General features: G+C 43.1%; 6 protein-coding genes and 3 pseudogenes across 10 annotated transcripts in view; 2 read left to right on the top strand and 7 right to left on the bottom strand.

Annotated features, from left to right (window-relative positions):
• Positions 1–11,349: 11,349 nt before the first annotated feature.
• Positions 11,350–29,102, bottom strand: Ccdc28a (coiled-coil domain containing 28A). Of its 2 annotated transcripts, XM_052170032.1 has the most exons (6): positions 28,844–29,001; positions 26,463–26,662; positions 21,872–22,035; positions 17,127–17,281; positions 13,908–13,930; positions 11,350–11,892 (listed from the first exon to the last, which is right to left on the bottom strand). In XM_052170032.1, the coding sequence occupies exons 2-6, from the start codon at positions 26,618–26,620 to the stop codon at positions 11,838–11,840; spliced, it is 555 nt and encodes a 184-aa protein (XP_052025992.1). In that variant the 5' UTR covers positions 26,621–26,662; positions 28,844–29,001; the 3' UTR covers positions 11,350–11,837. The 2 variants fall into 2 exon arrangements, with proteins under 2 accessions (XP_052025992.1, XP_052025991.1); XM_052170031.1 differs by lacking the exons at positions 11,350–11,892; positions 13,908–13,930 and adding an exon at positions 14,636–16,197 and having other exon boundaries at positions 28,844–29,102.
• A 20,127-nt stretch (positions 29,103–49,229) lies between these two features.
• Positions 49,230–49,856, bottom strand: LOC127674172 (60S ribosomal protein L17-like; annotated as a pseudogene).
• A 47,131-nt stretch (positions 49,857–96,987) lies between these two features.
• Nhsl1 (NHS like 1) lies at positions 96,988–327,682 on the top strand. 4 transcript variants are annotated; one of them, XM_052170023.1, is made up of 8 exons: positions 96,988–97,395; positions 263,573–263,725; positions 288,050–288,174; positions 301,743–301,935; positions 306,132–306,263; positions 317,736–321,002; positions 321,549–321,681; positions 325,116–327,682. In XM_052170023.1, exons 1-8 carry the CDS (start codon positions 97,104–97,106, stop codon positions 325,819–325,821), a joined length of 5,001 nt encoding a protein of 1,666 aa, XP_052025983.1. In that variant the 5' UTR covers positions 96,988–97,103; the 3' UTR covers positions 325,822–327,682. The 4 variants fall into 4 exon arrangements, with proteins under 4 accessions (XP_052025983.1, XP_052025985.1, XP_052025984.1 ...); XM_052170024.1 differs by lacking the exon at positions 96,988–97,395 and adding an exon at positions 192,331–193,199; XM_052170025.1 differs by lacking the exon at positions 306,132–306,263 and having other exon boundaries at positions 97,015–97,395.
• On the bottom strand, positions 115,204–116,030 carry LOC127674193 (mitochondrial fission regulator 2-like; annotated as a pseudogene).
• On the top strand, positions 266,475–266,558 carry LOC127674252 (uncharacterized; annotated as a pseudogene).
• An 8,107-nt stretch (positions 327,683–335,789) lies between the features above and the next one.
• Hebp2 (heme binding protein 2) lies at positions 335,790–341,132 on the bottom strand. Its single transcript, XM_052170030.1, has 4 exons — positions 340,907–341,132; positions 340,308–340,443; positions 339,437–339,617; positions 335,790–336,569 (listed from the first exon to the last, which is right to left on the bottom strand). Exons 1-4 carry the CDS (start codon positions 341,006–341,008, stop codon positions 336,371–336,373), a joined length of 618 nt encoding a protein of 205 aa, XP_052025990.1. The 5' UTR covers positions 341,009–341,132; the 3' UTR covers positions 335,790–336,370.
• An 18,203-nt stretch (positions 341,133–359,335) lies between these two features.
• LOC127673689 (60S ribosomal protein L29-like) lies at positions 359,336–359,824 on the bottom strand. The gene has a single exon (XM_052169484.1). The coding sequence runs from the start codon at positions 359,822–359,824 to the stop codon at positions 359,336–359,338; it is 489 nt and encodes a 162-aa protein (XP_052025444.1).
• A 5,044-nt stretch (positions 359,825–364,868) lies between these two features.
• LOC127673688 (zinc finger protein 431-like) lies at positions 364,869–378,441 on the bottom strand. Its single transcript, XM_052169483.1, has 3 exons — positions 378,367–378,441; positions 365,120–365,243; positions 364,869–364,936 (listed from the first exon to the last, which is right to left on the bottom strand). The coding sequence occupies exons 1-3, from the start codon at positions 378,439–378,441 to the stop codon at positions 364,869–364,871; spliced, it is 267 nt and encodes an 88-aa protein (XP_052025443.1).
• Positions 378,442–402,818: 24,377 nt separating this feature from the next.
• Positions 402,819–527,555, bottom strand: part of Arfgef3 (ARFGEF family member 3) — a 152,208-nt gene continuing 27,471 nt past the window's right edge. Inside the window, exons 3-34 of the mRNA XM_052170033.1 lie at positions 512,594–512,675; positions 509,755–509,886; positions 488,763–488,831; positions 479,102–479,224; positions 475,690–475,732; positions 474,973–475,051; positions 468,878–468,982; positions 466,905–467,238; positions 463,549–463,661; positions 461,940–462,838; positions 450,058–450,224; positions 449,157–449,322; positions 446,534–446,641; positions 446,002–446,217; positions 445,434–445,544; positions 442,592–442,742; positions 439,846–440,163; positions 435,492–435,625; positions 434,813–434,958; positions 432,004–432,183; positions 428,064–428,208; positions 426,335–426,457; positions 421,965–422,068; positions 421,287–421,431; positions 417,721–417,849; positions 415,417–415,593; positions 413,537–413,651; positions 411,980–412,082; positions 411,621–411,752; positions 409,233–409,354; positions 404,936–406,148; positions 402,819–403,491 (exon numbers count right to left, since the gene is read on the bottom strand). Coding sequence (XP_052025993.1) covers positions 403,300–403,491; positions 404,936–406,148; positions 409,233–409,354; positions 411,621–411,752; positions 411,980–412,082; positions 413,537–413,651; positions 415,417–415,593; positions 417,721–417,849; positions 421,287–421,431; positions 421,965–422,068; positions 426,335–426,457; positions 428,064–428,208; positions 432,004–432,183; positions 434,813–434,958; positions 435,492–435,625; positions 439,846–440,163; positions 442,592–442,742; positions 445,434–445,544; positions 446,002–446,217; positions 446,534–446,641; positions 449,157–449,322; positions 450,058–450,224; positions 461,940–462,838; positions 463,549–463,661; positions 466,905–467,238; positions 468,878–468,982; positions 474,973–475,051; positions 475,690–475,732; positions 479,102–479,224; positions 488,763–488,831; positions 509,755–509,886; positions 512,594–512,675 — 6,376 coding nt within the window. The 3' untranslated portion in view covers positions 402,819–403,299. The remainder of the gene's footprint in view (positions 403,492–404,935; positions 406,149–409,232; positions 409,355–411,620; positions 411,753–411,979; positions 412,083–413,536; positions 413,652–415,416; positions 415,594–417,720; positions 417,850–421,286; positions 421,432–421,964; positions 422,069–426,334; positions 426,458–428,063; positions 428,209–432,003; positions 432,184–434,812; positions 434,959–435,491; positions 435,626–439,845; positions 440,164–442,591; positions 442,743–445,433; positions 445,545–446,001; positions 446,218–446,533; positions 446,642–449,156; positions 449,323–450,057; positions 450,225–461,939; positions 462,839–463,548; positions 463,662–466,904; positions 467,239–468,877; positions 468,983–474,972; positions 475,052–475,689; positions 475,733–479,101; positions 479,225–488,762; positions 488,832–509,754; positions 509,887–512,593; positions 512,676–527,555) is intronic.

Raw genomic sequence — 527,555 nt, 5'->3', positions numbered from 1 at the left:
TGTTCCTCCAGATCTACAGATTCCTGAATTGGGTGACCCGCCCAGCTGCCTGAGCAGTGAAACCAAGAACCACCATTTCCCGGCACTCAGCCTGGCGTCTGGGAGGAGGGGCTTGCCCAAACTGTTAAAAGCTCTGACATCCACTAAAGTTTTGGCCTCAATTGGTAAACTATCGTCCTGGCCCTCGTTCTTTTTGCCGCTTCCCCGTCCACCCCTCAGCTTCTGTTCCAGTTCACAGTAGCTACAGAATGCAACACTAAATACCATGTGTGTGTGTGTGTGTGTGTGTGTGTGTATGTGTGTGTGTGTGTGTGCAAGTATGCACAGGCACCAAGGAGCACCTCTGCGTATCAGAACTACACAGAGGAGGCTAGAACTTAAAACTTTGTGGAAAATAAATGATATGGCTTCATGCCGCTGACATTTGGGGTGGTCTGTTACCCAGCCCAGACTGAGGGAGTCAGCTATAGGTGGGCTCTGGGAACTCAGATGCCACTGGTGGAAATGTACGTTAGACAGCTGTTTGACACTACTTACTGAAGTTCGGCAAATACCTATAATTGCCCTATCAGAAAAAGGACGTGAATGAATTAAAACATCAAAAAGACTTATTTACGGAAGCACTGATAGGGATCATCCAAGCATCTATCAACAGTTGGATGGATACACATGTCCTATATCCATGTAGCAGAATACTGTATATTATGGGACGAAGGACACGCACAACCATGGGTGGATCACACAGATACCCTAATGACAGAAGATGCTAGGCACAGAATAATACAGCTTGGCCACAGTGGTGTTAAAAATCAAGACAGTTTCCTCTGGAGAAGGAAAGAGAGAGTTATATTTGGGAGAGGGCATTACAGGTGATTCTAGGAGCTGAGATTGATCTAGAAATAGGAATCCAGGTGAGTTCACTTCATAATACACCGACTCCCATGGTTATATTTTTTGGTAACTCTCCATTTTGAATAAGAAGTTTGTAAAGTGATACAGTTACAATAACATCAGAACCCATTAAGTCCTATGGAAAAAAATATGAACACAAATATCATGAAAAAGACTGTAACACTTTATTGAAAGATATTCTGAAGTCCTAAGTAATCTAAAACCCTAAGTGAGTGGAGAGGTGTGGGTCCTTTGTGATTACTGGGCTCAGTGGATTGAAGCAATTCATTCTTTCAAACTGATCTATAACCTCAACACACCCTCAGGAAAACAGTAAGAACCATGGGTGAATCCAGAAGTGGTGGCACATCCTTCCCAGTGTAACAGGCCCCAGATCTTAGCACAAGTGACTCCGTGATGGAAGACCCACTCAGTCTGCAAGACTCAACATGTAGACAGGCCACCTGCCAAACATGAAGACAAAGGCCTAATCCATTAAACACCATAGTCCCTAAATGTACTAACCTTGCTTTTTGGCTTCTGTATTTCTGCTTCTGGCTAACTGCTTTCTGGTTTTTATTTGGGGGGTGGGGACTATCTGTTTTTTGGTTGGTTGGTTGGTTGGTTTTTTGATACAGGGTTTTTTTCTGTGTTTCCCAGGAACCCATTCATTAAACCAGGCTAGCCTCAAACTCACAGAGATCTACCTGCCTGTCTCCGGGGCACTGGAATTAAAGGCATATGACACCACTGCCAACCATTGGCTAACTGTTCTTGTCAACTGACTGAAGTATATCAATCCAGGATGTGTGTGTGTGTGTGTGTGTGTGTGTGCTTAAAAGCTACACACAGTGATCACAAACATCCAGTGTAGTTGCTTTCTGGCTAAGACTTTTGATTGGTTTAAACCCAGATGCAAGCAGTCTACTCCAGGGAATATCCCACAATACCAGCACTCAGGAAGCTGAGGTAGGAGGCTCTTTGAGAAGCCAGCCAAACTACCTACACAGCAAGACCCTGTCTTTTGAGATCTTTTACATTTGAAGTCAATCTTAATGCTATGAAGTGCACAAATATGCTAATTGTTATTACCCAGTTTGAATGGCCTAAAACACACATTGCAAACATCTAAATATCTATTCTCTCCACATGTCAGTGAGCATTCATCATGGTTTTGGATATGGGGAAACAGATTCCCCTTAAATTGAGAGTTAGTAGGTGTTTCGTTCCAGTAAACTTCAGCAAAATCCATATAAGAGTAATTAACAATGATTTTCACTTGTTAACTCACAAGAAAACACTTTAAAAGTGCATTTTGTTGAAATAATCTGTACTAAAATGTAAAAAGCACTGAACTACACAAATATTGAAAAGGTAATAATTTATTAATTTTTTCATTCCTAGTATTACACTCACAATTTGCAGGGTAATATATCTGATGCAATAAAAGAAAAAAAGCTACAACAGAGGGAGAAAAACCCTCAGAGACACTCAACTAATTGACACTCAGCAGTAATCAACAGCCGTACTCTTTGTGAACTGTGTCTGTGACAGCCCTGAGAAGGGTTTCCTGTTTAAGTTGCCATGATGTTTCCAACTCTGGATTATCGTTCCTTCTGTGGTAGATTTTACAGTCCCTCAGTTTGGACTGCCTCAGTAAGCTGCAGCCTTCCTGGCAACTCCTCACTCTCTCCTGTTAAGAATCGGGGCCCTTTGGGGCTGTTTTTAAAAGCCTGTTATCATATCCTCCATGGACAAACCTTAGCCACCAGCGTGGATGAGAATCACTTCAGAGCTGTGAGCTGGCTTAGCAGGAAAGGCACTCACAGTCACACCTAACAACCACAGGGACTCATTGCTAGGACACACGTGAATCTCTCTCTCTCTCTCTCTCCCTCCCTCTCTCTCTCTCTTTCCCTCTCCCACTTTCCCTCTCTTCCTCCTTCCCTCCCTCTCCCTCCCCATCTCTCTCCCTCTCCATCTCTCTCCCTCCCTCTCTCCTATTTCCTCTCTCCCTTCTTGTCTCTCTCCCTTTCCTTCTCTCCCTCCCTTCCTCCCCCCCCCCCTCTCTCACACACACACACACACTCTAAGTAAATGAAACAAAAACCACATCAGCAGCTTTGGTTGCCTTATTATGTCCATTACTAAAGTAAAACCCAAGGTAAATCTCCACATGGCGATGACAGTCTGTCTGGCTGACTAACCGCCCCTTGAGTGCTACCAACTCCAAGTGGGCAAGCGGCTGAAGGCCAGAAGACTCCCAAAGTCAAGCATCGGCTACGCACTGCCTCCTTGCTATCCAGTCCAACGAGAAAGGCATATTTAAAGGATAGTATTTCAAAGACACGGACAGTCTTAGCAGCAATGTTTGGAAAGGCTACAGGATAGCATGACACAGTGAAGGCCACATTTGAAGACGTGCAGCCGTGCGAGGCAGTCGTGTGTATCTTGACAAACAGCTTACTAATGTGTTGTTCAGATTAAAAAACCTCACGGCAAGGTGGAAAATTAAATATCTCCTTCTGAATCATTAAATCAAAGCAAAGCCCTAGTGTTAGAAGATATCTCACTGTTGTTATGTAAAATCACCCCAGGAGCCTCTGTAAGAGATTTGTACTTAATAAGTTTCTCAAAATTGTTGTTAGCATCTGTGCTGAGGGATTACTGAGTTACATAATGAGTCAAGCATTATAGAACAGTTGCTGTCCCTACTGCTGGGCTTAAATACATTCTCTCTCTCTCTCTCTCTCTCTTTCTCTCTCTCTCTCTCTCTCTCTCTCTCTCTCTCTCTCTCTCTCTGTGTGTGTGTGTGTGTGTGTGTGTGTGTGCGTGTTGTTCAAGTTTACACAAAATTATTTTTGCTATCTCAAATGTCAGTTTGGGGCTGGGACCATAGCTCCATTGATAGAGTGCTTGCCTGCTATGCACGAAATACGTGTGAAGGTCCTCAGTACAATAGAATCATGTGCTGGAGTCTATGCCTGTATAATTCCAGCACTTGGGGACGTAGAAGAGGATGCTGAGAAGTTCACAGTCATCCTCCACTTTGTAGTGAGTTCCAGGCCAGCCTGGTATACAAGAGACCCAGTCTCCAAAGTACAATACAATGTCAGTTTTCCTAAGTAGCTTTACAACCAAGGGGAGATAACAGATTTGCTGTCGTGACTCTTAATGCATAATTTCTTTCCTTTTTTGGAGACTGCATCTCACTCATTCAAGCTAGCCTCGGACTTATAGTTCTCCTACTTCTGCCTCCCAAATGATTTATTTTCTTGTTTCCAGCATTTTGTAATTGTCCAAAGAGTTGTTCTATAAGATATTAATGGGTGTTTCTTCAGAAGCAGAATTTGTGATTAAATACCATTGGAAAGCTGATCAGAGTTAATGTTTCTTCTGGTGAACGGTGCTGAGGAAGCTTTGGCGAGCTGGTGTTTTCATCTGCTAGAAGAAGAACTAACACATAGCATCTCCCTCATCCCTGTGACTGAGTGCTCACGGACCGCATGTGCGTGTTATCACATGTGATTATCGTAGTGTTTGCTTAATTCTAGCAAACTGTTCCCCAGTCAGTGGCTTACTGTAACAGACACCGATTATCTCACGGTTGGCAAGTGTCAGCTGGAAATTAGTCATTCAAAGCTGGACTGAGGAGAGAGTCCCTTCCAAGCTCACACCAGCGGTGCTGGGCCAGCTCTGAGCCCCCCCCACCCCCCACCCTCACCTCTCACCCCACACACACACCCCCTCCCCACCCTGTCTGATGCCTGTAGGACGAGCTAGCAAGTTAATCAAAAAGGAGGAAGGAAGTCACGGATGCCCGGTTCATTTGCTCGGTCAGAGACTCCGAATCTAATTGGGCCAACTTCAGGGACTGAACCCTTCCAAACCGTGGATCCAAATAAATCTTTCTCTTTATGTGTCGTCTCGGATATGTGTCACAGTGACCGGGAGCTGATTAGCAGAGCCTGTGCACTAACTCCAGGCAGTGTCGGGAGCAGACCAGACCGGAAGGACGCTGTTGGGAGCCCCTGGAGGACTTGGAGAGAGGCAGCTCCCACTCTGGTGAGCAGAATGAAGGACGAAGAGTCGCATTCAGCATGTGTGTGCGAGTAGAAAGGAAAAGCTGTTGTGTTGGTCTTGCTTCCAACCAAACCTGGGTTAAGAGATGAACCGGCTGGGCACCAGCCAGTCTGTAGGGAGAGGAGCTTCCCTGCTGGAGTAAAACCAGAAGCATCGGTTAACTGTTTCCCTAAGGGATTTGTTTTGTAGGTGGAGAAATGCAGAGCGGAAGGCCCTGCTCCACTCCTGCAGAGGGCGCGTTTAGAATATCATAAACAAAACGTGTTTGTCGAGGGCAGAGAAGTATCTCAGCTTTTCTGTTTGCAACTCTTGGGGAGTTCAGCTCCCAGCACCCACACGAGGTCCTTCACAGTCACTTCTAACTTTAACTCTCTTCTGGGCTCTGGGCTCTGGGCTCTGGGCATTCCAGTGCTCATATACACAGACAGACAGACAGACAGACAGCAGACAGACAGATACACACACACACACACACACACACACATTAATTCTGTTGCTTTGAGTCTGACCCTGGCTGTCCTAGAACTCACTATGTGTAGACCAGACTGGCCTCAAACTCACAGAGATCTGCCTGGCTCAGTTTCCTAAATGCTGAGATATTAAAGGGGTATGCCACCACAACCGGCCCATACAATACTTTTTTTTTAAGTGTTATTAGATGGCAGAGAGGTGGATGCATTTTGGCACTTTTATAGCTCACACATGCAAACTGGGAAGTGCTTCAGTTAGTGTCTGAAATGTAATTCCTTCAAAAACATCTTCTAAAGAGGTTGTCTACAGACTACAGGGAAGAACACAACACGCAAGAATGTGAAAGAAAGAAGCACAGTCCCTGTCAAGTTCATTTACCCACATCTGGAGCATAATTTAATGTGAATACCAGCCAGTGTGCATATTTATATTAAACATGCAAGAAAATAATAGTAGGCAATGAAGGGATGGGATGTCTTGAGGAAACCTGTGCACTGAAGCATATATATATGTGTATATATATGTATATTATATACATATATATATGAATATGATAATTCCCAGGGCTGAGATGCAGCTCAGTAGGTAAAGTACTTGGGCAGCATGCATGAAACCCTGATTTCATCCACAGAGCCACCATATAAACTGATAAACTGGTGGCGTGTCACACACATGTAACCTCAGTTCTAGGAGTAATGGCAAGTGGGTCCAGAGTTAAAATCAATACAGTGAATTGGAGACTAGGTTGAGCTATTTAGATACACACACACACACACACACACACACACACACACACACAGGGGGGGGGAGAGAAATCAAGGAAAAAAATGCTACTTGTGCTGGTATTTTAAATGCTAATCATGCTTACTGCTTTAAAGCTACAAAATCAAAGCAAGAGGTAACTGTACTAACTTTTTTTTTATTTCCTTCACTCCTAAAATTAGTGTTTTTAGAACACAATTTCTTTAGGCCCCTCAGCAACACAAGCATCAAGTTTCTGAAGACGGACAGAACGCCACAGGCAGGACACCGAGTGAGCTTGACTCCAGACCCTGCCAGGAAACTGTTCTGATACTTCCGGCGGTGTTTATTAATAAGCACAGTGCCAGTACGTCTCAAAAGATAAACATTTAGCACCGCGTCGTAATTATTCACCGTAGTCGTAAAATCGTAGCATATGAAACCTTAGAAGCACAGACTAGTTACTGGAGAGTCTCAGTCTCTTCTCTATTAGCCATCCAGCCCCTTCCCATATCTTTGGACTCCAGAGTAACAAATAGAGTGAGAAGAGACAGGGGGCGCGTTGGGGAGCTGGGATGAACCAATCTGCAGCCCTGTGAAATATTAGTGTTTTCCAAAGTTCTGGAGCGCTCTGGAGTGCTCTGGAGGAGGGAGCTTGTGCCACCGCCCAACTCAAACCTGACCTTGACAGAGGTCTCCAAGACTATGGAGTACTACTACTCGAAGTTTTTCCAGAAGCCCCAAAGAAAAGACGTCGTCTCCAAGAAGGGAAACGCTTTACCTCCCAGAGGGGTCAAGGGTTGAGCACGGTGGCTGGGCAGCCGTCTCCTCTGGGCACTGTGCAGGAAATGCAGGCAGTTCTGCGGATCACAGCCTGGGGAGGTAGGTGGGGCACCCGCACCCCCATCTCCATAGGGAAGACAACACACGCTGCCGCCACGCCCCACAGGTACGGTGTCCCTTGCTTGCTCAGTGCTGCACTCCAGTGGCCAAGCTCGGTATTTGCTCTCATAAACCCGTTGTCACCTTCCCTCAAGTTCTAGGCGGATTTCTTTTGTTGGTGGTCAGGTCAGTCCGAGGCAGTTGCTGCTGCATCTCGAGGGTCTTGTAAGTCGCTGGGAAGAGGTGACAAACGCAGGGATGCTGTCTGCCAAATTTTGCTTAGCTTTACATAGGCCAGCAATTTTTAAGTCCTGAGATGGGAAAGGTAATGTTTCTTACCCTTTCTCATGTTCATCTTTAGCAAATCCTCAAAAAAAATTGTTTTTTTTAAGTTTTAATTTTTTTGTTTAGTTTTTTTCGAGACAGGGTTTCTCTGTATAGCCCTGACTGTCCTGGAACTCACTCTGTAGACCAGGCTGGCCTCGAACTCCGAAATCTGTCTGCTCTGCCTCCCAAGGGCTGGGATTAAAGGCGGGCGCCACCAACACCAGGCTAAAGTTTTTTTTTTTTTTTTTTTTTTTAATAGTATTAGTTATACAGGAGTTAGACAATTCTGCAAGTATGTTAAGAGTGGCTAGGCATCAAGGAAAATTAAAATTGAGATTCTTCTATCTTAGTCAGAATGGCTATCACCAGTCCTATAAACCAGGCATATGGAGGACGGGGAATGGTTATCCACTGTTGGTGGGAAAATAAATTGGCAGCCAGTATGGAAATCCATAGGGAGGTATCTCCAAAGGCTAAAACTAGAACTATCATATGACCCAGTTGTAGCATCTCTGGGCATCTACCCAAAGGATTCTATAGTTTACCACAGGGATTCCCTCTGCTCGACTGGCATCAACTAGGAAATGAAATTAGCCTAGCCACACACGATGGCAGTTTATGGTGATGTTAGGAAATCCTGATATTTTTCTGGCAAATGGATGGAACTGAAGAATAGGATACTGAGGCAACCCAGGCCTAGAGCACAAATGACTCTCTCATCTGTGGATCCTACCTAGCTACAAAAGTTTAGATGAGTGTATTTTATTTGAGGTCAAGAAACTAGAAAGAGACGCATAGGGGCTGGGAGGTCTTAAGGGACTGAACAGAGAACGAATGTGCTATGGAAGGGGGTGGGATTGTTAGAGTGTGGTTAAGCAGGAATGAGGGTTGTGGTGGTCGGGGTGGGGGTGGGGGTCAAACACAACCAAGAATGTATGAAAGGGCCTTATGCTTTGTAAGATTATTTTTTTTAAAGATTTATTTATTATATGTAAGTACACTGTAGTTGTCTTCAGACACTCCAGAAGAAGGCATCAGATCTCCTTACGGATGGCTGTGAGTCACCATGTGGTTTCTGGGATTGAACTCAGGACCTTCAGAAGAGCAGTCAGTGCTCTTAACCACTGAGCCATCTCTCCAGCCCAAGCTTATTTTTTAAAATAGTTTTAAAAGGAGTTTGAACAGTAGTATCTTTGATGAGTTAGTGTGCTCCAGGAATACAGGGATTTTACATGAAAATCTCAGTGTTGTGTAAGGGATACCTCCCTATAAGTTACTGGGCAGAAAGCACCCAAGGGACTTCAAATAACTCATCACTATCATTGTTTTTAGTTGCTCACAGTAGCTAAAAGGTAGGACCCAATCGATGAACACATAAGAGAAGTCAGATTGGAATTGACCTGGAAACTTCATTCCTAGTGTCTGGCTTTTACAGAGCTAGAGAAGAGTTTACAGACTTACCCAGTGGTGAGACCCACGTATTATACCACCACCCTGGCTGTTACAGGGCAACCAACTGCTTTTGGATTGGATCTGAGGCCTGCTCCGAAGCAGGGAATTCATGTCTGGTACTATAAACATGATTAGGGGAGTACCTACTACTGCCAATTCCTTTCTAAATATTTATGTTTATGTACACGGATCCCACCCTTAACCCGGGTCAGAGAACCGTCAGTGTGCAGCAATCTCATAAACGATTGAAGTGTTGAGAGTAAGAGACCATCGTGTGCTCAGCCGGAGTAAGCCATTTGAGTCAACTCCCCCGAGCCTCGGGAACCATCTTGGAAAAGGAAGCAGAGAGAATGGAAAAGCCAGAAGCTGGGAGGGGTGCGGTGAGATGCTGTGTTCCCGACACACACGGCGCAGCTGGGAGGGATGCGGTGAGATGCTGTGTTCCCGACACACACGGTGCGGTCATCACAAGAAGCTCACAGCCCTGTGGCTACCCACACAAGATCAAACCGGTCAATGCTCCCCGCTCCCCTGTGGGTGAGAGAGGAGCTAGTGAGACACCACCCCTAACTGCAGAACTAGTCCCAACTAACTGTTCTCGGGGGAGCAGGAGTCACCGTTCTTTTTTTTTTTTTAATATTTTTATTTTCTATATTCTTTGTTTACATTCCAAATGATTTCCCCTTTCCCGGATCCCCCCTCCCCATATGTCCCATAAACCTTCTTCTCTCCATCCCTTCTCCAATCACCTCCCTCCTTTTTCTCTGTCCTTATATTCCCTTCCCATGCTAGATCAATCCTTTCCAGGATCAGGACCTTCTCCATACTTCTTCATGGGAGTCATTTGTTATGCAATTTGTGCCTTGGGTATTCAGGGCTTCTGGGCTAATTAATATCCACTTATCAGAGATTGCATTCCATGTCTATTCTTTTGTGATTGGGTTACCTCACTTAGGATGATATTTTCCAGATCAAACCATTTGCCTAAAAATTTTGTAAATTCATTGTTTCTAATTGCTGAGTAGTATTCCATTGTGTAAATATACCACATTTTCTGTATCCATTCCTCCTTTGAGGGACATCTGGGTTCTTTCCAGCTTCTGGCTATTATAAATAAGGCTGCTATGAACATAGTGGAGCATGTGTCTTTATTGCATGCCGGGGAATCCTTTGGGTATATGCCCAGGAGAGGTATAGCAGGGTCCTCTGAAAGTCTCATGTCCAGTTTTCGGAGTCACGGTTCTTTAGGGGTGTGGCTATTTGTAGGCTGCCCACGGATGCTCACGTAGGCAGCACTAAGCGGACCCTGTGAATTAGAAAAATAAAATAGGGGATGAAGGTGGGGGTGGGGGCTATGGAGGTCAGGAGGAACGGAAGGAGGGAGTGGGGGGTACTATGATCAAGACACATTGTATACACATATTATATATTAAATTTATATACATCTAATAGTTAATATTATATTATTGTATATATTATATACATTATATATGTATACGTATACATATATACATGTGTGTGTGTGTGTGTGTGTGTGTATTTAAAAACTGGTGGCTGGTGTAGTTCAGTGATTGTGCTTGCTTAGCACTCACGAGTCCTGGGTGTGATCTTCATCACTGAAACAAAGAAATAAGGAAAAGTGTATCTGCTGGGCTTTCCTAGTAGTGTCTGCCCCGTGCTAAGTATCTATTGTTATTCCATGTGCTTCGATTACTCCTTAGGCCACCACCGCCAGCTGGAAACTCCTCATAGGTTCCACTGAAGATGAAAGGAACGGGAGCTGAGTAAACGCACCGTGGAAAGCCAATAGGAAGAATGGGAAGTCAAGTCGAGGGCTGCCTTTAAAACTAGGGACTCTCATTAAACAGAATTTAACATGCAGAAGGCACGGAATGCAGACATGGCGTGTAGTTTTAAGAACATGCTCCCAGCTTTGCTAAGATCACGGCCTGCGCTCCCGGCTTAGCCCCACGACCGACTCTACTCCTGGGAAAGCCTGATCCTCTGAGCTTTGCCAAGCCGCCATCAACAACCCGGCTTCTGTCTCTCCCTCTGCCTGCCTTTGGCCTGCAGATGAAATCACTTAGACAATGTTATTATTTTAGAACTTGTCAGGTAACCCAGGTGCTGGGTGCACAATCTCCTGCCCTAGCCTTGCCAGCTAGCCTATTTCAGCCATCCACCGAGGGCGGAGGCCACTGTTTCTGCCACCCCATGATCTTACATGGTTGTTGCGCGACAACTGTTCCAAAAACCTGGCCAAACTCCTTTCTCTTTCCTCAAGTCCTTCTTTCTTCTGGGACCTGGAAGTCTCACCTTTACCCTTCTTCACTCAGCAATTGGCGTCTGCCTTCTTTATTGACACAATTAAGAACCAATTAGGGAAGCAGCACCTCCCCCTACAAAATCCTCATATTTTATACACAGTTTACTTTGGAGACTTGAACCCATTTCCAGATTGAGGGATTACTAGGTCTTTTAAACAGACAACAGAGACAACCATTTAAAACAATCACTTTATTAAAAATAGCAAATCTCACAAGTACTTATTAAACATTTGTCACTGGCCATTGGGAAGCACACTTGCGTGTGTACTGATTGTCTGACGTAAACAGAAGCTGGACCGCCACAGGACACTTGTGCACTGCCACCGTGTGACCGGCGCTGGGTCAGTGTGGTGACTGCAAGGACAGATCCTTCTACCCGCCTCACCTGACGGAATGTTTAGCACAATGCATTTCAAGTATTACCCTTAAGGCAACAGAAGCGAGCACAGCAGCACAACTCTGTATCCCACTTCCTGCTGAGACCTCCCAGCAGGGTGGGGGGATTAGAGCGAGCACAGGGACTGAAGCGGCGAGAACGTGACCACTGCACTTGCATTCGCGGGACTCAGAGTTTGTTGCGGAAGATGATTCTGCTCCTGGACTCGGCTGGAAAGGAATGACTGCGGCTTTTTTGCACGTCCTGCAGAGCAGGCTGCGGCCGCTCTAGCTGCTGGACGCATTGGGAACATCCTGTGCATCTGCCAAATGCAGTTTCTGTCTGGATTCAGCAGTTAAGAAGAGTTTCATTTTAAAGCACGTATTTCTTTTCAATTTCAGGAATTTACACTCAGAAGCCAGGAAACATAAGAAATGGGGTAAGTGATGGAGGGAAGGACAGAGGGGGAGCAGGAGAGGCAGACGGGAAAGCTGTGGTGTTACCAACACGTGTGGACAGGAGCCCAGTGCTGAGAATTATGCTATGTGTGTGACTCGAAGCTTAAAGACATGCATTTAGGATCTAGTTATGCAGTCTCAAACTGCAACTCTTCCGGCCTCAGCCTCCAGGGCTGGGGTTATAAGAGTGTAGCATCAGGTCTGTCCAGGCTTATTTTTAATACAGCAAGAATCATTTCCATGATAAGGAAGCAGTAAAAGGGAAACAGTAAAAGACTAACGGATTACAACAACCCCTTAAAGATGCTATTTTCCTTCCTTACGAAGTCCGAACATTTAGTAATTACCACAACTCTATAATCTTTTCTATAATCTTATTCATACCTTAGGAAAACCGTGAGTGAAACAGAATTCCCGCACATGTCCCTGACCTTCTATTTTCCCCTTAGTCCTAAACTGTCCAGCTGTTGCCCAGCTTTCAAGGTCCAATTCACACGGTGATCTGAAAACACTGAGGACAACCACTCGCCAGCAGAACAGACAGACAGACAGACAGACAAAGGCATGGCCATCCAAAGTACAGTCTAGTTGGGAGGCTTGAGATTTAACACGTGGAAAAACTCACTGGACAGTAGAGTAAGGTAGAACAGCTGGAGGGGAGGGTGAGCCCATAGGAACTGAGCAGTCTCAACCACCCGGGACCCCTGGGGGCTCTGAGTGGTTGAGACACTGAGTCACCAACCAGGCAGCATACACCAGCTGATATGAGGCCCACACACATACACAACAGAGGACTGCCGGGTCTGGCCTCAGTGAGAGAAGACACGCGTGACCCTCGAGAGACTTGAGGCCTGTTGGAGGGGGAGCATTCTCTTGGAGGCAGCAGGGAGGAGGAATGGGATGAGGAACTGAGAGAGTGGGACAACAGCTGGATTGTAGATAGATAGATAGATAGACAGACAGACAGACAGACAGGCAAACATAAAATGGCACGTGGAGTTCATACTCATGCCCAAGCCCAAGCAGCAGTACAGGTTTATCGGTTGTCACCGCATGGCTAAGCAATTAGTCATAGCATAAAGCAGTACGGCAGGATTGTGACTTGCTGCTATTCTAACTTCTGTATTCTATCTGGCTTAGACATTTCCTCATACATGCCATCACACAAAGCAGTTCGTATTACAGAAGCCCCTTGAGGATGTGAAGGAATGTGTGAAATGTCACGCTATTAACGTGTGAAGCACATTTTAAAAGTCCTATCTCACGCTATTATTGTGTTCAAAGGGAGAGTTTTCCTCTCATATGAAAGCACGCTGAAGGTGGGATCGTTTCATATGATTCTTAGGAATTAGCAATCGTGTTTATAAACATGTTTAAAAAAAAAAAACCAGTTTGAAAAGTTCCCTAAGTCATTGTTTCAGTCTTAAATATCAAAATCAAAATAAACCTTGGTGTTTCTCTTCAAGTTAACTCTATACTGCATTAGCTTCAGCGTGGAGATGCCACTTCACAGGCTGTGGAAGGACCCCCTTAACAGTTGTGTTTTACTGGTACTTGAATTCCAATTTTATGCACCTTAGGAAATAATAGTAAGTGTATCTTTGGATATCTTCCAGATTGTTTCAGAATCTAAGAGTCAAAATAATTCTTATAGTCTCCTACATAATATTTATTACTTAAGGAGTAACAATTAAATTTGTTTTGAAAAATAAAAAAACAATATAAAACAAAGAACAAAGTGGACAGGGAATTTCAGCATACAAAACCTTAAAACAAAATGATCTGGAAACTAAAGGTGAAGAGACATAGCCCTAGTGAACAAAATAAGACCCAATAGGAATTATTTACCCGCAAAAATAGATTTTGGACTTTACACTGTTGATAGAAGGCAAAGGATACATAGAAGAATTCAATTCTTCTAACTGCAACACAAAGAAACAAATTGAATATTAATTTTTACAAGAGAAATATCAGTAAGTCATTCATTGTAAACCATGTTTTAAAATAGCTTCACGCAGGTTTAAACTGAAAGAGCAAAGTATTAAAGAAAAATATCTCAAACCATTTTCTAGGCTAGGAAATCCTTTTTACAAAATAACTGTAAAGTCACTGCAGCTTGACCACAAAGAGACAATAGAACAAATGACACAGAGCTTTAGAAGTATTCTTAGAGTCGTGTATAATGTCAATGACATCCATTGTGTGTGTGTGTGTGTGTGTGTGTGTGTGTGTGTTGTTTCTTTTTGAAAGAGTCTAGCTATATACCCAGGCTGGCCTTGGACTCTATGCAGCCCAGGACAGTCCTAACTCGTGATGTTCTCGATTCAGCCTACAGTGCTAGGTTCACAGATATGTGCCTCTATGTTCTTTTACAGAAATCTGATCCTTATTGTGTGTAGCGTGTTGTCTGTGTGTGAAGGCGGCACACATGTGGGGGACGGAATATAACCTTGTGGAGTCGGTTCTCTCCTTCTGCTCGTCCATGAGCTACAGGGACTGTATTCAGGCCCAAATTTCACCAGGCTCACCGTGCGAACACTTGTACCTCCTATGCTGTCTTGCTGGACCCATGCCTAGCTTTTAAAGAACAGGTGTTTTTTAAAACAAAAATGCCATTTCTATAACCATAATCGTTAAAACTTTTATTATTTACAAAAATATTTCACAAGACATTCAATTAGCACTATAAAGTAAGATTGTTCACCCCTTGTCTTAGTCGGCTTGGGTTCTTATAACAAAATATCATTAAGTTAGTGGTTTGTAGAAGAAAGAAGCTCATTTCTCCCAGCTCTAGAGCCCAGCTGTGGAAGACTGAGATGCTGAAGGAACCGGCGTCCGGCTCCCAGCACAGCGCCCTGCACTGTGTCCTCAGAGTGCAAACTGAGGGCTGTCTCTTTCCAGCCTCTTCTCCTAGGACAGTAATCCCACTCCTAATTTCCTAATTTCCTTCCCCAGACCCATCTCCTGTTGCCACCACCCTCAGAGTGAGGACTTAAAAGCACGAGTTCTAGAAGGATCCTGACATCCAGACCGCACCACCTTTAATTTTAGAAGGCGAAATATAAGTAAAGAAATGCTTGCAGGGGGTGTGGTTTAGTGGCGGGGTGCTTGTCCAGCATCCATGGCTCAGTCTCCAGCACCTCAAAGTTTAAAAGAGAAAGGACGGCAGGTGGGCACGTTAACCAGACCACTCACCGTCACCAACTGCACTGCTGTCAGCCTTGCACTCTGCCTCCCGGGTTACAGTTTAGTTAGAGTCACAAATGCGTTAAAGGCACACAAATTAAACTTAGAGTTAAGAAAATAAGCATAAGACATAAACTGAATACTTGAGAGACCAAGTAACATACGGCAGAGTTGACACTTCAAAGCACAGGCTTGAAGGGCTGTTGGTTTGAGAGAGGTCTCATATAGCCCAGGCTGGCCTTGAACTCCTGGTCTTCCTGCATCCACTTCCCAAATGCTGGGATTACAGGAATACATTGTTAATCTTCTAGGTGTAAAGTGTTTAAAGTGTGGGCAGACAGTTGCTTCATATTTAAGAAAAAAAAAGTGAAAGACAAAAAGAAAACATTGCAAAAACAAGCTCTCCTGCCTCTGATGAACATGAAGCTACAATGCGCTGGGGTCCGTTTTTATTTATTCTCCTTTGTTCTATAAAAATGTCTGCGTACGCGCACGTTGCTGTGAACCTGCACATAGGGAGCCAGAGGCCACGGTTGGCGGGCTCCTCAATCGCTCGCTACCTCATTTCTTTGAGACGGGATCTCTCGCCAAACCTGAACCTCACAAATTCAGCAAGAAAGGGCGGCCTGCGATCCTCAGAGATCTTCTTGTCTCTGCGTCTCTAGTGCTGAGATCTTGGGCACTTTACACACACGGGCCAAGGAGGACTTGAACGCAGGCCCTCAGGCTGGGGTAGCAGGACTTTACCAACTGAGCCATCTCCCTAGCTCCCTGAAGAAGGTTTTAGATAGTTATCTTTATTTTATGGGTATGTGTGTGTTGCCCAAATGTAAGCATGTACAGCACATGTGTGCCTGGTGCCCCCAGAGGCCAGGAGAGGGCTTCAGATCCCCGGAACGGAAGTTAGAGGGTCGAGGGCCACCATGTGGGCGCTGAGAACAGAATCTGGGTCTTCTGCAAGAGCAGCAAGGACTTTTAGACGCTGAGTCAGCTTTTCAGCCCCCTAAAAAAAGGTTTTAAAGAGGCAAATTGACAAGATGTTATGGGCTGGGTGGTGCCCCACACCATCCCCAACTCAAATACTCTAGCTCCTAGTCATAATATGTCAGAATATCCAGGGCCTTGAAAAGAGGCAACGGAATTAAAATGAGGTCACTGGGGTGGGCCCTAATCCAATATGACCGTACCACGACAAGCTGGACAGGTGTGCACAGGAGAAAAACTAAACGGGCATTAAGATGACTACCCCACGAAGACCTTAGCACTTAATCATCTCCCATTCCAGCTCCCACAATTGTAGAACGTTCTACTGTTTAAACCCCGGTGTGCTGTCTGTGTTTCAGTGGCTCCAGCAGACTGAGAGATGTGGCAATGTTCTAAATTGCTGTAAAGACCAAACACTGGTCTGGGTTTAAAAATAAGTAGCCACGCAGGCAGGCAAAGGTGTTTTGACTAATGGCTTCTAGGTACTTAAGATCTGCATATACATAAGGTGTCTATATAATATAGGTACATATGTAAAAATATTCAGAAGCAAGTATTTCCTTTAGAAGTTTGCCAGGATTATGATAATGCATGCTCCCATAAATCTACATTCGAGCACTTTATTCGACTGTACTTCTTTAAAGAGAATCAGTGCCACAGAGATGGAATGTGAGGTTACCACACTGAGTGAGAGGACCTCCCAACCCGCCCTGTGGGCACACACTTTACAATGCCGTCGGCAGGAAGAGCCCACTGAGCCCCGTTCATCCAGACAGAAAAAACTGAACCGTGGGCTTCTTTAAGGGACAATGGCATGTTCTACGATTACACAGTGGTGATGATGGCAAAAACCCTATGAGCTGTGTGAACAAATCACTGAGAGTTAAAATGTGAATCGTGGTGTGTGTGTGTGTGTGTGTTTCTTAAGTAACAGGGCTCTCCACTCACGTCAGACAGAAGCCGGTCCAGGTTCGCGTCACTGGCTGCTTTCCGCTTCTCCTCAGGAAGTTCCTCTAACTCCCCGTAGAGCTCTAAATTCAAGCGAGCTAATTTCTCCTGCATGCCCCGGACATGTTCCATCTGTTCTATGGAACATTCATTTCCTGGGGAACATTCCAGAACATTAACAAAGATTAGTGTTAAAGCCTATAACCTCAAGGAACAGCTTTTAAACTCCAGGTGCACAAAAGGAATCCATTTTCTTTGTTTGAAATTTGGCTTGTTAGTAACTATGTTCTGTGTATAATTATAATTCTTTTTATTTCCCCTTTGACTTTTTTTTTTTTTTTGAGACAGGGTATGTATGCAAGCCGGCTCAAACTCATACTCTTCCAATCTTGGCCTCTTGACTGTTGAGAGCAGATACAATTTTTGGCCAGGAAAACAATGACCAACCTAAAAAATTGTGCATAAAATACCCTTTTTTTTTCTCTTTTTTTTAGCAAAATCATTCCTCAAGTAGGGAAGAAGTACTTTTCCTTCTACTGTCGCATTGTATAAAGAAGCAACAGCATCCTAATTATGTCCATTTTGACAACTGCCCATCGAACTGAGAAAGCCGACATTTTGTAATATTCTGAGTAAAGTGTAGAATTCTCTAAGAATTTCAACCATAAATTATTTTTCCAGACAATTATAAATTCTTCCTTTAGGAAAAAATAAATGCAAATATTTATGAAGCATGATGTATTATTACATTACACAGTGTAATATTTTCAATAATGTATAAGGTACTGCAAGTCAACTTCACTAAGGCACAAGTCCCACCATTGCTTGACTTAGGTCCTGGTGAGATTTTACCTGCTCAGACAACTAACATGTTTATACACATGACATAATCTATACCTTCATCTGGTTTAAATACAGCCTCTGCAACCTCTTGGTACTCCAATTAAAGCAAAACAAAACAAATCTTTTTTCTAAATATATTGCAAGACTATCCTATAATTCAGCTACAGATGAAATGCAGCTACATGTGGTGTCATAGTGTGTCATCAGCATTCGGAATCCTGAGAGGTACACTCATGGGGAGAGGGAAGGGTGGGCGAGGAAAGTAGGGAAGGAAAGAGGGAGAGAGGATGAATGAGAATGTGAATGAATGAATGAACAAATGATGTAAACCTGACAAAGGAAAATTGAGAGGAAGACATACCTAGTTGGCCAGCCATGAGGAACAGAAGCTTCATAAGACAAAAAGAACATGTTGTGTAGGTTGAAAGATGAGTTAGCAGCTGAGAACGGCTTAGTGATTCCCTGCTGAGATCCCTGAGAAATGTCCTAGGATAAATGCCCACACCCTACAGGTGAAGTGGCAGGGCGGACTCATAGGCATTAAGATGGGGGAAATAATGACCTAGCAGGAAAGAAACTGCCTGGGAATGGAATTCTCATACATCACTTACAGCCAGGGGCTTAGTGACAGCACAGCCAGGGGAGGAAGATCGTCAATCAAACAAACCACCTGACCCACCACCAGAAAGAGTGAGCAGGGAAAGGGGGGAGGCCCCAAGGCCTGACACTCCTACTGAGAGCACTCAAGAAGGGGCCTAGCATGACTGCCCTCTGAAACACCCAAAAAGCACCTGAAAGAGTCAGGTGCAGATATTTACACCCAGCCAAAGAACAGAAGCTGCGACCCCTGTGGTTGAATTAGGGGAAAACTGGAAGAAGCTGAGGAGGAGGGCGACCCTGTAGGAGGACCAGCAGTCTCAATTAACCTGGATCCCAGACACTGGACCATCAACAAGGCAGCACACACCTGCTAAATATGAGGCCCCCAACACACATATAGCAGAGGACTGCCGGGTCTGGGATCAGTCAGAGAAGATGCACCTAACCCTTAAGAGACTGGAGGCCCCAGGGAGTGGCGAGGTCTGGTGGGGTAGGGGTGGGAGGATGAGAGGTGAGGGTCAGGGGTGAGGACATCCTCATGGGGGGGGTTGGAGAGGGGAGGGGATGGGGGAAAGTATGGAATGTGGAACAGTCAGAGGGTGGACAGGAAGGGGGATAAAATCTGGAGTGTGAAAGAAAGATTAAATAAAAAAAAAGTCAGCAGGGAAGAGCAGAAGAAGTGAAGCATTCTGGGATACCATCTTGTTGGGGTTGGGTAGAGCATGCAGGGGCATAATACACCTCTTTTGGAGTCAGGGGCGCCTAGATAACCCAACCTGGTCTTGAATTCTTGATTCTCCTGCTTTACCCTTCCCATTACTGGGATTATGGGCCTGAGTTTGGCTTCCTTGTCAAATTTATAAGTATTACTAAGGACTAAAGTCTCAGAAACCACGAAAGAAGAGAGGTATGTGTACATGAACCCAACAGTTCCACAGGACTGAATGTACTATCACAAAACGACAGACATAAATGTATTTGGAAAATGTATTTTTAAAATAAGCTTTAAAAAAAATGTATGGTTTCCATTTAAAAAATGCAAAGGGCAGGCTGGAGAGATGGCTCAGCAGTTCAGAGCACTGACTGCTCTTCTCAGCAACCACGTGGTGTCTCACAACCATCCGTAATGGAATCCAATGCCCTCTTCTGGTGTGTCTGAAGATAGTGACAGTGTACTCACATACATAAAATATATAAACCTTTTTTTAAAAAAAAATATGCAAAGGGCTCTTGGCAATAACAAAGTAAGAAATTACCAAACTAAAAACTATGTAAAGTTTTTAGAGAAAAACCCATCTACTTAGCAAATAGACGTGGAAATTTAAAAATTTTTAAAGTTTCACTAGACTGAAAAAAAATGAAAGATAATGCCTCCTGCTGGTGGGAACCAAAGAAAAGGGTTCTTTCATAAACTTCCAATCAAAGAAGAAACTGTATTTTTGGAAAGCATCCTAGGCACCTCAATTAAAATAAAGTTAGAGCTGTGTGTGGGGACCCACTCTAGCTCAGCACGGAAGGCAGAGCCAGGAGATCAGGCCTGCAGGAGCAGCTGGGGCTGCAGAATGAGTTGGAGGCCCGGCGACAATATGTGAGGCCCCACCTCGGGGAAAACAATGCAAATGGGCGGAGAATGTAACTCAGCTGGCAGAGCTTAACTAACCACTACAAAGAGCAGAGTTTGGTCCCCAGCCCTGGATAAACAGGGCATCACAGCCTGTGCCTGTGATCCTAGCAGTTGGAGTCCAGTGGCCACAGGAAACCAAGCTCAAGGTTATCCTGAGCTCCTCGGTGGGTTTGAGGCCAGCCTGAGATACACCAGGCCTTGTCTCAAAAAGGGAAGAAATTCCCTGTGCATGGAAAGCTAAGGCCTGGGATCATGGCTTCAGGAGCGCCGGGCTATATGTGTAGAAGACCCAGTTTCAAAAACACAAAAGCAAGGACTGTACTTGCAGGGACTGAACTGTCTATAGTCCTATAAAGACAGAAATGTCTATAGTTCATTCAAAAGAGAAAAGCAAATTCAACAAATTAAGTCTAAATTCATTTAAATGATCAAGACTTCCCTTACTATTTTAAATAGATAAATTATATGGTATGGTTTTGTTTGTCAGAAGTGATTAGGCTCCCTTCTAAAGAGCGAAGGGGGCATAAACAACCTTACAGAGGGGCACAGAGCCTAATTTAAGTAAGTGTGTCAGCAGAGTTATTCCATAATAGCAACCCTACCTCAGCTACGTTTCAGCTGTCCTTCCCTTGTGGATGTGTGCACATGTGTGCGGTGTCCTGTAGGATACAGGAACGCGCTTGCGCATGCTGGCCTGCAGGAGGCAGAGGAGAGCCCCGGGTTTCCTGTCCCATTCCTTTCAGCCTCATTCCTTTAAGGTGGGGTCTTTCAGTGAACCTGCACCGAGGCTGACAGCCAACAAGCCCCAGAAACCTGCTTCTCATATCTCTGGGCTTACATGACCATGTCCCACTTTTACACAGCTGCTGGAATACAAACTCAGATCCTCACGGCTGTGCAGCAAACTGTCTTATGCACTAACCCATATCTCTGGCCCTAAAAACTCCCTTAAAAAACAAAACAAAACAAACAAAAAATTCAACAAAAAACCCCTCTCCCATTAATTATATCCTATCACAATAAAATCTAAAATTCTTACATTTTATGTTTACACATCATATGGCCTCCTCTCTCCCTCTTGCCTAGCACTGAGTGTGTGCTTTTATTGCTTTGTTGTTGTTGTTGTTGCTGTTTTTGAGGCAGGTTTTGTGTAGCCCAGGTTGCCTCCCACGTCACATTATGGAGCGGAGGATGTCTTTGAATTTCCGGGTCCTCCCAAGTGGTAGGATTAGCGGTGTGCACCACTATGCCTGGCTTGCATGCAGTGCCTGGTGCTAATCGAAAGGTTTTGTAAGCACTGGGCAATCTACCAACTACCAGCAAAGGCATGTGCACGCCCAGCCCTCCCTGTCCTACTTGCTCTTCGACAGTCTAGGGTACACCAGAATGGCTCAATCTCGCTCTGTAGTTGAGGATGAGCTAGAACTTCTCATCCTTTCCAGACACTTGGATTACAGGCATGAGTCGCCACATCCAGCTCCCCTATACTTTTGACTACAAAAGAAATGATCCTTGGAGAGACCCTTCCTCAAACAACAAGGAGGGTGGCGCTGAGGAATGACACCCAAGGTTGTGCACACACAAGAACACACCCAACTAAAGGAAGGGTAGTAAGGCATGCAGAAGGGAGCACGGAACAGCGAGGAGCACGAGGAGCACGCGGCGGCGGCCATCTTACCGAATGCCTGCAGCTTTCCAGAGTGGAAGTCGTTCAGCAGGCTGAGGAGCCCGCGCTCCATCTCCTGCACATCAGAGACGTCGGTGAGGAAGGAGTGCTGGATGGGCGTGGCCTGAGCGCCCTTCCCTTCTCCTCCCGGAGGTTTGTTCTTTTCTTTCATCACCCTGCAGAGGTGAAGCAATGAGCCTTAGTTACAACCTCTCCGGTTCTGCTGGAGTAGACTCACTCCTGCTTAACTGCTCAGATAAATAAAGGAACTTTTTTTTTTTTGAAAATAAAAGTGGTATATCTACACAATGGAGTACTATTCAGCCATTAGAAACAATGAATTCATGAAATTCTTAGGCAAATGGATGGAGCTAGAGAATATCATACTCAGTGAGGTAACCCAGACTCAAAAGGTGAATCATGGTATGCACTCACTAATAAGTGGATATTAACCTAGAAAACTGGAATACCCAAAACATAATCCACACATCAAATGAGGTACAAGAAGAAAGGAGGAGTGGCCCCTGGTTCTGGAAAGACTTAGTGAAACAGTATTCAGCAAAACCAGAACGGGGAAGTGGGAAGGAGTGGATGGGAGGACAGGGGAAGAGAAGGGGGCTTACGGGACTTTCGGGGAGTGGGGGGGCTAGAAAAGGGGAAATCATTTGAAATGTAAATAAATTATATCGAATAAAAAAAAATTAAAAAAAAAAAGAAAAAGAAAATAAAAAATCCGAGGAAGTCAATACTAAATAAAACCTGAAACGTCAAACAAAAACAGGTGGTGAAAAAAATCTCACCTATATAAAGTGCAGTCACTGGGAAACAGAAAGATGTTAGTAAGTTTGCACAAATGCTGATTTGTTAGACTGAAAAGATATTGGAAAGAGAACTGGTAAATCTTTCTGGTATCCTAGTTTGTATTTTTCACTTCGAAGTAAAATGCAGCATGCATTTCTAAATGCCACTCATAGTTTATAAACTGTTTATAGTTGGGTGAGATGGTTTTGGGTTCCCTCTCTGAAGACAGCACGCTAGGAGTGCTTGTTCTGAGGAGAAAGACATTTAAAATCAGTAACCAAGAACTTATCATCCCAAATTCCGCCTCAGTCCTCAGGCCCCCTCATGCAGTTTTGAAGCTGACAGATACAATCTAATTTCTCTACTCAGCCACCACCATCATCCTATTTTAAACCTTACAACCCAAACACCATCTAGGTGGTCCACCTGGCCCTGCGTATGTCCCCGGTCCCCTTTCCTCTCTCTATCAGGTCACATCATTTAAGCCTTCAAGAGCTAAGGCCTACCTAAATCCAACACCCTTAAGGAACCCTAAGTTCCTTGGGTGTGATTATTCGAACGTTTGATCTTGATACAGAGGAGGCAGAGACAGAGGAGGCAGAGACAGGTAGAGGAACGGCCTGATCTACCTAATGTGTCCAAGGACAGTGAGGGCTACAGAGTGAGACCCTGTTTCAGATCAAACGAAACCACTGACCCCGAATCTCACTAGTCTCCCACAAGCACAGTTCTGTCCTCTCATCTGCGGCCTGAGCCTACATCCAGATCCTTCACTCCCTGCCATCTTTGTCAGATCACTGCTCACAAAACCTGCAGGTCTCAGTCTAGCTGCCATTTCCCCAGAAAGGTATCTGGGAGTCCTGTGATTAATTCTTATAACATATCTTTGCAGATACCAGGCTCTTAAGCACTAGGAAGATGATGCTGTGCAAATTCACATTATAGAAAAAACAGAGAGAGGAGCTCATGCAGCAGCGACAGCTAGGCTTCTGAAGGTGCCATCCAGTAAGAGTTTAAAAGGCCAAAGGGAATGGCATTATCTCTAATACTATAATCTAGTACTATAGATTCTGGGTTCAGTAGTTTAGTACCAGTACTAACTTTTCAGACAACAATGTATGAAGACCTCAACCCTACAACTATACTCACAAGGATAGGATAAATAGGGCATGTGCACCTTTGTGTGAGGGTCTGGGAGTGTACGACCGTGGATGGGTGGGAGTGAAGAAATTAACAACTCTTAAATTTAGAATGTAGGCTGGAGAGAAGGCTCAGTGGTTAAGAGCACCAACTGCTCTTCCAGAGGACCTGAGTTCAATTTGCACCATCCACATGGCGGCTCAAAACTATCTAACTCGAGCTGGAGAGATGGCTCAGTGGTTAAGAACACTGACTGCTCTTCCGAAGGTCCTGAGTTCAAATCCCAGCAACCACATGGTGGCTCACAACCATCTGTAATGAGACCTGATGCCCTTTTCTGGTGTGTCTGAAGATAGCTACAGTGTACTTACATATAATAATAAATTAATTAAAAAACCTGTCTAACTCCAGGACCAAGGGATTCAATACCTCTTCTGACCTCCACAGACTTGAGGCACGCACAAACAGATTATGAGGACAAACACCCATACAAATAAAATTAGGAAAAAAAAAATTGGAACTTGGGGTGGTGGTGCACATCTTTAATCCGAGCACCCTGGAGGAGCACTCTGGAGGCAGAGGAATGAGACGCCTTTGTGTTCAAGGTAAGTGCTAACCTAGTCTATACGGTGAGTTCCGGGCAAGCCAATGTAACACAGTGAGATGCTGTCTCAAAGCAAAACAAGCAGAAAACAAATAAAAAGAAATTTAGAATTCATGTTCAGTCAGTAACAGTTCTTCACAAGAAAAGGCCTGCACAGCACGTGTGTGTGTGTGTGTGTGTGTGTATGTGTGTGTTACACAGTGCATGCATGTACATGGTTGTATGTACACATGTGTGCATGTGTGGAGGCCAGAAGTTAATGCCAGGTAACTTCCTGTGTCGCCCTCTTCCTTATTTTTGAGATAGCCTCTCTCCTCAAACCCAGAGATTGCCATATTGGGTAGACTGCGTGAGCCGCAAGCCCCTTGAGTCGCTATCTCCATACTGTTGGTGCTGGCCTTCCAGGTGTGCACGGCCACGCCCTGATTTTTACAAGGGTGCTGGGGAATCTGAACTCAAGCCCTCACTCTTGTCTAGCAAGCATTTTTATCTACCGTCGCGCCAGCCCCAAGGCCTGTATTTTTCTTAAAGGCGTTTTATATAGAATGAAAACACATTAGTCAGAACCTCAGTTTGCTTCCTCTCGCTGTGACACAGAGCGTGACCATAAGCAACCTTCCCAGGAAAGGGTTTAATTGACTTACAGTTTATAGTCCATCGTGAAGGGAGTCAGGGTGGGAAATGCAAGGCAGAAACCTGGAGACAAGAACTAAAGCCAAGTTCGTGGAGGGCCTCTCTTCCCAGACTTGCTCAGCCTGCTTTCTTATACCAGAACCACTTTCTCGAGGGCGGCACTGTCTGCAGTGGGCTGGCCCTGGGCCCTCCCACATCAATCACTAATCAAGAACCGCCCCACAGCCTTGCCTACAGACAGGCTAATCTGATGAAAGCATTTTTCCATTTGAAGGTCTGGCTTCTCAGGTGGCCCTGGCCTTCATCAAGGTGACAAGAAACACCACAAGGGCTGTCCATTACCTCCACCCACGAACTTATTACAAATGGTCATGTGAAGACCCCTTCCTGCGGACTCAGAATGTACACCTTAAAGAGATCGCCAGGATACCCACACTCTAAAGTGAAGAGAATCCTTTATGGTTTTTAAAGTTTTGGTATAGCAAATGTATTTTTAGTCTTTCAAATTTGGAAGTTTTTATCTACCAGATAACTTCACCAATTAACACCTCCCCCAAAAAGAAAATGGGCATAGCCGGGCGGTGGTGGCGCACGCCTGTAGTCCCAGCACTTAGGAGGCAGAGGCAGGTGGATTTCTGAGTTCGAGGCCAGCCTGGTCTACAGAGTGAGTTCCAGGGCTACACAGAGAAACCCTGTCTTGAGAAACCAAATCCAAAAAGAAAGAAAGAAAGAAAGAAAGAGAGAGGGAGGGGGGAGGGAGGGAGGAAGGTAAGAAGGAAAGAAAGAAAGAAAGAAAGAAAGAAAGAAAGAAAGAAAGAAAGAAAGAAAGAAAGAAAACGGGCATAAATGATAAAACTCCATTTACTAAGTTTTGTTTCCTTTCTGCACATGTGTGCCTGTGCGTGAGGATGTGTATGGCCATGGCCGCGTGCATGTGCCTAATTGTGTGCGTGCATGTGGAGGTCAGAGGATCTTCTTAGATCTCCTCCCCAGGAGCACTTTTGTCAAGACAGGGAGTCTCACTGGCTTGGATCTCACCAATTAAACTAGACTGTCTGGCCAGCAAGCCCCAGGAAGCCTCTTGTCTTCCCCAGGCCTGGGATTACAGGAACGAGCAGCTTCCCAGGAACTTTTACATGGGTTCTAGGGACAAAACCCAAGCCTCTGGGTATGTGAGACCAGAGTTTTACCAACAGCGCTATCTTTCCAGGCTTGAAAACTCCTTTCTCAACTTTTTATTCAAACAAAACTCTAATAACTGTCGCTTTAAAAGTCAAAACATGTAGAGTATTATGCGTGTGAGGACCCAGGTCCAATCCGCAGCATTGGGGGAAAAAGTCAAATAGAGAGAGGAGAAAAGGTTGAACAAAGAAGATAACTATTTATTAGCACTTTACTATGAAGATGTCAAAGAAAAGTACTCACCTTTTTAACTTTGGCCTCTGGGAAGTTGACTGCGATGCGGGATTTGAAAACCCTGTGCTTTTACTAGCTGGGATGGCATTTTTTTTGGCATTAGCAACCTGAGTAGAGTGGGCACTGAAAGACTTGGGACTCTTCCTCTTTGCTTTACGCTCTTCCATTGTCTTAAATTCTGTGTTGCATCAACACCAGCTTCATAAGACCTAAATATGAAAATACACTGGTTACAGCTATATGCTATAAAGATGTAAAGTGAGAGTCAAAGGCACATTCCACAGACCAAACAAGCTAGAATTTAAGTCATTATGTTGAATCTACTTTGCCTAGACACATAAACTGTGTAATAAGTTTTTAAAAAGATTTATTTATTTACTTTATGTATGTGAGCATAGGGTTGCTCTCTTCAGACACACCAGAAGAGGGCATCCAGATCCCATTACAGATGACTGTGAGCCACCACGTGAGTGCTGGGATTTGAACTCAGCTAGTGCTCTTCACCTGAGCCATCTCTCCAGCCCTGTCTCATAATTTTTTAAAGCATTTTCTCTATTCACACATCTTCTAAGTTATCTGCTGTCCCCCTTCCACAAGCCAGGCACTGTTGTCAGTCCTGGAAAAGCAGCAATGAATCAGACAAAGCCCTTAACCTCAAAAAGCCACCATCATATAAGTGACCAATATAAACAAATCGCCCACACAACACCTCAGCCTCACTGGAACTTTAGCTGGCCTTTAAATCTCCCTTCTAAACCACATTCAAACACATGTATATCAGGGTACCAGGAGTCTAAACTGCACCTTGAAGCTATGCACCACCATTCCCAGATATTCATGTTCATTCTCAGTCTCTCTCCCTCCCCCTCCCTCTCTCTCTCCAAGGTGTCACTATATAGATTTGGCTGACCTAAAATTTGCTCTGCAGCTGGGCAGTGGTGGCACACACCTGTAATCCCAGCACTCTGAGAGGCAGAGGCAGGCAGATTTCTGAGTTCGAGGCCAGCCTGGTCTACAGAGTGAGTTCCAAGACAGCCAGGGCTACACAGAGAAACCCTGTCTTGAAAAAACCAAATCCAAAAAAAAAACAATATTTTTGCTCTGCAGACTTGACTGGCCAGAACTCATAAAGTCCCATCTGCCTCTGTCTCCTGCATCCTTAAAGTCACAGATGCCTCCTGAGATTAAAGGCATCAAAATGTGTACCACATCATCTTTTCTTTGTGAAAAACAGTTTGGCTCTATGTCCTTGGCTGGCTGAGAAATTATTATGTATGCCGCTCTGGCCTCCAATTTGTGATGACCCTTCTCCCTCTGCTCTTGAGTCCTGGGATGATGGGCATGTGCCAAGGACTAGCTCTTTAGATTTGAATTTTTCTTAATTCTTTTTATTAATTTATCACCAAGAAAAAGTGTCAGAAAAATGCATATCTATTCCTCCTTTCAAACTGTTAATTGCATTATGAATATTAGGTCTTTTAAAAAATATTGTGGGGCTGAAGAGATGACTCTGTAGGTAAGAGCAGTGGCTACTCTTTTCATTTTCAGAGGTCTGTTTTGATTTCCAGACCCAACAAGGCTGCTTACAACAGTAACTTCAGTCTCAAGGTATCCAGTGCCCTCTTCTGGCCTGCAAAGGCACAGTAAGAACCAGTGCACAGTTATCTAATAAACTCCAAAATTTAAAAGTGCTGAATTTAGTACTGCCATAGATTATTTTAAAAGACTGAAACTAACTACTGTCAATCCTGAAATAATTGGTTTAGGATTATAAAGATAATAGTTGGGTTTTGTTTTTGTTTTGCTAACTAACAGACTTTTCTTGGAAAAAGGGTAGAACGTTCAGTCTCTAATCTCAGAAACTAATAGTGAATCCACGTGAGTCATTTGGGAATTGTTTAGATGTAATACAAATTAAATAAAACTTTAGAGATGACTGAGTAGGTTTCCAAGACATGAGGATCTGTATAATTGATGATACACATACACACACTAATCATCAAGTCTTTGGGTGCTAATACACATTTGGTAGCAAAAAAACAAAAAATAAGCAAAAACCAGTTAACACATAAAAAGTATCGCCAATAAACCGATGGCCTCCGAGGGACCAAGCTTCCGATTTACTCTTTTCTGGAAGATAACATCTGTCAAGACCCTCAAAATCCTTTCTGTATGACAAACACGAGGGGCCTTTCCAGAGAGGACGAGCTGCCCACGGTTAATGTCAGGCCTTGCTTCCAACCGGAGTCACCGGAGGTGCCCCTGGACTTCACTCATTTCCCTTCCGCATCCCAGCCCAGCGATGACCCATCTATGCCCAGCAGGGACCAGAGCAGATGCTGAGGGGCTCGAAGGGGCGGGTTGCGGGGTCCCCTCATCCCATTACATACCGGCGGATGAGAGGGCTATGGTTACCCTTCCTCGGCTGGAAAAGGTCAGAGAGCTTTCAAAGCCTCTGCCAGGGCTGCAGCAAGAGCCCAGGTCGTCAGCCTGGGTCACAAACTCGGGGCAAGCGCCCTTTATTTACGGAAGTGATGTAATCGGGGGCGGGGCTCTCTGTGAGGCGGAAAGCCCCGCCTCTCCCAGGTCCCTTAGCGGTGCTTGCGTCTCCGTTTTGGGCTCCGTGTTCCCATAACCGCCTTCAGGTATGGATCTGGCGGCCGCTGGAAAGAGGAGTTGTTGTTGGCCACTCCACTTCTGCCTGTGCCATGGCCTCATGGGAACTGGCAGTTTATTATCCTCACCGGAAGCGGCCAGCCATCCTGGTGAAGGACCGCCCCCATGCACTACAATTCCCAGGATGCCTTTCGAACAAATCTGAAGGCGGGGCCTACTGTCACCCTAGCAGCGGAGCTACACCTGGGATTGGCTGCCTGTAGTGTGGTTTGATAAACGGTTTTAGGTTCAGCCACCCTGATGCTGAGCCTCCAAGTGTGATGCTGTAAATATCCAGTGTCCAAGCATTGCAATTGGGGGCTGGGGGAGGGGCTGGCGGTGAGTTCGTCTGTGTACCTGTCTATCAGTTTGTCTTCGTTTTCTTTTTTCTTTCTTTTTTTTTCAGAGTCTCATATAGCCGACACTGCTCTGGAACTAGTTACCTTGTTGAGATCTTCTTACCTTCACTTACAGGGAAGTGCCGCCCGTCCCGCTTTTCCTCACTACAGCCCTTTAGGTAATGTCATACCCCGTTTTAGAAATGAATCAGTCTTGTTGCCTGACTCCACTTCATCCCTGGGAGAAGGAATTGAGGATTGTGAGAGAAGGCTTAATCCTCAACTAAAGAAAACTTTAGATTCCGAGCCTCTTAGATTGAAGCGACTCTGTCCTTCAATCTCCCTATGACCTAGTGAGGAAATTGTGTCTAGAGATGACGTCAGTGCTACCAAGGCAGAGCAAAGATGTAGTTACTAAGTATCTAAAATCCTATGAGAAGTTCTTCCATTAGAAAAAACAAAACCAAACACCTGAATTTTTTATTTAAAAAAAAAAAAACACAGATAAAGCGTTCATGAGTATCCCAGTTTCCAAAGTGAACACCTGTTATGTTTCATAATTTGGTATTTTTAGGGTAAAGAACTTGAACTTAAGAAAAGGCAGAAAGAATCTTTCCTGTTTGGGATCTCTGAATGGTTGATTTTGTGAATTTATCTACAGCTTGGCTTTCACACATCCCCAGCCCCTTCCTTTCTGTCCATATTAGTAGGCATTGCTGCACAGCATTTGTTTAAACACTGTGGAACTACAAACTGAAATTCCTATAGTGGTGACCCTTGATGTCTTCCCCAGTATCACAGTTACAATCTGTACTGGCTAGTTTTGTGTGTCAACTTGACACAGGCTGGAGTTATCACAGAGAAAGGAGCTTCAGTTGGGGAAGTGCCTCCATGAGATCCAGCTGTGGGGCATTTTCTCAATTAGTGATCAAGTGGGGAGGGCCCCTTGTGGGTGGTACCACCTTTGGGCTGGTGTTCTTGGGCTCTATAAGAGAGCAGGCTGAGCAAGCCAGGGGAAGCAAGCCAGTAAGGAACATCCCTCCATGGCCTCTGCATCAGCTCCTGCTTCCTGACCTGCTTGAGTTCCAGTCCTGACTTCCTTTGGTGATGAACAGCAATGCAGAAGTGTAAACTGAATAAGCCCTTTCCTCCCCAACTTGCTTCTTGGTCATGATGTTTGTGCAGGAATAGAAACCCCAACTAAAACACAATCCTTTCATCTTTCTCAGGATCTCTGGTTGTCATATTTGTATGAGCAGGCCTTGCCAAATGATGGTTCATGTCCCTCCCCCCCCCCCACAGACACACCAAACTTTTGCTAACAGTTATGGTCAGGAGAAGAAAGAAGTGGATCGTTGGCAATCTGTGAATAAATGGGAAGGTAAGTCCTTCATTATATCCTAGCAGCAGTCGTTCAAGATGGTCTAGTCTAGTCTATTAGGTTTTTCTTTGCCTTCGGTATAATTTAGGAACATGGAAGAATGCCCTTCTGAGTGTATGTATGTAAGAGAAACCACCGTGGTGGCCCCAGTTGTCACCCATCACTGAGATGGTAGAAACAGGAGGAGCCTGGGGTACACGAAACTCTGTCCCGAGTAAATTAATGCCCTGCATTCATTGCAAGCATTCACATTCTGAACGCCTATTCTGAGTCCCTCTGGTGAAATCAAGACTTCTACAAGATCCATTGGCTCAAATGTTCTGTCACTTCCCAATACATCCCCACATGGGGAACAAGTTTAACACAGGGACCTGTGGGACACTAAAGCTCCAACCTTACATTTTTCCTTCTCCAATATTTTATTGAAATATCCCACATATCACTTAAGAGTGTAAAAATATCCAACCATAGTTCAATTTCCATTAACTTTCTGGATGGCAGGACTTTTTTTCATTTATATGTCTTTTTTTTTTTTTTTTTTTTTTTTTTTTTTGAGATGAGGCCTCAGTGTGTATACTTACTGGCTTAGAACTTGCTATGTAGACCAGGCTGATCCCTAAGTTGTGCTAACTAACCCTCTTGCCTCTGCCTTTCAAAGAGCTGAGATTGACAGGCATAAGCCCCCATGCCTGGCTTTGTTTTCTTTTTAATGAGCAACCTTTCTGTGAAGTGTTCCTGTGATAACTGCGTCAGAAAGCTGCTGTTGGGTTCACAGTTCAGCTAGGAAGACTCATTGCCCTCCCACTTGGGAAGTTTCTGTTCTAAGGCCACGAGGGTGGTGGGTGATCGTTCTTCATTGTTTCCTTAACTGTGGTTAGAGTTGGAACCACTGGCCCTCTGGGCTTGTCTGTGAGGGCATTTCCAGAGACGTTAAACTGGGCAAAAACTTAATACGGAATGAAGACTTTCCTTGGCTTCCAGGCCTGGACTGAATAAAAAGGAGAAAGCGAGAGCGCACCCAGCTCTCTGCTGATTGTAGATACAATGTAACTAGCTACCACACACTGAGGTGGCCATACTTTCTACATCAGGAGAGACTGAGTCATTAAACGGTGAGACACAGTGACCTTTCCTTCTTTATTGCTTCTGTCAGACAGTTTATTACAGTGAAGAGAATGTAGCTAATATAAGCAGGTAGTACCTCAATAAAGAGCATATTGATGTGTGAAAATGTGGTCTAGCTCTATCCTTATAGGAGAGAGGAGTTTTCATTTGGAGTTTTGCTTTTGTTTTTACTTGGAGGCCTTTCCATCATTAGCTAAGTGTCCTTCCTTCCTTCCTTCCTTCCTTCCTTCCTTCCTTCCTTCCTTCCTTCCTTCCTTCCTTCCTTCCTTCTTTCCCCTACCAGAATGCGTAGGCCAAGATGGGTCACTGCTCAATCTTTCTGCGTGCCTTGCTAAGGAAACACCTTAGTTTTCTTTATCTGCCTCTTCCCCAAACCCTAAAGCAGAAGTGTGGCTAGGAGTGGCGGTGCAGGGGTGTGGGGTAGAAAGGCAGGGAAAGGTGGAATAAGATGGAAGTTTCCAAGATTGGCAGGGGATCAGGTCAGAGAGGGTTTGTAAACCAAAGTAAGATATTTCCCACACAATCATTCAAGATTTTTAAGGCCTGGCCTGGCCTGGGTTCTCCGCTTTTGTAAACTAGTGCTGTGACAGAATGAAAGGAGGGGAAGCAGTGTAGCAGTGTGGGAGCAGGCCTCAGTGCCGCGTTGTATTGACTTGCCTCAGAGCTGAGGCCTGTGTGGGTAAGTTATCCCAAAAGCTCTGCCATTGGTGGGCTACCTTTGTAAAACTTGGCGCCTTCTCTGCTCTGAGGTGCGCTCTGAAACGCTGCTGAGAGATTGGAGAACTCTCCAGGACTGAGCCCCCCGCCCCCCCCCCCCCCCCAGACTTCTTGAAGAGACAAGTAGGTTTTGGAGAGCTCCTGGAACTGAAGGTACCAGGAGGATCCACTGGGTGAAGCAGCCATGAGTAACTGTTTCTCAAGAATGTATGTGTTGTGTCACAGAAGGGCAGGGCCTGGGGTAGCACTCTGTGGCAGAGCACTGGCCCAGCATGCTCAAGGCCCTGGGTATGAGTTTTGTCAGCAAAAGGGGCAAAACAGTGAGTCAAGAGGAACTATATCATTTCTACTCTAAGATGTAACCGGTTTTAGTATGAGGCCAAATAACACAAGAAACCCTTATTTAAAATATTTTACCATTCATCTTAAAGACTTAGACATCTAGTATTGTTATGAGTATGGTCTTTGATAAACATACTACATTAGGCTGTAATTTCCTTAAGAGCAAATATGCGTGGATTTCGTACCTTTAGCACGTGAGAATGACATAAAATGGGTACTGATTAAATGTAATGAATGAATAAAGTTCTCCAATTTTATTTCTGAAAATAAAGTGATTAAAGCAATGCATCTCTTCTCTGCCATCCCTGCCCCGCCCCCTCCATCATCATACATGTGATCTTTGACTGACAGGGAACTTACTATGTAACTAACTGAGCCTGACCTCAAACTCACTGGAGTCCTCCTGCCTCAGCTCCCTGGGTCATGCCTGGGCATGACAGGCATGAAACCATGCTTAGCTCTTTTTGGTAGGATTTGCTATATATAGGCCAGGCTGGCTCACATGTGGAAACCCAGCTTTGGCCTCCCCAAATGACAGAATGGCAGTTGCGCAGTATCACAGCTGTGCAGTATCATAGCTGGCTCGGCTGCCCTTGACGCCACAGCGTCTGAAGGAGTTGGCCGAGTGACAAAGCTGACCAGATGACATCACCACTGTCAGGCAGATGCTGGTTCCTCAGCAGAGCATTTGGGGCCTTGATGTTCCTGCCACCCTCTAAGAGCTCTGATGGGGAATCTGATTACCCAAACTTTGCATGTTCTGATAACTTCTCGATAAACTAACTAAAACCTTATTTTCTGGGGGTTCTACAATGCTAATGTTTTAATTTATTTTTTTGTATTTCAAGTCTACACTTCCCTTTTAAAGCTAAAGTAGTCACCTAGTTTAGGAGGTAAGTGACTGTACTCGATGGTTTTGTGTGCCAACTTGACACAAGCTGGGCTTATCACAGAGAAAGGAGCCTCCCTTGAGGAAATGCCTCCTTGAGATCCAGCTGTAAGTCATTTTCTCAATTAGTGATCGAGAGGGAGTGGCCCGTTGTGGGTGGCGCTATCTGGGGCAGGTAGTGCTGGGTTCTATAAGAGAGTAAGCTGTGCAAGCCAGGGGAAGCAAGTGTCTCTGCATCAGCTCCTGCCTCCAAGTTCCTGCGCTGTGTGAGTTCCAGTCCTGACCTCCTTTGGTGATGAACAGCAATGCGGAAGTGTAAGCTGAATAAACCCTTTCTTCCCCAACTTGCTTCTTGGTCATGATGTTGTGTGCAGGAATACAAACCCTAAGACAGTGACAAAAAGATCTGAGGTTCTTTTGATCCTTGGAGACCTTTCCTTTCCCAAGCTCCTGTAGCCAGAGCAGCTTTAAAATAAGCATTAATGGGAAGACAACACACACCACAGGTCAGAACTTGGCTACAGCTACACTTGTATTACAGCTCTGGGACCCTGGTGTGAGACAGTCCATAGCTTGGTTGAGCAAGGCCACTCTGAACATTCAACTCCATAATCCTAAAGCCATCAGTCACGTGTGGCCATGCCCTACGCCCTAGTGTTCTGGCTGGGCTCCACCTCTGCAGTCACCTGGCTACAGCCGGGCTTTCCCCGCCCCTCGTTGACTTTCCCCGCCCCTCGGTTACCTGGTTGCCAGGTAACCCAGCTTACTATAAATGGAGGCTTCCTGCCATTCCTCCCTCTCTCTTATCCCGTTCCCTTGTCTCTCCCCTTTTCTCTCTTCCACGTGGTCAAGGCCATCCCTCGTCTATCTTCTTTCTCTCTTCTCTTTTTCCTTTTCTCATTCTACTCTTTTAATAATAAAGCATAAAACTATGAACTGTCCCGTCTCTTTTATTAAAGAGCATGGAACAGGCCTCAGCGTCTCCAGCTGCCAGGGAAGGGATCCAAGCCACCTCGCAGCGAAGCAGCTCCATCCTAACAGGTACCCGAGGCCGTGCAAACGGCCCCCGCCCGCTGGGCGAGTCCTCTGCTAGCCGGGTAGCCTCGTGCTCCACAGATATTCGGCGGCCAGCACTCCTTTTCGGCGCACTGGTGCTCGGTCCCGCCGGTTTCCCTATCCCCTCGGCCTCTGCCTGGCACAGTCCTCTCATAAGCGCGCTGCTGCACCCTCGTTTCCTATCCCCCCCACCCCATACAACCTTTCCTTTTCTTCCACTTGGCATCACCATGCACTACCAGGATGCTAAAAATACTTGAAGGGCTTACAAAGAAGCAAAAAGTAGAAGAAAGAATGTCTTTTCTATAGCTGTGAAAGATACCATGCCCACAGCCTATAAGGCATGCTAATAAACCGCCTTACATATATGTATGTGTGTGTGTGAGAAATATGCTGATAGATAATGTGGGTGTTTTCATCATACCGGTTGTTCCTTTAGAGAACCCTGACTAATAGGAAAGGCAAGGGAGGAAAGGAGAAAAGTAAAACGGGAAATAAAAGAACCACCTTGTTGTTGGGTGTGGTGGCTTTAATCCCAGCACTCCCAGGGCAGAGGCAGGTGGATCTCTGAATATAAGGGTTCGAGGACAGCCTGGACTACAAAGCGAGCCCAGGACAGCCAATGCTCTCATACAGAGAAACCCTGTCTCAAAACAAACAAAAGAATAACCCCGTTTATACCTGTTAGGAAGTTGTTGTTTTTTTAATCTAAACTGCTGTTACTCTCCAACTTGAGTTGCTTAATTTCTGTCATCGAGTGTCTGGCTGTTTATTTGTCAACCTGATACAAGCTAGTAATCATGAAGAGGGAACCTCAATGGAGAGAACACCTCCATCACTTTTGCGTGTAGGCAAGTCTGTGGGGCATTTTCTTGATGCATGATTGAGGAGGGAGGGTCCAACCCGCCCTCTGTAGGTGCTCGGCAGGTGGTTGGTGGTTTTGTTAAAAAAGAAAGAAAAGCAAGCAAGTTGGGTGAGATAGAGGGTGAGCCCATGACCGTGGTTTCTCCATGGCCTTGGCCTCTCTTGCCTCCAGCTTCCTGCCCTGACTTCTCTCAGTGATGGTCTGTGGTAGGGTTGGGTAAGCTGAGTCAACCCATTTCTCCCCAGGTTGCTTTTGGTCAGTGTTTTATTATAGCAATAGAAAGGGAGCTAGCACATTGGGGAAATAAACCTTTCTGCAGAGGCGAGAGAAGTTGGCTTGCTCTATGTGATAAAGGGGAAAGAAAGTCACCGAGTGGAGGGGGGGAGGGAGCATTTCAGTTCTGTTGCTAAAGGCTGACAGGGAGGCAGGAGGAAGGACTAGTTGGCCGGTAGCATCGATGCACACCTTTAATCCCAGACTTGGGGACAGAGTAGGCTGATCTCTGCATTTGAGGCAATCCTGGTCTTATATGGACTCTATAGAGTCCAAGACAGGCAAGGCTACATAAAGGGACCCTGTCTGAAAAACAAAAAGGAAATGAAAAGCAGTGGTGGTTAATGTGTGAAATCTCAGAACCGTTAGTCCAGCCTGGCTGATTAGCCTGTGCTATAGAGTGAGATGCTATCTCTAAACAAAACCAATCTAAAAATAAGAACGATGAAATCAGTTAATTACTCTGTAACACGTGCACGTTAGTGTACGTATGACTTTCCCACACAGCAAGAATGATTCCGGATAGGCTCAAAGCTCCCTGCAAGAATTACTACAAGAGTCCGGAGAAGAGAGCTGGGTTCAACAACTTTGTGAGGTCCGAGGGAAACAATTAGGTAATCATTATGTGTCAATTAGGTAATCTATACACTGATATCCATCGAATGGGAAAACACAAACCATCACATACTCTGCCACCCTAGAGATAAGAAACACTCTTTCTACCATATAAAGGTAGGTTTTAATTTTCTTTTCTTTTTTTTGAGATAGTCTTGCTATGTAGATTTAGTTTGGTAAACTTGGTTTTCTGGGGTCATACCCGCCTCTCCCTCACTAAAGTGTTAGTTCCTTAAAGTAAGATGTGGGTTTTGCTGTCTACATTCACCAAGTCCAGCTTAGTGTCTGCAGCGTAGTAAAAGCTAAGAGAGAAAGTTTAGTCAGTGTGAACCAATTAGGGGAAATTAAACTCCCAAGGCCCGTGGTCAAAGCAGGTGTTCCTGTAATTCCAGTTTCAGTCCGTGCATTGCTCTCCTGAGCTCCAGGTGGCAGTATTTTCTCACATTAAATTGTTTTCGACAAACCAGATTTCACTAACTTTTTTGAGAAAATAAGCACATTTAAATACAAACGTAGTTGTCATCTGTTTCTGTAATTGTCCAAAGGCAGCTAAGTAATAAAATATAGTTATGCAATTATATGAGATTTTTGATTCTTCCTCACTTTCAATGCCAATGAGAAATCTTAGTATTTCTTGGAGTTTCTAGAAACTTGAGAGAGTATGTGATAAGGTGGTGTACTGTTTTTCCTTCAAAACACAATCCTTCAAAGCACAAAAATATAGGGGTGGGGGCTGTCTCAGTGTCTGTTCCCTGCTCTTGGATCCCCTTCCCCTACCTGAACTGCCTGGTCAGGCCTCAATGGAGAGGATGTGCCTAGTCCTGCTGGGACTAGATATTCCTGGGTGCAGTGGTACCCAAGTGGGGTTTTCCCTTCTCTGAGGTGAAGGGGAGGGTATAATGGGGGGAATAGGGTTAGGACTGGGAGGAGAGGAGGGTCTTGGATCGGGATGTAAAGTGAATAAAAAATTATTGGAAAAAAAGAATTAGGAAGAGAAGATAGCAGTGTGTTAGAAATAATTCATCTGGGGGCTGGAGAGATGGCTCAGCGGTTAAGAGACCTGACTGCTCTTCCGAAGGTCCTGAATTCAAATCCCAGCAACCACATGGTGGCTCACAACCATCTGTAATGAGATCTGATGCCCTCTTCTGGTGTGTCTGAAGACAGCTACAGTGTACTCACATATAACAATAAATAAAACTTTAAAAAAAAAAAAAAAGAAATAATTCATCTGACAAATGGGATGACCAGACTAAATACAGTGTCCAGTAACATTTGAATTTCGGATAAACAGGAATATTATTCTGTCTTCTCAAATATTGCATTCAGTACACAGGAAAAAACAAAATCTTCCAATTAACCTGAAATTCAAATTTACTGGAAAGCTTGCTTTTTGTTTTTTAACTAAATCAGGCGATTTTACCAACAGTTTGTAATTGTTAATCCAGTATAAACAAAACGTGGGCAGACATGCCGTTTCCTTATTTGGAGAGATGATAGCTTCCTTGCTATAAATCTGACTTTGTTGATGTCTGTGCTCTACCCCTGAGGCTACCATCCATTGGAGGGGAAACTTCTTCCTGGGAAACTGAGTCCTCTAGCAAATGAACACAACTTGCCCACAGCAGTTGTTTTATATGAACAGTGTTCTATGAATTTAGTGTTGAAAATGCCAAATCCTGGGTGTGTGGAACTATGCGTGTCTGAATCCCTGTTCTATTGTAAGCAGCTTACAAGCAACACACACAGACAGACACATACACACACACAGAATAAGACTGCAGAAAAGCTACTATACAGCAATGACAATAAATAGGTGTTAATCCCTTATCAAAAGTTTAACTGATTTTCTAGTAAGCTAAATATTAGGTATTGTTTCATATTTATTTGTTTGAGTTATAAACATCTCCTATGGTCCAAATGAATTGTACTTTAGAATTATGTTTGTGGGGCCACAGATATAGCTGGACGGTGGAGCAGTTGCTCTGCACATATGTAATGAGGCTTGGGCTCAATCCCCAAACCATACAGTTGAAAAGAGAACGAAAGAAGCTTTCCTTAGAAACAGTGTCAGTAGTGGTGAGGCCACCAGTTACTTTTAAGAGTCTACTTAATTGTGTGCCTGAAGCACGATTTGTAGTTTTAAGAAGTGCTTTATAAGGGAAAAATTATTATAATAGCATTTTTAAAAGGAAGAAATAAAAGTAAAAATTTTAAATTCTGAATAATACTCATGGTTTTGTTTTGTTTTTTGTTTTTTGGGATTTGGTTTTTTTCAAGACAGGGTTTCTCTGTATAGCTTTGGCTGTCCTGGATCTCACTGTGTAGACCAGGCTGGCCTCGAACTCAGAATTCTGCCTGCCTCTGCCTCCCAAATGCTGGGATTACAGGCGTGTGCCACCACCAACCGGCTAATACTCATGTTTAAGGAAGTATTTTAACTTCTTTTTATTTTGCTTTTGTATTAAAAGCCTCCTGAAGTGCTTCATTTAAATGAATCCTTTTAATATTTATGATAACCTAAGAGATAGAGTCTACTAAGATCCCTCTTGACAAATGAGAAAACAAAGGCCACATCGGTAAGAAATTAACCCGGGGCTCTTATCCAGCCTTCTGCACATCACAGGTGAGAAGGAGGAAGGAAGTGGACTGTGGGAGAGGAAGCTGAAGGGGCCATGGGATCACCTTCCAGGGAGCACCAGCCCGCACTCCTCTCTTGACTCTAGAACAGTTCAAAGTGAATGGCCCCTCCTTTCCTTAACTGCAGGTGTTGTGAAGCCGCTTCGCTTCGTGCATACCCACTGTTTTCGATGTGACTGGAGGAGAACTAACGAGGTGGAAGAGGGTTAGAAAGCGCTTGCCTGGGAGGGGATTCTGGGTGAAAATAACTGGAGCTGAGGTCTGAAAGGAAGGTGGGTGGGAGGAGGATTTGACTCACTGTGTACCCACAAAGGAAAGGAGAAATGGGAGGGACAGGCCACAGACCTCTGTTTTTAACTCACCTGGATGTGAGATAGCCCAAGGTGGCTCAGGTCCCACCATTACGAAAATATGGCGGAGTCACCCAAGGCTGCCCAAGGTGACAGTCCTTTATCTTTACACATTGCTTTCTCTCCCTTTCCTCTTCTGGAACAAATATCTGTGAGATAGTGAGGAAGGAAGGGAACACTGAGGTGTAGTGTCTCACACAAGGCCAGCACTGGGGAGGTAAAGGCCGGAAGGTCAGGAGTTCACGACCAGCCTCAACAACATAGTAAGTTCAAGACCAGGCTGGGCTACTGAAACCCTATATCTAGAACAACAACAACAACAAAAAAAGCAAACAATAAATACACAAGAATGAGAAGAGGGGTTTCTTTAGGGAACTGAGTTCTGACCGTGCTGCTTTCTAACTGGAGGTGGTAGGGCTTTTAGATATGTGACTTTAGGCATAGGCCAGAGAGTGATACTTTCTTGGATACACTTTGGAACTGAAGGTGGATGCCCATGTGGCCTTGTTCTTGCTAATGAAGCCTAAACAGTCTGCTTGTGACTTCCAGAAAAATTTTAAAATACCAGGCTGGTGGAGCTGGGTAATGGTTCAGTCAGTGGAGTGCCCGTTGTTTAGGTATGGAGCCCTGAGTTGTGTAGCAGCACACTGTTAGACCCGCCAGGCATGCCTGTTGAATAGTGGCACATAGACCAGCCAGGCATGCCCGGCGGGGTGACTGGGTCACCAAGCAGAGAGTCATCTGCACTCATCCCTGGCTTCGACAGGCTGGTTTTCACAGACAGCAGCTCTTGCTAGAGGTCAGCACTTCCATCTAATTGACTCTCTACTTTGCATAGTGAATCCTTAGAGTGAGGTGCTCAGGGACAGAGAAGGGTTGCTTGCTGGTGATCTGACTTCTTGGAACCTTTTCTCTTCCTTGGGGTTGCTGTGACACGGGAGACACAGTCCATGGGCGTTCATAACCTAACAAGAGAGACAGGTTTGTAACAAACGATTACAGGGGTGGGTACAGTCACAGAGGAGAATGACGTGCTTTGATTGCATGATGGGCCTGGAGAAACAATAACTCAGAAGCTACGAGTATTTGTTGCCCTTGCAGCAAATCTTGTACCCACATGATGGTTCACAATTTTCACCCACTGACCTATGTTCCCACTCAACAAAATGTATTTTAAAAATATGGATAACAAAAATAAGGAAATTAGAGCTGGCCTGTTACAAGAGTAGCCTGTCCTTCCTGCTTGGCCTGAGGCCTGTTCTACCAGGCCTCATTTTGTAAACAAAGTTACAGAAGCTTTTGGTGTAGGTAAAAGTTCCTAAGTGCGGATATCATAGACACTAGGGAAGATGTTGCGGTAAATCTCCAACCCCAAAAAGCCCTTGCAAAGAACACACAACTCAGTTATAATCTTTATAAGCTACATGCCTAGACTGGGCAGATTCACCACTACACTACTCTGTTTCCCAGCTATGAGGTCTCTGGCCACTTGCAGCTCCTCCACGCCATGTGGTTCTGCCCCATCTTCCTTTCACCTCCATCTTCCTCTTGCTCCTCCGTCTCTTCATCTCCCCCTCCCCCTTCCTCCTCCTCCCTCTCCAAAAAATGTCCAGCCCCACCTTTCTCTGCCACTTCCCAATCACAGGCCTTTATTTTGACCAGTTAAAATGGGGAGAAGGTTCACCTGAAATCACCTGAATATGTGATCCACTCCTTGGAGGGTGGGTCGGGGAGGGGGGAGCTTCTCTTGAGGAAGCAGAATTAGCATCAAAATACAAACAGCACCAGGGCAATAGACAACAGGGAGAATCTACTGTTCTATTGGCTAAATGTTGAGGTTGTCTCACTATCTTCTAAGTATTTATGTTTAAATATTTTATTTAAAATATTTTAAAATATACTATTAAATATATTAATTTAATATCTAATATAATAACAAATATTAAATATAATAATATTAATTTATTAAAATATTATTTTAAATATAAAACTCATAGGTTTGTGTTGCTCTCAAACTTGGTCAGAGAAGCTTCTTCTGGGGGTGGATTCATAGCTAATCAAAGTGGAAGAATAAGTAATTTTGAGTGTTCAGTCATTCATGGGTCATCTGGTCAACCCTCACCTACTCCAAGGCTCAAGGAACATTAAAAACAAAACAAGATTAAAAGAATGCAAGAGGATGGGCAGGAGAGCCATTGCACCCATGAACCTGGAACTGTGGTTCCCTGGATACAGCCAGACCGGCCAGAATTCCAGCATCAACGGGGGACTGGTTCCTGAGACCCATACCCCTAGCTGTGGAGATATTGGCGATTGAAGGCTGGCTACTGAAGGAAGAGTCACTTTTCTTTGGATGTTTGATGCTGGTAAGCTACCCAGACCCAAGCAAATGAACTCACAGCCATGTATGTATGCACAACACAATTGGATCCCATGAGTTATTAAAAACACAAAAAAGGACATGAATTTGGCAGGAAACATGTTAGGGTTCTCAGAGGGGATCTAGAGGAAGGTAGTAAGGGTTGGATATGGTCAAAACACTATATTATTGTAAATATTATATATCATAACGCATGCATATATTTTGTCACAAAGAATAAAACCCTGGCACTCAGCAGAAAGGAAAGAGAAGAGATAGGCCTGATTCCAAAAAGTGATTGTGTGATCTGACAAGAGTCCATGCTGTGAAGAAAAAGGGTGTCCCCTTCACAGGTGCAACGGTACCTTTCTTGGCCAATACCCTATATGCATTATGTAACGTGAAGGCGTGTCTCTACCAGTGTGAGTTTCAGACCTAGCCTGAAAGAGAGTGAACAGGATCTTGCCATTACCCTCAAATACCAAGAACAATTGCTAGGGATTTACTTCAGTGATGAAAAGAAGAGGATTGGCTTGTATTTCCTTCAGGTTGGAATGCCACGCACGTATCTTCACGTAAGAGCTTTAGAAATGATTAAGTATATGATTGCAGGTCTTTGTTCTCACAGCAAGTACCATCTTTTATTTGTGATGTGTGTGTGTGTGTGCGTGTGTGTGTGTACACCAGAGAATGTGTGTGAGAATTTAGAGAACCACCACAGACGTCAGTTCTTGCCTTTCATCTTCTTAGAGGAAGGATCCTGTTTTGTTTGGTTCTTTGCTGTTGTACTGTCTGTGCCAGGCTAGCTGGCCTGGCACCTCTTAAGGGTTCCTCCTTTCTCCACCCTCAGTCTCACTGGGATTACATATCACATTACTTTGTCTGGCTTTATGTGGGTTTTGAGGATTTAGACTCTGGGCATATGTGGACTCTTATGTGACAAGTACTTTACCCATTGAGCAATCCTATGACTTGACTTATCAGTTATAGCTGTCAAGTTTTTAACTTCTTCTTTTTTAATGTATCACCAATATTTTATTTGCATCCCTTCTTATAAAAACTTGACTTTATCCCTACTCCTATATTGACCTAATCCCAAATCTTTGTGTCATTATAGAGTCAAGGGATCAACTTCATTTTTTAGTTTATCTCTGGAGGGAGACACTACAAAAAAAGTCATGCTTTTTAGGAGTCATGCTTTCAGTTTTGTTTTCTAGTTTTAAAAAGCTAACTCATTTGATAAGGACCACAAAAAATATGTTCTTGGAGGTCTGATGACAATTTAGTAGATTCCTGAATTTGTTAAATTTCCTCTTTTCAGTGGGACATGTTCTGGAGGTAATGCTATTTAGAATATCTGCATCTAAGAATTTCCACATGTTCTTCACAAAGGCTCAACATCCTGCCAGTTCTCCCTGAAATTCTCCCCGGAGAGTCAGTATATGCAGTCTGTTCTGACCAAGACTGGGCCCCAAGTTGTCAGAAAAGCTTCACTTCCTGCCAAGTAAAATAACCTTTCCCACAAATTGAGCAACATAATAAAAAGGGAAAGAGAGATCACAGCTTAGATGAGAACACTAGGAAGAGAGACTTGTTTCTGTAGTTAGAAGTGCGATCATGTCCAAATTAATGCTGTATCTTAGATCATTCTTACCATCTATAATACTGCTCTTAACTCTTAATATGAGCAAAAGGAAATAATTGGTACTGTTTTAATATCCAAAAGAGGAGGTTTACAGGGGTGGTGATAAAATATTGAAGCAAATATTTTATAGTGAAGCAAGACATTGTTTTTCTCAGTTGATCTGTCATAAAATTTCATTTCTGTATGTGTGAGCTAAAAGCATCCAAGTTGAAGTGAGGTCTTTAGGCTTTTCCCCCTGTTCTTAATAATTTCTCATTTTGTCTTAGTTTGATTACTTGGACATTAGTAAGTCATTCTTTTTTAAAAAAATTTATTTATTTCATATATATATAAGTTCACTGTCACTGTCTTCAGACACACCAGAAGAGGGCAACAGACCTCATTACAGATGGTTGTGAACCACATGTGGTTGCTGGGATTTGAACTCAGGACCTTTAGAAGAACAGTCAGTGCTCTTAACCGCTGAGCCATCTCTCCATCCTTAGTAAGTCGTTCTTATTAAAATGTTACTGGTATTGGGATATATCTTAGTTGGAAAGTGCTTGCCTGATATATACAAGACCTTGGGGTTTATACCTGCATAAACAAGGAGCAGTGGTGAACACCTAAAATCCCAGCACTCAGGAAATAGCTGCTGGAGCATCAGGAACTCAAGGTTATCCTCTGCCACATTGTGAGTTCAAGACCAGTCTGGGATATATGAAGCTTTCTTTTAAAAAAGGATATCAGCCGAGTGGTGGTGGCACATTCCTATAATCCCAGCACTCTGGGAGGCAGAGGCAGGCAGACTTCTGAGTTTGAGGCCAGCCTGGTCTACAAGTGAGTTCCAGGACAGCCAGGGCTACACAGAGAAAACCTGTCTCGAAAAAAACCCAAAAAAAACCCCCCAAAAAATTAAAAATAAAAAAATAAAAAAAGGATATCAATAGTATATAAAAGGCTCTGAGGCCTAAGGCCCTGTGTTCAGCACAGATGCACACACAAATGTACACAAACACACATACACACACACATTATGACACTGAGAAAGGCAATGACTTCTACTAAAAATAAACTACCTTCCAACAACACATTTTTTTCATTGCTGTGATGAATTTTATTTATTGTCCAGCCAACTGTGCTTTGACAATCTTGCTACTAATTCCAGTAACCTAGAAGGTAGAATTATATTACAAGGAAGCAAGGGCAAATTGGCAGAAGATAGGACTGAATGAAAAAAATGAAAGGTTATTTAAATAATCAAAACTTTTCCTGAGACTGTAACGGGAAGGGGATCCGAGTAGAATTCTGAGAGGGCCTCTTGCTGTCCTGTCTTGGAAGGACCAGATCTGATGAGGCGTCTGGATGGTTTCTTGACAGTCCGAGGCCAGTGGCGAGGCTGCTCGCTGCCACCATCCACTAGTTTGGTATTCAGTAGTTAGGTAACAGTCATCAGGCATTTGGATACAATAAGATGTGCATATTAATTGGCTCTCGGAATAGCAAGAGTGCCTTGTTAATCAATAAAACTCTTGTTATTAATTGAATAGCAAGAGTGCCACAGCTTACTAAGCTTTTCTTACACAAATTCAGGCGTAGAGTTCCAAATAAAATACTCGAGCAAATGGACTTCCCCCGGCTTCTTGGCATGCAGACTGAGTCCAGTCTACTCAAACGTGTGATGGGCTGACTGAGCCTGGTGGTTCAGGCTTGTAGTCCCAGGTCCTTGGTAGGTTAAGTGAGGGTGATCACAAACTGAGGGCCAGCCTGGGCTATAGAGCGAGTTCAGGGTCAACCTGAACATTTTAGTGAGACACTGTTTCAAAATGGAAAAAAAAAAATTAGAACAAGTCATTTACAGAGGAGGAAAAAAAATGATCAGTAAACGCACAAGAATGTTTTCACACTTCTTAGAAATCAGCCAATAAATGTTGGAACTAAGCTCAGTAAGATGGCTGGAGGGGGGGGGGGGGTACTAACCACCAAGCCAGGTGACCTGAGTTCAGTCCTGGGAACCCACACTGCGGAAGGGGACACCACCCTCCACAAGTGTTTGCATATCCTCTTTCTCCCCTTCTCTCCCCTGTCCCCTCCTAAATTATCAGAAAGTAACAACTAAAGCAAAACACCTTGTCTTAGCACAGATGGCAGAGCTCTGTAAGTCTGCCAACCCTGGGTACCATCAAGATTCTGAACAGGAGGAAATACAAATCAAGAACATTCTGGAAAGTTAGTAACAACTAGGAAACTAAAGCTGTTCTTACCTCATGATCCAAGAGTTCTAATAAAAAGGAGCCAGGGGATCCCTGCTCCACTGTAACAGCAAGAGTTTGAAGTGCACAGGTATGCCTAAGTGTAAGAATGGACATGTGGGAAATACTCAGTGATTGTTAACATCTGCTGTATGCCATCGAGGATACATCAGTGACCAAAACAAAAATGTCTGCTCTGAGAGAGGTGTATTTGTAGAAGTGTTGACATTTTTTGTTTCTTTTGAGACAGGGTTTCTCTATGCAGCCCTGGTTGCCCTGGGTAGAAAAAAAATTGTTTTAAGTAAGAAAAATATGGTATCTAGGACAGAAGTCCTTGCCCTGTGGATTACAGCCTCTTTGGGGTGGAGGGTGGGGGTGGAGCCAGGGTAGACTATCAGATATCCTGCATATGAGCTATATACATTATGATTCATAATAGTAATAAAATTATAGTTATGAAGTAGCCACAAAAATAATGTTATGATCAGGAGCAGCAGTAGTAACTATATTGGTATTAAATGATTGTAGCATTAGAAAGGTTGAGAACCACTGGGCTGAGAGAAAATATGTGGTAGCATAGATGAGACCCAGCAGTGAACGAGATCGGGAGGAGCCTGTGAGAAGGGATGAGACAGGTGAGCGAGCAGAGAGAGAAGGGGAGAGAGAGAGAGAGAGAGAGAGAGAGAGAGAGAGAGAGAGAGAGAGAGAGAGAATGCTGTGAAAATAACTGGGGAGCAGCAAAAGTATTGGAGGCACAGGAGGCTGCAGGCAGGAATAGGGGGGGGGATAAGAGATAGAAGAGAGAGAGGAGGGAGGAGAGAAAAAGGGGAGAGAAAAGGGAAGAATGGGGTGGTCCTGGTATGGCTGAGAAACACGGGGAGTAAGGGAGAGATGTCTACAACTGGGTTGCCCTGAGCCCACTTTGAAGTCCACTGCTTTAATCCTTAGAACACTCAATAAAAGAGGTACTAGGCACTATTTTTTTCTCTCTTTTTCAGTTTAGTTTTGTTTTTGTTTTTTTTTCAAGATAGGGTTTCTCTGTGTAGCCCCAGCTGTCCTGAAACTCACTCTGTAGACCAAGTGGACCTGAAACTCAGACATCCACGTGCCTCTGCCTTCCAAAGTGCAGGGATGAAAGGTGTGCATCCCCACTGCCTGGCTGGTACTAGGCACTACTGTAAACTAATGTACCTCTTCCTTTCGTCCCCTCTTTTGTAACCCACGCTGGCCCTGAAACTGTGCTGGGATTATAGGTATTAGCTACCTCATCCTGCTTCATCATACAATTTTCTACATATATTTAGTCATTTAATGTCCTCAGTTGTCTTGCAGAGGCATCCATATCTAGACTATTTTCATAGATAAGGAAACTGAGTAACAGACAGGTAACTCATTCTAGAGTGGTTAATTGTGTGTTGATTCAAACCTAGACCTGGCCAGCCCACTCTTAGTGACTGTATCACTGACTCCTGTGTTTGCTCTCCCAGGGGCGCTCCTCTAATGTCTGCCACCTTCCCACCACTGCAGGCTGGGCTGTGGGTCACCTACAGGCTTAGGCTATTGTTATCTGGGAAGAGTTTGAGATGGGAGGTGTCCCTGTTCCCAGCCTCCTCCGCTTTCCCCTCCCCCATGGTGGTTTAGCAGGTGCAGGTTGTGCAGGTCTATGCAAATTTCTCTGATGAAGAGTTGAAGCCATTTCACAAGGGTATTTGTTTTACTTTATCTTGTTGTTTCAAGTTTTGCTTTATCTTTCTTTTTTTTTTTTTTTTTTTTTTTTTTTTGGTTTGTTTGTTTGTTTGTTTCGAGACAGGGTTTCTCTGTGTAGCCCTGGCTGTCCTGGAACTCACTTTGTAGACCAGGCTGGCCTCGAACTCAGAAATCCACCTGCCTCTGCCTCTCAAGTGCTGGGATCACCTGGCTTTATCTTGTCTTTCAAAAGAGAAGGAAGGCAAATGAGGAGGTAGACTCTGAGGAGACAGTCCCCATGGAGCACTAGCAAGAGGAGACTGGCAAGACTCCTGGGGCCAGCAAGATGACTCAGTGGGTAAAGGCCCCAGAACAGAAATGGTGGAAGAGAGAACTGACTCCCACATACACACTGTGGTGAGTGCACTTCCTCCTCATACAGTAAGTAAATAAATAATAAAAATAAATAAATATGTAAATAATTGAAAGTGCCTTGTCCAAATATCTTCTAGGGAACTTCCTTCTGAGTCTGCTAATAGTCTCGGGTAGAACTTCAAGCCTAGGGCCTTTTAATCCAATAATCTAGTAATTGTGGGGGTTTCCTGTTCTTTACAATGTTAATTACATTTCTGTCATAAATTGCATGTGCGTGTGCTTGTTTCTTTGACTGTTTCTTGCCTGGTAGGTAGGCTTGGGTCTCCATTGCTTTTTGAGAGGATCTCCTGTATCCCAGGCTTGTCTAAAGCTTGCTATGTAGCCAAGGGTGACCTTGACCCTCTGATCCCTCTACCATTATCTTCTCCATGCTGGGATTAGACATGAGCTCCCACGCTTCGTATATGCAGAACTGGGGATTGACCCCTGGGCTCCGTGTGTGCTAAGTAAGTGGTCCCTCATTTGAGCTACATCCCCAGCTTCTAAAGGAAGCTTTCCGGAGCACCCATTCCCTATGTATCTGTAGCTAAAGGAAGCATTTTAAATGGCCCTTTTAGATTTCTCAAAGAGCAAAGGCCTGGCTACTTCAAAGTGTAGTTCAACAGCAGAAGCAGCAGGTTCAGAAGTGCTCGGAGGTGTGTGATGAAAACAAGGAGCAGGTCATGTTTCTGGGGTGTGCTATTGCACATGAAGGAGGCTTTGCTTCATTTCTCCTTCAAACACCAGAGAAACTTGGGCTCAGCAGAGGTAATGTAGGAGCTATAGCTTAAGAATAGAAGGGCCGCCTTTAATCCCAGCCCTTGGGAGGCAGAGGCAGATGGATTTCTGAGTTCGAGGCCAGCCTGGTCTACAGAGTGAGTTCCAGGACAGCCAAGACTACACAGAGAAACCCTGTCTCCTGGGAAAAAACAAAACAAAGAAACAAAAACAAACAAACAAAAGAATAGAAGGACATTGGTTTGCTTTGTTTTGTTCATTTGTTTTTAGGTCAGCTCTCACAGACACTAAGTAATTAAGTAAATGTAAAAAAGAATGCTTGTAATTAGTTAATTTAAAGAGTTTCTGGCAGGCCTTGAACTCAGATCTGTGTACTTCTGCTTCCCAAGGGCTGGAATTAAAGGTATGCACTACTCTGCCTGGCTTTGAGTATTTTGTAACCATTGTACAGAATACATTTTTTTTTTACTTGATCTGCATTTATTTTATGCTGAATTTATTCCCGTGCCATGAGTTTTTGTTTCTTCAGTTTCTTCTGGGATATCTTTTTCTTCTGTGCAACCTCCTCTTCTGGCTTTGGAACGATATATTCCTTCTCAGTGAGGATCATCTCAATGTGGCAGGGGGAGCTCATGTATGGGTTAATCCGGCCATGAGCTCTGTAGGTTCGTCGACGCATCTTGGGTGCTTTGTTCACCTGGATGTGTTCAATGACTAGAGAATTCACGTCTAAACCCTTAAGTTCAGCATTACTCTCTGCATTTTTAGCATGTGCAGCAAAAATTCAGCACTCTTTTTTGGCCACCGTCCCTGTGTCCAGCCCCACTGTTTGGCCTGGGCGCACCGACCTACTCCACCATTATACCTCCGGAATGGCACACACTGTTTCTTTAAGGTGACATCCTTCAAGTACTTGGTGGCTTTGTGGATATGCATACCCTTGATGGCTTGGGCAGTTTCCCGAGTGTTCTTAAAGTGAACACGAAGGTTTGAACCTCTTGATTTGCATGATTTTGTGGGGTTCTCTGGGTCAAGAGAGTAGCAAACCATCTTCACAGGTCACCCCTGGCCGCTTACAGGAAGAGACAGAATACATTTTCAAAGGTGCAACATGTGGGCACCATGCAGTAGAGACCAGCTATACTGTGAAGTGTGCCTTTCTATTTGGCCACACTGGCTACCAGATAAAGTACTCCTGGTCTGAGAGCTTGGCCTGTAGTGTTCTTCACCATTGAGAGGTCACAGTGCAGAGAAGAAGAGCTCCTTCTACAGAGTGAGTTCCAGGACAGCGAGGGCTATACAGAGAGACTCTGTCTCGAAAAAACCAAATCCAAAAAAGAAAGAAAGAAAGAAAGAAAGAAAGAAAGAAAGAAAGAAAGAAAGAAAGAAAGAAAGAAAGAAAGAAAGAAAGGGAGAGAAAGAAAGAAAAGAAAGAAAGAAAGAAAAAGAAAGGGAGAGAAAGAAAGAAAAGAAAGAAAGAAAAGAAAAGAAAAGAAAGAAAGAAAGAAAGAAAGAAAGAAAGAAAGAAAGAAAGAAAGAAAGATTCTTGCATGGAATAATAAGGGTTTTGAGTGGTGGAGACATTTAATATTCTATAGTTTGTTTTCAATAAAATACAAATTTTCTTTTCCCTATGTGTAGAAATGTTCAAAATGGCAAAAATAAAATTGTGGTCCTTTGCTGAAATCTATTGGAGAGGACATTTTTGTTTTGTTTTGCTTTGTTTTGTTTTTTGTTTTTTGACTGAGTACTTTATCCTAGGGTTTTACTATCTCCCCTGATGCCTAACAGTGTTTCACCAAAATGTTATTGGATTAAAAAGCTTGTAATTCCTTATGGCCCTCGAGCAACATATTATCTTATTTCAGGGTTTTCTGACGTCACTTAGCTTTGGATCTGATAGTCCTTCTCTTTTGAGTTCATACTCCTGCCTCTTGCCCCCCCCCCCTTTTTTAAGCCTTTTCTTAGAATATTCTAGCCTTTCTCCATCGCCCATTTCATGCCCCATGTCTTCCAGGCCTCGTCCTTCTGCCTTCTCCTCACCCCTACTCCACATAACTTACATTACTAGGACGAGAATAATTCAGCTTTTTCCTTGAAGCCTTCCCTGACATCTCCAACTGCAATCGTATCAAACTCCACTCCATTGTCATGGACTAGTTCTTTAATAAAGTTCTTAAAGAAAAACAAATTTCTAAATATCTATGTGCACAATTTCTTTATCTCATTAAACTTTATTTTTTTCAAAAATGTATGTGTGTTTTTGTGTCTGAGTATGTATGCATGCATATATGTATGTATATGTGCATATACATGTGTGCATGTGGAGACCTGAAGAAGGAGCTGAGGTTACAGATGTCTGCTATGGTGCTAGGATCGGAACTCTTGTCCTCATGATTGCTTAGCAACTGCTCTTAATCACTGAGGCATCTGTAGCTGTTCTTTATTTTCTAGCAGGGGAATATGCAGTGTAAAGGCCCTGTAACATAGTCATAGTTTGGCTGCCATCACAAAACACCACAGACCTCTAAACATTTCTCGTGGCTCTGGAGGCTAGGAAGTGCAAGACCAGGGCCTGGGAGATTCGTGTGTCACAAGGCGAGAGCCACCTCCTCCCCCACCCCCCAGAATAATGGCAGGCACCACCATGATGTTACTTCCTATCAAAGCTAGGTGTTTTCTGCACTGCCTTTAACCTTACAACCTCCTACAGGTCCTATTATCAAATACCTTTGGAACATGAATGAATCTGGGAAATAAGCAAACATCTAGTTTCCAGGAACCATTAGTGAAGTCCATTTCTATTTTTGTTTTGTTTTGTTTTGTTTTGTTTTGTTTTGTTTCAAGACACAGGTTTCTCTGTGTAGCACTAGCTGACCTGTAACTCATTCTATAAACTAAGCTGACCTCCAACTCAAAGATCTTCCTGCCTCTGCCTCCTGAGCACTGGAATTAAAGACAGGAGCCACCGACTGGGTAACTAGAAGTCTGTTTCTTGTTCTCCAAGTTCTGCAAATAAATTAGGTTACAGGGTGAATGGAAGTTTGCAGATCAAGTTAAAGTTGATAATCAGCTTGTTGTGTTGTTTTATGTTTTCATCGCAGAGTCTTACCAGGCAGATGAAGATAACCTTCAACTACATAGCCAGGACTGATCTTGAATTCAGTATGTGGGACTTAAACATGTTTTGATCCTCTTCCCTCTACCTCCTACAGTGCTTGGGTTGCAGGTGTGAGCCTCAAACCCCAGCAGCTAAACAGATATTTTAATATAGGAGGATAGGTCTGGGCATGCATGTCTGTAATGATAGCATTCGGAGGCGGAGGTATCAGGAAGATCGCCTGAGCTATTGGCTGAGCTATGGTGGGGGTTGGGGAGTCAGAGGACCAGATGTTTGCTACAAGGTAGTGTCTTCTATATATACGGTGAAGCTGCACCCATAAAATCTCAGCAATGTGGTTGCCCAAGCAGACATGAAAATTGATACCACCAGTTAACATACCATTGTGGACTCAGAAGGTTATATTTATAAATAATACATATGTAGCAACAATAATTAAAGAATAAGAGGCCGTGAATTTAAGAGGGAGTGAAGGGGATTAGGGGGAGAAAAGGAAAGTGTGGAAGGAGATATATAGACTCATATATGGAATTCTAAGAGGAGTGTCATTCTAAAAGAACGTGAGAGATTTGCAGAAGACTTGTTAGTGTATAGGTTGAAAGAAGAATAACCAAACCATTATATACATCTATAAAACTGTCAAAGAACAAAATTAATAAGAACAAGAAACAGGATGAGAACAATTAGGGGCGGGAGAATGTAGGGGAAAGCTGCTGGATTCCTGTGGGCCCAGTAGAACCACTGGGTTCCTTAAGAGTAGAGGACACAAGCTTGGGCAGGATGGCAAATGCCTTTAATCCCAGCACCAGACAGTCTGGTCTCTGTAAATTTAAGGCCAGCTTCATATACACAGTGAGTTCCAGGACAGCCAGGGCTACAAAGTGAGGGAAAAAAAAAACAAAAACAAAAACAAAGGGGTGGTGTGATGGTGTGAGAGCCAAAAAAATTGTAATAATACAGTAAGGAAAAAAAAAACTCAGCCTGGCATAACTGGCGAGCCTCTCCCTAGCCTAGCAGATATGGGTGGCCTCTCAGTCTTCAAAAAATGGAAGGAAATGCATACTTTGCCTCAAACCTTGAGAAGGTATACATGTTTGCTGACATCTTGACTTTATTTAGCCTTTTGAGTTTCATTTTAGACCCTGTTTCCCCAAACTATAATACATTGGTATTGTGTAAACCACCAGATCCTCAGCTGCTGTTACGGTCTCAATAGGAAACTAATATACTATGATTGTTTAGTTATCTTGAAGGTATTTTGACTCTGTCAAAACATAAAACAAAACAAACAAAATAACGTGATTACCAACTTCAATTTGATCTGCAACCTTAATTCCATTTACTGTGTATGTAATAGAGTCACAGATTTTGAAGAAGAAATGGGCTGCATTTTATATTCATATACAGAAAGATTTTAATTTGTTTTAAGATTTATTTATGAGTACACTGTAGCTGTTTCCAAACACACCAGAAGAGGGCATCAGATGCATGTGGCTGGGAATTGAACTCAGGATCTTTGGAAGAACAGTCAGTGCTCTTAATCACTGAGTCATCTCTCCACCCGGAGATTTTAAATTTTGAGAAGATGGATACTGCACTTCTAATAAACCTTTATAGCAGTGTGTTGAACATAGAGATGTATCTTATTCTAAGAACTGGAGGAGAGGAAGAGTTAACTCAGTAAAGGAGAGGTTGTATACAGACATGTATGTTGACTGTCATATCTGCCCACCCCAACTCTTTCCAGAAGGACATCTTAGCTTCAGTGGTTCTGATAGTGGACAAATGTCTATAGCCCATCCTGTCATCAATGTGATACAAACTGGTGCTCAGGGTTTCAGAATGCTTTGTTGTTGTTGTTGTTGTTGTTGTTGTTGTTATCATTATCATTATTGTAGTTTCATTGGGGCTCTGATATTTCAAACCAAGCATTAACACCGATAACATGCCTGTACGGAGTCAAGGATTTGTACATATTATTCTAACATACAATCCTACAATAGATCATAAAATTTGTCTCAAGCCAGGGGAGCCTGGGGCATAGAGAAATAAGGCTGCCATTATGACAAGATCGTATAAGAAATGGTGGCCCAACTCTTTCCTCTTTATTCAAGGCAGTCTCCAGAATGCCAGCCTCTGAGTTGAACATGTTTGACCCCAGGGCTTGCTGTAAGCTCATTCACACTGCAGTCCTTTGGAGTTTAGGGAAGAGATGTTCACCCTTCATTCATTCTTCCTTCCTCTTTGCAGCTAGATGTGTTTCCTGATCAGATTTTAGAAAATGTTTTTAACAGGGAGGTAAGGGCAGGAGGAGCATCCCAAGCTAGGGGCCGTCTAGGGCTGTGCAGCAAGACCTGCTCCCACAGTTTCAGTGCATGCACGCATGTGTGAGTGTGTGTTCAATGTTGCAGACTGAGCCAGGAACTTGCAACATGCTAGGGAGACACTCTGTCCTAAGCTACATCCCTAGTCTTAGTCTACATTTAAACACTGGATTTTCATCTATATAAAAGACATTTTTTGGTTTTTTTTTGGATTTGGTTTTTTGAGACAGGGTTTCTCTGTATAGCCCTGGTTATCCTGGAGCTCACTCTGTAGACCAGGCTGGCCATGAACTCAGAAATTCACCTGCCTCTGCCTCCCAGAGTGCTGGGATTACAGGCGTGTGCCACCACTGCCCGGCAAAAGACATTAAAAAATATAGTGGGTATATCTGGTTGATGGGTTTTTGCATGACTTTTTAATACTTTGGCTTTATTTTTCAAGTTCTTTTCAGAATGTAATGCTTATTATTATTATTATTATTATTATTATTACTATTATTATTATTTTTAAAAAGCCTTTTCTTCCACATTAAATCACAAAATGGCTAGGGTCCATTCGTCTTATTTGTATTTTTTTCACTTTGCTAAATTTGAAATATATCCCCAAGCTTGTGCGAATTCCCCACTGACAGCATCCCATAATGGAATATGAATACCTTTTACTTTGCTAACATCTGGTCACCCTTTTCTCTCCCTTTTCAATTGCTGTACATGGGACAATAATCATTCTTGTAGCTCAGTCTCTGTGTGCTTTTATTGCTTCCGTAAGGTGCGTTTCTAGTCTCGGCGGCTTGGCAAGGATTCGCAGATTTCAGAACACACTTCTTACGGCATTTTGTACATGTGTCAAATCCCCTTACAGAAACATCTCCCCCTTCCCACTCTCCAGTAGTAACGCTTGAGAAGTTAGATTTCTCCCTCCTTGAACAATATTGGATTTTTACTTTGTAATAACTGTGGGTTTAAGCATTTCCTTCTTGCTTATTAATGAAAACAATTAATGAGGGCCTTCTTTCATTAATTGGCTGCCTTAGAATTTTCTCCATTTGAAAATATTTGTTGTTTTCCTTATAAGATCTACATATTAAATATATGAAGACTTTGCCTTATTTTTCCAATAATTTTCTCCTTGAAATTTGGTTATTTCAGGTTTTTATTTGTTGTTTGTTTATTGACATGACCTTAAATCACATGGGTGAACTGTATTTCTTGGTGTGTCATAACTACTTTCTCATATACATTTTTTGCCTTATCCTTAGATTACATATATCATATCATTCATTCTTGAATAAATATATATAATGGTGTTTTATATGTGTAACTCTTTTAAATGCACCGTAACTATAATGTGTTAAAGATCTTACTTGCATTTACTTTTTTTACTCATTTGTACAGTTTTAAGGTGAATTGTATTTTAATGCATAGATTCCATAAGATTAGCCTCTCACCACATCAGGCTGTTAAAAACAAAAACAAGAAAACCGGAGCGGGGAGGGGCCTGTCCCTGATTCTGTTGCCTGCCGGTGGATAATGTTCCCCTGACTGGGCGGTTCTGTGTGCCCTCAGTGAGGGTGCACATCGTCCTACAGTGACTGATGCGCCAGGGGTGTGGTGGGGGTGATATCCAGGGGGCTCCCCCTTCCCAGAGGAAAGGGGCAGGGAGAGTGGGGGAGGACCTGTGAGAGGGGGCACTGGGAGGAGACGGGGGGGGGGGCTGATATTGGGATGTGAAGTGAATACATTAATGTTTAAAAAGCAATGAAAAACAAGCAAATAAAACAGGATCTTACTGAGCATCCTCCTGCTGCAGCCTTCAGACTGCTGATGTCACAGGTATGCGCCTGCACATCTGGCTTTAACCCACGGGTTTGTACAGGTCAGAGCAGTCCCAGTGAGTAATATTTGTATTACTCAGAATGATGTCAGCTGATCCAGAACTCTTAGACTCAAACAGTCGTCCTGCCTTAAACCTCTAAAGAAGGTGAGACAGCAGGGATGTGGCACCACCTTGGGAACTCTTCCTTTTCTTTTCTTTTCTTTTTCTTTCTTTCTTCCTTTTTTTTTTTTTTTAAACAAGAGTTTCTCTGTGTAGCCCCAGCTGGCCTGGAACTCACTCTGTAGACCAGGCTGGCCTCGAACTCAGAAATCTGCCTGCCTCTGCCTCCCAAGTGTTGGGACTAAAGGCGTGTGCAACCACCGCCCAGCTTGTTTTTTGTTTTTTAAAGATTGATTTATTTTATATTTTTAAAGATTGATTTATTTTATATATCTATGAGATATCTCTCCAGCCCCGGACCCTTGCTTCTTTATTGTCAGACATAACCCTGTGACCATCAGTCATGTAGGGCAATGCCTGCCCCAAACCCCTGGTACTCCACCCCCCACAGTTACCTGGCTACAGCCGGGTATGCCCCGCCCCACAGTTACCAGGCAGCCTGGCCCACTGTAAAAGGGGCTGCTTGGCGTCTCCTCCCTCTCTTGCCCTCTTCTCCCTCCCTCTCCCTCTCTTCTCTTACCTTTCTCTCTCCTCATTCCTTTCCCCTCCTTCCACGTGGCCGTGGTCGGCTTCCACTTCCCTACCTTTTCTCTTTCCCTCTTTTTTACAACAAAGCTGTAAAATCATAGGCTGTCTCCTTTCATCTAACCCCGCCGTGGTGGAGCAATGGAACAGGCCTCTCAGCGTTTCCAGTCACCAGACCGGACCAAGGACTCGCACCCTTTGGCCGGGTCTCCTCCACAGGTACCCAGGCCCACGCTTTATGTAACCTTTTTTAAGTATTCTGTCACAGCAGTGTGAAAAATAGCTAATGTGCGTATATACATATAAATGTTTGTAGTATGTACAAACATTTACAGGTGAAAAAGTGTTGAAAGTAGAAAAAACTTCAAAAAGCCACAGTTTAGTTCACCTGGAATCTATTTAGGTATAATCTTTATAAAAATTTCTTATAAAAAAGAAAAGGTTTACTGAGCTTTTAATTCAGGGTTATAGTAAATGCTGGCTGATCCATGATGCATGCTTACTGTTAGCAATCATATTTTTTGTTGTTTAATTTTGTTTTTTGAGACAGTTTCTCTGCGTAGCCCTGGCTGTCCTTGAACTTGCTCTGCAGAATAATCTGGCCTCAAAACTCAGATCTGACTGTCTCTGAATGCTGGGATTCAATGAGTGCCTCATTATGCCCAGCCTGGCAATTGCATTTTTACTTCAGGGTAGGTCTAATTCAAATAATTATCTTTTGTAATTGTAGGGAGCACATCCGGAGTTAATGTTGGTTAACTTCTTGCTTGTGATTAATCATAAATGAGTCTTCTGACTCATTTTTTAGACATAAAAGTACATATTGACCTTTTGGTGATGGGTCCTAAGTGAAGCTTATGGTCGTGGAATTTCTAAGATTAACAAAGCTCATAACATACGGAACATAACAGTGTGATCTGTCTTTGTTTCTAGTTAAGATGTGTGCGCGTTGTATCTGCATAAGTTCCCCCACTATGCAGATGTCTTTGAGAGACGGTCCCAGCCTGAAGGAAACAGCCTTAGTCAGACATAGATACTGTGTACCACAAACTTGCCACATTGTTTATCTTCCTGGAATTGGTCATGCTTCCTGTTGCTTTCCTCTGAAAGACACTGAGAAAGTGCGCTCGCCCGCTGCTGGCATGGTGATGACCAATGCCTCCCCTCTCAGTCTCTTGTGTCTTCTTTCTGCCTTTCCTATAATCATCCTTATTCCTCCAGTCACGGGTGTCATGCTGACCAGCTGGCTCCGGAAAAACTGCAGGGGAGTTCAGGGAAGGTCACGGCTAGAAATGGAGCTCTCGGGAAAAGTGGAAGTGTTGGTCGGTGCAAGTAAAAGACATAGGAAACTGTAGACCAGGGAGCCCAGAAAAAGTAAGGGAGTTCAAAAAGGTAACAGAGCTTAGAAAAAGCAAAAGACCTAGAAAAAAGAAAAAAATAGAGGAAAAATAAGAAAAATAGGACAGGGAAATAGTCGTTTGCTTTTTGTACGTATGCATAGATATATGCATAGAATCCGGGAGCTAGCATAAGCCAGTGCACCAGCAAGGTAGAGGGGACAGCTCCCTGGTGTCCAACAATCACCAGCCAGGGAGTGGTCCCCTGCTGGCCCCATTCCTGCCCCACACGTGATTGTAGAGCCCCTGCTGACCCCCTGGAGGGGGGGGGGGACAGTGCCAGCGGGGTGCGGGTGCGAAGCCTGGATGGAGGAGCAGGTGATGAGCAGAACCCTGTGTCCGGAGCCGAACGCTGCCCACGCTCGCTCCGGCCCCTCTCTCCTCCCTTCTCAGACTGCAGCTGGAGGCAGCCCCACACCACGGACTCGGACTCTGGATCTCTGGCACAGGTAAATGGTTAGGAGTCCTGGCTTCCATGTAGTCAGCCTCAAATTTAAATTATATAAACGAGCATGTGAGATGCAAGTTAGAAATTACATACATTGAAACATATAGATAGCAGCTACATGCATATTCATACATGCATATGTAAGTTGAGTATAAAATATACATCGACTATGATTTATATATATTAATATATATTATATACAGTAAATAAAATTATACATTAAAAATTAATTATATACTTTAAATATTATGTGTTAAAATATAAGCTATATAAAATATAAATTAAAGATGAGTTATATCTATAAAATGTAAGTTATAATCTGTATAAGATACATCATTTTGTATGTCCTGAAGGACAGGGAATTATGGAACAAGCCCATGGAACTCTTTTTCTTTCTTCTTTTTTTAATTTAATTTTTTTTTGTTTTGTTTTGTTTTGTTTTGTTTTTTGGAGACAGGGTTTCTCTGTATAGCCCTGGCTGCCCTGGAACTCACTCTGTAGACCAGGCTGGCCTCGAACTCAGAAATCCACCTGCCTCTGCCTCCCAGAATGCTGGGATTAGAGGCGTGCGCCACCACCTCCCAGTGTCTATGGAGCTCTTAAAAAATCAGTTACAAAAAAAAAAGAGGGAGTTGTATATTCCTTCACTGCAAAATTTCATTTTGAATTTTTTGACCTTAGATGCCAAGTGACTCTGCTACTGAACATCTGTGGCATCCTACAAGTTGGCACACGTATGCCCAGGTGAAATGGAAGGGTCTGCTTACTGGTATATGTTATAGTTCCAATCTGGTATTAATAGGGGGAAGAGGGCATTTTTGTGTTTTTTTCCAGCCTAGGGAGTGGCACTATTAGAAGGTTTGGCCCTGTTGAAGTAGGTATGGCCTTATTGGAGTAGGTGTGTCACTGTGGGTGTGGTCATCCTAGCTGCCTGTGTGTGACCCTCATCCTAGCTGCCTGGAAGTCAGTATTCTGCTAGCAACCTTCAGACAAAGATGTAGAATTTCTCCTGCCCTCCTGCACAGGGCCTGCATGGTGCTGGATGCTGCCATGTTCCTGCCTTGATAATGGACTGAACCTCTGAACCTGTAAGCCAGCCCCAATTAAATGTTGTCCTTATAAGACTTGTTTTGGGCTGGGCGTGGTGGTGTACGCCTGTAATTCCTGCAGTTGGGAGGCAAAGGCAGGAGGATTTCTGAGTTTGAGGCCAGCCTGGTCTACACAGAGAAACCCTGACTCAAAACAAACAAACAAACAAACAAACAAACAAAACAAAAGACTTGCCTTGGTCATGGTGTCTGTTTACAGTGGTAAAACCCTAACTAAGACAGCCTGCCTGAGAGACTGGTATGCAGCTACTGAATCTTATTTGGTGTTTGCTACAGGACTGAACAACTGCCAAAGAAGATCAAGTATACCCCCAAAGAACTATTGCTGAACAGGTCCACTTCCCCCATATCCTAATAATGTTCTCTTCCACTACCTCTCTTGTGTGATGGGCTAGAGGAGAGGTTGAACCCTAATTAAAAGTAGGTTGCAAAAAATTTATGCTTATAGGGAAGTTTACAGCAGGAAGGGATTTGTATGTGAAAAATAGATAAGGCTGTTTTAAAGTCTAAAAATAGATTTTAACTTATTTCTTTTGGGGGGGGGTTGATTTTTTTTTTTTCCGAGACAGGGTTTCTCTGTATAGTCCTGGCTGTCCTGGAACTCACTCTGAAGACCAGGCTGGCCTTGAACTCAGAAATCCGCCTGCCTCTGCCTCCCAGAGTGCTGGGATTACAGGCGTGTGCCACCAACACAAGGGCTAGATTTTAACTTATTTCATCCTCGCCCAACCCACATTTAGTGATATATAGTAACTGAGAGTCTTCAGTTAGAGATGCTGATGGTGTGTCTGTGGTTCCGGTTACAAGTAAATGTGACCTCGAAGCTTTATAGGAAAGGGACAGAGACAAAATATTGCAAAACAGTAGAGCAGCTGTGCACTCTTAGAATCTTCAAACAAAATAAAACAAACCCCAAGCCATGAATAAGATCTTTTATGACCTAACACAGCAAATGAGAAAAACTTCAGCGCCTGGGAAGGCCCACAAAACCTCATCATGTCAGCTGCTTAGCATAATACATGGATTGTGGCTTGGAGCCTGGGTTACAGAGCTGTTGCCAGCATTCCGATCCTGCCTGGCCTACCGACATCGTTAATAATCTTTTGCGTAGCAAAACCCTTACAGTGAGGGTGTGTTTGTTCTATGGCGGGCAAGCAGAGGTTAGAGAACATGCACAGGAGTCGTTCCACTGTGTGCACTCTTGGGATTGAGTTCAGATCAGCAGGCTTGGCAGCAAGTGCTTTCTCCATCTGAGCCATCCTGGAGCCCTGTGGTTGTGCCTTTAAGAGGCAGACGAAAGCGATTACATGCTTGCACATTCTAACCACTTTCCAACATTTCAAGAGAGACTCTTCCTTATGTGATAACCCTAGGATACATAGCCACTAAAAGAGGCTGCACTCAGTAATACTGCTGAGAGACATTCTTTATTCACTAATGTGCATGGAAAAGAAATGGTGTACTGTATGCTGATAAATCCCTGAGTTTGCGCTGCAAAATACAATAGGAAACTCTAAAAGGACCATTATTTAGAATCATAAAAGAAAACCCAAAAAGTTTCTATGTAGACTATTATAAAGACTTCACTTCTTTGTACTTTTTTAAAAGTACAGCAAAAGAGGCACTTCTCACATACACCCAATCTACAGGACACAGTAGAGTTTGGGAGTCCAAAGAAACTTCCAGGAAAGAACTTAGCATCTGTCCCAGTCTGCCAGAATCCCGAGAATATTGAGACTACAGAGACCGACAGCTCCTACTTGATACTCCCGTGCTCCGGACCATGGGGAACCTGGTAGAGCCAGAGAAGTCTGAGAGCTTCACCTTTCAACTCAGTACAGTGGTGCCAGCAACTCGACACCACAGTTAGTGCTGCTGTCCCAATGAGCCAGAGGAGCCTCTTATGCAGTGGGCATCAGTTCATGCAGAAAACTCTTCACTGGTTCTGAGAATAAGTGGCATTTGGGTGCTTGTCCCTAAATAGGACATTTCTATTACTTAACCCCCAAGGCTCAGGGGTGTATTATGGAAGATCTGGAAGACTGTGGTGTGGCCCTGAGGATAGGAAAGAGTGCTGTGAAATGCTGTCTTCTGGATGTGACAATGACCACTGCACTCATGAATTTATGGTAGTTAATAGTGACCTGCCCAAGATCAAGCCAACAGGATTTGTCACTAGTCCCCCAGAAGATAGCACTAACGGGTTTAAAAAAAAAAAAAAAAGGTTAAGAGTGAGATGTATACAACTTCCATTGTATAGATGTGTGAATCTGTCAAGGAAGAAATAAAGGATTTAAAAAATAATTACAAAAATACATGTCATTATTGTTACAACATACAAAAACACACAAAAGTAAGCACTTTGATTAACATAGCTATTGGGTTTGTTTTACTTTTTCAAAAGCCTCTAAAGACAGTGATCTTGTCTTTAGGTCATAACAGTCCCGAGGTAGGATTGCAGAAGTGGCAGTCTAGCTAGGGGCAGAAATGGAACAAGTTTAGGGTAGGAAAGGCTACTGTGGGAGGTGGATGGTCTCCAGCAAATCAGAACAACATATATGTGACATATATGGATGGGGATGCAATAAGGAACTCTATATGATATACATTAACCTAATTAAAACTAATTAAAAGGTCAAAATAAAGGCATGTGGTTTTTTCAGAATGTCATTTTCAAATTTGTTTCCTTTAAAACCTGTTGGGAAGGAAATGTTTCTTGTTTGCGTGGGACACAGCGCTTGCAACATCTAACATTGCTTTAGCATTTTTGCTACTGGCGGTGGTCTCACACATGTGACATTTTGGTCCAGATGGTAAATGGTGGGCAAGCGAAATGAGTGTGTGGGAAGTGGTTTTTGATCCTGTGATGTTGGTCACAAGGCCTGATTTCAGGAAGCACTGCTGCTTTCTTGAACAATGTCTTATTTCTTCATGTGCTTCAACATTTTACAGTAAAGAATGTGTGTTCATCCAACAGGGAGCCACAGTATTAAAACTGACCAACCAAATAGCACCACCACTTTGAGGTAACCAACCGTGAACTAAAAGATGTAATTAAAATGGTGCAATGTTGTATACCTTAGCATTGTAGTTTGGTAAATATAGATTTACCAAAAAAAAAAAAAAAATCTTAAACAACCCCTAGGGCTAGGGATGTAGTTCATCTGTTAGAGTGTTTGCCTAGCATTCATAAAAGCTCTAGGTTCAGGTTTCACGCCCCATACTGCATACACTGAGCTCATGCCTATTGTACCATCCCTTGTGAGAGACAAGCAGGAGGATTAGAAGTTCAGGGTCACCTTCAACACTGCGTAGTTGAGTTCAAAGCTGGCATGGGTCAAGAACCTCTCAAAACAAAAACCCAAACAACTTAGATTCTAATGCAATTGTGGAAGCAGGCAAGTTCAAATCAATAAGATATTAGCGAATGCTTTATTTATTGAAATCAAGTTTTCTGCTCCCAATTTGGACACAGCTGACCCGTTACAGGTCCTCTGGAGTTAGGCCTGCTTTTGTGTCCTACACGTGAGGTGTGTACTGTCTAATGAAGCACTTTCTCTTCTCTGGAGACTGTTACAAAACCTCTACCCATCATGTCCTTGTGACAACATTTATTCTGCTCCTGATGTGTGGTTGGCATAAGTATTTTTCTGGACCTTTCTCAGGAGCTAAAATAAAGAATATAGTTGTGCTTGCCATTCAAATTATGCAGATGCAGAACTTGTTAGAATCACTGTGTACAGTTACATAAAATCCTTGAAATTTTTTGGGTGATATATCACAAATTAGACCTGCTAGTGTGAACAACTGTGATATTTAAATTAATAATTAAGCTAATTATTAATCCATTCAAATCATGCTTACAGTTTCCCAAACACTGAGTACCTTGCAACATGAGTCACTATTTTGTACCCAGGGCTGCAGTCGTCTGGGTCAGCTCTTTGTCTTGTGACATATCTACTTGGCTTGGATTTAGTGTCTCAGTTGTGTCCAGGCTGAAGAGATGGCTGCTAATTGGCACATGCTTTCTTTGGAATAATGCCAGAGGTTGAACCAAAGACAAGAGGACCTTTAAATCCTCTTTGTGTGTCACAGTGTCCTGAGCAGAGCAAGTTACATGGATCGACATCAGCAGAGTGGGGGACATGCCACCCTACCCTAGTGTATTGTTAGATTTATGTGGCTGAAGGACGGAGAGAATAATTGTGGACAATAATCCAATCTAGTCCACATGGTCACTTTCTATGAACTCTGTCTCTGCTCCACCAGCCCTCTGATCTCAATTTCTATTGCTAATACACCCCATGGGCGTGAGAGTGCATTCTATAACTATTAAGATTCTCAAAGGAAGACAATAGCGTCCATGTAGCTTAACAACCATAAATCTAGAAGCTGGTGTGGCTGGTTTCCCATTTTGGCACAACTTCTGGCTTCTTTACTTGTTTACTTTTAATATAAAATTAATATTTTAACATATGTATTAGGACCCTCCCATAATGCTAGAGACCCAACCTGGGGCTTTTGGATTCTGACAGCTCGAATATCAGGTTTAAATGAGTTTTGCTTTGTGTTTCTATGGTGCTGGGATCCAACTCAGGACCTATACATGTTAGGTAAGTTCTTTACAACTGATTGTTATTTCCAGTACAATTTTGTTTTCATATAGTGCATAGACATGATTTTACCACTTGATACTTAAACAGATCTATAGCATAAGTGATAATAGATAAGAGCTTCTATGTATTGATAAAATTTATTTGGCTTACTCATAGTTGAGATATAATAACATGGTCAAGAAATAATTATTGATTGAAGTTTATTATGTTCTTATTTTCTAATAATTATAACTGATGGAGATGAATAGACTTTTTGAAAATATAAGGACATAATGTTTTGTTTTCTTTCCTTTTCCCTTTTTGGTTTTTCAAGACAGTGTTTCACTTTGTAGCCTTGGCTGTCTTGAAACTCTCTCTGTAGACCAGGCTGGCCTCAAACTCAGAAAGATCCGCCTACCTCTGACTCCCACGCGCTGGAATCAAAGGCGGCATGTGCCACCACTGCCATACTAGTTTAATTTCTTTTGCTTTGATAAAAACACCCTGTCCAAAAACAGGGAGGAAAGGGTATTTTGGCTTGAAACTCCAGGTTACAAGTCATCATTGAGGAAAGTCAAGACAGGAACTCAAAGGAAGAATTTGAAGTCAGGCCCGATGGATGGCCGTCTCATACGGCATTACCTCTGACCAAGGAATTCACCTCACATCCAAAGAAGTACAGTAGAACCCATGGAGAATGCTGCTTGCCTGCCGGATCCCATCCCAGCTCATACTCAGCAAGTACTCTTGTACAATGCAGGACTGCCTGCCTAGGAATTGTGCCACCCAGAGTGAGCTAGACCCTTCTGTATCAATTAACAATCAGGACAACCCCTCCACCACCACCCCTCACACACACCTACCTGGCCCACACAAGCCAATCTGATCTAGGCAGCTCTTTAACTGAGAATTTCCTCTCAGGTTATTCTAGGCTGTATCAAGTTGACAGTTGAAGCTGATCAGGGGGGGGCTGGAGAGATGGCTCAGCGGTTAAGAGCCCTGACTACTCTTCCCAAAGTCCAGAGTTCAATTCCCAGCAACCACACAGTGCCTCACAACCATCTGTAATGGGATCAGATGCTCTCTTCTGGTGTGTCCAAGCAAGTGTACTCTTAGACATAAAATAAATAAGGGTTTTTTTTTTTAAGCTAATCAGGATGTGCATATATATGCACATATTTTTCATTGATATCCTCTGATTTCATTGGTATCTTATTAGTTACACCATTTGTTAGTATTTTACTGTCATGCATTAGAGAGTGATGTTTCTGCTTGCTCTTTTTAAAACTAAAAAAGCTGTAAAATGCTTTTCAACAATAAAAATTTGTTGGAAAATGTTTTTCCTCAGTTTTGTTTTAAACGTTATTGCTTAATGCTTGTTCTTGAAAAAAGCTAACGTTCCTTAGAACAATACAGAATTTCTACATTCATGTGATCTATCTTCAGTCAGTTACAATTATACATACACTGAGGCCTTCCATCCTTTCCTTCTGATAAAATCCCCTAGGGTAATATCTAAAGGAGCAATTAGGGGCTGGAGAGATGGCGCAGTAGTTAAGAGCACTGACTGTTCTTCCAGAGGTCCTGAGTTCAAATCCCAGCAACCACATGGTGACTTACAACCATCTGTAATGGAATCAGATGCCCTCTTCTGGTGTGTCTGAAGACAGCTACAGTGTACTCACAGACATTAAATAAATAAATAAATAAATAAATCTTTTTTTAAAAAAGGATCATTTAGAAATATGTACAGATACTAACAGTGCCATCTAGTGAAAATAATCATTACAATTATTTTTAAATAGCATTAAAAATTAAAATTGTATTTGATAGTCACTGTAGTGGCTCACATCTGCCTGACGTCTCAGCACTTAGGAATCTGGTACAAGAGGGTCACAAGCTGAAGACTGGCTGGGTATGTAGCAAGTCCTGCTTTGATAACCAAGTCACCAAGTAGCTATAAATATCCATGACATAGGTATAAATATCCATGACACAGGTATAAATATCTATGACGTGGGCATGGATACCTATGACGTAGACATACGGGGGACATAAAATGACTAGCTGTCTCTTGAAAGATTATTTCCTTCTTAAAAGGCAGTGAGTGAGTCAGAGTTGGTCTTATAAATGCATAAAGCAGACAGACCATGACTCAACCCTGATCTGCTCAACAGCCTGTGCTCAGGAGATCAGTTCATATGTAGTTGTAACGGCTAATCATTTTGTTATTATTAATTTAAAATTTTTATGTGTGTGAGTATTTTGCCTGCAAGTATATATCTGTACCACAGGCACACTGTGTTGGTGGAGGTTAGAAGATGTAAGCAGGTCCCTTGGAACTGGAATCGCGGACAGTTGTGAGTCGCCATGTTGTCACTGGGAACCCAGCCCAGGTCCTCTGCAAAATCAGCGCATGCTCTTAAGTGCTGGGGCATTTCTCCAGCCCAATAGGGTTAATCTGAATTATCCTCTTGACAGGTCTAGGATCATCTGAGTGACAGATCTTTGGCAATGTCTCAAGGGCATTTCTAGATGCTTGACTGAAGAGAGAAGAGTCACCCTGAATGTGGACAGCCACATTCCATGGCCTATATCTCAGACTCAGTAAAGGAGAACCAGCATTTCTCTCTCTCTCTCTCTCTCTCTCTCTCTCTCTCTCTCTCTCTCTCTCTCTCTCTCTCTGCTTCCTGATGCACTGTGGCCGGTCCTGCCTCCCTTACCATCATGAACTGTAAGCCCAATAATCCCCTTCCTCTGTAAGTTGCTTTTTTCAAGGATATTTCTACAGCAACTAGAACAGTAACTCATACTTTGGTTAAAAGAGAATATATAAAATGTACATAATTATATTTATATATAGGGGCTGGAGAGATGGCTCAGCCTTTAAGAACACTAACTGCTCTTCCGAAGGTCCTGAGTTCAAATCCCAGCAACCACATGGTGGCTCACAACCATCCATAATGAGATCTGACGCCCTCTTCTGAAGTGTCTGAAGACAGTTACAATGTACTTACATATAATGAATAAATCCTTTAAATAATTATATTATATAATATAATTGGGGGGTTCCCAATAAATGTGTGCATTTTTGAATACTGCCTATCCTTCAGTTTCATTTTTGTCAATTTTTATATGTTAAAATTTATTTTAAATTGTGATTTTTTTTAAAAGGTGCTTTTTTTCTTTTCTTTTTTTTTTCTTTTTGATTTGGTTTTTTCGAGACAGGGTTTCTCTGTATAGCCCTGGATGCCCTGGAACTCACTCTGTAGACCAGGCTGGCCTCGAACTGAGAAATCCACCTGCTTCTGCCTCCCAGAGTGCTGGGATTACAGGCGTGTGCCACCATCGCCCGGCTGTTTGTTTTTTTAAAACAAGGTTCCAGTGTGTAGCCTTGGCTGGACTGGAACTCACTATGTAGACCAGGCTGGGCTTGATTCTCTTGAGTTTGCTTTCCAAGGACTAGGATTGTGAGCATGTTCAAAACTGTAATGTTTTTTTTGTTTTTTGTTTTTTATTTTGTTTTGTTGTTTCGAGACAGGGTTTTTCTCTGTGTGTAGCCCTGGCTGTCCTGGAACTCACTCTGTAGACCAGGTTGGTCTCAAACTCAGAAATCCACCTGCCTCTGCCTCCCAAGTGCTGGGATTACAGGCGTGCACCACCATGCCGGGCTTTTTTTTTTTTTTTTAAATATTATTTATTTTATGTATGTGAGTATATTGTAGCTGTCTTCAGACACAACAGAAGAGGGTGTCAGATCTCATTACGGATGGCTGTGAGCCATCATGTGGCTGCTGGGATTTGAAGTCAGGACCTCTGGAAGAGCAGTTAGTGCTCTTTACTCCTGAGCCATCTCTCCAGCACCCAACTGTAATGTTTTAAGGATGCATTTATATATTTTTTTCTCTTCAGACTGTAAGAGTCTTGGTGGGGGTGGGGGTGGGGCAGGGTCTCAGGCAGGCTAGGCTGGCTTATCACTCTAACATGCAGCTAAAAATGAATGACCTTGGATGCTTGATCGCTCTTGCTACCATCTCTCAAGTTTGAGAGCATAGGCATGCGTCACCACGCCCATCCCTTCATTGCTTTTATAGAGGAAATGTTTATTATAACTTAGACAGCACTAATGTCTCATGTGGTAATCATTTTGCCAGTTATACTGAAGACATTAAAGGAAGAGAAGGAAACAAATGTCATGAGATATCTATCTACTATATGCAGATGAGGTGCTAAAATAAAAGGCTTGTTAAGACGAGAAAAATTACCACCTCAGAAAAAGAGAAAAGCAGAATCAGAAAACTTAGGCAACAGTTTCTCTTTACTGTAGAGTTACATTCTTTGAAATGAGCCCAAACCAACAAAACAAAACACAAACTGTCCATTATGTTTGCAAATCCGTAATTGCAGTGTGGTAAAATTGTTTTATTTAGAGATAAACAAACAACTGTGTACATAGGTTTTGCAATGGACGAATCCAGTAGCCTCAAGTCCTGCAGAGGGTATTTCCCTATGCCACATTAAGACATCTCAGACAAAGGTTCAGGTTCACACCCATTGCTAATTGCTCTCAGGCTCATGTTGAGTTGACAAAGGTCTCTTCTTGTCTGGAATTTGTCCTTGTGGTTATTCCCAGAGTCTGCATCTCTGACCTTACTCTTGGCCTCTGAAGTCACTTCCTTCATTGATGCTGTCTTTTCTTCTTAGATTATTCCTCCGTGAAGCTGCAGACTTCATTCTTTGATATTTCTTGACTTAGAAGAAGCCTCCAAAAGCAAGTCAGATATGATCTCTTCCACCAAATACATTTCTCAAACAAGAGGTTCTCTGGGTGACAAACAGAAACACAGAACAAGTATTTGTTGTTTTTATATCCTACGTCCCCTCCCCCCCCACACACACACACAAATCCGAACCCATCCCCCAAGACAGGGTTTCTCTGTGTATCCCTAGCTGTCGTGGAACTCACTCTGTAGACCTGGCTGACCTCAAACTCAGAGATCCGCCTGCCTCTGCCTCCCAAGTCATTGGCAGGGGTGAAAGGCTTGTGCTACCACACCCAGATTACACCCTACTACTAAGCAGTCCATCATGCCCTTCAGGATGTTTTCTATGGAGAAAACCCAGAGCCACAGATAGTTAAATGTTTGAATGTTTCCTAGGGAGAAGGCTAAACTCCTCAGGCTCTGGGGAAACAGCAATAGCTCAGGCTTAGCAAATGTGTTGACCACTGGTCAGTCTAACCTCACTTTCTGGCCAGGGTTAAAGGGCATATCAAAGATAGAAAGAACACTTGAGGCTGTCTTGGAGGCCCAAGGGTATCAAGGCTTGCTCTTTTGAGCTGAGTCATCTTCCTTCTCACCACAGAACCTGGTGCTTGGATAAGACTTCCTCCCTCAGATCCCTGAGCATATTGAAAAGACACCCTTGTCTTGCTCTAGGCCTAATAGAAAGACATTCTTGGGACTTTTACCATGTCTGTCTGCCATCTAGCATGGTTTCGGGGACAAACCTTACTGGGACAATGAGGGGGATGAAGAAAAAGACAAACATACACAAACACACAGAACAGCTGGGATCAGGAGGAATGGTTCTCTGATGGAGAAAGCATCTAGAAGCTCAGTGCGTTTATTATATAACATTTAACAGAGAGGTGGGTTTATTGCACCAGCTGAATGATTAGATGTTGTTATTGTATACAGATAAACAGGAAGTCAGGGTTTATGGTATACAGCTGGAAAGGAATTGGGCTTAGCTAAACTCAGTAGAAGCAGTCTCTGTAGGAGATCAGTCTTCAGGATGCAAAATGTTCAGGAAAGGAAAGCTATGGTGGACATTTTCTGTCTATACTGTCAGCATTGGCACGTGAGCCAGAAGAAGGCGTTATCATTCCTCTGAATCATGGGTGGAGGGATGGAGAAGGCAGCTGCTTTCCCATGGGTCTGAGGCTCTAGTCCTTGGCATGTGTCAGTAGGCACTGTGGTAGTCTAAAGAAAAATGGCGCTCATAGAGCCATAGGGAGTGGCACTGCTAGGAGGTGCAGCCTTGTTGGAGTAGGTTTGCCTTGTTGAAGGAAGTGTGCCTCATTCTCTTCCTGCTCTCGGCTCCTTCTCTTTATCTGCCTGCACACCACCATGCTTCAAGCCACGGCAATAATAGACTAAACCTCTGAAATGAGAGCCAGTCTCAGTTAAATGTTTTCCTTCACAAGAGTTGCGCCGAGGTCATGGTGTCTCTGCACAGCAATTAAACATTCACTAAGATACCCATGTTCATTCAGTCCCTCAGGGCTTCCTCTACTACCCACATCTCCTCTCAGCTGGAAGATTAGGAAATAAATATCTGGCACAAACTCTGATTGGAGAATAACAAATATACATTTTTTTTTAAGAAAAGGTTCTAGGCGTGCAAAGCAGATAGTTAAGGTTTTGAAGTAAACAGACCTGTGAAGTGTCCCCAAGATGGTTTCTCTAAGTGTATCAGTGAAAGACTTCAGCAAAGCTAAGAGTATTTCAGGAAATATCTGGTTGTTGTTCTATTACCTTAGGTTAGCTGGTCAGTGGCTTCCCATGCAATTCATGTGTGTTCACAGGGACAACTGCCTGGGGAGGTTAAAAACAACTCCATTTTTAGGAACTATACAAGTACTCACAATCATGTAACTACTAAGTGGCTGATTAAACTCTTGCTGAGATGTGGATTTAGGTTTATGAGCTATACTATTAGTTAATACACTTGAAGAATTAGCAACCAGAGAGTCAGGTTGTCCTAAACTCTTATTTACTAATTTACCACCCAGTTATTTACTTCTCTAATTTACTAACCCCAGTCAATTTTCATGTGTATTAGGATGTTAATGAAACATGTTAACTCCAGCCAGAGCTATATATTTATGAGAGTCTTAATAATTTCTTGTCCCAAAGTCTCAACCCAGTTATTATTGTATCTCATTTTTGGCAATATTTGAGATGCAGATTAATCTACTAATCCACATTTGGTTTATATGTTAAAATGTCAAACATATGGTTAAATTATTTAAAATAAATCCAAATAAAATAAAGCTAAAATATAATTTAGATTTACTTTACTAAAATTGCATTTATTTATTTGCTATGTAAGTGTGTATAAGAGTGCTACAGAATGTTTCAGGGTTTCGAAGAACAACCTGCAAGAGTTAGTTCTCTCCTTCCATCTTCTGAGTGTAGAAGACTGAACTTGGGATGTCAAGTTTGGTTAGGCAGGCTTTTATCTGTTGCGCCATCTTGCTGGATATATTTTGAGGTCCTCAGAACGGTGTGAAGTTACCTCAACTGAAGCATTACCAAGAGCCTTTTCAGTGTAATTTCATAGTGCCTCGAATTCAAGGGTTTTTCAAAGTCTTCCTCTATTTAAAATCTTTTCTCCAGAGAGCCTCTGCATGACTCCTAAGGGACCCTGTACCCTAAACTGTACCTATGATGGACAGCCAGGAACCTGGTCCTCAGAGGGTAAGAACTCCAGGCTGGCAGGTTCCAGAGCCCTATTCTCAACAGGTGGATGCTGAAGGGTCTATTGCTATTGTCTATTTAGTTTATGTATCAGTGCTCTGATTTTTCTTTTTGCACCTCAGAATCAGATTCCTTTACAGATAGTTGTGAGTCACCATGTAGTTGCTGGGAATTGAACTCAAAACCTCTGAAAGAGTAGCCATGCTCTTAACCTCTGAGCCATCTCTCTAGGCCTAGATGTTGAGTTTAAGTCCCAGGTAAGTTTTGATGGTACCTACACACTCTGTTTCCTTTTAAGAAAAGTAATTTAGGTAGCAGAACTTTTCATTCAGTGTCTTGGTTAGGGTTTTACTGCCATGAAGAGACACTGTGACCAAGGCAACTCTTGTAAAGACAACTTTTAATTGTCTGGCTTACAGGTTCAGAGGTTCAGTCCATTATCATCAAAGTGGGAGCATGGCAGCGTCTAGGCAGGCATGGTGCGGGCAGAGCTGAGAGTTCTACATCTTCATCTGAAGGCTGCTAGTGGAAGACTGACGTCCAGGATGAAGGTCTTAAAGCCCACACCCACAGTGACACACCTACTCCAACAAGGCCACACCTACTCCAAGAGGGGCACACCTGTAACAGTGCCACTCCCTGGGCTGAGCAAAAAACCATCACTCCAGTTTAAGGTCCAATCATGTTGCTTTGATTGTGAAAATTAGAATAACCAAGATCTCTCTCAAAAATCTACATAATCTCAGGGTTGAAGGAATGAGGAAGGGGGTGACAAAGCCAGGCGATTTGGTTTGTTTCTAAGATTTGTTCACATCGTCTTCATCTTTTCCACTCCACTCCAGAAAACAGCCACCATCTCACCACTAATCCTCTTGAGACAATATATTAAAAATAAAAGGAAAAGAACATCAGTTTTATTTTGTCCCAAGGATTAAAATCTGGTTATAAACACAACAAAATACTCTTCTCACCGTACATTTGTAAATCAGATTTCTCAGGCAGTCTTCATTGAATGTGACATCCCCCCCCCCAAAATAAAAATCACTTCTTAAGTACTTTAGAGTTTCTAGAAAATAAATTCCACTCCACCTTGCTTTATGTGGTGCTGGGATTCCAGTGTAGGTCTCCATGCTCCAGCTCCACCCTACGAGTATTTTTAGAAGATCTTCTGGAATCCTCCAGGAGACATTTCTGTTTAGGCTTCATTGGCCAGACCAGGTCACAGGGGCATCCTTCTTGCATTCCAGAGTGCATCCAAGAAAGCATCATGGCTCTCTGGCCTGTGAGGAAAGGTAGGGAATCTCATGCTCACTGAGCTGTGATGCTGATGGAGCTGGCTTTTCCTACCTGCCACCCCTGACACGGGCTGACTCCCAAGGCCTTGTCATGTCAACTGCTTTAAACACACACAAAGTTCCAGTGTAAGAATGCAATGTCCCCACCACGTACTTCCTCTTTTAAATGATAGATTTGGGCTGACTTGTCTCTAAATAGCTGCTTTCGTAGCTTGTATTTTAAGAGTAACATATCTCCGATCAAATGACAAAATGAAGGGAAACAGCTTGTGACCTTTGGGTTTTGGTCAGTTGGGATTTTTTTTCCCCAAGACAGACAGTTAATTTTCTGATGTTTATTTATTCAAGACTGAAGCAGAACCATTAAGAATAATGAACATATGACAAAAAAAAACCCCAAGAATATTGAAATATACATTTCCGAAATTTACTTGAGTTTATTGAACAAGGGAAGTTCCAACTGAAGAACGCTCTTTTTTGGAGGCAAGCATTTTATTGATTTATGTGGACAGATTTCCATGGGATTTTTCATAATGGCATCTGACCATTGCTGATCACAAAAATACCTAACTTGAGCCGCACAACAAATTACAATGAATTTGTCTATGCTGGCTCAAGTAAGTTTTCTATTATTTGTATCAAATTTAAATCTTTTTTTTCAGATAAGATCTTAAAGATTTATTTTGTTTATGTATGTGAGTGTTTTGTCTGCATGTTTTTTGTTTGTCTGTTTTAGCTCTTTCTCTTCTTTTTTTTTTCTTCCTTCTGGTTTTTGGTTTTATAGGATTTTTCTGTGTAGCACTGGCTGTCATTGAACTCACTGTGTAGTCCAGGATGGCCTTGAACTCAAGAGATCTTCCTGCCTCTGTCTCCCAAGTGCTGGGATTAACAGTGTGTGCCACTATGCTCAGCTCTGAGTTTGGGGCTTTATCTGAATTGAGGGGTGTGTTTGTTTGTTGTTTCAGGGGGATTGGAAGAATGTGTTTATTTGGTTTACACTTCCTCCTCCCCTGCCCCCCCCCCCCAGGGTTTCTCTGTATAGCCCTGGCTGTCCTGGAACTCACTCTATAGAATAGGCTGGCCTCGAACTCAGAAATCCACCTGCCTCTGCCTCCCAAGTGCTGGGATTACAGGCGTGCATCACCACTGCCCAGCCTGGCTCACACTGCCATATCTTTGTTTAGCATCAAAGGAACTCCAGACAGAACTCAAACATGGCAAGAAATGATGCAGGGGCCACAGAAGGGTGATCCCCATGACTGTAACCACATTGTGGCGAAGAGCCTCAGCCCAGCCAGTCACATCTCGAGATACTAGCACCTATGGTTAGAACTCTGACAGGACTCATGGTGACATTGGTCAGAGCCTTTGCAAACAAGCCGGGCCAGAAAGATTCAACACTGACACCAGCTGCTTTATTGAGGGCATTGATCTTATCCTCCATGACCGTCACCTCCTCGTTGTGCAGGATGAGGGCTGAGTGGAAGCAGGTGAGCTTGGAGACAGAAGCCATGTTGTAGTCTGCTGGCACAGATGAACTGAGGGCCTCACCCTAATTCACCCTTAGCTTCCTCAGAAGAACTGAGCACCTTGGCGGCAGCTGAAGAAAGGCACATTGATTTTTTTTTTCTTTTCTTGAGACAGGTTTCTCTGTGTAGCCCTGGCTGTCCTGGAACTCACTCTATAGACCAGGCTGGCCTCGAACTCAGAAATCTGCCTGCCTCTGCCTCTGCCTCCCAAGTGCTGGGATTAAAGGCGTGCGCCACCACCGCCCAGCAGGCCCAATGATTTCTAAAACACAATTCTCCTACTGTCATAGTGCACAAAGCAAAAACAAAACAAAACAAAAAACAGGCTTTAAAAGCTAATATATTAGACTTAATGGAAATCTAATCCTCCTTGAGTGAGCATGGTGTGGTACAAGTGTACCCTCATTGTTTGAAAAGCTAAGATTAAGGTCACCATGGGATGCGTAGAAAGATTTTAGCCTTAAAAAAAAAACAAGGACCAAGGAATGTAGCCCAATGGTTGCATGCTTGAGTAGCATACCCGAGGATATTTGCAGTGAGAATTTTGGAATTTTGTGTTAAAAAAAAAACACAGAAATATTATAAAGTTTATTTTCATTTTGATCCCAGATGTGGGATGTATGTGAGGCATATGTGCCATGGCATATGTTGGGAGGTCAAAGGTCAACTTGTAGGCATTGGCTTTCGCCTCTCATCAGCGATGGCATTCAGGTCCTCAGCCCTGATATAAAGGCAGCTTTGCTTGCTGAGCCATAATGTGATGTTTTGCAAATGTTTTTGTCAGACTTATTTCCAACTATCAAAATAAAGTAATTTTTTTTTGAGACAGAGTTTCATGTAGCCCATGCTAGCTGCCAAATTGCTCTGTAGCTTGGGATGATATACGATTTCACATTCTCCTGCCTCCACCTTTTGGGTGCTGGGATCGCAGGCAGTGCATCATGTCCAGTTTTATGTGGTCTTGGAGACAAGGCCATAGCTCTACATGTGTGTTGAGAGCTTTTGGTACTGCTACTAGGAATTTGGCATTTGTCACTGGGCTTAGACAAGGAAGTAGGCTCAGAGAAGAATATTAGAAACCCTGACCATGGGGTTTTGTTTATTACTTTGCTGAATTACCACCTTATGTGATCCTTTTGCTTATTTACTTAATGACTATGTTGTGTGATCTTGTTTACTACTTTCCTTGATTACTTTGTCTTTGATCTAAGAATTGACCGTGTTTTTTGTATATACCTAAAATGACATAAAAGCAGAGAGAAATAAAGCTGCTTCAACCTCAGCACTGGCTGGAGTCATGTTGTAACTTTGTCTAACTGTTTTTCTTTTTCAGTCCTCATTCCCTCCCTTGAGACCCTGTTGACTGACTGAGCTGGCTCGGTCACATGGCGCCCAACGTGGGGCTCAGGTGATACAGTGAAGGACACCGCTGAGAGAGGAGCACTCAAAAAAGGAAAATGAAAGGTAAAGGAAATGAAAGGTAAAGGAAAATAAAAGATTCGGGTCAGAGGTGAATACATTTTGTAAAAAGAGACAAGGTAATGGTAGAATATAAATGAAAGATATAGGAAAATAAAGTAGATTTAGAATAAACCTTGTAAAAAGGGTCAAGGTAGTGGTAGAATGTATTTTGTGTATGTGCTTATAGTTATGTAAGAATATAGAGGAACAAAGATAATTCTCATAGATGCTTTTAGTTTTTGGGTCTTGATTAGAGATAGTTCACATGAGAGAGAGAATGGGATTCAGACAAGCAGTTGTTCCCTCTGTCTGGGACGCTTTGGTGAAGGAGAAGGAACATGGCCATAGGCTGCTTCAGAGCTCTCCTTGGGACAGGAGGAGGTCAGGAGACATCCTGCTTCCTCTTTGCCTCCTACTGGAGGAATGTTTAATTCTGGTTCTGGGTCCCATAGGTAGGATCTCTGGGTGCCTTTGGCACATATACTTCTCTTCCCTCTGTGTGTATTGTCTGTCCTTGGTGCACCAATCTGTCCATGTCTGTCAGTTTATGTCTGTGTTTTCCCCTTGTTGCATGATTGTTGCTCTGTGTTTTATCTTCAAAAGAAAAAAAATGGTTAAAATTTTATCTGCTGGCTGTCCACCCCTTGATTTAGTTTTAATTCATTTAAGAGAGAGAGAGAGAGAGAGAGAGAGAGAGAGAGAGAGAGAGAGAGAGAGAGAGAGAGAGAGAGACTCAGTCTGGAGAGATGGATCAGCAGTTAAGATCACTGACTGATTTTCCAAAGGACCTAAGTTCAATTCCCAGCAACCACATGGCAGCTCACAACCATCTGTAATGGGGATCCGATGCCCTCTTCTGGTTGTGTCTGAAGACAGCAACAGTGTACTCACATACATGAAATACATAAATAAATCTTTTTAAAAAACAGTCTCAATTTGTACAACAAAAACTGATAAGTTGCCCTGCACCTGTAGCTAGGAGTCAGGCATAGCTGGAAGTCCTGCCCAGAGCTGATTATCTGTTCAAGCTGCTCTTAAAGCCAGCAGCTTCTTGGATTCTATGGTAAGGAAGCTGATGGTTGTTTCTCCTAGAAAATCTCTGTGGTTGTGATTATTGGGTTCAGCATGTGACAAGATGCTCCTCCCTTGAAATTACACCTATAAAAAGAAAATTTGTCCAGTCTAAATAAGTAAATGTGTGGCCATTTCATGTTTGCTTAAATGTATAAATAATGTTCTGCATGTCTTGGTTATAAATTGTTGACTTATAAGTTATTGGGTATGATTAAAAATTTGTAACATTGGCATCAAAAAGTTGGGTTAAAACTGGTAACTCAGTGTTGGAGTAATTCTAGACAATAACACATGGTGTGAGCCAACCCAGGGAAACAGGTCTCCAAAGATACCTCTAAACTGGGATAATTCTTGTCCTAGAAACCAGACTTATAAGAGATAGGATTTCAAACATTGTTTCTTTAATGAGGTATTAAACAGCTGCACCATCATGCATTCATATATAAGAACCAACAGCCAAACGTGGTAACATGAAAGTAATGCACTTGGTATGGTATTGATTTTAGAGAGAATAAAGAATGCATACCTAATCAATTATGCCAAATAGATGTAACTCCTATTTATGATTTTGGAAAAGTAAGATAAGTACATGTAACTACTGATACCATCTCAGGCTTTCTTGTTACAACTGCTTTAGTTGCAGGAGAGGCAACTAAAAGTGTAATTACTCATTACCTACATTGTTTTTCTGTGCTGGGTGTTATTACCCATATTAATGGGATTCCTTATAATTCTCAAGGACAAGGTATTGTGGAACAGGCCCATGGAACTTTAAAACAATATCTTCATAAAATAAAAAAGGGGGAATTATGTCCCCATACATCAAAAATTTATTTAAATCTTTAAAAATTTGGATGCCAAGGAACTCTCTGCTGAGCGTCTGTGGCACCTTATAACTCGACATACTTATGTCTACGTGAGATGGAAGGATCCAAAGACAGATCAATGGTGCAAACCCAACCTTGTACTCATATGGGGAAGAGGGAATGCTTGTGAATTTTCACAGGAAGAAAATGGGGCACAGTGGTTGCCAGAAAGGCTGGTGTGACAAATGGAACAATCCCACCTTCCTGCTGATTCCCTTACTGATGATGCTGTTTTCTGAACACAGTGAAGTCTACAGGGCCTATGTTCCTTACCTACCACTGATAGGGAAGGACACACATTCAGCAGTGTGGTCCAGACTGGAGACTCTTATGCTTGGATCTCCCTGGACAGAGGGGCCAACTTATAATAAGACGATGGTTTTCAATGCATTTAGTGATGGGATTTCTGTTTGCCTTGTAAAGAATAGTATGGATGTATTTTTGTGTTATCTTAATACTGGAATCTTTTATTAATTGGTCATATTAAATTTACGTTAGTTTCTTCTATGATATTTAATGTAAGTTGTATTGATTATACTCTTTCTAATTGTGTTAATGTATTGAAATCTGGCATGTTTGTTATGGTAGTTTATCAACCAGCTTTTGTATTATTGCCTGTGAGCATTACAGGACCTTGGTATTCTGAAAAAGACTTGCAAATTCTTGAAGAAGTCAGACTTTAAGAAGATGCAAGAGGTAGTGGGTTTGATTATTGCTGGTATAGCAGCTTCGATTACATTAATAGCTAACACCACTGCTTCTGCAATTGCTTTGACACAAGAAGTCAAGACAGCTACTTTTATTAATCACTTAGCAAAAAATGCTACTAATGCTCTGAACAGTCAAGAAGATTCAGATAGACATCTAGAACAACAAATTGATGTTCTTATTGATACTATTCAAACTACTGGAGAGGAGGTTCAGAGTTTCAGAATACTAAGTCATCTTGAGTATCATGCTAAATACCAAAGGAAAACACAAAGACACTTGCAGGGTATTTGGCATAATTCTAACACCTCTCTGGATAGTTTAACTTTGCATAAGGAGATCATGAATTTAAGGAATACAAAACTCAAAATAAACTCAGCCTAGGAATTCGTGGCCTTCCTTTTGTCTTGGCCATCCTAATTCATGGCTTAAAGTCAGTATTTGTATCCTCATCAAGCTTCAAGAATGGCGTATATAGCTTCATCATGTTAATCCTCCTTGTCATAGAAATACTTCTTTTTAATTTTAATTTTAATTCTTTTGGTTTTTTGGATTTGGTTTTTTCGAGACAGGGTTTCTCTGTATAGCCCTGACTGTCCTGGAACTCACTCTGTAGACCAGGCTGGCCTCAAACTCAGAAATCTGCCTGCCTCTGCCTCCCAGAGTGCTGGGACAGGCATGTGCCATCACCGTCCGGCATAGAAATACTTTTATTCCTTCCCATTGTGATAAAGCGTGCCTATAACAACATCGACATGTTGGTGGCCAAAATACATGGCTCAAAACTAAAAACGGATCCCCAAACAGAGTCATTAATCTAACAGGCTAGCGGCTAAAACAGGTAATTTTCTGCACAGTGCATTACTGACCTAAGACAGAATTATATTGTTTTTGAAAATGTAAATTCCAAGACAGGTAAGGAAGTCATTCTTGTCAGAATCACCTAAGACAGGTGCGGTCTTGTTTATGAAATAAAAACGGAAGAAATGTGGAGAGTTTTTGGTGCTGCTTCTAAGAATTTGGCATTTGTTACTGGGCTCAGGCAATGAAGTAGGCTCAGATAAGAATATTAGAAACAGGGGCTGGAGAGATGGCTCAGGAGTTAAGAACACTAACTGCTCTTCCAAAGGTCCTGAGTTCAAATCCCAGAAACCACATGGTGGCTCACAACCATCCGTAATGAAATCAGATGCCCTCTTCTGGTGTGTCTGAAGACAGCTACAGTGTACTTACATATAACAATAAATAAATAAATCTTTAAAAAAAAAAAGAATATTAGAAACAGTGACGATGGGGCTTTGTTTACTGCTTTGCTGAATTACTCATATGTGATCTTTTTGCTTACTACTTTACTTAATTATTACCTTATGTGATCCTTTTGCTTATTACTTTACTTAATGACTATGTTGTATGACCTTGTTTAACACTTCCCTTGATGACTTTGTCTTTGATCTAAGAATTGACCATGTTTTTTGGGGTGTACCTAGAATGATATAAAAGCAGGCTGAGAGAAATAAAGCTGCTTCAGCCTCAGCACTGGCTGGAGTCATGTCATAATTTTGTCGAACTGTTTTTCTTTTTCAATCCTCACTCCCTCGCTTGAGACCCTGTTGACTGGCTGAGCTGGCTCTGTCACGTGTATTAGAGCTATGTACCAAGTGAGCTACACCCAGCCCTAAAAATGAGTGATGCCAACATAAGTTGTATGTTTTTTCTTTCTTTCTTTCTTCTCTACATTTCTTAAAACAATATCCACTTCTTTTGTATATTTATTCCACTGGGCTTTGAGTTTTTAAAATTAATTTCTGATCTATCTGTATGGGCATTTTGCCTGCATGTGTATGTCTCTGCACTACTGGAGGGCAGGGCCTACAGAGACCCAAAGAGGGATAAGGTCTTCTGGAACTGGAAGTGCAGGCTGTTGTGAGCCACCATATAGGTTCTAGGATCAAACCTGGGTCCTCTAGAGGAGCAGCTAGTGATCCTAACACTGGAGCCATCACCCCAGCCCCTTGGTATTGTTTTGATTTCCATTTCCTTTCTGATTTTAATTATTTCCTTCCTCTGCTTACTCTGGCTTTAATTTGCTTTCCTTCTTCAAATTCCTTAAAGCAGAAGCTTTTGTTCTTCATTATTTAATTTATATATTTATTCACTTTACATCCCAACCACTGGCCTTTTCCTTTCAGTCTCCCCCTACACAGTCCCTCCCGATCAAAACAGAAGATTTAACCAAATTGTAACCTTTTTTCCTACTGTAGATCTATATGATTATAATTTTCTTCTAAAATGTAATTTAGTTTACTTTCAGGTCAAAATACTTTCCAATTTGCGTTTTTGATTTTCTTCTGTCCTGTGTGAGAAGTGTGGTATTTTGTTACCAAATAGTTGAGGGTTTTTCAGAGAGCTTTCTGTTACTAATTTCTAATTTAATTCTACTGTGGTCTGCAAGCACATTCTGTGTGATTTGAATCCCTTTTCATTTTATTAAGACACTTTGGTTGCCAAGAATAAGTTCTTCTTTACTAAATGTTCCACGTATAACTAGAACAAATATGTATTTTGCAGCTGTTGGCTGAGGCGTTGTATAAGCACCAGGCAAAGTAGTGCTACTCAGATATTGAACATTTTCCTTGATTTTCTGTCATTTCTTTTTTTGTTTTTTGTTTTGTTTTGTTTTTTGGATTTTGTTTTTTTTTGAGACAGGGTTTCTCTGTGTAGCTCTGGCTGTCCTGGAACTCACTCTGTAGACCAGGCTGGCCTCGAACTCAGAAATCCACTTGCCTCTGCCTCCCAGAGTGCTGGGATTAAAGGCGTGCGCCACCACTGCCCGGCTTTATGTCATTTCTTGGGGTGGGGGTGAGGAGGGGTTTTTTTTTTTTTTTTTTTTGAGACAAGGACTCATATACTAGCCCAGAGGTTTTTTTTTTATATAGTTAAAAATAACCTTGAGCCAGGCTGTGGTGGAGCACGCCTGTAATCCCAGCACTCTGGGAGGCAGAGGCAGGCGGATTTCTGAGTTCGAGGCCAGTCTGGTCTACAGAGTGAGTTCCAGGACAGCCAGGGCTATACAGAGAAACCCTGTCTCAAAAAAACCAAATCCCAAAAAACCAAAATAAAATAAAATAAAATAAAATAAAAAAATAACCTTGAACTTCTGATCTTCCTGCCTCTGCTTTCTGAATGCTGGAAGTATAGACATGAATCCCCTCCCTGTCTTATATAATGTTATGGATTGAATCCAAAGTTCTGTGCACCGTAGCTAAGCACTCTTCCTACTGAGCCATACCACTATCTTGTAGAAACATCACTGAGAGAGGGACATGAAAGATGAGGTTGGTGACAAAAGAAACTTAAGGAGGAGGGGTCTGTGTTGGTTTACAGTTCTAAGGTTACATCACATTAGAAGGTGTAACCATATGTTCTGGCTACTTCATTGGGTTTTTACATCTACCATCCTTCTCCACCCCAATCCCTTTCAGCAGCCCAACAGTAGGTAGGAAAGAAAGAAGGTTAGCAGGGAAAGGGGGCACAGACCTCTTTAGATGGCTTCCTGCTGATTAGGTGTTGAATGACTTCGCAAGCCCAGTCTTCCTAGTCAGGCTATCCAATTTCTTCTTGTATCACAGCCACTTGACAACCTGCAGGAACAGGATCCAGCAGCAGCAGCAGCAGCAGCAGCAGCAGCAGCGGCAGCAGCAGCGGCAGCAGCAGCGGCAGCAGCAGCGGCAGCAGCAGCAGCAGCAGCAGGAGTAGCAGGCTCTGCAGCTTCTGGGCTCTGGCATTTTTATACCCAGAATTCCGAATACAAACTGTCAGAATCACGCCCCCGCCAGAGCACGAGACAAATCATAGTCAGCTGCTGTGGACAATCTGAAGCAGCCCCATGTCTGAAAACCGGGATTAAAACAAAATCATATTCACATAAAATAACTGGATTTTGAAATAAAACCAAATTCCTCACTCCAAGTAGGGAAGACATTCCATTGGCGGGGCAGCTGGTCACAGTGCAGCTTCAGTCAAGGGACAGGGAGTGATGGATAGGACGGGAAGAGGGTTGGACTATAAAACCTTAAGACCTGTCTGTAGTGACTTATTCCTCCAGCTGGCCCCATAACCAGCACTTTCCATACAGTGTGTGAAATAAATACCATGAAATATTATATGCCAGCTACACTTTCTTAACTGAAAGAGCGATCCGTGGTGCAGCACGGAGAAAGGTGTTGCTTTAGCAAAGCTAAGCCTTCGTACTTGATAGGAAAAGAGGATGGAAGAACGTTGCGCAGAAATTACTTTCTAGGGTGGGGGAATGTCACTCGGTGGCAAAATCCTTGCCTAGCATGCCTGAAGCCCCAGGGTTAACGGTGCTCCCATGCCTGAAGCAGTGCATACCAACCAAAATTTTAGAAACGGTCCTAATTTACTTTTTGTTGCTATGACAAAAGCAACTTGGGGAGGAAAGAGTTTATTTGGCTTGACCTTCCCAATCAGTCACTGATGGACGCCAAGGCAGAACTCAAGGCAGGAGCTGAAGCAGAGGCCATGGGGGAGATGCTGATTAATGACCTGCTCCCCATGGCTTGCTCAGCCTGTCTTATAGGACCCAGGATTACCTACCTAAAGCTAGCCCCGCCCACAGTGGGAGGAGCCCTCCCACATCAGTCTTTAATCAAGAAAATGCTTCACAGATCTGATCACAGACCAGTCTGAAGGAGGCAGTTCCGCCATTGAGGCTCCTTGTCTCCAGGTGACCTCAGTCTGTGTCAAGTTGTCAAAGACTAAACAGCCCAGGACACACTGGCATTACATTTCCATATCCAGACTCCTGAGTTTGATGGACTAAGCTGAAACCTAGCCTGTCTGTCGTACATGCCTGTTGTGCCTTTGTCCATCACCCTTCCAAATTTGTTTCTTATCTGCACTTGTCTGTGATATTGATAAAGTCTCACCCATAGCACTGTATGTAGATAAGAAGATAAACCATGTACAGCCCATGGCATCTGGCCCAGTAGAATGTGTACCTTGAAAACGTCAGCCATTTTAGAAGGAGGCCCCTGACTTATTCCGGGCGGACACTTGCTGGTTTTTAGTTCCTACCCTCCAGTTTGAGGCACTTGGTTTATATGGAGCCAGGAACACAATTCAAGCACAAACAAGTTTGCAGAGTATAGAATTTGGTCCTGTGGGCTTGTGGGCAAAGTTATCCAGGGCATATGTAGTCTTTGCTGACTTGCTATACCTGACATGGGATTGCCACCCACAGGTATTGGGATGGGGCAGCCAAGGAGGCTGTGGTAGCCATGAGCTGGGTGGTTAAGTGAATCTAGAGCTGATGTCTTCAATACACTCAAAGATATAATTTGGAACCTGCAGATCATGTAAACTAAACCACTGTGCTGTAGAGAAGCAGAAATCCGGGGGTAAAATTATAGCTTCTCAGACTTTTGTTCCACAGGTCTCTTCAGCTGCCTGGTTGGTTCCAGTATAATTGAGGTGTTGAGTGTGGGCCACAAAAATCTAGGCGGTTTTCAGTACCAAGCTGTCTCATGAATTTCTTTTCTCTCTTTGATAGCCAAGATTAGCAAACATGGCTAGGTTTAGAATTCCCGGATTCAAACTACAGAGAAAGTGTTTTTTTGAGGATTATAATACATACTCTTATTTGACAACGGTTCAGTTTCCAAACCTAAAAATTATACCGGACATGTAATTTTTATGGTGTTACCACATTGGTTACTTTTTTAGTGTACTTTTTTATGAAAAGGAAGATAATGGGGTGTTATAAATCCATTTGAGGCAAAAAATAATTTAAAGTTATAGTTTTGACATCTTAACTGTATATTAAATTATTACCAAGTTTCTGTAGTTCATCAGGTAATATGAATTATGGCTAAATTATTAACAAAAGTTAGAGCCTAATTTTTAAAATTGCAGTTGGTTTTATTTGATATTAAAATTACTTTATTCATATTATATTGCCATATTACTTTGATACTAATATTACATTGAAGACCCAAATGGACAAACTTTTCTTTTTTTTTTTTTAGTATTATATGGCTAAAGCAGAGAGTAGGATGCTGGGGAGGTGGGACATTCAGTAAAGTGCTTGTCACACAAACATGAGGACCTGAGTTACATCCTAAAGCCCGTGGAAAACAGCCCCCTGTGGTGTTATATTCCTCCTCAACCTTCCTAATGCCATGACCCTTTAATACAGTTTGTCATGTTGTGGTGACCGTCCCAACCAAAAATCATTTTGTTGCTACTTCGTAACTGTACTTTTTCCGACTGTTATGAGTCACCATGTACATATCTGATCTGCAGATTATCTAATGTGCACACAGGGTGATAACTGCTGCGCTAATCCCAGAGACAAGAAGATCCCAGGAACTGGCTGGCCAGCCAGCCTGGTTGAATTGTGGGGCTCCTAATTCAGTGAAAGATTCTGTCTGAGAAAGTAAGGTGGACAATGACAGACGGAGACACCTGACATTTCCTTCTGGCCTCCACGTACATGCGTACACACACACACACACACACACACACACACACATGCGCGTGCATGCACTCACGCACATGCACACACACACACAGACACTGGCACAAAACAGAGAGGCAGTAATGGAAGGAAAAGGAGACCTGGTTTGTTGATGTTATTGCATGGCGTTGCTGTATTGCTTTTCAGTTACACGAGGCCCAGACCCGGGCTTTATGTAGACAAAAACCTAAGTCACTTTAGAGCATCTCTTGCAGAAAAAAAGAATACTCCCAAAATGTATTTTTTGCAAATTTTGGGAAAAAAAAAAAAAGAAGTGTAACCTTTTGAAAGTATTAGTAAAGGCTTCGTTACTGGGGCTAAGAAAAGGAGGCGAGCGAGGGGCGCCCAGGCTTCACTTGTACTCACAGTGAATCCAGTCCTGGCTAAGATGCCTCCTGTGGGGATTGGTGATTTTTCTCCAATCCCCCAAATGAATGAAAAAACTCTGGATCTGGTCCTTGGCGATGGGCGATAGTGCGGAATATCAACCACCTGCATAAAATTATGAATCTTTTTGTTCCTGACTGGGTTCCCTTATCAGGTTTTATTTATTTGAGTATGATAATTTAAAACATTAACATTTTTGCATTTTCCCAAAAGAAATAGTCGAAATTATAGCTAGCTACTTTCACATGTTATGAGAAATGGGTAAAAAGGATTATGTGAGCTGGGCAGTGGTGGTGCACGCCTGTAATCCCAGCACTTGGGAGGCAGAGGCGGGCATATTTCTGAGTTCCAGGACAGCCAGGGCTACACAGAGAAGCCCTGTCTGGGGGGTGAGGGGAGAAAAAAAGAAGAAAAAAATAAGGATTATGTGTTTCCCTATGTCTTTCTCAGTGGAAATTTTTCTCCTGAAGACTTAATAAATGTGAAGATGAGCCCTCATCATATTTACTTATGCTCTTGAAGAATGTTATATACAAATATTAGGTTTCATTGGCAGATGAGTAGAGACAGGAAAGCAAGGATCCTAACTTTAAAGCGAGCCCTCCATAACTAGAAAAGAAGATTTTGTGCCTGTCTCTTTTCATGGTGTTCTTGGAGCTCTCTAACAAGGAGTAGTCAGTGACATCATTACTACAGGTGGAAAATACAAGCAATCTCTACATATAATTCCAGAATAAACTTTTTTTTTCAGAGCTTACTGGGAATCAGAAATGAATCCCTAAATTTTTCCATTTTGACTGTAGAGAATTATAGTTTGATTTTTTCCATTCCCTGTCTCAGGTACACATCTATTTGGTCATATTTCCCCCTCTCTTTACAGATGGCAGAGAGTGAAATAATTAATCAGCTGAAAGAGGGACATGAAAGACAGATGGGGGAGGAACAGAAATTGGGGAATGAAGATACTATGACATGTATGGAACAATACACCGTTGGGCCTTATCTTTCTCTTTTTTGTTTTTTTGTTTGTTTGTTTGTTTTGGGGGGATTTGGTTTTTTTTGAGACAGGGTTTCTCTGTATGGCCCTGGCTGTCCTAGAACTCACTCTGTAGACCAGGCTGGCCTCAAACTCAGAAATCCGCCTGCCTCTGCCTCCCAGAGTGCTGGGATTACAGGTATGCACCACCACTGCCCAGCCTTATCTTTCTCTAATGGCTTATTAGCATGTGGTATTCATGAACAATTAAGGATTTCATTGTGACATTTTGATATATTTACACAATTATTTTGATCATATTCACCCAGTGTTGTCCTTTTCCCCCCTCCCCTTCCTACTAATCTCTTTCCTCTTCCCAGCTAGTCTCTGTGTGTGTGTGTGTGTGTGTGTGTGTGTGTGTGAGAGAGAGAGAGAGAGAGAGAGAGAGAGAGAGAGAGAGAGACTTATGGTTATGGTTGCTTACAGGACTCCAGATTCATCTCTCTTCAGAGTCTCACAGAGGATGGCCTCGAATTTGCCTCTACCACTTGACTGCTGAAGTTATATCCAGCCTCCTTCTTCTCCTCCTGACCCTTTTTGGACAGGATCTCACTAGGTAGCTGTAGCTAGATTGGATTTCTCTATGTCCCTGTCTTAGGGTTTTCTTGCTGTGAACACATACCATGACCAGGGCAACCCCCCCCCCCTTTTTTTTTTTAAAGATTTATTTATTTATTTATTTATTTATTTATTTTTGGTTTTTTGGATTTGGTTTTTCGAGACAGGGTTTTTCTGTATAGCCCTGGCTGTCCTGGAACTCACTCTGTAGACCAGGCTGGCCTCGAACTCAGAAATCCGCCTGCCTCTGCCTCCCAGAGTGCTGGGATTACAGTCGTGCGCCACCACAGTGTACTCACATATAATATTTATTACATATTATAATATGTGAGTACACTGTAGCTGTCTTCAGACACACCAGCAGAGGGCGTCAGATCTTGTTATGGATGGTTATAAGCCACCATGTGGTTGCTGGGATTTGAACTCAGGACCTTCAGAAGAGCAGTCGGTGCTCTTAAGCACTGAGCCATCTCTCCAGCCCCAGGGCAACTCTTATAAGGACAACATTTAATTGGGGCTGGCTTACAGGTTCAGAGGTTCAGTCCATTATCATCTAGGTGGGAACATGGCAGCGTCCAGGCAGGCATGGTGCAGGAGGAGCTGAGAGTTCTACATCTTCATCTGAAGGCTGCTAGCAGAATACTGACTTCCAGGCAGCCAGGACTAGGGTATTAAAGCCCACATCACAGTGCCACACCTACTCCAACAAGGTCACACTTCCAAATAGTGCCACTCCCTGTACTGAGCATATGCAAACCATCACATTCCACTCCTGGCTTCCCTAGGCTTGTCCAAACATATGAGTCTATGGGGGGGGGGCATACCTAAACATAGCATAATGCAAAAATACATTTAGTCTAACAACAAAAGTCCCCCTAGTCTAAAGCAGTCCCACTAATGTTAAAAGTCCAAAGTTCAAAGTCTCTTCTGAGACTCATCCAATCACTTAACTGTAATCCCCAAAGCAAGACAGGAAACCAGCTGGGCAAACTCCAAACTCCGCATCTCCATGGCTGGTGTCAAGGCAGTCTTCAGATCTCCAACTCTTTTTCATCTTTGCTGACTGCAACAAGGTTCTGTCTCCTGGGCGTGTCCCACTCCCTGTTAGCAGCTTTCCTCAGGGGATAGCCCACGGCTCTGGCATCTTGAACATCTTGGGATCTCCAAGGCAATTTCAGTGTTACAACTTATTGTTTCTTTTTTTTTTTTTAAGGATTTATTTATTATTATATGTAAGTACACTGTAGCTGTCTCAGACACCCCAGAAGAGGGCATCAGATCCCATTATGGGTGGTTGTGAGCCACCATGTGGTTGCTAGGATTTGAACTCAGGACCTTCAGAAATGCAGTCAGTGCTCTTAACCACTGAGCCATCTCTCCAGCCCCAACTTATTGTTTCAATATCTGGGATCCACTCTTGATCTTCTGGGCTCCTCCAAAGAGCTGGCGTCACTTCTCCAGCTCTGCTCTCTGTAGTTCAAAGCCAGCTTGGACTATGTAATGGCTTGTATATGCACAGCCCAGGGAGTAGAACTATTAGAAGGTGTGGCCCTGTTGGAGTAGGTGTGTCACTTTGGGTATGAGCTATGTGTCACTTTGGGTATGAGCCCTCATTCTGACTGCCTGGAAGTCAGTCTTCTGCTAGCAGCCTTCAGATGAAGATGTAGAGCTCAGCTCCTCCTGCACCATGCCTGCCTGGATGCTGCCATGTTCCTGCCTTGATGACAGTGAACTGTACCTTTAAACCTATAAGCCAGCCCCAATGAAATGTTATCCTTATAAGAGTTGCTTTGGTCATGGTGTCTGTTCACAGCAGTAAAACCTAAACTAAGACAGACACTCTGAGATTTTGTTACCTTTATTCTTTTTACTTTTACATCAGCATACAAAGGTTTAGATATTGTCACTATTTTGGTTAAGTTTCAAAACAGGGTCTTGTTAATATAGCCCACACCGGCACCAAACTTACAGTTCCATGTTTTAGCTTCTTGAGTGATATTCCTGCTTTGATCTTGGAATACATGTACTTTAGGGCTGCATGTGTGTGTGTGTGTGTGTATGTGTGTGTGTGACATTGAAATGTCTATATCAATTAAATGTATGGTACGTACTTAGAAAGGGAGGGGAAGGTGGAGTGAGAGTCATATTTTCTATGTGTGTCCCTTTCTGATGTGTTTACAGCACCTAATTTCTAAAGTAAGGAAAGCAGTACAAGGAAGAGGAATATGACAGAATTCTGGAGACAAAGTTTGGAGAACTTGAGGCTTGTCAGAACGTGTGATGCGGCATTTAGCCAAGGGCTAGAGCAGATGACAGGTACCAGAGCCACCAGCTCAGTCATTTCAAAGGAATGATGGCTGAGAAAGCAGATTGTGGATAGTTTGTGTACCCAGAGGCCTAATGTAGATTCTTCTAGAACAGTAGTTCTCAACCCATGGATCATGACACCTTTGGGGAGTCGAATGGCCCTGAGATGGTCAGAAATGTCGGATATTTACATTACAATTCATAACAGTAGAAAAATTACAGTTACAAAGTGGCAGAAAAAAAATTTTATGGTTCACGGTCACCATATCATGAGGAACTGTATTAAAGGGTCACAGTATTAGGAAGGTTGAGAATCACTGCCCTAGAAGCTTGAATGTAAAGGAAGAATGGGGAAATGATTATAACTAACTAATTAGGCAATCAATGACAAGGAAATGTTTTAATCGTCTAATGAGGGAGACTTGAATGTAGTGTGTGTGTGTGTGTGTGTGTGTGTGTGTGTGTGTATAAATTCCATGTTATAGCCCAGGTTTTTCTTGAATACAAACTTCAAACTTTCCTTAGCCTCTTGAGGTCTGGGATAAGAAGTGTGAGGAACTTTACTGGGGTGTATTACTTTTTTTTTTTTTTTTTTGGATTTTGTTTTTTTTGAGACAGCTTCATTTGGGGGTTATTATCTGTATGTGGGTTTTGGGTGTGTTTTGTTTTGTTTTGTTTTTTCGAGACAGGGTTTCTCTGTGTAGTCCTGGCTGTTCTGGAACTCACTCTGTAGACCAGGCTGGCCTTGAACTCAGAAATCCACCTGCCTCTGCCTCCCAGAGTGCTGGGATTACAGGCGTGCACCACCACCACCCGGCTATATTACTATTTTTTAAAGATAGGTTCTCATGTGTCTGAGAGTGGGTTGGACTTTCTAAGTCACCAAGAATGAAATTAAACTTTTTATCCTCATGCTTGTTCCTCCCAAGTGAATTATAGATAGACTCAACCGAGTGCCATGCCTGGTTCTATGTACTTGTAGAGATTTAATCCAGATCTTCATACATACTAGACAGACACTCTACCAACTGAGACACTGCTCTCACTGTACTGGTCCTTGAGTAAATGTTAGGCATTAACACAGAGAAGCTTGCTCAGTGGTTAGGAGTACTTATTGATCTTTCAGAGCACCCTGGTTCAGTCCCCAGCACCACATGCTGGCTCACAACCATCTGTAACTCCAGGGGATTTGATACCTTCTTCTGATTTTCATGTGCACTAGTCCGTCCATCCATCCATCCATCCATCCATCCATCCATCCATGCAAGCTACTCATGAGCATAAACTTATAAAATAGATAAATCTAAAGATAAAACAAAAAAAGCCCCTAAAAACACCCCCCCCCAAAAAATCAGACATGGCATGTGGTTGCACATACTTATAATCCCAGCACTTGAGAGGTAGAGGCAGAAGGATAAAGAAATGTAATGTCTTCCTTAGCTACATCTCCAGTTTGTTGCCATCCATCCTGGGCTACATGAGATTTTTGTCTCAAAGAAACAACACAAAAATGTTGGAGACAATTGTATTTGCTGCACAGCATAGCTGTCAAGTTGACAGTTCCTGCAAGGAAGTCTCCGGGGTGTGGCTCATGGGTGTGGCTCATGGGTCTTTGTTGATTTTGAACGGCTTCCTGGGCTCCATCTGTCCACCCGGCAGCTTTCTCCCACGTGGATTCTCCTTCTGTTCTTCCCTCCCAAGAATATGGTTCTATTTTTATTGGCTGAGCAGGTGGGCATTGCCATCCTGGGGTGGGGCTGAGGGTCAAGGTGGTTTTCCTTTACACCTTTCATATCCAAGAGTTCTAACCCTTCTGGGCTTGCTAGTCCCTTGGTGTCCGGCATCTGTTTGTGAGTTCTTCATTAAAATCATATAATTGAATGAGGAAGTTTGTTTCCTTTCATAATTCAAATACAGATATTGCCAGGCGGTGGTGGTGTATGCCTTTAATCCCAGCACTTGGGAGGCAGAGGCAGGTAGATTTCTGAGTTCGAGGCCAGCCTGGTCTACAGAATGAGTTCTAGGACAGCCAGGGCTACATAGAGAAACCCTGTCTTGAAAAAACAAAACAAAACAAAACACCCCCAAGCCCCAAATACAGATAATAACCCCCAAATGAAGCTTCAAATTCAACCTCCTATAAGTTGGTTAAGTTCAGTGTCCTACTTAACACTGCTGAGGTTGGGGACCTAAGGGCTTTTTTTTCTGATGGCTATTTAGTTGAGATCTATAGCGTCACAGGGCAGAACCCAGCCACTTAACCACATTAAATCGAGGCCTGCCCGGGAGGTGGCGGGCGTGCTCGGCCAAGGAAGTGAAGTATGAGTTTAAATCCGCAGAGCCAACTAAACAAAGAAGATAAAGAGAAGGGAGAATGGTCAGATGGTCAGAGCAGAGAAGAGAGGCTGAGGTTTGTGTCACTCGATGGATGAGGTAGGAGAGGAGAAGGATGGGAAGCAGGAAGCAGGGCTGACAGTGTGGCAGGGACTCACATCCCTGAGCTCAGCGTGGTCCTCCGAGATAACCCTAAAGATAACTTTTGAAAAACCTTAGGTGGGCTGGAGAGATGGCTCAGTGGTTCAGAGCACTGACTGTTCTTCCGAAGGTCCCGAGTTCAAATCCCAACAACCACATGGTGGCTCACAACCACCAGTAATGAGATAATGAGATCTGATGCCCTCATCTGGGGTGTCTAAAGACAGCTACAGTGGACTTACATATAATAAATAAATAAATCTTAAAAGAAAAGAAAAGCCTTAGGGCTTTGAGCAGGTGAGGGAGGCAATTAGATTTGCACTTTAAGCAGATCTCTGGCTAATTGAAGACCCTGGCCTGATTTCAATCTGCTGCGTCTGTGTGTGCTCGGGGCAGAAAAGGCTCAGGTTTGCTGAAGTTTCCAGATGGACAAAGGTTACTGGCTCTTGGCTACAGTATCCCATGAACTCTATCCCAACGATTTATTTATTATATGTAAGTACTCTGTAGCTGTCTTCAGACACAGCAGAAGAGAGCATCAGATCTCATTATGGGTGGCTGTGAGCCACCATGTGGTTGCTGGGATTCAAACGCAGGACCTTTGGAAGAGCAAAAGCTGAAGCTTTCTTAACACCAAGACAATTTGTTGCTTTCCCTTCAGTGGATGATGCTAAAAACACACCAACACTTGGACTTCTGACACAGAACCAGTATTTACTATACATCAAAGAGTTGGAAAATGTACAGCCTATCCATATTGTGTGCTCATTTCCAGATTTAATGTGTGCATTAAAACGCGTTACTTGAGGGTGCGCTACGCTCACACTTAACGAGTGTGCATGCACTCACACACCTGCAACTTCCGTGTAGTAACCAGCATCATGGCATTTCCCTTTCTCTTCAGAAGTGTGAGAAAGAGACAGTGAAGAGTCCTCACCATCTATCTCATCATGCCGTGGCAGAGGACCGCAGGGCTCCTTCCTTCTGATGACTATTCAGTTGAGATCGACGGTGGCATAGGGCAGAACCCAACCCTGTAACCACTAGTGACGTTAAATTATCCAAGAAGTACATTTGTAGGATAGTTTTCTTCTGTTGTATTTACTATTTACCAAGTATTAAGTAGGAAGCTGTGTCTAATGCTCAAGAAAAACCAGATATAAAGGAAATGGTTAAAGGTTATTTAAACACTATAGTTAAAAAGAGTGCAAAGAGGTCAAGGAACTGTAGGTTGAGAGATTTTGTGTATATTTACATGTATATATTTACATGTAGTATGTGTGCAAGTACACATGCACATATGGATACATGGGTGTGGCAGACTAGAAGTTGACATCTGATATCTTCCTCGGTTGATTTACACCTTAGGGTTTTTTTTTTTTGTTTTTGTTTTTGTTTTTTTGATTTTTGGATTTGGTTTTGTTGAGGCAGGGTTTCTCTGTATAGCTCTGGCTGTCCTGGAACTCACTCTGGAGACCAGGCTGGCCTTGAACTCCGCCTGCCTCTGCCTCCCAGAATGCTGGGATTACAGGCATGTGCCACCACCACCCGGCTCCTTCTCTCCTTCTTAAGTTGGACTTCCCCCGTAGGCTGGCCTTGAACTCTTTGACAGCTCACCTTCCCGAGTACTTCCGGATTTCATTACCACACTTCAGAATTAAGTTTTTGGATAAAATGACTTCTGTGGTTGAGAAGCTGAATTTAAATTCTAAGCATTTAAATATTCTCCCTCATTGTCCATTTAAAGTGTGTTTAAAGGCCAGGCATGGGGGCACTTGTCTTCAATACTAGCGTTTGGGAGGCAGAGGCAGGTGGATCTCTGAGTTTGATGCAAGCATGGTCTACAGAGTGAGTTCCAGGATGGCTAGGGCTACACAGAGAAACCTTGTCTCAACAGGCACGCAGGCATGTGCACATGCATGCACACACACACACACACACACACACACTTACACACAAAACAAAACAAACAACAACAACAACAAAAAACCCAACAACAAAGATCTGTTTAAGCTGATCATAGCGGGTTCACCGCTGTAATCCTGGAATTTAGGAAGCTAAGGCAGAAGGATTTCTGTGAGTTCAAGGCCAGCTTGGACTACAGCCTGGCAAGGGATCTGTCTGGAAAAACAAAACAACAAAGTAGAGAGCTGAAGAGAGAAGATTGTCCCCTGGCTTCTACCACTTCCACAGTGGCACACCTAGGTCTAAGTAAGTAATTCACTAAAAGAATCAAAATACAGAAGGGGAGGGTCTAACTCAGTGGCTTGTTTGAGGCCCCGAGTTCAAGTCCCATTACCGATAAAAGATATAGGGGCTGGGCTCTAGTTCAGAGATAGAAAATTTGCTTAGCGTGCTGGATGCCCTGGGTTTGATGCTTAGCATGAAAAAAAAAAAGAGTTGAGATTGCTCCAGGATTACAAAAGAGATCACAAAAGTATCTTTGCCCTCCTGTTAATTTATGCGGGAACACAGTTGAACTGTATTTTCAAATCATGGTACAAGACAGTATGTTTACTTAAACTAAATAACAATGGTTAATTTACTTTCAGTGGAATTTAGAAAGTAAATGTTCTATATAAAGGATTTGAAAAAAATAAAGACCTGTTACTTTATGATGATGATAGGCTTCTAATTAAGGAGCCTGGAGGGTGGAGCCTGGAGATTTGTGTCAGCCATAGAGCACTAAAAGTGCTGGGTTCAGTCCTAAGTACCACGAAAACAAAAAGACAAAAACCAGAGCCGAAACCTAAACGCCTTTTCTCCAACTTTCTCCTTCCCCAGAGGTAAACAAGTGGCCAATGCGCACATGAAAAGGTATCACTGGCTCTCAGGGAAATGCAAATCAAGACACTTCCAAAAGAATGGCTGTAATAATAATGAGAGATAATTACAAGAGTTAGTGAAGAGGTGGAATCTTCCTGTCGTCAGTGCTGGTGTGAAAGCAAAATGGCGTCACCGCCTGGGAACACAGCCCATAATTTCTCCTAAGGCTAAACAGAGTTCCTGTATGACCCTCAATAACGGTCAATAAGCAGAAACCAGAGGCTTGGCATATCTGGAATAAGCCAGTCTGTAAAAACCACAGGACCAAGTTGCCTGTGGCTAGTGTGGGGCTGGGATATAAAGAAAACTGTGAGAAGTGACTCAGCGCTTCAGATAAACCACAGTGCTGTTCGCATGATCTTCAAAATAGGAGAAAGCATGGGATAGTTCCCCATAAGCCGGGATATAATACTGTATAGATTTTTCCTATTGTCTTGGGGGCAGTCTTTCAGTATAGCTCAGTGGCAGCTGGCCGCGGAGAAAGCCTGATGCTTTTGTCTGATTACGGGTGTGTACTGGTAGGCTGGCTCACCCGGCAGCTTAAAGTCTTATTCATGGTCTCATGAAGTCAGGGAGGAACTTGTGGGGACATCATCTTTTCACTTCTGGACATTGCTTGAGGAAACACAACACCTTTATATATAGGGCTTCAGAAACACCAGGGTTTAAAAAACAGCACCTGTTTCCTTTGCTTACAACCCTGCAGGTGGTCCTACTAGGTGATCTGAGATTGTTAATATCATATACTGTAAAACAACACCATCAAGAACAAAACAAGGTGATGCACAACAGGAAAAGATGGGAAAAGGTTGTCTACTAAGTTTTTTGTTTCTTGTTTTTTTAAAGACAGGGTTTTCTTAGTAACTCTGGCTGTCTTGGAACTAACTCATTCTATAGACAGGGCTGGCTCAACCTCAGCCTCTCTCTGCTTCCCGAGTGCTGGGATTATAGCCTGAGTGAATTTACAAGTTCCATGCTTGCTTTGTTTCTGTCCAGCAGAGAGGCAAACTACCACCACTCTAGAGACTGATCCCAAGGTCAGACAGCAGTCCTGTAATGTGGGTCAACTTCACTCTAGAAACCAAAGAAGATCCTTCCTGAGCAAACCCAGCAATGAGGCCAATGAAATTTTTTTAGCTTCAGGATATTGGACCCAGTCTCCTTAAATTCTTCTTAGCAGAAGGTTTGAGTTAGCTGGGTGTCTCGTGACGCCTCTCAAGGGCGTTTAGTTAAAACATTTTCCAGGCCCTGGATTGGGGTTCTAGGTTCTAGTAACCTAACTCAACGCTTAAGGGATGAATGAAATGGGCAACTATCTCTGAACTGTTCTCACTTGAAGAGCAGGAAATCACTAAGGAGACGCTAATTAAAACTCTTGAAGTACTATGATCACTAGGGTCCTCCGAGTTTTGTTTTTGTTTTGGTTCCTCTGGACCCCCAGTTGACTACAGAACTCTTCGCCAGCGGGTGACTTATTGAGGTCTTCCTCGAGGTCCACAAAAGCGTCCCAGAAGTCTCAAGAGCCTTGCTTGATGAGAGACCAGGGGGGTCTCAGAGCAGCCGCCCAGCGTTCCCAGGGAGGCAGGACCGAGACTCAGCCGCCACCGCGGCAGTGCAGGTGAGCTGCCGGATTCCTGGGTTGGCCCCGCAGTCCGGCGCCTCTGCGGCGGCGGCCGCGTTGCGCCCCACTCAGGCCTGGGGTGCGGGCGGGGACCGGGCCCCGGCGCCTGGGGGCTCAGCTGGGGGCGTGGGCGGCGACCCGGAGCTCGGGGACTGCACAGCCGCCCCAGCAGGGTGCGCTGGGGCGCCGGGCGGCCAACGGCCTGGGCGCAGGGCGCGGCGGGCGCGGGAGCCGCAGGTGGTTCCCAGCCGGCCTTTCTCCTCCCCCTTCCCTTTCTCCCGCCGCCCTCCCTCGCGCCCGTGTCCGCGGCACTTCCCCCGCTTCCTCCTCCCTCTCCAATCCGGAGGGAGGGAAGGAGCCGAGGCGCTTTCCTGCCTGCAAACTTCAGCGGGACCCGCCGCGGCCGCCCGGGAGCTGCTCCGGGAACTTCCTCGGCCGCGCTGCCCCGGAGCCCCGGAGGAGGCACGCAGCCGCGCGGCACCCGGCGAGGGTCTCCGAGCCGTCCCTGCGCCTCCTCGCCGCCCGGCCTCGTCCCTGCGGCAGCTGCCCCGGGACTCTCCTTTGTGTTGGATGCGGACCCGCGCCCATCGCCCTCCGGGCCCCGCGTGAACCCCGCGATCGCCGCTCCGCCGGCACCCCGTGTGTCCAGCCATGCCCTTCCACCAACGGACCGTGGAGCCTGCACGGCTGCGGCGGCCAGAGGAGGCGGCGCTGGCTCGGGCTGGGGACCCGCCGCTCTTCCGCTCGCTGGAGCAGGTCAGCTCGCACACTCTGGTCTGCCTGCTCTCCCAGCTGGCCGACCTGTCGCGCTGCGCTGGGGACATTTTCGGGGAGCTCGAGGGCCAGGCGGCCGCGCTGGGTCACCGCACCGCCGAGTTGCACCGTCGCCTGGACGCCCTGCACGCCGCTGCCGCGCGCCTGGACCACCGGCGAGTGAAAATCCGTGAGTGGCTGGTGGCCCCGGGGAGGGCACCGCGGCACTGAGGCGCTCGGCCAGCTGCTGCCTCCCGCCCCCTGGCGGCCCAGGCTCAGCTTTCTGACCTCCTCCGGAGCCCACGGGTGTCGGAGGCTCGGGTGGGGAAGCAGTCCAGGTAGCAGGAACGTGTGGTGAGCCGGATTCTGGTTTCCAAGAGATTGCCTTGGAGTGGGCGCGGAGTGTGGCTTTTTGGGATTGCTTATTCCACTGCTGTCAGTGGGAAACTAATAAGCAGCCACAGCTATGGCAAAACGTGATGGTGTCCGGTCGAAGTCAAGGGATATAGAACGGTCATAGCACTTCACACTTGAGGATCAGTTTGTGGACAATCTGTGGGGACCGCAGCAAGGATTGCAGCCGGCTTGTCACAGCTGAGCACCCCCGCCCTCCCCCAAACCTCCCACCGGCTCGCACTTATTGTACCTGTGGCATTACCTCCTCAAGAAAGCATACTGGAGGTTTTTACTTTTGGCCTTGAATTTTGTTTCCTCTTCCAGTCTGACCATTGGCTCTTTGTTATAAAGAGTACCTTGACCTTGATCTGGGACTCTTGTCTTTGGCCCTCTTTAAGCCCTCAAATTAAGTCAATGTCTGACATTGTAATCTCCAAGAGCCCATCTCATTTCAGCAGCTTTAACTGGCTCTGATGAATGAAGCGACTGGAATTTCCTGCTGGCCCAAACTAAGAAACTTTCAGTGTGATGCCTGGGTGGTTTCTCCCTTTCCAGTAGGTGAACTTGGGTCATACTACTTAGTGCAAAGAGTAAATTGGGGATGGTTGATGGATTGCAGGGTGGGAGGGGAAGATACTGGTGTGACAGCCCACGCCTAAGTTTCAGCAGCTCTGCGTGAAAAATGGCCCGACTTAGAATCACTTCATACGTGCGTAATCCGGAGTAGCTTGTTTTCCAGCTTGAAAACCCACGTCGAGTTTAACCATCTCGAAGCCTGGGAGTTCGAATTTTCACAAATTTAAATCTACTGCTTACATACGCCGATGTAATGTGTCTCCTCTCTAGGTTGTGCATTTATCATATGATAACTTTATATTTTTTGGTTAGATTGTGCTAAAAACACATCCTTATAAGCCGTGGGCAGCTTTTAACCCAGGAGAGTGGGAGGGCATGAGAAGGGGCGTGGAGTCCAAATGAACTAATAATTTCTTAGGGACATAATCGGAATATATTTTAGTTCATGTGAATGATGACCTCATGCCTAGGATACGTTGTCCTAGGAGACCTTCAGTGTAAACCTGGCAATCCTGCTTGTTTCTGTGCCTTTTTGTGTTAGGGTGTGTGTGTACCTGGGCGAATGAGAATTCCATCCCTGACATGCGAGGTGGTGAGGCAGATCTAACCACTGGGTGAAGAACTCCAAGGGAAGTAAACAAAACAAAACAAAAGAGGACACATTCTAGTTACATGGAACGGAGTGTTGCCCCATTCTGTAATTGCAAAAACGAGGCCAATTACAATCTTTAAACTAACATGCAGAAAAAATAAACAATACTCCCTGATGGTAAAACTCTTTCTTTTGGCTGGATGGAGAGATGGCTCAGAGGGTAAGGACACTGGCTGCTGGTTCAGAGGACCCTGGTTCAGTTCCCAGTACCGACATTGCAGATCATGGCTACCTGTAAGCCCAGTTACAGGGAATCCAACAACCCATACACACAGAGGCAAAACACTGATGCACATAAAATAAACTGAAAACAAAACTGAAGAAAAAGACCTCTTTTTTATTTTATTTTTTTTTTTTGCTAGTTTTGTTTTGCATTTCCTCCTCCACCTACTTCTTTTTAGATGCAGACTCAAATAGTCATGACTGGTTTTGAACTTGCTATATAGCTAAGGTGGGCCTTGAACTCCCTATCATATCATCTTGCCTCCAACTTCCATTTGCTATTACATGCAAATGATATCACCTCCCGCTTACTCACTTACCTTTCTTTGAATATGTGTATTCTAATAAGCTATGCTGCCCAGCAGTCCCCCGAATTCTCTCTGAAGTTGTTGTTCTGAAGTGACTGAAATAATTCTCTTCAAAGTTTTCACAGGCATGTCATTTTAAGTGGCTTTAATTTCATACCAGAAATCCTGGTTGATCATTTTCATATAACCATGAAAGCTTTTATCAAAAGTAATTATTCCTAGATCATAGGTGTGCATACAGAGAAAAAGATGAGTTATTAAAGACATTATTAGGTTTGGCCCCATCTTTGCACACAACTTCTTTTGTGTGTGCTAAGAACCTATATATTCATATTCATATAATAAAAACCCTATATATTTATCCTATTTAGCATCTGCAGGATTCTTTTAAAGCAATGCCTTGCTTAGCCTAGTGACTCATACCGGCAATCCCAGCATGTGGAAGATGCTTAGCCTTGAACTCACAGTGCTAGGATTAAAGATACTACTGTGCCTGATGGGTTGGTCCTTTATAAGCAGGTCTTCAAAGTTACATTCTTCATTTGTGAACCTTTGTACAGAGAATTGACTGTAAATTGGCTCATTTCATGAACTCATCACCAGAGACGTAGTCAAGGCCAAAAGACTTGCAGTGATTGGTCCGGGCTGGAGCTCAAGCCTTTGATTGGCTTCCTTGCTGTCCACTGCAGGTGCAGCTTCCCTTTAGGAGTGTTTAGAAATAGGGACCAAAGTGTAGACAACGTTCTGTGAACTGTCTCAGGGCTGCCTATGGGCCTTAATTTCCTCCCTCTGGTAAGATATACCTGTTGATGAGTGTCCCACGGAGCAAGTTACAGATTCCAGCAGCACATACACTGGGGGGCCAGGCTCCAGTTCGCATTTCCCTCTTGGCTGCCCGTATCTGCCACACGTAAGATGCCAGTGGTGCCACCTGAAAAGCACCAGGTCAGCACTTAGTCCTGTGGGCCAGTCCTACTGGTTTCAAGGATCGTGAGGAATATTTCTTCAGGCTTGCCATCTTTCGAAGATCATAGGTAGGAAGCCCTACGAAGCTTGTCTTAAGTTAGGAGACGCATGTCCTTTTTCACCCATGTCCTGCGAGAAGAACTCTGATGCTCTATCTGATGATTCCAGCTGTGGAAAGTGGCCCAAAGATGGATGAACTTTGTAATGGTTGTTCTTGGTTGTCACCTTGACTACATCTGCAATTAACATAAACCCAAGCTTCTGGGGATACCTGGGAAAGATTTTATTTTATTTCTTTTTAATTACATCATTTGAAGTGGGACGACCCACTTTTAATCCAGATTTTTTTTTTTTTTTTTTTTTTTTTGAGGTGGGAAGATCACCTTTAATCCGGGCCACAGTGTCTGATGGCAGCTTATATAAAGGATGTGGAAGAAGGAAGCTTGTTCTCTCTGCCTGCTTGCCCTCACTCTTGCTGGCAGGTTCCTCAACTGGCATTAGAGCCTACTTCTTTGGGGCTCCAGTGTATACTGAAGAGCAGCAGAGACATCCAGCCTCATGGACTGAACAACTACTGGATAACTGTGCTTTCTCTTGGTACACAGCTGTTGTTGGACTAGCTGGAACACAGTCTACAGGCCACTTTAATAAATCATAAATCTCTGTGTGTGTATATATATATACACACACACATATATATATACATATGTATATACATTCATATACACACATATAGCAAACACACACACACACACACACACACACACACACACACACACACACATATACACATCCAGTAGTTGTTCAGTCCACAGGCCGGGATGTCTCAGTGGGTCTTCAGTATATATGTATGTGTATATATGTGTATGCATGTATATATACACACACACATACATACATACACATATATACACATACATATATATATACACATATATGTGTGCGTGTATATATACACACACACACATATATACATATATACATATATATGTATCTGTATGTATGTATGATATACATTCATTCTGTCACTTGTTTCTCTAGAGAGCCCTGACTAATACAGACCTTAAATGTACTGCATTTACAGGGACTCAGTGTAAATCTTTCACACATGCTTTCTTCAGCCAGACTGAGAGCTACTTGAGGTTATAGACAGCAGCACATTTGTTTTTTATAGAGCTCAGTACAGTGACTGGAAATGTGATATTATCTATCACATGTATAAGTAAAACATTTTAAATAATGTTTAGTGTGTGTGTGCGCGCACGCGCGCATTCTCAGATATGCACACACCATGACACATATGTGGAAGTCAGAGAAAACTTACTGAAGTGTTTTCTCCTTCCCCCTTGCTGGACCCAGGGACTCAAGCTGTCAGGGTTGGTGGCAAGAGCCTTTATCCATTGAACCATCTCACTGGTCCTGTTTCTGTGCAGGTTGAACTTGATTAATTTTGCTGCTGAGTAAATATGGCTACAGGCAGAAATTCGAATAGTTCTCTCTGGGCTCTGTCAACAACCAGGAGACTTTGTTATGCAGAAATGAGCAGATACTCACTGGGGTGGCCATGTTTTTGAGGTCCGTGGAAGTATGCTCCCTCACCCTCAGTACTTGGGATTTGACCTAGGGTCTATTAGGAAGTGCTGTATTTTTTAATCCTGAGAGACAGCTAAAGGTTGTCTATGGCCTTGACTCACTCACACTATAGCCCGGGCAGCCTTTGAACTCAGTATTTTGCGTCTACATCCAAGTAGCTAGAAGTATAGACCTATGGCTTGACCTTAAAATTAATTTTACTGAGACACAATTCCTAGATTCACCCATTCACAGTGTATGAGGCAGTGACTTCTAGTGTATTCAGACATGAGAAACATGGCCACGGTCTATTAGAGCATTTGCATGATCCCGAAAAGAACTCCCATATCACTGGGAGTCATTCTCCCTTTTTTCGTGACCTTCCTATCTCCAGGTCACCGTGAGTCTACTTTCTGTAGACTCTGTAGATTTAACTGTTCTGAACATTCCAGACAAGTGGACTCATGCTGTCTGTGGGCTTTGTACCTCCTTTACCAAGAGCAATGTTTCCCAGGTTCACCATTCGCTGCTTTCCATGACTAATAATCACATGCTCCTGGGAAGTATGACTGTGTATTAAAAACCTATCGTTCAGATTTGTTTATAATTTCTTATTACTGGTGTTTTGCCTGCATGGATATCTGTGTGAGGGTGTCAGATCCCCTGGGATTGGAGTTACAGTTGTGAGCTGCCATGTGGGTACTAGGAATTGAACTGGGGTCCTCTGGAGGAAGAGCCAGTGCTTTTAACCTCTGAGCCACCCCCTCCCCCTTTCTTAATTCTCAAACCAGGTGAAATAGAAAGGCTAGGCTGTATTTTTATGCCCAATTTATAGAGCAAGAAATGAAAGTTCTAGGGCTAGTAAGAGGCGTTAATAAATAAGACAGATTGAGTCTCGTGGTTGCTGTTCTAAACTCTTTTTTTTTCCCTAAAAGATTTATTTTTTTATTGTATGTATATTAATATTACTATAGCTGTCCTCAGACACACCAGACGAGGCATTTGATCCCATAACAGATGATGACAGGCTACCATGTGGTTGCTAGGAATTGAACTCAGGACCTCTGGAAGAGCAGTCGGTGCTCTTAACCTCTGAGCTACTGAGACATCTTTCTAAATCCTTCTCCAAACTCTTTTCAGTTTGTTTTAGAAGCACTTATTGGGGCTGAGGATGCAGCTCAGTGGTAGCTTGCTTGTCCAACATGAATGAAGAAAGACCTGGGTTTAGTCCCTTGCCCTGCACGAAACTGAATGTAGTGGCACGGGCCTGAAATCCAGTCCTTGGGGGATAGAGGAGAGAAGATCACGAAGTGAAGGTTGTTCTAGGCTACATAGTTTGAGGCTAGCCTGGGCTACCTGAGACCCTGTCTTGACAACAGAGAGCTTCCTGAATAAATATGAAATCCTATTGCCAACAGAGGATAGGAAAAGGCAATTTATTAGCACTTTAAAATAATAGTTGTAGAGAGATGATTCCCCACCCCTTTAGAGCCTAGAACCATTGAGAGGGCTTTGCTGTGCTATCTAACCACAGGGCTCCTTTTATACTATGGTGTGTGTCCCACCCGTGCACCCATATACAATGGACCTGGTGTGCTCTGTACAATGTTTAAAGTGAAGAAGAATGCTGTGGTAGGTAGATGGCTAGGTGGGGGCAGCTCCCTGGCGGATCATGCTTTTGGCATGCACCAGGTCCTTTCTGCCTCAAGCAGTTGACTTCCCTGTGAAAAGCGTAGCTTATCGGCAGAAAGAGTGTGCGGGCATTGTCTTTGCATAAACAGGTCTTAAGAACTTTGCTAGACAGTGTGGGCTCATACTCGAGAGCAGTGTTTTAGGCGGTAGACATCATCCTACTCTCGAGAGACTGTCCTCCTCTGACGTAACCAGCAGCTGGCTGACGTCAGAATGGATATCTTTGCCTCATCCTCAGAATGAGTCCCTGCAGTGTGTGTGTGGCAGAGTTCTAAAGACACAGTGGAGATGTGGACCTTGCTGAATTTCTAAGAGTGGGTGTTGGCCTACTCTTCTGGCACAAGACTTGCTTTCATTGAAGCGTGCCGCATACTGGCGAGGTGTTGATGAGGGTATGGGCTCCACCCACCTCTATTCTCAGGTGAGTTCTTCCATTAACAGAAACCGACAGTACTGAGTGGTCAGATTGTACCATTGGGTTAGGACAGTATATGTGAGATCAAGCAATCTTTTTCTATGTGCCTAACCTTAGGAGTTGCCTGTGTATGCCTGGTACGGTGTTCCACACCTTTAATCCCAACATTTGGGAGGCAGAGGCTGGAGGATCTCTATGAGTTCAAGGCCAGCCTGGCCTACATAGTGAGTTCCAGGACAGCCAAGACTTTATAGAACGATCCTGCTTCATAAATAAATAAATAAATAAATAACCTGCTTAATAAATAAGTAAACAAACAAATAAGAATGGCCAAATTACTGTAGTAACACCCACCTGGTTGCGGGAGTGGGGCATGTAGAGGCTGGAGGATAGGGAATTCAAGGCTAGCCTGGGCTACATAAGACTGTCAAAGAAGAGGAAGGAAAGGAGGAAGAGGAAGAAGAAAAGGAAGAGAAGAAGAAGAAGATCTTTTTTTTAATTTAGATTTTTATGCTAAAGGATTAAGTATTCACGACTAAAAAGATCCCTTTTCCATCAACATTTTATTGATTAGTTTTTATTTGCAGTCTGAGGAAGAGGCTCCGGGAATACCTTCCCAGTTATTCACTACTTAACATGTGGCTGTGTGGATGTTCCCATGCAGAGGGGTTGGTCACTTCCCAACAGATTGGGCAGGCGTTTCAAGTTTGCATGTGTTCTGCCCACAGTGCATTCCTGCTTTTTTTCCTCCGATGTAAAATGGGCTGGTGTCATCTTGGAAAGACAACTGTGTTTGAATGAACTTGCTGCATGCGTGAGGTACACGTGATTGCATCACGCAGGGAGACTAGAGGGATCGGATACCCAAGCCGACATCACAGGAGATTGTGAGCCACCCAATGCGAAAGCTAAGAACTGACCATCTCTCAGCTCCTTGAAAAAATTTTTAGTAAAATGGAAATATTTGAGTTCCTTAATATTTTGGACGAAAGTTGTAAAGCAGAAAAGTAAGGCACTATCTTCCTTTTGCTTTAAAAAAATCTTTAAATCTTTTTAAAGATTTAAAAATCTTTCAGGAAAAAGGTTTATTTTAATGTTCACTCATGTGTATGGTGTGTGTCTGTGAGTGTATATCATATATGTTGGTACCTGCAGAGTCCATAAGAAGGCTTTAGATGCCCTGGAAATAGAGTTACAATTACTGGCTGGCTTTGTGTGTCAACTTGACACAGGCTGGAGTTACCACAGAGAAAAGAGCCTTAGTTGAAGAAATGCCTCCATGAAACCCAAGCTGTAAGGCAGTTTCTCAATTGGTGATCAAGAGGGGAGGGCCCCTTGTGGGTGGGGCCATCCCTGGGCTGGTGGTCTTGGGTTCTATAAGAAAGTAAGCTGACAAAGCCAGAGGAAGCAAGCCAGTAAGGAACACCCCTCCATGGCCTCTGCATCAGCTCCTGCTTCCTGACCTGCTTGAGTTCCAGACTTGACTTCCTTTGGTGATGAACAGCTATGTGGAAGTGTAAGCTGAATAAACCTTTCCTCCCCAAACTTGCTTCTTGGCCAAGATGTTTGTGCAGGAATAGAAACGGTGACTAAGACAAATTGGTACCATCATAGTGGGGTATTCCTGTGACAACCTGACCATGTTTTGGGGAGGACTATGGAAGGACTTTGGAACTTTGAGCTAGAAGAGTCACTGGGATGTTAAGAGCTCTGTGCGATGTTCTATATGAGCTTGGAAGATGATGTTGAGAACAGTGTAAACAATAGAGGCCTGGCTTGTGAAATTTCAGAGGGAAGGCTGTAGACTCTTATCAGGGCTGTTTTGATTGTGAAGATTCTGTGCTTTTGGTTAGCTGGGGCTGAAAGAGTCGGCTGTGACAAACAAGATATGGGAGCTACTAAAGCAAAACCTTCGCATTACTGGAATGATTGATGCTGGTTAGCTGGAGCTAAGAAATTAGCAGAGATTAAGACGAGGCCGGCATCACTAAGGTGAAATCTTCTGGGAAGTGTTTCCTGAGAGCACAGAGAAGCTGTGTTCCAGAGGCAGGCACCATTGTACCTTGTGTTGGCAGCCAGACTTGGTAATGTGTAAGAGTCACCCAGGTGGTACTTGTTCTGAAACATGAAGGGGTAGCAGCTGATGCTTGGCACTGTGAGAGGCCAGGAGAGGACATTGGTGAAGGTGCAACCTCAGTGGCAGTTGAAGGCCCAGGACTGAAGGGGTCATGAAGAGAAGTTGAGGTTTAGCACCCCGAAAAGAACCTATGAGAGGCTATTGAGTGCTGTCCAGTTACAGCAGAAGACAGCAGTGTTTTGAAGATGCCAGTACTGTGTGATGACCACCAAGAACAGCAGCAGCAGTGGAGTACAGGCAGCTGGAGTCTAGAAGATGAGGTGTTTGCTACAAAGGGCAGAGCTGGAGAAGTGACCCAAGCCCTCGAAGGAATCCAGAAGATTGTGAGTGGATCCCAGACATTGGCCAGTTAGAGTTTGCTTTTGCTTTTGATTGTGACTGTGCCCTGATATTTTTCCCTTTTGAAGTAAGAAAGTATTTTAGTAGAACCCACAGTTAAGAGACTTTGAATTGCAAAAGACTTTGAATTTCAAAAGAGATTGGATATTTTAAAGGAATTGATATTTTAATATGTAAGAATTTGCAATGACTGTGGGACTTTTAAAATTATTTAGATCTTGGGGATGAATAAGAAAGTAAAGGTTGAGGCTTAATAGTGATGTGATTGTGTGTCAAGTTGAACAAGGGGTCATTTGTACTGGCTGGTTTTGTGTGTCAACTTGAAACAAGCTGGAGTTATCACAAAGGAAGGAGCCTCCCTTGAAGAAATGCTTCCATGAGATCTAGCTGTAAGGCATTTTCTCAGTTAGTGATTAAGGGTGGGTGGGCCCATTTTGGGTGGTACCATCTCTGGGCTGGTAATCTTGGGTTCTATAAGAGAGCAAGCTGAGCAAGCCAGTAAGAAACATCCCTCCATGGCCTCTGCATCAGCTCCTGCTTCCTGATCTGCTTGAGTTTCAATCCTCACTTCCTTTGGTGATGAACAACAGCAATGTGGACGTGTAAACTGAACAAACCCTTTCCTCCCCAACTTGGTTCTTGGTCATGATGTTTGTACAGGGAATAGAAACCCTGACTAAGACACACATTGTTGTGAGCTGCCTGACATGGGTGTTAGGAATGGAACTCCAGTCCTCTGGAAGAACAGTCATTTCTCCAGACTTTAAAGTCAAAAGAGAAAGAAAGAAAGAAAGAAAGAAAGAAAGAAAGAAAGAAAGAAAGAAAGAAAGAAAGAAAGAAAGAAAGAAAGAAAGAAAGAAAGAAAGAAAGAAAGAAAGAAAGAAAGAAAGAAAGAAAGAAAGAAAGAAAGAAAGAAAGAAAGAAAGAAAGAAAGAAAGAAAGAAAGAAAGAAAGAAAGAAAGAAAGAAAGAAAGAAAGAAAGAAAGAAGAGAAGAGAAGAGAAGAGAGGAGAAATCAAACTTTGCTGGGTATGGTGGTGTGCATTGCAGCCCCAGCACTTCAGAGGTTGAGTCAGGGGGATTGCTGCATATGTTGAGCCAGCCTTGTTACATAATAAGGCCTCCCAAGTGCTGGGATTTCAGGCTTGTGCTGTTATGCATTGCTTTATTGATCCTGGGATTGAACCCAAGGCTTTGTGCTCGACAGACTAATACTAAACCAACTGAACTACTTCATCACTGGCAAAAAAAATGTCAAATTGTAAGTATAAATTAAGATGGCTTGTCTCTAACTTAGAGGCCTGAGAACTTACTTGTTTAATTTTGTTTCTGCTCAGGTTAGTTTGGCTTTTCTGCCATGGATGAATTCTGCAAACATTGAAATTCCAAATGAGCAGAGGTTTTCTGAGGACCATGCTACTTCTGTGTATTGCTTTCAATGGTTCTCTCTCTTTATCTGTTCATTTCTGTCCCCCTACCCCATTTCTTTCTTGTCAGGGTCTAAAGCAGTTTAGGCTGGCTTAGAATTCTTGATCCGATCCTCCTGCCTCCGTTCCCCTTTCCCCATGGGCTGGGATCTCAGGCGTGCACCGCCATCCCTGGCTCTTGGCCATCCACAGTTGTCAGTGTTCACCTCAGCAGTGCTTTGGGAAAATGTGGAGCTGGAGCTTGTCTTTCAGTGGACCCCAAAGGAAAGGGCACGGAGGTCCCAGCCTTCATTCCCTTTGCTTCTGAAATGGTGACATGTTCCCACAATGGGAGGAAATAGAGGCTAAAGGGCTTGCGAAAGAAAAAGAGGACAGCCACACGAAGGTCCCTGGAGAGGGCCTGCCGCGCAGCCTAAGCCCCGAGGCTGAACCCACGTGACAGAGGAAACCCAGCCCCCTCAGGCTGGGTGCATCTCGGGCCAGCCTGCTCCAACATTGCGTGCTGCATTTTCCAATACTACCTGAGCCTGCTGCTAATGATGACACTCCTCCCTTCAGAGGAGGGAACAGAGAGAGAGAGAGAGAGAGAGAGAGAGAGAGAGAGAGAGAGAGAGAGAGAGAGAGAGAGAGAGAGAAGAGAAGAGGAGAGGAGAGGAGAGGAGAGGAGAGGAGAGGAGAGGAGAGGAGAGGTAAAGAGAGGGGGGATAGAGAAGAGAGAGGGAGGGGAGAGGGGGTAGAAAGGGGAGAGAGAGGAGGAGAGAGAGGGGAGGGAAAGGGGGCGGAGAGAGATCTGCAGGGCAGCATGCCCCACACTGCGTAGTGGTGGAAGGGTGTAAGTGCAGCACTTGAGGTAGACGCAGAAAGATGAGGAATTCATTGGCTACTTAAAGGGCTAAAGGCCAGCATGGACGACAAAAGACCCAGCCTAAAAGAGAAAAGGGCTGGAGTCTGTCATCTATCTTGAAGTTAAAAAAAAAAAAATCACAGAGTCTGACTAGGTATGGCGACCTACTCTGAACAACATGGGAAGTGCCTGTCTTTTGGGCTCTTCAAAAAAAGGAGTGTGGGGGATGTGTGTGTGTGTGTGTGTGTGTGTGTGTGTGTGTACAGCCTGCAGGAGCCAGTTCTTTCCTTCCACCACTAGTTCCAGTTGCAGATACATCAGGTTTGGGTTGCAGTTACTTTTACTACTGAGTTCTCCCGAGGCCCCCCCACCCCCACCCCCAGCTCCAGTAAACGACTTGCAGATGGCAGATGTGAGACCAGTATGCATGGTTCTTAGTGAGACCTCGGGCACACAGTTGACCCTTCTATCCCACATTTGCCGCTTTTGCCTTGATGACAGGAACAGCCGAGGTAGCAGCACATTATGTCCCCGTCCCCGCTGACGGTTGGTCCAGAAGGCTGGAAGAGAAGAGCTAAGTCCAGGGGAGAAGTGGCGGGAGAGAGAAATGTGAAAACATGAGCGATTGGAAAGCAAAACATCCTGCACTGCTTCTGGACGCATCTGTAGTTCCTGTCAGGAATGGGGGAAGGGCTTTCTCTCTGTCTTCCACACGGTTGAGCCTGGGGGGCTGGGACTGCCAACCCTTCTCCTGGGACTCTCCTGTAGATGTCCTTTTTCGTTCTCAGGCCCTTTCTCCTCTCATTTCCTCCTATTGTGGGAACTGGGAAGCCAACTCGGCTCCCACTGAGCTTCCTAGCTGTGGAAGAGCCGGCCCCCCACCCCCACACCCACCCCTGCCCCCCACCCCCGCAAAGCCTCACCGCCTAGGTTTCTCCAGACTGCAGTCCACAGCCTTCCGTTCCAGCACCATGCCCTGGATCCGCTCAGCACTGACTGCTCCGCACTCAGCTCCTCTGGGCCTTTTGGAACCCTAAGACCATTTCATTCATCTCCTTGTTTCCCACACATTCTGAGTCATGAGCCATCACCCGGGCTCGGTTCAAAAACAGAGTCTCAGACCCCGCCCCTGGAGATTCTGAATCAGAGGCTGGGCTGAGGCCAGGAAGAGCCTGGGCCAACCAGGCCCCCAGGTGGTTGTGATAAACCGAGTTTTGGAAATACCAGGCTATTGTGTATTAGGAATCTGCCCAGGTGGTGGAGTGGTTCCCCATTCACGGAGGGCATTGCTTGGCTAGAGCTGTTGCTGCTTTCTGGATTCCAAAGAGAATCACACAGTAACCCTTTTGTTGTCTGCTTCTGAGCTGGGATCTGGCTAAGCAATGCAGTCTTCTCTCCAAGTGCCAGCCAGCCTTAGCCATTTCTTGAAGATCTGAATTAGAAGTGGCCATCTTTAGGGGACCTCTACCTTAAAAGATCTGTCTGTAGGTTTGTGGAAGGGTGGCATTCCCCCGTATATGAAGTTACTGCTTTCAATATTTATAGTATATCTTCTAGAAATTATGTTTTTAAAACAGTCAGAAGCACATACCTGTAATCACTGAATCTGGGAGTTGGAGCCAGAGGGTCAGGAGTTCAGGGACATTCTGGACTATTGGACAACTTTTCTAAAACATAATAAACGCACCCACACAATTTCTCCTAATAGAAACTCTGGCATGAGACACCTCCCCCCCCCCCCCCCCCCAGGAGTGGTGATTTTGTTATCATTGCCTTTTGTCATTTACTCTTGCTTTCTTTCATGGACATAGAAAGCACATCCCCCACCCCCACAAGGGCAGAACTGTTTTACATCATTCCCACGGGGAAATCTGTTATTATACCTCCCCTGATGGTTATTATACCTCCTGTCGGTGTGTTATCAGTGATAAGTTATTTTCTTCCATGGATGCGGGTTTATTGGGAAGCTGCTCTTGGGTGCATTCACTGGTCTTAAAGACCGAGGGCCAGGGGAGTCAACATGGGGAGAGAGAAGGGGTCGTTGGGGGAGAAAGATGCAGAAAAGGCACTAGCCAGGGGGAGGTGGGAGAGGGAGCCCTATCAAGTGTGCAAAATGACTGGATTATATAAGGAAGAGCCTTTGGGGGAAGGGCAGCTCGGCACCTGGGCTGGAAGGTTCATGGTTGGGGACAGGGTATTCAAGGTAGGGACTGAGGGATGCTGGGCCTGCTTCAATATGTACAATATGCACCTCAGACCCCTTGTCCTGGGGTCAAAAGCCAAACAGCAGCCTACGAAGGCTTGCGAAGTGAGGAGTTTAGCACTTTTCTATCTGACCGTGTTAGGTATCTGATAAAAATGCTCCTTGTGCAGAGACGGAGAGAAAGCAAAGGAAATTGAATTAGGTAGGCTCTGGTATGCGTAATCGGATTATGCCTGATTACACTGAGAATTACGCTGTTGAGTGTTCCTTTTGCAGTTCCCCGCTGATGCTCCCAGCTGATGATCTGGCTGCCGGGACTGTGCACAGATGAGGAAAGCAGTCAGTATTCCACAGGCTATCCCAGCTGCACTAGCAATTCAGCTGGTGGACTCCCAGTGAGCACCGGGCCCATTCACTACTCAGCTGGTGCACTCCCAGTGAGCACCGGGCTGCATTCACTACCCCCCGCACGATGGCTAAGGTTTGTTGCGTGCCCAGCCAATGCCCTTCAAAGGGCACTGGGTGAAACGTCCCCTCTTCCTCCGCGTTCCTCCAGCCCTCTGTGGGAGCTTCACCTTCATGACTTCTTCTGTCATGAAAGATTTTCCTCACACTCACAGCAAAGTGCTAGTGCGTCTCCCCTCCACTTTCCAAGCACAGGATTTTAGGAGTTGCCTTCTTGCTCTTCTTTCTCGCTCTGTAGAAGCAAAGAATCACCTTCACTGGTCAGTATGCCTTCTAGTTGGTTTCTAAAAATGAACTGCTTGTAAATCGTATATGTGAATTCCAGATCGGTGTTTTGTATTTTGGTATTCTGTCTGGACTCCACGCCCACAGTTACCTGGCAAACAGACAGGTAGGCCTGGCCCACTATAAAAGGGGCTGTTTGCCCCTCCCCCCCTCTCTCTCACTCCCTATGTTTCCTGCTTGCTTCTCTCTTGCCCTCTTGGGCTCCCCCCTCTCTCCCCTTTCCTTCCCCCCCTCTCTCCACATGGTCATGGCCGCCCTCTACTTCTCTCCTCTCCTCCCCCCCTCTGCCTTTCTCTGCCTCTACTAACCTCTTAACCGCATTCCCCCATGCCCTGAATAAACTCTGTTCTATACTATACCGGTGTGTGTGGTCCCTAAGGGGGAAAGGGATGTCTTGGCATGGCCCTCAGTTATGAACCTGAGATCAAACCTGAGATCAGAAGTCTGTGACGGTTTTGTACAGAAGTGGCCAGTTAAGACATGAGCGCGGAGCGTGGACTCCAGTCACTTGGACTTACAAGGCCTGCTTTGTGTAGTTAAATAGTTCTTCTGAACAACTGAATTGCACTCACGATAGAGGTCCTAGGAGGGGATGTACTGGAAAACCATCAGTAGACATGTTGCTGAGACTCAGAATTTATTCCTGTGTTCTGGAAAGCCAACCGTGTTTTCGATGTAGGATCACTCACTGAGAACAGTACTGTGTCTTACAGCAGATCCCCTGGTGGAGATGGTTCCTTCTGTATGGGTCTAGCGGAGGAATATGCCTGTCAGACCAACAGGTACCGATGTCAATTCTTCTTTCTGTTTTTCCTTACAAAGGAGATTAAGTTAAGCCGGGGTATCCCTGAGTGGGAGAGATCGCTTGCCAAACTTGTGTAAGGCACCGGGGCAAAACCAAAGCCAACAGCGACAGAAGGACAAGAGGGAAAGAAGCAAACAACCACCCCCCTTCTCCTTTTCCCAGCGCGGCCATTACACATCTGTCTCCAGTTGCTTGCCTAGGTGGGGGCCTCCTTTGGCAACATATGCGTGTGTTTATTTACATTTAGAGGATTTTTACATGTTTATTACATCAAGAGGAGTTTTAAAACAGGGGCTGTCAACTCTCTCCTGTCTGCAGCTTTGGTTCTTGTTCTCTTGATAACCTTAGATCTCTTAAATGTGGGAGAGCTTAACTGAGAAATCAGGGTACAGAGGGATCCAGAGACCGGAGCCAATGGTAAAGGCAACAGAATGAAGCCTTGTAAACGGGCCTTGTAAACGGGTTTGGGAGCGATGTCTGTGCGCCCCATTAGTACTTATTATATACTCTGAACATGCTATTTATAAACTGCAAAGCCCAATTATAATAAATTATTGTATTTAATAATTAACGTATATTAATGTTTGTAAGGCAGCATCTATACCTAATATTGATAGCCTATCTATTGCATGTTTGTTTCATTTAGCTTTCCTAACATTTCATAAGAAGGCCTTTTAGGGATGAGGTAATGGTGCCACAGAAATGTAAATTTGTTCACAGGTTACTCCGTTTATCTGGAGAACCCCTCCCCCTCCCTCAACCCCCCTCTCCTCCTCCTCCTCCTCCTCCTCCTCCTCCTCTTCCTCCTCCTCCTTCTTCTTCTTCTTCTTCTTCTTCTTCTTCTCTCTCTCTCTCTCTCTCTCTCTCTCTCTCTCTCTCTCTCTCTCTCCTTTGTTTCTTTCTTGTATGCATGTGTCCACTGGTATCTGTGACACTGACTCCGCTTCTCAACATGTTCCGTTCTTATGCACAGTTCTCAACATGTTCCGTTCTTATGCACAGTTCTCAACATGTTCCGTTCTTATCCATTTCCCTCCAAAACAACTTTCAGAGGTTGAAGTTTTGATCCTCCTGCCTCTGCCGCCCAAGTGCTGGGAGCACAGGCTCCTGCCGCCATGGCCAGCTTCTGTTCGCTTTTTCCACTTTTCAGTTCCCCATGGTACTGAAAAGCATCTGAGCTTAGCCAGGGCTTTGCAAGTATTTTGTATTCTGCTTCGAATCTTTATTGTGCCGCTTGCCCAATAGCACATGGCCCCCAGGGACAAATCAGTCACCCACTGACCACGCTGCTGTGACTCTACAGAGAGGGAACCGAGTTTGTCTGGTTCTTTGCGCTGCCCTGGAAGACAGTTTAGCCTCTAAACACGGAGTCTTTGTTAGCGCTTCCCGTCTTTCTGGCCTCTTTTCCTCTGCCAGGCATTCATGGTCAGGGTCAGAAGACAGGAGTCACATGAACAAATTCAATTTCAGGCTTGTTTTTGGTTAAGTGATATGCTGAGGTTAAAAAACTCTCCTCTCTTTTCTCTCTCCAGACTTACTACATTCAGATGATCTGACCCTGTGACTGCTTAGTTTTACTTGTCAGTGTGAGTGGAGGACCAGAAACATTGATAAAGTTAGCTCTCTAGTGTCCCCACCCCTGTCTGCTCCTCTGTTCTGTTTTTTTGAGATAGTGTCACCTGTAGCCCAGGCTAAGCTCAAAGAACCATGATAGTCTTGAGCTTCTGGTCCTCCTAACTCTCCCTCTGGAGGGCTGGATTGCAGGTGGATTCCACCATGCCCAGGGCAGGGCATCAAACCCAGGGCCTCTCGAATGCTTAGAAGAGCTCTCACTAACTGAGCTATAGTCTTTCTTTCTTTCTTTTTTAAGATCAACTTATTATAAAATCTGCTTCCAAAAACAAACAAAAAATAAGGTGCAAATGTAATTACAAACAAAGGGAACACGCCAGCAGCCTGTGTGTACAAAGCCAGTGTGCATGAGATTTATCAAGGGTCTCCTTCTACTTGCAGTACTTTGCAGTCAAATAATTTATTACCTCAGGAAGTTTTAGAAAGTTCAACCCTATATGACTAAATCTGTGACTATCTTTTTTTTTTTTAACGGTGACTATTCTTAATGAAAAAAAAAAACATCTTATGCTTATTAAAAATCTATGTTGTTGAAGGCCAAATAAACCGTATCACATCAACTCACCAGACTGAAAGGAGCCTCAGTAGGAAGCCATAATTTTAGGAAACTCACTGAACTATGTATTTCATTTTCAGTAGCAGTCATAGAAAGTGGGGAATCTATATAGCCAACTCTCTTCAGTAGCCAGTTAAATGCCACATCTTCCAAAAGCAGGGACAGCATTCTCAAGTGTCTTCCTCAGGCTGGGTGGAGACAGGTCCCAGAGTACAGCTTGATCACCCTGACAGACGTGGTAATTCTCTGACAGGCAGGGAAGGACACCACACGTCTGGATCTGTCCTTCCCAGTGTGAGCACAGCTCTTGCTTCTGATACCCTGGATAATACCCTGCATTTGTATTATCAGTCCTTCTCTTAGACTTTCTGTTGAAGAAACGTGATGTCAAAACCTTGAAGTTTCAGGACTAGAAAACCGAGAAACACTCCTAAGACCTATTTTCTTTGTCAAAGGAATCATATTGAAATGCAAACTTCTGCCTCAGTGCCTTAGCTATTAAAGACATCAGATCCCATTCTGAACACTGTCTTTTCCTCTTCTGAGCTCTTGCTCCAAGCTGGGTCCATCACTGAAGTTGATAAAGCCAGTCTCTCTGCTCTCTCTCAGGTCCTGCACTGCCACAGTCGCAGCAATCTGAGACCAGAGAAGAGTCAGCTCATCTTCAAGGGCGGCTGTCTTTTTAATTACAGCTTCACTCACAGGCAGATCATCTGTCTCTGTTTTGTTCTGTCTTAGAGCAGGTGACAGCCAATGCCAACTTAATTTTGAAGGATGAAAAGGAACAGTTTTCCCTTCTGCCTTCTTTTTCCGTATGCTATGTCGAAATCTGAGACAACTGGCTGCCGCTTCATTTGCCACACACAAACATCAGCAAAAGATTGAACCATAAATTCATCATCATCAGATTCACGGGTGGGATCAACTCAAAAGCAAGGTCTTCGGCAAGGCTCTAAAGGAAGCATTTTCCCAATAATACGAACAATGCTCTGCCTATCTGACCCATAGTCTTTATTTTGACAAATCAGCAAATCCTATATATAAAGCTGGTTTACAGGAACACCAAAATATGCCAGCATATTTCTCTCTCTTTTTTTTTTGTTTGTTTGTTTTGTTTGTTTGTTTGTCGAGACAGGGTTTCTCTGTGTAGCCCTGGCTGTCCTGGAATTCATTCTGTAGACCAGGCTGGCCTCGAACTCAGAAATCCACCTGCCTCTGCCTCCCAAGTGCTGGGATTAAAGGCATGCACCACCACCGCTTGGTGCCAGCATGTTTCTTAATAGATTCAGAATGAAAGACATTGGTGAAGCAAGCCCAAGAAAACATTGTACCATCCCGCTGCATTGCACGCCAGCAGGCTGCCGGGGAAACTCTGAATGCAATGCTGGGCAGCTGGCCTCCTGACAGTAGCAGAGCTATAATCTTAACAACTCTCTGCTTCATTTACTGGTAAAAAAAGACTTTCAACTCCATGTTGCTTGGCGGTGGCACCAATTAAGAGACTTGTGACTGATAGCCATTCCCTTGAACCAGCTGATCCCAACGGTGGCCCTAGAACCAGTGATATCATTATCTGCTGGTGGTCTACTAGACCCCACCTACCCCTGATACACTAACCCTGAATCTCTGGTCTGGACCCTGCAGGCTTACTTTCTGTCCATAGCCACACAGGTGATGTGAGAGCATCACCCTAGTGTTTGGAAACCACCAGCTGTGGATGTAGATGGACGCCAACCGGCCCTACTGCCAGAGCGTTGAATCATCTTCAAGATCTTAATTCCTAGCTGTTTTTTAATGGTGAGCAGGATATGGGCTTGAGAAGGAACATCGGGAGTCTTTCTGGACAGTAGGAGGTGCAGCTAGTATATTTGGGCATTAGTAACCTGGCCCCTGGGCTCTTTAGTCTGGGATCGAGGATAATTTCTCTTTTCCCAGGGACTTCAAACAGTGTCTAGGGAGTTACGGAGGTGATTCAGCATAACCACAAGGCAGGGATGAGCTTTTGGACTGAAATCCTAGGAGGGAGGGTCACTTTTTTTGAATACTGATTATATACGGCTTCATTTTGAGATGTTAGCTCGAGATTGTACATTCTAGTGTAGCTAGGAAAAAGTAAGAGAGGTGAGTGGGGTTTTTACATATGGATGAGCCGGATATGAATAAACAGGAGACAATTCTGTAAGTGTGAATTAGTGTGGTACTTTATTGCTTATAGTTTTACCTTAACCCACTATAAATCAACTTTTAAATTTATTCTTGTTTATGTTATTGATCTGTATGTTTTTGCTTAGTATGGTACAACTCACTGCAATTTGGGGATCTTAACAGAGAAATAAAATGAGTTGGCAAAAGCCAGTGGAGAACAGTGGTTAAGAAATGAGATTCATCCAATATATACAAAGAACTCAAGAAGTTAGACTCTAGAGAATCAAATAACCCTATTAAAAATGTGGTACCGGGCTAAACAAAGAATTTCCAACTGAGGAATACCAAATGGCTGAGGAGCCTTAGTCATCGGGGAAATGCAAATCAAAACAACCCTGAGATTCTACCTCACACCAGTCAGAATGGCTAAGATCAAAGACTCAGGTGATAGCAGGTGCTGGCAAGGATGTGGAGAAAGAGGAACACTCCTCCACTGCTGGTGGGACTGCAACCGTAAAACCACTCCAGAAATCAGTGTGGTAGTTCTTCAGAAAATTGGACATAGTATTACCTGAGGACCCAGCTATAAGCATATATGCAAAAGATGCTCCAATATATAACAAGGACACATGTCCCACTATCTTCATAGCAGCCTTATTTATAATAGCCAGAAGCTAGAAAGAACTCAGATGTTCCTCAACAGAAGAATGGATACTGAAAATGTAGTACATTTACACAATGGAGTACTAATCAGCTATTAAATCAATGACTTCGTGAAATTCTTAGGCAAATGGATGGAACTAGAAAATATCCTGAGTGACATAACCCAACCACTAAAGACCACACATGGTATGCACTTACTGATAAGTGGATATTAGCTGAAAACTCTGAATACCCAAGATACAATTCACAGACCACATGAAGCTCAAGCAGAAGGAAGACCAGAGTGTGGGTGCTTCGGTCCTTCTTAGAAGGGGGAACAAAATACTCACAGGAGAAAATATAGAGACAGTATAGAGCAGACTGAAAGGCCATCCAGAGACTGTCCCACCTAGGGATTCATCCCAGATACAGTCACCATACCCTGACACTATTGTGGATGCTAAGAAAGGCTTGCTGAAAGGATCCTGATAAAGCTGTCTCCTGAGAGGCCCTGCCAGACCCTTACAAATACAGAGGCGGATGCTCACAGCCAACCCTTGGACTGAGCATGGGGACCCCAATGGAGGAGTTAGAGAAAGGACTGAAGGAGCTGAAGGGGTTTGCAACCCTATAGGAAGAACAACATCAACCAAGCAGGTCTCCCAGAACTCCCAGGGACTAAGCCATCAACCAAGGAGTACACAAGGCTCCAGCTGCATATGTAGCAGAGGACGGCCTTGTCAGGCATCAGTGGGAGGAGAGATCCTTGGTTTTATAAAGCTCGATAGATGCCCCAGTGTAGGGGAATCGAGGGCTGGGAGGTGGATGGGGGTGGTGTTGGGGGGGGGGTGGAGGAACACCCTCATAGAAGTAGGGATGGGGGGAATGGGATAGTGGGTTTCTGGGAGGTGGGGAAACTGGGAAAGGAGATAACAATTTGAAATTTAAAGAAAACATCCAATTAAAGAAAGAAATGAGATTCATTAGCTGGTGATCCTGAGTAAGTGACTCAGTGTCTGTGTGCTGAGTTTTCTCCTCTGTAATACAGTCAGTGCACCCACCGATACTGTAGACCACTGCTTTGGGTACACTATGTGCCTATAGGGGTACCTGGCTTAAACAATAAGAATGTCAATGAGTAATAAATATCACCTATTACTTTGTTCTGGTCCTTACTTGTTGTTCTAGTAGTTTTCTTTTTTTCTTTTCCTTTTCCTTTTCCCAGGGGATTTAAATATGTAAATTTAGCTGGACATGGACATGATGCATACCTTTAAACCCAGCACTGGGGAGGCAGAAGCAGCTGAATCTCTGTGAGTTCAAGACTAGTGTCAGAGTGAGTTCTAGGACAGCCAGGAGTGGTACATAGAGGGACTTTGTCTTGGACAAAGCAAACCAACTAAACAAATCTAACTTTAAATAAGCGAAGGTACTAGAATGAAGGGTTGGGCTTATGCTTGGATGTATTTTAATGATACAGGATTTGAGTTCTGCCTAGTTGAATTTTCTAGAGACCTGATGTGATAAGATTGATACTGTTTTGGGGTTTGAGGACTTTTTAAGATAACATGGCAGTTTAGTTGTGAGGATAGAGGATCTTAGCTTAAGATATTCAGCGTGTTCTCCGCATGGTACTTCGATGGTATCTCTGATAGGAGTTTAGTTTTATGTTAGCCTTTTCCCTCTTCTCAGGCTGAGATGAGCTAAAACCAAGTTGAGGAGGAGGAGGTCTAAGTTAAGAGTTCCAGCATGTTGAGTTTATTGTATGCAGAAAATGTGTAATTTAGAAACCTGTTAAGTGACAACACTAAATTGTAAGCTGCTTTGGGTTTATGTTTCCCTGTGTAAACCATGAGTATTAGTTTGCCATCATTTATGACAAAAAATCCCTAAGGAAGCAAAAAAAAACGATGGAGGCAGGTTTACTCCGGCCTTGGATTTCAGAGGTCTCAGCCCAGCATCACACAGCCCCACCTCTTGGGTCCTGTGATGACCCCAAGAGCGATGAGCAGAGGATACATGATGGTATACAGCTGCTTACCTTACAGTGGCCGGGAATAGACGAGAGACGGGAAGCATCTGGGATAAAACATGCTCTTCACAAGCTGTCTCGTGTCTTCACGGCTGGGGGGGATCAGTCAGTCAGGGAAGTGTTTGCTCTGTGGGCATGAAATCGTGAGATTAGATCCTAGCACCCTCCTCAGAGCTGGGTGAGGCGACACATCTGTAATCGCAGCACTGGGGAGGCAAGGTTCCAGGAGGGGTCCCTGGAACTCTCTGGCAAGCTGGCCAAACCAGTGAGGGCCAGGTTCAGTGGGAGACCCTGTCTCTAAAAATAAGGCCGAGAGCAACTTGAGGAAGACACCTGATGTAAACCTCTGGTTTCCACTTGTATGTATATATGTGTGTACACATACACACACATACCACACAAGCATATACTTCAGTAACCCGAACACCTGTTGATTCCACCACCTTTCAGAAAGCACCAGGAGGGTGGACTGAGTCTTCCACACAGATATCTTTCCAGAGACATTCTAGACCCAAACTATGGCTGGGTGGTGGCGCATACCTTTAATCCTAGGCAGAGGCGGGCAAGTCTCTTGAGTTTGAGGCCAGCCTGGTCTACAGAGTGAGTTCCAGGACAGCCAGGGCTACACAGAGAAACTATGCCTTTCTCCCCCAAAGATGCAAACTATGATATCATGTTCTAAAACATGCCCAGACCCAGGACAGCCCTGCCTTACTCTCTTCACCCAAGCCTATTCAACTTTGACTAGGAGCCAAGTCACCATGTTTGAATTTGCATCAGAGAGGCCTCAGGATGGCTCACAGTTAAGAGCACTGGCTGTTCTTCCAGAGGACCCTGGTCAGATTCTCAGCACCCACATGGCAGCTCACAACCATCTGTAATTCTAGTCCCGTCGTATCCCCTGTTCTGCTCTCGGTAGGCACTTCACAAACAGGATGCGCAGACATACATTCAGGCAAAATGCCTAAATATGTAAAATAAAATAAGAATTGTTAAAATAAGCTTTTCTGGTGGGGAGAATGATAGGCAGTGATTCAAGATGGTATCCCCACCCCCGAGTGGTGTGATCTATATTTAATATGGCTCATTTGGATCAGGCTTTCAGGTTCAATTTTAGAGGTTGGTAGGGATGTATTAGGGTGTATGTGTGTGGAGGAGGGCGTGTCTTATGATATAATGATATAGTGTGGGTATCAGTCTCTGGAAGCAGGGTAGGATCATATCCAAGGAGCTTGAGTGTATAACATTGAGAACTTAAGTCTTGTGCTCAGCTGAATCCAGGGCAGGGCTGGAAGGTGAGTTGGCCACCAGCAACTACAGCTTCAGTGTGGATGGGGTAAGCTTACAGCTAAGGCAGTGACTCGGTGGCTTTCTGGGGCTGGGAGATGGCTCAGCAGGTAAAGGTAAAGGTGTCTACCACCAAGCCTGATGACCTGAATTTGATCCCCAGGACCCACATGGATGAGGAAGAGAACAGGGTTTTGTCCTCTGATCCCTTCCCCCTACATGCACACCGTGGCATTCATAGGCCAGTCCACAGTCAGTCACACTGTGCGTGTAGACACACTGTGTGTGCATGTACAAGCATATATAAATAAATGCGATATAGTTTTAGAAATGTATTTCTTGGGGACTTTAAGCAGATGAGGCACTACTGTTGCAACAGCTCTCTTAAGCCAGTCGTAGTACATTCCTATGATCTTAGCATATGGGAGGCTGAGACAGGAGAATGTCAGTTTTGAGATAACTAATGAAGATTCCACCCTAGAAAGGAAAAAGGCCTATTTAGGATTTGTTGTTGTTGTTGAAAATGGTTATTTTTATGTTTTTAAAGTTTATCTTGAAGACCATACCTGATGGCTTATGGTTTAATATCTATACGTTCTTTCAGCTGCACATAAAATACAAGAGGACGCTCATTCATTTTATATGGACATGCATTTACACTGGGCTTTTGCCTCAAGAGCGTGAGGCGCAAAGCGTTGAAGAACCCTGCGGCGCCCACTGCACATTCTTTGTAAAAGGAGCTGAGCTGTTTATAGAATCCAAGGAGCTTTGGTAACGTGCGTGTTTTTAAATCACCTCGAGCTTGTTAGAAAGGATTCCTGTCAAGTCTCATGTAGCTTTGCCTGTCAAACATGACTTGGAAATGTTTCCCCCAGTGACAGTGTCTTAACAATTTATGTCCGTGAGGGGTTCCCTGGGAACGAGTTAAACTCTGGGAGGCCACAGTTTACTTTCAACTTGGCTTTCCAAAGTGAAAATGAACTTCTGGTTTTTAAGGTGAAGTTGTGGAGGTTGGAAAGAAGTTCTCACAAAGAAGTTTCTAACTGCGCAGCCAAGTGTATTAAACAGAGCTGGTCTTCCCCATCTCTTTGAACTGTGTGGCAGTTGTACTGAACCGGACGGGTTTCCCCATCTCTGCAGCCAGAGATGGAACTTGATAGTTCTTTTTCTTTTTCCTTTTCTTTTTGTCTTTGTCTCTTTCTCTTTTTTTCCTTTTCCTTTTCCTTTTCCTTTTCCTTAGTCTTTGTCTTTTTCTTGTAGTTGTAAACATGGAGAAAGAAAGGGAAGGTCAAACACGCCCAGTCTGGAAACCTGCTCCAGTCACGTAAATCTTAGCTATGCAAATGCCTTTATGTTAATAGGAGGAAAAAAATAAGAGAGAGTTTTTGTTTTGTAGTCAAATATACCTCCACTCAGGATATTGCTTTGCTAAATTTTTCAGACTTACTGAAAACCTAAGTTGCTAAGAATTAACTTTTAAGATCATTTTTTGTAGTGCTGTTCAGGTCCTGCAGTTGGATTCTAGGTGTGGAATGTTAAGGGGTGCCTCCCATTTTTTTGATAATTGAGCTGACAGAGGATAGAGATAGGAATAATCTAGACTTATTTGTACTGTATTATCCTTACAAAGGAATATACTTCACTTTGGAGAGTTACTAGTTTATTTTTTTATTTTTTATTTTTATTTATTTTATTTTATTTTATTTTTTTTTTGAGATAGAGTTTCACTGGGAAGTCTAAGACATCATGGAAGTCACTATGTAGCTTAGGCTAGCCTTGAACTTGTTGCAGTCCTTCTGAGTGCTGGGATTACACGTGTGAACCAACACACTTGGTGGTATTCTGGTGGCACTGGGATTGAACCCAGAGCCTTGCTCCTGGGAGGTAAGGACTCTCTTACTGAGCTAGACCTTGACTCTAAAGAACTTACATTTGAGCCATGGGGTATATGTGCTTCAGAAAGACTTGGGCTGTGCTGAATTTCCTATCAGTCAGTTCCCCTTAGCTCAGGTATTTCTATTGTACTTTAGCAAGTACTAGAACTTCGCCCTGGCACCTGACTCCTCCCTCCCCACTAACTCCCTGGAGGTTTTAAGCTACAATGTCTGGGTCCTGCGTTTTGGGCCTGAGGTAAGGGTGACTAGAACTTCGCCCTGGCACCTGACTCCTCCCTCCGCACTAACTCCCTGGATGTTTTAAGCTACAATGTCTGGGTCCTGCGTTTTGGGCCTGAGGTAAGGGTGAAGCTTTGTGGTATAAGACCATCGTGTTCATCTCTTGACATCTGGTAAGGAGAAGGGAGGGAGAAGGGGAGGAGAAAGGAAGGGGAAGGATGAGAGAGAGGCTGAGGCAAAGGTGAAGGAGAGAGGGTGGGGGGAGGGGGGTATGGAAGGGGGGAGGGGCAAGGGAGACTTCAGAGGTCCTCCCCCCAAGTTCCACTTCTTCCTGTCAGGCCCTGCCTCTTACTTCCTGCCACCTCTCAGTGGCCCATTCAAGTCTGAATCCATCAATGGATTAAACTATTGATTGGGGGACCTAAAGCCCAACCTGTGTCATTATTTTGGAGGCCAGGCTTTTGAGGGATATTTCATATCTAAGCCACAGCAGTGGATCCCCACCCCGGGAAGCTTCCTGGGAAAGGTTAGTCAGAACCGTTCACTGTCTCCCCGTCCTTTTAATTGGTGCCTTTGCTGGGCTCACACTGCCCCCACCCCCACCCCCTGTATTTTGGAGATGTTCTTCTGCTAAACTCTTAATCTCCTCCTTCCCAGCATTGCTGTTGAGAGACTCAGTCCTTGGCATCTGATCCTTTGAGTAATTCTCTTTTCTCCTCTAAAAGCTTTTGTGGTCAGCTCTGTGATCCCAGTGTTTCGAAAATATTTTACACTCTTCATTCGTTGGAATGCGTATGTATTTTAATTAATATTTGTTGGTTACTTGATGAGTTGACTCTTTTTTTTTTTTTTTAATTCTGAAAAAGGTTAGTTTTTAAATCCCTACATATTTTCGCTTTATCTTTGTCTGCTTGAGAGTGGGGACATGGGGGGTGGGGGTTGCTGGCCCCCTGGATGGGCAGACAGAGAGGAAGCCTCTTGTTAGCGATGAGGTCATCCTTAGGCTACAGCGATTCCCCAGGAATGACCCTTCTAATCTCTTTGCTGTCAATGGAGTGAGACCTAGCTCTCAGCTCCCCAGGGGCTCTGAGGGTGGCCAGCTGGAGCCTGCATGCAGAACCCTACTGTTCATTTGATCCCTGTATTTTCCCTGTGTCTCAACTGTGTCCTCTCACTCTAGAAAGCCCGTTTTAACATTTTGAGAGGATCAAGGGCCAAGCGTCTGCCAGGATGGGGATGCTTTGTTCTTTGAGATAGTGTCTAGTTAGGCCAGGCTAGCCTCACGCTTGCTGTGGGCTGATGCTGGCTCTCAGTTCCTCCTCTTCTCGCCCAGCTCCCAATCGTGGTGATGACAGCCGTGTGCCACCATGCCCTTGCTGCAGTGAATTTTAGCCAAGTCTTAAACTCTGGCTCTTCCCTCCCTCACCAGTCTGTTCCCTTCTACCTCCAAATGTTCTTACCAGCACCGACCCCCTGACCTCTGCAAATCAGCAGTGTAAATGTACGGGTTCACGTGCCCCCAAGTTGGCTTAGATCGGCTGTATTGAGGGAACGCTCAGTTGTTTACTGCTCAGCCTTCGGGTTTCCAGCTTCCGAAAGCATTCTTTCCTTCCGTTCTCTTCCTGTCCATCTTCTGAGACAGTCTCTGTTCCAGTGCAGGTGGGGATGGAGAGATCTGGACTTGGTGCGTGCACTCAGTTTAGCCCCTTGCTAGAACTCTGTGGTAATCTTTACTCATGCTTTCTCATTTCCTTAAACACAACAGATTCCGGCCATGCTTAGCTGTCTGTTCCCTCAGGGTTGCAGCCATTCCACTCGCCATCTTAAGGGCTACCTCAGAGATAGCTAACGTTTCCTTCTTTTCTTTTCTAGGATGTCTGAGTTTATCTCCTATCTCCCCACCCCCACTGTTTCCTTTTCCTTAAAAAATATTTAGTCTCAGCTAAGTATTGTGTTGTGTGTTGTATATATATGTTGTATGTGTTGTGTATATATGTGTGTATTGTGTGTGTATGTGTGTGTTGTATGTGTATATGTGTTGTGTGTATGAGTATGCTGTGTGTGTGTTATGTGTGTTGTGTGTGTTTGTGTGTGTGTTGTATGTGTGTTTGTGTGTGTTGTATGTGTGTATTGTGTGTGTATATGTGTGTATTATGTGTGTTTGTGTTGTGTATGTGTGTTTGTGTTGTGTATGTTGTATGTGTATATGTGTATGTGTTGTGTGCATGTACTGTGTATGTTGTATGTGTTGTGATAGCCTGCTTGTAGTCACCACCATCCTTCACTTTAAGTTGGTGATGATATATAATCTGGAATACAGTGTGATACTTTGATACATGTAGATATTGTGGACGCATCAAATCAGATTTTCAAAATCATCCATGCATTCATACATTCATTCAGTTCTTCCTTGCTCTTTCACTATTTACCCTTTAGAATTTTACCCCAGAGATAAGAATGAACAGTCAATGCTTGCTGGGTGTATGCTGTTCTCAGTTTGGACTTGGAGTTTTTTTGACATCCCATTTTTAAGCATCATATTTACTCTTTAAAAGCTTCTCATTATGACAGGGTTAGGGTCTGGACCTTTCTTTACCTTTGTTCATGGAACGCCTAGACAAAAACAAATTTTAAATCAATCTGTCTGTCTATCTATCTATATCTATCTATCTATCTATCCATCCATCCATCCATCCATCCATCCATCCATCCATCTATCTATCTATCTATCTATCTATCTATCTATCTATCTATCTATCTATCTATCTATCTGTGTTGTATTTGAGATTCAGCCTAATGCCTCTTGAATTCTAGGCAAATGCTCTCTACCACTAAGTTCTATCTGCCACCCTTTACAAAGGTTTTATGTTGTTGGGGCTGGAGAGATGGCTCAGTGGTTAAGAACACTGTCTGTTCTTTCAGACAGAGAAACTATGATTTGCCTCGTGCTCCGGTAGGGACGTGATTTTACCAGCTGCAGATAGTTTCTGCAAGTGTTAGGAAATCTGGTGACTCTTAGGAAGTATAAAAATGCTAAAGCCAGAGAGGGGCGGTGGCTGCTGCTGCTGCTGGGGTGGCTGGTTTGTTGGTGGCTCTCTTGTCTTCTTCCAATTTCCATTGATCCCCTCCCTTAGTTTCATTAAGGTTGCATACAGGAACAAAGGTAAAGAAAGGATGCTTTATAGGAATGTGAGCATCTTACTGGTGGCTACATCGCCGAGGAGAATGTCTCTTCTTATCCAGAAGAATGCTTTATTTTTTGTGTTTTTGCTTCTACGTTTGTATACCTCAGATTGGTTTCAAATTCTTGATGTACTTGAGTCTTGAATTCCTCATTCTCCTGCTTCCATCTTCCATGTGCTGGATTACAGATATGTCCCATCCTATGCACTGTTAATTTGAATGTTATTTGTCTCCATGTATTTGACTCTAGTGTACATGTAAGATTATTTTTCTCTATAGTTTTATAATTAGAAATAACATACTTAAAGTTACTTTTTTTTTTTTTTGATGATGTTGGGAATGAAATTAAAGATCTTGTACATAGTAAGTACATTCTCTGCCTCTAAGCTACATTCTCAATCCTCAGATTGGCTTTTGGGGTCATGCTTATGATGATTGTCTTTGATTGATTCTCCTCTCCAAGCCTGAGTTCTGGGTTTCAATCTGGCGAATGCTACCTCCTCTGTCAAAAGAGTAGCATCTGAGACAAGTCATGGACTCTTTTCTGATTCCTTGATCTTCTCCTTGCTTTCCCATGGCACTCTGAGAGCGTATCTGCTGCTCTTAGAACATCTGAGGGCTCTGCTCTGGGTCTTCCTTTGTAGGAGGCATTGTCTTATGGACTATTTCCTTTCCACTCAGATACTGTTGTCTGTCAAATACATAGTCAACCACAGTCGCAGGGAGAACTGCAGGGAAGCCTGGGGTTTTGTCTGGGGAGAAACTTGATCACTAAAGGAGAAAAATCTAGGCTAAGTTTTATAGAGCAGGGGTTGAGGAGGTGACACAATAGTAGAACACTTGACAAGTATGGCAAGGCCCTGGATACCATCTTCAGCATTGCCCAAACCAAACAAATCAGTCAAGAAAGAAAATGGTCTCTTAAAGGGGGATATTAGTTTTGTATCATAGTCACAGAATACCTGAGATGAGGTTAGAGAGACTATTTAGTGGTAAAGGAGTTTACCACACAAATTTGGGAACCAGAGTTAGGATGCCCAGAATACATGTTAATACCAGGTGAGCCTGTACTTGTAATCTTCATGCTTAGAACAGGAAGACGGAGGTTCTTTGGAGCATCTGTTATGGTGTGTCCCAGAAGGCAAGAGTTCCTGGAAACCTTGTTCTCACAGTAAGGTCTGGAGATATTTGGTTAAAGAAAGGGAGGGTGGAAAATAGACAAACCAATGAAGATGAAAAATATAGTAACTCCTGATTTTATTACATTTGCTTCATTTTGGGATACTAAATACATGGTCCTCAGTTAGTGTAACTGTTTGGGAAGGATTAGTTGGTGTGGCCTTGGAGGAAGTATGGCCATATTGGAGGAGGTATGTCACTAGGAGTGGTTTTAAGTTTTGCTCATCCTCTGCCTGCAACTTGTAGATCAGATGTGATCTCTCAGTACTGTTCCCATATGTCTGCCTACCTGCCACCATATTCCTCACCATGATGACCATGGACTAACCTGAAACTGTAAGCAAGCTCCCAATATGTAGCCTTGGTCATGGCGTTTCATCATAGCAATAGATCAGTAACCAAGACGTATTACCTATCTGTCTGTCCGTCTGTCTGTCTGTCTATCATCTGTCTATTATCTACCATCTGTCTATTACTTCTGTATAATCCCTTGTCTGTCTGTCATCATGAATCTATGTATTATTCATCTATCATCTATCTACCTATCAGTCATTTGTCTGTTCGTCTGTCTGTCTGTCTATCATCTATGTGACTCCAGCTATATGATGATGTATACAGCCTATTGTTTCTGTTACTCTGAAGGATCCCAATGTAAACCTTGTCTTTTCTATTTGCTGAACTTGTTCTTTAGCTTTCCGTCCCATCCTGATTCTCTGAGTTGACAGACTATTGTTCCCTGTCCAGGAAGTTATCGATTCTTCTCTCGCTCAGCACGTCTCTGTGTGTTTCTGTAATTGTCCCCGTGTGTACTTATTCCTTCAAACCATGTAGCACTTGTTTCTACTTTCTTGTGTAGCAAGATTCCCAGCCTATTTGGTGTGCACAGACAGATTTGTCCCTGAGTTTGTATTGAATGAAAGACTTTAGCTCTGGCCTGCTTGCTAAATGTGATGTGACGAGGGAAAGCAAATAGGGAAGCACTAGAAGAGGCACACTGCTGAGCACCTGTGACCCAAAGCTAGGGAGGACAAGAGGGCAGGCTTAGTGTCTTCTGGTTTAGACCTTGCACTGGATGGCAGGTGCGATGTGTCCTAGGATTCAGAACACCCTAGAAGCCCTACTTTAACACACTGTGGAATTCCTATTTTTTTTAAACCTTTCAAATATTTATGGTTTAATTTCATCCATACAAAGCCAAACTGGAAAATAATTCATAGACACATTGAAAACCAAACAATACAAAAAGGAAATGCTTGTGAGCTCATCACCTACACTTAACTGTGGTTGTTATTTGTTCTGATGTGTATCTTCGTCACAGTATCATTTCTGGTGTTAGCTATGTATTACATTGTTTCTTTGGATGTATATCATTGTTTCATTTCTGGTTTTAGCTATGTATTACATTGTTTCTTTGGATGTATATCATTGTATCATTTCTGGTGTTAGCTATGTATTACATTGTTTCTTTGGATGTATATCATTGTATCACTTCTGTGGTTAGTGGTGTATTACATTGTTACACAGATTGACCTAGTTTTATTTTATGTATGTATTTTGCCTTGTATACCTAGTGCCTCTGAGCCCAGAAGGTTTTTGGATCCTTTGGAACTATAGTAACAGAAGGTTATGAGCCACTCTGTGGTTTGGGAGGCTTGAACCCAGGTCCTCTGTGGGAGCAGTAAGTGCCCTTAACTTCTGAGCGGTCTCTGGCTCCATGTGTGCTATTTTTAATACTTGTGTAGGATTCTACTAGAGAGAAATGACTGGCTTTGCCTCTCCCTTTTCCTCCATCCTTCCGTCTCTCCTTGGCTTAATCGCTCTGTCTCTGCATCAGTCTAGTGTTCACAGGACCTTAAACATGCTGGGCAAGCATTCTTACCATGGAACTACACCCCCTAGCCCAGTTTGCTTTTTTCTCAGCTCTTGACTATTCTGCATAAAATCTTGTTCAACCTGTCTAGCTATTAGTGATTCTACCAGGACAAGCTAATAGTCATTATAGAGCCATGCTTGTTTGAACAAAAAGGTTAAGCATCTAACATCTGAGTAGCCAGTTTTGCAGCATTCGGGAGTGACTCACTTATTTACTTGAAATGAGAAAATATGGGAGGAGGCCAGTCAATCATCTGAGTTTCCTTTACAGGAGCCATACTACAGCACATAGAAGTAAGACTGTCCCCAGTCCCGCCTTTTGGCAGATATGGACAAGAGACTGCAAACCACACCCCATTTTCTGTCCTAAGATTCTGAATTATGACAGCTGGCAAGACTGCCTACTGAAACAGTGGTTTCCCAAGGGCCACCGTCAGTGCCTTCCCTTTTGTATTTAAGTGTGTCTTCAAGAAGACACGATTATATACCAATGGTTGGATTGTTTTTTTCTCATAATGATTGTAAATCAGTTGTAGTAGCTGTAATGCCAGGTGATGATAATTCAGGAATTTTCCAAGAGGAAAGCGAACTGGCAAGAGTTACCCTGTTTATGTCTCCTTTTTCTCAGGAGGTGTTGGTTGTTTTTCCTTTCTCCCCATTTGTGCTGTGTATTTCTGCGTCTGTGTGTATGCCCGTGTGTCCCAGTGCACAGAGACAGCGCTCGCAGGAGTGGCTTCTCTCTGTCTACCCAGTGTGTCTTAGGGACTAAACTCGGATCATCAGGCTTCACAGGGAGCCATCTCTTCAGCACAGGATGCCTCTTTGTTCCCTAAACGATACATTTACTTAAAATTACTTAAATTTACTCTTTAGTTAAGAGTCACCATTTATTTCAAGATTTTCTCTTTTTGTCTTTTTTTGAAAACTAGAGTTATTCTAGGAATAAATTTGTGCCATTTCAATTATTCAAGGTACTCTTTAGCCTCTGATTTCCTCTATTTCTCCTGTAGCTCAAGAGGGACATTTGGGTTTTAGTGTTTATTTCTGTTTCCTGTCACAAATAAATGGAATGACAGCAGATCCACGAGAAAGAAATGAAGTTCTAGCGTTCTCCTGCTCAGCATTGTTTGTTTTGCCTAAATATCATTACATGATTTTTAGAATTTTGAAGCTGTGTGGATCATTTGAAGTAATTCCTCCATACCAATAAAGCAGGGAATCTTGGGGAGCAAATATTTTGTTTTAGGTGTTGTTGAACTTCTGTACATTTCTCTCCATGATTCTAGGGGACGACCACTTTTAGTATAACCCTAACCCCATGTAGTGAACTTTATAAGGGACCTTGAACATTCAAAAGTGGGGAAAAATGTTAACCTGGAATTTTCTGTGCTCCAACTACTGCGATAGATCATTGAAATCTTAGCCATCACAGCCTGGATTAACTACGTGTTAGAGGAAATAGAAAGAAAGGAGTCCCAGAGGAGGTGCATAGCTACTGCAGGAGAAGGGCCATGTAGGCGTTGCTCCTTGGTTGCTCATTGGAGGGAGGGCACAGGCTGTGGGGCTTCAGTTGTGTTTTGAATTCAGAGAAGAGAGCATGAAGTGTTACATGAGAGGGAACATAGGAGTCCTGTGCTTTAAAAAGGGTGTGGTGGAGAAAGTAAGTCTCCCTCTCTTAATTGCTTGACTTAGCATTATGGTCAATTAATGTAATAAGTAAAATGTCATAATGTATCTGCTACTGTTTATGTTTATGCTGCCTGTTTAAATTCCAGTGTTTTCAGTCCTTAGGATCCAGTTGTTACATGCTTACTCTCACCATTAACCCTGGCTTTCCTTTCATGCTAGAGAAATAGTTATTCTTATTTACAGCTAAGACATTCTAAAATGTCTTAAATTTATTTATCCCTTTGCTAGTAGCTAGAGGTCTTAGATACTTTGTTTTTTTATTACTGTGATAAAATACTTTGGCAAGCAACTAAAGGGAGAAAAGGGCTTATTTTGGTTTGCAGTTCCAAAGGGCTGTCATGGCAGAGAAGACATGGTGGCACGCAGAGAGGGCATGGTGGCAGGACCAGGTGGCCAGCTGGTCACATTGTATCGGTAGTCAGGACGCAGGGAAGTATGACTGGGCTACAAAGCCTCAAAGCCCAGGCCCAGTGACCCATTCCTCCAGCAAGGCTCTACAACCTTAAGATTTTACAGTGTTTCCAAAGAGTGTCGTCATATGTGGACCAAGTGAGTCTCTGGGGGACTTTTACATCGAAACCACACACTAAGAGAAGAATGAGGGTGATTTTTTCATAAGCTAAGTGTCACGGTTGGTCACCACCTCAGCGTAGTCTGCATTTCTACTTTGCCAGTCCTTGGGCGCATGTTCTGGTCTTGTCTTGTAGCGTGCAATGCAGGTCAGCTTAGCTGCAGATGAAAGAGCTGTGGGAAGGCAAGGATGGTTAAAACACTGGACGTTTAAAAGAAACCACGAGTTCTCCTCATTCTTGCTATTCTTCAGGAAGTTTCTTTTATATTCGATGTTGTCAAATGATTTAAAACTTGGAGTGCTTGGGGAGTCTTTATGTGTGGATCCAGATGGTGGGGTGGAATCGTGAAGGAAATTAAGCCACTCCATTATCAACATGTCTGTATTCATTGCAGTATTTATTTACAGTAGGCAGGACACGTGTCAGGGAGAAACAGATAAAGAAAACGTGGTATGTGCTCACAGTGTGTGCGCGCGCGTGCACACACACACACACATATGAACTTGAAATAGCTTATACTAAGTGAAGTCAGCTACTATACTAAGTGAAAGGGAGCTATTGCATAGTTGTCATATATACACATAGCATATGGAATTTAAAAAGGTCAACTCTTGGAACAGAGTAGAATGGTTGTGCCTGGGGACCAGGGGGTGTCAGAGGTAACATAGTTTCACTTATGATGAGTAAGTTGGGCAGAGTTAATGTTTGTGGTGACTGTGTGGACTAATAGGTGAAGCAAAGTGCTCTGAAGGGGTGAAGTCATGTGTGTGTGTGTGTGTGTGTATGTGTGTGTGTGTGTGTGTGAATCAGGCTGCTTGTAGTAATTATTTGACACTATATACATGTAGCCAGTCATCCTGTTATACACCTGTTATAGTTTGGATCCAGAATGTGTTATAAAGGTTTGGCCATGGTTGGAACCCCAGGGAGGTAGAGCTTTTTACAGGAGAAGCTCCCTGAAAGGACTTCAGTTCTTTGGAGGTTTGCCTTTCAAGAGTGAACGTGGGACCCTAGCTGCTTCTTCTTCTACCTTTCTTTTTATTTAGTTTACATGTGCTTGTATATATGTGTGTGTAGGGGTTCTCACACACACACACACACACACACACATACACACACCCACACCCACACACACACACACACACACACACACACACACACAGAGGCCTGAGGTCAACATCAGGTGCCCTTTCCAATCCCCCTCCACCTTATTTTGTGACTAGCTCTCTTACCGAACCTGGGGCTCACTGATTAGCCAGACAGGCTGGCTGCTGTATTCTGGCCTGTTCCTGTCTCTGGTTCCCTAGTGCTTGGATTTAGAGGTGCGCACCACCTGGGTGCTGGTGATCTGAACTCAGGCCGAATGCTTGCACAGCACACACGTGCTAACTGAGCCATCTCCTCAGCTCCCTCCCTTGTTTTGGTTTCCTGGTCATGTGATGAGTGGCTTCTCCCTACATGCAAACCTGTCTTTCTGCAGGCCTCAGAACAACAGGACCAACTAATCCCACAAGGCAACTGCTAAAATGCCGAGATGCAACCTTATCTCTTTATATATTGACTTGTCTTTGGGGTTTTCTTTTTGCTGTTGTACTAATGGAAAGCGGAAATACAACTTTTGTTTGTCAATTATACTTCCATAAAGGCAGGGTTGTGGTGGGGAGTTAGAAGGACTCAGACCATCCTATTCTTGGGCTGTAATAAGTAGAGCCTTCACTTTTAGATTGTATGCTTTTCCCATGGTAGTTTTCCTTTCTTAAATCAGGAACATATGTTTAGGAATATTTTAAAAAATGTTTTCAGATATTATATTGTGATTTTTTTTTCCATCCACAATCATTTTCTCATTTTTAGGCTCCTCTTCCTTTTGTTTAGATCATTACTTAGGTAATTTAGGAATTTTCTAGCAGCATCGCATATTACAGAGATTGAAGATGTGCTTTCACGGAACTTAGCTCTAGTGTTTGTCTGTTTCATTAACACTTGAGATGTTCATGTGTGATCATTCAGTATTCAGAAAGAATTATCATTGGCTTCAGGGCTGACAGGCAGCTAGGAGCTGTGTATCCTCTACGACTGCCCATCAGCCCCTGCAAGAAGGGATAAGAACTCCTTCCCCCATTCCTTCTTTCTCTTTCTTTCTTCCTTCCTTCCTTCCTTCCTTCCTTCCTTCCTTCCTTCCTTCCTTCCTTCCTTCCTTCCTTCCTTTCTTTCTTTCTCTCTCTCTCTCTCTCTCTCTCTCTCTTTCTCTCTTTCTCTCTTTCTCTCTTTCTTTCTTTCTTTCTTTCTTTCTTTCTTTCTTTCTTTCTTTTTTTTTCTTCTTTGTATTTATTGATTTATCTTTTAAATGGGCCTCAAACTCATCATCTTCCTGCTACCATCTCCTGAGTGCTAAGATTACAGGCCCGAAGCCCTATGCATGGCTGCAAATGAGTCCTTTGGGTATCTTCCCCCAAAACATTCTTTGGCCCCGAGTTTCTAATGTCACCCAGGACCGACCGCTATGTGTTTGCTTTTAAAACCTTTCAAAACATGTTTTGAGTTTCTCTGGAAGGTTCTAGATCATTATACACATAAATTACAAATAATTAAAATGCAAATAAAATCCCCATTAACTCCAGTTCCGAGAACTCGCCACTATCTGACTGAGCCAACATTGTACTGATTTCTGTTTCTCAAAGCAGCAGCTCTCCTGCGGGGGACCTGGCTCTGACTGTAAATCATACAGCCCTCTCAGAGGGGCACATCTGCATGCCATTGCCCTGTTAGGCATGAGCTGGCTCAGCAGGGAAAGCCTGTGTGTGCGTTTTCTAAGACACATTAAAGCAGTAGTGGGTCAGTCTTTAATCTTCTATAAATAACCAATGATGATTACACTTGATAAAAGTAGAAATAGGGCATTTCAGACATGGCATGGGAGGAAGCTTGTTTCCCTCATGGTGGTGGTCTTGGGAAAAATGGTGGCATTGAGAACCTGCCTGCCTGAGGTTTCTTTATGTTTCCTTAGCTGGCAAATTAGCACGTGCTACTGTTATGAGCCAGAGTGTTCATTTCTGCAAGAGTTGCCGAAGGCAGGGAATTCAAGGTATATTCAAGCTGGGAGCTGGAACATTGTTTTTCTTTTGGAGCGAATGCCAACATCTGTGTGGTGTGGACGTGGATGCATTGTGAGTTAACAGCTTGGGTCTCTTCTCCTTCCTGATGGCTCTGCCTCCTTGGCCTTCTCTTTCTTACATTGTTCTAGATCCTCCTAGCAACAAAATCAATGCTGAGGGCGTTTCACTGTTGGTTAAAATCATGGGTGCTCTCAGCTTCTCAGAGACACCTCCTCCTGCTTGCTCAGCGTTGGGGTAGATAGACAGACAGACAGACAGTGATATCTGTGGTTCCTTTTCTTCCTGACATAGAAGATACAGTGGGTATTTGTGGCCACGAAGCTACTCATTGCCAATGACTACCAGGCTCCTTTTATATTGGTGTGACCCTTTGGCACACGTGACCCTCAAGGCCACAGCCTGACTGCTGCATCTGTAAGGTGTGTGTGTGTGTGTGTGTGTGTTGAACTCATGGGCACACAGCGTTCAGGGGTCACTCCTCAGCAGCCATCCCCCTTTTGTTTCCTTGAGTTAGGATCTTCCACTTTCTGGAAGTCACCCAGTAGGCTAGAGTGACTGGTGGGGATCCCCAGCCATCTTGTCTCAGCCTTCTCAGCATTGGCACCACAAGTACCGGGTACCAGGGTGCCTAGCTTTCGTCACACAGGCTTTGGGGATTGGAATCCAGTCCTCATGCTCCCTTACCATTAAACTCCCTTCCCAGATCATCATCTCCAAGATGTACTGAAGCTGACTAGAGCAAGGGAGGAAGGCTTTCTAAGTTTCAGGTGAACTGAACTCTTTCTGTGACCGCATCATCAGATGGCCACACAGCTGCCCACATCACATTGGCTAGAGCTGTGGATAGTCTTGTGTTCTAATTGTACATGTTGACTGACTGTTAAACACAGTTGGTGTGGTGTGATCCTGGGGTTGAAAACACAGAGCATACGCAGAATGCTATTCTTCTGGTTTTATTTGGTTACAATCCTTCTGAAATAATCGGTCACATAAAACTATTGTACCTCATCTGGCTTCACTTAATTCTCTTCAGTTTTGGTTATTAAAATGATAAAGGGCAGCATTTATTGTATCAGAAAGGAGAGACTGGTTGTAATTTCATTTCCACTGATTGCTGTTGAGTATATTCTGCTATCTTACGATTCATCTCAGTGTTACAAGTGAGGTAAAAGCTGTGTTAAGTTGGTTTCACACGTGCTTAAGAAATAAAATTAAAATGCAAAAAGCCAAGGCAAAGCCCCGCTGTTCCACAGTCTTTCCTAGTCAGTGGAACTCTGTTCCGCTCTGTAGATCAGTCTGGCCTCAAACTCACAGAAACCCCCTTGCTACGAGGGGTTTGTGCGAGTCAAGATTGCTTTTTATCTATGTGGATGTGTTTGTGTCTGGGTGGGTCTGGGTGAGTCTGGGTGGGTCCTTGCAGAGAATGCATAGAATCCCCTGGAACTGTGTCACTGTGTCACTGTGTCACTGGCTTCTGTGAGCCTCTTGACATGAGTGCATGGAGCTGGTAGACACTTAACCTGAGTGATCTCTCTCTCCCCTTGTTTTTGTTTCTTTAAGACAGGGTCTCCTGAACTCACTGTGTACCCGAGGATGGCCTTGAACTCTTGATCTTCCTGCCTCTACCTCCCAAAAGCTGCGGTTGGAAGTATGTGCTCCCCGACCCAGTTTTGAATTACACTTTAGGATGTTTAATTAGTATATTCAGGAAAGATCTTGTCACTTTAATGAGGAAGGAAAAAAAAAACCACTTTATTATTCAAGTTATTTCGAAACGTGTTAATTCCTGCACTTCTTTCCCTCTGGATTTGTTTTATGTTTTTTAGCGTGGAGATGTTTGTGCACGCTGGTCCTGCACCTTAACACTGAGCTGTACCTCCAGACTAGTCCTGCTTTTTAAAAACACCCGTGCCGTAGGTGCCCCCAAATCCCAGTTCTCAAAATAGCCACTTAGGTTTTGTGAATATGTTGTGGGTTTTAGTTTTCCTAATATAAAATACCAATAATTTAACATAATTAATCATTAACACAGAAGGAGGATCTTTAGGGAATCCATGAAACAGGTTGGGAGTGAAGATCAATGGTAGACTATAGCATGTGTGCAGTCCTGGGGTCAGAGCCTCCCGCCATTGACCCACACAGCCAAGCTCTGGATCCCTTCAGAGTGACTGATGAGCTCTTCTCCGTGTTCCCCAGCTCGGCCGGCCCCAGCACACATGCCCAGAGTGTGGTTGCTTTCTTCTCACATAATTAGATTCATCTCATTGGTATTGTTCTGCAGCTGGGATTCCACCCCCCTCCACCCCTCCTTCTCGTCTCCTCAGCGCACAGACATTGTGTTTGGTTTGGTTTTAGTATAGGATATAAAATCCTCCGAGGATTTTAATTTTATTTTTACATTTGTTTACTTGTGTGTGTGTGTGTGTGTGTGTGTATGTGTGCCAGTGTGTCACAGTACACATGTGATGGTCAGAAGACAGCTTGTTGGGAGTTCCTTCTCTCCTACCACATGGGTCGCAGAGATTGGACTTAGATTGTCAGGCTTGGAGGCAAGGGCTACCCATTGAGCTATCCTGCTGGCTTTCTTGCAGATTTAAAATGTGTGTGTGTGTGTTGTGTGTGTGTTGTATATATATGTTGTGTGTGTATTGTGTATATATGTTGTGTGTGTATTGTGTGTGTATGTGTGTGTTGTATGTGTGTATGTATTGTATGTATGAGTATGCTGTGTGTGTTATGTGTGTTGTGTGTGTTTTATATATGTGTATTTGTGTGTGTATGTGTGTATTATGTATGTGTTGTGTATGTGTATTTGTGTTGTGTGTGTTGTATGTGTGTATGTGTTGTGTGCATGTGCTGTGCATGTTGTGTGTGTTTGTGTGTGTTGTGTATGTATGTGTTGTATATGTATGTGTATGTGCTGTGTGTCTTGTGTGTGTGTTGTATGTTTAATGTATATGTGTTGTGTGTGTGTTATGTGTGTGTTTTGTGTGTGTTGTGCGTGTGCGCATAATAAGGTGCACATGAAGACATAGCCTTCTAAGTGTACTTTCACATCTATTTCAGCAGCAGTGGATCTGCTGGATCTTTTAAAAGATTCTTTTTATGGCTATGAAATGTGATCGGGCCACAACTGCTCCCCCACCTCTGGTCACCTGTGTGTCTGAGCTGTTTGAGAACAGAGTGTGCATGAATTGGTGGGGAATTGCGGGGGTTTGTGTGGTTTTTGTTTTGAACCTACGTTGTTTATAAGTTTGCACGTATCTACTACATGTGATGTCACGTGTGTCTCTGGACTCGGGCGTGTGCTCTCACAGAGAATCTTTAATAGCTCCTCCATAGCCGTTTATTTCTGCCCTAACAGAAGCAGCAATTGATCACTGATAATAGCATCTGAAAGCTAAATTGACGGCAGTGTCAATACTTTGGAAAAGGCTAAGGACTAAGGAGCTTTTTTAAAAACTACATCTTAATTTACTTATTTATTATTTTTGTATGAATATGGATGTGCGTGGTGCACGAGCCATGGCATGTGTGTGGAAGTCAGGACAACTCTCAAGAGTCCCTTCTTCCCTTCTTCATGGGAAGGTCTCTTTGATGGAACCCAGCTCTTCAGGCTTGGTTGCAAGTGCCTCTAACCATTGAGCTATCTCTCTGAGCCAAGACCAGTGATTCTTTTTTTTTTTTTTTAAAGATTTATTTATTTATTATATGTAAGTAGACTGTTGCTGTCTTCAGACACCCCAGAAGAGGGGAGCAGATCTCATTACAGATGGTTGTGTGCCACCATGTGGATGCTGGAAATTGAACTCAGGACCTTCGGAAGAGCAGTCAGTGCTCTTAACCGCTGAGCCATTTCTCCAGCCCCAGCACCAGTGATTCTAAAGAGATCCTTAAGTGCTTAGTGACCGATGCCACCTGATTGGACTTGGGGCTGTAACAGGTCAGGCGAGTGCAGTAGCCTCAGCCTGGAAGGTGGAGATGCCCTACCCTCTAGAACAGAATTTCCCTGAGCAGTTTAACGGTTCTGTGTGCTGGGAAAGCAGATGTGGTGGAAACCCTTGGGTCTCAGATGTCCCTCCCCGGGGCCAGGCGCTGATCATTTGGCAGGAGACACTGGGAAGTCTTAGCTCATCATCATTGTAGTGCTGCTCTCCCTTTGCTTAGGAAATTACCTGCTGGTGATTATTATAAATGGTGGTAATTAAACATTTCGGAAAGTGGAACATTCAGTATGTGGGCGTGTAATGATCTGGCGGGAGCTCGTGTTTCTAGACTGTGAAGCCTATGTATAAACAATGAATGGCCTTGTTGTTAGAACCCTGCCCTCACCTGGGTCTGTTCTTCAGAGGTGGGTGTTCCATGGTTTACAGAATAAGACGAATAATGTGCTCTCCTGTGTGTTTCCTAATCCTTTACAAAAGCATCTCATCTAGTACTATTACTGTGTGTACATTCATTCAAGCACCGTGGCATGCATGTGGACATCAGAAGAACGGTTTGGGGAGTTGGTTGATGCCTTCCCCATCACGGTCTGCCTGCCACACGAAGTGCTATGCCGAGCTTACTAAGGTGCTGGCCTCTGCTTTGAGGAGTTCCAGCAGTTCCACAGGAGGTCCAGCAATCCAGGTGGAGAGGCCGCATGTATGTAGAGAGGCCTTAGTACCTCAAAGTATGAGGAAGTTTGTCAGTCCAGGTCTCCCGGCTGATTCTAGTCAGGGGAGGGTAACTTCACATGATGGTCGTGGAGCTATCCAAATAGAGCCTCACCTAGATTTCAGAATTATATGTAAATGACTTTTAAAAAAAAAGTCTTAATTCTCAGGTGGCCTGTTATTATAGCAACAGATGAAGATACTCAAGTCCATTTTAATAGCTCCTTGGCAACAGGTTGTATATATGTATGCTAGGAAAGTATGGTATAAACGGTTGCTAATCTGTGATTAAATAAATTTGTCAGCATATTATATGCTGTTGACTAATGTAGTTACATCATGAGTCCAGGAAAGCAATGTCATCAGAGACTTAGGCATCACCGGATCTTACAACGAACAGTTTTCCACTGTAACTCTAATGATGTCTTAGGAATAGTTGTTTGTGTTTCAACACAAAAATGACAACCATTTAAATCAAAAGTTGAAAGAGGAACACATGCAAGAAATAGACTGCTTTCGAAATCGGTTGAATGTTTATCCCTTCCTCTGGGAGTCTTTTCCCTTGGCTGTTTCAAGCAGAATGCCTGGGGAAGTGGACTTATCCAAATGTTTTCCCTCAAGCACACCGGTTTCCCCAAATCTGCCTGTGAGCCGCTTTCTTTAAAAAGTGAATAAGCTTAGGAAATAATTATTCCTCAAAGTACACAGAACTCCCAAGCGAGCCTTTGTTCTGGAGACCGATCTGATTCATTAAGAGGCATCAAGATAATTGTCACGATTTAAAAATTTAAAAGAGACTCCGGAGCCCTTGGCTCCAGTGTAAAACTTTCTGTCGCCTTCCTGGCGCGGTGCCTCTGCTTGGATAGTTTGTGCTGTACGTTGCTCCAGTTTTGGGGTCTTGTTTTGTATTTTTGTCCCCAGGGCAGGAAACTGCAGAACAAACTATATTCACTTTGGTAACCAGTGCTGTCCCTGTGGTGGCCCGCTCTTTTCTAAGCCATTGTTAGTGAAGGAAGCCTGACACTTGGAGACCTTGCTCTGAAGGGTGCCGGTGACCGGCCAGGGCTTTATTCTTCTGTCCCAGAGACACTGTAAAACCAGGAATCACTATTTTGACGCAAGGAGAGAGCAACATTCGCGCGAACAGTTGCATGCTTTCTTTCTTTTAGGGAATACTGCGCTTTGGTTTTAATTAAAATTCTTGAAGAGTGCAGTCTTCACTGGGACACACCCGCCTTGCTCCCTCTTGGGATTAATTCATGATTGTGTAAAAGTAGTTTTATAGAGAGATGTTTTCTCACTAGAATGTAAGGCAGGCTCCTGCCTCAGAGTGCTGGATTAAAGTTGTACAGCATCAGTGATTTCCATTTCTCTCCACTGTTTCTTTACCTCACGGTCCCAGCTCCTTGACAGCAAAACTAAATTTGAGATAATATATATTTTTAAACATCTTCCTCCTTCTCTAACTTCCTCCCTCCCTAGGGCCTTTCTACTGACATCTTTATTTAGCCAATCAAACAGGGAGCTAGATTTTAGATATCAGCTTCTTCCACTACAGTTGTATTTCCTTTTTGTATATATTTCCTTTTGTAAATGTAAATTAAAATCTGGTACTGAGTGGTTTCTTAGTCTTACACATGAAGAGAAATATATATATGTATATAGTATGTTATATATGTTGTATGTTATATATATGTTGTATATTATATATGTTGTATATTATATATGTGTATATGTATATGTATGTGTGTATATATATATTTGTTGTTGTTGTTGTTGTTTTTGTTGTTGTTTTTTGAGCCAGGGTTTCTCTGTATAGCCCTGGCTGGCCTTGAACTCAGAAATCCGCCTGCCTCTGCCTCCCATGTGCTGGGATTAAAGGCGTGCGCCACCACTGCCCGACTATATTTTCTATATGTTGAATATAAAGTCAGGAGTTCAATATGGTTCCTAAGGAGAGATTTAATGAGACGTCAGCAGACTTCTTTACAAAGTTAATTTGACTGCTGATGTAGTCCAGTGGTAGAACATTTTCTTACGTGTGTGAGGCATGCAGTTCAGTTTCTAGTATGAAAAAAAAAACACTAAATAAAAACAAAATAAAGCCCTCTATTTATAATAAATATAAGACATGGTCTCTTAAAATTTCCCTTCCTACATTTGGAAATATTTTGGAGGACACAGAGTTGTTCCCACCTCTGGTCAGGGATGTTGATGGAGAACAAGGGGGTGTGTCTCAGGTGTTTTGCAAAAGCTTTTGAGTTCTGGCATACAGAAATGAAAAGGAGGGAGAGTGAATGAAAGGAAGGGGTGGGGAAGGAAGGGGTGGGGGAAGGAAAGAGACAAAGGGAGAGGGGAGGAGGGGGAACAATGAGACTAGGTTGATATAAATTCTCTAGCAGCCTGCCCTCTCCCTTCCTCTCAGGGCCAGGATGTAACTGAGTAGCTAGAGTGCTTGCTTAGCATATATATATATATATATATATATATATATATATATATATATATATATATATATGAAACTCTGATATATATGAATATATATATGACCTTGTGCAGGCAGTCACCAATGCCAAGAAATAGAGCCCGCCTAGATGGAAGATTGTGCTACGGTTCCGCTGATATGGTCTCTTTACACTCACATTTATAGCTGTCGTAGGTTGGTGACCACCCAGCATTTTATGGGTCATCTTGCTTGCTCTTGTGTTCAGTTTATAGAAGGTACTTTTACTAAAGAATAGCAAATACAAGTTGTATAGATCTTAGCGTACAGATTGTTTAGTCTTTAGAAATATGTTCTCTTTCTCTCTCTTTTTTTCCCCCCTCAGAGCTAAGGACTGAACCTGGTGCTTAGTGCTTGCTGTTCTCTACCACTGAGCTAAATCCCTAACCCCCAATGTGTATTTTCAAACAGCAAATTGCGTACTGTGCCAAGTGAAGACCCTCATGCCACTCCTTTCCGACGGATACCTGTGCCGTGTGGTATCTTCACTCTGGTCACATTCCTGTCTGGGTCATTGGATTGCCCTCTATGGCACCTCTGTTCTCAAGTTCACATGACCCATAGGTAGGAGCCTCACCCTGTGCCCTGTTGCTGTGATTCATTGACATCCATTTTGCCTTGCAAGTCTTGTATCATCTCACATCATCCCAAGAAGAAGGGCGAGGACAGTGTGGAACAGGTGTTTTGAAAGCTGGGTTGGGTGCTGTGCACCTGTGGTTCCAGTGACCTGGGAGGCTGAAGGAAGAGGGAACACATTTGGGACTGGGTTGAACAACAATGAGAATCCATTCCATTAAAAATATTTTTTTTTTGAGGTATTGGAGGGATGGCTCAGTGGTTAAGAACACTTATTGCTCTTAGGGGACCCAGGTTCAGGTCCCAGCACCTACATGGCAAATGTTAAGTTCCAGGGGAATCTGATGTCCTGAGGACTTCTGAGGACAGAGTCTACATATGGTATCCATACATACATACACATAAAGTTAAAAGTAAATAAATATAAGAAGGTATTTGTGATCTATATAGAGAAGGTACGTTCACATACTTTCTACTGGAATATATTGTTATAATTGTTTTGGCTATACTAGTAGATAATGTCACGCTTTATCACAGGTGTGTGTAGATGGGGAAAATATGGTCTATGTATGATTTGGTGCCTACTGGGACTTTCGGCGTCCACCGGGGCTGTTGGAATCCATCCCTTCTCTTTCCCTTACTCTTGGTTTCCCCCTGGCCACGTCTTCCCCTCTACACTGTGCCACTTCTTAAGTGTTCACCGTGCTGGTCTTCATCTCATAACCTGCCTACCAGTCTCTCCGATAGCTGTTACTACAGGTGAGTGCCACCACATGGGCAGAAGCTAACAGTTTATGTAAGTTTAGATAATTCCGTCTGGTAACCCATGAGCTCATGTGTGCAGATGGGGCAGGTATTGAAGATGGCTTCATTCTTATCAACCATAAGTGGTTGATTTATGCCTCCCACATGGCAGGGATGTGGGCAGTCATTGTGAAGAGATGAAGTACTGAATCATCGTGGAGGGAGTCCGGCTACCCCAGCTTAGCTAAAGACAAGAATGCGGTTTCTTTTCACGTATCAGCTCCGCCATTTTGTAAAGCCAGTGAACTTATCCAGCAATTCCATGTCTACCGTGGGTGGTGTAACAGGTGCTAGAAGACAGAGAAAAACCAGTAGGTAATAATGTTATATGGATGGCAGGACCTGGGGCTATTCAGCACGGGGAAATGGTCATATAAAAATGTGTGGTGCTGCACCAGTTGGGCTGTTGGCAGTTCTTGGTGGGACTGTGGTCTGTGCACCGCTGTGAGGCTGACTGGTGAGAAATCAGGAAGGGCTGATGGAAACCCACCAGGTATTCAGATGAGATGCAACACTTCAGACAAAAAAAAGCTGAGTTGCTTAATTAAAAAGTTTGTATGTGCCTGGAGAGATGGCTCAGTGGTTAACAGCACGGATTGCTCTTCCAGAGGTCATGAGTTCAAATCCCAGTAACCATATGGTGGCTCACAACCATCTGTAATGAGATCTGATGCCCTCTTCTGGTGTGTCTGAAGAGAGGAAGGGTGAACTCACATACAAAAAATAAAAAGTTTGTATGTAAAGTTGTTTATAAGGATGTAGATCTCTGTCCTCAAGGTTGTCTGCACTTGTCTTTTAATCATCCGATGAGAAAAGGTTCTTATGTGGGAGATACATTTTGTGGTGAGTGAAATACAGTGTATTTCCTGCTCTTATTTAGATAGCATATTTTAATCTTTCAATAGTTTCTAAGATATTAACAATTGCTCCCAGGTGGAGAAAGTTAATCTGACACTCTGCAGATGTCCACTAAGGAATAAATAAATACACGGACTTCTTTATGTTCTTGACTTCCCACCCTGAGTTTTGCCGCATCTCCAGGCAGACCAGGCATTCCGAGATGAGCGTGAATGTGCTTTAGCCCCTGTTTAACTTTCTGAAAAACAGATGGCACAAAGAGGAAAGGAAGCGCTGTGCCGTCCCCTCGGGCAGAACGCAGGCGTCCTTGTCCTCACGCAGGGGCAGCTTGTCTCCGTCTTGGCCTGAGTGCTGGGAGCCCAGAACTCTCCAAAAGATGTTTTCTTGAACATAGTGAGCTCTTTTCTTGATTGTCCCCACTCTTGGCTGAGTTTCTTGTATTCTGGCTGTTCTGACTCATTAAAAATTCAGCTGGATCCACAGCGGCTGAGAGGGCAGCAGAGGGTGGAAGATGGCGCTGAGGAAGGTCTGCCCAGGCTTCTGAGGAAAGATGCCAATCTCCAGAGGAATGGTGGAACCCAGTTCTCTTTATCCAGTCAGCTGGCCGCCTGAATCTCTCAGCTGACTTAAGTAGGTTTTCTGGGTCTCTCTCTTTTAAAATGTAGATTGGGTAGAACCTTAACATTTTGCCTCCCTGACAGTCCAGGTGCTTTCATCATTGAAAAGAAAATGGTTGATGGAGTTCAGCACTGCATTTTTTTTTAAAGCTTAAGCATGTTTATGCAGTTGGACAAATATTAAAGTGTTCTTAAGAATTGCTGTCAGCAATGCGGCCAAAGTAAAATTGGTTATAAAAATGGCATCGGTTACAACGACAAATGAGTTATTTCCCTTCTAGAATATTCAAAACACACGTTGAGACACTCATCCAAGGATATAATTATGCCTTTGAAAAGAGTAATCAGCATACGCAGTGTGTAGGGCTTTGCAGTTTAGAATCTTGTAAGAGAAACTTGTTTATTTCGGGAGGAAGAAATTGCATTCCACTAATGAATTGGAAAAATATATAATTGAAGAGTATGTTGGGTTTTATTTTTCCTGTTGTAGTATGTTGTGAAGCCTGGTTTCACACAAATCATTTTTGTATTGTCTGTTTGCCCTACTTAAGGCCTTTTAGATTGTTAGAAGGCAATGTCGTTATCACAATAGCTTTTGTAACTATTGCTATTGCTAACAATCTGTCAGGGGCTGGAGAGATGGCCCAGTGAGCCAGGTGCTTTCTGTGTAGACAGGGCCTGAGCTTGAATCCTCAGCACTCACAGAAAAGTCAGTGAGGGGAGGCAGGCAGGCGGAAGGGGGGGTGGTACATGACCTGCAGGCCAGTCTGGTTGAGAGACTCTGTCTCAAACAAACAAATGAACAACAACAACAATACAACTAACTAGGCAGAGAAGAGATTTGGAAAGACATCCTGTTAGGATTCTGTCTAAACTCCACCCCACAATTACCTGGCAACTGCCAGGTATGCCCCTCCCCACAGTTGTCTGGCAACAGCCAGGTAGACCTGGCCTATAAAAGAGCGCTAGGCCCCTCCTCTCTCTCTTACTCCTCTTGCCTCCTTGGGCTCTCCTCCCCTCCCCCGTCTCTCCCCATAGTCATGGCCGGCCTCCACTTCTCTAGTCTCTCTCTCTCTCTTTGCCTTTCTCTGCCTCCGCTACCCCATTAACTCCCATCCTCTGCCCTGAATAAACTCTACTCTATACCATGTCTGTGTGTGTCTGGTCTCTTGGGGTAAGGGATGCCTGGGCACGGGCCCGCTGGGGCATCCCTTACCCACATGGCTGTATACCACTTTCTTTAAACCTCATTCTTTTTATGATCACAACATTGATGCTGAAACCATAACATTAACACATCCCGCTGTCAACAATTGTTAGCCTCCACACATATCTTCACAGCAAGCAACACACACATACACACACACACACACACACACACACACACACAGAGAGAGAGAGAGAGAGAGAGAGAGAGAGAGAGAGAGAGAGAGAGACCACGCACAGCACACTCTGGAAATTGCTTCTTTTTGAGCAATGTTGGGGAGCAGCAACAAATGATTTTGGTATTCTCAAGTCACAATTGTATTTCCCTTACTCCAAAACATATCTGATATTTTATTTTTTAAAAAGATTTATTATTATATCTAAGTACACTGTAGCCGTCTTCAGATGCACCAGAAGAGGGCATCAGATCTCATTATGGATGGTTGTGAGCCACTGTGTGGTTGCTGGAATTTGAACTTAGGACCTTCGGAAGAACAGTCGGTGCTCCTAACCACTGAGCCATCTTTCCAGCCCCCATGTCTGATATTTTAAAGTTGATCATTAATAGGGAAAATCGATTTTTATAAACCTTATTTGATTATATAAGTAATATCAATAAATGTTGAAAAATTGGAAGATTATAATTTCTTAGTACACATAATTGAACCATCAGTTCCAGTTGGCACAGAAAGGTGTTTTAAAGATTTTAACACTTAGTTAAAGTTTTTTCTTTACATGGAAATGTCAAGTGTGTGTAGTATCTTAGCAAAATTTACAGCCTACATAGTCAGTAGATCTACCAATACCAAGTGTTTGGAAATGACGGAGCTGTTTTATGCCTCTGCCCTGAGAGGGAAGGGATTCTTGTATTGACACTCCACCTAAAGGAGTTTGCTTCCAAGAGCTAACTCTAGCCTAGAATTAATTTAGGCAGACCCATTTGGCAGGCTTAGATGGTGGCTTACAGGTATTTCCTTCCCAGATCATACATTAATTTGTAGACTAAGAAGTCAAATGAAATAATTTGGACACTTCAGTGCCAGCGATCATGTGAGCAGTCAACACCCGAGAAGATAGTCTTCAACCTGTTCTCCCTTTCAACACAGGTTTGGCTGCTATGCAGGGATAAAAAGTCCAGGCAGAGGCTGGAGGCAGGAGGGGGACTGGATCTCAGCAGGGCTATTCCCTTAAGGAACCACAGTCTGGTTTGGTGGTGTCTACAGAATTTTTGGATACCACTGAGCCAAACCACATTCATGGTGCTAACCTGCCCTCAAAGAACTGGAGGTAAAGAAGAGAAATGTTATGACTTCTAGGGAGTTCATTCGCTAGAAAGAAGATTGAGCAGTTACAAGGTGCAGGGCCCGGCCGTGCAGTGGTGGCACATGCCTGTAATCCCAGCACTTTGGGAGGCAGAGGCAGGCGGATTTCTGAGTTTGAGGCCAGCCTGGTCTACAGAGTGAGCTCCAGGACAGCCAGGGCAATACAGAAAAACCTTGCCTCTAAAAAACTAAGTCCAAAAAACCAAAATAAATAGATAGATAAATAAATAAATACGTAATAAATAAATTTTTTAAAAAAGGTGCAGGGCCCGAGTAAGTTCTAGACCAAAAAAGCCCTAACCATATGAACACTGCCCAGAGAGACCCAGGCCACGCATGATAAGCACTCCCGTTCTCTGGTAGCTCACTCCATGTTCACCTGACAGAACTCCAGGAAAGTCTGAAAGCAAAGCAGAAGAGATGGGTACAACTGCGTCAGAAATTCAGTTCCGATAGAGAATCCTTCCAGGGATCTGCCACTGTTTTAATAGCCCCTACCTCTGTTGTAGTGTAGGGCCCTCAGCAATGACACGGGGGAGAAATGCTACACGGGGTTCTGGTTGTATTAAGTCCAGGTGTGAGAAATGGGAAGCAGAGGCTTATTCCTGAGCGGGGCAAAGGCTGAGTGAGCTCTTAGAAGGGCTCCTATGTTATATTGACTGCCCACTTAGGAAAAAGGGGAGACCCATCCTTGCTTCCTGATGTGAGTTCCCTAGGAATCTTTGATTCAGTCTGTCTCCTTGCCCCCACAGTGTATATGCACATCACTCTCAATCTATTGGCACCAGGAAGAGGTCCCTGATCTTCCGGAACATCCAGCTTGTGTGATCCGTGTCATTTGAGCCTTACGCTCTGCCCTTTGCTCCTCCTGCATTCCAGCAGCGCTATACGCGTATACACGAGTCAGTTACAGCAAGGTAGGGCTTGGGGGAGGTAGCTAAGTGGTAGAGGCATGCCCAAGGCCCTGGACTCAGCTCTTAACAGAGCAAATGTGAACGAATGTGCATGAATGAGAGCTGGGACAACAACCACAAGCCAGGCAGACACTTGGGAAGGACAAGCACTTGGTAACCCTGCTTGCTGCAGAGGCAGGCCCCGACACCTCGATGTCCTCCATCTTTGACCGTCCTCTTGCTTCTGATCATGGCTAAGTGGCTTGGCCTATTCACTTGCCCTCCACTATAGCAAGTTAGGCTGTCATTTCGTAGTTTAAGTGATTGTCAGGGCCTTTGAACCGGCTGTTTGCATGCATTATTGAGTCTTTGCTCCTAGCTCCCCTCACCTAATAGAGCAGTGTGTAAATCCAGACCTCGGTGTTGAGCCTGGCTAACTCTGTGCTGAGCTGCTCCCTGAAGCCCCCGCTGCCCTGTTGCAGACTTCAACCCTATACACTGGCTTTCTATCTTCCACCCGCTTTGTTCATTTCCATCTCATTCTGTAGACTTCACCTACTCCTCTCTTGAGTCTCCAGTCTCGCGGTCCACAGTTGTGGCAGCACTATGGAATGCTCACTGGCTTTGCGAGTTCCAGGAGAGCATTCATCGCCTTCTGCTTTTAAAATTAACTCATGGTCTTCTGGACCTTCTGCGAGCAGGTCTGATTCTACTTGGATAGTCAAGATACATTTTTCAACTAAGAGTGTTCACACTGACCGGATATTTGATTTGTTTTCTTGAAATTTTTGAGGCTACCGAGTCCTGTCTTTCCTGATTTTCGTCGGTACGTTCCGGCCCCACTTTGTTTTATTTGAGAATAAAGTAGACAGACACTCGTGAGTCCCCTCGGCAGTCAAGCAGTAGGTCTCTGTCATCCTTATTTTTGTCTTTAGGTCTCCTTTGTGTCACTGCCGGCATTTCCTCATGCCGGATGCCATGTTCGAGATTTGGCGGTGAGTGTACTCATTCCTCATGAAGCCACAACATCTTCCTATAACCCCATAAAGTAAGACATGCCACAAAACTCTTCCTTTTCTCTGTTAGAAGTGATTGCTACTATTGTCTTTGGCGTGTTCATTTAGAGCATCATGAGTTCATTTTTCTTCTTTTTCTTTTTCCCTTTTCCCCTGTCCCTTTTGGTGAATGAATCTATGTGCCGTGTGTGTGTGTGTGTGTGTGTGTGTGTGTGTGTGTGTGTGTGCGCGTGCGCGCGCGCGTGCGTGTGTGCCACGGTTCACATGCAGAGGTCATAGGACAACTTTTGGGGAGTGAGCTCTCTTCTTCCTCCATGAGCCTCCTGGGATGAAACTCAGTCCATCAAGTGAGGCAGCACCTTTTCCCACTAAGCTGTTTCTCCAGGCCAGTGACAGTTTCATTTGGGGAAGGCATAGACCTCGTTTGCAGACATTTCAACTTACAGCGTGTGTTACGGCCTCCTAGCTTTCTCTTCTTCATCTGACCTGCTTCATATCATTTAGAGGTTATGAATTGCTTTTCTTCTCTCCTCTGTAGAACTACAGTTTGCCTGATGACACTTTTCCTCTGTGTGGTTTTACTTTCAGGTTCTTTTATCCCTTATGCCAAAGTAAAGGGTAAGTGAAGGATCCTTTTGTTTGCATCATAACTCTCTCTCTTTCTCTCTCTCTCTCTCTCACATACTGCAATCTTTTTTTTTTTTTTTAGATTTATTTATTTTATGTATATGAGTACACTGTTGCTGTCTTCAGACACACCAGAAGAGGACATCAGACCCCATTACAGGTGGTTGTGAACCACCATGTGCTTGTTTGGAATTGAACTCAGGACCTTTGAAAGAGCAGTCAGTGTTCTTAACCACTGAGCCACCTCTCCAGCCCCACCTACTACAATCTTGATCTCAATCCTCACCAGCATGGATGGGGTAGGTTCACAATGCTGAGGGACTTTGGAAGAAGGTGGCTTTTCACCAGCTTTTGACTGTGTCAGAAGGCCGTTGGAAGAATTTGTCCCAAATCTGTATGTTGGAGCAATACTCTTCTTGCTCCCACTGAGTCAGAACATCTGTCCTGAACCTGGGGCCGAGTGTATCACTCTGAAGCACATTTCCTTGGGTGGCTGGTATACAGTGAGGGGGGACTGATCCAGCAGGTGTCCTTCTACAATACGCAGATGTCTACAGAGGTTTTCTGAGCAGCAGAAAGCCTCCAGGTTCCATCAGTGCACAGTTGTTAGTGGCCTCTAAAGTCAGCATCAAGAGACCTGAGCATCGAGTTTGCTAATTTCCTCCCCCCCTCTCCTTTCTCCAGTTTTTCTCTCACTTCCTGAGCTGACTTCACCTTGTGTTGCCCAAGCTGGCTGGCCTCAGATGTGCAATACTCCTGCCTCTTGTCCCTCAGGTACTGGGACTCACAGACACTCAACACGGTAGCTGAGTCTCTGTTCTTTTTTAACAAGCAGTGCTTAATTATGTTGTCTAGACGAACCCTGGACTCCAGCCATCCATCTGCCTCAGCTCTCCCAGTAACTAGAACAATAGTCTTGCACCGGCATCCTTTCTGTTTCTGCCCAGCTCTTTATCACCACAGTTTTAGTCAGAGGCCTCGGGTGGGCTGAAGGCTTCATGAGAAATTAGATGCTGGTGGTTAGGCTCAGAATTTGAGTAGCAGTGACAGCCATAGATGTGAGAGTGCCACCATCACCTCCTAGACGTTCATTATGGCCCACGGCGACAGGTCAGTTGCTGAGAGCTGATAAGAGGGCACAGGTTTTCCTGGGTCACTCTTCTAGAACAAAGGAAGCAGGACCCCAGAGCTCTGCAACATTCCTGACAAATTCAGCGATGTCAACTTTAGTTCCTAATTTTCTGTCTTATTTCTTTGTGGCGTTTCCCACCGTCTGTTTGCTTCACAAACAAGCCTTCCTCCCTCACCTGTTCTTGACCCAGAGGACTTGTGTTCTAGAAAACAGTATTTGTTCTTTAAACAAATACAGAAGGGAAGGGCTGATAATAGGTAGAGGAGCCAATGAGAAGTGTGTTCGCTGCCTTTGAATGGTAATGGTGCTGTGTGTGTGTGTGTGTGTGTATGGTGTGTGTGTGGTGTGTGTGTGGTGTGTGTGTATGGTGTCTGTGTGTGCATGGTGTGTGGTGTGTGCGTGGTGTGTGTGTGGTGTGTGTGTGGTGTGTGTGGTGTGTGTGTGGTGTGTGTGTGGTGTGTGTGTGTGTGTGCGTGGTGTTTGTATGTGTGGTGTACATGGTGTGTGTGTGGTGTTTGTGTGGTGTGTGTATGGTATGTGCGTGGTGTGTGTATGTGTTTGTGTGGTGTGTGTGGTATGTGTGTGTGGTGTGTGTGTGGTGTGTGTGTGGTGTGTATGTGTGTTCGTGGTGTGTGTGGTATGTGTGTGTGGTGTGTGTGTGGTGTGTGTGTGGTGTGTATGTGTGTTCGTGGTGTGTGTATGTGTGGTATGCATGGTGTGTGTGTGTGTTATGTATGGTGTGTGCGTGGTGTGTGTATGTGTGTGGTGTGGGGTGGTGTATGTGTGGTGTGTGTGTGTGTGTGGTGTATGTGTGTGTGGTGTATGTGTGTGTGGTGTATGTGTGTGTGGTGTATGTGTGTGTGTGTTTGTGTGTGTGGTGTTTGTGTGGTGTGTGTATGGTGTGTGCATGGTGTGTGTATGTGTGTGGTGTGTGTATGTGTGTGTGTGGTGTGTGTGTGTGTGTCTTTTCAGTGAGTGTGGGAAGGGCAATGAGGGTCAGGAGGCAGCTGAAGAATGCAGGTTGCCTAGTTCCCTGTGCGGTTCTCCTGCAGCAAGCGAGAACTCAGGCTGACCTCCCAGACCTGCTTCCCCTAACCTTTCCCCTGCTAGAGTCATCCTTTCTCTGTCGGATTCACCTGCCTTCCCCGGGACACGTAAGCCTTGTTCACCTCCCCGTGGCCCCGAGCGCCCTTCCCAGCCTCCAGACTTCCCCAGCCGCCCCCAGGTACAGCAATGCTTAGCTCGCCCCGCCTGCGTCTCTATTTAATTATAATTTACATATTGATTTACTTGTGCTAAAGGTCAAGTGTCCTTCTAAACTGTGGCTACTTACTGGCCATGCTTTTCTGCCCTGGACCCGTGGTCCCGCTAAAGCCGCATCATGTTCCCCCTCCCCGCCCTGCCCTCCCCCCCCCCCAACCCTGCTTTTCATACCTCCCCTGGACTCCCAGCTGGCTGGCAGATTAACCTCTGCCCTCGACTGACTCACAGTTCTCAGAACCCCGGCTCGTCTCTGTGACCTGCTTCTACCAGACCAGGCTGTTTCCCCAGACTTTTCTCAGAGTCATGGTGGGAGGGGGTGTTTATGCCGAATGCTCTCAGGCATTCCAGAGATCTAGTGAGACCTGTTTGGGGCCTCTCCTCTCCTGTTGTCTGTGGACCTCATTGACTGCTTCATCCAGACAGGCAGGAGCGCCCTGCACTGCTAAATGCTTACCTGAATACTTTGGAAGGGAGGGTGAACTAAATGAACTTTTCCCCTTCCCCTCTCCCTCACCCCCATACTCTCTCATTTGCCTGAACTATCTGAGCTATGGATTTCTCTTCTTAGAATGGATATTGTTCTCGACTCCACTGTGTTACACTGACGTTGCAGTGCTCAGGAAATCCATGTTGTCAGGCTGTGGCTGTAGCTCTGTAGAATACTGCTTGCCTTGCACACGAGAAGTTTTTTGATGCTATAAACGTAAACGTTTTAAACATGCAAGAGGTCCTCATGCAGACCGTGCACCTCACGCAGACCGTGCACCGTGTGTGTGTGTATGTGTGTGTGTGTGTGTGTGTGTGTCTGTCTGTCTGTCTGTCTGTCTGTCTTCTGTGTCTGAAGGGCTTGGGGCTGTGAAGCTCCCGTGGCTAGAAAGAAAGTTCTAAGCCTTTCCTGCCAAGCCCTTTGTGATACAGGCTGAGAGACCTGAGGAGGGCTGGGCCTGCCCTCTCCCAGAGCTGGAAGTCAAACTGAGTGACTTCACATCCTAGTTTGGTGGTCTAGGGTCTGGTCTTTGAATTTTCCATGCCTCAGTTTCTTCCGTGAGCAGAGGATTCAGAGGATGAGTTCTCCAGACTTGGCTACCCAACACACACTTGTTTCATTTAGTCTCTCCCCAGCGACAAACACTGCTGATTCAGATTTTTTTCCAGTTTTACAAAGCTATCAGCGGATTCTAGTGTTTTCTCTGACGTCACTAGTGTATCCCTGTCACCCTCAGTTACAGGGGAACTCTTCGTCTTCAGCAGCACGCTTCGGGTCTAGACAGGAAGAATGAAGTCGGAAGAGGGTAACAGCTGACCCTCAGAAAGGTGTGTAAGAATCCCATGGCTGCTGATGTCTTGTTGGCCAGTCTGTGTCACGTGCGTGGCCTTATCTATAGGGGAGGAAAGGGAATGTGGTTTTAAGAGTGGACATATTATCATTTCCCCCAATACCAAGGAACAGTGAACCAGCAAACCTGCCCTCAGTGCCGCAGCTCTTTTATTGACCTTGGATGTGGCTGTTTGTGCCATAATTGGCACTCGTTGGATGGGAAGCCCTGCTGGGAACTCATTCCCAGAACAAGGCCTCCGTTTGCTGTGCTCTGCTCTGCTTTTCTGTCTTCCTGCCGGCTCAATCTTATCCTCTCTCACTACAGAGCATTTAGGGGGACCTGGGGCTCTGGCAGTGAGGGCCCCTTCAACCCTGAAGCTTAGATCTAGAACAGCCCGGCATCCGTGCTGGGAAGGCAGATGTCTCGGGTTTGTGGTGAATCTGTAGCATTTCCAGGCCTCCCCTTGCTGTGTTCTCCTCCTCCTAAAGCAATTCTTAGCTCCCCAGGCCTCCCAGCTTTTCCTGGCTTTCCACTCTCATTCTGAGTTAATGAGACAGAAGCAGGACCTTTGCCTGGATTTGTCAGCAGGGAAAACTGGCTCCTCATCCGGGACCCAGGCACTGTATGTTTCCTATCAGTGGTGGCCATCACAGGAGTGACGTGCTCACAGTTTACAGGAGTCAGTGATTGTCACTGTGGGGAAAGCCAGGAGGCTAGATGATGTCATCTTAAACTCCACCTCTACCAGGAACAAGGAAAACTTTCTCAGGATGAGAACAGGTACTTGACACATATGCTGGGTCTTGTAGGCTTTGCACCAACAAAAGCTAGTGTTTTGGCCCGTGTTGAGTTCAACAGGAAGCGTCAGCCCCACTGATATATAGCTTTCTACACTTACTGATAGCAGGCTCCATTTAAAGGGGGGCCTGGTATAGTGATGTCTCCAGAGTCACTGTGAATTTATTTCTGACCACATTGGCTATCAGTCTTAATGAGTTCAGTATAACCCAGGCTACTTCTTGTGAGGACATGAAATGCCTTATGTCCTGGTAAATACTGAAAGTAGTATATCTGAACCCTTGTTTAAAGTAGGAATCCCCTTTCAACCAAGTGGCTTCTAAATACAACAAATCAGCAAGGGAGATTTATTTTAAATAATTTATATTTAGTTCGGTTTAGACACCACAAACCAACTCTTTCATAGGTAGCTCTTTATTTTTGAGGCAGGGAGTCCCAGTGTAGTCAAGGTTGATCTCCAACTCACCTTCTTCTTCCTTCACCTTCCTAATTGCTGGGATTACAGTCGTGCCCCACCTTGTCTGGTGGCCAGCCCTGTGTGATACATTTTTGAAGTTCACAAATAAAAGGTAAATGCTACTGTGTGAGGCTAGTTAAAAGGAGAAAACGATTGGAAGGTAAATATCATCCATCTGTCTGTACATCCATCTATCCAAACACTCATCCATCCATCCATCCATCCCATCCATCTATCGATTCATCCATTTATCCACTCATCCACTCATCCATCTACCCATCCATTTATCATCCATCCATTTATCCATTTATCCATCCATTCATCCATCCATCCATCCATCCATCCTCCCATCCACTCACCTATCTATCCATCCATCCATCCATCCACTCCTCTACCCACCATCCATCCATCCATCCATCCATCCATCCATCCATCCATCCATCTATTCACCTACCCACCCACCCACCCACCCACTCACCCATCCATCCATCCACCTATCCATCCATCCATCCATCCACCCACCCCCATCCCGTGTGAAATGTTGAAAATCATCTGCTGCGGATGTAGCTCCCTGGAAGAGCTCATGGGTAGCATGTGCCAGGTCCCAGTCCCTTCATCGTCATGTCTCTTTCTAGATTTTCTTCTGTGCATTTGTATTTATCCATGGGAATTATCCATAGCCCCACATATAGAATGATGCTATGTGTCATATAACGTTCCGCTTTTACTAGAACAATCTATTCTGAAGACCTGTATACTGATATGTCTATACTTATTTTAAAAGCATTTCTCTGGGGCTAGAGAGATGGCTCAGTGTTTAAGAGCACCGAATGCTCTTCCTAGAGGTCCTGAGTTCAATTCCCAGCAACCACATGGTGGCTCACAACCATCTGTAATGGGATCCGATTCCCTCTTCTGGTGTGTCTGAAGAGAGCAATTGTGTACTCATAAACATAAAATAAATAAATCTTTAAAAAAACATTTCTCTTTGTTGTTAAACTTAAAATCTATTTACACCATTCTCCTTTCTCCTTCTAACAATTCTCATATCCCCTCTCCTTGTCCTCTCGTGTTTATTTAGCTGTCATCACACAGATATGCTCTTAACACTTATTATTGTGAACTATTCTAGACCATGAACACACTTAAGTTTTGTCCCCTTTTGCAAAGCATTTAGTTTGTTGCTATTCCTGCTGTTCATGTAATAATTTGTGTATAATTTCCTGGGCTTCTGAAAACCATCTTTTTTTTTTTTTTTTTTTGCATGCCTGGTATCTTCTAGTATCTGTCAGAGTTCATGTAGGAGGCTGTGGTGTTGAGGAAATATTATCATGTGAATGTCCTTCCCAGGTTCCATGTTTCTTCTCTTCTAGAAAGGAAGTTTCAGTTCATGTGTATTGTATCTTGTTTAATCTTTAAGTGTGCTTTTATTACATTTATGTTTTGTGAGGGGAAGGGGGGCGGGTGCATTCAGTGGCCAATGTGTGGAGGTCAGAGGACAACTTGTGAAAGTGGCTTTTTCCTTCTACCATGATCCCTTCCTGGAATCAAACCCATCTCATCAAAAGGTGGCAAGCCCCTTTTTCTGCTGAGCCATTTTGCTTGCCCTATTATATATTTGATGGAATAAGTTCTGGGTCATTCATTCAGTCATTCATTTTATTTTATTTGTAGAATTTGGACTATAGTAACATTTGAAGGAAGATTATACTTGGATTTTGGCCCAGTCATCCTTTCCAAGTAATAACTGTAGTTTCTTGGGCATAGAGGCAGGCAGATTAGGAGTTTTCTAATGAAATGTTAACTAGACAAAGTTCAAATGAGACTTTCAGTATAGAGAATGCCTGTTTCAGAGAGAAGGCCGACTCTTTTCAGTTTGTTTCATTGAAGTATACATGAAAATCCCAACTTTTTAAACAATATATGGAACTTGAAAATGAGCAATTTTTGTAAAGGAAAAATTTTTTAAATTTTTTAAAGGAAATTTTAAAGTAAAAAAATTTTAAAGGAAACTAACTATTTTAAAAGAAAATTTTTAAAAATTTTCTACATCTGTGCATTAACAGTTTTGTTTTTTGTTTGTTTAGTTCTTTGGTGCTAAGATTGAAAGTCTTCAGACTGTTTTGTTGTTGAAAACTGGCTTCTTTTATCCCAGACATTGCTTGGTAGGAAAAACATGTCATTCAAAGCAGTTTTCATGACTTTTTGATGGACAGACATGTTAGTGCCTTTCAAACAATCTAAAGCCCTATTTGAGAAGCTTTTCTTTTCTCCCGAGTTAAAATATGTGCTTACACAAAGCAGTTTCTCCGCCCGGAGTCCCTTTGTTGGGATTCAGTGTTGCAGAACCGTGTGCCCTGCTGGGCGGTCATGCTGAGTTCCATGGCTAGACAGTGAAGGAGGCTTCTCAATGCCTGTGGAAAGCAGAGGCCCTTCTGTTAGGATGCTTGAGAATACCACTGCGGCTCCCACGAGGACCTCCAGGGAGGCCGCACCTCCTAGGTCTAGAGGAGGCATCCTGCATCCTCTTGCCAGATACTGTTGGCATCTACTTTGTGCGATGTTGGAACTAGTTTCGTAGGATTAGGAAAACCAGTGCAAACTTTCCACCGGCCTCCTAAATATGTTCCCCTTGCGTCGCGGTTCTGAAGTGGCTTAGCCTTTAACTCTGCCGCTGGCGGGGTAGAGTGAGGCTGGCCGGAGCCCAGACCTACAGGGGTGCTGGCCACCCCTGTAGGTCTGGGGTGGCCAGCACCGTTGCAGCAGGTGTCGCAGCCGCTTCTCTCCAGCTAGTTCCAATGCTCTCTCTTGCTTTCTTTCCTGCTAACCAACTTGTTTTTCTTAAATTCCCCAAACTCAGATACACCGTAGGAGAAAAAAAAAAAACCTCAGGGCGTCAGGATTTTAACCCTGGCAGTTGCATAATCACTTCCGACTCTCCCTCAGAGGAGGAGGTTGCCCAACTTTAAGTTGGCAAGCCCAGAAGTCGTGCCATAGGACTTGCGCAGACCCTTTTGTTTATGGCCTGGGGAAGTGGCTTGCCATCAGATTTGTTCAGCGCCGATCTGTATGAATAATTCTGTTTCCCCTCTTTCTTATATGTTTATTTACATTTAAAAGTATATTTATATTTATACATAGGAATATTTAGGTCTATTTACAAATAATTTAGGTTTGTTTAGAAGTAATCTTCAGAGCACTGGAGTTGGGCACTTGTGAGGGAAACTCTGGCGGATTACCTTTGTTCTTTATGCTAGGCTATGACTTGCACTTAATGAATGAATGAATGAATGAATGAGTGAATGAATGTATTACTTGAGCACTTATGAGTGTCAGGCACTTGCTCCCGGAGGAGAGTCTCCTCTTAGCTCTTGAGAGGATGGGTGACGAAGCCAGTGCAAGTGGGTCAGGATTCTGCCAGTCACACAAGTTACAGGGGCTAGCCCTCAGGTAGTGTGCTTTCCTGGTGTGAGCAAGGCTCCGGGTTCAGCCCCAGTGCTGGGACTAAAAGGGGAGGAAGGAAGGTGCAAGACATTCTGGCATTCCTGTCCCAGCCTCTCTTGGCACCGATTTGTAGGTGCGAGTTCTGTGGGGAGCAGGGCCCAGTGCAGGGCTGTGGGGACACAGTGACGACTTGGCGTCGTGAAACTCTTCGCTGTCTTGTGAGGTCCTTACATTTGCGTTCTGCAGTTTGAACTCATAGAAATCCCAGTTTCACAAAGAAGCAGAGATAAGTCTCCCAGGTATTTTGTACAGCGGGGGTTTAGAGAAGTCAGGCGGAGGGTCGAACGGTGTGCCTTTAGGGACTGAAAGCTATGGCGTAACTGCCAAGGTTGTGAGTCCAGAACTCTTGAACCTTCTTCCGTCTTCTCATGTTTGACCTGCTTGGTTGGCAGCACAGGGTCCTGCATTCTCCTGCCTAGGTGGCACGGATTTCCCTCAGCAGGCAAACTTACCTTCGAGGATTTGCGTTGGGTCTGTTCTCTGGGAGGAAAGCGAATCTGGACCTGATCCTCACTGTTGACGGCGCTTTACCTTTACATTTGTGTCTAATGTCTTGGAAATATCCTTCAAACCAAGTAATAGAGGTCAGTAATCACTGGTCTAGAGGGACACAGTGTGGTGTACGTCTGGAATTCTGACATCTGGGGGCAAGCCTGGGCTATACTGGGCAAAACACAGACTCCAAAGGAAGAACAAAGAAAACCACTTTAAAAAAATAATTAATTAATTGTGTATATTAATTGGCCATATACTTAGAGCTGATGGAAATGTGTTTTTTCCATTAAAAATATTTATTTTATTAATCGTTTATCTGTGTGTGCAACGTGGGTGGCCTAAGAGGTCAAAAGAGGGTGTTGGAGCTCTTGGAGCTAGAATTCTAGGCAAGCATGAGCAATCTGATGTGGTGCTAGGAGCGAAACTCCAGTCCCCTGCAAGAGCAGCTAGTGCTTTTGCCCTCTGAGCCATCTTGGCAGCACTGTGCTCTTCTGTTTTTACCCCTGTAAAATTTAACTTCTGGCAAATCTCCTTTTTGAGGCTTGTGAGTTTATTTTTTTGTTTGATTACATGGAAAGGAAGAGCAGATGAGGTCTGGGTGAGTCGTGATGATTGGGTGAGGTCTGCAGTCTCCTTAACCGGCATGGTGTTGGCAGTTTCATGCTTGTGTTAAAGCCTTGTAGGTGACGCCAGGGAACCATGTGGAGATGTGCCCTGGAGTCCTACAGTGCTGTGGCAACATCCTGTGAAGTCACAGTTTTCCAAACAAAAGGTAAAGGGAAGTAGTTAGACAGTCAGGGCTGAGGAGATGGTCCTAAGGTAAAAGTGCTTCCTGTACAAACATGGCGGCTGGAGTTCAGGACCCAGACCAGTGTGCTTCAGGAATGTCGGAGCTGGTGTGGTGACATGGTAAATGGAGAACTGACTGTGGGCCAGGCAGCTCGGAGTACACCTCACAGCTACAGAAAGAACAAGAACACTGACTGCCTCAAAACAAAGTTGACAGAACCGCCGAGTCCTTCTGTCAATAAATGAAGCAAACAAAGGATGTCACTAGAACTGAGGTTAAAATTGGTATTTTGCATATTGCATGTGATTTTGTATCTGTTCACATATGTGTATATATATATGTATGTATGTATGTTCATGTGTGTGTATGCGTGTGTATGCCCAACATTGATGTCAAGTATCCTACTAGATTGATGTCCACTTATGTGCTGAAGCTGGCGTCACTGATTCAGTTAATCTAGCTGACCAGCTTAGCTGGGCTTCCCCATCTCTGCCTCCAGAGAGGAAGGCCTCCTGCTTGGCTTTTAAGTGGGTGCTTGTGATGTGAACTCTGGTCCTCACGTGTATGGTGGTACTTTATCTGCCAAGCTATCTCTCTAGTTTTAAATACATTTCTGTTGCTCTCTTCATTCTGATATCCTCCCCGACCCTAGTCTATTTGTCAGAAACTATGTGATTTTTCAAAATGAGTTATGTTACTAGTCTTTCTTCTGGGTGTGCTCTCTCCCCCACAGCCTGCTGCTTTGTGGTGCTGGGTGGATCCAAGCACCTGTACACACTAGTCATGTGCTCTACCACGGCACTATGCTGCCAGACCAACTTATAAAACTTTTAAAAGTTTAACACTAATAATTAACATTTTGGCTACTTGTTGATTTCTCTCATTTCAGGAGTGGGCAATACTGTTTTTTTGTTTTGTTTTGTTTTGTTTTTCCATAAAACTGATTCCAGCAGATGACAGTATGTGCTGAGCTAATGGATTCACCTTGTCATTTCTGCTGGTTGATTTAGAAACTTTCTTTGAGGGTGCTTCTCTCATTTATTCATGCAATGCCCACTTCAGATGTATGGACTGTCTCTAGGAAGGAATTCTGTTTTAATTTCTCAACAGTATCTTGAATGTGTGGATGCAAAATGCTCATCATGATGACAGTTGTGATTCTAAATATTTATGAACTGTGATTTAAGAAAGGAACAAACAAACCAGAAACTCTTGCCCTGTGCACATCCAGGGGGGATTCTCTTTGCTGCATTATCTGTGGGACATGGTAAATGCCTTCAATTCTTGTTTCAAATAAAAAAGTGAAATTAGGTGAAATAAAGATCATGGCTAACACCAGTATTTGGTAGGTGTAGTAAGAAAGACCAGGAGTTCAAGGTCATCCTCCTCAGCCTCACAGTGAGTTGGGGGCTTTGAGATCTGCCTCAAAGAAAAACAATCCTAGGCCTGGAAAAGATGATTAGTAGGTAAGAGTGCTTGTCGTGAGTGGATGTGGACCTGTGCTCAAATCTCCAGCACCCGGAGGAAAGCTGGGCCTGCTGCATGTGCCTGTAAACCAAGGTCGGAGCACTGGCAGAGACAAGGAGCTCTTGAGAGCAGGCTGACCAACTGCTCTCTCTGAAACAGTCAACGTCTGTTTCAATAAGAGACTCTGCCCCAAAATAAGATGAAGGGTCTGGAGAGATAGCTTAGTAGCTCTCTGCAGAAGACTTCCTATCCTTGCAGAAGGCGTGGGCTCAGTGTCTAGCACCTATTCTCAGAACTGCCTGTAAGGCCAATTCCAGGAGATGCAATGCTTTCTTGTAGCCTCCACCCGCTCCTTGTATGCATATGGTGGGCATAAACTCATGTACCCCAGCCACATACAATTAATAAACAAGCAAACAGCCAAACGAACAGCTTAAAGAGTATCTTAGGGTTTTACTGCTGTGAACAGGCAATTCTTATAAGGACACTTAATTGGGACTGGCTTACAGGTTCAGAGGTTCAGTTTGTTATCATCAAGGTAGGAAGCATGGCAGCAGCCAGGCCGGCATGGTGCAGGAGGAGATGAGAGTTCTACATCTTCATCTGAAGGCTGCTAACAGAATACTGGCTTCCAAGCAGCTAGGATGACGGTCTTAGAGCCCATACCCACACCTACTCCAACAGGGCCACACCTACTCCAACAAGGACATACCTTCTAATAGTGCCACTCTCTGGGCTGAGCATATGGAAACCATAACAAAGAGTAAGGGGAAGAGTAGTAGAGGAAGCCATCTGACATACTCTTCAGGCCCACATACGTGTGTACATGGGAGTGTGCACACCCAACACACGCCTGTCCTATAGACATGTGAGAATCATTTGCATTTCTATGGAAAGCAAAGTAAAAAATGCAGCACACTTGTTTAATGAAAACGAAATAATCATAAATCTAATGGAACGTGTGTTGGATCTCTGTGCCTGATATTAGCAAATGCATATAGAAGAACTCCAAGATCTATGTACTTGAAGAGGTGTAACATGTTCATCAGATGGAAGACTTGCACTGTTACTTCTACCCACAGCTTAGCAGTTTTCTTGAGGATATATTACTCAAAGATGAAGGACAGACATATGATTAGGACTATATGTAACTAGAAAATGAGTCATCACCTGAGCCTTGAACCTTATGTAAAACATTCACTCAAAAAGGACTATGGTCTTAAGTACAAACTAGGAGAGCATCGAGCCAGAGTTTTAGGATGTTATAGAATTGTTGTGAGAACATAATTTGATTGCAAGGCATGTAAAGGGCATCCAAAGCTGTTTTGCTGGGGAAGATAGGCAGATGAAGTGTGTGAAGATAGAGTTTATCTTGTCTTTGTTGTCATGAGACTGGAAGTTACAATGTACCTCAGCATCTCCTGTTTATGTATGAGCCTCTAAAGTTCCAATGTATCTCAGCATCTCAGGGATGGTGCGCCTCTAAAGGAAGTTACAATGTACTGCAGCCTCTTATGGATGCTGAGCCTCTAAAGTTACAATGTACCTCACTCAGCATCTTAGAGATGGCGAGCCTCTAAAGGAAGTTACAGTGTACTGCAGCATCTCAGGGATGGTGTGCCTCTAAAGCCTACTTTTGGTAGGCCTTCCCTACTTTTTGATATAATATTCTGGAAAATGATCAGCAGTTTTACTTAAAATTGACAATGGACTTGTGTGACCTAGAAGATGCTGTCTGTCTGTCTGTCTGTCTGTAGCTGAGATGAAAGCATATGTATTCATAGTAACATTATGTGTAATTTCTCCTAATTGAGAGCATCTGGAAAGCACCCAAATGACCTTCTGTGTTTGAAGAAACTATGGCTCATTCACACCCAGAATAATTAACCCTCGCTAATAAAAAAGTACAAACTGTGGTACATAAAACACCTTGGAAGAATCCTAAGGAAAGGATGGCAGATGAAGCCCGTGTCCAACGAAAGTGCACCTTGTAATTCCATTTGTATGCTATTCTTGGAGGAATGCAATTGCAGAGGTCGAGGTGAGGTTAGCGTCTGCGGAAGTAGAGATGGGATCTAAAGGAAGAACATGAAGGAGTCTTGCTGCAAGATTGTGTTGATTTTTGTGGTGGTTCCAAAAGGCATGTGATGCAATTACACACACACACACACACACACACACACACACACCAATTTATTTATGTATTATTGGTAAACTGAGTAAAAAGTATGACTTGCTCCATTGCCAATTACTTGAGTTTTGCTTTATACTTTGGTTCAGTATGAAAATCATGCATAGGGCTTTCTGTACATTTCTTTTAAGTCAATGATTTCTTTAAAACTTTTATATATTTTAATTACATATTGGTGTGCGCACGTGTGTGTGTGTGTGTGTGTGTGTGTGTGTGTGTGTGAGTAAAAGAGAGCACACATCACATCTCACATGTGGAGCTCAGAGGACAACTCTCAGGAGTGGTTCTTCCCTTCCACTCTGGGTTCTGGTGAACTCAGGTCAGGCTTCAAGCCAAGTTCCTTTACGAGCTAAGTCACCTTCCTGGCCCTTATCACTGATTTCAAAGCAACAAAATTAAAAAACCAAACTTGATATTTTTTTCATTGTATCTTTCCAATCCTTAATTCTTGGGTACCATCTTTTCATATATACAGATGCATTTCTGTAGTCCTAAGAAATCATGATATCCTTCTTGTGCTATGTTGGGAGGGGCACCACCCGATAGTGCTTTTTAGTGAAAAAGTTACACATTTATAGTTCCTTCCTTAACCCTCACATCTGTCTTTGTCTTTGAAAACTAATAAGACCCCCAAGTTTTTGTGGTATGGCCTGATTTAAGAAGAAAGCACCTGCACTTGACCCAAGTCAGATCTCTGATTTGCCTAGGGGTAATTTTATGCAAACACTCTTCCTGTCTCAGGCTCCTGCCAGCCTGTCAGGGGCAGCAGAGCACTAGCAGTCCAGTTCGCTCACCGTGCTGAGAAAGGACCACAGAAGGTTAAAGGGCTTCCAGTGGACTGTCAGGAATGTTTTCCATATCCTGAGTGATCTAGTGGTTTAGCTTGGTATTTGGTACATAAAACCAGAGAACGTACTGAATAGATCCTTAAAATAACAACGACAGTTGCTGTGTAGCCATACACATTACAGGAGTGCAGTACAAAGGTGCCCAGTAGGGCTCTGGTGGAGAGCCCTCTGCTCCAGGAAGAGAGGATGTCCTGCAGTCCTGGTGAACATTCTTTAGGAAAACCTTTGGGTTAATGTGATTTAAATTGACCTTTTCTGTATTTGCTCCTTGCAATTAATTTGAAATTGTGTGTGTGTGTGTGTGTGTGTGTGTGTGTGGTTTTTCTTGAGAAGTAATCAAGGATGTACAACCAGAACTAACCAACCAACAATAGCAACAAACAAAACCACACTGGATGAAACAAACCGAAAATACCAACAAAACTCTTTGCCGTTGTCTTCCTCTTCCCTGTCTCGAAGAAGGAGGAGGAGGAGGAAGGTGAGGAGGAGGAGGAAGGGGAGGAAGAGGAGGAGCAGAGAAGAAGAAGAAGAGGAAGAGGAAGAGGAAGAGGAAGAAGAAGAAGAGGAGGAGGAGGAGGAGGAGGAGACGACGACAACAATTAGGGGCAGCTGAGATGGATCAGTGGCATTTGTTTCCAGGCCCTGGGCACTTGTGTTCAATCCCTAGGGCCTACTCATAGTTGTGGGAGAGAATCAGCTTTCTTACATTGTCCTCTGTCCTCTGCATGTGCACCTTAATGTGCACACACACACACACACACACACTAAATAAGGGTAATCTAAAATAAGGGGTAAAAGGAGAAGTGAAAATGTTTAAAAGTAGTTGCAAAGTTCTCTGTTTTTGTTGCTCTGCCACCAAGAACCTGGCATGCCTGCATAGCGCTGCTAGGTCCTGGATTCTCTTGGCACCTGTGGATGAGAACGGCGTGCTGGCGGTGCTGGAAATTTACTTTCTGGTCCCTTCTACAGATACCAACCTGACCCAAGCAGAGGCCTTCCCTTGAGATCAGATGGGACCTAGCTGAACATTTGTCATTTGATAATCTCAAGGCATTCAGTGAGAAACTAGAGGTTTCTCAAGTATCTAGGTTACACAGTTGAGTAGATAAGCCAATTCTAATTTTCCTAGCACCAGGATTTCTGAATATGTTATAGAAGAAAAAAATAGACTCCAGGCATAAACATAAAATACTATGTTGTTTAGAATTTGTCTGGGGAAAAAAAAAAGCCTGAGATTCATACTATTCCACATGTGAGGCCATCCATCCTGTATGCTAGTATGGTATAGTGGCAGATGTATCTCTCCTTTACACCTGACATTGGCCACTGACTCCAGCTGACTCACTAATGGTCCAAGAAGGAACTAGAAGGAACCCCAGGCCATGAGCTCAGGCGGTAGACTCCCTTTACAGGCAAATGGTTGCGAGCAAAGGAGTGACCTGAATTAAAAAGCAATGTGAATCCAGTCATTGACTGTAATTTCATCTTCGCTATGGTGCACGGAGGGCAGGCACCATTCAGCCACCTCACCACAAAGAGGAAGAGAAAGTGGATATCCTTTTTCTCTGGTTGGTAGAGAGAGGACCCCTGTTCATTTCCTTTTTTTCCTTGAAGCACTTAGGAGAAGTTTTAGGAACACTGAATATAATTTCACATGTATCAGGCATTGGGAATTTTCATTAAAATTTGCATTGATGAAGGCAGGCTAATGAAAGACACCACTAGCGAATGAACAACCCTTAGGTTAGTGCCTCTCATCCAGAATATGTATTTTGTAGTATTTTTTTTTTTCTGCCTAGAACTGGGACTTTAATAAGTGGTTAAGAGAAATGGAAATGTTTCAGTGTTGAGGGTCAAACCCAAGGCTCCATGCTTGCTAGGCAATACTCACCCTCGGAGTCACACAGCAGCCTTTGTTTGTTTGTTTGTTTGTTTGTTTGTGAGACAGGGTTTCTCTGTGTAGCCCTGGCTGTCCTGGAACTCACTCTGTAGACCAGGCTGGCCTCGAACTCAGAAATCTGCCTGCCTCTGCCTCCCAAGTGCTGGGATTAAAGGCGTGCGCCACCACCGCCCGGCAGCAACCTTCTGGAGTGGGAGTTGTAACACATCTGGGTGATGTAACACATCTGTACCTCAATTTAGAACCCGTACTCTCACTGCCCTAACTCTGAGGTAAGGAGATGTTAAAGGAAAGTCCTGCTTATAGCTTTTCATAGTCATTGTTCAGACAAAACTGTACAAATTTAGAGAGAAATCAGTTCTTTAGGGATGCACACCGATGCGAGAAAGCGGTAAGCCATGCTAGTCTGGGACACAGTTTTCACAAGCCATGGAAGAACCTGATTAAATTCTAATCTTGGCTACCAAAATTATTTTTCTAGTCAGTGTATTCCAGGAAACTTTTATGTTCACTGAGGCAAACATAAACGCTGTGGGTTTTTTTTTTTTTCTTTTAAATAAAAAGCAGGAATATGAAAACTGTTGGAAGTGTGTGTGTGTGTGTGTGTTGGTGTAGGTCTAGGTGTAGGTCTAAGTGTATGGGGGAAGGACAACAGAGGACGACCTTGGGTGTTGTTCCCAGGTGCTGTCTGATGGGTTATTTCTCCGTTGGTGAAATGATTCAGTTCAAGCCAGATTGGATTATACCACACGCAGGTTTATTGGGAGGCTGCTCTCAGGTGAGATCACTGGCCCCAAGGACGGAGGTCAAGGGGAGTCACCATGGGGAGAGAGAAGTGGGGAGGGAAGAGAAACAGAGAAAGGGCACACCACACATATGTGCTCAGAGAGAAGAGAAAGGGGCGAGGAGAGACAAAAGTGTTTGATTATATAGGGGAAGCCCCTGGAGGAAGGGATGCTGGCAAGCTCAGAGTTGGGGGCAGGGTGCGCTAGGGAGGGACTGAGGGCTGCTGAGAGAACCTGGAGGCCAGGTCTGCTTTAATATGTAAAATGCGCACCTCAGTTCTTGTCTTAGGGTCTGAAACCAAACACCGGCTGTCCACTTTAGTTTTTGAGACAAGGTCTTCCACTTGCCTAGAGTCTGTCTGCCTTGTCAGTCTGAGTTGGCTGGCTCTTGGGCCCCAGAGATCTGCATGTTTCTGCTTCTCCAGGGCTGGGATTACAAGGTTGCAGTAATACCTGACTTTTTTTTTTTTTATATATATAGTTCTGGGCACATTGATGACTGAGTTATCACCCAACCCCTGGTTTTACGAAAACTGTCGCAACAGCAGTCTATATTACAAGATGATCAGTCTCTCTGCTGCCTGACTACCAATAATCGATAATTGTAACAACCCCAAATAACTCATACTTTTCTAAGACGCCCACCAAGGAAGGTCATCACTCCTGGGAACTTCTGTTCATGACTTAATTAATACATTGTGGCGACTTGCTTTTTAGAAGTGGGAGTTCTGCCTTCTGGTTTCTCTGAGCTCACAGGGTGAAGCAAATGAGGAGTAAGTAGGTGGTGAGGGGGGTGTCGGGGACAGATTGTACTCCGGGAATTTGGGCAAAGACTCTAGGGAGTGCTTTGAAGATGAATTTTATGTTAATTCGTGAATACAAAGACTCTTGTCCCTTTTCGGATTATTTGTGGGATCCTGTTTCTTTCCGTAGTCTGGGGATCATGGTAAATGCTTTTGAGGAAGGATCGTTACTGAGATTTCTCTTAGGGACACCTAACCATTCAGTATTATTGACAGTACAGCTTGGTAGCCACCAAGTGTTGACCATCACAGAGGAATCAATCAGAGAGCTGGTGACTCAGTGACTTATCTTCATGTTAATGACTAATGTCTACCAGCAGTGGAGGCGGAACAGAAGTGGCCTTTGACTGATTTAGCAGCATTGATTTGTTTTAATATTATCCCAAATAATATTAATTGTGTTGCATTTCAAAGACTGTAACTCTGAATACACTCTTGAGGATCTAGTTCTCTGCATGCCCTGTCCCTAAGCCTACCACAAAACCTTGTTTGCTCAGGGAGCCTGCCTCTTGGCTTCACTTGTCTGAAGCAGGTTAAACACCACTCCTCAGTGACAGAGTGCCCTCATAGGAGCCTGGAGTTGAGGGGCAAAGGGAAGGGAAAGAGCAAAAGAATGTCTGTCAGGACACCTGACTTTCCTCCATCGCCTTTGAGAATTAGAAAGATTCTATCTCTAAACTAGCATTCAGTTGAATAGCATTCCACCCCACTCTTCTCTTTCTCTTTGGTTGGGGAATATAATTGAATTCATAAGAATACTAGGACCCCCACCCTGCAGCTGAATGAAGAACACTCTGTAGAGAGAGAGAGAGGCACATATTTGACAGATAGAGACATTCTTGGTTTGTTACTTCCAGTATTTCCTGAAGGTCAGTTGAGGTCAGTTGTGTGACAGATCTTGAAGTCTGTGAGCTACGGTGTGACCTTCTAGTGTGTTTCCTTTGTCTAAACTTGTTGAAGCTGATGGTGTTATTTTTAGCCTAAGAATGCTGGAGAATCACATTGGGACAGATAGTACTGTTAATCCTGCCACTCACCAGAAAAAAACAACTCTATCTTTTTTTTTTTGGGGGGGGGGGTCAAATTTAAAGCAATCAATAATTAAATATTGAATACTGATCAAGAGATGGGACTTTGGTCAGGACCATTCCCTGCAATTTCCCAGCTAAAATGGCCTCGAGCCATGTGTTACAGGGGCTTATAAGATAAACCTATAGGTCACCATACTTTCCCTTTGTTCTTTTTGAAGAAGTACAGTTGCCAGCATTTCGGGAAGTTATCTGGTTCCTTACAGGCTAGTTTTTGGACATTGTATCGGGTCTGTTCTCCTGTAGTTTGATGTCCTCCTTGGTCTAATGGCTTGGAGAAGAGAAGCCCGCTGTAATAGCATCACAAGGAGATTCAGGGAAAGGTGTGTGGAACCCTTACAAAATACCTTCTGTTCCACTGAAGTTCCTTCCTTTAATTAGCTGCCACGGATGACGGGAAATGTGAGAGTGAGGTGCTCATGTTGGCTCTCAGCTTTCTTTTGATGATCGCTGATGATCACTTCAGAAGCAGCGCTAGACATGTTTACTCAATCGATGCCAGCACTTTTGTGCTAAACTCAGTATATTCATGGAGAGTCTGAGTTGTAGAGCACTCTCCTAACGTATGTGAAGCCCTTGGTTTGATCCCCAGCACCACATAAACCGGGTGTGGTGTATAGCGCTCTGGAGGTGGAGGTAGGACAATCAGGAGTTCAAGGGAAGGCTGATGAGGTCGTTCAGCCGATAAAAGCATTTAGCACCGAATGTGATAGAGAACAAATAAATGGACTTTCTGAAAAAAGCAAAACCCAAACTATTAAATATTAAAAACATTAAGGTTACCATTGACTTACTAACAGTCCAGATGAGCTGGATATATGTGAGACCCTGTCTCCAAACAACCAAAAAGTGACTGCAGCAGATTTTTTTTTTTTTTAAAGATTTACTTATTTTATGTATGTGAGTACACAGTTGTTGTCTACAGACACTCCAGAAGAGGGCATCGGATCCCATTACAGATGGTTGTGAGTCTCCATGTGGTTGCTGGGAATTGAACTCAGGACCTCTGCAAGAGCAATCAGTGCTGTTAACCACTGAGCCATCTATGATTGCAGGGTGCTAATCCTGTGCGCTTTTAAGTCGGCTTCAAGACAGATTTCCTAGGAAGCTCAGGCAAGGCAGGATGGATAATTCTCTGCTGCTGCTGCTGCTGCTGCTGCTGCCGCCTCTAGGACCGTCCGAAAGGATTGCGGTCTCGTCTGAAGCTCTGCAGCTCTGAGGGGGAGTGCTCTGCCCTCCCAGGCCTTCATTGAATGTGGGTGAAATGGATGTGAATTTCAAACTTAGCACAGCTTTGTTACCTTCCCAGGCACAGCTCTGCTGTTAATTGTGGCAAACAGCCTGGGATGTCTTTGTGGTACTGTGGATTCTTTTAAGGTCTTTGGTGATCTTGCCAAGCCGGGGTGGGTGGGTGGAGGATCACCCCTTCATAATTGTAACCATCTTACTAAATGAAACACTTAGTTCCTTTACATAGTTTTAACTAGGTCACGGCTCCAGCACCCCATCTCGCGCCTCAAAATAATATTTTTGTTTTGTTCACATAAACCTTTTGGCCTATTTTTAGATTTTGGAAGTGCTTTTTATGTACTGGATGGAAAAGCCTTAATTTAAAAAATTACTCCACACGACCCTGGCGGCCTCCCATTGTGCCTTGACAATAGTGGAGACGTTACATTGTTTATTCTGACTGTCTAGTTACATTGTTTATTCTGAGTGTTAGTGCTGGTGGTCAGGGAACCTTAGCCAGACAGCCCGGAGAGCCTTAGGGGTGGCCATTTAAGTCCTGCATTATTACAACTGTGGGCGCTAAGAGCTCCAGGCTTATCCCACTGGCTAGACAGGCAGAAGAACCCAGACCTCCAGCCTCTCCTTAAGCCTCCAGTGACCGTCTGTCCCTTCAGTACCAGATTGTCTGATGTCGTCAGACCAGTGCTGAGGAAATGCCTTTCCAGCCGAGTTTTGTGAGACCTGCAGAGGTAGAGATGCTTCCTCTTGGCTGCTCTTTCTTCCTTGTTTCTGAAGATACGTTTATGCTCACTGCCCCCTTACCTTCTCCTTAGATGTGAAGGGACAGAATAGTGTCCAAAGAGAGGGGATCCAGAAACACCACAGGAAGGAGGAGAAAGTTAGGCTCGACTGGAGCGCCCCTGCCTTTCTGTCATAGTTCTCTTCCCGGATCCAGGGGGATTCATTTCCACAATGGCAGTTTTATGACGTAACCTGGAGCCTTGAAAATACTAACGGGAAACTTCAAGAATAAGTTTTTCATTGCATACTGCTCGGTTGTGTGACATAACTTCGCACTACTTTCTGGATTGAGCACAATGATCTGTCCAGTGTATGTTATATATATATATATATATATATATATATATATATATATATATACTACCTGCCAACCACTTAGTAGCCACTTTGGTTATCAGTTTAATTATATATTGCTTGTGTTGAAACCAGTTTTATTTTACTTAAGAATGACTCCAAGGTGCAAGATTATTGATGCCAACATACACTAATGAAACTATCATCTTAAATAAGATGATAAAACACAATATTTTTAGAGAAGAGAGGAGGATGAAAGAGAGATCACCTTATATATAACCTTCACTGCAATATATTGCTTTTTTTAAAGTATACTTTATAGTTGCTCTTTTGCCACTTTTGACTTATTACTGGGCATTGTTTATAAATTAAATTTTGCCACAGGTATATGTGTCCAGGGGATTACATGGGCTCAGTGCCTGCTGTGTTTCAGAGAGCCACCAACCATTGTGGAAGCTATCTACTGAGGTTGACGGTGATCACTGTCACAGGTCCTGTAACGCACGCATGCACACGGGGCCAGGAGCAGCCAAGCGCTTTACCAGACTCCAGGCCTCTCACTATCTGATCACTTTCTAATCAGGACACCCCCCCCTCCCCCTCAGCAGTCCCTCAGCTCCGCCCTGTCTCTGTGCAGGACCATTTCCTCTCTGTTTGTATGTATGGCCATGTCTTGTGAAAGCTAAAACATCTGCACGGGAGAAAGTTCTTTTTACAATCTAGCCCAGTGCTTTCTATTATGTTGAAGTTAGTTCTTATAACGTTTAGTATTTTTAAAATTTTAACTAGTCCCCTCTTTTTGTGACAATACAGTTTTGGTTTTGTTTTGGTTTGTTTGTTTGACCTAAGTAATTGTTTAGCAAGCAGTTAGTTTCCAACCACAGAAACCAGTCAGCAATCTCTACCGTGCGTCCCACAATGTACAATAACATTGGTGTTGGGCAGCTCTTTACTATGTGAAGTTATAACTTTCTAAGTTGACCTCCCAAGGACCAAGACATGTTGACTTGCTAGGTGGGCCTTCGGTAGGGTGCAGAGGGACTAAGCTCTGCATATTAGCAGCCACCTAGTGGCAGCTGCCCGTACGACCAGGGTCCTGCATTGAGTAAGTCCTCTGATTTCTCCCCTGAAAAGGGCCATCTGTGACTTACAGGGTTTGTCTGGCAGCTTGGGGACTCATCAAAACCTCTCTCTGTAGTCTTTCCTTTGTTAACGGGCGGACTCGATTGCAGTACTTGCCCTAACAATTATGCGTCTATTGTCTTGATCTTCTGGGAGAAGTGGTTTCAGCTCTGGCTGCTCTTCCTTAGGATTCTGAGCACTTGGCGTTGGGCCTACTCTTCTGTAGCATTAAAAGCTCCTGAGGTAACGCCTCTGTGTGGCCATGGTTTACAAATACCAACACAGACTAGTTAGTACACCTGGATCCAAGAATACAAGGAAAATGCACCAGGGCCCTACCTTGCTCCTCAGAAGAGATGAGAAGGAACATTTTCCCCCCCTCAGAGCCAGGGAGGTTGAGAAGTCCAGGGAGCTGGCATCCCAGTTGGCTGTGGAAAGTGAAGCTGTCAGGGACTTGGCTCTGTTGAGTGCCATTCTCCCAACTCTTTCATGGTCTCATAACTAGCTCCGAAAAAGCTGTGAATGGAAATCTGATTGTCCTGTGCTTTGAAAGACCAAACAAACTGGCAATTTAGAGAAGTCTTTCTGTCACCCCTTCCTTGCAGCACCCACTTTCTCTACCCCCAAACCCCCATAATTAATGTGATCAAATAATCCCCCTCATCTTTCGAAGCCCACAATCAGCATATCAAAGGGCGGGAAGGGCCTGGCAGGGAGGAGACCAGCAATCCTTACAAAACTTTGTCTGAGGTAAATAAAACTTATTGGCATAGGCAGAGACTTCTTTTTGCTTACCGCTGAGGAGATTCCCCATGATGCCAGTTTAGGGAGAAGAATTGGCCAATTCCCTTTTTAATTCAGTAAATTTGCTGAAGGTAATTTCCAAGAACTGAAGCTCCGGCCTCAAATCCCCTCTGAGGCCGGGACTGAATTGACAAATGGAAGCCTTGGCAGTTTACTAATTCATAACTGTACCCCCTCCTTCCTTTGTGTTGCTGAACACTATAATCTTTGACCTGAAAGGAAGAACACTACCAACAAATAAATATTTAAAAGGCCCCGTGAAGTATAATGTGTGGGAATTATGCCCGGGGAGCCCGTCCTCTGGCTGGATGAAAAGGCGTGCGTGACTCACTTCCCATCCGCTAACGAAAGTGAGGTGGTCGTTTTACAGTAGGTAAAACTCTTGGAGTTCTCTTTATTTTTAGCTTTAGCTAGGCGCTGATCTGAGTGTTGTGTGGAAGATGGCAATTCCTGAGTGTGTGAGTATTCAGTGTGACTGAGTTTGCACTGTTGTGAATGAACTCTATGCCACAGAGGACTCCTGGGAACCCCGGGAGGAAAAGGACGCATGACTCACAGATGTGTTCGAACTGTGTACCAGGGTGTGTGCGCGTGCTTGTCCGTGTGTGTGTGTGTGTGTGTGTGTGTGTGTGTGTGTGTGTATGTGCTAACTTCAGAGCTAGACCTGAGGTCTGGTTGGACACAGAGCTTGGGGCTATAGATTGGAGGAGAGGACTCCTGGGCTTACAGTGCTACTGATCACATTTAAGGACAGCAGCCCAGCCTCTTCTGTGCATCACGTGTCTGGAGGATTTAATCACCCTCAAGACTCAGCCAGTGTGGACGGCACTCACCAGGACTTGTGTAGAAGTGGGTGTCTTTGTTCTAAAGGCCTCCAGGTGAGATTTATCTGGACATCTGGTACGTGACACTTAAGTTTGACAATTTGAACAAAGCTACTTAAATAGAGGGACTTGGGCTAGAGAGAAGCTCATAAGAGAAGACAAGGAAGCAGTGCGGGTCCATTGGTAGCTGTCTTAGTCAGGGTTTCTATTCCTGCACAAACACGACCAAGAAGCAGGTTGGGGAGGAAAGGGTTTATTCAGCTTACACCTTCCATATTGCTGTTGATCACCAACGGAAGTCAGGACTGGAACTCAAGCAGATCAGGAATCAGGAGCTGATGCAGAGGCCATGGAGGGATGCTTCTTACTGGCTTGCTTCCCCTGGCTTGCTCAGCCTGCTCTCTTATAGAACCCAGGACCACCAGCCCAGGGATAGCACCACCCACAGGAGATTCTCCCGCCTCGATCCCTAATTGAGCAAATGCCCCACAGCTGCATCTCATGAAGGCATAGTCTCAACTGTAACTCCTTTCTCTGACAATGTCAGCTTGTGTCAAATTGACACAAAACCAGCCAGTACTGTAGCAAAGGTGTGGGCAGCTGAGACCTTTGGCGAGGGCTCTTCCTGTGCAGCAGGTGTGCTGGGGCTCTGGGGCTTCTAGAGAAAGGTTCATTATTGTCCACAGTCCATAGGCAAAAGCTTTCCTCTAAAACTCGTGGAAAGTGGAAACAGCTCCTTGCTATCTTGCTTTATAGACCTTAGTGTATTTAGAAAAATGTTCAGACCAGCCTATTAAAATGGATCCGTGTTTGCCTTAAAAGCTGTTATCTGCCTGCTTGCCACCTTCCAATGTTTAGGTAGTTTTTACAGTGTTGATATTAAGGGGTCCCTTGAGTGCTACAATTATCATTCAGTTATTTTGATTCTCTCAGGATAGATTGACGGGTATTTTAAAATATTAGGACTGGGCCTATTTCTAAATTACCCATGTTTTATATATATATATATTTAAAAAATTTGTTTCAAACTTTATTTTTGATGATGGTTCTTAAATACTTTAACGATCCTTATAACCTACTACCCACCAGAGGTAGTGGAAAAGAAAGGATACGGGGTGGGGGTGGGGTGGGGAATGGAGCTGTTTAGAAAAGTTCTTTGGAGCAGTTCCTATCTGTGTTGTTGGAAATCGGCAGGTGAGTTTACAGGTTAGCAGGCAGTGGCAGCTCCGTCCACTCGCAAACACGCAGCAGAGACACAACCTCAGCATGGGTTTTGTCTCAGCACATGAATCCAGTCAGCCCGAGTCCTTGGAAGGGGCAACAAATTGCAGCACACCATTAGTTTTTTTGGTGCATTTCTCTCTATGGAGTCCTGACAAATGCAGCTCAACAATGCAACGTAAGACAAGCTTTCTCTCTGGAACCTAGTTGAGTCGCTGCGTGAAGGAAAACACCACACAAACTAAGTTTGGAATCAGCAGGTAGCTCAGTCACTGGGCGAAACATCTAGCATCCTAATTTTGAAAACTATACTAAATTTAACTCTTCCTGGCAGATCCGCCATCTAATCAGGGCTCTCTTGTTAGCTACATGCTGTTCTCCAAGCTCTCCCAGTCCAAAAGCAAGACACATTTTTCTGCCTCCTCTCTTCTCCTCTCCCCCTATGTTGTTTTTTAAAAAGGCGGTAATCTGGTTTAGTTTTGAGACTGCGTCTTACGTATCATGGGCTGCATCAAGCTTGTCAGATTGTCCTTGGTAGTCCCTGATCTGTGTCTGCTTGCAAAGTGTTGGGATTACAGGTGTGCACCCCCATGCTCAGTTTTTGGTCCTGTGTACAGGGTGCTGGGGACCGAACCCAGGGATTTGTGTGTGCTGCACAGAATTCTACCAACTGTGTTACGTCCCCAACTTACTTTGATTTATGTTTGAACAGAGGGTTTTACTGTTTTCTTAAAGGTTATACGCAAATTTGCTTTTGTTTCTTATCATATTTATTATGCCTCTAAATGCTATCTGGATATAAGGCTAGATAATTAAATATTACTTCTTGGTCTTAGGGTTGTGTTCAGTTAAATGGCATTTGAAGGTTTGCAAGCTTCTATCTCTTTATTCATTCACCTTGAGCCAACAGCATGATATTAACTAGTGTTTTACTCCTCGGAGATCTAGTACTAATAGTCTGTTACCTATCCTTTGGTTGATTATGGTCTACAAATTCTCAAAAATTGCATCTAAAAATGGCAGTGATTTTTCGGGGTAGGGACTGCCTGTTAAGAGTTTGGTGTAGTCATAGCTGTTCCACAAGGTGGCGCTATTGCTGTGCTTCAAAGAGGCTGTTGTCAGTGAATCTTAACAGTTGAAATGAAGGTCCAGCTCTGCCTAATTTAAATATTTGTGACAGCTGCCACTCTGTGTCGTCCCCGTAAGTTTCTAAAAGGTGAAAGGAAAATGGTAAAACCTTTCTTCTCACATTGTCCAGTGAATTCTTATTTTTTTATTTTTATTTTTATTTTTTATTTTTTGTCCAGTGAATTCTTATTGTGAACTCCCAGAGTTAAAATGTGCTCCCCATTGGAATCAGGAATGCTGGAATCTCAGAAGCCAGGCAAACTCAGGAACTTCTCTGTGCTTGATTTCTGAGATCTGGGAGAGCAGTCACTCGGGAGGACCAGAAGTTATGATTTTAGGAGACAATCGGAGAGACTTGGCTCGATCATGGGATGGGATTTGTAATATGGGTGTTGGCGGCGAATGGTCTGGAAGCAAGGTTTGACAGGGTCAGGGCTGCGGGATGAATTGCTGCTAAGACAGAGAGCAGAGGGAGATAGAGTGGGCCCAGCACTCTCCTCCGGGGAGGAGGGAGAGGTGAGAGTCTTGAGCTCTCAGGGAGCTATAGCTGTCCTCCAGTTACCAGCACAGCGAGCTTCATCCTTTTCCTTGCAAGGTAACTGGAGACCGAGAAAGCAGAGTGAACATGCACTGCTGGGAGGAAGAGGAGGAGGAGGAGGAGGATGTGGTGGTGGTGGAGGAGGAGGAAGAGGAGGTGGAGGAGGAAGAGGAGGAGGAGGAGGAGGAGGAGGCGGCAGAGACTGTGGTAATGCCAGGCAGATGCTGACGGATGGCAGCTGGGCAGGAGAACTGAGGTGGTGGGTCTCTGTGAACAGGAGAGATCTGAGAGAAATGAATGTGGAAATGGGATTGCAGCTGCAAAGTGAACAAATTCCTTCATGGAGTAGTAGGTGGTGAGGCTGAAGGAGAGCAAAGAAAAGTTAGTGAGGGTTTTGGGTTTTTTTTTTTTTTTTTTTTTTTTTTTTTGTAGGAGTGTGTCAGTGGAGAAATTGCCATAGGTCATTTGGTTAAACCTGTGGCCTCTTGGATGTGACTATCAGGGAGAGTGTGGCGGTTTCAATGTGCTGGGCTCAGAGAGTGGCACTATTAGACCTCGTTATGTGGCTTTGTTGGAGGAAGTGATATTGTGGGGATGGGCTTTGAGACCCTCCTACTAACTAGCTGCTCACGAGACAATCTTCTCCCATTTGCCTTTGGGACGAGCTGTAGAACTTGCAGTTCCTCCAGCACCATGCCTGCCTGGATGCTGTTGTGATGACAGTGGACTGAACCTTGACCTATAAGCCAGCCCCAATTAAATGCTTTTCTTTATAAGAGTCACCTTGGTCATGATGTCTCTTCACAGCAATGGAAATCCTAACTAAGACAGAGGGGTTGGTTAGTCCCTGCTGAACTCCATACTTGTTCCTTACCCTGCATATGGTCTGGAAGGTTCTTCCTTATCCATCTTCTGACCACAAACAGATTGCTACGTGCTCTCCAAGTAATACACTAGCCAACTGTCCCTATGTGTATCTGAGTCTCTTGGGTGGCTCTCAGGTCCTTCTGCAGCAGTTGTGAGCTTCTGGGGTGGAGACCAGGGGTCTGTGATTAAGTACTGGGAGAGGTCACTTGGGACCAGGCTGATTTGGACTCTAAATGAAGCAATGCCCAGAACACTGTGCTTTGTTCTGCCTCTGTGTGTGTGTGTGTGTGTGTTCGTGTTCCTTGGGGAATCACCTTGTGATCCCCCAACCTCCTGTTTTTTGCCTGTTTGTATGTCTATGCACCATGCAGTAGGCATGGTGTCTACACAGACCAGAAGAGGGCATCAGAACCCCCTGGAGCTGGAGTTACTGACTGTCCTGAACCACCTTATAGGTGTGGGGAGTCAAACCCGGGTCCTCTGGATGAACAGTTTGTGCTCTAGACCACTGAGCCATCTTTTAGCTTCTGTTCTGTCCTTTTATCCTTCAATCCCTACTGTGCCCAAAGTGCAGTAGAGCACTGCTGAATTTCGTCTCTCATGCTGCTGACAGGGATGGGTACCTGGCTTCTGTTTTGTGACGCCCTTGAAGTTGAAGCCATGGTCCTCAGTCCAGGCAGGATTTGAACCTGAATGCTCCTTCCTTGTGAATCCCACCATTCTCTTTCACTGGTGGTGGCTTTACTGCCGGTGGGCTGTGTCTTCTGCCACCTGCTGGTCATCTACCTCGAGACAAATCATGTCTTGAGGCGTTCTACTGACTGTTTTAGTAGAGCCAACTGCTCTGAGGTGAATGGTTTACACGGAATGTCGCAAATCTGACAGAGCTAATTTCCTCTCATTTGGAGCTTGCTTTTTTTTTTTTTTTTAATAGCCCAGGTGTTAAAATTTAATAAGTCCAACATGTTTTAAGGGGTCAGTTTTCTGTGTTAATCTCAGAAAGGACGACTTTTCTTTTTATATGCCACACATCTCTTCTAGGGATGGATGATTCTGTCAGATTCCATGCTGTTGGAGAGGTGTGATCTTGGAAAATGGCTCTATTTCCTTGTTATTGGGGTTACTTTGACCATGCCAGACTGTGGGTCTCAGTTTTGCCGAGAAGTAGCAATTTCCAAAAGTCTTAACAGAGCACCTGCTTGGAGCAGGGCCTGACCGGATAAACTGGGCAGATGGGGACCTCTGTGTAATGTGTGACCTCACAGTGACCGTTTCCTCATTGAGGAGTATCTCTGAGATCCTCTGTTCTCAAGCTTCTGTGATTGAAGCGTGCTGTGTGTGTACGTGGTTTCATTTCCATGGTGACAGTTGGAGGCACCGTCCGAATCCTTCTGGGTGATTCTAAGTGGTCAGGCTCAGGTCGAGTTTGTGGTTTGCATTGGCTGCACCTTTCCCCCTTTCTCCTTTTTGTTTAGGTTTTTGATTTTGTGGTATAGGGATTGAACTTGCACATGCTAGGCAAGTACACTACCACTGAGCTGCTTTGCAGTCCTCAGCGGGGCTGATGCATTCGAGACAGTTTTACATAGTAGTTCAGATTAGAAACAATGTAGCCGTTTTCAATTTTTGCCTTTCACACATAACTATTTGTAACGCGCCTAGTACCTAGGTAATCAGCTCTACCTACAAAGGAAAAGGAACCATTTAAAGAACAGATTGATCTTAAACAGGGATGAAGAGTGTTCTCCACATAGCCCAGGAAGGGATAGGCTTTGAAAACACACATGAGGAACAAAAACTCTAAACACATGGTCTGCTGAACAACAATCCTTCGTAAAACATGGCTCCAATGCTCCACATGGTTGAAAATCGAGGCACCAAATTATTTCAGCCAGGTCTGGCCCCATGTGTCTGTGTTCTCTGAGCAGTACCAGACTATCAAACACGGGGCCTTGTGCTGCCCGGGCACTCCTGGACACCATCTTGTCTGCCTGCCTCCCCCTCCCCCACCTTTATTAGGCTACTAGATAAATACTGGATTAGGCTATTGATTTCTTTCCTGGGAGGCTATAGCCTCATTAAGTCAGATTTTGATCTTTTCTGAGCCTTCGATGTAATTTCATTTTGTTGAGGAAGTCTCATCTGGCTTTGACCAAATGATTATACTTACATATTAATTTTTAAGTGGCACTTAGTTGTCTCTTTGAGTCTTGTCATTTTCTTAAGTGACATCTGTCCTGGTGCACAACGCATGCTTCATGACTGCCCGTGTGCCGAAACTGCCTTTCAGTTATGAACAAAAGGTCTGAACCTATCTTTAGCCAGCTGTTTTTTTCCTATGACTATAACCAGTCGCGCTCTGTGTCTTGCTTGCAGAAGTCGGGAGACTGGTGCCTTTTCTTCTGTGTCCCATTAAAACAATTATCAGTGTAGCGAACTTGAACACATGCTCGGATCACACTGTGAGGGAAAGAGAGAGGGAAATGTAAGACTTTGGAGTAACTTGTTGTCATCATTACTGTCAGGACTGTCAGCTTCTGCTACATCTGTTAGCTTTGGAGACAGGCTCTTATCCTGGCTATGTAGCCCAGGCTGGTCTGTTACTTATAGCTGTCCTATTGCTTCAGCCTTCTGAGTTTGGGGCTCCCTGGGAGGCACCCATTTGTGTCTGTCTGTCTGTCTACCTGTCTATCTATCTATCTATCTATCAGCCACCCATCCACCCAACCACCCATCCACCCATCCATCCACCCACCCATCCATCCATCCATCCATCCATCCATTTATCCATCCATCCATCTATCCATTTATCATCCATCCATCCATCCATCCATCCATCCATCCATCCATTTATCATCCATCCATCCATCCATTTATCATCCATCCATCCATCCATCCATCCATTTATCCATCCATCTATCTATCTATCTATCATCTATCTATCTATCTTACTTTTCAGCTAAACTGCTGATTACTCAGCTTAGGTAAGGTAGTGGCCATACCTTTACAGTAATTATTATTAGTTTTTGTAGCCATTTTTCTTCACTCGTCAGGGCCTCACACTTCTTTGTAAACCACTTCTTGCTTCTCATCACTTTGGGGAAGAACTAGGTCTCCTGACAGACAGGCAGCACAGCAGCTTCGGGGTTCAGAGTTTGCAGAGAGACCTGGGTGCTCCTAGCAAGAAGCCTTTCCCTGACAGGCCTCTGGTGCCCATGCAGATGCACATCCTTCAACAGGCCGATGTGCTTGTGCGGATCTGCTCCTGGCATTTTGTTGTGCACCGTGAGATCCCCTGCTGCTGAGAATACCTTGCCAGCATGTGGGTGCTGGTGTGTTCCCATTAGCTCTCATTATGGTGGAGAACTGAAGCCCAGCATGCCGTGGAGGGACCAGGAGACCCACGCGGGTACAGCTGCAGGTCTCCAGAGCCCTGGGCTCACTTGGGAACTTTTAGTGGCAGCACTGTCCTTGTTTCTGAAATCTCAGTAGGAGAGAGCGTCGCTGCACTCATCAAGAGACTGTCCTCCGTGATGTCGGCCTTAGCTTGCCAGCTCAGTACCCTCCCCCCACACACACCCTCAGTGGAGACGACCTTGTGTTTACTTCGAGGAAGCTCACCTTCGTCCCCTGAAGTTCCGCTTTGGAACTTGCATTCTTTTTTGATAGCATATCTTGGAGCAGTACAATAGCAGAAGTTCTCTCTCTGGGGCGTCTCTCCATTTTTGACCGTGGGGAGACAAAGCCGTGAGTGTGTTCAGTGCTATTTCTGCTTTTTTTCTTTTTGTTCTCTGCTCAGGAGCCCGGTTTACTACTTTAAGGCCCTGACAGGTGTGGCCGCACAGGGACAACTGAGGTAGCTGCCAGTTTTGGGTTCCCGTCTCCTGACAGTCTTTTCCACCTGGAGATTTTTTGAAACCGGCTGGGCAAGTTGCCAGTGTATGAGACTGCAAAAACTGTCCTGGTGAAGAGGAAAAACAAACAAACAAAAAACCCAAAACAAAAACAAAAAAGCCAAAATCAAAACCAAAAAATTCCACCACCAGAAAGTTTATTTTTGTTGTTGTTGTTCATGTCATGGGTGTGTGGAGGAGGGACAGGGGCCTGCCTCCCTTCTCCTCAGGTCTTTGGCCTAACTACTAATTGAGTTGGTTGAGCACAATTCAGCAGCAGAAAAGACATTGAATTACCCCCAGCTAGGGGATTCTGTAAGATCTGAGGCTCATAGACTTGCCAGTTAAGCTCAGGTAAAATCTGAGTTGCAGGAAGGAAGCATTTGGGCGTTTGGAGGGGAGGAGCGGTTCTCCTCATGGGAGGAGCCGTAGTGGCCATTGGCGAGTGCAGGGTTGTCTAGATGGATGTCTTCTCTCAGTGATAATGCTGTTTGGAGCAGCTCTTGTCCTTGTACATTCTGAGATAGAGACTTCTTTTTTAGATACAAATGGCTTTGCCAAAAGGGTCGCTTTCAGAACCTCTCCTGTGTTGCCTCACGGATGCCCACGCGGTGTATTTTGGAAGTGGCAAATTCCAGTCTCGTGATTTTACATTTTAGAATGGTGTGCCCCAATCCTCAGCATTTCGCTGTGCTTTCAGAAAACTTAGTGTGTTAAATTAAAAGGAAATTCTTAAAAACATGTGTGATTTCTATAGGCAGAACACGAAAGAAAAGTGTGAACACCACACCCTTTGGCAAAGGTCTTAGGTAAGTCCAGCTGTGATGGAGTCCTTCAGTCCCACAAATGAAGCTTGTAGGAAGAGGATCAGGTGCATGGGTTCACGACAAGAATCAAGTCCTTGAGCCCTGGAATTCCAGAGTGGAAAGTTTAAAATGCTATTTAGAAAAACAGCCTTAAAGGCGTCTGGACAGTATAACTCTGTTTATGAACCATCGACAAATGAGTCAATATTATGTCTCAGTAAGCACCGAGGTTTGTAGAAAGAGCATGAACAAATTTGTTTGGGAATGATATACACTCATTTGAAAAATCATTTGCACAAGGTGGTAGGGAAAGGGGCAGGATGCTTACGTATAACATTTCTTCATCATCATCATCATCATCATCATCATCATCATCAAAAAGCTGAAGTAGGGGCTGGGAAAGTAGCTCAGCATACAAGCGTGAGGACCTGAGTTTGAGCCCCAGAACCCATGAAAAATTGATATGTGCTTGTTTCTCTCATGCTGGGGAGGCTCTAGGGGGCTCCCTTCTGGGGCTCCCTGGCTAGCGAACCCAGTCGACTCTGCAAACTGACCGTCTCTTAAAAGGATCAAGGTGAACAGCTCCTCAGGAATGACAGCCAAGACTGAACTCCGGCTCCGTGTGCACCCACAAAAACATGCACCCACAAAAAACACGCACCCACACACTGACATCGGAACGTATATAAATAAGGAGAGCTGTTAAGTATTAGGGCTGTATATTTTTTTTAATGGTTAGTATAATTCTAAAAGAAAATTAAAAAGTAGGCCAGCTCGGTGGCTCATGCCTTCAAACCTAGCAGAAGCAAGAGGATCTCTGGAGTTCGTTCGAGGTCAGCCTGGTTTACAAAGTACCGGAGTGCCAGGACAGCCTGGGATACACAGAGAAACCCAATATTGAAAGCAAACAAGCCAGGCGGTGGTGGCGCACGCCTTTAATCCCAGCACTTGGGAGGCAGAGGTAGGTAGATTTCTGAGTTCGAGGCCAGCCTGGTCTACAGAATGAGTTCCAGGACAGCCAGGGCTACACAGAGAAGCCCTGTCTCTGAAAAAACAAACAAACAAACAAACAAAATGAATAGAAAATTAAAAACTAGATGATTAGAATAGTCATAGTTCATGTTTACTACAAAACTTGTAGAAAATACATAAACAAAAACTAAAGCACGATACCCACCTGTTAAGCCACATTCTGCTTGTAATATCTCTAATTTCTCAGATGTGTTTTCCCAGTGCAGGCTCCATTCATTAGCACCATCTCTGCTCAAAAAAGCCTGTGCATTTCCTGTAATAAACTATAAGTAGTGACTTCAACCATGCATGCTTTCTTGTAAATATTTATTTGTAAATTACCATTCAAGTTAGAATGACTGTGACTAAAAAGAACATTTTTATTATGTCCTGATATACCTCCTGAATACTAAAGCAGGCATTAATCACTAAAAATTGAGGTTTTAGTAGAATCTCAAAGTGGAAACTGAAAGTTTCCCGTTTTTAAGATGTCTTTTTTTCTTATTATTTATGGCATTTGTATTTAACAGAAACAGACACAGAAAGGGAGGTGTAAGGTCACTTAAATCACAAACTCAGTGTCAAGTGCTCATAACAATGTATGTATTTTTGATTTTTTTTTAAAAGAAAGATTTAGTTGTTTTTTTCTTTTTTCTTTTTTTTATGTATGTGAATACATTGTAGCTGTCTTCAGACACACCAGAGGAGGGCATCCAATTCCGTTTATAGACCGTTGTGAGCCACTGTGCGGTTGCTGGGAGTTGAACTCTTAACCAGGAAGAGCAGCCAGTGTTCTTAACCACTGAGCCACCTTTCCAGCCCAGACTTTTGATTCTTAATAGGTTTTTTTTTTTTTTTTGCAAAATTTTTCTAAATGACTGTTGCTGAAAACTTCAGTTTCAGCTAACCTACTAGGTCACACTTTCCCAAGGTTTTTGCATCTTACAAATATCTGAAATAGATTGTTGAAAAGAAATTAGAAAAATTTGAATTGTGTCAGAATAAACTCTCTCTCTCTCTCTCTCTCTCTCTCTCTCTCTCTCTCTCTTCTCTCTCTCTCTCTCTCTCTCTCTCTCTCAGATTTCTTTGTATAGAGCTTGGTAAAGACACTGCCAGTTGTAAATCCTCTCAGTACTTCCTGGCATTGCTTTCTGATGCCGCTGTAAGAATCTCCCCCAAACTGTTCCAAAAGCAGGCAGACTTCAGGCGGTGGTGCATGCCTGGGTGGCCGAGGGAGGTGGATCCCTGGAGTTGGAAGCCAGCCTGGTGTGCAGAGTGAGTTCCAGAACTGCCAGGGATAGACAGAGAAAAAAAAAATCCCTGTCTTGAAAGACAAAAAACAGAAAACAACAACAACAAAAAAATCTCCCCCACACTTGATGGCTTAAAACAAGGAGGTGTCCTACCCTCGGGCTGTCCTGGAGACCAGAGGACTCTGCTTTCTGTAGAGCCTCCCACAAGCTCCAGCTCCCTGGTTATTATTTATAAAATAAATAATATTTATTTGTTAATATATATGAAATAAATTAAACAAATAAACATATATATGTGTATATATATGTAAATATATATATATGTATATATACACACACGTACACACATATGTGTACGTGTGTGTGTGTGTGTGTGTGTGTGTGTGTGTGTGTGTGTAGCATTGTGTGCAGGTGCCTGCAGAGGCCAGAGGAAGATGTGTATTCTCTGGAACTGGAGTTAACATGATCCAGTCAGAGGTGTATACACTCTCCCTATATATAAGGTCATGCAGGCATCGTCCGCCTACCTGTACTACAAAAAAACCCAAGCAATTGTACTGTGGTTTATGTTCTACCAAGTCACTGTTTTTGCTAAAGGATCTGCTGGCCAAATTCCACGGGGTGTGTGATAGCCAGTTCTTTTCAGGATTTTAGCAGCTGGCTGTAAATTATTGCCAGCTTGAAATTGACCTTCTTTACGCCATGGAAACTGGCAAATACTGTGAAGCAGGGCTTCCTCCGTTCCCCCAGCCCCCACACCAGAGAGCTGCAGTACCTAAACACCGCCCGTGGATCAACTCTGTCTGACCACGAGAAACTCAGCCTGGAGTATTTCTCCTCCCAATAACTAAACTCCCAGTGAGCGCCTCAAACTCAAGGCCTTGCTCATCTTTCCACTCCCTTTTTGATATGTAACTGTGAATATTTGTATGCCGTAATAAACATTTTTTCCCTCTGAGCTAGAACCTATCTTTTGTATTTTACAGTCTGGCTTATTTCCTAGCAGGGGATCAATACATATTTGAACTGATTCTTTTACTTGGCCTCTTTCCCCCCTTCCCCCCCTGCCCCTGGAGATGACTCATAAGCTGATAAAAACTTAGGCCTGGGTAGTTTTACCCTCATCCCAAGTGTACATATTTGTATTTCTCTATATTGACTTACTTGGCGATGAACTTGAATTTAGGTTCTCTTGGTTTGTGTGTTTTGAGACAGAGTCTCACGGTATAGCTTGGGCTGGCCTTGCGTTCGAGATCCTTCCGCCTCAGTCTATGGAGTACCACGCTAGTGAAGGCGCGTGAAGTGACCTGACAGGAGTCTGCGTTATGAGCGACAGTGACCTAAAGCACTTTGAGCACTTAGTATCCGGTTCTGTTGGGTGGCATTGTCAGAAGGTCTGTCTGGCTCTCTGGATCGCTGCTAGTGTTGCTACGGTGAGACTGTGTTTCTGACTTGGAACAGAAATGTCCTGAAAGCTGGTTGAGTTGCAAGCCTGTGACAAACCCAGTTGACACTGTGTGCTGGGTAAGCAAGGTAAAAGTCAGTTAGAACGCTAGAACAAACCGGAATGAATGTGTCCTGAGGTCGCTTGGGTTGACTGAGAACCCTTTTGTCGGAAACACCTACTGGTGATGAAAAAGCAAAACAAACAAACAAACAAACAAACAACCCCCCCCAAAATAAACTTTCCACTACTTCTGACTAGTTATTTTCTCCTGACAGAGCCCAAGGGCCCCCGCCTGTCTCTTTGGAGAATGTGGAGGATGTGAGGCTACTCTTCTGATTTTTCTTAAGCATTTACTACAACAGTTACTGGGGTCGGGTGCTCAGTTACAGAGTTTTGGTAGATGACAGCAAATATTCACATCTGGACAAACTGCAACAGGTGTGGAGTCTTTTCAGAAATGAAGCAATGAGGTTTTATTATTTGCTCTTTGATTCAGATGATCCTGGTAAGCTTATCTTTGATTTCGGGGATTTGGTAATAAAGGATTGATCACCTTGCCGGTCTGATTACATATCTTTATCTTGAAACATAAACTCAAAAAATACGGCCCGTGAAAATGAATGGATGGCTCCGTTAGTCCGTCCTTCCCAGGGTATTTCTCTGTTTCAGGGTTTGTTGGCTCCAAGGTAACCTGGGGCACTCTTACTATGTAGTTAGCTGCTTTTTGGAGTTCAGAATTTCAGGCCCTTCCTCAGATCTGAATCTGACTGTGTATTTTAATAAGATCCTCTGTGATCTATGTGTTTAATAAGCCTTACCCGAAGCTGCTTGAGGAGGAGGAAACATTCGTTAACTATAGCAGTCACTGCTGAGGCCACTGGAAAGCTATCAGAATGACGAAGTCAAGATTTTCAAAGATGGTTTAGAGTTTCTTGTCAAGAGTTTTACCCTTGCTTGACTTGGTGTCTGAAAAGTCTCAATGCTGATACTAGGTTTTAGGGGGTTTTCTCACCTGAGCCCCTAAGACAGGGTATAAACTGGGTACAGACTTTGCCTTTTTGGCTGTTGACTTCTTCACAACCTTGGATGGTCTCCGTCCTCTGTCACCTGCATCCTGTGTCCCACTGCTGATGTCATTTCTTACAGTGTGCTTTACCTCAGGGGGCCCAGGGCACTGACACTGCCATATTGCTCCTGTATCAAGTGATCCCATGGGACCAGAGGGCTCAGACTCAGAGTGTCAGATCTTCAAGCCTTTTCTGACTCACAGATGTGGAACGGTAGACAAATGTCTTTGTATGTTTAGTCTCTTCATGTGAAAACACCATTACTCGTGCGAAGGAACAAATGGTTTCTAAAGCTGGAGCTTTTAGCCCAAGTTGGCACAGAAATCCTGATTTTCCTGCCTCCCTGACACCTAGAGTGTTGAATTGTAGACTACAGGTCCATGTTGCATTTTTATTTTAAGACAGGGACTGCTGTAGCCAAGGCTGGTCTTGTTAGCATTCGTTCTAGGCTCCGCCCCACAGTTTCCTGGCAACAGGAAACTCACTATAAAAGGGGCTGTTTGCCTCCTCTCTCTCTCTTACTCTCTCTTACTCTATTACCCTCTCTGTCTCTATCCCCCTCAGCCCTGTCTCTCCACGTGTTCCTAGTCAGCCTCCCCTCTGTCTTTTCGCCCTCCCTCCCTCTCTCCTCCCTCTCGCCCTTTCTCCTCCATCCTAAACTGCCCTTCCCATGCCCTAAAGAAACTCTATTCTATACTATATCCGTGATATGGCTGGTCCCTCACGGGGAAGCGGAAGGGATGCTTCAGCGTGGGCCTGCAGAGGTACCCACTTCTACCTCATCATACCATCCCTCTACCAAGCACATCCTGGGTCTTTCTTTTTTATTAAACACTACAGGTCTGAAGCTTCCTGCACAGACAGGGACAGCCTTGAGCATCTGATCCCCCTTGTCTATACATTCTGAGTGTTGGGATTCCAGGCATTAGCACCCATTCCCAACTCCTCGAGCTAATATTTGTTCCTTTTGGGTAAGTCGGTGAGTGTGGTAAAGGAAGGAGAATTTAGTGTCCCGAGGGGAGTTTGGGTGTGGCTGTGGGAGTGACTTGACCTGGCCTTTGTGTTTTTGTTTGATATCTTAGACACAGGCAACTGGGGCCATCCCAGATCTGGGAGGTACAGAGAGGTAGACGAGAAGTTCCTGGTCAGTCTTGGCTATGGAGGGAGTTCGAGCCCAGCCTGGACTACTTAAAACCCTGCTTCACCCACACAAACACCATACTAACCAAGCAAAAACCCAACACCCAGTCATCCAAGCAGACCAACAGAACTGTCTCACAGTTCGTGCGTGGAGGTAGACTTGAACTATTAGTGTGTACAAACTACTGGCCAGAAAGATTTTTCACTTAAACTCTGCTCTTAAATTATTCATAAGATGGGACTGTTGGGAACCTACTGTAACCTGTCCCAGAAGGAAAAGGTCCCTGAGGGTCGCCTGGGAGATTTGGGTGGTAATGTGATAAGGGACACATTGTACTGTTCTCTCCCTCCCCCGGTCCAAGCTGTTCTAATGCTGTGTGTGCCTCCTGCCCCCTTTTGCCTCTGTTCTGAAGACTTCAGCTTGGCTCCCAATGACCGCCCTGGGTGACCAAGCACACCCACCAGGTCAACAACCCAGCACTTTTCTCCATGGGCCTCCCCTCCCCTTCCTTCCTTCCTTGCTTCAACAGAGCAGATGAGGGGCACATGGAAATTAGAAGTCACTTAGAAGCCAAAAGAACTCATGGCACTTGAAATGAACCCCTCCTCTTGGCTGGCATTTTCCACAGATGGCAAGTAGGGTAATTTCATGCCTGATTAGAGGAGGGGTTTGTTTCAGAGTATATCCTGCCATGTTTAACAATTTTTATTATGTGGAGAACTTTAAATTGACTCCCGCTTTAAGGATGCTGGTATTTATCGATGCATGAGAAGCAGAAGATTTCTAAATGTACCCCACTGACTCTTGGTAACAAAATAAATGTCTTTAAATTCATGGGCGTTGACTCCGGAAGATGGTTGTAGACCTTTCCCTAATAATATATTTTGGGGCCTCTCAGTTTTTATAGATAACATTTTAATTTATTTTTTTAAATTATTCCTGAAATGATACATTTTCTCCTAGTACTGCTAGTAGTGATTGGCAAGTGAACCAAAAGGGGCAAATCAGTCATGAGCTGGATACAGGCCCATCCTGGTGTCATTATCCAGCCGTCACACGAGTAAAGGAATAGGGGGCTCCAGGGAGGCAGTCGGGACAAAGCCTTGTATCAGAGCAATGCATTTCATTACTCGAGGTCTCAGAAAACATATAATTTCAGCGAGCTTGTTTATCTGTTTTCCTGGTGCCTGAAGCAGACAGACACACACACACACACACACACACACACACACACACACACACACACACGATCATGGCTGCAGACCTTGCAGTGTAGCAGCCCGCTGGCAGGAGGGTGCATGGGAAGACCCAGCACAGTGAGGAGCAGACTCAAATCTGTTCAGCAGGTCTGTTTAAAAGGTCTGAGAATGAGGGGGATGTTCTCATAGCCTTTTGTGGGGGAGGGGGTTGGGGGTGGGGATGGTTAAATTATAACATTTTGCAATGCTGAAGATTCTGACTGAAGTTATTTGAGAAAACCACTGAGACTCTAAAAGTACCCTACTCCCTCAATAGCAACATTATGAAGATTACCACTCCACACGTGAGGCATGAGGTACACAGTACCCATGACCCCTGGGTCCATGGATTAAGGTGTGTCTTCTTGGTAGTTGCTAAATGAATGTGATTTGAATGAGTGTGGTAGCTTCTGAGGCTGCCTGCTTAGGTTCCTCTAAGATAACTGGGACCTGCCTGGAGCATGAACAAAACTGTGACCTCCAGGGCTGACTCAAACCATTGTATTTGCTGTTGGCCAATAGCAAGTTTGATCCAATTGTTAAATTAATGTTTGTGATTTTCTTTGTATTAGCAAATAGTCAATCATCCAGACCAGTGATTCTCAGCCTTCCTAATGCCGTGACCCTTTAATACATACCGTTTCTCATGTTGTGGTGACATAAAATTATTTCATTGCTGTTTCATAACTGTAATTTTGCTACCGTTATGAATCATAATGTAAATATCTGATATGTAGCATATCTGATATGTGACCCCAAAGAGGTCAAGTCCCACAAATTGAAAACCACTGACCTAGGTAGGCCATAGATTAGTCAATACATGGAGGATTGGTTAATCAATTCTGTTTTGTGGTTTATAGGAACAGTTTCTTAAAAGACAGTTTGTTAGTGTGCCTACATTTAGGGTAAAATTGTTTTTTGCTTTTTTTTTTTTTTAATAACGTCAGCTTTCTGTATAAATATAAACAACTTTAAGGGGCAGTCTTGAGTCTTGGCTCTCATAGGTCAGGTATTTCTCTTGGTTGTTCGTAATGGTTTTCTCCTTGTCCCTCCCTTAGGTTCTTGCTGGATATGTGCAAGGCTGGGGATATGTGAGGAGGGTATACTGGCTACTGGGCTGGGTGCACTGAGACTGTGCACACGCTCTAAGGGGCCTGTTGAAGAGGACTGAGCTGTCTTGGGTGTATCGGGGACAGCAACGGTCTCATTATGAAGCTTATATACTTTAAGTTACAAATGTGAATTACAGTGCAGTTGTAAATAAAGATGTGGACAGCAAGGTGGAGAGAATTGTGCACGCTGTTTGGGGCCCGTGCATTCTTAGAGGGCAGGAGTGTGTATTGGGGATGGTCCCGCTGAAACTCTGTCATGCTAAAACAGCATCGGGGGCTCTTTCACATTTTTCTGAGGTGCTTTTTAAAAATTCCTCATTTTTGTATTTTTCATTCTTTTTACTTCTTGTTTTCTGGAGACTGGATGGCCCATAGCCCAGGCTGACTGCTCTTCATAGAGTGGAAGATGGCCCTCTGCCTACCCAGGTTACCCCGGAACCTGGAGGGTGGGTGTGCACCACTGGGCCTGACAGCTTTATCGTCTCTGTTCTTGTAATAATGGTCAGTGTAGACCCATCACTGGAAATTAAAAGCTGAGGTAGGTAGGACCGGCACACCCAGGAGACGTGAACCTCAGACCCAGTGGTATCTGATATATAACCCGTTTCCAATTCCTGACCACCCCTCTGGCATGGGGTATATGTGGGGCTTGAGTTTGTCTGTAACTCGAGGGATTTAGGCAACATGGTCTCTTGAGAACCCTTTAGCTTTTCTGACCTCATCAGTGCCTGATAAACTGTTTTCTCAGTTGGCTCTTCAGTCCCAATGTCGTCTTGTGTAGCATGAGAATCTACCGTCTTAGGGACGCTTTGCTCTGTATCTTCTTCAGTGAACACCCCAGCCCTAGCATGCTTGAAGAACCCTTTCTTTCGGTCTCAGAGAGTTGGAATAGACTTGTGACACAAAGTTTGCCTTTAGAACTCTTTGTTTTGGGGGGCTGGAGAGATGGCTCAGAGGTTAAGAGCACTGACTGTTCTTGTTTGGGTCCTGAGTTCAAATCCCAGCAACTACTTGGTGGCTCACAACCATCTGTAATGAGATCTGACACCCCACCCTCTTCTGCAGTGTCTGAAGCCAGCGACAGTGTACGTACATATAATAAATAAATAAATAGTAAAAAACAAACAACAACAACAAAACCTTCTTTGTTTTCTGGAACAGGGTTTCCCCTATATAGCCCTGGCTGTCCTGGAACGGACTGTTTAGCCAAGGCTGGTCTTGAACTAGGAGATCCTTCTGCTTCTACCTTCTGCTTTTAGAACCATTAATCAGTTTATTTTGCAGCAAACTTATTAGTGTTTATACGACTGATGCTTTGCTTGTTACTGTTTGCCTCACTGAGTTTCACTCCGGTGCCAGGGGATGCTTGTTTGGGACCAGGGCACCTCAAGAAACTAGTGGGGTGCCACACTCCAGTGCATTGCAAGGTTGGGTTTCTAGGTTCTTTGCTTTAACCTGCAGCTGATTGCTTTAGCGTAGTGTTGTTGTTGTCCCGTCTCCACCCCCACCCCTCGAGCCCCCCTCCCCGCCCCCCCCCACCTCTGCTCCCCGCCCCAGATAGGATTCTCTCTGATTGGGTGGCCGTTGAAAGGCAGAAGAGACTTGCCTCCTTGGGTCAGCCTGAAGGGTGGGCTTGGCCCCCTATTCTGCTTCTTGCTGGCAGCAGAAGGGGAGGCAGGAACAGGTGCGAACGTGGCTGCATTACACCTTTGTTGAAAGCCGGAAGTGAAACTGCTTACCTTATCCTTGATCGTAGCATTCCTTAACCCGTGCTCCCTCCACCCCAACCCCCACTCCCGGAATGCTGGACTAGAAACCGCATTTAAAGCGCTTCTGGTGATCACACTTTTCCAGAAGTGGATCCGATGGTCAGCAATCAAATTCTTTTTTGTGATCTGCAGAGAGAGATGTCTGTCTACCTTCTGCACCGGCTTGCTTTTCCTTTGCTTTGCAGGAGTTCAGAAGTTTGAGCTACCACTGAAGTGTGGTCTGTGGAGGGGCGGGGCTCTCTGTCTCCAATGAGGTGCCTTCAGTGGCGGGCAAGCCTATCATCTTTCGCAAGAGTGCTTACTCTGTAATCCAAGCGATAGCCACGCAAGCCTGTTTTATTGTTTGTGGAGTCCTGCGGGTAGGAGCGCTTCCCAGACGGGAAGGAGGGCAAGTGGGCGGTTTACGATTCTGCACTGTGCCGGGACAACAGAGCCGAACCCTTTGATTTTTCCAGAGTAACCTGTGTGGGTGAACTTTAAACTGGGGGGCCTGCTTGACACTGGATCTTTTTCTGCAGGGAGAGGAGTTAGCTGGTGAGGAGAAAGCCTGGCTTTCTGCCTTCGGAAGGAAAGATGCCCTGGAGAGGCATAGGATTACATTTAGGGATGCTAGCGATACAGCCAGGAGTCGGGGTACCTTGGCTCCTCTTCGCAAAGTCTTGGCAAGTGTGTCTGAAATGACTGTACTGTTTCTTTTTCTAAAGCTTGTACTTCTATTTATTTTTATTATTTTGTTTTTGCCTGTGGACCTCCCGCCAGAAATTGGTGCTACAATGTGGCTAGAGTAAACCAATTTTTTTTTTAAAAATTATCTTTAATCCTTCATTTTCCTTTTAATCGGGCACGCAGAAGCACAAAGCCTGCCCGACTCTCAGCGTTGTCTGGCAAGGGGCAGGCCCCTTTCAAGGATCCGGGCCAATTCTAAAAAGCCAGCGTTTTGTTTGTCGGGCTGCCCTTTGTCTCTAGAGGATTTTGATGTGAAAGAAGATGAAAAAGGAAGGTTCCTCAGGTTCCTTCAGAATCAAGGCAAACCCAGGCTCCCTCTCACGTGCTGTGAGTTGGATAAATTTCTCCTCCCTGTCCAGGCAGACAAAGAGGCTGTTTCGCAGTGATGGAGAGCTGTCCATTTGTGGGCAGCAGCTGGAAGCAGATGATGAGAATTGGATATACAGGACCCAGCCCAGAAAAGGTGACTTTATTTTATTCTTAATTTAAACATCTTTTTAAAAAGTTTGCTCCATAGAATTCTTTGTTCCTGCCCAGTGCTTTCCTGTCATGTCCTCTCCTGCTCTGTCAGGAGTTCCTTATTTGTTTTTGCGCTGGAACTAAGCACCATTCATTGGTTTACCCGTCTAAAGTAAAAAACTGCTCTGCCAAGATCCAGTTTGAGGCTGTGTAGCCTTCCAAGGAGGTTTAGTGGCTGTTGTTTGCTGCAGGTACTCTTCCTCCCTTCCCCAGCCCATGCTCGCCTGTGACTTGGCTAAGTGGGTAAGAAGGTTATCACCCTAGATGGAATCATCTGGTCTGGGGCAGCTCATGAGCTCTTTCCCGTAACTGCTCTGAGAAAGCTTGGGGGTTTGTGGATGGTCTTTTTTTGCAGTGTTCTGAGAAGATGAATGAGTTTGATGAACGTGTGGCGTAGACAGGTGTTGAGTATGACACGGAGGAAAATGGGCACAAGGGATTTACCTTGGCCAAAAGAGTTGTGGATTTCTGTCAAGTTCCTTGTCGGACCAGCGTTGGTGTCTGTTCTCAGGATTAGCATGTTAGACACCCCCACTGGAAGGTTAGAAAAATTATAGTCCTGCTGGAGAACAGGGGTGCATCCTAGTATTTTACAACACTCCCTATTCTCTATATATAGAAATTCTGACGTCTCTCTATTGGGATGTGTGCTATAGGGGCTGAACTGTTTAGCTCTGAAATGGTTTCTTCGTTGGATGTTGTCCAGACTCCAGCAGGGAAGCACTCCTGTGTGTTATGAAGGAGAACCTAGACCAGACACTGCCAGGACTATGTGTGACTTGTTTACTGTGTGTCCCCCTCCCTCCCCTGCCAAAAGAAACCTTGCTAGAACATCTCAGGGACCTATTCTCCCCTCTCTTTTGGGAACCCAAACTGCAGAAATCTGAGAATTAATTAACCTGCATGCTTCTGGGTACACGGTGACTCTGCACACTCTGAGAATGAAAACGCAGCTCTTTTACAAGGACAATGGATGTTAACTCGATTGTGTTTGTCTCTTGAACTGGCAGAGGAAGGGCTGCTTAATACTTTTTGAAGATGTCAGTTATTTATTGTATCGAGGAGCTGGTTACCAGTGCTCTACCCGTACTGAGCTTTAAAACCTGGCTTTGAGTTCACACTGTAAAACCGTCAGCATGGAAACAGGCATTTGCCTTCTGGACGAGGCTGGGTAGTTCACATCTGTGAACTGAACTGCTTTTCTAAATCAGGAATAAGCTGTGGTTTCGGTAATGTTTGAACCAACCAAGTTTGTAGGGTGGACACCATGGTGCTGTGGTTAGGAGGGGGTACACTTTCGACTCCAGCTAGCCTTTGCCGGCAGTGGCTTCTCAGACCTTACTTTGCTTCAAACCAACTGCTCTCAGGTTTCTGTTGAAGAGTGTGTACGTGTTAGCGTGTGGTTTTCTTTAGGACTCTCACTGTCCGTGGTTCATGTAAGTTGACATTACAGGGAGAGAGACTGAATCTGTATGCCTTAGGTTTAGTTGGAAAGTGAAGCCAGTACTGTATACTTGACTTGTAGAAAAGAAAGAAGTCATTGTGAGGGGCAAGTTCTAAAGGAAGGCAGGACTTGTTTATTTATAATCCGTGCCTTTTTATCTCCTCATGTAATAGGGGCACTGTAGCCTCCTGTATGGGGGCTTACTACAGCGTGTACGTTTATAGGTTCTTAGAAATAATTGCCCCAGAATAAATATTATCATTTTGACATATGGGGTTAGGGGAAATCCGTCAAAAGCTGCCTGTACGTTACAAATCACAGAATTATATTGTTTCTATGTTTAGCTTACAAAAGAAAACTTGGCTCTCATCCTTGACAGACTGTCTTAGGGGCATGTTCTAACAGTTGGTCTTTGTTCACCGTGATCCTTTCCTTTGGAGAAATGTAGAAGTGACTTTTTTTTCTATACTAGTAGATCAAAAGAGGAACCATCTTTAAGGAAAAGCACACAAAGTTTTGGTTTTTATTCTGATGAATAACTAAAAAGCTGAATCTGTATTACTTGGATTAGCAGCCACTGCAGTGGGTGACCATTAAGACAGGGTCACACCTAAGACTTACTGGTCTGATGCGAGCATGAGGTGACTTCCATCCTAACTCCCAGAACAGGAATAGACTTTTGATTGATAGATGTTTTGGAAAAACTGTTGTCCTTTTCTCCTTCCTTTCTCCCTTTGGCAGATGGAGGTAGGGTGGTGGTCACTAGGAAAGTCAACCTTGCTTGTGCCCCATGGGGTCTGGGGAGGCTGTCTCTGCAGGTCCTTCTGCTTGTTCCCAGCTGCTTCAAGGTTAGACTGTCTGTTGTTGCCCATTGTTACCTGGTAACACTTCTTAAGCATAACCAACCCACTGGATCCTTAGTGAATACTACGTTGATTAACGTGTCCATTCATTTTGCAAAGTAGAAGGCCCTTTTACATAAATCTCTAGGCTGGCCAGTAACAAGTCACAATACAATGGTTACTTTGGGAGGAAGGTATTCAGTAATAAGTCACAATACAATGGTTACTTTGGGAGGAGGGTATTCAGTAACAGTCACAATACAAGGTTTAGTTGGTTACTTTTGGGAGGGATGGTATTTATTTACTTATTTTTTGAAACAGAGTGTCTCAACATAGCCCTTGCTCTCCTGGAACTCATTATGTAGACCAGCATGGCTTCGAACTCACAGAGATCTGCCTTTGCCTCCTGAGTGTTAGGATTAAAGGCATGCGTCACCATGCCTGGCTTTGCACAGTTACTTTTGAAGATATATGTATCACTGCAAGCAAAACACCACAGCTTTGATTTTCTTACTTCCACTCCAGAAACTAAGATAAAACAATAGCTTCAGATTTCGTCGAATGTTGTATTTGTGAGATTAGAAGTGACCAGTAGGTATCTTTCTACTACATGACTTCTAAAAAGTTGCCTGAAGTGGGGCTGAAGAAAGGGCTTAGAGGTTAAGGATCCCTACTGCTCTTGCAGAGGACCTGAATTCCATTCCCATGACCTAGGTCAGGTGGCTTACAGCTGCCTGTAACTACAGCTCTAGGGGGTCTGACACTGTCTTGGGGCCTTAGGACCATCTGAACCCAAGTGCATCTCTCTCCTTTCACTATAGGCGTATAATTGAAAAAAGAGAGGCCAGGGAAGATTCATATAAATAGGTTCAAAGCAATCACCACTAAGTACTTAGTCTTATTTTGTCACAGTACCTATGAATTGCAAAAGTCTCAAAAGTCCTGCCGTTTGTGCTTGGGGAAGTAAGTTAGTTCTTTTGTTCTTGCTAGGATGTGACCCACTTCAGCAGACCATGTTTCAACTTAATTATAAAACCCAGAACGTGAAAGCAGGAGTCAGTGAATCAGAGGCAGACAGAAAGTGAGCTGATTGGCGCACAGTAGGCTTCCGGATAGCAGCTACCTTTGCTGTGATGGGAAGAAGGCTCGTGGGAGGAACCTTGCTTACTGCATTCTGAGTGGAGGACTTGAAGATGCACGGGCCACACACTGCAGCCTTGGTGTTTCTGCTTCTACGGAAAAGCACCGAAGGCATCCGAGGGGCCGTTAAAACCAGCGACTGTGGAAAAGTACAACTTGAATAGCTCAGAGAAGGCCCAGAAAAGGAACTTTGTCTGAAATAGCCTTTCCGTGTTTTCTGGGGTCTTCTCGCTGTAAGCATGGAATTAACCAGTGTTTAGTGAGTGGCTCTTCACAGACCCATGGAAGGCTCTCAGGGAAGACTAATGACCCGTCTCCATCCTGTGCTTCCCTTTCCTGCTCACTGAAAGAAAATCAAATAAGGTGAGGTAGCGAGGAGGGGGGGATTCTCCTCTCATTGCCCAGGGCTCTCCCATGGATGGGGGAGGTATGATTGATGATTCTGGAACTGACAGGTCTACAAATAGGGAGGCTAACTGACTTGCAAAGCCTTGATTTAAATAGCATTTTTATTCTCTCCATGTGGATTTTTACCATCATCTGAGCTTAGTAACATTATCAAATCTGACTTGTCTGTATTTCAGTGCTTGTCATTTCGAACGTGGGGTTAGAAGATACAGCTTTTGTAGACTATGTCCTAGGAGTGAGGTCCTGGATTCAATCCCTAGCACCTCTTGCCCTCCCCCTACCCCCTTGCCCTCCCCTTGCCCCTCCTCTCTAAACCCCCAGAGGGCAGCCTTTGCCAGGGATAATGAACAATTTGTATCCTAGATAATAATTTATTTGCATGTAGGAGCTGTATGTGAATTGTGCATAGGAGCTACGTTTTAGTTTATCCCAGTATCCCTCCTTATAAGAGAGTAGCAGAAAACAGGCCCACTGTGCACAGCTGGATTACTAATGACCAGATGTTATAATGGGGAAAAATGCTTAACCGAGACCTAATGGCAGCAAGTTCAAGTTCTTGTCTTCATATGTGCAGCTGGGTTCTATTATTTCTAATAATAAAGCACATTTAAAATTATGAGTCTCAGGAACAGCACCGACTTTAAGAAAGGCTAAAAGGCGTTGGTAAATATTGTTGAAGTACCATTCCAAACTGGCGCTTCAAACTAAACTAGCTTTATTTAATCTGCGCATTACTCTGTCAGGAAAGTGTTTAATGGATTTTTATCTTAGCAAATGCATTAAGACGAATGTTCTCAGTGTGTGCCAGCTTGTTTTCCTTCCTAAATTCCTATGGAAGTTGACATTCTGTGAAAGAGACAGACAGTGCTACTTAATATTTTATCAGTTTTGCTGAGACTATCCTTTATTGACCTTTGAATATTTCTTTTTCCTTTTAGGTTGTCAGTCTGAGTTGCCTCTGTACCTTGTTTTATTGTAAAAATGACCCTTCTTTTGGTAATTAAATTGTGGAGTTTTTATTGAAATGATGTTTGATCCAATATCCTCCCCTTTTTAACCTAAAAATGTTTGTGGGCTAGTTTGAAGATTAGACACCTCCTGTGCCTGTTGATTTCCTATATAACCTTCCAAATTCACTGTGAAAGGCTGCGCTGATCACTTCTGTTACTTCTCTGCCTTCCTTCCTCATCCCCCGTGGTTGCCCTTCTCATACTTCCTTGCCTATGCTAGTCTGACTCTTGAACTTGACAGCCCAGTGTTTTAGGACAGAACCGTATCCCTCCTCCCTCCAGGGCTGGGTGCTTAGTAAACTGCAGCGGAAACGGGGAACATAACCTATGTGGAGTCTTAGATGGTGCTGTTGCACAGGCCAGGCAACCCCATGCTTGTGAATTCGGCTAAAAAACAACAGTAGGTTAGAGTAGCTCTGTGCATGGCGTCTGAACTCAGGGTGTCACAGAAGACAAGGTTCCCCTTGTGGGAGCCTCCTGCTGGTGGCTGTTGCTGCTTTCAGGTCGAGCGTTTGTCAGGCACGTTGTAGAGACATCTGATTACATTTGAAACATTGACTGTTGAGTAAAGTTTAGCGAGCAGCGATGAGTTGATGGCCATCTGGTAAGGAGAGGCTGTGGTGTGGGGTCTTGTGGACTTCTTGCAACTATTTCCCTTGCTCTCTCTTGTGAGAAGGCCAGGCTGATTCTTACACAGATGGCATCCGTAATTCCAAGCAATGCAAATTGGGAAATGTTTCAATAACCAGCTCCCATATTGCTTACATGCATGCATATGCCTTGTGTGAGACTCGAGGAGCCTGGAGCTAGCTGTGACTCAATGGCTCTGATCAGACTTTGGCAATCCACACCATGCACCTCTGTGACATCAAATTCAGCATCGTTAAGGGCAGTCCTGGGCATTTCATGGCTATCTGGCTACTGACTAACTGTAATGGATATTAAGCCAACAGTTGTCTGGATCTTGCTAAAACCCATTGTTCTTGCTTCACTTTCAGTGTTCAGACCTGACTGCTAAGTGGTGAAGATGTCCACCCAGTTAAGCAGGGAGATCCAGTTGAAGGCTGTCTTCCCCAGTAGGACTTTGCTAATTTGGTTTCCCAGCTGGCAATTCTTAGGTCAGCTGCTCCACTTTCCAGAATAACCCCTCAAGTTGCCATAAACATTTTTTTTTGTTTGTTTTTTTGTTTTTTTGGAGACAGGGTTTCTCTGTGTAGCCCTGGCTGTCCTGGAACTCACTCTGTAGACCAGGCTGGCCTCAAACTCAGAAATCCACCTGTCTCTGCCTCCCAGAGTGCTGGGATTACAGGCGTGCACCACTACTGCCTGGCTTCCCATAAACATTTTAACGAATACGCATAGTGGGGAACTTTTGTCTTAAGAGCTTCTGTTGCTTACTCGATATAGTGAATCAGCCTTCTGAGAAAGCCATACTCAGTAGAAAGCCTAGAGGTCTCATGGAGTGGCACGGTCTTGCATTTTCCTTAGCAGTCACACAGTAGGTGGCATTCGACCTTGCCATTTTCCTGCGTTCTTACTTTTGGAAAAAGACCACACTGAGTGCCATCATGAGTGGAGGATAACGGGAGAAGGGCTGTGGGAATGTAGAAGGAATAGCTTGTAAGAGAGTAGAGATCACTAGTCCTCTTTGTGAGGACTCCGTCTCCTCTTTGCTGAGAGTTTTCTCTTGTAAAGGAGTGCCTGTCTCTCATGACTTGGTCAGATTTCTAGGATGACAAGTTGTGTGTCTCAGGTGTCTTAAGACACAGCTCCATGTGGTTGAAAAGAATGTGGACCGAGGATTAGAGGTCAGCTGGTCACTCCTTAAAGAACTCCAGTTGCGGAAGGAAGGCAGCAAGGGTGGGTTCCACGTCTTCTTGTCCTTCCTGGGGGACAGCTTAAAGCATCAACCACTAGCAGCTGAGGTTTCAGTAAACTGTGTCCTTTGATTTCTGTCCTCTGTCCCCCAGGCTTGCTGTCACTGTAACCACAAACTCATCAGCTCCGGCAGAAACTGGGCTTCCAGTGTTCCTTGGGTGCATTTTGAGATAAGCTGAAGGTCTTCCCTGCACCCAGGGAGTAGTCCCTTAATCTCCACTGGTCAGAGATCCTTTTACAACCACAATCGGCAAGGTTACCTTCATGGCTGGTTGTGGCTGCGGCTCGCCCTGCTTGCTGTGATCACCTTACCTCTTGGGTTCTTATTTACATAAGTTTTTCCCCCTCAGCAAAAGAAAGTACAGAGAGTGCTCTGATTTCCCCAAGAAAGTTAAAAAATGATCTCCAAGTCCTTTGGCAGAATTTATCACACACACACACACACACACACACACACACACACACACACCCTCCAAGGCTTAGGAAATCTATGTGCAAGACCGGTCAGAAAGGCTCTGAGACCAGAGGTGGTGAATGACTTCAAGGAAACAGCACTGTCCAGAGATGATGGGTCAGGTGCACATGTGAACTCGCAGGGATGGTGGTGGCACGCACGAGACTTGCACAAGTCCAAGCCAAACAAAATCCCATCTTGGAGGAGAGAAGTGGGCATAAAGTCCCACCCACTAGCCAAGGAGCTATTTGCAATCAATGGGTTTTGGGAAGTGCAGTCATTTTATTGTTTAGTTGATCAGCACACTCCATTCCTAGGATAAAAAGATGTTTGAAGAATGACTTTTTTTTTCTTCCCTTTATTAGCTTCCTAGTGGGTTCGACTAAATGTTGCCTATCCTGGGGATTCTATGTCCGGCTGGCTTATAGGAGGATTTTGAGTTGGTGTATGTTGTCTTGTGCACTAGTTCTTTCATTGTGAGACTGGAGTGAGGATATGTCCCCTCCTCCCCCCGTGTGTTCCTTTGACTCATGTGACCTTGGTCCCATGACTTGAGACATGACTCAATCTAACTGAATGTAAGCAGGGACAGCTCACACCGCTTACCTGAGACTTCAACCACCAATACACCGGACAAAAATACGATAGAAATATTGTTTACTAGTTTCCTCCAAATTAAGTTGGGGTCCCCTCCCACTGCCCCTGAAATAAAGGCGCATTTTAGAAGAGGGAAGAATCTTCTCCAGTGGAAATGTGGTGTGAGTACTTGGCTTTCAGTCACCAAAATGTTGATTGTGGTTGTTTGCCCGTCAGAGATGTTCACAACTTTAGCTTGAATTTGGATAATAAATTCTTTTCTTTGTTCCCTAGTCCATCTGTGGTTGAGCTGTGTGCACACATGAAAACTCTGGGAAGCTAATTGCCTGCCCTGCATGTCTGCCTGAGATACCTCTAGTTTTTACTTATCCACCCTTATTGAGACTAAGTGTTAGTCCTGACCTAGTTAGCTGTATTATTCCCTGTTAGATCACAGCCTCGAGTCAGTATAATGATACTTTCAGTTAGTGTCACTTCTTTCCATAGAGTAGAAAGGTCTGGAAAACCTCAGGCACTTTGAGATTCAGCGTGAGATAGGACTGCACCTGAGAAAAACACCGTGTGACACTGAAGCATTTCCTCGATGGCTGAAATTCCTCTTCAGGGTTTTCCTCCATGCCACTAGCTCGGGACCAAGTGTCAGAGCAGCCCTTGAAAAGTGATGGCAGGGTCTAGCAATTTCCAGTGTGAGCCTCATCCCCTGCCTTAGTTCAACATCCTGTGACATTGAAGAGGATGCTAATCATGTGAGCTGCTGCCTTGCACCTGCTGGCTGGCCCTAGGGGAAATCTGTGACTAGCACTCTGTGGCCAGTGTCTGCCTACGTTATTCATCACGCTTATTGTCCATCCCCTAGAAGGGGAAGATTAGTAGACACATTTTATTCACTTACATTTATTTTGTGTTTGTATATGTGTGTATAAATTTACTCTATGTTCATGTGTGTACACCTACATGTGTGTGCATGCAGAAGCCAGAGGCCAATGTTGAGTGTCTTCCTGTGTTGTACTCCACCCTACCGTTTGAGACCATGTCTGTCATCAAATCTGGATCTTATCAATTGAGATCGAATGGCCGATGCAGAGATCTCCTGGTCTCCATACAAGCACCCCGCACCCCACCCGGTGCAGTGCGGTGGTTATAGAACTGCTACACTAGCTTTTCACATGTGTGCTGGGAGGAAACACGCTTCCCCATGATTGTATGGTAGGCATGTTACTTACTGAGCCGTCTCCGTAGCACTTAAACTTACCTCTGAATTGTTAGACTCTAGCCTGTCTGTACTGAAGAGCCCATTAACTAGAGAAACAGCATTTTCTTAGCAACCTCAAATATGGTAAAAATTAGTCAAGGATAATCTTGTTATACTGGGCTAGCTTGCATCAGAGGGAAAACACTTTTTTTTTTTTTTGAAATGTGTTGGGATTTCTATTTCTCATCAGGAAGAAGGGAATGTTACCTTGTGGAAAGCTAAAATGGTTTGAAATGTTTGGTTTCTGCATCGCACTGTGTCTAGAGCCTGTTTGCAGATCAGTTTACACAGTGCTCACACACATGATCTCATTTCGTTGTGATGACCAGCCTGTAAAATGGCTAGGACAGGTGGCATTATCTCCTTCTGAGGTGGCAAGGCAGGTCCTGGAAGACTAAACTGACTGATTTGCAGCCAGCAGGACAGAAAAATGGTACAGAAGGGATCTGAACCCACTTCTTGTGGTTTAGATCCACCTCCTTTTCTACGATACCGCAACAACTCTGCAGAGTTCAGGGCCGCAATCGTTTATTTATTAATTATTTTGGACTCATTGGTGTGTCTGTGAACAGTCATCATGAGTCGTCATCTGGCACAGTCCCTGTGAGCACAAGGGTTTGTGAAGATCTTTATTTTGGCAGAATGGAATCACCACTGCTGTGCCCCTTAATAATAAAATCTGCACTCGGATCGCCATGCTGTGTGCTCTGGTGTTTCTAATTTGTAATCTGTGGGCAGAGTCTGGGCAGTCTGTTTGATCCCGACTGTATTGACCTCGCCACATCCTGAGAGCCCTGGTCAGAGGCCAGTGTGATTCCGGCACCTCGCTCTCATTTTTTTCCAGTGAGCCTGTTCCTATCACTATTCGTTCCTGTCGCTGTATGTGGCCAGTCCAGTCCTTTTTTTTTTTTTTTTTTCAATAAAACACTGAAGTTTAACCACCTCTGTAACCCCTCAGGGTTACTAGGTTGGATCACCATCCTCTGCATAATTCAGCTTTGGCCTCACTGTTAGCCACTTTCCCAAACAACACTGAGTTTTCTTTTCTCTTTTCCCTCACCTTTGCTTCTCTCCATCTGGTATTGGGCCAAGTATATAAGTATATTCATAGGGTGTATTTAAACTTGTGATCATCCTGTCTCTGCTTCCCAAGTGCTGGGCTTGCAGGGGAGTGCCACTATGGTTAGCCAACATTACTGTTTCATATCTTAATTCACATCATTTGATTTTTTTTTTTAAAAGTAAAATGGTGAAGAGAACTTTCTGTTTCAGGTGCACTTCTGTCTTAGTGAGGGTTTTACTGCTGTGAACAGACACCATGACCAAGGCAACTCTTATAAGGACAACATTTAATAGGGGCTGGCTCCAATTAAAATTGTAAAATTGTTAAAAAAAAACAAACAAACACAACAGGTTCAGAGGTTCAGTCCGTTATCATCAAGGTGGGAGCATGGCAGCATCCAGGTAGGCGTGGTGTAGGAGGAGCTGAGAGTACTACATCTTCATCTGAAGGCAGTTAGCAGAATACAGACTTCCAGGTGGCTAGGATAAGGGTCTTAATTAAAGCCCACATCCACAGTGACACACCTACTCGAACATGGCCACACCTTCTAATCATACCAATCCTTGAGCTGAGCCTATAGAAACCATCACAATGTCCAGTGAACCTTTTTTGATTCTAAACTTCAAATAACAGTCAACCTTCATTAATACAAATGGCAGTTGTGTGTACTGAGAAAGTTGATTTTCATTATTTTTCTTATGTGAATTGCTAACAATTCTAATATGCAGAACTCACATAATCTTTCAATAATCTAGTGACGTGATGTAAGCCCCGTCTTGGATCCATAGTTCCATTTGTACATAAGAGACTTACAAAAAAAAAAAAAGTTTAAATACAATTTTAATTTGCAGTCTGATTTTTTTTTTAAATAGCAAAGATACAAAAGTGTTTAAGTGAAATTTAGATTCATTGGCAACAGAACTTAAAATTTTTGTGACACAAGAATTGAGGTTCTGAGAAAAACAAGAGTTTTCTTGTTTTCTAAATATTGGAGAATTAATTCACCAAAGAGTCTCACTCCTGATAGGAAAATCTCTCATCCCCCAACATATTTACTCTGTTTTGGTTATAATCCTTAGACAAAATGACATGTTTAAAGTCTCTTTTCTGATGAAATGAAAATTCAAAGAATTCTTTCTAATATGAGAAATAGCTTGAATAATTTGTGAAGTGAAATTACTGCAGCACTAGCCGTGCCTTTTCATTTCTTCGCTCCATTTGAGTGTTTAGTAGATATTTGTGTGTAGTAACTAAGTCCGGGATGGGAAGGGCGCCTATCAGAGATACCTTCCCAGCATGCTTAGAGCTGAGCTGCCCGTAGCCCTGTGCTCTTCCTTGCCTGACAGAAGAATGAAGGAGCAGCAGGCAGGTGAGGCGGACTCGCAGGGGGCCCTGGCCCTTTGTCTCTCTCCCCTTTTAAACGCTATTTGAGAAATCTTTTCTATTCATTTCTTTAGTTTTGACATTCCTGACTGCTGTGGAGGTCCGATGATGGATTCCTCTGCTGACCTCACTGGGCAGGCTTTGCAAGTTTGTCTTCGCTCTGTGTCTCCCAGAGGAAGGTTTTCTAAGCAGATGTGCCAGGGACAAGCAACTCAGCATTGCAAAGACAGAGAGAGAAGACTCGGCCTTGAGGGTCCTTGAGTGTTAATTTTATTGACTCAGAGACAAAAACCACATTCTTTCTATTGCAAAAAAGAAAAGGGTTGGGGTGCAAACCCATGCATCCCAGGCCCACAGCCTTTGCCTACACCAACATTCCTGGAGGCAGCTCCTTTAGAAGAGCTGTCAGAGTCACACCTGCCTCCAAAGAAGCAAACACATTTTTTTTTCAACTTTCAACATGGCATTCTGTGTTTGACAGATACCCTTTTCTCCACTTGACTGGATGTAGAATTTTTTAATAGTCGAATTTGTTAGATACATGGAGGGGGAAAAATAGAACAAAAGTAAATCGCAGCCTTTTACCCAGAACAGAATTATAAGTCACTTGGATTGGAATTTAACTTTATTGATGTTAAGCCAGAGCAGGGTGGGGGTGGGGAGAGGATGGTAGAAATGAAACCTGAAGAGGCCCTGGTCATGTTCTGCCTAATCAAAGGGGAGGGTGGTGCTGTGGGATGTACTGTGCTCTGCAGACCCAGGGACTCTGTGATCATCGTGGGCTACAGCATGAGCTCCACCCCTAAAATTGCCCTACCAATTTGAAGAATCATTTTCATACCTATTTTTAAACTCCTAAGGACAGAGGAAAAGACTTGAGGAGGCCAACTGCGGTAGTTTCCTCAAACCATTATCGTTTACAAATCCTACGGGTCCCGAAATAACTCCACCATTTCAAACTGCCCAGCTCCTTAGGAGACTTGGCAGCCGAAAGGGAAATGATGAGTTTCTTCCTTAAAGTGTGGTCACCGGGGTTAAAGTAGGTTAAATGTTGGCTAACCTGGGGCTTTTGGAAATAAGCTACCCTCTAATAGAAATTCTGTAGGTTTTGGTTCTTAGTTATTTGTTTTTGAGACAGGGTCTCCCTTTTCTACAGCCCTCCTGTCTCTGTCTTCTCCTGACTGTTGGGTTTACAGGAGCAAGCAACCACACCCAACTGAAATTCTGTAGCTCTGTATAGAGCTTTGAGTTTTTCAAATATATAATTTTTTTCCTTAAAAATCTATCTTGAGGGCCTAGGGAGAGTTCAAATCCCAGCAACACGGTGGCTCACAACCATCTGTAATGGGATCCGATGTCCTCTTCTGGGGTGTCTGAAGACAGCTACAGTGTACTCATATACATAAAATAAATAAAATAAAAAAACAAAGCAAGTCTATCATGAATTTTCAAGTCTTAAAAAACTTAAATTTTAGAACAATATACTGTTCTCTTTGCTTATTTTTGTCTTGTCTGTAGACAGGGTTTCTCTGTGTAACAAGCCCAGGCTATCCTAGACTTGCTTTGTAGACCAGGCTGGCCTTGAACTCACAGAGATCTTCCTGCCTCTGCCTCCCTAGTGCTGAGGCTAAAGGCATGCGCCATCACATCCAACTTAAATCTGGACAATTTATTTAGCTTAGTTTGCCCTGCTAACCAATATCTTAGTATATCTTAATTTTTTTTTTTAAATCTTTCTACTTGATTGTAAGCAGTGTTATCTGGAACTTGAGTAATTCTGACTTAGGTTGGTTTCTAACTTGCTCAAGTGGAAGAGTAGGCTCTCTATTTCTGCTCTTGGAATGTTAGCTTTAACTCTGTGGGTTTCTTGGTGCTTAGGGAAAGCATGATGCGCGTGATCTCAGTGATGTAATTTTTGGGGTCCATTTTCTGGTGACTTATCTATGTATTTTGGAAGCCAGTCTCCTAAGGATCGCATCGATGACGGGTAGAGCCTGAGGGTCCACGATGCTGTGTCTTTTCTGTGCACTTGTTTTTATGTCTTTTAACCTAGACTCTTCACAATATGATTTGTGTGTCATAGACACAGTGACAAGGGCACAACTTTGAGAGAAAAAGAAAATAGACTCTGGCCCTTTTTGTTTGTCTCTCCTATTACATATTTCATTGTGACTTTCCTAAGAAATGGGATTTGAGTGTGTCATTATTGTGACATCTTTTGGTATACGCCCTCCAGCTGGACATACCAGCTTTAATAGTCTTGTAATACATATTTCCAGAATTATCTTCCTCCTAACCCACTACTGTCACCCTTCAAATATGTAATTAATGCAGAATGACCAAAGTAATGGTTCCTAAAAATTCTATAATTAGATCAAATTATTAACAACCATCAATTGAGTCCTCAAAAGGGTGTTTTGGTTTTCTTTTTTTTTTTTCCTTTTTTTTTTTTGATTGTACAGATTTATGGTTTATGGTATGACGATGTGGCTCATGTGTAATGGTGTCAGTGACTTACTTAATAATGAGTTTTGTCTTGTTTTTGAAACAGGATCTTGCTATGTAGATCAGGCTGACCTCAGATCACAGAGACACTCCTTCCTCTTCCTTTCACATGCTGGACTGAAAGGTATGAGGCACCAGGCTCCACCCATATTGAGTTTTAATATAGGTATATATAGGGAAAATTATACCCATTTACTTAAATTTTTTTTAAGATTTATTTATTTATTTAATGTGAATACACTGTCTCTCTTCAGACACCCCAGAAGAGGGCATCAGATCCCATTACAGATGGTTGTGAGCCACCATGTGGTTGCTGGGATTTGAACTCAGGACCTCTGGAAGAGCAGTCAGTGCTCTTAACCACTGAGCCATCTCTCCAGCCCCATTTACTTAATTTTTAAGAAATATATTAAATATGATTTTTAAAATAGAAATCTACATACTCCTGGGCATATATGTCTCATCTGGGATTTGTATCTTTCCATTAACTCTTTGTTTTTGGATGTACTAGAGAAGTTATAATAACTCGGATTCTATACGGCTATGTTACAAGTAATTGTTCCCCTGTCCTATCATGTTCTGGTTAACTGCGATGGAGCATGGCCTGGTGAACCGCTGTGACACAGAGAGTTGGGTGAGCGGGAGCACAGAGGGGATTGGTTGTGTCTAGAGAGGGAACTGTCAGATCAGGCTTTAGAGAGGTGAGAATACAGGGCGGGAGGTGGGGTACATTCCCAGCAAAGCGAATGTCAGAGCTCTCGAAGACAGCAAGGAAAGGAGACGGTATGGTCTGTGACACAAGCCTACAGAACGGGCCACTTAAGGATAGGCGTGTCCAAAAGCATTTGCAAGTCTGATTCTAGTGGAGCTTTTATTGCTAGATGAAGATATGTGAGATTGGGCCTTTGTGTGTGTATACTGTGTGCATGTATGAGTATGTATGTGTGTGCGGTATATGTGTGTGTGTGTGAATGTACATGTGTCTATATTCATGTGTGTGCATGTGTGTATATGCATATATGTGTTATATATATGTATATTACATAAATGGACACATAGGGAGATCAAAGTCCTTTTAGAAAGATGTAGTAGGAATGGAAGCAGACTGAGATCAGATTTAGTAAGAAAAGAGAAACAACTAGAAAGGTGTCAAGGAAGGCCTAGCTTCTGATCTCATCTGGGCTTTGGCCGTAAAATGGGATTTATTTTATCTCTTGATTATAGAGGTTTTGAGCTGGTTCTGGAGTTGGTTGGCAAGGCAGAACAATGGTGGAAAGTCATCACAGGGGAAGTTGTTCACCTCGCGGCAGCCAAGAATTAGGGAGGAATGGTGCAGAGAGGAGAGGTACACCTCATACTTCTGCAGTGACTTGCTTCTCCCAGCTCAGCCCACCTCCCTAGAGAACATTCAGCTATGAACTAATCACTGGGTTTATTCTTCGATGAAGTTAGTGTTCTCATGATCTAATCCCTTTTTAGTAGCCACGCCAGCTGGAAAACAGGCGTTTTGCACACAAGCCTCTTGCTGGGGATACTGTATCTAAGACCTAACAAATCCTGCCCCTGGCCTTGTGCCTGTTTCCTAATGCAAAGTACAAGCCCTGCCAAGTTCTCTAACGCTCCAGACGTTATTCAAAATTTTTAACCTAAAATCTCTTCTGAGATTCAAACCATGAAGCCACTTTTTTGTTTGTTTTGTTTTTGTTTGTTTGTTTTAGTTATATGCTTTGGACATGCAACGGCCCAGACTAGGCATTCTCATTTCAAGCAGAATTAGTGAGGACTGTGGTGGTTTGAATATGCTTGGCCCAGGGAATGGCACTTTTAGGAGGCGTGGCCTTTTGGAGTGGACTTGGCCGTATTGGAGTAGGTTTGGTCTTGTTGGAGCGGGCGTGGCCTTGCTGGAGTGGGTGTGGTCTTGTCGGAGTGGGCGTGGTCTTGTTGGAGTGGGTGTGGTCTTGTTGGAGGAAGTGTAGCACTTGGGCATGTGCTTTAAGACCCTCATCCTAGCTGCAAGTCATCCTCATCCGCTAGCAGCCTTCAGATGAAGGTGTAGAATTCTCAGCTCCTCCTGCACCATGCCTGCCTGGATGCTGCCATGTTCCCACCTTAATGATAATAGACTGAACCTCTAAACCCATAAGCTAGCCCCAATTAAATGTTGTCCTTATAAGAGTTGCCTTGGTCATGGTGTCTGTTCACAGCAGTAAAACCCTAAGACAGGGACATAGAAAGAGGGAATGGAACCAAACAAGAGCAAAACCCAGCAGGGTAAATGTTAAGTCTTACTGTCCCAAGCTTGGCAGCTGGGGAAAGTGTGAGTTATGGCTTCCTGCTGGCCGCTGCCCACATGACTTCGTCTTGACCCGTGTCTGTTCGCATCCTGTAGCTTTCCTCCACAGATGTTCCACCTTTCCAGAGTCTCCCTGGCATCTCTGGCTTCAGTCTCACAGCGGTGAAGGAGGGGCACTTTTTTTTGTTTGTTTGTTTTTTGGGTTTTTTGTTGTTGTTGTTGTTTTTGTTTTTTGGATTTGTTTTTTTTTTTTTTTTTCGAGACAGGGTTTCTCTTTGTAGCCCTGGATGTCCTGGAACTCACTCTGTAGATTAGGCTGGCCTCGAACTCAGAAATCTGCCTGCCTCTGCCTCAGAGTGCTGGGATTACAGGCATGTGCCACCACTGCCCAGCTAAGGAAAGTCTTTTAAAGGCCTTTCCTGGGTGGTCTTGAGCCTGCAGTGGGTGGGCCTCGCTGACTCCCAGAGTTCCTTGGGCATCTTTTCTGTCCTTACCATGTCAGAGTGCCTGGCTTCCCTTTAAAAGCGCAGGTCTCTTCAGCACCAGCGCCCTTCTGATCTGTCATTTTAAGGTGCTCTTTTTCTGGCTTACTTGCAAACTTTCCAAATCTTTCAAATCTGTTTAAGTTCATATTTTCACTGAGATTCTGGCTTAACATAGCCAGCAGTGCTCATACCACAACCTGAAGGTTATCCTATCTTCCTCCATAGGATTAAGTAGTCCACCGGTTTAAATTCAGCCTGACGCCGATACAAATGTGTCAGGAAATAGAAGAAAGTGCGGCCAGGTTTGCTTTGTCAGAATGTGACATGCATGGTCTCTAGTTTAATTCTCAGAAGAGTACTTGTCTGCATCTGAAACTCTGTGAACATGATCTACCGTTGTTTGCAATTAATTTGGTATTTGAGGCTTCCAGGCTCCCACCACAATCACTTGTGTAGAATTCTGGGTATTTTCTATCCTCCATCTCCAAACTTTTCCAAATTGCTTCCACAGATCATTTCTAAAGGTGTGAACCCCAAGGTCAGGCATATTGTCATACTAAGGATCCTACTTGTTGGTACCTATTTTCTCTTTTAAGTGTTCTTTTTTAAAATCACTGTAATGTACATTATATTGGCAGATTGTCACGTGTTGCTTGAGTTCACTGAGAAACTGTACCTAGAAATAGGGTTATCACCCTCCCATGTATATTTCAGACCCACTTTGTCTCAAAGTGTCTTCCAAGGCCCCTGTCTGGAGACCCAGGCTGAAATCTTGTTAGGAGGAAGAGAAGGAAGAGGAGGAGGGGGAAGAGGAGGAAGAGGAGGAAGAAGAGGAGGAGGAGGAAGAGGAGGAGGAGGCAGTGGCTTTTAGGACAAAAAAAGTGTTCTAGGTTGCTCTGTCTATGAGGTGGTCAGATTTAGATAGGCATAATGATGGACTAGTTTAAACTACACAGGAGGAGCTGGGGGTCTACTGAGCATGCGTGAGGACCTAGGTTCAACTCCTAGCACTTTGGTGGTGGAAAGTCTGCTTACTATGCAGAAGGACCTAGTTTTAATTCCCAGGAGGAATGAATGAAATGAATGAATGGATGAAGAAATGAATGAACCAACTAGGGAAAAAGTGGAATTAACCAATTTAAAGTTATAATGCTGTGACGCGGTGTCTTCTTTCTTTGCGTCTGGGGGCTGTGGACAAGACCTGAGTTCCTCTCTGAGAGAGTTTGAAGGCTGATGAAGTCAGGAGTACAGTGGTGGGGGTGCTTGAACTAGGCCCCCTGTGCTGTGCGACAAGAGTTTTGTCCCCTACCTGGTTTCTGAGGCAATCCCCCCAACCCCTTTTGCTGTTGCTCATAATAGCTCCAAGGTGACTCTGACTCCAGTTTTACTCGAAAAGAGCTGGAATTACAGATGCAAGCTGGCATCTGGCTTTTTAGGTGATTTCCAGGATTTAATGAGGGTCATTAGACCTCTTTGGCATTTTTGATAAGAGGAAGAGCTAGAATTCTTAGTGTATGCTTTCCCCTATTTTCTTTCATAGTTTTTATCGTATTTTTCCAGAAATGAAATAGAGATTTGAGTCAATCTTGACTCATTAATTTTGTTATTGTTGTTGTTTTTGAGACAGGGTTTCACTCTGTAACAGTCCCGACTGTCCTGGAACTCACTCTGTAGACCAGGCTGGCCTCGAACTCACAGATCTGCCTGCCTCTGCCTCCCAAGTGCTGGGGTTTAAAGGTGTGTGTGTCACCACTGCCCGGCTTTGAGTCAGAAATTGTGTGTATTATATAAATTCATTCCTCATTGCCACTGTTGAAATAAAAATTCTTGTATACAAGTGAACTATCACTTGGAGTTCTTGGGAAGAAAACCCTGAAGAAGGTTGGCTGTGTGTATGGCTACCACTCACTCTTTCCTGTAGAGATAATGTGAAACTTGAACATGATGCTGGATGCTGTAATACCACAAGGGAGGAAAGCAGTTGCCGCCCTGGCTTGCTGGCAGGAAGATCTTTGTTTTATCCAAAGGGCTCTTCTTTGTGTGCTTGTGCATCCTCCCAGCCTGCTCCTCTGTTTAGGAGTCTGTCTAGCTCAGCTAGGTTTCACCCCCATGGCTGTGGTCGATAGCAACGGACAATATAATTTCAGAGCATGCATGGTCCTTGATGGTTTTGCAAAGTTTGAACGTTGTGTGTTTTCATGTTTTATTCTTAGGCATGTTCACAATTGGATAGTCAGAAATAAGGGATGCTCTTCTCTCTTCTTCCTTCTTCCTTCCTCCTCCTCCTCCTCCTCCTCCTCCTCCTCCTCCTTCTTCTTCTTCTTCTTCTTCTTCTTCCTTCTCCTTCTTCTCCTTCCCTTCCTCCCTCCCTCCCCTCCCCTTCTTCCTTCTCTCTCTCTTTCTCTGTCTCTCTTTCTTTTTCTTTCTTTCTTTCTTTCTTTCTTTCTTTCTTTCTTTCTTTCTTTCTTTCTTTCTTTCTTCCTTCCTTCCTTCCTTCCTTCCTCCCTCCCTCCCTCCCTCCCTCCCTCCCTCCCTCTCTCTCTCTCTCTCTCTCTCTCTCTCTCTCTCTCTTTCTTTCTTTCTTTCTTTCTTTCTTTCCCTTCCTTTCTTTCTTTCCCTTTCTTCCTTCCTTCCTTCTTCCTTCCTTCCTTCCTTCCTTTCTTTCTTTCTTTCTTTCTTTCTTTCTTTCTTTCTTTCTTTCTTTCTTTCTTTCTTTCCCTTTCTTTTCTTTTCTTTTCTTTTCTTTTCTTTCTTTTCTTTTCTTTTCTTTCTGACACAGGGTTTCTTTGTGTAGCCCTGGAATTTACTCCATAGATCAGGCTGGCCTTGAACTCACAGATCTGCCTTCCTCTACCTCCTGAGTGTTGTGATTAAAAGCGTGTAACACTATGCCTGACTTAGAAATAAGGGATTCTCAAATATGCCCATCTACTGGGCATTGTCAGAAGGCCAGTAATGGCTTGAGGCAAATGCTGTGAACTTTGCAGGTGATGATATCTGTAGTTTCACTAATTTTATAAAAGATGACAGTTGTGTTGTTTGGGAATTGTATTCCAGGAACTCCTTTTTTTATCCAAGTGAAAATGTAGCCCCAGAAATAAAGGGGTATGAAAGAAAGAGAATTGAAGTCTCTCAGTAATCATACATGGAGGATAATTTTAAAAATCCTGCCCCTTTCGCCATGATTTTTGCCTCGTTACATGCAAGGCCTCTCTATTAGGTTGCCTCAAATGCAATAGCTCATGAGGACAAGAATTCGCTGTGTCCCAGATCAGGAGGACATGCAGGTGAAGTCGGGGAGCAGGCTACTTTCTTTTTGAAGGTTCTAGGGGGTCTTTACCCGCCTCTTCCAGACTTAGCAGGCTGTGTGTGTTCCTGGCCCATGGATGTACCATCTACTGTCTATCCAGTCTTCACAAGCCCTTCTCTGTGTCCGTATGTCTTTTTCTAGGATCTTCTCACTGGATACGGAGCCAACCGCCTAATCCATATCACCTCATCATGATCCTGGGTTTAGTCATATCTGTAAAGACTTTGTTCAAAATGAGGTCTCTTTGTAGGGGACGACATCACATTGTGAAGAGAGAGGAGAATTTTGGATGGGCACCATTAACCACTTCACAAAATTATACTGCCTCCTCCCCCCTGCCCCCTTTGAGACAGGGTCTTGTGTATCCTGGGCTGGTTTCAGATTGACTGTGTAAGTGAAGATGACTTTGAAAGTCCTGACCTCCTGTTGACTCCACCATGCCCAGTTCATGTGATGTTGTAGATAGAGTCTGGTGCTTTGTGTGTATACGGTAGTACAATCTCATTCTATGAATTGAACCCCAAGTTATACATGCTTTCTTGTGAGTGGCTAACAAGAACAACTTAATTAGATACTAACAGGCAAGAGCCTATTATTGATCATATTAGTTTGTGCTTCTACTTCACTTATAGAACCAAGCCCTAATTCTTTATTCTAGTAATCTCCTTCTTTCCGCCCTTCCCCCAACCTTTGCAAGTGTTGGGATCCAGCCCAGGGCATGTTAGGCTGGTGCTCCACCACTGAAGGATCACCCCCTCCTCTATGCTCCTCAACCACGATTTGGTTGCCAGCACCTACACGGCCCCTCACAGTGGGCCTGCAACTCCAGTCCCTTTGGATCCAGTGCCCTCTTCTGGCCTCTGTGGGCATAGCATGTGCCCGGCATAACACAGGCAAAACACCCAGACATAAAAAGTAGAAATAAGGATGTGGACTTAAAATGTTGAATCTCACTTGCAAGAACATTGCAGGAGTACATTTGCAATTCATGCATCATCGCATGGATGACCACTGCAGGGACAAGGGACAGAAAGTGACCCCATCTCGTCGAGTAAGGGTCCCAGGGTGACATGGAAGGGCACAGTGTGGGTTTTTTTTTGTTTTTTGTTTTGAACTTGATACTGCTGGCTGCATAGGAAAACAGACTGCCTCGTGCTCTTGTAGCTGTGTTCTGAGAGTTACTGTCCCAGCATAACAGTAATGTTTCTCATCCAGGATCCTCGTGTCTTAACTTCTTCTGGCCAGAGACCTCATTTTCTGTTTCCTTTGGGTCATAGGAAGTAGTGAAATGACACAGAATAGTGGGGAGGAATTCAACTTGCTGAGCCGGGTGCTGGAAACAAAGAAGTGTAGATCCTTGACACTGTGCAGCCGGCACCCAGTACACAGACAGACAGGTCGGGTTTGTGAGTCAGTTTCCTGCATCCTGTGGTGTCCAGAGGAAGACCCAGCAGCAGCAGTTGGGCCCGTGAACAATGGTCACTTCCTGCAGTCAGTGTAGTGGGGAAGGACCCCAAGGGCCACTCAGGGTTCAGATGGAGCTCTCAGTGAAAGGGCTTAAGCAAAATCCACAGTGGTTCTCATCCGAAGTCACGGCACCAAATGAAGGCTTAAAAAGAGAGGATGGGGGTTAAGGGAGTGTGGCACCATGGTGTGGGGAAGGGGGTGCCCAGTCAGGCCCCTGTCCAGGCACCTCTTCTCCCTGAGGGACCACACACACAGGCATGGTATTGAATAGAGTTATTCAGAATAGGGGATGGGAGTTAGTGGTAGAGAAAGGCAGAGAGAGAGAGAGAGAGAGAGAGAGAGAGAGAGAGAGAGAGAGAGAGAGAGTAGAGAAGTGGAGTGGAGGCCGGCCATGACCATGTGTAGAGGGGGAGGAGAGCCCAAGGGGCAGAGAGGTGAGAGAGTGTGGGAGAGCAGAGAGAGCAAAGAGGGAGAGGAGGGGCAAGTAGCCCCTCTTCTAGTGGGCCAGATCTCTGGGGCAGGGCATACCTGGCTATTGCCAGGTAGGTGTGGGGTGGAGCTTAGACAGAATACCAACACTCAGAGTACCCTGGAGTTAGCATCGATAGACTGTTTTTTCTTTTCTTTAGAACCTATGATAGAGACCTAGCCCGGGTGAGTTTACCTTTCCATTGTAAGCGAGGAGATTAAATGACCCAGTTGTGCCACCGTGGGTAGGAACTCAATACTGACTTCATTTCATCATCAGAGAAAGCGGCAATGTCACAGAAGTGTGACGTAGTTCCCATTTCTATGCTAATACATTTTTTGAGAGCATTTGTGGGCCAACAATGATAGTGAGAATGTACAAGGAATTTGCTATTTGGAATATGAATGTTTCATACGTATTCACTGATTTGTGTGCATTCAGAATCCTAATGTTTAATGTTAATTACAAGTCAGCATATGATTGTTCCACATCAGAGGGGAGAGGAGAGCGTGTGATCAAAGAGGAACAGGGAAGACAAGGTTGGGGTAATCAGTAGCAAACAGTGAACCTGAATCCAGTGGTTTCTGTGCTGTTGATCACAGAAAGAGTCACATCTGCTGCAATGGAAAACGCCGAGAGAAACGCACAAACACACAGGCTGTCTGCGTCCCGGGGCTGCACCGGACAGGATGAACGGGGACTGCTGACCCTGGGTTTCCCTCTCTTTCTAGAGGATCGGGGCTGGTTGGTTCCTGGTGTGAAATAACGGACAGATAGGGAGGTGTCAGCAGCCGGGCCAGAAAGCTGGGATTGGGTAGTGGCTTCCTGTAGTAACAGGCGCTGGCTGGCTGGCTGCCCCAGCTCTCTGGCGGTGGCTGCTGAGGAGGTGGGTGGGAGACAGCTGTGCCTAGCACTGCAGGCCACATCGGCTCCCAGGACAGGAGCCCCTCCATGGAACTGCTGAAGAATGTTCTGCCTGAAAGGTGAGGGGGCTTTGGGAAAACCGTCATTTGAGCCACAGGGTTGGATCCACCGCGATTAGAATTTGAGGGAGTTTAAAAGTCATTGTTCTTTCTTTTTTTCTTTTTGGTTGCAAGCAGGAAGGAAGAAAGACCTCCTGCTGGAAAGATGGAATTCTTTCAGACACAACGATTTCTCCATTTCATTGTGTTTTGAATGCATTATTCTGTCAGAGACGAAAGTGGTTAAAAGTTGAAGATAAAGTGTTATTTTTTTTTTTAAAAAATAAGTTCCACAATGCAAGAATTGTTTAGTGCTGCACTACTGTGAGTCCTAGAGCAGACATTTTTTTTTTCCATGTTAGGAATTACTCCTGCACAGAATTACAATAGAGCAGAAGGGTGTGTGTGGGGGGGGGGGAGAGAATTCCATTGCTTCCAGTCGTAGTGCATGAACTCAGGAATTAAACCAGTTTTACTGTAGAAGGCATGTCTTGTTTTGGCCACATGCGAGTTATGACTTCCTAAGTATTCTCACATGACGAGTAACTGAGTATTTGTGGTGATTCCCAGATAACAGATGATTTTCTTTGTGAGAAAATTATTTTATTCCTTGAAGATTGTGTTTCCTTCAGCTCTTGTCACAATCTCAAGAACTTTGGTTGTGTGATAATGTGCTTTTTTTTTTTTTTTTTCTGTGAGATTGTCGAAATGAGGGAGCTATGATGAACTTCCTTGGAACTGAAGCAGGCTGTGAGGCTCATATCTTTCTGTGTATGTAACTCTGGTGATGTTAAACTCTTGACAGCCTTTCAGTTTTGTGAAAGAAGGTGTCCCTGGCTTGTTTGCTGTGTAGGCCACCCCTTTGTTCTTAGACTGTTAATGGGGTATAGATGTGGGTTGTGGGGTTTCTGCCTTTCTGGTGTTCAGCTTAATCTTGATACCTCAAAACTCACCAGAGTCTTCTATGTTCTTCTTTAAGTTGGAGATGTTTGTTGTTGTACCAGGTACAGAGTTGACCAAACTGGGGGACATGAATGAAAAGAACATCACATTGTTTCTTCTCTAACATTCTATGTATGTATGTATGTATGTATGTATGTATGTATGTATCTGTCTATCTATCTATCTATCTATCTATCTATCTATCTATCTATCTATCTATCTATCTATCTAATAAATGTGATGTCTCTGTGGCTGTCCTGATACTTTGTAGACTAGGCTGGCCTTGAACTCCAAGATCTACCTGCCTCTGCCTCCTGAGTGCTAGGATTAAAGGCTTGGGCCACCACTGCCCAGCCTTGATTAATTCTCACAATAAAGAATTATAATAGATTTCTCCAGAGACATAGTCTGAATGAATTTGAATATTTCTAAAAAGTAACTTTTGATGAAGAGGATTATAAATTCTGGTGAAATTGCTTCCTTTAAGCTTACTTTTGTTGCGGGGGGGGGGGGGGGTGAAGGTGTAGGAAGTCAGCAATATTGTTGGATAAAAGAACATGCTGTCTTGGTGTGATTTCCACAGGGCAGCTCAGAGTTAAGGATTTGCAACTGAATGCAGGCATGAAATTGCCTTTGAGTATGAATGACTTCTAGAGCCTCGATATATTTTTTTCCGTCCTCCCATAATAGCAAATTTCCTTAGAGAATTGATCAATATACCACAGACTCAGCTTCAGTGTCAATTTAGGACTGGTTTAAGACTTGAGTATGGCATACAGTGACAACTAAGTACTCTAATATTGAAGTGTGTGTGTGTGTGTGTGTGTGTGTGTGTGTAATTTGCCTGAGCAGAGTGAATAAAACCCCCTGTTGGATCTCTAAGCATCAAACTACTGATAATCCACGCTCTTCCAGTGACTTACAGCCTGCTGGTGAGCAGTGATGTATTGTAGATGGCCATTTGTGGTCCTAGTGAGGTAAACCCATGACAAAATAGGATCAAACACGGGATTATAAGGCCACAGTTAGTGGCTGGGGTTCTCAGTTTGGAAAGGGCAGTGCTTTCAAGAATTGGTTTATTTCTATTGCCAGCTCTTGTCCTGGAGGTATTGAGTATGTAATTGTGATTAACACTGACCTTAAAGGAAACATGATTGCATTTTTTGTTTTGTTTAAATCATGTTCCTGTGTATTTCTTGTAATTGCTAAAAGAAAACATTCTAATCAGATAGCCTCCCTCCCACATTGACGCAATTTTCCTTTTCTTGAGGCTGTTTTTTTTTTTTTTTTTTTTCCTGAAGTCAAGTTCTCTTGGCTTTCTGTCAATTTTGTGCTAGTAAATGTCTGTATAGAAGAAGTTGCCTTTGCCACTACTACTACTCGAATGGCATACAGTTGTTCTAAATCAAGGAAAGGGATAGATTCTTTAGTAAAGTGAGTCACTGCTGTCACCACTGAAGTATCTCAGTATATCCACCCCTCCCAAATTAATTTGTCTGAGAAACATCTGAGCTCCTAGTCTCTGGGGAGGTTCTGCCAAGACCCCTGTGGTTAACAAATGCCCTGCATAACTAACGTTCCTCCTGCTCTGTCTGGTCAATGATCCATCAAGGTCCAAGAGGGATGTTTCTTGCTGACCGAACAATATACATAATAACAAGCTACTGTGTGTTTATCATGTAAATGTATAGTTACAGATGGATTAAACATTTACCACCAAATCACAGGGGATACCAGTTATCTCTCAGATGGTTAAAAAACCAGAAATTTATTAAATATGACACACTAACTTTCAGCTTTATAAATATTATCTTTAATATCCTACATGGGGCAGATGTTTTAAAACTATTCTAATCCATCGCAGACTGATGTCTCATGAACATCCAATCATGCGTTCTGTGACGTCACTTACGGTATCATACACTTGCCTTTTGGGCTTCAACAAAGTCTTGTCCTTGTGGGACTGGCAGCAGAAAAGTCTGTATGAATCTATTCGCCAGGCGTCTGAAATGAAGGTCTATTGTCTTGGTATGTAAGCACTTCTGCCCATCTGAAACATTCTCTGTGGGAGAGAAGTGATGGAGGATCATAGCACTCGAGAAGCTAAGGGAACTTTCAGGGCTCAGGAAGCTCAGAACATGGTGAGATTTGACAGGGGAGAGGCGATGGATCCGTTAGTAAAGTGCTTGCCTTGCAAATATGCAAGTGCGAGTGTGTGCGTGTGTGTGTGCGTGTGTGTGTGTGTGTGTGTGTGTGTGTGTGTGTGTGTGTGTCTATTATTGGGAAAGAGGAGACTCCCAGGTGGAGTTGCCTGTAAGGCAAGTTGGGTAGAAAGCTCTAAGGATGTAGCTTTTGTGAACTGTCGTCGTCCATGTTGGGATGGACTTTTCAGTGATACAGTTCGTTCAGAGTCACCAAGCTCCTGTAAGCAGTCCCAGTAACTGGTCCACCCAGTTAGACTTGGGTAGAATTACTTTTCTGGTTTGTCATCAGTGCCCTTTCTGGACTGAATATGAACATCTTCCCAATAAAACATGTAACATGGTTCTAGGAGAGAATCTTCTCCTAACTGGTGGACCTGAATATTCCATTTATTGTAACAGCATCTCACCAGACTCTGTTTGCTTTCGAGAGACCCTCTCTGTACCGTACTCGTGGTTTTGTGTTGGGTGGATGTCAGTTAATTAGTGCCTACTCTAATCTCACGCCTATCCTCATTTTCACTGAATATGCTTGTAAGAACCTGTTTCCAGATAAAGTCCTGCCTTGAAGTTCCGGTGGGTGTGGATTCTGAGAGGGCACCAGCAAAGCCAGTGGAGCAGAACATACAGGAACTCTGTCAACTGAGGGTGCTTTATAGGAGATATGCTAACTGTTTGCTGTGAATATCCAACACGGCTGCTTGGAAGATGCTTTTGAAACCTGACAATGACACATTTAAGGCCAGTTTGTACATAGACGGATTGGAAACCTACTCAAGCCTGGCCATACAAAAAAAAAAAAAGGTGCTTCTATAGATCCGTTGTACAGTTCTGTTTCCTTCATGAACTTTTATCCTGTTGAGAAGGAGAAAAACAAAACAGAGCTTCAGTTTGCTACAGTCAGCTCGGTGCGAGCCAAACTTTAAACAATTGCATTAGAGACCTCAGGCCTTTGGATGATTCACCTTTCACAATTCTCTTGTTTATGTTATTCTGGTGTTACAAAAGTAAGACTATGTAACAAATGATGTTGATTTGGGAAGGATAAATGCAGACTGCTCTAAAAACTTAATTCCGTATTTAAGGTATACTGTGGGCCTTAAGTAGTTGACTTTTATATTAGCTTTTCCCTGGTTCTTAATTTTTTTTTTAAACATGGATTTGAAAGCAGGGATTGGCATAGAGCTGGGTTCTTTTTTTTTTTTTTTTTTTTTTTTTAACTCTCAGCATTAGTGTGTCTTCCAAGATCTAGAAAGCTAGTTTGATGGAGTGGGAAAGTTATGCTCTCTGTGCACTTGGGTGTGTCCCAGCTGCCTGCATGCTCCACATGATAGAGTCTTGCCCGCACTCTTTTTCTGCTTCACAAGTTACGGATTTAGGAAAGCCTCTGGTTGTCTAATAATAGCCAAGAGTTGTGTTAGAGAGCAAGAGAGCCCCCGTGAGCCACTTCAGGCACGCGCTGCTGCTCCTGCGAGGATAGCTCTTGTTGGGACCGATTCCTATTCCTTCCTAGACACCGCGCTCCCCGGGATGAAGCCCAGGCTCCCTTCCCAGTTGTCTTGTGTATGTTGTGTATGCAGAAGAATTCCTTAGATTCTTTTCTTGGCAGCATTTAGAAACCAATGTCAGGAATCAGAAACAGATTTGTTTTTTCTGTGCTGGAACAAGTGCATTTTTCAAGTGTGCTAACAAGCAGCCATTTGCTTTGGGAGGGCCCCTGGCCACCCCCACCCCTCTGTTTGAGACAGTCTCACTGTGATGGCCTGAAACTCCCATTCCTCCTGCCCTGCCGCCTGCTGAGGATTGGGATGTTAGGTGAGTGCCAGACCTAGCCCTTTCTTCAATCCAGGAGTAAGCCATCAAGCAGGCATTAAGCAAAGTTCCTGTTGTTTTCTTCATTGATTCTTAGCATCTTGTGAAGGCAGGAAAAGCAAAACAACACTAGGAATATCACTTCTGTGGAATTCTGGGCATTTTACTATCACACATTCAGAATTTGGGTGTTAGATAAATTAGCAGTGTCTTTGGATGCTTTATACCATCTCTTGTAAAGTGGCTCTCATTCCTTCACCCATTTAAAAACTGCCTGTGATTGGCAACCAGTAATCTGTGTCTGCCAAGGGGGATTCTTCACACCTGCAACTTAAATTAGCACTTTTAATAAATACTCTCATATAATCTCACATACCATTTTTTTTAACATTTTGTTTTTTAATTTACTTATTTTATTTATATGAGTTAATGGCTGTTAATGGAGACACTGTCAATGTCTCCAGACACACCAGAAGAGGGCATCGGATCCCATTGCAGATGGTTGTGAGCCACGATGTGGTTGCTGGGATTTGAACTCAGGACCTCTGGAAGAGCAGGCAGTGCTCTTAACTGCTGAGCCATCATCTCTCCAGCCCCTGGTCTCACATGTCTAAAACTGGAGAGAAGCAGGTAATTCACGAAGAGCCGTATCTGTTCTTGTTAAGGCTACAGGGCAAGCCTGGTCCCCTCGCTAAGCAGAGTGTGCAGTGGGATGATCTAGGACTGACAGAGCAGGGGCTGGCTTTGCTACACAAGGTGCACGGGCCTCGAGATCTGTCCATTTGTAGTTCCTGCTCTGTGCAAAGATAAAGCTGGGGATCTTTTGGGGGAACCAAAACAAGTGACTTTAGTTACTGAAAGCCTTGCCAGGGGGTGCTTTGCCTTCCTCGCTGTGTAGGGTAGCAGGACCCTGAATTAACCCCTAATCCTACTTCCTTTATGATGGAATTATAGATGTGTGCCGGCATAGCCATTCAGTTTTTTGCCACACTGGGTATAGAACCTAGGACTTTGTGAATGCTAGGCAGACATCTGATCAAGGGAGCTATCCCTGTATCTCTATTTTAACCTATGCTTGTTTTACTGCTTATTTTCATGTCTCTATTATTATTATTATTATTATTACTTTTTTTTTTTTTTTTTTGGTTTTCTGAGACAGGGTTTTTTTGTGTGGTCCTGGCTGTCCTGGAACTCACTCTGTAGACCAGGCTGGCCTCGAACTCAGAAATCCACCTGCCTCTGCCTCCCAAGTGCTGGGATTACAGGCGTGCACCACCACGCCTGGCCTTTTTTTTTTTTTTTTTTTTTAAAGATTTATTTACTTATTATATATGAGTACACTGTAGCTGTCTTCAGACACTCCAGAAGAGGGCATCAGAGCTCATTACGGATGGTTGTGAGCCACCATGTGGTTGCTAGGATTTGAACTCAGGACCTTCGAAAGAGCAGTCGATGCTCTTAACTGCTGAGCCATCTCTCCAGCCCCTCTGGTGTCTTTTAAATCGCTTTCTTAGCTGTCTTTCTTTCTTACAGTCTATATTATTTTTCTCATTGCCGTGACAAGAATACCTAAGAAAAGTCACCTTTTGGCTTGTTTAAAAAGGGATATGGAAAAGGCACAGAGGAAGGAGTCTGAAGTGGCTAGTCACATAGTTTCCACTATCAGGAGGGACAGAGTGACCAGGAAGTGGGACCTTGAAATAAAACCTTAAGATCTCCAAGTGACCCGCATGCTTCAGTGAGATTTCACCTCCTAAATGTTCCACAGCCTTCCAAAACAGTTCCATCAGCTGGGGACTTAAGTGTTCAAACAACGAGCCTCCAGACATTTCATAGCTGTATGACCACACAGACAGAGATGCTTGGTTATGCCTGTGTCCTGCTGGATCTTCCCTAGAACAAATGCATGATTAGTAATCTAAGCACTGAAAGGTGATAGGGGAGAGGCGGAGGTGATTGGAGCAGTGTGATTAAGGCCGTCGTGCCATAGCCGGGCACAAAGGCATTCAGGGATATGTAGCGTAGCATTCCAAACAGCATTACTTAAACAGAATTAATGCTGACAACCGTAGCTTTGGCATAGTTAAACAGTTTGGCAAGATGTGGTCTTGAGGGTGTAAGAAACAGATGCACACTGAAAGATGTAAACTTTATAAAATTATATATAGCGATTAAAGTTAAGACCTATTTGTTGGAAGTTGGCTGCACCCAACAAAGAACTGTCTGGTGTGATTGTCACCAGTGTTCACCTTCTGTCTTGTGACTACCTGTAGTGGGTAATAATTAATAAAGAGTTCCACCCTGCCAGGCCTCTCTGCACTATTCCAAGTATCTGGTAAAGCATGACTCTTAAACTTGAATAGTTAACCAAATATCTTTATGTATATAAAACTCCCAATTACATTATGCCAATTTACAATGATAAAGTCTTATTCCAATTTTCTAACCTCTCCAAAACACCAGAAATTCGTCTGAAGCCATCTGAATATCCGCTCCTCCTTCTCCACTCTGCTCATCTGGTCTACCAAGCCCTTCGCTCCCCCTCTCCGCCCCCCACTTCCCTTAACTCCGCCTCCTCTCTCCCCTCCAATCACTGGCCTCTCACTGTCTCTCTCCGCGCCTCACTTCCCTTAGCTCCGCCTCCTCTCTCCCTTCCAATCACTGGCCTCTCACTGTCTCTCTCTCCACCCCTCACTTCCCTTAGCTCCGCCTCCTCTCTCCCCTCCAATCACTGGCCTCTCACTGTCTCTCTCCGCCCCTCACTTCCCTTAGCTCTGCCTCTCCCCTCCAATCACTGGCCTCTCTCTCTCTCTCTCTCTCTCTCTCTCTCTCTCTCTCTCTTCTCTCTCTCTTCTCTCTCTCTCTCTCTCTCTCTCAGCCCCTCACTTCCCTTAGCTCCGCCTCTTCTCTTCCCTCCAATCACTGGCCTGTCTCTCTCTCTCTCTCTCTCTCTCTCTCTCTCTCTCTCTCTCTCTCTCTCTCTCTCTCTCTCTCTCTCTCTCTCTCTCTTTCTTTCTCCCCGCCCCTCACTTCCCTTAACTACTCCTCCTCTTTCCCCTCCAATCACTGGCCTCTCACTGCCTCAGTGTGAATGAATAGGCAATACCTTGTAACAACTACTTATCATTATCTGTTTTTATTAGCCTAGGTTGGGTTTAGACTTTTTCCTTGATATCTCTTCCTACTGAAATATGGTCAATCTCGAGACAAAAGGATGAGCTAGTTAGTTGGGTTTGAGTACGAGGGTAAGTGGATGTGGGATGAGAGAAATAGGAGTGTTCATGGCCATGTTTTCTTTTGAGTGATTTCTATGGAAAAGACCTGAACAGCACACAGTGAGCTGTTAGGAATGGTGAATTGTGATGTCGTGGACCTGAATTTCTATTTACACGGACAGTCATTTTCCCAAAGACCCCATACTTGTTCCAGTTAAAAAGCAGAGCTTTGAGAAACATTAGGAAAGCGATCTTCTTTTGTGATGGAAAGAGGCTGTGTGGCTCCCTTACAGTCTCAGTTCACTGGGCAACAGTCTAGGGCCAGCTTCGTTTGTTGCCGCTTAAACTTTTAAACCTAAGTTCTAACGAACAAATCTTGGTGTGTTGGCCCAAGCCCGTAATCTCGGCACAGGAGAGGTTGATCCAGGAGAGTTCTAGATTCTGAGAAAGCTCTGTAAAGTTACATTGGGAGTTCCAGGCCAGCCTGAAGGATCCAGGCCCAAACAGTAATGTTGTGACAGGCAGTTATTTGGAGGACAAGTGGAAGCAGGAGGAATTGGCACCTGAGGGGGCGTGTCAAGAGTGAGAGGGGTGTAGGGTGCTGGGGACCCTCTGGGGAGCCAGCCTGGCACCGCTGGGGCGGGGGAGATGACTAGGGAGGGGGGGATGGATTACATTACAAGCCAAGAATAGTGACATTTCTGTCATCCTGTCACTTTTGGAAAATTAGAAAAGGGACTCAGCAGGTGCTGGTTACAGGTGAAGACATGGAAGAAGAAAATGCAGTATGTAGAGACACACACCTAGCACTGAGGACAGTGACATTTCATCCCGCATGTCCTACCAGGTTACATTTTTTTCCCTTTGAGCAGATCCTTGTCTAATTTTAACTGGACAAAAGACATTCTGGTCCATCCTTTCTGGATAGGTCATAGTGTAACAGAATATCTGATATTTTATGCATAAGAGCCCCAATATTATCCCAGGAGAGCTCTTTTTTATTTATCTAGATTTATTGTCCAGAACGTGGTGTCATTCTTGAAACCCCTGAAATTCATCAAGTTTAACACAAAGAACTTGATAAAATGTTGGGTATGAATGCTAATTGACCGATATTGATGAACACCATGTGCCAAGATCCATCCATCCCTTCCTCCATCCATCCCTTTCCAGGAAAGCCTGACTCTTGCCCCATGTGCTGGCTCCGCCCCCTGGCCTACCTCTCTTCAGGTCCTAAGACTTCTGACTGCTTTCTTGTCCATCCTAGAGGTGCCTTTGCTCATCCGATTCTTCCTTCACCAAGATTAACTTTGGAGCAAAGTAAAGAAAGAATCTTTTTAAAAACAGTTCCTTGCTAATCATGACCCAGATATCTTAAAATGATTAACCTCCATTAGTGACGAGTCGTCTGGAAATCTCAAGTCCGTCCTTTATCAGATGAGTTTAGCTCTTTGAGGGAAAGGCTCCTAAGCCACTGTCTATCTAATATAACACTGAAGATGCGATAATAGTTTATATAGAAATTGGGCATTTTTGTATAAAATATACAATTGTTTTATTTGAACTTGACCCAGATACTCTAAAAAGTTGATTAGACCCACTTCGGACTTGTGGAAGTGAAGACTGTTTTGCGGCACCTCCCGTGCAGATCCGGTGTTTCCATTGCAGCATATTTAGAGCAGCCTTTACAAAGTTTTCTGGACCCTGAGTCGTATAAATACATCCAGATGAAGAAAAAATCTCATAAGTTGAATATCCTGGCAGAGGAGTGTTAAAGCAGAACAATACTCTGCAATCCGTGTAAGCCCGGAGAGGCTCCTGCTGGTTCTCCCTCGCTCGCACTGCTCCAAAGGAAGTGTTTGCTGCCACAGCAACCGAAACAAAACCTTTCATTTCTGGAAATGTTTCCTAGCAGAGCAAACACTTGATAAAAATTTAAAGCGAGATTTGGAATGCTCAGATGGTGCCTTTTATAAAAAGGGTTTTATTCTTTTATTTTTTTATATATATATATTTTTTTTTACAAAATCTCTCCACAGCCAGATGAGAAGAATGTGCGGGTGGATAGTTTTAATTCTTACCTCTCTAGGCTGAGGGCTGTGCTGAGGGACTGCTAATGAGCTCGTTTTGACCTGGGGGTTATTCTCTGTATTGCTTCTGTGATAACTGCCAGCCTGCCTTGCATTTGAGGAAAATGGCAAGTGAGCCTTAATGTTAGCAAATCACAATGTATGTTTAAAACAGTAGGTCGAACATCCTCAGCAGAAAAACCACAAGTCTGACATGCTTATAGATCCAAAACAGTGCTGTAAGTGGAAACTTCCACACATGTCATTGTTGGCTTGGCTACAGTCAAACACACTGGTAGCACTCAAAATCCTATACGATTACTTTTAGACTATATACATGAACAGCTGAGTTTTTGGGTTTTTTGATTTTGTTTTTTTTTTTAAATTAGACTTGGGGCATACCCAGAATGTCTCATTTCTTACGATAGCACCAGCTTTGGCCTTCAACAGTTAAAAATAAAATAAAAGAAAATTCTGAGCTGCTTTTGATCCTGAGCATCCTGGGACCAAAACCCGTCACATACGTGAAGAGATGACATTATGTGTAGGTTTCTCTCTCTCTCAAAATCACAGCATTTATAAAATCTGTAAGGGTTGGAGACCAGCGACTAACTTTTGATAACTCCCAGCAAGTCAAATATAAAATATCAGTTTGATATTTGTCATTAGTTTTAGGGTCAAGTCGGCAAGGCCAGTCCCTCTCGTGACAGTTTTGTGTTATCTTTCCCATGCCTGTGATGCTAAACATTCTGTCTTTCCTGCCACTCAGAGATAATGGCGTTGCTGTGGCAAATGTTATTGGTCTTTTTCTCCTTTTCTGACTTAGGATACCAATCTTCCTGAGGATAGGGTGTCATAGTTGTTCCCTAGAGTTCATTTATCTCCATGAAACTGTAGAATGGGTCCGGTGTTGGAATGTTACTTAAAAAAAAAGCTAAGGTTTCTATTAGCTTTGAGGAGGCTTGTCCTTGTCAGGGTTTCTATTCCTGCACAAACATCATAACCAAGAAGCAAGTTGGGGAGGAAAGGGTTTATTCAGCTTACACTTCCACACTGCTGTTCATCACTAAAGGAAGTCAGGACTGGACTCAAGCAGGTCAGGAAGCAGGAGCTGATGCAGAGGCCATGGAGGGATGTTACTTACTGGCTTGCTTCCCCTGACTTGCTCAACCTGCTCTCTTATAGAATACCAGACCAGGGATGGCACCACCCACAAGGGGCCTGTCCCCCTTGATCACTAATTGGGAAAATGCCCCACAGCTGGATCTCATGGAGGCATTTCCCCAACTGAAGCTCCTTTCTCTGTGATAACTCCAGCCTGTGTCAAGTTGACACACAAAACCAGCCAGTACAAGGCCGGAGCCCCTAAAACAGATGGGGTTGCTTTGGTATGTAATGAGCCCGAGAATTCTCCAGTCTGCTCATTTGATGAGATCCTTTTCTTTATTTTTGTCCCCTTTCAGTTTTGACTTTGACTTTCAAGTTCTGTGCCTCATAATGAACAGCCAGCTGCCTTGACTTGGACCTCATGTCAAGGACCCTGAGTGGTCAAGAATTGGGTCAGCCAGGTATTTTCTCAGCTCTGCAGAGAAAGAAGAGGCAAACTGTCATTGTGGGAGGGGAGTAGCTCTTGGTGTGTCAACTTAAGGATTTTCTAGTCAGGATGGAGAGTCTTGTGGTTAGATAATCTAGTATTTTGTGTAACTCCAAAGTTTGTATCTGCAGTCTACACTCCTCTGTGAAGCTTCCATGTGGCCAGCCAGGCAGCCAGCTCTTCCTCCATGTGGCTAGCTCTTTTCACTCATCCTAAAGGCTTCTGTTGGCCAGCTGTCTGGTCTGACAGCGCCAGTCACAGACCAAAGCTAAGCCATCGATGGGCCACATTGCTTTCTCTTCAGAACTTGTCTGCATCTGATCCTGTCATATGGAAGAAAAAAAAAGGGTTCTCTGCCAGAACGGCAGCCCCAAGTGAGCCATGTCCTTGTCTGGTGCTCATGGAAGGCATGTTAAAGTGACTTCATATTTTCCTAAAATGTGAGAGGGGGAAAAATCACTCCACTCAATCCCGTTTTATCGTTGAGAGTTAACAGTCTGAATGCTAAGTGCAGCTACAGAGATTTCTCTTTGGGCTTTATTAACTTAGTTTAATGGAATTCCTGTTGGAATCTTGAAATTTTAATTCTAGTGGCTTTATTGATGGTGATCCAGTTAGGACAAACAATAGGTGTGTGTGTGTGTGTATCTAAATTAGAAAGCAAACTTTTAAATGCTTAACAGCTCAGACAGGTTTATGCATGGCCATTGGGTTCTGGTTGATTTGTGTTCAGAGGACAAAAGTCCTATCATGGGCGAGACAGGACATGATGACATTTTCTTCACCGTCAGCATTGAGATGGAGGGCAGGCTCCACCCTGGCTCATAGAGTAGGATTCATGTGTTCTTTGGGACAGAGACTACTTTATGCTGTATAGAGGTGCTGAGGAACTTCCGGTTTCCCCAGCATAAGTTGAGTAGGTCCCTCCATGGCTTAGCTCATTAACTGACCAAGAAAGGTCTCTGTGGACACTTGCCCATTAAAGGAATTGCATATGTAAAAAGATATTAACCGCCAGGCAGTGGTGGTGCATGCATGTAATCTCAGCACTTGGGAGGTAGAGGCAGGCGGATTTCTGAGTTCGAGGCCAGCCTGGTCTACAGAGGACAGCCAGGGCTATACAGAGAAACCTGTCTTGAAAAGAACCACCCTCCCCCCCCCCAAAAAAAAAGATATTAACCATTGCTTTCTATGAACATAACTTTTTTGAATATAGTGTAAGATATAAAAGCAGGCTTACTATTCTCAGCAGGACAAAAGCTACGTAAAGCAGTAAGTAAAGCAAGAAGCACTGTCGTCTTTCTGAATCTTTTGTTGTTATTGTGAGTCTTATTTTCTAGAACAGCCCAGTAGAAAACTCTAGCAAAGCCTGGAATAGTGGCACACAAATGAAATCCCAGGGCTTAGGAGGTAGAGATAGAGGACAAGGAGGAGTTTTGTCATCCTTGGCTCTGTAGGGAGTTTAAGGCCAGCTTTGGCCTCAGGAGAGTCTGGAGGGAGGGAAAAAGGTGGAGGGAGGGGGGCAGGGGCAGGGGAAGAGAGAGGAGAAGAAGAGGGAGAGGGTCAGGGGGAAGGGAGGAGGAGATGGAGAGGAGGAGGGGGAAGGGTGGGGGAAGGGAGGGGAGGGGAGAGGGAAGGAGGGAGAACAGAAAAACAGATTAATCACTGATTACTGGAATCATAGTTACAGGAAGAAGAGCTGGTAAGAGAGTCAAGGAAAGATAGATTAACATGTTTCTAGGAATTCTGGTGTTTGAACAAAGGAGCCTGGGCTTTGTGGGGATGGAAGAGACATGACCCAGGCCTGCACTTGGTCGTCGAAGTGCCTATTTAATGAACAGGTAATTGATCAGAGTTGGGGAAATGGTTAGTAGAAATATGGGGTTTTTTTTTATGAAATAATCACTTAAATATGAAATATTTTCATATCATTTCTGTTTGAAAATTTTCACTATTTTATTATAGCTTTATATTTCACTAGGTCTTCTGTCCCTTGTTCTGTTTTTCGATCTACTGGATACTTTTGTTGGGTTCCATTCTAGGCACATCCACTCTAGGCACATCCTGTTGGTTTTTTTTTTTTTCTTTTTTCATTGTAACATTTGTTCTCTGTTTTCCTCAATAAAAGCATCTACAACCTGGCTGTGGCCATTCTGTCTGCATTGGGTCCCAAGCAAATGAGCGGCTAATTATGCAGGGCCCATCTCAGAGAGCACCTAGAGGTTCTCTTTTTATGTCTAGTAAGTGTCTGGGTGCTTAGTTGAAATTGGCACCTTATTTTTCTTCTTTTCCCCCTTTCCTGTGGACATTAAAAATTATAGGATGCAAGTTCTGTTCATAGCTTTTGTCTTAAAACTAGATATATTATTTTAATGCCCAGTTGAGATCTTAGTCATCTGAGGCTTTTCATTTGTCATGGTGGTATACTTCCATAATCCTAGTACTCGGAGGCAGAGGAAGATTATAAGTTTAAGGCCACCCTGGGGTGCACAGGAAAGTAGGAAAGCCTTGTCTCAACTCTTCTCCCTCTCCCTCTCCCTCTCCGCCCTGTGTGTGTGTGTGTGTGTGTGTGTGTGTGTGTATGCCTATGTGTCTCCTCAAACATTAAAAGCATCTCTGATATTATACACTATAAGACTTTTTCATGTGATGCAGTAGACCTTTAACCTAAGAATCAGAATGTTTCAGATCATGGGTCTAACATAGCATTTACTGATGCTGAAGAAGCTACATAACTACTCATAGCTGTATCTCTTGTACTAAATGGAATGACTTTCGTGGGATATAAAAAGAGAAAAGATGCCTAGAATGTGACTGGAGACTAGGAATCTTTTATTTCCTGCTTATGTAACTTGTTTTTAGACAGAACCCATGTCTCCCCTCATTCTGCAAATCACCACTGCCTTAAGTTGTGATTATCAGCTTATGTCTTTGTTACTGAACAGGGATTCCTCACTCACAGTTTAGATTCATGGGAATACCAGAAAGCAATGTATTTCTTTTCTGGTTAAAAAGTTGGTAGTTCTTAACCACCACCACCACTCCATATCCTTCAGGATAAAGCATGAGTTTATCCATGACGTGGAGACGCTCTCGTGGGAGGGCGCTTGCTCATCTCCCCTCTGGTCCCAAATCTACCAACCTTTTTCCCTGTCCCTGCTCCCTGTTCGTTCTTCACCTTTCTTTTTGTGTCTCATGACCCTGTGCCTAGAAGGCCCTTGGTGTTCTCATGGGGCTTAGAGGACTTGTTTCAGATGGTTCCTCCTCATAGAGGTTTTCCGTAACATTAGTCATCCCTTTCTCTTCTGCTGTCTCCCTGTGGTAGTCTTTAAGAACCTAGAGTCCTTAAGAACCTCTCTGAATTTCTCACTAGGCTCAAGGCCAAGATTCACACAGATATTGGTTGAATCAATTCATTATTAATTGATAAATCATTAAAAATATAAAGGAGAATGTTGGCATATCATCTGTCTTAGTATTAGAAGCAAAATAGAAAGCATTAACCTACCCTCATAAAAGTTACCAACTAGTCACAGCAGCAAAGTCGTCACTCTTTACTTACTCTGTAAATAATTTCTCGTGAAGTAGAGATTAACAAAGACTTCCAAGTCAAATTGTGTATTTGGGAAAGAAGATTCTAGGCCAGAAAGGAAAAAAAAAATTCTAAAATTATTGGAATTTTTCCCCCTTGGAAAATTTTGGTTAGGATGTAGCCATAAAATTCTGTAAGTAAACTAGTAATTAGTATTAGATACTACCATTCAAATCACGGCGTTTGAGATTTGAATGTATAAGTGTATGAGTGTATAAGATTTATTACCCAGAATGGTGATGTAGATAAATCATGAATTGTTGACTAATAGCCTAGTTCAGTCTCTTCTAAGAAGCTTTCATAGACTGGTTGATTTACAAACAACTAAAAATTATAGCTTATGGTTCTGTAGGGTGGAAGTCTGAAATCGGGGTGCCAGTGTGGGGTCCCCAGAGGTTCTTTTTCAAGCCTGTGGGCTATAAGTGAGAGAGCTCTTCAATGAAAGTCTCTATCTGCCCTTTGACCTAACCACCTCCTAATTTGGTCACTTTAAGGATTAAGGTTTCAACATGGGAATTTGGGAGGAGACAGGCTTTGATTCCATTTCCATGTAATTGATTTGTTAAGTCAGATGATCTGTATGTATTCTCTTGAACTGATGAATATAAGTATTTTTTTATTCCTCTGTGTCCATTGCAATGGGTAACATTTTTGGCCACCATAATCTTTGTCTCTTGGTATCATGCTTTGGTAGCATGGTATACTATATGGTAAAAAGAGACTTTACAAATGTAAGAGTGACTTTACAAGTGAGTGATTAGCCTGGATTACCCAGGTCGACCTGATGTAGTCATGGGAACATTTCAAAAGTTACCTCCAGCTGATGACATAAGGGAACGTTTAGAGACTGAGTATGAGAAAGAGTCAGTGTGCTGATGTTTGAAGGAGCAGGGCACTAGGAAATCAAGACCGGGGTTCTGCTACAGTGGGATAGCTCCTTTTTCATGGCTCCCAGGTTGAAGCCTGTCCTTCCCACTCCTTGCTTTAGGCCTGTAAGACTACCCACAGTCCCCACCCAGCCAGTTAATTCCTTACTGGAATGCGAATGTTAAAGGGATATTATTTCGAGGTGCCAAACTCATGGGAATTTGGTATTAGCGTATGTAGTTTTCATAAAGGTAGCACTGATTGGGAATGGCCTTTCATTAGGCAAAAGACAATGAACAAATCAAATGAGTTCAGAGAAGGCATTGTCTTTCCTCAAACCCTTCTGTTCGGAAGATCTGACTTCCACAAGGCCTTAATATTGAATCTCTGGAAGACAATAAATTGAATGCCCTTTCTGACACCTGTGTGAGGCCCTTATTTCTGGTTGACCCAGGATCTTTCCATAACTTTTGAAACATCCAGGCACACTCCTGAGCGTGTCTCCGACCTCTGAGGGTTTCCATGAAAATAGCAACCAACTGTCTGCTATTATTTGTCGACTTTGTTCAGGAAAGTCAACGGTAATAAATCAAAGGAGTGGCGATTGTTTTCGGTGGTGGAATATCAAAGGCTCATTCTCACTATCTCCAAATGTTTTGATGAAGCGAGTTTGAGATGTTTACCTCTTTGCAGTACTGTTTTTCTTATGTTGCACTCCGAGAGCCAGGCTATTTTGTAAAGGGCCCCCTTTCAAACCTCAAATGCTTAAAACATTCTAATCTTTTGCCAATCAGACACACATTTGATTTTCTCACACACACACACACACACACACACACACACACACACCATTTAGAAACATTAACAGAACTTTCTTACTGTAGCATTAAAAGCCATTCATTTAAATTGTTATAAACAGGATAGGCTGAGTCTTTGGCAGTCAGTGAAACAATCAGCTTAGTATCAAAGCAAAAACTACAGTTATGTCTGTGTCAGACGTTGACAGCGGTTAGACATAAATATAGTTCGTAACTCCCACTCACTTCTCACCTTTGTAGAAATCAGGTGACTCCTGCGTGCTTTTATTTATTTATTTATTTTTTGTCGAGATGCATTTTATAGGGCTTAATCAGGGACAATTCCCCTCAAAGCCCCAGATAACACTGTTGTAGAAAACCATTTGAATGACAAGTCTGTAAGTAGACATTTAAGACAGGCTGCTGACTTCACCAAGTTTATGAAAACATATGGTGGTTGGTTTTTTCTTATTTGTATCGAATTAGACAATTAATCCTCACTTTTGAAATGAGCGTATTATAGAGGGATAGTGTGTGTGTGTGTGTGTGTGTGAGTGAGAGAGAGAGAGAGAGAGAGAGAGAGAGAGAGAGAGAGAGAGAGAGAGATTGAACCCAGGACATTGTATGTGACAAGCATGTGTCCCACCACTTCGCTTCAGCCACACTCTAAAATGCTCCTGCACATTGGTTTGTCATTGAGGTAGGGTGTGTATCTTCCCGCCTCCCAAAGCCACCTCTATCTTAGCAGAATTGTTTCTCCCCCTGAGAAGCCCTGATTTAGAGTAAATCACACCTGCTGTGCATTTCGATTTGACGGCAATATAGGCCAGTATTTGCCATTCTAGTTCCTTTCCTGTTTAGCACTCAGCATACCTGATAAAACAGATCTGTCTGCTTTGAGTGCCTCCCACCTCCTAAAAGACCATTTCATCTTTTCCTTCTGAATAAAAACTCGCATAGTCTTTCTTCTAGTCTACCACCCTCCTTTATTTCTCTGTGACTAGAATGACTCTCTGAGTATCAGGGATATATTTAAAAAGTAATGTAAGGCATAAAGCCTTGGTATTTAGGGCTTATCATGTAATCATCTGGAATCATGTTTACTTATACAGCTTTATAATTATGTCAAAATAGCTTGTTTTCTCTGCATAATTATCACATTCGAGTCTCCTGTGTATAATTCACTAGTTTCTACTAGATTTGAAAATACCCACTGGGGCGCAGGCCATGCGCTTCAGAGGCCTGTAGGAGAGGTGCTACAGATGGGGGCGGGAGTGGGGTTTCTGATCACTAATAACTTTGGCTCCGTCAGTAGTGGTCCATGGCAGTGGGGCAAGCCATTTAACTTCCTGGAGTCCTGCTCTTCCCGTCTCTTAAATGGGCAGCCCTTACCCCCTAAGAGCCTTACGAACTTTCAGTGGGGCAAAGCATGCACAGCATGTCTGGAGCTCGGTCCCACCCAGTAATTGTTAACCTCTGGTTTTCCTGCTGTTCTGTATGTGTTAAATGCTATATGAAAATCTGATGGCATTTGTCATTTCCACCTTGGGTTTTCAGTTTCCTAAGTGGATTGGCATGGGCCAGAGCGTGCACCCCTTTCTCGCGAATGTTCATATGTAAATGCACCCACAAATGTCGAGACTAGGTAATCCTGCCTCTTCTGACTTTATCTTCAGCTATGAATTCAGCCCATTTGCAGATGTAATTGAGGCTGCTGCCAGCCTCAGAAGCCTTATTACATTCTTTCATCATTTTAGATTTTAAATGAAAAGAACCTCTCCCCTTTGACCTTTGCCTTCCCTGGGTTTGAAGCCCAGAACCTAGTTCTGAGTGGATTCAAAGTACCAGTGATCTAGCCGGGCGGTGGTGGCGCACGCATGTAACCCCAGCACTCTGGGAGGCAGAGGCAGGCGGATTTCTGAGTGCGAGGCCAGCCTGGTCTACAGAGTGAGTTCCGGTGATCTGCCCTCTGAGCTCTGGTGTCTGCTGCTGGTTTCTTCCTTCTGTGTCTACATGCAGTTTCCGAAAGACAGAACTACAAAAGATGCCCTTATTGGCACAGAATCTAGCGTGCAGCCCTCCAGCTCTGGACTTAACCGTCTGTGTCAACAGGTTAAGGAGGGGAGGCTGAAGAGCCTCCCCAGGGATTTCCATGCTGCTTATACAGCTGGCTCGACTTGCTTTCTTGTTTAAACACTACAAAGCAAAGACAAAGAAGCTAATGTTAGACACGTGACAGGGTGTAGCCCCTTTAAAGCCTATCTTCAAGTATCAAGCAGCAGGAGAGATGCCCTGGAATTTTTAAAGCTAACAAGAATAACAGAGATGGATCCGTGCCCCCCGCTCCAGGTTGGGTTTTGCTTGACATACAACCATGTGTCAGTTTATTTTAAAATCCGCTATTAAAATTTGAGTTAAAAATAGAGGAAAAGGACATACTTGAATACAAAAGCGCTTAGAAATGGTGCTAGAAAGTTTCATTTCAAAACTAATGGCAGGTGGCTCAAAGTGCAGTCTCAAACAATAACAAAGGACAAAAAACATACTATCTTACCTTGGGGAAAAATATAAAGGAACCAGGCTATGGGGGTGGGGGAGCATTATGGTAAAAATAGAGGGAAAATGCCAAACTCACTGATATGTGCTTTTTTATTTGAAGATTTTCTTGGTAGAAGAGAGCAGGGGTGCCTGACATTGGAGAGATATCTCAAATTTCATGATTATAATCACAGCCAAATAATTTTAAATCCTTCTCCCTAAAAGTTTCTTTATCCAGTCCCGTGTTAATATTGAAGCTTCCCTGTGTGTCCTGTTGTATCTGGCCAGGTAATCTTTTTTCTTTTTTTTTTTTTTTCTGTTGGTTTTGTATTTTTGCAGCAAGGTACATTCCCTGTTCTTACACTTTAGCTGTGGGTGAATCATATATGTAGTGAACTTGTTGGAGTGAGTCCTTTCTACCTCTCAGAGGCCAAAAATATTATCTTATCTGTACCACACAATATAGTGCCTAAAATAGAACGTGGAGTTTACTAGTGCAGTGCAACCTTGTCATCATCACCAAGGTGATCATGGCGGTGAAATACCCAAGGCCCAGAGGCCTGGAGCTCTCTCTATCTTGGTCTCACTGAGCAGTGTGAGGACTAGAAATTCCTATGCTCAAAGTTCACCAGAGTTTGTAGGCAGCTACTTTATATAAGCCCCTTTTGAGACCCTTTCCTCTAGTTTATTTTCTTAGCATTTGATTACATGAGGCTTTGAAAACATTCAGGTGATTATTAAGCCCTTTTAAGTCTATTTCTGATATCTGCGGATGGATTTCTGATACTTTTTATAATCCATTTCATTAGAAGATTATGTGTAGCTGGGCGGTGGTGATGCACCCCTATAATCCCAGCACTTGGGAGGCAGAGGCAGGCGGATTCTGAGTTCAAGGCCAGCCTGGTCTACAGAGTGAGTTCCAGGACAGCCAGGGCTATACAGAGAAACCATGTCTCGAAACAAACAAACAAACAAACAAAAAAACAACAAAAACAAAGAAGATGATTATGTGTATGTGTCTTGTGAGTACAGTTAGCCATGGAGGACAGAAGAGGGTGCTGGATTTCCGGAGCTGAAGTTACAGGGGGTCATGAGCTGCCCAGTGTGGGGGCTAAGGACCAAACTTGTGTTGTCTGGAAGAGCTATAAGCACTTTTAACTGGGAGCCTTCTCTCCAGCCCCACGGTATATTTAATTTAATTTTTTTTTTCTCGAGTGGCCATCTGATAAGGACAAAAACTTTTAAATCACTCTAGTGGAATTTCCTCTTTGGAAAATCCTATGGCAATCTCTCCGAAAGCCAGCTGCGTGCTCACCTTCTGACCCAGCAAATTCCTCTGCCAGGTGCTGACCCACTAGAGGGCAAACCTGTGCTTGCCAAATGCTGGGTATGGGAATGCTCATAGTTGCATGTTTTTTTCAACACCTTGGATAAACCCAAGTATCCATTAATAATAAAACCGTAAGTTAATACCGGGCCATGCTCTTCTATCCCAGTCCGTGCTATATTCATATGTGTCGTAGGAATAAATGTGCTATCTCATGCAACTGCCTAGCTAATTTCACAGACAAAGCAAGAGTGTGATTCCAGTTACAAAGCTCCAAAACCAGGAAGGAAAATGTTACTGGTTCAGTGTGGATGGTGGTTCAGTCTCGGAGCAGATTAGTAACTGCGAAAGTGTGAGCCCTGTGGCAGTCTGTGACTATGGCGATGTGGACAGAGCATGTGCACTTCGCTGTACCCAGTAAAAAGTGCGCTTAGCAGTTAGGTTGGATTTAAGCTCCCGTTGCTTTTGCTTCATCCGAGTGGGGCTCTGTTTACTTAGGTAAGTATCTTTTCTGTTTAATGTTTAATGAGCGGTAGAAAACAGCCTCCTTGGTCTGTTTCAGGGTGGTTAGCTGAAAAATGGCTTAGCTTGTGGTAGTCTCCATATCTTGATCTTTCCATATCTTGATTGTTTGAAAGATTTATTATATGCAAGTACGCTGTAGCTGTCTTTAGATGCCCCAGAAGAGGGCATCAGATCTCATTACAGATGGTTGAGAGCCACCATGTGGTTGCTGAGAATTGAACTCAGGACCTTCGGAAGAGCAGTCAGTGCTCTTAACCATTGAGCCATCTCTCCAGCCCCATATCTTGGTCTTAAAACCTGGGATTAAGTCGGGTTGACAGCTCCGGGATGTGATGGGATTCTCAGCGAGGTAATGCTCACACAGTGAGCTTAGAGCAAGGGCTTTTCGCTACCTACTATTTTTGTTTTGTTTCCCTAAAGAGTACCCTGGTTCTTATAACAAGAAGCAAGTCTTGTTACCTGGCCTCAGGCTAGACCTACAGCAGCACTGACCTAGGTTTTGGGTTCTGGCCTAGGGTTTGGGTTTTCCCAACCTTAAATCCTTAGATAATCACCATTGTAGACCTGTGTAGGGAAAACGAGCCGGTGGGGCCGCCATACCCGGGGATGGCGAGCTCCCGTGTATCTGCTGAGGGAGGCTGCCCAGCTAGGGGAGAAAGACCTTGGCAGAAGGCGGGACGTTCTGGGCTGCTGCCCCCTGTGCCTGTAGAGGAAGCTGGGCGGGCGGGAGGGTCTTTGGTCCTTTCTGGCGGCTGGAGATGCTGAGGTCTGTTCCATTGCTCCTACACTGTGGGTTTTGATAAGAAGAGGCAGCTCATAGTCTCAAAGCTTTATTACAGAGAAATAGAAAAAGAAAAGAGATAGAGAAGTAAAGAGAGAGAGAAAAGATGGAGGGGTGAGAGCTGGCCATGACCACGTGGAAAGAGGGGAGAGAGGGGGAACAGGGGGACAAGAGTGGAAGGGCAAGAGAGAGAGCTAGGAGGGGCCTGGCAGCCCCTTTTAGAGTGGGCTGGGTTACCTGGCTGTTGCCAGGTAACTGTGGGGGTGGAGCCCAGACAGAACACCAGGGGCCCGGCCCCACGTAACTGATAGCCGCAGGGTTATGTCCAACAGACCTGACCATTTCCCATCAGCATAGCCAATCAGGGAATCAAGAATCCACATGGAACATCTTCCATTCGTATAGCCTTTTGCTTTATTTATTTGTCTTAAGAATCTGTCTTTAAGCCTCTACCTCCAGACCTTGCTGCCCTCCTCTTCCTCTTCCTCCTCTTCCTCCTCCTCTTCTTCTTCCTCTTCTTCCTCCTCTTCCTCCTCCTCCTCTTCCTCCTCTTCTTCCTCCTCCTCTTCTTCCTCTTCTTCCTCCTCCTCTTCCTCCTTCTCCTCTTCCTCTTCCTCCTCCTCCTCCTCCTCCTCCTCCTCCTCTTTCTCCTCCTTCATTATTAAAAAAAAAACCTACCAGATGAGTTAGAATGTACTTTGGTGGACATTCTCTGTCCAAATAAGTGAGACAAACCCAGTCACTTTGTTGGTGGGAACATGGAGATGCCTGAAGTTGTACAGAAAAATCAGAATAGGATGGACTGGGGGCCATGGATACACACACACACACACACACACACACACTCTTTCTCAGCGTGTGTATGTATGTTTGTGTGCATTAATGAGACTCGTTTTTCAGAAAACAGTTGCCAGCCGTTCTGCTTGAAGATTATTGTCATTCATTAATCTGTACTTTTCATAAAGTGGGCCATGAAACAGAATTTAAAAGCTTGAGAGAAGCACGCCCAAAGTTAACTTGAAATTACTCTGCACTTACTGTTCTGACTAAGGGTTATCTCTCAGTCCCTAATCGTTTTCCTCCTTATCTTCGGGGCAGAATTTCTTACTAAAAATGTCACCCGCATGGTTCTGGTGCTGTGTACTCGGCATCCTAGTTCTCACAAGGTCAAAGCAAGATGGATGTAAAGACCTGGGAAGCCTGGGCTGCCATCGGACGACGGAAAGGCAGGCAGGCTGGCAGACAGGCATGGGCGTGCAGTCTGTAATCTCACATTCTCCGGGCTAAGCTGAACTACACAACAAGTTCTCAGCCAGTGTGGGCTACATAAAGCAAGAGTTGACTCATTCCCCGAACAATAAAAGAAGCCTACAATCTGGTCTCCCTAATTTTTACCTGTTCTTTTTAGTTTGCCCAAGCCCGGGTTTAGGGTTTTTCGGTCACACCCGATGCTCCTCTAGGGACTCACGGCAGGTGTCAGTTTTCTGCACCCTCTGTGGCCTGCCTTATGAGTGCAGACTCCTGTGTTCATGGGAGTGTTCCCCTTGCCCATCCGGCTATTTTGATATCTTCCCTCTCCAGTGACAAGAGTCTCCCACCTGGTCACTTTCATTACAGAATTCTGCTCATGAGTTACCTGTCTTGTTTGTAGTGGTGAACTTCTCCACACAGAGTGGTCAAGGAGCAGTTCATGCAATTGCTTCAGAAGTACTTCAGAAGTGCAAGTGGCCTCCGTCTGTCCACCAGACCTAAGACACGGGCAGGACAGATAAAATTCGAGCTTGGAAAGCGGGTTTCAGAATCCCCACTGTCAGGTTCCCAGCCCCGAAGGGATCAGATGATTTATTCAAGTTCTTCAGATGCAGTGCTGGGTTTAAACCTGTCTGTAGCCCTGGCTTTAGGAAAGCTGTATCTGACCGGAAGTTTATTGATTAGTTCTTAGGGGTTTTGCTTGTTTATTCAGTGTTCTTTGTATGCCAGGATTCTATAGACTATCAGTTTGTTTATTTTCATCACTTAAACTATTGAGCTTTGTCATGGAATTGTCATTATGCTTTATCTTTAGACTTAATGCAGAAGATAACTGAATTTGGGGCAGTAATTTACACTGAATGTCCACAGCTGTGATAAAAACACTTAGAGTGTCCACCTTGTTCCAGAACACATTTAAGGACCTGGAAAAAAGAAGTGTGAAAAAAAGATTAAAAGGTAATAGAAAAATTTTTGATTGGCTGGTTTTCCTGCTGCCTTTTTTTTTTTTTTTTTTTTTTTTTTTTGGTTTTTTGGATTTGTTTTTTTCAAGACAGGGTTTCTCTGTGTAGCCCTGGCTGTCCTGGAACTCACTCTGTAGTCCAGGCTGGCCTCAAACTCAGAAATCTGCCTGCCTCTGCCTCCCAGAGTGCTGGGATTACAGGCGTGAGCCACCACCACCCAGCTTCTGCTGTGTTTTTAAAGGATGGCTCTGGAAGTGTTTGCTGTTATTGTTTTGTTTCCTTTTAAGAGAATGTTTCAGGGCTGGGGTGTGGCTCAGTGGGAGAACATTTGCCTAGCATACAAAGCCCTGGGTATGATTCCCAGCTTTTCAAATAATTAATAATTATAATTAATAGATAATAGGGCAGTGAAGCAAACCTTTGCTAATCCTCTGCACCTTAGTGCAAAAATAAGAGGGAGCTCAAGGGACCATCATTGCAAATGTTCTGGTTCTTTGAACTCCTTGCTAGAGCCCCTCCCTCTCTGCTGTAAAGGGCCTTAAAGTGCAACCGGCTTGGCTCCGCCTGCAGACCCTGTGAGTGTTTGTCTGTGGATGAGGCTGACTCCCCGACCCTCACCCCTGCGCTCCTCCTGCTGAGCTCTGCGTGAGTCTGTGTTGTGCAAAAGTATCTTCCTAGCCTTCAGGAACTGGGGTGGCTGCAAATCACTCTCTTCATCCAAGATGATATTTCTCTGATTTAAAAAAAAAATAGGAGTATGAATATTTAATGTTTCATTATGGTATTTGGGTATTTATGAGGAAATCAGTATTTTCGAGTTATGACATATGTAAGAATCCCATTTGTTTTGCTGTTCTGTTGTTTCCCTTCATGGTGCTGAGTGGCTAATAGGGCTGGGCCTGTCAACCTCCAACACTAACTTGGGCTTTGACTTGGTTTTCATGGATGGAGGTAGTGGTGGGGCTGAAGGAGTGGGTGTTTGTTGTTCAGGCTGGCCTCTGTAGCCTAGGCTGGCCCGAAGTTCTGATCCTCCTGCCTTTTGTGTTGGGATTACAGATATGCCACTATGGTTAACAATAATAAAATTTAAACAAACAAACAAACAAACCCTTACCTTATCCAATGAAAAAATTGTACTGCAGATTTTTTTTCTTTACAAGTGAATTGAAAAGATTCACTTTGTGCTATCAGTAAATTATGCTTTGGAAAAAATACCGTTGCTGTTGATACTGTTACTATATAGATGGCAAAGCAATTTTCAGCCTTCCTTGGAGAGATTCATCTATGCTGTGGTACTCTGAAAAAAATATGTTCACTTGCTAGATATTTAGCCATGGAGTGCTTTTCTTTCTTAGTATTTTTGGATCTGTGACTGTTAGAGTTACTGTGTCAGTGACGGGTCTCCTTATGAGGAGCTATAGCTGGTAGAAGGACGCATGTGGAGGGGGCAGTGATCATCCTCAGTGAGGAGGCTACTCAGTCAAATAGCCATCCACCCCCGCTGATGCAGGCAGCCCTAATGATGACAAGAGCAGCCAAAACCAAAGGCAGGAAAGCAGGAGACAGACTAGGGAGGGATTTGTAGGAAGGGATAAGAAGATGCTGTGGGGGAAGAATAGTCTCTCTCTCTCTCTCTCTCTCTCTGTGTGTGTGTGTGTGTGTGTGTGTGTGTACATAAAAGTACACATTTTAAGAATAGTACTGTGCCAGAGCTTGGTGGCCCCGCCCCTTTCCATAAGAACACACAGAGGAGTAGAGGTCAGGGGCAAACACTGTCATCAGTCGTGGTAGTTTCCTTCAGCTTTAGTTAAGTAGGGTGGCTGCAGGAGTCGAGAGTTGACTTTGTAGGGTTTAGAAGTCCACTGAGAACTCTGCCTTTCTGAATACAGTTCCTACAACATTTGTGTCTTCTACTGTGTTGCCTTTTTTTTTTTTTTTTTTTTTTTTAACATTTTGATGAGTTTGGAGCGTGTCTCTAAAGTTGATCTTGTGGTTGGTTCGGTTTTTCAGTCCTCTAGAAATGCCATCCCATGAGAAGGTACCGGGGCCTTGTTGAGTTGATGTACTTAGGGTCTGGGGTGGTGAACGCAGCTGGGTGAGGACTGGTTGGGCCACTGATGGAATTCGAGCAAAAGTTTGCTCTAATTTGCTTAGCTTCTGATTCAGGAAGTCAGTGTAAATAGCTACTCCTGGGTTTACGTCAAACTTGATGGGTGGGGCATCTACAAGTCCAAGCTGATTTTGAAGCATGCCAATAGTTGCCCCTAATGCTCCTTGGTCTGCAGTGGGGACTGTCACAATCCTACTCATTTCCTATCCTCCCAGGCTGGCCTGCCTGCCCTCCAGACTTCCCCGCAATCACACATAAGGTCTGCAAGCAAGGCTTTTGACGCAGGCTTGCATTCTGCATTTGGATGCTGTACTGAGGAGTGTTGGCAGTAACAGAGCAGGTTGGTTCTGCGGGCAGCTGGAACAGGCCTGGTCTGCCAGCCTGGAAGTGGTCGTCAGACTTGCACGCCATCAGCGCTTACCAGCAGGGGGCAGCAGCTGCATTTTGCCATAAGCAGTCCTGGCTGCGTAGAAGGTAAATTTATTGTCCGTCCAGAGATTTGGCAAGACAATGAATATCCTTTATATTGTGTGTATCTGCGCACACACGCTCGTGTGTATTCTGTATTTTTCCTTCTTAGTGTCACTGGAGTGGATTCTGTTTGCCTGTGTGTGCTCTGGCATTGCCTTCATAGGTTCTTTTAAAAGTCTCTTGTCTGTTTTGGTTCAATGATCTGATATTTTTTTCCCAGAAGAAAGATACTTCTTTGATTTGTCTGTGTGTTCTCTACTGGAAAACTTGTTTAATACTTCATAGTTGTATATGATGAAAGTTGGCGGGAAATGTGCATTTTAAAAATGGTCACAGGGGGCCTGGAGAGATGGCTCATCGGCTAAGAGCACTGACTGCTCTTCCAAAGGTCCTGAGTTCAAATCCCAGCAATCACATGGTGACTCACAACTGTCCGTACTGAGGTCTGATGCCCTCTTCTGATGTGTCTGAAGACTGCTCCAGTGTACTTACATATAATAAATAAATATTTTAAAAAATGGTCACAGGGAAATCCTTTATGACAGTGACTTTGGCTGTGACTATAGTTTCCGGAACCCGCCCCAAAAGGGAATAGTTTTGCTATGTTGTTTTTCCAAGTTAGTTTCACCCATATTTGAAACCTTTTTTTAAAAGGTGTGTGTGTGTGTGTGTGTGTGTGTGTGTGTGTGTCTGTCTGTCTGTCTGTCTGTCTGGGGGGTTCTGGGGGAGGGGTTCATGAGGCCAGAGGACAACTCTGGGGAGTTGGTTCTCTCCTTTCACCTTTTCATGGTTTCTGGGGACTGCGCTTAAGTTGTAAGACTTTTTACTAGTCATCTTGCCAGTTCTCCTGCCTTCTTTTGAGGGCCCAGGCTGGCCTTGAACTCATGGAGGTGTAGTCAAGGATGACCTTGAACTTCCTGTTCCTCCTGCCTTTATCTCCCAAGGTCTGGGCCAACAGGCAGGTAGTGACCCTTGGCTTATGCGGTTCTGAGGGTCTAACCTGGGCTCCATGCATACTAGACAAGCATTCTGCCAATGGAGCTGTATCCCCAGCCCTGTAATTTTTTTCAATACATAGATCTCTCATTCATATATATATATATACATATATATATATATAATCACCCTGATTATTAACTCTTTCCAGCTGAGTGAAGCCTAGCAGACAGAGTACCTCACTTCTGCTCATGATCCAACTCTAGCAGCCAGATCTCTCTCAAGACATCTCTTTAAGCCCCACCTTGTCACCCCTCTGGCACCAGGTGGTGTGACGAGGTTCAGATGCAGACCAAAGTATAGGCAGAAGGGCGTGTTACCTGGGTGTATGGAACTTAGAGGATGAACAGCAGAGGCTGGGGAATCGGGCCCAAGCCTAACTTTCAGGAATGACTCTCTCAGAACAGGCTGACCCAGGGACCTGGCCCTCCCTCCTGGCAAAGCCAGTCACCAGTCTTTGAACCCATGACCACGTTGCTTCAGCCGAATGCCCTGCCAACCAAATAAGCGCCGCGTGCTTCCAACTTCCATGAAGTTAGAGGCTTGACACAGGACGCTTCAGTTACTTCAGAAGTTGGAGTTTTCCGCAGAAACCATCCAGTTCACAATGAGAACGTACTTCACGAATACCAGACTTGGCAAAGATACCTATGTGCAAGAGCATCTGTGAAAAGCAATGTGTTGTAGAAGGCAGCTTGCCGGGAAATGGGAGAGGTGTTGCGACAGGGGCCGTGCACCATGGTGCATTCATATCTCCATATTCCCAAGTCGCCAGTCATATGATGTCTTCTTTATGCCTGTGCTCCTGTCCTTGCTACCTGGAATGGATAGCATGTTCATTCTAGCAAACGCTCCCTTATCAGAGTTTAGATCATGGACCATCAGTTCCATCAAGGTTGCCTTGATCTCACTTCTGTATAACTATTCCAGGTATGAACTCTCTAATTTTATCTTAGAGATACATTTTAATTAAAATGCCCATTTGCCATTTTATTTTATTTGTCCTCTTCTAGCCGATGAGACTCTTCTCATCAGCTAGAAGAGCTTACTCGGCGCTCATATCATTGGATGGACAAACTAAGGAGACTTTCCAAAGCCAGCATAGGTGTAGTTCCTGTCTCCCAGAAGCACAGTCTTAGTAGTGGGGCAGAAGAGCATCCTGATAGCATAAATATGTGACAGACGAATGGGTACTCCACTCCAGGAGTGGCCATGAAGTAGAAGGTGAGGAAAGGCTTCCTGAGAGGTCGTCTTCATCTTAGTATCTGCAGAGCCTAGGGCAGTGTGATGGGATGAAGCTCTAATTAATTGCAAGTCTGCAAATGAATTGAACGATTCCCTTGAAGTGACTTTCTCTCAGATTAAAAGCTTTTTATTGATTTGAGAACCCACAGGTACTTTACTGTTGTTATTTTTTTTTTAAATACCATAAGAATGAATCCTGTGGAGCTGTTATATTTAAGTTTTTTCCTTTTTAAAGATTTATTTTTATTTTATGTGTAAGGGTGTCTTGCCTATGTGTACATAAGTATACTGTGTGTGCAACGGTCCCATGGGTCCTAGAAGATAGTCCTCCTATGGGTGCTAGGAGTGTTGAATCCTCTAGAACTCACAGAGGGTTGTGTGCTGTCATGTGATGCTGAGAATCAAACCCAGGTTCTCTATAAGAGGCCTTAACAAGTGCTCTTAACCCCTTGTTTCTTTTCATGTAGGAATTTATTAATTTAATGGAATGATATTAGTTGCATGCCTACGAGTGTTAGATATGTCATTCCTCTAGAACCTGAGGAGTCAGTGAACTGCACCCTCTATGGAATGGTCAAGGTCATTTGTACCTGGGAGATTCAGTCACTGGACAGACCACGAAACAGAGACAAGTCATAGATGTATGAAAGAGATGTCACTAAAAAGGGTCTGAACAGAGTTCAAAGGTCAGGAGATACCTATTGCCTGAAGAAATGACAAGCTAATCGGAGCCCCAAAGGATAATGGAAAGAGAGCCTGTGAGAAGGTACTCCGTAGTGTGTCCATCAGCATCTTTCCATAGCATCCCTCAAAGTACTTTCTTATGAAGTCTTCTGCCTTAGCTCGCCATCTTCTGTGTTCATGTGATTGCCAGTAAACTGCTTTTATTGGGGGCGAGCAAACGGCTCACATACAGACAGCAAGCGCATAGAAAAGACGCTCTGGGAAACCCAAGGGGGTCTCGGGCAGCAGAAGCCTGCTCTCTCCTTCAAGGCTGGGATTTCCAGGGTCTTTGAGAGCTTCTTCCTACTCCCATTTAGGTTTGGTCAATTTGAACAAAGGCAGACAAGGAGGATGATAGGTACACAAATTTTGGGCTAAACACATTCTGGTCTGGTCTTGAGTTTGTTAGATTGGTTCACAGTCTTAAGGTCTCAGGTTTTTGTTTCAAGTCAGGAAAGTGAGGACGAAGGCCAACCATCTTGGAAGTTAAGCATTTTCATTCTCTAGTCACGGTCCCCGTTGAAAGCTATTTCTTAAGGGACAACTCATACAGGCTAGAAAATAATGGCCTAACACACACATATTCCCTTTAAATTCTCTAGGCTCCATCTGACCCCACACATCTCTGCTACAGTTTCACGTCGTCACATTCTATCAGTTCGGCCTGGCACCAGGGTTGGCACTGTGCAAAGTGAATGGCAAGGCGTTGACTCTGGCCCTCTAGGAAGTGTCAACAGGAGGTCTGCCCTGTGCAGAGTGCTTGGGGAATTAAAAAAAAATATGCTTAAAAATGTTTGAGTTTAGGGATGGATAATTGCAATGTGAAGGGATTCATGAGTTTTATTAGGAATACATATTTGTGCAGAGATTAGAGGTCATGGCCAGGGAGACTTCCATCTAGTCAGAGTGGAAGAAAATTTGCTAGTCCTCCTTTGATCACTGTGGGAATCTTCTGAACCCCCCTCTCTCCATTTGCATAGACCTGAAAAGAATTTGCAGGGGGCTTCTGAAAAGCAATCTTCTGCCCCAAGACTTCCTAATGACCCCCCTTCCCCCACAGTGATGTTTTTAGCACATTCTACACATTTGAGTTCTCTCTGAATGAAGCATTCAGGTCTCCCCATTCAACATGTCTGGTTTGGGGTGCATTCTAAGTCCAATTATACAAGAAGCTATTTGTAGTGTTCAGCAGCTGCAAAATGAAGGGGGCTTTTTCCCTCCCAGTGTGTGTGTGTGTGTGTGTGTGTGTGTGTGTGTAATGCAATCTCAGTGAAGCTAGAAGTTCAGAATGCAGAGGTATCCTGTTGAGGACTTGGTTTGTAGCTGATGCGGGGTTACCCAAGGAAGAAGTGCCTTTTACACGGTATTACGGTATTAGCATGGAACATCTTAATGGAGTGTGCTTTGCATAAAACCCCTGGGAATTTATTCTAATGATGAACGTAATATACCGGCTGGAGTCTGTGGCTGATTCCGCTATCCAGTGGGATGCCGTGGGTGAGTATGTCTCTCTCCAGCTGAAATAATTACATGTCAGTCAGATTATTGGTGATTGTGTATAAACATGTAGCAAGGGTGGGAAAGTAAGTATTTTAACGCACATTGATAGCTGGAAAAATACGATTAAATAGTCTCTGCACATGAAGATTGACTGTGGCAGTTTCAAAAATATTTCATTTCAGTTCAACGCTGAGGATCAGACCCAGGACTTTGGGGTTTTATCATGTAGTCATTTCCATGGCTTGCTGCATTCAAAGAGACAGGTATCTCAGATCTGCTGATAAAATTGAGTTCATCTGACATTTTTAAGAGGGTTTATGTAGTATTGGAATGATTTTATTCATTGTCTTTGCAGATATCTTTGGACTGTTTGTTTGAGACAGGCTCTTACTCTTAACCCAGCTGACCTGGAGCTTACTGTATAGAGCAGGGCTCCTGTGTCTGCCTAGCAAGGGCTGGGATTACTGGTGAATTTCACCAGGCCTAGCTCAGTCGCTACATATCTTATTTTTCTTTTTATTCTAGTTCTAGGGTTGGTCATTTATGTCTTAACGGTTAGCTAAATTCTTTTTAAGTTTTTCTAAGTGTGTGTGTGTGTGTGTGTGTGTGTGTGTGTGTGTAGGGCAGAGTGCTCTACTTGATCATTTTTAAAATAGTTACTGTTTTTTATGTATATATGTGTTTTGTCCACGTGTATGTCTGTGCACCTTGTACAGGCCTGACGCCCACAGAGACCAGCCTAGGACATCGTGTTCTTTGGCCCTGAAGTCACAGATATACAACTAAGAATAAAACCCCAGTCCTCTGGAAGAGCACCCACTGTCCTCGATTCCTGAGCCGTCCATCCATCTATCTAGACCCCACCTATTATTGTTTGCGACAGCAAGATCAGGGATCCCTTTGTTTCTGCCTTTCTAGGGCTAGGATTTTGGGAGTCCATATCAGTGCCTAGCTTTTATCTAAAAGGGTACTGGGACCTAAACTCGGGTCTTTATGGTTGTGTGACAGTCACTTACCAGCTGAGCCATCTCCCCAGCCCGCTGTTGGTTAGATTCTTTGAATGTTTTTCACCCCCACATTCCCCACTTTTTTTTTTCCATAGTGATAGACAGTTGACAGGTGGCTTAGTTCTGTGATCTCGCAGGCACTTGGGGAGCCTGAGTCAGGAGGCTCTTGAGTTAGAGGCCGGATTAAGCTGATGATTGATACAGTCTCTCAAAAGAGGAACAGAGAGAAAGACCGAGTAATGGTTCAAATTATGAACTAGCCACAGTTTTACCCTCTAAGCTTCAGATGTGGCCATAAGTTAAACCCATTATTAGACATACGAAGAAGATGGCTCCTCCTAATCTTGCCTGTGATTTTTGTCTGCTTCCTATGTTGAGCGGCTGTGATTCCCGAGGGGGCGGGGCCAGACACAGCATTTTCACATTCATGAGAGTTGCCTAGCATATGCATCAATTTTTTTTTTGATTGTCATTTTGATTTTGCACACTGATCACCGTGTCCCCCTTCCCTCCCAGCTCTGCCCTGTTTGTCTCGCCCTCTTCTAATCGGAAATGCCAACAGGCAGCTGTGCCAACTCTATTATCCAGGCCATTGCAAAACCGGGATTGTGGGGAGGTTTTATATTATATATGTCGTCTTTGTCTGGATAAGGAGTAAATGTCCTCTTAGGCCCAGGTGACTTCCAAGCATCTTCCATTTCTTCTGGGCCGCGTCTCTCACCTCCAGTTCCTCCACACAGCCTCCCTAGCCTTGACATGTAATAAGACTCCACGGTTTGCGTTTGAAGAATTTGCTGCTGTCTCTACCCTAATTTTGGAAGATGTGAATAAAAAATGAAGCTATGAGATGGTTGGATGAACATTATCTCTGCCTAGATGAATCTTTTTCATTATTAGGAGCTCAAATACAGTGGGACTTTTAACTCTAAAGTACCGTCGGTTCATCAGCAAGCCAAATTTGCTCATTTTTAACTCCTGCAGGATCATTTAGCATGTGAACCAGCAGGCCTCTTCCCAAGAGCAGTTGAGCAGGGCAGTTTATTAATTGCAACATCCATCAGAACCATATGTTATGAGAAGTCATAAGAAAAAACGGAAAAGGAAACTGATAGCTGTGGGACTCAATAGAATACAAATTCATATGGGATCCTCCCACTGCTTGCTAAATTCTTATCCATAAAGGGCTGGGGAAGAAGTTGAGGGGCAGAGAGCCCTTGCTTTGCATGCCTAAGGAACTGAATACCAAGCATCATCAAAAGCAAAATTCTAGGTGTCCTTCAAGTTTTAATCGTTACTGATCATTGATTGTGAAGAAATTGGGCAGTGATAAATTTGATTTTTTAGTGGTCACTTTAGCTGCGTTTCCTGTTCTTGTACAGTGTTTCAGAACCATCTTTATATGAAAACTCTACTTAAGACCCCATTGTTTAAAGCTGGGTGTAGTGCTACATGTCATTGTTCCCAGTACTGTGGAGGCAGAAGCAGAGGCAGGTGGAGCTGGCTAGCCTAGTCTACAAGAGCAAGCTCTGGGATTGCTAGGGCTACAGTGTCTTAAAAACAAAACAAAACAAAACAAAACAAAACAAAACGAGATCCTCTTTGGGACTGGGAGAGTGACTAAGTGTTTAGAGTACTTGCCACACAAGAATAAGGGTTTGTGTTCCTAGCACCAACCTTGCAGTAAAACATGTCTGTGACCTTCTATTGGGAGATGGGAGTTGAGGACTGGAGAATCCTCAGAAGCTCATAGGTCTGTCTGTCTGTCTCTCTCTCTCTCTCTCTCTTTCTCACACACACACACACACACACACACACACACACACACACACACCTGCCCCAATGTGGACCTCCTTTTCATGCAGTAATGTAAGTACTAAGAGCTTCTATAACTGGGCTTGGTCACAGACGATACGCAGTTTATGACTATCCGTGCCTCCATGCCTCTCTGGAAGTACAATATCAAACTTATTCAAATTGAAACTCAAAGAACACAGAAATCATAGAAGACCTTCCCTTGTGGAGGAAGACAAGGAATTCTTCTGTGGGTAAAGGGAAGCTTGAACCCAGGCTGGCCAAGGTCATTTTCACCGTCTGTGCTTCAGGGGGTGTCGTGTTGTCTCCTGTAGGGGGCGCCTTCCTGACTTCATTTCCTCCTCCTCTTTCTAAAGCCGAAGTCTTTTTTTTTCTTTTCTTCTCCTCTCTGCAATAAATGCTTCTCAAGCATAAATTTCTTGTAGGCGTCATAAGTGTTGATCAAGCAGGTCCTTGATACTACCAAGTTTTAGCTAGTCACGGGCCTCTTTTCAATTACATATCTAGGATCATTTCATTATACTCTGCATTTTTATTCCAGGTAGAGATTTTCTTTTTTTGCTCCTCAAAGACTTTACCAAAAAAGCTGACATTTTTTTTCCTTCCAGATTTTAAAATATATTTCCCTTAAATTATTTTTATTCTTAGCATTATCAGTATGTTAAATTTCAGTAGTACAAAAAGTCTATTTCGATTATCAAGTCCTTGGAAGTTACTGTTTTCTCTGAGATACGCTAGAACAGTCAGACCCTTAGGATGTATTCAGACAGCAAAACGAATTAACTTTGCAATGAAACTCGATTTGATGCACTTCTGCCATGCGCTGTGTCTCTCCCTCACCAGGCCTATACGTACCTCCAGAGAGGCTTGTGGAATGAGTTGAGTCTCAGTGCTGCTTGGACACAAGGAAGGATCTGCACCGCATGTGAAGAATATTGACTGGGGTGTAAGACGCTATAGTTAATGAAATGGCCAGTTTTCTTTCCGGAAGGCACACTTTGCTTTTTTTTTTTTAAACATTAAATTTTTTAAGGTTAATTTATTTTCTATATATGAATGTTTTGCTTGTACGTATGCACGGGTGCATGCCTGGTGCTCTCAGGGGTCAGAAGATAGCACTGGATCCCCTGGATCTGAACTTTTAGATCATTACAAGCTCCCGTGCGGATGGTGGGAACCAAACTCAGATCTACAAGAACAGCAAACGCTCTAAAACGATGGGCCAACTCTCCAGCCCACAGTTTGCTTTTAAGGATGCTATCTTGAAGCAAAATAGTGCACTTTAAGAATAACATTATTGTCGGGTGGTGGTGGTGGGGCATGCCTGTAATCCCAGCACTTGGGAGGCAGAGGCAGGCAGATTTCTGAGTTCGAGGTCAGCCTGGTCTACAGAGTGAGTTCTAGGACAGCCAGGGCTACACAGAGAAACCCTGTCTCAAAAAAACAAAAAAACAAAAAAACAAAAAAAAAAAAGCAAAAAAACAAAAAAAAATTCAAAAAGAAAAGAAAAAAGAAAAAAGTTATTAAAGCTGCGTCAAGGAGTGCTTCGGGTTCACGTCAAGGTTCACGATTGGCCGTTACTTCAATGGTGAGTGGAGTGGAGACATTGCCCGTTGCAGGGCTGGAATCAGGTATCTAGGGAGATTAATAGCCTAGGCAAAGATGTTGAGGGAAAAAAATGACAATGGGCTCCCCAGCCATATGACCCCATCCCAACACAGGCAGGATGAAGAATCCTACAAACTAGACACAAGAGACTCACCTCCGCCAGGGGTAGCACATTGCAAGCGGCAAGCTGCTTATTCCAGCAGCAAGGCCGTCTGATGCTCCCGGTGCCTCTGGAAGCTCCCCTTCGGATTCCCACGCGGTGTTTTTACTTCCTGTTACCAAGGCTTGCTCCCTACAGAGCTGCCTCACGTGGGCCTGTCTCACTTCTCCTGTCTCAGGACAGCCCCCGGTGGCCCTACCCTGATCTGGGAAGACTTCGCACCCTCCGCCCTTGCGGGCCAGCCGAACTTTGAATGTTCGGTGAGAATGCGGCTCCCTTTTATGTTTTATGTCTTGCACTTTTGACTGGGGAGGGCAGGAGTGCTTTTTCTCTTCTCATTGCGTGTTTTCTGTCTGCCTGTCCTGCCATTTTGCTCATTGTTTGCGATATGAACTGTGGCTTGTCTGAACCAGCCGCGGTGACAGCAGACGTTTTGAAATGGACTGAGCAGATGGGAACGGTGGGACTGGGTTAAATTATTAACCAGGATCCACATGCGGAGTGCAGGGGGTTTCTCGGCACCAAAATTAACTGGCAGAATGGATACCAGATCAAGTTGCCTCTAAAGAACAGATGTAGCATCATCTCTGAAGGGCCCCCTTTCTGCCTTTCACCACCTCCACCACATACTGGTAAAGGGATTTCTAGCCACCCTTTGCAATATATCACGGCCACATCATTAAAAATTAATTTGGAAACACAAGATCATCTCATTGTGTCTGGGAAGTTCTGGGGTATGGATGAATTTAAATGTGCTTTGTGAAATAACATTAGTGAGGCAGTTAAAATTATTCTGCATGAAGTTTTGTTGCACGGTTTCTTCTTTCTGGGAACAATATCTCTGAGATCTATATGTGTGTTTGTGTATATATATACAAAAATTATGTTAACTTTTAGTATTTTCTGTAATTTCTTGTCAAGTATGCATATTTAATTTAATTGGCCTGATAGGACTATACTGTATGATGTTTTTCAGTTTGCCCAATGAGCCCCAAAAACATAATAGATGAAAATTTCTAAGGATTTTATATTATATGTTATATATTATATATGTAACATAAAATAGTTGTGTATATTCTTCCAGTTTATTTTTTTAAAGATTTATTTATTATATGCAAGTATACTGTAGCTGTCTTCAGACACACCAGAAGAAGGCATCAGATCTCATTACGGATGATTGTGAGCCACCATGTGGTTGTTGGGATTTGAACTCAGGACCTTCGGAAGAGCAGTCTTAACCTCTGAGCCAACTCTACAGCCCCCCAGTTTATTTTTTTTTAAATGTTTATTTCTGTGTGTTTGAGTGTCTTGCCTACATGTATGTATGTGTGCCACGGGCATGCAGTTCTTGTGGAGGCCAGAAGACTCTGGCAGATCCCTGGAACTGGAGTTACAGACAGTTGTGAGCTGCCGTCTCCGTGCTTAGAATCAAATCCAGTTCTCCTAACAGCTAAGCTATTTCTCCAGCCCTCTGTTTTTCTAATTTAGATGTTAAGCCTAATTTTTTAAAAAATAGCCTTAAGGTTAGCAACCAGTAAACACACTCCTTATAGATGAAGTTGGACTGAGGAATTTTCCAATTGAGGGGCTGAAGTTCCCTGAGATGTGTAATATTTTAGTCTTCTGTTCTTTCTATTTCCAACCTAGTCAAGCACAGCACTCTTTGGTAATTATATATTTTATTTTCAATTGATGAAGATTTCATTTTGTGTGTGTATGTGTGTGTGTGTGTGTATGACATATAGTATATTGATATATTATACATATAACATATATATGTGTAAAATATATGTATAAAATATTATATAGCCTAACCTCATGTCTTCGTGTAACTCTTGTGTATAACATTTGGAAATGGCCCCTTTTTAAAATCAATATTGTTTAACGGTACGAACATTCAGAAATTGAAAAGACTTCTAATGTTCCACTGTTCTTAATGTACCAAGGAGCCTGAAATTTTATAAAAATGGGGATGAGAAGGTAAGGGGATGCCAGCCCTGTGGCAGAGTTCTGGAAGTTTCTTTGCCTTTGCTGTTTATCAGCAGATAGGTATTTGCTTGTTTGTTTTTGATGTTTTTGTTTTCTTATTTTTGTTATTGTTGTTGTTTTGTACCTTGAAATGATCTGGTTGTGCTAAAGATGAAAGGGTGGATGGTGACATGGACAGTGAAAAATTGGGGGTCTCTGTCTCTTTCCCTCGCACACTGTGAAGCTTAAGGTCGAAAGAACCCAGATGGCCTAGCTTATTCTAAAAAGCCAACCCTGATGTAATACCTCCAACCCCTGTTAGTCTGTTCATACCTTAGGGGTCTGTGACTCTTGAAACACATTAGTAGTGTTCTTCATGCTGTGGAGCAGAAGTGTTTCAGAGTTCACCCATGTGCATCTACACTGAGAGATGTCTGGGTGTCCAACTCTGAACTAAGAATCCGGCTTTATCCTCCCCGTCCACCATCTGAGGGGATTTCTGGGGAATGCTCACACCGCGCCTCTCTGACTGTGGCCCGTCTCATGCTGGGGTCAGGAATGGAGCTTTCTATGGGCTGAGGATGCCCTGCGGGAGCTCCAAGCAGCTTCAGATTTGGGATGTTCAGATGCTCACAGTGTATACGCTGTTGAACATAGGCTGAAGGAAGAAACACTGTAGAAAGCTGGCTGTGGATGGGTTCCGGATGCCCTCGCTTTTTAGCATGGATGATAACACACACAGGCTTCCTAGTGTCTTTCTTTAACCACTGCCTGCCTCCTGGTGACAAATAGTATGGGTGTGCTTTTTCTTGTCCTGTCCTTTCTATCTTTCCCTCACTGTTGTCCCAAGAGTTTTCATACAGCACAGTATGAAGACCTGAGTCTAACTAGAGTCCTTCATATAGTGTGGTATGTAGATGTGAGTCTAACCAGAGTCCTTCATACAGTGTGGTTCACAAACTGAGTCTAACCAGAGTCCTTCATACAGTATGGTACACAGACCTGAGTCTAACCAGAGACCCTCCCTTTATTCATTCCTTCACTGAGACCCCCCTTCTGTAGCATCTCAACTGTTTGTTCCTTTTCTAAATAAACTAGGGGTCCTTCTTCATTTCCACTAGGAATTTCCTATTCACCTCTCTGGTCTTACTCAGTTTTACTACCATTTTTATCTTTTAGGGTGTGTCTTCCCCACTGGACTGTGACCTTCCTAAGAAGGCCTGTTGGTTTATTTATTTTTTTAAAAGGAGACAGTCAAATACAGGACCTTGTGAGCATTCCACACACATATGTAACTACTGGGCTCTATCTCTAGACTGTTGCTTCTGAGATGGGTTTCTCTGGGTAGCCTAGGATGGCCTCGAACTCGGTGATGTTTGCTTCGACCTGATGCATGCTGGGATCATAGGCCCACGCACCTCTGGCATTCGTGATGCACTTTTATCCTGGGCACACAAGGGAACTGATGAGTGCTTGGCAGAAAGCTGTAAAGATTGAGCATAAACCACTGTGATAGTTAATGTGCTTTCTTAATAAGGATTTTTTTTTCTTTTAGATTTATTTATTTTATGTCTAGGAATCCACTATTGCTCTCTTCAGACACACCAGAAGAGGGCATTGGATCCCATTTCAGATGGTCATGAGCCGCCATGTGGTTGCTGGGAATTGAACTCAGGACCTCAGGAAAAGCAGTCAGTGCTCTTAACCTTGGAACCATCTCTCTTTCTTAACTGATGTGTTGGATATCTCTACCAGGGCAAGTGAGAACATGATGTCCCAAGGACAATTCGCTGTTAATAAAGATACTCTTGCCGGGCAGCGGTGGTGCATGCCTGTAATCCCAGCACTCTGGGAGCAGAGGCAGGCGGATTTCTGAGTGTGAGGCCAGCCTGGTCTACAGAGTGAGTTCCAGGACAGCCAGGGCTATACAGAGAAACCCTGTCTCTAAAAAACCAAATCCAAAAACAAACAAACAAACAAACAAAAAAAGATACTCTCCCTGTTTTGCCCATGTAGTTCTGAAGTTGAACTCAAAGGATCAAGCAAGCATTCTGACTCCTGTGTAGCTGAAAATAGTGACATATAGCATATCTGGCCTAGAAGGAAAAAAGAAAAAGAAAACTTTATTTTTATTTATTTACCTTGGTTTTTTGAGACAGGATTTTTCTGTGTAGCCCTGGCTATCCTGGACTCCATCCTGTTTAAACCAGGCTGGCCTGGTACTCTCAGAGATCTGCCTGACTCTGTTTCCAGACTGCTGGGGTGGAAGATGTGTGATACCACTCCTGGCTGCGAAAAAACTTCAAATATAACACTCATTATTAAGAAGATTTTTATTAATGTAGAAAGTAGAAGCAGAAAAGTTGGAGCTTATTTATAAATAAGGATACAAATTTCCTGGCACAGTAATAGAAACAGAATTCCAAAGCTCTGTATCTGAATAAGTCAATAGGATTATTGGGATTCAGTGCTTCAAGTCCTAGGCCATCAGGGTTCTATGAGGATTATTTAATCAATAATAAGGCATAGTTTTATTATTATTATCATTAATAATAATAATAATAATAATAATTTTGTGTATATCTCTTCCTGTGGAGGCCACAGGCTAATGTTGCGTATGCTCTTCAGTCACTTTTTGCCTCACGTTTTCTGAAGTAGGGTCTCCCCCTGAACCAGGAGCTAGCCTGGCTGCTCTGCAGGCCTCCAGGATGCTCCTGTCTCTCTCCCCCAGGGTTTCGAGTATAGGTGTTCGCGGCTGCACTTGCCTTTCCACAGGGGTGCCAGGGGATCGAACTCAGGTCTTCACGCTTGTGTAACAAGCACTTTACTAAGTCAGCTCTCTACCCTGAGAAGCTTTGTGAAACTTGCCATGTGAAGGTGAAAGGGGCAGTTGTTAGAGTAGTCCTTTGAGGAGCCGACGATTGAACTCTGAGGCTAGAGGACAGATAATTATGGCGTCAGAAAAACTGATTGCTCTTCCCTAGAGCCCTCGTCTTGTGACTCAGCAGCAGGTAAAGGTGTTTGTCACCACGCCTGATGATCTGAGTTCCATCCTTGGCTCCCTAGGGCTGAAGGAGAGAGCCAGCTGCTGCGAGCTGTCCTTTTACCTTCATCCATGTGCACGCATGCACACACGTGCACAAACACACTACACACTCACATACACCACATACACAAATGACATTTAAAAATTAAGCGTAATTCTTTATTAAGCATATGGGTACTTAGCCGTTTCCTGACTTTATTCGCATACTTAACCAGCACAAGTGCTTATCACCACATACCAAGAAATGTTCCATGGAATTTACCAATCATAGTGTCTTAAGTTCTGATAATAACCTGGATGAAAATGCCACCCGTACCTCCACGGTCCGGCTGACCAAAGCGTAGCATGGATGTCTCCTCTCGCAAGCAGCCTCTGTCTGGGGACAGGAAGTTGGTGATTGCAGAACTGAGGGCCTTCGTCATTGTGCTATTCTGTCAAGTTTCCAAGGTCTGGGATATTACAGATGTTTCGCTTCTGCTGCTGTTAGTGTGGTTGTTTACACCTGGAATAGGACGTAGTGTAGAAGCATATATTTCCTGATGAATGTATAAACTAAGCAACTTCAAAATACTAGGTATTTGCTTAAATAAATCACGACAGGAAGGCATCCAAATTATATGGTTAGACATGCACCCCAGCTCCTGGGCTGATCCATAGGATGTAAAGTGCGAGATGACAGTATTACTGGGGAAGACTTTACAACGAATAAAAGTTGATAAAATGTATAGTGCCAAGATATAACAGCGTGTAACAGTTAATAAACATGATAATTTATCTGATTTGTCACCTGAAGACATGGATTTAGGGTGTATGTAAGTACACACATGGAAGATGAAGTGACCCTGGATGTGGGGCTTGAAGCCTGTCTCCTGTCCCTGAGTTTACTATTGGCTGGTATATAAGAAAAAGGGGCTTCCCTCCCTCAACTGTGGCTATTTATCACCAGACAGTCTGGAGACAGAAGGAAGTATTTTGCTCTGTGTTTGACTCTTGTTACAATTCAGTTTCTTTTTCTTTCTTTCTTTCTTTTTTTTTTAAAGATTTATTTATTTGTTATATGTGAGTATACTGTAACTGTGTTCAGACACTCCAGAAGAGGGAGTCACATCTCATTACAGGTGGTTATGAGCCACCATGCGGTTGCTGGGATTTGAACTCAGGGCCTTTGGAAGAGCAGTCAGCGCTCTTAACCACTGAGCCATCTCTCCAGACCTACAATTAATTTTCTAAGAAGGGAAAGAACATTCTCTTTACTACTGGGTGGGTGGGGTGGGGACATTGGATCCTTGAGGAACAGCCGTCTGTTTTGAAAACAAGAGCCAGTTGGATTTATTGCTGAGTCCTGTTTTATTGCATCTTCTCCTTTGAGTCTGTATTCAAACCTCATTATTCAGCGAGGACCACCCTGACTTGTTTAAAATCCATCAAGATCCATCCACCTCTCTTCCCGCCCTCTTCTCTTCTTCTTTCGTCAAACCCTCTGAACTTACCACTCTCTGATCTGCCGCATGATTAGAGTTTCTTGTCAAGTAATGTAAGTCTGAGGGAGCATTTAGTAGGTGCTCGATACTTACCTAGTTAATGACTATATCCATGTTTGCTGCCCATTGCGCGATGTATATAGAAAGAAAGCTGGGCGTCGAGCAGGATTGAGCGTATTCAAGGTTTGCTCTCTTGAACAGTCTCTACTTTCATTTGGAAAGTTGTTGTGGCGACATCAAGCTTCAAAAACTTGCAGGTGGTGACTAGGACTGCTTCTTTCCGGAACACTCCCATCCCAGTCTCAGGTAACACACAGAGCAAGGTCACAGTCGCTGATATGTCTAAGGGGGGGGGGGGACTTTGCTCTCAATTTAAGACAGCCATATAATTTGAATTGCAGTCTCGGTGGTTACTCCCTGGCCCTGTAACACTTGGATAACTTTTAAGGGCAGCCGCGTCAAAGACTGAGGAACCCGCATCAGAATTCCTCTGCCTGTGATAACGATATGTTAGTTTCCCTGGATTTTGTTTGTTTGCTTTTGTTGCTCGACAAGTGTGGTTAACAGGATCGGGGAGTTTGAGGGGTCACCGTCACCAAGCATTCCCTAAGGGGATCCCCATAAATAAACTGCTACTCTTTGACTAAGAGTCTTTGTTATAAAGTAAATGTTTTGAATTAGAGGATTATTACATTTTTCCATTCAGTTACAAGTCTGGCCCCAAGCTATGAACTAAGAGGTCCTTTAAATTGCTTCACAGACTGTCCTGTGTGGAATGGGGTGAGGTGTGGGGTACTTCCCTTTGGTTCCTGATCTGTTTTCTTCCGTTTTTCCACACGCATCTCTTTCCCCTGGGATTGTATTTTCCTAACTGTGCCTGATTTTCCTTCTGTTACATTGAGCTAAAGAGTAATTCAAATAATGTTTATTTAAAACTACTACCCAGTAAAGCTGGGGTGGAATTGTCAGAACTAGCTGTTTAGGTAATTACTGCATTTAAAAGAGATTAAAGTAATTCCAGTAATGTATCTAATTTCTCCTTTTGGATTGGAAGAAGTTAAAGGGTTTTGTTTGTTTTTTTCTGGAGTTGTGTCAGCTAGATGCAAATGAGATCACACTTCCCAAGACTGAGGCTGAGTGCTGTAACCAGCAAAGGGTGAGAAGACAGGGCACCCTCATTTGCATAAAAATGCTACAAAGTCTTCTCTCAAAGCTCCCCGGTGATTCCGTTCTAAAGCTCTGCTGCCTGTGAAAGTTCCCTTGGTGTGCGAGGCAGACCCTGGGGGCGTGGCTGGGAAACAAAGGCAGGTTCATTTCCCCTGTATCAGTTCACGTCCCTAACACCCAGAGTGGGCTTACACTCAGACTTAACTATTCCCGTTTAAAAGAAAAGGGGGAAAAATCTGAATGTACCCAGTGGCCTCGTGAAAACGGGGCACACATCTGTTTCGTGGTGATATGACTTCCAGCAAGCAAAATCTGCTACTTGTCTGTTTGTGGACTCCAGGCAGGAGAAACTTCTAATGTGTGAGGCGGAAAGGAAATGAATGGGCACCGAGGCAGAGGCTTGTTGCAGCGCTCATGCAAATGAGGACCGTGATTGGCTCGCTCTGGAGTCGGTCGTTGGCTGCTCCCAGCCTTTCAGATTAGGTTTCAGTGGGAGTTTTTCTGGTTCAAGGATTACTAATGGGTTGTAACCACCTGACTATAAACTTGACCTCAGAGTTCCAGCAGCCTTGGCAGTCAGATGTCGAAGGACTGCCACCTGAGGAAGAAAGGTGCCCTCTGGAGCAGTGAGGCGCAGTTTGCCACCGACCTAGGGGAAGCTGCTTTTGTTTAAAAGTGACTTCAAATTCTGACCCTATGTGGGTGCTGCAGAGAGGAAATGGTGGTCTTCGTTAATGCAAAGATTAAATCTTTTTTTAAACTTTTTAAGAAGAAAAGTAAGTAGTTCTGGGTCGTGTGCGTGTGTGCGTTTGTGTGTGTGTGTGTGTGTGTGTGTGTGTGTCTGAGTGCTGAAATCACAGTGAAAGAGCTTAATGGCCTGAAATTAATCTCTGTGGTATACCAGGACATTGAAACGCCTTGGGCAGTATTATTTGCCTTTGGTCTGTCTTATTTATTTATGTTTGGGGTTTAACGTGGTTTTATTTCTTTTATCCTTCTCAAAAGAAGTCCTTTAAGGAAGGAGAAAGTCTTTGTGTTGACGCTGCTGTGATATACAGTGTGCGATTTCTGAGTGTTCGGTTGAGGTGCGAGCCAGTGTGTACTGGGTCACATAGTTCTGCTGGGGACGAATGATCCTCTAAAGCCTCCTGGAATTCTGTGTTAAGGATTTCAGAGCTCGAGGACAAACTGTCTAGACGGATGAATGTCATAAAGCAGGGAGCTTTTGTGTTGTGGCTTCGTTGTGTACTTCCTGTCAGTTTAAATTACATTAATCTGGGTGCTTCTTCATGCCCGTGAAAATTTAATTTTACAATGACATGGATTCTTTTTTTTTTTTTTTTCTTTTCTATTAGCTTATTTCTGTGTGGCTTTGTGTTGCCTTTTGGTCAGTGACAGGACCTGGGTGAATGCGTGCAGGGAAGGTCTCTGCACACAGGGATCGGAGACTACAACAAAGAACAACATTCTCTCATTCCCATTCTGCTTCTCTCTAGCTCGAAGCCTGTCTGCGGACCGATTGATACAAATCTGTCCTGGCAGGAGGCAGGTACAGTGGGAAGAGACGACTGCCCTTTTAGAGGAGCCAGTTAGTATCTGTGCCCTGGGGCTGATGGTATAATTACAGGGCCTCAGACGCCACCATCCCTTGGATTTGATTTGTAATGAGCAAAGAGGGAAATTTCCCTTTTTCCATCTAAGGCAATTAAAACTTTAAAATAAGTAGACATTAGCGAAAAACATTATAAGGAATTCTGTGCAATACTTCGAGGAACGTCTGGCTGCTGTGTTAGTCTCTGAACCAGTCAGCAGAGTGAAGACCGTGCTTTAGGAGTTTATGCATTAAGGCTGGTGGTGTTGGGAACCTTGCAGAATGCTTGTTCAGTATGTAAAATAGCAGGGGCTTAGTTTATAAACCAATCTTTGTCACACATTATAAACAGAAAACGGCATTTCTGTTGTTAACTTTATATCTGATTCTCAATGTTGATTACCATTTAACAATTTATGGAGAAGGCAGCTTCTGTCTTTTTAGATCCAGGCCTTTAAGCTCTGGTCACTGCAGGAAAACTTGTTAGTAGGGTGGGTTTTAGGTGTATGGGAATCAGCCTAAAGAAGGTTCTGCTCTTCCATGGAAATAGTTCTGGGGGATCCTTAAGAGTTCATTGTCTGGGTCACGGCCTTGTCTTATTTATACAAGTTATTTCATGAGCAACCTTAGTCTAGTTGGGCTCTACAGTAGAAGTCGTAATTACTGCATTATAGGGTAGGTATATTTAGTTAATTTTAAGTGTGTTCAAACAGAGTCATTAGTTCATCCGTTTTTCTTTTCATGTCGTTTTGAGATTGCGTTTTATCATCCAGTTCCCAGGTGTACACTCTGTTGTTCTGGGCAGCTGTCTGTCGCAGGGCACGGTCAGGGTAGACTTACCTCTGACTCATAGTCGTAACATTTCCTGACTTGTGTTATGAGTTAGATTTGCCACCCAGGTGAATGCTCAGTTCAGAGGCTTGCTCTTACGTTAGTCTAGTGCCTCCTGTGCATAAGCATGCAGCAGATATATAGAAAGTGCAGAAGCTGATAAATGCGTTTGGGTGATGGCAGCTTCTAGATGGCCACTCATACACCAGGATAGTCAGTGTTGACGGGAAATACAGAGCAAAGCGATCCCAAGAAGCCCTAATGGAGTATAAGAAAATCATCTCAGAGATTCGTCTTACGCTCAGTGTCTCTGCGAGTTTCCCTCCCAGCAAGGTTTTGGACTGTTTCGTGTTGAAGAATTTCAAGTGAATTGGTTTGTGTTAGATGATGTCAATTGCATTAGACATTTTAAAAACATTTAGTACGGAAGTATCCCATGAAAACATAAATGAGAGAATCGTATAGCACAGATGATGTTCAAACCGGACATACTAGGTTTTTAACGTTTTTATTTACACTTGTAACAATGGTGTTTTTTAGTTTACTTGATAGAGAAATATTTGATTCCATCCTCATGGTGGGGGAATTTGTTTCGGCCTTGTACAGTTGGTAAATTCGAGTTGGTTGTGTGCGGGTAAAGAGGAATGAGAGGTCTCTGTCAAGTTTTCCATCATTCTTCTAAAACAGGAACAGAAGAGGAGCCATGATTTGGGGAGGCAGGAAGCTGAGGAAACACACTATGAACATATTGTGTGGTAGATGGGCAGTTTTTGCTTTTCTCTACAGATGTAGCTAAGTGGATAAAACCCCTGAAGCCTGAGATGGAGTTGCACCAGAGGTTGCTCCTCTGTTCTTGGCAGACCCTTGCCTGAGGTGGGTGTGTGTGTGTGTGTGTGTGTGTGTGTGTGTGTGTGTTAAATACCACAGCCTTCTCTTTCTCTTGTTTTTGAAACATGGTCTCACTCAGTATTTTCCAGGCTGGCCTGGAACCCAGCATGTAACTCAGGCTGGCCTCAAACTTTGAGCAATCCTCATGCCTCAGCCTTGCCATGGCCATGGTGGGGATTAAAGGCGTGAGCCGCCATGCCTGTTGGCTGAGGCTTTACCTTAATGTCACAAATCCAGAGTCAACAGTTGATACGGGAATCTGTTCTTTTTCTTTATAGCGGTTTCCAACTTAGACGAGGAGAGTCGATGGACTGTCCACTACACGGCACCCTGGCATCAGCAGGAGAATGTGTTCCTTCCCACCACAAGACCCCCCTGTGTTGAGGACCTGCACCGACAAGCCAAGCTCAACCTCAAATCAGTGCTGAGGGGTAAGACAGCCTTCTCTCTGGGCTTGCTGGACTTGAATTGCTAATGGTTAGGAACTGACAGCATCAATTTAATCACTGTAAAAGAAGAGGTGTAGACACCAAATGTCTCCATAAATACAACGTTACATATGCCAAGAAGCTTCTGGTCCTCGTAAGACCCTGACTTTTTACTGGCTTGCACATCTGCCTTCAAAAAACCCAGTGATGCTTACAATCCCCTCTATGTGTTCCAACCACCAGTATTAATCTAATCCAAATAAACTTGTGCTGACATGGGATTTTGCCAATGCTTTTTAAAGCTGTTATAGGTATTGAAAGCAAATTTGCTAAAGCTGGTGCTTTTAAATGGTTTGTTCAATTTGGGTAATATTAGAAGACGGGGCAGGAGTGCTTCTATATGTAAATTTTGATGTGATGCTAAATAATTAAGGTATCAGAATTGAGTAATGCCCAGCAGGGCTCTTCTCCATAGATTGGCCTTAGATTCTGTGGGCTGGAAGTATAAAACAACACACCAAAGTTCTTACCTTTGTCATGGGACATTTGGGATGTAAATAAATCAAAGAGTATTTGTGATTTACTTGAAATGTAATGAATCTGAACATTCTATTGCCCAGTTGTAGTAAATTTGAATCCTGAACAATTCTCTCATGGACTCAAGAAGAAAGTCTTATAAGGAACCTCTGGCTTTATAAGATTACTTATGTTTCAGTCATTTGCTAAGTGACTTGTTTATTAATGTTTTAGCACAATGATACCAGTGCATGCCTATTAAGTAGTTTATAACAATGTTCTCAGCCTGTGGGTCATGACCATCAGGAAATACATAATTTCGATGTTCTCAGGTCAGAACCCCCAACCACAACTTTATTTTCATTACCACTTCATAATGGTAATTTTGCTGCTGAGCCTTGTCTCAGTTCCTAAGACCATCCGAAATGTGTGTTTTTCTATGGTCATGATGCACGGGTTGAGAACTGCTGTCTTTTACAATGCTAAGAACTGGTTTCAGCCCACTGAATGTCTCATCTCATTTACTCTTCATAGTTATTCAAGTGGTCACTCTGCACCTAGTTGAAGCAATAATTCACAAAGGTAAACCTGCCTTGTCAACCCAGAATTAGTTGTAACAACCAGGGCTTAAACTTGGATCCTTTTGGGCTGTTGAACTCTATCAAACTGACTTTAATAGCTGTTTATTGGGAATCTATTGTTCTGAAGCAAGTGTAGAATATGAAGGCAGAATCCTGACCATCCTGGAATTCGTACTCTGTAGTACAAATCACACCACAAAAAAATACTCAGGAGATATGCCCAAAACTGCTCTTTGGGAATGAAAAAAAAAAATCTGTCTGCTCAGAGACTGGCAGACAAGGAGTAGATTTGTCATAAAATTATTGCTGTTTTTTTTCTTCCTTGAATTATTTGTACGTTTATATGATAGATCATCTGACTGGTTATCTATCTATCTATCTATCTATCTATCTATCTATCTATCTATCTATCGTCTGTGTGTTTGTCTATATACATATATGTGCTAAGAACTGGTTTCAGCCCACTGAACCATGTGGTTCAAACATGTCTCATCTCATTTAATCTTCATAGTTATTCTAGTAATTCACAAAGGTAAACCTGCGGCAAATGTGCATAGGTCAGAGGGCAAACTGCTAACTTATAGAAGCAATTCTTCCCTTTCACCATTATGGGTCCTGGGGATCAAACTCAGGTCCTTAGGTTTAGTGGCAAGCCCCTTTCCCTTTCTTGCCCACTTACTTTTCCCCTTAATTTTCATAAGGAATAGCTTTTCTTGTGTGTCTTAGAGTATCTTGTTTTAGACTCTAAAACTTTAGGGCATTATCAGGTTCTTTTTTTTTTTAAACCAAAGTAACTCGTTCAATGACTTCAAGCTTAAATGAGAACAAGTGTTAGTTTTGCTCACTTGCAGGGCCTTGGAGTTATACTTTGAGCTTAAATCACCTTCATGATGCTGATTGCTTAGTGTACTTAATTCTGACCGTAGGGGAGAACTGTCCAGTCCCCAGTGGTTCATCTTTAGTCAGTCTCCGCAGGCAGCATCTCTACTTTATATAGCTTACCTTCCTCCGCCAGATAATTAATGAGACTGTGGCCGGGTGCCCAGGACAAATCCTTGAGGCAGTGCTTTGCCCGGATTGCTCTGCGCAGCTCCTGAGCAGCCAAGCACTGCATGGGCTGGCTTGTAGAGAGTTTTTCTGCCATGGTATGCTTGAGTCTGAATATTGAGACCCACCTGCTTTTTTGATTACTCTCCAGGAAACGATGCCTCACTCTCAAGTTCATGTATTTTCAAGCCCTACATCAGGGCTCTCCTTCCCGTCAAAGACTGAACATCTGTCTATGGGTTCTTCAGTGCCACCCACGGCTGGATAGGATGAAATGACAAAGGGCTACTCAGTTCTTTTGTGTTCTGTATTTACTTTTGGTCACTTTTGATCCACTCAGAACCTTGTGTCCCTCTCCCCCACATCATCTTAGCAAACTGAGAGAAACAGAAGGAGGGTGTCCATTGCTTCCATGCCAGTGAAGGTTCAGAGTAGTAGGGAAACTAGTGAGGACATCAGAGCATGGACACAGAGTATGGACACACTGAGTATCTCCACGTATGCATACTGTGGAAACTTGGCCTTGTATGAGCTATCCGTTTAAGTTAATTCTCCCAGACTATTTTTTTTTTTGCTCAAAAATATGGAAAAGTATAATTTTCCATAGTATCACTTCTCGGCCTTTTGGCTAAGATCAAGTGTAGTATAATTCTCTGTAGTGTACAATCTATTTTGTTTTCCCTCTAACTTCTCTGCGACCTTGTCTTTAATTTTAAAGATGTTCTAACATTTCATGTTTGCTAAATATGTGAGTGCTGTCTTGTTATCACTCAAGTACTCTTATGAGTACTTTGAGTACTCATTATTATTTTGTCCCTGCTGTATGAGAGGAAGCTGCACTTGCTTAGTTTTAAGGACTGCAAAGTACAAATGGCAGTGGTATAGTGAGTCCTAATAGGTTAAGAAATAAACACCAAGTGTATGCTTCTTAAAGTAACCTGGAAGCGCTTGGTGGTCAGTCCAATGGCCGAGGAAGGCACGCGTCTGTGAGAACTGTGCTATGCAGAAGTCAGGTTTAAGTTAATGTCTGAAGATGGGTGACTGATAGATGCTTGCCATCTGAGCGTCAGTTCTGTAACTTACTTGTTTGCTTGCTTGTCGGTTCGTTTTTTAATTTAGACAGCATCTTGTTTTAGAGTTTCAGAGTGATCTGCCCACCGGTTTAAGGGGCTCAGTTTGGTGTCCTAACTGCTCAGGTAGCTTTGTAAGTGAGGTGCAGCAGGTGCGGAGGGGATCTTGAAAACGGAAGTTCCTGGAGGCCTGTTCTCCAGTTCTCCATTCATCTCTCACTTGTTCCTTCGCTTCCACCCTACAGGGAGGGTGGTTTTTCCAAATGTCTAACACGGTGGGAGAAGCATCTGGAAGCAAGGGATCCCTTGTGTGCTTTCACTGCACTCAAAGTGTAGCAAAGATTAGTTGTGTTCATGGTCAGTCCCTGGACAGCTTGAGAAAACAGAGCGGACACATTTTTAGATCAAATATTGGTTTTGTTCACTTGCTGCTAGTGATTTAGGCTATGATTTACTACCCTTGAGGATATATGTTACCTAGATTTGAAAATAGTATTTTGATGTTTATTTGTTTCTTGGATCCTTTTTTTTTTTTTAAGATTTTCTTATTTTTTTATGTGTATCAGTGTTTTGTTTACATGTGTGTCTGTGGATCACATGCAAGCTTGATGCCTATGGAGGCCAAGCTAGGGTGTTAAATTTCCTAGAGCTGGAGTTATGGATGGTTTTAAGTAATTATATGGGTGCTGAGAACAGAACCATGGGGCCATCTTTCTAGCCCCTTGTTTCATTTAATAAGACATCTGGCTTACAGAGAATAGAGAGGTTTGAAGATAGATTCCATTATCCATGGAGAATTCTCTTAGCACTGTACTGAACTCCCAGAAGATTTTACCCCTTTTAACTCCTGTGACAGTTTGAAAATATATGCTTGGTTCACGGAGTGGCACTATTAGGAAGAGTGGCCTTGTTGGAGGAAGTGTGTCACTGTGGGAGTGGGCTTTGAGACCCTTCTCCTAGCTGTCTGGAAGCTAGTCTTCTTCTGCCTACAGATCAGGATGTAGATCTTAGCTCCTCCTCTAGCACCATGCCTGCCTGGACACTGCCATGCTTCCTGTCGTGATGATAATGGACTGAACCTCTGAACCTATAAGCCAGCCCCAATTAAATCATTACCTTTATAAGAGTTGCCTTGGTCATGGTGTCTCTACACAACAATAGAAACCCTAACTAAGACAACTCTGTAAGTACATGAACCGTTGTGACTTTACTGGAGACAGCTTTGATGAAAGATACCCTCTCGACAACCACATTTTATCAACACGGCCTTTAGCTTTCTAGAAAGAATCTCAGTTGAGCCAGAAGAAGGAATTAGAAGCTAGGGACTGACTCAAGAGAGGGCCCTTGTTTGTTTCTCTACAGTTTTCAGACTTCATTTGACAATAATGAGCATATTAAGGACTGAAATGAAGGCATCATGTTCAAGTCTCCAAAAAGCTCAACTTGGGAGCTATAAATACAGTTTCTCACAGTATGTTTAACAGACAGTTTAGTCACTGTATCTGTGTACACTGCTGCCTGAATTAGTTCACAGAGCATCTGCTGTTGGTATCAGGAATGTTCTCTGTAGTCAAAGTTCCTTGCTGAGAATTGCATTTTAGCAGGTCAGCCTGCTCCGTGGCTCTAGATTGGCAAGTGCAAGCACAGGGGAGAGCATGCAGTTTGGCCCATGCTCTTTTAAAGTCAGAGATGCATTATATCTGGAAGGGCAGAGCTGTGGATCTTTGATGCTATAAAGAGACTATTTTTCTCAGACGCTTAGAGAGAAGTGTATGTTTAAAGTCCAGTGTAGGATAGCTTGCTATGGACCAGGTTTCTGAGTAGATTCAGCCAGGTTTCTGGATCTAGTCTTTTCTCTGGATCTGATGCAACAGACCGTCGATTATATCCGTCTTCTTTGGGCACTTGGATCTCTGAGACCTAACAGATATATTTTGTGTCTCGGCCAATAGATAGATTCCTGTCCTGGAGACCCTGTAACAGGAATCTCAAAATACCTGCCCCTAATTATGGAAGAGGTGCTTGTGGAAGGAGGGGGTGCATTTGAACTTAGTATGGTGATACTTAGCGTTTGAACTTAGTATGGTGATACACAGATATAAGTGAGTAGAACATAGGCCCTTTTTGGAAATGGCTACTGTGGTTTATTTGGTACTAACTCTGAATGCTTTACTCCCATCATGCACTGTGGGAGGAGGAGGGAGAGAGGAGGAGGAGGAGAGATATAGCTATAGTCATGATGCTTTGGTTCCCGTCCTCCCTATCTCCCAGAAGCCTTTGAATAGCACCTACTGTAGAGATCTGGTAGGTGCCCATATGTCCGATGGTCAGCTCTCTTGCATTCTGTGGATAGACAAACCAAAGCCCAGAGGAGCTGAGGGATGTCCACTCTGCAGGCCTTTTGTGACCTCAGTCCCCTGGGCATCCTGAGGAGACTTGGAGAACTGCTGTCAACTTCCTGAGAGTTCACAGGGACAGGGCTCTGTGAGTGGCGAGTCCTGAGGCAGTTCATTTAGGAGATGCCGATGAGCTCACTGCTGCCCAAGGTAGCTTCACAGTTGTTCGGGGTTCTTCTTTTCACTCACCCAGAGTTCATTAGCCTTCAGATTAGCCCAAGAGGCACAAAGAAGCACTGTGTGGTGCCAGGTGTGACTGGTGCATCTTAATGCCGTTTGGTGCTTGTTTCTGAGGTTGTATTAGGCTCCAATACCTCAATAGACTTAAAATATATGAAGTACAGATTACAAGGGTAAATTATAAAGGCTTGGAAATAATAGGCAAATGATTTATTACTTGTACTTGGCATTCTGCCTGGCTTCTTACTTCCTGAAGAACATTGAAATATGAAAAAAGAAAAAGAAAGAGTATTACTAGCTACAGAAAAAACATGTTAAATTCTATGAGCAAGTAATTTATTTACAAATTGTTCAAAATTGTGTTCTAGGGTAGGTTTTTTCTGTTTGTTTGTTGGTTGATTTTGTTTTTTTTCTTTTTCTTTTTTGAGATAGGGTCTTTACAGTCTAGCCTGGGTGTGAACTCACTATGTAGTTCAGGCTAGTCTCAAAGTCATAGTGAACACCCTGCCTCAGCTTCCTGAGTACTGGGATTTTAAGTGCACAACACTATGCCTGGATGCCATTTTTTAAATTTAAACAAAAATGGGCGTAAAGTTGGGACAGAGGTGGCCATAAAATATTAGTCACAAAAAACCCCCACAGAGCACAGGTATGAAAAACAACTCTTCTATTTTCTTCAAGCATTGCAGCAATGGATTAGAGTCTTGCTCTGTGGTCAATAAATACTCCAGAAACCGAGAAGGAAGACTAAGGTTCTGATCTCAGAGTTGTCAGTACACAGCAAGGCCATCTTGGGAAATGTATCTCATTGTTGGTCTTGGCTTCTGGAAAGCAGCTTATGGTTTATCTCTCTGATTTCTCCCCAAGCTCCAGAATTCTGATCGGCTCGACTCTGTAAGTGTGATAAATGTGCGGATTATTGTCACAGAGACATACCAACTGCTGCGCCTAAGTCCTGACAAATTGTCTAAAATCCAGTTTCTGTTCTCATAAATTTTTTTCTAGGCCAAGTATTGCAAGTGAGTCACTGGGCTGGATACTGCAATAGAGCCAACGATGAGTAACTGTTGTTTCCTCCCAGCAGTCAAGCCGGGCAGAGAGATAAGTCTGTAGCAATAGCTGCTATGAGGTTTATGCTGGTGGTGTTATTGATCCTTACCCCACCCTTAGGCGTAGGCTTTGAAACATAGATGCAATCATTCCTCGTCTTCGTTTGACATTCTTTTCTAACTCCTGTTCAGACCTTTAATACGATAACCTGTGTGAAGTGACCCCTGTTGTCTAAGTCCCTGTACGAAACCACCTGTTCTCTTTCATGTACCTCAGGCCCTCTTGTATGCCCTTTACCTTATCATTTTTACTGGGAAGTTTGATAAGGTTCTTTAAGAATCCCAGTTTGCCCCAACCCTCACCCCCAACTGTGTGTTCCAATCCAGTCTTTGCCCTTCTGAACCATGACCTCTCTTACCTGGCCACTTCCCACTACACCTCTGTGATAGTCCCATGCGTATCTGAATCTCCACAGGGCTCTTCTGGATGACCCAGTGGCCCTTCTCTGCCCTTCCACGCGTTTCCACAGAACCTCCATGCAAACAGGTTTAAAGCAGTAGAGTAATGGCGTTTCCACATGTATTTACCCCCTAAACCAAGAACTTTAGTAACAGGACTTTGTCCTGGGTATCCTCAGCCCACAGTCCAGCATATAAGACTAGAAATACTACTACTCCACCTGTGGAAGGCCTGGTCATCTGCAACTACAGGGAGCTGAGTCACAGCCAACAACTGTAAGGTTGCGGTAGCAAGAGAGGGAGTGAAGGAGACTGGGGGAGTGGATTTCAGTTAACCCTGCAAGCCTAAATTATATATATATAAAATGTAAGTACACTGTAGCTGTCTTCAGACACACCAGAAGAGGGTGTCAGATCCCATTACAGATGGTTGTGAGCCACCACGTGGTTGTTGGGATTTGAACTCAGGGCCTCCGGAAGAGCAGTCAGTGCTCTTAACCACTGAGCCATCTCTCCAGCACCTAAATTATATTTTTAAAGGGCCGCAGCTGTAAAAGGTGCAAGAGAACAACTGTGGAAGGAGAAAGTCACGGGGATGGGGTGGCCATCCCGGTGCTTCTGGACAGGAAGGGTTTGAGGCTGTTGGGTGGGTTACTGGGAAGCCATTGGTAACCTTTGAAAGAACAGTTGAATGGCGGTGAATTTGGGAACAATGTAGCGCCAGAGGTGTGGCCTGTGCCTTCTTAGGGAATTGGAGAATGGTGGTTTGTGGTGGAACCAGAAACCCTGTGGTTCCCTTAAGAGAGGTGCTGGAGGCCTGGCGGAAACATGGCTCCACTGTATGAATTAGCCGGTTGGTGAGAAAGATGACTTCGGTCGCTAATCTGTGTCCAGTGCTTACACATTGAGTTAGGTTGACTTTTCAAAGGACCTGATCAATGTAACTGAAGCCATTCCTCTGTTGTAGTGTGCTTGGCATTCCTTAAACGTGGAATTTTTATCTGTAGGGGAAAATGCTTGACTTGAAACAAGGCCTTAAATCCCTTATTAAGAAACAGAGAAGAGCAAAGACGGAAGTGCGGGCTAACAGAATGGACATGGTGGACAAAGCACGCTGCTTTCCGCCTCCCATTGGGCTCGCTGCCTTCTTCTAATAACCACTTCATACACGGCGACCATGATGGTGCTTTCCTTGATGTAACCTGTGAAAAAGAGAGAGAGAGATCAGGTGCTGAGAAAAGCTAACCATCCTTGCTTTCAATAGGTAACCATTTTAAATGGTTACTAACATACAAAAGATAGACCCGAGAGTACAGACCTGCAGGTGATCCGGGTCTGAACAAAGCGCCTTGGATTGTTTAAACAAAGGCTTTTTATTTTGTTTTTTGTCCACAGCCTGTCTGCTGTCTCAGCAGTTCTGTGTTCACTCCTGATAAAGTAACTTGAGTGGCTTCTGTGCTTTCAGTCATCGTGGCAGAAAAAGGCTACATTGAAGGTCCCTAGATAAGGTCTGCCCCACTCCCCATACAGCCCCAGGGTCTGGTGTTGGCAGAGAGTCCCTGTGGGCTACTTGATATTTAATCTTCTGCCGATGGTCCTCGGTTGCTGTGATAGCTGCCCCGATTCTGACGTGAAATGAGATCTCCTTCCCCGTGGCTTTTCTGGCTGTGCCTGGCAAGGTCTCCTGACTTCCACACACACAGTCGCTCACACTCATCATCGTGGGTGCCAGCCAGAAGCTTCCCACCCTCACTTCAACCAGATTCCATTCTGAAAGCCTTCTTAAATTAATTTGGGCATGCGAAGAGCAGAGGCTGTTAAAAGACATTTTAGTAGTAATGCTCTTGATGGTGTGTTTAAAAAAAAATGCCGAGAATTAATCCAGTGGCTTAGGTACTGGTGTTTTCTTGCTAAAGTCTTTTGTCTGCCTCATTAACTATATGGGGAGATATTAATAAAAATGGCATTAAAGCCTTACTGCCACATACTTTCTCGTATATCTGAATTTAAAATTGCTTATGGATATATGTGTATGCATATATAAGTATGCATGTGTATAAAATTATTTGTGTGCCTGAAGTTAGTTGCCTGTGGTGATTAATGCCAGGGAGGGTGATATTTGTCTCAGCACACAGGATAATAAGTGTGTGTTAACACATGAGTGAGCAAATTCTCTTTAATTTGACTGTTGAACGGATGACCAGCCAGCAACGTGTTCTACCTCTGGGACGGCTGCCTTCCCCATCCTACTCTGTATTTTGTTGAATACTCTGCGTAAGTTGAAACAAGAAGTCATGTGGAATTGGGTAGAAATATGTTTTGACTTATTTCCCGTAGCAGAAAGAGTCACCTATTTTGTGGCAGTCTGTCATTCTCTTTCCCCCTAGCCTTATTTTTCACTTAAACTTGACTGATGTTTTCTCTGGAAGTGTGGTTTTCCCTTGGACATCTGTCTGATCTGGCCGGCCAGAAGCTTCCGGGATTTACCGGTGATGCAGCCGGCTGTTTAGTTTCAGCGTCTGGGTGCTTGGTGTTTTGGTTTTTCATCACTGTGACAAATTGCCTGAAGTTAAAGGACTTAGGAAGGACAAGATTTATTTTAGCCCAGCATTTCAGAGGGCTCAGGTCTTGGTTGGATAAAGGCATGTTTACTCCCTAGGCCAGTTGTCAGGTGGAGCATTTTGGTGACAAGGTGTTTGGAGCAGGCCTCTCACCTCCTGGCTGAGAGAAACAGGGAGAAAGAAAGAGGCTAGGAAACAAGCGGTGCCCTCCAAAAGTCATCTTGTGCCTGGAGGAATCCAGTCAGACCCCACATTTCACAATTTCTACCTCCGAAATAGTCTCTTCCACAATGAACCAATCATTGGATTATCCCCCTTTGGTTAAGGTGGATCCCCCATGAGCCTGTCATTTTCCTAAAACCCTGTCTGGGGACTAGTCCTTTTAACATATAAGTCTTTGGGGACATTTCATTCCCAAACCATAATCATCTAATTGAAATTCTGAGACTCGATTTCTCTTGGTAGATAGACTGACCGAGCACTGAGTGTCCTTACCCCATCCCACCTATCTTGCTGTGTTCTTCCTCTACTATAAGCTTTGAAAGGCCAACTCACTTGGAGGTTATTAAATTCCACATTGATCCTTCTCCCAACCTGTGCCCTTAACAACCCTGAAATGTAGCGTCCCGAGAGACACCAACTAGACACACAGGCCATATGCCTTGGGTAAACTAGGGTAGAAAGTCTAACCAAGGACAACATGTAATGAGCGATGGGTTGAACACCTCTCTTGTGGTTCTGTTCATTAGCCTTTTAAGGGTACACTACCAAGAGAATACAAGACATCTTTTCTATATTTTATAGCTTGCTCAGTTCTGAGCGAGTTCACTTAGAACTTAGAGATCTTAGAAAGACTTTGGCATTTCCACTTAGAACATGGAAAGCCACTGGAGACATTGAAACGTAAGAGTCATATAATCTGACTCATTGTTGCTAAATGACTCCATTTAGTTCTGTGTTGAAGGTTTGTAGATGGGGGACAGAGGTGAACAGTTTTCAGGGAAGGTATAATAGCCTTCATGAAGCTGCCCCTGTGTTTGGAGTTGAACTGGGATATTCAAATCCAAGTTAAGACTACCACACATTTGAAGGACATCTTGACATATAAAATACCACTGTAAGCAACAGAATTAAAGCTGTTAATCTTTTTTTTTGAAAGAAAACAGGAAATAAAAGTAGGTGTCAGAAAAAAAGTTCGTCTTCCCATCCTGATGGGTAGCTTGTTAAGTGAATTCATCCTCCATCTTTGTCCTGTCTTCTTGCTGGGCTACTGAATGCTGTAAGCTTATCTCTCTCCTTTTGGGACCTTTAAAAGTTCTCTCTCTCTCTCTCTCTCTCTCTCTCTCTCTCTGTGTGTGTGTGTGTGAGAGAGAGAGAGAGAGAGAGAGAGAGAGAGAGAGAGAGAGAATTTTATGCATGCACAGTCTTGCTACCCTTCCCCCCTTGAATTAATTTCTTACATTGAAATGTATACAAAGGATGTCTCCAGCTATAAAAATCCTATTGTTCTCTTGAGAGGTCCCAACTTGATACCTCTTCCAAATAGAGAAGACCTCCCCTTCTCTCTCTCTCTTCTCTTTCCCCCCTCCCTCCCTTCCCCCCTCTCCTTATCTAAGTGTGTCACCACACCAGCCACCTTTAATTTTGTAAATAGTTACCTGCCTCTGAGCCATGTTCTCATACAGTGGTCATGGGCTAGTAGCCTGGACATCACCTGGGGGCTTGTTAGAAATGGATGTTCTTGGGCTCTGACCCTGACCTAAAGAGCATTGGGAGCAGAGCTGACAATGCCTTAATGAGCCCTCCTGGGGATACAGAGGCACCTTAGTCCTGAGAACTATTGTCCCAGTAAGGTGGCCTTACTTACTTAAACAGCTAAATTGTGAGTGACTTGGGAAACTGAACTTTTTTGTCTCTCTGAGTTGTGTCTGAGCCTACTTACTCTGTTTTTCCTTCAGTTAACATAGCCTCGGGTGTAGAAGAACAGTCAGAGGCTTATTAAGAAATGGGTCAAGGGGTGGTAATCGATGACCTGAGTACACAGGTAAAAAGCTGGATGTGCATGTCTGTGATCCCAGGGTTGGGAAGGCAGAGATAGAAGGGCCCTGGGCCTTGCCAGTTAGCCAGTCTGGCCAAACTGGTTTAGTGGGAACTCTTATGACTCAAAATTTTAAGATGGAGAAGTGATTGAGGAACATAGTTTTCAACTTTCAACCTCTGTATACAAATGAATCTACATATAAATGTTCTCTGTGTGTGTGTGTGTGTGTGTGTGAGAGAGAGAGAGAGAGAGAGAGAGAGAGAGAGAGAGAGTGTGTGTGTGTGTGTGAGAGAGAGAGAGAGAGAGAGAGAGAGAGAGAGAGAACCTGTTAGAATCATAGAGCCCCATTGTATGACCCCCCTTCCCCTACTTTTCTCCAGAAGCAGAGATCTGGTGAACTCTCCACCCCCCTCTTTAGATAATGTCAGATTCATTCCTGTCAGGAGTCTCCTCCTCCCTTGACGCTTGGGCCAGAGTATCCTTCTCTCAGATTGGCCTGACTTTCTTCACCCAAAATTAAGCAGATCCTACTCTGCCTTTGTACGCATCCGGATCAGACACTTTTAGAACTCTAGAAAGGCTGGACCAGAAGCCCTTCCCCAAAGTCATACCTTATTTCTTTTGTTTGTTCTCTGTTTCTTCTTGTTGCTTTGGATGTTGAGTATCATTGAAGTGATGATCGCTGACTATAAAGGATTGCAAGGTAGCGCGCTGATTTGAATACTTTGAATGCAAAAGCGTGCTTTGATGCCCTTGTTAAGTATCCCTGTATAATTGCATAACAGCTCTTAACTGAAAGTGAGGGAAAGACTGACCTAGCAGAAAACCAAAAGGGTATGTTTATTTGAATTCTTAGCATTTAAAATTTCTGTCACATTATCTAGAAAAATACCTATGGACAAGATGTATATTAAATTCACTAAGTGAGTGAGTGAGTCACTTGGAAAATGTTGGCACATCTATGGGCTTTTAAATTATCTTCAAGTTTGTTGGTGCTTGAAGACAATTTAAATAAATTGACATTAACTGCTTTAAAGAGTTTTTGGAAAAATCCAAATGTATTTTGGCAAGTTCACTATCCATAAGTGGCGTTTGAAATCAGTTAGATTTCTTTCTCTATTTTGATCTTGTCAAAACCCAGTAAATTAATGAAACGGCAGGTCAAACTAAAAACTGTATTTTGGGTTGATTTTCACTAAGGAAACATTTTTGTATACTTACAAAGCATAATGTTTAAGTGCACTCAGTTTCTCCTGTGTGCTTCCTTACAAGAACAAAACTAAATTCTATTAGCTACATCATGCCTGGCACAGTATTGGGCTGGAATTGATTTTATTCTAAACCTAAATGCTTTATTCTCAGATCCCTGGGCCGAGATGAAGATGTGCTGGCTCTGGCCCTAGACCCTGCTGTTCTTAATCTAATGAAAAATAACTGGGGTAGAACTGTGGAAATGTGGATTATTAGAAACATTGCACCCAAGTTTCCTGATAGAGGGAACAGATCAAATAGACACTTTCCTTTAATTCACACACAATAATTTTAAACACAAATCAAGTAGTGACAGCAAAGGGCTTTCTGATTTTCTTTTTTGTTTTTAATGTCAGGAGTATTGGCTTTAAAAATCAGCCATGTGAAAACAATGAATGTTTTAGCTGCCGGCTCCTGGTAGGGCACTTCGCTGAGCACCTCGTTATGGGCACCATCCTATAATTAACGCTGGAACTGGAGTCCTCCCAAAGTTTTATGAGTCCTCCCAAAGTTTTATGACCTTGAGTTCTAGTGAGAGGATTCTGAAAGATTTAATAGTATTCAAGATACCATAGTCAGATGTTAAAATATGGCATGTCGGGGGAACCCTGTGCTGCTGTGACATCCGGGATTCTTCTCTGACCCCAGCACCTCCAATCTTTCCCTAGGAATGCCGACTCATATGTGCTGTTGCTACTGTACTGGCCTGAAAAATGACAAGGTAGAAAACTGACTGGGTCCTTTTGGCTTTATGCTCGCAAATTATTCTTTCATTACCCAACAGTCTTCTCACTGCGTTTAGTGAGCCAGTAAAATTTTTTTTTTGGTATTGTTTTAGAACCACCTACTTAAATTACTTTATTATCTTCTTGGAGAATAGGAAAACCGTCCCATTTTACTCCCAATATGCATCCAGTTTCTGTTTCCTCTTCTTCCCTATAATACCCAGCATCTATCTATCTTTCTTTCTTTCTTTCTTTCTTTCTTTCTTTCTTTCTTTCTTTCTTTCTTTCTTTCTTTCTTTTTTTGGGGGGGGGGGATTATGGGATTTTGGGATTTTGATTTTTTTGAGACAGGGTTTCTCTGTGTAGCCCTGGCTGTCCTGGAACTCACTCTGTAGACCAGGCTGGCCTTGAAGTCAGAAATCCACCTGCCTCTGCCTCCCAGAGTGCTGGGATTACAGGCGTGCGCCACCACCGCCTGGCTAATACCTAGCATCTTGTATGAGGGGAGGTTCTAGGTTTTTTTATTTCAGGCTAAAGACTGAACCTATGCTCCGTGAAGACACAAGTATTCTACCACTGAGCTGCACCTTCAGTCCGAAGTCCAGGGCATTAGCTATCTACTGAAGTTAAAAACTTATTTTCAGACCAATTCCAAATCATCATGAGAATATTTTTAGACGTTTTAAGCTTATCTTATTGCATGTGTTTGGATGTTTGGCTGCATGCATATTTGTACACCATATGCATGCCTGGTCCCTGAGGAGGCCTGAAGGGGGCACCAGCATCCCCAGAACTGGAGTTTCAGATGGTCGTGAGCTGCCATATGGGCTCTGAGAATCAAATTCAGGTCTTTGGGAGAGTAGCCACTGCTCTTAACTGTGGAGCCCTCCTTCCAGACTCTAAGAAAAAAAATTTAATACATAGCAGACCTTCTTTCAAGGGATTTGTGAATACAGACAAGCAGAGCTCTCACCTTGAAGGAGTAAGAGGGTTTGTTCTTTAGTCGATGCACATGACCACGGCCTGGGCACAAATACCACAAACGCCATGCGTCAGTGTGAAAACAGTCTCGTGGAGGTTTTAAAAATTAAATTAATGATGTTTACTGTAGTGGGGGCAAGGGCGTGTGTCCTACAGAGTAAGTAGAGAAGGCAGAAGGCAATCTTGTGGTGTTGGCTATCATTCGCTACCTTGGTGTGAGGTGGTGTGAAGATTAAGACTCAGGCCGCCAGGCTTGCACTGTTGGGAGGTGAGAACCTCTACCCACTGAGCCATCTGGCCAGCCCTTCATGACATTTTTATAGTAAAAGAACAAAAAAATTATGCACCAAGACTTGTTTGGTTTTTTTTTTAATTTTTTTAATTCGATATAATTTATTTACATTTCCCCTTTTCTAGCCCCCCCACTCCCCGAAAGTCCCGTAAGCCCCCTTCTCTTCCCCTGTCCTCCCACCCACCCCTTCCCACTTCCCCGTTCTGGTTTTGCCGAATACTGCTTCACTGAGTCTTTCCAGAACCAGGGGCCACTCCTCCTTTCTTCTTGTACCTCATTTGATGTGTGGATTATGTTTTGGGTATTCCAGTTTTCTAGGTTAATATCCACTTATTAGTGAGTGCATACCATGATTCATCTTTTGAGTCTGGGTTACCTCACTTAGTATGATGTTCTCTAGCTCCATCCATTTGCCTAAGAATTTCATGAATTCATTGTTTCTAATGGCTGAATAGTACTCCATTGTGTAGATATACCACATTTTTTGCATCCACTCTTCTGTTGAGGGATACCTGGGTTCTTTCCAGCATCTGGCAATTATAAATAGGGCTGCTATGAACATAGTAGAGCATGTATCCTTATTACATGGTGGGGAATCCTCTGGGTATATGCCCAGGGACTTGTTTGTTTGTTTGTTTTTTCTCCCAAATACACCGCTAGATGAGTGATGCACGCTGGGGAAATCTCTTCTCACCTCAGATGCTATCCGATGGCATTCTTAGATTTGGGGTTGGCAGATGTTAGAGGACTCTTTGCACATTCCAAAAAGACATACTGAAGTGTGGCATCAGGCTCTTAGGTTCCAGGTAGAGGTGGGTGATACGGCTTAATTTGAGCGCCAGAAATAGCCCAAGATGATATCTGAGGGAGCTCTCCACGGTCAACTTTATAGAATGTTCATACAGCTGTGCCCCACCACCACCAGCTCGTGGTCTCTGCTCACAGATTATATGACAAAGAAGTCATTTATGAGGTGTAGACATTGGTAGTAAATGCCAGGTGCTGTTCTTGGTCCCACTAGTGACTTCTTTTATTTGGACTTTGTGTGTCGACATAGTCTGGAAGAATCCCCGTGCTTTAAGGCTGGAGCTGGTGAGGAGAAGGTGGTGATGGCAAGTGCAGTCCCGTTACCTCTCTGCTCTGAGCTACCCAAGGCTACTCCTGCAGCTGGGCTTAGAAGGCGGAGTTCTGATGGTAGCTCACAAAGCCCGGCACTGGCTGTCCCTCTGTCCTGCCAAGGCTAACCTCCCTCCTCTGACTGCCAAGGTTAACCTCCCTCCTCTGACTGCCAAGGCTAACCTCCCTCCTCTGTCTCCCCAAGGCTAACCTCCCTCCTCTGTCCCCCCAAGGCTAACCTCCCTCCTCTGACTGCCAAGGCTAACCTCCCTCCTCTGATTGCCAAGCCAAGGCCAACCTCCCTCCTCTGTCCCGCCAAGGCCAACCTCCCTCCTCTGACTGCCAAGGCTAACCTCCCTTCTCTGTCCCTCCAAGGCTAACCTCCCTCCTCTGTCCCCCCAAGGCTAACCTCCCTTCTCTGTCCCCCCAAGGCTAACCTCCCTTCTCTGTCCCCCCAAGGCTAACCTCCCTTCTCTGTCCCCCCAAGGCTAACCTCCCTCCTCTGTCCCCCCAAGGCTAACCTCCCTTCTCTGTCCCCCCAAGGCTAACCTCCCTTCTCTGTCCCCCCAAGGTTAACCTCCCTTCTCTGTCCCCCCAAGGCTAACCTCCCTTCTCTGTCCCCCCAAGGCTAACCTCCCTTCTCTGTTCCCCCAAGGCTAACCTCCCTCCTCTGACCCCCCCAAGGCTGACCTGCCTCCTTCTTGTTCTTCATCCCTTAGTCTTAACCACCATCACCTCCAATTCTTTCTCCAGGACGTAGAAACCAGCTTCCTTCCTCAGATGTCACGTTTCCTGAAGCCTGTACTCCCTGTATAGCATCAACCCACCACACTCTCGTCCTTTTTCTGCCTTATTGCTTTTTTTTTTTTCTACTAGGGACCTTATTATAATAATCTAGTTTTTACTTGTTGCCTGTGCACATGTCATAACATAGGCTCTGTGGACTGGGGTCTTTTCTGTTCACTGTGGAAATCTCCTCTGCATGTGACAGTGCCTGGCAGGTGGCAGATGCTTCAGAACTGTTTGTTGAACCAATAGGTACTTGGAGTAGGGATGCTGTGCCCTGAAGTAATCATACCTAAGAGGAAACTGTCTTGAGGGCTGGTGACTTCCTGTAGCTATGATTAGCCTCTTTGGCAATAGTTCCTCTTGTGTGTCCATAAACTTATCCTTCTTTCAAAAGGGCATAGTTTGAGATTTTGTACCATGTGAGGCACAGTAGGACCTATGAATGTGTGAGGTATGGCTTCTTCCTTTTAAAGACCCTAGAGCCTAGAAGGGAAGGGAAAATGTATATTAATGAAGACAGGTGATTACAGTGACCTGGGAATAGAAGGCAACCATCATGAGAAACGAGGGTACAGAGTCAGACCACTGTAATACTGACAAATTCACGATAGCACAAGGGTGGTGGAGTGTTAGATGCAGGCCTGCATGTGCATGTGCAGTTAAGAGAGAAGGCTTTGTGCGGCTGAGGATTGGAGGTCAGCCTTAAAGGGGCAGATGACATTTTGCTTGTGGTTCTGAAGGCTGGGAAATCCAAGATCTGATAAGAGGCTTCTTGCTAGGGTGAGTGACCCAAAAGCAGAGAGAGAGAGAAAGAGAGAGAGAGAGAGAGAGAGAGAGAGAGAGAGAGAGAGAGAGAGAGAGAGAGATACAGAGAGACACAGACAGACAGACAGACACACACACACACACACATACAGAGAGAGAGAGAGAGAGAGAGAGAGAGAGAGAGAGAGAGAGAGAGAAGGGGAAGTACCTGCTACTGTATTTCCTCTCCAGCGTAATGGTGTTGGTCTATGAGAGTGAGGCCCTCATAAGTGAGACATCCTTGCATCTCTTACAGTCCCCTGCTCCGGGACCATCGTGTGACAGTCAAGTTGCAGCGTGAGTTTGGTAGGAGCCTTGCAACCATAGCAGAGGTCCGGAGAGAAATGAAGATGATATAATCTCTCGTCCTAAGCGGCGCGGTCATGCATGATATTACTGTCAGGAGAGAAGATGAGCTCTGGGGCCAGAGCACCCAGGTTCTAATGGTGGCTCTACCACATGCAGCACATCATGCTACATTTTTGCCTCTTTAACTTTATATGTGACAGCCTACTTCCAGTCCTTAGAGCAGTGACACAGGAAGTCCTGGGTTCCATAAGAGAGCAGGCTGAGCAAGCCAGGGGAAGCAAGCCAGTAAGGAACATCTCTCCATGGCTTCTGCATCAGTTTCTGCTTCCTGACCTGCTTGAGGTCCAGTTCTGACTTCCTTTGGTGATGAACAGCAGTGTGAAAGTGTAAGCTGAATAAACCCCTTTCCTCCCCAACTTGCTTCATGGTCATGGTATTTGTGCAGGAATAGAAACCCTGACTAAGACAGTGCCCAAGCAGAGGACTGGAAAGTATTTGAACTGTATTGGAATCTGAGTTCCTGGGAGATTCACGTGCTGCTTTCTAGAGATCACATATAGTAAGCTATGTGGAAAGTCTGTCTGGATACCCAACAGCTGCTTGGCTGCGCTAATGCATACTCCTAATAACGACTAGTCATCCTTTACAGAAACAAGAGGGTTGGTTTTAACTGAAATTGCAGCTTGCTTGTCAAAAGGCTCTGCTTCCTTTCGAAGGGTTGGAATACTAATGCGCAGAGGCAGGATCTGGAGACCTAGTGCCAGTCTTCCATTTGGTAGGATCTTCTGAGTGATTCTGCCAGAGGTAGGACTGCATTTCCCGTCTTCCTTGAAGCTATATCTAGTTGTCTGGCTTGTTTCATCCAACAACACTGGAGTGGATGGAGCTGCTGTCACTTCTGCGCAGAAGAGCCAATGTGAGAATCTCCAGATTCTCAGTCCAAGCACCCAGTGAGGTGGACCTCCGTCTGTCTTGACTTTAAATGGGTATGCAGAGCAGACCTATAACTAGCTCTGATCGTATGAGGGGGGAATGTAAGTACTCTTGGCCTCTGAGATTTTGAAATTGTTGTGTTAAGCCACTGAGAATCTGGGACTATTTGTAGCTGCTGTATGGATTCTAGTTCATAGTGACCGCCTATGTAAATTTAGAAACAGTAACCTCAGAAGAAATTCCTCAAGAGTGCCCAGAGAGAAATGAACTTTGAAAATATCTATTGTGGGGCTGGAGAGATGGCTCAGCAGTTAAGAGCACTGACTGCTCTTCTGGAGGTCCTGAGTTCAAATTCCAGCAACCACATGGTGGCTCACAACCATCTGTAATGGGATCTGATGACCTCTTCTGGAGTGTCTGAAGACAGCTACAGTGTACTTATAATAATAAATAAATTTTCTAAAAAAAAAAAAAAGGAAAGAAAGAAAATAGCTATTGAAAACATAACAGATTATTTTTCAAATTTTATGAGGGATGTGTGTGCATATGCACGGTCTTAGTCAGGGTTTCTATTCCTGCACAAACACCATGACCAAGAAGCAAGTTGGGGAGGAAAGGGTTTATTGAGCTTACACTTCCATGTTATAGTTCATCACTAAAGGAAGTCAGGACAGGAACTCAAGCAGGTCAGGAAGCAGGAGCTGATGCAGAGGCCATGGAGGGATGTTTCTTACTGGCTTGCTTCCCCTGGCTTGCTCAGCCTGCTCTTTTATAGAACCTAAGAATCCCAGCCCAAAGGTGGAACCACCCACAAGGGGCCGTCACCACTTGATCACTAATTGAGAAAATGCCCCACAGCTGGATCTCATGGAGGCACTTCCCCAACTGAAGCTCCTTTCTCTGTGATAACTCCAGCCTGTGTCAAGTTGACACACGAAACTAGCCAGTACATGCACCATGGTTGTGTGTGTGTGCTCACATGAAGATATATGTAAAGGCAGAAATTGGCATCAGGTATGTTCAGTCCGTGACTTGTTTGTGTATGTGTGTGTTTGTGTGGTGTATGCAGTACATATGTCCCTATGTACATATGTATATGTATATATGTACCTATGGAAGCCAGAGAAGAATGCCGGGTGTATTCCTCTACCAAGGTCCACCTCATCCTTTGAGGCAGGATCTCTGACTGAACTTGACGGTAAGTATGCATGCATGGTCATATATGCATGCACGTGTGTTTGGGGAATACAAACACAGGTCCTCTCTCCTGTTTAAGAGAGTGCTCTTACCTGTTGAGCATGCCTCTCCTCCCTTCCCTGTCCCATATGTTGTTGTTGTTGTTTTTTTAAGATTTTTATTTATTATCATATGTAAGTATACTGTAGCTGTCTTCAGGCACAGCAGAAGAGGGCATCAGATCTCATTACAGATAGTTGTGAGCCATCATATGGTTGCTGGGATTTGAACTCGGGACCTTTGGAAGAGCAGTCAGTGCTCTTAACCGCTGAGCCATTTCTCCAGCCTGTCCCTTATGTTTTGAGACAGTCTTCCATTGAAGCTGGAGCTCACTGGCTGGCTAGACTCGGTGACCAGCAAGCACTAGGGATCCTCCCGTGTGCCTCCTCAGTACTAGGATTTCAGGTGTGCATGCTTTTCTTATTTATGCCAGGGATCTGATCTGAGATTGTACCTCTTCCTTGCAGTAGAGTCTGTTGCCATTTCTAACTTAAATTCACGAGATGGTAAGATGGCTGTCTTGTTTATGACCTTACTCTTTCCTTCTAAAAATCTAGCTCACTGGAAATACTTAGACGCTTGTTCCTTACACTAAAGAACTTATTTTTCCTTTGGGAAAGGAAAGGAGGGAAATTTCGTAGCTGGGAAAGCAGCGATCTTTATCCAGGCAGTCCTTCAAGAACAATAGGTCAGTTTTAACCTTCATTTTCTATTTCAAGAGCCGGTGCTGAACGTGGGCCTGCTGTTACAGTTAGGATCTCGTTTCTGTCTTGCAGTTGCTGGTGTAGTCCGACTGTAAATTACGTACTGTGTTACAGTTAGCTAGCCTCTCATTATTGTGGTGGAAGAGCCTTTGTTTACTCGCCGTGCTTTGTTCCGCTCCTATCCCGGCCTGCACTCAGTATATCCCGTTCTCATGAACAACGCCATGGTTTTAGAAGCCAAGATCCACTGCAAGTTGATAAAGGAGATTCTCTTCAATTTCCCCTAGGGCTGGAATAAGTGACAGTGGAATTTTGTTAGCTTGCTTCATTTTAGGAATTGGATAAGAGGACAAAAAAGGTCACCTGCCAATTCCTAAACTCATGTACCTCTGTTAGTCTCGGGCGCAGTACTCTATTGCGTTTGTTCTGTGAGTGTTTGTCAGACCTTACTGTATACATTTCTCTGCTGTGAATGTCACGACAGGAAAAACATGCACTGCCGTTCACACTGGGGGACTACAGGTACCACGCACTGGAAGTACGAATTCACGGTCGTGAACCTTGCATGGTTTTTCAGGAACGGGTGGCAGCTCTGAAGTATTTGGAGCCTTTAAGATTTAACATGTGTCAATCATTTTGGCTGTGTTTAATATAACTGTTAATATAGCCATTTCTCCTAAGAATAAGAAGTCATATCACTCTTAGAAATAGGCTAGTCCAAGAGTCCATACTTCTTAGAGAAAAAAAATTATGTTTCAAATATTATCAATACATACAATAAAAATTAAAGTTTTCTTCCTCCTGTTTCTCCTCTTCCTCACTCTCTTCTTCCTTTTCTTTCTCCTTATTCCTCTTCCTCTTTCTTCCTCATCTTCCTCCTTCTTCCTCCTCTTCCTCCTCGTCTTCCTTAGCCCAGGCTGGCCTTGAACATGTGTTCTTGTTTCCACCCTCTGATTGCTGGGATGGCTGGCTTGGGCCACCATCTCTACTCTTCACGTGGTTAATTAGTGTGTCCAGTGAAGAAGATTATGAACAAACTAAACAAAAGAGTTTAGTTTAAAGGCTTTGGCTTCGATCTTTATCTTCCCGTATCTGTCAAGTTTTTGATAGCCTGTATTGTACAGAGATTAGTAGCTGTAGGTGGGAATGGTTGATAGTGGTTTATCTTGCAAGGTTTGTTCCAGCCCTTAGAAGACTCAGTGTTACCAAGATGGTTGGGACAGCTTATTTCTAGGGCTAAAGGAGAGTGAATTTAGTAGCAAAAATTAAGTACTGAACACACTAGGTTGTGCTAAGAAATGGTATGTAAAATTATTGGATTGAGTCTTACTGCTTTTAACTTTCCCATAAGATAGGTATTAAAAAAGAAAATCAAATCCCAGTAATCTTCAGAGAATCCCATTTGGAAACCACTCTCCATGTTTCCCATGATGTAATCTCAGTAGAATGAGGGTATACATCATTTGGATTTATCCTAGAAACAGTGATAACTGTTGGGGAACTGTTAAAATATTTCTCTGTCTATGGGGCTAGATTGCATGAGTGAAGTTTCATTAACGCAAACATAATAAATAAATGCGTACGTAAATGTAATTTTAAAAATTCTTGGAAGTTTCAGGCACTTGAAGATTGCTCTCCTGAATGTGGTAGCAATGGCTGCCGGCCCATAGCTGACTGACTGTGTGACTTAGCTCTCTCATGACATTCAGTGTACACTCTCCTTGACATTTTCAGAGACCTCCAGTACTGTTGCCCTGACACAACAGTGGGTTTTTTGTTTTTTGTTTTTGTTTTGTTTTGTTTTGTTTTGTTTTTTTGCTTTGTTTTGTTTTTCAATTCTGAATTACAGTTCTAAACTAGAAACTTCCTCCATCCACTCCTCCTTGATAAAGAATGAGGACTTTTGGGGCTGGAGAGATGGCTTAGTGGTTAAGAGCACTGACTGATCTTCCAAAGATCCTGAGTTCGATTCCCAGCAACCACATGGTGGCTCACGACCATCCATAATGAGATCTGATGCCCTCTTCTGGTGTGTCTGAAGACAGCTATAGTGTACTTACATGTAATAAATAAAATAAATCTTAAAAAAAAAATGAGGACTTTTATTCTCTGAAAACAACAACAACAACAACAGCCTCATGTTTTTCTCTCTCACAGAAGTGCCTGCCCTTCTCGATTGAGAGTTGTAGATCCTGTATTACACAAGTGCTGTGGAAAGGCATTAGTTTGGTGCTGGGCCTTTAGGTGTATGGTTTTAAAGAGCTCTGGAAAGAGAAAACTTTTAGAACAGCACATTGGTTTTTGTTTGTTTGTTTTTGTTTTGTTGTTGTTGCTGCTGCTGCTGCTGCTGCTGCTGCTGCTGCTGCGGCTGCCATTGGAAGTTGCTCCTGTGATGCGTCTGGGCAGCAGCAGAACGGGCCTGGCGCTTTGTGAAGCCTCCACTGCTTTCCCCACCCGCTAGCCCAGATGAGGAGAGTCCTCCCTGCAGTGGTTTCCCTTTGAGAACACAGCCTGTGGCCCCAGCCCCCTGCCGGTCAGGGCCTATGGACCCTACTGTTGTCAGACACTCCTCTGTGGCCCGGCAGATACTTCAGGCTAGCACGCCGCTTCCTATGCAATGCCCCACAACAAAACTGATATCAAAATTAACTTGCAGGCTGAGTGATTATGGCACCTGCTTGGCATCTCCAGAGCCCTGTGTTTCATTTCCAGTGTCCTGGGCCTCCCCTCCCCCAACCAACTCTCCCCCATTTCTTCCCCGCCCATCTCCCTCCCCTCCCCCACCCCATCTCCCTCCCGGTAAAATAAGGGAGATCACATTCATTACAGGATCTCTCCTATCACTTCTCCTAAGTCCTAGAAGCAAAGGAGGCTTGGCCATCGCAAGTGTTTTAGGTTTTGAAAAGCTGTCAACAATATAATCAGTCCGTCTCTGACAATTATAGAAGAGTAGCTAAGGCCCAGGCCTTGGGGTAAAATTCTGAGTTCACCGCTTCCTTGCCTAGCATACGGGACCTGAGTTTTAATTATGCTAGCCTTCAGTTTTCAAGAACGAACACTTGCGTTGCCGACAAGTGTCCGCCGTCTAGTGTCATGGTGCACTCTGAAGATCTACTTAAAGTGCATTAAGGTAATATTTCGTGCCTTAATAATCCATACTCATTTATATCATTACTTTGAAGTTCTATTCTTCTTAGGAGAATATTACTGGAAAAGTTAGCTAAAGTGGACTGGAGAAGTCCTGCCTTCTAATGATTCCTTGCCCTCGCTGCCTGTCTTCCCTGCAGAGTGTGACAAACTGAGGCGTGATGGCTGCCGGAGTTCTCAGTACTACTCTCAGGGACCCACCTTTGCAGCCGGCTGCAGCCCGGGCGACGATTATCAAGATGAAGATGCAGAGACAGACCGAAAGGTGAGGCCTACACGTTCTTCCTTTTCTTTCCTTTTTAAAATTGTAATGCTTATTTACGATTGTGTGTGATTGTGTGTGTGAGTGAGTATATGTGTGTGTGTGTGAGAGAGTGTGAGTGAGTGTGTGTGTGTGTGAGAGAGTGTGAGTGAGTGTGTGTGTGTGAGTGTGTGTGTGTGATTGTGTGTGTGAGTGTGTGTGTGATTGTGTGTGTGAGTGAGTGTGTGTGTGTAAGTGTGTGTGTGTGTGTGAGAGAGTGTGAGTGAGTGTGTGTGTGAGTGTGAGTGTGTGTGTGTGTGAGAGAGAGAGTGTGAGTGAGTGTGTGTGTGTGTGAGAGTGTGAGTGTGAGTGAGTGTGTGTGTGTGTGAGAGTGTGAGTGAGTGTGTGTGTGAGAGTGTGAGTGAGTGTGTGTGTGTTTTTGTGAGAGAGAGTGTGAGTGAGTGTGTGTGTGTGAGAGTGTGAGTGAGTGTGTGTGTGTGTGAGAGAGAATGTGAGTGAGTGTGTGTGTGAGAGAGAGTGTGAGTGTGTGTGTGTGTGTGAGAGTGTGTGTGTGAGAGTGTGAGTGAGTGTGAGTGTGTGTGTGTGTGTGTGTGTGTGTAGATGTGTACACACACCTGCAGAGGATGGATGGAACATTTTTTGGAGCCCTCTCCTTCTACCAGAGGCCCCACCTTCAGGTCATCAGGCCTGCGTGGCAAGTGCTTTGACCCACGGCACCATCTTGCCAGCCTCTTCACCTGTGCTTTTTTCTATTTCGCCAAACGGACCAGAGGCTCCTGGCATTGCAGAAGAGCTGTTTGTTCTCTGAGGACTTTTCTAGGCTGCCTGAGTCCCAGATGGGAGGAACGCCTGCACCACAGCCCCTTATTTGGGCTCTCAGGAACACAAACAGCCATCTTAGTTCTTTGCTCACATAACGTTTTGCTACTTTGTGATTTAAACAGGTTAATACTCCTTTCCGTGGCTCAATATCCTTGGACTTTTAAATATCGATGGTATTTAAAAGGAACTGTTCTTTTCTTGTTTTTCAATCTATACTATTACCACTTTTTTTTAAAAAAGTTGTTGGATCTAAGTTTTATCTCAAAGCAATTTGTTACAAAGTTTGCTTTAAGGCTAAAAAAATAGTTTAGAGGTAGAATACTTGCCAATAACGACCAAGGTCTCCCGCTAAAGAGAGATCATGATAAATATGTTTCAGAATAATAAAAAAAATAGATATCAGGCTATCTTCTGTTATACAGTGTGTCAGTGTTAGTTAGGATAACATATTAATTAGATCACAACTAACAAATCATGCCACCTATGTCGGTTTCCCTTCTCGTCGCTGTGATAAAAGTGCCCTGACTGAAGAAACATACGGAAGGTTTTACTTCAGGTCACGACCATCATTGTGGGGAAGAGCTTCGGTAGCTAGTGATGTTGCATCCACAGTTGACAGCAGAGTAAGGCATGGCTTGCGTATGCGAGTTCAGATCACCTTCCCTGCTTTTACTCAGTCCCCTGTGTGGGAAATGGTGTCACCTGCAGTGGGTGGGACTTCCTCCTAATTGAGGTAATCCTTCATAGACATGTTCACAGGCTAACTTAATGCCGACAGTCCCTCGCTGAGACTCCCTTCCCATGTCACTCTAGCTTTTTGGATTAACAACTAGAATTAACTGTGCTGCCGTCACATCAAACCTCTGTTTTCTTTTTTTTTTTTTTTCCACTTTTTTAAAAACTAACTTTTAAACGTTAGGATATGAAGTAGTGGGTTACATTTTGGCATCTTCATACGTGTGTGTCGTTATTTTTATTCCCATTTGTCCCAGTCTCCATCTCCTTACCCAGCATCCTTTTCCATCTCCCGTTTGCTTTTCGTCCTGTCCTCCATTATCCCACCCTTTAGCTTTTTTTTTTTATTATCTTCAGTCTTCCCTTCTTCTCTTCCTTTCCTCCTTTCTTCTTCCCTTAGCGCCCACTGCTAAATCATTCTGTGTTGTATTAACTTTCGCAATTTCTTGATTCTGTGAAGCACAAAAAACTCACTTGGGGCTGATGAGCTGGTTCATCGAGTGAAGGCGCCCGTCACCAAGGTTGATGCCCTGAGTTCGAACCCCAGAACCCACATGGTGGGAAGAGAGAATAGACTCCCACAAGTTGATCTCTGGCCTGTGCATGTGTGTGTATCCACACAACACACACAAATACACGCATGCACACAAAGATGGCAGTGAAGGACCTCAGACTGATTGCTCCTAGGGAAGCAGAGGAGGGAAGTGATAGGAATTGCTGATTAATGTAGTTTATGGAGATGTGGTCTTAGGGAGTTGATGACTGATGCAAAGAGCCCAGACAGTAGGCTACTGCGGGAATCCAGGGAAGACCACAGGTGGAGACAGGGACAGGAGTGGCAGTGCTAGAGGTTCTAGGTTTATTTCTGAAGTGTGGCCTATGGGATTTGCTGTAGTTAAAGCAGTTGCGGATGGACCTGTATTGTTCGTCTCAATCCTCCTAAGTGCTCATTACAGAAATCATTTGCATCGCTGTTCCTCAGTACTAGGAGGATCTAACAACGATGATGCAGGGCTCATCCCCATCTCCATCTTTGTGTGTTCTTTCGACTCTGCTGCTGTTTCTACTGTCAGTTACCAGCAAAAATCTCACCTGCTTAACTCAGGGCTTACTCATCAGGGCTAACGAAAGGCACCAGGGCGTGCTAGTTGCGCTAATTATGGGTGGCCATAGCCTAAGCCCAGCATGCTAACTCATTCTCGAATTCTGCTGCTCTTTCGTTTGTTTTTTGTTGCTTTGTTTTTTCGAGACAGGGTTTCTCTGTGTAGCCCTGGCTGTCCTGGAACTCACTCTGTAGACCAGGCTGGCCTCGAACTCAGAAATCCGCCTGCCTCTGCCTCCCAAGTGCTGGGATTACAGGCTCTGCTGCTCTCTCAAAGCTCGGTTGTCGCCTCTTCCACATCTCCAAACCCTGCGTCCCCACATCTGGTATAGCGTCTGGAAAACCAAAGCAATCATGAGGCATCCTTTTTACAAACTGTGCGACTGCCCGCACCGGTTCCTGTATACACTCAACCCTTTCCTGCCCCCACAATGGGTAAACCGTCCCTAATCCTTTTCTCTCCCATTATATCCCAGGTGACCAGGGTAGGGCCTGGCATGCAATGGGCACTCAGTGTCTTCCCAGTGGAACAAGCAGAGCCAATCCCTACCCATCAGGCGTGCGATCTCCCCCTCCCTCTTTGGCCTAATGGGCTCTCGATTGCATCATAGCCATCATTATGTGAACACACCGCGTTTTCTTTCATCTTGAAGGAACCTTCCTTTGGCCTTCATCTCCCTCCAACTCCACCAGAGTTTCCTTTCCTTTGATTTCTCCAAAGAACTGTCTAGACTAACTGTCTTCACTGCCTCTGTTCAGTCTCCTTTGAAGCCCTCCAAACCTCTATCCTCAGCTCACTACCGAAGCTACCCTCCTGCCCAGTAGTCACTTCCATGGTACCAAACCAGTGGTTCCCAGAATTCGTTTCCTCTCAGCAGCAGCGTCTGCGGATCATCTTAGAACATTTCCTTAGCTTCTGTAGCACCACACTCCTTCCTGGTCCCTTTGTCTTGTATTTTACAGGACCTCCTAGTCGTAGGTTCAAATCATGTGCCTCTGCTCCTCTGATATAAATTCTTGTCTGGAGTAATCTTAATGAAATCCTCCTGTTCTAAATCCCATGTATGGAAGTTTTCTACATTTCTATTTTTCTTTTTAAAAACAGGGTCTCCCATTATAGCCCACATCCACCTGGAATTCATAGTGTAGCTCAGGCTGAATTCCAATCCCTGACAATCCCTTTGCTCTCTGAGGACTTAGTACAGGTGTGTGCATCCTTAACCAGATTTAAATATACAGATTTTTTTTTTTTTGCCTGAACTTAAACATTTATCTGCTAACTGTCCCGGTTTCCCTTACCACAGACTTGTCCAAATCCAGTTATGTGATTCTCAGAACCCTCTTAAAAGCAGAACAGAAGGAAACTCAGTTGCCACAGATTTCTCCATCTCAGTGAACCCACACCACTCTGCCAGATGTTCCAGAGCACACTAGATCATTGCCTCCCACTGCCAGAAAGTTTTGCCACTCAGAGTGGAAAAAGGAATAGTAGGAGAAGTGATCAGACTAGGGAGGGAGGGAGGGAGGGAGGGAGGGAGGGAGGGAGGGAGGGAGGGAGGGAGGGAGGGAGGGAGTCAATGAGTTTTACTTGTTGCAAGGTATCTTAGTTAGGGTTTCATTGCTGTGAAGAGACACCATGACCAAGGCAACTCTTCTAGAGGACAGCATTTGATTAGGGCTGGCTTACAGGTTTAGAGATTCAGTCCATTATCATCATGGCAGGAAGCATGGCAGCATGCAGGCAGATATGGTATTAGAAAGCTGTGAGTTCTACATCCTGTTCTGAAGGCAACCAGAAGACTGACTGCCAGGCAGCTAGGAGGGTCTCAAAGCCCATCCACACGGTGACATACTTTCTCCAGCAAGGCCACAACTACTCCAAATAATGCCACTCCCTCGGTCAAGGATATTCAAACCACCACACATAACTACTAGGAAATCACTCACTTTTTTCTTTTCTTTTTCTTTCTTTCTTTCTTTTTTTTAAAAGCAGTGCTTGAAGTGGAACCTGGAGACTTGACCTACTAACAAACTGTCTACTTCCCAGCTGAATTCCTGACGCAGCAATTAAACATTTTTTAAGGGATGAAAGGTGATTGCAAGAATAATTTGAATAGGTCACCTTTTGTTAGATGGAAGAGATATAGGCAATTTTAAAAGTGATTATTTAAATTTATGTGATATATCAAATCTGACCCCAGAAGAGAGGGAATGTTTAATAGTCCTGTCTTATGGGAAAGGGGGCAGGGACAGGGTCCAGTGCTTGAAACAGTTCCAGAGCAAGAGGAAAAACTCAGTTCTTTTTCCAAGGATTTCTTTATTTTTATTCCGTGTGTTGGAGTGTTTTGCCTGCGTGTATGTATGCTCATGATGTGTGTGCAGTGCCACAGAGGTCAGGAGAGGGCACTGGATCCTCTCGAACAAGAGTCTAAGCCAACTGTGAGCTGCTGTATGGGTTTTGGGAACTAAACCCAGGCCTTCTGCAAGAATAGTAGGGGTTCGTAATGCCTGCACTCTCTCTCCAGCTCCAAGTTCAGTTCTCTTTAAAGAATTTAACACAAAGCCAACACTTGCCAGAGACTGTAGGAAGCAGGTTAATTGGCCAGTGCGATTGATGAAGAACAGTTTTACCAATCTTAAGACATTAGGAAACATGACAGGCAGCTCATTAAAAGAAAATTTCTTCACTGTCCACCCACAGGTTACTCCAATGGCAATGTATGGACTTAGATAAAAGATGGCAACTGACTATTAATATTAAATATATTGATAAATCTGGGGATAAAACGTGTAATTAAAATAGTAGATATTGAGCCGGAGAAATGGCTCAGCAGTTAAGAACACCTACTGTTCTTCCATAGGTCCGAAGTTCAATTCCCAGCAACCACGTGGTGGCTCACAACCATCTGTAATGGGATCTGATGCCCTCTTCTGGTGTGTCTGAAGACAGCTACAGTGTATTCATATAAATAAAATAAATAATTTTTCAAAAAAAATAGTAGTTTTTAACAAGATATTTAATACAGTTTAATAGCCATTTCTGATTAAACAAGAAAATTTGGGGCTGGAGAGATGGCTCAGCTATTAAGAGCACTGACTACTCTTCCAAAGGTCCTGAGTTCAATTCCCAGCAACCACATGGTGGCTCACGACCATCTGTAATGAGATCTGATGCCTTCTTCTGGTGTGTCTGAAGACAGTGACAGTGTACTCACATAAATAAAATAAATAATTTTTTAAAGAAATTGTAGATATTGACAAGATATTTAATACAGTTTAATAGCCATTTCTGATTAAACAAGAAAATTGAGACGAGGGCTAGGGAGACAGCTCAGAGGGCAGAATGCTTACTGTGCAAATCTGATGAGCTGAGTTCTACCCCTTGAAGCCAAGATAAAAGGAGAGAACCCAGCCCTGACTGTTGTCCTCTACCTTGCTGTGTGTAATATTCCCATGCACATAAGGTTGGGATATAGAAGGTAGTAGCTGCGGTATTACTACTTACCATGGAATGGAAATAACCATGCTGCACAATTAGAAAAACACTATCTCCAGCAGGAGCTGCCCCCCAGTGACTGCATGCTTGCTTAGCTCTCCTGTGAGATCATGGGTACAGTGGTACAAAACAAAAGTTGTATCCCATATAATAAGCACAATATTTGGAAAGTCTGTGCTTATATTACATCTCTTGGCCCACTTACGTATGTATACCTGATAAATTCAGAGCCATACAAAATTTGAATTATCATAAATAATGTAATTCACTGATTTAGGAAGGTGCCGAGTTAATGTGTAGAAATCAGTAGCTTTTGTATTCACAGCTGGATTAAGAGATAGAATTTTAAAATTACTATAGTAGAGAAAAGAACCAAGTTTAGTAAGGAACTAAATTTAGTAAACTTAGTAAGGAACATACATGGTCTGTACAAGGAAACTGTAGCATAGCATGAAAGAGCAGATATATGACATGAAGAGATACATGCTCTCAGGACAGACGACTTGGTGTACAAATACTGCTGTCATTTCTTCCAAAGTGAACTTACTAAGTTAGCTCTATAGAGAAGTGGATTTGCTCTGCTGTGACTCGGGACTATTGGAAGAGGACCACGGAGGCTGGGTGCGAGCATTCGTAGCTAGGGTGACTGGGAAACAGAAGAGCAACAGAAGGGAAGCCATTTGTGCCGATTTGCAGGCAGTCAGGATTCTTGCAGTGTGGACTCTGAACGCATGGGCCAGCAGAACCCGATACCAACACCAGAGTATAGTTTAGAAACGGACCTCGGTCTTCACTGGGTGTTGTGGGATCATTGAGCTGGTGCTTCACGTCAGATGGGATCCTGTAAATGTAGAAGGCTCTCCACACCAGCAGTCTGTTACTTCCATCTTAAGGCTCAGCTGCAAAGTGTTTAAAATATATATTTATTCTCAAAGCCATTCCAAAAAAACCTTTAGATTTTTCAGAAGAAGCCACTCTTGATGGCAAGTTCTACTGGGAAAGCCCTTTTCTGTTTTCTAGGGAGGTTTGGGGCAGCATTGTGTGAGAAGGGTGAGAATATAGAAAGTTCGCAAGTTAACAAATGGCTTGGGCTGTACAAGGTCTAATGAAGAGCGTCTGATTTGCATCCAGCAAATATTACACTTCCAGAAGTGCTTGGGATGGGAGCTCTGTCCTAAAATGAAAGTTGTTGACAGGGCAGAGGGCGAGTGAGCGTCATCCATTAGAAAAGACAACCTGAGGGGCACTATCCTGCTTATTTCCTCTGGCTAATTGTGCTAGAATAATTAGCCTAATTATCCTTATGCAAGAACTTGTACCAAGTGTAAGGGTTTCCAATATGTTTAAGGGATGAAGAAAGGTAATTTGCTAATGGGAGCCACAGATCCTTGATGGTGAAAGCTGTAATGTAGTGTGGCAAGAAAAAAAAAGAGATTATTCCCAGTTATTTGTGCTGCGGATCTAAAAAGCAAACAAACATGCCCTGAGGAAGAGTGCTGTCTGCAGAGTGGATTTTGAAATTCTAGAAAAAGCCTTCACGCCTCATGATGCAAATCATAGAACAAGTCACTGCTCTTGGTCCTTTTTCCTTCAGCGTCCAGAGCATGTTACCTTTGAAGGGGGAGCAGTTACAGGTGCCAAACTGCTTCCTGCAAGTAGACAGGGGGTTCTCCAGGTGCCTTTATGAGAAGCTGCATTTGATGGTGTGTACATAGATTCTGGGAAACACGCACAGAGGCCCCATTGTCTCAGAGAAAGGGCACCGGGTACCAGTTACTCAACCTTTCATATAAAATGTATCCTTGGAGTGATGCGTTGGATTGGAATTTTGGCAATAAATGGTTGGCCTTGGTGGTAGTAACAGAAACTGGAGTTGTCTTTCCTATTTCCTGTTATTTTTTGAACTGGCACCCCGGGGGCTGTTTTAGGCTTTGTTAAAGGAAGTACTTAAATCAAAGGAAGACTTTGAAGAAAGCAGCCGGAGCCTCCCTCCTTGCCTCTACTGTGAACCAGAGGCTCATTTTGCTCGGTTGGTTTGAACACAATGCGGAGATCACAGGCTCAAGGTGGCTTTCCCACCTGTTCAGGCCGGTTCCTTTGCTTCCTTGCCTGAGCTTTGGTTTCTGTAACTGTAAAGAGATGAAACCACATGCGGTTCATGGGGGACAGCCCTGGCTTGCAGCTGCACTCCTGTGTAATTATTAATAGCCCTGCTCTTGCTTTCAAAAGTATTGGAGTTTTGAGGCAGATGATATCACTGTGCTATCCCCCCACCCCCCACCCCTCGCCCCGTCCTACCCCCAGAGCGTTCGTTATAAGGTTAAATTATATGAATGTCTGTGAAGCCCTGTGTATAGTGCCCAGGACAACATACCTTGTGCCTGGATACTGATGCTTTCTTTTAGTAAACATTACAAGTTGAGACATCAAAGAAAGTGCCACAATAGACAAAGTCTGTTTTATGAAAATTTGGCCACCCTCCCAATCATCCCGTCTCTGATTCTGCCCTCGTGGAGTTTTCTGCCCAAAGCAATGGATTTAAGTACTTTTGTCAGCTACTTAAAAAAAAAAAAAAAGGTCTGATTATCCTGCTTTCACAGTCCTCTAGGTATACAGCTCTATCACGAGGCAGGCAGCTCCTAACTTTATAATCCTAGCAACCTTTTTTAGAACATCTCCAGAATTTGTCCCCAAGTCGTCTTCCAACAAAGACAAATTTGTCCATTTTCTGTAGGAATCCCACGAAATAGGTACTTTAATACTTGTTACTGATGTTTCAACGATTTGGAAGCTGCGGCTCAGAATCGGAATACTTTGAAATAATGGCATAATTACTAGACACTGGCAGGGAGGGGATGAGTCAAGAGCGTCTCAGATTCAAATTTGTTTCATTGTAGCATGTTACTTATTAAAAGGGTAACATTACTAACTGTACTCCCCCCCCCCCCATTTCTTCACGGCTATATTGCCTGCTTCTGATGTCTCTCTATCTTTGGCTTACCTGATATTCATAGTAAGGATTCTGGAGGGTTAATTTAATACTAAATTAAGGCACTACACTGTGCCTTACAGTCTGTAAAGAGAATATATCGCTGCAACGGGAGGCGCAGACATGAGTGATAAAAAGCAGAGGGAGGAGAGCCCAGTTATGGACTGGTGCAGTAACCGGGGTGTTACAAGACTTTTATTAGTCATTGTACTAACTAGTTTTGTGGATCAACTTGACACAAAATAAAGTCATCAGAGAGAAAGAGGCCTTAGTTGAGGAAACGCCTCCATGAGATCCAGCTATAATACATTTTTCTCAATTAGTGATCTATGGGGGCCCAGCCCATTGTGGGTGATGCCCTCCCTGGACTGGCGGTCCTGGGTTCTATAAGAAAGCAGGCTGAGCAAGCCGAGGAAGCAAGCCAGTAAGCACCATCCCTCCGTGGCCTCTGCATCCTTGCTTATAGCTTCTTGATCTCTGTGTGAGTTCCAGTCCTGACTTCAATGTGGAAGTGTAAGCTGAATAAATAACTCCCCTCACACACACACACAACTTGCTTTTTAGTTATGGTGTTTTATTGCAGCAATAAAACACAGACTAAGATTGTCATCTTCCATTCACTATAGCAAATACTAAATGGACTGTTTGTAAGGGGTCCTGTGGGGGTGTGGGGGGGCCTGTGGAGAGGCAACATTTCACAGCATCAATGAGGAATGCAACAAAACCATCTGCTTGTGGCCAGAAGGCAAACATTCCAGAAAAGGAAGGGACCAGAGTTCCATTCTCTCCTTTGAGGGCATCCTTACCACAGTCTACCTCCTAGCAATCCCATACTCTTTGACGGCATGAAGCTGGGAAGCAGGCCTCTGACACACGGTGTGGACATTGTAGAGAGCATGTCCTTCTTAGCAGAAGCCATAGGAAAGACTGTCCCTGAGACTCAGCAGGGTTTTCCTGGTCCCTGTCGTGTTTATAAACAGATTGGGCCTGCGACTTGGCTCATTCTGAAAGTCACCCACCCCTGGGCTTTTCTTTGGTAGATGGGGGTACTGTGAAACAACCACATTTGCATAGTGATTTTGTATTCCGCTTGCCTGGGAAATTTGTTCATCGAGAAGAGAGAGCTCTGGGCGTTTGGTCAAAAGGATTTACTTTGTGAGTGAGTTGTCACACTGCAGCCTACTCTGGGATTCCTCCCGTGCCAACCAAAACCGTAGGGAAGTTCTGCCTCCCTGTGAAAGCTGTGGACTCTGACATCATCAGCCAGCTGAGAGGAAACTAGGTTAGTAGGCCTGCAGAGCCTCCTCAGGGTGCTAAGGAGACAGACTAGGGAGGGAAGTGGGGGGCAGGGTTGTCCCCAGTCCTTGGTCGTGTCACATAATAAATGAGTTCCTCTGTTCTCCATCAGTTAAGACCTTCACTTTTCCTCCGTTCACGGCTTTTTGGGGGCAAGAATTGGTTTTTTTTTTCTTTCTTTCAGGAATTTGTTCTTACTACCTTCCAAATTTAATGCTGTATTTCAAAATTTCAAAAGCTGTTGGTTTTGCTTGAGTGAGCTTCTAACTCACTCAGATTCTGCACCAGACACATAGCTTCCATACGAACTGCCACGAAAATTCTCAAATAAAATTAATTTTAGTATGCATTTGCGTGTGTGTCTGTACCTTGCAGAAAGAGAACTATGGATCCTTAGTCAGAGTTAGCAAGATTGTCAAAACTGCAAAAAAAAAAAAAAAAAAAAAAAAAAATGGAACTAGTGGATTTACATCCATGGTTTCAACGTCTGATACATCAGACACCCATTTGGTGATCTTAATACTTAATGTTTTTTATTTTTGTACGTGTGTGAGCAGCCACGGCCACGGCGTGCAGGTAGAGGTCAGAGCACAAGTTGCTGGACTCAGTGCTTCCTCTCATGGGGGTTCCTGGGATTGAACTCAGGGCATCAGAGTTAGTGGCAAGTACTGAACCATCTTGCTGGGAAGTTTCTAAGGGAATTTTGTCGAGATCTGTGTGAGGTCTCATCGGAACAATGCTGCCAAATTAGTTGTCGGGGACACATAGTTTACACATTGAGTGTATTTTTCAAGTTGCAAATATTAACCCACATTTTCCCTGGAGGGAAAGGAAACCAAATGGTCTCTCTGTGTTTTGTAAGGTAGCAACAGTAAAATAGATATTGAGATATTTAATGATATTGTAAGACTCTGGCGAGCCTTAACTTACCAGAAACCCCTGAGTGAACAACATGGAGATGGGAATCGATGCAAAAGCAAGAGGAATTTTATTCAATCCAGCATGCTGGGGTCACCCTGCACATGGGGAGAGAACGACACACGCAGCTTGTCCAGCGGGCCTTTATACAGTCCTCAGGGCAGCCGCCATTAGGGAATGAGGTAGGCGGCCAATGGTCATGGGATAGCTGTGGGCCACCCTGCCCGCAGGTGGCCAGCGTTCAGTCCCTCCTCCCTGTGGTCTGAATGTAACTAGCCCCTCCCTTCCAGAGGGGAGGGGTGCCTGGGCTCTTTATGACCTCTCTCTTCGAAGAGGGGAGAGGTCTGGTGGAATTTTTCCAAAGTTCCTGAGCTGACCCTTTCAATACGATTTATATTTTTTTATTTCCATGATTATTATTGTCCTTGCAATGAAAGAAAAATTGGTGCTTGTCAATCCATGGGTTTTGCTTTTCTAAAGTTGCATTTCTGTGTCTGCCGGGCTCACTGGCATTCCACTTAGCAGCCATGACCATGCATTTTCATTATGACCTAAGAGGAGTCCCTCCAGGTGCAGAAGGTAGGCACTGTAACCCCTTTCTAGCAAAGTGAAAAAGGGGAAAGTTTCAAGGGAGGCTGGGTCTTTGGAGCATTGAGTATGTCCCCATGCTGGTTTTCAGATTTGTGTCATTCAGCTAGTCACAGGGATGGGTATTTTGCAGGAAGCTTGTTTTATAGTACTAAACAGTGGTGGCCATGATTTCATGTCTGAGATGATGGAATGACGTCTTTCTGTATTTCTATTTCATCTGTGTCCCCTTAGAAACCTTACATGCCAGAGGGCATCCAAGCATACCGTTGAAAACTAGACAAATCTCCACAAATGCAACCAAGTCATGAGAAAGAGAGCTGACAGTCTGAGTTCCTTTATCAAATAACATGAAACAAAGTTCTGTATTAGTTTGGGGTGGATTGGCTGAGAGAGGTTGAGTTGATCTGGGAGTTGCTTCCAAAGGTCTACTTTGGGATGGTTCACCACCCTTTAGTCTTCATCAGAATTCCTCGTAAACACCTTATTTCCATGGTGGTACTTCAGTTTAAGCTCTACAAACTTGATTGGTCCTTTGACATTTAGTGTGTATCTTAAATAGCTTTCTCCTCGTAAGAGCCAGTGTTCTTTTGGCCTTGCTCATTGTTCTTTTGGCTTTTCATTGTTCTTTTGGCCTTGCTCTTTTTTTTTTTAAAGGGACATAGAGTGACTTTTTTATTTATTTATTTTTTTAAGATTTATTATTTATTATATGTGAGTGCACTGTAGCTGTCTTCAGACACTCCAGAAGAGAGCAGCAGATCTCATTACGAATGGTTGTGAGCCACCATGTGGATGCTGGGGTTTGAACTCAGGACCTTGAGAAGAGCAGTCAGTGCTCTTAACCGCTGAGCTACCTCTCCTTGCTCTTGTTCTTAAGCATGGTGTTTCTTTTGAGTTCTTGCGTCACCCTCATTACAGAACTGGCTGCCCACAAGCTCTTGTGAAGTCTTGCATAAAATGTTTGCCGACGCAGCTTTCTGGCTTACACATCTTCAGGCGTTGCTGGAGGGGGAGGGCACTGAAGAAGGAAGGGTTCTTTAGTGAGGATGCTAATCTGTTTCAAAGATGGCACAGCTAAAATATTGTCACGGAATTCTGACACTTCAGTCAGCCTCTTAAAACTTAACAATTTCACACTGATTTTTTTTTTTTAAATCCACAGAGATGGCTTTAGAATCGCACAGATAGTTGAACAATGAAATGACTCCGTCATTTCAAAGCGATGCTTGAGGTCAGAGTCTAAAGGAAATAAGATTGAAGCTAGAAATTACTTTGAGGGAAACTGAATTTGAATACAAATAGAAACTAGTGGGCTTAGCTATGACTCTTCTCTGGGCTTCTAATGTTCATCTAAGTCCATATACTTTCTAACCAGTGCACTGCTAAGAAAAACTGGAAGGCCAAAGTCCCTGCAGGTCAGCAGAACCTTGTGTTGTATCGACATTTTGCAGACCTGGGGCAGGGTGGATCATATATGTGGAAGGTCATGTGCAGGAGAAGATTGTTGCTCTGTTCTCAAAAGGAGCTGTTCTTGGACTTGCTATAAATTAGTCTAATTTTTAAAAATAAACTGTATTTGTAACTTTTCCTGCTAATTGCTTACACACTTTCTCTCTCTGCAGTGTTCTCTCTCTTCATCTGAAGAAGAAAGATATATCGGTATCAGGAGACCTAAAACGCCAACCTCAGGTGACTTCTCCGACATTCATACTCAGACGAACTGGACCAAGTCCCTGCCGCTGCCAACACCAGAAGAGAAGACCCGGCAGCAGGCCCAGACGGTCCAGGCCGATGTGGTTCCTATTAACATAACTGGTATGCTTGTGGTGTGGACGGAGTCAGGATGTCCTTGGGAGAGCGCCGGTGGCTTTGTTTGCTCTGTGTCATGAGCATTTTCTTTATGTTTCTGGCCTCCTGTTCTTTGAGGGAGGAAACGCCCGAGCTACCTATGTGTGTGCATGAAAAGCACCTGTTGTTTGTTAGATAAGGAGACTGGACAACACATGTTCTGTCAGAGCACACTGTGGCTCAGCCATTCATGTAGAAGATGGTTTCTGAATGGCTCTGTTCTTACCTAAGATTGTGGTTACATAGGAATATCCTCTAACTGTGGTCCTCCGTAGCAAAAAGTATATACTCCCATATGAAATATTTCTAGATGTGAAAAAGCAATATTTTGTTGTTTCTGATTTTTTTACCCTTTGTCTGTTCAAATAGAAAAAGAAGGAAATTCTTGAAAGAAAGGAATCTAGTAAATTAATAACCATATCTTTTTTTAAAAAAAAAAAGCCTTAGTAGAATGATAAAAGTATGCCTTGGTCCTATAATTTGAGTCTTAAACCTCAAATAAAGATCCATGTCTGTCAAGGGAACTACTTTAGGAATTGGCGCATTGGCTGTACTGTGGCTACTAATTGCCAATTTGAATTATCAACCTTTTTTGATGATTAAGGCAACAAGTTACAAAACACACAGAACCCCAAGCTGATCTTCACAACATTAGAAGCAATGTTAAAAATAATCAAATTTGTCATCTTTATCCCTTCTGCAGTCTGCAAAGAGAATTGGTCAGTGGTATGGGAAGGACACAGAGTACAAAATGTTAAAGAGTTGGTGGTAACTGGACAAAACCCCGAGTGTAATCCTCAGGGGACACACACACACACACACACACACACCATCTACCATCTATACACGTATGGTGTAACATGTGTTACATAACAATAAATAGTGTCATATAGACAAAATCCACACACAGTCTGGTCCCTATGTCCTTAAATCTGCCTGACCAAAGGGAAACAGTTTCATTAACAATTAGGTTGAAACCCCATAGCATCCTTCTGTCTGCCGAGGCTATTGCTGTTAGAAGGCTTGTTGCCATGGTGCCCATAAACTTGCAAGGGCTAATAACATTTAGATATGATGTATTTAAAAAAAAATCTTAAGAGTATATTTGGAAATGATGTTTAGAATCTACATGGAAACTTGATTAATAAGTACATGAATTATTTTCAACCCCATGTATACTTCTTATATATATATATATATTTTTTTTTTACAAACTTAAGCCTTAAACAAACAGTGTGACATTTTAATCCATTTTCTTTGTAAATAGCATTGCTGGCCTCCATGAGCACACCTGCCTTTCTCCTCATATATAGCTCATATCTTTATTAATTTTTGTAAGTGGCTGTGCTACAGAACAGTGTGGTTTTTATTGCCTATTTCATTAGCCATCAATATGCTTCTGTTTTCTTCGAAATGATTAAATGAAAAGACATTAATTATACACGATTAAAGGCATCAACATAACATTATAAACTATGCATATCGTGCTGTGAAATATGACAACCCTTAAAGGGATTGGAGTCAAGGTCCCGCCTTGAAATGGGGCTAGGGAAAGTGGTTTTCAATCATAAAAAGGTGTTTGTAGTGAGAGACATCCTTCCAGATGGATCACGGAGATGATTCTCTGGGCTTTCGATCTTACCTGTTTGGAAGCTGAGTAGATTTGGATTACGTAGATATCAGAGGAGGCTTTTGAACGCCACTCGCACAGGGTGAATGAATGCTAACAAGGATTCAGCGGGCAGCCGAGTCCTAGAAAACACAGTCTGTTTTTTCATTGAGTCGTTAGCATTTCCGCAGACTGTCAACGTTGATTTAACAGTTACATGCATATCAGTCTGTTTTCTGGGTCTGTGTGTGCACAGAGACTCGGGAAATGCTTCTAAAGTATGCATTTCTCTAGTCTGGTCTATCTTTCTAAAATTTCATATTTCTTTAGACAGAAATGCTGTTGCTTATAGGAAAAGGTGGCATACTTATTAATTTGGGTGATTATGACCCTCTAAGTTGACTTTTTGGTAAGGCTTTGGAAAAACAAATGCCAATACATATAAGGCTTCAAATCCCAGAGTCAAGCCTCCCAGGCCTAGGAATGCAGAACCGAAACACAGTGAGCCACTGGCCTGGAAGGGGATCTAATCCCTTTAGTTACAGTCTTGTAGAGACTTGGTATGCTCTAAAGGTTCAGGAGGGGAAGTGTTTTAAATAAAGAGAACATGTGAGTATATCCCATCATCTGGCACGTGGATCAAGTCTTCTACCTAAAAGATAAGTGTACGGGTCAACACACTCAGAGAGCATTCACAAACTGTTTCACACTAACGATTGAGCTGATGCTGTGTAGGAGAGAAAGGGAGCAATTCAATTGAACCGGTAATTATCTCCTAACTACATGGTACTGGACGTTAGGTGAGTGCAGTTGAGGATGTGGGGGTACAGAGGTCAGCTTCTGCTTAATGAATTGCGAAATAGCCTTTTAAGGTCACAATGTGAATGTCGTAGATGGAATTTCATCCTCATGTTTGCTTCATCATTTTCTTAGTATGATAGATTTAGCCCCCTTCTCCATAGTGGGGAAAATGCCTGCAGACCAGATACCACTTTCTAGTAATACTTTTGCCCGTTTTTAATGCCTCTTTAGAAGGAGTATCTTTTTTCTGCTGCAGGAAACTAATAAAACCCTGAACAACTTCTGTTTTTAAGCACTGTTTGAGGTGGTGTTATCTATGTGGCCTGTTGATCACAGAACAGTAACTACTGGCCTGCTCTGAATTCCTTGTGTTTTTCTCTATTCAGAGAAAAGTTGCAAAGATTTTCAAATTTACAAGTATTTATTAGCTCACTCTTCAGTGGATGGTATGTGTTTAAAAATTAGCTTGTTTTGATGAGACCAGGTTCACACATGATTCCTGTGCATATATATCTACCACATATCCACTCTGAAGCTATGATAGCATTACTAAACAAGAATGGCAATTTTATATGTTTCTCATGCTTAAGGTAAGGATAGAAGTATGTGAATATATGTCTTTTTAATCTTATTTTAAGATAGTAACTATGTAAAAAGGCAAAATACTGCAAAACTTCCTTTAATCAAAATGTTCAGACCAGTCTGTGACTGATTCTGTCAGGGACTTTACTGTTTTCTAGTCTCCAATAATGTGTTAATCTGCTTGAACTCTGGGAAGACTGTGGATGTGGTACTGGGGTCCCATTGCCTGCGATGGGATTAACTTTAAAGGATGCTGATGGGAAGTGAGGCTGCAGCTCATCGACAGAGCGCTTGCCTATCGTGTGTAGGACCCCAGTGGGTCCAAGCCCCAGCACCTTATAAACGTTATGAACAAGAAAGGAAGAGGTCGGCTTTGACAACAGCAGTGTTGCTGGCCCTTATGTGGCAAAAGTACTTTATCATTATAAGGCCTTTGGTTTCCATTAAAATTGCTTCTCATGCTATAAATACAATGTTTCTCAACCTTCCTAATGCTGCGATCCTTTAATACAGCACCCCATGTCGTGGTAATCCCTAACCATGAAATTATTTAATTTGCTACTTCATAACTGTAATTTTGCTACCCTTATGAGTCATGGTGTAAATATCTGATATGCAGCCCCCATGGAAGAAAGGTCATTCAACTGACCCCAAAGGGGTCACAGCCCACAGGTTGAGAACCACTGCTATAATGATTTCATACCCCCATCCAAATGGTTATCCTTTTTGACCAACATTTGGTAAGCTCAAACTTTGACTTGCCATGATACCAGTCTCTGTGGCATGACTCGATGAATACAACCTCCCTATCGCCATTAATACACACGGATGCAAAGATTGATCTTTGTGATCCGAGTGCTTTATGGAGCAGTCACTTGCCGGGTGATTTGCTCTTAAGTGACGAAGAGTCATTTTGCAGTGTGTTATTACCACTGGAAGTGAGCGGACGGTGCCTTCGCCTGAAGGGCACACAGCAGACCCTGGAAACAGCCTTCTGATGATAATGTGCTTTTCTTCTTCTTCTTTTGCTCCTCCGCCTCCACCATTCATGTGACCGGCTAACCTCATTATTAATACTTTCTTATCATTTTACAAGCGTCTGGAAGGACGCGCGTGGTGTCAGCTTGCTTAACGATAACATTGCTTTGCTTGTTCTACTATTCTACATTAGGGGAGAATTTCGATCGTCAGGCCGGCCTTCGGCGGTCTCTAATTTACACAGACACTCTGGTAAGACGACCGAAGAAAGTCAAAAGGAGAAAGACTATTTCAGGAATCCCTGACATCCTTCAGAAGGAGCTAGGTATGACTCGCCAGCATTGCATTCTGTCGCCTTCCCTTGCTGCTCCAATTTACCACACTAACCTCATGTGGTCCTGATCGCCAGCTTCCGGAAGCGGTCTTAGAATGTTACATCCTCTGCCGCGTAGCTGCTTTGGAAAGGAAGCATGGGGAGAGAGGTTATGGGAACTTAGAATTTCATCCTCATCTCCAGGGACCTTGGTTTACTAAATCTATGATTCAGTTTATTGTTCATCTAGGTCTTTTATTTGGATCTTGGGTTCTCACAGATGAAAACTGCATTCTAATCCAGGCAATGCTGGTGGCGTGTCCTCTTTAGAGGTAGCAGTCTGAGGTGATTTAATGGTAAATGTCAGTGCTAGAGAAAGTGGCTACTGACCTGGGTCTGATCTCTGGGACTAACGTAGCTAAAGGAGAACTGACTCCCGAAAGTTGTGCTCTGACCAACACTTGTAATAAGTACATTTGACAAAAGTATAAAATATGATCATATACGTTTGATAATACCTCCATCTAAGGTAAACAATTTCAGTTTCTTTTGTTTAGCGTAGAAACCAAGCAGGCTGGTGGAGTTGTTTGCCTCCCTGTTGCTTCCCAGTTATGTTCACACTTGTCTCTCCATATGCGCTCTCAGGCACCTCCTGCAGCAGGAGAGTCTGCAGGGCCAGCCTAGCGCAGCTCCAGCAGGGGTTTGAATCCTGACTCTCATTTGTTCCTCGAAGAGTCACTGTCCACACATAATTCCACCTCTCCGGACCCCCCTTCTTCATTCTACAAATGGGATGGTGACCTTAACAGAGTTCATTGTTGGTGGACCAAATGAATTTATTTCCGGGATGTACCTGGTTCCTGGCACACTGTAATGGCCACTGTTACTTTGGGGCATAATGTTACTGTCTTGAAATTCACTTTTGTCTAGTCTGTGGCCTTCCTTCATAATATTTACTTTAACCTGATGGTCTTTTGTTTTGTTTTTTTTAATTATTTTTATTTTATGTGCATTAGTGTTTTACCTGCATGTATATATCAGTATGAGGGTGTCATATCTTGGAGTTACCGACAACCGTGAGCTGCCATGTGGGTGCTGGGAATCGAACTCAGGTTTTCTGGAAGAGCATTCAGTGTTCTTAACCGCTGAGCCAATTCTCCAACCATCTAACGTGATGCTTTAATTTACTTTTATTGACTGTGGAAGGCTACACTCGAGAGATGCAAGAATCATTATCTCTGAAATTGCTTGCAAATCTTTTAGTCAAAATGAGCTTATCCTAGCAACACTGATATATTAATTACAGCGCCTTGAGATCCTGTTTTAGCTTCCAAGGCTACAGAGATTGCATGCATCCATTTTCCTCCAGGGTCACAGTATAAATATCCTTGGAGGAGGAAAGGCACACCCACTCTTTCTTGACTGGCATTTTCTCCTTATTGGCGTCAATTCCTAGAGTATTTACACTCTCCCTTCTGGGTAAACGCTTGGGTAAGAAGACTAGCACTTTGCTGATGCTACACGCTTAGACATACACGCAACACCAAAGCACATAGAGTTACAACGTGTTGTTTAGGAAAAACAAGATAATTTCGCAAAATGAGGGATTTCTTCTCATCCAGATTAAGTATTTCTAATACATTCGTGGTTGTCTTTACTCTGCAACACTGTATTTCCTTAAAATGTGGTATTTGCACATATAGTTCTGAGAGAAAACTGTACAGTGCATTCTCTGTGGAAGATACACGCTTAGACATACACAGTGACCTGCTTCTACTGCAAGAGTTTAAAACCAAAGTCAGGGTCTGGAGAAATGACTTGGAGGCGAAGAGAGCTTAGCTCTTACATTTGCTTTCGCTCACACTGGGTAGCCCGTAACTGCCTGGGATCCCTACAGTTCTGACCTCTCAGGTACATAGCCCCTGCATGACTACACCCCACGCAATAAAAATAAAGCAAGCAAAGAACAGCAATAACAAATGAAAATAGAACAAAGGCAGAACCAGGGGTAGTGATTTATAAGGATAGTTTGGCCACAATGAGGATGCATATCCACACAAGTATTCTGTATGAACTGTCCTCTGATGTCTGTTATATGAAACCTTAAACCTGAGAGGTAGGAATTTTTTTGGGGGGGGGGATTGACTTATTTTATTATTTTATGTATATTAATGCTTTGCCTGCATGTGTGTACTCGAACAACATATATGCCTGGTGCTTCTGGGGGTCAGGAGAGAGTATTCCGTCCCTTTGGACAAGAGTTCCTTTAGACAGTTGCAAGCTGACATCTAGGTGATGGGATGGGATTCAAGCCTCGGTGCTGTGTAAGAACAGTGGGTGCTCGCAACTGCAGAGCCAACTCTGCGGCCTGAGAACTAAAAGTTAGTTGTTTGCATTATTGAACCAATCAGGAAGAGGCAATAGCTCAGCTGTTTGATCTTCTGAAAGTATACATCCATCAAGGACAGTCCCGTGTTCTGCCATCCGTTGTAACATTGTTTTTAATTGATAAAGAGTTCCTTTCTCTTTTGCACATGACGCGGGGAGGGAAAACTGCCCCCCCCCATATTGTCTGTTTTACAACCTGTGCCATGTGAAGAGGCAACTGTATCACCGGAGGGTCAGTGCTTGGATGGCAGCTAGTGAGGTACTGGGTACTAAAGCCAGTGGCACAGGCCTGAGACCTTGCTCCTCAGAAGATCTAGGCAGGAAAGTAACAAGTTCGAGGACTACAGGGAAGTCGAGGCTGTTTAGATAGCTTAGTGAGACTATCTCAAAGTTAAAGATAACGAAAATTAGGTGAGGGGACCTGGGACTGTAGCTCAATGTTAGGGGTCCTTCCCAGCATGTGCAAGTTCAGGGTCACCTCACCAACCCAGAAAGTGTGAGGCAAGTCTTGAGCGACAATTGGAGGAAACTGGTTATAAAGAAGCAATTAGATAGCTGGGCGGGGATGGCACACGCCTTTAATCCCAGTACTTGGGAGGCAGAGGCAGGTGGATTTCTGAGTTCAAGGCTAGCCTGGTCTACAGAGTGAGTTCCAGGACAGCCAGGGCTACACAGAAAAGCCCTGTCTCCAAAAAAAAAAAAAAAAAAAAAAAAAGAAGAAGAAGAAGAAGAAGAAGAAGAAGCAATTAGATAACAATTCTTTTTTGTTGTTGTTTTATTAATTAATTAATTTATTTTTTACACTTCATATTTTATTCTGTTCCCCCCATCCTCCGACTCTTCCACATCTAGTACTTCCTCCCCTCCCCTGTCTCCATGTGGATGTCTCCACCCCCACCCCACCTGACTCTAAACTCCCTGGGGCCTCCAGTCTCTCAAGGGTTAGGTGCATCATCCCTGAATGAACCCAGACCCAGCAGTCCTCTGCTGTATGTGTGTGGGGGGCCTCATGTCAGCTGGTGTGTGCTGCCTGGTTGGTGGTCCAGTTTTTGAGAGATCTCTCGGATCTAGGTTAACTGAGACGGCTGGTCCTCCTACAGGGTGGCCCTCTTCCTCAGGTTCTTTCAGCCTTCCCTAATTCAACCACAGGGTCACAGCTTCTGTGCATTGGTTGGGTGCAAATATCTGCCTCTGACTCTTTCAGCTGCTTGTTGGGTCTTCTGGAGTGTGGTTTTTGTGAGCGCTCCATAGCCTCAGTAATAGTGTCAGGCCTTGGGACCTCCTCTTGAGCTGGATCCCACTTTGGGGCCTGTCACTGGACCTTCTTTTCCTCAGGCTCCTCTCCATTTCCATCCCTGTCGTTCTTTCAGACAGGAACAATTATGGGTCAGAGTTGTGACTGTGGGATGGCCCCCCTCTCCCTCACTTCCTGCTGTCTTCCTGCTGGAGGTGGACTCTATAAGTTCCCACTCCCTACTGTCAGGCATTTCAGCTAAGGTCCTTCCCTTTGTGTCCTGAGAGTCTCTTACCTGCCAGGTCTCTGGTGAATTCTGAAGGGTCCCCCCAACCTCCCACCTCCCAGGGTTACCTGTTTCCATTCCTTCTGCTGGCCCTCAGGACTTCAGTCCTTTCCCCTCACCCAATACCAGGTCATGTTCCCCTCCCATGCCACTCCCTCCCCAGCGTGTCCACTTTTCCTCCCAGGTCCCTCCCTCCCTCCCCATTTGTGATTGCTTTCTTCTCCCTCCCAAGTGGGACTGAGGAGTCCTCACTTGGACACTTCATCTTGTTGACCTTTTTGAGTTCTGTGGACTGTAACAAGGACATCCTGAGTTTTGCAGGCAAATGGATGGAACTAGAAAATGTCATCCTGAGTGAGGTAACTTAGACCCAAAAGGACAAGCATGATATGTTCTCACTAATAAGTGGATGTTAAAAAGTACAGATAACAATTCTTTTAAAAAAATGTTTAGTTCTTAATTTTTTTTTCATAGAATATGTTCTGATTGTATTCTTCTAGAACCTCCCTGACTCCTGGTTCATGTTCTTTCTCAAAACAAAACAAAGTGCATATGCGTGCTTACACAGACACACAGACACACAGATACACAGATATACACACAGATACACACACAGACACACAGACACACACACACACACACACACACACACAGAGTCCATTTTGTGTTGGCTGACTGCTCCTGAGCCTTAGTGACCCATTGTCTATTAGAGAAATCTGATTTTCCCTCCCCTACCAAGTATCAATTGCACATAGCTTCTTAGTTGGGTGTGGGAGCCTGTGTCCACCGCACCCCCCTCGGTGCTGGGATCCTATCTGTCTTGGACCTGTGCCGGCCCCTTGTCTGCTGCCAGAGTCTCAGTGAGCTCACGTGTGCATCGATCCTGTTGTGTCTGGAAGACATTGTTTCCTTAAAGACAGCCATCACTTCTGGTCCCTACAACCTTTCTACCTCCTTTATTGAATAGCTCCCAGGGTGGGTTTTTTGGGGGCGGGGGTGTTGATGAGAACATTTCGTTTAGGACTGAGTTTCCAAAGTCTCTCCCTCTGCATATTGTCCAGTTGTGGGTCTCAGCGTTAGTTTCCGTGTACATCAAGAAGCTTTTCTGGTGTGGACTGATGTCTGTGAGTGTAGCCGTATGTCAGTAGGAGTCATTTACTCGCTGCATTCCTTTAGCTAGTAGTAGGTATTCGAGGCCACTTCAGCCGTGTCAGGTATGGGTTCCCTCTCATTCTTAGATCTGGTCAGCAAGTGCTGGGTTACTCTCATAACATTTACACCAGCGGATCTTGCCGTTCTCGCGATTGTAGCTCAGAGAGCTCATGGCTGGGTGACGATGCTGAACCTTTTTCTCCAGGTAGCATGTATAGTACTTTACACTATAATCACTATCCAGGAAGGGTGACAATTCTAGTAGGGCACCAGCTTGATTTCTCCCTGTTTAATGACCTAAGTCTGTAGTGTCTTCAGCAGCGGGGGTCTTATCTTCAAGATGGAGAAGGCAATCAGTGATATTGGCAGTAGCCTATGATGTTTATTAGGGGTAGAGGGTCTGAAGGGCGCCTTTGGCCAATGACTCAAAACGATATAAGCAATTTCTGGTACTGGGATTTTTAACTGTTAGTCTATGATGTCTATGGGGCATTCTCCTATATCATATGGTAACTACATTTAAATTATTCTTAAATATCTTTCTGTCTATCTCTCTACTACTTCTACAGTAGTAAGTTTTGGCTTTTTAAAATGCCTATATTACATTCTATTCTTAAATATTGGTTAGAAAGATTGGTGCATGGAATAAGAAGTAACACTTCTTTTTGTTTGTTTGTTTGTTTGTTTGTTTTGTTTTTTTCAAGACAGGATTTCTCTGTGTAGCCCTGGCTGTCCTGGAACTCACTCTGTAGACCAGGCTGGCCTTGAACTCAGAAATCCGCCTGCCTCTGCCTCCCAACTGCTGGGATTACAGGCATGCGCCACCTCTACCCGGCGAGAAGTAGCACTTGTTAAGATTCTCCTTAGCAAAAATTCTATCTTTATATATTTTAAATTAAAATAAATTCCATGGCACCTGGATAGCTGACCTTTATTTCTGCTTCTCCATTTATAGTTAGGTCTTGTCTTTATTTCTTCTCTTTCTTTCTTTCTTTCTTTCTTTCTTTCTTTCTTTCTTTCTTTCTTTCTTTCTTTCTTTCTTTCTTTCTTTCTTTCTTTCCTTCTTTCTTTCTTTTCTTTCTTTCTTTCTTTCTTTCTTTTTCTTTCTTTTCTTTCTTTCTTTCTTTCTTTCTTTCTTTCTGTTTGTTTCTTTGTTTAATCACATAGCATTCATTTTTATAACATGTTTAGGAAAATATTATTTTAATAAGAATGCTATAACTCAGCTATAGATGATGAAGCATTGTCTGTAGCTTTGTTTTCAGGAGCCCAGGATGACTTCACACCTTTTATCCTAAGGCATCAGGTTTTTGTTTGTGTGGCATTTGAACACTGCAGTGGTGGTGGCTGAAAATCTACCACAAACCTATGCAGATTTACAGGGAGAGAGTTGCATATTTTAATACTCTTTTTAACCGCCCTCCCCCACCTCCCCACACCCCTGTACTAACAGGAATCAAGGCCTGGGCTTCATATACTAGGAATGAAAGAATTCTATCAGCAAGCTGAAACTATATCTACAGCTGACTTCTGTGGTATTGAAGGCAAAGGATCTGGTATGAGAGGAAATTGGGATTTCCTTGAATGTTCAGAATCAAGCTGTTACCTATCTGGTCAGCCTCCTGCCTTTCACATCACCAAGTGCTAGACATTTTTTTGTACCTTGTAATTTTCTATCCTTAAAGTAGATATTTTCCTTCTATTCCTGCCTACTTGCCCCCCTCCCTCCGTCCCTCCCTTCTTTCCAGGAATAAGAAATAGTTTATCCAAGATACAAATTTAAGTGACCATGGCCCAGGAACCCAGATCTAGGCTACCCTAGATTTCATGTCCCAACATGGAAGACGTTTCATGAAGTTTTATACTTTTACAGAATAAAGAAGATTTCCATGAATCAAGCCCAAGTTTACGTCTATCCGTGAGTGTACCAGAGAGGTGGCCACACTGCGTAGGGAGCCCTTCTCCCTATGCCTCTCTTGTTGTCTTTCTGGTACTCTTAGCTTTGGGGTTGGTTGAAGTGAGTGGTTTGGTAACTTAATAGATCCCAAAAGTTTTCATCTATTAGTCCCAGGGTGTTTGTTCCAGCACAGAGACAGGCAGGGAATGACTGGCTGGCTGTTCACGGGGCTAAAACTTGCTTAAAATGGGGTAATTAGCTCCTAGATCTGCGACATTCTGACCTCTCTGCATCACTACAGTTGATCCGTTTTTGCAGATATAGCTTCTTTCCATGAACAGTTTGACTCATTGACCGAGTACCACATGTTGAGCGTGCTGGGGCCGTATATTATTTATCTCTTAGCCAGGAGGCTCATTCCAAGGGCCTGAATGTCCATGAGGTTGAATTGTATTACCTGCCCTCTTTCTGAGAGAAGCCTTTATGTATATGTCTGTGTGACTGTTTTAGGTGGCAGAGGGTAGAGAAGGGTGACAGGCTGTCTTTGCTAACAGCACTGGTGTAAAATGAGTCCCCGTTGTCACAGTGAAGATAGGGCTTTTTTTGTTAGGGGAGTCTTCCTTGCACTGTGACATCTCTGAACTTGATATATGATGGTGATGTTTTGTGGGGCAAGGGGAAGGAATTCTTATGAACCCTATCCCAACCCTTGTCCTTTTGTAGGTCAATAGTGCTCAGAAAAGCCTGGGTCTTGATTCCTTTAGTGTTTATTTCCAAAGCATACCTGATGACCTACAACTTGTTACATTCCGTTTAATTTGAGTAGGAAAAGAGTCACTTTTTTTTTACTACTCTATTTTAATTAAACTTACCTTTTAAATTTTTATATGTGTACTGTATATACACTCTTTACCCCTCCCTCTTCTCCTTCCAACCATTCCCATGACACCCATTCCAAATTCATGGTTTCTTTAAGTAAGTGTGTGTGTGTGTGTGTGTCTGTGTTATACTTATATGTAAATGCATTCTGCTGAGTTCGTTTAGTGTTGCTCTTTCATATCTTTTAAGGACTGACCCCTTGGTATTGGATAACCACTTGGGGGTTCATATATGAGGATAACTCCCTTGATAGTCATTGATTGCTCTTCATCTAGGGCTGGAGCCCCTTGAGAGTTTCCCCACCCACATTGGCATGCCAACTGGTATTCTCATTGTTTGAGTTTTATTTAGGCAGTTATGTCATTGAGATTTCATGGGTGAAGCAGGACATATCCTGAAGCAGACTTCCTGGTCCTCTGGCTCCTACAACCTCTGCTCTCCCTCTTCTTAGACGTTCCTGAGCCTTGGTGGTGTTGTATATGTGTATCAGCTGTGTCTGGGCTTCCCACAGTTAGTTGTTCTCTGCATTTTGACCAGTTGTGGGTTTCTTTAATAGTCTTCTACTGATACAAAAAGAATCTTCTTGGATATGAGCTGCTACATGTATCTGTGGGTATAAGGTATTTAGAATGGAATCAGTAATTGTATCAGTTTAGGGATGTGGAAACAGTAGATTCTCCTTTAAAATCCATGACCTTCACTAGTCACAGATAATTGATTACACTGACAGTATTGGTTCTCAGCTCCTTCCTGCTGAGTGGCCCTTATGACCAATGAGACAGCTCTTGGTTTCCACTAAGATGGTAGTGCTACCATTGCACCTTTAGGGATATTTTGCCATGCTGATTTTTGTCGTGGTTTGTTAAATACCACAGTTCAGTAGGACTGTCGATTGCTTTTCTCCCTTGGCAGCTTGCATAGCAACATTTCAGTCCTATGAAGGGTGGTCCTCAAGGAGGCTTTCAGTTTAATTCTTCCAAGTCCTGTGTTCAAAGTGTGTGATATCTCCAACAATAAAAACTTCAACTTCTGAGAGGCAGCCAGAGGCAACAGCAATATCTTTTATTGTTTGGGGAGTTACTTGAACTCCCAACCAAGAGTTTGAAAGGTTTCTTATACCTGGTCCTGAGGATTTTGTTAGTCTATAGCTCAATGGGAGAACATTATTACCCCAAGTAATATATGTGTGTGTGTGTGTATGTATTACATTATATATGTTTTATATATAGTACACATATATAACACATGTTATATATAATTTTATATATAATATATATACACATATGTATATATAATATATGTATATGTACATATATGTGTACATACATGTATATGTATTACATTATATATATATGTTTTATATATAGTACATATATATATAACACATATGTTATATATAATTTTAGATAAATCTAAAATATGATATGGCTATTTCAAACGATGTTGCCTCCCCTCTGACTTCCAGGTGACAGAGCAGAGAACTGCATCTTAGTGTCAAGATGCAAACACCAATCTTAGTGTTTTTAATATTTCCTCTCTCACCACTTAAAGCTCCTTCTGGCTGTCCCTAGTCCCCCTTCATATGACCTGTAGCCTTCAATCCCAAGATGATGCCTTGATTCACGCCAGCATCATGTTCGAGAATGTTCATATTTTACACTCTGATAGAAGAATTAGTATTAGTATTAGTATTAGTATTATTTGGATTTGGTTTTTTCGAGACAGGGTTTCTCTGTATAGCCCTGGCTGTCCTAGAACTCACTCTGTAGACCAGGCTGGCCTCGAACTCAGAAATCCACCTGCCTCTGCCTCCCAGAGTGCTGGGATTACAGGCATGCGCCACTACCGCCCGGCCTCTGATAGAATTATTGTGTTGGTATATGATTATATTTGTCTGTTCTCCCCGTACATATTTCTTGTTGAATGAAAAACAAAATGCTGAGCCTGGGGGTGGGGGGGTGGGGGGCGGTGGTGGCACATGCCTTTAATCCCAGCACTTGGGAGGCAGAGGCAGGAGGATTTCTGAGTTCGAGGCCAGCCTGGTCTACAGAGTGAGTTCCAGGACAGCCAGGGCTACACAGAGAAACCCTGTCTTAAAAAAAAAAAAAAAAAGAAAGAAAAAGAAAAAGAAAGAAAAGAAAGAAAAACAAAACATGGGACTGTGGCTTTGCCCCTATTTTTACAGATTTGATTTGTACTGAGGATTGATTTATTTCTTAGTGGGTTTTGGATAAGTTCCTGGCTTTGCGACTTTTTTTTTAAGCTCTGTTCTTTTCTGTGTAGCTTGTCATCTGTTTATTTACAGCTACAGTTTTTGTCGTCTGTCCACTTCTTGTTTGATCACCGCTGGTCCTTCTTCCTTTCTCCTTTGAACATACCACTCACTGGTTGGTTGTAAACTCCAAAACATAAATATCCCTAATTTGAGGAAATGTTCCCTGGATCTGTTCCGTAGCTCTCCCCCCAGCCAGAACACACAGCAGATTGCTGTTGAGTTTTGAATGTCACCAACAGACAGATGAGAACAGCTTAAGATGGATCATGAGATGCCTGAAACACGGATGGGCTCATAAATCAATTTTCTTTTTCATAGGACTTCCTTCTGACACAAAGAATCAATGTAATTAGCACTGGTTTCAGACCATCATATCATCTGAGTGGTATCTCTGTGGCCCCATTACCTAGCAGGCGCCATTTATTGGATGCCTGCTGGATGTAATACTTTGATCTGTCACTCGGTGGGAAAAAGGCTACATTGAAGTCTTTACTAATAGGTAGTTATTTGGGGGGTTGTTGGTGTTGGTGTTGGTGTTTTATGTGTGTGTGTGTGTGTGTGTGTGTGTGTGTGTGTGTGTGTCTGTGTCTGTGCGCGCGTGTATGGAGAGGGGTTGTATGGAGATGTAGTGTATATATATATATAATATATATATAATATATATATTATATATATATGGAACCTATAGGATCCATCCACCTTGGTTATTGAGACAGGTGTGTCACTGGTCTGGAGTTTGCCAGTAGGCTAGAGTGGTTGCCCAATGAGCCCTCTCAGATCACCTGTCTTCATCTCCCTAGCCAAGATTGCTATGCCAGGCCTACCTTCTTGGGTTGTTCCGTGTGTTTGTAGGGATTGAAGTGAGATCCTCAATCTTGTGTGACAAGCAACTTTACTGACTTTGGGTCCTGTTTGTATGCAGAGACAAGGTGTCACTGTATATAGCTCAGATGGTCTCACCACTCAAGGTTGTCTGCCTCTACCTCCCCAGGATTGGGAATATAGGTGCATATACTTCTACACGCTGCAAAAATTAATTACTTGAAAAGCAAATCTTCTCCAGTACTCAGTAACCACGGTCTTTAAGGGGGCACCCAAGAATTCCATGTGCGTTATTCATGTAATAGGATTTACAGTGCAAATTAGGGAGAAAAGTACATGAAATTGAGGGCAGAGGCTCTAGGAGATACCAGGAATAGTTAAGCTCAATTGGGTACTGAATCCAATAGAAAGGCGTTGTAGGGTTTGTTGCTGATATTGTTTTTTATTATTATTATTATTACAACACAGTCAGAGGGTGCTGAGGGTTCAGGTGATATTAACCTGTGGGTTTTTATTTTCAGATAACAGGCCTCTTTCTGCTTTATCTCCAGCATCAGCCACTGGCCCAGGTGATGAGGGTAGTGCCCAGTCGCTGTACGTCCCAGACCACTACTCTACACTAGGAAGGCTTGATAGCTATCGGTCCAGCGGGCAATGCTTGGAAACCAGGGACTCCAGCTGTCAGACCGAAGACGCGAAAGTCATCCCACCATCAATGAGAAGGATCAGGGCTCACAAGGGGGTCGGCATCGCCGCCCAGATGAGCCACCTCTCAGGTTCCTCCGGTAACATGTCTGTGCTGAGCGACTCAGCTGGCATCGTGTTCCCATCGCGCCTCAATAGCGAGACTGGTTTCCACAGTCTTCCACGTACTGGCACAAGAGCAAGCACCTATTCACTCGAGGCAAGGACGGGTGCCCAGGGCTCGGCTGAAGACACGGATGACACTTTCCCCTACCCGGGGGGTCACTCCCAGGCGCATGAAAACTTTGCACATTTGGGAGGTGCCTCGAGTACTGGGATGCTCTCGAGGCCCAAATCCCAGCAGCTGAGGTTCTTGGAGAGTCCAGCATGTGTGGTTTCGCCTCATGCATCCTACTCTACCAGCGTTATCCCAAATGCCACGCTACTGTCCTCTTCAGAAGTTATCGTCATTCACACTGCTCAGAGTGCAGGCCAGCTGGACAGTAGGACTCCCGGCTCATCTTCATACTCAAAGATAAAACCCAGAGACCGTCCCACACCCAGATGTTCTGTGAAAGATGACCATCATTCCCCCCGTCATCATTGGAACGAGGGTCATGTGATTCATTCGCAGGCTTTAGCCTTCCCTGCTCCAGGTGCCACCACACTGTCATCCCTGCGTGACTCAGAGGTCTCTCTAAATGCCCCAGCAAATAGGGAGAATGGATCCCAAGCCTCAGCCTATCCTTGTAGAAATAGCCTGAGCTTTCCCGCCGCTGCCACCCCTCCAGATGTGGATGGCAAGAGTGAGAGTAGTTATTCAGGGGATAGGGGCAGTTCTGAGCCCTGGGAATATAAAGGCTCCAGCAATGGGCGGGCATCCCCGCTGAAGCCACACCCGGCAACTCCTGGTTGCTCCACTCCCACAAGTAACATGAGTAGCTGCAGTCTGGACCAAACATCCCTCAAGGACGATGCCAGGTCCCTGTATTCAGAGGACCACGATGGTTACTATATGACCACTCCCAGTGATTCGAGACACGAGGCTGGGAACTTGTACAGTCTCAGTGATGGCTTTGGGAACCCCAGGCACAGCATGGTCAACGTTTTTGATGGCAGGGCTCAGAGAAGCCATGGGGATCAGGCCACTCCCCAGGATAAAACCCTTTCGAGAAACATCTCTCTGAAGAAAGCAAAGAAACCACCTCTGCCACCATCCCGGACTGATTCTCTGCGAAGGATTCCCAAGAAGAGCAGCCAGGCAAACGGGCTCAACGAGAGCCTGATCGCCTCCCTCCAGCATTCCCTGCAGCTAAGCCTCCCTGGCAAGGGCGGCAGCTCCCCCTCCCAGAGCCCCTGCAGCGACTTCGAGGAACCCTGGCTCCCCAGGTCCCGAAGCCAGAGCATCATTAGCGAGGGCAGTAGCTTGACGTCCACCACCACTCCCAACGTGTATTCTCTGTGCGGGGTCACTCCATCTCAGAGCGACACGAGCAGCGTCAAGTCGGAATACACGGACCCTTGGGGTTACTACATTGACTACACAAGCTTGCAAGAAGATCCAGGGAACCCCACGGGGGTCTGCTCAGCCACCAGCAGCAGCGAGGCGTCAACTGGAAACGGGCCAGTCCGCCACATCCAGGAGGGCTCGAGAGTCCCCGTGCCCCAAGGGCCGGGCTGCTCAGTTAAACCAAAGATCACCTCCCCGGAGAAGTCACAGAGAGTCACCTCTCCATCCAGTGGGTATTCTAGCCAGTCGAATACACCCACCGCACTCACCCCCGTGCCTGTGTTTTTAAAATCAATGTCACCAGCAAATGGGAAGGCGAAGGCCAAGCCCAAGGTGCCAGAAAGAAAATCCTCTCTTATCTCTTCAGTGTCCATCTCTTCCTCGTCCACCTCTCTCTCCTCTAACACGTCTACCGAAGGAAGTGGGACCATGAAGAAACTGGATCCAGCCCCGGCCTCGGTGCTTGCCCCTCCCCCTCCCCCTCTTCCCCCTCTGCCTTCTCCATGTCTGGCAGACAAGTCCCCTTTTCTTCCACCTCCCCCTCCCCTAGCCGATTGCTCGGAGGGCTCGCCTCTGCCTCCCTCTCCGGTGTTCCCCCCTCCACCACCAGAAGCCCTTGTTCCCTTCTGCTCCCCCTCCGACAGGTGCCTTTCTCCTCCCCCCACAGCAGTTAGCCCCTCTCTTCCAAGATCTTCACCTCCTTTGCCAGCGCCTCCACCTTTCTTGCCCTCATTAGAACCCCCGCCCGCTCCGCCTCTGGACCCCAAATTCGCGAAAGAAAACAGACCCCCTTTCAAAAACTCTAGCCAGGCCGAATCCTCTAGGGAGGCCCACAGGCGGCCTGCCAACAAGGAGGAGGGCTGCCGACCCCCCATGCCCCTGATCACCACGGAAGCTTTGCAGATGGTGCAGTTGAGGCCAGTGAGGAAGAACTCAGGCGCCGAGGAAGTCCTGTTTTCTGAACCGTCAGCTCAGGAACAACGAACTCCGACTGCTCCACAGTATCCCTTAAAGCCATCTGCTTTCCTCAAATCCCGAAATAGCATAAATGAAATGGAGAGTGAAAGCCAGGCTGCCTCTGTGACGAGCTCGCTTCTGATGCCTGCCAAGAGCCAGAGTCAGGGTGACCATGACAGTGCAGTCGAGCGTGGCGGCCGTCAGAGCTGCAGCGATGGAGCTCCAGGCCCGGGTCCCAGCCTCAGGACCACTCTGCTCCCAGACTCTTCACCCAGCAGGAAGCCACCCCCCATCTCTAAGAAGCCCAAACTGTTCCTGGTGGTACCACCTCCGCAGAGAGCTTTTGCAGCGGAGCCCACAGAGAACGGGAGCGAAGCTTTCCCAGGCGTGCCCAGCCCTACCAGGGCAGAGGGAGAAGGTGCGCAGAGCCAAGAGGAGAAAGCCAGCCCAGCATCCCGAGCTGGCTCTCAGGCTACGGCCCCCACCCCCAGCAGTCCGGCTCTAGAAAGAGGAGCTGCAGGGTCCTTGTCCCCTGGCATTGTGGAAGCCAATGCCCCCATGGTCCAGCCTCATACGTCGCTGGACCCCACCCAGGAAGAGTCAGGAGAGACCAGCGTGGATGGTGAGAGAAATGCGAAGAGCTGCCTGTCTCAACCGGGCAGAGAAGGTAAGGCTGGCAGCTTTCTGCCGCACTCTTCTGATCCTCTCTGGAGGTGAGCCAAATAGGGCTACTGAACACTCCCGGAAGCCGGTGAAGTAGCCTGGACTTCGGCAAAAGCCGGCAGTGTGTGGGTTTCTTACACCTCCTTACCCAAGCTGCTTTGTGAAAAATTTTTAAAAACTCTGGATCCAAGAAAAGAGAGGGAAAAAGAGAGGGGTGGGGTGGTGGTGGAGGTGCCGGGAGGTCTGAAGCAGGCTTGGTATTCAGTAGCCTGGAGTAATCTCCCTTCGGAAGGGCTATAAAGAAATGCTCTTAACCAAATTTAAGAGCTATTCGGTCCGAAGTCTGTAGCAGGAGAATAGCCCTGGCTGTCCGGCTAGTGAGTATCATTTCTATCTCTGTAAAAACTCAAAACTACAGAACCCCGGGGCTTTCGCGTGGTTCCCACCCTGTCAGAAATGGCAGCAAAGTGGCGGACTTCCGAACCCGGCAAAGGACTGAAGTGCTAGTCACAGCGTCTAGTGTTTGCCTGTCTGTCTTTCTTCTCTCTAGCTGGGTGGCTTGACCCCAACACGGCTGCTTCATCTTCAGACACCACGGACTCAGCTAAGGAAGAAGGAAGCGACGAGGTGCTGACTCCCACTAAACCCAGGACCACAGAAGACCTGTTTGCAGCCATTCACAGGTACCCCAAACTTTCGCCATATTTTAATATACTTTATAATTCCTTCCTTCTGGACGGGCTCCTCTGCTTTCTTGAGGTTTTGTCTGTCAGCTAGCCACGGTTTATTTAACATTACCCATTTTTTAAGTGTCTTTCTTATACTTTAATTACCTTTTAAGTTCGGTTTCTGTTTCACTCTGTTGCGTTGATGTCTATGATGGTGTGGAGGACAGACTGTGATGCCTTCTGGTAGACGCAGCTGTGGCTGGCAAGACATGTAGTGCATCAGTCATGTGACTGAATGTTTATAAGATTTGGAACCCGTCTGGGGCGAGGAATGCTGTGTTCTGTGGACTTATGCTACACAGACTAGCTCCACACAGCCACCTTCCTAAGAGTGCTGCAGTTGATTTATTTATTGTTACTTTTCCATTTGTCTGTTTAGAAAATCCATAATTTCATAGTGCTTTTTGTTTTGCCTTCTTCAATATTCTATCAAGACTTTGTTTCTTTTTTGTTTCTTGTCCCCCCAACTCCTCTCAAATGTACTCCTATCCGACTTTATTCTCTCTCTCTCTCTCTCTCTCTCTCTCTCTCTCTCTCTCTCTGTGTGTGTGTGTGTGTATGTGTGTGTGTGTGTGTGTAAAATTAAGAGCCTCTAAAAGCCATGGAATCCAATTTGTGTCAGCCAGCTCACCTAACTGCTGTCCTGGAATGTGATGTGAAATACCTAGTAGCACTGCCTGGAAGAAAACTGATTTTTTTCTTCCCAATAGTTACCAATAGTTATCATTTGTGAATAGCTTCTTGATGGGGGGTGGGACGGGACTTTGCCCTCACTTTTGCTCCTTTGTGCTGGGATTTTATCTGAGCTTACTCTGGTCTTTTAGAGTTTGTGAGTTCATTCCTATGTCTATCTTGCCATGTCCAGAAAATGTGATTTCCCCTAAAGTTATCCACCACCTCTGGTTCTAACCGTCTTTCCACCCACTACTTCTATATCCCAGAACTTTGCAGGTGAGGATGCAGGGCTGAACCATTCAATGTCTCCCAAGGAATAATACCTCTTTGGCAGGAAGGAGACCCCCCCCCCCCGCCCCTTTGAATTTGTTACTGTATTCTCCTAGCGCCATCTGCTGGCTTTTCAAAAAAACAACCATTTGCTTTGTCGAAGGGAACTGCTTGTTACTGGTAACAAACTACTGATGGTTACCTTTGAGTGTAACTGATTTAGTAATTCAGCCTTGCTTATTACATCACTTGGCCATATACAGGTGAGTGTGCCCCTCCCCCACAGCACCATCATAGTAGAAAATGATACGATTCAGATATGTACAAGTTGTTCAGATATGTACAAGAACCAATGTTGTGTTAGGGAACCCTCTTGCTGCTTAGATTTCCTTACTACCAGGTTTCCAGATAGTCCATGAATATTTCTCTGCCATTAAGACTTTGTTTAGACCTGAGTGACCGTCCTTTGTTTCCCTTCTGAGACTAAGTACTCTATAAAATCATTCGATTTCCTGCATAAATACTGTGTCAGAAAGCTCTCACATTCTGGTGTTTCTGAGTTTAAGTGAAAAGACTGTTGCATGTGGCAGAAGAAAGCCCCCATCCTTACCTAACTGTGTGCAACACAGGGACATGACATGCAGGGCAAACCACGCTGGAATGCGAGTTAGCGCACTGAGTTGACAACGGTGTGCAGGTCTCTTCTTGGCTTTGGTTGACCTGTCACCTGCAGAATGGGTCTAGAAAACCCTAAAGACCAAACCTGTTGCCTCATTGGTTTCTTTGATCTCATTAGAAATAGAAATAGAGTGGGGTGGGAGAGATGGCTCAGTGGTTAAGAGCACCGACTGCTCTTCCAGAGGTCCTGAGTTCAAATCCCAGCAACCACATGGTGGCTCACAACTGTGGAATCTGATGCCCTCTTCTGGTATGTCTGAAGACAGCTACAGTGCACGCATATTGAATGAATGTATAAATAAATAAATATATTTCTAAATAAGAAAATATTTCTAAAAAAAGAAAAAGAATGTTGCTATCTGGTTCTTTCTTTTAAAAAAAAAGGAAATGAGAAATGCATCTTTTGAAAATAAGCAAATAAAGTCACATTTGTAGAGGTTTACACCAATATTCCTAGCCATAGCGGTGTTGGACACATAATAAATACTCAATAAATATTTTCTGAATTAAATGAGACCAATTGGAACTTAACTGCCCGGACATTCTTCTGAGACTTTAATGTCTTTCATTTAGCATGGAATGCACCGAGTTTCTAAATATACAGGAATCTGTATTTATGATCACAAGCCGCAGAGAAGGGTGTCACCAAGTCGCTGTGTGTACTAAATACTCCGCTGTAAGGAAACCCAACTGTTGCAGAGCCATGGTTACCGCAGATTTTTTTCTAAAAATACACCAAAGGGCTCTTCAATATTTTATTTTGGCAGCCTTCAGAAGGCATTAAAGAATGTGTGGTTTCTGTTACAGAGACAGCGCCATCTATTACAGATATAGAAACCATTCAGATTCTATTATTCGCTGTACATACGGGAGAATTAAAGGCCAAGCAGCCTTAGGAATGGATTGAGAAGGAAAAGTTCAGTTACTGGCCAGGTTCTGTTGTGGCGCTGATCCTGAACTGGCCGGTGTAATCAGAGCCCATCCGCATTCTGGGTCGTTAGAACCTTCATGTCCCGAAGCACCGACACTCACCGACACTCATGGAGATCCAAACTGAAGCATAGCTTTCGAGTTCTATAATAATGCAAATTAATTCTCTTCAGATTTAAAGCCAGATGGAAAGCGTAGAATGCCAGTTGAGGTGTGAAATTTTTATATTTATTGAAGTAATTAGACTTTAAGCCGTTGTTAACTATTTAAATGTTCATCTTTAGAAACACACACTGAGAGAGAGAGAGACAGAAAGAGAGACAGAGAGAATATGCAAAGATATCAGAAGTTAAAATTTTGTTTTTTTTTTAAACTTGCCATCTCTTTTAATTCTATATCTACAATTAAATGCCCTAAATTTTATAGAGCATCACTGTATGTGTGTGTGTGTGTGTGTGTTTTTTAATCTCAGCACAATCAAACATTTTACCGTAGGCAGGCGTGCGGTCCTTGGCTGAAATACCTAAAAGACTGAGAGGACAGAGTAGGTCTCTTGGGTAGTCATTCATTCATTGCTCTTAAACATTGAGTAGAGCGGTTGAAGAAAAATACTTTTGGCCACATTCTGCTGTCATGGCGGATCTGGTGCCCTGACTTTAGAGGTAAATAATGTCAGAGAAGCTCTTGGGCTCATCTTTAATGATGGTGTGTGTGTGTGTGTGTGTGTGTGTGTGTGTGTGTGTGTGTGTGTTCAGTAAGTGGTTACAGGAAGATGACAGGGGATTGCAGCAAGGTTGCCAAGGACTGACCGTTATTTTAATTTTGTTTTATTTCAGATCCAAAAGGAAAGTCCTTGGCCGGAAAGACTCCGAAGACGATCACACTCGAAATCACTCTCCCTCCCCGCCTGTGACCCCTACGAGCGCTGCCCCTAACCTGGCCTCTCCAAAGCAAGTAGGGTCCATCCAGAGAAGCATCAAAAAGAGCTTCACGAGCAGCGACAGCTTCAAAGCTCTGCTGCTGAAGAAGGGGAGTCGCTCGGACACCAGCGCTCGCATGTCCGCGGCGGAGATGCTCAAGTCCACGGACCCTCGATTCCAGAGATCTAGGTCGGAGCCGTCGCCAGACATCCCGGACAGCCCATCCAGCTGCTCCCCCAACAAGAACAGGAGAGCTCAGGAGGAGTGGGCCAAGAATGAAGGCCTCATGCCTCGGAGTCTGTCCTTCTCGGGCCCTCGGTACAGCCGCAGCAGGACGCCCCCGTCCGCGGCCAGCAGCAGGTACAGCATGAGGAACCGCATCCAAAGCAGCCCCATGACCGTCATCTCCGAGGGAGAGGGAGAACCTGCGGAACCAGCGGACAACAAAGCACGCAGGGCCCCCGACGCTGCCAGGCTATGCGCCCTGGACAGACTGGCAGGGCAGGAGATGGACCGGGACAGCCTGCTCTGTAGCGAGGAGCCTGCCTCTGTGGATGGGGTAGGAAGGGCTGAGGGCACCGGCCCCTCGGAGCAGTGTGTGATTGCTGAACACAAAAGTTAGTATCAGAACCTGCCTCTCGTGAGCGGGGCAGGAAGGTGAACTGTGCATCACTCTAGGAAGTCTCTGTGGCCTTTTCCTGGCTTGCGGGGACCCCACTCAGCATTGGTGTTGGGGAGGTCTCAGCCTTGCGGGGTCTCTTAGGGACACATTCGCCATGTGGCTTAAAAGCAAATAGAAGCTTCAACTTCTCAAAGTGCTTCCTGGGGAAGATGGTTTTGTTTTGTTGTTTTGTTTTGTTTTTTGTTTCCCAAACTGCTGGGTGTGTGTATATGTGTGGATTTTGAATACTCCATTCTAACAAATACACACACACACACACACACACTAACGTTATGTTATAGAGATCAGAGAAAAGGGCAGCGTTCAGGTAGACTAACGGAGTCCTCTGGACCAGGGTGGTTAACTGCTTTCGACGCATTATGGGTATGGGAATGTGTATGTTCACTAAGAAGAGGCTGGAAGTCGTTACTTCTAACAGGCAGTGTGGGCTGGTTCTAAGTATAGAACGTGGCTGTGTGTACACTTACTCTAGCTGAAGACACCCGGGAAACCATGAAGGGGCTGGGAAGTGGCTAAGCAACTCATTGGTTCAGGTACTTTAGGGGGCGGGGCGGCCTTGCTGCCTCCGCCTTCTCCTCCTCCTCCTCCTCCTCCTCCTCCTCCTCCTCCTCCTCCTCCTCCTCCTCCTCCACTCATGGAAGTGGCAAGGCTGTGTCCCGTGCCTACTGCAAATATTTCTAGCCCTGATGTCAGAAGAGTGGGTGGGTTTGTTTTGTTAATGAATTCCCTCCTGGAGTTGTTACAGAAGAGGCAGGGGCAAGAGAAGGGTAGGGGAGTGATTGATCCTGCTGGATTTCTTTCCTGCTTATTAAATAAAATATTTTCAGAATTAAATCGGAAAACGTGCACTGTAGAATTATGGGTGAAGCTTTTCTTTTAAAGCGTTGTCTCGTTTTACAATCAGAGTTTTGACTTCCATGTGATAGTTTGTCACTTGAAATGTGACACTTGGCACTTGGTAACTTTTGGCTATACCAAAGAAAAATAATGTGGCTACTTTTTTACCCCTGAACTGCTTACATCATTGTGTTTTAATTTAGAAGGTTTACCAAAATCTATTATATATATATATTATCTCACTTTGAAGATAAAACGCTGACTCTTGTTAGCAACAGAAATTGATGAAAATCGGTAGGGCGTGGCTATGAAATTAGCCCCGGGGAAATGAGTTTTTAGATTAAAAAGATTTTTTTTTTTTTTGCACCACTTGGTTTGTGTGATTTTTATATTTGTTTATGAGTTGAGTTGCTGAGACCCTTCCGAGGTTCCTCCCGTCAAAACTGCAGGCGTGCTTTCGAGTGGGGATTAAAGTGTGCAAACCTATTTATTTTAATATAACGTCCTTGTGAGCCTTAGCCGCTTCCAGGTTCTGCGTATCCAGATAAAGCACACTCCACCTTATTCCCCCAGTGGTTCCACTGAACTTCTAAAGCTGCGAAGAGTTGCCATTGACAACGTGTGCCAAAGCATCGCAAGGCTTCTTCCACAGGACCTTTGATAGCCATTTCAGACACACCTCTGAAGAGAGAATCTAGCCAGCAAAGCACGTCTCGCGGCCACAAATGACGACCTGACATGTGGCCACAGAGTTGAGTTTTGGTTTTTGTTTTAAATCCGCTGTGTCATTTTTCAACAGTGTGGGGCACACAGATCATTTCTTGTAAATCTTAGAAAGGCCATGTTGACATTTGAATACCTAAAAACAATTAGAATGTATGTGGATATCAGAAATCTTAAACTTAATATATCAATATTTGTTTGAAAGTAAAGCAGCATTAGAACTACTTATAAAATGATTTAAAATCCCTCATTTAAAAGGTATTTATTAGGTTTTAAGTTTGTTTTCAATAAAACAGTTGTAAAGCCAATATTTGAAACTTCTGTGTATGTGCATTCAATTATTTTTTTTAATTTCCTGAAAGTTTTTTGAGGGCGTCATATCTCATTATGGTTGTGAGCCACCATGTGGTTGCTGGGATTTGAACTCAGGACCTTCAGAAGAGTAGTCAGTGCTCTTAACCGCTGAGCCATCTCTCTAGCCCGTGCATTCAATTCTCTTAAGCTTTCCTAGAAATACATATTGTATATTGAACATTTTCTTTCTCACCCCCCTGTCCTCTTCTCTCTACCTCCTATCAGTTGCTTTGAATCCCCTAGTTAATGTCTACTTTTCATGTGCACACAGTTTTGAATAACCAGACGTTCCTACGACTACAGAATTGTTGAGTCCATCCATTACTGGATATGAAGTAACCAGCAGTAAAAACCCAGGCCATGTCTTGGGACACAGCTTGATATTGTTGGGAGACGAACATCACAGGCACTGGCTGGTACCTCTAAAAATACCATCCTAACATGTGAGTGATGGATGGCCCAGTCATTTATTTGGGGTGGTATGTGGAGGGAGAGGAGGACTTCTGGCAGGCCCAGGTGATACACAGGAAAGAAGACTCTAGACTCGTGTGCTCTCAGCTTTGCTGATGTTTGTTGTGTGAAGACCACTTCTGCTCATGGGCTGGGTCCTACTCACGGCTTCCTGAGAGCAAACCGCATGGCCCTTCCCCTACCCAAGATCTGGAGAAGCCCTGGGGTTAAACTTCTACTTCATTTTTCTAAGAATCAGAGAGAAATAAATGAGTATTTGCTTTGTCTGTTGGAAAACAGTCTTAACTTTGGTTGGCTTGTCATCCTCTGAGAATTTCTGAAGAATTTTAACTGAAACCTGTCACCTTTCATGTGGGGGACAAGAATGAGTACATATACATCAAATTATATAAGATAGGGCTGGAGAGATGGCTCAGCAGTTAGGAGCACTGACTGCTCTTCCAGAGGTCCTGATTTCAATTCCCAGTAACCACAGGGTGGCTCACAACCATCTGTAATGGGATCCGATGCCCTCTTCTGGTGTGTGTCTGAAGACCACAACAGTGTAGTCATATATGTTAAATAAATAAATATTTTTAAAATATATAAAATATATATTTATATAATAAACTTATTACTTATAATAGACATATTTTCCCTCATATTCATGAATTCTGTATCCATGAAGCCAACTAACTACAGATCAAATAATATTTGAAACAAGGATGGGTGGGCTTGCCTTTCATGTATGAGGCCCAGACCATTTTGTAACTGTTCATTTGAGAAATCACAGTGGAAAGAGAAAGGAGCATTTCAGTGTCTCCGTTGTCTTCATGAACAGGTGATGTGCAAACTCTGTACCTGATCCTGGCAGGTCAGATACATGGCGCACTAGATAAACCCCATCGTCTGTGCATAAATTTTGCTCAGCCTCCAAGTGAAGAAATGTTTATGCTGATGCGATTCCATCATTTGCATCTTATGGATGTTGCTGCCTCTGCCAACTTTATAACATGGTGGTTCTTATAGGATCTAAGGATCAACAGTTTGGGGCACAATGACACAGTCCCGTGGTTCCATCTCTCCTAGCATCTTACAGTATTCCAGAAGATATTCTTATGTATGTCTTATATAAATGTTTTTGTTTGTTTTGAGACAGGGATTCTCTGTGTAGCCCTGGCTGTCCTGGAACTCACTCTGTAGACCAGGCTGGCCTCGAACTCAGAAATCTGCCTGCCTCTGCCTCCCAGAGTGCTGGGATTACAGGCGTGCGTCGCTTGTCTTATATAATTCTTAGAGTTAGAACTTGCTTTTAGGAACCTAGGAACCTGCACTTCAGTTCTCCTATTTCATATGAGAGAGAGAGAGAGAGAGAGAGAGAGAGAGAGAGAGAGAGAGAGAGAGAGAGAGAGAGAGAGAGAGAGAGATCCAGATGTGCATGCACATGGAGGTCAGAGGTTTGATGTGGAATGTCTTCAATTGCTCTCCATCTTATTTTTTGAGAAAGGGTCTCTTCGCTGAAACTGGAGCTTGATGGAGCAAGGCTGTCTGGCCAGAGAACATCAGGAATCTGCTTGTCTCTGTGTCCCCAGTGCTGGGATTTCAGATGCAGAGCATCATACCCAGCTTCTTCCATGGGTGCCAGAGCTCTGAACTCATGCGTGTGTGGCGAGCACTTTACCAGCAGAACCTTCTCCCTCCCATCTGATCTTCCCACCCGCTACATACTACATGTGGTCTGTTGTTTGCTTTCTTTACTGGAAATAGCTCCAGTGCCACAGGATCCAGGTGGATCTGGTCCCTAGTTAGCGGTGCTGTGAGTTGTGTTTGTCATGGTGCTTTAATCACAGCAACAGAAAAGTAATGGAGACAAGGAGTTCAAAACCAACCTGGATTAGAGATCTGGTCTTTTAAACAAACAAACAAACAAAAAAGCAGGAAGATATCAGTCTGTCCTTTCTATGTTTCTAGTTCCCCCGTTTGATTCTGTGTAGGCATCACAGACATGGTCTGGTTGGACACTGGCTGGTAGTTAGCTAGTTTTAGAGCCCACAGTTGACCTTCAGATTTTTCTGCTTGGCTATGTGTTAAGGACTTGTAATAGTTGATTTTGCATCTGTGCCTCTATGTGCACACACATATTTGTGTGTGTGTGTGTGCATGCATGTGGAAGTCAGAAGACCACATCAGGTGTTATTCCTCAAGTATGACCACCTTAACTTTTTGAGACAATGAGTCCAATTGGCCTGAAACTCGTGAAGTTGGCTAAGCTGACTGACCAAGGCTCAACCATGTGCCTGATTCACCCCCTCCTCAGTACAAGTGTGAACCACTCCAGGGACATTTTAAAAATGGTTCTTGGAACTGACCTCAGATCCTTGAGATTTTAAGTCATTTGTTTTCTTGAGGTGCTGGAGATAGGACTTTGGCTCTTCAGTATGGTGGGCGTGCTGGCTAATCCTGGTTGTCAACTTGACACACTTGGGAAGAGGGAGCCTACTTGGAAAAATTGCATTCATCAAATTGATGCCTGTGGGCGGACCTGTCCGGGCATTTTTTTCTTGAATGCTGGTTGAGAGGGAAAGTCCCTGCCCACTGTGGGCAGTGACAGCCCTAGGCAGATGAGCCTGGGTTGAACAAGAACAGTAGCTGAACCATCCAGAACTGGCAGCAAACTCCCAAGCAGTGTCCCTCCATGGTGTCTGCTCTGAGTTCCTCCCTTGGCTTCCCTCTATGTGATGGGGAAATGCAAGCTGAAATAAACACCGTTTTCTCCTAGTTGCTTTTGACCATGGTGTTTATCACAGCTACAGAGAGGACACAGGCAACATTGTACCACCGAGCCCGTGTTTGTTCATGACTTACCTGTAAGACCTCAAACTAACTCAGGAACAACCATTCTAGTCTACTGCTCTTGTGTTTGTTATCCACCCCTTCTCCCCTGCCATGGATAGAACAATCACAGACCTGTCATTTTACTTCCCTGCACCAAAGACGCTACCATATCAGTTTACTAAGCAGACAGCTGTTGCTACCCGAGGCTGTCTACACCACCACCACTCCAAATGTTGTCTTTCCACCTATGGTCTTCAACTGTTCATACCTGTTAAACCGTTTTGGGGATGATCTGGAGTTAGGACAAAAATGTGTGGTGATGTCACACCTCTGAAAGGACAAGATTTAGAAGAGAGTTCTTTGCCATGCAAGCCCAACAGTTTCTCTACCAGTCCAGTAGGGAGCTCCAGAGCAAAGACTGCTTATTGGAGGAGTCCCAAATTGGGCAGAAATGATTTCCCTTTAGGATCTTCCCTTTAGGATTTCCCTTTAGATCAAGGGGGTCTTGTATCACCTCTTTGCTTTGTTATTGGTTGGAAGTTGGCAAGAAAAGTAAGCTGTTAGCCACCCCTGCCTTACCTGGTGATGAGCTACATACTTCCCCCAAAAGACGTATACCTGTCTTGGTATTGGAAGTGATTCTTAGAGAAGGTGACTGCTGGAGACCACCTGTCAATCAACCCTTCACAGCTGGGTAGCTAGTGCTTTCTTGAAGATCAGCCTGAACAGCCTATCTGATGGTGAATCTCTGCCACAACTCCAAATCTCAGCAAAGAAGTGACCTTTTTTTTTTTGTAATAAGTAAAAGGTAAGATCAATGCCAGTTTCATATCAGTAACCCCACTTCTAAACCAGGCCACTCTTCAGCATCTCAGCTCTGGTAACTGTATCTGCTCAGCTATAACTCAATCCCCAAATGCTTTAGACAGTCCTTTAATCACTGCACAATAGGTTTGCTAAAACCCTGTGTAAGGTCAGCAGCTTGCTTTATCCAAAGAGCCAGTGTCCTAGAAGCCCAACAGCCCCACCCAGCAAGCAGAAATGTACAGCATTTCGTAGTGGGCACTGACTGAATGCAGCCTCTTCCTTTGCCCACTGTCACGTCTACCCGAGATGTACCCTCTGGCCCCTGGCTTTCCTCATTCGCATTTCTAGGCTCTCTCCTTCAGGAAGACCTCCCCTGACCATGTTGTGTGACAGCCACGTAACCTTCCGTGCCTCTCTCTCACAGCCTCATTCCAATTCTTTGTGTGTATGTGCGTCTGTTCACATATGTACAAGCACATATGCATGTGGGAGCATTGTGAATATATGTGTACATTCGGAGGCCAGAGAACAGTCTTGGCAGTCTTTTCATCAGGGGATGTTGTCCACTTTGGTTTTTTGTTTTGTTTTTGTTTTGTTTGAGATTAGGTTGGCTTCAAATTCACCCAATAGGCTAGAGGCTGGCCGGAGGGCACTAGAGCTTTAGTTATCATGAGGTTTCTGAGATCTTCCTGTCTCCAGTTCTCCAGTATCGAGCTTCTAAGCATGTCACCATGTCTAGCTTTTTTGATTTTATTTTAATGTGGACTCCAGGCATTGGACACAGGTTGTACTGGCTGGTTTTGTGTGTCAACTTGACACAGGCTGGAGTTATCACAGAGAAAGGAGCTTCAGTTGGGGAAGTGCCTCCATGAGATCCAGCTGTGGGACATTTTCTCAATTAGTGATCAAGTGGGGAGGGCCCCTTGTGGGTGCTATCATCTCTGGGCTGGTATTCTTGGGTTCCATAAGAGAGCAGGCTGAGCAAGCCAGGGGAAGCAAGCCAGTAAGAAACATCCCTCCATGGCCTCTGCATCAGCTCCTGCTTCCTGACCTGCTTGAGTTCCAGTCCTGACTTCCTTTTGTGATGAACAGCAATGCAGAAGTGTAAGCTGAATAAACCCTTTCCTCCCCAACTTGCTTCTTGGTCATGATGTTTGTGCAGGAATAGAAACCCTGACTAAGACACAGGTCCTCATGTTTGTATAGCAAACACCGTAAGTAATGAAGGTATCTCCCCAGATCCTTGTATCAGTTCTTGAGAGCACTTGCTATAATTTCAGGCCATTTTATTTCAGTTGAACTTTCTCTCTCTCAGGATGCAAAGTCCATTCAGACAGGACCCCGGCCTGTCATGAGCACTACTCTATATTGTCAGCAGGCAGCTGGACTCAGTAGATAAATGAATCAAGTTGTCGGAGCTGGTGAATAGCAAGTCACAGATGAGGGACCATGAGTGCTAGGGACACAGTGGGGACTGCATAATGGCTTGAACAATGAAAATCAATGCCGTGTCTGGGAACCGTGTGTGTGTGTGTGTGTGTGTGTGTTTGGGGGAAATTTAAAGATTTTAAGAAGCTAAGTGATGAGTGAATTCTGTTAACTGCAGTTCTTTTAAAACCGTCCTCTGAGAGCTGAAGGGGTTTATAGCGTCATGGGAAGAACAAAGATGTCGGCCACCCAGATGCCCCAGGACTCCCAGGAACTAAACCATCAACCAAGGAGTACACAAGGTTCCAGCCAAAAATGTGACAGAGGAATGCCTTGTCGGGCATCAGTGGGAAGAGTGGTCCTTGGTCAGGTGAAGGCTCAATAGATGTCCCAACAAAGGGAAATCAGGGTGGGGGTGGGGGTGGTGGGTCGGGTGGAGGGGCATATACTTGGAGGCAGGGGGTGGAAGGAGGCGTTGGGGGGGTTTTCAGGAGGGGGAAACTGGGAAAGATTTTAGCATTTGAAATGTTAATGAAGATTATATTCAATTAAAAACAAAAACAAAAAACCCTGACCTCTGAAAACTTGACTGAACCTATAGCCCAAAGCTCCCAAAAAGCCTTTGACCAACTCTTTCCAGGGCAGCTGGATAAAGAGGCAGGGGGGCAGGAATGGGGCATGAGCAAGCAAGAAAGCTGGACTGTCCTATATGAAAGTCAAGAGAAAACCAACCAACCAGTGAGGATTTCTCGTCGGGGAATCAGATTGCCCAAATCAGACTCTGTTCTGTGTGCAGCAACTAGGAGTATTGAGTCTACAGAGAAGACAAGATCTCCTTCATGGACCCACATTAGACCAATAACAAAGTGGAAGGCTAAAACTTAGACAAGGCTGTCTAAACATGTCTGTTATTACAAGGGAAGCTTCACAGTCAGTGTCAGCTAGGAAATTAACAAATTTACTGCTGTGAGAAACGCTGCGTGGGTCTAGCAATTCGTGATTATTAAGGAAGAGGAGAGGAAAATAGAATGCATTGACCTTGAATGGGGCAAAAAATCAATTTTCTTTTTGAGTATCTTTCAGCTGTAACTGAATTTTGGCCATGAGAAATAGATTCCTCTTACTTAATTGCTGACTAAAAGATGCATGTTATAGATTAAAGGCTGCAGATTAAAGACTGAAAATATTTGCCTCCTAACAGCGGAAGTCAGTGTTCTGTGGGCTTCTCATCGGTAGGAGAGACTTAAAGGCAGCTAATGATCTATATCTATGTCTATGCCTATGTCTATACCTATCTATATATCCATGCTATAAAAGTAAAAAATTAATATGAAACTCAAGCAAATAATGCTGAGAAGTAAAGATTCTTATATCTGCAATAATTTCAGAACCAGAAATATGGCTTGTTCTGTAGCAAAAACGACCATTTCAAAGGTTTCTGTACCAGAAGCTTATTACCACAGTCAGAGTGGAATGAATGGAAGAACCAGGTCAGCCTCTGCCCTTACAGTTTTGTCTGGGGAAAGTTAACCCAAGAGCTCCAGTTTCCTCTTCTATAAAATAGTGGTGCTTAGTTGTGGATTAGTCTGAAGTTTGACTGTGAAGATTCAGGTGAAATAGAAGACTCTACAATGATACCTGTAACTATGAGGACAGATGTTGCTAGCACAGTGGTTCTCAACTTTTGGGTTGCAATCCCTTTTAGGGCTGAGCGACTTTTTCACAGGGATGGCCTAAGACCATTGGAAAACAGATATTTACACTGCAGTTCAAAAACAGTAGAAAATTACAGTTAAGAAGTAGCAAAAAAAAAAACCAATTTTATGGTTGTGGTCTACATCATGAGGAACTGTATTAAAGCATTAGGAAGACTGAGAACCGCTGATCTAGAGAGTTTAATTTTACAAAGATACCTCCTAACGTTAAAGTTGGAGGGATTTCACGTCTCCTTTAGCTTTATCCTTTAGCTTTATCTGCTGACCCTCAGTCGACTTTATGGTCTCTGCTTACACAGAAGTGGAAACTATGTTACTCGTGAACAGCTTTAATTATCATGAGGTTCCTAAGGTCTAACCTGCTCTACTCTCTCTTCTCAGAGCCATCGTCCCAGGAGCCTGCATTAACCTGAAAGCCATTTCTATAACAGCCGCCAGGGATCCGAGTGTGACTTGATCTTCCCAATAACAAGATTTAGACAGTGCAAGGAGGCAAGGCTTGATTATGCAGCAACCCACCCATGGAAAGACAATTTCCACACAACCTCTAGAAGGACTATACATAGTACTTTAAAAATTCAAGTGAGTCGAGCAATGGTGACACACACCTTTAATTCCAGCACTTGGGAGGCAGAGGCAGGTGGATTTCTGAGTTCGAGGCCAGCCTGGTCTACAGAGTGAGTTCCAGGACAGTCAGGACTACACAGAGAAACCCTGTCTCAAAAAACCAACCAACCAACCAACCAACCAACCAAAAGTTCAAGTGAATATTACAATTGGGTATCTGTATATTTCCTCAAAAGGCACACCTGTCAAGTAGCGTAGGCAGTCTCATCTTATAGAATTTATTTCCTGCCTCCAAATTTTGTCAACATGTTAAGGTAAGAACTTCCTTTGTTCAGGGAGCAGCAGTTGGATGAGGACACGGATCCAATGGAAAAACTCAACAGTGGAGGCAAGGAAGGTTTTTTTTTTTTTTGTAGCCAACATAATTTACTTCTACACAGAATACATCTTTACCATTTTCACTGCTGTTATAAGGAAGGGAGAGTATTCAAATGGTGTGCAAAGCTGCGTAGAGAGGCGAGATAACAGTGATAGGCCAATAAGGGGGAAATGCCACGGCATTGTCTGGGATCCTCTTAGAAATGGAGGTCACCTGAGTGATGACCCACTTACAGATTTGTCTGAGTACCCTGTATCTAAATAAAGCTACTACAAAGGCACACTGGGAAGAAGCACGATGCAGAGTGCTAGCCACTACACGCGTCACCTATGAGTGCTGTCAGCGTCTGCATTCAGCAGAAGGTCCGTCCCTGCTTCTTCGTGTCTTTGTTTCCTTATGTGTTCTCGACGGAGGGCTCATCTTTCTGAATAAGCCACACTTCGTTATCTCTATCAAGTAACTGGAAAGGACTGCTGTAGCCTGCAGTGTAAAAGACCTTTTCGTTGAAAACCTTTCCTTCTTCCCTCAGAATGTTTGCTAACGTCAAAAGTTGTTCTTGATTCTTTTGGCCACTGGAGAATCCGTCAAATGACCTACGGACTAGAAAGCGATTGCACATGAGTGACTTTACTACAGATAGCAACGATGATCTGAAGTGAGCAGCAGGCTCTGGGGCCCTGACAGCTGGATGAAGTGGCTTTCAGGCAGCCACTGACCTTCATACCTAGACTCATGATAGCTCACCTAGGAAGACAATCAAGTCCCATCCTTTGACAGATTTGGAACTTACATCTTCCCGTGTGGACTAATATCTACAAAATTCACCCTAAAACCTTCTGAAAATGTACATTGTGGGTGTCTAGGATACAGCCTGAGTGCCATTCCTGGGAACTTCCCAGAAATATACCAGTGCTGAAATTTAGGGAACCATTCAAAAGCCCCTCACATGCTTGTTCCTTTTCCACAGCCAAGTCCCCTGTCTCTCTCTCTCACCCCTTTCTTTTAACGTCCTTTGTTCTCTCCTATGCAATTCTCTCTGAAAGTCACCATGCAGCAGAGAGTCTTGCTATATAGCCCAGGCAACCTTTAGAAGCGCTGTGTAGCTGGGGCAAGCCTCAAACTCACAATCCTCTTAACTCACCCACTCCGATGCTCGTGTTACGGAAGTGCACCATCAAGCCTCACTTCATTGGGTTGTGTGTCATTTGTTCTGCTATTGTTGCTGCATACTTTTGAGATGGAGTCTTAGTTGCTTAGGTTATGCCTGAACTCTCGGGCTTAAGTTAACGTCTGTCTCAGCTTCCCAAGTGCTTGGTATCATGAGTGTGTCCACACCAAGTCAGACATTCACTAAAATGCTTCCTCCTTCTTCCTCTTCTGGGTCAAAGAGTACACAGTGGGTTACAGATAAACACCATATGGTTTTGGTGTCTATACATTCATAGCCCAGCGGATGAGATCAACATTTTGACAGCATTCTCTAAACACAGAGGACCAAAGGGCCCAGAGACATCCTAAGGATTCAGTCCAGGCTAATGGATGTCTTCTGAGAAGAATGCTTTTCCCAATCAAAGAAAGAAAAAATGGAAATGACAAAATTGTAAAGCACTGTCAGAGGGAGGCAGAAAATCTGGGCTAAAAGCAGATCCAAAGCCGGAAGCAAGAACATTACGTAGCAGCTGATGACTTTCTGGGATCACAAAACAAGATACTGAGCAGAAAGGAACCTGCTGGGATCTGGATATGAACAGAGGCCAAGAGACAGGACAGATTAGAGGGATAGAGCTGCCACAAGGCTGGAATGGGAAAGAGATTAAAAGTTTAATAAAAAACACACATGAAAGTATCCTTGGGAACAGTTGGAGGTTGGGCAGGGAGGGGAATAAAATCTGGAGTGTAAAAAATAAAAAATAAAATAAAAAAAGTATAATTTTTTAAATAAAGTATCCTGGGATAAAATCACACTAGCACACTGACCCGCAGAAGTACAGGACGTGTAAGAACCGTGAATTTTTACTCAGAAGGTTAAGGGAGAGAAGCAAAAGGTATTTTTAATATGCTTCATTGGTATAAGTGTTATTATAAATGTGCCTATGTAAAAAAAAAAAAAAAAAAAAAAAAAACAGTCTGGCTGCCCTTGACGAGAGCCTCCAAAGAAGAGCGAAGACCAGGTCAATTCTATTCAGCAATGTCTCCTGATACCCAGATGCACTTTGGCAGAGGGCAATATCGAGGGCTGGGCCATCCCAGATGCTCCCCACTGCAGCCTTCCCTAATGGAACTGTGGCAGAGGGGACACCAGATTAGAAGTGTGACTGTGTACACTTGTAGTCTGGTAGAATCTACAATGTAATTCTAAACATGACAGCTTTTCTGGGGGTGGAGGTACCCAAAGTCCCGAGATTAGGATATGTTGGGAATCGAGGGCCCAATTCCTGTCCAGGAGAGCTTTGGAAGTCCAATTCCATTCCATTCCAACAGACCCTGGCAGGCTGAGCTTTGAGTCAAGAAAGATATCTAAAGCCTCGATTGAGGCCCATTACCTTTTCTTCTCATATTTTCCATGTGACAGGCAGATGTTCCTCCCTTCCAAGTCACACACTGTTGTACCACTGAAGACCATAGCTTGGTGGACTTTTACAGGCCCACAGCTAAAGAGGATTTGCTTTGAGATAAGTCATGCTTTGAGTCTCAAGCCAGATTTTATTTGGATGTTATTTAAATGAGTCTTTTGAGTTCAGGCCAAAATTCTGTGGCTAGTAAAATGCGACTGGGTGCATTTGTTTGTAAGTAAGAAAGGCACGGAGTTTCTTCAATTAGGGACAGAATGCTGTGGACTGAATGCTTGTCTCTCTCAAAATCATATCAAACTCCTAATCACGAGTGGGATAGTTTTAAGAGCTCTGGGTGGGGCTTAGATCCTGGGGGATTGAGCTCTTAGGAAAAGGATCATCATCCTTAAGAAAGAGGGTCAAAGGTGCCTATATGAATCAGGAAATGGTCCCTAGCCAGTCACTAAAACTGTTAGTGCCTCGAACTTGAACCTAGCTTCTAGAAAGAACTATAAAAAGCAAACTTGTGTTTGTGGTAAGCCACAGAGTCTGTAGTATTTGTTGTGGCATCCCAAATAGACATGGACAGACACCATATGCTGTTTCTTGAAGGCATTATTGTTCAGGTCTATCTATTTTGTAAGAAAGGACAGTCCTGTGCTCTGAGTGATGTCATTTGTGGTGTGTTTTGTATGTGGAAGGTATACAATAGATTTCTCAATAACTGATTCTATCTTGCAATAGACTTCAGTGACATTTTAAAACCAAGGCAGTAGGAAAACATCGTGAAATATAGTAGACTGTCCTTATGGAAGGGTGAAAAGCTTGCGAAATGGTGAATGCACAACGGTAAAACCAACAGCCAGCAGGCCGGCAGTCAGCACGGCTGTGAATTATCTACCGCTTACCGCACGAACACCGTCATTTCAGCTCTGTCTTCAATGAAGACATCGGACTCTGAAGGCCTGGGTGGATCGGGTTGCTGCTCAGAGGGGAGGTACAGGGAAATCGTAATGGTAGACTCGCTGAAAGGACTTGAGCCGGGCTCCACGTAGCTTGTCACCGGAGCTGTCAGCTTAATTTTCATCTCTACGCCATGAGGAAAATGAAAGCAACTTTAGCGTGTTCATGGCTGATACAAAGTTTCTAATCTATCTTATGTGAATTTCTTGATTTCCTTCACAGTACCATTTTATATATATATATATATATATATATATATATATATATGCATGCCCTTGGGATGCCTCATCTTTTTTTTTTTTTTAAATAAAGGGGTAGTGGTGGAATGACACATTACATTAAACATTTTCTGTAGTGTGGTATTCTTGGGTTAATAAATTCTATATTTTTGAATATAAAGAAGAAATCACAGAAAATATGGGCCAATTAATTATTTTTCTCTATATCTCAGAAATTGTGGTCCTAAGGCTGAGAGACTTGCAAAATCACACACACACATACACACAAAATTGTGACTTGAGGCTCATGCCCTTGCACATTTTCCTGTCCCTTGATATCACTACCAGTCACTAATTATTAGAGGCATTTGGCACAGGAAACGACTTCTCCCTCGTTAGAGTCCCATTTCATCTAGCGAAAACTGAGCAAAGTATAGACCTTGACAAGCGGAACCGAGCAACACTCATAGTTACACCAAGGCTCTTGGAGCCAGTCGTGAATAAAAACATTAGTGTTTCAGTCATCCAGTTATTCGTCTATTACAAAACAGATTTCTTCAGTAGGCTAAAACTCAGTAATCTCAGAGGCTACTTTTACCTTTCTCATTTTTGCCTTGAATGTAGCCATTCAATTTTGTGAAACCAGTCTGGATGGCTGAATCCCAGTCCAGAGACTCCACACAAGTGCTGACCCACTTAGCTGGTCCGTAGTGTCGGATCTCATAACTTCCTGGCTAAAATGGTACAGAGAAAACTTTGAGAAGCAACTCGTGAACATCAGCAACTCATGAACATCAGGAGGTGAGAGCAATCCAGGAGACTGCCTGCGAAGGAGCTGCTGCCCCTCCCCCCATAGGTCTAGCCTGAGGTTCCGGTTCTATAGGACAAGCATGGAGTCTCCTGAAGTTTCCATACGGGGATCAGGGAGCAGATACTGCCCTAAGGTCACAAGCATTTCTTAAATCAGAAAGCGCTGGGTCTGTGTAGTAACCAGTTTTTCCCTACCCTGCCCCGCCCGCCCCATGACAGGAAGATGTATAGCTTTCTCCTGGGGTCAGCTAAACAACGCATCTCCTGGTTTGCACAGGACAGAAAATAGTACTTTTTTTTTTTCACTTAACTCTAGGGAACTCTTCATATCACAGTACACAGTAAAGTAGCCCAGATGGATCTTTGCGGGCCCTAGAAGACGCCTACCTGGGGGTCCATGTCCTCCGGAGCCTTCCAGCTCGGCATCTCCATGGCCTGCTCCTCTGAGTCCTCGGCCACCCCAAGGTCTGGCTCCGGCTCTTCTGCCATGGGTAAGGGCAGCTTGCGAGGGGCGCGCCCGGTCGGTGTTCACCGGCCACCTTGTTCTGAGTCCCCTCCCCACTGGCGCACGCACCGCCCTGCAGCCCTCACTGCGGGCTCGTAGGACATTCTCGGTCTGAGCCACAAGGCGGCGTCGCGATCTTAAGGGAGCCGAGTCCCAGCCTGGGGCTCCGGCCAGCCCCGGCCACACCCCTCTGCAGGGACGGTCCTGATCAGATGGCTGGTTAGACTGATCAGGATCCGCCGGCTGGCCCCGGGTCACCCCGGCCCTCTGCAGAGTCCCTGCCGCCTAGCTCGTTGTTTTGCAGAGTTGTTGTGGGCAGTGGTGGGCGGAGGACTGAGCGGCTGCTAGCTCGGTTTCTGTGGAACCAGTCCGGGCACCCATTCAGGGCGCCTCTCCCTAGTCTGCAAACGCTGCCAGCGCCTCTGCGAAATCAGTTTCCTCCCCACCGTCACAACAGAGAATCGCCTGCCCCAAGACTTTCCAGCTTAGCTCCAAGACTACTAGCAGCTAGCACTCTGACTCCTGCTGCAGATCCAAATTGGGATCAGCAAACCGATGTATACAAGAAGGGCCGCCAGGGCCCACAGTTTTCAGGTTTGCTCATTGTGGAAAATCAATGGAGACCCGGCGTCTCTGGGGAGAGTAGTGTGGGGGTGGGGTGGGGTGGGGTTGAGCTGTCTGCTTCCTACCCAACCATTAGCTTCTGGCATCTTTATTTACCAAATCGGAGCCAACTGGGGTCAGTGTCTTTCATGCAGACATCCGTGTGAGCAGGTTTGGGGACCAAAATTAACATTATAACACAAGCAGCATTAAGCCAAACCTATTTTAGGGAAGACGATATTTTATTGTGTGTGTGTGTTTTTTTTTTTTTTTTTTTTTTTTTTTTAGCGAGAAAAAGGAAGTAATGTACAACATGTTTTTTTTTTTTTAATTTTAATCTGTAGAATATCTTTTGTTTGGGAGGCAGACCTTTTGATTTTCAGAAAAGCAAGCCAAATTTGGAGACATTGCTGTTAACACTTGCAGAATATACAATTCATAGAATTGCCAGTAGGTGACTGGGTTGCCTTTCTATCTTTGAAAGTGGTGATCAGTTAGATGCACAAGCAGAAGAAAAGCAAGGCTTTGTTTCAAACTAGTGGGATTATATTTTAGCACAAGTTGAATAAAATCTAGAACATTCAAGTGATTGTTTTTTTTCTTGTTCTTCTTCCTCATCTTCTTCCTCTTCTTCCTCTTCTTCCTCTTCTTCCTCTTCCCTTCCTCTCCCCCTCTTCTCACTCCCCTCCCCTCCTCCTGAGCCCTCCCTTCCTCCTCCTCCTCTGCCTCCTCCTCCTCTTCTTCCTCCTCCTCTTCCTTCTTTTTTCTTCTTTCTTCTTTGAGACAGGGTTTTTCTATATAGCCCTAGCTGTCTGTCCTGGAGCTCACTCTGTTGACAAAGCTGCCCTCAAACTCAAAGAGATCAGCTTGCCTGGGTCTCTTAAGTTCTGATGTTAAAGACATGCACCATCACTACTTGATTAGAACAGTCAAGTTTCATAGCTCTATTACAAAATAATTATGCCTCTTACTGATAAGTTATGGTTAAATTATCCTATTGGCTTTAACGTAACCAAAGTTTTAAGTGACACTATGAAGTATTTCTTTAACTATGAAAAATGAAAGCACAGTGGGCCTCCTTTCTTCCATGGCATCTCCACAGTAAATCCCAGCTCGGGAAGGGAGTGCGAGGCACCTTTCAACAGCAACTATAGCTAGAAGATCTTCCTGTCCATGCTAGTCACACTTTACACAGTCCCCATGAGTACTGAGATCGGTGAATCCCAAGCCTTGTCTATAGGGCAATGCAGAGTAAGTTCCTATGAGCGTTTGGCCACAATACTTTTGTCAACTAATCAGCACCTGACTTGTTTTCATGTATATGAAAACATTCATGTAGAAAGCTTCTCTATTAAATATGAGTATTGTTGATTCATAGCACTGAATTCATGGCCAATACTATTTTACCTTATGCATGATGTATGAACCGAACCATGCATAAATCATGAATCATGGTTTGAGGAATGCTGGTCTAGGTGACTCTCTCATTTGGACATGATATAAAGTCTCACAACATTCGGCTATATATTAACATTAGGGTTGGCTCTCTGGACTCTTAGCTTGTATTTGTCCTCATGAAAGATTTTTCATATAGTACATGTAGTAGATTATACTTTTTAAAATATATTACTTTGTATTCATAATATGATACATACATCAATACAACTATGCAAATCTTATCTTCGTGTGATTATATTATTCATTTATGGTATGTTCAAGATGATGCCCCCATTCCTGGGTTGTAATTTGTTTTACAAATTGTCTGATATTGAATCTAATTAAGATTTTTCTTTAGTTTCTTCAGGCATGAGGATTTAATAGACAAGTGCAGAGAGCTGGAACTCTTTCCTGTGCCTTCGTAGCCTCAGTTCCATAGACCGCTCCTCAGAGTACAATATACTCGAAGCCACGCTTCTGTGTTGCAGTCCATACCTGTTCTACTTACCATACCCATTATTACAAATATCTCCTAATCCTTCTAATCTTTCCAAACAATTCCACGCCCTGGTGACTAAGCAGTCACTATATTAGCCTACGAGGGCCATTCTTATCCAAACTACAACAACAGTCACTCCCCTACCAATTGACAAGAAGTTGCTTCCTTCTTAACTAAAATTCACACTTAAGAATATATGTTTTTATTGAGACTCTGTTACTTCCTGGCTGTGTGGTTTTGGGTACATGATTCAGCCACATTGAATCTCTTTCATTTATACAAGTAGATGCTGTTGTGGATTGGATGTGAAATGTCGAGTCATGCTCCCTAGATGTCTCTTATATATACTTGGTCCCTAGATGGTTGCACTACTTTGTAAGGTTGTAGAACTTTAGGGGGCAGAGTCTGACTAGAGGAATGGCTCTCGTGGTGCATGTCTGGAAGTTTATAGCCCCACCCCTTTCTGTCTGCTTTCTTTCTAATTGTGAAAATAATCTGACCAGCCTCCCGATGCTCCTGTAGCCTATCCTCCCTACCATGATGTATTAGTCGGGGTTTCTATTCCTGCACAAACATCATGACCAAGAAGCAAGTTGGGGAGGAAAGGGTTTATTCAGCTTACACTTCCATGCTGCTGTTCATCACTAAAGGAAGTCAGGACTGGAACTCAAGCAGGTCAAGAATCAGGGACTGATGTAGAGGCCATGGAGGGGTGCTTCTTGATCATGATGTTTGTGTAGGAATAGAAACCCTGGCTAAGACAAATTGGCACCAGCATAGTGGGGTATTCCTGTGACAACCTGACCATGTTTTGGGGAGGACTTTGGAACTTTGGGCTACATGATCCATTTGGTGTAAAGAGCTCTGTGGGATGTTGTGTAGGAGCTTGGAAGATAATGTTGAGAACAGCATAGAAGATGGAGGCCTGACTTGTGAAATTTCAGAGGGAAAATTAAAGACTCTTACAGTGGCCATGTTTTGATTGTGAAAATTCTGTGGTTTTGCTTAGTTGGGGCTGAAGAAATCAGCTGTGATTAACAAAATACCAGAACCACTGAAGCAAACCTTTGTTTCTGGGATTATTGATGCTGGTTATGTGGAGCTAAGAAATTAGCAGTGATTAAGAAGAGACAAGCATCACTGAGGTGAAATCTTCTGGGAAGTGTTTTCTGAGAGCACAGAGGCTGTGTTCCAGAAATAGCCACGGTTGTATTTTGTGCTGTGGCTGGACTTGGTACTGTGTAAGAGTCACCCAGGTGGTACTGGTTTTGAAGGCATGAAGGGGTCATGAAGAGCAGCTGTGGCTCGGCACTGTGAGAGGCCGAAGAAGGCCATTGGTTAAGGGGCAGCCTCAGTTGCAATTGATGGCCCAGGACTTGAAGGGGTCATGCATAGAGCAGAGGCTTGTCACCACGAAGAGAGCCTATGAGAGGCTACTGGTGAAGCCTAGTTACAGTTAAAGACAGCAGTGTTTTGGAGACGCCAGCACCATACGATGACCACCAAGAACAGCAGCAACAGTGGAGTACAGGCAGCTGGAGCCTAGAAGACAAGCTGTGTGCTACAAAGGGCAGAGCTGGAGAAGTAACCCAAGCCCTTGGAGGAACCCGGAAGATCGTGAGTTGGGTCCCAAACATTGAACCATTAGAGTTTGAGTTTAGCTTTTGATTGTGACTGTGCCCTGATATTTTTCCCTCTTGAAGGAAGAAAGTATTTCAGTGGAGCCCACAGTTAAGACTTTGAATTTTAAAAGATATTGGACATTTTAAAGGGATTAAACTTTTAATATGTAAAGACTGTGAGACTTTTAAAGTTATTTAGATTTGGGGGATGAATAAGAAAGTAAGGGTTGAGGCTTAATAGTAATTTGTTTGTCAAGTTGACAAAGGGTCAATTGTACTGGCTGGTTTTGTGTGTCAACTTGACACAGGCTGGAGTTATCACAGAGAAAGGAGCTTCAGTTGGGGAAGTGCCTTCATGAGATCCAGCTATGGGGCATTTTCTCAATTAGTGATCAAGGGGGGAGGGCCCCTTGTGGGTGGTGCCATCCCTGGGCTGGTATTCTTGGGTTCTATAAGAGAGCAGGCTGAGCAAGCCAGGGGAAGCAAGCCAGTAAGAAACATCCCCCCATGGCCTCTGCATCAGCTTCTGCTTCCTGACCTGCTTGAGTTCCAGTCCTGACTTCCTTTTGTGATGAACAGCAATGTGGAAGTATAAGCTGAATAAACCCTTTCCTCTCCAACTTGCTTCTTGGTCAAGATGTTTGTGCAGGAGTAGAAGCCCTGACTAAGACACATGATAAACTGTTTTCTCAAACTGTGAGCTGAGGCACACCTTCTTTTAAGTTGCTTTTTTATCAGCAACAAGAAAAATAGCTTCTACAGATATTCATCTTCTGTGATTATCAAGGATTTTAAGAAGAAATAACAGTTATATCTTAACCTACTACTTTGCATGTTCTGTCCTGATGCATGGTGGTTATATAAGATAGCCTTTTATGAATAAAATCTATGGGTTTTTCCTAAGGTAATGCCTTAAAGATACTTTCTGCTTTGCTGTATCTAAGATGTACACATTCTCTTCAGTGGTTTGATTATATTCCTTTCCATTCTCAGTCTTATTTGTTTAGAATTATTTCTTGATCAATTACTCCTTAGCTGTTAATAATTTAGTGAATGTGAATTTTTTTCAAGTCTTTTTTTTTTTTTTTTTTTTTTTTTTTTTTGGAGTGAGAGCAATTAGTGTTACCAGGATGTCTTTGTTAGGGGTTCACTTCTGTGAAGAGACACCATGACAAGGCAAGTCTTATAAAGGAAAACATTTCATTGGGGCTGGCTTACAGTGTCAGAGGTTCAATCCATTATCATCAGGGCAGGAAACATGGCATCTTTCAGGCAGGCATGGTACAGGAGGAGCTGAGAGTTCTACATCTTGTGCTGAAGGCAAACAGAAGACTGTTTCCCATGTGGCTAGGAGGAGGGTCTCCAAGTTTACCCCCAAAGTGACGCACTTGCTCCAGTAAGGCTACACTTCCTCCAACAAGGTCACACCTCCTAATCGTGCCACTCCCAGGGCTATGCATATTCAAGCCACCACTGAGAGTTTGCCAGTTAAGTCAACATTTAAATAAGAATACAATGTGTGGTGGGCAGTGGTGGTGAACACCTTTAATCCCAGTTCTTGGGAGGCAGAGGCAGATGGATTTCTGAGTTCAAGGCCAGCCTGGTCTACAGAGTGAGTGCCAGGACAGTCAGAGCTACACAGAGGAACCCTGTCGTAACCCCACCCCCTCTCCAAAAAAAAAAAAAAAAAGAATATAATGTGTGTCCTTGCACCTAATACCTGTCTGAGACATTCTGGAAAGACCCTTTCCCATGGGTACTGGGCAGGTATAAAGCATTATTAGAGCATTATCTGCTGTAGTTTTGGGGGGTGGCTTTTAAGCCCTACCTTTAGCTGAGGGTTTTTGGAAGCTGATGGCTGCTGGGGAGGGAGAGCCACTTTTCTTTAGGAGTACGGCTCCTGTTAGGATGCCATGCCCCAATGGATAGCTAGCTCTATGTCTGCATGCACATGGGTAGCATTAATTGGACTCAGTGGGCTTAACTAATTAATTAATTATGAAAGGAAGAGATAAAGTTAAGAGGGGGATGTAATTCTTGGAGGAGCAGGGTAAAGAGTGGTACACTGAATACATGTATTACATTTTCACATAAAAATGGAAAAATGTTGTAATCACTGTCAGTGTTAATGATGAGTTTATAACTTTATATTATAAGCTTATAATAATAAATTTATAACTATATATTATATATCTGATGTTGATTTTCCTCTAAGAAAAGACATTAGCAGTGGGACAATTTGACCTCCCCAGTAGCAGCCATTAAACTTTCTCTTGCTGAGCCAACTGTCTTAAGAAATAGTCATAATCATTTAAAAGTCAGTCAGACTACTCTTGTGCTAGAACCAACTATCCACATCACCACTCTATAGTCCCCTTGAGATAATTATGTGACAGCCTGAAGTTGATTTCTCTGGCTCTTGAAGATGCAGCTCGGAGAGAAGACCGTGTGAAACAGCTGTACCAGACTTTTTGAAGCTACTAGATCAAAGACTCATCCCACCTTGGCCAGAAAGGGGGCCCTTCTACTGGAGACTGTTAGAATTAGTGGTATGGAACTAGCCCAGGATTGCATGAAAATACATTTTTCCGTTAATTAATTAATTCACTTTACATTCCAATATCAGCCCCCCTCACTCCTCCCACTGCCTTTCTCATACAGATCCTGCCCCCTATTCCCCATTCCTTCTCCTCTAAGAAGGGGGGGACCCCACGGGTCTCACCCCACCCTGGCATATCAAGATATTGCAGGATTAGGTGCATCCTCTCCCACTTACGCAAGACAAAGTGACCCAGTCTGAGGAATGGGATCTGTAGGCTGGCAACAGGTTCAGGAACAGCCCCTGCTCCAGTTGTTGGGGGACCAGCATGAAGACCAAGTTGCACATGTGCTATATATCTGCAGGGAGCCTAGGTCCAGCCCATGTGTGATCTTTGGTTGATGGTTCAGTCTCTGCGGACCCCCCCCCCCCCAAGGACCAAATTCGTTTACTTAGTTGGTCTGCCTGTAGAGTCCTATCTTTTTCAGGTACTTCAACCCTTCCCTCAACTCTTGAACAAGACTGAACAAACACTATCTAGTATTTGGGTGTGAGTCTCTGCATCTCTTTCCATTGGCTGCTGGGTAGAGCCTCTCAGAAGATACTTATGCTAGGTTCCTGTCTGCAAGCATAACAGAGTACCATTAATAGTGTCAGGAATTGATTCTGACTCATGGGATGGGTCTCAATCTGGGCCAGTCATTGGTAGGCTATTCCCGCCTTCTCTAATCCATCTTTGTTAGCATACATCTTGTAGGCCAGATGCATTTGGGGTCAAAGATTTTGTGGTTGGGTTCCTGTCCTTATCCCTTCATCAGGAGTCCTACCTGGCTACAGGAGGTGGCCACTTCAGCCTCTCCACTATTATGAGTCTCTACTAGAGTCACCCCCATTGACTCTCTGGAGCCTCCCTGTCCCAGATCTCTGCCACATCCTAGGATGCCCCCACCTGCCCACTGCCAATTTTCCTTTTTTCTCCCCTGTTTTCCCTACACCTGGCATCCCTGTCACATTCTCCTCCCCATCCTATGTCCCATCCAGTTCTCTCCCTCCATCCACCCCCAACACTGATCTTATTTCCCCTTTGGAGAAAGATTCAAGCATCTTCCCTTGGGACATCCTTGTTATTTGGCTTCTTTTGGTAGTGGATTGTAGTGTGGTTATGTTGGACTTTATGGCTAATATCCACTGAAAAGGGAGTACATACTGCACATGTCCTTTTGGATATAGGTTACTACACTCAGGATGATATTTTCTAGTTCCATCCATTTGCCTGCACAATTCATGATGCTCTTGTTTTGAATAGCAGTATCCCATTGTGTAAATGAACCACATTTTCTTTATCTATTCTTCAATTGAGGGACATCAAAGTCATTTCCAGTTTCTGGCTATTACAAATAAAGCTGCTATGAACAGAGTCGAGCATGTGTCTTTGCAGGGTAGCGGCACATCTTTTGGGTATATACCCAGGAGTGGTATAGCTAGATCTTTAGATAGAACTTTTCCCAGTTTTCTAAGAGGCTGCCAAATTGATTTCCAGAGTGGTTGTGTAAGTTTGCACTCCCGTTAGGAATGTTGGAGTGTTCCTGGTTGCTCCACATTCTCACCAGCATGTGCTGTTCCATGAGTTTTTGATCTTAGCCATTCTGACTGGTGTCAGGTAGAATCTCAAAGCCACTTTGATTTACATTTCCCTGATAAGTAAAGAAGGGCTTTGAACATTTCTTTAAGTGTTTCTCAGTCATTAGAGATTCCTCTGTTGAGAATTCTCTGTTTAGCCCTGTATCCCATTCTTTAATTGGGCTATTTGGGTTGTTGGCGTCTGTCTCCATTGAGTTCTTTATCTACTTTGTATATTAGCCCTCTGTCAGATGTAGGGTTGGTGAAAATATTTTCCCAATCTGTAGGCTACTGTTTTGTTTTATTGAAGGTGTCTTTTGTCTTATAGAAGAAGCGTTGGAATTTCATGAGGTCCCATTTATTAAGTGTTGATCTTAGTGACTGGGCTATGGGTGTTCTGTTTAGGAAACTATCTCCTATAGCTGTGTATTCTAGGTTATTCCCTACTTTCTGTTCTGCTAGGTTTAGTGTATCTGGTTTTATGTTGAGGTCTTTGATACACTTGTACTTGACCTTTGTACCCGGTGATAAGTATGGATCTGTTTGCATTCTTCTCCACACAGACATCCAATTAAACCAGCACCATGTGTTGAATATGCTCTCCCTTTTCTAGTGTATAGTTTTCACTTCTTTGTCAAAAATCAAGTGTCCATAGGTGTGTGGGCTCATTTCTGGGTCTTCAGTTTGATTGCATTGATCATTCTGTCTCTTTCTATACCAGTATTATACAGTTTTTATTACTATTGCACTGTAGTAAAGGTTGAGGTCAAGGTTGGTGATACCTCTAGAGTGTCTTTAATTGTACAGATTGTTTAAGCTATCCTGGGTTTTTTGTTTTTCCATATGAAGCTGAAAATTGTTCTTTCAAGGTCTATAAAGAATTTTGTTGGAATTTAATGGGAATTGCACTGAATCTGTAGATTGCTTTTGGTAAGATGAACTGGGTTCATTAGTTGTACCGACCCATGAGTCATAGATCTTTCCATCTTCTGATATCTTCTTCGATTTCTTTCTTCAGAGACTTGAAGTTCGTGTTAGACAGATTTTTCTCTTGCTTAGTTAAAGTTACATGGAGAGATTTTGTATTCTTTGTGGCTATTGTGAAGTGTTTAGCTTCCCTAAGTTCTTTCATAGCCTGTTTATCATTTTTATAAAGGAGGGCGACTGATTTCTTCGAGTTAATTTTGTATCCAGTCACTTTGCTGAAGGTGTTTATCAGCTGTAGGAATTCTCTGGTGGAATTTTTCACTTCTGTATACTATTGTGGTGGTTTGAATATGCTTGGGCCATAGGAAATGGCACTATTAGGAGATATGGTCTTGGAATAGGTGTGACCTTGATGGAGGAAGTGTGTCACTATAGGGGTGGTCTTTAAGAGACACTCCTGGCTGCCTGCAGGAGGGAGTCTACTTCTGGCTGCCTTTGGATCAAGATGTAGGACACTCAGCTTCTTCTCCAGCACCATGTCTGCCTGGACACTGCCATGCTTCCTGCCATGATGATAATGGACTGAACCTCTGAACCTGTAAGCCAGCCCCAATGAAATGTTATCGTGTATAAGAGTTGCTTTGGCTGGGATGGAGAGGTGGCTCAGTGGTTAAGAACACTGGCTGTTGTTCTTCCAGAGGTACTGAGTTCAAATTTCAGCAACCACATGGTGGCTTACAACCATCTGTGATGGAATCGGATGCCCTCTTCTGGTGTGTTTGAACAACAACTACAGTGTACTCAGATAAAGAAAATAAAGCTTTAAAAAAAAAAAAAAGAGGTGCCTTGGCCATCGTGTCCCTTCACAGTAATGGAAACCCTAACTGAGACAGAAGATGAGACAGGGACTGGGTTATTGCTATGGTAGACCTGACCATACGTTTGTTTGGAAAAATGTGAATTTGGTGAATTTGGATTTGGAAAGCTGTGGAAGACTTTAACTGGAATTTAATGGGATATCTTAGTAGGAATATGGAAGATATTAGTGGCTTGAACTCTGTAGGTAATTCTGATGATGTTTTATTGAAGAATGTTGCTGCTTTTGCCCTTGTCTAAAGAGTCTACCTGAGGCTAAGGTAAAGAGATTTATATTAATTGCATTGACAAAGGAAGTCTCAAAAAAGTCCAGTAGAGAGGCTTTGTTCTCTGGTTAAGTATTATGAAGAACATTTTGAGCAAGCTTAGAAAGGAAAAATTTAAAATATATGGTTTGAGTATTAAAGGGGCACCAGGAAGAGAAATGGAGCAGAATCCTCGGTTTTAGGACATAGCAGATTAAGGGAGTGGGACTTTGGAGCAAGATCCCACCCAGCTAAACTTAGATCCAGGCATGGTGGTACACACTTTTAATCCCAGGATTAAATGCAGATTTGAGTTCAAGGTCAATCTATAAAGCAAGATCCAGGACAGTCAAGCTTAGGTAGTGAAGGAGTTGGAAAACAGAAAGCTGGTGATAATGTAATACAACAATTGTGCCATGTTCTGGCTCTGGCAAACAGCAGAATTCAGCAGCTTTGGCCATGTGGCTCTAGCTTTAGAGTGAAAAATAGAAGGGACTACTGGGACAATTGATGCTAGTTAGCTGGAGCTAAGAAATTAGCGGTGATTAAGAAGAGACCAGCATCACTGAGGTGAAATCTGGTGTTTTCTGAGAGCACAAAGTAATGTGTTCCAGAGATAGCCAAGGTTGTACCTCGTGCTGCAGCTGTACTTGGTAATGTGTAAGAGTCACCCAGGTGGTACTGCTTTTGAAGACATAAAGGGGTCATGAAGAGCAGCTAAGGTTTGGCACTATGAGAGGCCAGGGAAGGCCATTGGTGAAGGTTCAGCCCCAGTTGCAGTGGGTGATCCAGGACTGAAGGGATCATGCAAAGGAGCTGAGGCTTGGCACCATGAAGAGAGCCTATGAGAGGCTATTGGTGAAGCCTAGTTGCAGTAGAAGACCCCAGCATATTGGAAATGCCAGAACCATGGGCTAATCACCAAGTACAGCAGCAGCAGTAGAGTGGATCAATCTGAGCCTAGGGTACTACAGAGGGCAGAGCTGGAGAAGTGACACCAGCTCTTTAGAGGAGCCCAAAAGATTATGTGTGGATCCTAGACATTTAAAGGAGAAGCTGTAACATTGAAGTTGCCTTGGAGGTCCCAAGATGTTGAGATTCCAGAGCCGTGGTCTATCTGCTGAGGAAAGCTGCTAACTAACAGGGAGTGGAATCAGCTTAGGGGAAAGTAGTTTGTTGCAGTCAACAAAGATGAAAAAGAAATTGGAGATCTGAAGACTGCTTTGACATCAGACATGGAGATGAGGAGTTTGGAGTTTGCCCAGCTGGTCTTGCTTTGGGGATTAGTTAAGTGATTGGATGCATCTCAGGAAAGACTTTGAACTTTGGACTTTTAACATTGTTGAGACTTCTATAGATATGGGGACTTTTGAAGTTGGACTAAATGTATTTTACTTTACGTTATATAGCTGTCCAGCAGCCATGGATGAACTAGTTACCTGAAAAATAAAAAGGACGGGGGAGGTGGGCAGGGAGCAGTGTGTGTGTGTGTGTGTGTGTGTGTGGCATAAGGATGAAACTAAGACAAAAATTTCTGATCAAGGCTCAAAGTTTTAATAGTCAGCACTGTTCTAAATTCCCAGTCTTTTTCTTTTCTTTTCTTTTAAGGTTTATTTTATATGTGTGAGTACACTGCAGCTGTCTTCAGGCACACCAGAAGAGGGCATCAAGTGGGGGTCCAGAAAAGGGGAAATCATTTGAAATGTAAATAAATAAATCAATAAATTTAAAATAAATAAATAAATAAATAAATAAGTTATCTTAAGTTATGGTTGGTTCTAGTCAGGAAGAGCCTAGCTATGTGGCCAAAGTATTTGCAAATTTATTTTCAGTCTGAGTCTTATTTCTGGGAGCATGGGGCTGGAAGGAAGAACCAGGACTTAACTTCAACAGGATCCAGCAATGTGTGAAAGGAACTGTACAACAAGATCTAGTGCAATTTATTACAGGCATGTAAGGCTGGGTCAGTATGAAAAGCAGCTTAACCCACTAATTAACAGGCTAAAGAAGAGAAACACAGGGATTAAACCTCACATCCGTTATCTTTTATTTGTTAACAATTTTATACATGTAAACAATGTGTTTTATACATGTAAACAATGTGTTTTATACATGTAAAAAAAAATAGTCAGCACTGGGTTTTGTTATATAGGGTGGGCCCACAGACCCATCCTTTGTTTCAGCTGGATTGAGTTGCAAAGCAAGCTCAACAGGCAGTCTACTCCTATAAGCAATTGACCCCACCTGGGTTGTTGAGGTCTAATTGTGGCAAACACTTAAGGTCTATTTAGCCCGCTCAAGGTACAACACTGTGTTTAGGTGTGGCCCCCATAGACCTTTTAGGCTTTACTGAGCCTATGGGGGCCAGGGAGAGGCCTGATCACAAGCAGAGGTCTGGGTTGCATAGGGTCTAAGGGTAATTTCTGATAGAGGCAAGGGTTAAGAACACCCACGAAATGGCTAGGAAGCATGCATTATATGATTGCTCCTTAAGGAAGAAGCCCAGTCTGAAAAGAAAGAGAACATATGGTAGAGAGTTACTTATGTTGCAGATGTAGGAAAGCACATATAATAAATGCCTTCTCCAAGTTAAGCAAGGAATAACGATTGGTCTTTGGAGGAAGCCTCTTATAGACACAACACTCAAAATGAGTTCAAGCTTACCCACGTTATATACCACAGGTATCACAGAGAAGATGTGTTTACTCTTGTCAGGGTATTTGTCTCTTACTGAATGGCAGCCAGTAAGACAATTGTCTGGCAAACATGTGGACAGCAGCTGATTATTTAATTACATAACCAGCTCCCAGGTGAACATGCAAGAGATTGTCAGCAGCAAAGGTGCCCCTGGAGTTTGAATGGTGTAGAGGGAGTATAAATTATCTCAAGCCACAGAGAGTTTGATTCTTTTCTAAAAATGTAATGTTACTAAAATGAGCATATCATCAACAGTGAGGAGTAGGCTCTGCAGGATCTGTCATTAGAGGGGTGGGGAACTCCTTTTAGGATATGAAAATCAATACCCAAGTGAAAAGGGCAATTTCCTGCTTACAAGTATCAGGCGATCCATGCCAACATGGGCATTATTGAGCACCGGTGTCATTTGATAAATTGTGTGTGTGTGTGTGGTTTGAGCATGTGTTTGTGTTGTGTGTTGGTGTATGTGTGTGTTGCTGGGAGAATTATTCATAAATGTACTTCCTCTATTGATATGAGGATTATTCCTACACCTATTTCTTTACTTCATATCCTTCCTATCTGGTCCAGCTCCCTGAAAACACACAGGATGAAGATACCTTTGTTTATTATTATTATTATTATTAATATTTGCTTTTTTGTTTTCATTTTTGTTTATTTTGAGTAAGAAGGGCTTAGTAATGCAGAGGCACCAGAGTGTTGTTGGACTCCTTTCTCTACATATTACTCAGATCACCCATGAGGAGGAGAGGGTCTGAGAAGACACTATGAGAAAAAACATCTGAAGCCAGATCAATGATAATATTCAAGTATCATGGGCTGGGGCTGGGGCTGGGGAGGTACCCAGATTAGCATAGTGGTTATTAAAAATCATTTAACTGCCCACTATTGAGGTGCAGCTTGAAATAAATCCCAATTTCTCTTTGTAGTTATTGGGGACTAGCAAGGGTTAAAAAATACAGCTGTTGGATTAATACACTGTTTACATTTACATTAAAAACCCTTCATATTATATCTCATGATAATTTTAAAATTAGACTGAGAAACTTAAGGCCTCGGAGGTATTCACAGTTAGATGTGTCTTCTAGAGTAAACCTTCCTACCTTTGCAGGTTGTAAGGCATTTTTAATAGGCCATGTATAAAATGGTGGATGATTTTTGTCTACTGAGCGGCTGACCCAAAATGTCCATCTGATGGTCTCTAAAAGCCTGGATTCACAGTGTCAGTACTAGCTGGGAAGTCTCATTTCATTGTGTGTGACCCTTGAATCTAGGGTGACCATAGCAGCGGAGAGGGGCAAGCACCACTGTCCAAGTCAGGTTATTGCTGTTGCATACTGAAAAGAATTGAATTTGGCCTCTGGGCCAATTGTCAAAAGTTTTTTGTTTCTGAGGCTTCGCACTCTTCTTCCAGCAAAGAATGTTGTTTCATTCCTCATTCTAGCTCTGTAGTCTCTGAGCATTCTCAGTAGAGGTGGTTCTCCTTTTGTTGAAAATTAGAACCTTATACATCCTTCAACACCAAAGCCACTCCATTATCTCAAGATGGGAGAACTTTCTGTGGCCAGGATTGCCTAAGACATTAGCATACTTTTGGGGGGTCTTGTCACAGGCAGCAAAGTTGAGGTTTTCTTCAACATAGGACACAGTGAGTGGACCTAGATGAAAAGTTTCTTGGATTCCTAGTTGAAATAATACAAAGAAGCAGAATTATCTTACGAATGCATACAGTACTTTTCTTGTAGTTTTGTTGTAATGAAAGACTCCCAAATCCTGGGAAATCTCCACTCAAAAGTAGCGGAGTCTAACACAGTTTATAGTCCAGCGATCAAGAAGAAAGGTGTCTACTTTTCTCAGGGTTGATACCTATTCTTTTGTCAGAGCAGATAAGGTCATTGGCTGAAAAACATGCGGACAACACCTGATCAATCAACTGAGTCCTGTAGTCAGCACCTGGTAAGAACTCAGAGCAGGCAGACATGCATGGAGATCACATGTCTGCAACAAAGGGGCTCCCTGGATTCAGGGTGGGATCGAAGGAGCATAGAATGTCTCTGTGACACAGAGAGTGCAGTCTATTGCCAGGGATGTCACCAAGAAATCAGGAGTGTGAATACTTCCTCTGCATGCTGATACATTAGAGGGATAGGATCGCTTTGGACATATTGAAAGCATTTCCAAAGTGATATAGGTAATTTACCAAGAACTCAGAGAGCTATCTCCTCTGGTTACCTGTGGCATGGAATCTATGTGAACATAGGTGTCGTTTTTCTGGTATCTGTGTGTCTGTGTGGTGCACTGGTAGAAGTATTCATTCACAGATGTTTCTCAACATTATTTGCACCCTGCCCATGGGGGCCAAGTTTCTCTAAAGAAAACAGAATGAAGGGAACTGGTAATGATCTGACAGAGAGGGGAGTGAGTACGACGGAGACACAGGTTAGTGTATCCATTCGGGACATATGAAAATTGGAGACTATGGAATATGCCTAGGCGCTCAACAATCTACTCCACTGTCAAAGTATTGCCTTCACTTACATGTGTAGTTTATTGAAACCGTAGCAGGGATCTGTGATGTAGAAGACGACGTAAAAACTATTAGAGCTTACAGACAGACTTGTGTCCTTTGGAAAATGTAAATGAGGCTATATTGTGGGAGCATGAGTGGGAGGGTTGGTCTGGTGTGATCAGGTGTATTAGATTGAACATCTGTGGAGGTGGCAGGTGATTCTCCAATTCAAGCAAGGGCCTGCAGGTGGCACTATTTCCCAAGTCAGGATACATGGATGAACAGATTATAGTGTGTGTAAAGATGTTCAAAGAGTTTTGTTGGTAGATATCCTCTTCCCCCAAAAGTAAAACACTGGATCAGGATATTAACAGATACCCATCTATATATGACCTTTCTATTTTTGCCTTCTTTCTGCAAGGTAAAAGGCCATTTTTTAGACTAGGATGAGGTTCTATTGGTAGGTTTTGTTTTGTTTTGTTTTTGTTTTAATCTAACATAGTAGCTGCCCACCTTATTCTTTCTGATGGTCCTGAAAAGTCTGGATCCATTGTGTCAGTACCACCTTTGATTGCACCCTTGAAAATGTGGTCTAGATGATAACTGTCCTACACCATTCTCGATGTACAGATATATCTATTGCAAACTTACACCGCTCTCCTAGCTTTGCTTCTGGGCCCAGTTTCAACAGTTTTCTTTCTGAGAATATATATATATATATATATGTGTGTGTGTGTGTGTGTGTGTGTATGTATATATGTATATATATGTGTGTATGTATATATATATGTATGTGTATGTATATGTATATATATTCTGAGATTGATAGGTGCCATTCATCCTAGAGCTGTTTCTCAGTTAGTTGGAAAGGAGAATTCTGTACATATTTTAACACCAACACCATTTAAATGACTCAGGTTGGGAGAATTATTTATGGCTGTAATTGCCTAAGATACTGTTTTGTGAACCAGGAGTCTTGTGACATATACACACAACACACACACACACACACACACACACACACACACACGACGAGAATCCCTCTGTTTGTTCCACAGAGGACCCAGTGAGTGATCCTACATAAAAACTTTCTAGTTGAAATACTTCTCTAAAGCAGAGTTGTCTGACTAACGTACCCAGTGCTTTTCTTTAGCCTTCTTGTTGGTGTTTGAGTTAGGTGGAGTCTGCACTTTGCTGGAGAAGGTAAAGGTTCTTTCATCTTGGATGTCCAAGGCAATTTACAATTTATGGAGCCCTGCTGTTCATCATACTTTCAAAGGCATACGGGGTTCTAGAATTCTTGAATTAAAAAAAAAAAAGGAAAAGAAAAGTCTTACAGTTTCATTAGTGTCTAAACCACAAATGAAGCAAAACAGTTGCAGCCTGGGCATCTACGTATGGTTCTTAGGCAAAAGTGGAACTTTCCTGGGATCTCTTCCTGTCCTGTATTTTTAGCATAAAAAAGAGGCATCCAAATTCATAGAGCCCCAGTCAGTGCCTCTAGATGTTTATTTGCTCTCCAAATCCAGTCATTACTCGTTTCCTGGAACCACAACATGTGCTGCCTTTCTGGCCTTTCCCCATGTAGTTGAGAATGCAGTGTTTTTTCTCCTGGTGTTTTTTTTGTTTGTTTGTTTGTTTGTTTACTTTTCAAGAGTTTGTTATGATTATATCACTTCTCCCTTGCTTTGTGGTCTCCAAGTCTTCTCATTCATTTCTGATAGCTCTATCCATTCTGATAAAATTTTAACATGTGTGACAGTCTAAACATGAGCTGAAAAATATGCCAATAGATGGGCCAAAGTGTAGGAGGAATCACCAGGATGCTTCAACTTTACACAGAGATCTGTAAGAAACCCAGGAATCCTGAGAGTGGGAGACATAGTCTTTTCAAGGGAAGAGAACAGTTCACAACACAATATTATCCTGTCTTCTGAGTTTAGTTTAAATAATACAAAATCCTACCTTTCGACCATACAAAGCAACCTTTCTTTCTTTCTTTCTTTCTTTCTTTCTTTCTTTCTTTCTTTCTTTCTTTCTTTCTTTCTTTCTTTCTTTCTTTCTTTCTTTTTTTCTTTCTTTCTTTCTTCCTTCCTTTCTTCCTTTCTTCCTTTCTTCCTTCCTTTCTTCCTTCCTTTCTTCCTTCCTTCCTTCCCTCCCTCCCTCCTTCCTTCCTTCCTTCCTTCCTTCCTTCCTTCCCTCCTTCCCTCCCTCCCTCCCTCCCTCCCTCCTTCCTTCCTTCCTTCCTTCCTTCCTTCCTTCCTTCCTTCCCTCCCTCCCTCCCTCCTTCCCTCCTTCCTTCCTTCCTTCCTTCCTTCCTTCCTTCCTTCCTTCCTTCCCTCCCTCCCTCCCTCTTTCCCTCCTTCCCTCCTTCCTTCCTTCCTTCCTTCCCTCCCTCCCTCCCTCTCTCCCTCCTTCCCTCCTTCCTTCCTTCCTTCCTTCCTTCCCTCCCTCCCTCCCTCCCTCCCTCTCTCCCTCCTTCCCTCCTTCCTTCCTTCCTTCCTTCCCTCCCTCCCTCCCTCCCTCCCTCCCTCCCTCCTTCCTTCCTTCCTTCCTTCCTTCCTTCCTTCCTTCCTTCCTTCCTTCTAAACAGATCTTGCTTCAAGTTTATTTGTAAAAATAGCATAAGACACTGGTCATCTGCAAATAGTGTGTAGGTAGGAGCATTACAGCAGTCCATCTGTCTTCACACTGGCAGGAGCCTTTTCTATAGGACCTTCACAGGGGCCTGGGTACCTTAGGGAGCCCAAGCTAGAGCTGTGGCCTTGGTTTGAACTCTGGGCTTTGGTTGGCAGAGTCTACGCCCCTTGGCCATGTAGCTTCGAATCCACTTCCCAAGCTTGGGGTGAGTGATGAAAGCCAGGCGGCTGAGTTTGCGGCTGGGGCCCTTTGTCATCTTGGGCTTGACAGCCTTAGGCTTCACAAGGGCCTTGACGGCCTCTCCGCGCGCACTCACTGCCTTTGCATTGTTGGCCTGCATCTTCTTCAGGTCTTTCCTACTGTGCTTCTTGGAAAAGCGCATGTTCCTCAGGAACTTGGGGTCATCCCCCTTAAGAGATTTGTATCTTTTGGACCAGGGTTTCTTGATGCCATTTCTGTGCCATTTGCAGGAATTGTTAATTGTTGTTGCATACACTAACGTGAATGTATAAGCATATACAACCCGAACTAAATAAATACAACCTTCTGGGTTATCTGCTCTTCCTTCCTGCTGTCCTTGCCCCATTGCATCTTCTTTCCTTCCTCCCTATTCCCTCCTCCCTATTCCCTCCTCCCTATTCCTTTCACTTCCTTTATATTTCATCCTTCCTATGCATTTTCTCTTCTGATACTATTTTCCTTTATTTGATTTCTTTCTTTCTTTCTTCTTTTCTTTCTTTCCACAATCTTTCATTTATAAATATAATCCTTTAAGAGAGCTGAACGTTGAGTCTGCGGATGAGCTACTTGGCAGATTCTGGTTCTGCAAATGAATTACACGCCCATATTAATTCTTGCTTGTGGAACCAGCCCTGTAGCTTGTTATGCAGATTAGGGTTTTGGTTTTGAATGTGGATGGCATGTAGCAGAGAGGAGCAGAAAACAGTGATTACTCTGAGGGTGAGCTTTATCAGAAGCAGAGACTCACATGTGGTGAGAGAATGCTGTATATAACCAGCAAAATAGGACTCCCCCCTCACCCAGGTTTTATAGCCTTTATGGCTTACCTAGCAAACATATAGATATCCTGAAATACATGAGTCATTTTCAGATTGGAGGTATTTCTCTCCAGCTTGGTCAAGAACACCGGGATCAATGTGACAGTCAGTTTTTAGAAAGCCTTTCGCCAACCAACCACTTTCCACTTCAAGTTGGCTTTCCTGTGCTTCCTGCTGCCTGATCAGAGGTAGACGATTGGTTAGCATAGGACCTAATTGTAATTCGTGTTTGGAGATGAAGTTCAGAAAGCCCATAAAATTGGTTTATAAATTCTGTTGTTTTCCCCTAGAAAGAAAGCAAACCCTTAAAAGAAACAGAAGACATGGCAAAGTGTGTCATATATGTACTAGATATAGTAGAACAAATACACTACTTGCCCCTCCAGTATTTAAAACGAAGAACAAAGATTTGTCTATGGTGTAAGGCACATACAAACATAACCCTAAACAAGAATCCAGTTAGCATAGGTTATATTACAGGAATCACAGATGATACATGTTTATTTCAGTTAGTAAAGTGTTCTAATCTTTTTTTTTTTTAAAGATATGTACACTGTAGCTGTCTTCAGACACACACCAGAAGAGGACATTGGATCCCATTACAGATGGTTGTGAACCACCATGTGGTTGCTGGGAATTGAACTCGGGACTTCTGTAAGAGCAGTCAGTGCTCTTAACCACTGAGCCATCTCTCTCGTTCAAGTGTTCTAATCTTATATGAGTGCAGATAAAGATCATTGGATGGCAACCATGCAGACAGCAACTGATGAGTCAATGGAATTAAATACATTCATTGGTCCTGAAAAGAAGTCACATCTGGTCAACACATAGGAAGATCAGGTGTCTGGGAGGAGCTGAGATGCTGAGTATATTTTCCTATCTCAAGATAAGTATTGTTTTGTTTTTTGACAACCATTCAAATAAAAATATGTTGACTTCGATTCTCCAAATGAAGCCATGTCCCAAGCCTTAGAAGTTGGACTGTAGGTGCTACTAAACCCCAAGAAAATTGTACCTAAGGGTGCTGGCTACAGTCTGTGGGCAAGCTGATCAAAGATTTTTGCCAGCAGATGTGCACTGTCATAAAAATTTCAACTCTAGATTGAAAAAATTAAGGCCTGAGTGGTCTACACCACAGGATGTGTTTTCCCACTGTTACCTGTGTTAAGCAAGATTTTTATGGCATTTTTATATACTAGGACATGGAAAAGGAGGAGGTGGGAGTTTTGTTTGTTTGTTTCTCATTTTTTTCCTGCTGTGGCAGCTTATCTATTATTATGATGGTCTCTAAAAGGCAGAATCCACAGCATCTCTACCACCTGTAAAAAATGAATAATACACATCATGAATCTCACTGTAGTCTGTGGTCCAGATGATATGTGAGGGTCCTGTACCACTGTCTACCTCAAGATAAGGCTGGTGCATACTGAGAGGCCTTGGGCTTTGCTTCCTGACCCAGTTTCAATGGTTTTGTTTCTGAGGCTTCTGGGTCTTCATCTAAAATTAGAGGGCCATTCAACCTTCTGTACCAATGGTCTCTGAGCACTAAGGTGGTGTCATTCCCATTAGATGGTCTGCTGGTTCATTGGTAATGAGAATCATGCAACCTTTAACCCCAAGGCCATTTTACTGACTTGTACTGGAAGACAACTTATGACTATAATTGCCTAAGATAGTGGTCCTTATGACAGGCAGATAAATGAGGCATGACATAGTTTAAAAATAGCTTGGTTTAAGATAAAATATTACCACTATTGAACATTTTCTTACTAATACACACAGTGAATTCTTACCAGGGCCTCAACTGAGGGGGGGGGGTGTCTTGTTTCAACTGGATAGAATAAAAGCTCATTATATCTTGGTAGTCAAGAATTATTTAAAATCAAGTGTCCCTTGTGGCCAATGCAGTTTCCCAAGGCATACAGTGCTCTACAGTTTTTGACTAAGTAGACACAGAAAATAGAGACATTCAGGTCCTGTGTGGCAGTTTTTATCAGGGATAGAAAACAGTGGCCTAGGAGTCTACATATGGGGCTTAGGCAAAGGGAAATATTCCATGGCTCTATTCCATGTCTTCCATGGAAAGACAGAGATCCAAATTTCACACAGGCCCCATCAATGTCCTTAGTTCATTTTACTTTCCAAACCACCCTTGTTGCATTTTTTGAAGATTCAACATGTCCTGAGTTTTTCAGGCCTGTGATTCTGGACCACATAGTCACATGGAGTCACATAGTTTTCCCATTCAATGTTAATGTTTGCCTTTACTTTTTGAGATCAATATATGATTATGTCATTTTCTTCTCTCTTTTATGACATTGCAACACCACCTTTAACCCTCTTTGACTACTAGAATCTGAAAAAAAATTTTTTTGACCAGTATGACAGCTTAAGACGAGCCAAAAAAGCCAACAATACATTTGCCAAAGTGTATGAGTGATACACCAGGGTGCCTCACCCTAAAAGTATTAGAGGAAACTGAGAAATGCTGAGAGTGAGAGAAATCATCTTCCAAGGGAAGAGAACAATCCTTTATCCAGTATTATAGCTTGAGTTTTGTGAGATTATATAATAATTACAGTGAATACCTTCTCTTTTCTGCTGACAAAACTACCTGTGCTTCCTTTCTTACATATGCATGACATATTTTCTTTTTAGTTGATGTTACGTGCATATATATATATATATATATGTATATATATACACATATATATACGTATATACATATACATATATATACATATATATACATATATATATATATGTGTGTGTGTGTATGTATGTGTGTATACACATGCCTCATTAAATAATTACAAGCTTCTGGATATTTGTATATCTATACTTCCCTTTTTACATCCTTTCTCTTTAAGCTTCTTTCCTACTTATCTGCTGCCTTATCTACTTCATAGACTTTATTTTTTATTATTCCTCCCTACTAATTTTCCTATTGGCCTCTCTTGTTTCATTTTTGTTTCTTTTTGTTTCTTTCTTCTTTCTTTTTCTTTTGATCTCCTTCCTTTCTCTCACTTATAGCTTTTTCTTTGTTTCTATAGCTTGTTTTAAAATTACCTCCTTTAAAAACAGCAGAACGTGTAGCTGTATGAACTACATGTCAGACAATGTTTCTGCAAGGATTATTCATGTTACTAACACAATGTGCTATGAGCACTGTAATGTGGTAGGCACCCCCTGAGGCCAGGCGAGGCAGCCCAGCTAGAAAAATATATCCCACACACAGGCATCAGCTTTTGGGATGGCCCCAGCTGCAGTTGATCAGGACCCACATGAAGACCAAGCTGTTTCATATGTGTAGGGAGGCTGAGGTACATCCCATGTATGTTCTTTGGTTGGTGGTCCAGACTCTGAAAGCCTTACATGTCCAGGTTAGTTAACTATGGTGGCTTTCTTGTGGAGTTGCTATCCCCTTCAGGGCCTGCAATCCTTCCTCCTATTCTTCCATAACAGTAATCCCCCAGCTGCATCCACTGTTTGGTTGTAGGTGTCTCTATCTGTCTGAGTCAGCTGCTGTGTGGAGCCTCTCAGAGGACAACATGATCCTGTCTGCAAGCATAATAGTGTTAGGTAATGGTGCTTGCCCATGGGATGGGTCTCAAGTTGGGCCGGTTGGTTTTTGGTTGGTTATTCTCTCAGTTTCTGCTCCCTCCCCTGTGCCTGCATTATTGGAGGCAGGATAAAATTTGGGTTGAAAATGTTGTGGGAGGGTTGGTGTCTTTTTTCCTCAACTGAGGTTCCTGTCTGGATAAAGAATGTAGCCTCTTCAGGTTTCATATCCCCATGTAGTGAGTGACAGCAGAGGCCATTATTGATTCTTGGGTCTCCATTATCCCAGGTTTCTGGCTCATCCTGGAGATGGACCCCACCTTGTCACCCTTGTCAGTAGCAGATTTCTATTAATTTTCATGTCCATCTAGCCATATCTCCCTTCCATCCCCACACCTAATCCTTAATCTCCCATTCCCCTCCCCATCCCCTGCTCCCAAGACCCTCGCCCTACCTGCCTTTTATGACTATTTTATTCAAGATTCCTTGATTGCGCCTTCCTTTTGTTTAGCTTCTTTGTGTATGTGAAGAATGGCATAGTGCCTGTATTCTAAGGCTGATATCCACTTATAAGTGAGAACATACTATGCATGTCCTTTGGGAACTGAGATACCTCACCCAGAATGATATTTTCAAGTTCTATTCATTTGCCAGCTTTACTATGGAATATTTGGGTATTAGCAAGAAATGCTTATTACTTATTCAACACACACACATATGTGAGTGGTGTGAGACTAAATAGTTTGGCAGTTCTACAGAGTAGCTGCAGTGTAGCTATGATTCAAATGGTAATATCTGTTAAGGCATTGTTTCCTTGCCTTCTTAGAGAATGCCTTGCAAACACAAATCAGACACCTGACACTGAGGAACATGGATTTGTGAGAATTTAATAATCATCAATACACTTAAAGAAGTGCTTTTTTTTTTTGTACATTGTTGCTTTTCTTTAAAACTTCCAGGACACATTAACATTTCTTCAGAGGCATATTCATATCAACTTGCACATGAAAATTACCTTCCATGTCTTCTAGAACTTTCACAATGTTCTTCAATATTATGGTCTTCCCAATTGTAGCCTAAAATATAGTACCAGAATGTATATTATTGGAAATTAGGCAAAATTTAAGTTATTATTTTCAGTGAACTTGATTTATTCACCTCATTCTTCCTCATTCTCACTTGAAATTACAGAAAAATATCAGTAACAAAGAAACAATTGTTCTCTTATTTTAAAAAGAGAAAGAAAATTCACCCTCACCTTATAGCAGTGAGGTTCTTGTATGTCTCCAGCATGACATCTTTGTAGAGACTCTTCTGTGAAGGATCCAGCAAAGTCCTTTCTTCTCGAGTGAAGTTCACACACACATCATCATAGGTCACTGCATCCTAAAATATCCCATGCACGTGTATACAGAAACCATCATCATACCAACTTCACAATATATTTGTATAATTCTGGTGCTTTTCCCGCTTATTTCTTGACCCAGAAGTTCTAATGTAATTGCCAAGTCATCTTAGAAGGAAACTGAATAATAAGGTTCACCTCTGTCACTTCTTTGCTCTTTGAATAGGATATAGCCTCGCAAGGGAAATGCTAATTAACACACACACACACACACACACACACACAGAGAGAGAGAGAGAGAGAGAGAGAGAGAGAGAAAGAGAGAGAGAGAGAGAGAGAGAAACAGTACTGAACACACAGAGAAACTGTATAAACAATTACTAACTATAAAAAATGATAAGCAAACTGAGTGAATTGGTTCATGCCTTTAATCCCAGCATTCAGGAGGCAGAGGCAGGTGTTAGATGCTAGCCTGGCCTATCCAGGACAGCCAGAGGTTTATATTAAGACCCTGTCTTCCCTGTAAAAAAAAAAAAATCAATCAAACGAGAAAGATAGAAAGAACTCAGAGGTTTTTACTGAAGTTCCTACAAAGAATTACACATTCACTCCAGTTCTGTATTCATCTTCCAGAATCCTGAAGTGCCCCAGTTTAAACTGTAACCCAGCGAGATTTTACTAAAAGAGGATGCATCTTTAAACAGTTACAAATGGACAGATGAAAATGTTGGCAATATACATGTTGATCCTAAATGAACAAGACAGGACAGGAGAGAGAGCTCGGCAGTGAAGAGCTCTTGCTGGTCTTGCAAATAACTAGGCACAATTGCAAGTACTTACAAGGGGGCTTTACAACTATTCATTACTAGAAGTTCAAGAATTCATTAGCCATCATCTGACTACTATTGGGACCAGGCATATATGTTTCTCTGTGAGCATATTCATGCATACAGGCAAACTACTTATATTCATTTAAAAAATCAAAGCTAACACAACAGGTAGAAAGAATGTTAGGAATCTGCAATTCAATGACTCAGAAAGCTCAGGCAGTATTGATGTCATGAATACATGCCATCCTGAGAAACAGAATATTCTTTCTGCCAAATTCAAAATTTACAATGTGGATGAAGATTAACACAACAGTACATGTTTGACATGTTCCAAAACCTACATTACAGGCCCATTAGCCAATAATATAAACCAAACAAAAAGCCAGGCACGTTGGCCCACATTTAATCCCGGAACTCTGGAGCCAGAGTCAGGTGGACTTAAATTTGAGGCCACATGTTTTACACACCTACTTTCAGGACAGACCCCTAATTGGAATTCAATATTTATTGGCTCAATGCAACCTCCACACACACACACCCCCCAAATTGGACATGCACCAATCTGGTTTGTTTTCATTCATATCCATGAATTAATAGATGCTGCGAAATAACAAAATCACCAACCTGCCTGAATCAGGTCCTTCTTCATAGTGGAGATCCCTGCGGATGACTCCCTTAAAGGACAGTCTCTGAGCTAGCCATTGTCTCCTCTGTTTCACCCTGCAGGGCACACAGCAACCTGTTCCTCCTGTTCTGATCTAAAGGTGGAAGCCATGCTCCACATGCACATCTTTTCCCTGTTGCTGCAATGGACAGTTAATTACATGACTCAAATGAGCCATTTTAAAATGCTGTTATGATATATCCCTTTTTATTTAAGGATTCAGACAGTTTAATCAAGAGGAAAACAAGGTCATTGCCTTGGGGAGCATGGGGATGGAATAAAGCTGACCTGAGTCAACATAGCTTGTCTCAGAGACATTTTTTTCTGAAAGGCTCAAGATGTAGCTGTTCTAGAATCAATATGCCTTCCTAGGGAGAAATCACTCCACATGCAATTAAAAGATTAATTAAAAACATCTCTTTAATAATAGCTTGCATTCAATTCTGGTTTGTAGTGGCATTTTTGAGAATTCCGGACTTTTGTCTTCTTTAAGAAACCCAGAAGTATTGTAAGAATGTGCTTACGTCTTGATCCCAGGTGTAGGGATGTGCGGCTGCTTCTGACTGACTGCAACCGTTGACAGTGATTTGCCTCGTGCTCTAGCAGAAGCATGGTTTTGCCAGCTACAGACTTCTCTGTTGGTGTGACATCAGGAATTCTGGGAACTTTTTGGAGGGCACATAAAGACAAGAACCCCGAGAGGCAGGGTAGAAGGGTCTTCTAGGAAGGTCGGTTGTGGTTTGTTAGTAGCTATAGTCAAAGAGAAAAAAAAAACAAAAGGAAATGTTGGGAGACGTTTGCCTGTTTCTAAAAGCAGAGTAAAAGTTTGCCCCTGTTTTTCTGAAGCACAGAGAGAGAGAGAGAGAGAGAGAGAGAGAGAGAGAGAGAGAGAGAGAGAGAGAAAGGCTCAAGGCAAGGGCTCTATAGACCTTGGTCTTGGAAGGAACAGGGAGGCACCTCTGGATAAGAACAGATTTCCTGTGTATATTTCAGCAAATTGTTTCAGTTAGCTTGTGCCTTTGCTCCCCACAGTGCTGTGGGGTATAAAAAGGCTATGAAAAATATCCTTGAGCCTGATGGTTGCTGCCACAGCAGTATTAACCAGCAGCCTTCCCAAATCTAACTTTTGGCTTTGAATCTTCTTTCTGCCTTTTCTATCTTTAATCCTCGCTTCCTCCACTCAGAGACTGTTCTGTGGATCCAGTACAAGGAAAGAAATTAGATGCAAGGATCTCTTTCTCCTCCATCTTTGTCTGTCTCCTATCTGGTGTTAGGGGAGGGCAGAGAGGGGATTAATGATGGGGAAAAAAGAAGAAATCACAAAGTAGCAAAGACCACCTACAGTGGTTAATGCTAAAAGAGGAGCCACTCAAGGACGGATTTTGCATTCCACATATGCTGTCACCCTGAAGTCTCTTTTAGGTTCAGGCCCCAGGTTATGTTTTGAACATTTGAAATATGGACTGGAGACTGCAAATCTAGCCACTTAGACACATGGGAAATTTACACAGCAAACATATTCTCATGTCATTTCTTTCTTTCTTTCTTTTTTAAGATTTACTTTTGTATTATATCTAAGTACACTGTAGCTGTCTTCAGACACACACTGAAGAGGGCATCACATCTCATTACAGATAGTTGTGAGCCACCATGGGGTTGCTGGGATTTGAACTCAGGACCTTCAAGAAGAGCAGTCAGTGCTCTTAAGTGCTGAGCCATGCCCCCCCAGGCCCGACCCCCCCCCCATGCTTCCCGGTTATTTCTTAAGTACAGCAGTGCCCTAAAATTGCAGGTAGTCACAGTGTCCTAAGTGTGACATGATCATGAAAAGCATGGTTAAAGGAGAAGGTAGAAAGTATAAAAGCTGGTATGGGAAAGTCTTGCACAAGCTATGTCTTATACTACAGTAAGCTTCTTAAGAAGAATCCCATCTTGTATACTACTTACACGGGGGAAATGGAAGGAAACGGGAGACTTGTATGAAGTCAGCAGGAACATATGAAGAAACTATGAAGTTAGCAGAAACATCATACAATGGGACACACTCAGGAGAAGTCTAATCAAACAGTGCTGCATGAGGGGAACTCAGTGTATCTCCAAATCATTACTGACCAAGCCCATAGTGGCCTTGGGACTGCTAAGCACAGCCCCATATGGTGGGAAGAGTTGTGTTCTTAGAATCTGAAGCAAGCCTTCCCAAAGGGCCTGGTCCCAAACCATTATTACAAGCTCTCCCAAGCTCTCCCTGATTTTAGAGAAGGAACTCTGTTTTATCTCTATACCTCAGGGCCTTAGGGAAAGCTCCCAGACCCCAGACTCTTACTGGTTCTGCCAAGCATGTTCTGCGTTTCAGAAGGAGCTATGTCATTCTCCATATATGGGACCTCAGGGAAAGACTTGCTCAGTCAATACTCTTCGGTGTTCTTACCCACAGAGCCATCTCTCCAGCCCGAAAACTGAGTCTTTATGGTACACTACACCTTAATGTTGATTGTGATCCTGTAACATCCTATACTGAGCAGTTTGTTAGACAAACTGCTCTTTGACATGGGCATGGGCTCAAGTGGCTAGTTATAAATCAGGGTTGTTTCCTTTGTTATGGTTTCTAGCCATATTTCTGGACAAACCTGGTGAACAAACACGCATATCCTAGCCATCTAATCTCTAACAGGCCTGGTTAGCATTTTTATCTTTGGGTTGTTTTACCGGCAGTCCTCTCTCAGATAAATTCTACTTGGTCTCACCATCTCCTAAGCACTAGTAAATCCTTTGCATCTAGTCTTTTACATCAGAGCTTGATATTGGATTGCTACCCAACACATGAGATGCCTTTTACAATCTCCACAAAATTAACTCCAAATGGATGTTAAAGCAACAATTTTCTTCAACAAATGAAACACTGAGATTTTACCTATGGAGTCTGGATACATTCACACACAGATTTGCTTACTCCTAAGCATACTAAGTTAAATCTTCTTCTGAACATGGTCACAATGTAAAAGCAGAGATATTTAAGGGTATTCTTAACCCAGAATCATGCAGAAATACATGTAAATTATAAAAATTTATGGACAGAAATGCCTCTGGAAAGTTCACCTTATGCTACAAGGTCTTAGCCAGCCTTGGGGGGTAGTGGTGGGGTGATGCCCAGAGAGGGGCTCCCCCTTCTCAAAGGAGAGGGGAGGAATGGGAGAGGGTCTTTGTGTATGTGTGTATGTGTGTTTGAGTATGTGTGTGTGTGAGTGTGTGTATGAGTGTGTGTATGTGTGTGTGTATGTGTGTGTGTTTGAGTACATGTGTGTGTGAGTGTGTGTGTGTTTGAGTACGTGTGTGTGTGTGAGTGTGTGTGTGTTTGAGTATGTGTGTGTGTGTGTGTTTGTGTGTGTGTGTATGTGAGTGTGTGTGTGTGTGTGTGTGTGTACTGGAAGGAGAGGGCAGGCTGGTATTGGGATGTAAAGTGAATAAATAAATACATTTTAAAAATAAAATAAAAGCAGGAAAGCCTTTTTATATTCAAGCTCAAAGCTGAGGTTCATAGCAAATGATTACAAAGTGGAATATTTCTCAGTAATTTAGTTAACTACCAGCCAGTTCTCAGAACATACCGTGAACGATGGAAAGAATATACTGTGTCCATCTTAAGATTATAGAGGAAGAACTAAACGACAAGTTGACCTTTAACTTGGGACATGATTAAAGAAAATACCATAGGGAACAATATAGAAATTAATAAAATTTTAACATTAGGTTTAATTAAGAAAAGGATCCAGGTAGTGGTGGCACACCCCTTTAATTCCAGCACTTGGGAGGCAAAGGCAGGCAGATTTCTGAGTTCAAGCCTGCCTCTACAGAGTAAGGGATACACAGAGAAAACCTGTCTCAAAAAAGCAAAAAATGGAGTCAGCTGGCTCTTAACAAATATAATTTTGATTTGTTTTTTTGTTTGAGACAGGGCCTCATTTAGAACCCTTGCTGACCTTGATTCACTAACCATACTATAATGAATAATACACATTGAATCTGTAATAAATAATAGTATTTATTTAATCCTGTGCCTTTGGACCATCATTCTTAACATGACAGTCTTCTCTTCTATAGAAGAAGGATCTGGGAACTTATTTGATATTGGTTTGATTGGAAGTAAAGGAGAATGTTCTCAACAGGGTTGCTTCTTCATGGAAGTTTAGACTTGTTAATCTTGAAATCACTTCTAGCCTCAAAGACATGGGACTGATGTTAACTGCTCTAGAGCTAAAGTTAGAGAAACTCCCCTACAGTTGTAAGGGGAGATTTTCTGTGTTCTGATCTTCAACAGAACATTTCTATTGCTGTCATAAAACACACCATGGGGCAGACAAATTATAATTGAAAGTGTCAAATTGAGCTTACAGTTTCAACGGGTTAGAGTCAGTGGTGGCAGCATGAATGCATGGCGGCAGGAAGAGCTGGAGCTCACATTTGAACCTCACACAAGAGGTAGCAAGAACAATGGGGCTGGTCAGAAACTTTTAAAGCCTCAAAGTGCACCCATGTAACACACTTCTTTCAAAATGGCCATATGCATGCTCTTTCACAAACAGTTCCACCAACTGAAAATAAGTATTCAAACATACGACTCTACGGGAGCCTTTCTCATTTAACCATCACATCTTTCTTCCATTCTTAGTTAAAAATACTTTTGATCCTACTACACTACCATATCCTTAAGTGATACTGTTATGTTTGCAACATTCAATGCCACAGAATAAACAATATCTATTCCATAAAGAATCATAGCATAGCAAAGAATGGACAGACCGAAGCAAGACCAAAATCCAACAGGGAAATCAGCAACTCTTGTAGCTTCTTGTTCAGCTACTTGAGATTATGATGGAATTGTCTCAACTCCAAAGGACTTCGGTGTGCCTACTCTTCCAGCTGGGTCAGCTGCAGCACCACACATAGCTTCTTTTAGGTCAATCCCACTACCTGCCTGCAGCTTTCTTCAGAGCTGGTCCCAGAATCCCAGACTTCTTGTGTATGATATTCTATTTTATTTTGTTGAAAGTGGGTTGGCAGGGCCAGAGATCATTCACTTGTTACAAGCTCTGTTTGAACCAGTTTCATTCCTAGCATTTACATGATAGCTCACAACAGTCTGTAACTATACTTCCATAGAAACCACATACCTAAATAGTTGGGTATAAGTCAGTACTTGGCATTGACTTGGGTGATTACATAAATGATATAAAAAATACACTTCTGTTCTACAAAAGAACAGGAGAATGTTGGTTGAGTTGCAGTCCTCTGACAGCAACTGATTGTGGCCTCCCCAGCCTTGAGCACTTGCCACAGTGAACCTTATTGACATTGGTGGCGTCACCTGCCTTGGTTGCACGTGCAACTTCCTGCAGGAACTTAGAATAGATTGCCCGCTGACCTTGCTTTGCAACATAATCCAGTTGAAACAATGGGTGGTGTTTGTGGGCTTGCCCTATATAAACTCAGTGCTAAATATTAAACTTGGAACCTTGATTAGAACCTTGTCTTGGTTTCATTCATCTCTCTCACTCCCTGCCCCTGCACCCCCTTTTTCATTTCCAGCCCCCCTTTAAGGTTAGCTCAGTTTGTCCTTGGCTGCTGGACAGCTACAACTGATAACATGTGAAATAAGGAATGAAAGTTATAATCTAGCTGATAGTTCCAGGGAAATACTCCATTATGGTAGGAGATATTTGGGAACAGTGATGGGATTCTCACTTGAAGATTGGTTTGAGGTCAGGAATCAGAGATCAAATAGAAACTTACAACAGATTTAAACCTTGAGTACTTGACAGCAATCCATTCCTCAGAGGATGCTCCATTTCCTAAAAGCTGCTCAACTCCATGATAACATTGCCAGCTTGGGATCCAGTGTTCAAGCACATGAACGCTGGAGGATATTTCACATTTAAACCATAAAAGTTAATTCTGGCACTAAATATCAGGGACCATGACCTAGTAAAACAGATTAGATTAATACAAAGTTTACTTTCTTATATAATAACAGGATCATAATTGGTTTTTTTTTTTTACCTACAAAGAAACTTAAGAATAAAAGCATTTAAGATATATTAGTGGAAGTATGACGTAGGTATGTTCCATCGAAGTGGGACAATCTCTTATAGACTTCAGATTGGACTTCATGAAAATGTTAGTCAGTCCATGGGTGAACACTAAGGTAGAATAGAAATGGGGATTATGAGCCTCCTACAAGTTATATGGACCTCAGGAAAAGATTACATACACTGTCACCATGAAGTTCAATGTTTCATTTCTTTTTGGTGTGCTTGGCTCACCTGAAAATGGAACCTAACATGATCTCCAACCCTAACACTAACCTTGAGTTACCCTAACCCTAAATCTGAGTTACCCTAACCTTAATCCATAGCCCCTTAGCCCCTATCCCCTAACCCTAACCATTCTGCATACGAGGAAACATCATAACCCTAACGTTAACCCTAACCCTAACCCTAATCCTAGTCTATATCCTAATCCTGTAATCCTTCCCCTGTCCCTAGCTCCAAGCCTAACCCTAACCAATAAAAGATTCAGCTGTGTTTCAGTGCATGAGGAGACATCATAGAAAAATTTTAAAATACAAATTATTAAAGCATAAAGACAAAATTTTGTAATTTTGTTGTTAAATATTAAAATTCTATTACAGTACCAATTTTTATCACTTCTATCTTCTTTATTCACCCAACCCATATTTGCTTGTGATTCACCATTTAAGGAACTGTGGTTTTCTTTGTTAGGGTTTCTGTTGCTTTGATAAAACACTAACCAAAAGCAACTGTGGGAGGAAAGGTTTTCTTCACTTAAATTTTCACATCACAGTCCATCATTGAAAGAAGTTAGGGCAGGAACCTGGAGTCAGGACCTGATGCAGAGGCCATGGACACGTGCTGCTCACCTGCTTCTTCCCTTTGCTTGCTCAGCCTGCTTTCCTGTACCACCCAAGACCAGCATCCTACCATGAACTGGGCGGGCCCTCTCATATTAATCACCTGCTGCATCCTGTAGCTGCCTGCAGCTACTGCGAACTGGGTTCCTGAAACAGAAACTGAGGGATGGATTGGGGAAATGGCGAAAAGAAGGAGGCGAGGACGATAGTTTACTGATCAAGGCCACAACTTTAATCGAGGTCAGACCATTTAACAGTCTGGGCAAGACTCTCCCTCCAGGCTCCGGGCTGAGTGCCAGGGAAGTCATCTGGCAGTTCTTGGCTCCACTGCTCAGGCAGCTGGGTGGGTCACCTGCTTAATTCAGGAATTCATAGACCTGGAGGAACAATGAACTTCACCTTCACTCTGAGCGCTCCACCCTAGGTAGAGCAGGTTCCTGAATAGCACAGGAATCCCTGCTCAACAAAGTCTAGGAGAGGAAGTTCACCTTGATCAAAGTGGAGTTCCTACCAAGTGGCATGACTCCCCAATATGGCTCTGTACTGTAAGACCCCCCCAAAACTGAGGGTGCCCCAGCACCCCATGCCCCGGAAGGCGACACCCAAATCACTCGCGAGAAACAGTCTCGATGCAATAGCATGAGGATTTCTTTATTCCAGAATTCTGGGTTCCACAGCCATACACTACGCAGGGGTAGAGGACTGAGGACCCTGTGCAACTGAAATCAGGGATATTTAAAGGGAAAAAATCACTAGACAAGGGTTGGAGGACACAATTCACAAGGCGGGGTGGAGGACAAAACATGCATGGAATGGGGGAGTACAGAATGAGGAAGTAAGGAAGGTTAGAGATTATCTAGAGCAAACGTCCTTGGGGAATTGTAAAGTTAAACATTGGAACAGGGTGGGCTATCTTTCTCAAGCTGAAAGCAGAAAAACAAGTTACTCTATGATGGCCTAGTTGCTTAGAGGTCTAAAAACATTGAGTTGGGGGGGTGTCTCTCAGTACAATCACCAACCATAAAAATGACCTACAGTATTAGCAAAAAATAAAACACAGATGGCACGTGGGTATAGTTGCTAAATAAGCATAATTTTTAAAAGTTGTTTTATACTGAGGCTCACAGAGAGGACTGTAAGTTGAGTTAGGGCTAGAGCCAGATGGTTGGGTTTGAGTTCTGCTTATGGGTTTCCCACTCTTGTGCTGGTTAGTTTTTGTGTCACAAACTAGAATTATCTGGGAAGAGAGAACCTCAATGGAGGAATTATCTCCTTTACTTTGGTCTGTGGGTATATTCACGGGGTATTTTCCTAATTGCTGATTGGTGGAGCTGCCAGGCCCATCCCACTGTGGGTGTTGCTATCCCTGGTCAGTTGAGTGTGGGCTGTATAAGAAAGGGGATGAACAAGGCAGGGGAAACAAAAAGATTTCCTTCAGTTTCTATGATCAGGATGTGTAACCTGTAAGTTTAACTATGCCCTTTCCTTCTCAAGTCAGATTTTATCACAGCAACAGAAAACAAAATAGAACCTTCTATTACAGAGTCATAGTGCTTATCTCAGAACTGTTTTCAGGATTATACAAAATAATTCATGCGAAAGGCTTTGTACTCACCAAGTGGTTATGGTTAGCTGCTGTATGGAACCTCTTAAAGGGAATTGGCATACTAAAGAGAGAACTCACAACTATTGCCTGCTGTCTTCCTTCCTTCCTTCCTTCCTTCCTTCCTTCCTTCCTTCCTTCCTTCCTTCCTTATTTTTTATTTTATTTCATTTCATTTCATTTCATTTCATTTCATTTCATTTCATTTCATTTTATTTTTGTTCAGTTTTTTTTGAGACAGGGTTTCTCTGTATAGCCCTGGCAGTCCTGGTACTCACTCTGTAGACCAGTCCGTCTTTCTTTCTTTCTTATTATTGGTCCTAACTCTGGACAAGGATTTTTTTTGTCTAAAGAGACTGAAAAGCCAGCCATGTTTTCCCCATGGCTGCCAAAGGACCCATGTGGCTCAGATTCTCTGAATTACAGTATGGATTCTTACTACTGAACATTAGCTAGTATGGGTCTGAGGATGAGTCTCTGTTGAGGCTTGGGTATTAAGAATGTTTGTATGAACACATTCTAGTTAGACCATAGAGTTTGCTGGGTCGCCTTCTTCTTTGGGGGAATTGCTTTAACTACATATGATTTTTATGTTACCCACAAAGGTGGTTATTCATTAGTACAAAACCAAGGAGCTGAAGGCATGGGTGTGCCCAGGGAAATAGGATGAAAGTACCTTATGAGTAGATTTGGTAAATTGTATTCTAAATTGAATTCTACTGTTTCCTGCTACGTATTCCTTAAGAAAAATGGTCTTACCCAGGGAAGAGCACACCAACTAGTTGTGCCCTGTCAAACTGTCAGTCCTGAAAACATACGTATAAGTAACATTGTATGAATTGAACAGGTTACATTTAGGAATATATATGCGTATAAAATACATCTGATAATAATCAGTGAAAAAAGAGAACCATGAATTTGAAGTAGAGCGGGGAAAGCTACATGGGACAGCCTGGAAGGAGGGAAGGCAATGAAGAAATGCAATTAAATTATAATCTCAAAGGTTAAAAAATACATTCAGAAAATAGAATAAAATTAAAAAAAATTAAAGAAAGAAAAAGAAAGCTTTGTAGGCATGCTTTCTTTGCCATGTGAATTGACTTGAAACACCCTGCTGAACTGTTATGAAGAGTCAAGAGAGTAAGGTAAGAAATCTATAGTCTGGTATCTGTTCTTAATATTTGCTTGCTCCTAAACTTTCTGCTTTGTTTGATCATGAATTTAATTCATTTCCCCTGATTGGTGAAATACATACGCAAAACCAAAAAAACAAAGTTTCCCTTAAAAAAGAAAAAAAGAAAAAAAGAAAGAAAGAAAGAAAAAGAAAGAAAGAAAGAAAAAGAAAGAAAGAAAAAAACCCATATAATAGAAGGTAAAACAATTCCTTAAAAAATCTTTGGCATTAAACTAGTAGGAAGTGCTTCCTTCTATAAGAAATGTAATGTAATGGATACCTATGATTAATAGGGATTTATGCAACACATTGGATGGCTTTTCATATAAGCCTTTTTAAAAGCTGAAGTATATTAAATCTTAATTTAGTGAATTTTGCTAAAAGCCAAGATAACTTGGTCTGAAAACATTATCTCTCTATAATACAGTCTAATGCAAAAACAGAATTTGAAATGTTAAGATTTGTGTATAGTTGACTTGATCTTGAATTTTCTCTTGAATATTATATCACCCAGGTTATTTTTTTGCCAAACACTAGGTTGCCAGATGGCTTACATAAATCAGTGGCATCATAGACTGCTTGTTTCTGAAGCAAATGCATTTATTTTGTTCTGCTGTGGCTGAGCCCAAACTCAGCTCCTGACTGTGAATTTCTAGTACAGTGTGACAGTTTTGAGAGTATAGATTTAGAAGGTTTGAATATGAATTTGTGGGTGATTTTCAATTGAGAGGTTGAAGATGCTGTGATGCGAAGGGCTTTAGACTGGCTATAGTTTTATTTTCTATATTTACAGGAAGGCTTCATGTCACGGGGAGAGAGCATGAGTTAGTAGACAGCCTCTGCCAATTACTAGGCATGTGACCTTCAGCAACTTAATTCTTTGATATCTCTGAGCCTGTTGTATAGAACTACCTCCCAGCCACACTGCCCCAGAACTTTTTTGGGGTGCCACTTGGCAGGAGTCTGACATTGTCCAAGGACAAGGAAAAGGGCTCCAGGCAGGAATCTGACTTTAGGTCCGAACAGGCAAGTTAAGTTCAGGTAAGAATCTAACTTTAGGCTGTAATAGGGAAGTAGGTTAAGGCAGGAATTTTAATCTTAGGGTAAAACAAAGGTAGTAGGCTTCTGGAAAGATTTTGGGCTTGGTCAATTAAGTGGGCTCAGGTATTTTGGCCATTTTGACACACCTTTGGAAACAACTGTAATTTCAGGACTTTGCTTATTGCCTTGAATATTTGTGTTTATTGTCTTGCTTGTTTCTCTTTGTACTACTATTGCCCTTATTCCTTGCATGTAATTAAAATGGTATAAAAGCGGATTGAAAAAAATTAAACCTGCCTTCAGTCTCAGAATTGACTGGGGTCATGCTGCAGCATTGTCTAATTATCTTTTTCTTTTTTTTCTTTTCTTTTTTTTCCTGTGGTTTTACCAGACAGAGTTTCTCTGTGTAGCTCTGGCTGACCTGGAATTCACTTTGTAGGCCAGGCTGGCCTTGAACTCAGATATCCGCCTGCCTCTGCCTCCCAAGTGCTGGGATTGCAGTTGTGTGCCACAACCGCCCGGCTTATTTTTTTCTTTTCAATCCTTGCTCCAGCGCTGGAGAACCTGCTGACTGACTGAGCTGGCTTGGTCATTTCCACCATCCTCATGAGTTGAGCTGTGCATGTTTACAAAAGATCACCACAGCTGGATTTATTGACTGCTAACTCTTCCTCATAGATGGAAGGGTGGTGAGGGCCTATCACCTGAGTATCTAGCTGCTCTTCCCAACCACGTGTATGCAGTATTGCCCTAATTATATGAAACTTCAGGAAAGGGCTAGAGTACATAGTCTGGAAAGTCTTAAAGGAGGTGAGGTGTTTCATTAGTTCATCATGGCCATTTATGCTGGTGCAGACTTTCTGTCCATCTACACTGCTGCTCATATCGTCTCACCCACTGCTTTATGGGTAAGCCCAATAAACTTACCAGTTTTTCAGTGTGGGCTTTGATAGACTTGTCCCTCTTAGGGGAGAGGTAGACACTGTTTACATATACCGCCATGGAACAAATATTAACAACAGAGCCTTTACTTTCTCTACCCATCAAAGGTGAGCTGGAAAACTTACCTTGAAGACTGTTGATGAGAATGTAAGGGTATAATAAAAATAAGTTGGTCTGAGTATTGAGATAGGTAGAATATAGACTTAGGGGTTCCTTTCAGTCCAAGGCTCTGTTTATGGCTGGTTAAACTTGAAATAGCAGAGACTCTTATACCTTCTGAAAGAGCTGACTTCTCAGTTTCACTTAAAAAAAAAAACAATCACAGGGCTGGCAAGACAGCTCAGCAGTTAAGAGCTGTTCTAGAGGACCTCAGTTCAATTCTCAGCAAACACATTGTGGCTCAAAAACATCTATAAAGGGATCTAATGCACTCTCGTGACGTGCATGTGTGCATGCACACAGAGCATGTGTACCTTAAAGCAATCAATCAATCAATCAATCAATCAATAAAAAGAATACAGTCACTTCAGTAGCTTGAACATTCTTTTTTTAAAAAAATTATCCTTGAATCTTGTCATGTAACTCAGGCTGGCTTTGAACCTGTGATCTTCATGCTACAATGGATTATCTATTACTAATATGTAAATACAATTTACTCAGATTTATTTCATAACCCCATGGTTAATGTACTAAATCAGCTTGACTATTTACACATCAGTTTTTGGTAAAATCATTGTCAATATTGCTAAACATTTTAGAGTAGACATTAACATAAATGTGATTGATCCCAGATATCCAAGGTGCTGATTTATATTCACTATGAGGACCTGACCTGGGTAGAAAACTAATCTATTTATAATTTATTTCTTCTCTAAATATTGGTTGCTTTATTTTTTTTAAGATTGATTTATTATATGTAAGCATACTGTAGCTGTCTTCAGACACCCCAGAAAAGGATATCAGATCTCATTACAGATGGTTGTGAGCCACCATGTGGCTGCTGGGATTTGAACTCAGAACCTTCAGAAGATAGTCAGGTCTCTTAACCACTGAGTTATCTCTCCAGCCTGTGTTAGATTAATTTTTAAGTTTTGAATTTTTTTCTAATTTGAAGCCAATAATTTAAACTTGGATGAGTTTTAGATTTTTATTTAAGGTGTATATCCAGATATGGAACAAATAAGATTTTCTTTTAAAACAATGGGGACAAGGATCTGGACACCAACAAGTTTAATGATCAATAACTGCTGATTTTATGAATGTTAACATTTGAGATTGTATGGGTAGTTGAGCCGGGGTGGGATAAGGTTACAAGTATGTTGAACGCCGGCTTTGACATCACAGGGTAAACTGAGGTGAGGAATAGAGCCAATGAGTTTTCTCTGAAGAAAATAAAGCTTGATTCACTGGGGTTGGCACTCCCTGTGAACAGCAAGGAACTGTTTGAACTCTTAGGGAGCCAGTAAAAAGGGAAAAAGAAGAAGGGGGAGAGAATTGCTTGCACACACACACACACACACACACACAGAGTGGATAAAGCAAGACAAGCCCCAATAATATCACACATTATATACATAGATACATGCATAGATACATACACATTTGGTGAATGGAGCAAACTCCCAACAAGCGCGCTCCAACCTTTTTACTATTTACAATGTGATGGTTTGAATATGCTTGGCACAGAGGGAGCCACTATCAGGAAGTGCGGCCTTGTTGGAGGAAGTGTGTTACTGTGGTGTGGGCTTTAAGACCCTCATCCTAGCTCCTTGGAAGCCAGTCTTCTCCTAGTGGCCTTCAGATGAAGATGTACAGCTCTCAGTTCCTCCTGTACCGTGGCTGTCTGGATGATGCTGTGGTAGTGCCTTGATAATAGACTGAACCTCTGGACTTGTAAGACAGTCTCAATGTTGTCCTTATAAGAGTTGCCTTGGTCACGGTGCCTTTTCACAGCAGTAAAACTCTAACACACACACACACACATTATATGTCTTATATGTGTATACACACACACACACACACACACACACATTTTTATGGATGGAGCAAAACTCAAATGAGCAAGCTCCGACAACTTTATTTTTTTCTTTTAGCTTTTTTATACCGCCTAAGGCAAAGTTCTCTATGTGAGAAAAAAATTATCTTATAGTCACAGACTTTTTTTTTTTTTAAATAACCACTACCAAAATGTTCTTCAAAAACTGATTAAAAAGGTTACACAAAAGGAAATTACAACATAATTATTGATTATATAATCTTCTTTTGAAACTCACACCTAACTAAACATTTTCCATCTATTTTCTCTCCACAAGTTCATTATAACCCCAAAGCAATAATTCTTTTGCCATTGATTTAACAAAGTTAAAGCATGCCAAATCCATACTAATGGGTTTTTCCCTATACTTAGCTTACAAAATGTTGTATTTGCCAAGAAACAGATCATTTATCTTACACCTCATTTTTGAAGTCCTGTTCAGCTAAACTGGCTAATCATCTTCTATATTCCTATATTTACAATAAAATTATTTACTCTTTGTTAATAACCCTGTCTTTTCATGGGGCACACCATAACCTGTGACCACATCCCTAGATTACAAGATCTAAGAATTCAGACCCAACCTAGTATAAGATTCTTGATCATTAACTTGTTCCAAGCCTTTTTTTTTTTAACCTAGTATGATTATGCACTTACATGAAATCTCACTGTGCTCCTTTCCTATTAAGGCCTCCCTATTCTCCAAGGAAGGGGGCACATTCTACTCTTGATTCTAACTTTATTATATCTTTTGGCAAAACAGCTTGAACCATTTCCTTGAACATTTTATCAACTACCCTAACTTCCTAAAACTACTTGAATCAAATCAGGAATTCTGTAAAAACATTAATTCCTCCAAATAATATTGTTTTTTGAAAGTTCATCTTCATACTGATCTGCAGGAGAATTACCCAATAGAGTGGGCTGTCTCCCAGGAAGCAATCACACCAGACTACAGGCAGAGAGAGTCTCTCCAGGCCCAGTCACGCCATGCTAATTATATGAAGAATGTTGCAATGACTAACAGACAAGGCACAGCAGCAGCAGGAAGCAATCTTGAGACAAAGCCCCTGGGACTGTGCGTTTCTGAGGTACGCCCATCATTGTCAGAAGCCATCTAGGAGAGGCTAAGGCTAGTGGATGACCTTCCTGAGATGGTTTATCTTTTATGCATGATCTGCAATGAATCAGCTATGGAAGGCAAGGCCCTGAGAGACTTCATCCCAGGATTGATTTCTTGCTATTGATATGCTTCTCTCTTATCACTATTACAGACTCTTAACAATTCCAGGGCATTAGCTCACCCTATTTGGCAGATTTTCTGCAGATCAATGAAGATGTTCTGTCTTGTAGTGATTATATATAGACAAGTAGATGACTTTGTAATTCCTAATAATGATTTTTTTTAGAATTCCTAAATTTATACTAGTAATTGCTGAGCCCTTTATAAAAAAAGGGTTGCAATTGGGACTCTTCAAATCTTCAGGTCTCATGGGCTAATTGCACTAAGATAGAAAACAGACATATTTACAATCAAGAAAATCATTCCTTTTAGGTTGGTTGTAAAAGCATTATCTGATAACTAAAGAACTGGGAATGAAGAAGTTATTGTAGGTGCAAGGACAGAAGACAAAATACTGAATGAATCTACACAAAACTTTAATACAAATGTGACACTAGGCAGATGATTGGCCTCTTGACAAAACTATGCTTAGCCATAAAAACTGTTTTAAACTTTTAATGAACCCATGGAGCTAGTGGCAGATAACGGATGTTTAGTTAGATAACTAGTCTTAATGGAAACATATGTAAACATCTTTGTGTTACTTCTTTTTTTATTACATTATTTATTTACATTCCAAATGTTGCCCCCCTTCTTGGTCCACCTTCCCTGAGTTCTTCAGGCCATCAAGTTTTCACGGGATTAAGCACATCTTCTTTCACTGAGGCCTTATAAGACAGTCCTCTATTACACATGTGCTCAGGGCCACAAACCAGCCCATGTATGCTCCTTGGGTTTCTGGCTTAGTCTTTGGGAGCTCTGAGGGGTCTGGGTTAGTTGATACTGTTGTTCTTCCTATGGGGTTGCAATCTCCTTCAGTCCTCCCTCTAACTCTTTCATGTTGGTCCCTGACCTCAATCCAATGTTTCGATGTAAGTATCTGCATTTGTCTCAGTTAGTTGCTGGTAGAGCCTCTCAGAGGACACCCATGGCAGGCTCCTGTCTCCATGCACAATTTGGCCTCAGTAATAGTGTCAGGATTTGGTGTGTACACATGGGACGGATCCCAAGTTGGGCTGATCACTGGGTGGCCTTTCTTTAGACAGGAACAATTCTGGGTTAACATTTTTGAAGGTGGGTAGGTACCCTGCCGCCTCCACTTGACATATCTATTGGAGGTGGTTTCTTCCAATTCCATCTCCCCACTGTTGGACATTTCTGCTAATGTCATCCCCATTGAGTTCTGGTAGCTTTCACATTCTAGGCCTCTGGAACTTTCTAGAGGTTCTCCTACCCGCTAATACTCACTGCTACATATTTTGGTTCATTTTCCTGGTCCTCTGGTCATCCCACCTGTCTCTCCCCATTCCTGATCCTGCCCCCCCTTTCCCCTCTGTATGTAGCTGTGAATTAGCTAGATTGTTTTGGCTCCTGGCAGGTTTATCTTCCAGCCACCCACTAGAGCCCTCTGGATTCTCGAATGAAAGACACAAACACACAAGCTAATTTTGATATGCTTTGACTAGCTCGATGGCTGAGCATTTCTAATTCTCCCTGTGGCTAACAACCCCCACCCCATCCCCTGGTATTCCTGAGTTAATATCTTTTTTTTTTTTTTTTAAGATTTATTTATTTATTATATGTAAGTACGCTGTAGCTGTCTTCAGACACTCCAGAAGAGGGCATCAGATCTCATTAGGGATGGTTGTGAGCCACCATGTGGTTGCTAGGATTTGAACTCAGGACTTTTGGAAGAGCAGTCAGTGCTCTTAGCTGCTGAGTCATCTCTCCAGCCCCTGAGTTAATATTGTTTAAAAATCTATATTTCATCTCTGCTATCCCAGACCCAACTGGGGAAGTGGCCTTTAGGTTTTATCTTTTTCCTTCCTGTCACATCCATTCTCTCCTCTCCTCTCTCCTCTTGCTCCTCACACACACAATCTAAAAGTCCCACCCCCGTCTTTCTGCCCAGCCATTGTCTGTCTGGCAATTTTTTTATTATCAACAGAAGCCAGCTGGGAGCAGGAACCCTCAGGTCTAGAGTCTGGCTTTTTGGGATTCACAATAAGACGAGACATTAGAACCAATCCCCAACATCTCACCTTTTCTGTCCAAAATTTTTTTTAAAAAGGCTCTTTTCTTAGATACAAATTGAGCATAAATATAACAATCGTGTAAATTACAAAGTATGATATATGATTAACATCCAGCCCATCACAATTGTCAATTAGATAAAGGATTCTACCGTCTATCCTAACTTAACGAGCTTACAGTTTAATACCTAAGTTATGTTCTGATTTTAGCTTACATTACCATCTGAAAACCATCCTTTCAAATCTATATCATTTCTCTAAAAGTTAAACAGCTTAAGTTTGCTCATGAGACTATAACTAGTCTTCAATCCCATCAGAAATTTGAGAATGAATTATTATCTGAATATATAGTAAGCACAAAAACATTGCTTAAAACACTTAAATTGTAGTGACAGCTGACTAACTGGACAGTCCTTAATTTCTTATAACATTGGAGAATCTGTCTTTAGTCTTCTGGCCCAGAACCGTCTGACAGACCTTGAAATGAAGCAGGAATTATGAAGGACTAGTTTGCTCTGTCTTGGTAGAACTAAACTGTTAATTATCCCACGTGGTGTGTTCTTTCCTGCACAGTATTTTTTGTCAGTAGATGAACAGGGCAATTTTTGTCTACTGTACACAATTTCCATGACTGGAGCAACTCTATATATGGAAGTTTTGATGCTCAAATTCTTCTTTAAAGCAGAACGGGGAACTGTCAGGAGCAGACATATCTAATCTTGTCAAATGATCTTTAATAATGAAATAACATTAAATGTCACATTCTGTGGGTTTCTGCTGTTTTTGAAGACTATCTATGTAAAGTATATCTGAACTGTTAAAAAGAAACTTGTCAAATGGTATAGATTTTTTCACTTATATGGTCACCAAATTCTAAACAATGAATGCACAGCATGGTAGCAATATGAATAATAAGGTGTAATATATTTCATATTGCTCACCAAGAAGTTCTTGAGTCTTTCGTCTCTGTTCCTGGCTTCCTTGACAGTCCATAATATACTCAACTGCATGTCTATTATATCAACTGCTTGGCATTTATGGTTTTCTGGATGCTAATTATTACATTTTATATGAATGCTATCTGTACCTTTACTGTACTTTTTATACATTTATCAGTTGATGTAAATAGGTGGTTTCTATACTTAAGCTACTGTGAATTAATAAATATGGGTATGCTAGTAGATCTTTATATGTCAATTCTCTTTTAGTTTCTTTGTGATTAAAATTAAAATGATATGATTAAAGTTCAAAATTACAGATGTCAAAATTCAGTTCTATTTTTCTATCACTTTTTTATAGTTGGAATTTTTGAAAATAAATTTTTATGAATTCTTAAAAAAAACAATATTAATTTCAAATTTTGCATCAGCATACAGTTTGCATCAATACAAACCTTAATTCTATATCAACATATAAATTCTGAACCAGTGTAAGAAATTATAGCTTCAATTTTGCATCAGTTATAAAGATTTCTATCAATGTAAGATTATGGCTACACAATGCTTTGTTTAAGAATAAAATTAGTAATCCATTCCATCAATTTCTTTCCTGCTCAAAATTATGGCTATTCCCAAATTATCCCTTAATATCTATGATAAAAACCTATCTATACTTTATAAAATAACCATAACCAGACACCCAACCCCAAGGGATCATGATGATAACTCTGCATGGCATTTTCCTGCTGAATAGGGGTGAGGAAAAACTCTTTAAAGGGGCAGGGAGGGGTAGGAAAATTAGAAAAATTGGTTAGTATTAAGAAAGCTAGATTTAGCATGTTATCTTTCTGTATGCTTAGAAGGCCATGCCATGTGAAGTATGGCATGATGAATCATAAGGATTCCATAGCCAACAAAATTTATTGCCTAAATTTAGCTGAAGAATGGGTAGAGCCATTATCATGTCTAAGCCAGTCTGTTCCCTTGTCCAGGTGACCAAGCCTGCTCAGTGAGTCAACAGGTTCTCCAGTGCAGGAGTGAGGGTTAAAAAGAAAAAAATACTGTTAGACAACATTGTAGTATGACCCCAGTCAATTCTGAGACTGAAGGCAGAATCTGATTTTATACCATTTTAATTACATGCAAGTATTAAGGACAAGCACTACAATAAGGAACAAGTAAGGCAATAAGCTAAGTCCTGGGATTACTCCTGTGACAGTTGTCAGAATGACCAAAATATCTGAGCCCACTTCCTTGTCCAAGCCCAAAATCTGATTTCTTGCCTGAAGCCTTCTTCTTTTGTTCCACCCTAAAATCAGATTCTTGCCTAAACTTGTCAAGTCCTAATGTCAGATTCTCTGCCAGAACTTACTTCTTTGTTATGCCCTAATGTCAGATTCCTGCCTGAAGCCTCTTTCCTTGTCCTTGGCCAATGTCAAATTCCTGCCAAGCTGCCTTTTAAAGGCTCTCCACATCCAGGAATCAGATCAAATTACATGTCCTGTTTGGTCTCCTTGGTTTTTCCTTTTCTGTCTTCAGGGGGTCTTCCCCTGTCATATCTGATCATTATCACTCTGGAAGGGGTCCAAAGCCTTTTCTCCTTTTCTGTGAACACAAATACAGAGCCTTTTTTCCAAAATAGCATGTCCTTGGTCCAATAACCAGTAATCATTAAAGGTATAGCTTGACCTCTCTCCCAGAAGAATGTTAATATAACCACCAGTCTCATAGCCATACCCATTTTGATAATTAAAACAACTCAAAGCAATTAAAGCAGTCTAAACAGATATTAGCTATTTTGATCGTGCTCCTCCACTATCTACTGTTTTTGTTTTTTTTACACGATTAATTTTTTATTGGTTGTTTTATTTATTTACATTTCAAGCGTTATCCCCCAAGCTTCCCAATTTTCTCTCCACAAGCTCCCTATCTCCTCCTCCCTCCCCTTGCCTCTATGAGAGTGATCTCCAACCTGCCCACACATTCCTGCCTCAGTGAGCAAGTGTTCCCCTAGGAAGCCTCCACTGGACCAAGAGGCTACCCTCCCAGTGATGCCAGATAAGACAATCCTCTGCTGCATATCCAGCTGGAGCCATGGGTACCCACTATGTACTGTTTGGTTGATGGTTTAGTCTCTGGGAACTTTGAGGGGGTTGGTTGGTTGATATTGTTGTTCTTTCTATGAGGTTGCAAATCCCTTTAGCTCCTATAGCCCTAACTTTCCCATTGGGGTCCCCACACTCAGCCCAATGTTTGGCTGTGTACATGGACATCTGTATTGGTCAGGATCTGGCAGAGCCTCTCAGGAGACAGCTATATCAGAGTCCTGTCAGGAAGCACTTCTTGGTATCCACAATAGTGTCTGCACTAACCCCATCTGGTTTTGGGCTTTTTGGTTGGGAGACTTTTAATGACTGTTTCTATTTCTTTTAGGGATTATGGGACTGTAATTTAAATGTTTTATCTGATCTTGATTTAGCTTTGGTATTTGGTATCTGTCTAGAAAATTATTCATTTCATCCAGATTTTCTAGTTTTGTTGAGTATAGATTTTTCTGATTTTTTTTTTTTTAATTTCCTCAGTTTCTGTTGTATCTCCCTTTTCATTTCTGATTTTGCTAATTTGGATACCGTCTCTGTGCCCTCTGGTTAGTCTGGCTAAGGATTTATCTATTTTGTTGATTTTTCTCAAAGAACTGAAAGAGCCCCAAAGAGGGGAGACCCTCACTCAAATCTCAGGATGAAATGACACCCAAGGAATTCATCAATGTACTGAAGAAGAGTGAGGTTCGGATGTTCTGACCTGAACGGGACCAAATCCCGATGAAGGGCCTCATCGAAGAGGATAGGCAAATTCTTAAATCCTTGTGGCAACCTGGTCCGGGTGAGTTGTCCACCTGTCCGGTATCTGGATCCCTCCATTCAAAGGCAAAAATCACCTGACTGTTAGGATGTAACTTTAGGCAGAAGAAAGCATCCTTCAGGTCAAGAGCACTGTACCATTGTCAGTCCGGGGGCAAGGAACTAAGCAAGTTATAAGGGTTGGGGACAGTAGGATGTATATCCTGCACTCTCCTATTAACTTCTCGGAGGTCTTGTACTGGCCTGTAGTCATTTGTTCCCGGTTTCTTGATTGGTAACAGTGGGGTGTTCCATGGGGACTGGCAGGGTCTCAGAATTCCCGATTGCAAAAGTCTCTGCATGTGGGGTCTGATGCCTTCCCGAGCTTCTTTACTCATAGGATATTGGCGTATCCCAATAGGAGTGGCATCAGTTTTTAGAGTAATAACAATGGGGGGGGGGCACCCTTTTGGCTTCTCCCATGCCCCAGTTTCTGCCCAGGCCTGGGGGAACTAATCCAGCCAATTGTCCCCTACAGAGGTGGTCTTAGGGCCAAGGTTCTCATACAGCCTATACTCTTCCTCTAATTGCAATGCCAAAACCATAGAAGTTGGGGTGTGCCAGTCCACAGTGGCTCCTTCAGATGCGAAGCTAATCTGGGCCTTCAATTTGGCCAATAAATCTCTACCCAGGAGTGGCACAGGGCATTCAGGAATGATGAGTGAGTTACTTGTCCTTTCCCTAGATTAACTAAATGGGTCATGGTCCAAGAATAAGGTTTCTGGCCTGTAGTTCTTTTACTATTTTCTTGTCTTTTAATTTACCTAGAGGTTCCTTTAAAACCAAGAATTCTGCTCCAGTATCCACAAGAAAGTATACAGGGTTCCCCTCCACAGTTAGGGTTATCCAAGGCTCGGGGAGGGGGTCCAAGCCCCGACTCCCCTAGTCTTCATTTTCTAGAGTAAGAACTGTGGGCGGTTTGCCTCTCAGTTTCTTTTTGGGACAGTCTCTGGCCCAATGGCCCTTTTCTTTGCAATATGCACGTTGATCTTTGGCCAACGGCTGTCGCATTGACCCTCCTGGGTTTGGGTTTGGGTTTGGTCTTCTTGGCCCTGAGTTGCCCAGGTACCCTGTCTGCCTTGGCCCCTGTCTTTCTCTATGTCCTTCTCTCTCACCTACAACTGCGGCCAAAATCCTAGTTAGACTTTTCTCATGCCTTTTATCTTGCCTAGTTTTGCTTTCTTCTAGTTCCTTTCTCTCTCTCCTCTCTTCCTCTGTCTCCCTCTTGTGATAAACTTTCTCAGCCTCTTTTACCAAATCCTATAAAGACAAAGTCTGTAGCCCTTCTAAGCACTGCAGCCTCTTCCGTATGTCTGAGGCGGACTGCCCAATAAATGCCATGGCAATCACCGCCTTGTTGTTATTGAAGACCAGTCTTAGTCTGTGTGGTGATCTGATATGATACATGGGATTATTTCAATCTTGTATCTGTTGAGGCCTGTTTTGTGACCAAATATATGGTCAGTTTTGGAGAAGGTACTGTGAGGTACTGAGAAGAAGATGTAGTCTTCTGATTTAGGATAAATATTCTATAGATATGTTAGATCCATTTGGTTTATGTGAAACAAACTTCTGTTAGTTTCACTGTGAATCTATTTAGTTTCTGTTTCTATGATCTGTCTGTTGATGAGAGTGGGATATTGAAGTCTCCCCACTATTATTGTGTGAGGTGCAATGTATGCTTTGAGCTTTAGTAAAGTTTCTTTTATGAATGTGAGTGCCCTAGCATTTGGAGCATAGATGTTCAGAATTGAGAGTTCTTCTTGGTAGATTTTTTTCCTTTGATGAGTATGAAATGTCCTTTGTTATCTTTTTTGATAAATTTTGGTTGAAAGTTGATTTTATTCAATATTAGAATGGGTATTTCATGGGATCATTTGCTTGGTAAATTGTTTTCCAGACTTTTTACTCTGAGGTAGTGTCAGTTTTTGTCACTGAGATGCATTTTCGGTATGCAGAAAATGCTGGGTCTTGTTTAAGTATCCAGTCTGTTAGTCTAAGTCTTTTTGTTAGGTAATTGAGTCCATTGATGTTAAGAGATATTAAGGAATAGTAATTGTTACTTTCTGGTTTTTTTTTTTTTTTTTTTGTTGTTGTTGTTGTTGTTGTTAGAGGGGGAATTATAGTTGTGTGGCTATCTTCTTTTGGGCTTATTGGTAGATTACTTTCTTGCTTTTTCTAGAGTATAGTTTCCCTCCTTGTGTTGGAGAGTTTTCCATCTGTAGGACTGGATTTGTGGAAGGATAATTGTGTAAATTTGGTTTTATCATAGAATATCTTGGTTTCTCCATCTATGGAGATTGAGAGTTTTGCTGGGTATATTGTCTCAGTATCCTTTAGTTAGTTTGGCTAAGGCTTTATCTATGTAGGACCCCTAAACGGGAGACCCCACTCGAGTCTCGGATCGACGCACACCCAAGGAAGCGCGAGAGACCGACTTGATGCAAACACACGAGGTAGTTTAATGGTGGAGCTCCGGGTCGACACGTGTCTTGTGCAAAAGACAGAGGGGCTGACCCCGAAGCCCAGAAACTGGGGGTCTTTATAGGAAAGGCTAGGGAGTTTCGGGCACTTTTACAAGATTGGGTAATCTATACAATTACATCAGCGGGTAGTACGTGCAGGTCGGTGTGTCAACAATGGGGAAGGGGGGGGGGGAAGGGGGGAGGGGAACTTATCTATTGTCAGCAGAGGGGTGGGAGGAGAAGGAGTCCAGATGGTCCCTGACTCAGCAGAGGTAGCTTCCTAATCTTCACGACCCTTAGTTCCTGGAATGTCTTAATGGCCTTGAGGGTGGGCCTAGCATTCTAGGGCTGTGGGCTTGCCCTGGCCTGCCTTTGTTTCTGGGCCAGGAGTAAAGCTCCTTTATTTAAGTAAAAACTCTTTCAATCTATCTTGTTGATTTTCTCAAACTACCAGCTCTTTGTATTGTTGATTCTTTGTATTGTTCTTTTTGTTTCTACTTTGTTGATTTCAGCCCTGAGTTTGACTATTTGCTGCCTTCTAATCCTCTTGGGTGTATTTGTTTCTTTCTGTTCTAGGGATTTCAGGTATGCTGTTAAGTTGCTCCTATGGGATCTCTCCAGTTTCTTTATGAGAGTACTTAGTGCTATGAATTTTCCTCTTAGCACTGCTTTCATTGTGTCCCATAAGTTTGGGTATTCTGTGTCCTCATTTTCATTTAATTCTAGAAAGTATTTAATTTCTTTCTTTATTTCTTCCCTGACCATGTTATGATTGATTCTCATGTTATGAGACTGTTGTTCAGTTTCCATAAATATATGGCCATTCTGTTATTTCTGTTGTTATTGAAGTCTAGCCTTAGTCCATGGTTATCTGATAGGATGCATGTGATTGTTTCAATCTTCTTGTATCTGTTGAGGCTTGTTTTGTGGCTGATTACATGCTCATTTTTGGAGAAGTTACCATGAGGTGTTGAGAAGAAGGTATATTCTTTTGTTTTAGAGTGAAATATTCTGCAGATATTTGTTAAATCCATTTGCTTCATAACTTTTATTAGTTTCACTGAGTCTCTGTTTAGTTTCTGTTTCAATGACCTACCTATTGGTGAGAATGGTGTGTTGAAATCTCCCACTATTATTGTGTGAGATTCAATGTGTATTTGTAAACAGTAAAGTTTCCTATATGAATGTGGGTTCCCTTGCATTTGGGGCATTGAATTTCAGAATTGAGATTTCATCTTGGTAGAATTTTCCTTTGATGAGTACGAAGTGTCTGTGATTTTTCTGTAGCTGACAGGGAATGTATAAACTGGACTGGGAAGGACTTGCAGGGTGGGGTAGGGAGAAGAAAGAACCTCTTTACTTAATACCTGCCCCCCCCCCCCTGTTAATGAAGGGGTCTTAATCACCCAACCTGCAGGTTTTAACCACAGAATAAGCAAGTAAGTATGCAGGGTTTTAGAAGCCTGCATCAGCATCCAGCATAGTTAGAGAGTTCAGATGTCTGTAGCTGTCCAGTGGCCATGGATAAACTGGATATACCTGAAAGGGGGCCTGGAAATGAAAAAAATGAAATGAAAAATGAAAAAAGGGTTTGAGAGAAGGATGAAGCCAAGACAAAGTTTCTGATCAAGGCTCAAAGTTTAATATTCAGCACTGTATTTATATAGGGAGAGCCCACAGACCCATCCTTTGTTTCAGCTGGATTGTGTTGCAAAGCAAGCTCTGAGGACAGCCTACTCCTGTAGGAAATTGCAAATGAGGCGAGGCTGGAGGTCATAAAACTTTTGTGACTAGCACTCAAGGTCTGTTTAGCCTCGGGTGGGGGAAGGGTGCATAGGCAGGAGATCACCAGTCTTTTGTCCAAAGCTGTGTCCTGCTTCAGCTTCCTTTCTCCCAAGGCCCTGCAGCCTCCTTCCACATCATAACTGTGTAAAATGCTGGACCATCTCTAGAAAGCTCACTTTCCCACTGCAGCTTCTCTTGCATAGTGTCAGTCATAAATAGATATGAGCTTTGACACTGATAGGGACTGATTCTATAAAACTGGCCACACACCTGTCATAATCCATAGGAGAATTACAGACCAGAACACCATGATGTTCCGAGGCAGTATATGACTATAATTCACATGGAATTGGAGGTGTCTCTTTGCTGGTTAGCCAAATCAAAAGAGGAAATAGGCTTTGGCAGAGAGAAGAAGAAAACTGTCTTTGACAGAAGCTAGCACAATGGTTGCTGAAACATGAGATAAACCATCATGTCTGGATTGTCTGTCCCACATGGGATCATGCCTAGTGGGTGGGATCTAAACTCTGCTGCTCAAATGGCTTTTGAGTGTGCTTAGATTAGGCTAGTTCTCGACCTAGCTCAGAGTAGTACATGCCATACTGATAGGAAGAAGGCCATGAAGCCCCGTCAAAGTGAATCAGGTTCAGCACTTAAGTTCTCAGCTCTGAACTGTTGGACACTTGATACTCCCATGTTGCAGGAGAAACTTTTAATTTCTAATACTTAAAAGGGATTTATAATCTCCTGATAAACACTGGAATTTAACTATGCAGTTACAATCTCTGAGTTTGAATAAGATTGTTAAATTGGAGAGTTCACTTCTCTGACAACAAAATACTTCGAGCAATGGGATTAAGTTAGAAGGCCACACTTGGGGCACAAATGACTTGATGCTGAAACTAGGACTCTATACGTAAACAAACAGAAGAAAAACAAGAGGCTTGATGCTTTAGAAGGGGTAAGATAGCAAGAACACTGGTCACTTTGTAAAAACCACAGTATTGCATTAAGCTATTTTATTTTCAATTGCTTATTGAATTTACCTTAAAGCGATATGGGAAAGTAAATTTTCTTATCACTTGTGAAATACTTATGAGTACTAAATTATAACATAAGCTTTGATCATAAGCCAACTATTTGAAGCATATTGAACTCTCTGCTTAAAGAAATAAGTCTAGATTTATTCATGTAATGTATTTATTGATGGCTATCAATAATCGGAGGATAGTTTATTTGAATTTATCTATAAAAATTCTTTGGGGGGGCTGGAGAGGTGGCTCAGTGGGTAAGAGCACCGACTGCTCTTCCAAAGGTCCTGAGTTCAAATCCCAGCAACCACATGGTGGCTCACAACCATCCGTAATGAGATTGGACGCCCTCTTCTGGTGTATCTGAGGACAACTACAGTGTACTTACATATAATAAATAAATAAATCTTAAAAAAAAATTTTTTTTTGAGAGGTCGGCTCTTCAACTGATGACTTCTTAGTGGAAAGTGTTAAGATTTCTGTTTTGAACCTAATCATGGGTAAAAGTGACTTTTGCTAACTTGAATTTAAAATCACCACAGGAACACATTTCTCCCTGAGTACTGTGAGGACGTTTCAAGAAAGGCTTAACTAATGAGGAAAGGACCATCTTGGATGTGGGTGGTGTAATCCAATGGGCTGGGGTTCTAGACTGAAGAAACAGGACAAAAGGAGCTGATCAACAGCATTCCCCTTTCTTTACTTCCAAACTATGGAGGCAATGTGACCACTCATCTCTCCTGCTCCTATTGATCTTCTTCTCCTGCAATGATGGATGATCTCTCCTTAAACTACGATCCAAATCTTTCTTGAAACATCAACCCACACAGACAAACAGACAATACTAAATCTAATCATATTGACAATGAAGATTAACAGGTAGGAATGCCAAGGATATGCTCTGTACATAGATTTCAATGTAAAACAACCCACAAAACTATAAACTAGTCATTTTCTATAGAGAGCAGACGGCATTTACTGGGCAGTAGTGTGTCTGGGGTACTCCCGTATATTTTCATTTTGTCTTAAAACAACTTTTGAGGTAGGGAAGACAGGCCTTGTGTGTGAAGCAGCCAGGTGTTGTCCAGGTCGCCCACTATCAGGGAGGGACCAAGCTTGAGCTGTGGATTTTGTTGCCAAGAGGTCCAAGGTCCTTTCTACCCCTCCTAGTAGAACCTTTTTCAGTTATCATCCTTCTGCTTGTGATATGTTTATGCAAAGAATCTAAGAATTTAGTTTTTACTTCATCTTTGATAAAAGAAATTATTATTTTTATGATATTGATAATGGCCCAAGTCATTGTGATGCATAGAGTGTAATACTCTAAGACTCTGAAGAGCCTTAACTTATGAAGGGATTCTCCCCCTTCCCCCCCCCCCCCCCCCCCCCCAGTGAACACAAGGTGGAGACAGGAATTGATGCAAAAAGCAAGAGGAATCTTTATTTAATTTCCAGCATGCTAGGATCGCCCTGCACAGGGAGAGGGAACGACCACCCTACTCCCTGTGCTGGGCTGCGTGGGCCTTGATACAGTCCTCAGGGCAGCCGCCATTAGGCACAATGTGATTGGCAGAACAGTGTTACCTTTAAACTAATTGGTTGTTAGATGAGGTAGGTGGCCAATGGACTCTGGGCCTTCCCTAGCTGGAGGGACCACCCTGTGGTCTGAGGAATGTAATTTAGCCTCTCCCTTCTGGGAGGGGCCAGTGTTCTATGACCTTCCCAAAGTTTCTGAGTTAACCCTTTCAATACAACAACAGAGGGGTTACATAAACACAGGCTCTTTTTTTTTTTTTTTTTTTTTTTTTTGGTAGCATTTTGTGTGTCTTTTTTCTCTTTCTTGTCTTCTCTGATGAGAACCTGATGATTCCTAACCTTATCCTTTTTATGTTGTACTTAAACAGTCTTGGACACACAGTTTGTTTTAAGATCATGAGTAGTGGCTATATTTTTTTCTTTCAGTGTTAAAATAACAATAATAAAAGTTTGTGTATGGAAAAAAGAAAAATAACAACTTAGTTTTTAAAGTCAGTAAACTCTACTATATGGGAATTTGATATCTTATTCTTTTTATTTTTTTATTTTTATTTTTTTTTATTATTTATTATGTAAGTACACCATAGCTGACTTCAGACACCCCAGAAGAAGGCATTTCATTAGGGATGGTTGTGAGCCACCATGTGGTTGCTGGGATTTGAACTCAGGACCTTTGGAAGAGCAATCAGTGCTCTTAACCGCTGAGCCATCTCTCTAGCCCCCTGATATCTTATTCTTAATGACTGGTGATACCGACTTAATGACTTGTTCATTTGATATCATGATAAAATGAAAGTGTGCTGTTGGTATTCAGGACTTCACTTTGGTCTTCCTCTGGCCCTTATAGAAATAGTGGTATATATTTCTACAAATTTCTTTTCTAGGTAGCATGATTAGTAGATATAGTGGATGATTAGTGAAAGGATCAAATCTATTTGATAAGATTTAACATAAAAGATACCCTTCCAGAGGTATAAAATGTCAGAGAAAAGTGTCCTAGTTCTTTGAGCAGAATCCTGAAAACATAGACTATTTATATAAATAAATATACTATGTGAAGAAAATTGCTTCCCACCTCAGATTTTTGATGCATTTGAATCTTTATTCTACAACACAAGCGACATAAATACATTATCTTTTAAAATATTTTCTCTTTAGAATTTGTTTTTCACTTCAGATAAAATATACACAAAATACACTTGCAAGCTTGCTTACAGAGACCCAGAAAACAGTGAACTGACAGATTATATCAAACCAGTTATATTAACATGTGAAGGAGAATGGTTTTTAGGACTTTGTAAATGTAAATGTGGCTAAATAAGTCAGAACAAAAATGATACATCCTTGACAAGGCTTTTGGAGTAAACAAATTAATTCAAGGCTCCTGGTGAATTAGTTGCAAGGATGATTTTTCCATCTTGTAGGTAAAATGGTAAGTCTACTCATTCATTATGGCTATACTTAGCTTCATTTATTTATACTTTTTTTTTTTAATGAAAATAAATTCATTCTTTGGTATAATACAAGAATGGATAAAAGGAACTCTACCTATTGGCCTTATAGTAAATGGGGATGGGATTAAGGGAAACTGTCAGAAACTTAATTTGTTTATTCCTCTTAGAAAATCATTGCAAAATAGAAGTCTTTCAGCATGGGTAGGGGAATAAACATTGAGTTTTAGCTCCCCTCCTTATCCCCAACACCCCCTTCATAAACCACCACCAAACTTCCAAGAATGAAAAGTAACCTTTCCCTCTAGGTACCTTCTCCTACCCTATCAGGCCGCACTGGATATTCTAATCTACTGGGTCTCAACGGAAGAGAAACCCAAATACCCAAACCATTCATCTTTGACTAACGTAGCTATGTAACAAACTGATTGCTATCATATTAATTTCAAAATGAATCAGAGGAAAGAAGTGCACAGGAGACAGTGGCAGAGGGTGTGCAGAGACCTGAGGAGAGTGGGTTGGCCACTGGGAGCCTGGGACACCAAGGGCGTAAGCCTCCTTAAGTCTAATAGAAAACCCGGATTGGCTTTCAAGTCCTCCCTCCTCATTTTTGGCAACAGTTATTAAAACATATTGGAAAATTTATTCGTAGAGATTGAGTTTTAAAATGTAACTGAAATCAGAATTAAACGAACTACATGCATAATTTTAAATTGTTATGGAAAATGAAAAGGAAACATCCTCAATTATTTTCAACCACAAAGTCAAAGACTAGAATCCTTAACAATTTGTTGATGATGCTTTCACTAATAGAAGTACCTAGAATGATTGCTTTCTATTCAAATAATAGTCATTTAAACTATTTAAAATATTTATTAAACAAAAGTATTTAGATAAACTTTGTCAGGTCAGAAAGAATTATATAGAATTGATACAATTTATAAATGGGTGATCTTTAGAGTACTTAATTATTTTTTTCTTAAATCATTCCTTATATGTGCCACTGTTTTTCAGTCATGTGTATTTACTTATTAATTTTGAAACGGAATCTCACTCTGCCATCCAGGCAAAGCTCCTTAGTAGCTGATCTTACATTAATGAAACTTGTTTTATTTGGGTGTTGAATTTAATAAAAACACAGATTTTTCAGTTCCTCTTCTTCCTATTATGGCCCTTATTTTTCAATCAAAAATGAATTTCTAAGGCTAATTAACTGAGCAAAGGGCTAAAATATAAACTAAGGCCCCATCTGTAGTGGGGTTAATTTCACTAAATTCTCAAAGCACGCAAGTTGACTTTCCTATATGTCCCATCGCGTAGAATAAAATTAATTTTCATTGTGCAGATATCTTTATCAACACAATGTTTACTAAAAAGTCAAGACAGGCATACCTAGTGCTCAAAAAGGAATTGTTTCATTTTGATAATTTCCACAAAGCCATTTAGTAGACACCTGACAGACAAACATGAGACTGAAGTATTAATTTACACCACACAGTTAAGTGGAAGATGAGGGTGCCATAAGAGGGGTCGTAGGTTTCAGAATGCTTATATGTTAATGACCAATCCAAGACATGAAGTAACTGGCAAGGAAGCAGCAACTCAAAATCCTCTGAAAGCCAGGAGCCAGGCTGTAATGGAGCCATACACAGAAATACCTTCATTAAAATTATATAGAAAGGAATGCAAATACCATATAAATTTAAAATCACCTTCGGTACAAGTCAAAGGGTCAACAGGATACAAACAATCATTTACAGAATTAATGTTTATAAATACAAAGATGAGCTTATAGCTATCTCACTGTCCTATAGAAGGTATACATTCATTGTCTTCTAATGTGTAAGAACCAATTATTGGTACAATAAAACTGGGAAGGGTGAACCGGAATGTTGTAAGTAATCTAATCCCACGCTGTCTGCTCATGGGTCAGTTCAGGGTAATGCTTGATAAGTCAGGATGCTCTGAAAGGAAATGTTTTCTAGCCTTTGGTTCTCAGAGTAGCAGCCGTGGCTTCATCTGAGAGCTTGCTAGAAATGCAAATTGCCCAATGTATAGAATCAGAAACCTGGAGGTCTGTGGTTTGGAACCCTTAGGTGAATTCAGATGCATGTTGAAGTCGGAGAACCACTGTTCTTCAGACAAAAGAAACTACAACCCACTGACGGGCTCAACCACCATTGTGAAGACTGCAACTCACAATGCAAACAGTTCTTGAGATTCGAAGGCCCTTGACTGGAGGGGACCTTGACTGTGGAGGTCAGCCAGTCCCTTCCTCTCTGCATGCATGATGATGCAAATATATAGTGGAAGGTGCTGTGGTTGCTACTAATGTCATAGTAGATTTTAGTAATAAGTAGTGTCATGTTTATAAGGAAACAAAACATTTTTCTCAACGTAGTTTCTCCTGAATAATCTTGGGCATGTATGATATTTTCCTTTTTTGTCTATTTTTCCTAAAGTAATTTGTTTATATTTTGAACATCCAAATAGTATTTCTATTCCATAATGGTACAACCACTATATGATAGCCAGAGCAATAGGATTTCTTAAAACAAACTTTTTCTAGAGTTCTTTATGAATAAGGGGGACATTTTTTTCCCAAGGGAGTGTAATTATAGATCAAGCTGTTTACCAGTTTTATACATCATTCCCAATATCAAGCTCATATTTTCAATAAAAATGTTCTTTTACTATTCTAAGGCCACACTAAATCTTTTTTTTTGGGGGGGGGGGTTCCCAAACGCATTTGTGTCCTTATATGATTGCAGGTCTCTGAACTCTCTTTTTTTCTCGCCTGTGGAAGCAGGTGGAAGTGTTGACCATAGCACATGGTCCTGTGCATGATGTCCCACCTGGAACTTCAGTACGCCTTGTCCAAACTGCTGTTTCCTTTTCAGAGGACTTGTACATTTGGGAGGAGGGCCATTTCTGTATATCTGCATGCTTTGATGGTGACCCGTGTAGGCGTGACATTTTCGAGAGAGGCTGGCGAAGGGGCTCTGCTGGCTGCAGGGCACTTTGTTGGTTAAATGCTATGTGAAAAGGTCATGAATTACACATGTCCCTGCACATGCAGGCTGCCACATTTCTATGCTTTTACAGTCAGCCAGGCGTGTTTCTCTCTAATGTTACTACATTCTTAATGTAACACTAAATGTTTTCCTTGGGATTAAGGCATACATACTGATATCCTTGGTGTTTCCATTATAAAGACGTTACTTTTAAGTCATACTAGTATTCCAGACAGACATATTGAGCATATATTTCAATTTTAACCATCTAAGGAAGGCCTTGCAGTTTTCCCATTCACTCATTGAAGAGCTTTCTCAGTGCTGACAGACCAACGTTTGAGGAAGCATGTGGCTTTTCAACTCATGGATATCTCTCTGCAAACGAGTTTGCCCTTTATTTGCTGTCTTGACAAATTTATGAACCTCTCTGGGTCTGCGAACTTAACTAGAAAAAGCCAAGAGGGTTTTATAAAGTTACTATCAGAAGGCCCCTGCTCGGTGGCATCCAGGGTTACCAGCTTTAAACAAAGGTCCCCCTTCTGTTCAGTTGGTGGGACTGATAACAGGTTTTAATTTTTTTCAGCTACTATTTTTATTCTATGAGTTATTTGTCTGCCTTTGTGTCTGCATGCCGTGTGTGTGTGTGTGTGTGTGTGTGTGTGTGTGTGTGTGTGGCTGGTGCCCTCAAAGATCACGAGGCATCCTATCCCCTGACAATGGAACTAGAGATGGCTTTGAGACACCATGTGAGTACTGAGAAGCAAACCTGAGTCTTCTGGAAGAGCAGCCAGTGCTCTTAACCCCAGAGCCATCTTTCCAGCCATAGATTTTCTATTTAAAAAAGGAACCTTTCCCATCCAAGTAGCTCTGTTCTCTATTTGGGGAGATTAGGAATCTCTGTTAAGATACTCTGGCTCCTTCCCACAGTCAAGGCTACTGGCCTCTCTCTATTAACTGTAGACTCCTTTTTAAAACAAAAAGTGTGTTGCTCATCATACCAGGAATTGAAGTTCACAGTCCTCTGGACATTAGCATTTGTGTTTTTGAGACAGGTTTACACTGTAGCCCAGCCTGCCCTGGGGGTCACTCTGTTTCCTTATTCTCTCCTGTGCTGGGATTATAGGCATCTATCTGGCTTGATTTAAAACACTGTGATTGTATCTGTAATGTCTGTTAGCATTTTCCCAGGTCCTTATGGTTAGTGATTAAATAACCAAACATGACAAAATGTATTCTAATTTTACCTTCATGTAGAAATATGGGGCGATCCTAAAGGGAAGAAGAAAACAGAGTATGTAGAGGGAGCCTTAAATCTCTTTAAAGCTAACTGAGAGCTATAGGAGCCAGGGGATGCTCTGTGAACAATTTATGAGCCTTCCACTAATAAAGCTGGTACCTTGTTCTACAGGATTTCATGTAGCCCGGGCTGGCTTCAAATTCCCTGCGCAACTTAAAATGCCCTTGAATTCCATTTTCCTGCTTTTACCTTCTGAGTACTAGGATTATGGGTGTGTACCACACTGGGATGACACATATGTATCATCATGCCTGGTTTATGTGGTGCTGTGTTGCCTGTTTCATGACGTACACTTTTCTAAGAAAAATTTTAATCTCAAGTAATATCCTTTTGGTAAATACAGGCAACTAAAAGCCACACATAAAGCCCTGTTCTGCTTACTTTTTGTAGGTAACTATCCACTCAGCTAATGACTGTTTTAAAGTTCAAAAGCCCACTCTGACCTTGATCTTCAGTCTAAGTGACTAAAGAAAAACCACTGGGTCCATTCAGAGATGGTAGAAGGAGTGAAAGAAGAGAGGGGTCCGTGCGGAGACTAGACACTGAGAGGGGCTGCCTGGGTGAGGGAAGGGGCCTTCGTCCATCCAAGTCTCCAAATTGCCTGTCTTTCTTCTTACCTAGAGAACAATTCAACTGAAGTATTACTCACTATTGCAAAGCTGCTGCTATGACTTTGCAATGAGCAACACTCCATTTGAAACTACAAATACCTCGTCTCTGGCTGGACTCTGAAAGATGCAGTGGTCTTTTTTAGAGAGGGTTTGGAGGAGGTCTAAGAGCAAAGAGGGACTTGGAATGGACTCATGAAGGATTGATGGGAGGCTATGCCAATATTTACAACATTGTGGGTAAGCAGTTGAATATATCTCGTTCTTTTGTTCTTAAGACCCACAATTAGAATGTTGGAGAACACTTTCACAAACTAGTCTTGTATGCTTTTGGTAGCCAGTCTGTGAGAGAGAATGGGGTCTTATTTCAGAAGACCCAAGAAACTAACATACTTCTGAGGCATTTGTACAAGGAATCTGGCTTTTATACTTTATGAAGAGCCACATTTTGTGACACACTATATAATTCTGTAATCTGGCTCACCAAAGCTCTTTTTCTAGTAAATAGGGATACTTCCTGGCTGACCAAGAACAGACTTTTCCAAAGAAAACAACTAGGGTATACTGCTTTTGTTGAGTATCACAAAAGAATAAAATGTTTAAGTCTCAACTGCATTTACAAGTTACATAAAATCTAAAGTTGAAGGTTGAAGGTAAAATAATCAGTTGTATATTCAAACAGTTAAGAGATGAGGATACAATAGTGTAGAACATCTGTGTTGCTTGCACAAAGCCTTTGTTTAATTCCCAACATTAGTAAACAGAGAAACATGTTTAGGTCAGTTTTTAAACTTATTACCCAAGTTGATTCACTGTCTAAAGGCAAAGATTGCTATGTGGGATTAGGAAAGTGTCCTCTATACTCTGATTTGTTTGGTGATATGTTGAATAATGGAGATTTTTTTTTTCTTTTTGACTTTCCACAGAAGCCAAACAACCTTGCTCTCACCTTGTAGATATCTATGTAGTTCCCGAGGGCAATGTTGATAAATATTATTACTGGATAAAGTTCAATCCCTATTAAATCCTTTAATACTTAAGAGTGGAGGTTTCATTTTTAGAGGATGATGAATGAATACATTTTTAGGCACTGTTTAAATGCCACGGATTCTTCAGTAACTAATCCTATACTGTAGAGTGTAAGTGGGCTTGTCTAAAAAGCTTTAGTCATTATTATAATGTAAAAAATATAAAATATATTGTGGTAAGGGCTCTGGGGGGAGTTCAGTGGCTCCTAAGTGTGTATAAGCCCCAGGCTCAATTGTTAACCCCCAATAGATATGGTTCTATATTTAAAATTCATTTTCTAATAATACTTAGAAAAAGAAATTTCCAGGTAAAATATTGGTCTGAATAGCATGAGTTAAAAGAGAATAAATTTACTAGAGAGAAGAGTTTTATATAGAAAAAATTAGTTTTCTAAATTCACCATGTCCCTTCCCGTTCAGTCTAATCTGTGTATAACTGACACCGTCATTTCGCAACTGTATTATAGTTGAAGATTTACAGTGGTTCTATTACAGCCCCAGCCCACCCCTTCCAGCTGTCTTCCTATCCCACACTTCTTGCCCCTCCCCTGAGAAGTATGTTCACCAGAGGGAGGACTCTTGAATTCCTGTCCTCCAAAGGATACTGATAGAAAATGAATTTTGATCTTTCTTAAAACTGAGTGTTATATGTTATTGTTCAGATAATTGTGGGGCATAGAAGTATCTGTGCAATGAAGCCTAAGGCACCAATTTTCTTTCTTTTCTTTGTCTGCCTTGGGAACAGAAGCAGACTCATGGAACACACAGGGTAGTCAGTATCAAGCCTTGTGACAATGTACACCATTGGGTGCTTCATGCTAATGCCACAGACTTGAAATCATGCTTGGAAAGAATTTCCTTCCTTTAAAAACAGAAACATAAAGGCACAATAGTACCTTACCTGGGGAATTTGTGAATATTAACATAAAAATCTAAAAACCTTAAGAATAATGTTGAAATGTTCCTGAATATATTTTAGAAGTAATTTCTTTCTTGATTCAAACACACACACACACACACAAACTTCTGCAGTTTCTTCCCAACCAAACTATAATCAGATTATAAGTTTTTCTGATTAATTATGTCTGGTGCCAGATATATGACTTTATATCAGCTTGACTTACCAGCAAACATTTTCTTAGGACTTAGTTTTGAAAATGATGACTCAAAATGCATCAGCCTAGGGCTTCCAAAGGAAAGTGTTGACAATGACACATTTGGGTAGAATACTGCAAGCAAATGCACTTGGAAATTAAATTTAGAAATGTATCAAGTAATGTAGACTCTTCTGTAATAATGTTCAAGGCCAGAGATCACTGCTTCACTTGTAGACTATGTTGGCATCCAATCTAACCCAACGGTGACTAATTAAGGAGAGCTTAGAAAAAGCCTTGCTACTAGGTTTCAGAGAACTAGTTTCTCAGAGGCCTGCTTTGAATGGAATGGAGGCTGGGAAATGCAATCAGCTGGATGGCCTGGCAGATGCTGTAGGCATATCCTTAGGGTCTGCGTCCTCTAAATGATGATGTCATAGACACGGCCCACTCGTCCCAGCCATTCCCTCACAGCTTGACGGACTCTGATGTCAGTCACGTGACAGGTCAGCTGACTGATGCATGGGAACACAGCTGGCTGGAGAGCAGTGAAGGTCGGGTCTGGAAGGATCTGAATCTGATTGAGAACAGTTAGCACCATGTTGGTCCACGCCTGTGAGAAAGGATGTGAGAGAATTAGTGGCTATCTCAGGGCTTTGCTCGGCAGTGCAAATGCCATATGAATTATGCTTTTGTTGTTGTTGTTGTTTTATAAAACTAGGTTGAGTCAGGATTTAGCTCTATCAATTAAAGACCTTTCCTAATAAAGTAGTTTTTAATTTCACATATTGGAGGATGGGCAGAGAATCATCTAACAAGAGCAAATGTCTACGGAGCATTTGAGAGTTCAATCAGATGTCTGCTAACAGTTGGACCACTGGGATAATTCTTCCTTACTTTAAAAGATGTAAAATAATTAAAACCCCAATACATGATAAATCGGTTAAGATACAGGATTCACCATGAAACTTATCTGCTAAAGAATAAATATCTAGCTCATGGTTACTGAGTAGTTAAAAGTTTTTCAGTCCAAATCAGGACACCACTCAAAGTCGAGGCCTTACATACACAGGGCCTTGGGTTCAGTCCCTAGTACTGAAGAAACCAGTGGAGAACAACTTATGCAGGTTCTGTCTCATCAAGTTTTCTTCTATGTAGATGTTTCAAAGGAAAAGGCATCTTGTAAGCAACATGCTAATTTAATATGTATGTACCTGCACGTATGTTCCTAGGGACGTAGGATCCTCTATCTTTTGATGTATTGCATCTGTGGCAAGATTCTACAGTGAAGGATTTTATCTAGAATCTTCCTAGTTCTTTGTTTGCCTGTTTCCTGATACTGAAAAACACTATCAATGCTGTTTTCCCCTCAAACTCATTTGAACAGGCCTTCTGTGTGCTCAACACGGTTAAATAATTCATTGTTTAATTCAGCAGCATTGCCCTGGATTTTCCCTTTATTCACTGCTTCAGAACGTCCTCAGTGCCCTATTCGAGCAACAAACGGAGGCCTCGGTGCCAGGTAAAGCCTGCTGATTTTATAAGCTTTTGCTAGGATCGGTAAAGCCTGCCGATTTTATAAGCTTTTGCATCTTTTTGTATACATGTGGCTTCCTTCTTCTCAATAATATCTCACGACGTAGAAAAATGGTTTTTAAAATGATCTGAGAGGAAATTTGTTTCCTAGGCGGAAGCCACAGCCTAGGTCCAGACTTGGAGGTATGATTTATATAATCCGCTATGTGTCAGATCTCTGTCTCATATAGCCTGAACTGTCCACAGCACGTAGCTCAAAGGTAGCCAAGAATAATCTTGAACTTATAACCTTCTCTGTCTTCACTTCCTATGCGCTAGGATTGCAGATTTACAATACTTAGTTTGGAGTATTGCTGACGGGCCGTGAGCCAAGGCTTTCTACATTTGAGTGCAGCGGCAAGCACTCAGCTACCTGAATTTGATTCTCAGCTTCCCTTGGTTCCTATCACATCTTTGGGGATGCAGACTCCGCAAGGGTCCTTTGTTATCTGCAACCCAGAAAATGGCTAGCAGGAACTCACCTGGATCTGTGCCTCTGCATCTCGCACAGAGACACTCAGGGAGCTTCCTGTGGAGCCTGAACGGGGTCTCTTCTCCTGCCGCAGCAGCTCTGGGCCTGCACTGAAGGAATGGCGCATCTGCCCTTGGTCTATGAGATGCTGTGGCCGCTGAAGCAGCGGGGAGTCAGGACCCCGGGGCCCCAGGGGCTCCCCTTTCTTATCCACCTTGACTTCCTTGGGGAAGGGGGGCAGGTTGTGTGGCTGCCTCCTCTTCTTGTACTCAGTCATCAGCTTTGAGATGGTCTTGTCCGCGGCCATTGTGCAAATCCTGTTCCCTGCACTCTCCCACCACTCCTTCTTGCGGCCAGGATCCTTCTTCTCCGTCTTGGGGCTGGGAGGCAGCATCAGCATGTCCCCACTGCCCACCCTCAGACTCAGAGGCTCACTGAGGTGCTCCCTGCGGTCATCTTCGGAGGGTGTGTTTTTCCCGGAGAAGCCACCCGTCGACGGGGTGGACGATTCGGACTGGAAGGAAGGGAGAATGAAGAATGGGTCGCTCTTGAAGGCAAGCGGCTCCTCCAGGCTGCTCTCCAGGTCCAGGTGCATCTGGATGTAGTGGTTACAGAGCTCCATGCACAGCTTGTGCAGCCTCTTGACCAGCCACACCCAGTCCGCATTGCTTACTGGCTGCACGCTGAGCGAAGGCAGGCGAGCCCTCCACTGCCTTTTCTCCTTGCCGCGTGGGGGGCTCACCTGCGCGGTCTCCTCAAAGATGTCTTCATCCTCCGAGGAGCACTGCTGGGAGGAATCTGAGCTTCTCTCCTCCTCCTCGAAGAGCACTTTCTTTACTTGCTCGGCTGTGATGGTTTCTTGGTTGGTGAGAACGGCGCACACCAGGGCATGGAAGTAAATGTTGAAGCTCATGGCAGACTGGCGGTAGAGGTTGGCCGCTCCTCCAATGCCTGACACTTTCTTGAGCAGGCATTTCAGCCCGGGGCTGGTGTCGAATTCCCGCGCAGTCCTATAGGAGTCCAGCAGCAGGTCAAATATCACCGCCAGGTTCTGCATGGAAATGTATCTGAGGAAGCCGGCCATCTTGGTGTCCGGCACTTGGACTGTCTTCTCCTCTCCCGGGGAGGGGCCTTTGACAAACTCTTCCAGCAGAATGTCATACAGGTTCTGGAGCAGCACTTGGTGAGAGAGCAAGCTAACCACAATCTCCCTGAAAGAAACGCTTCGGAAGCAAAGACAGGAGCTGGTTAGTGACTTTCTGCCTTTTTTTATTCTTTCACAGCAAGACAGACATGGTCCGTTTCAGAACACGTGAAGCTCCAAACTAAATCTGTGTTCCGAAATTTTGAATTACTTATGTGTGTGGCGGTCAGAGGACAACTTGTAGGATTTGGTTCTTTGCTTCCACAATGATAGGTGTACTGGGCGCGCGGGGTTGGGGGTGGGGGGTGGGGGGCGGGGGGTGGGGGGATCTAACTTAAGTCACCAAACCTGGCCTAATTACCTTTACCTACTGAGCTATCCTGCTTGCACTTTAATATCTAATTTTAAAACTGGGAAACTTCTATTTTAATCATGGCTGATAGAATCCCTGGCTCTTTTTAAAATCCAGGAGCTGTAGACTGTAAGAAGATACTGAGTTATCAAGCCATAGGAAATAAAAACAACATTGAATAAAAAATAGGTATAATTATAAGACAGGATACGCTAACCCTTCCAACCTTTTGCTCTGTTTTCTTACACACACACACACACACACACACACACACACACACACACACTTGGAAGTATCCAATTCAGTGGTTCTAAGTGTAGTTACCATGCTGACACAAACATCACTGTCTCTGTAGAAACTTTTTATCATCTCAGAGAGAAACTCCTTACATTAAACAGCAACCCACCCTCCTCCCTTTCTCCCAGCTCCTATGTAGATTTTTTTTTTAAAATAAGTTACTCAGTATTAGGAAACCTGAATATTTATTCCTCTGCAGAAGGTTCTAGAAGCTACCTGTCCTAATTAGCATTAGGGGTCAACTTGACAAGTCTAGAATCACCTGATAAAACATCTTAATGGAGTCTTTATCATATTGGTCTGTGGACATATCTGTGAGGGACTGAACTGAGTGTCTTTATTGTTATAGGAAACTCCAGATCACTGTGGGAAGTACCATTTCCTAGGCATGAGACTGAGAGAGAGCCACCAAATTTATGGGTTGTGATTACAGTTCCTGCCACGACTTCCTTCAGCGAGGGCCTATGATCTGGAAGTGTAAACCAAATAAACCCTTTCTTCCTTCTGTTACCTTTGGTCTGAGTGCTATCACAGAAACAGGAAGGAGACTAGAACATTACCCATTTGCTCTAAGTACTTCAGGTCTACAACTTGAGGATCCAGATTAAGAAGGGGAGTCCATTACAGATCTACTCGCTTTTCTATCATCTTTATTTCCAAGTAACATTCTCAAATGGCATGGCAGTATCTTAGCTTTTTTATAATCTTTAACATATAAAGTAGACAACTTAAAAATTGATGCTGGGGAGACGGGAGCTAGAATTTTGGAAGAATTCATGGGCTACTGTTGAAGTTCTCTTTTGCGAGACAGGCTCATGAATATTTTCATTCGTATTTCATAACTTATATATTCCATGTATTTTTGGCATGCCAAATACTTAGCTAAAATATTCCCTGGAAATTTAACCTAAATGGTTATGGTATTCCACTAGCTGTGTGTAATTTCTGTAACAAGCTGTTCTATGAATCACCAAGAGCCCAAAGAACTGTCTTTGTTAAGTTGCTCTAGAGAAACCCTGAAGATAGCTCTGTTTATAATCAAAGAGGTTGATTTCATACTGTTTTGGAGGTAGGAAATTTAAGAATCGATTATCAGTGTGGCTGGGTTCTGGTAGCCATAGAGGCTGTTTTTTAGCTGTGTCCTTAATATAGTGGCAGGGGAGTGCTTCTGTTTTTCTTAATGGCATTAATCCTAGTCATGAAAGGTTCACCCATAGGCTGGGCGGTGGTGGCGCACGCCTGTAATCCCAGCACTCTGGGATGCAGAGGCAGGCGGATTTCTGAGTTCGAGGCCAGCCTGGTCTACAGAGTGAGTTCCAGGACAGCCAGGGCTACACAAAGAAACCCTGTCTCGAAAAACCAAAAAAAAAAAAAAAAAAAAAAAAAAGATTCACCCATTATGACTTACCAAAGGCCCCAACTTCTGAGCATAACCTGGGCAGCTAGGATTAAAAAAACAAGTTTGGAGGGATGCAAACCCCAGTCCTTTACGCTACCTCACTCCCCAAGGAGGTGAAGGGCTGAGCTCCTGGTCTCTGATGGACCTTTGTTTTGCTTCTGGCTTTCCCGCTGGATGACTGTATACGCTTGGATACTTAACTCGGCTTTTCTTGCCCTCATGAGAGTGGGATTTGTATCTGTTGTGCCTTTATATAATGTTAAATAAGCAATCGTTACTATTAATGTGTTGAAGCAAAGCCAGGGAGCTTTGATTCCAGCTCAGAGAACAAGGATTTTCAGGCCGGAAAATAGTATTTAAAAAGAGAAACTTTTTATCTTCTTCTGGTAAGACAGGGATCTTTTTGCCTCTTGACAGCAGAGTTGTATGTCTTCATTGAAATGGTCTGAATGGTACCAATCTGAAATATAGTAGTTACTATATTTCAAACAGTCTTGCTATAATGTCTAGCTGGCTTTGGATTCTGGGCACCACTGACATTCTAATTTTTGTTTAAAAATTTAATAACCTCTAAATAAAATGTTACATGTATGATTTTATGAACTGGGTTGTATCCTGTCCAAATGCATATACTGAACTAATTGCTAGTCAGAATGTGACCATATTTACAGGAAGGGTCTTCAAGAAGGTAGTTAAGTAAAAATGAGGTCACTGCGTGGATCTTAATCCAGTACACACATAGCCTTTGCTAGAGGAAATCTGTATAAAAAAATCAGAGGAGCCACCATGTGAGGCCTCAGACAGCCATCCACAAACCAAAAGAAGAAGTCAAGTCCACACTTTGATCTCTGACTTCCAGTCTTCAAAACTGTGAGAAAATACCCCTATTCTGCTGGTCACCTAGCCTGTGGTAGTTCCCTATGGCAGATTAAATACTATGCATGACATGCATGAAATTTGGTTAAAAGGCTTACCATTTTTTTTATGAAAACTTTGTTAAGTGACTCTACAGTGTGGTTAGTGCCTAGCTAGAGCCTGGGTTAAGAAGAGTGAGACGTGGGAACTGATGGGCTTTCCTGTTTGAACTCTGTGTTTATGTGTTAACAGCAGAATACCTTTTCTTGGCATGTCCATTCGGTTTCTCATCATGAGGCAGTTCAATGATGAGCTGACAGGACTGAGCATGGTCGAAGTTGTTCGGAGTCTTTGGTGAGCACTGGGTGTCCAACATAAACACCTGCAGAAATGGACAAAGTGACGACGGTTCAGAAGCCCGCATCTACCAACAACACTGATGGTTTGCTAGTGGCCTTGGGTAAGTAATTTATTTTCTACCCATGTCTTTACCTATAAAATGGGAAGATAATTATCTGATATAGCTGATGAATTAAAGATACAAGTGTATTACATATGCAGAACATTATATCAGAACAAATAATAAACACTGTTAACACTAATAAGACTATTAGTGTTCTATCACATGTCAGTTCATTATACTCCAAGTATCGAACTAGGTAGCAATAGGAAATACAAGAGGGTTGGTACTCAATTTGCTTTCTATTGCTGTGACACACTATGACCCAAAGCAACTTGGTGAGGAAAGGGTTCATTTCTCCTTACATCTTTCAGGTCATAGTCCCTCTAGGAGGAGAGTCAGGACTGGATCTCATACAGGAACCAGAGGCAAGAATTGAAGCAGTGACCATGGAAGAGTTCTGCCTACTGGCTTTGTCCCATCGCCTGCTCAGACTGCTTTCTCATTCGCCCAGGGGTGGCTCCACACTAATCATCAATCAAGAAAGTGAGCCACAGGCTTGATCAAAGGCCAATCTGATGGAGAAATGTTTCCAACTGAGGTTTCCCAGATGACCCTAGCTGTGTCAAGGTGACAGAAAACTAACTAGGACAGGAGCTTAAAGCATATATATGTGTGTGTTTAAAAAATATATATGTATATGTGTAAAATATATATATAATACATATATAATGTAAATATACACATACACAGATATATGTGTATATACACATATATATGATAGTATAATTATATACACACATCAGTTCTGGAGGGACTTACACATGATAGGCAAGTGCATTACACTTTGCCATATCCCTTCATCTCTGATTTTTATATCCAAGGTAGCAATAAGAAACTAAGACTCAGCCAAGCATGGTGGTTTATGCCTCTAATCCCAGTACTCAGGAAACAGAGGCAGGCAGGTCTCTGTGAGTTACAGGATAGCCAGGACTGTGTCTCAAACAAACAAATGAATGAGGCTAAGACTCTCACCTCCTTACTGGACCACTATCACGACTAATAATGCGGCTTAGGCAGAAGTGACTGAAGATCCCAAGCATTTATCATATCTCTGTTCCAGATGACTTCATTTCTTTTGACTTTAAAGACCATTTTTTCAAGGAAACTTTTCTGTCATTGTAATTGAACAAACTAGTTTTTAAAATGTATATATAGAAATTTGGGAATGAAGAAGGAGAGAAATGCTATGAAGTAAAACAACCCCCTGTTCTCCAGTAACCGCTGATTTCAGGAGAGGGTTCTCTACTGATGTTTCCATTGGTTGTTGAGTTTGAAACGGGGTCACTAGGCTGACTTGGAACTCATTCTACAGCCTAAGCTTGGCTGTATTCGAGCTCCCTCTGCCTCTGCCTCCATGGTGCTGAATTGTAGGTATTCATTCCCACGCCCAGCTGTTACTTTTCTATACTTCACGCTTGAACATAGGTGACGATATCATAGTGTATACACATGTGAAAACTGAACCGGGGCTCACAGCTTCCTGTGTAGAGGCATTATCCCTAACGGGAGCTACCCTGGCCACAGCTGCTGTCCTGTTGAAGAGGCCCTTCCCTGCAGCCTTACCTTTCTTTGTCCCTTGTTTTGCATAAACAACATGGGTGCTTCCTATGGACATGTGCCTTCCGTCAGAACCGATCGTCATGTCCTGGGACATTATGAATGTGGAAGGAGTGTTTCTTGTCTCATTTGCTGAGTCCTGCTGTTGGGGAAGCCCTTCAGAAGCAACCAGGAAACTTCTCAACAGATTCCCTGATGTGGGTGCTAAGAACCAAACCCAGGTTGTATGGAGCCATGTTAATGATTGGCTATATTTACCTCAAATGTGCAAAGTCACTCAAAAATATTAAGGACTGTGTTCTGTATATGTGATACAGGAACCATCTTTAGCCACCATATTTAGCAGCAATAGTATTTAGAAAACTCTTCTAAGTAGCCTAAGCAAGGTATAGATGAAATCCAGGCTTTAAGATAGGCTCTGATCTGAGAACTAAAGGATGCAACCACAAATGATGGTGTGTGGAGAATGAGCTAAAGCCACTCATTCCGGTGGAAAAATGATACTGGCAAAACGTCAAGGCCTCAGTGTGTATGTCTGTAAGAGAGTGGAAGGACCTGGTGATGTTTGACAACCAAAGATGATGCATTCTAACTTTTGAGTCCCCAGCACCCACAGTACAGCTCTTACCTGCTGGGCCATGGCCCGGATGCGCCAGTACTCTGCCTCAGCACTCGGGGAGGAAGACGGTGCTGCTACACGCACCTGGCAGCCTTCCCCAATGAAGCCCTCTGTGCCACTGTGGAAGCAGCCGAGCAGGTCCTAGGGAGGAACATCAGGTGTTCATAGGGGTTGCCTCGGTTCAGAGCGCCAGGCCCAATCTTGAATCTGACATGGATAAGATAACCAACCTAGGATTTTTCTACCCTCATGTTCTGTTACTGTGCAGCTTCCTCACAGTAAGCAGAACTCAGGGGTTCAGACTAGCCAAGCATCAGGGGGCCAAGGAAGAAGAAAACAATTTCGCGTCCCTCCTTGTGGCATCTTACCTTCACTGGCTTCAGTGTGGCTGAGAAGGCATCCTGGAGAGCACAGCACGCAAGTCTCCACATCTCCTCCGTGAACACGGGACCTGCGGTCACGAGGACATACCTGCCAAAAGGCATGGCCCCAGTCCAGAAATTCTGTTGTCTTCAAAGTTGAACTGTGCATAGGTTTACCCTGCAGTTACTTTGCTAGCCTCCTCCTGCCTTCCACCCCTCTAGTATTTCATTGTCAAGATACTAATATCTACCGGTTTAACATGGAAACATCAATACTCATTCCATTGCAAGCAGACCACCCTAAGCTTGTATGCAAGGCTATATACCCTTCATTCATTTCCCCATTCTGACCCCATTTGTTATCTCTCCTCTACAAATCATAACTGTGTAAAGCAAGACCCAAACTCTTATCTTATTTTTATCTCCTCATGCCTGTTATCTTGTTCTCCCTGCTCGAGTGTTAGCGCCTAGTAAAGACTTCCTGTGGTGGTGTAAATGAGATGTCCCCAGCAGTCTTTGCTTTGAATAGACAGTCCCCAGGTAGTAGCTGTTTGGGAAGGATTAAGATGTGTGGCCTTGTTGGAGGGGGTGTGTCACTGGGGTGTGTGGCTTTAAGGTTTCCAAAGCTTTTGAGCATCCTAAGTGCTGTGCACTCTCTACTTTCTGACTGCAGTTTGAGATGTGTGCTCTCAGCAGTTCCTACTGACAAGCCCTTGCTACACCATCATGGATACGAGCTTCAGAGCTGTGACCCAATTAATTGATTCCTTTGGTAAGTTGCCTTGGCCATCTTATAGAAGGTGTTTTTATTGTAGCAATAGAAAAATAATGAAGACAATAACTCTGGAGTAGGAACCAAGTGTCACCATTGTTACCATCCTGTTTTCCACGCCTCTTGTTTTTCTGGGTATTTAAAATTAACCCTTCTGTCGGTATACACAAAGCCCTCAGGGATTTTCTCTCTCTTAGTTATTACTATGTTTCTTTGAGAACTGGCCTTGCGGAGTAGCCTAGAGTGACTCTGAACCCTAACTCTCTTTAATCTCCCTCCTGAGTTCTGGGATTACAGGGGTGTACCCGGTAGTTATGTCATCTTTCTCAGTATCTTTACATTAAAGATATCTAGTAATATTTTCACAAGAAGAATGCTATGTCCTTATCATACACAGGAACAGTATTCTGGACTCTAAAATGGGACTTGTTAGGAGCGGGTATTAGAACAAGATCCTAAGACTTAAGAGACTCCCCCAAAGGGGTACATAGAACTCAGGAACAGATTGAAGCAATCTACTTAGTGACTAGGAGCTGGCAGTGGGTGCCAAATCTCAGCTTTTGTCCACCTTCAATTCTCACCCTCCTCCTCCGCCTCCAAGCAAACAATCACGCTTTATCTTCATCTACACTAAGCAAGTGCTGACTGAACACCAAAGGGGGAGGGGCTCTTAGTTATACATTATTTCCGAAAGGCAATCCACAAAGTGAGTCACTACCATAAAAGACAACTCCTTGGCATTCTATAATGAAACCCCACCCTTGTAGAGAGCCAAGGGACCCTCTCCTCACCTAATGCAGGAACAGCCCACTCTGGAGATGGTTTCTGTGGGCTTGGCCACACAGACTACCAGCAGCTCAAAGAGGTCCTTCAACATGGTGTTGATCATGCTCTCATACCTGATGTCTGCAAGAAGGAGGAATAAGATTCTTACAATTCCACTGTAACGGGAGAGAATGAAATGGCCATCTCTGGCAAAAGAGGAAAGTCTGAGACATAAGAAGTTATTCATTTGGGGAAAGGAGAAAAGAATGTGCATACCTACCCTTACGCCCTGTCAAAACACACAAATACACAAAATACACAAAACACACAGAATACAGCAGAGTAATGTTTTTCTTGGAGTCCCTTTATCCAATTTTGACATATTTCTGCTCATTTATAGATGCAGCAAGATGAAATATGTGGTTCACTTGTGCATGGTGTATCATTCAAAGTTTAGCATATAATTAATCTACTCAAACAAGACAGACTACAATAAAGACATGACCTGAAAAAAATGCATCTAAAAAGGAAAATTCAAATATGTTTTCCTTGGTGACGAAAACTGAATTTCATTTAAGTGCAATTGGAAAACAAAACAGTCCTGTTTCAGCTTGGTGATTTCTGAACCTTGTCAATCTGGCTTCCACCTACACATCATTTGTAGACTAAAGGAAACAGATCCCCAAGGCAGTGGAATTGTCTACTCTAGGAATTTATCTGTGTGTTTTTTCTAGTCTTGTGATTCCACAGAAGCAATTTTCAGTGGTATCTCTTCCATACCCCTCATTTAACAGGGGCCTGTTAAAAAATATAGACCTCTGAGGCACGCTCATTACCTACATGTGGATACCCCTCCCTCCTCTATCGGCTATGGAAATCCCTTTCACCTCCCCCCAGCATTTTTATTTTGCAGTACAAGGCTTATCCTCACTGGATTTAGTATAGATACAATTTCCTTTTTTTTTTTATTTTAAGATTTATCTATTTATTATATGTGAGTACACTGTAGATGTCCTCAGACATCAGAAAAGGACGTCAGATCTTATTATGGATGTTTGTGGGTCCTGGGATTTGATCTCAGGACCTTTGGAAGAGCCATCCATGCTCTTAACCACTGGGCCATCTCTCCAGCTCCAAATACAATTTCCTATTCTTGCTTTAAACTCTCGGAGGCCAACTTTCTGCTTGATCTCTTTTGTCTTTTCTAGCAAGGAGGCCTCTTTTGCTTCTATGTATTTTCCCCCTTCTGTTTAGATGCTACGTTTCTTTGTCCTTCCTTCCTTCCTTATTTTATTTTTGGTTTTTTGAGACAGGGTTTCCTCTGTGTAGCCCTGGCTGTCCTGGAACTCACCCTGTAGACCAGGCTGGTCTTGAACTCAGAAATCCACTTGCCTCTGCCTCCCAAGTTCTGGGATTAAAGGCTAGATGCTATGTTTCTTCTTCCTCCCAAACCTCCCAAAGCAGCTCAGGAGCAAAATCTGACTTTCACATAGGTCTCTGCTCAGGTCCCCAGGCTGCTGTCCTGTCACTTTCAACATAACTCTCCACTAGCATATGTGGTTTTCAAAGTGCCACAGGGCTCTAAGGAACTTCCCTTTATCTCTGTCCTGATAAGTAACGTCCTGCTGGTACTTTCAAAATTCTATTTCTTTTCTTTGCTTTCTTTAGATGAAGAAGCACAAACAACAAGATATCCTACCTCTGCATACTCTGGCTATGAGGATTTTTAAAAGCTGTGTACTTGCGAATGCCTTTCGTCTTCTTATAGCCACAGTAGACCTGCTATTAGGCATGCATCTTCAACAAAGGCTTTGGCACTAGGCTTTCACTAGGCACTTTGAGATATGATGCTGCCTGGAGAAGCAATGGCCACAACGGCTGGCTCTGGCTCTGGCTCTGTAGATACCTGAGTGTAGGAAACTTTGAATGTGCTCCACCACCAGCTCGCAGGACAGACCAATGGCATGCTTGAAGTTAGCAGACGCCACGTCCCAGTAGGAATGGTCCTTGTGGCTACGACGGAGCCACAGAGACATCACAGGAAGGAGAAGGTGAACAACTGCGTAGATTCCAAACCCTGGGCCTGAAAGGGAAAGGGGAGGGTCAGGGTTAGGATTCCAAGGGGGTGGGGGCTTCTTGCCATGACTGGTGTCAACAAAGATAACTCCTTATTCTCCGAGAAAGTGTGGGAAGAATTGATGACTCATTGGGGGCAGTAATGGGCATTTTACTTCTTTGTATGATTTTGGCTTTGCAGGTATATGAATACACATTAAAAACTTCAAGTATCGCAAAGCTAAAATGACACTTGGATCTCTTAGTTCCCAGATTCAAATATACAAGCACATATGTGCGTTTAGGAAAGAATGCCAAAATATATTATATATATACTTATATGGAACACCAAGGTATATAGTTTTATGTATAAGAGTCTGAGTCTCACTCTGTTGCCCAGGCAGGCCTTGAACTCTCGGAGTTGTGTTTCCCTGGCAGGGCCACCTGAATAGCTTTGTGATTTCAGGCATTTCCCACCCCACTAGCTTAGAGCTTTAAGGACTAATTTTGATAACTATGAAAAACAGAGTTTATATTATCAAAAAATTTAAGCAGTCCTTATTTTCACTGATACGCTATTCTCATTACACATAGGTATAATTTATTGGTCATTTAACAATTTCGGTGCTGATGAAAATTTAAGATGTGACTTGTCTTTTTATTTTGTAGGCAATGCTATAAAGATTATCTTTGTGCTTCTTTAAAGAAACACTAGTAGATTTTTAAAAATCGATTTTAAAAGCAAGGTACAAATAGGACGGACTGGCACATGCCTATATACATGCGACCCTTGGGGGGGGGTCAAGAAAGTTAGATCACCAGTTTTAGGCCAATGTGGCCACACAGTAAGATCTAATAAGAAAAGAAAAAGATATCGAAGATAACATGAAAATGACATAATATAGAGGAACAAAACTTATATCCAGATATAATTCCATTTTAACATATTTCCTTAAAGTACTTCTTGAATGTACATGTAAGAATGTGTATTTATAAATGCATAAAATTTCACACAGTTGATTTTGCATCTAAAATAATGCCTCATAAATATCATGTTATTCACATTTATTAACTGCTTTTTCCTTAGTGTTAAAAAACCTTATTGTAGTATCTAAGAGACTTCAACAAATATACATTTTTACATTAAACACCATTCATATGGTAACTAATATGAAAATTGAAAATGAAAATTACTAATGAGATAGATTTAGAAGTCATGGTACATAACTTTGTTTAGTGGAATGCTTTTAGTTTTTAAATATCGGAGAATAGCTACAAACTTTGCAATGAATTTTAAGCAGGTGTTAATAATCAAGTCATCATAATGATGAATAGACATCTCACTGAGGAATTAATTAGTAGCTTCATTAAGGTTCTAATTCTGTTAGTAGAAACTAAAATGTCAGGGCTGGAGAGATGGCTTAGCCATTAAAAGTCTGGCTGCTCTTAACTGAATCCTCCTAGTCCAGAGGACCAGAGTTCAGCCACCCCCAAGGTAGCTCACAATTGTCTGACTCCAGTTTCAGAGGATCTGATGACCTCTTCTGGCCTCTCCAAGTGTTGTATGCATGTGGTGCACAGACATTTGTGCAGGCAAAACACCCATAAAATAACCATAAAAACACCTTACATTGCTATAAAAAGTTTCTTTGACTGAGGAAACTTTGAAATGAATAATATATATGCTGAGTTTTTAAAACGCAGAATAAGAGATGCATTTCTAAGGCCTCTTTCCTACACAGGGGACCATCGTAGACAGTAGGTGATCCAATTTCCATCACTGACAAGGGGCTGTTTAGTATGGTGCCTGCTCTGGAGTGGTGGGTCTGTTGAGCTGTCCTAACAGCACTAGGGCTGCAAAGGCTGTAAGATCTGATGGCAAAGCCAGCTGGCCTGTGGAGACACTGATGGCACAGATGGATGCGGGACTGTAACCGCATCAAAGCACACATCGTTGGTAAAATTTCAGGATGTACCTTACTCATAACATCATTGTAGTCACAGAACACATATTTACTGAGCATCTGCTGCAAGTGAAACTTGGCTTTAAACGTAATAAACAGTGGGAAACAGGTAAACATCCAGAGATACCTTCTTGGAAATAGTTATATGTCTGACAACCCCTCCTCCAATAAAAACAGATGTAGACATTTACCGGGTGTTTTGGTAACATCTCTCAGCAGTTCAAAGAGTAAATCTAAGGTGGGTGGTTGGTGTTGCCTTGGGCAGTTGGACACAGCTGCTGTTAGCTGCTCCAACAGGATGATCCAGACTTCTATCAGACCTGGAAAACAGAAGGCCGACCTCTCAGAAATCCAGCTATAACCAGGAAGAATAACATTCGCAAGAGCCAAGCCAGTTCCATGTATGAATGCACAGGGCATTGGGATGCTAACTGCAAAACAGTGTTAGCTCTAGGTACCTATGAGCAGGCAAAGATCAACTAATAATATGGTCTGACAAAGTCAAGACCATATTATTACATACAAGACTCTAATTCTTCCCTAATTCCACCTTTTAAAAATGGTGATGACTCAGATGACTGTCAGACTTCCTGGGAGCTAGTCATGTAAAACTGCCCATTTAGCTTTATTTCTGTCTATCCTCTTGTGTTTCTTTTCAGACAGGGTCTCATGTAGCCTAGGCTAGCCTCAAACTTGCCGTCTAGCCAGTAATGACCCTGAACTTCTGACTAGAAGTTTCCAGCTCACATAGATGTGCCTAATACACCAATACATAAACAGGTTTAAGAACTGATCTATTCTCAGATATTATCATGGATTTTCAATATACATAATTTCCAGCCCAGTGCAAAATGCAAATATAAATACAAATTATAAGCAAACAGAATATACAAAGCTAGGCAAAATAGCTGACAAGGTAGATGCCATTATCAATTTATAACCAGTCATCTCCCAAGTTCTGGGATTCCAGGCACTTGTTACACACCATACTATTTATGTAGTGCAGGAGCTCAAACCCAGGGCATCATGCATGTGAGGTAAGCACTCTTCCAAATAGATTCATATGTATCTTTCCTGAGTATTATTTTAAAATAATAAAATTAGCTACTTCCACTATTTTCTTTGTAACTTAGTGGCATTGTGTGCATCATGCAGTATAGCCACTAGTACCATTTTCAAAATTGTCATCTCACACAGACACTCTGTATTGGTACTAGGACCTCCAAAACCTGTGATATCACATAAGTGACAGTGCAACCTGTACACCTGTTGCCAAGGCAACAGCCACCCTATTCCCAGAATCCATTGGGCTCACCTTTACCTGTGACCATGTCACCATCTGTATATATAAGAGGAGCACCCCCTTCCCCTCTTCTCTTTCCACTGCCACCTTTGTCCTTTCCCTTCTCAATAAACCTCAGGTGGAATTGTTTGGCCTGGTGTGGCCGGAGCCACCACTGCCCACTGATCCCAACACTCTGTAACTAGCTTTTCACTGTCCCCTAACTCCAGCTCCAGTTTAGTCCTTAATCTCTGCCAAACTGCTTTGTTTACTATGGTAGGATTAAGGGGATCCATCTCTATATTTGCTAAATTGGTACGTTTGCCACTTCCAGCTCAGATCACTGGAGGAAGTGTGACTTCAGAAAGGGCTACGTGGCCTGTCTTGCTATGAGCAACAAGCCATAAGGATGATTTCATAAGGGACACTGTTATGTACGAGGATGGGGAACAGCCTTGATCACTGGAGTCTGGTAATTAGGGCTGCAATGAGCATGAAAGATACGTATGTTGAGTAATCCTCAGTTTCCACTAGCTTCTCTACTCTCTACTACATAACTCTTTGAAACAAACCTAGAACTCATGACCTCGGGGCCCCATCTCTGCCTCCTTCCACTCTCTACACAAATTCCTGAGCCTTGCCTACGCATGTCAGAGTGTGTTGTGTTATGCTCATGTCTGTGCCCTGCACGCTCTTGTCCCCATATATGTATACATTTCTCTGGTTTATCAGCTTTTGTATTAAAAGGCTTTCTAGATTTAGTTGAAGAGCCCACCCAGGACAAGGTAGGCCTCTCTACACTTTAACTTTAGGACACACTTACTGAAACATTTGTAGATTTAATGCAACGTTTTAGGCTTTGGCCTGAACTAACATGAAGAGAGAAAGAAGAAAACCACACATGACCAGGTGGCTACACATTGGTAACAGTTGACAGGAGATACCATTGTGTCTAGCTCTACATATTATACATATGCTCCTGTTTTTATATACTTTATCTGTATTTGTAAATGTTGGCGTTTTCCCACTGGGTGGGGGAAAGTAATATGTGCCTTGAAAATCCACAGTGATTTCTGAGAATATATCATTCTGAGAGGTGATTAGGTACATATGCATGTATGTACCTAAGAAGTGGTATGTGTACAGATGCATGCAGCGCTGCATGCATGCGCATGTGGCGCCATCCGTTGTTCTCTGTCAATCCCCATCTTATGAGAAAATGCCTTTCCCTGAACCTGGAACTCACCATATGGGCTAGACTGGTTGGCTAGTGAGGCCCTGGGACTCCCCTGTCACGGTATCCCTAGCTTCCGCTGTGGTTGTATACCATACTATGACTATACTAATAGGCGTGTATATTTTTCCTTCTTTCTCTCTCCCTTTAGTACAAGTCAATATCTAAAACATTATTGTAGACAACAAAATTAGCATCTGCTCATACTACATTGGTTAAAGGTGCCAGTGTTAAAATTATTCTTTTTCATAATATATTTGTGACATTAAATATCTGTTCCTCCCTAGAATGTTTTCTCTTGTTGAAGGAGGCGTTACCATTTAAAATGATCTCTCAGACACTGTAAACTTCTAACCACCCCTGTAACTGAAAGACAAAAATAAAAACAGCCTCCAAGAGTATTTGAAACAGCCTGTTCTTGGAAGGTAGGCCTATTTCTGAGTGTGCTTTATATTTCTAGATGTGAACTGGACAAGGTCTTCGGAGATGATAGACCACAGGTGTGAACAGGAATCAAGTCCCTGGAAAATCACTTGAACTTACTAGATTGTAGTCTGGTTCATCGGAGATTGCATGGAATCTACTTTGAAACAATTTTTTTTTTTAAGATTTATTTACTGTTATATCTAAGTACACTGTAGCTGTCTTCAGATGCACAAGAAGAGGGCATCAGATTTCATTACGGATGGTTGTGAGCCACCATGTGGTTGCTAGGATTTGAACTCAGGACCTTCAGAAGAGCAGTCATTGCTCTTAACCACTGAGCCATCTCTCCAGCCCTGAAACAAATTCTTTAAAAGTATTCTTTCCCTAAGCCTCATACCCTCTCTTATCACAAATATACTATCTCTTCAGCAATGGCTTAATTTCCCCTATCTTTAGTCAAATAAGGGGAAGTAATTGTGTTTCCTTGAAACTAGTGAAGATTATTGCTAGTCCATTTAAGTACCAGTGCAATTTTGGCTGACTTTGCTAAATTTAAGAGAAATCAAAATTCATTTGGTAGAATCTGTATAATTATGATGGCTTTATACAGAGGCACCCATATAAAAAGAATAAGTTAGTGTTGATTTTAGGGAGCCCTTGGGAACTCTAGTTAAACTTATCCTGGTATAAAATTGTTTTAAAAAACCCAGAGAAGTGGATGACTAATCTTACGATCTGTAAACTAACTTAATTTATGCCCTAAGAGTCTGGGGCTTAGAACATAAAAATAATAATAGTCAAATCAACTAACTTACCGGTGTCATCATCGAAATCCGACAGGACAGATTCAATTCCATCTTCACTGCTTGCCGACTGCTCCTGAAGTCTTCGTGGCAAACTGGCAAGTCGCCCACTAAGGAATATTGGCTTTAAAGGCATTTTGTAGATCTTGGCCAATAACTAAGAAAGAAAACCATACCAAACAGTACACTTATATATTGGGAAATACTTGGTGTTAGGAGATAGAAAGATTATAAATCATTATTAAAGGGGACCCAAAACCAGAAGGGCTCCTAAAAATAAAAGTTATTGTGATTTGCATTTAAAAAGTAGCTGACAAGAACATTAATATCAGGAACCAGACGCAATAATGCTCGCCGGCAATAAAGCAGTGGCTATTATCCATCATCTGAGTTTTATATACTTTTATAAACTCACTAAGGTAACTGTGAATATGTCAAATATTTTTTTTTCTGTAGGGGACCCCAGAGAAGAACGGGGAAAATGGGACTCTGGCTTTCTCTTTTCATGACCCACCTCCAAGGAAACAGAAGGGAAAAAGCAACCTAGGAGATGGGAGGATCTGAGGTCAAGGTAAAGAAGATGAAGCCATCTTTCCTCCTAGGGCTCAGCTAAAGACATTTGCTGGTGTTTCATGAATACCCTCTGAGGCACGTTTGGGGTTGGGAGTTGTGTGTGGGACTCCCCAGTACCTGAGAACAACGTCTGAGGTAATCCAAGGCAGGCAGGCACAGGTCTGTAGATGTAGCTCCAGATCCAGGAACACAGTCTCCAATCTCTTTACAGTCTACCTCGCCTAGGGCAGTGTGGGGACAGGGACAAAATTACCCCTGCTTCCAATAGTAAGAGAAGACCCAAAGTACACACAAGGAAGAAAGGGGAAAGTTACAGTAACTCATATAATCCTGATAAGCTTCCTCTCTGTGAATTTTCTCCCTATGGGGACTATCTGGTCTGTTCTGGTCTCAAGCTTCTGGTGGCTGAAGGGGTATTTCTGAAATCAGCACACAAATTCCCTTCTCTGCTGGATGATGTGACTTCTGAGGCCTGGTGACAGAGGCCTCAGAGGCAGGCTTTGTAAGGCTGAATTGAGGTAGGTGGCCCCCCTCTTTGGACTTCATCTTCTGCCAGCACTAGGCACTAAAGGATGGCTGGCAGTCAATGAAGAGCCCAGAAAGAAGAAACATGGGCGGTGCAGACATGGGGCTATTTCAGTAGACTTAAATTGGTTTATTTTCATATAGTTGTAGAGATTTACTGTAGATTTTCTAAAGGTAAATAAATGAGAATCATAACTTTCGTTCTCATGAATAAACCAATCTATTTCTATGCTTCTAATAAAATCATTCCATAACACTGTAATTATAGCTAATTGTCTGCAATTGTAGCAGCAAACACCCTTCAATGTGAGTAAACAGACACAATTACGAGGCATTAGTTAAAATTCAGAAGCACTGAGGCATGCTTCTATACAAAAGAAATAAACAAGTTCACATTTTAGATTAGGGGTGGCAAACATTTGGTAAAGGGTCAGAGAGTAAGGACTTCAGGCTTTGTAGGTCATCCTGTCTGGGTTGTAACTTTACTTCTATTGCTGTAGCATAAAGTGAAAAAAAATTGCTTTATAGGAAGTCTGTTAGTGAGTTAGAGTTGAACTGTAGGCCTCTAGTTTCTGGTTTATATTCATATATCTTACAGCTAAAAACAGAGGCCAGCGTGAATTCATGCTGAAAAAGGCAGGTGGAAATTAACAGTGGTGTCATTTTCTATCTTCTAGATTATCATGAGTGTTACCGTTTTTATGCTGCATACACCAAGTCGATATAAATAGGTTCTCTGGAACCAGATAGCACCCAGGAAGCATGGCTTTCCCACTGAACCCCAAGACTTATTATGCCTCTACTTCATAAATCACAAAATAAAACAGGATCTCTTTTTTAAAAACATCTTCCACATGCACATTAATAATCTGGCATCTCTACATCCAGTCCCTAACTTTTCCCTAAGAAAAAGTCTCAGATTTCCAACATGCTGCACAACAAGGTAACTCTACCTGCATATTTCACAGACACTTGATGTGTCTACCTGTCCAAGGAAAATGTATTACCTCTTCTTCTTTGCTGTGGTCTAAGTACTTGTACCTATCTATATGACATGAAAACACTAGTGGAACATTTCAGAAATAAGAAATTCCTAAGTTTCCAATTATATGTTATTGCCAGCAACGTGAAGGAATGTCACTCTTGCTCCGTCCCATCTGGGATGTGCCAAATCCCTTGTGTTCTGCATCCAGGCTGGATATGATGTCTGCCCATTGTCACTCCATAGGGTTACCAGACTGCCTGATGTGGCATCAGTGTATTGCTATCACTGGTTTCTATTTTTAATTTTTACTATTTATTTACTTTTATGATATGTTTGTAGCAGCAAACACCCTTCAGTGTGAGTAAACAGACAATTATGAGGCGTTAGTTAGAATTCAGAATCACTGAGGCATGCTTCTACACAAAACAAATAGACAAGTTCACATTTTAGATTAGGGGTGGCAAACATTTGGTAAAGGATCAGAGAGTAAGGAGTTCACTGTATGAGTATTTGCCTGTATGCATGTCTGTGTACCTCTTACATGCATGGTGCTTGAGGAAGCCTGAAGAGAGAATTATATCCCCTGGGAGTGGAGTTACAGATGACTGTGAGATGACATGTAGGTGCTGGGAATTGAACCTAAGTCCTCTGTAAGAGCAACCAGTATGCTTAACTGCTGAGGCCTCTCTCCAGGCTTTATCATTAGGCTTTGTGAGTCTAATGTAATACCTACTTTATAAATTAATTGTTGGCATGCATGCATCTACAGGAAAAAACACATAGGTTTGGTACTATTAGTAGTATTAAGACTTTTCTGGTGGTCTAAGAAAGTATCCTTGTAGGTAAAGATGACAAATGTACATTTTAACAGAACAGGGTAAGGATTACTCAGACTAACAGCAAGTACATCCAATACTTTCATTTTGCTCTTACTCTTACACCAAGAATAAGGGTGACACAAGTCTAATAACTTCTTTGTGTCCAATTTTCTTTCACAAAAGAATGATCAATGTATCAGTTATCTATTGAGAAGGTAAAAGAATGGTATCAACCTTCTATTTTTTTATTTCTAAGGTTCTCTGGGTCCACATCCAGGAGCTCCCTGCTTAAGCCTGTCAGATGTGTAAATGTCTTCTAAACTTGCAGTCAACCCCCTGCTCCTTCTCTCAACCTCACCAGGATGAATCTGTGCTTCATCTAAAACCAAGCTTCAGTAGGTCATGCTGTATACAAGACTCCACACTATTAAGTGTTCCTAACTTAAGCATATAACTACCTACATATTTCCTAAAATACACCAGGACTTCAAGAAGAAGGATGCTGATTATTCTAAAACTCATCTTACAATGAAGAAGGCTAGAGGAGGCATTCTTAATTTTAATTTCCAACTGCTAAATGGAAACAGTGGGACACTGCAGGGAATGGCTTCCTACGCAAGGTCAAATGCTGACATATTCTAAGGTTGGAAAGGAAGTTAGCATACAATAAGATATAGGTTGAGAATGTATTATATTACAAGATATTTTGTAGGTAAAGTGAAAAATTCAACAACCCAAGTACAGTAAGTCTCTGACCCCATGTGTTCATATCCCAGGATGTTTGCTTTTTTTTAGGGTCCCATTGTCAGGAACCACCACAGGACAAGCTAATAACTGCCAGGAGATCTTCCTGAAATGACTTCACTTTAGACTAATATCTACAATGAAGCTCTGGTAGGCAAGACCCAGAAGAAAATCATTTTAGGAAAGATTCTTGCTATTAATATTCTTGCTTTTCCTGTTATTATTAAACATGTATGACAATCACTAGGTATAAGTCTACTCTTTTGAGCAGATCGCTGCAGATCTATGAAGATGTGTTACTATGTGTTACTATGCTTCTAGATAGTAACCAGACTTTCTACTGCTCATAGTACATTCCAAGAGGTTGTAAAACCATTAACCAAAAGTCGTAATTATCATAGGTGCTAGGTCAAAAGATAAAATATTGACTGGGCTTATCTACACAAAACTTCACTAATAACTTAGTTATGGTTTTGAACTTTGAATGAGCCTAAGGAGCTGTGATAGGTGATGAATGTTTAGCCAGATAATTACTTCTAGTGGATATGCATGGAAACCTTCTCTGTCGTAAACTTCTATTTCAATTTGTAATTTGATTTTATGTGTGAACTGGTGATGAACATGTCTTTTCTTAATAACAAGGCAGGCTTAGTCTTATTAAAGGAACACAGCTTTCTTCTTAAAAACTTGGGTTTAATTCATTTAGCATTAAAAGGGTAGAAGCTTTTTCTTAATGCAATAAAGATTGGAGCTCATTTTTCATTCAGTGAGTTCTTCCTGCACTGGTGCTTGATCTTTTGCTCCAAATGCATATGTAAATATAGATGTGTGTGTGTGTGTGTTTAAGTATGTAATTGTGAGAATGTATGCAAGCTGAGCTAACTGGTTTGAGTGGCAATGTGTTAATATGCATGCACGAATCTATATATGAATTTATGTGAGTTTATGCATATCTGTCTATGTAAGAGTTTTTCTTCTGCAGGTGTTATTCTCTTCTCCCAGTTCAGTAGAAGTTCACTGCTCCAAACGTCCCCCTACCTAGCCTGACAAACAAGAGGCATCTAGACAAAAGGGAAAAGGCTCTAGCAACTAATCCTTTACTTAATCTCCTGCTGTTTTAGGATGAGGTGCTAGGTGACAGAGACTGCAGTTTCTGGCCTTAGAGGAGCACAGAAGGCAGGTTAGCAACAGTGGCAAAGTAGCTTAGGCTTAGATAAGTGAACTTTTTATTATTATACAGCAACTCTAGATATCTCGTAAAACCAAGTCTTACCCTCACCAACGCTCTTTTTCCTCTGCTGCCTCAAGAAGAAGACCAGAGCTGGCCCCTCAGTATCTCGTCTCCAGGATCCCTACAAAACCATTGTGGGTAGGGTCTACAATGGCTGTGAATTATTAAGGAGGGTTCCACTTACCCAGCCCCTTGACGAACTTCATAAGGCACATGATGTAACTAGTAGCTGCGTTTGCAAAGACCTGGATGTTGTCGGTATTTAGAAAAGCTTCAAATACATCGAACACAGGAGCCTGGCCTTTTCCTGAGGGAAGAAGATGACAGAATCTTAACAAAGGTTTTTAACCCTTCAGGGTGCTAATACTCTCAGTACTTCCCAAAGAATCTTAGAAAAGAGTCATTAGAAAAATTTTTCTAGGGGCTGGAGAGATGGCTCAGTGGTTAAGAGCACTGGCTGCTTTTCCAGAGGTCCTGAGTTCAATTCCCAGCCACCACATGGTGGGTCACAGCTATCTGTAATGGGATCTGATGTCCTCTTCTGGCATGTAGGAGTACTCATATAGACAGAGCACTCATGTGCATAAAATAAATAATTCTTTTTTGGATCTTTTGACAGAATAGATCCCACATCTTGCTGCTTCACCTACATGGAAGCGGTGGGAAGGCTGGGATGAAAGTTGGGTGGATAATGGGGTAGAACTCTAGGAACATAAGCCTAGAGTAATATATAGGTCGGTAGTACAGTAAGTATGGGATTGCAAAAAGTAGTAGAATATCTACAGACAAGGGAAGGACCATTTAGACAAGTCTCTGATGACATACACTTATTTATTAATTCCTGTTAGGAATGAGTCTGCTGGTCTTAAGAAATCCTGCTTGCAAGATTCTATTTTTAAGTAAGAAAACTGGCAAGTGGCTCGAGACTGGCATCCAGGCACTGGATTCTCAGAATATTCCTGGGCAAGCTATCTCACAAGATGGTCCACTGTTCTAGATTGTACAAACAATGAGGTCTACACTGAACATTTGGGGTGTGGGATGTGCCAGGTACAATGTGTCTGTGTGAGCAGTTTTCAGCTGGGTCTTTAACTGGCTTCATGTTCTGACATTTCTACTGCTGAGGGAAGGGTGCTCTGTGTGGTGCTCCATGGGAAGGCAGGAACTAAGGAAGCCCGTAGCATCCTTTCAGATGTTGTCATCTTACCGTAAAACCAGGCTGTGCCCATATTGTACTACCATAGTGAATCTTAGTCACGAGTCATGGAATGAACCTAAGCCATGCAATTTCCATCAGAGCTGTATGCTTCGTCCAGGAGTCCTTCTGCTGGGACATTCTCTGAATGTCAGGGTGGCTTCAGGGAATCACTGAAACGGTACCCGTGGACGCTGGGCATGCCAGTTTATTTCTATGTATTCCAATATTCCTAAATCTGATTCCCCTGAATTATACTTTCCAGTTTATCTTACTTAAAAATAAATAGATTCAGGCTTAGTGTACCTTCTCCTAAATGCTGGGGACCAGATGTGTTTCCGAATTTAGTTTTTCAGAGTTTGAAAAATTTGCTTAGTGTTTTTGAAGCATCTGAAAATCTGAGTACTATGGAATAACAACATTTTTTTTTTTTAAATTTTGGAGCATTTTGTATTTTCAGATGATCAACGTATGACATTTTCCTCTGTGGTTTCAGAAAGGAACTCTACAGACCGATACAGAGAGACCAATTCCATCTCTGCTAGAGTGGGGCCGATGACCTCAGGGCTCTGGGTCAGCTGGCAGCAAGCCAACCCCAAATCCTAGCTATGTGTTATTTCCTGTTGACAAAACGTGGCTGATAGAATCTCTTTCCTTCTGTCCTTTTGATAACCTGCGACTTGGCATAAGGAATGAAGAATCACCCAATTGTTCTTACCCATAGAGTAGTCCCCAACCAGGTACTCCTTCACCTCTGACTTATTCCCACTGTGAACCGTTTCCAGAGCACTGAACAGGGGTCTCCATCCTGACTGGATCTGTGCAGAGCACACCTCAACCAGCTCCCCAATGGAGGTGACCACCTGCACAGGTGAAGGAGGAAGTGGTTAATTAACACTAGTCGAACGTATAGGAAAGGCCGTGTACTTCTCTCCCCCTCCCCTTTTCTGAGTTAATTTTGGTGAAAGAGAAAAACTGCTGAGTAAACTTTCACAGGATTAGCTTCCTGTCTGTTTGCTGTTTTTTGTGTTTCAGTGTGTGCCTCCTTATCACCATGTATTGTCAACTCAGGTCTTTCCTAGTTCATACTCTGCAAATAATTTTATAACCTTGAGCTTATCTTATCTCTTTTCTTTATAAAATTATTTATGTGTGTGTTTTGCCTGTATGTATGTATGTATGTATGTATTCATGCATTATATGTATGTATATATGTATGTATTCATGCATTATATGTATGTATTCATGCATTGTATGTATGTATGTAAGTATTCATGCATTGTATGTATGTATGTATGTATGTATGTGCATCACATGCAGGCCTGGTATCCACATTATCAGAGATGTTGTATACTATGAACTGGAGTTATAGACAGTTATGAGCCATCATATGGGTTCTGGGAATCAAACCTGGGTCCTCTGGAAGAGCAGCCAGTGCTCTTAACCACTGAACAAGCCATTTCTTCAGCCCCAAGTTTATCCTTTCATTATTGTATTTTGATTTTACCTTTCAGGAAATATAAGTGTTTAATTTTGGTAAGGTCTGATTCATCAAGTTTTCTTTTCAAGGGTGATGTTGCTGGTATTGCTTCCAAGAAGCCCTGGTCTTGCTCATATTAGGTCATGACCAATTATCAGTTTGTGTGTGTGTGTGTGTGTGTGAGTGTATGTATGTGTGTGTATGCATGTGTGTGAATGTATGTATGTGTGTATGTGTGTGTATATGTAGGTGTGTATATGAGTATGTATATGTGTATATATGTCTGTGTGTGTATATGTGTATGAGTGTATATGTGTGTGTGTGAGTGTGCATATGTATATGTGTATGTATATGTGTATGTGCTAGTGTGTATATGTTTGTATGTTTGTGTGTGTGCATGTGCGTGTGCAAGTGCATGTGCATGAGTGTATGTGTGTGTGTGTGTGTGTGTGTGTGAGTAGTGGGAGATGAAGGTTTAAGATAGTTTTTCTTACAAGAGAGTGAATACAACTGGCTGAAAACAGTCTTTCTCTTCCATTGAATTGTAATGGCATCGCCTTCACAAGCCAATTGACCAAACACACATGGATTTCTTTAGAGTTCTTCCCTTCTAATATGAACACTTGCAACTGCAAGGTCCCCACAAATACTGACTTGGCTGATAACACAAGATCAGCGTCTCATGTTCTCACTCAAGGCAGTTTTAAACATTCCTTGTCACTTCTTCAGTGACGTAAGTGCTACTTAGAACGCTGATGTTTGATTTATAAATATTTGAACATTTCCCAAGTTGATTTATTTATTATGAACTCAGTTCCATTAGGGATAGAAAATATACTTGTATGTTTTAAACTTGGTTAAACTTACTGAGACTTGTTTTAGAGGTTTGCATATAAACTATTATAAAAAATGTTCTACATGCTCTTGAAAAAAATGTGCATCTTGTCACTCACCCTGGCCCACAGTGTTGCTTATCATCTGTACCTGACTTGATGTCTAGTTCGATCAGCTGCTTTAAGGGAAGAGTTATGATACTTCATTTCAATTTCTTTTAAATCACAGGAAAATGTATATAGTGTAAACATCACATTACGAGTTGTGCATAGCTCACACAGTTTAATACAGTTCCCACCACTGTCCATGCTTGTGATGTTTTCATCTTTCTAAATTGAAATTCTGTGCTCATTAAGCAATAACTTACCATTCTTTTCAACTGGGATCCTCACATTGTCTACATGTCCTTTTCGTTGTTTTGTTCTTCATGAATTTGTAAGCTTGCATGGGTTTATGTGTGAGGGCCAGAGCGGATACTGGGTATTCTCCTTTATCGTTCTCTACCTAAGTTTTTGAAACCACTGAACCTGGAGTTTGCTGATTTGACCAGGCTAGCTGGCCATTGAGCCCTAAGGGCTCCCTTGTCTCCAGTTCACCAGTGCTGTTTATATATGCAGCACCATGCCCGCTTTATGCACAGGTGCCGGGATCTAACTCAGGTCCTCAAGCTTAGACAGTCAGCACTGTAATGATTCACCGTCTCCACAGCCCCAGAGACATTTATATTGGCATGTCTTCCTAATAAACTGACCTACTTATAATTACAAAATTCTAGCTTTAGTTTTTCTAGTAATGGTAATACTATTTCTAGATATACCCATTTCTAATACCCATATCTAGTAATAGTAATACTCTTCACCTGTCTTTTGTTTTTGACCTGACACTGATACAATTGTGTTAAATTGATACAATTTAACTCCCTCAAAGTTAAAATCTGTATAGTTCTCATTAACTGTCTTCTTGTCTCAGTCTGTTTTCCTTCCTTCCTACACCAGGAAAGCAGCTCAAGCTGGCTTAGAACTTCCTAAGCAGGCCATGCTGGCTTCACTCCTGGGATCCTCCTGCTTTGGCCTCCCAAGTCCTGGCATAGGAGGCACAGGCCAGCACGGCTGGCTTTTGATTCCATTCAATGATGTGGCTATTGTCACGGACGTTTGTGAAGACAACATCCATGGGTGGTTATTTCATTTCTCTTGGGGATGGTACTGTTGGAGGAACTGCCAGGCTGTGTTCTGCACTAAGTAAAGAATTTGCTTTCATTTTCAGTGTCTGATGTTAATTTCCTCTACGCCTCACTTGTCGTTATGACCTCTTCGTTGGCTTTAATCACCGCAGTAAGTGAAGCAGTGCTCACTGTGGGCTCCATGTACACTTCTGTAATGATGCTGCGTTTCCTACTCAGTGCTATCACGCACGAGGCTCTATAGACACCCAGCATTTTGTGTTCTGCTTCCCACACGCACCGTGCCCTTGGCTCTTCCATTCTACATTACCACATTCTTTAATATTAAACACATGGTCATGTGGGCATCTCTGGTTTTAAAAAATCCCTCTATGTATGTGTTACTTCCTTCAATTTGCTGTAGGGATTATAACATGCACCTTCCAGTTGGCACATTATAATTCTAATTAATACCAACTTTATTTTGGGGGGGGAGAAGAATTTTTGCTTCTATATATCCTCATTTCCTCTCTCTCTCTCTCTCTCTCTCTCTCTCTCTCTCTCTCTCTCTCTCTCTTCTGATGCTACTCATGTTTATATTGAAGCTTGGCCTAAGTAAAGCTAAGCTATGTAAGATGTCGTTGGTTCTACAGCCTGTGAGCATGGAGTGATGAACTCTGTCTTCACCTGATGGTATAGCATATATACCTCATTGCATCAAAAGCACCCAGGGGAGAGGATGTGTGTGTGCCTACACCTCTCTGACTGACACTTTGGGGGTATTTTAATAGTGTTCATTCTCTTGCCAGTATGCCATTGCATTTAAAGAAAAAGAATAAGCCATCAGCATCTGAGTTGACTTCAGAGAAAGGGCCTGTTGAGCTCTTGCCCATCACTGTGTCACATGTGAGGTCACTGAGTTTGCTTCTTTCCATCTGTCTCCCATGGGACAGAACGTGGTGGGTAGCGTGGTCTAGATAAGACAGATCAATGCGGCCAGATTCTCTAGCTCCGTGTTTCAGATCCCCCCATCACTAGGTGGTCCTGGCCAGATTGTTTAACCCCTCTTTGTCACCAACGAGGAAGACAGTATGCAAAACAGAGAACAGTGTCTGCCTCTGCTCTCACCAAACGCCTGCCCCTGGAGAGAGGATGCAGCAGCCCCGTGCGTGCGGCACTGACCTGGTCTTGAACGTCTTCGTCACAGAGCTCCAGCTGCATGATCCGCTCGAAGGGCCGGAAGAGGGCTTCGCTAAAGTGAAAGTGAGGCGGCTCGCTCCAGTCCGTGAGAACCTCGGTCAGGATGTCATGGATGAAGGACACGGCCTTCTGAGACACACGGCGCTCTTTGTGGCAGGCAGCCTACGCAAGACAAGAGAGGGCCGAACGCCAACAGGAAGTCAGGCATGGAGAACATGGCCGCCTCATTCTTCGAAGGGAGAAAAGGCAATTCTGTTTACCTACAAACGTCTAAGGAATTTTAGTGGGCAGATGATCCGTACACCCAATTGCACTTGAAGATTTAACCACTGGCCAGATACAACTTCCATGTTACCTTGAGGTTTCTGGGAGACTAAGGTTTCTATTATTTTCTTTTTTATGCAGCATGGACATTTTCTTCGGCAGTACAGAGCATGCTCATATCTGGGAACTGCTCGTGGTTCATCCTCAGTCATCCGCCTAACATATTGAGATCATTTGTCCCCTGGTGAGATGGAGCAATTGTGATACGAACTCAAATTGTTTCACACAGTTTGGACCTAATGTTCTTTATTGATTCTGTCCCACACCGGCTCTCAACTTGGGCATGGAACTTGCTTTGTATAATGTCACACCAGAGATCATTCCATATGTCAAAAATTGATATGGAGTTTGTGCTCTCACTGTTGGGGGGGGGGAACCCCTAAGAAGACCTTGCAAATGAGTGGGGACTGTTTGCCAGAGGCAAACCTATATTAGAGTCTGTGTAGAGAGAGAACTATGCTTCCCACTTCCCAGGTAAAGCTACCAAGAACCAGTTTGTACCAGTCTTTGTGTCAGTGGACTACAGCATACAAGGAGAACCATGTGGGCTCGGCCAAGCTAGCTGTCGTATTTAGGGTTTCTAGTTCTATGCTAAGACACCATGACCAAGTTAACTTGGGGGGGGGAACAAAAGGGCTTACTTCATTTTATATTTCCAGATAACAGTCTATCATTAAGGGACGTCAGGGAAGAAACTCAAGCAGGCTGAAAAGAACTGGAGGTGGCGACTGGTGCAGAAGCCATAGAAGAGTGAGTGCTGCAGGAGGCACGGAGGAGTGCTTCTTACTGTCTTGCTCCTTGTGGTTTTTTATTTTTTAAAACTTATTTTATTTATATGAGTACACTGTAGCTATCTTCAGACCCACCAGAAAGGGCATCAGACCCCATTACAGATGGTTGTGAGCCACCATGTGGTTCCTAGGAATTGAACTCAGGACCTCTGGAAGAGTACTCAGTGCTCCTAACCGCTGAGCCATCTCTCCAGCCCTCAGGCTATTTTATTATATATCCAAGGTAGCACCACCCATAGTGATTTGGGTCCGCCCATAGCAACTGTCAGTCAAGGAAATGCTCCACTGGCTTGCCCAAAGGCCAACCTGATGGGGGCGTTTTTCTTAACGAAGGATCTTCCCAAGTGACTCTCGCTTGGTCAAGTTGGAAGAAAACTAGGCAGCACAGAATTACCATTGCGTTTTCTTCAAAATTATGATACAGAGGATCATGAGCTAAGCAAATGGCTACCGTTTGAAAGCCCCAGGCGTTCAGCTAATTATAGCACAATACCTAGCTGAGACAGTCTTTGGCCTTGACTGAACAGATATTTTTCTACCCTTCTTCCTTACTAATCTATCCTCAGGCAATACTGTTTTCTGTTACGTAGCTGGTGGGGTGGTTGGAATGAGGACTGATCCCCATAGGTTCAGGCATTTATCTGAACACCTGATCGGCGGCATGCACGCTGTTTGGGGAGGCAGCACAGCCTTGGGGAGGAAGTGACCGTGGGGTGGGCTCTGAGATTTTATAGCCTCTGCTACCTCCCGGTTGCTTACTTTGCTATCTCCCTGAGGACATTATCCTCTCAGCCTCCATCACAGGCTCTCCTTGGCACTCAGGCCCAAATAAAGCCTTCCCTCTGTTAAGCTGCCTGAGTCACAGCACCAGCAAAGTGATTAACAGAGGCAGTCATCATGAGCAGAGGGTTAGACACAGGCCTACGCCAAACCTATCCTATAAACTGCTTTCCTTCAGAGAGCGGAAGGACGTTAGGTTAGGATTCCTTTAATTTTATGGAGGAAACCAGGACATATGGTTCACCTTCTAAAGTATCGTGTCCTCAGTAACTGAGTTATCACAGAAGAGCCACAAGAACCAAAGGTGTTGCCTCCAAGAAAAGAACAGATTCAGGCCTCTTGCTTTTAGCTCCAGACTCAAGTTGCTAGCAGAACATAAGAAGACAAAAAAGCCAGCTATTTGAGAAAACTATTCAAGCTGTATACTTGGAAAGGAACAGGGCCATAGTGACGCCATGGTAGCCCTGCCTTTCGATGTGAGCCTTCAGATGCTTGAACCACCAACCACAGAGTACACATGGAGGGACCCATGGCTCCAGATTCATATGCAGCAGAGGATGGCCTGGTTGGACATCAAAGGGAGGAGAGGCCCTTGGTCCTGTGAAGGCTGGATGCCCCAGTGTAGGGGAATGCCAGGTCAGGGAAGCGGGAGTGAGTGGGTTAGTTAGTGAGCAGGGGGAGGGGGAGGGGATGACAGGTTTTTGGAGGGGAAACAGGGATAATATTTGAAATGTAAATAAAGAAAAGATCTAATTTAAAAAAAAAAGAAAAAATATAATGCTTGTGACCAAGTCACAGACAACTCTCATCTCACTCTAAATACAGCCTCTATGTTGACTGCAGCAGGACTCCCTCCGAGCTTACATTTCCAGGCTCTTCCCAAGTTCCAAGCTCACCTCCACCAGGTGCGGGGCCACTAGGCTCCAGCAGCGCATCACGTGGAGCAGGGGCCGGGCTTTGCTCCTCACAATCCTCAGCATGGCGTCCCCCAGGCGGAACAGGTGCAGAGCGCTTTTTTGATCCTGGGTAGACTTGACTTCACCTACAAGACGGTGAGGTGAGAGAACCTGGGCTTACGTAGAGTCCAATAGACTCCAGCACGAAGAGATGTCGAAAATCAAGGCAGTGTTCTCGGGTAGCGAGACCGTTTGAGAGGGCTGGTTGAGGAAGGAGAGAGCCCTCTATTCAAAACCAGCAAGGTGGTTCATTCAGCAGGATCCAAACCTCTCCTTGATTCAATACCGTGTTCACAGAGCAATAGTTTAAAGAATAAGACTGGGGAGTCAGACCTGTTTAGCAGCTGCACTGGAATGGGCCAAGGATTTCTCTCTAATTCCCAATGATCTCATGTATAAAACAAGTGGTAAATATATCTACTCCTTAAAATACCCACTACCATCAAATGAATGTGATGACCCACATCCAGTGCTTAGCATGGGCCCAGCACACACAGATGAGGGTTTTCAACTCATCAATAATTATGATTTTTCCTGTCGTCTTTCACACATGGTATTGGCATCAAAGACTGGGGCTATTTCTTCCTTACTTACCAACAGTTTCTTCAGGGAAAATTACCTGGCATTGTTAGAGAGTAATCGACTGTGTCTGTCACCGAGTGGAATAGTTGGGACTGAGATGCCTTTTTGAGTTGGTAGAGGAACCCTCCTAAGGCCATTAAGTTCAACTTGTCGGTAGCATCATCAAAGAGCCTGGGTGCAAATAAACATATGTTATGTGGGAACAATTCACCAAGGGCATATGGCAGAATATGTATGGCAATCTGGTTGATATAATTAACAAAGCTGCTGTGAAATCATTGCAGAGAAATGGGTGGTATTGTCATAACTGTTATTAATGTGAACAAATCTGCACTACCCATGAGATTCTGATGCAAAGAACACCACAGAGCATACTTGAAAAAAAAAAAAAATCTTTGCAGCTTCCAAGGCTGGCCACTAGTGGTAAGCACTAGTGAAGATGTCAGGTTATTGCTTCCTGATATTCCAGGAGGGCAAAGTGTAAAGATTAGACATTAGTGTCCCATAGCCACAGTGAGCAGTGAGGTTTATGTATGCCAGCGGTGATGTCACCGATGCCAAGTGCTGCTCAAGGGACATGGTCTTGAACAAAAATTGAATCTTGAGTCTTTCTGAAGAACTAAACTAAGGTATGCTAAGTTTTAAGACAGATATGGTTTAAAATATGAGGCATGAAAAGATATTACACATTTTATAAATCCAGTGTAGAGAACAACTAAGCACAGCTGAAATTTAACAACAAAAGTTGAAGCCCTGGTTTGAAAAGGACCTTGACGTATGAGGGGACAAAGATGCACAAATGACTGGGGGCTCACAGGAAAACACTGAACAAGGTTTCTTGTTTCTGTCTATAAGTAGGAAGGTGCAAATCAAAACCTACAGGATACCAGAAGGAATGCTGCGAGCCTTTGAAGATGTTAAGTAGTTCTGATCATTTTAGTGCACGAAATAACTTCATACGTGATGAGTATTTTATCAAAATGCCATCTCTTGCCATCTGGTATCAGTGTCACGCATAGTTAAAGTTCTATGATTTTAGGGCAGTTAAGAGCCCTGGCTGATTTTTCAGAGGACCCATGTGCAAGTCCCAGCACATGGCAGCTCCAGTGCCAGGGCACACTGGGCACTCTTCTGCTCCCGTGTGAACATGTGGGACACAGGCATGCATGTGGGTAAAACGTCAATATACGTTTAGAAAGATTAAAAGCTATTTTTGCAGATTCTGTGGCTGGGGATGCTGCTGGCTTTGTAGAGTACTTACATAGCATGCCTGGAGCCTAGGGTCTGGTGCTACAGCTCTATAATCCCGGTAACTGAGAGGTGAAGGCTAAGGAGTAAATTCAAGGCAATCCTCGGCTACATAGCAAATTTGGAATCAGCCTAAGGTATATGAGACTCTGTCTACAAAAGAAAAAACAAACCAAGCCAAACCAAAGCAAACCAAACACCCAAACAACATCAACAGAAAGAGAGAGAGAGAGAGAGAGAGAGAGAGAGAGAGAGAGAGAGAGAGAGAGAGAGAGAATGACGAAAAGACCCTGTACTTTTATTCTGCTCTTGGATTCTGTCTATAAGTAGCAAGAATCTCTGGAGACAGAGACTTTGAAGCATTTGCTGGCTCTATCATTTTAAAGTGTAATGGCTTAAAACAAATTAGTTGATTCCACTGGCCTATATTTTCTCCTCCAAGAAATAAAGTTAATAACACGCATGGTTGGGGTGCCTCGAGTGTTGTGGGGTCTGCATGAAGTGTCTGGGAAAGTACTTGATAGCATAGCCACTAACTAATGTTGATTTAGGTCATCTCGTTATTATGGTCTGTTCATTGGAGTCTTTGAGAGATGAGGACGCAGTCTGAGCACGGGAGCTGAATCTCAGCAGATGCTCCCAGGCAGAGGCAGCAGAGGGGCTCAGGAACTTAGCTTACTTGTAAGACCTGTCCTTGTGAGTGAACTGACAACTCCCAGACAGAACGTAAGACAAAAAGACAGAACAACATACACACAGACACAGACACACACACACACAGACACACACAGACACACAGACACACACAGACACACACACACACACACACACACACACACACATTGATGTAAAGGAGTCGTCCAAAATAAAGATTATCAGCATACTATGCTTTGTATAAAAAAATTTAACAAACTTTAAAATCTATTTTTGTAGCCAGTATTAATAGATATTTAGTTATAATAAATTGTCCCTTTGACTAATTCTTCCAAGAAATTCTGTTAATATAGTAGCAAACTATTTTGTGTATACTTCAAAGATAATTATATTTGCAACTGAGACCTTATGTTGGCAAGAGATATTTGATTAAAAAAAACGCAGTACACATACAACACATGCACATAGCATACATGGCACATTCACAACACTCACCTGCGCACACAGTACACACAGTACACACACACACACACACACACACACACACACACACTGTACACATGCACCACACACCAGGACTCAAGCAAACACGTACTAACACATACACATTCACACACACACACACACACACACACACACACACACACACACATGTACAATGCACACATGCACCACACACCAGGACTCAAGCAAACACGTACTAACACATACACATTCATACACACATACCAGCACATAAGCAGCACACAAGCACACACACACAGCATGGTACTCACATAACACACATATACAGCACACCAAACATATACACGCAAACACTCACCACAAACATACACATAGTTTGGCAAATCTATTAAGTGCCTCAGGACTTTTGAGAATACATTTTTACACTGTGTGCACAAACCGATGATTTCAACAATCACTCTGCTCTCTAGTAAAGAGACTACAGGAGTGTGTTATATTCTTCCTGACACCCATGGCCCACTTCCTGGATTTTAAAACACTTTAATAACCCATTTATTGGATACCTAGAAGCAAGTGATTATTCTACCAGTAAGAGCATGTGCAAACTGTGTGAGTCAGTGGGGGAAAGTGAGTCTAAGGTTAACTGTTTCTATGGAAATTAGCAGACTCGTCAATGTCAAAGTCAGAACCGGAAGTCAGGCTGTCTGAGCCCAGCCAGTAAATGTTCAGCCTGCTTCCCTCGCCACCTCCTGTCTGCCCTTTCTGTAGGAAGCCTGGGCATAAAGACTACACTTTGAAGGGATAAATAAGGTGATGTGGTGTGACTGGATCACAAGCACTCCCAGAATAAAGGCCTGTTGCCAAACATTTCCCTTCCTTGCCTTAATGTGGTTCTTAGACATCACTAAGTGCCATAGTGCTGGGTGGTCTGGGTGGGAATTTTTTTTTTTTATTTTGTGAGTATGTGTGTGTGTGTGTGTGTGTGTGCATAAACCTAAAGTTGACAATGGTGTCTTCCTTGATCTTTTTTTTTTTCTCATCTTGATCTTTTTCATTCCACATTCTACTTATTTATTGCTGCAGGTTCTCTTACTGAACCCAGGCTTTGACAATTTTTGCTAGTCTAGGTAACTTGTTTGGCCTAGGGAGCCTGTCTCTGACTCCTAAGCGATATGATTCCAGGGAGCTAGCAGGCCTGCCTGGCTTTTTTATGTGAGTCCTGGGAATCTGAACTCTGATTCTCATCCTTGTGTAATAAACATGGTGTCCACCGAGCTATCTCCACCAGCCATGGTATGGGATTTTGTAGCAAGAGTCGCCAAAATTTAACGTATTACTTAATTCAACCTCATAACTGCCCTCTGAAAATTACTTTTAAAAAGAATCTTATTTTACTAGCAAGGAAGTCAGACACTACAGTAGAACCATAGACTAAATTTCAGGTAGTCCACGTCAGATCTGGAACTCGGGCATTAGAGGATGTTTCATTCAAAAAACGGTGTGTGGTAGGAGGGGAGACAATGGAAAGAGGGATGGGGACAGCTCTGTGGATACCAATCGATTGTTGCCTTGCAAACTGGATTCAACCCCTAGAGCCCACATAAAAAAGCAGAGTGTAATGGCTCACACTTGTAACTAATCCTGGTGTGCAGGAGGCAGGTACACGTCTATATTTGGAATTTGCTGGTCAGCCAGCCTAGCTGACTTGATAAGCTCTAGAGGCCGTGAGACATACTGTCTCAAAAAGCAAGCAAGCAAACAAACAAAAAAGTAGATAGTGCCTGAAGAACCGGCAAGGGTTTCCTACATACGTAAACACTTATACACACACATTCGCGCGCGCGTGCGCGCGCGCGCACACACACACACACACACACACACACACACACGATAGAAAGCATTTTTAGTAACTGGTTAATGCATTGCTATCCCCAGGCTGATTCTGAGACCAGACCAATTAATACAGGCATAGCCAACAGGCAATCCCTACCCAAGCATCCTCAGGGCGAGCTGGCCTCGCGTACCTGTCGGCCTGGGTAGAGAGGCTGAGCACCACCTTGGCCGCACTGTTCCCACTCAGACTACCTCCCCGGAAGTCTGAGGTCCGGCCACGGCTACATTCCCGAAGAAGCTCCTGGATGGAGTGTGGCTGGGCCGCAGGGACTGCGTTCAGGGAAGGCCCCTGCTCCAGGCTCTGCTCCAGCGATGAGCTCTTACACTCAAGTTCCGCAAGGAGGCCAGAGCTCCCGGCTGTCTTCTGTGGCTGATGGATGGGCAGGGGGGGCTGGGAGACACCGTCGCTGAAGTGGGTGTGCTCCAGGGTGCCCACATACTCACACACCCTAGAAAGAGGCAAACCGGAAGTGAATACTGTACCCAGCACCGCCGCCTCCTTTCATCCCACAGTGAGGTCTAAGGAAATCTAGCTAGCCCTGGAGTGTGCCTCGGCTTTGCTCTGTGCCTCTTACCATATTTTGCACTCGCTATGTTTGTTACTAGAGACAGAAAATTTGGGTTGAGTCAGCCTTGGCTTGGGTAAGGGATCCCTTAGCTTCTCTCATTCATCACTGCTGGGGAAAAGACAGGCAATAGAGCTCTGTTTACCACTTCTGTGCTGCTTAGGTTACTGCTTTAGTAGACAATTTATTTGAAACATTTCCCCGAGGAATTCCTTCCCCCTCTGTACTATGCTCCGATTAGCTGAGACGCACTACCTTACGAAAGGATCCAAAATGAACACGCATAGTGGACAGGCTCTGTTGACACAGTAGCCGTCTACCCAGCTAAGACGTGTCTGATGCTGATAGCTACATATACCTGTGCCCACGTAGGGAATGGGGTGAAGGGGGCCTCCCCTAGCATGGCAGAAACAGAACAGACATGTGCAACTGCCAACTTCCAAAGGGTTTGTTCCTAATTGAATTTAAGATTAAGACGCTTTCTAAGACGTCTCAGATAGTTGTGGTTGACAGGCATCCTGATAAACTGTTCTGGTGTTCTATAATTAGGAATTGGTTGAATTCACATATATTGCTTGGGTAACCACCTGAATCTCTTCCCTTTGTTTCTCTTCCCTTCCCTTTCTTTTTTTTTTTTTTTTTTAAAGATTTATTTATTTATATTATGTAAGTACACTGTAGCTGTCTTCAGACACCTCAGAAGAGGGCACCCGATCTCATTATGAATGGTTGTGAGCCACCATTGTGGTTGCTGGAATTTGAACTCAGGACCTTCGGAAGAGCAGTCAGTGCTCTTAACCGCTGAGCCATCTCTCTAGCCTCATTCCCTTTGTTTTTTGTTTTGGTTTTTTTTTGTTTTTTTTTTTTTGTTTTTTTTTTTTGTTTTTGTAAGACCAAAGCAAAACATCTGGTTATCAGCTTCTCTATCTCACCCCACATTGCTCCAGGATGCTTTATCCTGGTCCTTTCACGTGTTCTTTTCAAGTTGGTTGGCAGAGGGGGGGGTGCTGATGCTAAGTTCTGGTTCCCTAATTGGTTCTTAACTTTGTCAATAAGGATGGCCGGAAGCCAGTTGCTGGAGGGAAAGTACTTCCGGTTTCTAGGAAGGAAAGGCAGACAGATGCAGGGAAAGAAAGGGGCTTTTCTGCTATACTTTGGAATGAGAAGAAAACGGCAGTCCTGTAAGGCCTCGGGCAGCTAGGGCTTGCAGCCTCCACTATGGGCGGGTGCCAAGGAGGTTGGTGGGGGCTAACTGATACAGGGTAGCTAATAAGTTTAGGGCAGGAGGAAAAATTGATGAGAGCATGGCTTTCTAGGCAGGAGATTCTGTGTGTGCCCAGAAATTGTGCTAGCCCGCAAGTTCTAAAGTAATAAAGCTGTCTGAATGTTTTTTTTTTTTTTTTTTTTTTAATCCGTGGAGCAAAGGTGGGGTAGGAAAAGAGAAGCTGGGTTGGGGATGGTTGTGATCTAGCCCGAGCTACGCTGGGAGGGCTGGGAGCTTGGTCGCAGCTCCAGGGCTACGGCGGTAGTGTGTTTTTAAAACTACACGCACCAGGTTGGTTAATTTTACAACCCTTAGGCATTCTGCATGCGTTTCTCTTAGGAACTCAACTAGCGCTTGGAGCTATGCCTGTTTTAGTGAAGTTGACTTGAACTCTGATCTTGCTGGGTTATCAACTAACTGTTCTCTCTCCAGGGGTGGGTGATCTGCTCGGTTCTGCCCTAATGCCAATGCTTGGGGAGACGTGGTTCTCGACTTGGCCTTAAGCGTTACACTATTGCGTTGTCATCACTTTGTTTTTATTTTACAGGTGCTGACTGGGACTCTCTTCCCTTCCATGTCAAATTTTTAGTAGTGTTTTGCACAGATGTCTTAGGGTGTTCTTAGTTTTCTTTGTCCACTTAAACTAGATGTCTTTAAAGAGGGTGCTGTATAGAATGATGTGTGTTACCCTGCGTCCTTTTAGTAAATAGAAGGGACATTGTACTCATTTAAACTGCATGGTTATGTTCTATCTGCCACTCAAGAAAGCAGCCTTTTCTCCATTGCTCTAATAACGTCTGTCTCTCACAGTGATGCCAACAGATAAATCACAATTCCCTGAGTCCAGTTCTGCCATGCTGTTCTCCGAAACATATGTTCAGCAGTTACTTATCTCCTGTCCTCTTTTCTGTGTCTCACTAGAAATGCATCTAAATGGTGAGCGCTCTGCTGAGATGCTGGCAGACTCTGGAGTCTGTACCCTCTCTGCCACCCCAGGCTTTCCAAGGCAGGGTCCGTGCCATTGGGGGTGGGGAGACCATCATGCACCTGAACACGTGTGGCCAGCAGTCCGGGTTGTGGCTTCCCATCTCCAGGCCTACGCTGAGGATGGCATCCATGCACAAGACGTGGGCCGTGTGCAGCCACACCCCCTGCATCTTCCCCATCTGCTCCAGTTTCTGCTCCACTTTTAGCTTCACTGTGCCAGAAAGACATTTATTAAAATAGCAGTCTGAGTCAGGGAGACAGAAAGGGAGAGAGAAATGAAAGAGTGTGTTCTCCTCATGCAAGAGCAAAAAGGGAAATGGTAGACTTCACTGGCTGCAAGCACCTCTTCAGCAGGTCTTCATCGTCCACATGCAAAGTCATGGTCAGACAGGACCCCATTCGCTGGTGACCCCTGCTCTGTGGCTCTAGGGTCAGAAGGATCCTGAGCTCTGAGCTAGGCACAGTCCCTTCCAGCCCACCCGTGGGTCTAGGTGAGACATAACACCGCTGCCTTCATGGCTTCATGTGCTAACTCCAGCCAAACCATCTGCTTCCTCGTCCTTCCCTGTGCACCCAAATTTATAACTATCAATAAATTCTTGGCAGTATGCAAGTAAGTCTCTCTGAGATTAATATTACTTATGCCTTTCTGGTGTGATCGTCTAAAAAACTACGTTCATGTATCTTGAGCACAAGGATGACTTCTTTTCAAGTGAAAGTTAGGATGTCATTTTATCCCTGGAATCCACACTTGTATCTGTAAGCCATAAATAATGCTTTATTGAAATAGAGTGGTGATTGTTAGGATTCTGTCTAAGCTCCACCTCACAGTTACCTGGCAACAGCCAGGTAGGCCTGGCCTACTATAAAAGGGGATGCTCCGTCTCTCCTCCCTCTCTTGCATCTCTTATTCTCACACTCTCCTACCCTCTGTCTTGCCCCCTCTTGGGCTCTCCTCCCCTTTCCCCTCTCTCTACGTGGTCATGGCCGCCTCTACTTCTCTACTCTCTCCCTCTCTTTGCCTTTCTCTGCCTCTACTACCCCCTTAACTCCCATCCCATGCCCTGAATAAACTCTATTCTATACTATACCTGTGTGTGTGGGGGTGTGTATCTGGTCCCTCACTGGGAAGGGATGCCTGGGCATGGGCCCACTGAGGCACCCCTCCCCCCACCGTATATATTCTTGTACCTCTTTCTCTTTTTAGGATCACAACACTGATAACTGAGGAAGAATGCAAAAATTGATTTAGCACATCCCTCACGCCAAGTCCCAATACAAGGCCAAATGGCAGGCAGTGCCACCCTTAAAGAAAGCATTCCAGTTATCAGATTTGGTGGCTGATAATTCCGAGCTAAGAAACAGAGAAAATTATCTTTAAGTGACTCAGCCAGTTTCATGACATAATGAGAAGGTTTTTTTTTTTTTTTAAATTTATTTTATTTTATTTTTTTTAGGAAAACACTATTTTCCTCATGAATATAAGACTTGATTTTATTTTGTATTTGTTTATGCTTAGAACATTTTTAGTTTTGTATGAGAAGTATGTTGTGTTTTAGGAACTGTAATTGTAAAAATTAAATTTTTATGCATATGAGTGTTTTATTTGTATGTATGTATGGTTCTAACATCAGAAATGGATGTTAGAACCATACAGATGGGTGTGAGCCACCACGTAGGAGCTGAAAATATAACTTGGGTCTTCTGGAAGAGCAGCTAGTGTTCTTAACAGGTGATCTAGCTCTCTAGCTACAAGAACTCTTTTAAGATTAATTTTATTTATTCATTTATTATTATTTATGTATGAGTGTATAGTGTGTGTATGAATGTATGCACACACATATGTGTAGGCATGCATACCTGTGCATGTGCAGAGACCTGAGTTAGGGTATTGTATCCCTGAGAACTAGGGTAGAAGGAAGACTTTTGTGTTGTACCTGGCTTGTAATTTTGGAGATCTGAGTATTGTAGTCCTTATTATTGAATAGCAAGCACTCTTAACTGCTGAACCATCTCCCTAGACCCTTTGATTTATATTTTTGAGTAAGTTCTTGCTGTGCAACTCGAGCTGGCTTCAGATTTGTGGCCCTCTCACCTCGAACTCCTAAGTTCTGGCATATAGATATACACCACTACGAGTGGCTAAATATGCATGTTTGTGTGTAGTTGGTAGGTATACAATACTTAAGTAAGCTTTGATTCCTTTTTTCCCCTTCCCCCAGATCTATAAGAACTATTTTGCTTGTTAACAGGTTCCTAACTATTACTCAAGTTGTTGGAACAGTGACCCAAATTGCTTGTCTTTGCTAAGAGTACACATTCTAGCTTTTATACATATCCACAGATAGCATCAGTATAATTTGGACCTGCTTATATTTCTCCTTCAGCCTGCTGGCTGCCTTGCATCTTCCATTGCTGTTCTGAAGACATTTTCTTTCCTTGTGTCTAGAAGATCATCAGCTACACTGAGCCTTTCTTGTGCCCACAAAACTCAGATTTTTCTGAGTGAAGTTTTTGGGGGCCCCTTTTATAGATTCTGTTGGAGTTTTACCCTCAGAACATTGGCCAGCTTGCCAGTCCTACTGTAATCAGAGGGTTATCTAATGTGCACCAGCAGCCTATGATGACCCGGGTGGAGACTCTGTGGGGGGGGGGGGGGCGGGGGGGGGGCTGGCACTCTTGTTAGCAGCCAGCTGTACTTTACTTGTCACTAGTTGTCAGTCTGACTCTCTTGTGAGGAGGAGACACCATCTACACTAGGTAAGTCCCCTCACCTAAAACAGACTCAAGCCTGTGTCCCAGAGGGGTTCCTGACTATAGCAGTTGTCCACTGTGAATCACACACAGAATGGGGTCCAGTTGCTAGTGGTATCACCCGGGAGATCCTGGCCTGCAGTGTTACCTTGTGCGAGGGCATCACTGGGCTCTTGGGCTTCCCTTTCTTCTTTCTCTTCCTGGACGCAGGAAGCAGCTGCCATTTGGGCAAGAGCTGAGGCACAGTTAGCAGCAACCCCTTCAGAGAGACAAACAGCTACCCATTAATTGTGTTCTCCAGATACATACCAGGAGAACCCCTTCTAAAAAAGATGCTTTGCCTGGTGAGTTCTGAAGAGACCCTTCCTCAGGCAGAGTCAGGGATCCCCACATGTCCGCTTCCCCTAGCCTTGAGCGGGCTAAATTAGACCTTGTTTAACACAGTCCCCCTAGCCCACCTAGGGTGGGGTCTATTGTTCTGCCACATCCTCAGCTTCCAGCAAGAAGCCAACTACCTGCTGAAGAGATCCTGGCAAAGGGGGGATGGGCTTCCCCCCTTTAAATTCAGAGTTAAGCTTTAAACTTTGGCCTTGATCAGAGCTTTGTCTTGGCTTCCTTATTTCTCTCGCCCTTCGTCTGTTCTCTTTCCACCCCAGCTCTCCTTCCAGGAGTGCCCAGTTTGACCAACGCTGATGGACAGCTACGCCCACTGGTACCTAGGGCACAGCTCAGCCTAGCAGCTTTGCGCAGCCCATCAAGGCTCATGCAGATGGCATCTCGCTCTTTCTGGTTCTGTTCCTTGATGCCCTCGGCTCCAAGGATGAAGGCCAGCCCCTTGGAGCTTCCCGCCATCCGGCCAGTCAAGGGGGTTGACAGAGTATCAATCAGGTTCTTCCAGCAGCCAACCAAAATATAACGGGCAAACGCCACCCCTACAAGAAAGAGGGGGTGTCAGTCACCTTTCAGAGACAGAAAGAATGACAAAGAAGGGTCTGAGGTTCTCCAGGCACGCAATTCGGAGCTACATGTAATTCTACAATGGGAAATACAACGTATGAGATTGTGTTAGGTCAGGTTCCACGCAGTGATCATAAATAATGAATGTGACATCGCTGTCTCAGCTGGGCAATTTCATTAGCTACCTTCACCCCAAGACAAAGTCATAATTTCTTGAAGCCACCATTAACAGTTCGATTTCTGGTAGCATGTAATGTGTGCACATTTTACACTCACAGGTGAAGGTCTTACCTGCTACCATGGAGTCATCAAGTCTCCGGCTCTGGGTGAAAGGTGACTCCACTGAAGCCGACGCCATCAACTGGCCACCAATGGCACTGCTCTCCAGGCCATCGATGTCTGCCAATTATAAGAGCAAAGCCGTCCCTAAAGTCTTCCCTTTTGGTAGACCAATAAAAAAATAAAAACAGTAGCCACCATAATATTTATGTCTTTTCAACAAAAATCCATTCTATTTATTACACATGAGCCAGAGAGCCACTTTTTCTGAGAGAATTATAAATGCTGCTTTGTTCCCTCAGTCTGTTGTTATTATTTTTTGCATTGTCAAAGCATTCTTTTATATGCTGTCACATGCTTTGTATTTGAAAAAATTAGGGTAAACTCTGCCTTTGCTGTTGTCATAAAATCTACTCACTCAAGATGTTTTCATCTTTGGATCCTGGATTCATTCAGAATTATGGCATTATCACCAATAATACTCATAGAGTAGTATACATGTGCACATGCATGTACACACACACACACACACACTTTAAAGAGGTCTCACTGTATGAAACAGCCTGGTTTCAGACTTGCTTGTCTCTGCATCTGTTTCTTATGTTCTGGACCAAAAAGAATATATACAACCATGCCAAATTAATCTTTTTCTTTCAGAGCTGTTTCACCAGAACTGAGACGAATAAACCTCTTTGGTCAGATAATTTTCATTCTAATTACAAATGCACTTATGATACTTTACAACTTTCAAAACTTGTTTCAAAACTTGTTTTACTTTTTTTTTTTTTGTTTTTTGTTTTTGCTTTTTTTTTCTTTGATTGTCACCAACTACTCACATCAGGAAGGGATGGTATTATTTTATCATTTTTCAGGATGAAATTCAGTATTTGAAGCAGAAAAAGGTATAATTTCTGAGTGTCTGGGTTAAGATCTAAGCGTAAAGTAGATAAACTGCCCATGTCCATAGAGATCTGATTTTGCAGAAACCTGGTATTTAAGATCCTCAAATGAATTCCAAGGCACTTACACACTCTCAGCAGTACTCTCTACCCTAATGAAGGGAGTTTGTAGAAACATATGGAAACCAAGCATTGATTAAACTAAATGAATGTCTTTCACATATATAAATGAATATTTACTGTACGTTTGTACATGTTCATATATGTGCACGTATATGTGCACATATGTGTGGAGGCTGGAAATTGTTGTTATCTGTCTTTTTCTTCATCATCTTTTTAAAGACAGGTTTTCCAACTGAAACTGGAGCTCTTTGATTCACGTAGATTGGCTGTCAGAAAATGCCAGGAATTCTCTGTACCAAGGTTGTAGATACCTATTACTACGCCTGGTTTTTATGTAGGTGTTAGGGATCAAACATAGATCCTCAAGATGATTGAGCCTTCTCTTTGAAACCCATGCATGGCTATTTTTCCAGTGGTATAAAGAGAACCATGATCAATAAAACACAAACTGGTCACTTGTCTCATGTTCCTGATCCTTAAGATGTGGAACCTACACTTGGTTTCACCAGTTCCATCTTGACTCTAGAAGAAAGATTCCAGATTCAAGAGCGTTCCAGGACAGCACTCTCCAGGAAGAGGCCTCATTAATATCTCTCTACTTGGTTTCCAATTAGCACCTTACTTTCAAATTCCTGGTTGCTGGTTTCCACCTGCTAGTTATGTACTCTGTCATCTTTATGAAAGCCTTGCTGTCAGCCATACATAACATTATCTACTTTTAATCAACAGATACAACCTTTCAGCTACACTACCCAGCTTTATTACCACCCTGACCCTGTGTAGTAAGCAGTTGATAAGCTTTGAGATGCAGGAGACACTACTTCTAGTATAGGAACATGCCCCATGTATCCCATGAGCTACAGTCATGAGAGGACAATTCAGATTGTAAATCAATCAATTCAACTATAAATCGATCTGGGAACCCAGAACCAGTAAAATCCAAAATAAAACAACAAAAATCAGCCTTGAAGATTTAACTTATCCCCTGAACATATCAAAGTTTTGAACATTATTGGTAAGGCCTGAAAAACCAGAAAGGTCTGCTTTTGCCAAAAAATCACCCTGCCTTGACAATACATACTATTTTCTATATGTTCATTTTAAATTTCTAGCAGTTAAAAAGGCTATTAATTTTTTTGACACTATAGAGAAGGATACTGGGAAAGCCAGTATTCGGCATTATTTTAATTCTGGTACAGACAGGAAAAGAATACTGACAGGAAATGGGACAGAGGCCAAGTAGAAAGCCCACAGCTTTGCATTATCAATGGGCAAATCCCAGGAGCACTAAACAATGTGGGATCTCTATTAGCATGTGGGAGCTTCCAGGAATCACTCTGGGCCTGTGTCCAAAAACCACACATCCATCAATGAGCCTACAGCATGACTCCAACACTGAGGGTGCTAAGTTAGCCCCACCCAATGGTGAGAGTGAGCACACCAGGCTGCCTGTGACAAAAGGAAAGAGCAAATGCTTGGGAGGTGTTTTCATGATGCCTTCCAGGAACTGTTACTCAAAGCGTGTTCAAGCACTGTGGCATTTCTAGAAGGGCCCAGAACGTCAGCTTCCCCCAGCTACTGAGAACTCCATGGCCTTGGCATTACCCACTGACCGGTGAGCATGGTGATGAGGGGCAGGCTGTTGTCCTCGGGGCTGCCCCAGTAGCCAGCCTCTCCCAGCATGTTTCTGTCCAGCACCTGATGGTACAGTTCCTCGATCCAGGCCTGGGAGAAGACCATTAGCACACCGCTGGTCTGCACCTGTTTCATGAACTCTTTCTGCAGAGAGGCCATGGAAGGGGACCAAATGCACACGCTTGTGAATAAACAGCCTCCCATACTGCTCCCCCTTCCCATCCTAACTGAATCAGAGCTTTTGATTGGGGCTGAGAATAAAGGGGTGGGGGGAAGCTGGGATACAGCCCAAGCCCCACACAGGTGTTTTATTTGTGACATCATCTAACAAACATCCCATGAAAGGACCAGGATGCCACACTTTACATTCTTGCTTTTGGTTGGTGGGAAGGGTTATCATCTGCATGCCTACCTTCCATAGTTTCTTCTTCTTGCTGTCCCAATAGCAGCAGGGATAGAATAAGCTCTGGAAGGAGTATATGCACCCAAGGGAGACTTGACCTACACTCTTACATTGTCATCAAGGAACACTGGAAATTTATATTTCATTCAAGAAAGAAGTGAACATCGATTCCTTTCTGCAATTCATGCTTTAGACTCCCAAACTGACATCAAGGAAGTGGCTTGTTAAGCTAAGGGAACCAACCACCATCTTTACTACACACCTTACAAAAGTCATTAAAGACACAAATGATCACTGTGTGAATTTCACATTCATCCTCTCCTCCCTCCAAACCTGCCCAGGCATGGGTACTGCAGGGTAGTGGGGCACAGAGCACACTGGCCAGTTTCTCCCTAGATACCTGACACTTGGCTGCACAGTGACAGCCGACATCATCGCTTGTCCCGGGGATAACCCATGCCAGAACTCATGCTCACCATCATGCCTGGTGGCACGGTTGGTCGCTTCCGGTAGTAGTCACCGTGGGAGAGCTTCAGGTTGAGCAGCAGGGCGCAGTGTGCTGCTGTGTACAAGCTGTCTGCATTCATCAGCATCTGGAAACTCAGGCTACTGCCTCCATCAAAGCCAGGAGAGTGCATCATGCCTACGGGAAGAAGTGAAGGTATCCGTGGTGCTGCCACGGTGTGCTGGAACTTGCATCTGGAGAGCCAGGATAGAGTCCAGCAATAGAAACTCCACTGTGCAGAACACTTCTGTACAATGCTGACTACCAGCCAGGATGCTCACAGGACCAGATGCATTTTGCAGCATATCAGGAAGGGCATGTTCTGGAGCTGATTTTTCTACAACTGGATCTCGAGCTGTTCATTAGCAGCAATGACTTGGGGAAAGCAAGCCCTTTGAGCCCTCTATCACTTTCTTATGGGTCAGATTTTCCAGACGCTTTCCATGACAACATAAAACCATTCAGTCTCACCCCCGCTCGCCTCTCGTTCTCAACTTGTTTGCTATTTCTTCCCACCTCTATCTATGCCTGCCTTGGGGCCTCTGTGTCATCTTTGCCATTTCCTAGCATTGTCTCCTCGACCTCTGATGATTTACTCTCCAGTCAGCCTCTCTGAGAGAGACCTTCCCTTTCAGTTCCATAGCTTCCATAGCTTCCTCTCCCTGTATGCATTGCTTTGATGCCACTTATTCCACTCAGCCTTACGCTGATAGTTTACATAGGTGTGGGCATGAATATGTGTGCAGACATGCACGTGTGTGTGTGTGTGTGTGTGTGTGTGTGTGTGTGTGTGTGCCAGGGACTGAAGCCAGGCTTTCACGCACACCAGGTTGATGCTCTGCTTGTTAAGGACACCTTTACTTCTTGGTGTCCTTTTTGAGACAGGCCTCGTCACATTGCTCAAGATGGCGTCATGCCTAGTCTTGCTGCGTCAGCCTCTCAGGCACTGAGATTATAGGCGTCAGCCACTGTAGCAACCTGTGCATTTGTTTTTGGTCTGCTATCAGCATTCTAACGCAAGATCTGAGAGAGGGTGTGGCTACTGTTCCGTTTGTTAGAGACCCTCAGTGCCTAAAATGGTGCCTGTCACAGAGAAGGTTCTTAAAAGTTGTTTGAAGCAGGAGTGAAAATCCACATGGCTATTATCAGAATCAACTGCAGTCATTTGTGTAAGGCAGCACTTAAGACAAGACATGAAACTGTGGAGCCAGGAGCGGTGTCACATGCCTGCATCTCAGCAATCTGGCGGCTGGGATAGGAATCTAGGTCAGGTGGGGTTTCACAGTGAATCTGAGGCAACTGTGGGCTATAGAAAGATCTTGTTCAAGTGATAAAAGTAAAAGTAAATACTTACAAGCTGAGCATGGACATGCAAACCTTTAAGGCCAGCACTCAGGAGGCAGAGGCAGGAGGATCTCTGTGAGTTCATTCAAGGCCAGCATACTCTGCAAAGCAAGTTGCAGCCTAGCCAGGATTACACAGTGAGACACTGTCTCAAAATAACAACCCCAAAAACAAAAAGCAAAGATAAAAAAGCTAAACACAAAATGACTGTAAGAGTTAGCCATTTCACTCTGCATCATATGCTGTGAAGAACTGAAGGCAGCGTTTGAATGTGTTCTTGATCATCAGTGCTAATTGCAGGATTATTCACAATAGCCAAAAGGCAAAAACAATCACATGTTTAGCAAGGAATGAGTGGGTAATGAACTGCGGGGACACATAAAATGACATATTATTCAGCGCTGTAATGCAGACGAACCTGAGAACATTCTGCAACATAGAATAAATGAGACGAAAATGATAAATATGTAGAATCTGCTGGTGTGCACTGCCTAGAAGGGCACATTCACAGAGGTAGTGCATTAACTGGGAAATGGAGAAGAAATCATGTCTAGTCAGGATGAAGAGTTCTAGAAATGGTGCTGAGGGCTACATAATGCAATAAATACAATGTGTGCTACTAAATTGCACACGTAAGATGATTAAAAGGTATCAGTTTTAGTGGCATATGTTTATTTCTAGAAAAATTAAAAGAAATAATGACATAATATGTCAAAAACCATGTAAGGGCTGGAGAGAACCTGCCGCACAAGTTTGAGGATGAGAGCTCAGGATAATTATGTCAAAAACCCCACAATTGTTATTGTCTTGTTCCCAAGTATTGTTCCCTAAAACACTACATACGATGATATTTCACACTGAGTAGAATTTTCATTTGAACAGCCCTTTGGATGTTCTCAGGTTGCCGGGAAAGCCAGCCAACACGGGAGTTCAGCATGCATGGTCCAATCGCAGGTCAGTCCCAGAGTGCCCGCGCTGTGCCTGAGCTTTGAGAGAGCCCTCGGGTGACAGCCCATCATCACAAACGTATACAATGTTAATCACATCCGCTTCTGCAAACACTGGGAGACTAAGTTTCTGGATGTGGGGAAAACAGTTCATCCTAAATACACGTGTGAAAATAGCATGGGCTCATGGACTCTTCAAATCATGTCTCAGAGAACTTCTTCCTCAAAGATGCCCCTCATCTGAAATATAAAAAATGTTTCACAATAACTGAGAAATGCAAATCCGCAACCACAATGTTTATTCCTAACTGTGAAGCTTAATATGCTAGTGAAAAAGATAGGGACGCCCAAAAAAGCTCTCAAGTTTGGAAAGAACGGGAGTATCACTAGCTTACATAAGTACGAATGTCATCTAGGTATATCCTCCTTAGGTCACCCACGGCGAGGGATAGCCTGTTTGCAGAGTGCTGTCAGAACTCTGCAGCTCTTCCAGACCATACTGAGAGCACTTTGTGATCATGCACACAAGACCTATTATTTTATTCTTGCCATGTCCTCTCCAACTCCTCAATAACTTCCTCTTTAATAACTATTATTGCACACACACACACACAGTCTAACAAGTCAATTTCTCATTTTTATTTTTAATTAATATAACATATATGCATGTCCATGTGTGTAAAGTGAATGTATGTATGTATGTATAAATACATATGTGTGTGAATCCATGATTGTATGAGTATGCACGTATGTGTGTTTATGTGGTGTTTTTGTTTGTTTGTTTGTTTTGGATTTGGTTTTTTCGAGACAGGGTTTCTCTGTATAGCCCTGGCTGTCCTGGAACTCACTCTATATACCAGGCTGGGCTCAAACTCAGAAATCCGCCTGCCTCTGCCTCCCAGAGTACTGGGATCACAGGCGTGTGCCACCACTGCCCGGCCTGTGTTTATGTGGTGTTATGTGCTCTCTGCTTGCTGTGTGTGGTGTCTGTGTGGTGGTGGGGTATTTGTATGGTGTGTATGTATGTGTGTGTGTGTGTGTGTGTGTGTGTGTGAGTGAGAGGGGGGGAGATGAAGAGAGAGAGATAGATAGAGAGAGAGATGGGGGAAGATATCTGGTGTCCTGTTCTATCTACTCTGCTGTGTGTCTTAAGACATGGTCTCTCACTAGACCCAGAGCTAGATCAGTAAGCCCCAGTGACCCTCCTACTTCCCTTTCTTTTCCTGTCCTTGGGGTTACAGGTGGCTATGCTGAAGATTTGAACTCAGGTCCTCACTTTCCTCACTGCCATCTCCCCAGCTCATAGGGGAGTTAAAAACCAAAAGTCAAGTTTTAAACAGCGGGATCTGATAGCTGTGTTCTTGGTGAGGATGTGTACACAGTTTCTCAGCCCTGACGGCTTATGGGAACCCTAAGCACTAGAGGTGTCTGTGGGTTTGGCCGTAATTCTCCAAAGGGGGTGTGTATCCTAAAATCAATTTCTTTCAGTGATGAAGCAGGGAGTGGCATTCAGAGTTTGATATTTAACCAATAAAATAAAAATGTACATTCAAGTTTATGTAAAAGGAGAAAATCTGTAAGCGGCCCGATCTCAGACACCAGCATCACACGGCTGTTTTACCACAGCTACTTCTTTTGGTTGGGCATGTGTTCTCTGAAAGTGGGCACATACTCAGATGCTGAATCTGCTGGCACGGAAAGCCACGCCCTTGTCAGAGATGCAACAAAGCCCAAAGACACAGTTGTAGATCTGCTTATGTTTGAAATAATTTGTTGGACTTGTTAATCGTGTCTGCCAGCAGTGACCTGCTATCTATGTGCAGGTTAATTTTTACAATCACAAACAACCGGCAAACTTGAGTCTAAGATAACATGAAGACTATTCTGTATACTTAAAGAAAGGAACCATTTTCCTGCTATACCAGATATATTCTCTGGTGATATCAGTCAAAACAACACCAGCAACAATAAAACATACACCGCACTTCATAAAATACTGTCTATCATGTACAACCAATTTCTTCTCATACACTATCTTGTTTGATTCTGCCCGAATGTTTTTAACAAGAAGTTCCTTGAGGCATTGATCAATTTGCCCACAGTTATACAGATAGAAACTGGCTTTCTGTACTATGCCTTGCTGCTACTGTGAGCTGATTTTATGCACACAGCCTCTCTGGTAGGCACTCCATGGTAGGTTCTATGCATTTTTTTTTACTGACTGGCCTTGTTGATGTATTATCCATTCCGCAGCAATAAACCAAGGGAAGTCTGACTGTTTGCATATTCTAGCCACGGTGCTTATATTTTCCAGGTTTCGGTAACTACGGTCCATCTTTCCAGCTGTAATAAAGATGTTCTTTAATTTCTCAGACCAGGAGGATGGATCATCTTCTTGACTGGTTTCAAGTAAACGATACAAAATTATCACAAAAGAACTCTAAAAGTGCTTCCTATGTTGAGATAAGGTCACATTTCTGACTGGCAACCAGATGTGCTCCTCCCCAGTTACCTGGCAACAACCAGGTAGGCCTGGCTCTCTATAAGAGGGGCTGCTTGGCCCCTCCTCTCTCTCTCACTCTCTTACTCTTACTTCTCTCCCTTGCCTCTTGCCCTCTTGGGCTCTTCTCTCCCCCACTTCTCCGCGTGGTCATGGCCAGTCTCTACTTCTCCTTCTCCTTCTCCCTCTCCCCCCCTCTGCCTTTCTCTGCCTCTACCACCCTCTTAACTCCCCTCCCCATACCCTGAATAAACGCTATTCTATACCACTGTGTGGCTGGTCCCTCAGGGAGAAGGGATGCCTTGGCATGGTCCCACCGAGACATCCCTCCCTCCACACCTCACCACACCCCATAGAACATATTCTTATACCTCTTTCTCTTTTTTTATAATCACAACAATTTTTCTTAAAAGGATCAGTGTTAAATACTTGATGTAAAACATTTAATGGTATTATAGAGCTCAGCAGACTTAGAAAAAATCTTCTAAGTTTCAATGACACCCTTCCCAGCAACACCCCCTTTCCGGTGTTCATGGTAATATAATTACTGATAATTCAGGACCATATACTTTGTACCGCAAGATGATGTTTCTGGACATCTCATTCTTTTTAATGACTGCAGTGAGCACTGTATTCTTGCACTGCTGTTTATATAAGTGATGCTTGACTGATACCCATGTATGCTATTATAGTTGTAAAAGAGCTTACATGATGAGACGATCTTTAGCAGTTCTGCTGCCAGGTGTGTCTGTGTAATACCTTCCTAAAAGAAGAACACACATGGTGCAGATATTTTGCACATAGTTGTGGCTGGTGAGTACACACGTGGAGGGCACACTCAATGTTGGCCCTGTTCCTCTGTTGCCCTCTATGTGTGGCTATGAGGCCACTCATCAACACAGAGGGCATTTTGTCCTGAGACCAGTATGTATAGTGTCTTCAGCAATAGGGTCATCTAGACACAGGTGATTTAGAACACCCTTTAAAGCAGCCATATTTATCTCCAAGGAGGGACCCTTGTGACCTTATTCTGTTGTCTCCCCTCCTGGCTGGATGTGAAGGCTGTATATGCAGCTTGGCCAGTGAGGCCTCCGTAGTTGAGGAAAACTTTAGTATGTCAGTCACTGTGAAGCAGAGCAGAGCAGAACAGTGTGCCCAGGCCCTGGGTCCCTGAGGAACTCTGGATGGCCAACCTCCGACTTAATAGGAGAGAGAAAAATGAATCCTTCTCCTTCAGTAATCATTGAGTCTTATAGTACCTGCAGACACATAACCCTAAAAAACCAAGACAGACAAACATAATTTCTTAGCCTAGAGCTAATTTTTTACTCTGAGCTCCACAAAGACATTGAGGTAAACTTGGATGACAATTTTTGGGGTTGTTGAAACCATAGCTAGATGCTGACGACAGTGATATAGTATCCTTGCCTTCGTGCTTTGTATTTGTAAGGCTAGGTCCTCTTCCAAAGACTAAGACTCTCTCCCTGAGGGGCAGTGAGAGGAGACAGCAAGGCAGAGACGGGAGGGTGCTGAGCTAGTCAGGGCTGCAGTGTGTGGCTCCCCGATGCCTGCAAAGACCTGCAGCACTATAATGAATACAGATGGAGGTGTGCAGGGAGCCCCAGCTGCGCCAGAATCTGACTCCAGGCTCACAAGTATGTAGCAAGATTTATGGCGCCCCAGTAGTCAATAAGCCGGGTCAGCAGGGCTCACTGGAGTTAGAAGTCATCAGAGTCCCTCCATTTCAGATCTTGTATAAGCTCTAACTTTGGGTTTGGTCTTGCAATGGGAACCATTAGGAAGGAAGAGACTAATTGTCTTGCTAGCTAGGCAGGCTAGGGGTCTAGAGTCAGAACTGTTATAACCTAAACAAACAGCCATTTTTTTTTGATGCATCTGAGATTTAGACTTTACTGCTTTCTCTCATAAAATCTGATAACATTATCAATACCTTCTCATCAGCAGTGAGTGTTACATTCAGTCACAGTGAGTCTCAAACCCGAAACCACTCATCTGTGGGAGAGCCATTCTCCAGGTGAGACAGGCTGTGACCGCTGACCAGTTTCTGCGCAAGGCTGGAGAGTGTTTTGGTCCTGAGGATCCACTTAGCCCAGATGAAACCTTGTTCTGTGCAAGATTGAAAAGGTACTTTGGTGGCAGTTATGAATCAGGTCAAGCACTGTCTTAGAAAATCCATTTGTTTGAGTACTTCCAAGTTCCCTTACGCAACACCATAAGCAAGTTGGCTTGAAAAGAAAGACTATTTATTCGCTCAGCTAGAGGAGCTCAGGCCAGTGTCGTAGCCAGCAGTCTGATCATAGGTGTCTCCAGGCAAGAAATGTTAAGTGACTGATTCAGTTAAGAGAGCCAGAGGCCAGATGTCAGAGCAAGGGAGAAAAAAAAAAAAAGGTTTAAACATTTTAATGTATAAATGAATAATTAACGATGTGGGGTGGAAGAATAGTGTGAGCTCAGAATAACAATGTACGAAAAGCCATGAGGAAATATGATACCTGGTAAGAAAATTAAAAATTAAAATCAGTAACAAAAAAGGTACTTTTTTGTGTGGTGTGAAAAGCAGCTCCCAGAAGCCATTGGTTACTAAATGAAAATCCCAGTGTAGAGGGTAGACTGTCTTGCTACGAATAATTTGTCAAAAAGTCTCAGAGATCCCCAAACAATACCAACAATTGTATTAACTGAACTAATTGCTCATCAGAACTAGAGGGTAAGATCCTCTTGCTAAAGTCACGACACAAACTGGTCTCAGGGCACAGAAAATCAAGCTGGAGTCTGGCCAGACGCTCCTCCCCTTCTGGGTGGCACCGTGGTGGTGAAGAGCTTTCGTAGGTGGTGCTATTGAGGTTGCTTTGCTAGAACTGACACTAACATCATTCTTAGATGTGGACCTTGCAAGCCATACTACTGACCAGCTGAGTAAGATGCACTGCTAGCACAATAGAGGCAAGTATCTTATGGTAGCCAACTGCTTTCTAAGTGGATTTGAGGCCTGTTCCATAGGGGGAATCAATGTCTGAAACTATAAACGCAACCAATACATGTGGCTGAGGAAGTCAAAAAGGCCCTAGAAGGGAAGCTATTGTGGTTGTTTCACTAAATGGAAAAAAAAATGCACCATCAGTTTATCTTCTAAGTAACTCTGTTTATGCTCATAGATTAGCACTTGTCTTAGTGACTTTTCTAAGTGACTATGTCTTAGTGTGTCTTAGTGACTGTGATAAAACTCCATGGCCAAAAGCAAACTCAGGAGGAAAGGATTTATTTGGATTACATATCCGGAATCCCAGTCCATTGAGGAAAGCCAAGGCAGAAACTCAAACCAGGCCGTGCCGTGGAAGCAGGAGCTGCTGCAGAAGCCACGGAGGGATGCTGCCTACGGGTTTGCTTCTCGTGGCCTGCTCAGTCTGCTTCCTTATAGGACCCAGGACCACCAGGTCCAGGGTTGGCACCATCCAAAATGAGCTGGCTCCACCCCATCAATCATTAATTTAAAAAATGTCATATAGGCTTGCTTGTTTACAGACTGATCTTACACAGATATTTTTTTTTCCCCAATTGAGGTTTCCTCTTCTCAGATTACTCTATTTTGGTGTTTCTCAACCCTTTCCTCATGTAGTGGTGCCCACCAACCATAAAATTATTTTTGTTGTTACTTCATAACTGCATTTTCTACTGTTATGAATCCTAATGTAAATGTTCAGTATGTGGGATATCTGATATGTGACCCCTGTGAAAGGGTCATTCAACCCCCAAACTGCTGGGGATTGGTTCTAATGCTTTGAATTAACCTGGTCCCTCAAATTAGGAATCTGCATGTCCAAACACCGAAGGTCTTTGTCCCTAATTGGGTTTTGGTTGATCAATAAAGAGCCAACCGATAGCCAACAGCTAGGCAGGCAGACTGAGGCGGGACCTTTATATTTGTGCGGGCTAGGAAGTAGGAGAAAGGAAGGAAAGAGAGAATCGTCATGACTTTGGGGAGAAGGACGGAAGTAAGAGCTGCAGGAGAGAAAGCTAACCAGCCAGGTAAGAATTCGGGTAAGTAGCTACTGGCCACTTCCCCTACTGGGCCTGGGAAAGCAGGGGAAGTTTTAGGAGTCTCAGGAGTACCAGAGGGGAGCATTTGCTAACAAGGGAAGGTTTAGGAGTACTCAGCCTTTGAGCCAGTTACAGCATGTGAAAAATTAATTAATGAGTGTGTGTCTTTCATTCGGGAATCCAAAGAGCTCCTATGCGGGTGGCTGGGAGTGCAACCTGCCAAATGGTGTAGCTAAACTTGCTAATATACCAAAGGGGTAGTGACCTACAGGCTGAGAACCACTGTTCTGCTCTAGTTTGTGTTGTTGACCTAAAACTAGCAGGATAGTACTGCTCTCAGCTATGGTTAGAGAAAGTTCATTTTACAGTGGCAAGCAGTACGCGCAAAAACTCCTAACTGCTGAGAATAAGTGAACGTTGGATGCTCAGCTATAAGCAGAAAATCAATACCAATCTCTCCAAGGCCCAGAGGATACCAGGGAACAAGGGATAAAAAGAACATAAGAGACAAAAGAAGGGAAGATGGGTGTGAAACCCTGACTTTCCGACACAACACACCTACTAGCTGGGCTCTGTCAACTTTACACAAACCTAGAATTGATCTGAAAGAGTAATCTCAACTGAAAAAATGCTTCCATCAGATGCCTGTTGGGAAGTCTATAGAGCACTTCCTTCCTCCCTTCCTTCCTCCCTTCCTTCCTTCCTTCCTTCCTTCCTTCCTTCCTTCCTTCCTTCCTTCCTTCCTTCCTTCCATCTCTCTCTTTTTTCTTTCTCTCTTTTGAGATTTATTTATTATTATATGTAAGTACACTATATCTGTCTTCACCAGAAGAGGGCATCAGATCTCATTACAAACAGTTGGGAGCTACTATGTGGTTGCTGGGAATTGAACTCAGGACCTTCTGTAGAGCAGTCAGTGTTCTTAACTATTGAGTCATCTCTCCAGCCACTATAGAGTATTTTCTTGATCAGTTATCAATGTAGTAATCACAGTCCACTGTGGGTGGTGCCGCTCCTTGGCCCATGGTCCTGGGTTCTATAAGAAAGCAGGCCAGGGGAAATGATGGGAGCAAGCCAGGGAAGTGGTATTCTTCCATAGTTTCTGTTCCTGCTTTTGCTTTGGGTTCCTGCCCTGACGTTCCCTTCATGAGGGACTGTAAGCTATAAGGTATAATAAACCTCTCTATAAGTTGGTTTTAGTCACACTTATCAAAACAATAAAAACCCAAGACAACATACTTATTGCAGTCTTGAGCTCAGATGAGGTGACTGGCTATACAAAATTTGAAAAAGATCGAACCCACCAAAGTTCTGTCATAGAAAGTGAGGCTCTCACCCCTCCATGAGGATGTATGACTGGTGGAAGGGAAGAAAGTCATCTTCTTCAGAGGTCGAGTTACTGGTAAAATGCCCATAATCCCACAAACAAAGCGTCTCCCATTCTCTCGTATACAATCCTAAGGAAATTCATTGGGACATCTCCCTGATCCATTGCAGAATTAAAATTTCAAAAAGAAGACTGTGTTTGGTTTCAAGCCACCTCCATACACAAGGGACTGAGGTACATATTTTACCTATCAAAGCAGACCTGGCCTCCAGGTTCTCCCACCACCCCTCAGTTCCTCTCTGGCATACCCTGCTCCCAACCCAGAACTTTCTAGTCCAGGAGCTGGTCTGCCCTTCCCCAAGAGGCTCTTCCCTATATAATCCAGGTCTCTCCCTTTCTCTTCTCTCTCTCCTTCCTCTGCAATGCACTCCCTCTCTTTTTTTCTTCCCCTTCTCTCCACTTCTCTCTCCTCATGGTGACTCCCCTGGCCTCAGTGCTCGGGGCCAGGGAACTCACCTGAGAGCAGCTTCCCAGTGAAGCTGTCTATATATAATCTAATCTGGCTTGAACTGGCTCATTTTGCCAGTGGAGAAATAACCTATCAGACTGTATATATCATTTCACCATTTTCTAGAGACTGAATCGTTACCATAACCAGTGGTGCTGGGCTCTGAAAAGCAGCTGTTCTAGACCACTGATACCTGATGTATTATCTTCCTTGGCACCAAGGACAGCTAGTCAGAGCAGTCCAGGCTGTGGAGCTTTTCTCTGCATCATAAACCCATACCCGTAAGCCTAGACCTTACTCTCTTCAACAGAAGAAAAGCTAGGGTTCACTAACATGCTTTAAGCCAGTGGTTCTAACCCTTAGGGGGTTTATGACCCTTTCAAAGGGGACTACATATCAAATATCCTGCTGAAAGGACAACATAAACCCCATTCATCTCCATTTAAGGTCCAGGACTGATTTCATAAAAAGGCCATAAGGCACTAGCTCTGGGAACAGACCCTAAGTCCCAGAAACCAGGCTATAAGATACCAGCTCCATAAAATCCAGAACAAGATCATTAAACCCTCTCCGAAAGAACAGTCTGGAGATCACAAAATGGGGGGAATATCTTATCTCAGGATTGACCCTCTGAGCCGGGCAGCCCTATCTTATCCTTTGATAAAACACTGCCGACAGACATAAAAATTCAGACTACTGACCACCTGTGATCTCCTAGCACCCACCAATGAAATTTTAGATTACTTAATCTCCCTAGAGAAGTCCCTTGGTTCTCTATAAGAAGGCCTGTGTGCCTTTGTCTGGGGTCACCATTTCAAAATCCTTGACCCCCACGCGCTGGTTGTTTCTGCCGAATAAACTCTCTTTGTTTTTGTAAACTATCTGAGTCTGGGGTCTTCCTTCAGTGGTTTTCGGATGCTTACACTGCATATTAGATATGTGCATTATGATTCATAACACTAACAAAATTATAGTTATGAAGTAGCCATGAAAATAATTTTATGGTTGGAGGAACTGTGTTAGGAACATGAGGAGCTATATTAAAGGTCACAGCAGTAGGACGGTTGAGAACCACTGCTTTAAGCAGTTCAAACCACAGGCAGGAAGATTACTACTTACAAAGGCACAAAGCTCTAAATGTTCTTGTTGCAAAAAACAGCCTACAAACCTGAGCAGAATGTAGAGGCAAAGTTCTGAAGGGCGGAGTCCACCTCTTCCACACTGGACAGGGCCAGGAGCCGGGGGAGGAGGCCCTCAAGGGACTGTACAAACAGCCGTGCGCTGTGCTGGTCAGCCTCCTGGTTCTTCAGCAGCTTGAGAGACAAGGCAGCGGTTCGAAGGGACCGATGGCCCATGTAGTCCCGAGGGGTCTGTTCTTCGTCAGCCAGTGAACAGTTGTCTGACCCAATGTCCGACACGTCAGACCTACCTGAGTCCTTTTCTGCTGCCATGGAATACTGATCACAGGAATCAAATTCGGTCCTCGATAGGTCTTGGTCGTCTACACTGAAGTTGCTCTCACTATACCTAGATCCGTAGGACCTTGTCCTGCAGTCCACTGACAGGAAGTTAGTGATGTCAGGGTAAGGGACTGTGTGACTTCTCTGAACCACATCAGGCTGGTCTGCGGCCTCAGGTTCCAACACTTTGTTCATGGTCTCCTTGCCTTCCTGAACGGCTGGTGACTTGAGCCCGTTCTCGTGGTCCTCTGGTGTCGTTTGACCCAATTCTCCTTCCAAGGTAGTCTGGCCTGTGTCTGTGGTGACGCTGATGCTGATGTCAGGGCCCCTCTCCTTGCCTGACTCCCACGACGTGTGCTCCGAAGACAGCACCCTCCGCTGCCAGCGGAAGTCAGCCTCATTAATTTCCATGGAGTCCCGGCTGGACTCAGCCCCATCCCTCAGCTCTTCAAGGCGCAGAAGCAGCTGCTGTACTTGACTGTCATTCAAGCCTTTCCCCTGGCTGAGTTCATCCAGAGCCCCAAGCAAGGTGCAGACACAGGACACGGCAGCGTAGCAGGCTTCAATGCCACCTTTGATGCATGCTTCTGTCATGCCGTCCATGATGCTAAACAGTGTGTAAGACAGAAAATGGCAGTCAGGCGTGAAAGATCAAGAAACACCCCCAAATAAACAAGAGTCATTAGCTTGGCCAACTGCACAGTATTCAAAAAGAGATAGTCTATTTGTATAACATCAAGACGCTAAGTGACTCAAACATGCTCAGTCTGGGAAAAACTCCAAAGTTCTCCACCTAAAACCAACCATATGACCTCTTGGTTGGCTAGCTTTTCTGGGAACAGGTAAAAATTTGAGAAGGAAATATGTTGTTTCATTCAAGAACAGACACTGAGAAGTTTATTTTTGTTTTATGTTCAGACCTTCAAATAGAAACAGTTGCTGTGGCTAAGAGTCACAAAAAGATGTCTGGGTAAACAGATTCTTACCAGATGTATGCCAATACTTTCTATGGAAGCTACTTGCAATTGAATTTTATATCTCATACTGTTAATCAAAAAGTTCTTTCCTTTAATAATTCAATGGGTTGTTTTTAGATGTTTCAGTGTGTAGATTGAGTTCTAAGTTGGTATGGAAATCTGGCAAGTTGCGAGTAGAATAAATTGGTAAGTTTTGTTTGGCTTGTGGGTAAATAATTAAATATGCACATTTTTAAAAGTAGACTCAACAACATTTTGTGAATTTAGGGTTACAATGAAAACTAGTCAAAGAAGCAGTGTTAGACTACCAACATATATCCAAAAGGAAAATGGAACATACAGTTTGAGAAGATCCAAGTGAGACTTTCTTTTGGAAATAGATCTTTTCCTTGGTTCAGACTCAATAGAGCTTGGCCCTGCCAAGTCATACAGACGCTGTGGGCTCCCAAGTATCTTTACAAGAAAAGGAGAGAAATAATAGAAAAGTGAGTGTCACAAAAAGACAAAACCCAAATTTCACTAACTTTTAAAATCACGAGATCAAATAAACAATGTGCTTTTCTTTAGTGAAGGACATAACAGGAGAGAGGATGACTAGGTTGAGGCTGTTTGACTGGAAAAACTTAGAGCCAGAAGATCTCTGATTTGGGACTTTATTTTTCAGATTTTTGGCCTGTTTGTACCTATGCAACAAGGTATTTTCAGGGTGAAACCTGTGGTGGACTGACTGGAATATCATCCACACCCCTGGGCATTTACATTCTTGGTCCAAAATGGTAGTGCTGTTTGGGTAGGTTTAGGTGTGGCCTTGCTGGAGGATGTATGTCACTAGGGTGGGCACTGTGGTTACACATACGATGCGTTGTCCCTGGTCCCCCTACCCTTCCCTACCTGCAGCTTGAGGTGTGACCTCTGGGCTGTTCTTGACACTGAGATTTCAGTCTGCTGCCACAATTCCCTGACACAATGGACTCCTATCCTCCAAAACTGTAAAGCCAAATAATCTTTCTCTTCTGTAAGCTGCCTCGCTCATAGCTTCTTAACACAGCAATAGGAAGGAACTGATAACGAGCCCAAGTTAAACATCATATTTATTTCACATACAACTTGTATTTTTAGCCTGAATATTTGCACAATGTTTTTAAAACTTTGGTGCCTGAGGATTTTGTACCGTGGTATTTTCTACTTATGGAACCATGGCAGTACTGAAGAAACGTCTGCGCTTCAGATTTCGGACTGATGATATTAAATATACATTTTAATAAAATTAATTGAAGCTACAGGATAGAATGGGATGCACTGGTATAGTCACTGGCCTGTACAATGGCTCTCTATAACTTCTTCACATTAAGTCATTTAATCAGCATCTCTCCAGCTTCCCCCCAACCCCTGTACCCTCCCCACCCCCACTGTGACCACACTTCTGTGTTCAGCACGTGTGGAGTTCACATATAAATGAGACCAAGCAGTACTACTTTCTCTACCTAACTTATTTCTCAGTAAAATTCATCCATGTTGTTGCCAAAGACAGAATTCTCTTTTCTCTTAGGATTAAATCATTATTCCATCAATACAATTTTTTAATTCCCACCTTACACACAGCCCGCCTGCCCCCTTAACCCCCGCCACCTAGTGTTAGGGACTTGTGTTTATTAATCAAGTACTGTACCACTGAAATAGATCCCCACTTTTTAAAATCTCATCCTAAGATAGGCATGAGAGGTACAGCATCTGTGATTTGGTGTTCTAGGTCTGACCATTATGAACTTCTAAAGTGCACCCACAGGGTAGACCAAAGGAAAGAACTTTATTTTTTTTTTCATATTTATTATTGGGCAGGAGGTAGAACCAGAGAGAGAATGTACAGTATGAAACACAATGAATGCCCTACATGTCTTTGGCAAATAGCCATATGTTGCATATGGCACAGATGTACAGGGAAATAATAAACAGAAAGGCAAACAAACATTCTAGGGACAGTGGTTTCCTTTGTGTGCAAAGCCCCTGGGCATTTTTTGGTGTCTAGGTAACCACCTTCTCCAAATTGACGGTTTTGCCCTCTGAAGCAGAGGCACTGTTTTCTAGAACAACCTGGCTGGAATTCATCTGTTTGGCTTCCCAGGGCCTCACTGGCTGCACACACTTCTCAGAAGACGGCATCTAATTCTAGTGTTGCCTCTGCACAATGCCCTTGGGAAACACCTTGGGTTAAATGCCAGAAGGAAAATACATAAAAGTAATCTATATAAAATATATGGGAGGGTACAATGACTTTTTTCACATCCTACTGTGACGGAAAAGCATCACTTGCTGAAGGATGAGATATAGTTAAAAAGAACTGAGCCTGCTTGGTCAACCCTTTTGTTTCTCTTTGTACTCTGAGGATCCAGAGGACAGCGGTCTATCTGAAGGGGGGTGCTGGTGGCAAGGCCCTGTTGCTTAGATGATAGCAGACTAGTCTTCTTTTCAAAGCTATACAGTCCTCACCAACCAAGCAGTGATAGAATCTGAGATTTCCATGACATCTCTTGACATGAGGGAGGGGAAAAGAAACCATATTCCTTATTGGTAACAATAAAGTTGATATACAACCTGTTAAAAGTATAAGGAACACGGTATACCTGGCATTAAATTAGAAAAGATATAATGAATGGTTTTGTATGTTCACCATATTTTCTTGACCAGCAATTAAATCTGGATTAGACAATTTCTAGAAATATCAGTCTTCACTATGGTCAGATCTCATAAAAACATTACCACGAAGCAATTAAAATTTAATTATTTGCTCTTTAGTCTTGCCTGGAGAAATGAGATGACAAGGGGCCATCATCATCTGGAAACAAGTGTGACTTGTCACATACAGCTGTGGTTCTGTGGCTTACCGCCATCAAAGTTGACCTATGCCATGGGACTTGTTACATATAGCTGTGGTTCTGTGGCTTACCACCATCAAAGTTGACCTATGGCCATGGGACTTGTTACATATAGCTGTGGTTCTGTGGCTTACCACCATCAAAGTTGACCCATGGCCATGGGACTTGTCACATACAGCTGTGGTTTTGTGGCTTACCACCATCACAGTTGACCTATGGCCATGGGACTTGTTACATACAGCTGTGGTTCTGTGGCTTACCACCATCAAAGTTGACCTATGGCCATGGAACTTGTTATATATAATTGTGGTTCTATGGTCACCACCTTCAAAAGTTGACCTGCAGCCATGGGACTTGTTACATACAGCTGTGGATCTCTGGCTTACCACCTTCAGAAGTTGACCTGTGACCATGGGACTTGTTACATACAACTGTGGTTCTATGGCTTACCACTATCAGAGGTTGACCTGTGACCATGGGCCTACCCTGACAAGCACCTGGCAAGTCGTTTTGAAATCTGATTTTACGGAGGTGACAAACATAAATAGCTTCAGAAAAAAGAACCCATACCAGCAGTATGACATCTCAGGTGTGTATCTAACAGAGTTTTAATGAAGACATGGCTAATTATGGAAGCGTATGGAGCCAGTGAATGCCTAATATTTTTAAGACCACAACTCCCAAAATAAATGACGACCAACTTCAAACTTGTTTGTTATTGGACTCAATGTGGTAGCAGTGATGCCCCCGCAGGTGATGACATATAAGACATGGCACAGAGAGTCCTGTGGACAAAACCAAGGCGTCCTCCATACCTCCCTACCTCTTTCATGATCTTGATGGCCTCCACTCGGTGCTGGGGTGGGGGATACAGGAGCACTCGGTGATAGAGGGACTGGAGCACCGGCTTCATGGAGTCCACTGACCCCACCAAGCGGACAAGCTCAGCTGCAAGGTAATAGATGGTGCGGGCCACAGGCCCGCTGAGGGTAGGCGCAGTGCAGGAGCAGCCTGAGCCTCGGCCGTGGTCAGACACACCGAGAGAGGCAGTGTCCGACTCCATGTTGGTACTGGTGCTGGCGCTGTGAGCAGAGGTGATGGTTTTGTCGTGAATCGGGTTCCCCAGGATCACGACAAGAGCAGGACAGAGGCTTTTCCTGAGAAGAGGCAGGAGGGGGAAAAAAACCTCACTAGGAGCCAAGTGATGAAATGTGAATGCTGTTAGAAAGGCAAAGAGATGCCACAGAAATACCCAGGAAGAGCGGGTACCCCTACTGCTCCTTGTTTGACCATGTTGCACCCAGTATACCTAGTCTTCCTCATTTCTCAGTTTAATGTTAACTAAATAAAGTATCCAGAGAAGCATTCAAGGACCATCCCTCTGTGTGCATGCAAGTGTGCATGTGTGTGTGTGTGTGTGTGTGTTTGAACAAATAGGGCTCAGAATGCTAAAAGAGGTCCTTATTAAATTTCAGTTTAATCTTAAAAAATGTTCAACTTCATTAGTCATTAGGGAAATGCAAATCAAAACAACCCTGAGGTTTCACCTTACACCAGTCAGAATGGCTAAGATTAAAAACTCAGGAGACAGCAGGTGTTGGCAAGGATGTGGAGAAAGAGAAACACTCCTCCACTGCTGGTCAGGTTGCAAATTGGTACAACCACTCTGGAAATCAGTCTGGTGGTTCCTCAGAAAACTGGGCACCTCACTTCTGAAAGATCCTGCTATACCACTTCTGGGCATATACCCAGAGGATTCCCCAGCATGTAATAAGGATATATGCTCCACTATGTTCATAGCAGCCCTATTTATAATAGCCAGAAGCTGGATAGAACCCAGGTATCCCTCAACAGAAGAATGGATGCAAAAAATGTGGTATATATGCACAATGGAGTACTATTCAGCCATTAAAAACAATGAATTCATGAAATTCTTAGACAAATGGATGGAGCTGGAGAACATCATACTAAGTGAGGTAACCCAGACTCAAAAGATCAGTCATGATATACACTCACTAATAAGTGGATATTAGCCTGGAAAACTGGAATACCCCAAACATAATCCACACATCAAATGAGGTACAAGAAGAACGGAGGAGTGGCCCCTTGTTTTGGAAAGACTCAGTGAAGCAGTATAGAGCAAAATCAGAACAGGGAAGTGGGAAGGGGTGGGTGGGAAAACAGGGGGAGGGAAGGGGGCTTATGGGACTTTCGGGGAGTGGGGGTCCAGAAAAGGGGAATCATTTGAAATGTAAATAAAAAATATATCGAATAAAATAAATTAAAAAATTTCAGTTTACTATGAATAACAGAGTTACTTCTCCTTTAAGGTGTTAATTTCAAGTCCTATATCAACACTTATCATTCAGCTTCCTCCCTTCCAATAAAACAGGATCTGTGGCCACCAACTGGCTGCCTGCTGGGCCTCTCACTTCTCAGAGTCTCTGGACATGAGTAGGTGACTAGCACTCTTGTGGACATAGCAATCAGGTCAGGGTTAGAATTTCTTGCCCCACATACATTCCTGATATGTTTATAGGCTTTTAGAACAAACTGAGAAGCCAGAAGTCATTTGTGATTCCATTGTGAGTCCATTGATGTAAATGGCATATCTGTTATAATAACCAGTAGTGTTGCTATGGAATCTGGGCTGATGTACACAAAGCAGTTCTCCTATCTGGAGGGCACATATGCATGGATGAAATCACTGGGAGTTCACAGGGGCGACAGAAAGGGGCTGAGACACAACTACAGGAGTGCTTGGCTGGTTGTCGGGGCGTCCAAGTCCATGCTCACCAGATGAGGTCGGTGAAGCCCCTGTGCAGGTACATGGAGGACGAGGAGCTGCTGAGCACGGAGAGGATGCATTCCAGGTACAGAAGCTGGAGCTGCTGGCTGTCACTGCGGAAGCACAAAGGCGGGCCAAACACAAGACAAAATGAGAGAGGTAGCGTCACGGCAGAACCTGGAGAAACGCTAGGCATCACCCAAGAAGGTGCCGCAGGTAGAGCTTTGTCCTTTAGAAGGAAATCATAGTCCCCAGGAGGTGAGCAGGTGGTCTTCCCTGGAGCAAAGTGTCGGTATGAGCATGGGGCCTAATCCAATAGAACATAATAACCCTCAGGAAGGAAAACCGTAGACACCAAAACACGCATAGAAGGAAGACTGTATGAAGAGACATAGGGAGAGGGGTCTCCACTAAGCGAGTGGGGAGGGAGGAGTGGAGGAGTGGACCGGGTCCTCTGACTGCTCAGAAGAACCTCCTGATCTTGACCATGTCATGTCAGCCTCCAGGAGAGTTAGGAGATAGTGGCTCCCGTGTTCAAGGCACTCAGCCTTTGGTACCCTGGTATGGCGGCCCTAACAAAGTGATAGACCGATTTGGGGAAACTAATAAACTTTATGTTGGGGAAATATCTCTGAGTATTTGTAAAACAACTGAGTGTGAAACAGAATGGGAATAGCCATTGTTTTATGGCCCCAACACACCACTTATCATATCTACATCTTATATCAGAATAGTGCATTGTCTACAGTTACAAATGTGGACAGATGGTAACAGGTTAGCCAAACCCTATATATGCCAGAAATGCTAATTATCACTGGTGGCTTAACTTTCTACGAAACCATTTATATCATCTTTTCTTTTCCTATCTCTTCCCGCACCTATCTCTTCTTTATACTGGGGCTTAAACCCAGGGCCTCATGAAGGCTAAGTAAGCACTTTAATAACACATCTAGCCTACCAAATTATGACACTAGCTAATAACTTTGCTGATTCATGTTTCTTATTTGTTTGTCTGTTTGTTTGTTTACTTTTGGTCTTTTGAGACAGGGTTTCTCTGTATAGCCCTGGCTGTCCTGGAACTAACTCTGTAAACCAGGCTAGCCTCGAACTCAGAAACCCACTTGCCTCTCTGCCTCCGAAGTGCTGGAATTAAAGTTGTGCGCCACCACTGCCTGGCCCTTCTTTATTTATTAAAGAAACATGTTTAAAATTTTTTAATTTATATGTATGGCTATTTTGTTGGCATGTATGTCTGTGTACCACATGTGTACTCTGTGTCCTTAGAGACTAGAGGACAGGATTGGATCCCTTGGAAGTGGACATTGTTTGCAACAAGTGTTACAGACATTTGTTAGCCACCATGTAGGTGCTGGGAATCAAACCTCAGAGATTTTAACTACTGAGCCATCTCTCCATCCTCATAAATTTCTCATTATGGGCTGTCTAATAAGGAGATAGACAACACTATAGGAAACACATTCCTACGTTTCCTCTCAGTGTCACCAAAGGGTGTTACATTTCCAGTTTGTGGAGAGACTCATGAGCATGGAGAAAAGTTAAATTTCAAAGACACATTTGCTTGAAGTACACATACTCTAAAGAGAAATAATGCAAGAATCTCATATGGAGTAGGCTATCCATAAAAGCAAATATTTAACCAATAAAAATAATAATAGTCAGTTATTTCTGTTTGTCCTAATTTAAAACAAATGTCAGAAAAGAAGCTCCGTGTTCTCGGCTGTTAACACAGGGGGTGGGGAGGGAAAACCAGACCATGAAAGTTAATTACTAGAGGAAGCTCCCCAGTGTGCCCCAGAGGGTAAAGTCCATACTCCTGCCAAACTGACAAGGATGTGCCACTGGAAAACAAGGGAGACTGAGATAGAGATTGGGGATGGCTCTACCATACTATCCCCAAACAATTGCAGACTGTAAAACTAGCTGGCAAACTATAGCTCAGAGGCCAAACTCTTTAAATTTAAAACTGTGTTTAAGTTCTAAAGGGGTTATAATCAGGAGAGTTTATAGAAGTTTACCAATCCACAAACTAAAAGATCTTTTCCCCTCATACTACGTGATTAATGCCAACACACTGAAAAGAGAATACTGCTTTTATTTATGTGCACTCCCTGAGGATGGGGGAGAGGGGTATGAAGAATGAGTTGGCACAGAAATTATTACCATTTGGCAAAGGAAGGTGATCATTACCGTTTGATCAGAAGACCAAGAAGGGCAAGAAACATTAATCCTTTGCTGGCCAGGTGAAAGCTTTATATTTATAGTCTTCCCTTCCCACAAGCTTCGTCTGCCTTTGCTCTGCTCTGAAAATAGCACACCCTTCATCGTGGGAAGAGATGGAGAGGCACATAGATTAAGTGCTGATGTCAAGTGCTGTAGATGAATCACTGAATGTAAACTTCTATGATACCGTGTAAGAGAAGAACCCCTTCCCAAAGGCCCTGGGAGGAATTTGATAGGATGTGCTGCCTCTGTAGAGTCCTGAAGTCCAAGAAGATGTCTGGCATGGAGCTGTGGAGGGGACGGAGACAAATGAGGGCAAAGGAAGAAACAGTGTGGACTGGAAGGTTTCCGGGTGAAGCACAGGATGTAAGGATCGTGCTGCAAATGAGTGGAGCTGGAAGCCAAGTGTGGTGTGTGATGCGTGTCTGTAATCCCAGCTCTTGGGGAGCAGAGGAAGGAAGACAGTGAGGGTGGTCTGTGTCTGTAATCCCAGCCCTTGGTGAGCAGAGGTAGGAAGACAGTGAGTGTGGTTCGTGTCTATAATCCCAGCCCTTGGGGAACAGAGGCAGGAAGACAGTGAGTGTGGTGTGTGTCTGTAATCCCAGCCCTTGGTGAGCAGAGGCAGGAAGAACTGGAGTTCAAGTTCACTTTCAGCAGTAAAAAAAGATTCAGGGCTAGTCTGAGCTACACAAAATCCAGATTCCAGATGAGCCTGGGACCCACAGACCATGCTATTTGTCCAGGCAATGATTTTGTTCGGATAGACCGGAGAGGGCTGGCCAGCAGAGCCACACTGTCAACTACACGGTTCATTCAAAAGTCAATTCTGGAAGGATCGTCTTCATTGTGCCTCAGGTTAATCGCTCTGACTATGAACTGGGCTCATTTAAGAGAAGATTCAATGTCCTAATGCAAAAACAGCTCTTCTTCAAGCTGGTAGTCCAGCATCACACAACTGAAGTAAACATAGAAAATAAAGATTCTCAATTTCTGAAGTCATCAGACATAGTATAGGATGGAAATGTCGAGGAGGGGGGGTTATTGTGAATAATGGCAAAGCCTGTTGGGACACTGCAGAACCCAGGATCAGCATCATTGACAGCAATGTATTGCCAAGTAAACTGCCACACACACACCCCCCCCCCCCCCGCCCCCAACCTCCAGTCTCCTTTGACAGCTTAAATGTGGGTTGCAGCAGTCTGGAAATTATGGTCTTGCTATTAAATGGAGATATTGAAAACTGAGAGATCTTCCACACATCTTCCCCTTAGAGACTGATGAATATGTGCACAGTGTGCAGTCCTCTCAGGCTTGTATACTTAAAAAAGGCAAACACTTGGATGCATGGAGTGGGAAGGAGCCTAGAACATAGCTAAGTTTTCTAAAATATAGGGGGTGGGAGGTGTGCTGCCTACTCAGAAGGGCTGAGAATGACTCTTCTTGGTCTTTTGTTAGAGCAGTTCATAGTTGGCAGACTATCATTTCCTCACTGCCTGCTCATTGCTGAGTTCTTCCCAGGTATCCAATCCAAGCAGAACGATTCTCAGCAATTGTCATCTGGGCCATAAGGCTAAGCAGTCACCCAGAATGGGAGGGTGCCTCCTGGGAAGATAATCAGGAGCATTTTCAGAATCTCTGTAGTTCTCAATATTGGGATTTAATTTTTTTCTCCAGGTGTTTGATACCTTTTGTGTAGAGATCTTTTGGAGCTGCTTCTAGAAGCTTGGCAGGAATTTGACATTGGGACAGGACAAGGAAGGAATCTGACTTTGGGCTAGCACAAAAAAGTAGGCTTCAGGCAAGAATTTGACTTTGGGCTAGGATAAGGAAGTAGGCTCACATATCTTGGCATCCTCCTAAGACCCTAGAAACATTGATCATGGGACTTTGTTTATTGTCTTGTTTGTTCCTTAACCTAGAACGGACCCTATTGTTTGCATGTAATTAAAATGGGATAAAAACAGACTGGAAAAAAAAATAAACCTGCTTCAGCCTCAGCACTGGCTGGAGTCATGTTATAGCTTTGTCTAATTGTCTTTTTCTTTTTAATCCCCACTCCCTCCCTGGAGAACCTGTTGACTGACTGAGATGGCTTGGTCATGTTTGGTTCAGATTTGAATTTAATTAGAAAAACAAGAGAAGGAAGCCAACACTTATGTAAGAGATGTCGTAGAATTGGAAACTTGATATGGTCACTCTGGCTGGCCTTATTGATTCCATGACTTCTTTGGTACAGACTCCTGTCTGACAGTCTTTAGAGAGGGAGATTGAGATAGAGTGACAGATAACAGACTAAGAATGAATCACATACACCCTAAGCCCAATTATTCTCTGAAAAACTCTTGAGCTGGAGAGGGACCATGAAACTTAGCTTGTCTAATATAGAACTCTAATAATAGTACATCTCCAAGGCCTATGAATTATGCTGAGTACCTCAATATATTTCCAGAATCCTCCTGATACTGGGTATATCACAATCACATGTCCATCACATGTGATCACAATCATATGAGCCTAAGCCCTGAGAGGTATCTGGAGTCCTGCTCTGAAAATGATTGTAAAGAGAAATACTGCCTATTGAAATTTCATAGGAAAAAAAGCTACTTAAAAGACAGAGGAAATGTCTGGTTTAGCTAATAAAAAAGAAGAAATTAAGGAAGTTGGATCAGAAGAGACCATGCAAACATGAGCACTTCCTAAGAAGGAAGAAATGAACACTGGAGTGTCCACGGAGGCATGCACACTGCCTCAGCTACTCTAAGCATTTGGCTCTCCAACAACATCAGCAACTCCACCCACGTCATCTTGGGGTACTGAGATTATTGGCAGAGACCACAAGCAAACAAACTACAGAGTTAGGACTGCGACCAGGGAAATTTCATCAAAAACCCAATACTATGCACAAAGCTATCAAAACTATGAAGAACGGTACCAGTCTGGCAAAGGATCACAGCTAAAGAATGCAGACATGCTCTGGCAGGAATACAGACATGCCCTTAGCATACACCTTTAATCCCTAACAAGGAAGGTAAAGTTAGTTTGTAGGAAGAAGCATTTGTGTTTGAAAATGACTTCCAGTTGAGGGGCAGACAAAGTGACAAATCAGAGAAGGACTTGACAGAATGATGAGATATGCTTACCTCATATGTGATTAGCAGAGGAAAAGAAGCTACTTAAGAGCAGTGAGAGAGAGAAAAAAAAACAGTGCTGGGGTGGTGTGTGGTGTGTGGTGTGTGGTATGTGGTGTGTGTGCATGGCAGTTTTACAGAGACGGGTTACAGAGAGAACAAGCTAGACACGGGTAAAGACAGAATGAGAAGGAGCCAGAAGATTAGAACATATTGCCAAAGTCAGTATGAGGCCAAGCAAAAGAATGCAGTCAAAAGCTGAGAAAAAACCAGGCTGAATTATTTGTCTTGGAGGATTAAATTGCATGGAGGCTACGTGTTTCCAGGCCTAGGCCTAGGGTTAGTTAGAACAGAGAACAGACGACTCTTCATTAGACTCTAGTCTCATCCCTTCATCTGAGTGACTTTTACAACAGGTGTGAAGGAACCACTGTCCAGATAGATACAATGTAACTTCAGACAGATAAAATGTAACTTCAGACAGATCTAAAAGGAACTTCAGATAGATACAATGTAACTCCAGATAGATGCAATGTAACTCCAGATAGATACAATGTGACTCCAGATAGATACAATGTGACTCCAGATAGATAACATATAACTCCAGATAGATACAATGTAACTCCAGATAGATGCACTGTTACTTCAGATAGATACAATGTAACTTCAATGACGCTGAAGATGTTTCAAAACCAACCACTGCTGGATACCAGGTGGGACAGAAGGGCACTTACTTTATGGAGGCTTGGAGCTTCTCACACAGAACTGCGAGGACAGAGACAAGGTCATCACAGAGGGCCTCTACTGTTAAGCCTTCAAAACAGAGGAGGTGCTAAGATTAGACAATGGTGGGCCATTGGGGTTTCCCTCAATGTCTTCCCCATCTTATGCTTCAGATGGATTTTGATGAGTTTTAGAGTTTATGAGGCCTCTTTTAGGCCATCAGAACAATGATAGGGAGAAGAGTGTAAAACACACAAAATACAGCCCAGGGAGAAAATATAAAGTTGTTTTTCGTTATATGTAAAAATCTCCCACAGTTAATATAAAGTTATATATGGTTAAAAAATTTAAAACATAACATAATTTTAGAATAACATATAACATGCTACTCAGGTTTCTATAACCCTCTCCACAATTCTTGTCTTAGCAATTAAACTTGAATCCATGAATAATGAACAAGAAGGAAAAAGAAAGAAAGGAGGGAGGGTGAGGGAAGGAGGGAAACCAAAAATCTCCAAATGGGAGAGATGTAAAATGCTAATTCCCCCTACACAGTTGGTGCAGGAAGGTGTTGGAACAGAAGGAAGACAGCAGCTGGTTAGATAATACTAAGCAAGGCAAAGCCAGACAAAACTTGGGCCATCTTTATTCCTTCAGTTCCGTGCACTAAGTAGGTGTTCTTATATCCCGTCCCATTTTAAAGGTCTAGTAAAAAATAAGCCCAATACCTTGACTCCTGAATTCCTGTGGGGCATCTGGGTTTTCAATTATCTAGTGAGGAAGACACACAGAAACAATTAGAAGATTTGGGTAAGAAAATTCCTGACTCTTAGACAATGCAAAGGTCTAGGAAACAAAATGGCATTCTGAGATCTCCGGGTTCAGATGTCTTACCCAAGCATGCTAGAAACATTTCATTGCCCACTATGACCTTAATGGGAAAGACCATGAGTGTGTTCATCTCCAACTCAACTCCAACTCAAGTTTTAAGCCCTATCATGTATTTCATTGCTGGGCTGTAACTCAAGGTAGTGTGTACTTAAAAACATAGGCAATACTTCATTTCAAAGTGATAGGCAGGATACACTATATTTGTCCCTAACAGATCTAGGACTACCTAACTACCTTCCAGTTTAATGGGAGAGCATATTAACTCGAAACTGTCAAGTAGCCTCTCTTGGCAGTTGCTAGGTAGATCCAGAACTGTCTGAGCAGAGCTAGCACCTAGAAAAAACAGGAAGTGAGAGGCTTATATATAAGATGTTTTTTGTGGCAGGCATAATTCAGGAACTAAGACCTGAGGATGGGAAGGAGGTGATTCAGCTTCCCTACCTCTGTGTAGCAAATGTGGTTGAGAAGGGGGGCATTGTCATGCCAACAGCTACCGGGCATGTAAATCACCCCACAGTGCTGCATTTTAAGGACTAACTACAGGGGCTTATGTTTACTGTTCTATATTCAAAATTGCAAATTCAGCTACTTCCACAACAGATTTTGTGGGATTTTATATCAGCATCTCCAAAACAACTGCTAAGAGAAGGTGTCACAATTACATTTAAAGCTAGAGGTATGTCTGTAGCCCAGCCACCAAATACTTACACCTGGCAATTTCACTTTGAAAAAAATCAGTGGCTTACAATTCAGCAATAGATTTGGTCATTTAAATAATTCAGTAATAAAGTGAGAAGATAACTCAGTGCTTCCAAGAGTACAAAATCAGAACTGTGATTTGTCTCGGGATGGGGTAGAGGCTGCAGACATTATGCAGAAATTGTTCTGTGTTCTCATGCCTTTCATTTCCCATTATATATTGTCTTTCTGCTGAATTGAGATTTTCCTCACTCTGAGCTGACCGAGTCATTCTTTCCAGGTAACTTCCTTAGAGTGAAGCTCATTATTTTGATAAATACTCTTCTTTAATAGCTCCTGAAAAAATATCTAATTTTTAGGTGGAAAGGCTGACAGACCCCTCTACAAGATATCACAAAGGCTTCAACTGTCACCATTCTGAGAATTTCATTTTTCTGGGACAGACAATCGGTCTCTAAAGAAATACCTGAGTAAGAGAAAGGAAGTCTCAGAGAACAGCAGTTTCCCCGTGGATTTTGGATCTTGCCTTTGAGTTGGGTGAGTCTTGATAGTCAGTGACCAGCTGAGCAGGACCAGCAGGCCGACTGGTCACAGACAACTCAGACTGGAGACACACAACCTCTGCAGTATACAACCAGACCTCCACAGCTGCACCTGCTACCATTCTAAGGGAACCCTCAGCACTAGAAGGCAGAGGCATGGGTGTTGACACCTAATATAGTTATGTACCATTTAATGGTAGGGATATACTGAGAATATCACTGCTATGTGATTTTTGTCATTGCGGGACATAAATTATATGCACAAAACCCAAAATGATTTAGCCTACTACACTGGTAGGCTATACGGCATGTTCCATCACAGGTACAGAAAATCCTTGCTTAAAACATTATTATGACTGTCCTCTACTTACAATTCCATAATAAGATTAAATGAACATAATTGGGAGCTTGAAATATTGCATTTAAATGTTTTATTTAACAATATTAAGTATTATTAATATCAGACTATTCATCTGCATTACTAGTTAGCAAGGATGAAATATGACATACTTTTAGTATTTTTTAGCATCTTAAATTCCTTCTTTTCTTCTATCATCTTTTCTATTTATAGATTCTTTTGAGTTACCATTCCTATAAATCATCATATCCAAAATCATAGTATAAATGATATCATTTTCAACAAGGGGTTAACTAAAGTCAAAAGTGATATCTCAGATTAACGATTTTAATCAGAAACTTGGGCTTTGGGTATAGCAAATACAAAAGGAAAAAAATGTTTTTCTAAATTCTTGCTGCTTGCTTCTAGAGCACATATGGGTGGAGGGTGTGGTCTGGGAGTCAGAGCTCGGGGCTTAACCTTGTTTGTTTCATGGATAGATAGATCATCAACTTTATAGTTCAATTTTTTTAAATCTCATCTGTAAAACAAGGAAGGCAAAAATTTGACTTGGCTATCTGTAAGGTTCCCGCCAAGTCCATGGTTCTCTCAAAAACTAGAAAACTACTGAAGTAAAAAATGAGAAATATTTGAAATTAAACTGCTGAAAACCCCATCTCTGCAAAATTAATGTCTGCACTATTTCCAACTCCAACTGAGACTGCCTACCCTAAAAAAAATAAACGAGTGTCGTCTCAGAGCTCCCTGTTGGGTTTTATGGGAATTTTAATGAGTTATTATTACTGAGGCGATTTTAAAGTCAAAGCAAAACACTACTTTTTGAAGACTCATCTCTTATTCACACTCCTGGAAGAAAACACACATAGAAAGTTGCATTCCGATTCCCTGGAGGCTCATGTTACACAATCTGTACAAGTTTAGAGCAAAAATCTCTGGTGGGCTTTGAGGCTAGAAGACAGTCATCTTTACCTTGTGGGTCCAGCAGGTGGGGGGACATCTTCCTGTCATTTTAGTTAATACAGGAAATCATATCCAATCTCAAAGCATGCAGTAAGCTGTTACTTGTTTTTCTTCATTTTATAACTTTACTACCATAATATACTTTTAAACTTTAAAATTGTTTTATGAATGTGGGTGTTTTGCCTACATATATATTTGTTCAGAAATATGTGCCAGGTGCTTGAGAGGCCAGAAGAAGTCATTGGATTCCCCGGTTCTGGAGTTAGAGACAGTTGTGAGCTGGCATGTAGGTGCTGGAAATTAAAGCCAGGTTCTCTAGAAAGGCAACCATTGTTCCTAATTGTTGAGCCGTTTCTCTAGTCCCCTACATAATATATTTAACAGAAATATCCAATGGAAAAAGTTTCCAAAACTGATTTTAAGACCGAAAAGTAAAATTTAAAACAACGATCAAAATTTTATTATATTTTTTATTATAAAAACCATAAGGATACCCCATACTTTGGCGGTAAATAAGCAAATTTCTATATCTTTAAATTTCTATAAATGAACATTCTGATAAAAAGCTTTTCCAGTGTCTTCATGGTAAGTAGTCATGGTAGGAGGGGCCGCGAGCCTGGGACATATGGCATGCAGGGACCTAAGTGTCATAACCAAACTACTATCAGACATGCGGTGTGATAAGCTCACCGTGTTCTCCTGTCTCTGCCGTAACTGTAAAGTCAGGTCACCCAACATCTGGCTGAGAGTTGCACGCACGGCAGTGTTGATACTGCGCTGGTGACAGCTGCATGTGTAAGTCTCAATGCACACCTGGTAAGGAAACAAGAGTAATGCACACACTCCAGACATCCACTTACCACAGACGCGGATACCAGCTCTTGCTTTCTTATAACTGAGACTGGCCTAGAACTCAAGGTCATCCTGACCCTGCCTCCAAATCCTTCTCAACTATTTATGAATAAAAAACAACTTGCCATATTTAAAACCTCTGAAAATTTGTTTTTAAACATTAATGGAAATCTTTCCCCATTGTCAATACTCTTACAATCTCGTGTATATTCCCCTATGAAACTCAGAAACGTGAGTACGGTGCTGCGTTTGGATGAAGCCAACTTCTCTGCAGTCTGTTTAGACATGTGAATACCATTTGCATTTCATAATTTAACAAATTTAAATAGGATTCTTCCTAACATTTTTTTTTTGGAAAATCTTTGTAACTTTTGATGTTTAAAATAAGATTTCACATATAGTCAAAGAGGACTCTTACAGTTTTGGTTGAGAGCCTAGTCTTTAAGGGCTGGGCCATCTCTGTAGCCCTCAAAGAGGACCCTGAGTCCACTGAAGCACTGCATTTGAAAGAACACCCCAGCAACACACTTCACACACGTTCTCCTGAACTCCAAGCCATGCACACTAGCCAGCCTCCCTTAAGACACTGTATGAGCCCCTTGAAACTTGTGGATGAAAGCATCTATGGAAATCTAAGGTTACAAGGCACCATGTTATAAACAGAAAAGAACTTTGCAAATATCAAATGCATCATTTTTAGTGTGAATGCTGTCCTATTTATAGTTATTAATATTGCAGGGAGAACACTGGCCGATATGCACTTTGCTTATCACAATATGCATTTTATTAAGGGAAATAATGAATGCATTTACTCGGTGGGGGAAAAAAAAGTATTAACTTACGATGCTTATTCTGCCAAAGTTTAGAATATAATACTAAATATGACAAATAGTCATAACGTTAAGCATAGCCAGTGCTATCTCTTTTTGGCACCTCTAGATTTAGGTGCTCAGAGTGAAATAATTGATCTGCCATTCTGAGAGGGTAATGAGAAGGAAATGGTGATTATAACTACAATGAATTGTATTTATGCATGGCATGGCCAAAAGTGTCTTAAAAATCTCTCTTAAGCTTTCTATAGTGACAAGCTGTTAAACTAGTTAGTGGAAATAAGGCTTGTATTTTTAAACCTGAGCACTGTATGCAACACCAGAGACTTTGCAAAAATTGCACAAGTGCTTAACTTCTTTTGCTACAAGGCAGAAGTAAAAGGAGCACACTGGGGAGGGGAAGAAGGAGGAGAAGGCCAAGTCCGAAGGCAGGCTGAGTTCCTGCAATGGAGCTGCGGTTTCTTCCCTTCCCGGCATCGGTCCAAGGTGGCATTCCCTTTGCATCTGTCATTTAGAACCTAAAAAGCCTCAAGTCTGTACCCTGGACAGAAGCATGAAGGACCAATTGAGATACTTTGTGAAAAGCCACAGGCCCCTGATTACCAGGGAGTGCAGGAAGACACAGGGCAGGGAGGAAAGCCAAAAGGAACATTTTCTTTTAATTGACTATAATCTTCATTTACATTTCAAATGCTAAAACCTTTTCTGTTTCCCCCCTCCCTGAAAACCCCCAACCCCTCCTCCTACCCCCTGCCTCCAAGTATATGTCCCTCCACCCGACCCACTCCCACCTCCTCCCCTCAATTGATTTCCCTTTCATAAGGAACATTTTGATCATTCCATGCATATGTGCACATTCAGCTTTACGACATGCTAATCACTTCTGACAGCAAAATCATAGATGTTAATGATGCAAGCTCTCAAAGGAGAAAAGAGGCAGAAAATGCAAGTGTACAAGCAAGTACAAACCATAGGGTCTTTACGTCATTGGCTAAGGGTGAAAGTAATAATACCTGGTGGAATGCAGCATTGGATCACTGCATGAAGTAGACCTGAGGTCCATAACAGCACATTGCGGCCCAAACAAGCACAAAATTTAAAGCAGATGCTTCTAGACAAATTTGGTCAGTATTGTAAAACACATAGAACTTTCACTTCCATGAGCTATAAATGCAACTTTCTTTTTCCTGTGTAAATGGAGTTAATGACATTTCTGCGCCAAAATAAAAAGTAAGTATGTATGTTACTGAATCATTAGTTCCATGCAGAGAAGAGCGGCTGTATTTCTAATTGCAAAACAAATGAGACTAATGATAAAATAAGTTATAGTGATGACGTGGGATAAGAGATTCAACTGTTAGAAAGCAGAGGCTCTGGTATAGAGAAGACTGTGAATACTTGTTGATCACAGTTTAAATTATCAGCGTGAGCCCCAACTGCATGATGATGATGATCATGGTGGCGGATCAGTTGTCAGGCATTTCTGACTGTTTGTTTCTGACTGTTTCTGACTGTTTCTCACTGTTTCTGACTGTTTCTCACTGTTTCTGAAAGAGGCCTCCTTCCGAACCTGTAGCACATAGGCATATGCAAACTTGTACGACCACTTTGGAAATCTATTTGGCGGTTTCTCAGAAAACTGGAACTAGTTCTATCTCAAGACCCAGCTATACCACTCCTGGAAAAATACCCAGAAGATGCCCCACTGTACCACAGGGATACTTGCTCAGCTTTGTTCATAGCAGCTTTATTTGTACTAGCCAGCAGCTGGAAACAACCCAGATATCCCTCAACTGAAGAATGGATAAAGGAACTGCGGTACAACTTACACAATGAAATACTACTCGGCTACTAAAAACAAAGACATCATGAATTTTGCAAGCAAATGGATGGGACTTGACAATATCATCCTGAGTGATGTAACCCAGAGCCAGAAAGACATGCATGGTATGTGCTCTCTTATAAGTGGACATTAGCCATAAAGTACAGGACAACCATGCCAATCCACAGACCCAAAGGAACTGGGTAATAAGGAAGTCTCCAGTGAGGATGCATGAACTTCACTCAGAGGGGGAAACTAAATAGTCATTGAAAGTGGATGGAGAGAAGGAACTGGGTAGGAGAGGGGGTGAGGCGGGGAACAATGGGAATGGTAACCAGGTATGGGAGGGGTTGGTGGGAGAGGGCTGGGAGTGAGAATGGAAATTGGGCGGTCAGGGAAGAAATCTCTGGCGACTAGCTAGAGGCCTGGGATCAGTAAGATATGGAGTCCATGTGGGTGACCCTAGCTGAGATTCCTATGAGAAGGGTATATAGAGACTGAAGTGGTCACCTCCTGTAGCCAGGCAGGACTTCCAGAGGAGGGAGCGGGAGACATCAATCTACCCACAAAAGCTTCAACCCACAATTTGTCTTACCTACAAAATGTGCAGGGCTAAAGGTGAAGTAGAGATCGGGGGAAGAGCCAAACGATGACTGCCTCAACTTGAGACCTATCCCGTGTGAGAGAGCCAAGCCCTGACACTGATAGTGACACTCTGCTATGCCTGCAGACAGGAACCTAACATAACTGCCTCCTGAGAGGCTTCATCCAGCAGTGGAGGGAGGCAGAGGCAGAGACCCACAGCCAAACATGAGGCAGAGCTTGGCGAGTCTTGGGAAAGAGAGAGGGATAGAACTGAATAGCTAGAAGGGGCAGGGACACCACAAGAAGACCTACAGAGTCAACTAACCTGGGACCATGCGGGCTCCCAGAGCCTGGGCCACCAACCGGGAAGCACTAGGACCTGAACCTACAGACTCCCTACACATTTGTAGCAAATGTGCAGCTTGGTCTTCATGTGCCCTAACAAGTATGCTGTCTCAATCTCTGCTTCCTGCCACTGGATCCCCTTCCCCTACCTGGATTGTCTGTTTGGGCCTTAATGGGAGATGTGCCTAGTCCTGCTAGGACGAGATGTTCCAGGGCGGGGTGGTACCCAAGGAGGGCGGAGAACTCCCCTTCTTTAAGGAGAAGGGGAGGGGCAATGGGGGAGGGATTTGTAAGGGTGGGACTAGAGGCACCTTATGAAATTGGTTCAACACACACACACCACACACACACACACACACACACACACACACACACATATACCACACAAACATGGAGGGAGAAGGAAGGAGGAGAAAGGAGGAGGAAGGAAGGGAAAGTAGGGGAAGGAGAGCATGTGCAGATGAAAATGGCTTAAGACACCCTACCTCATTAACTCAGTCCAGTTAGAGCCTTCTTCCCAGTCCATAGTTTTACTGAGACTTACCCTTTGCCCTGTGAAGGATCCCCAAGTGAATGGTTCTCAATATTCTCTGCATCTTCTAACTATAAATAACTCTACTCAGAATCATCAAATCAGAGATCAACAAGGATGCAAAAAAAAAAAAAAATCCCTTACAAAGTCCATCTAGCAGTAAGTAATACACGAACAGATAGGCCGGATGAGGCAAACCAGAACTAATATAGAGACAGTACACAGGGAAGAGAGAAAAGGGTTTCAGGGACGTAAAAACACAAACACAAGCAATGTCATCATCGTCGTTGTCGTTCGTCGTCGTCGTCATCGTCATCATCAACAACAACAACAACAACACTCCTTACAAAATTTCCTCAACTATGGTCTCAACTTGTTTGAGGTGGCAGATCTGCATATTGCCAACGGCCATGGAATATATGGTCACAAAACATTAAATGCATCCATACTTAACTTCATCTGTAAAAACATGTCTAAATTATCTAACTAAATGCCCCAGGGAAGGTCCATCATTTTCTAACACCGATGGAACCCTGAAGGTAACACAGCAGAGGGGTTAACAGCAGCACAGGGTTACAAGATAAAAGGTCTAGGTTTTCGAGCAAGCTGTAGAATCTAGGGCAAGGAAGTTAACTTTACTTGGCTTGTGGTTCTTTATTTAGCCAGAGTGTAGCAGAGTAAAGGAAAATGAAGATATAGAGACAGATGGTTGGTTAGGAGTTAAAAAGAAGAACGTTAAAAATCAAAACCCAACAACAATGATTCTTTATATATATATATATATATATTATATGTGAGTACACTGAAGTTGTCTTCAGGCACCCCACAAGAGGGCATCAGATCTCATTATGGATGGCTGTGAGCCACCATGTGGTTGCTGGGATTTGAACTCAGGACCTTCGGAAGAGCAGTCAGTGCTCTTAACCTCTGAGCCATCTCTCCAGCCCCAACAACAATGATTCTAAAACATTTTCCTGTGCCCAACAAGCTGACTGTGGGTTGGCAGTGGGGAGATACTAGATGTTTTTAGGAATCTAAGATCAAACCATCAAATATGTTTGTAGCCAAGGTTTCAGCCATTGAGAAATTCCATAGAGGAAAATTCAGCAGGCTTGGAGACAGTTCTCGAACCTCTCCAATGGAACATTGTCATTAACCGTCTTCAAATCAGCCTTATACTGCTTTTAGCTATGATTTAATCTTTTTCTTTACTGAAGACCTTGCAGTTTCTACACCTTTAGCCTTCTTCTATATGAAGAAGGTGCATATCTTTGGAAAACTCAACATGTCTACTAACCTATGTATTATGCTAAGAGAAGCCTATGGTTGAATCTTGATCCATTAGGACTATGCACCAGTGTGAAGGGCTTGAAACTGAATAGTTAATAATGTTTGCTTATTTTGTAATTGCTCATTTCACAAATCTGGTGATTTTTGTTTTTAAATCCTCATATAACACAGAAGGTATTTTTGTGGAAAGCTTTCCTGACTAGAGGTTAATTAAGCAAATTTGGGTTAGACAAAAATCCAAGTTGCTCTTATATTTACATTTTAAAAGCTTAATGATCCTTTTATAATTTTGACAGTACCTCCAGGAAATAGCCTCGTTTTTCATACTTAAGCACACGTCTCACTTCCTGATCAACACGTTTCAGAGTAAGTGCCATCAGTGTCTACCACAACGAGAGGGCAAAGAGCTGCTGGAGTCCTTTCCACCAGAGGAGTTTTATGTAACTTATGATGCTTGTTTTAATGTTCCTAAGTTGCTTCCCTAAAATTTTTAAGAAGACAATGGTGATCACCGTACCATTGTACTATGCGACTGGACGTACAATAACAATGATTTGTGTGGAATGTGGGTATTGAGCCTAACTGGAACCTGTGTGCTAAGAAATGGGGTAATTGTGAAACACAAGGGCCAGAGAGTGAGGAGGTTGAGGAACCCTCTGGGGTGGGAGAGGAAGGATCCACACCTAACAGGGAGGCCCCTAGCACATTCACTGACCACTCAGCTCAAGGACCTCTACCTTTACACCAGTCTTAGTCTAACCCTCTTTCCTCTTGGTTGTTTCTCCCTTTCTGGTTTTGGCAGGGACCTCTGAGTTTAAGGAATCCGTCTATCTGCACATGTCTGCTGGGTCGTTTTCTGCCTCTCAATAAACACCTTTGCTGTCATGGGCATTCCTTAACAGAAATGGTCCTGCCTTCACTAGCTCTCAGTTCAAAACCTTCTGCACACATTGGGAAATTGCCCATCATACGGGAACTCCCCACAACCCTCAGGCCCAAGGAATAATAGAAAGAACACATCAAACCCTAAAAGTCCAACTCCTAAAACAAGACAACCACCATCCCCCAATGTACAATTAATGATAGCTCTGACTACCCTAAACATATTTAACATCTACAAAAAACTCGAAACACACTCCCATCTCCCTTCATTGGCACACACCAAAATTACTCCACACCATCCTAGGACGATGGCGAGATCCTTTGGATGTAATTTGGAAGGGACCAGACCCCCTCCTTACAACCGGGAGGGGTTTTGCCTGTATTTTTCCACAGGACCAGCCTAAGCCTATCTGGGTTCCTGCCAGAAATGTCCGACATCACCCCACTAACCAAGAAGATGGCCTGCCTCTCATAGGCAGATCAGGGACAGAAGAGGAGGCGGCAGAGGAATGAGATCCCTCTACACCCAGATTCCATCTCCACTATCCGCAGCCCTTTCCTCTGTCCTTATCAAAACACAGGTGAGTGTCTCCAGGAGGTCTCCACATGTGGAGGCTGCAGATATCGGAGCTGCAGAATGGAATCCACCAATCGTGGCGGCACCATGCTCACCAACCTCAAAACTCATTTTCAGCTTTCCATCAGCGACCCATGGAATGAACGCTGGTGGACTGGAGTCATGAGTAAACTTTACTCTAATGGTTATGCCAAATACCCAGTAGCTGACCTGTACCTATCCCAGGAGGTTGTTCCTGCCTCCAAATCAGCCTTTACCCATGCTGATATTATCCAACAGGAAAATCAGTCTCAGAAGGATGGAGCTACGAGCTAGTCTCTCCTGGCTACAATCCATCCAATATGCAGTCGACCTCCTTCCCTTAACAACTCAGCTCCTCCCAATGCTTTTTCTGTGCTTCTCTCCCCTGACCATTGTTAGCAGCCGTTCCCACTAACCTATCCCTTCATGACCTCCATGGGCCCCTCCCCATGACGAAAGCACAGGGCACCCTGATTCCTCTCTGTGTCTTGTAGGGCCCTCCTCAAAACCCCATCTCACATGTTCCCATGACATCACCATCACCCAATCAGTATGTGTTAACCCTCCTGCCCTCCTCTGGTGCAAAGGCACTACAGGTTCCTGTATTAACCCCCCCTTTCAAGGTTCCTGCACCCCTGTGATAATTGTCCCCTAGGTTTATCTCTATGAACCTGAAGGACTTGCTTTGAAGATGGGAGGAAGCTGAAAGAAGAGAGGGATCTTCATCCCTCTGCCTCGCTGTCTCGCTGGGTGTGACAGGAACCACTGGAGCAACCCTTGTCCAAATACAACATCTGGCCAGAGACTTCCAAGACAAGCTTGACCAGGCAATGGCTTCCACTACAGACAGCCTGCAGTCTCTTCAACACCCTTAGCAGGAGTCGCTCTCCAAAACCTGAGAGCCCTGGATTGACTGACTGCTGAACAGGGAGGGACTTGTGTTTTGCTGGGAGAGGAATGTTGCTTCTATGTCAATGATTCTGAGCTGGTAGAACAAGAAGTACAGATACTCAAAGAGCTCCAGGAGAACCTGCAGGCACTCTGTGTTCCCAGGTACTCTAACCACTGCGTAGCTTGGATTCTTCCCCACCCCCACCCCTTGGCCCTATGCTAGCCATTGGAGCCTTGCTTCTGTTGGCGCCCTGCCTCGTTCAGTTTGTAAAACAGCAGATGAGTGGCATTGCAAAGGTCACTAGTAATTAGGTCTTGGTTCAATACCAAACTGTTCCCAACATGGGAGACAGTTATTCTGATGGTGCCTCACCCTTATAAAAAGAAAAGGAGGAGTTGTGGGGCGGTGGGCTGTGAGAGGAAGCCTGGAAAGGTTGAGCTAAGATTTGAAGCCCTGGAGACCCTGAAGGGATGGTAGGAAGCCTCGCCCGCTCCCCAAACCAGGCTCCTATCACATAGCTACTGTCCCCCACAGCCCCCTGTAGAGAGGTCTGTGACCATCAGTCACGTGGGAGCAGCACCCCAAGGCCTCCCACATGTAGATAAGGTATCCCCAGGCTCTCAGACCAAGCCAATAGGAAGAGCCTACTCTCAGACCCTGAGCCACCCCCAAACTGTGTATAAGAATCCTATCCAGGAGGAATAAAGGTGTGTGAGAATAACTCCATCATCTGAGAGCTTCTGTCTTGGGAGCGGTAACACTGTCGCTCTGGGAAGAGATCTGCTCTCCTGAAAAAGCTGCCAGAAGCTCCCCTGCACCCCTCACTGGCTAGTCAGCCTCCCAACAGGCTCAGCCAGACTTTAGAAACGTCACTCTTCTATAACAAATGAACTCCCAAATAATAAGACCTCTGACGATGCCTCTTAAAATTCAGTTGAAAACAAGTCTGGTAACAAGGCTATTTCATTGTTCACATACACTGAGACAGATGAATGTCCCAAAGAAAAGTATCTGCCCATCTCCACAGATCCATGATTGGAAGCTCTTTCATGGCGTGCTGGGGGGCCAACTAGCTAATGGAAGCTTCTCTTCTCACAGTCCTGGAGACTTTCCACATGGTCTGAACTGGAACCGTAGCTCAGTGGTAGAATGCTTCTTCATGATTTCAGAATGTGGAAAAGCATTACCACTTTGTGGTCTGAACATGTACGCCTACCGGAAATGACCAGGTATTAAAAATATTCTTTTCCAGGAATGAAAGGTAAACTATTCTAGGTAAAGTAACGTACAGCTCTGAAAGGATAGTGAATCCAGAAGCTAAGGCACATGTCAGACATTCAAGGAGCCAGGCTTTCTGCTGGATGCATTTTAGAATGTGCTGGAAGGAACATGTGACCCCGTACAGCACTGATGGGAAAGAGGGGCCTTTTTAGTTACGAGATAGTTACAAGATGCATTTCTCCGGGCTTGTGAGACAGATAGAATTAAATCAATAAACACTTTTATAAATCTCAGACGTGGCTTCTTAAAAATGATTTTTAAACAGAAAATGATTTGCAATTTACTTAGGCGACATGAACCTAAGCTTGCAGAGCCCTGAGATCCCTGACATCAGGAACAAGGCCAGTCTGCCACACAACATGCTTCCCACAAAGTAAACCAGTATCCCCTTAGTTGGAGGGAAAGCGGCAGTGAGCGTCAGGCACAAACAGGTGGTACTCACCTCTGCAATCTTCAGAACGGCACTCCCATTCATGTCAAATGTCGGGGTGTAGGTGATGCACAGTAAAACCTAGAGCCAGCCAGAAGGTGGGGAAGAAGGGAGAGGCGGGGTTAAAATACAGGAATATGTTTCTGTGGTGGTTGGTATGAGAATGACCCCCTAGGTTCATATATTTGCATGCTTAGTTTCCAGTTGAGGAACTGTTTCAAATGATTAGAAAGTGTTTCCTTGTTGGAGTAGGTATGTCTCTGTTGGGGTAGGAGCTGTCACAGGGGTGAGAGTGGGTTGTGAGGTTTCAAAAGCCCGCCCCCTAGGACCTAGAATACTAGCTCTCTTTCTTTTCTCTCTCCCTGTTCCCTTTCCTTCCCCTCCCGGTTCCTCTCGGCTACTGCTCCAGCGCCATGGGGTCTGCTTCCCGCCAGGATGATTATGGGATAACCCTCTGAAACTGTAAACAAACTCCCAATTAAATGCTCTATAAGAGTTGCCTGGTCATGGTGTCTCTTCACAGCAACAGAACAGCAACTAAGACAATTGTTACAGGCTGTCTGCAGTCCTATATTCAGGATTCCTTTGCTTTAAACTCTCCTCCTTCCTTCATGAATGATGACTGTGTGTATGTGCAATGTTCATATGTGAGTCTTCAGGTATATCAGCACAAGGACATGTGCATCACAGTATGGGTCAGTTTTTGCCCCACCACTGATCTGTAATTAGTGGACACAGATCTCCTCGTTAGACTTTAAACAGAAGGCTGTGAACCCACCACTGTGGTCCACAGGAGTAAAGGGTTCTCGAAAGTCAGACGACGACCTGGCAGACAGAGTGACACATCGAAACACAGTGGTCTGGGAGAAACATAACCAAAAGACAGAAGGACAGCACAAGATTGTTGATAGGAAGCATCTCTCCACAGTCCCAGGATGTCTGTCCAACCATAATGCAAGTCGAAACTGACACTAGGACCAGAAAAAAGGACCAGGCCAGGAAATGATAGGTCATATCTCATGGGTTATTTCAGCTAATTTTAAACATGTGTTATCATGATTGGTCCTCTTACTGGTAAGAAAGCTGAACCTCAGGATGATAAAACAGGATGCTTAAGATGCCATGGATAACTGAGCTGAGATTTGAGATTAAATAACTTGACTCTATACGCTAAACCATTGTGCAATGTTGCCTATACCTTCTTCATCTTTTGTGCCTAGACTGAGATGCCACTGTCTAGTTTTACCCCTTTCCCAAACCACATGGGATTAGACATTTTTAATGCTTCTTTTCTTTCTCCTAAAACTTCCCTCAGGATGGTGCATGGTATTTTCTTATTTTCTGGTCCTGGATTCCCTTTCTTCCCTAAGGATAAATGGTTGATGGCATTCAGAAGATCTTTAAGACACATTAAATATTCTTCTTTCTACTAACAGAGCTATTAGGGAACTAATCAATAAGAGCCCCTGGCATTTAAGAATCAGGTCTATCTTTGCAGATAGAGATCCAGACTCTCAGCTCTCCTTGTCTTCTGACTTTTCTTGCTGGAGAAGAAGAGATAGGAAAGTGTTGGAGCCTGCTGCGTGCCCTACACCCAACAGCTATGCAGCATGGCCTGTGAGAGACAACCTCTGGGACGTTCCTTATCTAGTTTGTTCATGAAAGAACACAGAAGCCCAAACATACACACAATACAGGATATGTACTTAACTACCACACCAAAAACCAATGGCATAATTGCCTGGTATAGAAAGAACTCTTTCTCAGTCAATTCAAGCTGATGGTGGTTGGGGGAAGGGGTCAGCCTCTCCTTCTGTGTATAACTAAAGAAAGAAAGATTTTTTTCTTTTCTCTTTCCTTCCTTCCTTCCTGTTGCTACTTTGTTTCCAACCCAGTTCCCCGGTAAAAGAAAGCTCAACTCAATCAGTTAACAAAACAAGCTACAAGCCTAGATTGGGCGACCTCCCACTACACTACTCTATTCCATCTCTATTATCCCATATAACTTGCGGTTTCTCCTGGCCACGAGAGAAAGCTTCTCTCCCTCGATGCCTCTCAGTTCCTCCCTGTAGCTCCTTTCCCTCCAGTTTATTCCCGTTGCTTCTCCCCGCCCCCCCCACCCCCACTCTCAACCCCTACTTCCTCCTGCCCAATCATTGGCTCAAGCCTTTATTTGAAAAGTTAAGGTGGGTTGAAGATTCACAAGGCAACTCCTCATCTTCAGTCCCTCTGAGAAGTGGAATTAGCATCAAAATACAAGCTCAGGGCTATCCACAGCACGTTCCTTCTTTCCTTCCTTCCTTTCTTCTTTTTCTTTCTTTGTTTTTTCTTTCTTTCTTTCTTTCTTTCTTTTTTTCTTTCTTTCTTTCTTTCTTTCTTTCTTTCTTTCTTTCTTTCTTTCTTTCTTCCTTCCTTCCTTCCTTCCTTTCTTTCTTTCTTCTTTTCTTTCTTCTTTCTTCCTTCTTTCTTTCTTCCTTCCTTCTTTCCTTTTCTCTTCTCCTTTCTTTCTTTCTTTCTTTCTTTCTTTCTTTCTTTCTTTCTTTCTTTCTTTCTTTCTTTCTTTCTTTCTTTCTTTCTTTCTTTCTTTCTTTCTTTCTTTCTTTCTGCCAAGTGGTGTCACCAGATTATATAAGTTACTTATGGATTTTTCTCTCCAGTTTTTTTTTTTTAATCCATATAGTTGACTCCAGATAAAAAGTGGTTCAGTGTCATTGTGGCCAGAAGAAAAATATGTTCCTTGACCCTGTGGGATGTGGATGATATAGATGTCCTATAATGGCCATCTTTGAAGCTGGGCTTGGTAGGCAAGGAAGGGTGAGGACAATGGAGTCCTCTCAGTACTTGTTTGAAAGGAGTTTCCACTTTCTGTGTCTCCATAATGCACACGCCTAGTGTGTAGCCTGAAGCCTCTGTCCTTGGGTGTCCCACATGGTGTCTGTAAGGCTCCTTTCATGGACTTCCATGGGTCTCATCTTTCAGCCGTCAACTCAAGTGTCACCACCTTGGATGTCCCCTCCCCTCTGAGACCTTCCTTCATCTGGCCTCTGCTACATCTTGCACACGCACCCATCTCATCATGCACTGGCTTACTTTTGTATTGATACCCTTCGCTTAGGTTCTGCTGCTCACTGTGTACCTATCTGATGCTTTCTTGCTTAAATGCTTGGTCACACTGCACAGACTCCTTCACTTCTCTTTTCATACCATGTGTCGGGCAGAGGGACGGAAGCTTAGGAAGGTAATGGGTGGAGGTGGCAGTGGCAGCCTTCGGTTTCTTCTTCCAGCTGGACTTGTGGGTTTGAGAATATTGTCAACAAAGCCTGGCTAACACCTTGTAAGATGCCAGAGGCAAATATTTGGCTCAACTGGTTAACTATTAACTTTGCTCCAAGGGCCACCAATTTGTTTTCTGCTTTCTAGCTCCCCAGGCATTCATGCGAGGTGTCAAAGAGTAGATTTTGAAAGAATTCAAAACCTGACACAATTTTTAGGAGCAATAGCTTCATGTAGGCATCAGGCCTGAGAACTAGGCAGCTATGGGGCGGCAGGCGGGGTGCGGGGGGAGAGTGAAGATTATAAATTGGCAGTATTCAAAGAAATAGTCTCAGGGGAAATAAATATAGGAACCTCACTTCTGCACGTGTCAGGAACTCTCAGCAGCAGAGCAGCCCTGTACGCTTAGAGTGAAGCCTTCAGACAGGGTAGAAAACTGGGGATCTTCTACCCTGTCCCAGCCCAGGAAATGCTGGAGACAACAGGCTTCGCACACCAGTTTCTACCTCCTAGTATTCACTGAATCTCTGAGCTGTCTGGAAAAAGCAAAACCAACAAGCCAAACAGTGAAATAAAACTGCGAGGAAGTAAGGCACCTTAATAAGGCAGTTTACTGTGTGGGAAACACACTGGGTCTAAATCATGGGGGCTCCCATGTCTCACAAGATATGGCTGATATAGCAAGGAACAAAAATGACAAGTGGAATGACTATTCTGCCCCCAAAGCTCATCAAGCATTAATCCATCAGATCATTACACTAATGGGGTAGAGGAAACATAGGGTAATAGCAGATTAATTTAGTGTCTGGCTTTCTTTGGGTAATGGGCAGGCAAAAGTTTGCATTATCAGTCTGAGCAAGTTGGCGCTGAGGAAAACAAGAGTACCCAAATATTGAGGGCAATTATGTCAGAAATACATCCTTCTCAGGGGTATGTTGACTAAATTAGACTAATGGCAAGAGCCTGAGTCACAGGCAGCATCTAGCAATCAAAGTGGCTGGCACTGCTTCAATAACGAGCAAAGACGGAGGTGGGGGGAAGGAAACAGAAAAAAGACATCCATAGAGAAAGTGTGTTACCATAGCTACCAAAAATTCAAAGTCCCTTTAAAATATAATAATTGAAAAGCTGATACACAGAAGAAGTAATTTCTCAACCACGGAGCTGTCTAGGAATCTGGGTTTAAAGTGATTATAACTGGAATGGAGAAGAGAAGTCTGGGCTGGGGAGATAGCTTTGTTATAAAGTGTCTGCCGTATAAGCAAAGGGATGAGTTCAGGTCACAGTCACATGTACCAAAGTGCTGAGCATGGAAACATGTGTGTAACATATGTGTATCATCTCAGGGGTAAGGAGGGGGACATGCCCATGAGTGCCACTGACCAGCCAGACTAGCCTATCTGGAAAGTTCAGGCCAGTGAGAGGTTGTCCTCTGCACTCACTCACTCCTGCACATGTATATGAACACTAATCCACCCCTACACACACACACACACACACACACACATGGTGATTTGTTCTGATGTATTAAGAAGCTATCTCTGCTGGGATTCCAAATGAGTCCTTCTCCCTATCATTTCCAGGATACACAGAAGTGAGGAACAGACTACTGGTTATTGAAGTCCCAGGGCAGTAGCCAGTTTCCACTTAGGCAGCAGATACTGAGGTGGACGAGAGGTCAGGTTCATGACTAGGTGGTGGGCATACACCCATGAACAAAAAGACAGGATCCTCCATGCCCTAGACCTAACATCTGGCATGAAGATGATCATAAAATAAAAGATCACAATAAACTATGGAGAACATTTCCCTGGGGAGACACATGGTTTATTCAGGCTTCCTACATAATACCTAAGTTGTAAAACTCTGACTCTAAATCTAACCTTGGCAATGCACATATTTGTCTAATTAAATTCAGGGAAGACAGAAGGGTTCTCCCTACAAAGGTACGAAGAAGTGAGCTAATTTGAGGAAGACAGTATGATCCTAAAACTCCTGAGGGACATGGGGGAATATAGAAGATACAGAAATGCCTTTCTCTTTCTGTAATTATTAAAAATAAAGTTTACACAACTGTTTCTTGAAGACTCTATGGTCTCATTTAAAAAAAAAAAACCAAGCTAATAAACTAAGTAAGTTACTGAGAAAGCAAATACAGCCTGGGCAGGGCACCCACTCATCGCTGCTCCTCTGCGGAGGAAGTCAGAATCCCATTCTGGCTGTTCACTTTGGTACCTCATGTTCACTGGCCTGAATTTTCACAATTAAAAGAGAATCATTGCAAAGTTGTCTCCTTTAAGAAACACTTCCTATCTCTGAATTTAGGTTGGCAGCAATAAGAATGGGAAGTCCAGTGGTGTTCCTGAGGAGCCAGTGTCTTCCCATGCACAAACAACGAAGTAGCCTCCATCTTCTAGAGACAGGGAAATGGTAAAACTGCCTTCAGGAAGAAGGAATCTCAAAAAAGGCATACAGAATTTCAGAGGACGTTTCATTTTTTAAGGCTTAAAATGTAGATGTCAAAGATAATTATCTTTAGCTCTGTCCTCCGTGTGTGTTCAGTCTCAGAGCAGTGAACAATGTGGGCTGGAGTAATTCTTTGGGGGGCGGGGAAGGAAGGATCCTGTGCATTGTGGGTATTTCACAGCATCCTGGGTATCTATGCAATACATGACAGTGACACCTTCTTCCTTACCAACTGTAATCATCATCATACAAATGTTTCCTTAGAGACAAAACTGACCCAGATGAGAACCACTCTTTCTGCATTGTTCACGTCCACATCTTGGAACTATAGCTTGAAATATCTACTACAGGGATAGTTGGGACCAGTCCACCACTTCAGATCCTGAACTGCGACAGAAATGGGTTGAGCTATAATCCCAATCATGTCATTTCATCTCGTAATATAAAAAGTCACTAGTCTTAACCCAATTAAACATTCCCTCCTAGGTCAATGTGCCCTGGTTCTAAGAAATGGCTGTTCTGAGATATTTAGAATTGTTTATAGTCAGTGCAGATTTGGGTAGAGTGCTTAGATATCCAACTTGCAAATTATTTCAGACTATTTCTTAGTTTGTGGTTATGCTCCAGGTTTATATGTGGCCTTTATTTGTTGTACTTGTAACATGTTGTTGATATTCATTACATAGGCCCTGATTACCAAATTTTACGAAATACTATCTATGCTGGCGATGCTCCTGGAAAGTACATAAACATTAATTATGACAAGGTTACTAATTCGCTTCTCCAACCGAACAAATCACTTCCGTTCCTACTCCCCCTTCAAATTCCTCATAACTACAACTTCTAACTAGTAGTCTTACAAATCCATCTTTAGACGTCACATTTCTCTGTTTTAACTCTTAATTTCACCTTCTAAGCATCCCAGATGAATATAGTTGTCTCTTAGTATTCAAGAGATCAATTCCAGAGCCTTGCACAGATGTCCAAGCCCATGAGTGCTCAAGGTGTTTATTCAACGTGGCGTAGGATTTGCATAAAGTCCATCCACAACCTCACAAATTTCAGATCGTCTCTAGATTCCATGTATAATATGTAAGTAATTGTTACACTATATCGTTTAGGAAATATGGACAAGAATGCAGTCATATTTGGTTCTGCACTCCTATTTGGACTTCCAACCCTACTGGCCGAACCACAAAGGTTGAATTATGGTAACCGTGTGGCTATTTATCTCTTTCCTACTACATAGCAAGCCTCTGAATGCTTTGCTTTTAACTCTACATAGTTGATACATGTAGGTAAAAAATTACTTTTTGAGTGTTATGTTATGTCACATGTGACATAACATGTGTCACTATGACAGTCATGAATCCAGTCTAATGCAAAACTGTAAGCTTACTTAAAACATAAGGGTTTGGGGATTCCTCTTCCTCTTCCTCTTCCTCTTCCCCTTATTCTTCCTCCTCTTCCTCTTCCTCTTCCTCTTCCTCTTTCTCCTCCTCCTCCTCCTCTTCTTCTTCTTCTTCTTCTTCTTCTTCTTCTTCTTCTTCTTCTTCTTCTTCTTCTTCTTCTTCTTCTACTTCTTCTTCTTCTTCTTCTTCTTCTTCACGATTTTATAATCCAGTTATGTGGCTCTTAAACATGAAGTTTATAGAGGCTAACTTTGTGTTACAAAGGCTAAACATGTGTGAAAGGCTAAACATGACTGGGAGATCAAATGTCTCCCAAAGGTTCGTATATTCAAGACTTGGTCACCCAGTCTCTAGTGTGCATTGGGCTTTAGTGAAACGTTTAGGAGGTGGAGAGGAATGGAGGACCTTAGTTCCCTAGAAGAATTCCTGTAAAGAAGACCTTACCCTATTCTTCTCCAGCCCCACCCTCACCGCTGGCCTCTCTCTCTCTCCCACCATGAGGTACTCAGCTTGCTCCCCCATGTGTGACCCACTATGATGATGTAAGGCTAAAAAGCACCAGAACCAGACAACCATGGTCCCAGATAGTTGGTCACTGAAAGAAAGCTGACTGATGTTGTGGCGCACACCTTTAGTCCCAGCACTTGGGAGGCAGAGGCAGAGGCAGGCAGATTTCTGAGTTAGAAGCAAACCTGGTCTACAGAGTGAGTTCCAGGACAGCCAGGGCTACAAAGAGAGACCCTATCTCAAAAAACCAAACCAAAAAAAAAAAAAAATTAAAAGAAAAGAGAAAAGAAAGCCAACTGATACAGTGAGCAAACCAGTGCAATTGAATTGTAAAGGTTCCTTACGGTCCACACACTCATGCACACACAGTTTTGTAAGCTCCGTGCGACTTAATCTCTCAGCTGGATTTTAAGAAATCAAAGTGCGCTGACATATTTACTTCTATCCTTTTGCCTTCCTGCTGGGACCATCCCTCAGGATGGAGCTACTGCCTCAGATAATCTCTGACTCTATAAGCTTTGGGGCTTTAGATAATTTTAGTAATTTGAATATGTCCCAGGCAAGCTTATCAGGGTAGCTATCAAAGGGACAGAGCCAAACTGATTGTCTGTAAACCATTTAATAACTACAAAACTCTTCTAAAACATCCAAATTATAAATTCCATCTAGGAGAAAATAAATGCCCAGTGATTTAGGTAAGGAATGATTCTGCAGTCTATCAACTGGATCTGACAGTTAGTGCAAATTATACATAATAATCTACAAGACTATCTTTTTAGGTGAGGCAGCTGTAATTCAGTAAGTACAAATTTGTACTTAAGGCATTAGAAATATGTATGAGGATATACGTTTATTATTATTATTATTACTACTACTACTATTATTATTACTTAATCTTTCTTTACAGCCCAGTCATTATCCCCTCTCCAGCTGTCCCTCGTCCCATTCTTCCTCCCCTACATTCTTTTACTATAGAAAAAAAATTACCCTGGTTTAAGCTGTCTGGAGAGTATAAAATGAAGAAGAGAAATGCAGAAGAAACGCATGAAGCACAATATTTCCAATGTTCTGGTTCATGCTTGGAGTTTATAGGTATATATTTTTATTATTCCCCATAAAGTCTTATCTAATAACTAGAACAAAAATGAAGCCTACCAGTGGTAGAAATAAGCACTTCTTTTATTTTATGACTTTTTTTTGTGCACATGGATATGTGTGTGTACAATTTTTCCCTACAGGAAGAGATTTCTATTCCTTTCTTATATTTCATCATGGAAACTATTGTTGGCTCTGCAGTTAGTTCAAATATGTGGAAGGTTGATTTACCATTCAAACATGATACATTTAAGAGCAGGTTAACTCCCAGCCTGTATATGTAGCCTTTCCAGAAAAATCTAAAAGGCCGAAAGAGTTCTGTTCCAGTGACTGTTTAAGCCTAGCAGTAAACTGAATCATGCCAGTTTAATTACAGAGATGAACTGACGATATAGGCTACTTCGATTCTAAACTACAAGTCTAAAATATTTTCACTTTTGAACCCATATTCTCACCTGTAATTACAATTTAGGCTGTCCCATTTGTCATTTATTTTGGTGCACCAATGAAGAAACACATGTGTTTCCTTCTCATCTTTATTAGTTAATAACCAAGCTAACAGGCAATTAGTGAGCACAGCCAGCTGCTCTGCTAGGCACCAAAGGGATAAAAAACACTAAGTCTCTCATTAGTTTTTACTTACTAACTAGTGATATTTCCTTTAATGCCTGAATCAGAATCTAGGAATCACTAGTTGGAGAGATTTTCAATGTGCATTCTTCCATGAACAGGCTATTGAACAAGCTATTGTAAGGCTCTAGCTAACCTCACGCACAACTGAATACATCTTCACCCCTTCCCTCTGAGAAAAGTGCAACAAAAACAGACCAAGAGGTAGCAGAGGGAGAAAACAAGCCAGAGGAGATTTTCATGTGATAAGTGTCTTGGCCGACTTCCAGTTGCCTCCAGTTGACTGTCTTTGTCAAGAATAGAATTCTAGATTTACACTGGGGAGCCGGGTGGCTCCATGCATTTTGTGCACAGCCCACCAGGAGAGAGTGATCTCCCAGCAGCGCTTTCACTTCTGAGCACAGAGGTGAGATCTCCAACTTCTCTCCCGAGGGGAACAGCTAGGAATACACAGGGCATAAGATCAGTGGAGCAGCTGGGACAGAGATCTTCAGGCTGCCGTTTGCACCAGGGAGCTGGGTGCCTTCATAGCAGGCTGACAGGAAAGAGTGATCTTCCAGCAGTGGTTTCACTTCTGAGCACAGAGGTGAGATCTCCACCTTCTCTCTGGAGGGGAACAGCTAGGAGCACACAGGGCGGACAATCAGTGGAGCAGCTCAGAAACAGGACTTTAGGCTGTCATTTGCACCAGGGAGCCAGGCGGCTCCACAGCCTTCTGAGAACAGACCCTGCTAGAAGAGAGTTGGTCTCCCAGGAGTATGGACACAGGCTTACAGGCCCACAGGAGGGATAGGCTCCAGCCAGAGACAGCAAGACCAACTAGCACCAGAGATAACCAGATGACGAAAGGCAAGTACAAAAACCCTACCAACAGAAACCAAGGCTACATGGCAACATCAGAACCCAGTTCTCCCACCACAGCAAGTCCCGGATACCCCCAACACACTGAAAAAGCACGAGATGGATTTAAAATCGTATCTCATGATGCTGATAGAGGGCTTCAAGAAGGATTTAAATAACTCCCTTAAAGAAATACTGGAGAGGGGTTGGGGATTTAGCTCAGTGGTAGAGCGCTTGCCTAGCAAGGGCAAGGCCCTGGGTTTGGTCCTCAGCTCTGTTAAAAAAAAAAAAAAGAAAGAAAGAAAAAGAAATACAGGAGAACATGTGTCAACAGGCAGAAGCCCTAAAAGAGAAAACAAAAAATCCCTTAAAGAATTACAGGAAAACACAATCAAGTGAAGGAACTGAACTAAAAAACCTAAAACTTCCAGGATCTAAAAGTGGAAGTAGAAACAATAAAGAAATCACAAAGTGAGACATCTCTGGAGATAGAAAACCTTGGAAAGAATTTAGGAATCATAGATGCAAGCATCAACAACAGAATACAAGAGATAGAAGAAAGAATCTCAGGTGGCGAAGATTCCATAGAAAACATGTACTCAACAGTCAAAGAAAATGCAAAATGCATAAAGCTTGTAACCCAAAACATCCAGGAAACCCAAGACACAATAAGAAGGCCAAACCTAAAGATTATAGGTATAGAAGAGAGCAAAGATTTCCAATTTAAAAGGCCAGTAAATATCTTCAACAAAATTAGAGAAGAAAATTTCCCTAACCTAAAGAAAGAGATGCCCATGAACCTACAAGAAGCCTATAGAACCGCAAACCAACTGAACCAGACCAGAAAGTTCTCCCGGCACATAATAATAAAAACACCAAATTCACTAAACAAAGAAAGAATATTAAAAGCAGTAAGGAAAAAAGGGCAAGTGATTTACAAAGGCAGACCTATCAGAATTACACCAGACTTCTCACCAAAGACTATGAAAGCTAGATCCTGAGCAGATCTCATACAGACCCTAAGAGAACACAAATGCCAGCCCAGACTATTATACCCAGCAAAACTCTCAATCACCATAGATGATTGAAACCAAGATATTCCATGATAAAACCAAATTTACACAAAATCTTCACACAAATCCAGCCCTACAAAGGATAACAGATGGAAAACGCCAACACAAGGAGGGAAACTACATCCTAGAAAAAGCAAGAAAGTAATCTTCTTCCAACAAACCCAAAAGAAGATAACCACACAAACAAAAAAATAACATCAAAAATAACAGGGATCAGCAATCACTTTTCCTTAATATCGCTTAATATCAATTGACTCAATTCCCCAATAAAAAGACATAGACTAACAGAAATATTTTTCATGTAAATCTTCAATTTTATCAGAAAATGTTTGTAATTCCTCTTTCAATTAATTTAGTATTTTTCTATGTCTACCATTTTATCTGCATTATTTTTCATGATAATCTTCAACTTTAACATGTTTTTCTATATATGTCTTCTATTTTATCAGAAATGTTTTCCATGTAAATCTCTTATTTTATCACAAAATGTTTTTAATTCTACCTTCAATTAATTTAGAAAGGTTTTTTATGTCTACCATTTTATCTGTATAATTTTCCATGAAATAGTCAATTTTAATGTGTTTTTCTGTGTATTTCTTGAATTTTATCAGAAATATTTTTCCATGTAAATCTTCAATTTTACCTGAAAATGTTTATAATTCTACTTTCAATCAATTTAGAATTATTTTTATGCCTACCATTTTATATGTATAATTTTTCAGGATAATCTTCAATTTTAACATGTTTTTCTATGTTCAATTTTATCAGAAATATTTTCCATGTAAATCTTCAACTTTATCAGAAAATGTTTATAATTCCATTTTCAATCAACTTAGGAATACTTTTATGCCTACCATGATTATATCTATATAAAAATTTCCATGATAATCTTCAAAAAAAAAAAAAGAATAGAATTCTGGCACATGGCTGTTCAGAGTGAACACCACATTTTCAAGCCTACTGTCTATTGGCCTATTACCAAGTTCTAATCCATCTTACGCAAGCAGAAGTGTTTTCTTTCTTCTTCCTTCTCCTTCTTCATTACTTCTCACTACTGTGCTGGATGGCGAGGGCTGGGGAGCCATTGTGGAGTATAAAACAATGCCAAGAATGAGAGTTTCTACGGTTGTTGTCCACCCCATACTGGCCCAAATTTATGGGAAAGAAAAAATTCCTTCCCATAATTTATGGGAAAGTAAAATTCTTCCTTGTTTTTCTGAAGTGAACCTTGGTCCTTTGATCTTCTTTTGCTTCCCTTGGTATATCAAGGGTATCATGGTTGCCCTGCTTTTTGGGTGCTGACTTCTGCCTTCTAGATAATTCCCTTTCTAAAACCTTCTTCTTCAGAAGAACCTCCATTCACATCCTTTATGCCTGCCCTCCCTCGGGTCCTTTTATAAATATATTTCTAGTCCTTGGACTATGTTGTCATTGCGCTTATTATGGTTTGGGTGTTCTTTTATAGTTTGTTGACTTTTGCCTTAATCTTTAATCTCCAAAGAGTTTTTACATGGCTCTGTTTTGATTTTATTCATGCCATCTGAGTCCAGCATTGTGCTTGGTACATACTCACGTGCATACACACACACATACACACACACACACATACACACATAAAATACATATATTGAATAAGAGATTAGAATCATTGAAGTATTTTTTCACTCTCCTATGAACTCAGAATTCTAGAACACTCACAGTAAACATTGAGAGTTTACATCTGTGCTTACCTTTTGATCATAGTGAGAGAGTTTTAAAACACTAGGGTAGAGGAGTTTTCAAGTATGTCCAAATGGTATGGCATCTAGACATGGTGATACTTATAAAAAGAAATTAATAGATAATATGGAAACCTCATTTCAGAAAGAATGAACTATTTAAAGAAAAAATGTACAGTTATAGACTTTTGCATGTTTGCTTCTCCTTTATAATCATCTGCCTAAGGCAGTTATTTCAAAGGGTAAAAGAGAAAGAAGGAAAATATAACTAGTATTAAATAAACGTGTGTGCCAGGTAGAAAAACCTTATCTTAGTCAACATTAGCAGCAGGAAGGGAAGCTGTGTAAAAACAAATTACTTAGGAGAAGCACATACTATCAACACATTGCTGGTACAGTATGCTGTGAGGTTGTTAGACTCACCCCTAACATCAGCAGTTAAGGAGTTATACATAATCTCCAACAACAGTACCTTGTGGAGTCATACATTTTTCATCAAGCATTTGATTTTTTTTCTTAATGCCAAAGGCTATTATAAATCTTCCAAAGTATTTTACAGGGTTTATGGTAAGAAGGGCTTTCTTTGCCTGTTGATATAAGAAGGTAAACAACTCAGTCATTTTAGCCTCAAGCATTACTAATGATCATTCTTTCCACAGAAGACCAGTTGCCTAATGTTAAAAATGTCAAGCCATAGCCTAGTGGTACATGCTTTTCAGTAGGTAGATCTCTGTGAGTTCAAGGCCAGCCTGGTCTATAGAGCGAATTCTTGGAAAGTCAAAGCTACACAGAGAAGCCCTATCTCAAAACTAAATCAAACCAACCAAACAACAAACAACAACAACAAAGAGTCAAGCCATTGGATAAATGCATAATTGTTTGGATAAATATCTCAGTGAAGGACTTTCCATTAAAACATTATTGAGAGCTGGAAAGACAGCTCTGGAGGCAAAGGGCCTGCTGTGTGAGCCTAAGGACATGGGTTTGATACGTTCATGTAAGCCCAGTGCTGGGGTGGAAGAGACAATTATGAACCTAGATCTTGTTGGCTAGCCAGACGGCTGAATCAATAAACCCCAGATCTCAGTGAGAGACCCTGTATCAAACAACCAAAAAAGATGGTTTGTTGAGGAATGAACACAGTCACTTTTGTGTGCACATGCATGTGTGCATGCACACACATGCACACACATACACACACACATGAAAAATATTATTGAGAGGAAACAAACATAATCCTTCTGGGCTGGGGGTAAAGCTCAGTGATAGAGTATCTGTTTAGTGTGGACAAAGCTCTAGAAGTTTCATCTTTGGCTCTGCAAAAAGGAAAATAAAAAACAAAAATGGTCCTTTTGTGTAGTCTTTTTTTCTTCTTTTCACCACAATGGCTGACTGTAGTGTTAGTGCACCTTCAGAACATACTTTACCTGCTTTCGAACGACAGAGTTCCCAGTGCACAATCCAAGGCTCAGACCTGCCAGCCAAACTGTACAAGGTACTTGTACAGGTACCTAATAGGTTTCATGTCCAGGACTTTTCTAACCGAGCTGGATGAGTCAGGTACGCTTTTGTAATATAAAAACGTGTGATGGAGATGCTCTTCCCTTTCCTTTTCGACATCTTCATCAAACACACACACACACACACACACACACACACACACACACACCCAATGGCATTAGTTGCTTTTTCTTCAACAACTCCATGCCATTGGAAACACCTAATGTTTATAAAAGCCGTGTGACATTTTATTGTGCTATTGTCAGAGGTTGTGCACGATACCTTTCCATGGTATTGTTAGCGCTTGATTAACAAGATTACAAAATCCAATTTGAATCTCATACTGTGAGCAACAACAGACTATTACTCGAGGGGGATACTGAAAACACAAGAGTCTCAGTGACTCCTAACTTCCCTCATTGTAACTGGTGTCTTAAAGTTTCTCTTCAACCATCCACATAATGGGAACTGTAATGTCTACCACCTGCAGATCTGTCAGGGGAGACTTAGCAGGCAAGGGAATCTACTGTTTAAAAGGACAGATTTCCCCTCAGGCTGAATTACAGTTCAATTCTGACTCTGTTATTTTACTAGCTATTTGACCCTGGTATGAATGTAAAGTACTTGCCAAGTGTCTGACACATAATACATTTTAAATGAGCAGTTCCTGTCATTTCTTCTTTGAAAATTATAATTATCCACCAGCATTCATCTTTATTATCTACAGATATACATAAAGTCATACATCCCATAATAGAACTCTCAAATGGCTCTTGAGGGTCATGTGTCCTATCCTTTCTTATCTCCAAAGCCTGCACTCCCTAGATAGGATGATCGTGTCTTTCTCTTTGGCTTCAGAGGCAGAAGGCCAGCCATAATTCTTTCCAGTCTTTGAAGGTTAAGCCAGCTATATCAGTTAATAACCTCTCTAAAGGTTGTCCATTACAAAGAAGGGCAGTCCTAACTACTCCAGTCAGAGACAGCATTAGTTATGTTCATGGCTCCTTTAAAATCTGTATGGCATTTACAGAAATGGCACACAGCAAGGGAAACTGTTCCCAAAGCAGACATGCATTTAGCCTAACTGTTAGTCTCCTGCCATCTATGAATCCATTCCATAGGTAACCTATCTTTGAAACCTTCTTTTCTGATTCTCTATTGTCCTGGTACTTTATTTGTTCAAGTTATCAAATGTTTAATTGGATTCCATGGCCATTTCAATAAATTAAAATTGCTTTCTTTCTACTTCCTGTTAAACAGTGAAACTGTGTGGAACAGCTCCCATACTAAGTGATTTAATATCGCCATTCAATTCCGTACAACCACGCATCATTAATTTGTTTTAATTTATGTCAAATTTCAGTCAAATTAACCTTTGACTGAAAGTCTATAATCTTTCTAAATGAGATGAGCTGCTATCCCTGCAATCCTAACTTTCATTATCAGCTAATTTCTGCTTGTTCTTTTGAAAATCTCTAAAAGATAACCTGTAATATTCTTCTTTCTGGGAATTAAATATTCTTGTTACACATTCTTAGGAGTGTGATCTGGTTCAGTTTTTCATGGTTATAAGTGCTAACAGCAAGTATGTAAATAAAATCCATGATAAAACTTAAAAAGTATCACAAGAAGCTAGCAGGTGGGCAGGCCATCGAATCCCTGCTACCCTCCACCCATGCTGTCCCATTTAAATGAGAAAAGTAAATACCATAACTTCCCCCTTCCTTAGGAATTAAAATGTCATACAAATTAGTGGAGCTATCAAGGATTTCTCAAGACCCATGAAAGGAAAGCTCCTTGTTCCTGATCAAAAGTAGAATATGAATTCTCCCTCTGGCTCTGGGTCCAGACAATGTCATTCTGTTTTTCCCCAATTACTATTTCTCCCTTAAGGATCAATGTGAGTGTGCCTGTCACTCACCTGCCCAAGAGACTGCCCAGAGGAAATCTGATCACTGGAAGAAGTGCTAAAGAGACTGCAGGGATAATTAGCCCTTGATGAGATACTGTCCTTACCCTCCCCAGAAGCCCCACCCACAGCGCAGCTGCATACCATCTTGCAGCTCTGCTGAGCCAGGCCACTGTTCAGAGCTCCAACTCAAAAAAAAAAAAAAATGTAGCTTTTCCTTTTCCTTCTTTTTATCTCATTTTCTTTTGGATACTGGCAAAAAGCTAAGTCTGCTTTCCCTGAGACTTTTTCTAATTCTTTCTCTGAATTATGGCTTCTTCCCCATTGGCCACACAGTTGGTGATCAACCTCTGTCACTGATCACACTGGCTTTCTTGTACCCTAACTCTAAAAGGTGTAGCCTCCTATCTGCCTTTTCCCCTACACCTCCCTCCTCCTAGCAGATGCTGATATCACAGCAAACCTGCCTTGTTCTCATTTTAAAGTCTAATGAAATTATACTAGGGTTTCTTTCTGAGTCCACGTCTACATTTTCTTAATGAGACTCAGAAGCGAACCCATGTTCTGTGGGTATCAGTAGGGTATTTGTTTTGTAGAGATGTACTATGAACAGACATTGTCGAAAAGTATCTCTCCTGAGTGGTAAGTCTAGACAAACATTTGAATATGCGTATCATGTTTCATTTTGAAAGACTTTTCTGGACCAGGCATGGTGGTGAATACCTATAATCCTAGCACTTGGAAGGATGAATCAGGAAGAAAGTCATCTGAGTTTGAGGCAAGCCTGGGTTACATACTGAGTCCCAAGCCTGGAGTGGGTGGGATCCTGCCTCAAAATAAACCAAATCTGTACCTATAAAACATTCATGCGAATACTTTGCTTAAATAATATCTTATGAAAAAACGAGTTCCATAGAAAAACAGAAACTAAATTAACACATTCTTCCAATGTAATGGGGATCTAGTCTTTCCTCCTAGAGCCCAGCTAATTCTCTCTGATTTCTTTTCTTTTGGGGGAGAATAAGTGAATGAATGTATTTTGAAGCAGTAGCAATATTAGCAAAACCAGGACTTATTTACAAGTTGTTTGGTTGGGCCATTATAAGTTAAAGAGGATGGATTTCTGATAATTAATACAAATTATTTTGAAATACCCTGTGCATACATAGAGAAGATAAAAATATTATTCTAATCTCATGTGCTATCTCAGAGGCAGGAGACCCTCGGACTCTACTTGGAAGTCCCAGACACAAGCTGGGACTTGTAGCCTTGTCTCTACATCAAGAGTGGCTCAGAGGTGGGCTGGAAAGACTGCTCAGTAGGTAAAGCACTTGCCATGAAAGTATGATGACCTGAATTTGTATCCCCAGCACCCATATTTAAAACCCTGGGATGGGCAGCATGCATCTGTAATCTCAGTTCAAGTTCTAAGAGGTTCCCTGGAACTCACTGGCCTAAAAATCTAGCCAAATTGGCAAGCTCCAAGTTCAGTGAGAGACCTTGTCTCAAAAACCAAGGTGGAAAACAGAGAAGACATCTGATGTCAGTCTGTGGCTTACACATGCATACATTACTTCTGAATTCAAAAGCCCTTAATGCATACACAGAAATGCATATATATATAGAAAACATTCATTTTGTGACCAGACCAGTGGAGAAGCAAAACAGATGCAGGGGTGGTTACGACCTGGTTTATCTGAGTAGATAGTACACAGATGCCAATGTCTATCAAAGGATAGGGCAAAATTGGCATGCTATAGAAGGAAAAAAGTTAAACATAAACTAGACCATAAAAATCAGCCATCAGGTTCTCACTGTCTGCTGTTTCTAAGGGAGCTCTAGAGCTTAGACCTGTCACAGCAGTGAGACAGGAAGCAGCGGCGTCAGGAATACAGAACTGTTCAGAGAGCTGGCTTCTTGGCAAGTAGTGTGTCAAGTTTTTATAAACAGTGTCTTGCTGCATCCTTAGAATAATTTTATTGGGTTGGTATTAGAATTTAAGAAGAGAAAGTCCCTGAGTTCAAGGCTAGCTGCTCTACAGAATAAGTCCTGGGATAGCCAATGCAACACAGAGAAACTCTGTAGCCCAGAAACAAGCAAACAAACAAAATCAAAGACCAGAGAGTCAAGACAAAGAATAGTAAAGAGCTCTGTCAAGCCAGGCGAGTGAACCTCAGAGTCTGAGTTTTTGATCGTTACCTAAACTATCCACCAACATAGTTAGGTCTAGCCAGGGTAGTACTAAAGTCAGTCTCTTCTAGTGCAGCAACTGAAACCTAATAACTGAAATTCTTTGTCCAAGACAAATCCTTATAGTGCATGCTTAGGAAAAAAATAACCACTATTCGACACCACCTGCTCTCAAATATTACTCTACAAATGTTCCTTTAGGCAGGAGAAGAGCAGACTGTATTAAAAGCCATCTTGTTAGTTTATGCTGTGCTTCTGTGGGCACAGAGTTGTTCTCGGGCAAAATCCACCTTTTCCTACCCAACATTTAGTTACAGATCACACACATGCCAACCATTTTAAGGGATTCTTGATTTTGGTAATTTTTCAGAGTTAAGAATGAAAAGGAGAGATACCCTCTGTCTTAGTTAGGGTTTCATTGCTATGAAGAGAGACCATGACCAAGGCAACTCATATTGGGACCACGTTTAACTGGGGTTGTGCCATGGTGGCCCAGTGAAGTCTATAAAGCTGATATTTTACAGAGAGAGGAGGAAAGAAATGTCTCCTGGGAATAATGGAACTCTCTGTAAATTTAGAAGCAGAAATCTCACCTGGCAATTTGCTATATTCTCTTACTTCCTAGCTATTTAAGATGGGCCCTTAGTTCTCAAGTAGCAGTTTGCCCTGACTTCCTCCTTTTCTCTCTTCTTGGGGATTCCTATGGCATGGCTGGGATTCCTATGGCCTGGCTGATAATCCGGTCTTTGAAGTTGATTCACTAACTGCCAAGCTCCATTTTAAGAATTTCAATGCTTTGCCTCATAGCTGTTTACATAATTACAACCTTCCGACCACATGCAGGTTTTTATGGCTGTGCATATGTATATGAGGATGGCCCTGGCACTCTGGTACTGAAAGCATGGATTAAGTCAGGAAGTTTTGTTTTACAAGGTAGAAGGCTAAATATTAGATAAGGATTTCTCACAAGAACTTGTTAAGACCTAGGTGGTATAAGAAGCTTCAAACTCTTTGAAGGTTTACTGTAAACTATGAGTGACTCTGTATTCTAACCAGGAAGTTTGATGGCATCTGTAAATTGATCTTCTGTATCTGTTACTTGAGAAACTTTGTACCTGATTGATTTTGCATTCCTTGTACCAAATGCCTATGATAATTGTGCCTGCCTCACTGGCTACATCTTTTGAAATGGTAATACCAACTCTTCATATATAAAAATCCTTGCCTTAGAGCTCCAAAATACATTCAGATTCAAACCTCCACTGTGTGTGTGTGTGTGTGTGTGTGTGTGTGGTTGTTTCTGTCTGTCATCTCAGCCAGACCTGTGCCTTCCTGGACCAGAGAATCATGGTTATCCAACAGCAGACCCACGGTCTGTAACAGGGTCGGGTTCATAGGTTCAGTCCATTATCATCATTGCAGGAAGCATGGTGGCACACAGGAGAGTTCTATATCTTGTTCCAAAAGCCAACAGGAGACTGGCTTCCAGGCAGTTACAAGGAGGGTCTCACTGTATCACCCCACAAAGATACACTTCCTCCAACAAGGCCACACCTCCGAATAGTGCCACTCCATGGGCCAAGCATATTCAAACACTATGCCATCTCTAAAGGGAGGAGGTAATAGAGAGCAGGAGACATGCATGATATAATGTGTATGTGTGTAGATGCAAGCAATGATGTGTATGTGGTATGTGTGTATGTGTTGTGCACATCTGTATATGCATAGGAGGCAGGGTCATGGGTCTACACTGCACATACACATGAAGAGGTCAGAAGTTAACCTCTATTTCCTTCTACCTTACTTTTGGAACAGGTTCTCTCACTGAACCAGAAATTCATCGTTTAGGCTAGGGACTGACTGTCCAGGAAGCCCATGACATTCACCTGTCTCTTTCCCACCACTGGTGCTTGAGTTACAGGTCTTACTTGGCTTTCATGTGAGTAATAGGGATCTGAACTTTCCCTATTGAGCTTCCCCCTCATGTCTGGTTGATAGAATTAAAAAATAAACCACAATTCTAATATGCTTCTGAAGGGCCTTCCTCTTGTCAAGTTAAACATGATAAATCTCAGTCTATGTAAAACATGCTTAGGTGTTTGCTCTGGTATAGTGTAGGTAGGCACAATGCCCAGAATGGTCAGGTTGATCCAGGAGAAACTACAAACACTTGATAACACCAGATGTAGGCAGAGGCCTTACTTGTTGAAACTTTAACTCGTTACTCTTAAACGATCAAGGTGATTTTGGAAGACTACGGCCAGGATAATAATAAACTCTACCAAACTGTGCAGTCACAATAAAAAGGCAGTTTTGAGATGGTAAGTACCGGCGTGGGTCACAACGTGCTCCTTTCCCAATGATGCACAATTGTTCCCATGTCAAACTAACCTTCATTACTTCCACCTGCAGGTCCTCATTGAGTGATGGTGTCACTTTGACTGCATTCAGGATTTGATTGAGCAGCTGCTTCTCATCAGAGTCTGTCTCCATGGATACAAATCTCTCTTCTGACAGGAGCTTCTGTAAAGGGACACAAGGCAGTGATTGCAGTCTTTTCCAATTGTATCTTATTATGTCTGATGCTCTTTTTTCTTACTGTGGAGTATCTAAGCTGGGGGTCATCAGGCAAGAACTCATCCTATGTACCATTAAAAGGAAACAGGCATAAAACTTCACAAAATGGGTTTTGGAAAAAGTATCTTTCAAATACTAGGTAATTCACTCTATATTTCAGCCAGTAAAACGCTATGTGCTGGCCATCTAGGCTATTCAGATAGTGGGAATAAAGACTGGATGTGCTACGAAGAGGAACCCAGCCCCACAAAGTAGTCACTCATAGGCATACCCTTTCTGAATGTAAGTTTTGTTACATAAAAGGAAAAGGTCTTGAGATCCTAAGATCATTTTTTCAGATATGTATGTTTCCAGAAATTATTCTTGAATTAAAAAACCCTTAAAATATATTCCACAAGAAAATGAAGGCATTTACTGCATGAGGACATCAGAGGAACTCATGGATAAGCTTTTTGCTACTCAGGACAATGCTTATTTTTCTAAAATGTCTATGCTTATGAGCAGACATCTGCACTCTCTCATGTTTCCCAAGAGCTACATAGATGAAGCATCCAGAAGGCATAAAGAAAGTGTCCTGGGAATGAGGGAAACCGTTGGAATGGTCTGACACTGGAGAGTGACTCACAGCTTGAGCACATTCTCAAGTCAGAACTTAGCAGGCAAGCAGGGTACAGTCTCTGCTGTCTCACCCTGAAACCCACAAGTCTCACTCATGAGGGTTACAGTTAAGGTGTTCTCCCCAATTCTGAATTGGTGCAATAGGTAATTTTCCCCACTGAGACTCAGCATTGGATTTCATACGTATTTATTCTTGGCCTAATTTGTTCTTTTTCCATGGTAACTTAGGTGCGGCAGGAATCTCCTAAAAATCCTACAGTATTTCCCAGAGCAGTCGAGAGGTGGAAGTTTATATAGAAACTGTCTTACCGAGAGTAAGGCTTGGAAGCTCTGTATTTGTGCCTAAAGTTACCAGGCCATAGGGACCAAGGGACAGACTCATAAAAGGAAGGCCAGGCCATTAATCAGTAACATGAGTAAACAGGTGCTTGAAACCATGGAACTGCAACTTCGTTGCAAAGTTGGAAAAGAAAAAAGTGGGAAACATAAATGATACTAGAGAAAATGGAAAATGGCAAAAATAAGGGTTTGCAGGTCTAAGCAAACCCTTATTTATTTCTACAGATGGCCTAATTCTATAAACCAAAACCTAATTCTAGAAACCACTGAAGAACATTAATGAAGATGCTTTAAAATTAAATTAAATTTTAAATTTTAGAATTTCCTATGCTTTTGTATGTTAAAGTACGGTATATCTACTTCCAATCTACTAAGGCTAAAGGGAGCTAATTTCCAATTCTCGAATATGGTTCCATTCTTAGAAGACAGTCGGGTCTCTCTGACTCTAAAAACCGGGAGGACTGCCCACAAGGACAAATGCCACTGTAGGCTTGAACGCCACTGTGTTTTAGAGACCTTAGAAAATCAATGTGTTTATACAGCCTTTTTGGGTTTGGGTTTACAGCCATTCTGTTTGGTTTAAAATACAAACTCTCAAGTAGTTTGACTTTAAAGATTAGGGTTTTATCCTGCTTTGTTCTAGAAACAAAATACATTAATCTGTTCACCAACATAATTTTAGAATAAAAAAAGCAAAAAAAGACAGATTCAGAAAGACAAATATGATGTTTCTCTCTTTTTTTTCTGGAGCCTGTATTTTACAGATACATAAAATCATATATGTATATTTTATATTTATGTATATATATTTATTTATAGATCATATATATGTCTATATATACACATGTATATGTCAGTAGAAGGAAGACATCTAGAGGAAGAACAGAAACAGACTCAGGACAGGGAAACAGAGGGGCCAGAGTTGGGGAGAAGGGAGGAGGGAGTAGGGTGAATACTATGAAAGTATGTGATATCCTTGCATGAAATATCTTTCTGAAACCTCGTTACCAAGCATGGGGAATATACTCCAATTATAATGCCATGCCATGTGCAGGAAAATGGGTACAATGAAGATCATCATATTCAGCCAGTCTCAAAAAAATAAGCATATTTTTTCTCATTTGTGGTTAGCAAGTGTCATATAGATAAAAAATATCTTACATGGACCCATGGCATGAAAATAGAAGGGAACTGTCTAGGGAGACAAGGGGCTCATGGAAGGTGGGAGGCTAGGGGAAATGGGGGAGTCTTGCTCAATGTATAATATATAATTTTATGAAAATTCAATAAGTGAAATTGATAGGAAAAAATCATAAAATCTTCTCAATTTACTATTAATCCTGATTATACAAAATCACAGATGCGGAATACAATGAGATCCAAACTGATAGGAGCTTCTAGAGGTCCCTTTTTCCTGGGACTCCTAACTTTCAAAAAAGCTGGATTCTACAAAAAAAGTTCCTCCCTATGTGGGTTTAGCAGAATCCCCAGGTATCAATGCTTGATTACTTTGACCAAGAAAGGTGTCCAGAGAAATTCTGGAGGCTGTAAGATCTTGCCCCTCCTGTGGCTATTGCCTTAATACTATCCAAGTTTTCGACAGAAGGTATTTACATGCTAATGATTTGCTCTTTCAATGGCAAAGTGGTCTGTCAACTTCTGTCTGTCACATGACTGCATCCAGTCCAAGTCATACCTGCATTCCTGCCAGAGCATGTTGGGCCAGCTTCATATTCTTTGATTCCAAAGCCAGCTGGAGAGGCAGCAAGCATTTCTCCCTGGCAGACACAGAACCAAGTACCACATGTGAGCTCAGCAAACCTGGCAGTCATGCACTGTAAACCTTATGTATAACTCCCCACACATGAGGCCCCTAGCCCCAATCCCCACCACCACCATCACAACCCCTATCACCCCAAACCCCATGACCATCACCCCAAACCCACCACCACTACCATGCCAACCCCTACCACCATCACACAAAAAACTAGAACCCATCATGAAATTACATATGGCTTAAAGATCAACAAAGCTATGTAGAAATAACAATACATCCTGAGCTTGCTACAGCCTCTTAATGTGGCTGTAGGAAGAACAGAAACAATTACTTCGTCTATAGCATGCTAAGTGCCATGCAGAGAGGTCTATAAACACACTTACCTCTTCCCTAGATTAATGCATTTCTCGTACCCAGTACACCACGTATGAGCAGCTCTAGGGAGCAGCATTTACATACATGTCTATGCTCTACTCCAAACCATTTTCTTACCTAGGAAGTCACTACATCATGACTTACATTCTTTTTTTTTTTTTTTTCTTTTTTGGCTTTTTCGAGACAGGGTTTCTCTGTGTAGCCCTGGCTGTCCTGGAACTCACTCTGTAGACCAGGCTGGCCTCGAGCTCAGAAATCTGCCTGCCTCTGCCTCCCAAGTGCTAGGATTAAAGGCATGTGCCACCACCGCCCGGTGTGACTTATATTCTTTATCCATATAAATTAAAATTCTCTGAATTTGCCAATTTCTTCCCAACTCAAAGAATATAATAGTCACTCATAATAGTCTATAGTCTTTATCAAGCCCAGAAAATACATATTCTTGTGGCAGAAATATAACCACATATCAACAGCTTTGGTCCATGAAAGACACAAATGCACATGAAAGATGCAGCACTGCCCAGATTGCCTAAAGCTTAAAACAACAAAAACAATCTGCATTTCCAGCAGAAGCTAGATAGACAGGAGAGCAAGCCATGGGGCTAGTCTAGAGTTACATTTGTGGAGGAGTAAGGGTCATTGTTCTAGGATACAATGAAATGGAAAGTTAATGATAGCCTTGAATCCTTTCTGTCCACCCCGCAGCTCTGCAGTCTTCCTGTGGAGTCACCCACCAGCTCCCTACTGACTGAGAGTCTGACACTTTCTGACTGCAGCTGTGAAGGCAGCTGACAACAGGTCAGCAGGAAGAACACCTGGTGCCTAATCCTTCTCTCCTCTCTCCTTGCCAACCCAATGGCCCAATGGCCATTTTTACAAGATGATCAAGGGAACAGTGCTACCTGTTTACAGTACGCACATCCTTTGGCAGGTAGATGAACTGCCCAAGTGTGGTACCTCCAGATGGGTGGTTGTAACTTGGTTGTTATCAGTATTGTCTGCCCATCTCAGTGACAAGGCAAAAGCACCACTCAGCTTACAGAGGGAGAGACACGGCTTCTTTTGTTCCATTACAATCAGTTCCTAAGCTTGGGGAAGTAATGAGAAGAGTGAAAACAGAGGGAGAAGTCAGATTCAGGGGTTGATGGTGTAACAGCAGAAGCAACCCTGGATTTTGCCCTGAAACAACCAAATCTCCATCAGGACGAAATTACTAAGAAAGAACCTTCATCTCCATTCTGGAGTCAGACCTGACAGTGAGGCACAGCACCAAGAAGTCACCGGGTAAATCCAAAGCCCTGGAAGCTGAACAGCCTGGAGCAGGTAGCTGCAGGCTGATGTTACACATGCATTGCCTATTATAGATTAAGGCAAGGGTGAGTGCCAAATCCAGCAATAGCAGGCATTCTTTTGTAAATATCCCTTGGGAAGCAACACTCTCTCTGTTCATACGCAACGAAAAATCACTACCACCTCTCTACCTGCATAAGCAGCCCTTACTCTACCCAGTGACTAGTTTGAACTAGGTTGCTGACAAATTCCAGGAGTGCCAGGTTGTATCATGACCCTGAAGCCCTTTACTAGTTTGTTCATGCTGTTTTGAAGGCAGGCCTATCAGCGTGAGATTATTTCAACTTATTTGTGCTGGGTTGAAAGGTATCAGTTACTGTGAAGGCTTAAATCTTCAAAGCCAGTACTGAGATGGGAGCAGTGGTTTATACTTGTTAATCCCAGAATTTTTTTTTTTTTTTTTTTTTTTTTTTTTGTTTTTCCAGACAGGGTTTCTCTGTGTAGCCCTAACTGTCATGGAACTCATTCTGTAGATCAGACTGTCCTGGAAATCAGAAATCCACCTGCCTCTGCCTTCCAAGTGCTGAGATTAAAGGCATGCGCCACCACAGCCTGGCATAATCACAGAATTTACGAGATTGAGGAAAGAGTATTGTTACAAGTTTGAGGCCAGCCTGGTCTGCATGGTGAGTACCAGGCTAGGTCAAATTTTGTAGTAAGTGAGACTCTATCTAAAATAAAATAGAGTAAAAACCAATCCTATAGAGTTGAAATGAGGTGTGCATGGACCATAGAACAGAGAGAAGCAGAATTTTTCAATATTCAGACAGGTAATATGAACTATGCATTTCACAAGGTCTCCATTAGAGTTGCTCAACTTTGCCAGATATAAAATCAGTCATAGACAATAAATAAATTAATAAGCATGGCCATATTCCAATAAACCAGTATTTACAAAACCAGCAAAGGGGCCAGATCTGACCAACATACTGGTCTGTCAAACTGGGACCCGAATTATGCCTGAGAACATGGGCTAAGCAGATTTAGCCTTCTCATGTTTCCGAGGGATTTTCACAGGACAGGGAACTAATTTGCCTTAGAAGGGCATCAATAAAACCAAAGACAGGGCCGAAGTCTCGATTAGAAAATAAGTGCTTTGGAGAAATATCACTGCAGGTGAAGTCGTCACTGGGCACTAAACCAAGCTATCCTGTGCACCCATTAAACCAGCATTTGGTGCCTCTAATGTGCCAGGCCGTATACAGATCTGGGCACAAGCTGACAAAGAACAGGACAAAGCAGGTGCCTTTGTATATTCATATTGACAATGAACTAGAAGAGAGAATTGTTCTTAGCATGTATTGTTTCCATATTTAGTTTTATTTATAACTACTTTAAAATAAGCCTATCTATCCTCAGGTCACATTAGAGAAAGCTTACATTCAGGAAGTCTTGCAGTCTGCTCAAGTCCACTCAATTCATGTGTATTGGCAATAATGCAAATCTAACTCTGACATCCTAAAACAAATTCTTCCTAACCTCCTTTTATATTAGAACTGTAGAGCAAACCTGTAACAGTAGTTTCTTAACCTTTTTTTTTTAGGTCATGGATACGAGAAAAATCTAGGACAAAAGGTGAGGGCAGAGGGGAGTTGTATGTCCAAAGTACGTTAAACACACAAATGCAATGTCCTTGTGAAATCTAGCATCATGTACAGTGAAAACAGGCCAATTCAAAACACTGCTTAGGGGCTGGGGAGACAGACACATGGCGGAGTGGAGAATGTGTTTGCCACACAAGCATGAAGCTAGAGTTCACAGACCACATACAAGCTGGCCAGCTATGGCAGCCACGTATAACCCACTTAGAATACAGAGACAGAAGATCCAAGGAAAAACTAACTAGCTAAAGTACTCGAGTGCTCTGCTTTCATTCCTGTGGTAAAGCACTCTAACTGGAAGGAAGCAGCTTGAGGGAAGAAAAGGTTTATCTCAGCTTACAGATTATAGCAGATGACTGACATAAGTCACGGCAGGCGTTCAAGCAAGACTTTGATGCAGAAACCAAGGGGAAAGCCAGTGTTTTTATGTGTAGATACGTGTGTGCTTGAGTGTGTGCATTTGTACCATGTGTGTGCAGATGCTAGCAGAGGCCAAATGAGGGTGTTGTATCTCATAAAACTTGGGTTATAGGTGACTATGAGTTGCCTGATATACGTGCTGGGAATGGACTCCTAGGTCCTCCACACGAGCGTCAAATGCTCTTAAACTCTGAGCCATCTCTCTAGCCCCTTAGCCAACTTGTTTTATATACCCTAGAGCTTCTGACCCAGGGCATGCTACTACCCACAGTGGGTTAAGACCTTGCACTGTCTGATTTTACTTTAAACCTAACCCTAACCCTAACTCTAACCCTAACCCTAACCCCTGTGGTGCATTTTCTAGATTGATGTGGGCCCAGCTCACTATGGGCAGTGTTACCTCCAGGATGGTGTCCTTGGAACTATAAGAAAGACAACTGAGCATGCCATGAGGAGAAAGCAAGTAAACAGCATTCCTCCACGGCCTCTGTATCAGTTCCTGCCTTGAGTCCATACCTGACTTCTTTTAATGATGGATCGTGATGTGGACATGTAAGTGAAATAAGCCCTTTTCTCCCCAAGTTGCTTATGGTTTTAGCATTTTATCACAGCAGTAAAATCCCTAAAATGGGCCTCCTACATAAGTTAACAAGATAATCCCCAAGACATGTCCAAGGTCAATCTGTTCTGAGCATTCACAAATGGAGACTCTTAGGATTCTGCTAGACAGTCTCTGATAAGATTCTATACCAATAGCTGGGCACAGATTCAGGGGGATGGCTGGTTGTCCTTACATCTAAGGCCCTTCAGGTCCTCTTATTCTACAGTTATTTAGTAGTCTCTGTCTCAAATCCTTCTTCAGCTGGAATCAATAGATCTCATGAGGCATATCTGATTTCCTCCCGTTCTGTGATATTACTAACTCCCCTCCCCCACCTTCTTTTTGTAAATCGAGTTTAATGAGAGTATGTGACAGTCCTGTTAATTGGGGCTGAGGATAAGATTTATGATGAAGATGCACACACATGGCACATACTGAATTCCCTTGAACTTTCTGAACACAGATAAATCAATCACCTTTTGATCTTTCTAGATGCTGCCTCGTTGGAAGAAAGCACAGGAAACCCAACATTCATTTACATTTATTGGCTACTTTTGATGCACGGGCACATGGAAACTCATGCTTGCCTAATTAGCTGAAGGCAGCAGGCTCTGGTTTCATGTCCTGACATGCTATTATTCCTTGAAAGATCATTAGCAGTATGCTATTCTCATGCCAAAGACATTATCCTCTGACACGGTGTCTGGTCATGTCAAGGAGACTGACTCTGTCTCCTTAACTGCTCTGTCATAGATCACAGACCAGTTTAATGGGGCTGGAAGGCAACAGAGGACAAAGGCAAATTTTAAAAGAATGGGAGAGAATTACATCTTGCTAATAATTACCTGCTAACATGAGAAGAAATAAGATGTTCTAGTGAAACCACGTATTTTTCCAGGTTTGAAGTGATTCTTCTTTGCTGCTCTGGGTGGGAAGCATTAACAGGGCAATTTACATTTATAATGTATGTTTATATTCCATAATGCTAGGACTCTGTATGAGCCACATGTTAAGCCACTATATGATCATACAGCGTCTCCTGTTGAAATTATATACAATATGCTATACATATATAATATGTAGATTATATAATATATATATACATATTATATACAATATGCTATGCTGTACTACTTCATATTTACTTTGATTACAACACATAAAAATTAATTACAAAACCAAAATTCACATATTTTTGGATTACAAATTCACCTTGTACAAATGGAAAGTACCGATGTACTATGCTTTGAACGTGGCTTGTTGCCACCAAAACTCATGCTGGAGTTTGGTACCCAGAGCAGCAGTGCTGTGAGGTGAGGCTGCGTAGGAAGTATTCAGTCACTGGGACAGAGCCATCCTGAGGAGACTAATTCTCTCTCTCAGGTCTAAGTTCTTGCTTTCTTGGAAACAGATGAGTTGTTTGTCCTTGTCATATACTTGCAAGATGGAGGTAGTACAATGTTATCACCAGAGGCCAAGAAGATATCAGACCCATGGTTTTGAACTTCCAAAATGATAAAAACCAAACAAATCTTTTAAAATAAATGGCCCAGCACAAGTATTCTGTCACACTGAGAAAACAAATAAACAAACAAACAAATAAAGCAAAACAAAAATAACAACAAACTAAGGTGAGATTTAATTGTAAACAAAAATGAAGCTAACTCGCCAAGGACCCATGGCCCCAGCGGAGAACATCCTGTTTTTCTTAAGCTAACCAAACACAATGTTGAACTGCCTCCTAAGTTGTAGTGCTTTTCTCAGCTCTCGCCAGAGAAGCTTCTTTTCTCAGTAGATGGTGATTAATTCAAAGACTCCTGACTGCACCATGTACGAAGAACAAGAGACTGCAGAGAGCTCAACTGTAAATGGGGTTCAGGGATCATCAAGGAATAGAAGGTAAGAGCAAGAGGTTGGGAGAGGAAAAGTGGAAATAGGGAAGGAACAAAAAGGGAAAAGAGTTGGGAAGATTTGATCATAATAGAATAATATACTCATGTCTGAAATTCCTGAACAACAGTGCATGGCCACCATGCTGGAGACAGACATAGCCCAGGTCATGTGTCTTTATCTCTGGGTTCGTGAAACAATATGTTCTATTTGATGACATTCTGAGAAGTTACAAGCTGTTTGTAAGCGGAAAAACCAACTCATTCCTTGGATGTTCCTACTGAGTTTAAGACACAGCCACCACCATTCCCAGGATCCAGGATCTTGCCTATTTCGAGTAGCGGTTTTTCATCCTCCTGTTGTGAGACTCAGGATGCTGTCTTCATGCTATAAATACAGATGCTTGAAGCAGTTTGTACCAACAGCGATGAATTTCCACCGGTGAAACTTTTTGCCTGAGTCAGTTCCATAGAGCCAATTGGAACTAAATTGGTTCCTTAACCTACACTCTCTGGAGTACGGTTAAAATATTTCCATTTTATTTCTATTCTCATTTATATTTTATTGAAATTGTTTTTTGTCGGTGTCAATCCTTTTCTTTAATATCTAAAATGAAGATTAGATTCACCTGTCAGATGCTATTAGGCCTTAGGGACATAGCTTAGATCAACATGAAATCCATTTTCTTCCACAGGCTTGCAGGGTTATTTAGAGAGCCTATTGCAGTTATTAAGTTGAGCCTATGAAATTATTATTTCTCCTGAGTCAGAAAAGGGTAAATATTGGCAACTTCAGATGATTCAATCTAGCACAGATATCCTAAATAACATGGCTATTCTCATATTTTATCTCAGTATTTAAGGTTGCATTATCTATTATTTTCTTATAAAATCCTTATGTGTACATAAAAAAATCTAAGAATATAAGGATATCTAGCAGTGGAAATGGATTCAGCTCCTGCTTAAGAAAGAAGTTACTTAGTACAGGCTGACAATAGGCATCCCCACGGGGAAATGGCTTCTTTTCTTTTTCTTTTCATAAATACTTTCTGTGTCAAACCTTATTTAGTAACCATAGCAGATTCTCTCATGCTTGGAAAAGAATGTTTCCTGTTGTCACCAGACCTGGCTCCTTGTAAAATGTTTGCTATAACATTTCTTTCCTTTGTTCAGTGCAAAAAGGTATAAAAGAACTTACTTTCACACACATAGGATATGAAGAATGAACTCTTTCTTCCACTTCTTTCAGGAATTTACAAATGTTCTCCATGTTCTATATGACTGCTGTCTGACTTAGGTTTATGAGGGGTTTATAGCTTCAGAGTGTGATTCCCTGACCACCATTGTGATGAACACAGTACCAGGCAGGCATGGCACTCACCTGAGTAGTAGTTGAGAGTTTATAGGCAGAGAAAGCAAACAGGGAATGCTGTGGGCTTTGGACACCTCAAATCCTGCTACCCAGCGATACATCTCCTCCAACAAGGCCACACCTGACACCTAAACAGTTCCACCGAGCAGTTCTAAGCATTAAAATACATGAGGCTTTCAAGGTCTATTCTCAGTCAAAACAGCATAACATGTGATAAAGCAAGCTTGTCAATATCTGAAAAATTTTCAATGCTAGATTTTTCCCCTTTGCAATTTGTGTTAAACTTTGAAAATATCTTCAAACAAAATAGAAGTCAATATAAATACAACAATATTTTGGTACAGTGTTATGAAAAAATAATAGATTTGTCTCTTTTATTCCAAAATTCTGTTCTTTCAATATTTGAAAAGCATGAAACATGAATAAAGAAGAAATGGATAAGAGAGAGTCAATTTTTAATATTTCAGAAGACAATTAATGATAGAATACTGCTGGGTATTTTCATTTGAAATCTAGTATTATCACTATTACTGTCTTTATCATAAGATATAAATTCTGTATAATCAGATAGACCAACTATTTTTGTATGGGGGGGCAACAGCTGACCTGATGTCTATATTATTTCTAAGGATGACTGTTCCATAATCCATTTTTGACAAATATTGAGCATTAGTGTAACATTGGGTTCTGATTTGGCACTGAGCATAGAACAAAAGGAAAGTAGGTGTTGTTCCTGTTTAGGAATAAGAGTGGGCACACCTTCCACACATTGCTGAAGGTAAAACATCTGAGAAGTGTTATTGGGACCGTTTAAGGGGTGCCTGTGGAAATAAGGAAATGCATCAAGAAGGCCAGAGCCAGTGGCTGTCTCATCTCCGGGAACACAGCCCAAGAACTGGCCATATACAGGTCCTTTCCTTTGGTCCAGGTATTTGCCACTTTTAATCAAAGGGTATTTGAGACAAGGGAGGAGCATGGTTGCAACAGTTATTAAAATCTTTCATGTCCCAGGTACATTAAATAGCTTAGTATGCCATTTAAGGACTCCCATGACAACTCAGTGAATAAGGACAAATATTGCTGCTGAAGGAATCAGGAAAAAAGATTTGCAACTGGACAAGAGGTAGGACTTCCTCCAGGTCAACCTGCAGCCATCATGCTTAGGATTCTGTTTGTTATTGCTGTTCTTTTTTTCTGCCAGTCTCAATGAATGCTAGATTAAACAGCTCACACAGAGCAGAGCAGGCAGAGATCCTTCATGAAGAAATTTCCAGGAACAAGCCACCAGGTAATGGCACTTGCCACCAGACGTGCCAACCTGAGTTTGGTCCCCAGAACCTCCCACATAATAGAAGGAAAGAACCAGTTCCCTCAAATTTTCCTCTGACCCCACACACCTACACACACACACACACACACACACACACACACACACAAGAGAGGAAGAGGAGAAGGACCAGGAGGATTCACTGTGAGGCTGAAGTTGTGTTGAGAAAGTAGCCGTGAGGACACACATGGATCAGAGTGAGCTAGGGCAAGACCAGATGGCAAGTGATGGGATATGTGTCTGGGAAGTAGCCCAGGACAACAAAGCCAGGTTGGAATAGCTCAGAACCTGCCCAGCTTAGTGCTTGCAGTGTATTAATAAAGGTCTCTGTGTCAATTATTTGGGAATAGGAGGGGTATAGAGAACCCTACAAAATTACATTTACCCTCTAATTCTTATCTTCTTATCTTAGGATCCGAATAACAGAGATGACAGGCATGGATCACCATGCCCCTCTGTTTCTACATTTTAAAGATTTCAAGAATTAAATATGGTCATCTTTTGAAAAATATGGGGAAATGTTCCAAGATGTTTAAATCTCTTGGATAAAATGGCACACTGTCTATATATGACCTGTGTATACCACCTGTTGTAGTTAAATCATCTACATACAACTTATCTAATACTACGTAACTACAGTACTAATGGTTGCTACAATGTGTTTGGGGAATAATGGCGGGAGAAAAATGTCTGTACCAGTTTCATCACAGTTGTGATTAAAAAAAATGATTTCAATCCTAGCTCCGCTGAATCCAGAGATGTGGAACTCATACATCATTTTTTATGATGTAATACTACAACTGGCAATAAAGAGTCAGGGCTCTGCCAGAATTTTAGCAGGCTCTCAGTATCCCTCTGCTGCGAAGTAGCAAGCTGAAGCAATGCACAGGAAAGACTTCTAGCCTCAATAAGCAAATCTTAGGCAAGAAGAGAAAATGATTAACATTAGCATTGTTTTATATGCTGATAAAATTGTTTAAATGTGCAGCTACTTTTAAAAATAGAAGCTCTATGGCATAAATCTATTAGAGATGTCTATGTAAACAAGGACAGGCCTGTTTTGCTCGAAAGCAGAACAAAACAAATCAAATCACCTTACAGAAACATTGATTTTAGGTCCTATTGATGACCTACTCGCCTGTCAAAACTCACAATAATACACACACACAATAAACAGAACTTTTACAAAGTGAATGTGCTGACAGCAGAATGTGAAGCAAGACTTCTGTCAAGTAGAAATTTCTAGTACTTGTTGGGAGTGATCATGCTTAATATGCCCTAGGCCTCTTCAAGAAAGTTTATAAGACTGATCAGGAAGTTGGCCCAGTGGTACAGCCCTGTAATGCCGGTTACTAGGTAGCTGGAGTCAGGCAGCGTGCAATTTCAAGGTCTGCCAGATCTACAAAGTGGGCTTAAGATCAGCCTGGGCAACTTGGGAAAGACTTTGTCTCAGAGTGAACTGAGGGTAAGGAGGAGATCAGTGCTAGACACGTACCTAGAATGTGAAAGACACTGAGATCCCACCCTAGTTCTTTTTAAGGGAGGCAGAGACAGGTGACTGGGAAAATGGCTCAGTTGGTAAGGAACTTGTGAAAACACCTGACTGAGTCCAGATCCCCGCCATCCATGTAAAAAGCCAGATACAGTAATATGTGCGTGCTGACCAGGCAAGCACCACAATTGGTGCATTCTAGGTTCAGTGACAGCTGCATTCTCAAAGCATAAGGTGGAAAAGTGATTGATTTACATGCATGATATAAACATCTGGCATATCCATACATATGATACTTACACAAACACATACACATAATATGATCATGTATATACACACAGACATACAACAATAACAGTAAATACTTAAAAAACTTCAGTTCCAGTTATAATATCAAAGTGTCTCATAAAACCAGTCTATTACTAGAGCATCATAAGTGCATTAAAATTGGTATTCCTAAACAATAATTGATATACAAGAAATAAGGTTTTTAGTAATGTAGACAACTTCTTTAATAAACACTGATTTAGTCTACTATAGCCAGGCAGTACACGGACTATTAGGTATATAACATAATACACCCAGACTAGGGTGGTGACAGACTACTGCAAACACATGGTCAATGCAGACCTGTATTTTATAGTCACTAAATTGGAACAGATCCTGGAAAAATGATGCGAGCATCTTTACAGATGTGGTGACAGTTATTTGGCCTTGAAATGGAGGGGACAGAATGAGTCTTGGTCAGCCAGGGAAAGAAGAGAAGGAAGATAAAGGTACCAGAGTAGGCTGATGCATGAGTTAATGTCCTACTGAGGCCAGATGGGAAGGCTGGCAAGAACAAGACTTTGACAAGGTGAATGCGAGCCAGGGTTTAAAGGGTCTCACATGCCGTGCCAGGGAGACTGGCTATGGGCCAGCTGAAAATGAGGAGCTAATGGGAGGTCTTTAATCAAGGGGATGATACGATCTCAGACATCGTCTTCAAAATGGAGCTTTGTTTACAATGTAAAGAACGGACACAAGCAGAATATGATGGAGAAAAAAATCAGAATGAAAGCAGGCAGGGTCACATTCAAGCTCCCAAGAAGGCACAGACAGCATGATCCTCGATCACCGGCCAGTTAGCCTAGCCAAGTTGATAAGCTTTAGGTTCCATGAAATATCTGCTCTCAAACAATAAGATGGAGAGTCAGCAAGAAAGACATCGCCATGTTGATCTGTGACCTCTATACACGCACTCTCTCACATTTTTCTCTTTTCCTATTGCTCTCTCTCTCTCTCTCTCTCTCTCTCTCTCTCACACACACACACACACACACACCCATCCCAGTACACACACATACCCATGCAAACGCTTAGCATACACAAAATAAAAAATATGTGATGGTGGACACCATGCAGGAGGAGCTGTAAGGGGCAAGTGAGCTTCCTGGGGGACAACCTACTCACCTGGTCAATTTTCCTGTAGATCAATATGAAGATGAACTTTCAAAAATTAATATTGTTTAGGTGAATTAATTATTTTATAGAATTGTGCTGATTTGGTTTAAATAGTTTTAAGAAGTTAGGGTAATTGAGAAAAAGTTTAAGGAGATGGGTTTAAGTTATAACAAAGTTAGAATTAAGAATAAAATGGGGCCCATCCCTGTAGTGAGGGCTGCATAGGTTAGGAGGTACAGTGAGCTTTCATGTGTTTCAAGCATGTAATTGTACATGGAAGAGAAAAATAGGCCTGGGACAAGTTAATGATCAAAGAAAGCATTCATTCTAGGTTGGGTCTGAGTTCCTGGATCTTGTGATCTCGGGAGTGGCAAAAGGTTTCAGTGTGCACCATGAAAAGTTTTGAACACAAAGTAAATAATTCTATTGTGAATATAAGAACAGGGAATAGATGATTAGTCTGTTTAGCTGAGCAAGACTTCAAAAATAAGACATAAGTTAGATGATGATCTGTTTCTTGGTAAATACAAACTGTCATCAGCTAAGCATAGAACAAACTTGCTGCATAGACTGACTGGCTTGCTTAAACTGTGTTAATCAATGGTAGAAGAATTATTGTTTTGAGGTTACATTGAACTTGTGAAGAGAAAGATAGATAGGAAAGGTTTAGCTAGGCATGAATTTCAAAAGAAAAATACATAATCAATAATCCTGTTGTAATTTCTTCTTGTATAATGATTTTGATCTGTTTAGAAGAACATTTTCTTTTTTTGTGGTGATTGCTTTTAGAGAATACGTAATTTGTGTCTGTGAGGTAATCTTTTTCTTATATAAGGAACTTTGTCTTAAGGCATAAAAAGGCTAAGAGAAAAAATAAAGTTTGCTGGAGCTTGCTCCATCCACTAAATATATGTTATGTATGTATGTTTGTATGTATGTATGTATGTATGTATGCATGTATGTTTGTATGTATGTATGTATGTATGTATGTATGTATATATGTAAAGTGGTTGGAGCTTTGCTATGTGTATGTGTGTATGTGTGTGTGTGTATGTATATGTGTATGTATGTGTGTGTATGTGTATGTGAATGTGCATGTGTATGTGAATGTGTATGTGTGTGTATATGTGTGTGAATGTGTATGTGTATGTGTGTGTGTATGTGTGTATGTATGTATGCATATATATAAAGTGGTTGGAGCTTTGCTATGTGCATGTGAATGTGTATGTGTGTATGTGTGTGTGAATGTGTATGTGTGTGTATGTGTGTGTATATATATATGTGTGTATGTGTATGTGTGTATGAATGTGTATGTGTGTGTATGTGTTTGTGTATATGTATGTGTATGTATGTGTGTGTATGTGTGTATGTGTGTGATGTGTATGTATATGTGTGTATGTGTATGTATATGTGTGTGTATGTGTGTGTATGTGTATGTGTGTGTATATGTGTGTATGTGTATGTGTGTGTGTGTATGTGTGTGTGTGTGTGTATGTGTATGTGTACGGGTATATATGAAGCTATTGGAGCCCGTCTTGCTGCATCCAGTGTGTGTGTATATGTATGATTTAGCCCATTTCTTTCCTCTAGTCACTGGCTGCCATTGGCAGCCCCCTCCTCCCTTATTGGCAGGACCCTCATCCCCCATTGGCAGCACTATCATCCACCATTGGCTGCTATTAGTACCAATCAGCCCCCCAATCACTGACTCCCCACTCAGCTCTCCTCAGTTTACCCTGTGGTGTCAACACTAGCCTTTGGTAATGAACTAATATTTCTTGCCTGGAGAAGTGTTGTAACAGTAAAGCAGTGTACTAGTCAGATTCTTAACTGGCTGCCCAAGGCCATCCTGATGTTCACAGTGCTCCTTATACCCCCTAGTTCAGCCTTCCTATTATTTGATCTACCCTGTCCCTCATGAGGTCTCATGGATACAGATACACACACTTCCGTACTCAAACCCCACAAATAGATGCTCATGTACAGCTCTTGCACCCAGGAACACAAACACCCATTGTACAACATTCCCTCTGAAAGACACCAAATCAGAAGCTCAAATGTGATTTCTAGAAGAGGCATACATAGTCTGAGCAGGGAATTCTGAGGCCTCAAGTATTGAGAATATAAAAGGAAGGTTTGGGGGACCTTTGGCTGGATTGGAAGAAAGCAAGAATAGAGTCACTGCCATGTAATCTCAGGGCAGGCCCCATGACACTCAAATATTAGAGTGATAATGGCTAACACAATGGACACACCCTACAAATAGTTATCATGTAAAAGCATCTGCTCTGCTATATGGGCCCACATTGAATGTATGTTACATTCAATTATTGCCTAAAAGAAATGAGGGAGAAAATGGGACCCACAGATGGTATAATGGGGCAGAGTGGATCTCCTGTAGCACAGTTGGGAGGAGTACATGGGCAGTATAGGATTGACATCACTGCAAACTGAGTTCAAGGAGTTTTGGGGGAAGCATCTAATGGTTGATAGTATAGAACTCAGGAAAACCTTCAAATTATCCATCTAGAAACAGTAGCTGAAGTTTTAGATGAAATATCTAAGGGAAAGAACAAGGTATAGAATAAAAGAAAAAGATGGGGTTCTGAGAAAATTTCTCCAGAAAGTGAGTGAAAAAAACAAAACAAAAAAACAGGGTAACAATAAGGAAGTCAGAAGGAATCTAATAATCAGGAAGAAACCAGAAAGCTGTCTTTCTAACCCATGCCCATTTAGTGCCAGTGCTCTAATAATTGAGCACCCACTTAGTACAAATGGTGGGATTGGCATACGTACCTATTAATTATACTACTTGCAGAACAGAACTAGGCAGATTGATAGGTAATAATTTCTCTTATCAATGAGCCGACAGGCTCAGGGCAAGTCAATAACATAACTTAGCAACCTAACTATGTGCAGTAAAACATCGGGCCCTGACAAAAGCATTAGTATATTGTCAAAAGTTGGAAAAACAGTAATAGCTGGGTCCCTGCTCTAGTAGCAGAGGCATG

The sequence above is a fragment of the Apodemus sylvaticus genome, chromosome 23 (genome assembly GCF_947179515.1).
Source record: "Apodemus sylvaticus chromosome 23, mApoSyl1.1, whole genome shotgun sequence".
In the NCBI taxonomy this organism is placed as follows: Eukaryota; Metazoa; Chordata; class Mammalia; order Rodentia; family Muridae; genus Apodemus; species Apodemus sylvaticus.
Note: the sequence above shows the minus strand (reverse complement) of the source record. Positions and strands in the feature narration are given on the sequence as shown.

Coding starts and splice junctions, on each gene's coding strand:
- Ccdc28a (XM_052170031.1), bottom strand. CDS start 26,620: ATGGAAGAGCGTAAAGCAAAGAGGAAGAGTCCCAAGTCTTTCAGTGCC. Junction 17,282..21,871: donor TGGAAAGCTGCAGGCATTCG/GTAAGATGGCCG, acceptor AATGTTCCCCAG/GAAATGAATGTTCCATAGAA. Junction 16,198..17,126: donor TGGACCGGCTTCTGTCTGAC/GTGAGTGGAGAG, acceptor ACCTTTTTTTAG/GGGGCTGAAAAGCTGACTCA.
- Nhsl1 (XM_052170023.1), top strand. CDS start 97,104: ATGCCCTTCCACCAACGGACCGTGGAGCCTGCACGGCTGCGGCGGCCA. Junction 301,936..306,131: donor GGTTCCTATTAACATAACTG/GTATGCTTGTGG, acceptor ATTCTACATTAG/GGGAGAATTTCGATCGTCAG. Junction 306,264..317,735: donor CATCCTTCAGAAGGAGCTAG/GTATGACTCGCC, acceptor CTTTATCTCCAG/CATCAGCCACTGGCCCAGGT.
- Hebp2 (XM_052170030.1), bottom strand. CDS start 341,008: ATGGCAGAAGAGCCGGAGCCAGACCTTGGGGTGGCCGAGGACTCAGAG. Junction 340,444..340,906: donor CGGAGGACATGGACCCCCAG/GTAGGCGTCTTC, acceptor GTACCATTTTAG/CCAGGAAGTTATGAGATCCG. Junction 339,618..340,307: donor TCAAGGCAAAAATGAGAAAG/GTAAAAGTAGCC, acceptor CTCATGGCGTAG/AGATGAAAATTAAGCTGACA.
- LOC127673689 (XM_052169484.1), bottom strand. CDS start 359,824: ATGGGGCAAGGACAGCAGGAAGGAAGAGCAGATAACCCAGAAGGTTGT.
- LOC127673688 (XM_052169483.1), bottom strand. CDS start 378,441: ATGGCGGTATATGTAAACAGTGTCTACCTCTCCCCTAAGAGGGACAAG. Junction 365,244..378,366: donor AAGCCCACACTGAAAAACTG/GTAAGTTTATTG, acceptor GGGATATTTTAG/GATGCAGTGACCTATGATGA. Junction 364,937..365,119: donor ATACAAGAACCTCACTGCTA/TAAGGTGAGGGT, acceptor GGTACTATATTT/TAGGCTACAATTGGGAAGAC.